The sequence below is a fragment of the Lissotriton vulgaris genome, chromosome 1_1, assembly GCF_964263255.1.
Source record: "Lissotriton vulgaris chromosome 1_1, aLisVul1.2, whole genome shotgun sequence".
Taxonomy (NCBI): Eukaryota; Metazoa; Chordata; class Amphibia; order Caudata; family Salamandridae; genus Lissotriton; species Lissotriton vulgaris.
In genome coordinates, this window is record NC_141685.1 from 2,068,893,847 (window position 1) to 2,069,470,562 (window position 576,716).

General features: G+C 45.0%; 1 protein-coding gene across 1 annotated transcript; it reads right to left on the reverse strand.

Moving 5' to 3' along the window:
• Positions 1 to 60,111: 60,111 nt before the first annotated feature.
• Positions 60,112 to 381,295, reverse strand: RERGL (RERG like). Its single transcript, XM_086938857.1, has 5 exons — positions 381,015 to 381,295; positions 380,421 to 380,477; positions 287,885 to 287,958; positions 238,602 to 238,750; positions 60,112 to 63,113 (listed from the first exon to the last, which is right to left on the reverse strand). The coding sequence occupies exons 1-5, from the start codon at positions 381,064 to 381,066 to the stop codon at positions 62,831 to 62,833; spliced, it is 615 nt and encodes a 204-aa protein (XP_086794983.1). The 5' UTR covers positions 381,067 to 381,295; the 3' UTR covers positions 60,112 to 62,830.
• Between the last annotated feature and the right edge of the window lie 195,421 nt (positions 381,296 to 576,716).

A 576,716-nucleotide genomic window follows, 5' to 3' on the forward strand; every position in this document is an offset into this window, starting at 1 on the left:
TCATATGTCTCACCAAACTGGTAATCCAAACGCCTAAATGAACAAATAGCAAATCGTGGTATCATCAATTGCCCTGAAATGCTGAAATAAATTCATACCACAATCCATATGGCACACTACTCATATGTACTTCTACTTAATCAAGTTTTGAACTGTTAGTTCTTGTAGACGTCTTATGTCTAACCTTACGTCAAACCCAGCACCTTTCAGGTATAAAATACAAACAGTTGCCTTAAGCAAACACACGGTGGGTTGGAGCAGAGCGGCCATCTACTTGCCCGAGAGCCCAGCTGATGCGAGTGCCCGGGGAAGCCGCCCCTCCTGTTTGACGCACTGAGAGAGTCAATGCCTTTTTTTCCAGCCGATAAAATCCAGCTCCGGTGTATCCAGCCTACCCTTGCGGGTTGCTGGAATATCGAGTCCTGAGGAAAGAGATGCCAGACCTCCCACATTCTATTACCAAGGTACGGAGCTGACTATCTTAACCATCTTAACTTAACATCGCTACTTACTTGTCCCTTCCCACGTATTAGGCTTAGGTCAGGTACACCGGGGTAGGCGTAGTTAGAAGCACCAGTTGAGCCTTTTAGTCAATGTATTTATGTATGTATATATTTTATCTATTTTAAAGTATCATATGGCTAAGAAACCGTATCAATGCTTTTACAGCATTATTTCATAATACTACTTTTACTGTACACACTCTACTTTACTTTGAGTATTGCAATTATGGCAATTCATTTCTCTTGCATGAGAAAGAAGACTGCTCAATAAATAACACCTTTTTATTGAAAACGCCCGTCTCTCTATTTCTCTGCACTCTGGTGAAACTAAGTATGCACTGCGGAGTGGGTGAAATATCTGTCTATTGTTTTCACACGACTCTAGAGATATACTCTTATTCTGAGGGAGCAAAGTTGTCATGTTTATGCGGTTGTCGGAAACTGAATTTCTTCTTGTCTGAGCCAGGGAAGGTTATCCATCCCTCTTCATTCAGGAAAGTTTCCAGTGACCTCCGAGCTAGCTGGCGCAAACCTAAATTAAGTTTAACATAGTCAGTAGAGACCTAGATGACCTCAGTCCTACGTCTACACTGCTATTTATGTTATTCCAATGCGCAGAGCCTATTGGGAAAATAGGAACTACACTACAACAGAGGAGCACAGAAAGGGAAGGGTTTGCCTGGTCAGTGGGGACACTGACCAGGAGGACATGGCAGTTCACAGATTGCACACAGGCAATAGGGTGATGCAGGCCCACTAGTAGCATTTGAATCACCAGCACTGGCACTCTCAGTGCACTTTACTAGGCACTTCTTGGTAATACAAATATGCCAATCATGGATAACCAATCGCAATAACAATTTATACAGGGAGCACTTGCACTTTGACACTGATCAGCAGTGGCAAAGTGCCCAACGCATCTAAACCAGCAAAAACGAAATCCATCACAGCATCAAAAATACAGGAGGTAGAAGCAAAAAGATTGGGGGAAACCACACCAAGGATGCCAAGTCTAACACCTGTGTTATAGTTTGACATGTGTAGTGCCTCAGACAAACTCCCCACCTGCCACAGTCCCCGGAGCAGGCCGTGCCCAGCAGGTACCGGGCACTTGGAGCCACAAGAGAGAGCTCTAAAGGGCTCGCCGGTCTCTCCGGTCTCTCCGGTCTTGCACCGAGACCCAGGACCCATGACCCAGAACCCATGACACATGAGCAAGTCGCATGACAAAGGACCCAGACTCAAGACCCCTGGCACCAAGTCAAAGGAATCAGGACCCATGACCCAGGTATCAGGATTCAGGACCTGGAACCCAAGTCCCATGACCCAGGATCCACGCCTGAGGAGAAGGTCAGGATGGGGAGTGGCCCCATCCCAGGGCCCACCAGGAGCCTTGGCCATCTGGTCGCTGGCTGAGAACCAGAGGGTACCATACCCCTAGTAATCCATGGAAGGCTACCCCCTCTTTCTTGTAATCCATGCGCACCAAGTGACAGATGGGACCAAAGGCGTGAATACACCGACCTCCTTCAGCCCTGGCTGGGCTCGAGGAACAAAATGAGTCATCATTGGCACTTCCTGGTCACAATATTGGAAAGTATGGCATGCGATGAGATGGCCAGACACAGGGGACCGTGCCACCCGCCCGGGTGCATTGAGTCCTAGCTAGGTCTCAGACATAGGCCTGCAGAGAGGGGCTCTTTAACAGATCTGACCCTGGCCCCTGGGAACCCTAACGCACTGGCGGAGAGGGGTGACCAGATGACCCAGGCACCAAGACATTGGCACCAGGACCCAGGACCCAGGCACAAGGACCCAGTCCCCAACACTCAAGACCCAGGCACCAGGACCCGGGCCCAGGACCTGGATGCCAAATCCCAGAACCCAAGACTGAGGACCCAGTCCCCAGGACCCCCACCCTGTGCTTTATCAGTTCAGCAGGTGCCGTTAGCGCTCCTGTACCGAGCCACACAGGGGAAGTCTCCCTAGACACGGACAATTAGTAATAGCACTTGTTCTACCATATTTGTTCTCCTAGACTTTGGACACTAGCTCAGGCAGCACCTAGAGAAATCTAGTCAACCCAGGGCTTTCCAGAATGGGCTGACTTGCATGGTTCCTGACACATTGTATTAACCAGAATCCCTTGCACACATAAAACTTTGACTATAAAAAAACGTTTTCCTCGCATTTCTGTGATAGAAACTTCTGGAATCTTTCGGAAGACACAAAAATCGTTCTACCCAGAATTCTTTCTAGTCTCCTGATATAAATGATACCTCACTTGTGTGGGTAAACCTAGTTCCTGTGACCGGAAATAGCCTAAAACCTAGACTGCTTTAAATCGCTCAACTGCCAGAGTAAAGACGGGACAACAGGTGACAGTTTGAGATCGATGCTCCCTCTCACCCATAATGTTTGCTCTGGATATGGAACCCTTTGCTGGTCTGCTTTGCGCCAGAGGAGCAGACTGAGGTGTGATGGTAGGGGCCGACTCCCACGTTAGCTTCCTATATATACCGATGATGCTTTGATTTTTGATTTACATATAGGACTATAGGCAGGTCCTGCCAGATCTATTTGCATTGTTGAAGCTTTTTTGTGATACGACCAGCATTAGGATTTACTGGGGGAAGTCTTATTTGTTCCCCCAGTGTAGTGTAAGGCAGGAGGAGATGCCAGAGGTGGAGCCTGAGAGATTTCCCTAGTGTCCTGGGCTCAATGTGTACCACACTGACAGGGACCTGTTAGATGGGAACCATGGCAGGGTCATGAGAGCAAAACATCGATCTCTGAGCTTCTGGAATGTGAACCATGGACCAGGCATCCATAGCCAAGATGCTAGTTCTACTGCAACTTCTGTGCCTCCCACTGGTATCTGCACATCCTTTTTTGTGCAATTGCAAGAAGTGGTGTCAGACTTGATATGGGGGCTGACCGGAAAAATGCATCAAGAGGCCGCTATTAGAGGGGGTTGGGGTACCAGCCCTCAAGTTATATTTTGCTCTGGCTCAGCTACAGTGGCCCATGCGATGGCAGGCTGGAGATGTGCTAGCAGAAATTAGAGCGATTAAGACGGAACTCTGGGCACTGCAGTGCTGAACTGGCTGTTGCCACATGTTTCATGTTTCAGAATATATCCAAATTAATACAAATGTTGTTTCTAATTCTCAAGTGTGGTGGAAACAAATATTTAAGAATTATCAAAACACATCAATACACTAGGTGATGACATTTGCACAATTTATCGTTTGTGTTCAGTAAAACCGTATTTCGATGCAAATGTAATTCTCATTTCAATTTAAATGTGTTTCTTTAAGGACAGTGCACTACCACACCATGCATACTCCACACAAAGCCACTCCACTAAATCCAACTCAGTCAATCCCATCCCACTCCAATCTACCCCACTCTATCTAATCCTCTGCACTTCATTCAAATCACACCTCCTATCTTCCCCAGTCTACCTAACTCCACTCTACCACACTTCAATCTACCCCAATACACCCCACTCCAATTTACCTCAATCCAACCCACTTCCCTCCAATACGGCAGTTACAAGTGCAATTATCTAGCAGGCATCAGGCCCATGATTTCAATAGTGCTGCTAGTGCAGTGACACTGGTGCCAAAAGTTGTAAGAACTCCTCTCAACACCAAATATTGCTATATTTAACTACTAAATAAGCAGTCACAAGTGTGGTTACCTTACAGGATATTGGGTCATGATTTGAATGGTGCAGCAGGTGCAGCAGCAGCAGGTGCAGTAGCACTGGGCCAAAAAGTTGTAGGACCTCATCTATACACATAATATTGCTTTTACATAGGGATGGAAGGCCAACTTTTAATAATGGAATTCGCTCAAGTAGGATTGACTACATTTTTGTTAATCTGGAATATTGGGCGGCTATTCGGGATATGAACATTATTAATAGAGTTGAGAGCAACCATAACCCTCTTAGCTTAGAGTTCCAGTTTATCACAAATATGGGAGTCCCTGATACAGATACATCCAATGATATAGTCCTTGCAAATGATACTAGAAGGATAAAATGGTCGGAGTGCATGGATAATTCCCAATGCATCCCAGAAATGGAAGAATTGGTCTCAAATGCAACTAGTGAGTTACAACGTTGCATGCTCAGTAATGATTTTGAGACCAGGGTGGTCCATATTCACACAACTTTATTTTTAAATCTTGGTAAATTTTTTATAAAGGGAAAAAGTAATCGTCCACGTAAAGGCAGAAAGAAACAGGAATCTTGGTATGATAAAAGATGTAGAACCGCATATAAAACTCTAGCAATGGCTGTTAGATCAAAGGATAGGCTCTCCATACGTGATGCGAGGCGACACTATAAAGTAACCCAGCAGGAAGCAAAAAAAAGCTGGGATAACAAATACTGGGAAGAGCTATATGAGGCATGTAAGGCCAGAAACATGATAGTAACCTAGTGGAATGGGGTAAGGGATCAAGTAAGACACAGCCCGAAAACTCAGTTCCACCAGAAAGATGGATATCACATTTTAAATCCCAGTTTTCAGACACCGAACGGGCAAGTGGGGAATGTTTGGATTTTATAACAAACAGTGTAGGACCCACCCCGTTAGTGTTTAGTCGTAGCGAAGTGGAGCACGCCTTAAACACTATTCCGAGAGGAAGAGCCCCGGGTCTGGATAAAATTCCGGCAGATCTTTTTCTCCATTGTAGAGAGGTATGGGTGCCATACATAGAGTTGCTGGCGAACGCAATCTCCAGGGGCTCCCCAATTCCAGATGGCTGGAGGGGAGCGGAAATTATTCCAATTTTTAAAAAAGGGGATCGCGCAGACCATGCAAACTACAGGCCAATTAACCTAATTGCATGCATCTAGAAGGTAGTGGCAAGGCTGGTATTGCACAGGATCCAGGAGTGGGTCGAAGATTCCAGGGTTATGTCAACCCTACAGGCTGGCTTTCGCCCCTTCACCAGTACCGTGGACCAAGATTTTAGATTTTCTAATATTTATTGGAAGTGGGTTATTCTTGGGGGGGCACTCTCCACGCAGCATTTGTCGACTTGAAATCGGCCTTCGATTTAGTTCCACGTTCAAGGCTGTGGCAAGTGCTTTACGACCAAGGAATGCCACAAGAACTTATTGCATTCCTAATTAAATTACACCAAAATAATTACGCACAGGTTAGGTGGGGTAACCAGGCCCAGGTCACTGATAAATTTAACACCGAAAGGGGAGTCAGACAAGGGTGCATTTTAGCACCAACTCTGTTTACATTATACATAAATAGGGTTATTGAATACTTTCAAGACGCCTACACAGATGCACCTAAACAAAATGGCATCCCAATACCCCTGCTAATGTTTGCAGACGACACCCTTTTAATCTCCAAAACACAGGAAGGGCTACAAAAAGCTATTGATTGTTTTGAGGGCTTTTGTAAAGACCATGGCTTAATCATAAATGTATCTAAGACTAAATTTATGGTTATGCATAGACATAAGAAAGTGAGGGGTATAGTTTTCATGAATGATGAGCTTTTAGAACAGATAGACAGTTTTAGCTACCTGGGCATTACCTTGGGATCTAGACTGGAATGGAAGCCACACTTGACCTACCTGACAGTGAAACATGCACAGTAAGCAGGTGTCCTTTTGAGAGAACTGAGATCATCAGCTACCCAACCACTAGCCCCAGTCTTAAAAATATATGATACAAAAGTCAGGGCTTCGATGTTATACGGGGCGGAATTATGGGGGTCACTGATGTTTCCGCTCTGTCTAATGCACAAAATAAATGTATGCGGTGCATAACTAAACTTCCCAAATCAACACCATTAATACCTCTGTACATGGATTTGGGATGTCAGAAAATTAAGGACATAGCGAGTTTTCGTCCAATGGCTTATTGGAGGAGGCTTTGGGTTACGCCTGAACTAACACATTATGCTTCGGCACTTCTCGAAACTAGAAACATGGATACAGGGGTTAAAATATCATGGTTCAAACAGGTCAAGTCACAATATAAAGCCCTGGGAATGGAGCAACTTTGGGATAATCCATCAGAAAATACCTTCCCATCATGAAAGGCTCTTAAAGAGATGTATTGGTCTAACATCAACCAAAGGGAATTCCAATCAAACACTGACGCATCACTAACCAGGACTTTTCTGGAACTCAAAGATATCCCTAAATATGAGCGATATTGGGACCTCATCACCATCCTCAACGATAGAAAGCTATTTCACCAATATAGGGTGGGAACTCTCCCTATTAATACATTTACAAGTAAATGGTCAAGTAGTAAAGATCACCATCAGTGTCCGTTTTTTACAGCTTACTCAGAAACCCTAGCACATGTACTGTTCATATGTCTAGCTTCTAAAGATCCACGTCATAAATGGATCAAACCTATATGTATACAAAAAGGCATCCATAGTGGTACGGAGGCACTCAGGATTTTAAGAACTGACTGTTCCGATAGCATGGTTATTGCACTTGCAAAGTTTTTTAAATGGATGTGTACCATACGAAGAGACAAAATGAAGCAAAAATAGACTGTAGTGTCCTAACCCGCCCTTTTTTTTAAACGAAAGTATCAGTTTTTCTAACTTTGTAACAATTTTAAACGGTTCATTTAACCTTTTAAGATATATCATATTTATTATTTTAAAATAATTCTGGCTAGACCACCCTGTTTAAAGTATGATCAAACAGTTAACCCATTTTTCATTACTGATCATTAGGACATCCGGATGTAATAAGCATGAAGTGTTTTATATTTTAATTGATTGTTATTTTACTGTAATGTCTTTTATGACTTGTGTCGCAATAAAGACTCATTGACTTGACTTGCTATTACATCAATTAATTCTCTTATTTCCCTTTTTCATTCCATTTTTCAAAATATTCCTATTACTTACCCACACTATACCATTAGTAAGAACACAACATATTGCCTATTTGCACATAAACAAGTCATAACATTTTAACAGACTTTCTGTAACTTATATTGTACAACTACTCAGGAAGCAACAACTTACAACAATAAACAGATTATTAATATTTATATAGGAGAAACCTAATGCATTGGAATTGCTTCAGAATGAATTACCCTTTTGTAGCTGTATTTTTGTATTAGCATATCTTTCTCTGTGCTAGTCCCCAATTCCCCTATTTCTTCTCCCAGTATCTTTTAGAATACATCACTTTTTTTCCAGCCACTTCCCTTTCCATATTCATAGCTAAAACCGAAAGGACCAGCTTAGGCCTTGCTCTATGCCATACCTATGTGAACTGGATTTATGATTAACGAAAGTACCTCTAGATGGAAAATACTACGAATAGCTATAAATTGCTTTATGAATTGCCTCTTTGTTTTTGACTCCTCACGATATACATTGGCTTTACAAAGTAGCAAGCATTTGTTTCCTTTAAATATATTTTTGTTTGCACCAGCTCACAAGTAGTTTAGGAACGGTAAGGAAAGGAATTACGAAATATTCCGAGCATTCATTGGCGTGCTGTTTCATGCTGGACACATTTGGCACTGTGTTCCTGAATAGTTTTAGTTATCACTAGATGTACCCTGATTGATTTGCGTGCAAGTGGCTGCACCCTGTTGTTATTACTGTGATTTATTTAGATAAAATGCCTTTCTAGTGCGATAAGACACATTTTAGACATGAAACTATGAATTCACGTGTATTTACAACATATTTACGCATAAAGGGAGCCGGCTAACTTTTAGCCCTCTAGGTACTGTATGTACTCAGCCTCTGATAAACAACTCACAATACTGTGCTGTCAGATGCATGGAAATAGCATTTCCTTACTCATTCTTTATTAGCAACAGAGTGATATGGGATAAATAAATAATTTGGATTGTGTCTTTCCCTTGTGACGATTCTGCGTGATTTGAAGCTGTGTGTATTGTTTAATGTTGGTTCCATTATATTGAAGCCACGACCCTATCACCAAACTTCTAAAACAGCAATATGGTTGTGTTGCATCAGCGTGTTCTTGTTTATATAATCATAACTTATTTCATCACCTTATTTTCAGGTCCCTTATTATATATATGTATGTATTGTTAATGGTTCAAAACTGAAGGCAAAGATCTCCAGCTGTCCTGTCCCCAGGGATATGTTTTAAATTATTAAACCTTAAAATCGAGTACATACTTTTAAAAAGGGAAACCATATTGGTAAAATACAACCTGATATGTGCAAAAGGCAAAACCTCAAAACATCACAGAACAGACTGATTCACTAAAATCTTTCTGGGCTTGAGTGTAGGTTTTTTGAAGGACTCGCTGTTGCGTGCAGATGACATTTCCCTTTGAAGATCATGATATTTTATATTTTGGGATATTTATTAGTCCATAATTCATACACATCAATTCGTATTTTATTTTAACATAAGTTAAATGAGCATTAGCAAAGCCAATGGGTCTGCCCATGTTTGATGTCTTTTGTCTGTTGTAACAACTGCAGTGATAGATGCCTAATCTCACAGCCTAATGCAAGGGTGTGCACACCAATGGACCGAGTAATGGGTAGCAGTGACCAGAAACAGTGTAGGAATCAAGGCCCTCCTACATGCCTTAATGTTCCATATAAGAAACACCATTTCCCCACAGAGTTAATGCATCAGTGGGCCAAATACCAGTGGACACACCTAATGCATCCATGAGCCTAGTAAAGGGTGTATGTGGGTGCTCAGGTTGCGTGCATTATTGGGTCTACTAAAGATCATCGGAGGATTCACACAGAGCTTACATCAGTTGGACTAATATTGGGTGTCATTGGACCCATCCAGGGCAAGTATTAATTTACCTAGTAGGAGGCACAAATGGCCCCCAGAGCACAGGCATAATACTATGGGCAGTGGTGTCTACTTTTCATTACAGCAAGATGCATTCTGAAAGGGAAAACAGCAGTGTGAAAAATCACAGAAGCACCCATACAGTTCAAAATAGCCCCAGAAAAGAGTAGTATCTAAACAGCCCAGACCGCAGCAGCACTCAAGGAACCCAAAAGTATCATCTGAATGCAAAAGCTAAAGCATCATCATCACCAACTTATCATAGCAGCACCCATAAAGCGGCAATCAGAGGACCCAGAGGAACCCAATAATTATGACAGCATCCACACCATAAAATTGTGCCCACGTGCCATAGCAGCACCCACGAATAAACACCCACTAGACTTCTCTGTAAACAAGATTTGTTTCTTACAGTCTTCACTGTGTTGATATTGTTGGTCACATATAAAACCTTACCCAGAGCACCTGGGTTCAGAGCATCAACCAGCGTGTTCAGTGGAAGCATACCTAACAGTATGGGTGGTATTAGTACTGGTGATTGTATTTGAATTGGTGGTGGTGGTATTGGGGGTGGTGGTTGTATTGGTAGTGGTGGTGGTATTGATATTGTGGTGGTAGTGATATTGGTGTTGTTGTTGGTGGTGGTATTGGTATTGTATTGGTGGTGGTATTACTGGTGGTATTGGTTGTGGTGTTATTGGTAATGGTATTGGTGGTGCTGTTGTTGTTGGTAATAAAACAGGCTTTTGAAAGCTATCCTTCAGGTGGTTTTAGAGCAGATGACCTGTAATACTTATGTGCTGCTGTCAGCCTCAGCCCATTAGCACAGGATTATGTGCTACCTGGAATTCACATGACTTAATTCGCTAATCATTTCTAAATTCATTTTAATTGGGGGGGTTGACACAGACACATAATAATGCGCCTGTTTAAAGTGATTGAAAGCGGGCGCCATGTTACGGGAGTGGCCGTGCTGATTAAAAAACACACAAGCAGTTTCAGCTAAGCAGCACCTGTCCGGCCTGCAGTATGAGAAACTCAATAACGTAAATAGTGCTCACACCCTAAATAACAGGTTTGGTGTAACAACTGAAGTAAAGGGGCCAGTAGCCACTGGAGGTTATAAATAAAGACAAGGCTGTACTAAGGGGTGATTAACAAGCATATTAAAGAATCCAAAGGCAGCATTTACAAAAGACCATGGCACAAGCCAATGAAAAATATGGGTGAAGAGATGGTGTGACTTCTCTCCCATACTCTACTGCAGCAGTCTCGCAGAGCTAGAAGCGCAAGCGTGCTGCCGCTAGGCTCGACCTAAAAAGAAGTACAAGTAACGCATGCAGTAGTAAACAGAGTCTGCTTCGAGACACACAGAGAGTACTGACATTAACGCCTTAACCGCAGAGGTTTTTCCACCGTGGTGCGGGCGTTCTAAAAGGTGGGCGGGGCTTCGTCGGCCGTTGGCCGATGGCAGCACTGGGGAGGAAGTGCTCCCGTCGACCAACGGCCGACAGGGGCACATAAGGGGTTAATATCTGTGAATACTATTAAACAAATCCTTAAACCTGTTGCATTCATTGTCAGAGACAAAAATATTCATTAAGTGAAGTTCGAGTTTGGTATTTAAGTTTATACAATAAAGCAATAACACAAAAAGTCATGCAGTCTCCTAATTCTGTTCTTGCTGTATTCTGCTATGTAGATTTCCGTCTGTTTTTCGAATATTAAAATCAAAACGTTGTGTTAAGATTTTATTGCTTATATTACTAACCTTTCATCTTAAACGTGGAAAATGGTATTAAACTTATCTTAAAATGCAATTTGTAAAAAGAAAAGTAAAAGCAATCAATTGCAAGCAATTGATATCTATCACACATATACATAATACTTGTACGATTTATTACTGCATAGTCGTTCCTATATTCTTTTAAAGCATGATTGTTGGAAACATTTTAGCAGCGATCCACCAGTGTGCAAGGTATTTTAAAACTAATTACTTTGATATAAATATCAAAAAGTTAAGTTACAATAATTATGGGTAGCATTCTAAAAGACAGTTACACGGACTGTTAAATGAATTTCACTTTTCCAAACTATAATTTTTTTCCTTTATTAGCTAAAGAGTTTCATTATTTATTGAAGATGAGGACCTATTAGTCACACTTTTGAATAAGGACATGGATATTGGAAACATTACATTCACTCATAAAAACGTTAAAGCATCATTAAACTGGGATCAAATTAATGCTATTCAGCCAACTTCAGACAGATATTTCTTATAATGTGTGAGACAATACCTACTGGTGTAAGGTGGAGAATATGGCTCATTTATCTATTTATAATCCTATAAAAGATACAGGCATCGCCCAAATATATAATTAACAGTTCATGCCTCAAATTAAACAAAATGACTTTAGTAAGAAATTGCTTCTATAATGTATTATGATCCTACCTCTCTTGGCATCTCTTCTAACAGCATACTAATGCTAGAAAAGACAGATATAATGTAGTTTCAAATTAATACTCATGATTTATATTATTACTTGGCAACATTTTCAGTTCCTTCCTTAGGTCAAGCCATATATATGCATTACAAAATCATCCTACGGATGTGTCAATTTTTTGATTTTAATTTGAGCTTTAAAGGGTTACAGCTATTGGAGCATCTCACCTCACAGGCTAGGATATAGGAACGTTAAACTATGAAGCCATAAGCATCAGTATTCACATTTTATTGTGACATTTTATTAAAATTTCATTGCGAAAAACTGCCTTGCATTCACTTATGAAAACAATATCCCCTACATAATTTAATAATAAAAACAAAGGGCACTTACTAAAAGATTGTAACTTAATGAGGCCTATAACAAAGTCAAGAGGTTCTGTCAAGCTTAATACATAATTGTGTCCCGTGGGCCAGAACCTATATTAACCCACTCCTATCGCCAACATTTGCAATCACTTGTCTAGTGCGATATACTAATCTCATACCAGCACATAGACACCAGGCATTCATTCAATGTTCTCACCCAAACTGCTATTCTTCTTCAAACTCTCCTCAAATTAATTATTTATATTACTTCACTGCTGCTAAATAGATCATGCTGTCCCATCAATGATCGTAAAGGAAAGGCCTGTATCTCTCCTGACCATTAGCAATGTGTTCATCAAAACACCTTTTCAAACGCCCCTCATGAAAAAGCCAAACGTGGACACAGATGTCCTCATAAACCTCCTTTCAATCATGCATTTATCATTACATGAAAAGATCATTGAGAAAGCTGCACAATACAATTCCACAATAAAATAAAAGACAAAGGGCCTCATTTATGAGGCATTACCGGCACTATTGCACTGATAGAAAGTCGCTTTTTTGACGTTCCAGCGGTTTTTCATGGCCTTAGAAATATGTGCCCCTTTCACACCGAAAACGGCGTAAAAGGGACATTTCATGGGTGTTGCTGGGGGCTTTCCCAGCAACATCCATGGCTTTTTGACACACTCCCGGATTTACGAGATATCTTAAGTCTAGAGCAGCGCCAAAAACTTACGTCTCCCTAGAGAAAGTGTAAGGGAGGCACAACGAGGAGAAATATATTTATTTCTCCTCGTTTTTCCTTTTTCTATGTGTGCTGCATTCTGCAACACACATAGAAAAAGGAAAAAATCCCTTGTGATTGATTTTGTGCAGGAAGAATTCCCTTCCTGCACAAAAATAATTATCCCGGCAAAGCAGGCACCCTTGCACCATGGCGCAAAGGTTCCTGCATTGACACACGGCTGTCCATTGTGCGCCGGCGCAGGGGAAAAGGACAGGAATGCGCTTTACGGCAAAAAAAACATAGATGAGGCCCAAAGTCCTCAGTTAAGACAACCAATTCAGGGTGCATTGCGGTACAGAAAAGGCAACCATCTGTTAACTCAAGCTGAACCTCAACAAGATAGAATCATAGTCTTTTTTTGGCGTGAACAGGCGCTGGAGAGGTCACACTTAGAGGGCTTCACTCCACAGGTTTGCTTGTCTTCAGAACATCTTCTAGTGCCCTGCTTAGCATGCTATTTTATTTTTCTGAAACAATCCTCAAAAAATAAGTCTGTTTAGAAAAACAAAAAAATATGGCCTTGAAGCACAGGGAGTTCTCACCCAGCATCTCAGATTATCCAGAGCTGCACCGACCAGGCCTCATATGGCAGGCCCAGGCAGGGAAATCCACTGATAGGTGTCTTTCCCTTAATAGGTTAGTGTAACTAACAGAGTGGCCATGCAAACAACTCAACACTGACATCCAGGTAAAGTGTTTTTTTACTGGCAGAGCCAGTTAAGTGTCAGCCAGTAGAAATCGTGCAGTTCCCTACCTTGGATTTCAAACTACTTACACTGTAGCACATTTTGAAACTAGGATATGAAGCAGAAAAAGAAAGGAGGCAAAGCCTGAGCAGATCGAGTTCCTTACATATGCCTAATTTAAGGTTTGGTGGATGGCGTAGAGCTTGTCAGGGATGTAGATGACATTAATATTAATCATTCTGACTAACGGGCTAACTTTTGCCAAATATAGTGATGACTGCTGGCCCAGTGGTCATACTGTAAGGGAACTGCATCACAGCAATTCTTTTCACTCTACAAAAAGTTTGATGTTTCTCTTTTTCAAGACGTGCTCCTTAAGTGTAAGTTTTCCATCGATGGTGCTAATGGTGGCTCAATTGATGGAAAGCTAAAGGCCTACCTGTCTCTAAATGAGGTGGTCACATCTAGGATTTAGAGGACAGGATAATCTGGTACGTATGCAATGCAGTACCCGATCACAAAACTATAAGTTGCACCTAGAGACCTCTAAAATTTGGTAGTCCAAAGTGTTTTTTTTAAATTTATCTTCAAGACAGTAACTTGTCATCACCAAGGATGGTCTGATGTTTACAAATCAAGAGGCTCTCAGATACATTGTCATGCATCTTTGTGAGAAAATATAAATGCTTCTTTGGAATTTTGGTATTCAATATTTGAAATAAATTTCATTTTTAAAGCTCCGGAAAAGATAAGAAACAGATGAGTATTACAAAAAATAACAATGGTGAATAATTTACATACAAAGAAACCTTAACCCCTTCACTGCGGCAGCTATTCCGCCGCAGTGCTAAGGGGGTGGGGCGGCCGTGCGGCGGGCGCATGCTGGTGACGGAACCGCTCCGTCACCAGCCGCGGTTGCGCTGTGCTCATGATGGAGCGGTTCGGTCACGGCCCCGCCCGCTCAATAGAACGTTCAGCGCAGGCGTTCCGAGCGGGCCGTGACAGAACCGCTCCGTCATCAGCACAGCGCGACCGCGGCTGATGACGGAGTGGTTCCGTCACCAGCAGGGGAGGTGTTAAGTGATAAAGTGAACTGAATTCACAATAGTTTTTGATAAATATTTTGTGATAAACGATTACTGTAGAAGGTAACTTATTATTCTCTTGAACTGTTAGTTAAAAAATATCTCTCAAATTTTAATGAATGTTTTCAAAATTTCAATTAATGATTCAGAGGTTCGAAGACATAACTCCGATGGCTTAGGTAGGAAGGACAGGAAGGGACGTCAGGAGGAGGAGTTATGCTGCTCTGTGTTTCTCTGGAGACCCTCTGTCACATCTGGCTTTCTAAGACTCCGGCACCTGGCTCTCTGAGGGCCTTTTAGGCCCTAAACTCTCCCCCCGGCTTCACTTGTTTGTCATCTTGCTCCTTCATGGTAATTTCCAGGATCCATCGGGGGCTGCAAAGGATTTTGCTAGCACAATCTTTCTCATTCTGAACGGCCAAGAAGCTCTGAGTTGAGGAGAAAGCATGGGCCAAAGTAGCGTAGGAGCACGAAGGGGACAATGCATGGGGGGTGGGTGAGCTCTGAGGCTGTATTCATCCACCATTAGTGTGAGACCGTGTTGCTGCAGAGGTGGACCAGCTAAGACTGGGTGTGGCTTGGGGATGCTTCCCGGTGAGCTCCCACTCAATTCCCCCGTCTTCGGCTCCCTTACTACTCACTGTCCACCACTGTTTGGACCTAGACCTGGTCTTGGCTTCAGTTATGCCCGCCCACCTGCCATTGGACCACAGTGGAGAAGCTAGTAAACTGAGGAGAGGAGGTGTGAGAGGTGAGAGAGACCTTGTACTGTCTTTGTACTGATTTGGCTGTGTTGGCGAGTGGCGTTGAGGAGAAGTGTCCTAGGTGGCACCTCTGATGCCTGGCCCTGGTGCCTTGACTGTCCCTTTTTGAAGGTCACTCTACTCTATCTAACTCAATCTATAAGAAAACTAGTGATAATGCCCAGGATGAAGCAGCTATCTCATATAAAATACTTTAGGGACACACCCTCTGCTTTGATATCCTCCCTTGCATAGCCAACTTCAGAGGCTAAAGAATTGGCAGGCAAGAGAAGGTGCTTAAGCAGAACCTTTGTGGGTAAAACATCTGTCTCAAGTGGCTGGATAAAGCAGTTTTTTCATAATGTCACATACTCCGCACCATTGGGAGCAGGCACTACTGCCACAATGATGCCATACAGTCCTCATACCACTATATGAGTGGTTTTACCAACTACCTGACCACCTGTTCCTAGGTCAATCTCATGCTCGAGGTTGAGCCTAGAGCACTCCACAGTCAAGATACTGTCCCAACCCCATTCACCCTCAAAAATAGAGAAAAATTACAAGAGGGACAATGCTGTGGAGAAGCTTCTATGGGCAAACACTCAACACACCACTCCAGCCACTACTTTGGCTTTTACTGCCGCACCAGCTGTAGAAGCTAAGCAAAATGAGTAGGGCCTGATTCACAAAGATAAACATATATATTTTGTGTAAACTTAGAACAAACCTCTACTTTTGCGACTCTGGGAATTGACAAAGGGCATTCATGAGTACTCTGTTTATGTCCGCACTCGGTCCGGATCTTAGCTCCGAGTGCGGACATAAAGATACTACTCGTAAATGCAGTTTGCGACTTCCCAAAGTCTTAAACTTAGACATTTGGTCCTAAGTTTAGACCAAAAGTCTAAGTTTATCTATGTGAATTAGGCCTTTTGACCAATAGCAGTCCAAATTCATTCCAACCAGAGATGGCCACAGACACAGGATAATGGAGAACTACTGTTCCCTACCGGGATAATACCAATTCCTTCCAGAAGGGAAAGTGTAACGGACCAAGAACTGGGAAATCTTTTGGATCATTTTCTTTCCAAATTTGAGGCTCAAATAAATGAGACACTTTCTCAAACTCCAATATTGGCAAGGGGCCAAATGGATAAAGCCATTGGGTTTGCCCATGATTCTCCACCTTTTGCCCACAGCCTTTCACTGGCCTCCATCAGTGCCTCGCCAAAAACAATCACAGTCAAATAAGATGGAGATGCAGACTGACTTAATATAATCACTTGCAGTCCATTTGGCAGACCTGGGGACCAAAGTAACCAATTTGGATGCTAGGGATACTAAGGACAATGCTAAAGGAGAAACCTGGCCCTTGTTCCCCCATAAGTGATAAATTAAGCACCATATTACTGCCAAAAGGGCCCTCATGACATATTCAAGAGAGGAACTCTCCTACAGTTATCTAGATATATTCCTTAATAAAACAGCTTATCCAAGAAGATATAGCATAAGTGAGGTTTGAATTCCTGACCTCAGGCTCAAGCCCAAAAACTACTATCACAGTCTTGAAGCGAGAGGCCCACAGAGCTGCCATCCTGGCAGAAAAGAGAGTATTCGCTGATTGAGGGATTGCAATCTCAAAGCCCCAGCTATTGAAATACCCATATGTTCTTCTACTGCATATCTCAAAGCAAACAATCATGAGCATACTGATGGGCACAACAGGGGGCAACCACGGTTTGGCTTCAGTAGTAGACAAGAAAGTAACCTCCTTAAAAATATCATGCTCACACAACCGAAGGAAGGTGCACTGTGATATAACATCTAGTGCGAGTTGCCTTTTGGGGTAGCTAGCACAAACCTTAAATGACAGATCTGATTGTTATCCCTAGCCATTTGCCCATACCTTACAATAACATTATGGGATGTTGCTGGCCACAAAGGCATCATGTCAAGCAACAAAGCACTAGCCTACCTGGAGAAGAGTGACATTTTGTATCTCCAAGAGACCTGGGCCCTTTCATATTCAACATTGCATGGATATTATCAAATCTTTGAGTTGGCGTCACACCTCAGCCTCTTTGCGACTCTTAATGAGTCCCATCTATTTTCATCAAACACATAAGCAAGTTAAAGCCCACCTAAATTAGCCTTAGCTCCCTAGTTCAGTAAACAGCCTCTATCACAGGTATAAAACACAACTACAAATGTATAGCCTTGGTGTCCGAAATTGCTCTCTCAATGCTCCAAACAATTCTAAGTTGACTATTACATAAGACTTATGTGACAGCTTTGAAGGCCTCTTAATGGACTTCCCACGCCTTGAAATACTGCTTGTGGGTGACTTTAATGTTCGCGGGCTTGGGAACACAGGTGAAACCATTCTCCTATCCATAGAGCAGAGAAAGATGCAAGATTTCCTGATGACTTACAAACTGACTTCGGCACAACAGCTTGAGGTACAAGCTCGGAAACCATTTCCCCCCACATTCAAAGGCATCTCACCAAGTGACTAAGCCTTTATGACAGAACTCTTACTGGAGACAGGCTGATGGCGGAACACCACGCCACGTAGCCTCAGGTGATTGGTGGCCCGCCCCCCCCCCCAGCAATGGTGGTTCGTACCTGGCGAGTCCGCAGGCGGATGGCGTTCTCCTCCTTCTCTTCCTGAGGCTGCAGCTTTAGTGGCGGTAATGTGTGGCAGCATGTTTTTAAGTATCCAGGGGCTGAACTAAGAGGAGAAAAGCATTCTTCTGTCTCTGTTTTAATCTTCGTCCTGGAGCGAGCTGATCTGGACCGGGTCTGCGGTTGGAGGAGCACAGAGGAGAGCCTCTGTTCTCTCGAGCGCCTGGGCTGCAGCTGTCTTCCCCTCAGATGTCGGCCAGTGACAGGGAGGTGAGGAGGTGAGGAGGCTAGAGATTCGACGACAATGCTGGCTGTTTCCCGAGGTCTTCCGAGGTTGCCGTGCTGGGTGCATGTCCTTGGGCTGTGCTGGAGGAGTTTTTTTTTTCTTTGGTTGGAATCTGCAAAACAAATCTGACTGACAATCAATAATACCTCTGCATCCGCCCACCCAATGTGCCCTTAAGTAATAACATGTAACGGGGTCTAAGAAGGGAAGGAGAGAAAGGGGACAAATATATTCCTTTTTTTTTCTCCCCCTGTTGCTCCTGAAGTTATCTTGCCTTACCTTGTTTTCTGACAGGCACAATTTAGACACTGGCCTTGTCTATTCTTGAGGGGAAAAAACAGAAAAAACTGCTTCTTCTGCTGGGTCTCGTGGGCTGCATCTTGATTTAAATTTGTACTGCAATTCTGGGAGAAGTAGTGCTTTGGACGGCATCAAGCGGCAAATAGGCAAAATAAGCATCCCGTGTAAAAATTTCATAAGCTCTCTTCACATTAAACTGAGGTGCCGTGAAGCGTGGCAAGGGTGCTTCAGTATGGGGAATTTGCTCAATGCTCGTCTGAAGACTAAAACCCGCCGAGCCCAGGCAAAGGAGTCTAAGGAAGCAGCTAAACTGGCCTGTAAGGAGAATTTGCTTGATCTTGATTCAACATTTGAGAGTTCAGAGAATGAGGAACTACCCACTGTGGTGTCTCTGGATCAAGCTAGCACAGCGGATTTGGCATCTGAGAATATAGCTACACCGAAAACTGCTTCACAAGAGGTTTTGCTGTCCACAGGCCCCAAAAAGGTGAAAGGAATAAAGGAGGCAAAAGAGACTAGAGAGGCAAAACAATTTGCACTATTTGTGAAAAGGGGCAACCAGCAGTCTCCTCTTCCTGGTCCAAGCTCCGCTCTGAAACTCTCTAAGGCGCTATCAGCCCTATTTCCCCTCCAGCTCGATCAACTACAACTGCTGCAGATTTCTGACTCTTTCAAGTTTGATTCATATGCAAAACAATTTGAATGACGCTCCTTCCACATTAGATGGGTCACATCTGGGCCAAATGCCCGTTCAGACTGGGTTAGCAGCTTTAAATCCGCCACCCAATCAGGAAGGGAGACCTGCGGGACATGTAGAATTAGTGGAGTTTTCGGAAATTTCAGATGTCCCTGACCTAACCACAATTAGACCTGGTCCCCCTAGTGCAATTATGACTCCTCAAGCCAACTTACAGCCTCAGGCCCAGGACCCCCTGCGAGAGACTAGATCCTCAATTACAGGATGCTCCTCTTTAACTATAGACCCTGTTATTGTTATCCCCAGCTCCGATCTGGAACCAATCGATCAACTTCGGATGAGTATCAAGGATATGTTAAATTTGATCCAGGAAGAAATCCGTGAGCTAAAAAGAACCCAGAAAGTTGAACTCGCATCTATTCATCAACGTCTAGAGACAATTGAAGGTACAATGTCATCCTTTCCAGTTCGGTTGCAGGAGGCGGAAATCAGGATCTCTGCCTTAGAGGACCAGATGGTCATCGTAATGGGCGAAGCCAAAGCGCCAGTTAAAAGTACGCATGCTCTCGAGAACAAATTGGAGGAGCTAGAAAATCACTCAAGGAGGGCCAATCTTCGGATAGTGGGAATACCGGAAGGAATTGAGGGTTCTCAAACCTTACAGTGGGTCAACACATTTATTTAACAAATAGTCATCCCAGAGTTTGAAGGTGATCTCACTATCACCAAGGCCCATCATGTTCCTGCCTGCCCTTTTCCAAATTCCACGCTACCACGGATGATTCTGTTAAATTTTGCAGACTTTCGTATAAAAGAGAGGATTTTGTCTAAGGCATCCAGCACAGACAGTTTCCAGTAAATGAGACTGTGAAATGATGCATTTTTTCTGACATGACTGCCGCTCAGGCTCGTAGGAGGAAAGAATTTGTAAAGATGCTTCATTTATTTAAAGCTAATGGGGCACAAGCATCCATTACCCAGGGTCTTGGTGAAGGGCACATTTTTTATGTTTTCGGATCTGGATGAAGCCCAAGAGTTATTAAAGGATATCATGCAGGGCTCTGGGTCATAGGGGAAGAGGCTGTTTATTGTGGCAAATATCTGAGCAGGGCTACAAGGGGGTCGGTGGGTCAGTGGACCGAGTAATGTCTTTTTGCTATCTTTCCTTTTGGTAGGTTTGATTAAGGCAAGTGGGCTGGATTAGCTATCCTCTGATCATTTAAGGCATCGTAGTAGGATTGGCTCTTAGTTGATGATAGCAGATGCTGTAGTCTTAATGTGTATACCTGCTTGCCAGTACAGATTCACCCTTTGTTTTTCTTTTTTCCTTTTACACCTTTGCTGGGGGGGGGTTAGGTGCTAAATCATCGGGTATAATTACATAACACCCAGGATAGAGGGGGGGTGGAAATGTGGTTGATGTGGTTCGAGGGGGGAGGCTTCACATTTCAGGGGGGTGGGTTGCACTGGCTGGGGGGGGTTAAAGAGTTAAAAAATGAAGTCTTTTTTTATCCGACTTCATTCAGGCCATTGAGTCTTTTCGGGTCCTATACTTCGGTTCTGTAAGCATGACTTTTGTTGGGAAATTCAAGGGGCATACAGCTGAGTTAGATTTTCACCATGGCTAGTAAAGAACTGCTGAAAGTGGTTTCTTTTAATGTTAACGGTCTTAATAACAAAAAGAAAATGCGTGCAATTGAATCGTGGATTAAATCGGAAAACCCAGCAGTGATTTTGTTGCAAGAGATTCATATTCCAGCTGTAAAATTGCCCGAATTCTCAATGTTTAGATCGTGTGCTGCCTAAAGGGGTTTTTCGTCATCTTCAGGCTCTCATAGAAGAACAGCAATCTTTTTAAGCAAAAAACTTCAAGCAGAGGCTGTCAATTTTGATAAGGATCCACAGGGGCGTTGGTGTTGGGTGACCTGTTCCCTTAGGCAAAGTAATAGACTGTTATCATTTGTTAGCATTTATGCTCCGGTAGAGGATAAACATAAGCCCTACGAGGATCTCTTTTAGTCCTTAATTCAGGTTGCTGGGGAATTGGTTGTCGGGCTGACTTTAATATCTTAATGAATCCCAAAACAGACTCATCAGTGAAGGGTAAAAAGCAGCCGAAACCTAAATCTTTGAAAACCTTGCAACCTTATGAGGCAACCTTGGATCTTCATGATCCCTGGCGTATGGCTTTCCCCACCAAAACAGCATATATACCTGCTGGTCAGGCAGATTTCGTTCTTCATCACTTATTGATTTTTTTTTGGTCTCACGTATTTTGAGTTTTTATCAGCAAAGATTTCTCCATAACGGATTCTCTGATCATGCCTGGCTGTTTCTTGAGCTTTCTTTAGGTAATTGTACTAGGTCTCCTCAAAGATGGCTGCTGACTAAACAATATTTAAATGAACATGATTGGGTCAACTCTATGGGGATCGAGATAAAAGAGTTTGTATCACGTAATATTACGTCTGCTCCTTTGAGTGTGGTATGGGACGCACTCAAGGCCTTTGTTCGTGGATTAATTATTGGTAAAGATGCTGTAACAGCTAAAAAGGCTAAGCAAGATAAGAGAACTTTGGAGCAGAAGATCCAAATGTCTTACTCCGCTTTTTTACGTAATCCTTCTCTCTCGAATCAGCGGCAGCTGGACCAGTCTAAGCTTGCACTCAGTGCCAACTATTATATCAAGAGTGACGCCTCATTTCAGCAACATCGGCAAAAAGTCTACGAGGAAAGTCATTTTACTGGTAGATTCTTAGCTTGGCAGGCCAGGGAACTAGCTGCCTCAAATCAGAATAAAACACTGAAATGCGCTTCAACTGCCTTAAGTATAAACGATCCAGCTAAAATTGGCAAAATAATGCTGCAGCATTATGAGTCCATCTAAGGTCAACAGCAGAGCGTGGATTTGGCCTTGTTAAAATAATTTCTTCAGAATAACAGCCCCCCCAACACTTTTGCATGTTGAGAAATTATCTATGGCAAGCCCCTTCACTAGGGAAGAGCTGGAGGGTGTTATTTAAAATACCAAATGGGAAAGCCTGTGGCCCGGATGGGTTTCCGCCTGAATTATTTAAAGTCTTTTTTAGTTCAATAGCGGACATCTTTCTTCATTTGGCGAATTCTATGCTAGAAGGGGGGGGAAATACCAGAGTCTTTTAGACAGAGCAATATAGTCAGCTTCCCAAAAAAAGGCAAGAACTCCTACCGGCCGATAACGTTGTTAAACTCCGACTATAAAATCGTTACTAAATTGTTGGCACTTCGGTTCAATTATTACTCAGCACAATTGGTACATCTGGATCAGAACGTTTTTATCGCAGAGAGGCAACTAGCATCTAATACCCATTATCTGTCGGAGGCACTAGACTATTTTGAGACTCAAGGAATACCCGCGTTAGTTCTTTTGTTAGATGCCGAGAAGGCTTTTGACCTTGTTGTTTGGGAAACTCTGTTTAATATTTTAGATCACTTTGGTATTTCCCCTAAGATCACAGCCCTGATTCATAATTTGTATGATAAGGCGGAAGCAAACGTAATTATTAATAACTCGGTGGTTGGATGGGTCAATGTAAAGCGGGGCAGAAGGCAAGGGTGCCCTTTGTTACCGGTTTAGTTTGCCTTTTTTATTGAACCACTGGCGATAGCCATAAGAAACTGCTCTGATATCCGCCCCCCTATCCCGTCAATGGTGAAATTGAAATTATACGCCGATGACATCATGCTTTTCATCAAGCCAGAATAAGAGGTCCAGGCCAAAGTTTTTCAGGTTTTCGAAGACTTTGAGGCTCTTGAGGGGTATTGTATCAATAAAAAGAAGACTGAAATCTTACAATGCAGTGGTGCAGGTTTGGTGCTACACCCCGATATCGGAGTCTGTCCCAATTCCCTCCCCAAAAGATATTTGGGAGTATTAATTTCTGAAGGAGTTTCTGATTCATATGATCTAAATTTTCCGCCACTTCTCCGGAAAATCCAGGCGCTGTTTGCATGCTGGAACTCGTTGCCGCTATCAATTTTGGGTCGGGTTACCATGATCAAATTATCTGTTCTCCCTTTGTTTAATTTTTTGTTTTCAACCATCCCTTTTTGTCTGTCAAGTGCTTTTTTTACCCAAGTAGAGTCTATGTTTACATCTTTTCTTTGGGCCAAAAAAACCACCTCGTAACTTAACACTTTGTATGAAGAACAAGACCAAGGAGGCTTAGCCCTCCCGAGTCTTAGGGATTATTAATATGCTTATTTTGTTCAGTATTTGTCTAGATTCAAATCTCAGCCTCAGACACACCTGTTTATAAATTGTTTTATGGATTTATTGTGTAAAGAAACCCACATTCATTCACCACTATTCATATTTCGATCCCCTAAGCGGGTTCGTTATAAGTGCCTTCATTGGTTTTCAAAAAACTTCAGGCTTTTTATAAAAAATATTCTATCCCAGCTATCAACTCAACTACTTTATTAGCTGATATCTTGCCACTAGCAGGGATTACACAATCCTCAGACCTCACCTTAAAATGGGTATCATTAGGATTCTGTAAGGTTATAGATTTCCTAAGGAATGGAAAATGGCTGACCATGCCCGAAATGACACAGTTAATAGCCAATGACTTCATCCTCTTAGGGTCTTACAATATCCTTCTTAAATTCCTGATTGAGTTAGATGCTTCTCAGATTAGCGAACAACATCCGCTAATTAAAGAACTTCTAAAAGATCCAGCTACGAGGAAACCAGATCTTGGGCAGAAGGTGATTGAAAAATGGAAGGATTGTGAAAACCTAGAAATTTCAGCTAATTTATGGTCATTTGTTAATAACCTTAATTTTAACACATAGAGGTGCGAACTGGCGCAGGATGCTATTTTTCAGTAAATGGCAACTGTATCGAACCCCTGTATTTTTGTCAAAAATGTTTCCCAATTATTCACCACATTGCTTTCGTTGTGTTAATTTTCCCTTTGCTAACTGGTCACACATTATGTTACAATGTCCTATGATTCAGAACTTTTGGAAAGATATCTTCAGTTATTTGGAAGTTGAATGTGGAACTCAAATAGCAGTGAGCGATTTGCTAATCATAATCGGTTACGATCCTGACCTTTGTTATTCTCACAATATGGTTAAATTTCTATATATCGCAATGGCTGTAGCCAGATCGCTCATATTGCAAACGTGGTGCACCGCTGTTATTCCTTCCGTTCTGGAGTGGTCCAGCAAAATGAAAGCAGTTAGGAAAAGTGTATGCTCCTATGCATTACATGTCGGGGGTCTTAAAAATTTGTGAAAAATAATAAATAAAAAAAAAAGAACTCTTACTGGAGCAGCTTGTTAATTTTGAGATAGCCATCAGATCAGAAAGGGACCATAATCCACTGAGGTCAATTTTGGAGTTAACATCATCTGCAGTGGAAAGAAGTAATAACGTGGGTTGTTCAACTGGGACTGAATCATTGAACCTCATGAGGAGAATAAAGTGGAGACCACAACATAACTCAATGGTCACTACCTGTTTTGGAAAGCAGGATATAGAGTAAAATTAAAAGTGCCCACCGTCCAAGCATCAGGCATGGGATAGTCTTATAGAAGATTTAAAAGCCTACTTGCTGGGCCAGACATCCAGGCTCATTACCAAGGAATGGCATGCGAAGGAGAACACAAATTCATTATAAACTAAACCATAACTTCACCAGAAGATATTTACGTAAGGCTCAGCGAGAAAACAAACTAAACCCCACAGCAAGATCCACCACAGTGTTTAAGTATTTATGAATGCTTCACAAAAAACAGTACAGGAGCAAAAGAATGCCATGGATCCAAAGGAATGTATACCATCTTCATTATGCTAAATGAAACCAAAAACAAGACAGTTTTCAGGAACATGTCAACAAATTAAAATACAGTAAAATTACAGGGTAAGACAGAGTCTTGGAAGGGCCTGGATCAGGCATGTGAAACAACTATATACAGATCAGATCCTTGCGCCCCTTAACACTGCATTGTAGCAGCAGTAGATCTAAATCAAGTTTCAATGCAGGATGCTACAACTGCTGACACTGTAATGAAAATGATCAGGCATATGAAATGGCCTTCAAGCCAGTATATTTAAAGGTGCCCTGGAAGCGTAGTCCAGAGTGTGAAACTCTCTCTTCAATAACTCCTATTGAACATCAATGGTACCAGATGCCTGGGGGGGGGGGGTCTATGCTGTGGCATAAGAAACTGGACTGGACCAAAGCTTTAAACTACTGCCTAATTGCAATTTTGGATCTGGAGGCTAGAGTCTATGCTCACGCCTTACTTAAATATTTAGAGGCAATGGTATCTTAGAGCATGTAATCCTGCCTTATTTCAGTCAGATTTCCGGGCAGCTGAATCTACAGTGGATAACATTACAGTGCTATTATTTTTGAGCAATCAAGTGATACAAAGAAATCAGATACCACTTTTAAATTGTTAAAGGTTGTTATGTCATTGTATATGGGGTCATGGGTCTCCATGAAAACAAGAGCCAGCACTGTCACACCCAAAATAAACACCTCATGTGACTTAAAGCAGGGGGGGAGTTCTCACACTTGCCCTTTTCTATCAATATGCCGCCGATTTGAGAAGGTCAATGGAGAACAGTTGCTTAGTACCCCCAAGCTCAGGACTACTAAACTCCATATCATCCAATATGAGGATGACATTGTGAGAATGGACAACACCATGGCAAGTCTCTAATGAGCTTTAAATGCCCTAAATACCTATAATGAGAAAAATCACCTCAAGGCAAATCAAGAAGACAAAGGCCCTCGTTTTCAGAAGATATTGAAATACGATGTATGTTATCTGGTACTTGGGTAGTATGACTATTACCACCAGAAAATACAATTATCTGGTAGTATGGTTTGCAGAAAATGCTAAACTCATACATGTGAAAGCTTTGAGATAGAAAGGGGCAGCAATCACCAATAAGATCATCCAAATTATCTCAATCCCTTTTAGCAACCCATTGTATTTTAACAATGCATTTTAGTCTGATTGGTTGGGCTGCTGGGGTACAATTTGACTAATTGTGTAATGGTGGTATAGAAGTAAGCACTCGTGTGGCTGTTAGTAGTGATGCAAATAGAAAACCAAGCACCACCGCTATCTTACCTGGCTTAGAGGCCTTTGGCTAACAGAAAGTTATTTCAGCTTGATAAAACACTACATTTTATATAAACTTATTGAAATAGTACTTATGGTTTCAAAAAGACATTACGGCGATGCTGTTCACACCTTAATACTTTAGGGATGGAGTTTAGTAAAACATTGGGGCATATTCTCAAGAATGTGTGATAACCATCGCAAAAGTTACTTAACGCAACTTCCAACATTGCAGTGTATCGTGGGAAAATGACGTCCTGTTAAACAAGCATTCTCAACACCGCAGTACCATGCGATAGTCTCCAGATAACGCATTAAATGTCCGCGTTAAAATCAACGCCACGCCGCAAAAATGGGAAACGTGAATGCTAAAAAATATTGCAATGAGGCTGATCGCAGTACAAAAAGCAGCTGAAACCAGCGACAGGCCTGCAAATCCCACCCGTCTGGCGTGAAAAAGCGCCATAAAACCAGAGTAAATAAACGGTGAATTGATAACGTGTTTGATTAACCCCACAGCTGTGACGCAGACCAAATATCCATTGTCCAAATCAGATATGCAATTCCCAACAAACAGGCTCAATGTACATAGACATGCATTCCGTATGTAACCTGCACCAATGTGGAAACAAACATGGCACGAACCGTGAAATCGCATCTCCCCCTCACATTGCAGAGGGACAAACAACACCCCCTGCACACCGACTTGCCATGTCCATGATCAAACAAGAATGAAAGCACGGAATAATGTAGGGGCAGTGACTCCAGCTTATGTACATGTTGCCTATGTTATGGGACGTGTGACACAGGGTGCATCCCTGTAACATGGCGGCACATATCAGAGCACAAAAGAATCCCTGTTGTCACTTGTAGGCCACATATGATAGCCAAAATGGAATGATTTGGGACACATGTGAAACGCCGAAGAGTGGGATACCTTAACAACTGTGAAACACAGTACTGGCAGTTCAAATACATGACACCATAAACAGCCTCACTGCACAGAGGTGACACACCCACCATCCATTAACAAATCCCTCAATTGACAGCACAACATGTCGCACCCACACTTGTCTGAGTGAAATGCCTGTACAGATGAATGACATGCACGCAGAGAATGTGTATCAGAATGCTTTTATTAGCACATGCAGTGCTTGTGGTCAGTCAACGTACTGTGCAATGACTGCTAAGGATCCACACAATGTGACGTCAACCAGAGAAGAAATTGTCAATGATGTAGTCCCTACTGGCTAGTCCTGCTGCTGCTGTGGGGCTGTGGATCACCTGCCTCATTTTCATCATCATCGTCCGGTGCATTTGGCACTCTTATCCATGGGGCCTTGCTGAGTACACACATGTTGTGTAACACACAACATGCATCGATCATCTTGCACACAAGGTCTGGCCTGTACAAGAGCTTACCACCTGTGACATCCAGGCACCTAAAACGTGACTTCAACACACCAAAAGTGCGCTCCACGATGCCCCTGGTGCGTTTGTGGGCCACATTGTACTGCCTCTGGGCCTGTGTGTTCAGGGCTTGGAGGGGTGTCATCATCCAAGCGCAGAGTGCGTATCCTTGTCACCTGTGACAGTGCAGAGAGACATGAGTCTAGACTACTTTATGCATGATGTGTTGGCAGACTCATTGGTGTGTGAAATGTGTGACCTAGTGATTCCTGTATGACATGTACGACATGTCCTGCATGTTGCACCTAAGTTGCATCACTGTGTACTACTTAGCCGCAATGCTGCACCTCCTCCCCGGAGCACATTCACTGGTGTGCGCAGCGCAATTACATCACATGCACCCCTACGGCACACAATTGACATGCCTGTCTGCGCTTCTCTACAAGCCTGAGTTGGACACAGTGAGGATGCAGGGCAGAGTGTGTCCGGCCACGTGTGCATATGCCCATTGCAAGAATGGGCTGACACAGATGTAGAGCACATGCCTGGCTGCACCCAACATGCAGTTGAAAGTACTTCTTTGGCTCATGCTGTGCTAATAGCGACACACACAACAGTTGGCATGAGTGATCTCTGACCCAGAGTGGGCATGTCCTCCCCCATGTACCCCTCTGGCCGACCACGCACACCCGGGGCATGCCACATAGCAACATCATCCTTGTCAAGGCTCACACTGAACCACACCCAGATCCACGTGTGGAAGGGCCACACCCCTACACAGTACTGTTGTATGCCTGTCCACCCCACTTACACACACATGAAGATAAGACATGGTTACATGTCCTAGGCCTACACCACTGCCTGCGGTGATATGGTTGCACACGCTGCACACAGCACAATGTAATGTGGAAGGGCCTCGGGCCCACATGCATACATCATGACCACATGGACACACTGAGTGACTTTGTGGGACTGGCTACAGGCACGTGCACCCGGCCCCTTTTATTGCCAGGTTTGCATCTCCAGTGACGCCTGTGCTGGATGTGTGTTGGGTAGTGTAAGCCACCACTCAGCGGTTGGGTGGTGCTGGCAACAACCACAAAAATTGTTTACAATCAATTGCACTTTATCCCAATATGATGCTGCTGCTAAATGCCTGCCTAACTCCTTTTTATTTCTTTGCAGGTATGAAAGCCCAAACAAAATTAATTTCATTTGTACGATGCTGCTAATACAGTTTATAACTAATTGCACTTTATTCTAATATGATGTCGCTGCTAAATGCCGTCCAAATCCTTTTAACATTTTTGCAGGCATGGAAGCTTAACCATAATTAATTACATTTGTACCATGGTGTTAATGTCGCTCACATTTAAATGCACTTCATTATAATATGATGTTGCCTCGAAATGCCTGTTTAATATATTTTTTTAAATGTTAATTTAATTGGTTTGTTTATTTGCAAATTGTAAAAATGGTATTGCTGTCGTATATTATGCCTTTTTTAAACATTGTATATAGTTGTAATTTTTCTTATCAATTTAAGTGTTTTATCTAGTCTCAAGGACCGCAGATTTAAATAAGATTTTAAATATGATTCTACATGAGAATTTTAAATAAGAGTTGTAATTCTGTTGGTGGTGATTGAATTGTGCTTTTATGGATACTTGTATCCGAATATAGGTCATTGATTGAATGATTGAAAACCCCTCACTAGTCCTAAACTCCACTCCAGTTTAAGTCTGCTTATTCCTTATTCCTTAAAAGCCCTGATAATCCTTAAACATCATTAGCCATTCCTGAAACCAAAATCCTCACTAGTCCTTAACTTCACTCAAGTTTAAGGTACTTTTGGACTTCCCCTTATAATGTTCTTTCCTTTAAACAGTTTCCTTTAGTTGTCTATTTATTTGTATTTCCTTCAAATTGCCTTTTGTTGAAATTTTTTTTCCATGTATTGGTTTCCAAGTTTTAGCTTCTCCATTAATTCACATACATCACTTTAAAACGTGTCTCTGACACACCATTGCAGCCTGTAGTGTAGTTTAACAGCTGCCAGTTTGACCTGGCAAAATAGCCTTTTGCCAGGTATAAACATTCATTTTTTAAAACATATGTCAATCCTGAGACAAATCCTTAACAACCCAGAGGGCAGTGTGCATTGCATTGATAAAGTAGAGCATGTGTTTTTAGGTTTGTGAAGTCTTGGTAGAGAAAACCCCCTACATTTGTTGTTCACCACTGCAAGGCCTATCTCCCTCAATGGAAAACTGTTGGTTAAGCTTGAACTCAAACGAATTGCAATTAAAAACCCTGTTTAATCATAAAGCTGGATTTTAAGTCACAATTTTGAAAATGACACTATTAGAAAATTGGCATCTCCTTGTCCAACCAATTTGGTGCGCACTGCTTGTGTGCATGTTCACATGGCAGTGAATAGTTTGACAAATGACCTTTGTGTATTCCTCCCAGACAGTCAAACAAAGGGGGACTAGGTTTTTTCATGATGGACGATCCTGACAGGATGGTTGGGGCAGAGTTATTCCCTGTCCCACTTACATTTAAAATGTCTGTCTCCAGACACATACAAAGGAACTTAACACCAGTCTTTTCTCAACCCAGACAACTTGGAGCCTTGGCATGGGAAAGGAAGAACTTTCCATAGCCAGATGTGGGTGTAGCCCGGATGTCACTCCCACTTCAAAGGTTGGCATGATATTTAAATATTGGACCTTCTCAACTGCCTCTTCAGTACACTCCCGGACCAGTGCACATTACAAGAGGAATGAATGCCTTTTTCTCCTAAGGACTGCCCTGCTGCTTGAGGCCTGCCTTGCTCCTCCGAGGACTGCCCTGCTTGCTTGAGGCCTGTATGTTACCAGGAGATCTGTCCTTCTACTTGAGGCCTGCTCTGATCTATGAGAAGGAAGACTGGACCTGCTAAGTTCATCCCAGGCTACCTGAGTGACAGGGCAGTTCCAGAGGTCTCCCTGAAACTGGACCTGCTTGAACCTGAAACTGTGCCCGCCGGAGCCCTGCTGGCCGCTTCTAGAGTCCCTGATCCCTAAGAAGTGCGTCTATGGTCCTGAACCCATGGCTGGCATCAGAATGCCCTCTTCTGGCAGAAAAGGAGAAATCATGAAGATATGGGCTCTTCACAAAAGAGCTGGTTGTTACATACTGGCTGGACTTTGGTGGAATCTGTAACACGGAATATGGTGACACCAGAATCTACACAAAGACAGTTGGCCCAGGCTTCATGGAGAAGAAGTTGTGTTGACGTTTCATCCCAATAAACTCATCGTTAAATGTCACAGCAGAATCCTTGGATATTGTTGAGAAGACCTAATACTGGAGGAGAATGGACAGTGAATCCTGGAGTCCTGTGATGTGCAGATCACGAGTTAGATGAGCTTTGAAGTACCACATAAATAATTGGCACAACTGCAAAAGTACGATCGGCATCAGCGGACAAAATCCTGGCGGTGGCATGCTTTGGGTGAGGTACATTGAATATACATATTTCCCGGTTTCCCGTATTGTAAAGTAAAGTGCTGGCTGCACAAACCACAGAGCATGCCAGTACCTTGAGCAAGGGGACTCCGCACGCATGAGCGTAGAAATCCTTTAACAGCATAAACACTAGAACACGCCAGCTGTGGAGCACCGCGTCCCTCTTTGTTGGCCATGCTGTGGTTATCGACATTTTAGTGATCCACACACCATATCAATTGGGAGTCAATTATTTCATTAATTGAGAACAATTAAATAAAATATGTTAAAGGAAAAAGAAAGAAAAATGACAATACAAGGGATGTCATTGTGAATTACTTGAAGGTTATCTTGGTGATTCACACATCTATTAATATATACTCACCATTGCAAATTACCTGACGGACATCCTGGTGATTCAAACACCCTCTAGGATAAATTATCAAGTTTATTACTTACTATATAATATATTGAGTAAGCAGATAGTCACAGGAATACTTAAAAGCACTGTACGGTATGAAAATTAACGTGGGTGTGGTTCAGTTGTGAATATACAACTGGGTATATGCATTCCTGGAGAGATGTATTTGGCATAATAAACGTCAAAAACTGTGCAAAGACATTGGATGGAATAAATCCACCATATCCATTTTGAGATATACCAGGTGAACCTGTTTTGGAATGGAGACAATGGAAAGATGGATTAGAAACCTATATAGAAGCAATTGGAGGAGATGACTATACTGACAAACAAAAGTTAGCTATTTTAAAACATTGCTTAGGAGCAGAAAGCAGATGTATTTTGAGTCACTTACCCTCTTTGATAACCGGTCAAGGGGATGTATATTGAATGGCAATCAAACAACTGGATAAATTATATGTCAAGTGTGTAAACAAAGTTGTTTCACAACACAGTTTTTAAGCAGAGGGCAATTACCAAATGAGCCAATTGATGTGTTTGTGAATGATTTAAGAATTTTAGCTACTAGGTGTAACCATGCTTCTTTTCATGACAAAATGGTCCGTGTCCAAATGGTGCATAATGTGGCAGGTTCAAAGTTGCAAGAAAAAATGATCAGCTGATTTAACTTTAACTAAAGCAATTGACATTGTGCATCATTTTGAGGAAATGAAACTGGTATGAAAGAGTTGTCAGAAAATCAAGCAGTGGAAAGTCAATTGGTTAAAAAAGCCAATCATTACAAAAATCTGGGTAGTAAACCTAAAGGAAAAATGGCTTTCAATCAAAATGAGGAACAAAAAGAATACATATCTCTTAAATGTGGTATATCTGGCCATTTAGCCAATGATAGGGAGTGTCCAGCCATTGGAAAAGTGTGTAGATATAGTAAAATGAAAGTACATTATGCAAGGATGTGTAAGAATAGGAACATTCTTAGAGGATGTAAAAGATCACAGAATTAATTATATAAAGGAGATTGGATGTGACACAAGAGGAAAAATGGAAAAAGAATTTGTGTTAAGTGTTTATGAGATTTATAGGGATGTTAAAGATGCTCCATTCTGTATGATTAAGATAGGGGATAGAGAGATAAAGGTAATGGTAGATTCTGGCGGAAGACATAACTCGATTGGGGAAGAATGGATGAAAGAGTTTCCTGGAGTAGATGTATTACCTCCGGATATCAAATTAGTGGGTTATGGAAAAAAAAACATTGAGGTGCTAGGTTATTCTAGATCCAATTTGAGCTTTATAGGCATGACCATTGAAGCAAAGGTATATGTAGCTAAAGAAGGGTCCTGTCTTTTGAGCTGGCCTCAGCAAAGAGATCTAATGATTTCCCTACACCCCAATCATCCGTATCAGGTACTAGGTTACTGTGATTTAAATGTACAGGTTGGAGACAAGGTAATGACTGATTGGGAGAAGGTGTTTATCAAAGATTTTTCTTCACAGCTGGGATTACTGAGAATATTTTTGCATAAAATTATTTTAAAAACAATGCAGTACCCAAAGTACACAAAGTTAGAAACATCCCTTTGGCTATGAGAGATGCGTTGAGGAAGAAATTAGAGACATTGTGCAAACAAGATGTGATAGAGGAAATGTAATCCTGGTATTCACCCATAGTGGTGGTACACAAACCCAATGGAAAGGTCAGGTTGTGTGTCGCCCTAAGAGATTTAAATGACAGCATGTGGGTGGATCGACATTCATTACCTAACATACAAGATATTTTTGCTAGGTTGAAGGGGCAACTGTACATTTAATTTGTCTAATACGTATCATCAAATAGCGCTACATGATGATAGCAAACATTACACCTCATTTATAACTGTGGAGAAGTGTAGCTGAAATTGTTAGAGCGGCAGACCCTGATGCAGAGGTCTGGTCTGGGACCAGGGTTCAATATCTGCCTTGGCCGGTCTTGGGCTCAGTTTCCTTGGACCTGATAATTCTCGCCTCGGTGCCTATTCTAATCATGGGTCTGCAACTCTGGGCAATAGCTTGCTTAATCTCCACAACGGCCCCAACAGCACTGGGATGCCTGGCTTCACCTTGGGGGTGCCCAGGAGTGGACATTCCACATGGAAAAACCAGGAAGGGTTCCTAAGCGGTATACGGACAGCGCCGGGACACCTCTGTTGGAGGTAGCTGTGCGCTTTACAAATGGCATTTAGGTTGGTAATAGCTAGGGTCTGGATCCATCACAATCCACCTACTTTTATGGAATGGTGGAGTCTTGTTAAAGAAATTTATAATTTGGAATATGCTCTTGCAACAACCAGGGGTCTACAAGCTAAACGGAAAGTGGACAGAATCTGGGGAATAATAATGTCATGATATCCGATAGCCCTTCTCCTACTACTATTTGTCCTTAATGATTGTTTGATTCACATTCCTTTTGTTGATGTAAATCGTAATGCATTGATTTTCTTATATCATATGTGTGAATTTTCTGTTATGCTATTTGCTTGTCCCTCTTGATGCAAATAAAAAACCCTGAAACTAAATTTTCTTAAAAAAAAAAAAGCATTTACATGACATTACATTCAGATATAAAAGGATGCCATTTGGGCTAATTGCTGCATTGTCTGTATTTCAAAGGATCATGCACAAACTATTTAATTATCTATAAATCTTCTATACGTTCAAGACAATATTTTAGTTTTTGGAATACACAAGAGCATGCTGAAACATTACACAAGGTATTATGTATATTACAGGACAATGGTTTAATTCTGACTAAAGACAAATGTAAATTTGATGCAGATTCAGTAGATTACTTGGGTCAATGTATTAGTAAAAATGGAGTTGCTCCCAAACACAATTTCATTAAAGCAATAGAAGAAGCACCCGAACCTCAAAATAAAGACCAGCTAGGATCTTTTTTGGGCCTAGCAGAATACTACGCCAAATGTATCCCTTTATTTTCTGACAGAACTGTTCATATGAGAAACTTAAATAAAACAAATCAATCATTTGTATGGGATGAGAATTGTGCATATGAATTTAATTCTTTGAAAGTAGGTATAACTTCAACTTTTGTATTAGCAACATTTGACACTACTACCTGCAACTCAGTTATTGTGACAGATGCCAGCAATGTTGGCATTGGGATGGTTTTAATGCAAAATCAGAAAGGAGTGTTGGTCACAATTGTTTTTGCATCTAGACCATAGACCACTGAGAGGTGCTGAAGACAAATACTCATCTTTAGAAAAATAAACTCTAGCATGTTGGTGGGGAATTGAATATTTTCGAAAGTTTACTTACAAGATTGGGAGACAATCTATCCCCTTAATTAAGGTTTTACAACTTATTTGCATTTGAGAGAAAAACATTTTTAATCCGCATTTGACGATTCCCAACTACGAGACATATAAGCCTTGAGGAAGTTATGTTCCAGTAACGAAACACGTGTCGGCTGCCTGTTTCATTTCTTTGGGTTCTAAGTACAGAAGAACTTTTAACAGCAATTTTTGTATCATGTACTAATAAAAAGCACTGTACAGATAAGAATTGTATGAAATAAGATATTAAAACATCAAGGAAATGCCACATTTGAGATGTTCTCTTCTTGAGCAATTGGCAGTCGTGACTCTTTACACAGGTCAGGACAGGGAATTAACTCCCTTAGAAGCACATGCTTCTATGATAAATGTGTATCTGAGTGCCGAGGTACAACACATCTTTCAATAGTTTCTTACAACTGATCCCTTCTGCGATTTTAGTTGAAGTCCACATCTGTGGTAGTGGGATGTCAATGTTATCTCGAGGGGTACCGTTATCACATAGAAAATAATTTGCACAGATACAATCAGTTCTAACAAAAATTAATTCTAGGATTGGAAGTGAGACAGTCTAAACCATCACTACCCTTGCTGTACTATTGTGAAATTTTCGAAAGTATGTCTATGGAACAGTATTCAGGGAGAGAACAGATCATTGTCCCCTAGTAGATTTTTTTACAGCAAAGGGTTGTGGCAGTCTGTTTATCAAGATTGCCTGTGAATGATGAGAGTGTTGAGATCGAATACAATGACTTAGAACAAGTGGTGAAGATTTTAAAAAGGTACTGGGGTATATCAAATCTACTTGGCCAAGAAAAAAGGAGTAGGAGGAATGCCTATTGACTTCATTGCATGTGGCACAAGAATTGTCTGTACAAGATAACATATTAATAAGAGGAGGAGAGCAGTTGCTCATGCCAGAGAGTCTTAGACAGACAATATTAAACATGGCTTATGAAGATCATCCCGGTATGAGTAGTATGAATAGAAGAATTAGGAGTGAATTTTGGTGGCCTGCTGTGGATAGGTGTATTGAAAGGAAGGTGAGGTTTGGTGTTGAATGTGCCGTCAGTTTGAAATCCCAAAAGACGGTGACATACGAAAACACACCAGTTTCAAGGCCATCTAAGGTTTGGGAGAGAATATCGTTAGACATTGCAGGACCCATGTGTATGGGAAAAAACCCCATGTATGCCCTAGTTTTGATTGATCAGTTATCCCAAAGGCCCAAAGTCAAGTTATTACTGCAGGTTACATCAAGAGTAGTAATTCAATTCTTGAAAAACATTTTTGAGAAAGAAGGTTTTCCGGATTTATTGCTTAAGGATAATGACTTGCATTTGACATCTATTATGGAGTTACAAAAATACTCCTAGAAGTGATGGAGATATATCCCCATTTGCAAAAATGAGAGGAAGGAAAGGTGCGTGAGTTTTTGAATCAGAGGTGGATGATGGAGTTATTTGAGAAAGTAAAGAAAAAAGGGTCTATGCGTGCTAAACCAGATGTGGGGACCTACAAGAAAATTAACAGCTGCAGCCTTTGAGGGTTAGTGATTGACTCTGAGTGAGAAAGGAAACGTTGGTGAAGTCTGGTGAGTCAAGGTATTTATCACCCATGAAGATAATCAGGGTAGGTAAACATGTTGTAGAATTATCTGACAGCAATGTGTGGAACATGAGCAAAGTTGTGAGAGTCCCGCAGTGGTTATGGCCAGATACTGATATGAGATCGGGTTGTGTGAGAGAAAATATTAATTGGCGTAAGTTGATCAGCTGTCAAGGGAGAAATGATTAATAGTAGAGAAGGATGGGAAACGAGGTGAAACATAGACGCAATAGTGATAAAGAACTCGGTGGCAGATGCCATTCAATATGATAATTATCTCACATCATGTCTGACTGTGTGGGAAGAAATATTGCATAGTGATTTCATGAATATCCAGAATATTTTAACATGATACATTTTCATGTTGAGCTTTAGCTATAAGAAATGAAAAGCAGACTTAACTGTCATTTACAAAACCTATAATTTCACAAGATCTCGAAGTGCTTGGAATTTCACCTTGGTAAATAGATTTGTTTCAGGTGCCTTGTTTGAGAAGAGATAGGGGTCCTTTTATTTGAAGGCAAGAGTAAAATTAAGTGACTTTCTGTTTTTGTAATATGTTTATTTTCAAAATAAATGGTAGTCTCTAATTATTCACAAAACCTTAAATATAGACTTATCTGTAATTTTCCTGTCTATGATATAGCCAACAGTCCATCCACCTGTCCTAACTATAGTAATGAATAATATCCCTCAATTAGGAGCCTGGAAAGAAATGGTGAAAAGGATAAGACTCTTGAGACAATAATTCAGAATGGTACCAACAGAAGCCACAGATTGGCACAGAACCACCACTTGGTAATCTTGATAGAAAACAAATACAATACTGAACAATGACTAAAATGACTCTTGTGGTCAAACTAATTCCAAAATATAACGACTAATTGAGTTAGCAGCTCACGTGTATTCAGTTAGGAAAAACTGTAATTAGCCTATATCTTACCAGGATACAGCCGAGAGTCTTAGTCGCTGAGAAGAGGAGGGCAATGCTGCCGAGATGATGTGGCTTCAGGACACTGTTAGAGGAAGCTTGGCTGTGGATTAAGTGAATAGGTATTGAGAAGCAGAGGCGGGTCAATGGGAATTGGGAACACAAAAGAGAGCAAATTAATACAGTGTGGGATGCAAGGCTGTGAGACGAACTGGATCACAGGCCAACAGCCAAAACAACTAGGGAAGTAGCTAGACACTTATCCAGTGCCTGACCTGATGGGCCCAGAAGTACGGCTTTGTATCTAGAGCTGGAAACTTGCTATCTCTTAGGAGACTTTGCATGTCACCGTCTTCCACAGCTTCCACGCACGACCTATTCCGTTCTTATCTATGGCTCTAAACCCTGGCTATCGAACTGTATGTTCCCCATCCCATACTGAGGTAGTTTGATGTTCCTTATCGTTCCTAATAGAATATTAATCGGGTCAGTTTACATTGATTGCATTTGTACAAGTAGGGATTTATGATTCATCAAATGTTGTTTGTGACAGGTTACAACATTTTTTATAAAATTACTAAGCATTTTGCTAAATTCACTCTCTATTTTAATACATTAGCATCATGTTCAGTTGAAATAAAAGCAAATGATTATAATGTTCAGGGAGATAATGTTTCTTACAAGACCAAGACATTATCTGCATGACACAGGGAAAGATTTACTAATATTCGGTGGATAGACAATGATTCCTTTGTCCATCTACCGCTAAAATCACCCTCCTGGTCTCCAGCCTAAGACAGGTTTTCCATGGTAGTCAAGTACTAGACTCGAGTACGGCAGCAGATGCCTAAAGTTACTACAGCTAACGTTAGTGTCACTATCAATACCTGCACTACAACTAGAGATACTAATAGTAGACCAACTGGAGTTGCTAGCAGTACTAGAAATAATACCCAGGGGTTCAAGGTGCATGTGCCCCCGCCTTGTGAGTTAGCAATGACAGAACCCTTTTGGCTCCTGATGAACTACGTAGAACTGTGCTGTAGCTGTTAAAGCAGAATGCAGTGGAGGCTGATTTAGAATGATGAGTCCACACATAGAAGATTACAGACGTGTAATACTAAGCTCCCTGTACGGGTCCTGTGCTCTCCATGCCACTGGAGTCAAGGTAACCTGGCTAATGAGGACTGACAGCCTGAAACTGGTCCTAGGATGCTTGTTTCCAGTCCAGGGAGGACCTGGCTTGGCAGTTCGGGCTGGACTGTTCCCATTGGGCGCAGGGTCAAGACTGATTTGCACATTTCTGGGTCCAAACTGGAATGGCAAAGTGAGCAAAAAAATGATGGATTTAGGCCCAGATCTCTGTAATGGGGTGAATGAATGACATTGTTCTGCATTCTGTCCATCAATTGTTCTTTTTAGCATTTGTCACCCCGAGTGGGATGGGTATGCCCGGATGTGGGTCCCGTGCTCTCCATGTCACTGGAATCAAGCTATCCTGGCTGACATGGGCTGAACGCCCAAAACCGATCCTAGGTTTCTTGTTTCCAGTCCAGGAAGGACCAGGCCTGGCAGTTCGGGCTCGACTGTTCCCATTGGGCGCAGGGTGAAGACTGATTTGCACATGGCTGGGTCCAAACTGGAATGGCATAGTGAGCAAAAAAACAATGGATTTAGGCCCAGATCTCTGTACTGGGGGGAATGTATGACATTGCTCTGCATTCTGTCCATCAATTGTTTTTTTTTTTAATTTGTCACCCCGAGTGGGACGAGTATGCCCAGACAAGGGTCTGGTGCTCTCCATGCCACTGGAGTCAAGCTATCCTGGCTGATGAGGGCTGAATGCCTGAAACTGGTCCTAGGATGTTTGTTTCCAGTGCAGGGAGGACCTGGCCTGGTAGTTCGGGCTGGGCTGTTCCCATTAGATGCAGGGTCAAGACTGATTTGCACATGGCTGGGTCCAAACTGGAATGGCATGGTGAGCAAAAAAAACGAGGGATTTAGGCCCAGATATCTGTACTGGGGTATTGTTCTGCATTCTGTCCATCAATTGTTCTTTTTGTCTCTGGATGACGTAGTCATTTGCGGGTACCCAGTTTGGGGAAGACTCTACAAATGGTGATGAGATACGGAATAAGTAACCGGAAGATCTAGAGCATTCTCCAAGAGAGTTTCCCGTGGTCCAAGCAAACTGCTTTGGCATGCCACATGTGCTATCGTCAAAGAACGGAACCAACACTTAATGCATGTGTAGTCAAAGTGCAGCACCAGATATCCTGAAGCAGGAGGCATTGCAGAAAATCTACCTATTGTTGGCCGAGAACCTGCTGGTTACGTTTACATAAAGGTACTACTGTGCTGGCATGCAAAATAGTCAGACATTATTCAGAGCATTACTGTCATTGACAGATACGTACAGATACTGGAAATAAATGCTAAAGAATCCCCTACTCAAATACATTAAAATACATGAAGCACTGGCTGATTAGACAATTTAAAAGAAATCATCCTGTCAATGCACTTACCAAAGACTCAATAAGTGGAGCTCTACAACCTCAGCACTGGGTGGGGAGACCCAAGTAGAAGTACAAGTTTTCTGCTTACCAAGCTGTCCAATACCTAAAGTGGCACCACCAAAGCTGCCAGGTGGCAGCTCAGAACAACTCCATAGGTCTCCAGAAAGTGAAGGGCTCCGATGAAGACCATGAAGGAGGTCTTCATACCCCAGACTGTCCAGGACTATCCAGAGGTCAATCCATTGCAGGGATTCAGAGATGGTGTAGGAGAAGCAGGTCCTAGTGGGCAGACAAAAAACTCTGACAGAGCTCCACCCTCAAAGTCAACCACTCCAATAAATAGCTACGATGCTGCTGACTTCTTGAAACCAGCACCACATTTCGAAATCACCCAAAAACTAAATATTGGCAAAAGATGGATTGTGTGGATAGAGACATTTGATGATTTTATTGATGTACTTCAAGAGACTGATAACAAAAAGATTATCAAAAACATTAAAAACCTTACTGGGGATAGTATAAAAGAAGTCATAAAGAAGATGCTGTGAACTGATGAAGAAATCTCGTACCATCAGACTAAAGAATCTTTGCATTGCAACTTCAATCTAATACATAATGTAAATTACAAAAGATACATTTTCAGTCAAGAACAACCGATATTTGGTAAAGCCACTGATGAATTTGTGGAGAGACTTGACACACTCATCAAACAATGTAAGTTTAACCCTTTCGATGCTCATGACGAGCTGAGCTCGTCATGAGGCACAGTTGAGCTGTGCTGATGACGAGCTGAGCTCGTCATGAACAATGAGGATTCATCAAATGTCAGCACAGGAGGGGAAAATGCACAGCAGCCATGGTGTTAATGAATTTAATGATGGAAAAGCTATACCTCTTGAGTTATCGATGAATGTTTTTCAGATTCATTTAGAGAACAAATTCTGAGAGAATCTCTGAGTCCAGAACGAGTGGTAATGACTGCCAGAGCTTAAGCGTATGCAGATAGTTAAGCTGCTGACATGGAGGGTGAAGGTGCCCACAATGAATCAGTCATGAGGGTTAAAAGTAAGCTACAGACTCAAGGACATAAGGTGATGTCCGCACGTAAAAAAGAAGTTGTGTTATAGATGTAATTTTCATTTCCTCTCGAAGGTGAATGACCCGCCACTGGACAGATATGTAAAGGCTGTGTAAAGGAGACCCATTTCATTTTGTGATATTTTGCAAAGCCAAGAAAAAAGTAAACGTGTCATGCCACGAAGACAAAATTCCACCGGAATGTTCCAGAAGCAATGATTGATTCGCACCCACAAGGCCAAGTGGCGAGATCAATTTAGACAAACAAAGCCAATTTTCATTTAAATTATCGTCAAGCGAATCTTCTAGATCAGTATCAAGTGATAGTGGAGGCGATGGTTGAGCCATGTCAATGTTTACTTCAGCAAAATGTGCTCATGTTGGACTCGCCACAGGTCAACAATTTTTTTTGTCAGTTTTTAACATACTTTAGTGCTGTGCCAACTCCAAGCACCTCCCAGTACCTGGAGCAGTTATTTGTCACAGAACTGAAGTTCTCCCTGAATTTGGGACAAATATAGCTAGCTCATTCTTTACTTGCAATCCCACTGGACTGATATTCAATTGAAGATACTTTGTCAGAAGATGTCCATGTAATCTGGTCCTTAACAGTTTATTTTCAAGCTTTCTAATTTATTAAATTTCTCATTTAGTATGTCACTAACTGGTGTAGAGACAGGATTTAGAAAACTAGCTGCTGGATTAGACTTCAATTAATTTCTTATTGTTATCTTCATTATATGAAAGAGTTTCCTTATCTGACATATGGTGTATTTTAGAACAAACTACGGTTCTTCTGTGATCACGTTCAAATTCAGAACCCTTGCAGGTACACATTTGCTCACAATCAACATTAAATACCCATGGGGTAACCCTGTGTTCCTCAGATCCTGGGTACCTAATACAATACAAAATAACATTGGTACTTTTGAATCAGTGAAAGGTGAATTATTCACTTTGTTCTAAATTCAACCTTGCAATTCAATTTCTCATTTGGGAAGAAAAAAACAATAGGGTCCAAGCAATACAAACATTAGAAACTGGAAAGAATCCACAGTGTCAAACAATAACATGAGTCAAAATAAGTTCAACAAATAGGTGCTCCATAGGTGATCAGTGAAAATCAGTGCTCGTGCAGTACATCAAAAAGAAAGACATGTAATGTGGCTGTCTAATCTGCACAAATCTGTGGTTCACCATAGATGGGCTCAGTAGATCGGTCCTATAATTGCCCATGTCCTATTAATGCATTAGTACAGGCTAGATATGAGATCGTCAATGTTTCAGCCCTCTGAAAAGCATGTGCTTTTATTACATCACATAACAACAAATCTTCCTAAATTAATCATTGATTCTAGTAAAAAATGACTGAACTGAAAACGTTTCAGCAATATGGGTGGTCTTGTCTCACTAGGAAATACATTTCCGTATTTTATAAAAGTAATGGGTTAGATTATATCTTCCTCGTGTAGACTTGTAAACTGTGGTTTCATGTAAAAACTCACCTGTGTGTATAATTGGGTGATTCGCTTACTTAATCCCAAATAACAGCAAGAAAAACTCTTTAGAAAATGTGAGGCATTAGAATTAACAATTGAGGCCAAAAATGTGGGTTTGAAGGGATACAGCACAACCTAAGAAATCCCACAAATTCTAATCGCACAGTTTTTATATATATCATCAAAGGTTCATGCTATTTATTTGGTATAGGCCGGACTAGGCAGAAAGTCAAAGCAAGGATTTTGCAGCAATGAGATAAAATACGGTGCAAGACACATGGTGTACCTTTAGTTGCACATTTCTCTCAGGCTGTCCATCCTGCTGACAGTTTGAAATGATTGGTTGTAGAGAATGTGATAGGAAACATCAGAAGTGGAGATTTAAATATGGTCCTAAATTTCAGAGAATGGAATTGGATTCATGTAATGGACAATGTACAGAAAAGATACGCTGAAATGAAACAAGATTCTGTCTTCAGCAGTGGTTAATAGAATGTTATTCTGTTTTGTTTATCCTTTACATATGACATAAGATGTTACTTTGGATCACACCTTTGTTGTGTCATTCCTACAAATCTGTAGGATCTGTGCATTGTTTGGACAACATAAACTAGAGGATTGGTGCCAAGACTAATTCTTTCTCCTGCTGTGCAGGAGTAAATTCTCTCAGGCGTTGGCGTATAGCCACTGCTGGTGCCTCCCTTTTATGTAATTTAACATAATTGCAGATACTTGGGAAAAATTGACTATCAGTTTCATCCACAGCTTCAGGGCAGACTCTGCCCTGTACTCATTCTGTATTTGTTTCAGTACATCTGGTATGACTGCTTTTGAAGATATACTATGAGTTCTGGTATAAACGACAGCAAAGATTGTACCCCAAGTGGCACAGTCGTCTATCGGGGGAGCCTTCCCCACTGGCAAGCAAATTGTTAATATTCTGTGTTTCTCATGATGGCTCGAAAATAGGGAAAAACGGCTTCAAGTTGAGCTGTTTTCTGTACTGTACAGAACGTAATTTGCTCACAACTGGTAGGAATCCTTCCCATCACGGCATTCAGCATTTGAGGGCTAGTACAAGTAGTAGCCAATTAAGGTTGTGTAGCCTGAGCAGCCTTCACAGATTGGACTGTCAATGTTCTCATTATGTATTGTGTAAGATTCCTGTACATTTTTACTAAGTCTCTGTACAGTGTATGCATTCCTACTGCTGATAAAGTAGCAATGTCTGGATGCAGTGAATAAGAAGCTAAGACCGACCCGGTCACTCCTACTTTACTGAGCAGACCAAATAGCACATGTTCTGTGGTGTGAGGTACGGTGCCTTTAAACCAATTAGTATGCTCTAGGTAACTTAACAGGACTTCTATGTCCACATATGGAAAGTATTCTTCAGGTTGTTCATCTTCCATGTACATATGAAACAACTGTGAGCATGCATCTACAGGCAGGAAGTTAGCCCAAGAATAGAACACCTCTGTTCTGATTGCTTCTTGTGCCTCAACCACAAAGGTAAAATATCCACCCATTGCCGGGAGGCCATGTTGTATTAATTTCATAGTAACTGCCTATCTGCGATTTTCTGTATTGTTAAGAGCAGTTCCCTGCTCATCAATGTCCTCACCTGCTTCTCCATTCCCAGACATTGTGTGAAGATAAAGAGTATTTTCTTTAAATTAATTTTTATGGAGATATGGTATGCACAATGCGGGAAACCGGTAATCCACCAAGGTTGAATAACTTTACATAGGGTATACCTACTTAGCTGAGGCAGATTTGATTTCCCATCCCACTTAGGACATCTTTGGTTAAATTATAAGTAGTCATCTCTGAGAAAGCAAGACTATACTCCATCCAATGTTGGTGACGCCATGTCATGCAGTTCCTACAAATCCGATGGATCTGCACATTGTTTGGACAACATAAATTAGAGGATTGGTGCCAAGACTGATTCCCGACACCCACAGGATATTCTGGCATAAAGACTAGCTAGTTTACTGTGCCACCATAAGCCCCCCTTAACCTTACCAGGGAGCAAATGGTTTCTGGCAACCACTGAACATGACACTTCTGACCCCTCAATCAGGAGTTTGTCATTCAATCAGGAGTTTGTTAAAGCGCAACTACTCACCCGTAAGGGTCTCAAGGCGCTAGGGGTGGGGGGGTGCAGGTTCCATTCCATCAAGGAGGGGGTCTCAGGGATCGTGGAAACATTACAGAACCTTTTGCTCAGTCACTTGTGCTTACTTATTCTCAGAGATATACAGAGAATACACAGTGGAACTTTTTCAATATATTTATTGAACAAAGGTTATTCTTATATAGAATACATGTGCTGCAATGAGTAACAGACAGAGGCAGATAAAAGTGATTACAAGCTCCAAAAGCGTGAATAGTAGGTATAGTTCTACCATGGTGCAAAAACAACGTATTTATGCAGGCATATTAAACAAGGCAGTAATTGAAAGTACTTCTACTATGCAAACCCTACTCTAAGTGTACCCAGTAGCGGCCCATGGAGATTGTGCTGCCGGGCCCTGGCTTGGGATGTGGGAAATTAATAAAACTAGTTTTGTTGCGCGCGCTGCATCGCATTTGGTGATCCGGCGCGTGCAACAATATGCGGTTTATTTATTTGTTTTTGTACTTACCTCTGTGTGGCCTTATTCCGCAGTTTACTACCCCCCACCATGCCCCTCCCCCACCACACGTCAACGCCCGGTAGCACTCCCACCACGGGCCGGTACTGAGTGTACCTTGAGTGTGTGTAGGTAAAAAGCCAAGAAATCCCTCAAGGGACAGTCCAATCCCATTTCCTGATGGGAGATAATAGAGGACCCGTCTTGGTCACAAACTTGACACCCTTTACGAGATGCCAGAATGATGCACGGTGAATTCTCAGCATGCAAAGACCCTAGGTGTCAGCTGAAGTGCCTCTTCTAATAATCTATAGAGATGCTCATGGTTTTATATTAGAAAGCAGCATTGCGATGTGCATATAGATTAGTGATATTATGGATTTGTAGATAGCCCTGTCACCACATAGATGAAGACAGAGATGACATTTGTACATAGTGCGGGAAGAAATCTTGTACATGATGTTCAGGGCATTATGATTATGTCGTGGGAAGCTAGATTTGTAAAGAAGTTTAGTTTCTGGGAAACTAATCCAACATTGTCACGCACACAAATATGTGCATTTTCATTTATGTGTTGTTTGTTTGTATCATTGTGCTTTTCTCAATAGCTTTATCTAACCAAGGTAGGTTTATTATGATTCTGTAGTTGTCCTGGATGGTCAGCATTGCTCTTGTTCAGGAGTGGCAAAACCTTATTAACCTTAAGCCAGCTTTTGTAACTGCCTTTTTTCAACAAGGCATTGAGAAGTTTGAGCCAACATGAAACTAGTATGTGAAAATTGACTTTTATTACATTACCTGGTAAAACATCCTCTCACTGATAAGTTGGGCACAAAGTTTATTTTGATTTCCAAACTTTTATAAGACAAGAAAGAAGCACATTCATTGCACTTATTACGTGATGGAGTGGTTAGCTCATTGCTACTTTTTCCCCTTCTATAACTTTAAATAGTGCCTTTATTGGACTCTGAAAGAATGTTATTTGAAAGTACCTAAAGCAAGCTTTTGCATTCTGAATTTCTCATTTATATGATTTTCTAAGATTTTTAGACTTGTCTTGATCCTGTGCAATTTGTTCCCATTCCGTTTGAGCAGTTTATTTTTAAACCAATGTTTACTAGGAAAAATGTTTTTTACTCTTGGAAAAGGATATTTTTCCCCAAAATTGCAGCCTGAAACCTTGTATTAATATTTGTTTACTTTCTCTCTTTCTCTCTCTCGCTCTGCTTTTAAACTTAATTCAAAGACAATCTATTCCAGCACTGAGAGAATCAAAGAAAATTACAATCCCACTTGGACATACCTGTTCCCATCCATACAGATTGTTGCACAGATTCTTCTGGTTAGACAGAACTGTGTGTCAGGATTATGGGATGTCAGAGGGTAGGGACAGAGTCTCTCTACAGTGTCAGTATCTGTTGGCCCAATCCTTGCTAGCTCACAGTGCCTCACCTCAACTCCAAACCTTTTCAGAGTAACAGGTGATTTCGGCAACCTCAATCATGACCCTCTGGTCTCCAAGGGCACTGTAGAAATAGATCCTCCCCTTTAATTACACACTTATTCACACATGCATGCCCATTGAAAACATAAGAAAGACACAAAGGATGTTTACAACATATTTTTTAAAACTATCGTGGTCTATTATGAAACAAATAAGCTGCGATCATTAGGCAGATCCAACTAAGCAAAGTATTTAGCATTACTAACAGACAGTGTAGGACTAACATCCCAACCATGAAAAATTATATATCTGCCTAGGTCTTTTCTTACTGTGTGATCACAGGGATATATTTGCGATCTCTGAGACTGGCCTAGGACCTCATAACTGGTGTATGCAGTTAGATGCTCCACATCATGAGAGTAAACTTAGTATACCAGGTCTACATGTTGGGCACCGCTATTGTTCCAGAACAATTGTCTCTTCCGGAATTCTCCTCTCTTGGCCCCAAGAGCATGGGACAACTATTTTGCTGGAGATGCAGCTGTGCAACTGTGTTCTTTCTAAACATTAGAAACTGTTGATGAATGAGCAAAGAAAACAGTACACTATGCTGTTATGTATTCCCAGCAATCTTGTACAAAATGTGCAGATGAAATCCCAAGAATAGTACCTGCATAACCAACAACAAGTACAGGATATTCTCAAAATCCTGTCACAAAAACAAATGTGTTATATGTGTCTATGCAAAGCAAGCAGGTGCGGCCTAAAAAGAGAGACTAAGGGAAAGCCAAAATGGGTCCAGAAGGGAAATCACTACAAGACAGGAGCTCCTATAAGTCTAGAAGGCCTTTTCAATTTTAGGTAAGGCCTTTTTCATTTTAGACCTGACATCTTTGGGTGGTAACCCCCAAACTTTTTGTCTTCATCCCTCCTGTTTTGCTGAATTTATTTCTTTGTCTTTAGGACATTGCGCAATTTAACACTGCAAACCAGTGCTAATGTGCTTTTGCTCTTGTCCTAAAACATGTTAGAATTGGCTTACACCTGATTTTCACATTAAATTTACTTATACGTCTCTAGTAAAGTGGTAATACATGTACTTGGAGTCTGTAAATTAAATGGTAATAGTGGGTCTGTCACACTCATCGTGCCACCCACTACAGTAGGTTGTGAAACATGTCCCAGGCCTGCCATAGCAGCCTGTGTGCATTTTTAAACTTTGATTTTTACCTGGCAAAATAACCCTCTTGCTAAGTCCCAACCTTCCTTTTCTAATGCATGTAGCTCACCCCAAATGTAGACCCAACACTTCCCTTTGGGCACGGCGAAGTATATTTAAAAGGTTTGTCATGTTTTTTAACATTTTACATGTCCTACTAGTGAAAATCTTTTGAATTTGTTTTTCACTACTGCAAGGCCTTCTTCTGCTACAAAATAAAATTGGGTTACCTTATTACAGTTAATAAGTGTTAGCTTTTAACTGGGAACAGGTAGGAATGTTAAGTTTTTTCTTAAATGAAGTGTAATTTAAAACCGTCTTTAATGGGGAAAGGATGTGGTGTATTGGTCAGAGTTGCCATCTTTGAAAATATGGAACCAGGTTTGGGTCTCAGTGTCAGCTCAACATTCTGTGATTCTCAGCAAATCAATTAATCTCCCTGTTCATAAAAATGAGCTGCTCCTTGTATAATATAACTGGTGCTCTTGTACATCGCTCCAATACCTTCGGGCTGAATTTGTGATATACAAAACTGCAAACAAAGATAAATTCAGATTTTATGCCATAATTCTGAAAATACTACTTTTAGAAATTTAGCATTTTATTATCCCAATCATTTGGTGCCTCCACCCTGTATCCTGGGTCACAAGACTAGGTGTAGTTAGTTGACAGTTAGTATTTGTGTATTCCTCCCAGACAATCATTCAAAAAAGATTTATAAAGCTCTGCTAATCACTCACAAGGGTATCTAGGTCCTGGGAGCCTTGTTGCCTGGGTAGAGTCAGTTGAACAACCTGGTCTTGAGTCCCTTTGTGAATTCCAGAAGAAAGGGTGAAGTCTGCAGTTGGAGCGGTATGCTGTTCTAGGACTTTGTGGTGACATAGGAAAAGGAGCATCCTCCACTGTTGCTTCAGCGAATACTGGAGCTGTGAGTGAGGGAGAGGGAGGTGGAGTGCAGGTGTGTGGAGAGTTGCTGGAAGTTCAGGAGGTGGTTGAAGTATGCTGGTCCTTAATTGTGCAGGGCTTGGTAGGCGTGGGTCAGCATATTGAATTGGCATCTTCCTTGACGGAGAGCAGCGGAGTATCTTAAGGTGTGGGTCCATTGGGGAGGATAAAGATGAGTCTGGGCGCTGAGTTTTGCATGGTCTGCCGTCTCTTCAAGAGGTGTACAGTAATTACTACACAGAGTGTTTTGCCATAGTCCACCAACTAATGTTGAGGGCTTAAGTGATGGTGCATCTGGTGCAGACAGGTAGCCAGTTCAAGATCTTTTGGAGCATGCAAAGAGTGAGTAAGCAGATGGAGGAGACTGCGTTGACCTGGTTTTTCATGGTGAGTTTGCCTTCCAGGATGATGCTTAGGTTCCAGGCCTGGTCTGTAAGACTGGGCAGAGGTCCTAGTTTAGCAGGCCACCAGGAGTCATTCCATGAGGAGTTGTTGTTCCCAAAGATCAGTACTTCTGTTGTGTCTGTGTTGAGTTTGAGGCAGTTGTTTTGCATCCAGTCATTGATGCTGGTCATGCACAGACAGAAGTTGACTCTCGTGGTGGATGGGACTTCAGATAGAGAGAGGATGAGCTGGGTGTTGTCTGCATAAGATATGATCAGTCCATGGGTTCTGGTGTTGGTGGCCAGGAGGGTCATGAAGGCATTGAACAGGGTAGGGCTGAGGGATGAACCTTGATGGACATCGCAGCTGATTTCTTAGGTTCTGAGGTGGCAGGTGGTAGGTATATTTTCTGGGTTCTTCCGGTGAGATAGGATGCAATCCATTTGAGAGCATTCTATTGGATTCCAATCTGAAGCCTCTTGATCAGGGTGTGGGGGGACTCGGTGATGAAGACTGCTGAGAGGTCAAGGAAGATGAAGGTGACCATTTCTCGCCAGTCAAGGAGGGTTTTTATGTCATTGGTGGCAGCGATCATGGTGGTTTGGGTGCTGTGGTACACACAGAATGCAGATTGGGATGATTCAAGAAGATCAGTGTTCTCCAGGTATTCTGAGAGTTGCCCCTGTGGGGCAGTATCACAAAAGAGGGAGAGAATGTTGAGAGGGTGGGCCATTCTAAATTAATAAAAGGGGCAGAGCTGTCATCTACCACACTTGCACTCCAAAAGAGATCTCTGCACATACACAAAGACCTAGCCATTTTGTAACTCCTGACATTGAGGCTCCAGGGCAGGAATCAGGATATTCCAGACACTTTTTTGTGGTGGGTCGCCTCTAAAAGGTTCCCCTGTTGCAGGGATTCTGTTTGAATACAGAACTGAGCCTCTCTACTATATCAGTACCTTTAGGTCCAAATCCGACTAGCTCACAGTGCCTCACCTGAACTCCTAACCTTCCAGAGTAGCAGGTGATTTTGGCAAACCTAGAACATGAACCTCTGGTTCCCAAAGGAACTGTGGAACAGATCATCACCTTCACTTCTCACTCATGCATGTCCATAGTAAAAAAAAATCACAAAGTAAGTTTACAATATATTTATTGAAACTATTGTAGTCTATTATGAAGCAAGTGTGCTGAGATTAGTAGACAAATACAGTTGAGCAGCGTAATCACCATTCTTAGCAGACTGTATACAATGAAAAGCCCAACCATGGCAACTTTTACATCTATGTATATCCATCACAATGTGAGCACAGGGATATATTAGTGATCTCTGGGATTAGCACAGGATCCCATACCTGCTGAGTGTAGTTAGGTGGTTCACATCTTAGGTGTAAACTCAGTTGACACAAGGTTGTAGCCTCTGTTCCAAGACTGCTCTCTCTGCTGGAATTCTCACCTCTGCTCTCCAGGGAGGCAAGATTAGAACTATTGTATTATAAAACCTCCGCTGTGCTACCATGTGATGACTAAAAATATTAGGCGATGTTGCTGACCAGGCCCAAGAAAACAGTACACCATGTTGTTCAACCTTATAGGGAATGTTCAGACTAATCCCAACAAGTCACAGAATAATACATATTATGTCCAATGCCTTTCTAAAATAATATCATGTCACAATAACAAATATATTACGTATGGGTGTGTGAACCAAAAGGCAGCTGAAGGCTGCTAATATGAGCAACCAAGGGAGAACCAAAGTGTGCCCAAAAGGGGAAATACTATATACTCCTGCTTCAAAGTTGGCTCCAGGTATAAATATTGGACCTTCAAACCCACTCTTTAGCTCACTTCTGGTACAGAGGAAGACACAGAAGAAAGACTGTTGTGGCGTCCTGCTGCTGGAAGGACTTCCCTGCTGCAAGAAGTACTGCCTTGTTGTCTGAGAAAGGAAGACTGGATCTGCTCCTTGATCCTAGAACCACCAGAGTGACTCCAACGGCTATATGAATAGCCCCGTGCTCAGAGCTACAGGGACATAACAAACTCCAGAGACCTGTCCTGCACCTGCCCACACTCAACTGGACCTGCCTGTTCCCTGCTGCTGGCCTCCTGTGGTGTGGTGTCCTGATCCACAGGAGGAGCCCCCCAAGTCCTAGACCCTTGGCTGGCATGAGAGTGTACTCCTCCTGGCCCAACTGTGAGTTTCCTTAGAACCAAAGCAGCGCAATGCAACCCAGTGAAGCTTGGTGCAGGACTTCCAATCGCAGGACGTTGCAGCGCCTGATTGGCAGCCTCATTGGAACTGATGCAGCATGACACAACTTGTAGCCAGTCCTCGCCTTGTAGCCTCTCATTGGAACTGGTGCAGTTCAATGCAACTCTAGACAGGACCTTGCAATGAACCCTTACAGCTCCTTATCAAGGACATAAGGTACAATTCTCAGTGGGAGTAACCTAGTTCCTCTATGTGACCTGCATTCCATCATGGTCAGCCTGAACTTATGACTTTGTCCCTATGTGGCACAACCAGATTACCACAGTTGGCGCTTTGCACTTCTTGATGCTGCTTATACCTAAGACTTTGAAAGTGCATATCTGCAGTTCTACTGACTGGATTTTTGTCATTTTGGTGTCAAATATTATATAACATATTACTCTATTTTTCTAACTTGGTGTGGTATTTATCTTGTGTTGTGGTGTAACTTAATTACTGGTTAAGTGTTGCATAAATATTTTACACATTGCCTTTAAGTTGAGCCTGAGTGCTTTTGTGCCAAACTACCAGAGGGATAAGCGCATATTAATTTTAAAAACGTTTGTGGTTTACTCTGACCAGGACTGTGGCTGTTGCTTGGGAAGGACTACAACCCCCTCGACCAGCAACCCAATTTCTCACAGGTAGTGTCAGCGTAAGAGAATGTATCTACAGGCACATTTGGTCTAGGCTTTGTTAGTTAATACCCTCAGATAATGAGTATTAAAAATGCAAATACTTCTGCGACAAGAGTTTGTCAGTTAGAGGATAGAGATTAAACCTGGTTAATTTCCTAATTCTTATCATCCAGAGTGGAGAAAATCAAAGAAATTCGTAAGAAGCATTATGCAGGGGGAAATATTTTTTACACATATAAAATTCATGACATTTGCAATTTTTGGAGGCATGTAATGTTATATCTTTTCCCACATGAGGTTATATAGCATGAAAAATGTACTACAGAGACATTATCTCCAGCATAGTAGCCTCCTTGTGTCAAGTGCATGGCTTTTAAATGCAAGGAACACAACAAAGATGTGGCTTTCTTACCCATATTATAATGTAGCTACATTGATGGAGAAAGTGCGTAATTCTTCGACAGCGTGGTGTAGGGGCACTACTAAGACCCTGTTAAAAATGTGCCGGTTTTTCTTGCAGAGACAGCAGAAGGCTTGAATCCCTGAAACCTGCTGGCATTCCTGCGCCAAAAACAAGTGATAAGGTGTTTTCTCCTAAGAAGTGGCAATAATCACTAGGGCCCACATGCATCAAGGTATTTAGGAGTCGCAAACGGTGCGAATCGGTAAATTCGGCCGTTTGCGATTCCTAAATATCTTTTTTGGATGCATCAAACATTTATTGGAAAATCGCTATTTTTAGCGAATTCCAAAAATGAGATTGCTTTTAAGGAATCGCAAATTTGCAATTCCTTAAAAGCAATGCATGATTGCATTTTAAATTGCGAATTCGCAATTAGGGGGTGCAAATTACCACGAGGTTGAACCTCGTGGTAATTTGCGAAAAAGTTTAAAAATGCTCAAAATTGCATTTTAAACACTGTAATGTTACAGACACACATGTCCTTAGGACATGTGTGTGTGAAACATGCACTTAAAAATACATTTCAGGGGTGCAGGGGGGGGCATTTGGACTCCCCCCTTGCACCCATGTAATGCATTAACATTTTGCAAATCGCAAATAGAAATTCGCAAAATGTCAATGCCTTCCCATTGATTCCTATGGGCCTTTTGGCCCGTAGGAATCAATGGGAATTGCGAAATCGCAATTTAGAATTCACATAATCCTTGCGATTCGGTAAAAATTGCGATTTTCACCGAATCGCAAAAATGATGCGAATAAATTAATGCATCCCATTTTGCGATTCCTTATTTGCGATTCCCTATTTTTCGCAAATAAGGAATCGCCAAATGTCCCGATGATGCATGTGGCAGATTGGTTCCGAAAATGCTGATTTCATTTCCATGTGCTTTCCCTCCATAGGTAAAACACCCTTGACATTTCCCACCAGCTGTGAGCAGGAGAAAAGGGTCCGCAGAAGGGTCAGTGGTGTTGGGCGGGAGAGGTTGAGGCATAGGGGCGGGCAAGCGTGTGCCTGTTCAGGGAAAGCAGTGCCTGCTCTCCCCGTACTGGTGAATGTGACTAGTGCGGGACAGGCTGTAATCCTGCTTGCAGACCCTAACCCTGCAGCTTCTTACAGGACTTTTGTTTCAGGGCATTGAATTATTAAGGGGTTAGTTTTTGGACCTGAAAATTCCAGGCCTCAGAATTGTAGATGGTGGAATCCCACCCGGAGTTATTGATCCGGGTGAAATTCTGTCGCTCATAATCAGGGACTAAGAAGACAGTGCAAATATGATCATGCAGAATCACAAAATAGGGTTTTCGTGATAGCAACACTCAAACTGCAGCTTTCATATAATTGTTATAAAGCATTCGAATGTTGAACATTTTGTAATAACATGCTGTGTAGAGGATTATTTTGGAAGATATGGTATTTAAATAATGGCTTCTATGCCTACTTCAAAGATGAATATTAGCTCACCAATTAAAATGTATTCAATGCACACTGAATTACCCTTTTCCTAATATGCTTTAGCACAGTGGTGAACAGGCATCAATCGGGTAAAGTGGTGACGTAAATTTACAGATGGATTTCTAACACAACGTAACAGATGATTTTTTCACACCAGCTCCTTCTATTCTAACCAGATCCCTCCACTGCTTAAAAAGGAAATGAAGGCTTTGTGGTACAGGGTAAGCATGGGCGGAAAATCCGTTCCGCTCGCGGATTTTGCGGATTTTCGGGAAATTCGCAATCCGCGAGATTCGCGAATCTCCCGCAAAATCCGCAAATCCGCGAGCAGCGGATTTTGCTCGCACTGCTCGCACTGTTCGCGTGAGTTCGCGCCCCGCGAATAAGTGCAAAATTGCAGAAATACGCTCTTAGCAAAACTGAAAGTAACTACTTACCAGGTTCAAAAGTTCAGGCTCATCATTAGTAGCCATTTCCTGTAGTGCTTCCTGAGGGGCCCCTCCAGAGTTCAGTTGCCAGTTTAAACTATTATGTGACCCTGCTCTGAACCTCAGAATAGTTACACATATGCCACAAAGGTCCTGAATTACAGCTAAGGGAGACAAGCAGGAGCCAGGCTGGAAGTTAAAATCCATTAATCAGCCTCTAATTCATTATTGTCAGTTGGGGCAGGGCAGGTGTTGTAACTAATTTTGCAACAATGAAAGCACTTAGCAAGTGCAAAAGATCACTAATCAGGGCGCACTAAGGAAGCAGGTGCCAGCTAAAAAAATATTCTGTGACACATTAATCAGCCCCAAATTAATTCAGGTCACTTGAGGCAGGGAAGGTGTGCTTTGCTTTGCCGAAAATAATGTACACTGGACAACCAGAGGGTGTGGTGATGAAACAGAGGGTGGCATGGGTGGGCCAGAGGGTGGCATGAGTAGTCAGAGAGTGGCAGTGGTGACAGAGAGTGGCAGTGATGAAGAAGAGTGTCCCAAACAGGCTGGACACGTAGAAACAACAAGTTCGCAAAACTTGCGACCCGACAGGTAAGTTCGCAAATTGCGAAATTGTAAAAACCCTCGCGAACTGGCAGAAACACGGGCGAACACAAAAAACAAAAAAATCCGCAAATTCGCGGGAATTCGCGGATTTTGCGGATTGCGAATCCGCAAATCCGCAAAATTCGCGAACGCGAGATCCGCAAAATTCGCCCATGCTTACAGGGGCTCCAATTAAGAAGAGTACAAACAAGTCAGAAGTAGGAGAAAACACAAAAAATAAGAAGCGCTGCATTTGTCGTCTTGAGAGCGAATATCCAGAGATATGTAACGACTTGTGGAAAATCTTGATATTCATTTATTTTGTAAATATACAACACAACGTCCTTTAGATGCAGGGGATGCTAAAAATACCCCATCTTCCACTCCACACATGTCACTGTAGTGTTGTGCAGGCAATGATGACAGACACTTACTTTAGATTTAGGGAGCTTTATTAGCATACTCCTCACTCGGCCCTGTCCCTACTCTAAATGCCCCTTTCCTGTCTCCGCTCCTCCTCTTCCTCTGGCCCCCTAGCTCCGCCCACTCCCAACTGCTAGAATGCATCACAACATTACATCTCCCCCCTTGTTAACGAAATGAACTTAGCGTCCAACATATTTGTAGTTCTTTAGCGTCCAACATATTTACAGTTCCTCAATCAGCCACACAAGTTCACAGGCCGTTCGTTTGAGCTATGGAGACGCATCTCCGTTTCCGTTGTGTGGCTTTCTGTCGCCTTGATGAGAGCATCCTTTACTACAAGAGTGCATCTTTGCAATTGCACGACGTCTCGTGTGATCTGTGTATGCTCAGATTCGTGGTGATTTTCAATCAGCTTCTGGGTGATCCACTCACCTTCAGGGTCTGAGGTGCCGGTGAAGGGCTCAGCTTGATATCGGCAGTCTGTCTTCCTTTGTGACTCTTGTTCAATTGGCGCTCGATCTCCTTTCTGAGGGGATGTTTTTCTGGTTCTCTTCCGAGCACCCTCATGTACTTTTACTTCTTTTTGTCTTGTCCAATTAAGGGCAACACTGCCCTCCTGAGTCATTTATGCCAGACGGTAAGGTACTATCTGCAGAGATCGTCTTGGTTTGGTTTGGGGACTCAATTTCTGCCTCTGGTTGTCTCATCCACTCCGCTCGCATTTGGGACTGGTGAACCCTTGGACCCTCTGGGCATGTGTATGCTTCTCTCTCATCCGATGATGATCTGTCTCTATTGACACATCTGGCTTTCCTTGCAGATTGACTGGCTGATCCTTTTCCATCCGGTGAGTACTGTCCACTATATCTGTTTTCCTTTTGTAAGCCCTTAGAGTCAGCCTCGCTGACCCCATCAGGGGTGACGGTGTATTATTTATGTCTTGATACACCTGTGACTGACATGACAGGTTGTCTTGTGAAGTGATTGAGTATTCAGAGACATTGGTGTGAGACATGTTGCTCTTGATGGGAAGAATGTACCTTGGTTCTATTGGGTGTTTGTGTGGTTGACGCCATGGACGTTGTCGGGACCATGACTCGGTCGACTCGAGGGATCGAGCAGATGTGCTTTCTGAATCGGAAGAGTCTTTGGTTGTTTTCCTTTGAGAACGTTCCTTTGAGTCGTGACGAGCGGCTCCTAGAGTCGTAAGTTTCTTTGGGATATTTCTCCGGGTACCTTTCTCAAAGTGGCTTTGGTGTCATCTCACTGGAGAGGTTGTTTGATAACCACATGTTTATGTCTTGTGCTTGATCCCAGGGTGCTTTATCTCTGCCTCTCTCGTATGATGATAGTGGCCTCCTCTCAGTTTCCTCATTGTCTCGGGTGTCAGGAGTGTGTTTGTCTTTGCCTCTCCGGTGTCTGAGGGAGTCACTCTGCCTTATGTGATTTGCTTCTTCTTCTCGTTTGTTTGGTGCCCTGACATCCGTGCCATTGGGGTGATGTGTCCTACTGCTTGATGCTTCCTCGGACTCATCTACAGAATTTGGCGAATAGTGTGATGCTCTGGGGTGCTCGTGTGCCGATTTCCAGTGGTGACATGATCGGTCCCATCTTCTATAGTTTGTTTTTCTTGCCCGCTTGTTGGGCAGGCTGCCACCTTGTCCATGGGTGCGATCTGTCCTACTTGACGCTTCATCCTCTTCAGAATAGTTTGTGCCATACTTTGAATGACTCCTTGAGGTTGAGTAACTCCTTGAGGTTGTGTCAGTGAGACTGTCACAATCCTGGATTGTCCCGGTCTTTTGTATTGTTGACTCGGAGTATTCCATGTCACTTTGTCTCTCCCGCTGTCTTATCTCTGGTTTGCCTTCACCCTCCCTCTTTCTGGTTTTGTTTGTTTCCTGGGTTTTGTTCCCAGACATGAGGGATGTCTCTTTCCTGGTATCTTTGTGTCTTGCATTCGGGTGCAATTCTTTTGATGTGTCTCCTGCTTTGACCCGCACTCCAACTTCGGCCTTTTTTGATGATTTCCTTTAGCGACCAATGCCCTCGAAGGATCTTGCGCTTCGTGTTAGAATTTGAACAGCCTTCGATTATCCGGAGCCGAACTGCTTCCTCATTTGTAAATGTGTTGAACTAGCAGCATTGTACCAGACTTTGCAACCGGGTGATGAATTTTGGCAATGGTTCTCCTGGTTCCTGCTGTGCTGAAAGCGATGCGATCATGATCCACATCTGCTTGTGCGTGGAAATGGGCACGTAGCTTCTCTTGAAGTCTTTCATAGGTCTCTGTGTCCTTTTCAGGAAATGGTGTGACTAAGCATCGGCCCTCATGACCTACCAGCTGGAGGAGTAGTATCAGACATTTTCTATCTCTTCGCTCACCAGTTGCTTCAAGAAAATCATCCAGTGATTCCAGCCACCTGTTCTATTTGGGACCCAAACTCCGAGTGTCTGTCTGTGTCACTAGGGGCGGCACTTCAATGCAGGGATTGGACCGTTGTGTTACTTCTCCCACCACCATGAGAGAGGAAGATTCTGATCTGTTACAGGCACAGGACTGTTCACTTTGCTTCCCGTCTTCTTTGCTGACTCTCTTCAGCCGAGATCCTTGGTCTGGTTGTTTGCTTTGAGGTTGGTAAGCTCCGCAACTATCTCAGTATGCGCCAGTGAGTGAAACTTGGATTCCTTGAGTTCAAAATGGCCACCACTCAGCTACACTATGCTTGACTCGTGGCTCCCTTTCCTTAGAGTCGCATTCAAGGTTTGTGCGGGTTTGTGCTTGTTTTCAGTGCATCCCTTGCACTTGCCAGCGTTTGCTGTGTTCATTGGCCCTTTGCTCCTTTCACTTCATGTTGCTTGTATTCGTGTTCGTTTACATTCAGTGTGATCTTCGCTTGTTTCTGGTGCTGCCTTCTGCAGTTCTGCCCTCTTCGGGGTCTTCTGCAGGACTGTCCTCTTCTGGGTCTTCTGCAGTTCTGCCCTCTTCGGGGTCTTCTGCAGGACTGTCCTCTTCTGGGTCTTCTGCAGTTCTGCCCTCTTCGGGGTCCTCTGCAATTCTGCCCTCTTCGGCGTCTTCAGCGATTCTGCCACTGCTTGTTCACTTGCATTTATCAATGTTTGCTCCTTCCCGTTTGCTAACATTTGTTCATATACATTTGCCAATGTTCGTTCCTCTAAACTTGCCAAGGCTGCTTCCTTATTGCCACTGCTTGTTTGGTCTTTGCCAATGCTTGTTTTCGTGTTTCTTGCCTTTGCCAATGCTTGTCCAGCATTTACCAATACTTGATTGCTTGTCTCTTGTCTTCGCCAATGCTTGTTTGGTTCTTGCCAATGCTTGTTCACTTGCTTCTTGCTTTTGCCAATGCTTGGTTTGCATCTACCAATGCCTGTTTGCTTGTCTTCGCCAATGTTTGTTTGGTCTTTGCCAATGCTTGTTAGCTTGCTGCTTGCTTTTGCTAATGCTTGTTTTGCATTTACTAATGCTTGTATGCTTGTCTCCTGTCTTCGCCAATGCTTGTTTGGTCTTCGCCAATGCTTGTTTTACATTTACCAATGCTTGTTTGCTTGCCTCTTGTCTTCACCAATGCTTGTTTCTGCAAGTTCTGCTTGGCCTGACTCTAAGATGGCCACCTCCACACTTGTAAATTGTAAATTGTAAATTGATACTTGTATAGCTCACTACCCACCCGCAAGGGTCTCAAGGCGCTTGTACGAATACAGCTGTGCAACCCATCCTGGCTTTCCCTGTGAGGTGTCCACTCCTGGGCACCCCCAGGGTGAAGGCCAGGCATCCTTAGCGTTGTGGGGGCCGTTGTGGAGATTAAGCAAGCTATTGATGTAGTGATGACAGGCAATGATGACAGACACTTACTTTAGATTTAGGGAGCTTTATTAGCATACTCCTCACTCGTCCCTGTCCCTACTCTAACTGCCCCTTTCCTGTCTCCGCTCCTCCTCTTCCTCTACCCCCCCTAGCTCCGCCCACTCCCAACTGCTAGAATGCATCACAATATTACTGTAGGGGCGGGACACTTCTTCTCAGGGGTTTATGGGTGACAGAGGCAAGTGCCGCTGGCCTTCTGATCTAGGTGGCGGTCCCAGCGCAGACACACATGTCACAACAGCGCTTTCTTCTTTTGCGCTATACAGGATGGGACACTTCTTCTCAAGGGGTTATGGGTGACAGATTGCACCATCCCACCCTCGTCGTCAGCTGTAGTGATGACAGGCAATGATGACAGACACTTACTTTAGATTTAGGGAGCTTTATTAGCATACTCCTCACTCGTCCCTGTACCTACTCTAACTGCCCCTTTCCTGTCTCCGCTCCTCCTCTTCCTCTGCCCCCCCTAGCTCCGCCCACTCCCAACTGCTAGAATGCATCACAATATTACAGTCACCACTTAGCTCTGTTGACTCATTCTACACATCCTAGTATGAAATTCAGAATTTTCACGTTTCAATTTTATTTGAAGTGCTAGAAGATCATTTGTTCATAGATTACATGCACAGATATGATAAAATTAATATATTTAAAGTTGTGTGCCAGGCACTAATGTGCTTAAATAAACCTAGACGTTGTGCCTATATGTGCAGTGCACTGCCAATTTCTAACATGGAGATATGTGTCCTGATTTCACCTGCTGGAGCTGACGCATTAGACATCCCTTTTATGTTTTTTAAACCAAAATACCAGTAAGTACACCCAAGCCTCGCAGACTCACTGAACATGTTTGTATTTTTCTTCCTCCAGTAAAACATTCAGCTCTGTGGACTAAATGCCTACATTGCATATATCCCTTTGGTAATGGATTTGACTACAGGTGTGTCCACTAAGCTTTTTATTTGTGATCAATAACAGACGTATCACTGAGTTGATCAGCAAGTAGGTGGGCTGTATAAGCAAACAAGTTATATTCTTAATCATGGTGCTTATCATTAAATCGCAAACACCAGGCACATGCAGGATTGGTGGGCAGGGACCCTTCCTGCCATGGTAGCCTGCCATCGCTGTACTTGCAGGCATATTAAAAGAGTGACTTGATTGTTTAGATAGTCTCTGAAAGCAGCATTCCACAAAACACAACGGGCCTCATTTATGAAAAGTGCGCATCGCTATGAGAAAACAGCGATGCATCACTTTTCACTGCACCTTCCTTGCGACACCAATGATGCATCATGTCGCAAGGAGTTACAGATACATCAGTATTTCTGACATATCTGTAGGCGCATAAATGACGCATTGCTGGGGTGTGTTACAAAAGTGACACAACTCCAGCAATGGGTCATTACACATGGGCAAGTCCAATGTAAAATGTGCCTGCGTCAGTCCTACGCCTGCCATGAGGTAGGTGTAAGAGATTGACGCATTTGCGTCCTAGAAGTCGCGCAGTGAAATCTTATAGATTACACTGCGTCACTTCTACGACCCTTCCTCGCATCGGAACGCCCTCCCCCCCCTGCATACTTTATACCTGGTGCAGGTATAATGTGGCGCAGGTCTTTAAAAAGTGACACATCTACCTAAATGCATCACTTTGTAAATATGGCGCAGCAAGGCTCATCTTTTACGCCACTGGTGCGTCACAAAAAGTGACGCACCGGCGGCGCAAAAGTGGCGCAAGGGCTCATAAATAAGCCCCAACTGTGTCTGGTTTCTCTAGTCTTGAACAAACCTTCCCTGGCCAGACAGACACCGACTCAGGCAGTGATCCCAGTAGGCACACTCAGGCGCGGCACACTCTCATCTGCAATTCTCTCCTACCTATTTTACATGACTCAGAAAGCACCCAGATTCTTATAAGCTGTCTCACACCACCCTGACCCCCAGCCCCCAGTATCCACTGCCCGGCTCCTGAGGAGTTGGCTCTATTTCCCAAATTAAAAGAGGATGTCGGGTAAGTGATGCTTTCATTGCTGATAACCGTGCTGCTGTGACTAGTAACTGCACGTGAGACGCCTGCACGGCTGTTCCAGGGGCTGGCATTGTCCTCTGCCAGTGAGGGAAGCTTGCGTTGCTGTTGCATATGATTTCTCTGGTTATTCGGAATCGTGCTCTGCTGCCTGCCACACATGCTCTGTGTATTAACGAAGCTTGATACAATCTCTTAACTACACCAAACCAAAAACAATTTGATGTTGACAACGTTTGTAAATAGACGGAGGCTCAGAGCCTACTGGTAACACATACGCCGACTCTCATTGTGAAGAACTCATAATATCTGAAGGATTGGACAACAGAACTACTGAGCCCATTGGATGTATACGTGGTACAGAAAAAACAAAGGCCATACAGTTTCCACAGGGACGCTAATCAGCATCTCAGAGTGAAAATACTGCCTGGAATGAGTGATAGCACGTGGAACCAGATGTGTGAAATCTGGTTCCCTCGTCATTCTCCGTTCCTAAGTAAACCATCGGGGTCCGACAGCTGTATCTGACCTCCATAGATACTGTTGCTCCCAGTAACTATCCAAGGAAGCTTGAATTGGCGGAAAATTAACATGCCACTTGCAACGACAGCCAGTGTGTGCTTGATGAGTCAGTCCAAAAACCACTGCTTTGGTTCTCTTCCATGAGATGAATTTTGTAGGCAGGATATTTATCTCCATCTAGTCATTCATACTTTGATCAACGTTCTTCTCCCACATGCATGTGTACTAAATAACAACAACGGTAAATAAACATTGTCTGTTGAAATTATGAAAACTCCTTGGAAGTTTTCTGTTAACGATCAATCCTATTTTTAAACCTCCATTGTTCTTCATTTTGAACCTAACCCTTTTCATGCTTGGGGCTTCACACCACGGTCCTTTCAGGGCAGAGATTACAGCAATTACTATTAGTTAGTTTATGAGTAGCACCTTTCAATTTAGAATATAATAAATTCAATTTCTGCACTGATAGTTTTTTTTTCCAAAGTTGAGAAGCCAATATATTCTTTAATATTCTGCCAAGCTGCATTTCTGAAAAATGAATGGCTACATTTTTAAAATAAACGACACATTCTGAGCTATTTTTGTTTCCTGAGATAACTTCTGCCGAAGCTTTTGACCTTCCATTCTCTGCATAGTGGGTGTTTATTTTTTTTAAATGAAATATATGTTCTACAACATATGCACTAGTCTAATTTACTGAGCCACAGTTTCCTCACACAGGTAATATTCTACACAGATTTCCTTCGTTTCCCAAAAACATTATTAATCAGTTTGGCCATTGACTTTGAGCCACTGGGTCTTCTTTTCTCCTTGACCTTGCAATGTGTGGTAATGCTCTTGAGAACGTTTGTGAACATATTCACTACTTCTTGACAGTGCTCTGCTGCAGACAGTTCCAAAAACTGGCATCTGTTTTCCAATGCCACTTTCTGACCCTCTTCCCAGGTGATTTCTCTCATGTGGCACAGGTCCTGTTTGTTGCCAATTAAAAACACCACACACTCGCCGTCTCTATCAATAAAAAAAAGAGAAGTTTACTTAAGACAAGAATCCACATTATTTTTCTTTTACATAGTTTAAACATCTTGCAGTGAATTATTGGTCACGATTTAATAAATGTAAGTCCAGGGTTTAAAATGGAGTTTGAGAAACCCACACATACTTTGGCCCCGACAACCTGATTGGGATTCGTACAGGAGATTACATTTGTTGCTTGGGATAGCTACCGATACACCAGTTGGATCAATAAAAGAGTAAATAAGCAGCGGTTACTTAGATACTGTCCTTCCTCAGGTAAGAAGGCACACATGGGGCTACCACATGGCATACCTCTCATCTCAAAGTGAAAATCTACAACAGTCCAATGAAAGAGTGGTTCATATGTGTTTTATACTAGATTTGTGTGGGTGTGTGTGTGTGTGTGTGTGTGTGTGTGTATTTTCTGGCGGGGTTAATCTGTAACAGCACATGCCTACATCAACCTACTCAATGAGAATGACTACAATCTACATTTTTCAGGGACGGTGAGTCCGGTAACTGCGGACTATCTCGACCTAAAGGTGTTTTCAGAAGACCATCAGATTCACACAGCCCTACACAGAAAAACTACTGCTTCTACACTCTTTGCCAGCAGTAGCCACCCCCCACAACTCATTAAGAGTATTCCATACGTAGAGTTACTCCGACTCCGAAGGAATTGCTCTAGACTAGAGGACTTTGAGGTGGCAGCGAAGGAATGTGTGAATAGATTTATGACCAGGGGATACGGAGAAGTCCTTTTAAATAACACCTTGAGAAGAGTAAGGGCTATCCCTAGAGATTCCTTGCTGACAACTAAACCGACTACAAGGAACGATTCCATGACATCAACAGTTGGTAAAGGCAAGTTTAGACTAATAACTCCTTTCTCCACTGGAGCTAATGATCTAAGGGCTATGCTCCGTAAGAACTGGCACATTCTCAAAACAGATAACACACTTAAAGATGACCTACCTACCCACCCACTCATAACCTTCAATAACGCCAGATCTTTAAGGGACTATCTGGTAACTAGCCATCTAGAGAAACCACTTCCAAAGAGTAACACCTTAAAAACCATGAGTGGTTTTTACCCATGTGGAAAATGCAAGGCGTGTGCCGGAAGTAAAAGGGTCCTCTCCATAGAAGTACCTGACACTGGTAAGAAACTGCAAATTAAGCAGTTTATTACATGCAGCACACCTTTAGCAGTTTATTGCTTGACCTGCCCGTGTGGCCTCCGCTACATAGGGAGCACAATCAATATGCTTAAACTACGGATCTTAGAACATCTAAGAGCGATTGATAAAGCAGATCAATCTTAACCAGTCGCTCGGCATTTTGCCGAGAAACACAATAGAGACCGTAGTCAGCTGCAATATTTTGGCTTTGACACCATCAAGAACACCGTCAGGGGAGGAGACCGTCTGCGACGATTACGTAGACTAGAATCACGCTATATAATAGACCTTTCCACGAAATGGCCTAGAGGGATGAACAGTGGGGAAGAAATGGTATTTCATCTAGGCAAATGATGTAGGGGTTGCCTGTAATTCTCACTGTATACTGTGTATCTCTATCTGCTGAATTTCTGTGGACTAGCATATGAACTATACATTTTAGGTGCTAACATCAATGGCTAAACATAGAGCTCGGATGTAATTTGGGACTGATTATCCACTGTTGTATAAAATTTCTGGCACACATACGCCCATCTATGGTTCATATTTCGTGCTACAATCACTTATAGGTTCAAAGGGCTCTTTGATTCCTAATAGAAAATGATGTTTGTAAAATTATATATGATGCACGTATGGCACTTTTTCCTTTTCCTTGTTGACTCTTTCAGTTTATACATGATGACACAGACTTTTTTACCAATCTGTTGATGTATAAAATCCAGTGTAAGAATGGGACTCACCTCTAATGATTTTGAATATTTCCGGAGGACTGTTGCCAATCCACGGCTATATCAAACAGTGTAAATGTAACACAATTAATTTCGTACCCCCCACTAGAGCGCTCTCACCTATTTGTAGGTTCAATAATGCTTAGTTCATTTGTTGTGAGCATTGAGTAATGTATATGGTGTAAACTTTACCATTACAAGATGGAGCTCGCACTGGTTGGGAGGTTTTTAGTCCTCTGTTGATGACGACCAAGAGGTGTAACCCCTGCACGATGTCAATGTTGATTACGATAAATGTACCGGTCTGTGCGTGTGGACACACACACTGACGAAGGCAAATCGCCGAAACGCGTCTGTGGTCTAGCTTGTAGTTAATAAACTACTCTGTGGAAAAAGGAACCTCCCGAGTGCTGTCTTTCATTCCTTGGGGATTCGCCTGGATTTGATGAGCGCAATATATATATATATATATATATATATCCAAAACACAGTATCCCACCTGGGGCCAGCCGAACTCGCGGCGGGTGCAACCGGGAAACGGTGGTGGAAACCGCTTGTAACACAGCAAAAACAAGGAGTTCATGGTACTCCCAAGGTCCGGTGCACGCTCGGGTTGTGTGTCGGCTAGAAAGTATCCGCAGACGCGTTTCTGGCTCTTGCCGTCATCAGTGCGGAAAGCCATCAGTAATGCGGCAAAGTTATTTAAACGGAACTGCCATGTGGTTGGTGGATCCTTGGCCAATAAAAGGCCGATGGCGCTCCCATAGCGAAAAACTTTATTGGCAGCCGTAACAACTGTGCCTGCACATCCCCTCGCCTGCCGCTAATAGAACGAAGACGCTGTGAGTGTCACACAATGGTGGAGCACTCTAGCTTTGTATAAGCCACAACCTGCATGGGTCAACAGCGTCCGTAAGCGGCGTTTCGGCAGCCCATATTGAATCCAAAACACAGTATCCCACCTGGGGCCAGCCGAACTCGCGGCGGGTGCAACCGGGAAGCGGTGGTGGAAACCGCTTGTAACACAGCAAAAACAAGGAGTTCATGGTACTCCCAAGGTCCGGTGCACGCTCGGGTTGTGTGTAGGCTAGAAAGTATCCGCAGACGCGTTTCTGGCTCTTGCTGTCATCAGTGCGGAAAGCCGTCAGTAAAGCGGCACAGTTATTTAAACGGAACTGCCATGTGGTTGGTGGATCCTTGGCCAATGAAAGGCCGATGGCGCTCCCATAGCGAAAAACTTTATTGGCAGCCGTAACAACTGTGCCTGCACATCCCCTCGCCTGCCGCTAATAGAACGAAGACGCTGTGAGTGTCACACAATGGTGGAGCACTCTAGCTTTGTATAAGCCACAACCTGCATGGGTCAACAGCGTCCGTAAGCGGCGTTTCGGCAGCCCAAATTGAATCCAAAACACAGTATCCCACCTGAGGCCAGCCGAACTCGCGGCGGGTGCAACCGGGAAGCGGTGGTGGAAACCGCTTGTAACACAGCAAAAACAAGGAGTTCATGGTACTCCCAAGGTCCGGTGCACGCTCGGGTTGTGTGTCGGCTAGAAAGTATCCGCAGACACGTTTCTGGCTCTTGTCGTCATCAGTGCGGAAAGCCGTCAGTAAAGCGGCACAGTTATTTAAACGGAACTGCCATGTGGTTGGTGGATCCTTGGCCAATGAAAGGCCGATGGCGCTCCCATAGCGAAAAACTTTATTGGCAGCCGTAACAACTGTGCCTGCACATCCCCTCGCCTGCCGCTAATAGAACGAAGACGCTGTGAGTGTCAAACAATGGTGGAGCACTCTAGCTTTGCATAAGCCACAACCTGCATGGGTCAACAGCGTCCGTAAGCGGCGTTTCGGCAGCCCAAATTGAATCCAAAACACAGTATCCCACCTGGGGCCAGCCGAACTCGCGGCGGGTGCAACCAACCACATAGCAGTTCCGTTTAAATAACTGTACACCGGACCTTGGGAGTACCATGAACTCCTTGTTTTTGCTGTGTTACAAGCGGTTTCCACCACCGCCTTCCGGTTGCACCCGCCGCGAGTATATAGTTAGGATTTTTTCTCTATGGGAGTTTTGAAAATTCTATGTCTAATAACTTTGGCGTTTGAGTACGGAATCGGCTGAAATTTTCAGGAACATGGAACATTTTGTTTCGGAGCAGCCCCTAAAAATTTGGGGGGGTTTCGTCAAGGGGGGGCCAAGAAAAAAGGGGGTCCCAAAACGCGTTTTTCCCATGTTAATTTCCATGAGGCGGTTGGCCTCACTTTTAGCTCGAACGGCTGAATGGATTTGCACGAAACTTGGCAAAATTGTAGATATGGTTTGCCCGATGTGCCTTTGCTAGGTCTCAATATATGTGCTCCAGTGGATTTTGATAAATTAACGTTCAAAAAAATATATATATCTGTAACAGCTCCGGGTAGCGCTCGGGTTCGCGTACTTGACGCGTAACGGAAATCGTTTTTTTTTTGCGTGGGGAGCCCCCGGTACGCTTTTGTGCAATGGGCGGTGGTAATCTAAATGATAGGGGGGGGGGGCAGCGTTCAAAGCACATCAGCGTGCATAAACACGAAAATGTTTTTATCTACCACGTACTTGACTTATCTCTCTGAGATGCATTCCCTTGTGTTTCGGCAATGGTAGTCTGTTCATTACATAGATCGCCCGAGGGCGGTAGTACAGACCGCGCGTAGGAAAGGGTCAAAAGCCAGGGGTATAGGAGTATGTAACAAGTGAGCCATTTAATTGAAAAAACTAAATGTGACTAACGGTTGCAGGATCAGTGAAGGTTGATTTTTTAATTGAAAGTATAACAGGATCAGTTACAATAAAATCGTCCATACGCACACAATGGGCGAGTATCATGGGTAACATTACTTAGAAGCTTTATTAATACAATAATCAATAATGAAAAATCAACATCAATAGGGTTGTCCGTATTCCCAGTCAGTACCCTTCCCCGCCCGCCATGTGCACAAAGACCGCATACATCCCCCATAACGTCAAGGCTAAGTAACTAGAACGTCATAAGGAGTTGCAAGTCGCTCCCATACTGGCGCCATTTTGGTCGAGGCCAGGCAGGTCCAGAGTATAGTTCAATGTCTCCAATAAGTAGCGGCAGGACCAGAATCCCTTTCGGCAGTTCTGGCTTCGTCATTATGAGCACTAGAAAACAAGACATTCTGGGCAATACCACCCTTGACGCAGCCCTTTATTCTACAAGATGGTGTCTTTCAAAAGCCAGGGGTATAGGAGTATGTAACAAGCAAGCCATTTAATTGAAAAAACTAAACGTGACAAACAGTTGCAGGATCAGTGAAGGTTGATTTTTTAATTGAAAGTATAACAGGATCAGTTACAATAAAATCGTCCATACGCACACCATGGGCGAGTATCATGGGTAACATTACTTCAAAGCTTTATTAATACAATAATCAATAATGAAAAATCGTCATGAATAGGGTTGTCCGTATTCCCAGTCAGTACCCTTCCCCGCCCGCCAAGTGCACAAAGACCGCATACATCCCCCATAACGTCAAGGCTAAGTAACTAGAACGTCATAAGGAGTTGCAAGTCGTTCCCATACTGGCGCCATTTTGGTGGAGGCCAGGCAGGTCCAGAGTATAGTTCAATGTCTCCAATAAGTAGCGGCAGGACCAGAATCCCTTTCGGCAGTTCTGGCTTCGTCATTACGAGCACTAGAAAACAAGACATTCTGGGCAATACCACCCTTGACGCAGCTCTTCATGCTACAAGATGGTGTCTTCCATTCAGAAAATATTGTTGGTAGCATTTTGAAAGGAAAGATAAACAGCCGTTCTCCTAGTGAGTCTCACATTGTTACATTTATGAAGAATGTTGAAGAGTAGTATGTTGAAAATCTGAAGCCATCGTTCTACAAACTCTCAACCAACCTTGGATGGAAAAATCCTGAAGAATGTACAAACTGAAAACCAGTTTTTGTCTGCATAGCATCAGCAGCAACACTTGCGTCAGCTTTGTGTGAAGCCGCCATCTTGATTCAATCAATACCGTCCCCCTGCACACATTCAGGGACCAGGCCGCAGGACGTGTCTTCAGGTCAAACGGATTGTGGGACAAGGTCCAGAATGGAAGAGTTACCAAAAGGCAAAAAGTTCCGCCGGACCCCGGGAGCCGGCCGCCTATGTCGGGGGCGATCTCAGGCCACACCAGGGCAACAAGACTTGGGGAGGGGGCAGGAGCCAAGTGCCCCCTCCCAGTCCGTGCTACCACACCGCCCCTTGGGGGCCTCCGTCAAGCGGTTCAGGGAGGCACCGCAGGCAGCGGTTCTTCAGATCAGTGGCTCTCACCGGCAAGGCTCCCCTCCGTTAGCAGCAATCGTTGGCGCTGTGGTTGCGGCCGGAGGCCCCGCCTAGTCAACGTCCCGGCCTCTCCATGTCGTAGGCCGCAAGAGTGGGCGCAACTCAGCTGGCCGAGCGAGGAATACCGTCCCCCTGCACACATTCAGGGACCAGGCCGCATTGCGAGGGCACCGCAGGACGTGTCTTCAGGTCAAACGGATTGTGGGACAAGGTCCAGAATGGAAGAGTCACCAAAAGGCAAAAAGTTCCGCCGGACCCCGGGAGCCGGCCGCCTATGTCGGGGGCGAGCTTAGGCCACACCAGGGCAACAAGACTTGGGGAGGGGGCAGGGGCCAAGCGCCCCCTCCCAGTCCGCGCCACCACACCGCCCCTCGGGGGCCTCCGTCAAGCGGCTCAGGGAGGCACCGCAGGCAGCGGATCTTCAGATCAGTGGCTCTCACTGGCAAGGCTCCCCTCCATCAGCAGCGATTGTTGGCGCTGTGGTTGCGGCCGGAGGCCCCGCCTAGTCAACGCCTCGGTCTCTCCATGTCGTAGGCTGCAAGAGTGGGCGCAACTCAGCTGGCCGAGCGAGACTTGGGGAGGGGGCAGGAGCTAAGCGCCCCCTCCCAGTCCGCGCCACCACACCGCCCCTCGGGGGCCTCCGTCAAGCGGTTCAGGGAGGCACCGCAGGCAGCGGTTCTTCAGATCAGTGGCTCTCACCGGCAAGGCTCCCCTCCGTCAGCAGCAATCATTGGCGCTGTGGTTGTGGCCGGAGGCCCCGCCTAGTCAACGCCCCGGCCTCTCCATGTCGTAGGCCGCAAGAGTGGGCGCAACTCAGCTGGCCGAGCGAGACTTGGGGAGGGGGCAGGAGCCAAGCGCCCCCTCCCAGTCCACGCCACCACACCGCCCCTCGGGGGCCTCCATCAAGCGGCTCAGGGCACCACCGCAGGCAGCGGTTCTTCAGATCACAACAGAGTCTCATGCTCGATCGATTGAGCTGGCCGAATCAGGCAACAAGAAGGTGTGGGGGGGGCACCTCTTGCTCAACCACCACCTGAGGAGGTGGTACTCTCTTCCTAGGAGGTGGTGGTGGTGGTGGGGATGCACCAGCTGAAGCTACAACACTTGCTATTGCTAAGTGATGAAAAAAGGTCTTCCTCTCACAAAGATGAAAGTCAGAGTGAGGAAACAAGGAGGGGTTTTCTTCATTTGGGACAAAAAATAGTTCTAAACCAATGAAAAGTGTTATTTTTAGGTCACATGACCTAGCCGTACATCATTAGGAACCCAAAAGTGAAATGAACCAATGAAAAGTTTTATTAACAAGTCACATGACCTGTTATGCTTACGTTACGCGATCCGCGCCGCGCCCCGGATCGCTTCCGGGAAGCTGCGCTTTGCGCCTCGCGCACCGGAGCACTTCCGGGTACGCTAACACGGTGCGTCATATGACGCATTACGCGACAACGCAGGTCCAGAATATAGTCAAAATGTCTCCACCAACCAGCGGTCGGAACAGAACCCCTTTCAGCAGTCCAAAAAGTTCTGTTAAATGACAACAGAAGGGACAGGCAACAAGAACCATCAGTCAAAGAGGGGAGGGCAAGATCTTCTCTACCGGGTCACGTTGGGGCTCCACCGGAACTGATCGAATTGGTAGTCTACAGTGTTTCTGGATGTTTCAGACTGAAGCTGGCGTCAGCATGAGAGCACCCCGTGGCTACGTCGTGGCCATTCCGCGAGCAATCATGGCAGTCGCTCCCCACCGGAAGTCTGCGGGAGTCGGGGGCCCCGGTGACTCTTGTAGAATCTTCAAGGCTGAGGGGACGCTTTTGGGAATGGGGCCCATGCCCTAGCAGTCAAGCGTCCGAGTTCCAGGGTTGCCCAGAGCCATCCTTGCAGGCCAGGCCTAAGTCTGTGGAGCCGACCGCCATTTCGTGAGCTCCGTGGCAGCCGCCTGTCGCTGTACCGCAAGAGTGGGTGCAATTCAGCCGGATGGCGGGTGAGACGATGTAATAGCAAGAGCAGGCGCAATTCAGCTGGCCGAGCGAGGCACTGTGCCGCAAGAGCGGGCGCAACTCTGTTGGCCGAGTGAAGTGCTGGGGTGTAGCTGAGAAACCTCCATCTGGGGAGGTGGGGGAGGCTCGTTCGGGCCGCCTCTCCCTTCCAGTGCACCCCACGCCGTCTCCTGGCGCAGGTATATGTGATGGTCGGACCAGGGCACCGCAGGACGTGTCTTCAGGTCAAACGGATTGTGGGACAAGGTCCAGAATGGAAGAGTCACCAAAAGGCAAAAAGTTCCGCCTGACCCCGGGAGCCGGCCGCCTATGTCGGGGGCGATCTCAGGCCACACCAGGGCAACAAGACTTGGGGAGGGGACAGGAGCCAAGCGCCCCCTCCGAGTCCGCGCCACCACACCGCCCCTCGGGGGCCTCCATCAAGCGGCTCAGGGAGGCACCGCAGGCAGCTCTTCTTCAGATCAGTGGCTCTCAGAGTAGTCGGGGAGAAATCCCGGGAACAGCGGCATGCATTTGGATCGATGTTGCAGCAGGCTGCCATGTAAATAGTTATTTAATAAAACGTTTTACCCTGTTACTTTGCTGGTGTGTTGTATATATTTATAATATTTGCATAGGGTTTGTCGTTGTTTTGGGCGGGGTGGGCGGCGGAGCCGAGTTGTCTTGCAGCCATCATGGCGTCGTGCTCAGTTCCTCTCACTAGTTTCATATTTCTCATGAGGTGTTGTTCCTAATGTTTCTATTTTAGCGAGGTCAAAAAGAGATCCCATTAGTGGCCTACTGATTTTGCTTGATTCCTTTTGTTTTTTCTAACGATTTTTCACTATCTGCAAAGACTAAACAGAGTATTGCGACTCTGTGCTTGTTTGTAAATAGAGAATGAACCAAAGAGAACCAATTCCAAAACAGTAAATGCTTGGATAAGAATCAATCAAATGGAGAGGGAAGCAGGCACGACGGATTACAACGGGGGCAAAGGCCTGCGTTACCTACCCTTCACTAACTTCAAAGAGAGAAAACTCCTAAAAGAAAAGAGGGGGGGGCAGCGTTCAAAGCACATCAGCGTGCATAAACACAAAAATGTTTTTACCTACCACGTACTTGACATTTTAAAGCTTTTGATATTTGCTATTAAAAAACCATTGAAATTCACTGAAAAAACCATAGGTTATAGACCATATATAGTTAGGAATTAGCATTTACAAAACCTTGAAAATTCACTGAAAAAACCATAGGTTATAGACCATATATAGTTAGGGATTAGCATTTACAAAACCTTATTTTACTCACACAAAACCATTGAAATTCCATATATAGTTAGTTGCACTAACTGTATATCGCGCACCCGCAATCCACTGCTGATGATGTCACATATTACATCATTCATGACATGGTCAGTGACATCACTGATGACATCACTGATGACATCACTCATGTGATAATACGATGAACCTCTTCAGACTCTAATATAACTTTACATACACTCAGTGTAAACAGACACTCACAGACTGTCACTCATCCATGGAGTTACTCACACACCTGGTCAGTCATGCAAAGAATCAATCACACCTCCATTTCCTCAACTATACAGTTATACACACCTTACTTATTCAAAAATATTCTAACACATATTTACTCTCTTATACAATCCCTGATACAAGCTCACAATGATCCATATAGCCACTCACACATTCACTGGCTCTTATCCACAGTTATTTATATATGTCAACTCTCACATGTACTGTGTTTACATATGTACTTACTTGCATATGTAGCACTGAGATATCCATTCACTCACCAACACACCCATGCACAGTCAACCGCCCATATAGCTGTTTCCACATGCACTCTTGAACTCATACACCTAGTGAATCAACTGCTTACACATCTATGCACAGAGTCACACACCTCCCAGCCACCCACACACACACTCAGCCTCCCATTCAAATACTTGGGCAACCAATCAATAACCCATATAGCCACTCATATAGCTTCTGATCAACACATGCAGCAGCTTACACACCAACAGACATACTGATGCACACATTCAGACAGTTTAGTCACTAACCCATGAATTTAGTAAGACACATTTAATCACTCACTCATACAGTCAGTCACGCACCTACTAAATCCTTCATCCAGACACTTATACATCCACTCATTCTTCAATATGTAAGACATATTTTAACTTTACAGAAACATACAGTCACTGGATGTTGTCATCAGTGATGTCATCAGTGATGTCACTGACCATGTCATGAATGATGTAATATGTGACATCATCAGCAGTGGATTGCGGGTGCGCGATATATAGTTAGTGCAACTAACTATATATGGAATTTCAATGGTTTTGTGTGAGTAAAATATGGTTTTGTAAATGCTAATCCCTAACTATATATGGTCTATAACCTATGTTTTTTTCAGTGAATTTTCAAGGTTTCGTAAATGCTAATTCCTAACTATATATGGTCTATAACCTATGTTTTTTTCAGTGAATATATATATATATACACTTAAAAAACCAGAGGTTTCACACACATTATAGTTAGGAATTAGGATTTAAAAAACATTTGAAATTCACTGAAAAAACCATAGGTTTCACACCAGTTATAGTTAGCTGGACATTTTACTCATACAAAACCATTGAAATTCCCCTATTATAGTTAGTTGTACTCACTATAACTCGTGCGCCCGCAATCCACTGCTGATGAAGTCACATATTACATCATTCATGGCATGGTCAGTGACATCACTGATGACATCACTGATGACATCTCAAATGACATCACTGATGACATCACTGGTGACATCATCCATGTGACAATCAAATACACCTCAGCACACACTAGTATAATCTTTCATCACTCACTGTAAAATAGAAAGTGCCATATTTGAAACCATTGACACACCCATAGACATTTCTAAACACCCACTCAGCTATTCATAGAACTATACACACATCTAATCACTTACCTATAGATTCAGTGTTATATGCAGTGAATAATCAACAGAACACTATCAAATATACTTATACGCCTATTTCAACATTACACACCAGCACACAGTGAATTCACTTATAAAGACATCCTTCTGACTTATGCAAACAATTAATTATACTTACATTTACTCATCTACACACTTATACAAACACCACATCATCTATTTATATAGATAGTAACTCACACTTCGTGTGTTATAAAATCAATATTACAAGTATACAGTTATCCATATAGTGACTCATACAATCACTAAGTCTTAAGCACACTTAATTAGATATAACTGTCACATACACTGCCTTTTTTTCAAGTTTAATGGAGATGAACCATTGAGAGAAATATTTAATCACCACCACACCCATAAACATATACACTCACTGAAAAAACTGTTATAACATATAGTCCTAACCTCATATACCTACTGAACGAACTATTCACACATTTATGGGCAATCACACACCCCCACCAAACCACATAGACAATCATTTAACCATACAAATACTCAGTTAAGAAACCAATAACCAATCTAGGGCCCGATTCACAGAACTAACTTAAGACAAAATCCTAAACTTACTACCATTTTGGTATTCACAGAAGGCACTTACTCATTTTGGTATTCACAGAAGGCACTTACTCATTTCGGTATTCACAGAAGTTAGGAGTCCTAACTTTAAGACTCTTAAATGCCTTCTGTGAATACCGAAAGTCTTAAAATTAGGATTTTTCACAATTTAGTAGTAGTAAAGTTAGGACTCCTAACTTTAGGACTCCTAAATGCCTTCTGTGAATACCGAAAGTCTTAAAATTAGGATTTTTCTCAGTTTAGTAGTAGTAATTTTAAGACTTTCGGTATTCACAGAAGGCATTTAGGAGTCCTAAAGTTAGGAGTCCTAGCTTTACTACTACTAAATTGCAAAAAATCGCAATTTTAATACTTTCGGTATTCACAGAAGGCATTTAGGAGTCCTAAAGTTAGGACTCCTAACTTCTGTGAATACCGAAAGGAGTAAGTGCCTTCTGTGAATACTAAAATGAGTAAATGCTTTCTGTGAATACCAAAATTGTAGTAAGTTTAGGATTTTGTCTTAAGTTAGTTCTGTGAATCGGGCACATAGTCTTTAACATAGCAATTAAGACTTTCACACAGTTTAGTAACTACACATTATACATAGTGAGACTCTACAAATTAGTCAAGGAAACAATCAATGACACTGTTACTAAATCCACCATTCACACATTTATATTTATATATCCACTCATTCTTCAATACAAAGTAGTGTATTTATAATACATATTTAAATATCAAAGCAAACCACATTCACTGGATGATGTCATCAGTGATGTCATTTGAGATGTCATCAGTGATGTCATCAGTGATGTCACTGACCATGTCATGAATGATGTAATATGTGACATCATCAGCAGTGGATTGCGGGCGCGCGAGTTATAGTGAGTACAACTAACTATAACGGGGGAATTTCAATGGTTTTGTATGAGTAAAATATCCAGCTAACTATAACTGGTGTGAAACCTATGGTTTTTTCAGTGAATTTCAAAGGTTTTTTAAATGCTAACTCCTAACTATAACGTGTGTGAAACCTCTGGTTTTTTAAGTGAATTTCAAAGGTTTTTTAAATGCTAATTTTAAAATGTATCAATTATTATATTTATTTGTTATTATACAAATGTTCTATATTTTCACACAATGTTGCAAACCAAACCAGCAAGGGTGTTTGACTTCTCAATATACCAGCTTATCCTGTGAAATTTTCCTTTCAATGACTTTTTCTCAACCATTAGCATTACTCCTTTTAAAAAACAGTAACATGCACCCTAGTTTTCAATGTTGAATTTTCAGAAACCACCAATCATTTCTTTTTTTTCAAGTGCACTGAATCTCATCCACATTTTTTCTAAACACCTACTTTTCAAACTGCCATTTCATTTCCAGAGCCCATCTGAGTACAACCAGATCTCCTTTCAAGATGCTTAGAGTGTGGATTGTGGGACACAGCTATATTTTCTGGAGTGAAAGGTATGCAGCAAATAGATGCTTTCTCAACCTTGATTTACCAAATGTGGATATTATGTGGATTGGCCAGAGAGGATTGAGATGTCACCAATTGATCCCATTGGTAAAATCCTTTTTGCATCTCCCACACCCTGACCTCATAATTGTGCACTGTGGTGGCAATGACCTAGGCACTTTCACTGGGGTAGGTCTGGAAATGCTTTTAAAGGACACCTTTGGGCAATTGATGTCACTTTTTCCACAAACTGCCTTTGTATATTCTAATATATGCCAAAGGCAGAAATGGAGCTGGTCCAACCAATATTGTCCGCAGATTGAGAAAGCAAGGAAACATGTGAATAAGTCTGTTTCTGCTTTCCTCAGAGACTATGGTATGGGTTATATATAGCACAACAACTTGCGTTACAACATGCAAGGCTTTTATAGAGGAGACGGTGTACATTTCACAGATGAGGGGAACAGAGACTTCCTCTTGAACTTTAGACTCTGCATCGGTACTTACTTGTAGGTACAAAAAACACTCAATGAACACAACAGCTCTTTTAAGAGCCAACCAACATCTAAACACTCAAACTTGTTATTTAACTGTATTTTTTTGTCTTTTTTTGCCGACGTACGTGCACCGTGCTCGTACGGGTGCGTGCACCGTGATTTAAAAAAAATGCTTTTTTTGACCTTCGGGGTCCTTCCGGGACCCCTTGAGAAGACCTAGGGGGTCAGGGAGTCTCTACCCCGCCCCTTTTCACGTTCTCCACTTTTGTTTTTGGCTCCCTTGTGCCTCGGAGACACAAAATGGCGGCCAAAACTTCCTGGTTTCGACCGATTGGAATGTTGACAGATGTCAAACAGCAAATCAGAATTCTGCTCGCACACACCCGATACGCGCACTGTACGTTCATGGTGCTCGCACGGAGCCCGCAGGGTGCGCGCACGGTGCACGCTCCTAGATATATATATATTTTTTCTTTTGATTTTCTCAGGAACTACTGGAGGGATTTACACCATTTAAGCAAAAGCGTGATCTGCGAATCAGACTCTACAATTTTGCCAAATTTCTTGTAATTCCATTCAGCAGTTCGGGCTGTAGCCGTGTCTAATCGTCCTATGGAAAATAACATGGGGAAAACATGTTTTGGGACCCCCCTTTTTTCTCAGCCCCCACTTGACAAATCCCCCCAAAACTTTCAGGGAAGGAGCGGAGTAGAGCGGACGATCTTCTTTGAGAAATTCGCGAAGATTCATCAACCGGCGCCAAAGTTATTCCAAATAGAATGTTGCGGATTTCCTATGGAAACTAGGCCCTAACTATAACTACCTACTGGCGACCACCAGTAGGTAATTCACTGAAAAAACCATAGGTTTCAGGGGTGTTATGGTTAGCTGGACATTTCACTCGTTCAAAACCATAGAAATTCCTCCGTTATAGTTAGTTCTGTTAACTATAACTTGTGCGCCCGCAATGCACTGCTGATGACGTCACATATTACATCATTCATCACATGGTCAGTGACATCACTTATGACATCATCTAGTGAATGTGGTTTTGTTTGAAATTTAAATATGTATTATATATATATACCAATCTGTATTGTAGAATGAGTGGATATATAATTGTCTGGATGGAGGATTTAGTAGCTGTGTGACTGACTGTTTTAGTGAGTAATTAAAAGTGTCTCACTAAATACATGCAAAACACACAAGATGATGGACGTAATGTTGCACAATGGCAAAACATTGACCCGCTGTCACAGATCTGGGTGTAATCCATCGTTATTTTGCTCACCAAGCCACCCCAGGTTCAGACATGGCCATATGCAAATCAGCCTTGACTCTGTGCCTCATGGGAACTGTCCAGCCCGAACTGCGAAGCCATGTCTTCCCTGGACCGGAATCAAGCATCCTAGGACCGGTTTCTGACTATCAGCTGTCTTCAGCCAGGATGTGCCACTGCGCTGCGTTGCAGAGAAGTGGCCCAGGCCGTGCCCCTTTTTATACCTCTCTGCAACACAGCATTGTGGCGCTTACTGGAGGCACCCAGTGGGCTACTTGGATCCCAGGGACCCTCACTATTCAGGGGGACTTAATCTCCCAAATTAAAACGAACACAGGGCGCGTTTAGACAGTGGTGAAGGGAGGGGATGGTGTAGGAAAGTGGCTCTATATATAGTGGACCAAAGTAAAATCAGCCAAACTACGAACTCCGATTTACTCACCTGTTATCAGGAGAGAACTCAGTGCTGCATCTTTGAGCTCAGTTCTGATCTTGAAAAATAATTTTAACCATACTTAATAGTAACTTGAATTTCCTTCTATAGGCTTACATTGACTGGTTTCACTTGGAAATTCTTCTTAGTGTGTAGTTTTGGAACATACAAATATTCCTCTAAAATCAGCCAAACTACGAATTCCGATTTACTCACCTGTTATCAGGAGAGACCTCAGTGCTGCAGCTTTGAGCCCAGTACTGATCCTTTTGGGGTTGCTGTTATGAACAGCCTGAAAATGCCATGCAACAGGATAATTCTGATCCTTGTTTGTGATAGCTCTTAAGTGTTGTAAAATTCGCTTGTGCACCTGCAGTTTGGTACTACCTGTATACTTTAGGTGGCATTCGCATTCTAGGACATAAACACAGTATTCTGTTTTACATGTTAGGTGTTGCTTAATTTCTCTTGTAGTCCCAGAAAATGCTGTTATATAGGTTTTAGTGTTTGTTCCAAACTGACAAGCCTTGCAGGTTAAACATCTGTAAAAACCTCTTCTGGAAGGCAGCCAGTTATCTTATTTAAAACTCTCCTGACTGTTTCTAGCTAACATATTCCCCATACTCTTTACTCTTCGAAAGGCTATAGCTGGATTTGAGGGCATTAGGTATATATATATATATATATATATATATATATATATATATATATATATATATATATATATATATATATATATATATATATATATATATATATATTACCTATTGGCGGTCGCCAGTAGGTATATATAGTTAGGATTATTTCTCTATGGAACTTTTGAAAATTCTATGTCTAATAACTTTGGCGTTTAAGGACGGAATCGGCTGAAATTTTCAGGAAAATGGCACATTTTGTGTCTGAGCAGCCCCTGAAAATTTGGGGGGGGGGTTCGTCAAGGGGGGGCCGAGAAAAAAGGGGGGTCCCAAAACGCGTTTTTCACATGTTAATTTCCATAGGGCGTTTGGCCTAACTTTTAGCTCAAACGGCTGAATGGATTTACACGAAACTTGGCAAAATTGTAGGGACTGTTAGCCCGATGTGCCTTTGCTGGGTCTCAATATATGTGCTTCAGTGGATTTTGAGAAATTAACGTTTTAAAAAATTTATATATCTGTGACAGCGTCCCAGATAGCGCTCCAGATCGCGTACTTTTCGCGTCACGGAGCTTTGCGAAGCGATGCTGATTGGATCTCCGGTGTCTGTCAACATTCTAAACAGTCCGGTGCGGCCGCCATCTTGCCTCTCGGTAGGATCGAGAGACAAGAAGAGGTGAAAAACAAAGGGGGAATTTAATGAAAGGGGGCAAGGTAGACCCCTCTTGACCCCCTAGGAATGATGTTGGGGTTATTAAAGGGTCCCATGGGGAAAATAAAAAAAATTTAATTTTTCACGGTAGAAGCGCTTCTCGGTTCGCAAATTAACGGCTGAATGGATTTGCACGAAACTTGGCAAAATTATAGGGACTGTTAGCCCGATGTGCCTTTGCTGGGTCTCAATATATGTGCTCCAGTGGATTTTGAGAAATTAACGTTTAAAAAACAGGTATATCTTTGACAGTGTCCCAGATAGCGCTACAGATCGCGTACTTTTCGCGTAAGGGAGCTTTGCGTAGCGAAGCTGATTGGCTCTCCGGTGTCTGTCAACATTCTAAACAGTCCGGTGCGGCCGCCATCTTGTCTCTCGGTAGGATCGAGAGACAAGAAGAGGTGAAAAACGAAGGGGGAATTTAATGAAAGGGGCTAGGTAGACCCCTCTTGATCCCCTAGGAATGATGTTGGGGTTATTAAAGGGTCCCGTGGGGAAAATAATAAAAATTTGATTTTTCGCGGTAGAAGCGCTTCTCGGCTCGCGAACCGGGTCGCAAACTGGTAGCGAAATGTGAATTCGCCATTTTGTGTTTCGATTTCATTAAATTACCAGGTATAAGGGGGTACGGGAGACGTATCCTGACCCCTTTTGTTTTCTGAGGGTGGCTGAGGAGGCACATATATGTTGATACATGTCTTCCAGCGGCTGTGCGTGAGCGTTTTTTGTTTTTGTTTTTGCTGCGGGACGTCTGTTAACGTTCGATTCAATGGAAATCAGGAACTGTTGACCGCCATTTTGTCACTGCGAGTAAATATTTTGTTTTAAATAATTGTTATAAATTAATCCTTATTGATAAACATTGTCTGCGCCATCTTGTCTTTTTTGCAATGCCACACTTTTGTTGAGCACGGCAGCCATTTTAGATGCCTTGACCAGACCCACTCTCTGCACGCCGCCGATCCTCAGCATGGCTCCTCACCCTCGCAAGCATCTCCCCCACGCACTGGTCACCCCGCTCTCTCTCTCATGCATGGGCCAGAAACCTCCTCCCATGTGCGCTGCTCTTCCCTGAGAATCACACCCTGTGCCCGCCCGACACCACCCTTTCACCCTATTTACTACCGCACCCTCTGACACTCCTCTTCCTCTGTGTCCGATTGTTCATGCCGGTCCCAGGCTATCACCTAGCCCTGCAGATGTAGTTTATGGCCCCAGCTGTAGAGAATCACCCCTCTTCAAAGGAGTTACAGTAGATCAAGGCCCCCACCCGATGAGATCCGTCACACCACACGCGTTCCTACTATCTGATAACCATCCTGTATTGTGCTTGGGGAGGGGATTCTCACTGTGAGGGAGTGTGGGACCGAGCCTGAAGCGGAAGATTCCAGGGATGCCTCTTTGTACATCAAAGTTTTTACAATTATGTGTCACATTATAAATATATAGCACTCCAACAAAGTAGGATTATAACACTTTAATAACTTTTAAATATATAGAACGCAACAAAAACAGTAAATACATTTAAACATTTTTTTGAAAAAAGAAGCAACAATGGTCAGTAGCTGTGTTTTGTGCGAATAGTCCCAAGGCAGCACAACGTGCTGAGTTGTGGACGGCACCGAGGTGATGTTACCTGGGTGCCGCACTGGTTTTTGGTATCCTACAATGCAGCTCCGAAAAACGGCGTGGGGCGTCCCGAGGGGTGCGCGGGGAGGCCTCGTCAGTAGCGGTCTGTTGTGCGAATAGTCCCAAGGCAGCAGAACGCGCTGGGATGTGGATGGCACCCAGGTGATGTCCAGTAAGTTGTCGCACTGGTTTTGGTATCCTACAATGCTGCTCCGAAAAACGTTGTGGGGCGCCCCGGGGGGGGGGGGGGAGGCGGCGTGAACGGGCCTCCCCAGGTGGCGGCTCGTGTGCTGTAGTGGGGCGCCCCTTTACCGTTTCAGTTGCCATTCCGCCCGCTTTTGGTACACTGTGCCACAATCCGCCATTCAGCTGAGTTGCACCCACTCTTGCGGTTCAGCGATAGGCGGCTGCCACAGGACTCTCAAAATGGCGACAGGCTCTTTCCTTTTTGGGCCTGGTCCACTAAAATGGCCCTGGGACACCTCTGAACTCGGACGCTTGTCTGCTAGGTCTTGGACCCCATTCTCGAAAGCGTCCCCTCAGCCGTGAAGATTTTACAAAAGTCTTGTGGGCCCTCGACTCCTGCAGGCTTCCGGTGGGGAGCGGCTGCCATGATTGCTCACGGAATGACCACGACGGAGCCACGAGATGGTGGTGCTCTCATGCTGACGCCAGCTTCAGTCTGAAACATCCAGAAACAAGGTGGGGCTTTCATCGTTTTGGAAAAAAAATGTTCTAAACCAATGAAAAGTGTTATTTTTAGGTCATATGACCAAGCCTTCCATCATTAGGAAACCAAAAGTAAAATGAACCAATGAAAAGTTTTATAAACAAGTCACATGACCTGTTATGTGGCATAGGGCTATATAAAGCGTAGAAAATCCGTTGGCACGTGAGGCGGCATCAGTAGCGGACCGATGTGCAAATAGGCTGAAGGCAGCACAACGCGCCGAGATCCGGATGGCACCGAGGTGGTGTCCAGCAAGTTGCTGCACTGGTATGGCTATCCTACAATGCTGCGCTGAAAGACAGCGTGGGGTGCCCAGGGGGAGGCGGCGCGAACGGCCCTCTTCCGCCTCTCCAGGTGGAGGCACCTCATCTGCAGTGCGGCGCCCCTTAGCGTTTCACACGCCGGCCAACAGAGTTGGGTCCGCACTTGCTGCTACATTAGGCCGAAGGCAGCCCAACGCAAAGAGATCCGGATGGCACCGAGGTGGTGTCCAGCAAGTTTCCGCACTGGTGTGGCCATCCTACAATGCTGCGCCGAAAGTCGGCGTGGGGTCCTGTGAGATGGTGTCAGTAGCGGACCGATGTGTGAATAGGCCAGAACCAGCACAAGGCGCCAAGATCCGGATGGCACCGAGGTGGTGTCATAGTTGAGAGTTCTGAGCAGCTCTTGTAACACTGTCTGAAGCTTATTTGCACCTGCTGCAGCTTCACTATTGCCTTGGTGTGGCCAAAGATCGCTCATGACATAGGCGGCCGGCTCCCGGGGTCCGGCGTAAGTTTTTCCTTTTCCTTTCTGCATCTTGTCCCACAATCCGTTTGACCTGAAGACACAACCAGGTCCCTGAATGTGTGCAGGGGGACGCTATTGATTGAATCAAAATGGCGGCTTCACACAAAGCTGACTCAAGCGTTCCTGCTGATGCTATACAGACAAAAACTGGTTTTCAGTTTGTATATTCTTCTGGATTTTTCCATCCAAGGCTGGTTGAGAGTTTGTAGAACAATGGCTTTAGATTTTCAACATACTACTCTTCAACATTCTTCCTAAATGTAACAATGTGAGACTCACAAGGAGAACGGCTGTTTATCTTTCCTTTCAAAATGCTGCCAACAATATTTTCTGAATGGAAGACACCACAAGGCGCTGAGATCCGGTTGGCACCTAGGTGTTGTCCAGCAAGTTGCCGCACTGGTGTGGCCATCCTACAATGCTGCGCCGAAAGTCGGCGTGGTGGTTGCATAACCTTGATATCATGAGATACGTATGCAGTTTTGAAGCACATGGCAGGCAGGGACGAGAAATGTTTGAATATTTCGACATCCCTATTGATATTAAGTTCTGATGTGTTGTTGATTACTGTACTATTGAAAGTTCGAATTAACGTCGCCCATGGTACTTGCCCGCAAATGTATATCTAGATAATTTTATTGTAAGTGGTCTTGTCGTATTTTAATTACAAAATGTACGTCCACCGATTTCGCAACTGTTAGACACCTTAGTTCTTGCAACCTAATGGCCCGCCCGTTACGTTCCTCTACAGTGTAAATGTCTCCTCATCATATACGATTACAGTTTGCTCCGTGGCCAGCCCACGTGGTTATAGGCCCGTATTTGTATACTTACATTTTCACAATAAAGGTTTTTAAAACAAAACATGGTAGTAGTATTTACATTGGTGAAGTTTTTAATTTTAGTCACTGTTTTCGAATCAGTAAAAGGCAAGTGAAATAAAGCAGTCCAATTACATGACTGATAAAAGGTATAATACGCAGGAACGAAGTAAAGATAAATGGTCAAGGGCTGTTGTGTTTTCTACTCCTGCAACATAAAGTGATAGATAAGAATCTGATATTCAGGCCTATCGGCGACTAAGACAGCAGGCCGAGCCTCTTTTGCTCAACGGCTCCGTCATGGGACGAAGAAACGTCCTTTTTCTCGAAAACTGAATATATTTTACTTGCAGGACAGTTGTAAATTTTCCGGGAAAGTACATTAGCCTGGAACATTATAACATATATGTTTAAGAAAAAATAATGTTCGAAAGCAATAAAAAGTGTAATTTTTAGGTCATATGACGAAGCCTTTCATCATTAGAATAACAAAAGTAAAATGAACCAATGAAAAGTTTTATTAACAAGTCACATGACCTGTTATGCTTACGTTACGCGCTGCGCGCCGCGCCCCGGATCGGTTCCGAGAAGCTGCGCTTCGCGCACCGGAGCACTTCCGGGTGCGCTAACGCTGCGTGTCATATGACGCATTACGCGACAACGTAGGTCCAGAATATAGTCAAAATGTTTCCACCAACCAGCGGTCGGAACACAACCCCTTCCAGCAGTCTAAAAAGTTTTGTTAAATGACAACAGAAGGGACAGGCAACAAGAACCATCAGTCAAAGAGGGGAGGGCAAGTTCTTCTCTACCGGGTCACGTTGGGGCGTTATCGGAACTGATCGAATTGGTAGTCTACAGTGTTTCTGGATGTTTCAGATTGAAGCTGGTGTCAGCATGAGAGCACCACCATCTCGTAGCTCTGTCGTGGCCATTCCGCGAGCAATCATGGCAGGCGCTCCCCACCAAAAGCGAGCGGGAGTCGGGGGTCCCCAAGATTTTTGTAGAATCTTCAAGGCTGAGGGGACGCTTTCGAGAATGAAGCCCAAGCCCTAGCAGACAAGCGTTCGAGTTCCAAGGTGTCCCAGGGCAATTTCAGTGGACCACGCCCAAATCTGAAGAGCCGGCCACCATATTGAGAGTTCTGTGGCAGCCGCCTATCGCTGCACCGCAAGAGCGGGAGCAATTCAACTACATGGTGAGCGAGACGCTGTAGTCGGAAGAGCGGGCGGTAAACAGCTGAGTGGCGGAAGAGGCACAGTGTAGCAAAAGCGGGCGGAATGGCAACTGAAACGGTAAAGAGGCGCCCCACTACAGCGTTTCTTCAGGTCAAACGGATTGTGGGACAAGATCCAGAATAGAAGAGTCACCAAAAGGCAAAAAGTTCTGCTTGACCCTGGGAGCCGGCCGCCTATGTCGAGGGCGATCTCAGGCCACAGCAGGGTAACACGATTTGGGGAGGGAGACGGAGTCAAGCGTTCCCTCCGAGTCCGCGCCATCATACCGTCCCTCGGGGGCCTCCGTCAAGCGGTTCAGGGAGGCACCGCATCACATTGTTTTCAAATGCAGTCACGTCCTCAAACAGCCCCCACTTACATTGAGAATAGTGAAGCTGCAGCAGGTGCAAATAAGCTTCAGACAGTCTAACAAGCACTCCTCAAAACTTTGAACTATCAGAGTGCATGAGTTTCATGCTCGATCGATTGAGCTAGCCGGATCGGGCAACAAAAAGTATAAAATAGTTATGTAAATAGTTATTTAATAAAATGTTTTACCCTGTTACTTTGCTGGTGTGTTGTATATATTTATAATATTTGCATAGAGTTTGTAGTTATTTTGGGCGGGGTGGGTGGCGGAGCCGAGCTGTCTTGCAGCCATCATGGTGTGGAGCTCAAATCATCTCAGTAGTTTCGTATTTCTCATGAGGGGTTGTTCTTAATGTTTCTATTTTAGCGAGGTCAAAAAGAGATCCCATTAGTGGCCTACTGATTTTGCTCGATTCCTTTTGTTTTTTTACACGATTTTTCACTATCTGCAAAGAATAAACAGAGTATTGCGACTCTGTGCTTGTTTGTAAATAGAGAATGAACCAAAGAGAACCAATTCTAAAACAGTAAATGGTTGGATAACAATCAATCAAATGGAGAGAGAAGCAGGCACAACGGATTACAACGGGGGCAACGGCGTGCGTTAACTACCCTTCACTATCTGCAAAGAGAGAGTACTCCTAATAGAAATGAGGGGGGGGGGCAGCGTTCAAAGCACATCAGCGTGCATAAACACGAAAATCTTTTTACCTATCATGTACTTGACATTTGACAGCATTTGATATTTGCTATTAAAAAACCATTGAAATTCACTGAAAAAACCATAGGTTATAGACCATATATAGTTAGGAATTAGCATTTACAAAACCTTGAAAATTCACTGAAAAAACCGTAGGTTATACACCATATATAGTTAGGGATTAGCATTTACAAAACCTTATTTTACTCGCATAAAACCATTGAAATTCGCATATATAGTTAGTTGCGCTAACTATATATCGCGCACCCGCAATCCACTGCTGATGATGTCACATATTACATCATTCATGACATGGTCAGTGACATCACTGATGACATCACTGATGACATCTCAAATGACATCACTGATGACATCACTGATGACATCTCAAATGATATCACTGATAACATCAATGATGACATCTCATTTGACATTACTGATCACATCAATGATGACATCATTCATGTGATAATACGATGAACCTCTTCAGACTCTAATATAACCTTAGATACACTCAGTGTAAACAGACACTCACATACTGTCACTCATCCATGGAGTTACTCACACACCTAGTCAGTCATGCAAAGAATCAATCACACCTCCATTTGCTCAACTATACAGTTATACACACCTTACTTATTCAAACATATTCTAAGACATATTTACTCTCTTATACAATCACTGATACAAGTTTTCAATGATCCATGCAGCCACTCACACATTCACTAGCTCTTATACACAGTAATTTATATATGTCAACTCTCACATGTACTGTGTTTTTCATATGTACTTACTTTGACATGTAGCACTGAGATATCCATTCACTCACCAATACACTCATGCACACAGTCAACCGCTCATACAGCTGTTTCCACATACACTTTTGAACCCATAGATCTAGTGAATCAACTGCTCACACATCTATGCACAGAGTCATACATCTCCCAGCCACCCACACACACACTCAGTCTCCCATACAAATACTTGGGCAACCAACCAATAACCCATATAGTTACTCATATAGCTCCTGATCAACACATGCAGCAGTTTACAGAACAACAGACATAATGATGCACACATTAAGACAGTTTAGTCACTAACCCATGCACTCAGTGAGACACATTTAATCACTCACTCATACAGTCAGTCATGCACCTACTAAATCCTTCATCCACACACTTATACATCCACTCATTCTTCAATATGTAAGATATATTTTAACTTTACAGAAACAGACAGCCACTGGATGATGTCATCAGTGATGTCATCAGTGATGTCACTGACCATGTCATGAATGATGTAATATGTGACATCATCAGCAGTGGATTGCGGGTGCGCGATATATAGTTAGCGCAACTAACTATATATGCGAATTTCAATGGTTTTATGCGAGTAAAATAAGGTTTTGTAAATGCTAATCCCTAACTATATATGGTCTATAACCAATGGTTTTTTCAGTGAATATATATATATATATATTCAATGAAAAAACCATAGGTTATAGACCATATATAGTTAGGATTTAGCATTTACAAAACCTTATTTTACTCGCACAAAACCATAGAAATTCGCATATATAGTTAGTTGCAATAACTATATATCGCGCACCCGCAATCCACTGCTGATGATGTCACATATTACATCATTCATGACATGGTCAGTGACATCACTGATGACATCACTGATGACATCTCAAATGACATCACTGATGACATCACTGATGACAACTTCCAGTGACTGTATGTTTCTGTAAAATTAAAATATGTCTTACATATTGAAGAATGAGTGGATGTATAAGTGTCTGGATGAAGGATTTAGTAGGCGCGTGACTGACTGAGTGAGTGAATAAATGTGTCTTACTGAATGCATGGATTAGTGACTAAACTGTCTGAAAGTGTGCATCAATATGTCTGTTGTTGTGCAAACTGCTGCATGGTTTGATCAGTAGCTATATGAGTGGCTATATGGGTTATTGATTGGTTGCCCAAGTATTTATATGGAAGACTGAGGTTGTGTGTGGCTGGCTGGGAGGTGTGTGACTCTGTGCACATCAATGTGTACTTGTATCAGTAATTGTATAAGAGAGTAAGTATGTGTTAGTATATGTTTGAATAAATAAGGTGTTCTGTGTTTAACTGTATAGAGGAGGAAATCGAAGTGTGATTGATTATTTACAGGACTGACTAGGTGTGTGAGTAACTCTATGGATGAGTGGCAGTGTTTGAGTGTCTGCATAGGTGTATGAGTGCATATGATAGTGTTGTAATAATGTATGTATGAGTGATTGTATGGGTGAATGAGTGAATGTCTGTATAGATGTAGGAATCAGTGAGTGCGTATGTAGTAACTGGTATTGGTGTGTCAATGGTTCTTAAAATGAAACTCTGTATTTAACACTGTGTGTAACAGAGGTTATTTTAGAGTGTGAGGAGGTGCATTGTATTATCACATCAATTATATCATCAGTGACGTGATTATTGATGTCAAATGAGATGTCATCAGTGATGTGATCAGTGATGTCAATTGAGATGTCATCAGTGATGTCATCAGTAATGTCATTTGAGATATCATCAGTGATGTCATCAGTGATGTCATTTGAGATGTCATCAGTGATGTCATCAGTGATGTCATTTGAGATGTCATCAGTGATGTCATCAGTGATGTCACTGACCATGTCATGAATGATGTAATATGTGACATCATCAGCAGTGGATTGCGGGTGCGCGATATATAGTTATTGCAACTAACTATATATGCGAATTTCTATGGTTTTGTGGGAGTAAAATAAGGTTTTGTAAATGCTAATTCCTAACTATATATGGTCTATAACCTATGGTTTTTTCATTGAATTTTCAAGGTTTTGTAAATGCTAATTCCTAACTATATATGGTCTATAACCTATGGTTTTTTCAGTGAATTTCAATGGTTTTTTAATAGCAAATATCAAAAGCTGTCAAATGTCAAGTACGTGATAGGTAAAAACATTTTCGTGTTTATGCACGCTGATGTGCTTTGAACGCTGCCCCCCCCTCTTTTCTCTTAGTAGTACTCTCTCTTTGCAGATAGTGAAGGGTAGTTAACGCAGGCCTTTGCCCCCGTTGTAATCCGTCGTGCCTGCTTGTCTCTCCATTTGATTAATTGTTATCCAAGCATTTACTGTTTTAGAATTGATTCTCTTTGGTTCATTCTCTATTTACAAACAAGCACAGAGTCGCAATACTCTGTTTAGTCTTTGCAGATAGTGAAAAATCGGGTAAAAAAACAAAAGTAATCGAGCAACATCAGTAGGCCACTAATGGGATCTCTTTTTAACCTCGCTAAAATAGAAACATTAGGAACAACCCTTCATGAGAAATACTAAACTAGTGAGATGAACTGAGCTCCACACCATGATGGCTGCAAGACAGCTCGGCTCCGCCACCCACCCCGCCCAAAATAACGATAAACTCTATGCAAATATTATAAATATATACAACACACCAGCAAAGTAACAGGGTAAAACATTTTATTAAATAACTATTTACATAACTATTTTATACTTTTTGTTGCCTGATCCGGCTAGTTCAATCGATCGAGCATGAAACTCATGCACTCTGATAGCAAGCGTTGCTGCTGATGCTATGCAGACAAAAACTGGTTTTCAGTTTGTACATTCTTCAAGATTTTTCCATCCAAGGCTGGTTGAGAGTTTGTAGAACGATGGCTTCAGATTTTCAACATACGGTGTGGTGGCGCGGACTGGGAGGGGGCGCTTGGCTCCTGCCCCCTCCCCAAGTCGTGTTGCCCTGGTGTGGCCTAAGATCGCCCCCGACATAGGCGGCCGGCTCCCGGGGTCCGTCGGAACTTTTTGCCTTTTGATGACTCTTCCATTCTGGACCTTGTCCCACAATCCGTTTGACCTGAAGACACGCTGTAGTGGGGCGCCCCTTTACCGTTTCAGTTGCCATTCCGCCCGCTTTTGCTACACTGTGCCTCTTCCGCCATTCAGCTGTTTACCGCCCGCTCTTGCGACTACAGCGTCTCGCTCACCATGTAGTTGAGTTGCTCCCGCTCTTGCGATGCAGCGATAGGCGGCTGCCACAGGACTCTCAAAATAGCGGCCGGCTCTTCAGATTTGGGCGTAGTCCACTAAAATGGCCCTGGGACACCTTGGAACTCGGACGCTTGTCTGCTAGGGCTTGGGCCCCATTCTCGAAAGCGTCCCCTCAGCCTTGAAGATTCTACAAAAGTCTTGGGGGCCCCCGACTCCCGCAGGCTTCTGGTGGGGAGCGGCTGCCATGATTGCTCGTGGAATGGCCACGACTGAGCTACGAGATGGTGGTGCTCTCATGCTGACGCCAGCTTCAGTCTGAAACATCCAGAAACACTGTAGACTACCAATTCGATCAGTTCCGGTAGCGCCCCAATGTGACCCGGTAGAGAAGAACTTGCCCTCCCCTCTTTGACTGATGGTTCTTGTTGCCTGTCCCTTCTGTTGTCATTTAACAGAACTTTTTAGACTGCTGAAAGGGGTTGTGTTCCGACCGCTGGTTGGTGGAGACATTTTGACTATATTCTGGACCTACGTTGTCTCGTAATGCGTTATATGACACGCCGCGTTAGAGCACCCGGAAGTGCTCCGGTGCGCGAAGCGCAGCTTCCCGGAAGCGATCCGGGGTGCGGCGCGCAGCGCGTAACGTAAGCATAACAGGTCATGTGACTTGTTAATAAAACTTTTCATTGGTTCATTTTACTTTTGTTATTCTAATGATGAAAAGCTTGGTCATATGACCTAAAAATTACGCTTTTTATTGCTTTCGAACATTATTTTTTCTTAAACATATATGTTATAATGTTCCAGGCTAATGTACTTTCCCGGAAAATTTACAACTGTCCTGCAAGTAAAATATATTCCTTTTTCGAGAAAAAGGGCGTTTCTTCGTCCCATGACGGAGCCGTTGAGCAAAAGAGGCTCGGCCTGCTGTCTTAGTCGCCGATACGCCTGAATATCAGATTCTTATCGATCACTTTATGTTGCAGGAGTAGAAAACACAACAGCCCTTGACCATTTATCTTTACTGCGTTCCTGCGTATTATACCTTTTATCCGTCATGTAATTGGACTGCTTTATTTCACTTGCCTTTTACTGATTCGAAAACAGTGACTAAAATTAAAAACTTTACCAATGTAAATACTATTGCCATGTTTTGTTTTAAAAACCTTTATTGTGAAAATGTCAGTATACAAATACGGGCCTATAACCACGTGGGCCGGCCACGGAGCAAACTGGAATCGTATATGATGAGGAGACATTTACACTGTAGAGGAACGTAACGAGCGGGCCATTAGGTTGCAAGAACTAAGGTGTCTAACAGTTGCGGAATCGGTGGACGTACATTTTGTAATTAAAATACGACAGGGCCACTTACAATAAAATTATCTAGATATACATTTGTGGGCAAGTACCATGGGTGACGTTAATTCGAACTTTCAATAGTACAGTAATCAATAACACATCAGAACTTAATATCAATAGGGATGTCGAAATATTCAATCAATTCTCGTCCCCGCCCGCCATGTGCTTCAAAACTGCATACGTATCTCGTGATATCAAGGTTGTGCAACCAGTACACAACAAGGAGTTACGAGTCCCATTTATACCGGCGCCATTTTGGGCGAGGCCGGGCAGGTCCAGGATATAGTCAAAATGTCTCCACCAACCATCGACTATGATGATGTTCATAAGCTCTACTTATTAGAGTAACACTCATCTGTCCACATGAAATTAATTTGCCACAATCTAAACATGTCATTTTAATCTTTCCAAAGTTCTTCTGAATATTTGGGACCGTTTCCCTTGCCTCTGATGCTGTCAGTGCCACTTCATTGGTGGATGTACTGGCAGGTCGGGGGTTGTCCACCAAATCTCTCATTTGTGCAGCACTATAATTAATCGGTGCCACCTCTCCATATGACAATGCATGGTATAATTACCATAACTATATTTCGGCTCGTTTGCGCCGCCTCCCCCCCCCCCCTTCGGGCCCCCCACGCCGACTTTCGGCGCAGCATTGTAGGATGGCCACACCAGTGCGGCAACTTGCTGGACACCACCTCGGTGCCAACCGGATCTCAGCGCCTTGTGGTGTCTTCCATTCAGAAAATATTGTTGGCAGCATTTTGAAAGGAAAGATAAACAGCCGTTCTCCTAGTGAGTCTCACATTGTTACATTTAGGAAGAATGTTGAAGAGTAGTATGTTGAAAATCTGAAGCCATTGTTCTACAAACTCCCAACCAGCCTTGGATGGAAAAATCCTGAAGAATGTACAAACTGAAAACCAGTTTTTGTCTGTATAGCATCAGCAGCAACGCTTGAGTCAGCTTTGTGTGAAGCCGCCATTTTGATTCAATCAATAGCGTCCCCCTGCACACATTCAGGGACCTGGTCGTGTCTTCAGGTCAAACGGATTGTGGGACAAGATGCAGAAAGGAAAAGGAAAAAAGTTCCGCCAGACCCCGGGAGCCGGCAGCCTATGTCATGGGCGATCTTTGGCCACACCAGGGCAATAGTGAAGCTGCAGCAGGTGCAAATAAGCTTCAGACAGTGTTACAAGCGCTGCTCAGAACTCTCAACTATGACACCACCTCGGTGCCATCCGGATCTTGGCGCCTTGTGCTGGTTCCGGCCTATTCACACATCGGTCCGCTACTGACACCACCTCACAGGCCAACGGGGCACCCCACGCCGACTTTCGGCGCAGCATTGTAGGATGGCCACACCAGTGCGGCAACTTGCTGGACACCACCTCGGTGCCATCCAGATCTCGGCGCGTTGTGCTGCCTTCGGCCTACTGTAGCCGCAAGTGCGGACGCAACTCAGCTGGATAGCGAGTGAAACACCAAGGGGCGCCCCACTGCAGCCGAGGAGCCTCCATCTTGGGGGCGACGCACAGCATCACATTGCTTTCCAATGCAGTCAGATCCTCAAACAGCCCCCACTAACTGACGCGACCTCACAGGTCAACGGGGCGCCCCACGCCGACTTTCGGCGCAGCATTGTAGAATGGCCACACCAGTGCGGCAACTTGCTGGACACCACCTCGGTGCCATCCGGATCTTGGCGCGTTGTGCTGCCTTCGGCCTATTCGCACATCGGTCCGCTACTGACGCCGCCTCACGTGCCAACGGATTTTCTACGCTTTTTATAGCCCTATGCCGCATAACAGGTCATGTGACTTGTTTATAAAACTTTTCATTGGTTCATTTTACTTTTGGTTTCCTAATGATGGAAGGCTTGATCATATGACCTAAAAATAACACTTTTCATTGGATTAAAACATTTTTTTTTCCCAAACGATGAAAGCCCCACCTTGTTTCTGGATGTTTCAGACTGAAGCTGGCGTCAGCATGAAAGCACCACCATCTCGTGGCTCCGTCGTGGTCATTCCGCGAGCAATCATGGCAGCCGCTCCCCACCGGAAGCCTGCAGGAGTCGAGGGCCCCCAAGACTTTTGTAGAATCTTCAAGGCTCAGGGGACGCTTTCGAGAATGGGGTCCAAGACCTAGCAGACAAGCGTCCGAGTTCCAAGGTGTCCCAGGGCCATTTTAGTGGACCAGGCCCAAAAAGGAAAGAGCCTGCCGCCATTTTGAGAGTCCTGTAGCAGCCGCCTATCGCTGAACCGCAAGAGTGTATTTACAACAAGGGGTGGTGAGGGACAGAGTCTCTGAATTAAGCAGAAAGCTCTCACCCAGTCAAGAGATCAGGGCTAGATCCAACACCGTTTTTTAGCTCACTGCACCATCCCAGTTTCAGAACCTGGCTGTATGCAAATTAGTCAGTTCCTGTCCCAGTGCATGATGGGAACAGGGCAAACCAAACTACAAAAGCCAATTCTTACACTGGGAAGGAAACAAGCTCCCGGGGACCGGTTTCTGGCATTACCGCCGTCTTCGGCCCGGTTTGCTTGAATCCTGATGGTGCAATGAGCAAGGGTCTCACATCTGAGAATACCCTTCCACGCTTAGGGTGGACAAAAATATTTACAACAAGGGGTGGTGAGGGACAGAGTCTCTGAATTAAGCAGAAAGCTCTCACCCAGTCAAGAGATCAGGGCTAGATCCAACACCGTTTTTTAGCTCACTGCACCATCCCAGTTTCAGAACCTGGCTGTATGCAAATTAGTCTGTTCCTGTCCCAGTGCATGATGGGAACAGGGCAAACCAAACTACAAAAGCCAATTCTTACACTGGGAAGGAAACAAGCTCCCGGGGACCGGTTTCTGGCATTACAGCCGTCTTCGGCCCGATTTGCTTGAATCCTGATGGTGCAATGAGCAAGGGTCTCACATCTGAGAATACCCTTCCACGCTTAGGGTGGACAAAAATATTTACAACAAGGGGTGGTGAGGGACAGAGTCTCTGAATTAAGCAGAAAGCTCTCACCCAGTCAAGAGATCAGAGCTAGATCCAACACAGTTTTTTAGCTCACTGCACCATCCCAGTTTCAGAACCTGGCTGTATGCAAATTAGTCTGTTCCTGTCCCAGTGCATGATGGGAACAGTGCAAACCAAACTACAAAAGCCAATTCTTACACTGGGAAGGAAACAAGCTCCCGGGGACCGGTTTCTGGCATTACAGCCGTCTTCGGCCCGGTTTGCTTGAATCCTGATGGTGCAATGAGCAAGGGTCTCACATCTGAGAATACCCTTCCACGCTTAGGGTGGACAAAAATATTTACAACAAGGGGTGGTGAGGGACAGAGTCTCTGAATTAAGCAGAAAGCTCTCACCCAGTCAAGAGATCAGGGCTAGATCCAACACCGTTTTTTAGCTCACTGCACCATCCCAGTTTCAGAACCTGGCTGTATGCAAATGAGTCTGTTCCTGTCCCAGTGCATGATGGGAACAGGGCAAACCAAACTACAAAAGCCAATTCTTACACTGGGAAGGAAACAAGCTCCCGGGGACCGGTTTCTGGCATTACAGCCGTCTTCGGCCCGGTTTGCTTGAATCCTGATGGTGCAATGAGCAAGGGTCTCACATCTGAGAATACCCTTCCACGCTTAGGGTGGACAAAAATATTTACAACAAGGGGTGGTGAGGGACAGAGTCTCTGAATTAAGCAGAAAGCTCTCACCCAGTCAAGAGATCAGGGCTAGATCCAACACCGTTTTTTAGCTCACTGCACCATCCCAGTTTCAGAACATGGCTGTATGCAAATTAGTCTGTTCCTGTCCCAGTGCATGATGGGAACAGGGCAAACCAAACTACAAAAGCCAATTCTTACACTGGGAAGGAAACAAGCTCCCGGGGACCGGTTTCTGGCATTACAGCCGTCTTCGGCCCGGTTTGCTTGAATCCTGATGGTGCAATGAGCAAGGGTCTTGTAGGAAGGTGGATATCTGACTATGGTTACCCCCAAACTTTTTACCTGGTGTTTAGCTGGTTTTTGACTTAGTTGGCCTGGGATCCTGCTATTCAGGGCCCCAGGCTGATTGCTCTCTCCTTAAAATGGACTCCATGTACCTTAGGTGCATAACACAATTGGAATTGGTTCACCTTATAGGCCCCTGTAACAGTGTACCATAGGTACCCAGGGCATAGGTGTAGCCAAGGCCTACCAGGGGCTGCAGCATGAATTGTGCCACCCCTGGCCTGGCCTCCATATTTGACACAACTGGCTGATCACTCAGCTGGGGTAAGTTGGTGTAATCACCTCTTACTTAGGTACAGTATGTCTGTGCCTAACCCTAAACTGGACACATATGTTCCTATCAGCCACTCCTATGGAAGGCCTCATCAATCCTGGAGGCAGAGTGCTTGGAAATATGTGAGATGGTGCTCTAGCATGAGCTGAGCCTGTCTGCAGCTGTCGGGAACAACTCCCTAAGCTGTTCCGGGATATTGCCATACCATATACTCTTAAGTGCATTATAATCCTCGCGGTTAAATGCTATCTTTGGTTTGGCTTTATCAAAACATGTCGAGTAAGGTGTCATACGAATTGGAATACTATCCCCTCGCCAATTCTGGCGACGGGGATAGCATTCCACCCTTCTAGAGGGACACGACATGTGTGTAGCCTTAACCCCGGTTAAAGTTAAACAGAGCCTCAGCTTCACAAAATGGACGCTGCCACCACAGACACAAGTCTGGCCTCCTGCTGCTGACCGAAACTCGGCAGATGGTGGCCTGGACAAAGGGTTTCCTGCCTTGGGAGGTGCGAGCACCACCCCAGACAGGATTTTGTGTATTGGGTAGGACAGGGCTGAATAGAATCAGACATGCCCGGGGCACACAAGGTGTCCCCGTGCATAGGCCAGCCCAAACCGGTTCTGGGGCCTTCCAGCCCCAGTCCTGGCGCTGAGCTGGACAAAGGAAAGGGGGTGTAACCGCCCCCCTTCCTGGTTCCTCCCAGAGGAGGGACCTAGTAGGTGATCCACCCCCTAGATTGGAATAAGAGGGGGAGCAGTGCCATTGCACGGCAGATCATCCCGAAATCAACTTAAAACTAAGAAGAAGACTGGACTTCGACATTCTGCTGCACAGAAGACTGAAGAAGAATCTCCCTTGTGGCCAAGGAGTGACCACCCTGTGAACACAGGTACCAACCAGCAACTCGACGTCTGCTTTGCCGCCGCCTCCCGCCGGAGCCCGAGCCCAGAGCCCGACAAGAACCAGATTCCCAGACCTCTCCGAGCCCGATCCACAGTCCCTGCAAAGAAGGGACCCGTGGAGGCACCGAGTGACGTGGGACCGGACCTCTTGAAAGACACCCGAACAGCTGACTGCGCAGCTTCTGAGGCATCCTCGACGTTGTGCTTTGGGGATTGAGAACCCCCACCACCGAGCAGCCCTTGCACCGAAGATCAGCCCTCCAGCATCTCCACGATCTGCGTGGGGCCCTTTTGCATTGTGCCACTCGACGCGCCATCCCGGCCACTAGCCACGCGGCCAGCGGCCATCTTGGCGACGAACCCGAAGATTTAAACAGCAGGTCTGGTTGCTCCAGACCTACCCAAGCTCCTGTGAAAAGGAGCACCCGCTCTGACCTTGCTGGTCCGAGTGAACAGCATCTTTCAACTTCTGCGTGGCTTGCATTTGCCAAGGCCTGTTTGCTCCGATCAGGTCGCCGACACCGCCAACAGCGAGAAGCCTACGTGGGACAGCTCGTGACCGACTCCTGGACGTCCTCGACCCCGGGTATCCACGTGGCTGCAGAAAGAAGCTACCCGACAACGCCTGTTTGCACCCGACATCACCTGGTTCCACTCTGGTTCCACGGCAGTCACTGGCTAGTGACTTTGAACACTGTCCCCTCTGCTTTCAGGTCTTCACATCTACAGATCCACCCTTGGATCCACCGGAACTCTTCTCATCGAGCCGCCTGCAGCATCTCCTGCTCCAAGCACCATCGACCAGCGTGACGAAACCCGACACATCTTCGACCCTGTGCACCCGCTTCCTGTGGGTGAGGTAACTCAGCTCCGCCGGTGCTCCTGCACTGGTACACATCCCAAGGGCCTGTGTTTTAAGTTTCAGCTCCGTAGGTCACTCGGAAGGTTCCTAACTTTCTAACTTTGTGCTTTTTACGCACCATAGACTTTGTATTGAGAAGTGCGTGCACTTTGAACACTGCACCCGAGTCCCGTGGGCCTTTCCCGACTTAGTTAACTCCAGTCTCGAATAGCTCCAGCGATTCCCAAGGCCCTAGGCCTCTTCACTTTCCTCCTGGTATCCCTTATACCACTTATTTAGTATATGGTTTAGGTGGCCCCTAGGGCTCATCCATATTGTGCAACTTTTGTGTATTTTAAACTGTCTTGTGATTTAACGCTTGTGCTTCTGTGCTCATAAAGAGTCCAGGGGATTTTATAGTTAATAAATCAATATATATTTTCAATATATATCTGTGTGGTGTCCCTTTCATTTGGTATTCAAGGGGGTTGTGTATGGTATAACAGCTGGCTTCACATGCCTTTCAGAGTTTAGCCTAAGACTGCTTTGTCCACGTTACCACTAGGATAACTGGTCTACAAGGTTGAATTACAACCATCATCATAAGGGTTGCTTGGCATGGTACAAAGTGATCACTAGAATTAGTGAGCATTATATACCAGGCCAACTTCTCACATTGGTGAGCAGCGGATTGGGATCTGAGCTTGCTGTTGTTTTACCATTACAATCTTTGAGATTATCATCTGAAAGATCACACAGGTACCTGCTAGGTACATATAAAACAAGACTAGTATACTTAAGTTCTACTGAACTTAGTTGTTGTAGAGCAAAGGGAGTAGCACACCCTAGCTACAACCACTAGATAGGTTTAGTAGGTAAACACCAGTGTAGGTAGATTGCAACACATCCACCCACACTAGAGCAATGTCTGGAACAGAGGGGTCCAGTGGACTTACTCCTGTTGAGAGTGACCCTCCAAGGGCACCATCCCAGTTTGCTATTTTTCCTTTTAAGGAATTAAGACAGCTTTGTGTCTTAAGGGGTCTGAAGACAGGGCCTTCCCCTACTACAGACCACCTAAGAGAGCTCTTGGATCAGTCTGAGGCTCTAAAGACCTCTAAAGCAAACCCCACAGGGAATGCTGAAGGAGGCCATCCTTCAGAGGATGACACTGTAGACACCCCTGCCCCTATCATCCTAGTAGATGAGGAAGCCTCCACCACTGGAGCTCCTCAAGTAGATGTAGAGGAAGAGGAAGAAGAAGAGGAGGAGGAGGTGGAAAGCAGTGAGTCAGATGATGACAGAGATAGTCAGGTGCTGGTCAGTAGACTGAACCAGGCTAACTTAAGTCAACTTGGGAATGAATCAGGTAACAACCCATTCAGACCCTCAGGTGGACTTAACCAGAAGCCTAGGAGGAGAAGGACTCACTCAGGTGACTCTGACAACTCCCATGCTTCTAGAGGTTCTCATGGTCACTCTAGAAAGAGGATGACTAGCCCTCAGAGAAGGGAACATGAGGCCAAATTGAGAGAATCTCAAATTAGAGAGGCTGAATTGAGAGTCCAGAGACAAGAGTTAGAAATTGCCCTGGCCCAAGAGAAACTTGCTAGAGCAAGACAGCCTAGAGAGAGTGGATTAGGATCCACTGGTGGCAGCAATATCCAGAAGGATAAAGACAGGTCCTTTGATACAAGAAACCTGAGTAAGATTGTGCCCCCCTACAAAGCTGGGGATGATATCCATAAATGGATTACTGCAATGGAGAGAGCCTGCAGAGTACAGCAGATCCCTCAAGAGCAGTGGGCAGCAATCTTGTGGCTCTCCTTTGAAGGTAGAGGCAGAGACAGACTCCTCACAGTTAGTGATGGGGATTCTAGAAACTACATGGTCCTGAAGAGTGCTCTGATTGATGGGTTGGGCTTAACCACTGAACAGTACAGGTTAATGTTCAGAGATACCCAGAAGACACAGACTCAGGACTGGTCTGAATTTGTTGAATGTGCCACTAAGGCTCTGGAGGGCTGGTTGCTGGGAAGTAAGGTTACTGACTATACAGGATTGTATAATTTAATTATGAGAGAGCAAATCTTAAGTAATTGTCAAAATCAGCTTCTACATCAGCACCTGGTTGACTCTGATCTGACCTCCCCACAAGAATTGGGTAGGAGGGCAGACAAATGGGTCAGAACCAGGATCAGGCCTAAGAACCAGGGTGGTGACCAAAAGAAAGAGACTACCAAGCCTCAAGAGAAGGGTGGGGATAAAAGTAAGGAAAAGACTTCCCCAGGGCCCCAAAACTCCAAGAATGGGGGTGGGTCCCAAGACACTTCTACATCCCAGAAAAAGCCTTATTGTCATACCTGTAAACAGGTGGGGCATTACAAAACAGATAGCTGTTGTCCCAAGAATGGCAATAAGGAGAATATACCTCCAGGTAAGGCTCCAACACCTCCTGTCACTGTTAGCAGTGGTCCCCCAGGTGGTGGGAGCACCCCCAAGAATTTGGGTGGGTTTACTTTTGGAGGACAGGTGGACTCTGGCCTATCCAGGTCCCCTAACTCAGATACTCTTGTCTATGAGACTGGCATGGGGTTTGCCAATTTCACTGCTTGCCCAAACACTTTGAGCAAGTATAGACAGGAGCCCCTCATCAATGGCTTGAAAGTTGAGGCCTTCAGAGACACAGGGGCTAGCATCACCATGGTGGCTGAATGTCTAGTCCCCTCAAGGCAACTTTTACCTGAGGCCAAATATCAGGTGACAAACATTGATGGCATAGAATCCAATCATCCCATGGCAGTAGTCAATCTTAGCTGGGGAGGTGTCACTGGCCCAAAGAGAGTGGCAGTGTCAGCAAACTTGCCTGTAGATTGCCTACTGGGTAATGATTTGGAAATCTCAGCCTGGGCTGAGGTTGAACAGCAAACCCATTCTAGAATGGTAAATCTCCATGGAAAGGTTAGTGGGGCTGTGATGGCTACAGCCCCAATCCAAGATGTCCTTCCTGAAAAGGTTGGGAGGGCTGAGCAAACCTCAGCCCCATCTTTAGATAACCTCCCTCCTGAAAAGAGTAGCAGGGCTGTACTAGTAACAGCCCATACCCAAACTGAGTCTCCTCCTGAAAAGGTTGGTGGGGCTGTGATGGCCACAGCCCAAACTCAAACTGATACATGGGTAGTGAAGCCTGAAATGATGGATCACTCAACCCAAACAGAGAGCATTGAGGAGGAAGAGAAATCTCCCTCCCCCCAGACATTAGGAAAGGATCAGCCTCCTCAGGGAACTGATCTTACCCCTGATGAAGGAACTGCCCCAGAGGTTGTTAGGCCTGGCCTGACAGAGCCTCTGATGGCAGTGGACCCTTCTCAAGTGGGACCCAGTCTGGAGCAGGTAACCTGCCCCTCTCTACCTTGCCTTACTCAGCCCAGGGCTGCAGAGGACAAGAAGGACAGTGAACCCCAAAGGGCCCCCTGTCAAATAAAGCACCCCCATCAACAGATTAGGGGCACCGAAACTAGTAGCCCTAGTGAGGTGAAAACTTTAAAAACTCCTGAGGGATCCCCCTTAAAAGTAGTTAGGGACCTCCCCCAGATGGATATTGTTGGGCACAGCCAAACCTGGGACCAAAAGGCCCCAAACCTGACCTGTCCCTCCAGTAAGCCAAACAGAGGGACCCAGCCTCCAGCTTTAGGTAGCCAGAGGTTGACCCTGAGAGCACAGTGCAACTCAGTCAGAGAAAGAAAGGCACACATGGTGGAGAGTGATTGGAGGAAGCTGAGCCCTACAGAGGAAACTCACTTCAGTACTCCATCTCAACACCAGCCTTTGACTTTGCAAAGACACACCACAGGTAGAGATTCCCTATGGTGGAGACCCTCAGATACCCTTAGGGTGAGGGATTGCTTAGTGGACCATGAGACAGGGGGTTACCAAGCCAGAGCTGGTACTTCCTTATATGGCCACTTAGGCAATATAGGCTTACCTGGTCAAGGATAGCCTTATCTCCTTTCGTTTGGGGGGGGGTTATGTAGGAAGGTGGATATCTGACTATGGTTACCCCCAAACTTTTTACCTGGTGTTTAGCTGGTTTTTGACTTAGTTGGCCTGGGATCCTGCTATTCAGGGCCCCAGGCTGATTGCTCTCTCCTTAAAATGGACTCCATGTACCTTAGGTGCATAACACAATTGGAATTGGTTCACCTTATAGGCCCCTGTAACAGTGTACCATAGGTACCCAGGGCATAGGTGTAGCCAAGGCCTACCAGGGGCTGCAGCATGAATTGTGCCACCCCTGGCCTGGCCTCCATATTTGACACAACTGGCTGATCACTCAGCTGGGGTAAGTTGGTGTAATCACCTCTTACTTAGGTACAGTATGTCTGTGCCTAACCCTAAACTGGACACATATGTTCCTATCAGCCACTCCTATGGAAGGCCTCATCAATCCTGGAGGCAGAGTGCTTGGAAATATGTGAGATGGTGCTCTAGCATGAGCTGAGCCTGTCTGCAGCTGTCGGGAACAACTCCCTAAGCTGTTCCGGGATATTGCCATACCATATACTCTTAAGTGCATTATAATCCTCGCGGTTAAATGCTATCTTTGGTTTGGCTTTATCAAAACATGTCGAGTAAGGTGTCATACGAATTGGAATACTATCCCCTCGCCAATTCTGGCGACGGGGATAGCATTCCACCCTTCTAGAGGGACACGACATGTGTGTAGCCTTAACCCCGGTTAAAGTTAAACAGAGCCTCAGCTTCACAAAATGGACGCTGCCACCACAGACACAAGTCTGGCCTCCTGCTGCTGACCGAAACTCGGCAGATGGTGGCCTGGACAAAGGGTTTCCTGCCTTGGGAGGTGCGAGCACCACCCCAGACAGGATTTTGTGTATTGGGTAGGACAGGGCTGAATAGAATCAGACATGCCCGGGGCACACAAGGTGTCCCCGTGCATAGGCCAGCCCAAACCGGTTCTGGGGCCTTCCAGCCCCAGTCCTGGCGCTGAGCTGGACAAAGGAAAGGGGGTGTAACCGCCCCCCTTCCTGGTTCCTCCCAGAGGAGGGACCTAGTAGGTGATCCACCCCCTAGATTGGAATAAGAGGGGGAGCAGTGCCATTGCACGGCAGATCATCCCGAAATCAACTTAAAACTAAGAAGAAGACTGGACTTCGACATTCTGCTGCACAGAAGACTGAAGAAGAATCTCCCTTGTGGCCAAGGAGTGACCACCCTGTGAACACAGGTACCAACCAGCAACTCGACGTCTGCTTTGCCGCCGCCTCCCGCCGGAGCCCGAGCCCAGAGCCCGACAAGAACCAGATTCCCAGACCTCTCCGAGCCCGATCCACAGTCCCTGCAAAGAAGGGACCCGTGGAGGCACCGAGTGACGTGGGACCGGACCTCTTGAAAGACACCCGAACAGCTGACTGCGCAGCTTCTGAGGCATCCTCGACGTTGTGCTTTGGGGATTGAGAACCCCCACCACCGAGCAGCCCTTGCACCGAAGATCAGCCCTCCAGCATCTCCACGATCTGCGTGGGGCCCTTTTGCATTGTGCCACTCGACGCGCCATCCCGGCCACTAGCCACGCGGCCAGCGGCCATCTTGGCGACGAACCCGAAGATTTAAACAGCAGGTCTGGTTGCTCCAGACCTACCCAAGCTCCTGTGAAAAGGAGCACCCGCTCTGACCTTGCTGGTCCGAGTGAACAGCATCTTTCAACTTCTGCGTGGCTTGCATTTGCCAAGGCCTGTTTGCTCCGATCAGGTCGCCGACACCGCCAACAGCGAGAAGCCTACGTGGGACAGCTCGTGACCGACTCCTGGACGTCCTCGACCCCGGGTATCCACGTGGCTGCAGAAAGAAGCTACCCGACAACGCCTGTTTGCACCCGACATCACCTGGTTCCACTCTGGTTCCACGGCAGTCACTGGCTAGTGACTTTGAACACTGTCCCCTCTGCTTTCAGGTCTTCACATCTACAGATCCACCCTTGGATCCACCGGAACTCTTCTCATCGAGCCGCCTGCAGCATCTCCTGCTCCAAGCACCATCGACCAGCGTGACGAAACCCGACACATCTTCGACCCTGTGCACCCGCTTCCTGTGGGTGAGGTAACTCAGCTCCGCCGGTGCTCCTGCACTGGTACACATCCCAAGGGCCTGTGTTTTAAGTTTCAGCTCCGTAGGTCACTCGGAAGGTTCCTAACTTTCTAACTTTGTGCTTTTTACGCACCATAGACTTTGTATTGAGAAGTGCGTGCACTTTGAACACTGCACCCGAGTCCCGTGGGCCTTTCCCGACTTAGTTAACTCCAGTCTCGAATAGCTCCAGCGATTCCCAAGGCCCTAGGCCTCTTCACTTTCCTCCTGGTATCCCTTATACCACTTATTTAGTATATGGTTTAGGTGGCCCCTAGGGCTCATCCATATTGTGCAACTTTTGTGTATTTTAAACTGTCTTGTGATTTAACGCTTGTGCTTCTGTGCTCATAAAGAGTCCAGGGGATTTTATAGTTAATAAATCAATATATATTTTCAATATATATCTGTGTGGTGTCCCTTTCATTTGGTATTCAAGGGGGTTGTGTATGGTATAACAGCTGGCTTCACATGCCTTTCAGAGTTTAGCCTAAGACTGCTTTGTCCACGTTACCACTAGGATAACTGGTCTACAAGGTTGAATTACAACCATCATCATAAGGGTTGCTTGGCATGGTACAAAGTGATCACTAGAATTAGTGAGCATTATATACCAGGCCAACTTCTCACAGGTCTCACATCTGAGAATACCCTTCCACGCTTAGGGTGGACAAAAATATTTACAACAAGGGGTGGTGAGGGACAGAGTCTCTGAATTAAGCAGAAAGCTCTCACCCAGTCAAGAGATCAGGGCTAGATCCAACACCGTTTTTTAGCTCACTGCACCATCCCAGTTTCAGAACCTGGCTGTATGCAAATTAGTCTGTTCCTGTCCCAGTGCATGATGGGAACAGGGCAAACCAAACTACAAAAGCCAATTCTTACACTGGGAAGGAAACAAGCTCCCGGGGACCGGTTTCTGGCATTACAGCCGTCTTCGGCCCGGTTTGCTTGAATCCTGATGGTGCAATGAGCAAGGGTCCGCAAGAGTGGGCGCAACTCAGCTGAATGGCGGATTGTGGCACAGTGTACCAAAAGCGGGCGGAATGGCAACTGAAACGGTAAAGGGGCGCCCCACTACAGCACACAAGCCGCCACCTGGGGAGGCCCGTTCACGCCGCCTCCCCCCCCCCCCCCGGGGCGCCCCACGCCGTTTTTCGGAGCAGCATTGTAGGATACCAAAACCAGTGCGGCAACTTACTGGACATCACCTGGGTGCCATCCACATCTCAGCGCGTTCTGCTGCCTTGGGACTATTCGCACAACAGACCGCTACTGACGAGGCCTCCCCCCGCACCCCCCGGGACGCCCCACGCCGTTTTTCGGAGCTGCATTGTAGGATACCAAAAACCAGTGGGGCACCCAGGTAACATCACCTGGGTGCCGTCCAGAACTCAGCACGTTGTGCTGCCTTGGGACTATTCGCACAAAACACAGCTACTGACCATTGTTGCTTCTTTTTTCAAAAAAATGTTTAAATGAATTTACTGTTTTTGTTGCGTTGTATATATTTATAAGTTATTACAGTTTGATAATCCTACTACTTTGTTGGAGTGCTATGTATTTTTAATGTTTTAGAAAAGGGGGTGGTGATGAACAGAGTGTCTGAATTAAGCAGACCACTCTTACCCAGTCCAAAGATCAGGGCTTGATCCATCACCGTTATTTATCTCACTGCCCCATCCCAGCTCAGAACCTGGCTATATGCAAATCAGTCTGTCCCTGGCCCAGTGCATCATGGGAACAGGGCAGACTAAACTACCAAGCCAATTCTTCACCAGAAAGGAGACAAGCTACCGGGGACCGGTTTCTGGCATTTCAGCCGTCTTCGGCCCGGCTTGCTTGAATCCTGATGGAGCAGTGAGAAAGGGACTCATGTCTGAGTATACCCTGCCACACCTATAGTGGCCAAAAACGATTTAGAAAAGGGGGTGGTGATGAACAGAGTGTCTGAATTAAGCAGACCACTCTTACCCAGTCCAAAGATCAGGGCTTGATCCATCACCGTGGTCCCTCACCACCCCTTGTTGTAAATATTTTTGTCCACCCTAAGCGTGGAAGGGTATTCTCAGATGTGAGACCCTTGCTCATTGCACCATCAGGATTCAAGCAAACCGGGCCGAAGACGGCTGTAATGCCAGAAACCGGTCCCCGGGAGCTTGTTTCCTTCCCAGTGTAAGAATTGGCTTTTGTAGTTTGGTTTGCCCTGTTCCCATCATGCACTGGGACAGGAACAGACTAATTTGCATACAGCCAGGTTCTGAAACTGGGATGGTGCAGTGAGCTAAAAAACGGTGTTGGATCTAGCCCTGATCTCTTGACTGGGTGAGAGCTTTCTGCTTAATTCAGAGACTCTGTCCCTCACCACCCCTTGTTGTAAATATTTTTGTCCACCCTAAGCGTGGAAGGGTATTCTCAGATGTGAGACCCTTGCTCATTGCACCATCAGGATTCAAGCAAACCGGGCCGAAGACGGCTGTAATGCCAGAAACCGGTCCCCGGTGGCTTGTTTCCTTCCCAGTGTAAGAATTGGCTTTTGTAGTTTGGTTTGCCCTGTTCCCATCATGCACTGGGACAGGAACAGACTAATTTGCATACAGCGAGGTTCTGAAACTGGGATGGTGCAGTGAGCTAAAAAACGGTGTTGGATCTAGCCCTGATCTCTTGACTGGGTGAAAGCTTTCTGCTTAATTCAGAGACTCTGTCCCTCACCACCCCTTGTTGTAAATATTTTTGTCCACCCTAAGCGTGGAAGGGTATTCTCAGATGTGAGACCCTTGCTCATTGCACCATCAGGATTCAAGCAAACCGGGCCGAAGACGGCTGTAATGCCAGAAACCGGTCCCCGGGAGATTGTTTCCTTCCCAGTGTAAGAATTGGCTTTTGTAGTTTGGTTTGCCCTGTTCCCATCATGCACTGGGACAGGAACAGACTAATTTGCATACAGCCAGGTTCTGAAACTGGGATGGTGCAGTGAGCTAAAAAACGGTGTTGGATCTAGCCCTGATCTCTTGACTGGGTGAGAGCTTTCTGCTTAATTCAGAGACTCTGTCCCTCACCACCCCTTGTTGTAAATATTTTTGTCCACCCTAAGCGTGGAAGGGTATTCTCAGATGTGAGACCCTTGCTCATTGCACCATCAGGATTCAAGCAAACCGGGCCGAAGACGGCTGTAATGCCAGAAACCGGTCCCCAGGAGCTTGTTTCCTTCCCAGTGTAAGAATTGGCTTTTGTAGTTTGGTTTGCCCTGTTCCCATCATGCACTGGGACAGGAACAGACTAATTTGCATACAGCCAGGTTCTGAAACTGGGATGGTGCAGTGAGCTAAAAAACGGTGTTGGATCTAGCCCTGATCTCTTGACTGGGTGAGAGCTTTCTGCTTAATTCAGAGACTCTGTCCCTCACCACCCCTTGTTGTAAATATTTTTGTCCACCCTAAGCGGGGAAGGGTATTCTCAGATGTGAGACCCTTGCTCATTGCACCATCAGGATTCAAGCAAACCGGGCCGAAGACGGCTGTAATGCCAGAAACCGGTCCCCGGGAGCTTGTTTCCTTCCCAGTGTAAGAATTGGCTTTTGTAGTTTGGTTTGCCCTGTTCCCATCATGCACTGGGACAGGAACAGACTAATTTGCATACAGCCAGGTTCTGAAACTGGGATGGTGCAGTGAGCTAAAAAACGGTGTTGGATCTAGCCCTGATCTCTTGACTGGGTGAGAGCTTTCTGCTTAATTCAGAGACTCTGTCCCTCACCACCCCTTGTTGTAAATATTTTTGTCCACCATAAGCGTGGAAGGGTATTCTCAGATGTGAGACCCTTGCTCATTGCACCATCAGGATTCAAGCAAACCGGGCCGAAGACGGCTGTAATGCCAGAAACCGGTCCCCGGGAGCTTGTTTCCTTCCCAGTGTAAGAATTGGCTTTTGTAGTTTGGTTTGCCCTGTTCCCATCATGCACTGGGACAGGAACAGACTAATTTGCATACAGCCAGGTTCTGAAACTGGGATGGTGCAGTGAGCTAAAAAACGGTGTTGGATCTAGCCCTGATCTCTTGACTGGGTGAGAGCTTTCTGCTTAATTCAGAGACTCTGTCCCTCACCACCCCTTGTTGTAAATATTTTTGTCCACCCTAAGCGTGGAAGGGTATTCTCAGATGTGAGACCCTTGCTCATTGCACCATCAGGATTCAAGCAAACCGGGCCGAAGACGGCTGTAATGCCAGAAACCGGTCCCCGGGAGCTTGTTTCCTTCCCAGTGTAAGAATTGGCTTTTGTAGTTTGGATTGCCCTGTTCCCATCATGCACTGGGACAGGAACAGACTAATTTGCATACAGCCAGGTTCTGAAACTGGGATGGTGCAGTGAGCTAAAAAACGGTGTTGGATCTAGCCCTGATCTCTTGACTGGGTGAGAGCTTTCTGCTTAATTCAGAGACTCTGTCCCTCACCACCCCTTGTTGTAAATATTTTTGTCCACCCTAAGCGTGGAAGGGTATTCTCAGATGTGAGACCCTTGCTCATTGCACCATCAGGATTCAAGCAAACCGGGCCGAAGACGGCTGTAATGCCAGAAACCGGTCCCCGGGAGCTTGTTTCCTTCCCAGTGTAAGAATTGGCTTTTGTAGTTTGGTTTGCCCTGTTTCCATCATGCACTGGGACAGGAACAGACTAATTTGCATACAGCCAGGTTCTGAAACTGGGATGGTGCAGTGAGCTAAAAAACAGTGTTGGATCTAGCCCTGATCTCTTGACTGGGTGAGAGCTTTCTGCTTAATTCAGAGACTCTGTCCCTCACCACCCCTTGTTGTAAATATTTTTGTCCACCCTAAGCGTGGAAGGGTATTCTCAGATGTGAGACCCTTGCTCATTGCACCATCAGGATTCAAGCAAACCGGGCCGAAGAAGGCTGTAATGCCAGAAACCGGTCCCCGGGAGCTTGTTTCCTTCCCAGTGTAAGAATTGGCTTTTGTAGTTTGGTTTGCCCTGTTCCCATCATGCACTGGGACAGGAACAGACTAATTTGCATACAGCCAGGTTCTGAAACTGGGATGGTGCAGTGAGCTAAAAAACGGTGTTGGATCTAGCCCTGATCTCTTGACTGGGTGAGAGCTTTCTGCTTAATTCAGAGACTCTGTCCCTCACCACCCCTTGTTGTAAATATTTTTGTCCACCCTAAGCGTGGAAGGGTATTCTCAGATGTGAGACCCTTGCTCATTGCACCATCAGGATTCAAGCAAACCGGGCCGAAGACGGCTGTAATGCCAGAAACCGGTCCCCGGGAGCTTGTTTCCTTCCCAGTGTAAGAATTGGCTTTTGTAGTTTGGTTTGCCCTGTTCCCATCATGCACTGGGACAGGAACAGACTAATTTGCATACAGCCAGGTTCTGAAACTGGGATGGTGCAGTGAGCTAAAAAACGGTGTTGGATCTAGCCCTGATCTCTTGACTGGGTGAGAGCTTTCTGCTTAATTCAGAGACTCTGTCCCTCACCACCCCTTGTTGTAAATATTTTTGTCCACCCTAAGCGTGGAAGGGTATTCTCAGATGTGAGACCCTTGCTCATTGCACCATCATGATTCAAGCAAACCGTGCCGAAGACGGCTGTAATGCCAGAAACCGGTCCCCGGGAGCTTGTTTCCTTCCCAGTGTAAGAATTGGCTTTTGTAGTTTGGTTTGCCCTGTTCCCATCATGCACTGGGACAGGAACAGACTAATTTGCATACAGCCAGGTTCTGAAACTGGGATGGTGCAGTGAGCTAAAAAACGGTGTTGGATCTAGCCCTGATCTCTTGACTGGGTGAGAGCTTTCTGCTTAATTCAGAGACTCTGTCCCTCACCACCCCTTGTTGTAAATATTTTTGTCCACCCTAAGCGTGGAAGGGTATTCTCAGATGTGAGACCCTTGCTCATTGCACCATCAGGATTCAAGCAAACCGGGCCGAAGACGGCTGTAATGCCAGAAACCGGTAACCGGGAGCTTGTTTCCTTCCCAGTGTAAGAATTGGCTTTTGTAGTTTGGTTTGCCCTGTTCCCATCATGCACTGGGACAGGAACAGACTAATTTGCATACAGCCAGGTTCTGAAACTGGGATGGTGCAGTGAGCTAAAAAACGGTGTTGGATCTAGCCCTGATCTCTTGACTGGGTGAGAGCTTTCTGCTTAATTCAGAGACTCTGTCCCTCACCACCCCTTGTTGTAAATATTTTTGTCCACCCTAAGCGTGGAAGGGTATTCTCAGATGTGAGACCCTTGCTCATTGCACCATCAGGATTCAAGCAAACCGGGCCGAAGACTGCTGTAATGCCAGAAACCGGTCCCCGGGAGATTGTTTCCTTCCCAGTGTAAGAATTGGCTTTTGTAGTTTGGTTTGCCCTGTTCCCATCATGCAGTGGGACAGGAACAGACTAATTTGCATACAGCCAGGTTCTGAAACTGGGATGGTGCAGTGAGCTAAAAAATGGTGTTGGATCTAGCCCTGATCTCTTGACTGGGTGAGAGCTTTCTGCTTAATTCAGAGACTCTGTCCCTCACCACCCCTTGTTGTAAATATTTTTGTCCACCCTAAGCGTGGAAGGGTATTCTCAGATGTGAGACCCTTGCTCATTGCACCATCAGGATTCAAGCAAACCGGGCCGAAGACGGCTGTAATGCCAGAAACCGGTCCCCAGGAGCTTGTTTCCTTCCCAGTGTAAGAATTGGCTTTTGTAGTTTGGTTTGCCCTGTTCCCATCATGCACTGGGACAGGAACAGACTAATTTGCATACAGCCAGGTTCTGAAACTGGGATGGTGCAGTGAGCTAAAAAACGGTGTTGGATCTAGCCCTGATCTCTTGACTGGGTGAGAGCTTTCTGCTTAATTCAGAGACTCTGTCCCTCACCACCCCTTGTTGTAAATATTTTTGTCCACCCTAAGCGTGGAAGGGTATTCTCAGATGTGAGACCCTTGCTCATTGCACCATCAGGATTCAAGCAAACCGGGCCGAAGACGGCTGTAATGCCAGAAACCGGTCCCCGGGAGCTTGTTTCCTTCCCAGTGTAAGAATTGGCTTTTGTAGTTTGGTTTGCCCTGTTCCCATCATGCACTGGGACAGGAACAGACTAATTTGCATACAGCCAGGTTCTGAAACTGGGATGGTGCAGTGAGCTAAAAAACGGTGTTGGATCTAGCCCTGATCTCTTGACTGGGTGAGAGCTTTCTGCTTAATTCAGAGACTCTGTCCCTCACCACCCCTTGTTGTAAATATTTTTGTCCACCCTAAGCGTGGAAGGGTATTCTCAGATGTGAGACCCTTGCTCATTGCACCATCAGGATTCAAGCAAACCGGGCCGAAGACGGCTGTAATGCCAATAACCGGTCCCCAGGAGCTTGTTTCCTTCCCAGTGTAAGAATTGGCTTTTGTAGTTTGGTTTGCCCTGTTCCCATCATGCACTGGGACAGGAACAGACTAATTTGCATACAGCCAGGTTCTGAAACTGGGATGGTGCAGTGAGTTAAAAAACGGTGTTGGATCTAGCCCTGATCTCTTGACTGGGTGAGAGCTTTCTGCTTAATTCAGAGACTCTGTCCCTCACCACCCCTTGTTGTAAATATTTTTGTCCACCCTAAGCGTGGAAGTGTATTCTCAGATGTGAGACCCTTGCTCATTGCACCATCAGGATTCAAGCAAACCGGGCCGAAGACGGCTGTAATGCCAGAAACCGGTCCCCGGGAGCTTGTTTCCTTCCCAGTGTAAGAATTGGCTTTTGTAGTTTGGTTTGCCCTGTTCCCGTCATGCACTGGGACAGGAACAGACTAATTTGCATACAGCCAGGTTCTGAAACTGGGATGGTGCAGTGAGCTAAAAAACGGTGTTGGATCTAGCCCTGATCTCTTGACTGGGTGAGAGCTTTCTGCTTAATTCAGAGACTCTGTCCCTCACCACCCCTTGTTGTAAATATTTTTGTCCACCCTAAGCGTGGAAGGGTATTCTCAGATGTGAGACCCTTGCTCATTGCACCATCAGGATTCAAGCAAACCGGGCCGAAGACGGCTGTAATGCCAGACACCGGTCCCCGGGAGCTTGTTTCCTTCCCAGTGTAAGAATTGGCTTTTGTAGTTTGGTTTGCCCTGTTCCCATCATGCACTGGGACAGGAACAGACTAATTTGCATACAGCCCGGTTCTGAAACTGGGATGGTGCAGTGAGCTAAAAAACGGTGTTGGATCTAGCCCTGATCTCTTGACTGGGTGAGAGCTTTCTGCTTAATTCAGAGACTCTGTCCCTCACCACCCCTTGTTGTAAATATTTTTGTCCACCCTAAGCGTGGAAGGGTATTCTCAGATGTGAGACCCTTGCTCATTGCACCATCAGGATTCAAGCAAACCGGGCCGAAGACGGCTGTAATGCCAGAAACCGGTCCCCGGGAGCTTGTTTCCTTCCCAGTGTAAGAATTGGCTTTTGTAGTTTGGTTTGCCCTGTTCCCATCATGCACTGGGACAGGAACAGACTAATTTGCATACAGCCAGGTTCTGAAACTGGGATGGTGCAGTGAGCTAAAAAACGGTGTTGGATCTAGCCCTGATCTCTTGACTGGGTGAGAGCTTTCTGCTTAATTCAGAGACTCTGTCCCTCACCACCCCTTGTTGTAAATATTTTTGTCCACCCTAAGCGTGGAAGGGTATTCTCAGATGTGAGACCCTTGCTCATTGCACCATCAGGATTCAAGCAAACCGGGCCGAAGACGGCTGTAATGCCAGAAACCGGTCCCCGGGAGCTTGTTTCCTTCCCAGTGTAAGAATTGGCTTTTGTAGTTTGGTTTGCCCTGTTCCCATCATGCACTGGGACAGGAACAGACTAATTTGCATACAGCCAGGTTCTGAAACTGGGATGGTGCAGTGAGCTAAAAAACGGTGTTGGATCTAGCCCTGATCTCTTGACTGGGTGAGAGCTTTCTGCTTAATTCAGAGACTCTGTCCCTCACCACCCCTTGTTGTAAATATTTTTGTCCACCCTAAGCGTGGAAGGGTATTCTCAGATGTGAGACCCTTGCTCATTGCACCATCAGGATTCAAGCAAACCGGGCCGAAGAAGGCTGTAATGCCAGAAACCGGTCCCCGGGAGCTTGTTTCCTTCCCAGTGTAAGAATTGCCTTTTGTAGTTTGGTTTGCCCTGTTCCCATCATGCACTGGGACAGGAACAGACTAATTTGCATACAGCCAGGTTCTGAAACTGGGATGGTGCAGTGAGCTAAAAAACGGTGTTGGATCTAGCCCTGATCTCTTGACTGGGTGAGAGCTTTCTGCTTAATTCAGAGACTCTGTCCCTCACCACCCCTTGTTGTAAATATTTTTGTCCACCCTAAGCGTGGAAGGGTATTCTCAGATGTGAGACCCTTGCTCATTGCACCATCAGGATTCAAGCAAACCGGGCCGAAGACGGCTGTAATGCCAGAAACCGGTCCCCGGGAGCTTGTTTCCTTCCCAGTGTAAGAATTGGCTTTTGTAGTTTGGTTTGCCCTGTTCCCATCATGCACTGGGACAGGAACAGACTAATTTGCATACAGCCAGGTTCTGAAACTGGGATGGTGCAGTGAGCTAAAAAACGGTGTTGGATCTAGCCCTGATCTCTTGACTGGGTGAGAGCTTTCTGCTTAATTCAGAGACTCTGTCCCTCACCACCCCTTGTTGTAAATATTTTTGTCCACCCTAAGCGTGGAAGGGTATTCTCAGATGTGAGACCCTTGCTCATTGCACCATCAGGATTCAAGCAAACCGGGCCGAAGACGGCTGTAATGCCAGAAACCGGTCCCCGGGAGCTTGTTTCCTTCCCAGTGTACGAATTGGCTTTTGTAGTTTGGTTTGCCCTGTTCCCATCATGCACTGGGACAGGAACAGACTAATTTGCATACAGCCAGGTTCTGAAACTGGGATGGTGCAGTGAGCTAAAAAACGGTGTTGGATCTAGCCCTGATCTCTTGACTGGGTGAGAGCTTTCTGCTTAATTCAGAGACTCTGTCCCTCACCACCCCTTGTTGTAAATATGTATTTTTAATGTGACACATAATTGTAAAAACTTTGATGTACAAAGAGGCATCCCTGGAATCTTCCGCTTCAGGCTCGGACCCTCACACCCTCACAGTGAGAATCCCCTCCCCAAGCACAATACAGGATGGTTATCAGATAGTAGGAACGCGTGTGGTGTGACGGATCTCATCGGGTGGGGGCCTTGATCTACTGTAACTCCTTTGAAGAGGGGTGATTCTTTACAGCTGGGGCCATAAACTACATCTGCAGGGCTAGGTGATAGCCTGGGACTGGCCTGGACAATCGGACACAGAGGAAGAGGAGTGTCAGAGGGTGCGGTAGTGAATAGGGTGAAAGGGAGGTGTCGGGCGGGCACAGGGTGTGATTCTCAGAGAAGAACAGCGCAGATGGGAGGAGGTTTCTGGCCCATGCATGAGAGAGAGAGCGGGGGTGACCAGTGCATGGGGGAGATGCTTGCGAGGGTGGGGAGCCATGCTGAGGATCGGCGGCGTGCAGAGAGTGGGTCTGGTCAAGGCATCTAAAATGGCTGCCGTGCTCAACAAAAGTGTGGCATTGCAAAAAAGGCAAGATGGCGCAAACAATGTTTATCAATAAGGATTAATTTATAACAATTATTTTTAACAAAATATTTACTCGCAGTGACAAAATGGCGGTCAACAGTTCCTGATTTCCATCGAATCGAACGTTAACAGACGTCACGCAGCAAAAAAAAAAACGCTCACGCACAGCCGCTGTATCATGTATCAACATATATGTATCAACATATATGAGCCTCCTCAGCCACCCTCAGAAAACATAAGGGGTCAGGATACGTCTCCCGTACCCCCTTATACCCTGTAATTTAATTAAACCGAAACACAAAATGGCGAATTCCTGTTTCGCTACCAGTTTGCGGCCCGGTTCGCGAACCGGGAAGCGCTTCTACCGTGAAAAATCAATTTTTTTTTATTTTCCCCACGGGACCCTTTAATAACCCCACCATCATTCCTAGGGGGTCAAGAGCGGTCTACCTTGCCCCCTTTCATTAAATTCCCCCTTCGTTTTTCTCCTTCTCTTGTCTCTCGATCCTACCGAGAGACAAGATGGCGGCCGCTCCGGACTGTTTAGAATGTTGACAGACACCGGAGAGCCAATCAGCTTCGCTTCGCAAAGCTCCGTTACGCGAAAAGTACGCGATCTGGAGCGCTATCCAGGACGCTGTCACAGATATATCTGTTTTTTAAAACGTTAATTTCTCAAAATCCACTGGAGCACATATATTGAGACCCAGCTAAGGCACATCGGGCTACCAGTCCCTACGATTCGCTACCCAGTTCGCGAACCGGAAAGCGCTTCTTCCGCAAAAAAATCAATATTTTTTTATTTGCCCCACGGGACCCTTAAATAACCCCAACATCATTCCTAAGGGGTAGAGAAGGGTCTACCTTGCCCCCTTTCATTAAATTTGCCCTTCGTTTTTCACCTCTTCTTCTCTCTCGATCCTACCGAGAGACAAGATGGTGGCCGCACCGGACTATTTAGAATGTTGACAGACACTGGAGAGCCAATCAGCATTGCTTCGCAAAGCTCCGTTACGCAAAAAGTACGCGATCTGGAGCGCTAACCAGGACGCTGTCACAGATATATAAATTTTTTTAAACGTTAATTTCTCAAAATCCACTGGAGCACATATATTGAGACCCAGCAAAGGCACATCGGGCTACCAGTCCCTACAATTTTGCCAAGTTTGGTGTAAATCCATTCAGCCGTTCGAGCTAAAAGTGAGGCCAAACGCCCTATGGAAATTAACATGGGAAAAACACGTTTTGGGACCCCCTTTTTTCTCGGCCCCCCCTTAACGAAACCCCCCCAAATTTTCAGGGGCTGCTCAGAAACAAAATGTGCCATTTTCCTGAAAATTTCAGCCGATTCCGTCCACAAACGCTAAAGTTATTAGACATAGAATTTTCAAAAGTCCCACAGAGAAAAAATCCTAACTATATATACCTACTGGCTATCGCCAGTAGGTAATATATATATATATATATATATATATATATATATATATAGGCGCCAGTAGGTACTTATAGTTAGGACCTAGTTACCATGGAAAAATGGCAACATTCTATTCCCAATAACTTTGGCACCAATTGACGAATCTTCGCGAAATTCTCAAAACTAATTCTTTATTGATATCAGCTCCTATGTTGGAAGTTTGGGAGTGATTACGCAAGGGAGGCAGAGAATAAAAGGGGGGTCCCAAAAAGTGTTTTCTCCATGATAATTTCCATAGGAAACTTTAGACAAGGCTACTGGTCGAACGGGTGAACAGAAATCTCAAAAAATGTTTTCTCCATGTTAATTTCCATAGAAGATTTTAGACAAGGCTACAGGTCTAATGGGTGATTCGAATTACCCCAAATTTGGCAGGGAGAAGGTTCTTGATCTATAAAGCATGCTTTTCTTTATTTGGTGTAAATCTGTTCAGTAGTTTTGGAGAAGTATTGAAATTTACAGATATTGATATTTGTGAATTCTGCCATCTGATTGGCTGAGGTGTTACGAGCTTGCTGCTGATTGGCTGCGAGCGTTGCAAGCGGTTGCACCTAGGAAGTGTTGGCCGCCATTTTGTGATTCTGTTGAAGCGATTAAGGGGAAAAAAGGTTAAAAAAAGTAGGAAAGAGAAGCGTAGGAGCACTGTTACCTCTGTGGGATGTTTAGGATGTGCTATAGAGGGGGTGCAAAGTGAAGTATTCACCCCTATCGGTGTGAAAGTGGTGGGCTATGGAAATTAAGTGAGGTATTGCCTGGAGTCTAATGCTGCTAAGGTGAGCTGTTGCAGCACTACGGGATTAAAGCTTGAGCCCAAATTGTGTGTATTATGCTGTGAAGTCATGTGCCGTGGTCGCTGCACTACTCTTGAGGAAGTAGTGTCAGCATGTGTTTATAACTATTAGGACGAACTACTGACCAGTACTGGTCTGAAAGTCCTGGGAAACGGAAAATATGTGAGGTACTGTCTAGAGTCTCATGCTGCTAAGCTGAGCTGCTGCCGGACTCGGGGATGAAAGTGTGAGTCCAAACTGTGTGACATATGCTGTGAAGTCATCTGCTCTGGCTGCTGTCCCACATCTGTCCAAGCAGTGTCAGCATAGCTACTTGGATGTACTTTTGTTTCAAACATTGTAGCTTGTGTATGGTGGTTAGGGGGTGCTATAGAGGAAAAGCGAAGGTAAATGTGCACGTATCAAATCAATTCAGGATTTGTGAAGTGCTAACTACTCACTCCTATGGGTCTGATGGTGCTGGGGGCATAAGCTGAGATGCTGACGGACTCAGGGTAAATCCGTTGAACTACTGACATGTATCGGTCTGGGTACGGAAATTAAGTGATGTATTGCCTAGTGTGTCATGCTGTTAAATTGAGCTGCTGCTGGACTAGGGGATGAAACCGTGAGCCTAAACTGTGTGTGCTATGCTGTGAAGTCATGTGCTCTGGGCGCTGTGCCACACCTGTCCAACTTGTATATGGTGCTTAGGTAGTGTTGTATAGGGAGTGCGAAGGTAAATCGATACGCTACTTGTAAAGTGCAAACTAATCACCCTTATGGGTGAGTAGAGCCGGGGATCAAAGCGAGAGGTCTGCGCTGCAAAATGAGATGGTCTGGCCACTGTGCCACAGCTGTGTGGAGAATACAGTTCAGCGAGGGTCCGGGAGTTGCCATTATCTGGCCCTAAAATAGCGGGCCTAAGTAGTAAGTTATAGGGTGGCTCTAAAAAGAGCCCTTGTGTTCATTAGTTGGAGCTACATATAAGTACGGATGCACAGCTTCAAGTTATTCAGGAAAACTCAGTTTTCCTCATCTGTGAAGTGTTCTCTATCACTTTTGTATATATCCGCAATATCAAAACGTATGTTGTTGTTGTAGATGGAGCCCATTTTTTGGTTTCTGAGGTATGCAAATACAGCTTTGCTGACTTTCTTCAGATATTTTTCAATCTGAGGACAAAATTGTTTGGACCATTTCCACTTCTGTCTTTGGCATATATTGGAATATACAAAGACAGTTTGAGACAAAGTAACATCAATTGTCCAAAGGTGTCCTTCATAAGCATTTCCAAACCTACCCCAGTCAATGTGCCTAGGTCGTTTCCACCACCGTGCACAATCATGAAGTCAGGGTGTTGGAGATGTAAACAGGTTTTAACCAAAGGCAACAATTGGTGCCACTTCAATCCTCTCTGTCCAAACCATTTTTTGTCTACATTTTGCAAACCTAGGTCTAAGTCAATACATCTCTGTTCTGCATACCTATTGCACCAGAAAACATAGCTATGTTCTACGATCCACACTAGTTCGCGGATTTCCCAGTGAAATCGCAAAAAAATCCACGAATTTTCCCACCAATTCGCAGATTTTTTTGCGATTTGCCCTGGAATACTTTCTACTGGCTAATCCAGTAAGTGCTCCCTCATTGGGTAAATGTATAATGCTTTTACTACACTGCAGGGCCAGAAGATGTGTCTCCAGTGACCATGTGTTCCTGTAACACAGGCACAGGCACACATGGTCACTGGAGACACATCTTCTGGCCCTTTACGCAGCTACAGTGTAGTAAAAGCACTATGGGGCAGATTTACATGCCGTTTGCTCCTCTTTTGCGCCGCAGTTGCGTCACTTTTGTGCCGCAGCGGCAGCACAAAAGATGCGCCATGGTGCTGGGTATTAACAACGTCACGTTGTAAAGCCCTGCGCCATCAGGAGGCGTTTCGGTGCAGGGGAGGGCGTTCCAGCGCAGGAACGCCTCCTAAAAGTGGCTGAGTGAAATCTACAAGATTTCACACAGTCACTTTTAGGCCAATGCTGCGTCAAAACCCTGCGCCTGCTTCAAGCAGGTGCAAGGCTTGACGCAGCATTGGGGAGATAGGGCCCCCAGAGCAATGCTGGAGCTGCATCACGCTTGCTTTTACGGCCGTTTTTGCCACATGGTGCGCCGCATTGTAAATGTGGTGAATAGAAACAGGGCAACCCAATAATCCCCAAGGAACTGGGTAAATACTCAATGTGAAAATGTACCTTGAGGAATTATTTCAACTTATTATTCAATCTTTACCAAGTCATATACATGTACATTGATTCAAATAGACATAAGAGTCATGGTATCAATCATTTTCAGTTTTATATCATACTAGAAACAATTTTGAAGTCATGAATGATTCGCAACAATAGAAAAAAGGCAACAAAAACAACACTACTACATTCAATATACTTCCGGTAGTGTGTTATACTGTTGGTGTAGTATGTATTATACACATATATACATAACGTGCTCCTGAAGCCTCAGTCAGCTCATTCAATAAATTCTTTATGAATGCTGTAGTTCATATTTGTAACCAAACAGTATAAAGGCGTCGACGTTTCGGTCTTAAACAAACGATTTTCCCCAAGACCATCCTCAGGACTGTGTGTTGCTCAAAATATCTACAAAAATATACAATATATACAATATATTATAATAAACAATATATTATAATAAACAATATATTAGATCCTACTCCTAATGTCCAATATAATTGATTGTCTGCTAACACTACCCGTCACCACACCCAGTGTGACTAGCTAATAATTTAGCTATTTTCAAAACCAACACATAATGCGAGACCTATTACATTGCAAATGCTTGTTTTTATATCTGTCAGTGCTTCCTGTTGAGGTTTAATTTTCGTGACAGGCGCCTCATTGTCTACTTGTAACTATTCTCTGACCCTGCTTCAAGGGTCAGAGCAGGGCCAGAGAATAGTTGCAAGTAGGCAACGAGGCGCCAGGAAGCACTTACAGGCTTACAGCAGCAGGTGCCCAAGTTGAAGTTAATTTCTTTCTAACGCTTTTGTAAAAGGTTACAAAAAGTTAGCTTGAACTTTTGCACCTGCTGCTGTAACCCTGTAAGAGCTTGGCTGAAAATTCGTCCCCGCTGATTCGCGGATTTTCCCGCGATTTCGCGAGATTCGCGGATCGCGAAATCGCGGAAAATCCGCAAATTCTGCGAGCGGAACAAATTTTCAGCCCATGCTTATTCCCGATGCGGCAGGGTCGTGGACCAGGGTCAGCGGACTCGATAATTCTCGCCTCGGTGCCTACTCTAACTAGGGATGACACTCGGCAACACTGGGCATTAGCTTGCCTTATCTCCACAACGGCCCCCCACATACGCCGGGGATGCCTGGTTTCACCTTGGAGATACCCAGCAGGGACCATCTCACAGGGAAAGCCAGGACGGGTTCCCCAGCGGTCTACAGCGCTGAGATACCCCATGGCGGGGTGATACATGCGCTTTACAAGACACCATTACATTACATTACACATTACATTACAATGATAACACTCATTACAGTCAAGGAAGACATGTCAAATGTGAATCTGAAAGTCTCACATGTAACACGTTAGTATATTGGTAAAGCCTGACAAAAGTGCGTACAGCAAAAGAAATCTACACATTGCTCTTTACTGTTTGTCATGTGCACTCTTCCCACGGCTCCTGATACTTCTTTGAGCCACGAATACCCAGGCAGAAAGGGAGCACAATAATGTGCATACACACATACACCAGGGGCATGGCAATCACACGTGGAAGGCTAATGTGCAGACCATGAATATTGATCAAGATGATCATTGCATGTTGTGTGTAGTATAAGATATGTGTACACAGCAAAAAAACTTTTCAAAAAAGCTCTCTAAGCAGAAGAGGTGTCTCTCATCAGACGCTGTAGAGCGCATTAGTAAAATGCGTGGGGTCGTCCAACTGTTACAATGAGAAATGTTGTGAAGCAATCAAATGCTTTTTTTTAAGGTCACATGGCAATCGCGCACCGAGCGTGCAATTTTGACAACATATATTTATCATAATGTATGTTTATTAGAGTTAGAAATATATACATGTTTGAAATATTTTAGATTATCGCTTGCACTCATATACTGTATAAAGGTATTTAGATATACTTTTGAGAGTCTGGATGAAGGATTTTGTAGGTGCGTGACTGACTGTATGAGTGAGTGATTAAATGTGTCTTACTGAATGCATGGGTTAGTGACTAAAGTGTCTGAATGTGTGCATCATTATGTCTGTTGTTGTTGTGTAAGGTGCTGCATGTGTTGATCAGTAGCTATATGAGTGGCTATATGTGTTATTGATTGGTTGCCCAAGTATTTGTATGTGAGGGTGAGTGTGTGTGGAGGTGGCTGGGAGGTGTGTGACTCTGTGCATAGATGTGTGAGCAGTTGATTCACTTGGTGTATGGGTTCAAGAGTGCATGTGGAAACAGCTGTATGGGCGGTTGACTGTGTGCATGGGTGTGTTGGTGAGTGAATGGATATCTCAGTGCTACATGTCCAAGTAAGTACATATGTAAAACACAGTGCATGTGAGAGGTGGGATATATAAATGACTATACATGACAGCATGTGATTGCATAAGTGACAGTTTCTATCAATGTGTACTTGTATCAGTGATTGTAAAAGAGAGTAAGTATGTGTTAGTCTATGTTTAAATAATTAAGGTTTAGTGTGTATAACTGTATAGATGAGGAAATGGGAGTGTGATTAATTCTTTGCATAACAGACTAGGTGTGTGAGTAACTCCATGGATGAGTGGCAGTGTGTGAGTTTCTGTATAGGTGTATTAGTGCATATGATAGTGTTGTATTGAAGAGTGACTGTATGTATGAGTGATTGTATTGGTAAATGAGTGGATGTGTGTGTACACCTAGGAATCAGTGAGTGCGTATGTAGTAACTGGTATTGGTGTGTCAATAATTTCAGGAATGGTAGTTTGTATTTTACACTGGGTGTATCAAAGGTTAGATTAGAGTGTGAGGAGGTGCATTGTATTATCACATGGATGATGTCATCAGTGATGTCATCAGTGATGTCATTTGAGATATCATCAGTGATGTTACTGACCATTTCATGAATGATGTAATATGTGACATCGATTCAGAAAAGGGGGTGGTGTCTGAATTAAGCAGACCACTCTTACCCAGTCCAAAGATCAGGGCTTGATCCATCACCGTTATTTAACTCACTGCCCCATCCCAGCTCAGAACCTGGCTATATGCAAATCAGTCTGTCCCTGGCCCAGTGCATCATGGGAACAGGGCAGACCAAACTATCAAGCCAATTCTTCACCAGAAAGGAGACAAGCTTCCGGGGACCGGTTTCTGGCATTTCAGCCGTCGTCGGCCCGGCTTGCTTGAATCCTGATGGAGCAGTGAGTAAGGGACTCATGTCTGAGTAAACCCTGCCACACCTATAGTGGCCAAAAACGATTCAGAAAAGGGGGTGGTGATGAACAGAGTGTCTGAATTAAGCAGACCACTCTTACCCAGTCCAAAGATCAGGGCTTGGTCCATCACCGTTATTTAACTCACTGCCCCATCCCAGCTCAGAACCTGGCTATATGCAAATCAGTCTGTCCCTGGCCCAGTGCATCATGGGAACAGGGCAGACCAAACTACCAAGCCAATTCTTCACCAGAAAGGAGACAAGCTTCCGGGGACCGGTTTCTGGCATTTCAGCCGTCGTCGACCCGTCTTGCTTGAATCCTGATGGAGCAGTGAGTAAGGGACTCATGTCTGAGTATACCCTGCCACACCTATAGTGTCCAAAAACGATTCAGAAAAGGGGGTGGTGATGAACAGAGTGTCTGAATTAAGCAGACCACTCTTACCCAGTCCAAAGATCAGGGCTTGATCCATCACCGTTATTTAACTCACTGCCCCATCCCAGCTCAGAACCTGGCTATATGCAAATCAGTCTGTCCCTGGCCCAGTGTATCATGGGAACAGGGCAGACCAAACTACCAAGCCAATTCTTCACCAGAAAGGAGACAAGCTTCCGGGGACCGGTTTCTGGCATTTCAGCCGTCGTCGGCCCGGCTTGCTTGAATCCTGATGGAGCAGTGAGTAAGGGACTCATGTCTGAGTATACCCTGCCACACCTATAGTGGCCAAAAACGATTCAGAAAAGGGGGTGGTGATGAACAGAGTGTCTGAATTAAGCAGACCACTCTTACCCAGTCCAAAGATCAGGGCTTGATCCATCACCGTTATTTAACTCACTGCCCCATCCCAGCTCAGAACCTGGCTATATGCAAATCAGTCTGTCCCTGGCCCAGTGCATCATGGGAACAGGGCAGACCAAACTACCAAGCCAATTCTTCACCAGAAAGGAGACAAGCTTCCGGGGACCGGTTTCTGGCATTTCAGCCGTCGTCGGCCCGGCTTGCTTGAATCCTGATGGAGCAGTGAGTAAGGGACTCATGTCTGAGTATACCCTGCCACACCTATAGTGGCCAAAAACGATTCAGAAAAGGGGGTGGTGATGAACAGAGTGTCTGAATTAAGCAGACCACTCTTACCCAGTCCAAAGATCAGGGCTTGATCCATCACCGTTATTTAACTCACTGCCTGTGAGAAGTTGGCCTGGTATATAATGCTCACTAGTTCTAGTGATCACTTTGTACCATGCCAAGCAACCCTTATGATGATGGTTGTAATTCAACCTTGTAGACCAGTTATCCTAGTGGTAACGTGGACAAAGCAGTCTTAGGCTAAACTCTGAAAGGCATGTGAAGCCAGCTGTTATACCATACACAACCCCCTTGAATACCAAATGAAAGGGACACCACACAGATATATATTGAAAATATATATTGATTTATTAACTATTAAAATCCCCTGGACTCTTTATGAGCACAGAAGCACAAGCGTTAAATCACAAGACAGTTTAAAATACACAAAAGTTGCACAATATGGATGAGCCCTAGGGGCCACCTAAACCATATACTAAGAAAGTGGTATAAGAGATACCAGGAGGAAAGTGAAGAGGCCTAGGGCCTTGGGAATCGCTGGAGCTATTCGAGACTGGAGTTAACTAAGTCGGAAGAGGCCCACGGGACTCGGGTGCAGTGTTCAAAGTGCACGCACTTTCCAATACAAAGTCTATGGTGCGTAAAAAGTACAAAGTTAGAAAGTTAGGAACCTTCCGAGTGACCTACGGAGCTGAAACTTAAAACACAGGCCCTTGGGATGTGTACCAGTGCAGGAGCACCGGCGGAGCTGAGTTACCTCACCCACAGGAAGCGGGTGCACAGGGTCGAAGTTGTGTCGGGTTTCGTCACGCTGGTCGATGGTGCTTGGAGCTGAAGATGCTGCAGGCGGCTCGATGAGAAGAGTTCCGGTGGATCCAAGGGTGGATCTGAAGAGTTGAAGACCTGAAAGCAGAGGGGACAGTGTTCAAAGTCACTAGCCAGTGACTACCGTGGAACCAGAGTGGAACCAGGCGATGTCGGGTGCAAACAGGCGTTGTCGGGTAGCTTCTTTCTGCAGCCACGTGGATACCCGGGGTCGAGGACGTCCAGGAGTCGGTCACGAGCTGTCCCACGTAGGCTTCTCGCTGTTGGCGGTGTCGGCGACCTGATCGGAGCAAACAGGCCTTGGCAAATGCAAGCCACGCAGAGGTTGAAAGATGCTGTTCACTCGGACCAGCAAGGTCAGAGCGAGTGCTCCTTTTCACAGGAGCTTGGGTAGGTCTGTAGCAACCAGACCTGCTGTTTAAATCTTCGGGTTCGTCGCCAAGATGGCCGCTGACCACGTGGCTAGTGGCCGGGATGGCGCGTCGAGTGGCACAATGCAAAAGGGCCCCACGCAGATCGTGGAGATGCTGGAGGGCTGTTCTTTGGTGCAAGGGCTGCTCGGTGGTGGGGGTTCTCAATCCCCAAAGCACAACGTCGAGGATGCCTCAGAAGCTGCGCAGTCAGCTTTTCGGGTGTCTTCCAAGAGGTCCGGTCCCACGTCACTCGGTGCCTCCACGGGTCCCTTCTTTGCAGGGACTGTGGATCGGGCTCTGAGAGGTCTGGGAATCTGGTTCTTGTCGGGCTCTGGGCTCGGGCTCCGGCGGGAGGCGGCGGCAAAGCAGACGTCGAGTTGCTGGTTGGTACCTGTGTTCACAGGGTGGTCACTCCTTGGCCACAAGGGAGATTCTTCTTCAGTCTTCTGTGCAGCAGAATGTCGAAGTCCAGTCGTCTTCTTAGTTTAAAGTTGATTTCGGGATGATCTGCTGTGCAATGGCACTGCTCCCCCTCTTATTCCCAATCTAGGGGGTGGATCACCTACTAGGTCCCTCCTCTGGGAGGAACCAGGAAGGGGGGCGGTTACACCCCCTTTCCTTTGTCCAGCTCCGTGCCAGGACTGGGGCTGGAAGGCCCCAGAACCGGTTTGGGCTGGCCTATGCACGGGGACACCTTGTGTGCCCCGGGCATGTCTGATTCTATTCAGCCCTGTCCTACCCAATACACAAAATCCTGTCTGGGGTGGTGCTCGCACCTCCCAAGGCAGGAAACCCTTTGTCCAGGCCACCATCTGCCGAGTTTCGGTCAGCAGCAGGAGGTCAGACTTGTGTCTGTGGTGGCAGCGTCCATTTTGTGAAGCTGAGGCTCTGTTTAACTTTAACCGGGGTTAAGGCTACACACATGTCGTGTCCCTCTAGAAGTGTGGAATGCTATCCCCGTCGCCAGAATTGGCGAGGGGATAGTATTCCAATTCGTATGACACCTTACTCGACATGTTTTGATAAAGCCAAACCAAAGATAGCATTTAACCGCGAGGATTATAATGCACTTAAGAGTATATGGTATGGCAATATCCCGGAACAGCTTAGGGAGTGGTTCCCGACAGCTGCAGACAGGCTCAGCTCATGCCAGAGCACCATCTCACATATTTCCAAGCACTCTGCCTCCAGGATTGATGAGGCCTTCCATAGGAGTGGCTGATAGGAACATATGTGTCCAGTTTAGGGTTAGGCACAGAGATACTGTACCTAAGTAAGAGGTGGTTACACCGACTTACCCCAGCTGAGTGATCAGCCAGTTGTGTCAAATATGGAGGCCAGGCCAGGGGTGGCATAATACATGCTGCAGCCCCTGGTAGGCCTTGGATACACCTATGCCCTGGGCACCTAGGGTGCACTTATACAGGGGCTCATAAGGTGAACCAGTTCCAATTCGTAATGCACCTAGAGTGCATTGGCAGTAATTTAGAGAGAGAACAGCAGGCTGTGGGTCTGATTAGCAGGCCCACAGCCACATTAAGTCAGAAACCAGTGAAGCAAAAAGCAAAAATTTGGGGTGACCATAGGATAGCAGACCCTACTCTCCTACATAACCCCCCCCCAAACGCAGGGACATTAGACTAACCTTGACCAGTTGTGTCTTCATGTTCTAAGTGGAAGTACCTGGAGAGACCATCTGCGTTGCCATGGTCAGTCCCTGGGCGGTGCTCCACTGTAAAGTCCATCCCCTGTAGGGAAATGGACCACCTGAGTAGTTTGGGGTTTTCACCCTTCATCTGATTAAGCCATAGGAGGGGCTTATGGTCGGTCTGAATCTTGAAGTGAGTACCAAATAAGTATGGCCTCAACTTCTTCAGGGCCCACACCACAGCAAAGGCCTCCCTCTCTATAGCTGACCAACGTTTCTCACTGGGGGTCAGCCTTCTGCTAATGAAAGCAATGGGCTGGTCCTGGCCATCTACATTAAGCTGTGAAAGCACTGCTCCCACTCCCAACTCAGAAGCATCTGTTTGGACAATGAACTCTCTTGAGTAGTCAGGACTCTTCAGGATAGGTGCAGAGCACATGGCCTTCTTCAGGTCATCAAATGCCTTTTGACAGATTTCTGTCCACTGAACCTTTTTGGGCATCTTCTTGGATGTCAGATCATTAAGAGGAGTCACAATGGACCCATAGTTCTTAACAAACTTCCTGTAGTACCCAGTCAGGCCCAAGAAAGCTCTGACCTGAGTCTGGGTAGTTGGAGGGGACCAGTCCTTGATGGTCTGGATCTTACTCTCCAGTGGTTGAACTTGGCCTCCACCTACAAGGTGGCCCAGGTATACAACCTTGCTCTGCCCTATCTGGCACTTTGTTGCCTTGATAGTGAGGCCTGCCTTCTGCAGAGCCTCAAGCACTTCCTTCAGGTGGATCAGGTGATCCTCCCAGGTGGAGCTAAAGACAGCAATATCGTCCAGATAAGCTGCACAAAAGTCATCCAACCCAGTGAGGACTTGGTTCACCAACCTTTGGAAGGTGGCAGGTGCATTTTTCAAACCAAAGGGCATCACCACAAACTGATAATGCCCACTAGGGGTAGAAAATGCTGTTTTGGCTTTAGACTCCTCAGCTAACCTGATTTGCCAGTAGCCAGCTGTCAAGTCAAATGTGCTCAAATATTTGGCAGAAGCCAACTTGTCAATGAGCTCATCTGCCCTTGGAATAGGGTGTGCATCTGTCCTGGTGACAGCATTGAGTCCTCTGTAATCCACACAGAACCTCATCTCTCTCTTGCCATCTTTGGTGTGAGGTTTGGGGACCAGAACCACTGGGCTAGCCCAGGGGCTCTCTGAAGGCTCAATGACACCTAATTCCAGCATCTTTTGCACCTCAGTCTTTATACAGTCCCTGACGTGGTCAGGTTGCCTGTAAATTTTGCTTTTTACAGGAAGACTGTCACCAGTGTCCACCACATGTGTACACCAGTTAGTCTGACTGGGTGTCAATGAGAACATATGCCTGTATGCCTGTAGAACTTGTCTGCAGTCATGTTGCTGATGTTCAGTGAGGCTGCCACCTAAGGCCACACCATCAACTGAGCCATCCTCAGGGTTCTGAGTGAGCAGGTCTGGGAGAGGGTCACTCTCTTCCTCCTGTCCCTCATCTGTAGCCATGAGCAAGCCCATGTCTGCCCTGCTGACATATGCCTTCAATCTGTTCACATGGAGCACCCTGTGGGGGCTCCTGGGAGTTCCTAGGTCCACCAAGTAGGTAACCTCTCCCTTCTTTTCCAGAATTGTATGGGGTCCAGACCACTTGTCTTGGAGTGCTGCTGGGGCCACTGGCTCCAACACCCATACCTTCTGTCCAGGCTGAAATTCAACAAGGACAGCCTTTTGGTCATGCCAAGCTTTTTGTAATTCTTGGCTAGCCTCAAGGTTTTTAGATGCCTTTTCCATGTACTCTGCCATCCTGGAGCGGAGACCAAGTACATAGTCCACTATGTCCTGTTTAGGCTTTTTGAGAGGTAACTCCCATCCTTCCTTCACAAGACACAGGGGTCCTCTTACAGGGTGCCCAAACAACAATTCAAAGGGGCTGAAGCCAACCCCCTTTTGAGGGACCTCTCTGTAAGCGAACAAAAGGCAGGGCAGAAGGATGTCCCATCTTCGCCTGAGCTTTTCAGGTAATCCTTTAATCATGCCCTTTAGGGTCTTGTTAAATCTTTCAACAAGCCCATTGCATTGTGGGTGATAAGGAGTGGTGAACTTGTAGTTGACACCACATTCCTTCCACATAGCTGTCAAATATCCAGACATGAAGTTGGTACCTCTATCTGATATTACCTCCTTAGGAAACCCCACTCTGGAGAAAACTCCAAGTAAGGCCCTGGCCACAACAGGAGCTGTTGTGGTCCTAAGGGGAATTGCCTCTGGGTACCTGGTGGCATGATCCACTACCACCAGTATGAATCTGTGCCCAGATGCTGTAGGGGGATCCATTGGACCAACAATATCAATCCCCACTCTCTCAAAGGGAACCCCCACCACAGGTAGTGGTATCAGGGGGGCCTTTGTTGTTCCACCTGCTTTACCACTGGCTTGGCAGGTTTCACAGGAGCGACAAAACTCCTTGGTGTCTTCAGACATGTGAGGCCAGTGAAAGTGAGGGACAAGCCTGTCCCAAGTCTTGTTCTGGCCTAGGTGTCCTGCTAAAGGAATATCATGGGCCAAGGTGAGTAGGAAGCCCCTAAATTGCAGAGGTATAACCAACCTCCTGGTAGCACCAGGCTTGGGGTCTCTAGCCTCTGAATAAAGGAGTCCATCGTCCCAATATACTTTATGGGCACCTTGAGCATTCCCAGCAGCCTCAGCAGCAGCCTGCTGTCTGAGGGGTTCAAGAGAAGGACAGGTTAACTGAGCCTGCCCCAAGTCTGCCCTTGAAGGTCCCCCTGTCCCCAGAAACTCAACCTGATCAGGTTCAAGTTCTTCAGGGACAGTTCCTTCAGGGGTCTCAAGATCAGTTTCCTGTGAAGCCTGATCCTCACTTGTAGGCAGTTGGGAAGGCACAGCCTTACCCCTCCTGTTCTTCTTCTTGGGAGGTACTTGGTCCATTGTTCCAGGATCCAAGACCTGAGGTTCAGAGAGGCACTTTTTGGCCTGTGACCTGGTCACAGCAAGGACATGTGATGATATCCCTAACATCTCTGCATGAGTCCTGTACTCAACTTCTGACCATAGAGAGTTCTCCAGGTCATTGCCCAACAAACATTCTACTGGGAGATCAGCACTAACCACAACTTTCTTTAGGCCAGTTACCCCTCCCCAGGAAAAGTTAACAAGTGCCACACTATGTGTAGTAGTGACATTGCTGGCATTGGTCACCAGGTAATCATCGCCTGGCATGTATTGTCCAGGGTCCACAAAGTTAGGTGTCACCATAGTGACACTTGCACATGTGTCCCTGTAAGCTTGAGCCACTTTGTTGTTAATCAAAGGCGTCTGTCTGTATTTGCCCAGATTACTGGGACTTATGTCAGGGACCAAATCTAGGTCCCCTTCACAAACCAGAACAGCCTGTGTAAGAGTTCTGACTAGGTCAGAATCTCCTCCAGTTCCCAAAGTGATTCCCACTAAACCCTTGGCTTGAGGACCAGCACTGCTAACTGTACTAGTGGGTGCAGGTGCCTTAGGGGCTGCAGTGCTGGGGGCTCCACCCTTTTTACACTCACTTGTCCAGTGAGAGGTGTTCTTACAAGTTTTACACCAGGGTTTCTTCTGACCTTCTTTCTTCTTCTTCTTGGAAGTTTGGGACCCACCCTCTGTCTCAGTTTGGGGCCCTGTTGAAGACTTCTGGTCTTTAGCTTTCTGCTCCCCACCCTTCTGGTCTGTTTTCTTCTGGTCACCACCCTGGTTCTGGTTCTGGTTCTTTTGCTTAACTCTGGTTCTTACCCATTTATCTGCCCTCTTTCCCAATTCTTGGGGAGAGGTCAAATCTGAGTCAACCAAATGTTGATGCAACTGCTGGTTCTGACAATTATTTAAAATTTGTTCTCTCATCAGCAAATTATACAATCCTTCATAGTCTGTAACCTTGCTTCCCAGCAACCATCCCTCCAGAGCCTTAGTGGCACACTCAACAAATTCAGACCAGTCCTGAGTCTGTGTCTTCTGGGTATCTCTGAACATTAACCTGTACTGTTCAGTGGTTAAGCCTAACCCATCAATCAGAGCACTCTTCAGGACCAGGTAGTTTCTAGAATCCCCATCACTAACTGTGAGGAGTCTGTCTCGGCCTCTACCTTCAAAGGAGAGCCACAAGATTGCTGCCCACTGCTCCTGAGGGATCTGCTGTACTCTGCAGGCTCTCTCCATTGCAGTAATCCATTTATGGATATCATCCCCAGCTTTGTAGGGGGGCACAATCTTACTCAGGTTTCTATTATCAAAAGACCTGTCTTTATCCTTGTGGATATTGCTGCCACCAGTGGGTTCTATTATCCCACTCTCTCTAGGCTGTCTTGCTCTAGCAAGTTTCTCTTGGGCCAGGGCAATCTCTAACTCTTGTCTCTGGACTCTCAATTCAGCCTCTCTAATTTGAGATTCTCTCAATTTGGTCTCATGTTCCCTTCTCTGAGGGCTAGTCATCCTCCTTCTGGAGTGACCATGAGAACCTCTAGAAGTATAGGAGTTGTCAGAGTCACCTGAGTGAATCCTTCTCCTCCTAGGCTCCTGGTTAAGTCCACCTGAGGGTCTGAATGGGTTGTTACCTGATTCATTCCCAAGTTGGCTTAAGTTAGCCTGGTTCAGTCTACTGACCAGCACCTGACTATTTCTGTCATCATCTGACTCACTGCTTTCCACCTCCTCCTCCTCTTCTTCTTCCTCTTCCTCTACATCTACTTGAGGAGCTCCAGTGGTGGAGGCATCCTCATCTACCAGGATGATAGGGGCAGGGGTGTCTACAGTGTCATCCTCTGAAGGATGGCCTCCTTCAGCATTCCCTGTGGGGTTTGCTTTAGAGGGCTTTAGAGTCTCAGACTGGTCTAAGAGCTCTCTTAGGTGGTCTGTAGTAGGGGAAGGCCCTGTCTTCAGACCCCTTAAGACACAAAGCTGTCTTAATTCCTTAAAGGAAAAAATAGCAAATTTGGATGGTGCCCTTGGAGGGTCACTCTCAACAGAGACATTCCCAGTGGAACCCTCTGCTCCAGACATTGCTCTAGTGTGGGTGGATGTGTTGCAATCTACCTACACTGGTGTTTACCTACTAAACCTATCTAGTAGTTGTAGCTAGGGTGTGCTACTCCCTTTGCTCTACAACAACTAAGTTCAGTAGAACTTAAGTATACTAGTCTTGTTTTATATGTACCTAGCAGGTACCTGTATGATCTTTCAAATGATAATCTCAAAGATTGTAATGGTAAAACAACAGCAAACTCAGATCCCAATCCGCTGCTCACCAATGTGAGAAGTTGGCCTGGTATATAATGCTCACTAGTTCTAGTGATCACTTTGTACCATGCCAAGCAACCCTTATGATGATGGTTGTAATTCAACCTTGTAGACCAGTTATCCTAGTGGTAACGTGGACAAAGCAGTCTTAGGCTAAACTCTGAAAGGCATGTGAAGCCAGCTGTTATACCATACACAACCCCCTTGAATACCAAATGAAAGGGACACCACACAGATATATATTGAAAATATATATTGATTTATTAACTATTAAAATCCCCTGGACTCTTTATGAGCACAGAAGCACAAGCGTTAAATCACAAGACAGTTTAAAATACACAAAAGTTGCACAATATGGATGAGCCCTAGGGGCCACCTAAACCATATACTAAGAAAGTGGTATAAGAGATACCAGGAGGAAAGTGAAGAGGCCTAGGGCCTTGGGAATCGCTGGAGCTATTCGAGACTGGAGTTAACTAAGTCGGGAGAGGCCCACGGGACTCGGGTGCAGTGTTCAAAGTGCACGCACTTTCCAATACAAAGTCTATGGTGCGTAAAAAGTACAAAGTTAGAAAGTTAGGAACCTTCCGAGTGACCTACGGAGCTGAAACTTAAAACACAGGCCCTTGGGATGTGTACCAGTGCAGGAGCACCGGCGGAGCTGAGTTACCTCACCCACAGGAAGCGGGTGCACAGGGTCGAAGTTGTGTCGGGTTTCGTCACGCTGGTCGATGGTGCTTGGAGCTGAAGATGCTGCAGGCGGCTCGATGAGAAGAGTTCCGGTGGATCCAAGGGTGGATCTGAAGAGTTGAAGACCTGAAAGCAGAGGGGACAGTGTTCAAAGTCACTAGCCAGTGACTACCGTGGAACCAGAGTGGAACCAGGCGATGTCGGGTGCAAACAGGCGTTGTCGGGTAGCTTCTTTCTGCAGCCACGTGGATACCCGGGGTCGAGGACGTCCAGGAGTCGGTCACGAGCTGTCCCACGTAGGCTTCTCGCTGTTGGCGGTGTCGGCGACCTGATCGGAGCAAACAGGCCTTGGCAAATGCAAGCCACGCAGAGGTTGAAAGATGCTGTTCACTCGGACCAGCAAGGTCAGAGCAAGTGCTCCTTTTCACAGGAGCTTGGGTAGGTCTGGAGCAACCAGACCTGCTGTTTAAATCTTCAGGTTCGTCGCCAAGATGGCCGCTGACCACGTGGCTAGTGGCCGGGATGGCGCGTCGAGTGGCACAATGCAAAAGGGCCCCACGCAGATCGTGGAGATGCTGGAGGGCTGTTCTTTGGTGCAAGGGCTGCTCGGTGGTGGGGGTTCTCAATCCCCAAAGCACAACGTCGAGGATGCCTCAGAAGCTGCGCAGTCAGCTTTTCGGGTGTCTTCCAAGAGGTCCGGTCCCACGTCACTCGGTGCCTCCACGGGTCCCTTCGTTGCAGGGACTGTGGATCGGGCTCTGAGAGGTCTGGGAATCTGGTTCTTGTCGGGCTCTGGGCTCCGGCTCCGGCGGGAGGCGGCGGCAAAGCAGATGTCGAGTTGCTGGTTGGTACCTGTGTTCACAGGGTGGTCACTCCTTGGCCACAAGGGAGATTCTTCTTCAGTCTTCTGTGCAGCAGAATGTCGAAGTCCAGTCGTCTTCTTAGTTTAAAGTTGATTTCGGGATGATCTGCTGTGCAATGGCACTGCTCCCCCTCTTATTCCCAATCTAGGGGGTGGATCACCTACTAGGTCCCTCCTCTGGGAGGAACCAGGAAGGGGGGCGGTTACACCCCCTTTCCTTTGTCCAGCTCCGTGCCAGGACTGGGGCTGGAAGGCCCCAGAACCGGTTTGGGCTGGCCTATGCACGGGGACACCTTGTGTGCCCCGGGCATGTCTGATTCTATTCAGCCCTGTCCTACCCAATACACAAAATCCTGTCTGGGGTGGTGCTCGCACCTCCCAAGGCAGGAAACCCTTTGTCCAGGCCACCATCTGCCGAGTTTCGGTCAGCAGCAGGAGGTCAGACTTGTGTCTGTGGTGGCAGCGTCCATTTTGTGAAGCTGAGGCTCTGTTTAACTTTAACCGGGGTTAAGGCTACACACATGTCGTGTCCCTCTAGAAGGGTGGAATGCTATCCCCGTCGCCAGAATTGGCGAGGGGATAGTATTCCAATTCGTATGACACCTTACTCGACATGTTTTGATAAAGCCAAACCAAAGATAGCATTTAACCGCGAGGATTATAATGCACTTAAGAGTATATGGTATGGCAATATCCCGGAACAGCTTAGGGAGTGGTTCCCGACAGCTGCAGACAGGCTCAGCTCATGCCAGAGCACCATCTCACATATTTCCAAGCACTCTGCCTCCAGGATTGATGAGGCCTTCCATAGGAGTGGCTGATAGGAACATATGTGTCCAGTTTAGGGTTAGGCACAGAGATACTGTACCTAAGTAAGAGGTGGTTACACCGACTTACCCCAGCTGAGTGATCAGCCAGTTGTGTCAAATATGGAGGCCAGGCCAGGGGTGGCATAATACATGCTGCAGCCCCTGGTAGGCCTTGGATACACCTATGCCCTGGGCACCTAGGGTGCACTTATACAGGGGCTCATAAGGTGAACCAGTTCCAATTCGTAATGCACCTAGAGTGCATTGGCAGTAATTTAGAGAGAGAACAGCAGGCTGTGGGTCTGATTAGCAGGCCCACAGCCACATTAAGTCAGAAACCAGTGAAGCAAAAAGCAAAAATTTGGGGTGACCATAGGATAGCAGACCCTACTCTCCTACACTGCCCCATCCCAGCTCAGAACCTGGCTATATGCAAATCAGTCTGTCCCTGGCCCAGTGCATCATGGGAACAGGGCAGACCAAACTACCAAGCCAATTCTTCACCAGAAAAGAGACAAGCTTCCGGGGACCGGTTTCTGGCATTTCAGCCGTCGTCGGCCCGGCTTGCTTGAATCCTGATGGAGCAGTGAGTAAGGGACTCATGTCTGAGTAGACCCTGCCACACCTATTGTGGCCAAAAACGATTCAGAAAAGGGGGTGGTGATGAACAGAGTGTCTGAATTAAGCAGACCACTCTTACCCAGTCCAAAGATCAGGGCTTGATCCATCACCGTTATTTAACTCACTGCCCCATCCCAGCTCAGAACCGGGCTATATGCAAATCAGTCTGTCCCTGGCCCAGTGCATCATGGGAACAGGGCAGACCAAACTACCAAGCCAATTCTTCACCAGAAAGGAGACAAGCTTCTGGGGACCAGTTTCTGGCATTTCAGCCGTCGTCGGCCCGGCTTGCTTGAATCCTGATGGAGCAGTGAGTAAGGGACTCATGTCTGAGTATACCCTGCCACACCTATAGTGGCCAAAAACGATTCAGAAAAGGGGGTGGTGATGAACAGAGTGTCTGAATTAAGCAGACCACTCTTACCCAGTCCAAAGATCAGGGCTTGATCCATCACCGTTATTTAACTCACTGCCCCATCCCAGCTCAGAACCTGGCTATATGCAAATCAGTCTGTCCCTGGCCCAGTGCATCATGGGAACAGAGCAGACCAAACTACCAAGCCAATTCTTCACCAGAAAGGAGACAAGCTTCCGGGGACCGGTTTCTGGCATTTCAGCCGTCGTCGGCCCGGCTTGCTTGAATCCTGATGGAGCAGTGAGTAAGGGACCCATGTCTGAGTATACCCTGCCACACCTATAGTGGCCAAAAATGATTCAGAAAAGGGGGTGGTGATGAACAGAGTGTCTGAATTAAGCAGACCACTCTTACCCAGTCCAAAGATCAGGGATTGATCCATCACCGTTATTTAACTCACTGCCCCATCCCAGCTCAGAACCTGGCTATATGGAAATCAGTCTGTCCCTCGCCCAGTGCATCATGGGAACAGGGTAGACCAAACTACCAAGCCAATTCTTCACCAGAAAAGAGACAAGCTTCCGGGGACCGGTTTCTGGCATTTCAGCCGTCGTCGGCCCGGCTTGCTTGAATCCTGATGGAGGAGTGAGTAAGGGACTCATGTCTGAGTATACCCTGCCACACCTATAGTGGCCAAAAACGATTCAGAAAAGGGGGTGGTGATGAACAGAGTGTCTGAATTAAGCAGACCACTCTTACCCAGTCCAAAGATCAGGGCTTGATCCATCACTGTTATTTAACTCACTGCCCCATCCCAGCTCAGAACCTGGCTATATGCAAATCAGTCTGTCCCTGGCCCAGTGCATCATGGGAACAGGGCAGACCAAACTACCAAGCCAATTCTTCACCAGAAAGGAGACAAGCTTCCGGGGACCGGTTTCTGGCATTTCAGCCGTCGTCGGCCCGGCTTGCTTGAATCCTGATGGAGCAGTGAGTAAGGGACTCATGTCTGAGTATACCCTGCCACACCTATAGTGGCCAAAAACGATTCAGAAAAGGGGGTGGTGATGAACAAAGTGTCTGAATTAAGCAGACCACTCTTACCCAGTCCAAAGATCAGGGCTTGATCCATCACCGTTATTTAACTCACTGCCCCATCCCAGCTCAGAACCTGGCTATATGCAAATCAGTCTGTCCCTGGCCCAGTGCATCATGGGAACAGGGCAGACCAAACTACCAAGCCAATTCTTCACCAGAAAGGAGACAAGCTTCTGGGGACCGGTTTCTGGCATTTCAGCCGTCGTCGGCCCGGCTTGCTTGAATCCTGATGGAGCAGTGAGTAAGGGACTCATGTCTGAGTATACCCTGCCACACCTATAGTGGCCAAAAACGATTCAGAAAAGGGGGTGGTGATGAACAGAGTGTCTGAATTAAGGAGACCACTCTTACCCAGTCCAAAGATCAGGGCTTGATCCATCACAGTTTTTTAACTCACTGCCCCATCCCAGCTCAAAACCTGGCTATATGCAAATCAGTCTGTCCCTGGCCCAGTGCATCATGGGAACAGGGCAGACCAAACTACCAAGCCAATTCTTCACCAGAAAGGAGACAAGCTTCCGGGGACCGGTTTCTGGCATTTCAGCCGTCGTCGGCCCGGCTTGCTTGAATCCTGATGGAGCAGTGAGTAAGGGACTCATGTCTGAGTATACCCTGCCACACCTATAGTGTCCAAAAACGATTCAGAAAAGGGGGTGGTGATGAACAGAGTGTCTGAATTAAGCAGCCCACTCTTACCCAGTCCAAAGATCAGGACTTGATCCATCGCCGTTATTTAACTCACTGCCCCATCCCAGCTCAGAACCTGGCTATATGCAAATCAGTCTGTCCCTGGCCCAGTGCATCATGGGAACAGGGCAGACCAAACTACCAAGCCAATTCTTCAACAGAAAGGAGACAAGCTTCCGGGGACCGGTTTCTGGCATTTCAGACGTCGTCGGCCCGGCTTGCTTGAATCCTGATGGAGCAGTGAGTAAGGGACTCATGTCTGAGTATACCCTGCCACACCTATAGTGGCCAAAAACGATTCAGAAAAGGGGGTGGTGATGAACAGAGTGTCTGAATTAAGCAGACCACTCTTACCCAGTCCAAAGATCAGGGCTTGATCCATCACCGTTATTTAACTCACTGCCCCATCCCAGCTCAGAACCTGGCTATATGCAAATCAGTCTGTCCCTGGCCCAGTGCATCATGGGAACAGGGCAGACCAAACTACCAAGCCAATTCTTCACCAGAAAGGAGACAAGCTTCCGGGGACCGGTTTCTGGCATTTCAGCCGTCGTCGGCCCGGCTTGCTTGAATCCTGATGGAGCAGTGAGTAAGGGACTCATGTCTGAGTATACCCTGCCACACCTATAGTGGCCAAAAACGATTCAGAAAAGGGGGTGGTGATGAACAGAGTGTCTGAATTAAGCAGACCACTCTTACCCAGTCCAAAGATCAGGGCTTGATCCATCACAGTTATTTAACTCACTGCCCCATCCCAGCTCAAAACCTGGCTATATGCAAATCAGTCTGTCCCTGGCCCAGTGCATCATGGGAACAGGGCAGACCAAACTACCAAGCCAATTCTTCACCAGAAAGGAGACAAGCTTCCGGGGACCGGTTTCTGGCATTTCAGCCGTCGTCGGCCCGGCTTGCTTGAATCCTGATGGAGCAGTGAGTAAGGGACTCATGTCTGAGTATACCCTGCCACACCTATAGTGTCCGAAAACGATTCAGAAAAGGGGGTGGTGATGAACAGAGTGTCTGAATTAAGCAGACCACTCTTACCCAGTCCAAAGATCAGGGCTTGATCCATCACCGTTATTTAACTCACTGCCCCATCCCAGCTCAGAACCTGGCTATTTGCAAATCAGTCTGTCCCTGGCCCAGTGCATCATGGGAACAGGGCAGACCAAACTACCAAGCCAATTCTTCAACAGAAAGGAGACAAGCTTCCGGGGACCTGTTTCTGGCATTTCAGACGTCGTCGGCCCGGCTTGCTTGAATCCTGATGGAGCAGTGAGTAAGGGACTCATGTCTGAGTATACCCTGCCACACCTATAGTGGCCAAAAACGATTCAGAAAAGGGGGTGGTGATGAACAGAGTGTCTGAATTAAGCAGACCACTCTTACCCAGTCCAAAGATCAGGGCTTGATCCATCACCGTTATTTAACTCACTGCCCCATCCCAGCTCAGAACCTGGCTATATGCAAATCAGTCTGTCCCTGGCCCAGTGCATCATGGGAACAGGGCAGACCAAACTACCAAGCCAATTCTTCACCAGAAAGGAGACAAGCTTCCGGGGACCGGTTTCTGGCATTTCAGCCGTCGTCGGCCCGGCTTGCTTGAATCCTGATGGAGCAGTGAGTAAGGGACTCATGTCTGAGTATACCCTGCCACACCTATAGTGGCCAAAAACGATTCAGAAAAGGGGGTGGTGATGAACAAAGTGTCTGAATTAAGCAGACCACTCTTACCCAGTCCAAAGATCAGGGCTTGATCCATCACCGTTATTTAACTCACTGCCGCATCCCAGCTCAGAACCTGGCTATATGCAAATCAGTCTGTCCCTGGCCCAGTGCATCATGGGAACAGGGCAGACCAAACTACCAAGCCAATTCTTCACCAGAAAGGAGACAAGCTTCTGGGGACCGGTTTCTGGCATTTCAGCCGTCGTCGGCCGGGCTTGCTTGAATCCTGATGGAGCAGTGAGTAAGGGACTCATGTCTGAGTATACCCTGCCACACCTATAGTGGCCAAAAACGATTCAGAAAAGGGGGTGGTGATGAACAGAGTGTCTGAATTAAGCAGACCACTCTTACCCAGTCCAAAGATCAGGGCTTGATCCATCACAGTTTTTTAACTCACTGCCCCATCCCAGCTCAAAACCTGGCTATATGCAAATCAGTCTGTCCCTGGCCCAGTGCATCATGGGAACAGGGCAGACCAAACTACCAAGCCAATTCTTCACCAGAAAGGAGACAAGCTTCCGGGGACCGGTTTCTGGCATTTCAGCCGTCGTCGGCCCGGCTTGCTTGAATCCTGATGGAGCAGTGAGTAAGGGACTCATGTCTGAGTATACCCTGCCACACCTATAGTGTCCAAAAACGATTCAGAAAAGGGGGTGGTGATGAACAGAGTGTCTGAATTAAGCAGCCCACTCTTACCCAGTCCAAAGATCAGGGCTTGATCCATCGCCGTTATTTAACTCACTGCCCCATCCCAGCTCAGAACCTGGCTATATGCAAATCAGTCTGTCCCTGGCCCAGTGCATCATGGGAACAGGGCAGACCAAACTACCAGGCCAATTCTTCAACAGAAAGGAGACAAGCTTCCGGGGACCGGTTTCTGGCATTTCAGACGTCGTCGGCCCGGCTTGCTTGAATCCTGATGGAGCAGTGAGTAAGGGACTCATGTCTGAGTATACCCTGCCACACCTATAGTGGCCAAAAACGATTCAGAAAAGGGGGTGGTGATGAACAGAGTGTCTGAATTAAGCAGACCACTCTTACCCAGTCCAAAGATCAGGGCTTGATCCATCACCGTTATTTAACTCACTGCCCCATCCCAGCTCAGAACCTGGCTATATGCAAATCAGTCTGTCCCTGGCCCAGTGCATCATGGGAACAGGGCAGACCAAACTACCAAGCCAATTCTTCAACAGAAAGGAGACAAGCTTCCGGGGACCGGTTTCTGGCATTTCAGACGTCGTCGGCCCGGCTTGCTTGAATCCTGATGGAGCAGTGAGTAAGGGACTCATGTCTGAGTATACCCTGCCACACCTATAGTGGCCAAAAACGATTCAGAAAAGGGGGTGGTGATGAACAGAGTGTCTGAATTAAGCAGACCACTCTTACCCAGTCCAAAGATCAGGGCTTGATCCATCACCGTTATTTAACTCACTGCCCCATCCCAGCTCAGAACCTGGCTATATGCAAATCAGTCTGTCCCTGGCCCAGTGCATCATGGGAACAGGGCAGACCAAACTACCAAGCCAATTCTTCACCAGAAAGGAGACAAGCTTCCGGGGACCGGTTTCTGGCATTTCAGCCGTCGTCGGCCCGGCTTGCTTGAATCCTGATGGAGCAGTGAGTAAGGGACTCATGTCTGAGTATACCCTGCCACACCTATAGTGGCCAAAAACGATTCAGAAAAGGGGGTGGTGATGAACAGAGTGTCTGAATTAAGCAGACCACTCTTACCCAGTCCAAAGATCAGGGCTTGATCCATCACAGTTATTTAACTCACTGCCCCATCCCAGCTCAAAACCTGGCTATATGCAAATCAGTCTGTCCCTGGCCCAGTGCATCATGGGAACAGGGCAGACCAAACTACCAAGCCAATTCTTCACCAGAAAGGAGACAAGCTTCCGGGGACCGGTTTCTGGCATTTCAGCCGTCGTCGGCCCGGCTTGCTTGAATCCTGATGGAGCAGTGAGTAAGGGACTCATGTCTGAGTATACCCTGCCACACCTATAGTGTCCGAAAACGATTCAGAAAAGGGGGTGGTGATGAACAGAGTGTCTGAATTAAGCAGACCACTCTTACCCAGTCCAAAGATCAGGGCTTGATCCATCACCGTTATTTAACTCACTGCCCCATCCCAGCTCAGAACCTGGCTATTTGCAAATCAGTCTGTCCCTGGCCCAGTGCATCATGGGAACAGGGCAGACCAAACTACCAAGCCAATTCTTCAACAGAAAGGAGACAAGCTTCCGGGGACCTGTTTCTGGCATTTCAGACGTCGTCGGCCCGGCTTGCTTGAATCCTGATGGAGCAGTGAGTAAGGGACTCATGTCTGAGTATACCCTGCCACACCTATAGTGGCCAAAAACGATTCAGAAAAGGGGGTGGTGATGAACAGAGTGTCTGAATTAAGCAGACCACTCTTACCCAGTCCAAAGATCAGGGCTTGATCCATCACCGTTATTTAACTCACTGCCCCATCCCAGCTCAGAACCTGGCTATATGCAAATCAGTCTGTCCCTGGCCCAGTGCATCATGGGAACAGGGCAGACCAAACTACCAAGCCAATTCTTCACCAGAAAGGAGACAAGCTTCCGGGGACCGGTTTCTGGCATTTCAGCCGTCGTCGGCCCGGCTTGCTTGAATCCTGATGGAGCAGTGAGTAAGGGACTCATGTCTGAGTATACCCTGCCACACCTATAGTGGCCAAAAACGATTCAGAAAAGGGGGTGGTGATGAACAAAGTGTCTGAATTAAGCAGACCACTCTTACCCAGTCCAAAGATCAGGGCTTGATCCATCACCGTTATTTAACTCACTGCCGCATCCCAGCTCAGAACCTGGCTTTATGCAAATCAGTCTGTCCCTGGCCCAGTGCATCATGGGAACAGGGCAGACCAAACTACCAAGCCAATTCTTCACCAGAAAGGAGACAAGCTTCTGGGGACCGGTTTCTGGCATTTCAGCCGTCGTCGGCCCGGCTTGCTTGAATCCTGATGGAGCAGTGAGTAAGGGACTCATGTCTGAGTATACCCTGCCACACCTATAGTGGCCAAAAACGATTCAGAAAAGGGGGTGGTGATGAACAGAGTGTCTGAATTAAGCAGACCACTCTTACCCAGTCCAAAGATCAGGGCTTGATCCATCACAGTTTTTTAACTCACTGCCCCATCCCAGCTCAAAACCTGGCTATATGCAAATCAGTCTGTCCCTGGCCCAGTGCATCATGGGAACAGGGCAGACCAAACTACCAAGCCAATTCTTCACCAGAAAGGAGACAAGCTTCCGGGGACCGGTTTCTGGCATTTCAGCCGTCGTCGGCCCGGCTTGCTTGAATCCTGATGGAGCAGTGAGTAAGGGACTCATGTCTGAGTATACCCTGCCACACCTATAGTGTCCAAAAACGATTCAGAAAAGGGGGTGGTGATGAACAGAGTGTCTGAATTAAGCAGCCCACTCTTACCCAGTCCAAAGATCAGGGCTTGATCCATCGCCGTTATTTAACTCACTGCCCCATCCCAGCTCAGAACCTGGCTATATGCAAATCAGTCTGTCCCTGGCCCAGTGCATCATGGGAACAGGGCAGACCAAACTACCAGGCCAATTCTTCAACAGAAAGGAGACAAGCTTCCGGGGACCGGTTTCTGGCATTTCAGACGTCGTCGGCCCGGCTTGCTTGAATCCTGATGGAGCAGTGAGTAAGGGACTCATGTCTGAGTATACCCTGCCACACCTATAGTGGCCAAAAACGATTCAGAAAAGGGGGTGGTGATGAACAGAGTGTCTGAATTAAGCAGACCACTCTTACCCAGTCCAAAGATCAGGGCTTGATCCATCACCGTTATTTAACTCACTGCCCCATCCCAGCTCAGAACCTGGCTATATGCAAATCAGTCTGTCCCTGGCCCAGTGCATCATGGGAACAGGGCAGACCAAACTACCAAGCCAATTCTTCACCAGAAAGGAGACAAGCTTCCGGGGACCGGTTTCTGGCATTTCAGCCGTCGTCGGCCCGGCTTGCTTGAATCCTGATGGAGCAGTGAGTAAGGGACTCATGTCTGAGTATACCCTGCCACACCTATAGTGGCCAAAAACGATTCAGAAAAGGGGGTGGTGATGAACAGAGTGTCTGAATTAAGCAGACCACTCTTACCCAGTCCAAAGATCAGGGCTTGATCCATCACCGTTATTTAACTCACTGCCCCATCCCAGCTCAGAACCTGGCTATATGCAAATCAGTCTGTCCCTGGCCCAGTGTATCATGGGAACAGGGCAGACCAAACTACCAAGCCAATTCTTCACCAGAAAGGAGACAAGCTTCCGTGGACCGGTTTCTGGCATTTCAGCCGTCTTCGGCCCGGCTTGCTTGAATCCTGATGGAGCAGTGAATAAGGGACTCATGTCTGAGTATACCCTGCCACACCTATAGTGGCCAAAAACGATTCAGAAAAGGGGGTGGTGATGAACAGAGTGTCTGAATTAAGCAGACCACTCTTACCCAGTCCAAAGATCAGGGCTTGATCCATCACCGTTATTTAACTCACTGCCCCATCCCAGCTCAGAACCTGGCTATATGCAAATCAGTCTGTCCCTGGCCCAGTGCATCATGGGAACAGGGCAGACCAAACTACCAAGCCAATTCTTCACCAGAAAAGAGACAAGCTTCCGGGGACCGGTTTCTGGCATTTCAGCCGTCGTCGGCCCGGCTTGCTTGAATCCTGATGGAGCAGTGAGTAAGGGACTCATGTCTGAGTAGACCCTGCCACACCTATTGTGGCCAAAAACGATTCAGAAAAGGGGGTGGTGATGAACAGAGTGTCTGAATTAAGCAGACCACTCTTACCCAGTCCAAAGATCAGGGCTTGATCCATCACCGTTATTTAACTCACTGCCCCATCCCAGCTCAGAACCTGGCTATATGCAAATCAGTCTGTCCCTAGCCCAGTGCATCATGGGAACAGGGCAGACCAAACTACCAAGCCAATTCTTCACCAGAAAGGAGACAAGCTTCCGGGGACCAGTTTCTGGCATTTCAGCCGTCGTCGGCCCGGCTTGCTTGAATCCTGATGGAGCAGTGAGTAAGGGACTCATGTCTGAGTATACCCTGCCACACCTATAGTGGCCAAAAACGATTCAGAAAAGGGGGTGGTGATGAACAGAGTGTCTGAATTAAGCAGACCACTCTTACCCAGTCCAAAGATCAGGGCTTGATCCATCACCGTTATTTAACTCACTGCCCCATCCCAGCTCAGAACCTGGCTATATGCAAATCAGTCTGTCCCTGGCCCAGTGCATCATGGGAACAGAGCAGACCAAACTACCAAGCCAATTCTTCACCAGAAAGGAGACAAGCTTCCGGGGACCGGTTTCTGGCATTTCAGCCGTCGTCGGCCCGGCTTGCTTGAATCCTGATGGAGCAGTGAGTAAGGGACCCATGTCTGAGTATACCCTGCCACACTTATAGTGGCCAAAAATGATTCAGAAAAGGGGGTGGTGATGAACAGAGTGTCTGAATTAAGCAGACCACTCTTACCCAGTCCAAAGATCAGGGATTGATCCATCACCGTTATTTAACTCACTGCCCCATCCCAGCTCAGAACCTGGCTATATGCAAATCAGTCTGTCCCTGGCCCAGTGCATCATGGGAACAGGGCAGACCAAACTACAAGCCAATTCTTCACCAGAAAAGAGACAAGCTTCCGGGGACCGGTTTCTGGCATTTCAGCCGTCGTCGGCCCGGCTTGCTTGAATCCTGATGGAGCAGTGAGTAAGGGACTCATGTCTGAGTATACCCTGCCACACCTATAGTGGCCAAAAACGATTCAGAAAAGGGGGTGGTGATGAACAAAGTGTCTGAATTAAGCAGACCACTCTTACCCAGTCCAAAGATCAGGGCTTGATCCATCACCGTTATTTAACTCACTGCCCCATCCCAGCTCAGAACCTGGCTATATGCAAATCAGTCTGTCCCTGGCCCAGTGCATCATGGGAACAGGGCAGACCAAACTACCAAGCCAATTCTTCACCAGAAAGGAGACAAGCTTCCGGGGACCGGTTTCTGGCATTTCAGCCGTCGTCGGCCCGGCTTGCTTGAATCCTGATGGAGCAGTGAGTAAGGAACTCATGTCTGAGTATACCCTGCCACACCTATAGTGGCCAAAAACGATTCAGAAAAGGGGGTGGTGATGAACAGAGTGTCTGAATTAAGCAGACCACTCTTACCCAGTCCAAAGATAAGGGCTTGATCCATCACAGTTATTTAACTCACTGCCCCATCCCAGCTCAAAACCTGGCTATATGCAAATCAGTCTGTCCCTGGCCCAGTGCATCATGGGAACAGGGCAGACCAAACTACCAAGCCAATTCTTCACCAGAAAGGAGACAAGCTTCCGGGGACCGGTTTCTGGCATTTCAGCCGTCGTCGGCCCGGCTTGCTTGAATCCTGATGGAGCAGTGAGTAAGGGACTCATGTCTGAGTATACCCTGCCACACCTATAGTGTCCGAAAACGATTCAGAAAAGGGGGTGGTGATGAACAGAGTGTCTGAATTAAGCAGACCACTCTTACCCAGTCCAAAGATCAGGGCTTGATCCATCACCGTTATTTAACTCACTGCCCCATCCCAGCTCAGAACCTGGCTATTTGCAAATCAGTCTGTCCCTGGCCCAGTGCATCATGGGAACAGGGCAGACCAAACTACCAAGCCAATTCTTCAACAGAAAGGAGACAAGCTTCCGGGGACCTGTTTCTGGCATTTCAGACGTCGTCGGCCCGGCTTGCTTGAATCCTGATGGAGCAGTGAGTAAGGGACTCATGTCTGAGTATACCCTGCCACACCTATAGTGGCCAAAAACGATTCAGAAAAGGGGGTGGTGATGAACAGAGTGTCTGAATTAAGCAGACCACTCTTACCCAGTCCAAAGATCAGGGCTTGATCCATCACCGTTATTTAACTCACTGCCCCATCCCAGCTCAGAACCTGGCTATATGCAAATCAGTCTGTCCCTGGCCCAGTGCATCATGGGAACAGGGCAGACCAAACTACCAAGCCAATTCTTCACCAGAAAGGAGACAAGCTTCCGGGGACCGGTTTCTGGCATTTCAGCCGTCGTCGGCCCGGCTTGCTTGAATCCTGATGGAGCAGTGAGTAAGGGACTCATGTCTGAGTATACCCTGCCACACCTATAGTGGCCAAAACGATTCAGAAAAGGGGGTGGTGATGAACAGAGTGTCTGAATTAAGCAGACCACTCTTACCCAGTCCAAAGATCAGGGCTTGATCCATAATATGTGACATCATCAGCAGTGGATTGCGGGCGCGCGAGTTATAGTGAGTCCAACTAACTATAACGTGGGAATTTCAATGGTTTTGTATGAGTAAAATGCTCAGCTAACTATAACTGGTGTGAAACCTATGGTTTTTTCAGTGAATATAAATATATATATATATATACAAACAAGCACATATATATATATATATATAAATATTCAGTAACGCTGGTAGTCCCAAATGAGTCGCACACGAGACAGCAGAGAAAGGTTACCAGCCTTTTTAATTTCAGGTACGGAAGTACAACAGTGGCAGGTTGTAATGTACAGCTTCCCCTTCAAGCCTGACACGTTTCGAGTTTCCTCTTCCTCAGAGGCTGCCGGGAAAGTTCGTGCAGTGGCGGGCAGGCATACCCCCAATTAAATGCTTTGTCACGCCTCCATGGCGATATACAGGAATTCTGGGATATGTAGTGCCCAAATGTTCTCCCTCAAATTGTGGCGCACTTATAACTGCTGAATTGGAGCCCTCAAGTGAGCCCCCGCCACGGTGTTCTTCCTCAATCCTGCTCTGTTGCTCCACAAGGAGGTGAGTCCATCCTCGTGGCCCCTTCAAGATTGCAGGTTGGTGCGGTACTCGGCGGATGGGTGTCCGCCCTTTATATTCAGTAACGCTGGTAGTCCCAAATGAGTCGCACACGAGACAGCAGAGAAAGGTTACCATCCTTTTTAATTTCAGGTACGGAAGTACAACAGTGGCAGGTTGTAATGTACAGCTTCCCCTTCAAGCCTGACGCGTTTCGAGTTTCCTCTTCCTCAGAGGCTGCCGGGAAAGTTCGTGCAGTGGCGGGCAGGCATACCCCCAATTAAATGCTTTGTCACGCCTCCATGGCGATATACAGGAATTCTGGGATATGTAGTGCCCAAATGTTCTCCCTCAAATTGTGGCGCACTTATAACTGCTGAATTGGAGCCCTCAAGTGAGCCCCCGCCACGGTGTTCTTCCTCAATCCTGCTCTGTTGCTCCACAAGGAGGTGAGTCCATCCTCGTGGCCCCTTCAAGATTGCAGGTTGGTGCGGTACTCGGCGGATGGGTGTCCGCCCTTTATATTCAGTAACGCTGGTAGTCCCAAATGAGTCGCACACGAGACAGCAGAGAAAGGTTACCATCCTTTTTAATTTCAGGTACGGAAGTACAACAGTGGCAGGTTGTAATGTACAGCTTCCCCTTCAAGCCTGACGCGTTTCGAGTTTCCTCTTCCTCAGAGGCTGCCGGGAAAGTTCGTGCAGTGGCGGGCAGGCATACCCCCAATTAAATGCTTTGTCACGCCTCCATGGCGATATACAGGAATTCTGGGATATGTAGTGCCCAAATGTTCTCCCTCAAATTGTGGCGCACTTATAACTGCTGAATTGGAGCCCTCAAGTGAGCCCCCGCCACGGTGTTCTTCCTCAATCCTGCTCTGTTGCTCCACAAGGAGGTGAGTCCATCCTCGTGGCCCCTTCAAGATTGCAGGTTGGTGCGGTACTCGGCGGATGGGTGTCCGCCCTTTATATTCAGTAACGCTGGTAGTCCCAAATGAGTCGCACACGAGACAGCAGAGAAAGGTTACCAGCCTTTTTAATTTCAGGTACGGAAGTACAACAGTGGCAGGTTGTAATGTACAGCTTCCCCTTCAAGCCTGACGCGTTTCGAGTTTCCTCTTCCTCAGAGGCTGCCGGGAAAGTTCGTGCAGTGGCGGGCAGGCATACCCCCAATTAAATGCTTTGTCACGCCTCCATGGCGATATACAGGAATTCTGGGATATGTAGTGCCCAAATGTTCTCCCTCAAATTGTGGCGCACTTATAACTGCTGAATTGGAGCCCTCAAGTGAGCCCCCGCCACGGTGTTCTTCCTCAATCCTGCTCTGTTGCTCCACAAGGAGGTGAGTCCATCCTCGTGGCCCCTTCAAGATTGCAGGTTGGTGCGGTACTCGGCGGATGGGTGTCCGCCCTTTATATTCAGTAACGCTGGTAGTCCCAAATGAGTCGCACACGAGACAGCAGAGAAAGGTTACCAGCCTTTTTAATTTCAGGTACGGAAGTACAACAGTGGCAGGTTGTAATGTACAGCTTCCCCTTCAAGCCTGACGCGTTTCGAGTTTCCTCTTCCTCAGAGGCTGCCGGGAAAGTTCGTGCAGTGGCGGGCAGGCATACCCCCAATTAAATGCTTTGTCACGCCTCCATGGCGATATACAGGAATTCTGGGATATGTAGTGCCCAAATGTTCTCCCTCAAATTGTGGCGCACTTATAACTGCTGAATTGGAGCCCTCAAGTGAGCCCCCGCCACGGTGTTCTTCCTCAATCCTGCTCTGTTGCTCCACAAGGAGGTGAGTCCATCCTCGTGGCCCCTTCAAGATTGCAGGTTGGTGCGGTACTCGGCGGATGGGTGTCCGCCCTTTATATTCAGTAACGCTGGTAGTCCCAAATGAGTCGCACACGAGACAGCAGAGAAAGGTTACCAGCCTTTTTAATTTCAGGTACGGAAGTACAACAGTGGCAGGTTGTAATGTACAGCTTCCCCTTCAAGCCTGACGCGTTTCGAGTTTCCTCTTCCTCAGAGGCTGCCGGGAAAGTTCGTGCAGTGGCGGGCAGGCATAACCCCAATTAAATGCTTTGTCACGCCTCCATGGCGATATACAGGAATTCTGGGATATGTAGTGCCCAAATGTTCTCCCTCAAATTGTGGCGCACTTATAACTGCTGAATTGGAGCCCTCAAGTGAGCCCCCGCCACGGTGTTCTTCCTCAATCCTGCTCTGTTGCTCCACAAGGAGGTGAGTCCATCCTCGTGGCCCCTTCAAGATTGCAGGTTGGTGCGGTACTCGGCGGATGGGTGTCCGCCCTTTATATTCAGTAACGCTGGTAGTCCCAAATGAGTCGCACACGAGACAGCAGAGAAAGGTTACCAGCCTTTTTAATTTCAGGTACGGAAGTACAACAGTGGCAGGTTGTAATGTACAGCTTCCCCTTCAAGCCTGACGCGTTTCGAGTTTCCTCTTCCTCAGAGGCTGCCGGGAAAGTTCGTGCAGTGGCGGGAAGGCATACCCCCAATTAAATGCTTTGTCACGCCTCCATGGCGATATACAGGAATTCTGGGATATGTAGTGCCCAAATGTTCTCCCTCAAATTGTGGCGCACTTATAACTGCTGAATTGGAGCCCTCAAGTGAGCCCCCGCCACGGTGTTCTTCCTCAATCCTGCTCTGTTGCTCCACAAGGAGGTGAGTCCATCCTCGTGGCCCCTTCAAGATTGCAGGTTGGTGCGGTACTCGGCGGATGGGTGTCCGCCCTTTATATTCAGTAACGCTGGTAGTCCCAAATGAGTCGCACACGAGACAGCAGAGAAAGGTTACCAGCCTTTTTAATTTCAGGTACGGAAGTACAACAGTGGCAGGTTGTAATGTACAGCTTCCCCTTCAAGCCTGACGCGTTTCGAGTTTCCTCTTCCTCAGAGGCTGCCGGGAAAGTTCGTGCAGTGGCGGGCAGGCATACCCCCAATTAAATGCTTTGTCACGCCTCCATGGCGATATACAGGAATTCTGGGATATGTAGTGCCCAAATGTTCTCCCTCAAATTGTGGCGCACTTATAACTGCTGAATTGGAGCCCTCAAGTGAGCCCCCGCCACGGTGTTCTTCCTCAATCCTGCTCTGTTGCTCCACAAGGAGGTGAGTCCATCCTCGTGGCCCCTTCAAGATTGCAGGTTGGTGCGGTACTCGGCGGATGGGTGTCCGCCCTTTATATTCAGTAACGCTGGTAGTCCCAAATGAGTCGCACACGAGACAGCAGAGAAAGGTTACCAGCCTTTTTAATTTCAGGTACGGAAGTACAACAGTGGCAGGTTGTAATGTACAGCTTCCCCTTCAAGCCTGACGCGTTTCGAGTTTCCTCTTCCTCAGAGGCTGCCGGGAAAGTTCGTGCAGTGGCGGGCAGGCATACCCCCAATTAAATGCTTTGTCACGCCTCCATGGCGATATACAGGAATTCTGGGATATGTAGTGCCCAAATGTTCTCCCTCAAATTGTGGCGCACTTATAACTGCTGAATTGGAGCCCTCAAGTGAGCCCCCGCCACGGTGTTCTTCCTCAATCCTGCTCTGTTGCTCCACAAGGAGGTGAGTCCATCCTCGTGGCCCCTTCAAGATTGCAGGTTGGTGCGGTACTCGGCGGATGGGTGTCCGCCCTTTATATTCAGTAACGCTGGTAGTCCCAAATGAGTCGCACACGAGACAGCAGAGAAAGGTTACCAGCCTTTTTAATTTCAGGTACGGTAGTACAACAGTGGCAGGTTGTAATGTACAGCTTCCCCTTCAAGCCTGACGCGTTTCGAGTTTCCTCTTCCTCAGAGGCTGCCGGGAAAGTTCGTGCAGTGGCGGGCAGGCATACCCCCAATTAAATGCTTTGTCACGCCTCCATGGCGATATACAGGAATTCTGGGATATGTAGTGCCCAAATGTTCTCCCTCAAATTGTGGCGCACTTATAACTGCTGAATTGGAGCCCTCAAGTGAGCCCCCGCCACGGTGTTCTTCCTCAATCCTGCTCTGTTGCTCCACAAGGAGGTGAGTCCATCCTCGTGGCCCCTTCAAGATTGCAGGTTGGTGCGGTACTCGGCGGATGGGTGTCCGCCCTTTATATTCAGTAACGCTGGTAGTCCCAAATGAGTCGCACACGAGACAGCAGAGAAAGGTTACCAGCCTTTTTAATTTCAGGTACGGAAGTACAACAGTGGCAGGTTGTAATGTACAGCTTCCCCTTCAAGCCTGACTCGTTTCGAGTTTCCTCTTCCTCAGAGGCTGCCGGGAAAGTTCGTGCAGTGGCGGGCAGGCATACCCCCAATTAAATGCTTTGTCACGCCTCCATGGCGATATACAGGAATTCTGGGATATGTAGTGCCCAAATGTTCTCCCTCAAATTGTGGCGCACTTATAACTGCTGAATTGGAGCCCTCAAGTGAGCCCCCGCCACGGTGTTCTTCCTCAATCCTGCTCTGTTGCTCCACAAGGAGGTGAGTCCATCCTCGTGGCCCCTTCAAGATTGCAGGTTGGTGCGGTACTCGGCATATGGGTGTCCGCCCTTTATATTCAGTAACGCTGGTAGTCCCAAATGAGTCGCACACGAGACAGCAGAGAAAGGTTACCAGCCTTTTTAATTTCAGGTACGGAAGTACAACAGTGGCAGGTTGTAATGTACAGCTTCCCCTTCAAGCCTGACGCGTTTCGAGTTTCCTCTTCCTCAGAGGCTGCCGGGAAAGTTCGTGCAGTGGCGGGCAGGCATACCCCCAATTAAATGCTTTGTCACGCCTCCATGGCGATATACAGGAATTCTGGGATATGTAGTGCCCAAATGTTCTCCCTCAAATTGTGGCGCACTTATAACTGCTGAATTGGAGCCCTCAAGTGAGCCCCCGCCACGGTGTTCTTCCTCAATCCTACTCTGTTGCTCCACAAGGAGGTGAGTCCATCCTCGTGGCCCCTTCAAGATTGCAGGTTGGTGCGGTACTCGGCGGATGGGTGTCCGCCCTTTATATTCAGTAACGCTGGTAGTCCCAAATGAGTCGCACACGAGACAGCAGAGAAAGGTTACCAGCCTTTTTAATTTCAGGTACGGAAGTACAACAGTGGCAGGTTGTAATGTACAGCTTCCCCTTCAAGCCTGACGCGTTTCGAGTTTCCTCTTCCTCAGAGGCTGCCGGGAAAGTTCGTGCAGTGGCGGGCAGGCATACCCCCAATTAAATGCTTTGTCACGCCTCCATGGCGATATACAGGAATTCTGGGATATGTAGTGCCCAAATGTTCTCCCTCAAATTGTGGCGCACTTATAACTGCTGAATTGGAGCCCTCAAGTGAGCCCCCGCCACGGTGTTCTTCCTCAATCCTGCTCTGTTGCTCCACAAGGAGGTGAGTCCATCCTCGTGGCCCCTTCAAGATTGCAGGTTGGTGCGGTACTCGGCGGATGGGTGTCCGCCCTTTATATTCAGTAACGCTGGTAGTCCCAAATGAGTCGCACACGAGACAGCAGAGAAAGGTTACCAGCCTTTTTAATTTCAGGTACGGAAGTACAACAGTGGCAGGTTGTAATGTACAGCTTCCCCTTCAAGCCTGACGCGTTTCGAGTTTCCTCTTCCTCAGAGGCTGCCGGGAAAGTTCGTGCAGTGGCGGGCAGGCATACCCCCAATTAAATGCTTTGTCACGCCTCCATGGCGATATACAGGAATTCTGGGATATGTAGTGCCCAAATGTTCTCCCTCAAATTGTGGCGCACTTATAACTGCTGAATTGGAGCCCTCAAGTGAGCCCCCGCCACGGTGTTCTTCCTCAATCCTGCTCTGTTGCTCCACAAGGAGGTGAGTCCATCCTCGTGGCCCCTTCAAGATTGCAGGTTGGTGCGGTACTCGGCGGATGGGTGTCCGCCCTTTATATTCAGTAACGCTGGTAGTCCCAAATGAGTCGCACACGAGACAGCAGAGAAAGGTTACCAGCCTTTTTAATTTCAGGTACGGTAGTACAACAGTGGCAGGTTGTAATGTACAGCTTCCCCTTCAAGCCTGACGCGTTTCGAGTTTCCTCTTCCTCAGAGGCTGCCGGGAAAGTTCGTGCAGTGGCGGGCAGGCATACCCCCAATTAAATGCTTTGTCACGCCTCCATGGCGATATACAGGAATTCTGGGATATGTAGTGCCCAAATGTTCTCCCTCAAATTGTGGCGCACTTATAACTGCTGAATTGGAGCCCTCAAGTGAGCCCCCGCCACGGTGTTCTTCCTCAATCCTGCTCTGTTGCTCCACAAGGAGGTGAGTCCATCCTCGTGGCCCCTTCAAGATTGCAGGTTGGTGCGGTACTCGGCGGATGGGTGTCCGCCCTTTATATTCAGTAACGCTGGTAGTCCCAAATGAGTCGCACACGAGACAGCAGAGAAAGGTTACCAGCCTTTTTAATTTCAGGTACGGAAGTACAACAGTGGCAGGTTGTAATGTACAGCTTCCCCTTCAAGCCTGACTCGTTTCGAGTTTCCTCTTCCTCAGAGGCTGCCGGGAAAGTTCGTGCAGTGGCGGGCAGGCATACCCCCAATTAAATGCTTTGTCACGCCTCCATGGCGATATACAGGAATTCTGGGATATGTAGTGCCCAAATGTTCTCCCTCAAATTGTGGCGCACTTATAACTGCTGAATTGGAGCCCTCAAGTGAGCCCCCGCCACGGTGTTCTTCCTCAATCCTGCTCTGTTGCTCCACAAGGAGGTGAGTCCATCCTCGTGGCCCCTTCAAGATTGCAAGTTGGTGCGGTACTCGGCGGATGGGTGTCCGCCCTTTATATTCAGTAACGCTGGTAGTCCCAAATGAGTCGCACACGAGACAGCAGAGAAAGGTTACCAGCCTTTTTAATTTCAGGTACGGAAGTACAACAGTGGCAGGTTGTAATGTACAGCTTCCCCTTCAAGCCTGACGCGTTTCGAGTTTCCTCTTCCTCAGAGGCTGCCGGGAAAGTTCGTGCAGTGGCGGGCAGGCATACCCCCAATTAAATGCTTTGTCACGCCTCCATGGCGATATACAGGAATTCTGGGATATGTAGTGCCCAAATGTTCTCCCTCAAATTGTGGCGCACTTATAACTGCTGAATTGGAGCCCTCAAGTGAGCCCCCGCCACGGTGTTCTTCCTCAATCCTGCTCTGTTGCTCCACAAGGAGGTGAGTCCATCCTCGTGGCCCCTTCAAGATTGCAGGTTGGTGCGGTACTCGGCGGATGGGTGTCCGCCCTTTATATTCAGTAACGCTGGTAGTCCCAAATGAGTCGCACACGAGACAGCAGAGAAAGGTTACCAGCCTTTTTAATTTCAGGTACGGAAGTACAACAGTGGCAGGTTGTAATGTACAGCTTCCCCTTCAAGCCTGACGCGTTTCGAGTTTCCTCTTCCTCAGAGGCTGCCGGGAAAGTTTGTGCAGTGGCGGGCAGGCATACCCCCAATTAAATGCTTTGTCACGCCTCCATGGCGATATACAGGAATTCTGGGATATGTAGTGCCCAAATGTTCTCCCTCAAATTGTGGCGCACTTATAACTGCAAGTGCGCCACAATTTGAGGGAGAACATTTGGGCACTACATATCCCAGAATTCCTGTATATCGCCATGGAGGCGTGACAAAGCATTTAATTGGGGGTATGCCTGCCCGCCACTGCACGAACTTTCCCGGCAGCCTCTGAGGAAGAGGAAACTCGAAACGCGTCAGGCTTGAAGGGGAAGCTGTACATTACAACCTGCCACTGTTGTACTTCCTTACCTGAAATTAAAAAGGCTGGTAACCTTTCTCTGCTGTCTCGTGTGCGACTCATTTGGGACTACCAGCGTTACTGAATATAAAGGGCGGACACCCATCCGCCGAGTACCGCACCAACCTGCAATCTTGAAGGGGCCACGAGGATGGACTCACCTCCTTGTGGAACAACAGAGCAGGATTGAGGAAGAACACCATGGCGGGGGCTCACTTGAGGGCTCCAATTCAGCAGTTATAAGTGCGCCACAATTTGAGGGAGAACATTTGGGCACTACATATCCCAGAATCCCTGTATATCGCCATGGAGGCGTGACAAAGCATTTAATTGGGGGTATGCCTGCCCGCCACTGCACGAACTTTCCCGGCAGCCTCTGAGGAAGAGGAAACTCGAAACGCGTCAGGCTTGAAGGGGAAGCTGTACATTACAACCTGCCACTGTTGTACTTCCGTACCTGAAATTAAAAAGGCTGGTAACCTTTCTCTGCTGTCTCGTGTGCGACTCATTTGGGACTACCAGCGTTACTGAATATAAAGGGCGGACACCCATCCGCCGAGTACCGCACCAACCTGCAATCTTGAAGGGGCCACGAGGATGGACTCACCTCCTTGTGGAGCAACAGAGCAGGATTGAGGAAGAACACCATGGCGGGGGCTCACTTGAGGGCTCCAATTCAGCAGTTATAAGTGCGCCACAATTTGAGGGAGAACATTTGGGCACTACATATCCCAGAATTCCTGTATATCGCCATGGAGGCGTGACAAAGCATTTAATTGGGGGTATGCCTGCCCGCCACTGCACGAACTTTCCCGGCAGCCTCTGAGGAAGAGGAAACTCGAAACGCGTCAGGCTTGAAGGGGAAGCTGTACATTACAACCTGCCACTGTTGTACTTCCGTACCTGAAATTAAAAAGGCTGGTAACCTTTCTCTGCTGTCTCGTGTGCGACTCATTTGGGACTACCAGCGTTACTGAATATAAAGGGCGGACACCCATCCGCCGAGTACCGCACCAACCTGCAATCTTGAAGGGGCCACGAGGATGGACTCACCTCCTTGTGGAACAACAGAGCAGGATTGAGGAAGAACACCGTGGCGGGGGCTCACTTGAGGGCTCCAATTCAGCAGTTATAAGTGCGCCACAATTTGAGGGAGAACATTTGGGCACTACATATCCCAGAATCCCTGTATATCGCCATGGAGGCGTGACAAAGCATTTAATTGGGGGTATGCCTGCCCGCCACTGCACGAACTTTCCCGGCAGCCTCTGAGGAAGAGGAAACTCGAAACGCGTCAGGCTTGAAGGGGAAGCTGTACATTACAACCTGCCACTGTTGTACTTCCGTACCTGAAATTAAAAAGGCTGGTAACCTTTCTCTGCTGTCTCGTGTGCGACTCATTTGGGACTACCAGCGTTACTGAATATAAAGGGCGGACACCCATCCGCCGAGTACCGCACCAACCTGCAATCTTGAAGGGGCCACGAGGATGGACTCACCTCCTTGTGGAGCAACAGAGCAGGATTGAGGAAGAACACCGTGGCGGGGGCTCACTTGAGGGCTCCAATTCAGCAGTTATAAGTGCGCCACAATTTGAGGGAGAACATTTGGGCACTACATATCCCAGAATTCCTGTATATCGCCATGGAGGCGTGACAAAGCATTTAATTGGGGGTATGCCTGCCCGCCACTGCACGAACTTTCCCGGCAGCCTCTGAGGAAGAGGAAACTCGAAACGAGTCAGGCTTGAAGGGGAAGCTGTACATTACAACCTGCCACTGTTGTACTTCCGTACCTGAAATTAAAAAGGCTGGTAACCTTTCTCTGCTGTCTCGTGTGCGACTCATTTGGGACTACCAGCGTTACTGAATATAAAGGGCGGACACCCATCCGCCGAGTACCGCACCAACCTGCAATCTTGAAGGGGCCACGAGGATGGACTCACCTCCTTGTGGAGCAACAGAGCAGGATTGAGGAAGAACACCGTGGCGGGGGCTCACTTGAGGGCTCCAATTCAGCAGTTATAAGTGCGCCACAATTTGAGGGAGAACATTTGGGCACTACATATCCCAGAATTCCTGTATATCGCCATGGAGGCGTGACAAAGCATTTAATTGGGGGTATGCCTGCCCGCCACTGCACGAACTTTCCCGGCAGCCTCTGAGGAAGAGGAAACTCGAAACGCGTCAGGCTTGAAGGGGAAGCTGTACATTACAACCTGCCACTGTTGTACTTCCGTACCTGAAATTAAAAAGGCTGGTAACCTTTCTCTGCTGTCTCGTGTGCGACTCATTTGGGACTACCAGCGTTACTGAATATAAAGGGCGGACACCCATCCGCCGAGTACCGCACCAACCTGCAATCTTGAAGGGGCCACGAGGATGGACTCACCTCCTTGTGGAGCAACAGAGCAGGATTGAGGAAGAACACCGTGGCGGGGGCTCACTTGAGGGCTCCAATTCAGCAGTTATAAGTGCGCCACAATTTGAGGGAGAACATTTGGGCACTACATATCCCAGAATTCCTGTATATCGCCATGGAGGCGTGACAAAGCATTTAATTGGGGGTATGCCTGCCCGCCACTGCACGAACTTTCCCGGCAGCCTCTGAGGAAGAGGAAACTCGAAACGCGTCAGGCTTTAAGGGGAAGCTGTACATTACAACCTGCCACTGTTGTACTTCCGTACCTGAAATTAAAAAGGCTGGTAACCTTTCTATGCTGTCTCGTGTGTGACTCATTTGGGACTACCAGCGTTACTGAATATAAAGGGCGGACACCCATCCGCCGAGTACCGCACCAACCTGCAATCTTGAAGGGGCCACGAGGATGGACTCACCTCCTTGTGGAGCAACAGAGCAGGATTGAGGAAGAACACCGTGGCGGGGGCTCACTTGAGGGCTCCAATTCAGCAGTTATAAGTGCGCCACAATTTGAGGGAGAACATTTGGGCACTACATATCCCAGAATTCCTGTATATCGCCATGGAGGCGTGACAAAGCATTTAATTGGGGGTATGCCTGCCCGCCACTGCACGAACTTTCCCGGCAGCCTCTGAGGAAGAGGAAACTCGAAACGCGTCAGGCTTGAAGGGGAAGCTGTACATTACAACCTGCCACTGTTGTACTTCCGTACCTGAAATTAAAAAGGCTGGTAACCTTTCTCTGCTGTCTCGTGTGCGACTCATTTGGGACTACCAGCGTTACTGAATATAAAGGGCGGACACCCATCCGCCGAGTACCGCACCAACCTGCAATCTTGAAGGGGCCACGAGGATGGACTCACCTCCTTGTGGAGCAACAGAGCAGGATTGAGGAAGAACACCGTGGCGGGGGCTCACTTGAGGGCTCCAATTCAGCAGTTATAAGTGCGCCACAATTTGAGGGAGAACATTTGGGCACTACATATCCCAGAATTCCTGTATATCGCCATGGAGGCGTGACAAAGCATTTAATTGGGGGTATGCCTGCCCGCCACTGCACGAACTTTCCCGGCAGCCTCTGAGGAAGAGGAAACTCGAAACGCGTCAGGCTTGAAGGGGAAGCTGTACATTACAACCTGCCACTGTTGTACTTCCGTACCTGAAATTAAAAAGGCTGGTAACCTTTCTCTGCTGTCTCGTGTGCGACTCATTTGGGACTACCAGCGTTACTGAATATATATAATATATATATATATATATATATATATATATATATATATATATATATATATATATATATATATATATATATATATATATATATATATTACCTACTGGCGATAGCCAGTAGGTATATATAGTTAGGATTATTTCTCTATGGAACTTTTGAAAATTCTATGTCTAATAACTTTGGCGTTTGTGGACGGAATCGGCTGAAATCTTCTGGAAAATGGCACATTTTGTTTCTGAGCAGCCCTTGAAAATTTGGGGGGGTTTCGTCAGGGGGGGGCCGAGATAAAAGGGGGTCCCAAAACTCGTTTTTCCCATGTTAATTTCCATAGGGCGTTTGGCCTCACTTTTAGCTCGAACGGCTGAATGGATTTGCACGAAACTTGGCAAAATTGTAGGGACTGGTAGCCCGATGTGCCTTTGCTGGGTCTCAATATATGTGCTCCAGTGGATTTTGAGAAATTAACGTTTTAAAAAATGTATATATCTGTGACAGCGTCCCAGATAGCGCTCCAGATCGCGTACTTTTCGAGTCACAGAGCTTTGCGAAGCGATGCTGATTGGCTCTCCGGTGTCTGTCAACATTCTAAACAGTCCGGTGCGGCCACCATCTTGTCTCTCGGTAGGATCGAGAGACAAGAAGAGGTGAAAAACGAAGGGGGAATTTAATGAAAGGGGGCAAGGTAGACCCCTCTTGACCCCCTAGGAATGATGTTGGGGTTATTAAAGGGTCCCGTGGGGAAAATAAAAAAATTTGATTTTTCACTGTAGAAGCGCTTCTCGGTTCGCGAACCGGGTCGCAAACTAACGGCTGAATGGATTTGCACGAAACTTGGCAAAATTATAGGGACTGTTAGCCCGATGTGCCTTTGCTGGGTCTCAATATATGTGCTCCAGTGGATTTTGAGAAATTAACGTTTAAAAAACAGATATATCTGTGACAGCGTCCCAGATAGCGCTCCAGATCGCGTACTTTTCACGTAACGGAGCTTTGCGTAGCGAAGCTGATTGGCTCTTCGGTGTCTGTCAACATTCTAAACAGTCCGGTGCGGCCGCCATCTTGTCTGTTGGTAGGATCGAGAGACAAGAGGAGGAGAAAAACGAAGGGGGAATTTAATGAAAGGGGGTTAGGTAGACCCCTCTTGACCCCCTAGGAATGAAGTTGGGGTTATTAAAGGGTCCCGTGGGGCAAATAATAAAAATGTGATTTTTCGCGGTAGAAGCGCTTCTCGGTTCGCGAACCGGGTCGCAAACTGGTAGCGAAACGTGAATTCGCCATTTTGTGTTTCGATTTAATTAAATTACTAGGTATAAGGGGGTACGGGAGACGTATCCTGACCCCTTTTGTTTTCTGAGGGTGGCTGAGGAGGCTCATATATGTTGATACATGTCTTCCAGCGGCTGTGCGTGAGCGTTTTTTTTTTTTTGCTGCGTGACGTCTGTTAACGTTCGATTCGATGGAAATCAGGAACTGTTGACCGCCATTTTGTCACTGCGAGTAAATATTTTGTTAAAAATAATTGTTATAAATTAATCCTTATTGATAAACATTGTCTGCGCCATCTTGTCTTTTTTGCAATGCCACACTTTTGTTGAGCACGGCAGCCATTTTAGATGCCTTGACCAGACCCACTCTCTGCACGCCGCCGATCCTCAGCATGGCTCCCCACCCTCGCAAGCATCTCCCCCACGCACTGGTCACCCCCGCTCTCTCTCTCATGCATGGGCCAGAAACCTCCTCCCATGTGCGCTGCTCTTCCCTGAGAATCACACCCTGTTCCCGCCCGACACCACCCTTTCACCCTATTCACTACCGCACCCTCTGACACTCCTCTTCCTCTGTGTCCGATTGTCCAGGCCCGTCCCAGGCTATCACCTAGCCCTGCAGATGTAGTTTATGGCCTCAACTGTAAAGAATCACCCCTCTTCAAAGAAGTTACAGTAGATCAAGGCCCCCACCCGATGAGATCCGTCACACTACACGCGTTCCTGCAATCTGATAACCATCCTGTATTGTGATTGGAGAGGGGATTCTCACTGTGAGGGTGTGTGGGACCGAGCCTGAAGCGGAAGATTCCAGGGATGCCTTTTTGTACATCAAAGTCTTCACAATTATGTGTCACATTAAAAATATATAGCACTCCAACAAAGTAGAAGGAAAATAACACTTTAATAACTTATAAATATATACATCGCAACAAAAACAGTAAACACCTTAATACATTTTTTATTAAAACAGAAGCAACAATGGTCAGTAGCGGTCTGTTGTGCGAATAGTCCCAAGGCAGCATAAAAAACTAAAAGAAATGCCAAGAACGTCCCATGTGAAAGTGAATTTTATCTGGCAATTTTTTTCATTTCCTTCTCATGAAAAGAAAGTTAAAGCCAGGTTCGTTACCTGCCTCATCTGCAAAAAAAAAACTCTTGAGAGGGACCGAAAAAAAATATAGCTATGGTAATCATACCATGCATCGGCACATGGAGAGGTGGCACCCTCTTAATTATTCTAAAGCACAACTTCGAGATTTGGGGGATAACCCCCGACCGGCAAAAACATCCACCAATGACTTAGCAATAAGTGAGTCAGAGGCAAGGGAAACGGTCCTAAATCTGCAAAAGAACTTTGGGCAGATGAGATTGACTTGTGTAGCATGTGGAAAATTAATTTCATGTGGAGAGATCAGTATTACTACAATAAATACAGTAATCAATGATGCATTAGAACTTAATATCAATTCATTTTCCGAACGTGTAATCAGTACCTGTCCCATGTCAATTCATTGTTCGAACGTATAATCAATACCCATCCCGGATCAATTCATTGTCCGAACATATAATCAGTAAAAAGTGCGACAAGTGCAACAAAATCATATCGATAATTCATTGTGAGCAAGTATCAAAAGTGTCGACAATTCTAACCTTCAATAAATACAGTAATCAATGATGCATTAGAACTTAATATCAATTCATTGTCCGAATGTGTAATCAGTACAAGTCCCATGTCAATTTATTGTTCGAACGTATAATCAATACCCATCCCAGATCAATTCATTGTCCGAACATATAATCAGTCTTATCCCATATCAATTCATGTGCTAAAAACTGCATACATATCTCATGATATCAAGGCTGAGCAATCGGGGCACAATAGTTTCATTTGTACCGGCGCCATTTTGGGTGAGGTCAGGAAGGTCCAAGTATAGTCAAAATGTCTCCACCAACTCGTGGTTGGACCGGGACCTCTTTTGGCAGTCCAAAAGTTTTCGAGTGAAGTAGTGTGGCTCACTGGTTAGAGGCGGCAGACCCGAGAGCAGAGGACGGCCCGGGACCAGGGTTCGATTCCCGGCGCGGCAGGTTTCTGGACCAGGATCAGCGGACTCGATAATTCTCTCGCCTCGGTGCCCACTCTGATCAGCGATCACACTCGGCAACTCTGGGCATTAGCTTGCCTCATCTTCACTAACGGCCCCACCAGACCGCCGGGGATGCCTGGTCTCACCCTGGAGATACCCATTAAGGGACCATCTCTCAGGGAAGCCAGGAAGGGTTTCGCAGCGGTCGAAGCGCCTTGGGACCCTACGGGTAAGTAGTGCGCTATATAAATGCCAATACATTTACATTTACATTTACATTCGTTGAAGGGTAGTAGAGGGGACTGGCGACATGAACCATCAGTCAAAGAGGGGTGGGAGGCAAAAATCTCTCCTACCGGGTCATACTGGTTTCCCACCGGAACTGATCAAGTTGGTAGTCTTGCAGGATTTTGGTGATTTCAAGACTGAGGCCGGCGCCGGCATGAGCGCGCCGACGTCCCGCGGCTACGTCGTGGTCGTTCCGTGGGTGATCATGGCAGTCATTCCCCATCGGGGGTCGGGGGCCCCCGTGGCTCTTATAGAATCTTCAAAGTTGAGGAGAAAGTTTCTGGATGCAGGACTCATTTTCTAGTTGAACTCAGAAGCGCCGTTGCATCGCAACAGTGGACGAGACCCCCGCTGGGTGAGCGGAGCATCATTGCCTCGCAATACTGGACGAGACCTTTTGTCGGGTGAGTGCAGCGACGCTGCATCGCAAGAGTGGAGGAACCCTTTTGTTGGGTGAGTGGAGCGTCGCTGCATCGCAAGAGTGGAGAAACCCTTTTGTTGGGTGAGTGGAGCGTCGCTGCATCGCAAGAGTGGAGGAACCCTTTTGTTGGGCGAGTGGAGCGTCGCTGTATCGCAAGAGTGGAGGAACCCTTTTGTTGGGTGAGTGGAGCGTTGGGGGTGCAGCTGAGGGGCTCGTTCGCGCCGCCTCTCCCTCCCAGCGCACCCCACGCCGTCACCTGGTGTTGATATCCGTGATGTCCGGACCAGGCGATAAGAGGGGGGGGTCGGAGGCAGAGGCAAGACATCCCCCCGTGGCCTGCAGGGCGCCGCTTCAGGCCCGAACGGGGAGCTCATATCATGCCGGGGCCAGACCAGGAGATACGAGGGGAGGGGGGGGATCGGTGGCATGTGCAAGACATCCCCCCCATTGTCGTAGCCATTATTGAACAAAGAAGAGGGATCCCGTCGGCCTCGGCTCCTCTCCTGGCCCACCTTACGCGACGACCTCCCCGGCCGACGGCTGCCAGCAGGACCCGCCCTACACGTGCCGAAGGCCTCGTCTTCCGGATGGGCGTAGCCGCGAACCTGTTGCACTTTGGGAGTTTCCGGAATAGGGGTAGGTATCTGCTGATTTGTATCTATTTCATGTTACCGTTATTGGGCGTGGCGGGCGGTGGGACAGACATGCTTGGAGCAGTGGGGGGGTGGTGGAGCCTAGCTACCTTGTGGCTGCCGTAACGTCAAGCTTGGCTTCTTTCACCACTTTCATGTTTCTTATTTCTAGCGAAGTCAAAAACTCATCAGAGGCCTACTGATTTTGTTCGATTTCTTTCCCTTCCTTTTCAAGTGTGTTTCATGCTAAAGTTTCTGTTTAACAGGATACAGGGATTACTTCGTATTTTACATATGTCTTCTTTATTAGGGGTTCTCTCCGGTTGAGTCAGATGATGTACCTCTAATAAAAGGTCCGGGTGGAACTAGTTTCTCAATCAGTGGGGAGTAGATGGGCATGACAGATTACAACGGGGGACAAAGGTCCGCATTACCCACCCTTCACTACTTGCAAAGACTAGACAGAATATTTCTATTCCACGTTATTTGCAAACAGAGAGTACCTCGAAAGAACTATTCCTTGAACAATAAATGTCCAGCCAATCAATCAATCAGGCATGACGGATTACAACGGGGGACAAACGTCTACATTACCTATCCTTCACTATCTGCAAAGGGAGACAGAATATTTCTATTCTTCTCTGTTTGTAGACAGGGAATATCTCAAACAGCAATAATCGATAAAAAAATTAGTAGGATTATAACACTTTAATAACTTATAAATATATACATCGCAACAAAAACAGTAAACACCTTAAAACATTTTTTATTAAAACAGAAGCAACAATGACAACTAACAGTAGTGATATCCTGGGCGGGTGATGGAACTGGGATTGTTAATGGAAAAAGATCTACAGAGAAAACTATTGGTGAATTATACTTCTCCGGAAATTTAAAACTCACAAATGTTTTATTTGTGTAATCGTTTCAGGTCAAACGGATTGTGGGACAATGTTCACAATGGAAGAGTCACCAAAAGGCATTTGGATCGATGTTGCAGCAGGCTGCCATGTATATAGTTATTTAATAAAACGTTTTACCCTGTTACTTTGCTGGTGTGTTGTATATATTTATAATATTTGCATAGGGTTTGTCGTTATTTTGGGTGGGGTGGGGTGGGCGGCGGAGTCGAGCTGTCTTGCAGCCATCATGGTGTGGAGCTAAGTTCATCTTACTAGTTTCGTATTTCTCATGAGGGGTTGTTCTTAATGTTTCTATTTTAGCGAGGTCAAAAACAGATCCTATTAGTGGCCTACTGATTTTGCTCGATTCCTTTTGTTTTTTTAAACGATTTTTCACTATCTGCAAAGACTAAACAGAGTATTGCGACTCTGTGCTTGTTTGTAAATACAGAATGAACCAAAGAGAACCAATTCTAAAACAGTAAATGCTTGGATAGCAATCAATCAAATAGAGAGAGAAGCAGGCACGACGGATTACAACGGGGGCAAAGGCCTGCGTTAACTACCCTTCACTATCTGCAAAGAGAGAGTACTGCTAAGAGAAAAGAGGAGGGGGAGGGGGGGGGGGCAGCGTTCAAAGCACATCAGCGTGCATAAACACTAAAATGTTTTTACCTATCATGTTCTTGACATTTGACAGCATTTGATATTTGGTATTAAAAAACCATTGAAATTCACTGAAAAAACCATAGGTTATAGACCATATATAGTTAGGGATTAGCATTTACAAAACCTTATTTTACTCGCATAAAACCATTGAAATTCGCATATATAGTTAGTTGCGCTAACTATATATCGCGCACCCGCAATCCACTGCTAATGATGTCACATATTACATCATTCATGACATGGTCAGTGACATCACTGATGACATCAATGATGACATCTCAAATGACATCACTGATGACATCACTGATGACATCTCATTTGACATTACTGATCACATCACTGATGACATCATTCATGTGATTATACGATGAACCTCTTCAGACTCTGATATAACCTTAGATACACTCAGTGTAAACAGACACTCACAGACTGTCACTCATCCATGGAGTTACTCACACACCTAGTCAGTCATGCAAAGAATCAATCACACCTCCATTTCCTCAACTATACAGTTATACACACCTTACTTATTCGAACATATACTAACACATATTTCCTCTTTTATACAATCCCTGATACAAGTTCACAATGATCCATACAGCCACTCACACATTCACTGGCTCTTATGCACAGTAATTTATATATGTGAACTCTCACATGTACTGTGTTTTACATATGTACTTACTTTGACATGTAGCACTGAGATATCCATTCACTCACCAATACACTCGTACACAGTCAACCACCCATACAGCTGTTTCCACATGCAGTTTTGAACCCATAGATCTAGTGAATCAACTGTTCGCACATGTATGCACAGAGTCACACACCTCCCAGCCACCCCCACACACACACTCACTCTCCCATACAAATACTTGGACAACCAATCAATAACCCATACAGTTACTCATATAGCTACTGATCAACACATGCAGCAGTTTGTAGACCAACAGATATAATGTTGCACAAATTAAGATAGGTTAGTCACTAACCCATGCACTCAGTGAGACACATTTAATCACTCTCACATACAGTCAGTCATGCACCTACTAAATCCTTCATCCAGACACTTATACATCCACTCATTCTTCAATATGTAAGACATATTTTAACTTTACAGAAACAGACAGCCACTGGATGATGTCATCAGTGATGTCACTGACCATGTCATGAATGATGTAATATGTGACATCATCAGCAGTGGATTGCGGGTGCGCGATATATAGTTAGCGCAACTAACTATATATGCGAATTTTAATGGTTTTATGCGAGTAAAATAAGGTTTTGTAAATGCTAATCCCTAACTATATATGGTCTATAACCTATGGTTTTTTCAGTGAATATATATATATATATACACACACACATACATGTATGCATATATACTCCTGTCTCTCCAATTATCCACATAGACCAGGCACAAACACCATATTTTCCTTAAGAATTTTTATTTTGTTAAACAATTGTCCACCATGACACGTTTCGGCCAAAGCACTTGGCCTTGTTCGCATACGTGCTGCACCACTACACATCCAAAGACTGCATATTTTACTATTGCGCAACAAAACGCAACAAAATTGTAACACAATTTACTGAAACCAAATATACTCCTCATGATTGTAAAGTGAATATAGTGCATAATGAAGTGCATACCATGGTACATATTGATTAAGTGCAAATTCAGCTTGTCGGATGGATGAATTCAAACATCATTGATATGTTTGTTCAACTCCTCATTAATTTTAAGTGTTTGCTAGTTTGATAACGCATCTTCTCAACTTTTAAGTACCGTCATTCACTCACTTTAGATATTACAACAAAAGTGCATCCAAGTGGGCAAATGCATTAAATTATTCTATTTTCACAGTGAATACAGTGCATAATGATATGCATAGCACAGTGCATTTTGACTAAGTGCATTTTCAGGGCCACATAGATCAAATATTTATACTTAACCCATTATTGATATATATTTTCAGCCATTTATTCAGTGCAAGCCTTAAACAAGTTTGATAATGGTTGACATACATTATTCTCTTACATGCCAAACCTAATTGAGTCCAAGTGGGCACACGTGTGTATAATGGTTAACAAATCACACATTTTACTTCTTATCAATTTAACTTCAAGAAGACATTAAATGTCTCTGCATTGAAATGCTAATGTTCTATTCATAACACATAACTTCCAAATCTAAAAAAAGCAAATCATCATTTCAGTCAGTATTTTAGGCACCATATGCATTACAAAGCTGCGGGATTACAGCACCATCATAATTACAAAAACGTCTACAGCTCTTCTTTAAGATTCAAGCCATTAGGTGAATTGGAATCTAAATTGATAATGTACCTTGTTTCAGGTTTCCTGAGTAGCCATTCCCAGTTACCGCCTCTCAAGTATTATGGTTGCATCAATGACATCATATTTCAAACATTTGATATAATTGTTATGACATTCCATGAAATGCGTAGCCACTGGGTATGTGTGGCCGATATTACTGATCGCCCTCATATGTTGCAAGATCCTCTTGTGGACCTGTAAGATTGTGCTGCCCGCAAACCACAATCCTTAATAACATACCAATACATAAATAGCAAACTCCAACTTACAATTATATGTCCCATCTATTTTGATTGGTTTATCGTCAAATACATATTCTGTTGTATTCACCCCAATGCCATAAGCTTTGCACTTGCTGCGTCTTAGGAAGCCTTTTACTTGTTGCAACTGACCTTTTTGTTCAATGACTTCTGGACTAGTCTTGACGAGGGTGTCCCTCTTCTGTGTGAAATAGAACCTAGAGGTATTACGCCACACAATTGAATCTCCCAAAATCAGGTGCCAGTGCCTCTGAATGATAACTCCTATTTCCTTCTCTTGCTTACTGAATGTTGGTATTAACACAATGACTAGTTTATTCTCCATACTTTGCTTTTTAGAAAAAAGTATAGACTCTTAGGATAAACCTTGGCCACTATTTCATCTAAAGATTCATTTGAATAACCTCTCTCTAAAAATGTTTGGACAGCCTATTCCTGATACCTCTCCAAATTCTTTATGCAACTGAAATTTCTTTTTAGTCTAAGCATTTCCCATTAAGGGATGCTTGGTATCAGATTGCTTGGATGAAAACTGCATGCATGTAGGATAGTATTGCCTTCAGCTGTTGTCCTGAATAGCCTTGTCGCGATCTTACTGTCCTTAATAAACACCTGCTGTTTTAAAATCTCTACTTGTGTCTCTACATATGTTTCAGTTGTATCTTGTGTACCCTTACACACCACAAATATACCATCAATAAAGCACAACCAACAAATAACATGTTCACCCCACATCATGCCTTAGTCATTAACAAGCACCTGCTCCACCCACCAGCCCATATGTAAACAACCAAAGCTGGGGCGAAGTAGGTGGTCATCCCCATACTGCTTAGCAGGCAGAAAATGTCCCTATTAAAAGGAAACAATTATTCTCGAGGCACCAAATTAACATGCACAACATCATCTTGGTATGGTTATACATTTAGTGGGGTCTACTTCTCAGAAAAGGCTCAACTGCATGTAATCATTCACTATGGTTTACGTTAGTATACAGCGCAGTTAAATTCAGTGACATCAGGAGATAATCTTTCTTCCACAGTTTGTCATCTATCCTTCAAAGAAAGTCACCAGTATCCTTAATAAAGGATGGTAGGTTATGCACATGTTCTTGCAGTAAGATATCAATATATCCAGACCTATTCTCAAATATTCTTTCTTTGGCCCAAATGATAGGCCTTCTCAGTGGTTGGGACTGGTGTTATGTATCTCGGAGTCAAGTATAGAATTGGCATTTTTTAACAGTCATTCCTCAGACATTTCCAATGCTCCCGCCTGCGGGGAATGGATTTATTGCTTATCCTTGCTTGGCAGGAGCTTTTGAATAGCACCTTCCAAGCGAGAGCAAACAGACATAGTGGTTTGTGCGGGCAGGGTAACCTGTGTTTGATCTCGCTTGGCAGGAGCATATTTTATTTACCCATCACCAAAGTCTGCTGCCAGTTTTAAAAATGCTCCCACTGCTTAAGAGCAGATTTTTGATTTGTTGCCCTGCCCGCACTGAAGCAGGCAAGGAAACAGATCAATATATTGTTCATATCCGCAGGGAAAATCATTTGGAGCTGCTCCCTTTAGCTCCCTTTAGGTGGGCGCAATGATAAATCCTGCTGCCTGCAGAGAGCAAGCTGGAGCAGCGGGGGCCGCGGGTCTTCTCCCTCTGCCCCCAATGACTATATATGGAAAACCTGAGTGGGCACTTTTAAGTGGTTAGGAACCCGGGGATCGGATCGGATCCCCGGGGCCTATCAGGGCTTGGTGAGGGGGCTGTGTGACCCCCTCTCCCATTTTAACATATATGTATGGCCCGGGGAGATAAGTCCTGGGGGATTGAGAACAGCGTGAGCCACCTCCCTAGTCATACAAAAAGGCACTGGGGGATGTGGTTTCCTGGACCTACTAATGCTCAGGGAGGAGGGCCATGTGCCCCCTCCCCTGTAATTAAAATAAAACTGCCCTGCAGGATCAGGTCTCCAGGTACTCATAAGGCAGGGAAAGGGGGGGTCGCTTACCCCTTCTCCCCTTTTAAAAATATATGGTCCTGTGGCCAACCCCTCCACAGCGCATGGCCAAAGGCCATGCACACGGGAGAGGGTTGATATTGTGTATGATAAAAAAATATTACTTTACATTCGTAAAACTCTAGAAATTCACTGAAAACACAAAGGTTCATGTAAATTTATAGTTAGGTGCACTATAAAGAAGTTTTTGTTTAAAAACAAAAACCTTAGAAATTCGCTGAAAAAAACAAATGTTAAACTAACGTTATAGTGAGGTGAATTTGTCAGCAGAGCTAACTATAACTTGTACCCCTGCCATGCACTGCTTATGACCTCATATATTACATTACTCAGGGCATGTTCTAGGACATCACTGATGAAAACTCAAGTGACATAATTGATAACATCACTGATGACATCATCCAAGCTTCCTTTGTACACATTGCTCAATAAACGGGTATAGTATTATAGAAATGAATTAACAAGTCAAGTCAAAGTTTATTTGTACTGGTACTCAACAGAGGACCACAAAATATATTATACAAGTTACATATATAAAATAGATTCAATTTTATCAATACAGGGGTAAAAACGATTTCAGAAATTTATACAAATTATAACAAACGAATTCGTTCGGAGGTTGTTTGCAGAGAGCAATGACTTCTCTCACTGTCGTGATTCTACATGAGCAATATATTGGTGCTAGGAATCTAGTGCGGGCTGAAATTACGATCTGGTTCGGACATACAAATAAAACATGCTCCAGAGTCTGATCGCCCCCTGCACACAATGTACATAAAGGAGATCCTCCCGGGGACCATCTTGAGGTAAATGAGAGTACGGGAAGGATGCCCAGTCGAAGCATAGCAATTGTTCTCCTTGCGCCATGTGTCAAGGTTAGCCCGATATAAGGCCGACTTTGTTTAAATTCTAATGAATCAACAAAGGGTTTATAGGTAGGTAATTTGGTGCAGTGTTGAGAGTCCACTTCGTAGCTTAGTTTTGGGGTGAAGCATTTTAAAAACAGTTTTAGTTGTGCTGGTGACCAATTTAGCAACATTTCAATGGTAATATTTGCTACGCGAAATGCTTCAGTCATGTTCTCTCTGAAGACTTGCTTTTTAGCGTCAGGCTCAAAGGTTTCTTTTTTCAGCAGGGACCTTAGTGTGTTCTCTTTTGCATGCAATAAATTGTAGGCCCACCTTATTACATTTGCAATTGCGACAGCGTAGGAACTTGTGACTGATAGTTCCAATCTCAGTGCTTGGACAGGTACTGCATCTGACAGTTTCATAATTTTTCTTAAAATCTTTCCCTCTTTGCGATCCATGAAAACCCATTGTTTTATGGGAATGTACTCCGTCGCGTATGAAAGTACAGGAGGTATTTTTACTCTATAGATGTTTATCAAAGAGGAGAAATGTCTATTCCCTGTTGCGCTATAGAGTCTCTGGAGGGCCGCGGCATGTATATCTGATTTCCTTGACAAATTGTTCAGTTGAGTGGTGTTAGTTAAGTTTTTTGAAAGGATCCTGCCGAGGTAGGGATAGTCCTTAACTTCTTCTATCGTTTCTCCTCCTAATCTCCAGGTATATTTTGCGCTTTGTTTCCTCCCCGAGAAGGCTAGCACTTTTGTTTTCTTAATGTTTGGTACTAGATAGTTTTCTTTGGAGTAGTTGTGCAGAATGTCAAGTGACATTTGTAGTCCGAAAGGGGTAAGATCCAACAACACTATGTCGTCGGCATAAAGCAGAGCAATTATTTTGTGATCAGCAATTTTTGGAGGTAGATTGGAGCCCAATTGCAGGTAGTGACACAGGTCGCTTAGATAGAGGGAGAATAGGATTGGGGCTAGAAGGCACCCTTGCTTTAGTCCGTTTTCAGTTTTGATTCTTTTCGTGTAACCTTTTTCTCCCCCCATTTGGACTTGACACCAGGTGTTGGTGTGTAAGCTTATTATAGACTGTAGTAATTGTTCGTGTATACCAAGTTTCCTCAATTTTTCCCACAGTGTTGGTCGGTCTACCCGGTCAAATGCTGTAGAATAATCTATGAAAGCAGCGTAAACAACCTGTTTTTTTTGTGTTATGTATTTGTCGATGATGACTTGAATAACTGCGATGTTGTCAGTTACCGAATGTTTGGGTCTGAAACCTGCTTGACACATCGGTATCTGGCCTGTCGTGAAGGCCCATTCTTTTAGACGATGTAAGATTTCTGCTGCAAAAACTTTGCCCACGGCGTCTACAAGTGCTATTTGGCGGTAATTGCTTGCCTGGGTTTTGCTTCCCTTTTTGTGAATCGGGATGATTATACTTCCCTGCCATGATTTTGGAACTTGGCCAGTGTTTAAGATATAATTGAAAAGGGGATATAGCAACTGACTCCATTCCTTTGGGGCAATTTGTAATGCTTTGATCAGAATCTGATCAGGGCCAGAAGCACCTGTTGATCTTGCATTACGTATGTTTAGTTCGACGGATGTTGCAGTAATTTTATTTAATGGATGTTTGACTTTTCCTTTGTTGTAAACCCCACTGCTTTCCGGTGGGACTCTTGGGTTTGGTCTGTAAAGGTCTGTCAGAAAAGTTTCCCAGGCATCCGGAGGGACCGGTATTGATTGTAATTTCTTTTTGGATCCAGTAAGTTTTCCTATTAGATACCAATATTTGCGCTGGTCGTTCTTATTTGCCGCTATCTGGATGTCGACCCAATTACGATCTTGTAAAGTTTTTTTATGTCTTTGATTCTCGCGTCTTAGTTGATTTTTTGTTTTATTTATTTCCTTTTTTATTTCTGGAGTGGGATTCAAATATTGGGCGCGTATGTATTTGTTTAATTTTTTCTTTACTTCAGAGTTCTTAAAGGTGCACTTATTTTTATCTTTATTCTTACTTTTGCCAGTTACGTCCCTTGCTGTCATATCAAGGATGAGAGATCTGAACTCTTTTATAATGCATTCAAAATTTTCGATAGGATTCTCTGAGAATATTTTCGTTAAGAGCTGAGAATGATCAATCAAAGACGTGATTTTGTCGATGGTATAAGAATTCCAGAATATGCGTCTCTTTTCACTGTTGACCATTATATTGCTTTTTTGGTATATAATGTGACAGGCTGCAGAAGATTTAGGTAACCAATCTGTTGTCAGGTACATTAGGGTATGGTCACTTTCTTGACAGAACTGGTTAAACAGGTATGAGACTGTATCCAGCAAATCCTTACTGGTAATTATGTAGTCTATTATAGATGGAGTCCCATTTCCTCGCCTGGTATAACTTGCTGGAATATCCCCTTCCATGTTACCGTTCACTATTACTCCATTGATATTTGTCAATGTTGATAATAACAGTTTCCCTCTTTTATCAGTCAGTATGCCCTCCGGGAATTGCGGGGATATGATGTCCATACCTTCTTCTGAGTGTTGTTTTGCCCACTTATTAATTTCTAAGTTAGAAATTTTACTATTGAAGTCGCCGACAATTAAAAAGGACGAATGAGGATGGTTTTCTGTTATGTTCTCAATCCTTTCCATGATTTTTAAGAATGTTATATCGTGCTTTTTACCCGGAGGAGCGTATACATTGAAGAGGAGAATTGTTTTAGGGTGGGCCGTACTGTATGTTTTAGCAGAGATTTTGATGCACTGTAGGTTTTCTAGGTTAGTATCTAATAGTTCCTGGGCCCACAGATATTCTTCACTTAGTAGAATGGCTAAACCGCCTTTAGCATGGCCTCGATGAGTGTTTATTGCTGGAATTTCGTAAACATAGTAGTTTTGAACATTGATAGGTTCGGTTGCCCACGTTTCTTGTAAGATCAAGATATCCGGTGGATTTCTGGTAGCCGTGGACAGTTTGTTCTTAATTCCACCTGCGATATTCCAGGAGGTTATTTTTATGCCGGTGCTAAACAGATTGTTGTTGAGATCTCTTGATTTTGTTGCTATTCAGAGTCTCTGAAACCCAAGCCCAGGATTTTGTACTATTGTCGTTCTCAGGTTTTTTAGGAGCTTGGTACCATACGGCCCGTTGACCTTTGTTCACCAGAATCTTTAGTTTTTCTTGTCCTACAGAGTGAATATCTGGGTGCATGATTGCTTGGTCTTCTAACACCTCATAATTTCTTTGAAATTGTTTCCTGTATGAATTAGAGAGTGCACTTATTTGAGCGTTATACCCGGTTGGAGCTGTACTGACCGTTGGTTCTTTTCTTTCCACTACATCATAACCTTGTTTGTATAGTATCTCCTTATCATTCAAAATGATTTCTGGAAGAACAGACGACCAAAATTTTACCCTTACTAATTTAGTATTGTCTTTGATGGGAAAAGTTACTAAATCAAGTTCGTTACTACTCAGTGATTGTAGAGGCTTAATCTGGCGTAATAAATGTATTATCCTTCTTCTGTTGAGCGGGGATGAGTCACTAGGAAAAAGTTCCTCGAATTGTAGAATTTTGGGAGAAGACTCTTTCTCTCTTTGTTTGTTCCTGTTTATGTGTTCCGTGGTTTTGTTGTTATTAATTTGAGTTGGTTCCTCTAAAAGTTTGAAAGGGACATATTCTTGCGCTCTTGGAACTAATTGTGGCGACTTTTCTTCAAGGTTTTTCCTAGTTGCTAATTTTGCAATACTTTCAGATGCTATTATTTTTTCAGCTTGTTCCTCTTCGAGGTTTTGTTTTATAACTGATTTTCCAAATTTTAGTTTGTGAGCTTTCTTTTTTTTAATCCTTCTTATTGGTTTTTTCCTCCTTCTTTTCCTTTCCTTCTATGTTATTTTCCTGATTCTTTTTATCTGTGAGTTCTCCATTATCTTGAATTGATATTTTAGAGGTGTGAATTTCCTGGTTATATGATACTGAATTATTTGCCGGAGTGGTTGTTTCGCTTCTTTTTGTGAATATTGGGGAATTATTAATTTTTTGCTGATGTTTTTCTTTGAAAAGTTTTTTTAAGGAGTATATTGTTGAATCATTTGGATGTTCAGTTTTTTGCTTTTGTTGTGTTTGAGTGTGAAAGGTTTGGGTACCAAAATCGCGTGTTCTTTTCTTCTGTTCATTATTATGTTCTTTCGATATGTCATTTTGCTCAGATTTTATTTTCGCTGGTAGATTATTTGCCTCTGCTAAGAGGAGATCTTTTTTCTTTTTCTTATCAACTAGATGTTTTAGTATCCCTATTTGAACATCCAGGGTTTGATCGGAGTTATCTAGAATGTTTCCCAGAAAAGACAGGACAGATTCCAAAATCTCTTGCAATGAGAACAAGGCTTTTGATATGGGTAAGGTCGTGTTAATGATATTATTGTTTGTTTTAAAATTGAAAGGATCGGATGAGAGATCAAGTAGGGTGATTGGAAGAGATGTTTTATCCTTATTATTCTGGCTTGTTACGTGATCCGAGTTTTGCGGTCCTAGAGTTGATTTGTTGACATTTGAGTTGCCAAGTAGCATTGAGCTCCCTCCATTTTTGATAGGAGCAGAAGTTTTTAGAGTAGTCCGTTCCTGTTGAGGGTTTTGTAGATCAACTGGAGTACAAGGTAATTTGCTACTTAAGTCGGTGGCCAGAAGACCCAATTTAGATTGTGAGTTAGGTATCGTTGGAGTGCTTTCTGATTCCCTTGTGATTACGGAAACGTTAAGAGAGGTTTCTTTGGCAGATGTATTCAAATCTTGAGTGTCCTTAGCTGTAAGTGTAGTAAAGTATGTACTAATTGCCGGCGTTAAAGTTATCCGACCAGGTTTAATGGCTTTGTCGGTAGATTTCCGAACAGCGTTCTCTGTCCCCATTCTTTTCATAAATATCGTACGGGAACGTAGTTTTTTGAAGCCCATTTATTAACCTATATGCTTTAAGTTGTTGTTGTTTAAAGGTTATCTAACGAGTACACCGATGTAAGCTCTGATGTTAACTGCAGGTTAATTGGCCTTCCCCTGGTGACTTACCGAGTAAGGTGGGCTCTGTAGGGATGGTCGAGACGAAAGGGGGGGGCCCGGCCCGTCCTCAGGCGTCCCCGGACGGCCACAGACGGCCCGCCCTTTGCCCGGGCTTAGCCCGGCGTCCCGCACGCGTCCCGCTAAGCGTCAGGGGAGCGTAATTTATAGGAGGAGCAAGGGGCGGGAAGAGACTCCAGGTGCGCTCTGATGATCCTGCGCTGCAACCTGGGTCTCGCAGTCCCGGCCCCTGTAGATGACAGCCTCAGAAGGGGTTTACAAAGAGCCTTGGCGCCCTTGTTGCAGTGGGGAGCAGGCAAGTCAAGAGCGATCCAAATCCACTGTTCACAAAGTAGCGCTTCGAGCGGCTCCCGCGAAGCGGGGGCCGCGAGCAGTTAGGGAGACAGGCAGCCAATCACAGGCCGGTCCCAGTCAGCCAGCCAATCAGTACGGAGCAGGGGCGGTAAGAGACTCCAGGTGCGCTCTGATGATCCTGCGCTGCAACCTGGGTCTCGCAGTCCCGGCCCCTGTAGATGACAGCCTCAGAAGGGGTTTACAAAGAGCCTTGGCGCCCTTGTTGCAGCGGGGAGCAGGCAAGTCAAGAGCGATCCAAATCCACTGTTCACAAAGTAGCGCTTCGAGAATTAACAATGAACCAAAGATATGTGGGAAACCCTCATTGCATACAGTGTTCAATCTGTATACAACTGTTCAGAGAAAGCCAAGTTAATACAAATACTGAACATCTGTTCCAAAAGGTATGCCCTACAATGGACAGCTTTTATCTATAGGTGATTCAGAATGTGGCAGCAAAGGCCATTTTTCTGACAGGGCCCAGGACTCATACAACTCAGCTCCTGTCCTCGCTACACTGGTTCCCAGTGTGGAAAAGAATACATTTTAAAGCCTCTGTCCTGGTCTTTAAAGCATTTCATAAGATTGGAGTCCCCTACCTTAGGGAAATATTTCAACGTTATGTGCCACAGTGTACTTTGAGATTTTCTTCCCAGCTGTTGATCTCAGCTCCGAAGGTCCTGCTTAACCTGGTAGGGGGTACATCTTTCCAAGCAGTGGCCTCTAGGCTGTGGAATAGCCTACCCATTCCCTTAGACAGATCCCGGACCTCCTTACTTTTAGGAAGAGTCTAAAAACATGGCTCTTTCAGTTGTGAACTCCGTAGTAGTGGAATGCTTTGTTAGATGTTATGTGGTCTCTGTTTCTCAGCGCCTGGACAATCCTGGGAGTAGCTGTGCGCTTTATAAACATTAGCTAACATAACATAACATATCAAATCTCTTACAGTTGATAAACCTACATTGAGAAATTAAGTTAATATGAGTAGACAAGTGGGTAATGTAACCAGTATTGACTGTATGGAGAGAGTTTACCCTGTACTAGGCTGTTTGCAGACAGTGAAACTCTCATGAGAAATATACTACAGGGTATTAAAAAGTATCTTCTAAGAACAGTGTACACTCTTTGCAACACTTGACAAAAAAACACTATTGACTTCAAATAAGTAATGCCTGAAAGGGCTAAAGATTATACTACATGCAGCCTTAATACTGTAGAGAAATCTTTACAGATAGCCCATCTTCTGAAGCAAAACAAGCACATGTACATAGCTTAATACTTGGTGGACACAGTCTTCTATGTTATGAGAAATTGTCATGCTGAGATGATTCTGTCTGACAACTTCTTACAATACTTAGTATGTAGGTCAGAGAATCTTTGCCCTCTTACAAACTTTTCCTGCGGAACAAGAAAACGTCAGTGGAACATGCTGCATCAACTTCCACCTGCGCACAGCGTTACTCTTCAATGCAATGATTTAAAAAGTGTTCAACACCTCTATTTATCCATGATGTATTAGGAGCACATGGGTTTTGTAAACAATTACACCCATTAGCTGGAGTCAGGCTGTAAACAATTAGGTAGAAAAGTAATGCGGTCATTACCTGCCACTATGTAAATGTAAATGTATGTGTCTTGTAAAGCGCACTGCTGCCCTGAGGCGTCGTGGCGCTGTAGACCGCTGGGGAACCCGTCCTGGCTATCCCTGTGAGATGGTCCCTACTGGGTATCTCCAAGGTGAAACCAGGCATCCCCGGCGAATGTGGGGGGCCGTTGTAGAGATGAGGCAAGCTAATGCCCAGAGTTGCCGAGTGTGATCCCTGGTTAGAGTAGGCACCGAGGCGAGAATTATCGAGTCTGCTGACCCTGGTCCACGACGCTGCCGCGTCAGGAATTGAACCCTGGTCCCGGGCCGTTCTCTGCTTCCGGGTCTGCCGCCTCTAACCAGATGAGCCACACCACTCCACTAAACTATAAAACAAACTAACACCCTCACTGCATGATGCCATCAATGATGCCATTTGAGATTTCATCGGTAATATCATAACTGATGTTATAGAACACGTCATGAGTGGTGTATTATGTGAGGTCATAAGCAGTGCATGGCAGGACACAAGTTATAGTTAACTCTGCATTAGTTCAAAATATTATTAGAGGGAAGGATAGGCAGTATACACCTCCTCCCCAAACCTTTAACCCCTTGCATACTGCCGTCGGCAGCACTACCTTGCTAGTGCTGCTGTCGGCCAACAGTCGGGATGTATGACGTTACAACGCATACTTTTACCACGCATGCCTTTACAACGCGGTTTTTACATCGCAAACCTTTAGAACGCATAGCGCTTTGGGGTGCTGGATAGTGAAAAGTTTAATTTACTATTCCAACTCCATTCCCTGTGGACACTAGGGTAGGTGTTGGATAGTAAATTAAACTTATTCCCTATCCTAGAGCGCCCCCCCAGCGCAATGCGTTGTAATGGTTTGCGTTGTAATGGTTGCGTTGTAATGGTAGTGCATTGTAAAAGTTTCGTTGTAAAGGTTGTTCACCAACAGCAGACGCGGCCCCCCCCATTTTGCAGAAATGCCGCACTGCCGAAAATCGCTGCCGCAGGAAAGGGGTTAAAATACTCTGGGGACCCCATCCTCCAGGGCCACTATTTATCTTGGAAGGGAGGTGTACCACGCGGCCCCTCTCTGAGCTGTTTTGGCCCCAGGTGCCCCATCTGGCATGGCCCACATTAATTAAAGGTGGGTGCCCAGGTACCCATCCAGCCAGAGAAGGCTCTGTCAACCCCCACCTCCCGTTTGAAAAGCTTAGTAGTTCTGGGGGATGGGGCCGCCTCTTTTTTTTTTTAATTAGCCCTTGGGTTCTGGTGTGGTTGTTAATGTGGGTAAGCTCTGAGTGGGTGAGTAAGGCCTGTAATGTCAACGGGCTGTTGCTCTGTGTCAGTCCTGATGAAGCCCCCTACGTTCGGAATCAGAAACTTTTCTTGAACTCAGTTCGCATCAGAGGGGCAAGATGAGCCTGAATGGTGATTTGGCTTCAATGGCTGTACCCTGGGTACATGTAGTACCATATACTTGGGATTTATCTGTACATTAAATATGTCAATTAGGAATATGTCAATTTTACCATGTTTGAAGGGAGAGCACAAGCACTTTACAGTTGGTTAGCAGGAGTACATTCCTCCTAGACCTATTTACATCAAAAACGGGTTCAGTGACAGAAGGCAACAGTCTGGGTAATGCCACACAGAATATTATCATCTCCAAAGGAGGTCAATTGTTTTTTAAGTCCTGCTAATCTGAATGACACACTTTACTGAAAGGAAGGGTTTGTGCCCTTAGGTGTACCCATCATTGGTAGCTAAAAGGATCCCTGACAGGTTAATTTACTCATGTGTATCGTGTAACTTGTAACAATGTGAGAATTTTAGATTCATCCCATAATGCAGATTACAAGATAATCAGAACAATCCCTTTATTTAAGATGTTGGGACCTTCAGTGTCCTGAAATCCACTATCATAAATTTACAATAGTTTGTGGGATAATGAGGATTATGAGGTAATCATTCACTTCCTGAATGGTTTAAAGGATAGGTGTTGACATAAAAGGGGAACAAGTGTTACTTGCTTAATCATTAACCTACCTCAATATCTTCACATTCCAGTCCACTAAATCAATTCCTTCTAGTCAATGTCTATGTGAGCACTAAGTGGAAAAACTGTATTACTAAGAACCGCTCCTCATATGGCACCTTTATATATGTGTCTCCTGTTCTACTAATAATTTGTATCTGATTCACAGTCTTCCTACAGGTTCAGTCATGATTTGCTGACAAACAAAATTAATATCTCCGGTACTATTGTAGCCTCTGCTATCTTGGAATATGTTGTTACCTCCCCTCCATTTAATTTTGGGAAATGTTTTGTTAAGTAGACCATCTATGCTACTTTTGTTAGAATCTTCTCAAGGGAGAAATGCCTCACTCAGTTTAAAATACCAAAAATGGGGCTCACTTGCTCCCCTCGTATGGTTGGGCCAAAGTAATCTATGCATGTACTTTCTTTGACTGAGTTCCTTTAAGATCCCAGTCTAAACTTGACAGTATAGATAAATGTAAATAAATATTTCTGCATTTGTAATCACCTTGCAAAACAATGCTTGTAGTTTGTAAGGTTATTGTTAAGAATTTTGATTCTGACAAGAGTTGAGTCTACTCATTGACTGTCTCTATGGGTTTTCAGAGTATCTAGGAAGGTGCTCCATTCTGTAGTACGGGAGACCGCACCACGAGCACCAGGAACTTACCTGCCACTTGCCGCAGTGCCGCACACGCAGAAGCCGACACCGCCAAGAGTCACTCTGCACTTGAGACCCGCGCCGCCGCTCCGGGTACTACAATACCCGGCAGGCCTCGCGGCGGCGCGTTGTGAGACGCAAGGAAACAGCGCCAAGAGCGCCGAGGGCCCATTAAAGCAGGGCAATACTGCGCGACGCGGGACGCGAGCGGGACGCCCGGGGCTAAGCCCGGGCAAAGGGCGGGCCCTCTACGGCCCTCATCGGCAGGAGGAGGCAGGGGCAGGGCCAGAAACTCTGCTCGAAGCTCACGAGGCATCCCACTATCCAAGTAAGACTGTATTGGTTATGCTATATATCTCTGTGTGTGTTTGAGGAGTGCTGCTCCTCGTTATTACCTTCAGGATGTCTAAAAAAGGTTCTGCACCACCAGCTAATACAATGGAAAACTACATGGTGCAAACAGTGAAAAAAATTAACCTTCAGAGGAGAGAATCCCTGGGACTGAGTCAATCACCTGACTTACACTGTTTGACCCCTACCCTATCCCCCTCACCTGACGACCTAGTTCCCCTGCAAACTCTTCCTGAAGCCTGTTCTAATTGCCCCATTACGCAGGATTCAGGCACCTTAAACGACAATATGCTGTCTGGACCTGAGGTTCTCATTGTGGAGCATGTAGTCAACTCAGACAGTGATTTGGACCAGGAAAATCTTGTTGATCCCTCAGAAGAAGATATTTCTATCTCTGAACAAACATCCCGGATAGACATTGTAAAAACCAAAAACCAGCCGAAACGGGGAGGACTAAGATCAGGGACAAGGAGGAAGAGGGTAAACACTCCAAAAGCTAATCTGAAGGAAGATGGAGAGGAAAGAGTTAAGCCTAATGTTATCTTTGATGATGATTTGCTTGCTAGAATTGCTGATTTAATAGAAAGTAAAATCAAATCCATTGTTAAACCTCTACTCACCAAAATAGATAAACTACAATCTGAGGTCAAAAAGTTAGGTGGGCAGCTGAATAAAATAACAGAGGGTGTTGATAACGTTACGATGTTGGTAACAAACTTGGACAATAATATTTGAGAAGTTGATGATCAGGAGGGGGTGAACACAGATGAAGTATTACATAATAATCCACCATCTCAGATTCCAGACTTACAAGCTAATGGAACCAATAATAGTAGAGGGGACGGTCCTTTAACTGTTGAGATACCCCCTGCACAAGCTCAGCTAACTGACCCTCTACAATTTATAGTGGAAGCCTCACCTATTGTTCTAGTACTGGCAAATGTACCGCCCGTAGAAGCTGGCACTGAAGAATCCCCTTCCTCTCTGTCTAATAAGGCACTGCAGTGGCTTACAACTAATATGAGGTTAGCCACAGGGGGGGTCAACAGCTGGCTCAAGAGATTAAAACTGCTAAAAGGGTTTCATGGCTAGGAAATCGCCCCAAAAAATTTAAGGGGGGTTGTGTGGCAGTAAGCTTTTCACACTCTGGTGTGCTGCCAAACATCCTCATTAATTTACTCCCACCCCAACGCAGGCAGGGTTCTGTTGTACCTTTAACTTTGAAGTTCTTTTATGGAGAGCAGCAGAACGTCACCTACCCTAAGACAGCAGCCTTTGGGTGGGATAATAACTGGGATGTAAACAATAGATGGGGTCACGAACAACATCGGAATATTGTAAACCAACCCGCTCCCTTAGCATATCAGAATCCTTTTGCTCAACCCCTCTTATTGTCCAATCGATTTGCCCCTCTATCCTTTTTGGATCATAATGACTGACTTTTGTCAGAAGATCCTAATCATGCAGAGAATATTGCGCCAGTACTCAGTATGCTTACTTGGAACATAGCGGGTATTAGGACTAAAGTAGGTAATGCTATATGGACAAATTTTATTACCAAGTATGACATCATTGCATTGCAGGAAACCTGGGACACAAATAATAGTTTCTCTCTTGATGGCTACAGTCATTTTTGTATACCCGCTGTGGCTAGCACAGCAGGAAGAGCGAAGGGAGGATTGCTAAGCCTCTTTAAACTAGACATTAAAGGTAGCCTTAAGAAATGTGACTCAGGATCTGACCAATGTCCTATTGTTGAATTGTCTTGTGTGGAATCTCCCAAAATTTTGTTTATACATTTTTATAATTCCAACGCAGTAGACTGTACATCATATAGTCTAGGTAGATTGGATTACTTCTTGTCAGTCTATAGTGAAGAGGGGAATGCATTTAAAACCATATTTTTGGGTGACTTTAATATACACCCTTGTTCACTTATGTGTGTTTGCGATGACTCAGATTCCCCTCCTAATTGTGCGCTTGTTCATCTTGAACATAATAAGCAGGGGGGTTGTCTAGAGAACTTCCTAGCAAGATGGAACTTATACGAATCCAGTTGTGGGGAGGGGGGGGATAGGGCCCCTACTTTTAAGGGAACTGACAATGGCTCTATTATTGATTACATTTTTATTTCTGCATGTTTTTTACCTAAGGTTTTAATGTATGGAACTGTGGTCTCCGCTTTCAGTGATCATAACCCAGTCTCCCTGGACCTAGCAGCCTCTGAGCTTATAAGGCGTAATTATGGTCCTTGTTATGACAAACGTACGCTCAAAGTTAAGGACCAGGGACGCAGACTGAAATGGGATAGTATAATCCCAGAACCCTTCGTACAAGAGGTTCTTTCTGAGGCTGAGGAGGAGGTCGGTGTGTGTTTATCCAGTGTGTCCAATGATAGGGAGGGGATTCTTGCATTTAGTAGCATATGTAGTAAGATAAACTGCAGGCTTTCTGTGACTAGCAAACTTAAATTGAAACCTATTAAAAGATGGTTTGATCACAGTTGCTCAAAAGCACATTCTGCTTTGCTCAATGCTTTAAAAACCGTACCGAAAGACCGTGATCTTATTACTATTAGTAGAGCACTATACAAAAAGGCCATTGCAGAAAGGAAAAAACAGCTCAAAGATGAAGCCTGGACACAACTCACTGATCCAGCTATACTAAAAAATAGTGAAGAATTCTGGAGGATTGTCAACCAACCCCTACTTACTGGGGAGGATAATTCCCCCCTTGAAACTAACATCCCTGATGAGGGTTGGATCAAACACTTTAGTGACATCTATTCAGATCACAGTAATGGGGAAACTAGGGAGCAGGAGGTGAATATTATTTCTACTGGGAACCATCTGCACTTTGAAGTCAAAGAAGTATTATCTGCGATAGACTGCACCCTGAAAAAAAAGGCACCGGGACCAGATGGTGTTCCTGCAGATGCCTTTAAATGCTTCCCTAACTTCTGGTCAAGACTACTTTGCAGGGTCTTTAATGCATTAAACCATGATAACATCCCCAAGTCATGGAAAACATCTATAATTATTCCTGTTTTATAAAAAGGAAATAGGCAGGATCCTGCATGTTATAGACCAATTTCACTGATAGATTCTTCAGTCAAGATTTTAGGGAGAGTCATATTAGCCAAATTGAACGAATGGGCTACAGAGAATAGTATCTTGACTAACGTGCAATATGGGTTTAGACCTAAAAGAAGTACCCTGGATCAATGCCTTAATCTCCACTTGCTGATCGAGAAATATACCAGGGCCAAGGATGGGTCCATGTACCTCGGTTCCATGGACCTCTCCTCTGCGTTTGATATGGTCAATAGAACAAAGCTCTGGTTAAAATTACTTGACATGGGCCTGGACAGGACCATAGTTAATTTATTGGCCGATCTGCACTCTGACCTTACTGGTGACAAACCTAGAATAATGCCCTATATAAATTGAAATCCACTTATAGATAGGAGACCAGATTGAAATGTTGTTCTTCAATTGTTATATTCCATATAGGTACCTTATATAGGCACAGGTAACACTGCAACCTTTCACCTATACCCAGTGTAAAGTAAGTCCACTATTTAATGTAACAATATTTCTTTGAAAAAAAGAAATTGGGAGTGTGGGATTAGAACCCAAGCCTCCAGAGAGACTGGAGACTAATTCCAGCGCCTTAAACCATTCGGCAACGTCATAACATGTGCAGTCGGTCTTCCATTTGCTTGTGGTTCTGCCCTCTAGATTATTGACGGCAGTCTAGCTTTCCCCAGAGTCAAATGCTATTTCAATACTGAGGCCGTAAAATGACCCAGTAAATGCTGTTGCAACTGTCTCCCCTTGGACTGCGAGTGCGAAGCCATGGCATGCGCCTCCCACTGTTCAACCACAAACATGCAGCATGTGCTCTGTCAGAGCGTGTACACTACTTCCATAATACATCAAAGCACACCTCCACAATCTGCAGCCTCGCGGCGATACGAACTATCAGATCCCTTGTGTGCATCTGGAATCCTGTTTACCATTAAAACCAGCAACTCAAAAGGATCATCACTAGTAATGCCAACAACATGTAGAAACCTTAAATGAGGGGAAGAACTGATGTTTAGTAGCTAATTGATTGACTTGGGAGCGAGATCTAAGCAGTTCTTACCCTTGGTTTTCGGACACCAAATTTTGTGATTTTGAGCTTGCAACTTTTTCAGGCGCCTAAAATTTGTGTTGCATTACGCAGTTTGTTCATTGCTGCAACGATACTTAAGCATCTCCTGGACATAAAAAATGTCATTTGAGTCACGGCATTTTGGCATTGGATACACCTAGAGCCTGGGTGGTAACGGACAAAGCTTTTATAACTGGGGAACAGCTAAATGCGCCTATAATATTGTTAAACATATTATGCCTAGGAGAAAGCAAATCGACTGGTAGATTCTCTACCACATTTAGCATGACTTCTGCAAATCCTAGTGTTTTCCATTACCACAAATCTCTCGACCAGGGGCAGTGTTACATTGATCCAGTGGGAATAATTCATCCAGTTCTGTTATTTTGGGCAGTTTTATATAGAGCAAACTCGACCTGAAGGTATTGGAGGGCTTTAGATGAGCATCTGTTACATTACACAATGACACATTCATTTTTTGGCAGGAATGGGTTTAAGGGATTCGCCCAGAATTACAGGATGCTGAGCTGACGCTGAGACTCAAATCTGGTTCTCCTGCTCCAAAGTCTTTGGCTCTGGCCGTTACGCCACCTCCTCTCCTTGTAGTCCTGATAATTACATTATACAACTAGGAGTGGTACTACCAAATTGCAAATAATTAACACTGACTGGACAAGCAGCTCACACATCAAACTCAGAGTCTTGAGCCCACTGGTCTTAGACAGCTTCAACAATCAGAGACAATTTTTATCTTTTTGGCGCTCATTTGTTTGTCGTTGCTAATCTGCCTTTAAACTTGCAGGGGTTTCTGACAATCAACTAAGTTTAGGGAGAGTAATTAAAGGCATTGAAAATGAGCAAAAATCATAAATGTTGTTGCGTACTGTGATCTCCAGCATGGAGGGTGCTCGTCCCTAGGACAGTGTCTGTCGCGACCACAATCGAATCCAGGCTCTAGGAAAGCAGTAAATGAGCGAGTTGGAAAAGATATCTGAGGATGTCATTACTCAGCCAGAAAACCAGCTGCGAGCCTTCAATGAAGAGGCAGGAAATAGGATCGGAGTGGCATGTAAAACAAGCATTTGCAATGCAATAGAGCTCGAATGTGAGCTATTGGCATTGTAAATGACAATGCCTTTTATTTATGCATTTTGAAAACCTACAAGCGGTTCATAAACAGGCCCTTTGTACTTATAGTCATTGCTTAAGAGAAGCAAGGGGGGCAGTAACGGCCCCTTTTTTACTGCCAGCTTTGCTTCTCTTAAGCAACGACTATAAGTACAAAGTGTGTGTTTACGCAAGGCTTCCAGGTTTTCAAAACACATTAATAAAATGCATTGTCATTTACAATGTCAATAGCTCAAACTCTTGCAAATGCGAGACCTATTGCATTCCAAATGCTTGTTATAAATAGAGGAAATATGAAGATCCAGACTGGTTATGGTATGCTATGCTGTTATGTTATGTCATCTCGATTTGTATGGTGCAGCTTATTATTAACGTTGAGGGTATCCAGGCAGGCCAGACGTTGCTCCAAGTTGAACATTCAGATCTTCAGTTTCATGAGAAAATTGAGAAGTGAAGTAGCAGTCCGGATGTGTTGAAGAAGTTAATTCCAGTTTTTGGCAGCGATGAATAAAAAGGCATGCCTTCCTGATTCCCCTCTGTGGATGCAGTGGACCCATTCTAGAGAGAGAGAGAGAGAGAGAGAGAGAGAGAGAGAGAGAGAGAGAGAGAGAGAGAGAGAGAGAGAGAGAGAGAGAGAGAGAGAGAGATTGACTGTAGCCTGCAGAAAGGTTGGAAGAGGTGAAGTTGGTCGTTGAGGTATGCTGGTCTGGTGTTGGGGAGGGTTTTGTAGGCGTACATGATCAGCGTGAATTGGCAATGTTTCTGGATGGGTACCAATGTATTTCAGTGAGGAGGTAGGGAGTGATGTTAGCGATCCTGGGGACATCTACGATGAGTCTGGCGGCAGTGTTTTGGATGCTTTGGAGTCTTTGTGTAAGCTGATTGAAGATGCCAACGTAAAGTGTGTTGCTGTAGTCGAGTCTACTTATTATGAGGGTCTGGGTGACCTTGTATTCATGGGGAGCAATTTGAAAATCTTGTGAAGCATTTGAAGGATGAGGTAGCAGGTTGTGATCAGAGGACTGACCTGTTTGATCATTGTGAGTTTGTTCATCAAGGATGATGCCTAATTCTGATGGCCGCCAGGATGGGTTCCAAGGGGAGCGCTCCATTGTGGAGTATTTATTGGCAAAATAAATTCAAAATAGTTTTACTTTTGAAAAACCCAGCATGAGTGCGAAGGACTAGAGATGTGTGTTAACTTAATATGATTATGCTTTTCTAAATTCAGGATGCTAAGAAAAAAGCTTACAATGTTGTATTCATTTCGTTCTTGTCAAAGTATGGGAAAATTGAGTACATGCTTGTTGGACTTGGCCCTTTTTCGGCAGGTTCACCCCTAAACTTTTTGCTTTTAATTATGACCGGATACTAGTTCTTTTTGGCTTCTGTGTACTTTACCACTGTGCCCCAATGTAAAGTGTGTGCGCAATCTGAGTGCATGTGGTGAGATTGGCCTGCCCTCCCATAGGAATGCATGGAAAATGTGTGTGCCCATGGTAGTTCCTGATGTGTGGGGAATGCAGGGGCAAGTTTGGTATGTGCGAACTCGTGAGATTAAATGCTTTGCGACGGTGTGCGCAGATTTAATGTGTCTGGTGTGGAAGTGCCACTTCTAGAAGTTGGCATATCTTTGTAGTAAATGTGAATTGACTGTCTGGCTTGTGATTGGCAGGAGCTGGCTGGTGTGCCTGGCTCCAGGAGTCAGGATGGGTCTGCCCCAGTGGTGAATGGAGAGATCTGCATGTTGATGGGAGGGAGGAGTGCACCTGGGACCTAAATAGGGCTGGGCCTTCCCCACACAATGCTGGCTCCGCCCCCTGTGGTGCGCTGATGTCCCTAGACTGTCCTGTGAATGGGGAGAGGGGCTGAGCACAACAAAGTGCTCCAGAACCAGCTGCGTCTGGTTTCCCCCCTACTCTGCCCCCTCCAGACAAAGGAAATATGTGTATAAAAAGGGGCTGTGACCCCATTCAAGTTGTTCACTCTGTTCCTAACTTGAGAGGGGCCTGCTGCTGCTGCTGGGTGTCAGGAGGATCGCCACTGGGGACTGCCTCCCTGCTGGAGGGCCCTGTGAGCTGGCCCCTGGGCCCAGCCTTTGCTCCCCCCTGCACTCTGAAAGAGGCTTACCTCTGGACTTTGGGACTTGGTGCTAAAGCGCCTTGGCAGCGCTTTATTTCTAATTTCCTGGGAGCGCTTTAATTTTCCCTTTTACAGGAGCCTTGTATTTCTGGCCCCCAGAAGAAGTGGAGCGTGTGGGGGCTTCGCAGCGCTGAGCTGCATTTCCTCAAGAGGGAATCCCGGGCGTAGGGATTCCCTCCCTCCTCTTACGCCTCGCGGGTGCCCAACCCACTTATTTGTGTATTTGTGGTGCGCAGGTGCCCACCCTGCGTCTTGGCGTGCTATTTTCAACTTACACGGGTGCCCACCCCGCATTTCTGCCGAGTGTGTGTCCTATCGCGGGTGCCCAACCCGCTGTATATTTTGATTTAAACAGGTGCCTACCCCGTGTTGTGTCCCGAGGAGAGCCGCCATGAAGCTGCAGAGCTGTGCCGCACTGTGATTGGCCCCCACTGACCGGGACTCCCTCTCGTCAGCACAGGGCAGCCCTGGGATTGGTTCCAGCCACCCGGGAGCCCCATAGCGTCATCACGAAGCCTTGCTGCCATTGGTCCGGCTGCGAGGGCTTCCCCTGAGATCTGAGAACTGCAACAGTAGGCCAGGGAGTGAAAAGAAGGAGCCTGCCGCCGGAGGAGCTGCCGCGCTACCTAAGGTGACCGGTGCGCAGGAGACAGAGTCCGGAGGAGTCCTGCAAAGCCGGTGAGTGGGGCCCTGGTGTTCAGTGTTGTGGAGGGGCGTTGGGGCGCTTTGCCGGTGCCTGCCCCTCCCCTCATGCCCGTGCTGACTTTGTTTTGGGGCCATTTCCTTGACCGCTCCCATGTGGGGGGACTAGAGAGTGCAGCGACCCCCGAGAGGGGCCGCATCAGAAGCCCCCAACCGGTGTTTGAGTTCTGAGTGGCCCCACCTGGCAGCGGGCTGCTCCAGCGGTGGGCAATTATCGTCAGCCTTCGTGGCTCCACCGAGGGGGGTACATCCTGGCTTAACGGGTCTCGAGGGGTCCAGGTCCTTGCCCGCATTTGTTGCACACTTGCCCCCAGGGCCTTCGTGACTCCAACGTTGGGACACAGTTTGTTTAGGAGTCCCCCGAGTGCGGCTCATCAGCCAGAGGGGCCAGTGATTTCGCCCCGTGTTTTCCCTACAGTGCTTGGGGGGCATACTTGTTTAAGAGCCTCTGGGCTCCAAAGTCCTGGGGCCATAGTTGGTTATTTAAGGAGCCAGGGTGCTCCTGGGGCACATTTGATTTCAGGAACCAGAGTGCTCCAAGGCCCCTATTTGTCTTCAGAGCCCTGTGTGGCTCCCACATTGGGCGCAATCTGTTCTAAGGGCCAGTGAGAGCCCCTGCCCCAGTTGAGTTATTTCCAGCTGCCCAGCAAGTAGTGGGCAGCTACCATGTTTAGGTCCAAAACTCTTGCACATTCTTCTTTGGCTGCGTGCACAGCCAGCCCTGACACTGTTGGACAAAGGGCGTTTGAGCCCCACGGAAGACCAGTTGGCCTGGGGTTAGTAGCTCATGTGATTCTTGCGCAAGGTGATGGTGATGGAGCAAGGATTCGCACGTTACACGACTTGCTGTATTCATGAACCTCGAATAATCATTAACGTACTAACCAACACGTTTGTTGTATTAATATTGCACTTTTACACTACACGCGGGTGTCCCAGTGACGCTTGCATATGTGTGTATTAATCCTAACTACGCTTGCAACTAAGATGGTCGCTGCTTTGCAGGATCCTAGTCTGCGCATGCGTCGGTTATATTCACGTGATGTGACGCACTCGCAGTTCTGGAGGGAACATTTCGCACATGCGCAGTATTGCTAATATGGCTGCTTTGTTTCTAACATGCTCCTCGCTTGCCACCGCTGCTTCAGCAAAGCCATTTCGTTCTGCTTAACTCCTAATGCTATAGTCATTATAATGTAAGGGATATAGTATAGTCAATCCTGGTATACAGTGTATTCAATTTTTCCTGTGTTTCTAAATTGTTTTCGCTTACTTTTCATGTATCGAACTTTATGGGCCCGGGAGCGGTGCGCCACTCCATCTTGAACCCGTGTAGTACTAACCACGTGATGAGGGAACATCGAGTTGTACAGCAGTGGAACTCAGCCAGCTGGCTGCCGAAGCTGAGATGCTCCTGGGAACCTGAACCATGACCCAGCGAGAAGACTCGAAATCTTACCTATATTGTAACATTGTAAAATTTGTATTCTGTACGCTATTGTCTCTGTATGCCTATGCCATGGGAACTGGAATGTAAGGGGTGGGTTCAGGAAATCGAATATTAATTATGGGAACATCAAATTCTAGGTGGTGACAATGACCTAACCACCTCTCTTGTCCAATCCGAAGTTGGGGATCCTTTCACTTGCAACATTGGTGGGTGGTCCACTGACCCGAAAACAGTATAACTAGCCTAGGTTTAGCTTTAGAAATTGTCCGACTTGTCCGAATAGCTGACCTGTCACTGACCCTACGAACTCTATAGGTGATTGATACAGAGGGCTGCGGAGCACTCTGTCCGTAATTTCCACAAACTCAGTCTGGGGTGGAGAAACCTTAAGTGCTGGCGAAGCACTTTGCTGGGAGATTCGAGAACCCAATTGGGGTTATTGGCAGATTCCTTGCAGAGAGGGCGTAGCGCAGGTGTTGCATCCGAAGCTGCAGGTGTTGGTCGTACCCTTGATGAGCCTGGTCCTGATCCTAATCCTGGGGTTATCCTGTCCTGACTGTCCATAAGCTGTACCTGCTCGCCTACTGGCATCCTAAATCCTTGAGGGTCCTTTTCCCGCCTTTCCCGACTGACCCGTGGCCAGGGTTAGTCCTCATTCCCGTCCTCGGTACATATATTATATGTGGGTGTTTGTCCATCTATACTCTTTTCTCTCCTTCTTTGAATAAAGCATCATTGCCTATGTTATTTTCCCTGTCTCTTTCTAATGTTGATTTCTCATGCAAAGTTTGTTTATAGTATGTTCCACTTTTCACCTTACCTTTAGACAAATATTGAGACGTTTTGTTGACTCAGTGTGTTCCATTCTTACCCTCCCTTTAGAAATTAAGCACTCTGATTGAGAAAATAGCATAAGTACCGTTTCCTATAATCATTAGTGAATTCATAGAATCTGTCTCAAGTAGCATGTCCCCTTTTCTTACCTACCTTTAGTACCATTGCAACGAAGCTTGTTTTAACTGAATAGCGTGTTCCTTATTTTCCTTCCTTTAGTTCGAAGCTAAATGTTACTTACTCTCATTCATAGCTACATCATACTTCTAATCTTAGTTATTGATGCTCTGATCTGTGTAAATTTCATTCTCATGGCATATGGAAATTAATCTTGATGACTAGATAAAGCTTTGAAAACTTCCTGTGTTTGTGGTTATTACAAAAGTATAAAACATTTATTCAAATGTACATGGTATTTTGTTTAGTGTTATCTCCCTACCCCTGCTAGCTCCTGATTCATCGTGATCATAGGTACCTGTGACAAGGATTGGTAAGTCAGGTACACGGAAATTAAATAGTACGAAACAAAGAATTACTGATAGTGGTGTGTAGGTCGCCAGACTGATGAAAACAGTAATAAACACTTACATGGGCCCAAGTGTGCGTAATTTGGTATAATAAAGAGTCGGGTGACCCGTGCGCTCTATCAATGGTATACTGTGTTTATATTGATAATTACCTGATGCCTAATGTGATTTATGCGTAATGTGCAATGCCTTTATGCCTATACCTCTAAATGTATTGTTAGGCGTAGGAGGTTCTTTTGCCTAGTCTAGTTTATACTAGTGAGTTTATGTTTTCCTGCTTGATCTATGCCTATGGTGATTAATATTGCGTAGTGTGTTCTTACCCTTTACCAGTGGTTACTGGTTGTGTTCCACTAAGTGCTATTTCTACTAAGTGCTATTTCTACTAAGTGCTAATTCTGACGGTGGCCCATGTGGCCCTGTCCTGTGTATATAATCCCCTGTAAATATTGCCCAGTGCCAGTTGGCACAGTGTATCTATGTGATTATGATCTAATGTGTTTATGGTAATACAAAGGCTAATTTTATATATAACCTTGTGTGGAGTTCCTTTTTGTGGTGTGCCTAGTGTGTTGCTGCTGTGTGTGTATGTTGCGCAAACGCTTTACACATTGCCTCCGGGATAAGCCTGACTGCTCGTAGCAAGCTACCAAGAGGGTGAGCAGGGGTTATCTTGGCGTGTAACTCCCTTGCCCTGACTAGAGTGGTGGTTTGTGTTTGGTAAAGCGTATTTATTTCTCAAAAAATGTCAAACAATAAAGAGCTAGAGTCACAAAGGTCCTTTGAAAAGGTAACACACTTATTCACACACATGTGCATTGTAATTCAAAATTGTGATTGTTAGTCGCAATGCCCACATATGTCGTCTTTGCAGGTCACAAAAGTATGAAAGAAGCATGGACGATTCCTACTGCTTCGTGACTTGTAAATTGATGCACAGTTGTTCCTCGACTATTGCAGCTGTTTCGCTAAGCATGGAATGATGGCTAAATGCCAAGAGCATACATGATGTATTTGCAAAGTGAAAGATGTCTTCAGACAGCTGACACTCCGCATTTGATGGCTTTTGCTATAACAGGAGCAGACATCAGTCTCATGAACGCCTAAATGCTCCTCTTGTAATCAGTTCACATTGTGCCAATCTTTGTGGCCATTTGACTCCTGTTTTTTCAGGGAAATGTGTTGTAGTTTGACACATAATGAATGCAACGCAAAACGACGGTGAACGGAATGTTGAACATTGTCGAACATTCCCTCCCAGTCACAGAACTAGGTTAAAAGGATTGTTTTTTTGCTCAAAATATCACCCCAGCTTTTACCAACCCAAATGCAAACCGGTCATGAGCCTTCTCACTATGGGAGCAGAGTAGCCTGAACTGCCAGGCTAGGTCCGACCTGGACCAGTAACAATCAGCTAGGCTAGCTTGAATCCAGTGGCAGAGTGAGCATGGGACCCACGTCTGGGCATACCCTTCTCACTTAGGGCAACTATAGCAACTCAAAATGATGATGGGCTGAATGTTGAACATTGTCAGACATTTACCCCCATCACAGATCTGATGCCACCCCTGCTTGGACCCAGCCATATGTAAATCAGTCCTTAACCTGCTCCCCATGGGAACAGTAGAGCCGGAACTGCCAGGCCAGGTCCTTCCTCCCCAGACAGAAACAGGCATCCTAGGACGGATTTTGGGGTATCACCCATCAGCCAGGCTAGCTTGAATCCATTGGCACAGTGATCATGGGACTCATATCTGAACATACCCTTCCCACTTATGGTGACTAAAGCAACACAAAAAGATGACGGACGAAATGTTGAACATTATCAAACATTCACCTTTTTGCTCACCATGCCACCTCAGCTTGGACCCAGCCATATACAAATCAGTCCTGATTGTGCTCCCCATGGGAACAGTCCAGCCCAAACTGCAAAGGCCAGGTCCTCCATGGACCAGAAACAGGAATTCTGAGACTGTTATTGGGACATCACCCCATATCAGCCATGTTAGCTTGAATCCAGTGGGATAGTGAGCATGGGAGCCATGTCTGAGCATAACCTTTCCACTTAGAGCTACAATAGAAACACAAAAATATAATGAATGGAATGTTGAACATTGTCAAACATTCACCCCGAGTCACAGATCTGGGTAAATTTGACCACCATCCCACCCCAGCTTTTCCCAAGCAATATGCAAATCAGTCCTGACTCTGCTCCCCATGGGAACAGTCCAGCCAGAACTGCCAGGCCAGGTCCTTCCTGGACAGGAAACAAGCATCCTGGGACCAGTTTCAGGGTATCACCTGTCATCAGCCAAGCTACCTTGAACCCAGTGGCACAGTGAGCACGGGACCCACGTCTCGGCATACCCTTCTCACTTAGGTCGACTATAGCAACACAAAAAGATGATGAATGGAATGTTGAATTCATCGGGTTTTTTTTGCTCACCATACCACCCCAGCTTTTACTAAGCAATATGCGAATAAGTCCTAACCCTGCTCCCCATGGGAACAGTGTAGCCTAAACTACCATGCCAGGTCCACCCTGAACTGGAAAGAAGCATTCTGGGACCAGTTTGGAGGTAATCAGTCAGGTTAGCATAAATCCAGTGGGACTGTGAGCACTGTACCCACGTCTTGGCATAACCTTACATTTAAGGTGACTATAGCAACACACAAAGATGCAAGGCGGAATGTTGAAGATTGTTAAACATTCACAGCCAGTCACAGATCTGGGTTAAATCCATCGTTCTTTTGCTCACCATGATCGTCCCAGCTCGGACACAGGCAGATGCAAATCATTCCTGGCCCTGCTCCTCATGGGAATAGTCCAGCCCAACCTGCCAGGCAAGGTTCTGCCTGAACAGGAAACAAGCATCCTGCGACTGGTTTCAGCGTAGTACCCCTCATTAGTAAGGCTAGCTTGAATCCAGTAACACAGTGAGCATGTGACCCATGTCTCGGCATACCCTTTCAACTTAGGGTGACTATTTATTTATTTATAAAGTTTTATATAGTGTGAATATGACCCAGAGCGCTTTACAATACAATGTTATCAAACATTAAATTATTGGAGTAACATACATACATACAAAATTCGACATTTAATACAAAAGAAGTAGACAGTGGTATATGGATATCGTAGGTGGCTGATAGTGATAAAAGAGTCAAAGTCTTAGGATGTGAATTTGTTCATTAGAAGCATTTTTACAACTTTTTTGAAGGAGGTAAAAGAAGAGATTATGCGTACATCTGGAGGTAGTGAGTTCCAAAACTTTGGTGTGATACCTGAAAATTCTCTGCAACCGGTTCTCTTTTTGTGGAAGGATTGCGGTTTTAGTAGTAGTGAGCTCGGGCTTGGCGATTGTCTGCATCCTCCCGACCTCCCTAGCTTTTGTGCTAAGTAACTGGGGGTGTTGCAATGCAGGGTTTTATGGATCATGCAGGCGGTCCTATGTTGTTTTCTCGCCTCGTAGGGTAGCCAGTTCAGAACTTTCAAGGTCGGAGAAATGTGGTCATTTCTTTTAGTTCCCGAGACCAGTCTGGCTGCAGCGTTAAGCGATGCCATCAGCGGGCCTGCTTGTATTTGGGAAGACCGCAAAGAGTGGTGCTTCCATAGTCCAACCTTGGTAATACTAGTTCTTGTACCGCCATTTTTAAGTCGGTTTGCGGGAGGAAGGGTTTAAGTTTACTGCAGATACTCATCTTATGATTAGCTCCCTTGGTGGCATTATTGATTTGCGCCTCCATATTTAAGTGTTTGTCTAGGGTGACCCCCAGGGATTTCACTGAGTCAATGATGTGGGGAGCGCTGTCAAGTGAAGTTAGTTGCTTCAGCCGTAAGACTATCTTGGGTGTGTGATTTGGGGAGAGATGAAAAGGAATTCAGTTTTCTTGGTGTTAAGCATGAGGTGGTTGCAGCTGAGCCAACCTTGAGAATTATGTAGAATAGCGTTGAGGGAGATGATTTGATTTGATTTGATTTGATCTGATTTGTAGTTTTGTAAAGCGCTCGTATGCCCTTGGGCGTCTTGGCGCTGAGGAAAGAGACCTTGTCCCAATGGCGTGGGAGCTGGATTTAGCGGAGGTTGAAGAGCCATGTCTTTACTGATTTCCTGAATGACATCAGGGAGGTACTATTTTTGATTATTTTTGATAGCAAGGGGAAGACGGTTCCAGTCTTTAGCAGCATGCAGTATAAAAACTTCTGCCTCCCCATCTTGCCTGTTTGAACCTGGGAACTTGTATCAGCTTAGCCTGGCTAGATCTCAGTTCTCTTGAGGGGATATATGGCTTTAGGTGGGTTCTGAGGAACATGGGTCCCTTGTCCTGGAGTGCCTTATAGGTTAGACACAGGGATTTGAACCTTATTCGTTTTGCCAGGGGGAGCCAATGTAATGTATCTAGATGGTGTGATATGTGTTCAGTTCTAGGGATGTCCAGGATCAGGCGTGCTGCCGAGTTCTGCAGGCGTTGTAGCTTGTTTAAGTACTGTGCCTGTGTAGTCGAGTCTTGACAAGGCTAAGGTGGTCACTACGGCTTTGTGGGAATCCGGAGGAATGTACGGCATTAGTTTCCTGATCATTTTTAGGATGAACCACATAGTAGACGCCAGTTTGTTAGTTTGGGCATCAAAGGTAAGCCTGTTGTCTAGCATGATGCCTAAGTTTTTGACTTTCGTTACGGGTGACGGACAGTTTCCCAAATCCGCCGGCCACCAATCTGGTGACCAAATTTCTGCATTTGCTCCTAGCAGCATGACCTCACTCTTGTCCCCATTCAGTTTCAAGCAATTCTGCCCCATCCACTGGCTGACCTGTGTCATGCATCTTTGAAACTTGTCTACGGTGTTAGAGCTGTCATTTTTGATTGACACAACAATTTGTGTGTCGTCTGCGTATGACACTGGCAGGAATCCTGCTGCCCTAATAATTCCAGCCAGTGGTGCTACATATAGATTAAAAAGCGTAGGGCTTAATGATGATCCCTGTGGAACCCCACAGGGTGAGTTGAAGGGTTTAGATCTTATCCCTCCAAGTTCTACTGTGAAGGTTCTACTGTCTAGGAAAGAAGCCAGTAGGTTTCGTACATCCTTGTGTGCTCCTGCTGATGCAAGTCGGTTCAGGAGTGTGCCGTGGTTAACCGTGTTGAAGGCCGCCGAGAGATCTAATAAAATCAAAGCGGCCTTACCCCTGGCGTCCAGCACGCCCCTGAGTTCTTCCACCGCCATCAACAGGGCTGTCTCAGTACCGTGTCCCTCACGGAAACCGTACTGGGACGAGTCTAGGATGTCTGCCTCAGTGATAAACTGTGCAAGTTGTTTGTTCAGGAGTTTTTCGACTACCTTGGCACAGAAGGGAATCCTGGCTATTGGCCTGTAGTTTCCCGGTTCTTCTGGGTCTAGGTTAGGTTTTTTTAGCAGCGGTAGGACTGATGTTAATTTCCAGAGGTCGGGGTAGGTACCTGAGTTCACTCTGTGTCCCAGAATTTCTATCAATTTCTCGCTGAGCAATTCTGGGAAAAGGTGGAAAATTTTTGGTGGACAAGAATCGGAAGCTGCCCCTGAATTAGTACTCATAGTTACTTGATGGACCTGTTCTCTCTCAGGAATGTAGAACTTGAATGGTGGAGTTTTAGGTGTTTTTGTGGGGATCGAGTTTTCGCTTTGGTTTGTTTTGTCTAGGGCGGGGGTCTGCGGGTTAGTTGCATTAACGGATTCATAGACCCTCGTCACTTTGTCGACGAAGAACTGGCCCAGCGAATTGCAGAACTCCATACTGGCTGGCAGGTTCTTGTTTACGTTTATTTTGGACAATTCTTTTACCGTGGAGAAAAGTTCTCGGCTAGAATATTTTGCCTCCTCTATTTTTAAGGTGAAGTACTGACATTTTGCTGTAAATATCATTTTTTTATAGTTGTTCAGGGCGATTTTATATTCTGTTTTACTATGCGGATCATAGCTTAATCTCCATGTCCTTTCTAGCTTTCTGCAAACTCGTTTCTGAGTCCTTAGAGTTTCTGAGCACCAGGGTTGGGACGGTTGTTTTTTTCTGAATGTAGCTTTTTTCAGTGGTGCAGCTATATTTACTGCCTCTGATATCCATTCTGATATTTGATCAGTTGCTTTGTTACTATCTAGGTCCAATGTAGGAGCGTGAGCTATAAGATGTCCTCGTAGTTTAGCAGTATCTAATTTTGACCAGGCCAAGTAAGAAGTAGGTTTAACATGATTTTGGGAGGTCTTTGTTTCCACTATATGATCCAAAGTTATAGTGAACATTATGACGTTGTGGTCTGACCATGGGACGGGGAGACAGTCTATGACTTTAATATCTTTGTTAGATTAAAATATGCCATCTAGGGTATGGCCTGCTTTGTTCGTGTCTTGATGCACTAGTTGTACAAGGGCCATATTGTTCATTTCTTTGGTCAGCATTGCTGTCCACGGATCGTCATTTTTTTCCAGGTGGAAATTAAAATCCCCCAAAACCGTGAAGTCAGGATATTGTACACTGGTTTCTAGAAAGGGGTTTAGTGTGGCCGGCAAATTGGTTTTAGCTTTTGGTGGTCTATAAATTAAAGGACCGTTGAAAGTGTAGTTATGTGTTAATTTGATATTGAAGAGCAATGTTTCACAGTCAGGTGTGCTGCCCAATTCACAGCCCTTCCTCTGAAGTTCATTTCTAGCAATGATCGCTAGTCCCCCCCCTCGTTTCTTTTTTCTGTCTGCTCTGATTATTGTATACCCTTCCGGGATGAAGTCATCTGGCGAGGAGATTTTCATTAACAGTTATGTGTCGTCAGCATGTAGGTGATACAGAATGTTGACAGAGTTCAGCGTGTTTGCAAGGGGTTCCATGAGTTGATTAAAAAGAATGGGAGATAGTGCTGAGCCCTGTGGAATCCCTAGGGTGACCATGGAGGGTTGAGAAAGTGATTACTTTATCTTGATCCTTTTGGTTCTGTTATTTAGGAAGGAGGTAAACCATTGTAACATTAGGACAGTTAGGCCCATCCTTCGTTTGAGTAGGGACAGTAGGTTGTCATGCTCAACTGTGTCGACAGCGAAGGATAGATCACAAAGTATCAAAAGACATGATTTGTTATGATCTAACATTTTTAGTATGTCATTCATTATGTGGGTGAGTGCTGATTCAGTGCTGTGACCTTGATGGAAGCTGGATTAGTGTTTGTCTAGGAGGTTACAGTTCTCGATATGGTTGCATAATTGAATTTGTGCACAATTTTTCCAGTAGTTTCGCCAGAATGGGGATGTTGGATTTTCGGCAGTAGTTGTTGAAAACTGTGGGAAGGGAGTTGACTTTCTTTAGTATAGGTGTGACCTGCCCTACTTTAAGGCATTCAGTTATTGAACCTTGCTTCAAAGAGGCGTTTACCATTTTTGTCCATATGGGTAGAATAGAGGTTTTTATCATTTTGAATAAAGAAGGGGGTAAGGGATCAGAGAAGTGATTGGAAGGGTTTATCGCTAGAAGAGTGCTATAGATTTGGTATTCAGGGATGTGTGACAAGGTGTGCCAAGAGGACTTGTTTTTTAAAATTTTGATCAGAATGCTAAAATGGTACTTGATCTGTGAGTAAAGAGTAGACTCAAGAGCAATAGTTTGTGGAATGGCATTCTTGGATTGAATGTCATATTCAATGGTTTTAGTTTTTTCTAGGAAGAAATTGGCAAGCTCATCGCAATTAGGGGTAGCCGAGTTGCTTAGCTCCATAGGGTTAGGAGTTTTGCGTGATTGTTGTTTGGTGATTTCAAATCGTTTTTTTGGGACGAATAATGGCTTGACTCAGCAGGGTTTGACGAAGTTTGCCTTGTCCTTTAGGATTTTCCTGTTGCATGTATTCTTCAGCGCTCTAAGGTGATATAGGTGATCAATGGAGGGTGCTGATTTCCATATTCGCTAAGCTGATCTTAGCTTGTGCCGATCAGAGTTCAGGTTCTCATTGAACCATGGTTTGGAGATTTTGGAGGAAACTTTTTGTTCTTGGAGGGGTGCTGTAGAGTCAAGAATTTCAAGCATAGTAGAATTGTAAAAGTCCGTGTAGTCATGGACGTCAATCATGTCTGTCATGGGTATTAAGGCGGAGTTGCATTCGGTTACCAGGGGGATAGGGTTAATATTTTGGATATTCCTTTACCATTGTTTATTTTTGTAGGTTGGCATCTTTTTGGAATTACCTCAATGTTGATGGAGAAGAAGATGCTGTAATGGCCGATCCAGTCACATGGGATAATGGATTCTAATGATACAATGTTCGTTTTCGCTATGATGAGGTCTAATGTCTCTCCCTTGTTGTGGGTTGGACTGTCCCAGAATTGGGACAGATCCTGATCTAACAGAAAGGATTTAAGACAACTTACATCATGATCACCAGAGATTGAAGTCACCCAGAAAGATCTGCAGCACTTGTGGATTGCCGTTGGATATAATGACTTCCATTAACTCCATCGATGAACGGCAGATTGTCACCCGGGGGTGGTATATTATGTGAAGTTTGCTGGTGGACACTTGTCATGAGAGATATTCACAGGAGGATAAAGAAATGGAGTCTGCTTGATTGACTGAGATTGTGTTTCGATAAATGCAGGCTAACCCACCACCGGGTTTCACGGTTCTGTCTATGCAGATTATATCATGACTAGGGGGGACCAGTAGGTTTAAGATGGGAGAGGAGGAACTATTTAGCTATGTTTCGGTAAGGACGGTGATGTCCAGATCATTTGAGAGGATGAGATCTTAAATGTCAGGAGCATGATTGCTAGCAGATCTGCAATTAATGAGTGCACGCATTAGCTTGCTAATCAAATGGGTGAGAGCAGTATGCACTATGTTGATATTTGTGAGGTTTTCTCTATTTGTGGATCTGTAGTTGTGAGTGGGTTCTCTGTAGGGGTTGGTTTGAATGTATTGGATAATGCCACCTAGACACTTGCTTTTGTCTGTAGGACTGGCATAGGATATGAGGAGGTCATGTATGTCATTGTCGGATAGTTCAACAATTAACCTCCAAGGAAAAGACGGTTCGTTCGGAGAGGGTATCTTACTCTGTCTAGTATACACAGGGTGTGAATTATTGGTGATGCGTCAGCTAGTTTGGTGACTAATTCAGTTCACGGTGGCATGGGTGGCTTTATGTGAGTTTAGAAGTTCTTTCTAGATGGTTCATAGATTTTGCAATTCGTCCTTGAGATGGGTTAGGCTGATGGCTAACTCATTGAATTGTGCTAACCAATCATAGGTAGGGTAATTAGTGATGTGTATAGCCGTGTGTTCTCTTATAGGGGGAAGTAAGCAAGTAGGGTCTGGTTGGATGGGGATCTCATTAACTAGTTGCATGGGGGTTATCATTATTAGGTTCCGATGGGGTTAGTTGATCATGGAGGTTTTTTTTGTGGGTCAGAATGAGTGTGGGGGATGGCCTTGAAAGGTGATAGCATGAAAGGGGCTTGGTGTATGTGAGCGGAGGTATGGTTGATGAGTGTTGAGTTTGGATGAGCGTAAAAAGTATTGAGGGCGTTAGGGACTGATCAAGGATCAGGGTAGATAGCAAGTCATGGGGAGCTTTGCATGAAAGATCAACTGTAGGTTGGGCGAGAAGGATGTCGGAGTGGAATTCAGGTTGGTGGATTCTCCATTGGTCTTCAAGGAATTCAGAGGTGTGACTGCATTGGGATGGCCGGTAGCTAAGTGTATCCCTGTCCATACTGAGCCAGGGGACCCTGGTGTGGTTGAAACCGTTGTGATGGACGGGTAGGGATCATTGATGGTGTTGAGAAATTTAGGATCAATTGATGTCGTTTTGGGCTTTTGTAAAAGAATTGGCGTGTCTTCAGGATAATCGGGATGAGTAGTGGTGGGGAGTGTGTTTTTCTTGCTGTTTACTGCTTTCTTAGAGTAGGAAATATCTTGTCTATGAATGTGACATTGACATTAGAAGCTTGTATAAGGATTTACCATTGTTGTATATGGATATGGTAGCATTTGCAGTGCAGAAGTCCGAATCGGTTACCGACAATTTGAGGGCATGAGGGTTTTTTTGACATTGGAGATTAGAAGCACATTTTTTGCTATGGAAGATGAGGTCTTCCAATAGCATGCCTTTGTTGATGCAGAAATAGGGGTCTGAAATAAGAGTCTCAGAGTGAGTTTTCAATTGCCTGTGTTTGAACTTCTTGGCTGCATTTTTGGATAGATTGGGAGGATAGATAATGGTGAAGGAATGGAAACATGAGGGTTTTAAGTTTGTATCCATCAGTTTTTATCCATCATTTTTCTTTTCCTTCCCTCCTTCTTTTTCCCTTTCTTCTTAAAACAAAAGATGATGGACGGAAAGTTGAACATTGCTAAACAATCACCCCCAGTCACAGATCTGGGTTAAATCCATAGTTTTTTTGCTCACCATGCCACTCCAGCTTTTATCAAGCATATGTAAAACAGTCCTGACACAGCTCTCCATGGGAAGTGCAGCCCAAACTGCCTGGCCAGGTCATCTCTTGACTAGAAACAAGCATCCTGGGAGCAGTTTTGGGGTATCACCCATCATCAGCCAGATTAGCTTGAATCTAGTGACGCAGTGAGAACGGGATCCACGTCTGGGCATAACCTTCACACTTAGAGTGACTATAGAAACACAAAAATATGATGGACGGAATGTTGAACATTGTCAAACAGCAACACCCTGTCACAGATATGGGTTAGAGTCATTATACATTTTGCTCACCATGCCACTCGAGCTTAGGCCAACCCATATGTAAATGAATCTTGAAGCTGCTCCCCATTAGAACAGTTCAGCCCGAACTACCAGGCCAGGTCCTCCATTTACCAGAGCCTGCATCCTTGGACCTATTTTGGGGTATCACCTCTCATCAGCCAGGCTACCTTGAATCCATTGGCACAGTGAGCACGGGACCCACGTCTGGACATACCCTTCCCACTTATGGTGACTATAGCAACACAAAAGATGATGGATGGAATGCTGAATATTATAAAACATTCACCTCCAGTCACAGATCTGGGTTAAATCCATCGTTTTTTTGCTCACCTTGCAACCCATCTGGGACCAAGTGATATTCAAATAGGTCCTGACCCTGCTCCCCATGGGAACAGTCCAGGATGAACTGCCAGGCAAGTCCTGCCTGGACCAGAAACAAGCCTACTGGGACTGGGTTCAGGATATCACTTCTCATCGGCCAGGCTAGCTTGAATCCTATGGCACAGTGAGCATGAGACCCATGTCTGGGCATGCCCTTTTCACTTAGGCGGACTATAGCAACACAAAAATATGATGGATGAAATGTCATTTTCAAAAATGCACCCCCAGTCACAGAGCTGGGCTAAATCCATCATGTGTTTGCTCACCATCACACCCTAGCTTGGACTCAACCATATCCAAATCAGTCTTGACCCTGCTCATGGAAACAGTCCTTCCCAAACTGCCAAGCCAGGTCATCCTTGGACGGAATCAAGCGTCCTGGTACCTGTTTCGGGGTATCATCCCTCATCAGCCAGGCTGGCTTGAATCCATTTGCCTGGACTCTTTCAATGGGCACAGAGTCAGGACTGATTTGCACATGACTGGGTGTAAAATGGAATGCATGGTGAGCAAAAAAATGGATTCGGGCCCAGATCTCTGTACTGGAGGTGAGTGACATTGTTCAGCATTCTGTCCATCATTTGTTCTTTTTTGCATTTGTTACTCTAAGTGTGATGGGTATGCCCAAACATGGGTTCTGTGCTGTCCATGCCACTGGAGTCAAGCTATCCTGGTTGATGAGGGGTAGAGAAATCCCGGTCCCAGGATGCTTGTTTTCCAATCTAGGGTGAAACTGGCCTGTAAGTTCGTTCTGGACTATTTCCATGGTGAGCGGAGTCAAGACTGATTTGTATATCTCTGGGTTCCAGCTGGAATGGTGTGGTGAGCAAAAAAGGATGGATTTATGCCCAGATCTCGGTATTGGAGGTGAGTGCCTGACATTGTCTAGCATTCCGTCCATCATTTGTTCTTTTTATATAGTGAGCACAGCACTTGCAACAATTGTTCTTTTTAGGCCTTCCATCCTTGCATTTGCTGCACATAGACGACTCCTGCCCATTTAAAACTGATGAGACAACCTATATTTGTCTAAATGCACACACTATTGAGAAATGAAGGACACGTCAATCCTTTGCTGCACAGAGGGTGAGGTCATTAATGCAAAGCATGCAATGCATCGAAACCAGCCTCTAGAAGAGCCAGGCTTCTTCTCCCTTATGGTCAGATTCAATTTCAGCAGAATGCCAAAGTATCAATAACTAAACCGTTTCAATGTTTTCATTAATCAGAATGTCATCTGTACAAAACGAATCGTGCAGACTTAAATTGTTGAAATATTGGTGCAGTTTTTTTTAGCAAAGTATCGCCCAGAGTGTAGAAGGAAGGCTTGCCTTGTTTTTGGATGTTGGATTAAATGCATCTGCAGTGTATGTAAGTATGAGGGATACAGAAGTACTTAGAATTACTCTAGATATCAGGTACAAGAATGCACGATGACTTCAATTGCATACATCGACACCACTCTCAGAGGTTAAACATTGGCCATAAAACAAGTTGACTTCATGAAATAGAACAGCAATTCTCTAATCCTGGCACAACACCTAAAATGTGCCAAACTCTAAACATAACCTCCCCCTAACCCATCCCTTCGCCTAACATCATCTCTCCTGCTTACAGTAAATCTAACCCCCCGCCCTTACTTTCACCCCACCTCTTATGTAACCCAGCCTATACTTCTTGCCTCCCCCGATACTCAAATTTAAACCCTAATCCATCCTGCTAACCATTATGCTAAGCCATTAACTAATGAAAACTACGTGAAATATAATGAAGTACAGTCTGCACAACTCTGAAGGTAAATATAGAGAAAACTGCGAGGCAGGCACGTATTTAGAGTTAAGTCACATGGAACTGGAAGGAGAGTAAAGAGAAATAGGGTACACAGTTGGATACATTTCAGAAACACTCATAAACTAAAATGCACAATTTGTCCTGGCAGGAAACGTACCTCTCTGTGAGCTTCAGAAGGGAAGGGCGACATTAATAGTGTGTTAGAATGCAGACTCCTTAAATATTGCAGTTCTAAAGAATCTTCAGATTTATAGGACCCATAAAGTCACAGCATCCATGCCAAGTAGTGGAAAAACAACAAGAGAGATCTGAATGCAGTCATTTTCCAAGTTGAAACAAAATGTCTCCTACTCAGACTTTTATTCATTCAGGAGATTTTCCTCCAGGCTCTTCACTGATATTGAAAAGTAACTGAAAAGTGGAAATAGACGAGGAAATGAATGTTGAAATATGGTTATCAATAAAGTGAGAAAATGGGATTTGACTTTCCAACAGAGAAAACAATAGTTTACAGAAATGATAAAGACTGGTGTGTCCCAGTCACAGACGTTGCGAGGTTTCTATTAAATATGCAAAGATTACAGAGATTTGAGAAAGCAGTATTGGGAAAGCCTTAAAGTCCTTGCCAGAATCACCATTGGTAAAATACTCAAGCAAGCTTTATTTGACGATTGTCATAAAAGCATAAAATCCATATAGAAATACAGTTAAAACAAATAAATAATGTTAAAAATGAACAAATTCTTTCCCTTAAAAAAATGTAGGAGATATAATACTAATATATTTACATAAGGAATTATATGACATTACCTCAAAAGGGATTTGATTAGCACCAGGGGAAAAGTTAATCTATTAACAAACTGCTTCTTATAGTCCATGCCCACCCCAAAAATGTTGCCACAGCTACATATACAGTCATGTTTGTACAGGTACATATTATTCTAACTGCAGCCAGGCCGCTATCCGTACCCAGCAACCTGCACATTGGGCATAGCCATGTTCGTCGTGGGGCCGCATACACTGGACATTCAAATAATAAGTGACCAACAGTTTCTGAAAGCGCCGGGCACGCTGGACAGCCGACTTTGTCCCCCCTAGACCACTTGCTAGTAAAAGCCCTTACAGATAGGCTTCCAATTCTCAGTTGGAAGTAAAGTTTGCAATCTAGGGGTTTTGAGATAACATCCCAGAAATCTTCCAAGTTCGGTCCCTCCTTAAAGTCCATAAACACACCGGTCAATGAACAAGGAGCTGTGGTCCTGAAGATCTTAGCAGCCACAAGTTTCCAATACTGGTCCTTTAAAAACTTCTTGGGTGGGAACCTTGCATTTGTTGGGTCTTCCCACAGGTCTCGTAAACCCAGTTCAATCAGAACACCCCTGATGTGTACTAGCCACTTAATTCCATGGGAAATACCACTTCTAGTTATATCTAACAATCCCCTACTGTACGTCTCTAGTTCTGGGGTTGTCCCGAGCTGCCTCCAATATAAAACTGGACGCAAAGAGGCAATAAGGGCTATTGTGGACAAGCCCAGATCGTAGAGAAGGGGATTCAAGGGGGTACTCTGTGGTAGTTTTATCAAATTCATGAGAAATACATTTTCTGAAGCAGACATCCCCCTTAAGTTCTCAGATCCCCAAACTTCTACTCCATATAAAGTGGAACTAACCACTTTTCCATTGTAAACCGCTAATATGGGAGCTATTGGTTTAGTAAGGGACCTGGAATGCTCCAGGCTCAGGGCACCAGAGAGTTGGCGATGTTTCAGAGTAGCCAGCTCAATCTGCTATTTCCATCTCAAATCATGCTGGATACAGACACCTAAATAGCTGAAAGCCTGTACCCTTTCTAGGGGACGCATGTTCATAGTCATAGTACCCTTGAAGGATTTTGAGGCATTGAAAGTCATAAACTTGGATTTTGCTACATTGACTTCCAAACCCCGAGCGGAGCAGAAATCTTCAAAAAGCGCCAAGGCCTTCTGCAACCCGCTTGGGGTTTTTGCTACTAAAAGACAATGATCAGCAAAAATTAAAATGGGAACTTTTGCTCCAGCTAGGATAGGGGCATCAATGTTGGAGTCAATTAGCATTTTGGCCACATCGTTAATGTATAAAGAAAATAACTTTGGCGCCAGGACACAGCCCTGGCGTACTCCAGTTTCCACTGGGAACTGGGGCGTAACACTGCCAGGACCGCCCCACCTAATCTGTGCGTAGTTTTGTTCATGGAGTTTTTTGAGAAGCATAATAAGGGGCCCAGGCAAACCCATGTCTTTGAGGAATTTCCACAGGGTAGCGCGCCGAACCAGATCGAATGCCGCTCTTAAATCTATGAACGCTACGTACAGGCTACCATGCCCGATCAGCACAGTCTTCCAGTGCAACATCGCAAAATGTAGCACCTGGTCGACTGTGCTAACTGAGGTTCTGAAGCCTGCCTGTAGATAGGATAAGATGTTGTTGTCCCGCTCCCACTCCAGTACTTTATTAAGAATCAGCCTGCCAAAATGTTTTGGGGAGGTGTCAATCAGGCTGATAAGACGATAATTTCCTGGCTGCGACTTGTCCCCTTTTTTATACACGGGTATAATCTCGGCCCCATTCCATGAGCAAGGTATATGGGCTCACCTAGCAATCATGTTAGCTAAATGGAGTATGTAGGAACCCCAGGAGTTTTTGTCCTGTAAAAATAGGTCCGCGGGGATGCCATCAATACCTGGCGCTCCCCCAGGAACCACTAGATCTAAGGCACAGTGAACATCTTTTAGGGTAAACATATCCTCAGTGAGTGGAATGGTGGGAGTCTCTTTGATTAATTCTGAGCCCTTACCCCTCGCATATTGTGGCTGAAAGTAGGCTACCCATTTGTCTTTGGTAACCCAGTTCTGTGGCTTATCTGGGTTCCCCTCCATCCCCACTTATACACATTCCAGAATCTCTGTGAGTCTTTATTGGAACCTACCTCCTTTAAATCATTCCACCTAGTCTGGTCCCAGTTGCGTTTAGCTCTAAAGACAATATTTTTATACATGGATCTGGCCATACGACTATTCTGGCTTGACTGACTTTTGATGGCTCTACCCAGGTCCAGACGGGCCTGCCTACATTCCCCCGAATACCAACGAGGTGGCTCAGGTATACGTGGACCTTTTTTAATACAAGGCTTGACGAAAAGGCTTTTCAATTTGCAAAAAAAGGCCTCATGGACCCTTGTTCCCTCCTCTTGAGAAAGAAGGACATTATCCTCTTCAAGCAGTTCCTCTAAGTCACACGTTGCTTGAACAAGCTTTCTAGTTATAAAATCAATGTTGATTGGATTAATCGAAACTTTCGACCATCGGACATGACGCATATCATTGGATAGGACAGTATCAGTAATGGGTGTTACAGACACATCCGTGCCATGGTAGTCGGGAGTACTCCAGTAGGAGAGAGTCATGCACAGGGGATTATTGTTACTTTCTATCCTTTCTATAATTAGCATGTCCCGGAGGAATCTCCATGTCCCCAGGTTGAGCAGGATGTAATCTATTCTACTCTCTCCGGAGCCACTTTTGAATGTAATCGCCCCGGCTTTATCACCCAGTGATCTTCCATTAGTTGATCTTAGACCATTATTTAAACAGATTGAATTCATTTGTATCACTATATCTGACCACTTTTTAATTGGTTTAAGCTCAAGTTTAGGTATCCCCCATTCCCTATCTTCGTCGTCCGGTATATTCCAGTTTTCACATAAGAGAGGTTCAAAAGTAACATCAAAATCTCCCCCCAAAATTAAATTGGAATGGAGATGAGGGGAATGAAGCATCTCTTCCAGGAGTGCAAGTACTACTGACTTTTTCCCAGCAGTACTTCGAGCGTAAACATTGTAGATGTTAATCGGCTCTAGGTTATCGAACACAAGGCTTAAGGCCTGCAGGTCCCTATGATTGGAGTGAATAACTTTCACTGTAGCACCGAGGTCCTGTCTGATCCAAATTGTTATGCCACCAGACGGACGACCCTTGCCTTCCTTCTCTGCCGGAATGCTGGAATTTAAATACTCAGGGAAATGTAGTGGACCCAGTAACCAGGTTTCCTTAAATAAGCATATATCATGCTGGCTAACAAATGATACCCACTCCGGGGATTCTATTTTGGATTGTAGGCCAGCTATGTTCCAAGAAAGAACAGACCCAGATTTACTAGTGATAGGCACAGTGCAATCCTGCTTAGTTGATTCTGTGGTCATAGATCGGGAGACAGCCATACATGGCGAATAAGCTAGCAAGGATGGCACTTCAGGTGAAATAACCAAGTCATTAGTTAAGTCGTGGCCTGTGACTTCGTTATTGATTGAATCGCTGCTCACTTCAATAGAAGCTTGCAACTGCAGTCAATCATTACGATCTAAGCTCGAATTTGCCAGAAAAGTGCCCTTACCAATGTTTCCTCCTTCAGTGAGCCAACTTTGGGGAGGAGTTGTTCTCATCTGAATCCTTGAATGATTCGGAGAACAAGATCTCAATTCTAAATTTAGTAATTCTCCGGCTATCATTGGGTTTTTAAAAATTCATTCAATGCAATCGTATGCATCACCCTGAGATGTAAGCCTCACCGCACGGGAGATGTCCTCCCTAATGACTGACCTACAGCCCCTTACATACCTAATCCAGTAAATTGCTTTATTGGTAAGGGCTTCAGGAGTTTCGTGAGCCCTGCCAACAGGCAACTTGGGAATATTAATCAGGAACACAGGAGGAGATTTACCCAGATAAGAGTTAGGTGGCATGACGTTTGGACTTGGTGGAACAAATCTTGGGTACTGTAGAATAGTCACTGATTGCTGAACAGCCTGGCTTGCTCTGGGAATACTCTTGCCCCCTAAGTTCCCTGATATCCCACTAGGTAAAGTAGTTGACACTGGACCGCTTCTTTGGGTGACATGAATAGCTGTGGTTGCTGCGCTCCCTGCCCTGCCCATGTGAGTGGATGTAAGGCTTGGGGTAATAGCAGTGTTCTGAGCGGTACGTGGGTTAAACAAGGGGGGAGCTTTCCCTAAACATCCTACTGAATTTGCAATGTTACAATTAGCGAGGTTGGTTACCGCGGAGCCTTTACCAGGGCCCACCCTTAAGTTACTTGCAGCAGTACTGAGTTGGTCAATCTTGGTTTGCATGCTTACGACCAGATTACACAAATGATTTACAAATTTAAACAGGGGGTTATTGATTAGTTTTGCTAGTCCGGGCACCCCCAAAATAGTAGCCACATCAGAGATACCTTCTACTGGGGGTGGACCAGGCACAGACGCCTCAGACCTGCTTTCAGCATTACAATTTTCAATTTGTGCTAAAACAGTAAACCTGTTACTACAGGGTAAGGCGTTTATAACATCAGAACTATGTTTGGGAGATGAGGGGGATTGAGACTGAACTGTAATGGGCTCTCCCCTCTCTGTTAAAACCATTTTTACCCCTGTAATCTGCTTATTGGTGAACATCTCTGGAATAACGGCAACCCCCCTCTTATTACTCTTAACTTCTGGGGCACTCACGATACTACATCCCTCTAAGACTCTCTCCCCATGGTTGGGAGCAGATGTTAACAAGTCTGTAATCTTGCACCAGATCGTCAATTCTGTCGATGACACAATTTACTCCTGCATGTGGCTGCCGCTTTCTAGGGGGCTTGCACTTCGATCTCTTGGCTTGCTTCCCTCCCTTAGACATCACGCCAGGAGAGTCATTCAGGTCCTCTGTGGATTTCCTCTTCCCCATTACTGCAGTAGGTAGAGCCCACAGATAAGCAGAAGGTGATGAGTAAACAGTATCTTATGATGGAGAATCAAGGGGGGTGGCCCAGCCCTGCCTTGTACTGCCCCGGACGGCCACAGACAGCCCGCCCTTTGCCTGGGCTTCGCCCGGCGCGTCCCACGCGTGTTCCGCGAGGCGAGGGCTGCACCGGTTATAAGCACCTCCTGGCGCTGCTGGGTGCGTGGGCAGCACGCCGCGCCGCTAGGGCTGCTGGGAGTTGTATGCCCGGAGCAGCGGCGACGCTGATGATGCCTCCCTGTGACTCTCGCCGGTGGTGGCTGCAAGGAAACAAGGTGAGCCCCTCTCAATCATGAGCCATTGCTCCGCAGTTGGTGTGCAGCCCCCAAATGCCGATACAGAACTCCCCCGCTCTGCCAAGGGCTGCGCCGATTATAAGTGCCTCCTGGTGCTGCTGGGTGCGTGGGCAGCGCGCCGTGCCGCTAGGGCTGCCGGGAGTTGTATGCCCGGAGCAGCGGCGGTGCTGATGATGCCTCATTATGACTCTCGGCGGTGATGGCGGCAAGGAAACAAGGTGAGCCCCTCTCAATCATGAGCCGTTGCTCCGCAGTTGGTGTACAGCCCCCAAATGCCATACAGAGCTCAAACCAATCATTAGGTTGTCTTGAGAGCCTAAAAATTGACAATTCTTTTTATAATTGGTGTAAATCAACTCAGACCGGCCAAAACCACAGGCATCTATAGTCTCCAAAGAATTGGAGATATAGAATACTACTGATTTAGTTCACAGCATTGGCTTGAACAACTACGAATCCCCTTAATAATGTGTTTCACGTTCCTTAGATTTTCCTCTTTTAAAAGAAAGAGAGACAGAAAGAGGGATAGCGAGAGAGAACAAAAAAGAGTTGAAGAGAAACAAATAAAAATAAAGGGGCAGATTTTCAAGCCCTTGCGACACATTTATGCTGCCGTTGAGTCACTTCTGTGACGCAGCGGCGAAGTAAACCATGTGCCATGTTGCGCCGTATTTACTTGACGCATCCAGGGAGATGCGTCACGTTGTAAAGCCCTGCGCCACATTAAACCTGCATCAGGTTTAATGTATGCAAGGTGGGGGTTCTGTCGGAAAAAGCCTCTGAAAAGTGACGCAGTGAAATCTACAAGATTTCACGGAGTCACTTTTCCGACGCTGCTGCGTCAAAACCCTGCGCATGACGCAGCATGTTTGGTATGGGCAGTCCCAGAGCATTGATGGAGTTGTGTTGCGCTTGCCTCACGGCTCCAGCAATGCGGCACCCTTACACCATCAGATGCGCCATGCATCTGTTTATCCTTGTGCCACGATGAGACGCATTGTAAATGCGGCACATCTGTGGTGGCGCAAGGGAAACTTGCGTGACACATCTTACCTGGCGCATCCCTGCTGATATGTAGGGATGCGCCAGTTCTTGTAAATCTGCCCCAAAGAGATTGAGAGAAAAAGAAACAGACAGAGGAAAAGAGAGTCAAAGGTAGAGAACGTGAAAACGTGAAAGACTGGGTGATAGGACAAGACAGGGAAAGAGAGCCGCTGTGCCAGCAAGACCACGCAAAGTGGAGAAACAAATTAGGGGAACGGAGATTGTGAGATTTTTATCAATTTCAGTTTTAAATTAAAATAACAGTAAAACATTTTCTGAAACAATATTGTTTATACATGGGTAAATGTGCCTGTTTTTGCTTCATAAATGGCCTTATTTGATTACTAGGATAAATATTAGACAGTCGAAGCAACAGGTGATTAAACGATCCTAAGCCTAGGCAAAGTGGTGATGCTATTTGTCCTCACATGATGCTCTAAAATCACAAAATTCGCACATCGGCGTCTATTGCGTCCATCCTGGTGGCTTCTGGATGTATCCTACACTTTTGGCAACACAAGAATAATTCACACTTTCTCGGTGGCTGCAAGAAATGCACAGAATATTCAGATTACTATAGATGAATTATAGAACTAGTGAACAAGAGAAGTATTCGGTCCATTTCGGATCCACTATTCCAGGGCCCTCAAAGTTGAAATTTATAAGCAAATATACAAACAAGCATTTGCAATGCCATAGGTCTCACGCTTTTATGCTATTGACATTGTAAATGACAATGCCTATTATTTATGTTTTATCTTAAACAAGCATAAATGCGAGACGGATTGCAAATGGTTAATTTTAAAACTGATAAAAACGTAAAGGTCCCTTGTAGTCATAAACGACAATCAGTACGGATGCACCCAACAACAATATCCACTTGTTCAGGAGATATTTCAGTGTTACTCCTGTTAAGCTTCCATCACTCAAATGCAAGTTAATGGTAAAATAACTCGTTAACCAGTGCTAGGATTTGAGATGGACACCTCACCTACCCAAAAAGATGTTGTCACTAAACATTGCGCATCTGTACCCCAAAAATGTTGAGACTTTGGGGCCTATTAGGATGACGGGCGGACTTTGTCCGCCCGTCATCCTAGCGGGGAATGGGACCGCCCGCCATAAGGGCGGGGGTCCCGGGGGTGGCATTAGGATGTGCCCGCCACTGTGGCGGGCACATCCTGCATTTCTTGCATTGTGGCGGGCGGAGCGCTCAGCACCGCCCGCCACAATGCTAGAAATGCTTGTCAGCATTTGCATATACAAAGCGGCAGGCACCGCGCGGTGCCTGCCGCATTGTATATGCAAATGAAGGGGGGTACCATAGGTACCCCCCCATGTGCACCCCCCACCTGTACTTCACTCTGGGGGCCCACAGGGGGCCCCCAGAGTGAACACAGCATGCCTTTCCGTGGCGGCATTGCCGCCACGGAAAGGCATTGAGACCAGCCCATTGTAATAAGGCGGGCGGTGTCTAACAGACACCGCCACCATGTTACTGGTTTTCCGCCCCGGCCGCAAGGCAACCGGGGCGGAAAACATGCGGGCGGTGTTTGTCACCGCTGCGGTCCCCTCCGCCATCGTAATATGGCGGGGGGGAATGCAGGGAAGGATGGCGGGCGGATTGCCTCCGCCAGGGTGGCGGTGGCCACCGCTACCCTGGCGGAGGCAATCCGCCCGCCATCCTAATGGGCCCCTAAGTGTCATTATCAATCAATAAGTTCATTTTAAGTGATTTGCATAATGGCCTGAAAAAAGTCTTTGATTGTTCTCTTGTGATGCATTCTTCCAAAATGTTGATGGACTATCACTAAAATAACTAGTCGTGAGGATGAGCTGTGATCCTATTTATGCCGATAAAGTGAAATAGTATCTCTTCTGCTGGCATCAGGCATTGCCATTGCCTACTGGAGGCCTTAATCTTGGTAACCAAAACTGTCTACCTTTGACGCCCCTTCCGCAAAACCCTCACCTGTTGTACCACCTCCACATCACAGGCATTACCCATGCTTTTCTGGTGGTCCGGTACTTGGCCCCACTGTACAAGAGGGAGACGGTTGCGGTGTGTTGATGGGAGGTGGTGGGATTAGGGAGGCCGCGGGCTGGGGCTCCGTATGCACAGGCATGGCCAGGCCTGGACTGGTGAGAACCTGAGTTGCCTGCTCTCTCTTGGCACATTTACTGTGGCCCGCCGCCTCTACAATGCGCTCCAGAGCGACCCCTAGGAGTAAGCCAAGCTCTTGTTGGTTCATCTGGAACTCTGATGCCTCTCAACTGAACCCACCCTCCCCACTGGCCTCCAGCAGCCTCTAGTAGACACTAAACATGCTGGGAGATGTAGTCTTTTTGAGGTAATTGAAAGTGACAAAAGTTGACCTCAGTGACTTGGCTGGAAGCCGAAGTGACGTTTTTTAGCACAACCTTGGCTGACGGCGGTGTCTTGTAGGAGCGTAGTTAAGGCAACAATGTTTGGATGGATTTGTCATCATTAAATATGTTATCAATATTGTGGTAGTGTACTATGTCCACATTTGTTGGTAATATATAAAATTAAAATAGTTCACTTATGTTTCGTACAAGGTAAAAAAATATTACGTGCACGCTAAAAATTGCTCATAATTAAGGATTCACAAATATCACAATCAATACCGTATATTATAAAAACACAGCCTAATAATGAATATACCTTGTACGCTTTTGAAAGTAAAATTGGTATTTTACCATTAAAACATGGCCATTTAATTGACATCTTTCATAAACCGCAATTCTTGAGGGATACCTAACCGATATGAGCATAATCTCGTGTCTTTTTTTGATGCTAATAGTAATAAGCGTCACCAAGATGGCTGCCCCTTTAAGCACTCTCGTGGTAAAGGTATGTGGCCCTACATAAATGAATCATATCATATAAAGTCGTTGTTAGAACTGGCTATTTCTGGTTGGCTAAGGCTGACGCCAAAGCTAGGCAGAAACCACCATTCTAGTCAGGGCAAGGGAGTCACACGCCAAGATAACCCCTGCTCACCCCCTTGGTAGCTTGGCACAAGCAGTAAGGCTAAACTCGGAGGCAATGTGTAAAGCATTTGCGCCAGCACACAACAGCAAAAACATCCTAGGCACACCACAAAAGGAACTCCACACAAGGTTATATAAAAATAACTTTTGTATTGTCAAAACACATCAGATAGAAATCACACATGTACATTGTGCCAACTGGCACGGGCAATATTCATAAGGGATTATTTACACAGGACAGGGCCACGTGGGCGCCTGTCAGAATCAGCACTTAGTAGAAATTAGAATATAGGATATAAAATCACTTCTAGAACTTAGAATAAGTATAGCACAAAATAACAGTTATAAATCACAACCAGTAACTACTGGTAAAGGTAGGTACACACTACGCAATACTAATAACCATAGGCCTAGATCACGCATGGACACATAACCTCTCTAGTATAACTATACTAGGCAAAACACCACCACCTAAGAATAAAATACATCTAGGGGTATAGGCAAGAACACATTACACATGATGCATAAACAACATTCAGAGGTGTAGGGGAGGAAAAACACATGATGCATAAAACATACATTCAGCGGTGTCATAACAAGACACATGATGCATCAAAACACATTCAGAGGTGTAAAATCAAGGAAGACACATGATGCATAAAAACATTAGGAGGTGCCAGAACCTCTCTAGTGGTGTCATAACAAGGCACATGATGCATCAAAACGCATTCAGAGGTACTGGAGAAAAACACATGATGCCTAAAACATTCAGAGGTATAAGGAAAGAAAAACACATGATGCATAAACCAACACATTCAGAGGTGTAAAATCAAGGAAGACACATGATGCATAAAAACATTAGGAGGTGCCAGAACATAACTCAATAGCGCAAAAACACCTTAGCAATTACTATTAAAAACATAGGAATCACATTGCGCAGAAATCACATACCAGCCCCCATCTAATAAAGGGACTAAAGAGCCCTGTGTCCAGAATGTCAGGGCGCGCTGCCATACAGCGCCAGTCAGGGGTGCGCCACTGGCGCAAAACCTAAACGTAGCAGGTGCCCACTACTTGCTGGGCAACTGAGACATCCCAAGACCTAAACGGTGCAGCTGCCCACTAATTGCTGGGCAGCTTGGAGTCAAAACTGCGACAGGGTCCTCACTGACCCTAGAACAGAACTGCGCCACAGGGGTTGGAGCCACACATGCTCTGAAGAAGACATGCGCAGGCTGGACCCACATTGGAGCCCCACAGGCTCTAAAATCACTTTACCCCTTTAGCCCACTGGCTCCTTAAATAGATATGTCCCCAGAGACTAGCGCTTAAAAATAGGGCATGGGGGGCAGCCACACAGGCTCTTTAAATTACAATGCCCCGTGGTCGTGGGAGCCTCGACAGGCTCTAAACAAACATTTCGCAGGCAGGAGGGGGCGGGCACCGGCAATGTGCCCCGACGCCCCCTCTAACTAGAATGACCCCTGGAGCCTTCTCAGGGCTCTACACAAATCTTGCCCCGTCGTTGGAACGGCCCACTGAGCACACGGGGCCGCTCTGACTGTGCCTGCACTGGCACAGCTACCACTTCATCACACGGAGCTCTCCCCTAGCCCTTCACCACTCACCGGGCTTCTCGGGGAACTCCTCCTCATTATTCGGGCGTACTCCGGCTGCACGCGGGGCTCTCCTTTCTGCACAAGAGCCCCGCCAGTCACTGCAGCACTCCTCCTGTCTCGTGGAGGCGCGCGGGAGCTTCCCCCAGTCGGCAGCATCTTCCCCTTCGGCACGGCACTTCCTGGTTGGCGGCCCCGGGGCTCTCCACAGCTACGGGAGCCCCGGACCGTGGGAACACAACGTTTCCTCTCCCCTGGGCTCGAGGAGGCGGGGTGGGCTCCCTACCTCCTCCTCTCGTGGCACCACTTCCGCCTCATGGCAGGCCCCGCCTCCGTCCTGGCCGGGCCTGCTTGACTTCCGTTTTTTCGGCCATTGTCCTTCCTGATGCCGCGGCGGTGAAACGAAGGGCAGAAAGGAGGGGTGGGCAACCTCGGTATTACAATAAAATATACCAGCGAGGTGGGCACTCGCAGAGGGGCATATAAATGGGAGAATACCCGTCCTATAAAAATAAAGTGCACACAAAGCACTCGGGGGGGTGGCACACCAAGGTATTGGAGCGCTTCCCACACGGGATAACCACAGTGCTCTGCCAGAAATCAGGATAAAAGCGCCTATGAGGCGCTGGGGAGCCTAGAAATCACCAAGACGCCCCAGAAAGGACCCCCACAGCAAGGAGGGTCCCAGCAGTTGCAGGGTATCACAGGACAAGGCTTCTAGGGCAAGTGAAGTCTCCCATCCATCCTAAGGCCAGGCAAAAAGGGCCCCCAGGAAGAAGTCCTCCAGCAGTCCATCAGGTGCCCAGGGGCTGGGCAGGGCCCAGGGATTCCCCTGGGCCCAAGCAGCAGCCCACCCCTGGCAAGATTCAAGTCCAAAAACAAGAACATTTTTAGAGTGTCACAGCACCCTTTTTATACAGAGAAATCGTTTGTCTAAAGGGTGCAGGCAGTGTGAGAACCAGCTAGAACTGGTTATAGGGAACTCCTTTCAGTGTGAGGGGTAGAGGCGACAGTCGCCCAGCAGGAGGTGGAGCCAGCATTGTGGCAGGCAGGCACAGCCCTCTTCACTCCCAGGTGCCATCTCCTCCCACTTCCCTGGCAGCAGATGCAGCCTTTCATCCACGGGCTGACTCAGACAACCTCCTGGGGCTCCCCAGCCCTTGTCACCCTCAAACCAGACAGTCAATCCACAAGCAGGCCCAGGCACTCCTGGACCAGGCTCACCAGCCAATCACACACCACACAAATTACACAAATATGCCAACTTTAAAAAGTGGCACTTCTACACTAGACACATTCATGCCGCATATATCATTACGCAGCATTCAATCTCACGAGTTTGCACATACCAAACTCGACCCTGCACTCCCCACACATCAGGAACTACCATGGGCATACATATTCCCCATTCATTCCTATGGGAGGGCAGGTCACTCACCACACATACACAGAGAGCTCACGCACTTTACACTGTACCACAGTGAAAAAGTGCGCAGAGGCCTAAAATCACCAACACCAGGTCACAGAAACAGGCCAGGAAAAAGCAAAAAGTCTCGGGGTGAACCTGCGAAAAGGGCCGGGTCCAACAGTCGTAAGTTTGTTTCAACATAAGTGAGAAGGAAGCATGCCTTACAATCCTGACTGCTTATCTATAGCGTGATCCTTCAGCAGGTTTTCAGACAGTTTTGAAACTGGACTGAGAGTAGTCGGTAAGTTGAATTCCCAAACGAGTGTGGCCGATTATTTAATGCCCCACAAAGCCAGCCAAATAATGTTTTAAGAATATATGGTTAAAAATGTTGCATTTAAAACACCATAATACAACAGAAAATGTAAAAAACAAAGCATTTGCAATGCAATAGGACCCGCATTTACGCAAGACCCATTGCATTGCAAATGGGAGTGCGGGTGGGCTGGAAGGCATGTACAACGGGAGTGGCGGGGGTGCGGAGAAGGTAGGGACTGCGGGAGGGGGAGTATTGAGTGGAATCTTTACTATGTAAATGACATTACTATGTCATTGCTATTGTGTTCTTAGAGAATGTAGAACTCTGTGTTGCTAGGTCACTAGTTAGAAAGTGCTAAGGTTCATTTTGTATGCTGTGCTTACTGGTGCTGGAGATTCTCTTTTCTTCGCACTGGTGGGTTTAAATATGTTTATTTCAATAAACATTCTTCACCTTTACTCTGATGTGAGACTCACCTTTACATTGGCGACAACTGGGATCACAAGAATCACACCCACGTGAAGGAAGAAACTGACCCTCTGCACGTTTATTGTTGTGGATGTTTTTTTTCATTTCCCTTCTACTGCTGCTTAAGTCCACTTGAAACTCTGTTGGTGTTACTGCACGATTCTACTGGAACCGCTGCTGTTTTGAAGAGATTTCTTACGTTTAAGGTACTTTTCTTACCTTCGGTATTCTGCTTTGATGGTTAACAGCGGCCTCTGGGCGATCTGTTCTACTTTACTCGCACCGCCTGTCCTCGTTATTAACGTTCTTCATCACGTCAAGTCCTTTACATCACACGCTGCCTCCATAAGACCTAATTTCTGTAAAAATTATATGTCACACAAAGCTGTATGTGGTGGCCATTTTAAATTGGTCTTTCTTCCGACAGTATCTGCTTTTCAGCAGCAACTTATCAAGTTGTTTTTCACGTAGTGTATCAGTGATACACACACTTTAATTTCACGAAGCTCCTTATTGCCTCACTTCATACCGCCTACAGTGGACATCATATCCAAGGTATTTATTTTCTGGAGTGCATTTTGTGAAGCGGATTTCTTCTTTTTTACATTTACAACTGCATACTTCTGGATTAAGTTTATTTTGTACTACAAGTAATGATCATACTTAGTAATTAGTATGTATCAACATCAGTGATGCACACATTTTAAATGTGTTGCAACTGCTGCTCAGCCAGTATGACAGTGATGTGGAATGTTGGTGTGGATGGAATGTTGGATGTCTGTGAGTTTCAGTTGGGTATGGGCTGAGCAGCAGGAAGGTTGCTCCTTCTGGGGTTTCTCCATGTTAACATCTTAATAAATGACCTTAACTAATCTACGCTAGAAGTCCGGATTATTTACACAGGACAGGGCCACGTGGGCCGCCTGTCAGAATCAGCACTTAGTAGAAATTAGAATATAGGATATAAAATCACTTCTAGAACTTAGAATAAGTATAGCACAAAATAACAGTTATAAATCACAACCAGTAACTACTGGTAAAGGTAGGTACACACTACGCAATACTAATAACCATAGGCCTAGATCACGCATGGACACATAACCTCTCTAGAATAACTATACTAGGCAAAACACCACCACCTAAGAATAAAATACATCTAGGGGTATAGGCAAGAACACATTACACATGATGCATAAACAACATTCAGAGGTGTAGGGAAGGAAAAACACATGATGCATAAAACATACATTCAGCGGTGTCATAACAAGGCACATGATGCATCAAAACACATTCAGAGGTACTGGAGAAAAACACATGATGCCTAAAACATTCACAGGTGTAAGGAAAGAAAAACACATGATGCATAAACCAACACATTCAGAGGTGTAAAATCAAGGAAGACACATGATGCATAAAAACATTAGGAGGTGCCAGAACATAACTCAATAGCGCAAAAACACCTTAGCAATTACTATTAAAAACATAGGAATCACATTGCGCAGAAATCACATACCAGCCCCCATCTAATAAAGGGACTAAAGAGCCCTGTGTCCAGAATGTCAGGCCGCGCTGCCATACAGCGCCAGTCAGGGGTGCGCCACTGGCGCAAAACCTAAACGTAGCAGGTGCCCACTACTTGCTGGGCACCTGGGACATCCCAAGACCTAAACGGTGCAGCTGCCCACTAATTGCTGGGCAGCTGGGAGTCAAAACTGCGACAGGGTCCTCACTGACCCTAGAACAGAACTGCGCCACAGGGGTTGGAGCCACACAGGCTCTGAAGAAGACATGCGCAGGCTGGAGCCACATTGGAGCCACACAGGCTCTAAAATCACTGTACCCCTTTAGCCCACTGGCTCCTTAAATAGATATGTCCCCAGAGACTAGCGCTTAAAAATAGGGCCAGGGGGGCAGCCACACAGGCTCTTTAAATTACAATGCCCCGTGGTCGTGGGAGCCTCGACAGGCTCTAAACAAACATTTCGCAGGCAGGATGGGGCGGGCACCGGCAATGTGCCCCGACGCCCCCTCTAACTAGAATGACCCCTGGAGCCTTCTCAGGGCTCTACACAAATCTTGCCCCATCGTTGGAGCGGCCCACTGAGCACACGGGCCGCTCTGACTGTGCCTGCACTGGCACAGCTACCACTTCATCACACGGAGCTCTCCCCCAGCCCTTCACCACTCACCGGGCTTCTCGGGGGACTCCTCTTCATTCGGGCATACTCCGGCTGCACGCGGGGCTCTCCTTTCTACACAAGAGCCCCGCCAGTCACTGCAGCACTCCTCCTGTCTCGCGGAGGCACGCGGGAGCTTCCCCCAGTCGGCAGCATCTTCCCCTTCGGCACGGCACTTCCTGGTTGGCGGCCCCAGGGCTCTCCACAGCTACGGGAGCCCCGGACCGTGGGAACACAACGCTTCCTCTCCCCTGGGCTCGAGGAGGCGGGGTGGGCTCCCTACCTCCTCCTCTCGTGGCACCACTTCCGCCTCATGGCAGGCCCCACCTCCGTCCTGGCCTGCTTGACTTCCGGTTTTTCGGCCATTTTCCTTCCTGGTGCCGCGGCGGTGAAACGAAGGGCAGAAAGGAGGGGTGGGCACCCTTGGTATTACAATAAAATATACCAGCGAGGTGGGCACTCGCAGAGGGGCATATAAACGGGAGAATACCCGTCCTATGAAAATAAAGTGCACACAAAGCACTCGGGGGGGGGCACACCAAGGGCAGGAGCGCTTCCCACACGGGATAACCACAGCGCTCTGCCAGAAATCAGTATAAAAGCACCTACGCCAGCGCTGGGGAGCCTAGAAATCACCAAGACGCCCCAGAAAGGACCCCCACAGCAAGGAGGGTCCCAGCAGCTGCAGGGTATCACAGGACAAGGCTTCTAGGGCAAGTGAAGTCTCCCATCCATCCTCAGGCCAGGCAAAAAGGGCCCCCAGGAAGAAGTCCTCCAGCAGTCCATCAGGTGCCCAGGGGCTGGGCAGGGTCCAGGGATTCCCCTGGGCCCAAGCAGCAGCCCACCCCTGGCAAGATTCAAGTCCAAAAACAAGAAAATTTTTAGAGTGTCACAGCACCCTTTTTATACAGAGAAATCTTTTGTCTAAAGGGTGCAGGCAGTGTGAGAACCAGCTAGAACTGGTTATAGGGAACTCCTTTCAGTGTGAGGGGTAGAGGCGACAGTTCTTATAAAACTTGGTCAAGAAAAAATGTTTAATGTAGTGAATTATGATTTTAGATAGTGAGGCGGGGAGCTTTACCGTTAAAGTAAATGAAGGCTGTACGCTGAAGGGCTTCCTTATCTATAGACCCCCAGGCCCTATGGCCCGGTTTGGGGAGAGTCTAGTAGAAGGCATCATGGAGGCTGCGCTGCGTAGAGATAAAATCTTGGTATTAGGGGATCTTAATCTTCATCTTATTAACCCCACTGACAACGCTACCAAGGACCTCTGCCAGGCGCTAGCAAACCTCCAACTGAATCAGATAGTAGGTGGTCCCACTCACCAGCTGGGACAGTTGCTAGACCCCATATTTGTCAACTGGGGGGATGTAGAAGCAACAACACCCATCCCTATCCCATGGTCGGATCACTATCTGGTACCATTCTCTGTACGCATTTCCGGGGCAAGATCACTGATGCCAGCACCGCTATACCACTCCAGGTGGAGATGGGCAAACTTCTCCCAGGCAAAGTTCTGTGCGGCACTTATCAAAGGAGGGAGTCCGGGGGGGGATGATGCGGACACCGCTAATTCCAACCTCTGCAATCGTATCACCAAGGCACTTGACTGCACAGCTCCACTCTCTCGTGCTAAAGTAGGTGCCCGCACTCAGAAAACCGCCCGTGGTACAGTGATGAGTTGCGGGCTGCAAAGGCAGCACTGAAGCGAGTAGAAAGGCAATGGCGAGTGACCTTTAAGTATGAGCGCAAAATCCGTTCCGCTCGCGGATTTTGCGAATTTTCGGTAAATTCGCGATTCGCGAACTCCCGTGAATTTACCGCGAATTCGCAAATCCGCGAGTGGCGGATTCTGGGGGCAAAAGTTGAAGCCTGGCTGGCCTGTCAACTTGTAACTATTTTAGGATGGCGCCGTCAAGCTGCCAGCGCCATCCTAAAATAGTTACTAAGTTAGCTTCAACAGGAAGCTCTAATAGATAAAATAAAGCAGGTGCTCGCTCTATTAGAGCTTCCTGTTGAAGCTAATTTAGTAAGTATTTTAGGATGGCGCTGGCAGCTTGCCGGCGCCATCCTAAAATAGTTACAACATGCCCTTCCTGTGAGCCCAAAAACAATTGTGAGCGTCGTCGAGGCAGGTGTGCCTTCTTCACAAATCTACCGTGGAAAATCAGCTGTGATGCTGGATAGAGGCTTTTGCATCCTTGACTTTCACGAGCGCAATACCCGTGCTGTTTCTGTGACCAGGAGCTTATTTCTCTTCATCTGCTGAACTGATCTTTCTCTGACCTTTTATACACACAAGAAGCATGTGTGAACTCGCATGGTAGCCCTGCCCGTTTGGCCCCGCCCACACACTCGCGGTTTGCACCGTCTTCCCGCCATTCACCCACTATGATGGTCAGCTCACTCAAGGGACCCCTGCGCCCTTCGGGGCGATTGCATAGTAACACACACATGGTCGCTCGAACTAGTTGATGCTCAAATTCAGTGACTCATTCATTACCCCAAAAACAATCGTGAGCGTCGTCGAGGCTGGACAGGTGTGCCTTCTTCCCAACTCTACCGTGGAAAATCAGCTGTGATGCTGGATAGAGGCCTTTGCATCCTTGACTTTCACGAGCACAATACCCGTGCTGTTCTTGTGACCAGGGATTTCTTTCTCTTCATCTGCTGAACTGATCTTTCTCAGACCTGTTATACACACAAGAAGCATGTGTGAACTCGCAAGGTAGCCCTGCCCGTTTGGCCCCGCCCACACACTCGCGGTTTGCACCGTCTGCCCGCCATTCACCCACTATGATGGACAGCTCACTCAAGGGACCCCTGCGCCCGTCGGGGCGATTGCATAGTAACACACACATGGTCGCTCGAACTAGTTGATGCTCAAATTCAGTGACTCATTCATTAGCCCAAAAACAATCGTGAGCGTCGTCGAGGCTGGACAGGTGTGCCTTCTTCCCAACTCTACCGTGGAAAATCAGCTGTGATGCTGGATAGAGGCCTTTGCATCCTTGACTTTCACGAGCACAATACCCGTGCTGTTCTTGTGACCAGGGGTTTCTTTCTCTTCATCTGCTGAACTGATCTTTCTCAGACCTTTTATACACACAAGAAGCATGTGTGATCTCGCATGGTAGCCCTGCCCGTTTGGCCCCGCCCACACACTCGCGGTTTGCACCGTCTGCCCCCCATTCACCTACTATGATGGACAGCTCACTCAAGGGACCCTTGCGCCCGTCGGGGCAATTGCATAGTAACACACACATGGTCGCTCAAACTAGTTGATGCTCAAATTCAGTGACTGCACTCGCATGGAAGCCCCGCCCCAAATCCGCAGATCCGCAAATCCGCAAAATCCGCAGATTTTGCGGATCCACGATCCGCAAATCCGCAAAATCCGCGGATCGTGGATCCGCAAAATCCGCCCATGTTTATCTAACTGAGAGGCGACTCTATCACGGACTAATTAGGAAGTCAAAAGCTGTATACTATGCCACCAGAATCAGTGAGACTGGCAGCTCCACGAGGGAGCTTTTTCTGCTTTATAAATCTCTCTCGGTGGGATACCAGCCACTGCCCCAGATGAGTGTTCGGTGGAATCTTGTGATAAGATTGCGAACTTTTTCGCTGAGAAGGTAACTAAAATCTACTCGTCATTCTCTAACCACCCCATGGCAGGGACTGAGTTCGTGGAAATTCCGAGAGATTGGGGAAACAGACTTAGATTGACTGACTTCGTTACCCCGCCTCCGGAGGACCTCCTAAAGATATGTAAATCTATCAAGTCCGGATCCCCTCGGGACCCCACCACGCCTAAACGGCTAGCCGATAGCTTGCCAGTGGTGGAACCTTACATCAGGCACCTGCTAGACCTGTCATTTAAGACTGGGATAGTGCCTAGAGACTGGAAGCAGGCGGTGGTTCTACCCTCGAGGATAAAATCAAACATCAGTTTTGAAAAATTAGAGAACCTGCGACCTATCTCCCTTTTGCCCTACCTGGCTAAAGTGGCAAAAAAGCTATTAATGTACAATTGATGGATTTCGTGGAGGAGGCTGTCCTCCTGCATGACACTCAGTTTGGCTTCCGTCCCCACCACTCTACTGAATCGGCGCTCCTGATGGCAGTGGAGACCCTACGCCAGGGGGTGGATGAAGGGCAGACCATGGCCCTCATCCTACTGGACCTAAGTGCGGCATTCGACACTGTAGCACATACCACCTTGCTACAGTGTCTGAATAATGGTGGAATATCAGGCACTGCACTTAGAGGCTTCCAGGTCCGCCAGGGTGATTGCTATTCTGGGGACATCTGCTTGGGACAGGGTGTGCCCCAGGGCTCGTCACTGAGCCCCACCCTGTTCAATTTGTATGTCTCCCCAGTGGCTTCTATAGTGGAGGGTCATGGCCTGCACATGGTATCCTACGCCGACGACACGCAGCTGGCTATCTCCCTATCGCGCGCACCCGGTCTTGCGGTGGACCAATTCAGATCCTGTATGCAGGAGTTGGCAACCTGGATGTCCACCAATTGCCTCAAATTGAATGGCAATAAGACCGAGGTGCTCGTGGTGGGGGGGAGCCCTTCTGTGTGGTCGTCGGCGTGGTGGCCATCATGCCTGGGCGAGGCCCCAACACCTTGTCTGGAAGCCAAGAATCTTGGAGTCTGGCTTGATGCTGATTTGTCCTTTGGACCTCAGATAGGCCGAGTGGTGGGTATCTGTTTCAGCGTCCTAAAAAGTTTACGGAAGGTTTTAGATCTTCTTCCCATGTCTGCTCGCAGGACGCTGGTGCATGCCCTCATTACATCGCGCCTGGATTACGGCAACCTACTGTATCTAGGAGCAACCAGTAAGGTTTTAAATCATCTCCAGGTGCTGCAGAACGCGGCAGCCCGCCTTACTCTGAAGCTTCCTAAAAGATCGGCCTCCAAAGTAGCCCTACAGATTTTTCACTGGCTCCCAGTGAAGAGCAGAATCGAGTTAAAGTCCCTTTGCACCTGCCACCGTATCCTCAACGGGAGGGCACCAGCACTGTCATGTGCTTATCTAGGTTCCTGATCGATACTGTGACCTTATGCCCCTATTCGGCTATAAAGCCCTTTATTCCCTATATTGGCATAACCGTTCAAGTGCGATTTTCTGAAAAGTCATCTCTGGCCTCACACGAGCAGAGCCACAGAGCCACATTCCAGCATGACTCTCTGCTACTTCCTTTGCGACCAATTAGTGCAATGACAGAGCAGCAGTCACCATTAGGGAGCTCCGATCCTCGTCCCAAGCTCTCCTACAGGTCCCCCGTTTCAAGAGAAAAAAATGGGGTGGGTCCAAATTCTCATTTCTGGCACCCACCTTTTGGAACTCCCTTCCTGCCCATCTACGTCTGGCCAAAGATTATTCTTTCTTTCGTAAGGGCTTGAAGACTTTTCTGTTCAGCCAAGCTTTCCCACTATGAACTCAATTCTGAACTGATTTCTGTTTATCCCTCTGTTTCTGTAGTCCATGTTCCCAAAAGCGCCAAGAAACCGTCTGGTGTATGTTGCGCTATAGAAATATTTTAAATTCAAATTCAAATTCACTATCTGATATTCCTAGATAACACTCCGAGTTCTTCAACAAGATAAAAACTTAGCAAACCTGGAAATCCCCGCTTGCTATGTTTTGATTAGTAATGGAACTCTAATAAGCAACTGATAACTGCCACTTCCTAGTGACATCTTTAATTGACGTCTTATGTCCAGCAAACTTGCGTCAAACCCGGCACCTGTCAGGTATAAATATTACCAACGTTGCCTTAAGCAATGAGCGTTGCCTGTTGCTGATGCCAGCTGCCTGCATGACCCGTGTTGGTAAAAACTAGCACTCTGTCGCTGCAGCCTGCTATCCTGTGGTGGTGAAGCTACTGATTACCATTATCGCCGCTACAGCGCGAACTGTGGTTCAGTACGCTTGAGGAGCCGTGCAGCCGTCCTCTGCGAAGACATCCAGCCCAGCTGCCCGCGGACGCTGTCACCCCTCCTTCCTCGACGCGCTGAGAGAAGCCGCTGCCTTTCTCGTGCAGAGAAATCCAGTCCCGGCGCTTCCGGTTTACCCTCGCAGGTGACTGGGATATCGAGAGAGACCCCTGAAGGAGATACCAATCCTCCATCATTCTATTCAGAGGTATGGTGTTGACTAAACCCTTAGAAGAGAATTCTTGAAACAAACCTTGGCAAAACCAACTTAACTTAAGCTACTTACTTACTCCCCCTTCTCACGTGTTAGGCCTAGGTCAGGCACACCGGGGTAGGCTTAGTTAGAAGCACCAGTTGAGCATGTTAGCCTAATGTATATATGACTGTATATATGTTTTATTACTTTTAAACCATTGTATGGCTAAGAAACCATATCAATGCTTTTACAGTTCTATTTCGCAATTCTTATCTTACTGTACGTACTTTTTATAATAACAGTTATTGCAATTGTGGCAATACATTTCTCTTGTATGAGAAGAAAGACTGTTCAATAAATGTTAACCTTTATTGATAAACGCCCGTCTCTCTATTCTCTACATATTGTGAAAGTAAACTGCACCAGACTGACTGAGTGAAATCTATGTCTATTGTTTCACACGACCCTAGAGATCGACTCTTGATCTGAGGAGCAAAGTTGTCATGTTGCACGGTTGTTGGAAAACTGAATCCCTTCTTGTCTGTGCCAGGGAAGCTGATCACTTCCTATGCAGAGAAGAAAGTTTCCAGTGACCTCTGAGCTAGTTGGTAACACAACCCAATTAAGTTTAGCATAGTCAGTGGAGGCCTGGAATATAGCCAGTTCCACGTCGATACTACTGTTTATGTTATTCCAATGCGCAGGGCCTAGTGGGAAACTAGGAACTACACTACATGGCGCCCTAACGTTTGGTAAGGCGATAAACTAACGTAAGACTTGTAGAGTAACTCAGTCGTGCATATTTCACACCCCTTTCACCCGTAAATACTCCAATAGACGTCTGGAGTGGGTGAAAGGTTAAAATCCGCCCGACCTTAGTAGGAAGAGATTCCTATGTAAAGCTCCGGTTTATTCAACGTTGAAGGATACAGTGTTCCAAAATATTGTGCACCTAATCTTTGTCTCCTTGGAGACCTACTCTGCAAAGCCTGCATTTTTAAAATGACAGACAGTGAAGAAGAAAGGGAAGCAGTTAGACTAGCATCCCAGCTAATGGAGGAAGACACAAGTCTCCTCGAAACAGATCCGGGTGCTATCATCATCCCGGTCCAGTTAAGAAGATCTATAACTTTAAAACTTATAGAAAACGGACTGACACCTCAAGGTGGTACAGTAATTTTCGTGATAGAGGCTCACGAGTATCGGCAGACAGAGGTATTCTATTCATGGATAAACTTTCCAGCGGTAAACGCAATAACACAAGAGTTTCACTATTACAAAATAGAGGAACCTCCGGATGAGTACGCCCCTTTCGAGGAGGTTGAAATTCCACTTAAATTTCAAGAGCACCTGCTCTGGTTTAATGGCGCCCTAAAACACAATAATCACATAACTAGGCTCGGTCCTCTAGGCAGACCAGGAGCCACGTGGCCGGTTCTAGCCAGCTACACACCACATCCTGACATTATAAAAATGTCTAAGGAAGAGCTGTTAGCACAGCTAAACACATTAATAAAAATACATAGGCAATTAGTCCAATATGTAATACGGACTGCAACAGTCCAGCCAGCTGTTAATACTCCACAGCTGACCCCTCATCAGGGGAACACAAATAAAATTACACCACAGAACATACAGTCATGTCTTGGTAAAACACCCGTAAAACGGGAACAAATTCCTTTCTGGTTAGCCCAGAAAATCACTCAAATAGAGGCAGTATTTCCTGATACTACCCCTATTGAGAAACACAGAATCTTGGCCATCTGCCTTCCTATGGGAATCGCACCACACGTGGAGGACTGCGACACTTGGGGTACAGTCTTTGCTTCCATTTACACAAAAACACACGGTGTTCCGTCTATGGCGGTAATACCAGACGTGCTAAGACAGATTCAAAATGAATTCGGTCCAGAGCCCGCTTTAAATCTAGGTATGAAATTACTGAAAGACTTCAAGCAGGTCACGGCTATATTATTAGCCAATATAAAGGGAGAAGCAGCATCTGTGGCGATTCGCCAGAAGTTGAGGGAAACAGATATAAAAGATCCTGTTGAGCTTGCAAAAATCATAGAAAAATGCTATGAAGAATTAGGTAGAGACAGCTTGGGTGGAAAACCAGTTAAACCCCAACTGCTCGAAAATCCTGAAAAATTATTTATTAAAAATAATTTAAATACTCCTAAAAAGAGCTGGGATGGAAATAAACAATCCACTCCCAAGGAAAAAGTTTTCCAGTCCAGAGGAAGGTCTCCTCGACGGAGGGAAAGAACTCCGACTCGAGAACGCCAGTCTCCCCAACGGGAGCCCTCTGAGAAAAGATATAACCTTAGAAATAGGGATAATATAAAAAGACCTGATAGATATCAAAGTATTGATACACGTCCCTCTCGATCTCTTCCACAGAATTCGGAAAGAAGAGGACGGTCAGACCCAGGAGAGCACACCAAGTCCAAAGACAAGGAACCTGCTCAAAATAAGAAATCTCAATTTCAGAAAAAGAAGGTAGCCAGTATTAGAGTAATCAACCATGCCGAGAATACTGAGGACACAGTTGAAAAACGGGGAGTGGGCATTGACAATGTTGGACAGTGCAGCAGAAATCAGTATAGCGCGCAAGAACTTGATGAGTCATCTGGAGACAGTGGACACGAATGAATACATTCAGGTTGAAACTGCCGACGCCAGACTTAGCGAACCCCATAAAATATACGAAATAACATTGCGTATGGAGGGTGATAAGACTAGGAAAATTAAGGGTCTATTTTGGGATAAGCTCTCAAAAGGCTATGATATTCTGTTAGCTGAAAAAGATTGGCCCCCGGAGTTTGTCAGGGAGTGCCCTCGTGGCGAAGAGGTGATTATGCCTGCCTTCTCGAATCACATACCGATTCATAAAAAATACACATATGCAAGGAAATGGGCAGTAGCCCAGGCACCTGCATTGTATAAAAATCATGTAGGATGGGATGAGGATTCACCGCCTCACAAAATCCAATTAAAAAGTGAACCAACTGCCCAACGGCAGTATCCCATAAAGCAAGAAGCTAAAAAACAGGTCAGGGAGATCTTAGATCAACTTGAGTACCAGGGGGTGATTGAAACATGCACCTCTCAAATGAACAATCCTTTGTTTCCTGTCTCCAAGCCAGACAATTCATATCGTCTAGTTTTGGACTACAGACACCTTAATACATGTTGCAAAACTTTTGCAGTACAAAACTCGCATAGTGCAGCCCTAATGAATAATATAGTTAGGAAAAAATATAAAACGACATTAGACATTTCTAATGGTTTCTTTTGTCAAAACATTGCACCAGAAAGCAGATACTTGACCGCTTTCTCCGCATTTGGGGCGCAGAAAAAATTCTGTCGACTCCCACAGGGGTTCAAGAACAGCCCAGGACTATTCTCAGCTAGGGTAACAGAGTTACTACAAATCTATGATGATGAAGCATTATCTTACGTAGATGATATTTATCTCACAGACGACGACTTGGATACTCACTTGAAAAGAGTGAACACCATTATACTTGGGTTCGCAGCAGAGGGTTACAAATTCAACTTTAAAAAGTCCCGAATTGCCCATCTGACAGTACTATTTTTAGGGTATGAATTATCAAGTGAAGGGAAAAGCCTAGCGGACAACTTCTTAGAGAAGTGCGCTGTACTCCAAGCTCCAAAAACGCTGAAGAATTTACAATCCATACTAGGTTTTCTGAATTTCGGAAGAACTTACATCCTAAATTACGCAGAGAGGGTTAAACCTCTCTACGAACTAATTAAACCTGATTTAAAACAAATCAATTGGACTCAAAAACACACAGAAATTTTGAGATCACTGCAAACAGACATGTTAGCAAAAGCTAAATTAGATACACGTGACAACACGATCGATCTTGTAATCCGAGTCATCCCAGGAAGATGCGGATTCACGTACCTAACCTCTAATGAGGGAGAAAAGGTACCAATTTCAATTAAATCTCACTTGTACACACAAGCAGAAAAAGCATTCAGTCACACGGAAAGAACTGTGAACGCAGTGCAAATCGCATTAGCAAATGAACGAGAACTAGCACACGGCAAACGGATTAATATCCTTACAGCGGAATCCGCCTTCGAGGCGCTATTGAGCCCAGTAAACCTGCCTACAGTGTCACTAGATCCGAAATGGATACAGTGCATAGATTCTCTGGGAGCGGAAGACGTGAAATACTATTTCGCCCCGCAATACGAAGAACTGAATGATTTAGAATATGAAGAAGAATATCCTCTGCCAATAGAAATCCTGCCTCTCCCACAATACGCATGTATAATCTATACAGATAGCTTTGTACAGCATTTTAATGTAGAGAGTAAATCCTACAATGCAGCATGTGCGATCATTAAAGGTCGTTGGCTGTGCGGTAAATTCAGACCGAAAGTAACAAAAACTGAATCAGTAAAGTACTGTTCGGTTCAAAGAACTGAAATCAGATCTTTAAAGATGGCGCTCGAAAATGCAGAACGTGAATTCCCGACACTTATAGTGTGCGATTCTCATTTTTGCGTCAACTCTTACAACAATAAGCTGCAGACTTGGATCGAAAACGACTACAAAGATGACACAGGTGCCACAATAAAGCATAAATTGCTTTGGGAACAAGTAGCTCTTTTACACAAAGAACTACAAAAGACTCACGTGATTCACGCACAGAGTCTTCAACGTGATGGCGTTCACGTTGCAGGGAATTCATTGGCTAATACAGCCAAAGCGGAAGCAACTAAACCGGCTTCCGTAGCCACAAAAAAGCGTACAGATAAGTACATAGACGGGGAAACCATGCTGGCAGTAAAAACGACCGTAAAAGGCGACTGTGCAGCACTACCCGTAAACTATCCACTCAATTATGCATACATAATCGATGCAAACTCCGTTCCGTTTGCTCGAATCCCTGGAGTGGGGGATAGAGTAATTCCAAACACGAACAGGAGAATATTTTTAATAGCAGATGCACATATGGGTTTGGGTCTGAGACACCAAACAATTAAGGTTTCTCTGACTGAATTACAATCAGTATACTGGTGGCCAGGAATGAGTGTAGAACACCAAATATATGCAAATAACTGTGAAAACTGCAATAGGGATCGCAGTGGCGAACCTTGCTACCGGCTACCAGTCAGAAAGAGCGTAACGCTGCCTGCACCCCAACCTGCGTCCTATTAATTAGTTAAGACGAAAAGCACTTTTTAAAAAATGAGTCCTCCAGCACTCGGCTGACGCCTAGAACAGTTATAAAAAGATTAGCGAGTCCATATCGGCATATACGCGATTACCACGTTCTATTCTGACCAGGGTCCTGCTTTTAGCTCTCGAGCTTATAGGGGGGCCATGGCTAGCATGGGAATTGGGTTGCGGTATTCTTGTCCGTCGCACAAGTGTGATAGAAAGAAAAAACCGGGACATAAAGCAATCTATAACAGCGAAGGTATTAGGTTCAGGCGCTGGGTGGGTCAAACATTTAATAAGTGTCCAGACTAGTCTTAACAACATGCCAAGAAATTCTCTAAAAGGTTTCAGCCCATACGAACTATTGTTCGGAATTAGAATGAATGTTCAGGACCTCGATAGTCAGATGTCAGTGGTACAAAAAGAAACAAAGCAGTTTGAAGTAAAAGACCGTTTGGCTGATTTACAGGAACTGAATGAAACAAGAAAATCATTAAGCAACATAAAGTTAAAGCAACAGCCAAATACCACTGACGAGGCACCACCCGCAACAGCCCCAGCAAGGCCTGTCTGGATTCCAAAGATTGGGGATCTAGTCAGAGAAAAGATCGCGGTTAAGAAGGAATTTGGGCCTTCTTACAGAAAAGCAGTACCTGTCTTGGCAGTCACCGGAACAAGATCAGTTGTGCTACCGCCCCTTGCTGGTAAAAAGGAGAACAGAATCGTGTCCATCGATCTGGTAAAACCACAAGCATGTGGCCTATAATCAACAGTAGGCCCAGTGGACTCCCAAGAAACAATAGAATACCCAAACTTGCAACAATCCAAGAGGTTCAAACTGAAAGACTCATCACATTCGATCAGCCTGCAGTGCACAATGAAGGACTATGCAATACAGCCATGGAACTCGTGCCTCTTGAAACACAGATTGAAACAGTTCGTCAAGAAACAACACCAGTCTACAATGATGTGGCATCAGAAAGTGCTACCGAAAGACAGATTGAAAGAATTGACAGAACTGCCTCTGGTTATTTCATCAACTTCGACAACTTCTCTGAAGATTTTAACGACCCCGAAGTGATGCCAGAAACAAAAAAGTCTTTTAAAGAAAAAGCAACGGAACTCTTTCATCAACTGAAGGAAATCTACTTTGTTTCCCCTTGGCTAGAGTTCTGGTTCGGTCTAGGTGTATTTTTCCTCCTGCTTTGGCTCATCATGGTACTGTGTTTGGGAAAATTCATTGAAGGAAAATATATTACAATGGACACAGCAAGTCAGAACATCAACCTAGTCCTGAAACCACACAGATCATCCCACGTGAAGAAAAGAGAACTGTCAACAGTAAATGTCACAGCAATTCCAATACCTGGTGGGGTAGTATGGGAGAAAACAGACTATGAGATCTATGGTCCGGTCGAAATCCTGAAGTATCCTCATCAACTAAAGGTTTCCTTAAGTGACTTTGTTACACCTAGTACATTCTCTGATGATTGGGACTTTAACAGTATTAATGACATGATGTCTGATTTAGTAATGTCAGCTAGATTCACAGATCATGATTATTTACAAGGTTCATCTAGTTATGAGCAGTTATTCTGTTACACCCACTATGGGGATCATTACTTGCATAAATCTGCACAGCCTAGAAATGTTTTTATGTATAATCAATGGGAACATTGTGCTATACCACCTAAAAGCAGTTCTAAAGCATTTTTTGAGAAATTCAAATACTTCTCAGGGTTTAACACAAGTGATGCAGAAACGTTTTATTATAAACTGTTAGATAAAACAGGAATGAAAACAATGCTGACAAATTCTAAATTGATATATTCAGAAGCATTTTATGACAAAATGATGACATTTGGTTTTGATTATTGGAAAAATAATATTGAAACGAAAACAATTTGGGGTACAAAAGATTGGCAGGTGCAAGGCATAGAAGCACTATTTAGAACCTGCATGATACCAGAACAAATGTTATTTTTAAATGACACTGTACACCAAACATCCTGTCTTGGCCTAGCTAAGAACAAAGAAATGAAAACACCGTCTATACCAAAGCCAATAGCTGAGAATGCAACCGCAGATAATGAGTTAGACGTGTCACACATTTTACATTTCAACAGAACACATCCTGATTGGAAAAAGTGGTTAATCTGGCCTACAGACACAAATAGCTGTCAAGATAGGTTCCTGAATAAAACACAGGGTTTAAAAATGACCAGATTAGACTCAAGATATTCCCAGAGACAACATCCAGGAATAATAACAACATACAGTGTAGGGAAACTCTGCCTAGAATGGCTAACTACATCCACACTGGCTGAAATTAAGCAACACTTGTCTTTATTAAAAGATGGTGCTGATTTGCGCGATTTCATTCTTGGACCACGCAAACAGCGTCAAAAGCGTTTCATAGCGACCAGCATCTATGCTGCTTATAACGAGGCTTGGAAAGTAAAGCAAATTGAAACTGCTGAAAAGATACGAGAAATTGATCGTATTAATTTGGAGAAATCACTTTCTGTGGTAGACAATGGGTTAATGACTCTGTCTTCCAGAATATATTCTTTGGACAATATTGTATCATCTGCCTTTGATGTGATAGACAGAGATTTGCTAATGTTACAACATGGCCAGTCTCAATTACGCTCTATTATAGAACTAGGCTGGACGCTGCAAAATCTTCGTTCAGGCTATGTGCCTTGGCGTTTGATAAACACAACGTCATTGTTTTCCATTTTTAACCTTACTGATAAACAGATCAGTTTGGCACAGAAAGGAGCAGACTATACAATCTTGAGCATCGAGAAACTCGAGAGATTACCATTGACAATGTCAGAGAGCCCTGTCATTGAATGGATAATACACGGAATTATCACAATTCCGATTACAACTTTCCGATTTCATAAGTGCCTTGAGTACATACCTGCTGGCCAATATGAACAATTGGGTAAAGGATACTTAAAATCCGAATGGAAATTACCATACACTCATTCTTGCTATAGTGACAGCGACAAAAATGTATTTCTTAGTGGTGAGAACTGTAAACACTCACTAAGCGGTATACTTTTGTGTCAGGGTATTAATTTACACGGAGCATGTGATGGAAATTCAAACAACCTTTCATGCCACCAGCTAGTCACACCTGCAACTCAGATAGAGCCCTTCTTTATGCAACTCGCAAACGGGAGTTACATTCTAAGAACGGATCACAGGTGCTGTGGCCTCGCGCCCGGACTAAGTTATCTAGTAGAAGTAACGTCCATGGTCAAATGCTGTATGCAAGCATTGTCCCCGAGCGGGCCTCCAGACATAGTGACTCCCATCTGGCCTCGTCTGAATCTCTATTCTATACGAATTGATACATTAAGCAAAATGAAATCTGTGCTTTTACAGACAACAGTGCCTATAACGTCATCTAAAGAGACGTATGATCTTCTAGTCGCAAGGACGGCTACTGAGGTTCATGACCTTTTATCAACAAATTGCCCCGTGCATTTCGTACAAATGCTCGACCAACTCCTTAACATGTCTAGTGCTACAAGCATCCCAGGCATATTTAAGACAGTCTTTACGGGACTGCTAACACCCTTCCAGGCAATTTTGGGAATCTTTCCTAATTTTGTGCACTCCATCTTTGGTGGTATTCCACTATTTTTGGGACTCATCGCAGGGATTCTATTTTTGACCATCCTGCTACGTTATGGCAAGCCTCGGCTCAGACATAGCTCCCATGGGAATGGAAGAGACAATCCTAGCAATGCGCTACAGGGACAGGATAACTAACGTCCTCGGATTGGCCAGGCTGAGAGATCTAAACATGACCTGGTTCCTTTCATTCAGACCGATATGGCAAAATTGCATTTTACCTGTGCTACGGTGTATGCTTTGCGGCGAGGAATGCGTGTTGGACATCTGTCTTTCACTTCCATCAGCAGTACCAATGGACGTCGATACTTTGCTAAGTCCAATAACGGCTCACGCATTGTGTTGTCCCCAGCGGCTACCAATCCTGATGACGGCATTTGTGGAGACTCCTGTACTACAGCCAAGTGGTAACAGTGGAGCGAGTGACAAAAGCAACATCATCCAGGTACAACGTGCTGTGAGCATTGCTGGTCCCGACTTCGATGACAGCAATCATTCTCACACCTGCCAAGTTACAGCGCTATCTAATTTGGTTGAACTATCACCTGATTTTGTAGACCAATTCTTTGCGAGCCTGTCTGATACGATGTTCTCACCCATAGAGAAACAATAACTTTTGAAAAGCTTTCCGACACACAGCGTTCCTATGAACTCTGGATTCGGCCTTCAGTTTTGATCAACAAAAAACTGCCAGGAGCTTTGGTAAACTGATTTTTCTTTGAATTGGACAATTTTTAAAATATTGACATTTTTCTTCTTTTTGGCACGAACAATTCTTTGCTTAACGTAAAAACTATTCTTAGAGAACAGAAGCTTCACACTTCTATTTCTAAACACATCTAGAGACATAACAACATTACACCAGCCTCTAGCACACATGTTATTACAGTGCATTTTTATGTGATGATTTATCTCGCATTTCTTCTGTCAGAGATACTTCATGTGTAAATCTTTTTGCATAATCGTTCATTGATTTTATATGCAATACCTTTTGAATGATTACTATGCTTTCAAACTACGTACAGTACCTAAATTCCATGTATTACAAGTACGCCTATTTCGAATGCATTTATGTATTTTGGGGTGGGCTATGTTACACAATGTTACACATGCATCTAATTGCTTAGTTTTAGTAATTTTGATGGACATGAATTCGTGGAGTGGGTGTCATGTGCTTATCTAGGTTCCTGATCGATACTGTGACCTTATGCCCCTATTCGGCTATAAAGCCTTTTATTCCCTATATTGGCATAACCGTTCAAGTGCGATTTTCTGAAAAGTCATCTCTGGCCTCACACGAGCAGAGCCACAGAGCCACATTCCAGCATGACTCTCTGCTACTTCCTTTGCGACCAATTAGTGCAATGACAGAGCAGCAGTCACTATCTGATATTCCTAGATAACACTCCGAGTTCTTCAACAAGATAAAAACTTAGCAAACCTGGAAATCCCCGCTTGCTATGTTTTGATTAGTAATGGAACTCTAATAAGCAACTGATAACTGCCACTTCCTAGTGACATCTTTAATTGACGTCTTATGTCCAGCAAACTTGCGTCAAACCCGGCACCTGTCAGGTATAAATATTACCAACGTTGCCTTAAGCAATGAGCGTTGCCTGTTGCTGATGCCAGCTGCCTGCATGACCCGTGTTGGTAAAAACTAGCACTCTGTCGCTGCAGCCTGCTATCCTGTGGTGGTGAAGCTACTGATTACCATTATCGCCGCTACAGCGCGAACTGTGGTTCAGTACGCTTGAGGAGCCGTGCAGCCGTCCTCTGCGAAGACATCCAGCCCAGCTGCCCGCGGACGCTGTCACCCCTCCTTCCTCGACGCGCTGAGAGAAGCCGCTGCCTTTCTCGTGCAGAGAAATCCAGTCCCGGCGCTTCCGGTTTACCCTCGCAGGTGACTGGGATATCGAGAGAGACCCCTGAAGGAGATACCAATCCTCCATCATTCTATTCAGAGGTATGGTGTTGACTAAACCCTTAGAAGAGAATTCTTGAAACAAACCTTGGCAAAACCAACTTAACTTAAGCTACTTACTTACTCCCCCTTCTCACGTGTTAGGCCTAGGTCAGGCACACCGGGGTAGGCTTAGTTAGAAGCACCAGTTGAGCATGTTAGCCTAATGTATATATGACTGTATATATGTTTTATTACTTTTAAACCATTGTATGGCTAAGAAACCATATCAATGCTTTTACAGTTCTATTTCGCAATTCTTATCTTACTGTACGTACTTTTTATAATAACAGTTATTGCAATTGTGGCAATACATTTCTCTTGTATGAGAAGAAAGACTGTTCAATAAATGTTAACCTTTATTGATAAACGCCCGTCTCTCTATTCTCTACATATTGTGAAAGTAAACTGCACCAGACTGACTGAGTGAAATCTATGTCTATTGTTTCACACGACCCTAGAGATCGACTCTTGATCTGAGGAGCAAAGTTGTCATGTTGCACGGTTGTTGGAAAACTGAATCCCTTCTTGTCTGTGCCAGGGAAGCTGATCACTTCCTATGCAGAGAAGAAAGTTTCCAGTGACCTCTGAGCTAGTTGGTAACACAACCCAATTAAGTTTAGCATAGTCAGTGGAGGCCTGGAATATAGCCAGTTCCATGTCGATACTACTGTTTATGTTATTCCAATGCGCAGGGCCTAGTGGTAAACTAGGAACTACACTACAGCACCACTCCAGAGTCTGGTTTCCAGATATGAACCTATGCGAGCACTGCGTTCCTCCCATGGTGGCCTGTTAAAGGTCCCAAGGGTAAGAAAGGCTCGCATGGGAGGTAGATCATTTCGCTACTTGGTGGCGAAGGGCTGGAACGCTTTACCCTTGGATCTTCGCCTAGAAGTGTCTGAAGCCGACTTCCGGAAGAAGCTAAAAACACATCTCTACAAACGATAACTCTAACTGACTGTACGGCCTGCCTGCATGAGTTTTTCTGTCCTAGCGCAAGGACACGCCAGCTGAGCGTAACCGCGCGCTTTATAAAACTCCCTTATTATTATTATTATTATCATTAATTTTTTGATTTAAAAGTTTCCAAGGAGAACTGTGAAGTTGTTGTTCCCAATACGAGTCATTCTGATATTTTTTCTGACTGTGATTCTAACTCATGTTCATCTGATTCTGTTGTCAAATCTCATGTTGTTCCTGCTTTTCATGTTCATCATGTTTCTTACTCAGAGGAGTTAGCTATTGAAAATGTCAAATCTGAAACGTGTTTGAAAAGGGTAGTTAAATTACTCAAGAAATGTGATGATTTTGTTTTAAAGTAATTTCCTTTGCTTTTACACTTCTCTTTCCTTATTTCTTTTGTTTATCTCTTTATTCTCATTCTTTCCTACTCTATTTCTATCATTTCTTTTAAAAAAAAAGGAACTTGTTGAGTGTAATCTTTACTATGTCATTGCTATCATTTTCTTAGAGAATATAGAACTTGGTGTTGCTAGGTCACTAGTTAGAATGTGCTAAGGTTCATTTTGCATGCTGTGCTTACTGGTGCTGGAGGTTGTCTGTTCTTCGCACTGCTGGGATTAAATATGTTTATTTCTTAAAAAACATTCTTCACCTTTACTCTGACATGAGACTCATCTTTACAGGGAGGCGCGGGAAGAAAATAGTGCTCACAGTATAAATAAAACATATTGTGCAACACACGAAGTAAAGGGGCCAGTAGCCATGGAAGGATACAAATGACGACATGTCCATCATAAGGAGGGACTTACAAGTCTAAAACCAATCGGGAAGCAGCATTTAGGAACTAAGTCAATGACAAATATAGGCAGAGAGTGTGTGGAGCTTCCATTGAGCTTCTACTCCATACTGAATACTGCATGCCTTGCAACGCGAACAGCGCATGCACGCTGCCGCTAAAGGCTCAACCTAAAACATTTATTAGCGGTGAAGTCCCAGCTTACTTTGCAAGTTTTTGTCAATGAATTATTATAAAGTACAGACCTATCCATGTTATTTACTGAGCAATTGCTCTCGAGCACTTAAAGAGAGAAAATCCCTTTTTGTATTTTCATAAACAAATCAAGAAAGATTGCAAGTAAAAATCAAGCCGCACAAACGTTGTGTCCAATGTTGTGTTAGGAGTCTGCCTTACCATTTTTTCTTTTTGTTTCAGCAGTGAAACAGAAGAAGCTTAAAGAGAACACAAGCAGTTTATTCACCTAAACTATTGAAAGTGAAGCAAATAAATGTACATTCTGATTGGTGGATGGAGCCAATAAAATATATACTGTGCAATGTCTGTGTTATTTCTAACCAAGAACTACTTTGATGTCTGATTACATGGGAGAAATGTGTATTAGAAGAAGTTTCCCTTTGTTTATAGTATTCAGGATTAAACAGTTTTGCTACTTACCGTTTGCATGCTCTCAGGTTTGTTTCCCGCATTCTGTAGATCAGTGCCTTTGCGTAGACAAACGATGAACGGTCACTGATGTCATACACTACCACAACCCCATCAGGCCAGAGCAGCTCGTCAATGAAGGATAGCTTTCCTTTGCTTGGCTGGAAGACACACACATCATCATGTAATATAAAACACATAGAATTCATCACTGTTAAATATGTCAAAGTTCATAACATTCACTAGAATCAATGCCCGCTCGATGTGCAACAATGCACTACATAGGTATGACTTAATTTCGGAGACAAAACTGAATTGCCTCTTAGTCACTGAAACGTGGCTAAGAGATTGGTCTAACCCAGACATTGTACATGCACTGCCACCCGGTTATCGGATACAGAGACTAGATAGACCCTTACAGAGAGGGGGGGGGGGGCTGGCTATTATTCATTGAGACACCCTCAAATGCAACATTTCGGAATTATCCGACATTAAAGGAGCGGAATGTCTAGCCTTTAGTCTACAGGCCCATGACTCCTTTATGTTTTCCGGAGCGTTATTATACCGCCCACCAGGACAAGCGAGCCACTTTTTGGAAAGTATGGGTGAAGTCCTCACCAATCTAAAGCTAAAGGCGGCTAATTTTACCTTATTGAGAGACCTAAACCTGCACCTTGACAGCATTAGCGACCCCAATGTGCTATGTTTTAAAGATATTATGCATATGTTGGGACTGACAATACTCACAACTGATCCTACACACATAGCTGGGCATGTTTTGCATTGTATTTGTTCTAACCTTAATACCATTACGGTTTCAGCTCCCTTGCCCCTAACTAGGACCGATCACAAATTCATCGCTTTTAACCTCAAAACCGATGAAACAAAGGCTGTAAAAACAGATATAGTGAGAAATGAGAAACCCACTCCATGCTGGGCGAAAATTATTGATCACCCGGACCTACCAAACTGGGTAAAAGAAAATAAACCATCCCTGCACGGGGAAGTTGTCGCTGACAATCTTAGCTACGAGAGATGGATGAGATCCATGGGGGAGAAACTGACCTCGGGGGGAGCACAAAAATTAAAATCTAGACAAGGGAAAATCTCAGCTCCCTGGTTCACTAGTGAACTAAGACACACACTGCAAATAGTGCGAAGGCTAGAACGGAAATGGCGTAGGCACTATAATAATGATGATCAGGAAGTTTTTAAGACAGCCAGAAGGAAATACCATGCACTAATTAAACGCACTAAAATGAAATATTTTACAAACCGGATTGAAGCTTCACAGAACAAACAAAAGGAAATCTTCCGAATTGTAAATAGTTTCCGAAATCCAAAATTTCTATCCCAGGAAATCCTACCCTCACAGACTTTTTGTAACGAAATTGCAAACTATTTCGAACAAAAAATTATAAATCTTACCAAAGACTTTCCTCAAATCCCCCAAGATGATGAAGATACTGTACAAGACAATAAGCCCAGGTCAGCCAACTGGAACACCTTTGCTATGATTAGTCTTGCAGACTCTTCACAAATCATCTAAAAAATCAAATCTGGCTCGCCACTTGATCCCTGCCCCCCCTCATTGCTTCATGCAATTAAAGAAGAAGTAAACCCCGTGATTAATGACATTCTCAACACATCACTCCAAACTGGAGATGTTCCTACCTCATGGAAAACTGCAATAGTCAAACCACTGCAAAAAAAGACTCTGCATGATCCATCAGTTCTATCAAATTTGCGGCCCATCTCGCAACTCCCTGCCATATGTAAATGTGCTGAAACCCTTGTCAATAAGCAGCTTTCAACATTCTTGGAAGAAAATAACATCCTTCATCCAAATCAGGCAGGGTTTAGAGCAAGCCATTCCACGGAATCAGCACTTCTGTCAACGACGGAAACCATAAGAGCTGCACTGTATCTAGGTAGAAGGGCAGTTTTAATCCTCCTAGATCTATCTGCAGCATTTGACACGGTGTCCCATGCCATCTTATTACATCGCCTTATTGAGGCTGGCATAGGGGGCACTGTGTTAAAATGGTTTAAAAACTTCCTGTTGAACAGAAGACAGATAACCATGCTTGGACAATTCCATTCGGAAGAGAAGAAGATTGGCTCAGGGGTGCCACAGGGCTCAAGTTTGAGCCCTACCTTGTTTAATCTTTATATGGCTCCCCTGATCAACCTTATTGCTTCTTATGACATCAGTACCATAGCTTACGCAGATGACACTCAATTGGTCCTGGTTCTGGATGAAAACTTAGAAAAAGCCGAACAGGTTCTGAAAGAGTGTCTGACCGCGACCTTCAACTGGATGCATAATAACCATCTCAAATGAAAACTCTGCTAAAACAGAGATCTTACCATTTGGGAAAAACAACCTCTTCTCCCCACACACTTGCTGGCCATCTGATGCAGAAGCTCCACCTAACACCATTAGTGAAACACGAAATTTGGGAATAAAATTTGATGAGATGCTCTCTTTCAAACAACAAACTAGAGAAGTTGCCGCCCTTTGTTTTAATATCATAAAAGGCCTCAGAAAATTCTTTGATTTCCTGCCTCTATCAGCCCGCCGTACTGTAGCAATTGCATTAATTACATCAAAGATAGATTACTGTAACAGTCTGTATGCAGGGGTGGCAAAATCTACCCTGCACAAACTACAGATGGTACAGAATTCGGTGGCGCGGCTGGTTCTAAGGTGGCCCAGAAAATCATCAGCATCGGCCGCTTTGGACATGCTGCACTGGCTTCCTATTCAGAAGCGTATTTTGTTTAAAGTCCTTGTGATCACCTTTAGGGCTTTTCACAAGCGTGGCCCACAATATCTGTATAACAAATTCAACAGATATCACCCTACAAGAGAACTCAGGTCAGCTACTGCCAACTTGATGACTGTCCCCAAGTTTAGACTTGCCACAAAGGGAGGAAAATCTCTTGCAGTTATAGGAGCTAAAGCATGGAACAAACTGCCCTTCCATCTTTGCATAATTACTTCAGAACAGACTTTTAAAAAATCCTTTAAAACATGGATCTATGGGCTAGCCGAATCAGTTTGTAAATCACTTGTCTGATCTCTCCGTGTACAAAACATCTACAATCAGTTAAATTATACTAACCTATCAGCAATGGAGTCGGAGCGCCAGGATGCTCCTTGGAGCGACAGCACGCTATATAAATATCCCCACATAAACATAAACATAAACATAGAATGCTGCTGATTTTTGAGACTGCACATAAATGATTTCGCAAAACAAATATATGTTGCTGGCAGTCTAACCTATGCTATATGTCTGGATACCTCAAATGGAGTCAGTGACATGCTTGACATTGTTTTAATCAAGAGACAGAGAGATGTAAATAGATTGTATTTTGTTTAATTAAATATTGTGGCTTACAACTAGTAACAGCAATTCAATTATACCCAGGATATCATGGTTTGCTGTCCCAAAAGCAGCTGAATCAAGAATGGCAAGAGCAAGGTTAGTTAATGTATATATAAACAGTTTTTTAAACAAAATCTGTTTTTCAAGTCAGTTCAGTTGCATACATTTGATAACTCTACCAAAAGAAACTCCTCACAGGCAGAGTTGACAGTGTGTCTGATAGCATGGGCATTTATATTGTGGAGCAAACTACAGAATTTACAGAGTGGGTTTTTGCTATTGTGTACAACAGCGCAGCAGCATGAGCTTTTTGGCACACAATGGGCCAAAAATAGAACACACCACCTGTAAGAGTTTAAGTTACTGGTGAGGGGTGTGAAACCCTACCCAAGCAGGAACCACAGTCCTTGTCAGGGTGAAGGCATAAACACGCCCTAAATTAACCTGCGTTCAACCCTAGGCTTGGCACAGAGCAGTCAGGCTTAACTCAGAGGCAATGTGTAAAATATCTGTGTAACACTTCACACAGTGAAAACACACTACAAAAGGATCCCACACCAGTGTACAAAAATAGAGTAATTTTTAATAAAGAGTAAAACAAAAAATCCAATCAGTAGAACCAGAGATATGCAGGCCGAGAATGTGTTGTTATGTTTCATATAGGTACGTCAATATAGGCTCAGGTAGCAACCTAACCTCTCACCTATATTTCCCCTGCCATATCACTATATAACAGTTTTTTGGAGTGACCTTTTACCTAGTTGTGGTACTGCTAACAGGACATGGGATTTTCGCTGAAAACTAGCCTCATCCATTATGCATGAGGATTCTTGGAAACTCAGCAGGACTACCATCTCCTGCATAATAACTATATTTAAGGGTCATTCCTTCCGTCATCCTAAGTCTGACATGACACAGCACAGTAGATCCCCTGTGGGTACCACTTAGCGTATATAAGCACCATATCTTTGCTGAGGCCGAGAGAAGAGTAAAAGGACTTGCATGCTGACACACTGGCTCAAGACGCTGAGGTTCCTGCATGCAGACACTCCAGGTCGCAGTGGTCTGACATCCCTCACGTGGTGTCCATCTCAAGATCAAGACAGGGTCGCACAGTCTCTCATTTCAGATAGTGGGGATGACTTTATCCTAGAGGGATTCCTGGCTCTACACCTACATACACGCTAGGTACACTTAGGTACATCTAGTTAGGGTTGCACCGTAAGACTATGCATTAGCATGTATGTATATACCTGCATATATTCATTGTTTTAGCTCCATGGTAGAAATCTATCATCCTTTTACTCTGTTGGTGCTTACAATCATTTATATCTGTTTCTGTCTTTATTCTGTGCATCTCTCTGAGGCAAAGTGAGCACGAGTGACTGAGCAAAAAGTACTGTACTTTTTCCATGATCCCTGATGGGACAGAGTTGTCATGTTCGATAGTTGCCAATAACTATTCTCTCCTTGGTAAGAGGGGTTTTGAGTGGCACTGTGAGCTAGCTGGTATGCAGTCAAACATACCAGGAGGGGGTGTCTGGAATCAGTTTGGACACCAATCCTACAGTCTATGTTGTCTAACTGTGCAGATCCTACATAGGTTTATAGGAACTACACAACAGTGTCATGAAGCCAAGTTCAGCCAGTTCTGTGGCCCTGCATTGTCGATGAAGATCCCATCAATTAAGGCTTGTGATGTGAAGTCTGGTGTTGGGGGGGTGTCGAGCAAGTGAGGCGATGCGTTGGTTCTTAGTGGCTGTGAGGATGTGATGCAAGAACCTGTATCGTCATTGAGGCTGCTATCGATGAGGGACATGAGAACGCTTTGCAGAGGCAGTGGTTCAGATGTAGCTGCGGAGTCCTTTGAGTTGGGAGAAACCTGGCAACAGAGATGATGCATCGCTTCCACTCTGGTTTGCATCACAAAGCAGAGAAGATGCTTTGGTTCTGCTTTGTCCACAGATGGACTGGCAGAGAGTCTTCTGGACTACTTTCAAGGGTCATGGGCTACGGTGGCACCACTCTTCAGGGTAGGACTCACAGATGGCAAAGTCCAGGTGGGTTGTATGGCATTACAACGCGGGCTTTTACCACACTAGCCATTACAACGCTATTTTGACAACGCAAGTCGTTACAACGACTTGCGCTGTAAGCGCTGGATAGATGAATAGTTTAAATTTCTATTCCAACTCCAGCCCACGTTACAGTAGGGAAGGTGTTGGAATAGAAAATTAAACTATTCCCTATCCAACAGCGCCCTCCAGCGCAAGTTGTTGTAACGACTTGCGAGGTAATACCCGTGTTGTAAAGACTGTTCCCCGTCCAGGTGATGGATTCAAGGTTCCTGGAGCCTTCTGTCCCTGAGGCTCTAGTCAGGCAGGCAGCCAACTGCCCCTTGTAGTCAATTTGGGGTCCTGAGTAGGCCTGGGTAGTAAATTCTGTTCTGCTTGCAGAATTTGTGGAATTTGGGTAATTTTGCCTTCCACGGAGAATGTGGAATTGCCCAAAATTCCGCAATCCCAACATTTCGCTGGATCCCCACCGAAACAAGGAAAACGGTCACCCATGCTCTGGTCACGAGCCGACTGGACTACGGAAACACACTCTATGCAGGCACTACCGCTAAACTCCAGAAGAAACTCCAACGAATCCAAAACGCCTCAGCCAGGATCATATTAGACATCCCACGCAACGAACACATCTCCGGTCACCTTAAAGACCTCCACTGGCTACCCGTCAATAAGAGGATCACTTTCCGACTGCTAACCCACGCACACAAATCACTTTACGACATCGGACCAGAATGCCTCAACTCACGACTGTCCTTCTACACCCCGTCCCGCCAACTACGTTCTTCCAGCCAAGCCCTCGCCACTGTACCTCGCATCAACAAGACCACCATGGGAGGCAGATCCTTCTCATACCTGGCCGCTAAAACTTGGAACTCACTCCCCGCTTACCTTCGCCTCACCCAGAACCACCTAGCATTCAGAAAGCAACTTAAAACGTGGATATTTGACAAATAATCCTCCTCTCCTCTTTAAGCGCCTTGGGACCCTCTGGGTATGTAGTGCGCTATATAAATTCTCTGACTTGACTTGACTTGACTTTGCTTGTTCTTGCTTTCAAAATGCGTGTTCTCAAGATATTTCACCCCGAGCACACAAACAGCATTCACGAACAGTAAAAAAGCATCGCGAATGGGCGGGACAAGCAATTCCGTGAGTTTGCAGAACTTTTGCCATCAGGCTGAGATTTTTTTACCGTTTTGCGGAGCTTTGTGGAGCTTTGCCGAGCGCGACTATGCAAATTCCACCCACCCCTAGTCCTGAGTTGAACAGCTGCAGGTACATTCCTTTTTTCCCAGGCAAGAGGGCAGCAGGTAGCAAGTCAGCACATCATGGCAGCAGTTGCTTCAGATCATCAGTCCAGCAGAGTGGCAGTCCTTTCAGCAGCACACCAGTTCTTCATCTTGGCAGAGTATCCACAGGTGAAGAAGTGTACTGTAGAGTTTAGTCTGAGGCCTAATATTTATACCTGGTGCCCTTACTCTGGACATTTGGAGAAGCTTCTACAGGTTTACCTTTGTTGTCACCAGATATCCTGCTTTTCCTGTCCTGGCTCCAGACTAACTATGGGGAGTATACAGCCCAGTGATAGCCCATCTAGGTGCACATAAGCACTCTGTTGTGTGTGGCTGCCTAAGAGGAATACACAATGCCCAACTGTCAGCTTCATCGAGTCATGTGACCCAGACATAGGCTGCGGGAATTAAATATCTGAGGAAGAAAAATGCCAGCTTTCTAAAAGTTAAACCACACAAAGGGGTTAGGCTCATAGAGCCAGTGAAGCTGAGCCTGTAAACTAGTTTAATCAAACAAGAAATGCAACACTGACAAATCCTTTGTAAATTTGCTTCATTCGTGGCTGCTTAAATCAATAACAGCGGTCACCTTTTACTACTTTGTTTTGTACATGAATGTTATACGACCATTTGTTGACACACACAAAAGATCACATACAAAGTTAATCCACATCAATCAAAACAGTTAAAAAACACAAAAACACAAATTAAACAAGCCAAATTGACGATGTTACTACAACACAAATAATGACTCAACAAATAAACAGTTAACATTTTTTGCATATTCAAACGAGAGCTAGAAATTATTATCAATGAAGTCATAAATACAATTTAGCAATTCATGACATTGCTCTCATGATAAATGGATCAGGCACCTCTGCGGAAGACATAATTATAACAACATGGATACGTTTTACAGCATTTAACACTTCATAAATGCCCCGATTACACTGTTATTTTTTCAATGTTAATATTTCAAATCATGTAATTAATGATTCACAGTAGATGTTTGAATAGTGGTCTGAGTTCTGAAGTTTCCTTATCAGGGTTCTCCACAAGACAAGAAGCTGGTGTCTGTTTCTCAAAAAGACTGGTGATTATATCACACTGGATATTCACTTGAAACACAGTCTGATTCATTAGTAACATTGGGCATGGCATCTAACGCAAAGAAATTGCATGGTGGAACAGTTTGGCAAAAAATGATTCGTTTCCGGCTGCTGCATGGTTTGGAGATCTCAGTTACTCCAAACTTCAGCATTTAACAGCTTTCTAAAAGTGCCATTTTACAAATTGTGATATAATGCCTACCTTGCTGACACATGTCCGCTGTAATGTTCTGAAACACACTTTTGGTTTGTTGAGGCAATGTTATATAATCTCTGCAATTCAACTCCTATTACCCTTAACCTCACCTTAAGATAATTCCCCTAACGAAGGACATCCTGCTCGAAATGTATCAGGAGATTTGTTTCAAACAAACAGATGGATTTGTATACAGCCAATTGATTTATTTTTTAAATGGAGCATCAATATTCTTGAATAACTACAATGAAAGAATGACCACTTGATCAGCCTTCATTTTTCAAACATCTTCATCAAGTATTTGTATCCTGCTGTTTGCAGGTTTCAAGCTGTGCCTAGGGAGATTTCGCTGATTCAAGCGGCACCACCCACGTGCATTTGTATTAACACCCTAATCAGAGGGTGATACCCCGGGTGTACGCTACAACTTCACATCCTGAGTATATTTTGGTAGTGCGTGTTCTAATACCCACATATAATGCCCAACTTTACCATAAGAGTGGATTTTTTGTTTTAATTCCAAATATACCAACAATGAACTGGTTACCTGTTACCATTTAGCCATTACAGATAGATAAATGTAATAAGGTAACTCCAATGGTATCCTATTGGAGAAGTAGGCTTTCCAGTAGAGAACATTTATTATAAGAACTTATCACCACCAGGATATGCAACACTTATAAGTACCTCTTGTACTTTTGTAATACATTGCACCCTGCCCTCTGGGCTATTCAGGGCCTACAATATGGGTGATTTATATGTATTAAAAAAAAGGAAGATTTGGGCCTTGCAAAAGGTTTATTTTGCCCTGTTGGTATGGCAGTTTAAAACTGCGCACACAGGCTGCAAGGGCAGGTCAGAGACATGTTTAAAAGTCTACCTAAGTGGGAGGCACAATCAGTGCTTCAGGCCCACTAGCAGCATTTAATTTACAGGCTCTGGACACATATAATTCCACTTTTCTTGGGACTTACAAGTAATATGAGAAGTGGGTATAAGTCAATTCTGCTATGTTTTAAGGAGTGAGCACAAGCAATGTAGCACTGGTTAGCAGTGGCAAAGTGCACAGAATTCTGAGCCAGCAAAAAACATATTCAGCAAAAAAAGGACGGGTGAAAAATTTGGGATGACCCTGCAGAAAGGGCCAAGTCTAGCACCACAATCATCATTGTGTGGCAAGTGCTTTTCTCAACAGTTATGGACGTAGCTTGTGGAAATTGGTCACCTTGGGCACAATAATGAAAATGCGAGCCCACTGAAATGACATCTTAGGGAAGATTTATTCATACTTAGTGCAGGTGCAAAGTCACAAAAAGTGACGTAACCCAGCACGAAGTGCTCATGTAGTACCTACTTTCTGCTGTTAATTTGCACTACTTTGAGCCAAGGAAGCATCCCATGGGAGGTACATGGGTGTTTCTTCGCTGCCATCCATGGTGTTTGATGAAAAGACCTCTCTTAACAATGGTAGACTGGGCGTTGTGACAAAATATAACACATCCTTAAGGCAGGGAATAAGCTGAAGAAATTGTTTAATTTTCCAAATGATTCCCACATTGTACGTGTACTGTGTAGTACAGCATACATACAGTTTGACAAAAGTGTTAAATTGAGGGTAAGCACAGTACTTCACCTACTCTGAGAAGAAAATCTATGCTAGACATCATACACAAACCTTTGCATAATGGATACAAAATGAGTGGGTGGTGCTGAGCAGCCTTTTTGGTTCTGGGTTGTTTCCCCTGTTATGCAATCCTGTACAGCAAAATTGGTTGCTGCACTACATTTCCGCATATTTTTAATACATCTGCCTCTCTGTGCCTATTATGGTGCAGGGCCCTACTCCATGTTGCGGAAGATACCCCATTTATAACACAAAATGCTTGGATGCTGGTCCAACTCTTCAAAATGGTGACTACGTTGGTTTGCACTGTGGATTTCCTCGGCTAACGAACATACATTTAGTAGTAGATGTGTCTTGTGTTTTTAGAGGAGATCGAAAATGAAGCCGGCCGTTCACAAACTGTCCCCGCAACAGAGACCATTTCTTTGAGAGGTGTGCATAAGGACTTTGTGATGGTGGGTGCAATCCAGTGTTTATGTTTAGTCTATGGTTGCTGATGGGAGACACCGTCACTAATTTTTGGGGACCGGCACATATTGTTCCTCTTTGGACGTTTACCAAGGGCAAGAGTGAGAAATAAATACAAAGGGGAAAGAAGAAGAAAAATAAAAATGGAAAAAGCGCCACAAAAGGCGAGAGCAGGAGCCCACACAAGTGTTAGACAAAGGTGAAGTGGGTACCTAACAGTGTATTCAAGAGGGCTGGAGTGGTTTCAAGGCTGAAGAGCCTTAGTATTTGGGGCGCTGGCATTTAATATCGTCATCTGTGGATACCTGAGCAGAGATTTGGGCACCAGCATTCTTTATTTTACAAATTAGACATTGGTGCAATCCAAGAACTGCATCTACCCCGGTGTGAGTCATGAACCGCTCCTTCATCTCAAATGGATTGTACACTTCAAAAATGGTGTATAATCATAGTCATTCTACACTGCAAATACAAGTATGGCAGCACAGCATATTTGGTAATACTGGTCTCTCTGGAGTAAAGCATCTTTTGCTGGAAGAATACCAAAGGCGTCCATGCAGTGAGGCTGTTCCATTGACAGTTGCAGCAGAAGCAGACATTAAGGGAGGGTTAAACAGAGGAGAGAACATGGTGAGTGATTATGGGCAACCCCATCTGGTAAGTGGAGGCGCAGACTCTGGGTAAACATCAGCTATAATGCACAGACTGAGAGTATCCAGACTGTGATTAGACACAGAGAATTAATCATACATCCTCAACATACTTTTTCAGTGGCCATAACCCAGCAGAGTGAGTCTCAAAAAAACATTGACAATTAATGTAGTAAACGTGAGGGGGCAGACTTACAAGCCCTTTGTGCCTCCTTGCGCTGCCATTGTGTCACTTTTTTTGAAGCAACTGTGGCAAAAACAATGTGGCCAATTTATGGAGATGCGTCACGTTGTAAAGCCCTGCGTCACATCATGCATGCACCAGGCATAATGTATGCAGGGTGGGAGTTCCCACACAAAAATCATTGTAGAACTGACGCAGTGAAATTTACAACATTTCACTGCGTCACTCTACACCTTCACTGCGTCAAAATCCCTACGCCTGCTCAGACCAGGGGTAAGGAATGACGCAGGGCTTTTTGAATGGGACTCACCTATCTGTTGTGGCACATTGCTGGAGTTGTGCCACTTTCATGAGCAACTCCAGCAATGCATCTTCTGCAGAGTGGGTCTTACTAAGTCAAGAAACATGTGCCAAGGATAGCAATAGGAATGACACTGGTGCACTCTAATCTGTACGCAATTGAGTGTTTCTTCCGCAGTGTCTACATGTAGTGCTCTTTAGCAAAGCATATCATGTGATATGAACATGAACGGAGAGCAGCCAATATTTTTCTACTGTTTAACAAAATATAAAACATTTTACTATTGAAATATTTGTAACAAAAATATAACAGTAATGTATCTTTTTGAGGTGTTGAGATTATTGGAGGATTAGGAAGGTAGTATTTTTTTAAATTGTATTTTAATTATTTCTGAATGATCCCCACTTGTTACAATTGGACCCCAGTAACTTCTGACTACCCTGGCATTCTTCAACGTGGATTTCTCACGTGCATTCTTTACCTGTTTATGTGGCAGTGGCAGATCCCCTAAAAATGTAGCACACTCTTCTAATCCTTTGCATGTTTTGGATGTGGATTTACGGTAGTTTCAGTTTCCCCACTTTCTGAGCATTTGTTGCAGTGGAGCTGGCAAAAGTTGCCCATGATTATTCAAGATTAGAAGTCATCTACCGAACGTCATATGTTTGGCAATGGACAGACACGCAGCTAATCTTAATCAAACGAATGAACTTCTGCAGATCTCTGATGCAGGAGCAAGAAGTGAATCATGAATAGCTAATGATGTTTTTCCAATTGTGCATTGGCGAGTCCTACTGCCTCTAATCTGTATCCTGGTGAATGCACTGTGGATAGATGTCCTCATCCTTGTCCTTAGGCCATAAGCGTTCTCATTAAAGGAAGGTAATAATGAGTGTTCAGGGATGTGCCTTCACTCCGTAGGGTGCACATTCTGCCGTGCTCACCTACTAAAGGAAAGTTCCAGTATAAGGGTCCTTGATTCATCTGGAATCTCCATTAGTATGCAGGAGTACAGAAGCATGTCACAACTCAGAAAAAAAACACACTTGAAGTATACCTTTTGCAACGTGGCCTCTTTCCTGGCATGGCACAAAGTATGTTTGTTTGATGTGAGTGTCCATATGTGTAGTAGTTTCTCCTATGATTTACTTTGTGAGGCAGAATTCAATTTAAAATTAATTTTTCATGTTTTCTGCTAACTGATTTGTCAGAGTTTCCTTTTCCTGTGGGGTCTCATCCATAGGATGTAGTGTATGTATTCAAAATGAAACTTTTGGCTAAGGATGAACAGTTCTTCTAGCTGGTTATCAACGCTGCTATCGTCCATGGTACACTGCTTTTCTCTCATTTAATTATTAATTTTACAGTTTAAAAAACAATACACGTTGCCTTTTCCATATATCGTTACCTTGTACATCCAATGGCCCGGTTGGTAATAACAAAAGGGTTACAGGGAGTTTATCCCAAGAGACAAACCAGAACCAATACCCGCAGGGTCAGAAGGGCCAAATGCAGAAGAATATCGCAAGAAGCTAAGATCGGGGACAACCAAGAATTAAATCAGACATCCTCTGAAGTCCTGGTGATTAACCTCTCTTCACTAACCCTCACCCCTGACATGACCTCTCTGCTAAGCAAGGGCCTTAATTTCAACCCTTATCGCAGGGGGCATCTGTAAAGCTAAGATTGATTCCTTTAAATTTGTCAGACAGGTTAAACTAAAAAAACATTTCTGGTGTTCTGACAACACAACTAAGACTATTAAAAAGATTTCTGCACCTAATTCTGATACTTTATCAATAAAAGATGTACAAGCCACTCATCTGCTTATGACTCTTACTGATCGGGAAGAAACGCCTTTTGATATGGACAGACTTTTTGATGAATTAAATATTGATACCGACTATAGCACTGCCAGTGGGTTGAAATCCAAATCCAAATGGATCCCTACCCTCCCCGGTGGCAATGCCATAGATAATTTTCACAAGCTTGTACTTGCGGATCTGAACAAGGTCAATCCTAAACATTGCAGACGCACCTTTAAGTACAGGGACAATCTCACCCATGGTGAACGCTCGGCTCTTACCACCTTAGCAAACAATCCAAATTTACTTATAAGGGAAGCCGACAAGGGAGGGAATGTCGTATTAATGGACATACAAGACTGTCATAACGAAATTTCCAGCCAATTGAGTGATGACACATGCTATGAACAACTGTCATACAACCCCATAGGTCCACTTACCATTGAAATCAACGGCAAACTACTGATCTGGAAACAAGCAGGCTTACATAATGACGACGAATATCTCTTTCTCAAAGTCTTCAGGCCATATTACCCATGGCTTTACACCTTGCCCAAGGTTCACAAGCACCTCCCATTTCCCCCTGGGAGGCCCATTGTTTCGAGTATATGGGGTCCCACAGAGAGGTTAGCTGAGTATGTAGACCTCTTTCTGGGTCCACTCGCACGAAATCTACTATCGTACATACAGGATACAAAGCACATTCTGAGCACACTGGCAGACCTACAGTGGCAACCGGGCACTATACTGGCAACCATGGAAGTAGTTTCCCTCTACACTAGCATCAACCCCACATTGGGTATCCAAGCTGTGAACAAGCTACTTTACAACAGACCAGCATCCCTATGGCAACACACACAGATGCTTACATCAATGATGGAACTAATCCTCAATAACAATTTTTTCATTTTCGATCGCATCTGGTATCGACAAAAGAGAGGAGTGGCTATGGGGTCGAGATTTTCGCCCTCGTTTGCCAACCTCTTTATGGGCGCTCTTGCGTCAGACCTTATTTGGGGTCCTAGGGGCGCTCAATATGTCGACTCCATTATTTTCTGGGGTCGATATATTGACGACTGCATTTTGCTCTGGTCAGGCACTGAAGAACTCCTACTTGAATTCTTTAAACACCTTAACACCAACTCGTGGGAAATGAGCTTTACAATGCAACGCAGCACTTCACAAATTGACTTTCTCGATGTAAAATTGTATGTAGCACAGGACACTTTGCACAGCAGACTATTCAGGAAGACCACTGCATGTAACGCCATCCTACACGCCTCCAGCTCGCATCCACCACACCAAATTCGCTCTATACCATTTGGGGAATTCCTTAGGGCAAGGAGGAACTGCAGCGAGGATGTTGAATTCAACAGATGTTTGGGCAACATGAAAGACAGATTTTCTAAAAGAGGATACTCACAGGTCACACTACGGAAAGCACAGAAAAAACTTGCTAAAGTTACACGAGCAGACACGTTGAAATCAAAAGAGAAAACACCAGTAACAACCAGTCCCATACGATTGGTCACTGATTTCAATTCCTTTCATCACACGATTCGCAAGAGTGTCAACAAACATTGGAACATTTTGAAAGCAGACAGAACAATCAGGGAATTCATCCCAGAATCACCCCAAATCACCTTCAGGAAAGGCAAAACAATGAGAAATCAATTGAGCCCCACAATTCCCCATAGTACTGTCAAGAGCACTTTGATGACACAGCATAGAATGGGTTTTTTCAAGTGTGGTTTCTGCACCATGTGCAAATGGGCGAAACATGGCACAAAGGATTTCAGGGGTATTGACGGGGAGAAGTTCACCATCAAACAGAATATAAACTGCACAACAAAATTTGCAGTTTATGTTATTGAATGCGCATGTGGCAAGTACTACATGGGCAGCACAATAAGAGCATTGAAAGAGAGAATTACAGAACACATGAGGGATATACAGAAGCAGGACCCCAAATATCTGGTGGCCTTACACGTAGCAACATGCCACGCACACCAAGATAATATCGGGGTACATTTTTTCGGCATTGAGACAGTCGCAAGCAGCGTCAGGGGAGACCATCGAGAACTTAACCTAAGACGCAGAGAAGCCATGTGGATAATGCGCTTGCGTACTGTAGATCTGGGTCTTAATTATGACCAGGAGCTACAATACTTTTTAGGAGACTAGGTCCACTAAGTTTGTTACCAGTTCAAATGGATCTTTTGTACTTCTGTATCTGGATGTTCACTGTTTTCTTGTGTTCACATACTGATGATATTTCTTTTCACCAACAACGTGCATTGTCCTAACAATGGTTCTAATTAGTTCGCTTAAATGTAAGAATCATTTTCATATATGACAAATTGGCTTATTTTTTTCTTACACTAAACTGGATTAAGATGTTAATTCCTATAGGTTTATGTTGTGACTGTTGCCTCATAATGTGTTGAGGACAAATACATAACACATGTGACAGCCCAACTGGGCACCTATATGTTATACTCCCAAGACGGGCTTAAACGGTCCACAGAACAATTGTGAACCTGTACACTATTGAATGGGTGTTCTACTTTTGATTTACATTGCTTGCAGAAGGTGGTCGGCACTTGGCGGCACTGTGAGCTATCTGCCGACGACTATAACACCTCTGCACACTCCTTCCTTTTTAAGGAAAGGCTATTAAAGAAAGCCAACTCTTGCACTTTTTACTTAGGTTCATTTCGAACCATTAACATCACTATGTCTGATCTATAGCTGCATGCCGTTCTACTATGTTCAGGTGAAATTTACGCAATCACAATACTTTCTAACATCGCTAAAACACTGTGGACTCTTTTTCATTTCATCACAGTATTATACCTTACTTTCTTCAACGTGATTTTAGTAACGCCCCGTACTCTGGGTCTACTCTGGATTCCATCTGGTGTGGGAATCCGCCTTAATACCATTTGAGATCACCTTTTATCCTCAGGTTCCTATTTATAACATAGAGGTCAGCGTCTCGTTCAGTTACACACAAAGAACACTAGTAACCCTGGCGGGTCCTTTTGTTCTCTTCCTGTTTACTCCAACTGGGCCCCGCGTTCTAGTCTTTCAGATAGGCGCGCCCAATCACAATATAGTATATAACCACTTCCTGCTTCCGGGTCACGTGTCCACACTTTGGAACACGGCGACCCGGGAGACAGGATTGTGATTCACGTCGGAAAAGTAAGTACCGCCTTGGTAACTCTCGAGCGGAGCTTTATCCACCATCGTTTCATATTGTAGATTTCTAATACACATGGGCCAACCTACAACTCATGGTTGGATTCCTTTGCCTTCATAGCGACCTTACTGCGAGTGATCCCCTCCGGTGTACGGTTGACATTACCTACTCCCAGGCATCTAATATTGAAGATCGCCGCACAAGGTAATTATTTGCTGCTACAATTTTAGCTTGTCGATTTGTTTATTTCCTTCTCTCACCTGATTGGTTTTTACCAAAGCTACATCGGGTGCTAAGGGTTCTTATCATTCATATTCTACCGCGACCCCTACCAGTACCGCTCGTCTTAGCAACAATACTTGAAGACACCTACTAGTGGTTATAACCACTCTAATTCGTACATACTGGTATGATACACCTTGATATTTTATTCACGAACATATTTAAGGCTATCACTGTGAAATAAACTATCTTTTAGGGTTGGTCCACCTCTATACACGTTTCTTTTCTGATTCCTTTCCTACAGTGCGACCTTTACCCGAGTCGCCTGTTTTGAGTTGAAGAACAATTTTCTTCAGCCTGTTCTGGTCTCGTGCCCTGCCGGGGTGGAATTATCACCGGTGGAGCGGTGAGCATTCATTCTCGCTAAATCCTCCTTCCTTTATTCTACTGCCCCTCTCTCCATTTACAGGAACCCCTCCCCTCTGCTCCCACCCCCCTATGTAACTGAACCCCATTCACTGTCATTTCTGACTCTTGTCTTCTTTTCTTTTTTCTCTTATCCATTTTCTCTCTGTACAGACCTTTTATTCTTCGCGACACACATCACAGGTTTGTCAGCTACTACTGTCTATCCACTGCGATTCACAGCACGTGCACCTATAGGCACTTGTGATATTAAATTAACACCTGTATGAATTACCGAGCACGTGAGAGCACCTCGCCACGCCATACCGTATACTTTTGCGCATGCACTAGCTAGGAGACTCGAGGATCATTAAGAATGGTTCTTTCTGCCACATTTGTGCATGTAAGAACAGATGGGTTTTTAATTTTTAATCTTTTATTTATACCATTTGTTACTGGTCCCGGTAACACGCCTGACGGTCTTCGCACCGGGTGTTTACTTTCGTTTTTGACGGTTTACACGTATGGATGCTACGCATCCATATTGTTCAATCAAAAATCATGTCAGATGTTCTACTGTATGTATTTTGTATCTTTCCCAGCCCTGAGGAGTCGCGTGGGATTTGTACCAACGCGACGAAACACGTGTCGGCTGGTTGTGGAACCATTAAATATTCCGAAAATGTATCAGCGATTGCTTCATACTTCTGATTACTTTTGTTGTCTTGGACATTGTATTTACATGTTTATATAATTTCTTCACTACTGTGTACTATACTACTGGTGTGTGCACAGGCATTTGTTGAATGACAAAAGGATAGATTCAGCTGCCAAAAAGGTTGATCCACTGGCTCTCCCTGGACATTTCTCATTTAAATCGTGCAGAATTATCCAGCAAGAAGTTAAAAATTAAACCCTCTATCACTCCTTCGCAATGTCAGTGGCATCGTAGATGGAATGGAAAGACCAGATGCCAGGTCTTCACCTATTATGTTCTAAGGGAGTTGGCGTTAATCTCATTAGAAATTTGTCTAGCATCATCCATGCTTCCCCTCAGGAAACCGTTTAAGACCTTACTTCTCAAACAACAGCCTCTCACTTTGTAATCTACAGTTTACATGAAGCATCTGAGGTGTTCTGTAAGTAGATGAATAGCCAAGCTCTCGTAGCATTTCTTTAGACTAGCTCCTCCCACTTTACTGCCCTCTGTCCCCACTTCACACCAAAATGCAGCTTAGCATATAACCCCTGGACTGAATGCTAAGGAAAACTGCATGATGCACACCCTGTAACAATATATCCCTTGCAGAAAACCACCTTTGCACATTACTGCTGCGTCTTCAGTAGATCAAATCATTACATTCTTTCACTTGTGCACAGGACTCCATTACTTTGTAGCAAAGTTTTACACTTTATTGGTCCTTCTAACTACACGTATGCAGATATACGTCCATGCAAGGCATACATACATACATACATACGAGTGAACAAGCGGCGTTCGCGACGCGAAACGCGTCTCAGACATCAGGCTGAAAATAAAGATATAAGCACTGAGAGAAACCGGGTCCGTGTCGTGTTTGGTTCCTGTGCGAGAGTTAAGACGCGGTGTCTAATTCAGGATTTGGAATATACATACATACATATATACATACATTACAGACAAATGTGTACAGATGGTTGCAATTCTAACTGCTTTCATCATGCCTATAGAAATGTATATATGGTTAACTCTTTTTTTCACTTTCTTAAAGTAAGCTTTGGGCAACTATGTACTATCAGTACATTTTCTACTTTCAGTTTATGCACTCACTTGTAACACAATTCATACCACAAATGATTCTATACCGTGAAAAATCAGGGTAATAGGACCCAGGGCAATTTGAAGTTCCATGTCCCTAAGTGTTTCATTTGGAGGCTTTGCCTTCTTATGTGCTACAGACTGCATACTGCATATGCTCAAATTAGGAACTAAGAACCTCTTTAAGCAAGTGACTGTCAAGTCAATGGGATAGTATAGTTAAAGACTGTTTCAGGCAGGTGCTGGTGGCTAAAACTCAGGGCCTGATGTACTTACATTTGATGCAACATGGGTGTAGCAACCAAAGTTGCTGCACTGTGTCTAAGAGAGAGAGCTATGACAATGGCACTGTTCTTCTCACCTCCATGCTGGCGCACTTAAGCCAGCCTTATGCCACATAATCATCCCCTTGCACCATAGTGCTAGGGTATGTGCATGACATCTATCATAGATTGTGTACTGGACGGTGACCCATTTGATCCAATCAGTAGAACCAGAGTCTTGAATTTTTACATTTTTTTAAATGAAAAATAGCACTTAGAAGATCAAAGCGCCAACCATGGGCATCTAGTCACGCAAAACAGGGGCAAAGTCAAAAGCTATGGCTGGCCACTATGAAGCACAGTTCAAAAACGTGAGGTCGATTGGGTCTGGTTTCCGCTTACCTTCGGACTATGAAGATACCTCAAGGCACGCGGCAGTCTCTGAGAAGGAGGTATCATAGTCGGGGAGCCGCTGGACGAAGTTAGGGTGAGGATTTCTAGGTTCAGACTTTGTCACTTTTTTTTAAAGTCAGAATTCTCTAGCAGGAAAAGCTGCAGGCTACAGCTGAATAGGGCTCCAAGAGGCCGGATACCTATATGTGGAGGAGCTGCTGAACAGGATTTGCTGCTGCAGAGAGGAACATAGTGCAGTGTTAGGCTAGGCATTTTTCAGCATGGTTTCCCCCGACTTTCTGCCTCTACCTTCTGTATTTTTGATGCTGTACTGGATTTCGTTTTTGCTGGCTTACATGCTTTGGGCACATTGCCACTGCTAATCAGTGTCACAGTGTAAGTGCTCTCTGTAAAAATTGTTATTGCAATTGATTATCCATGATTGGCATATTTGATTCACTGGTAAGTCCCTTGTAAAGTGCACTGAGTGTGTCAGGGCCTGTAAATCAAATACTACTAGTGGGCCTGCCACACTGATTGTGCCACCCACATGAGTAGCCCTGAAAAGGTATCTCAGGCCTGCCACTGCAGAGTCTTGGCACATGTTTGAACTGCCATGTCGTCCTGGCAACTTGCCAGGCCCTAACCATTCCTTTTCTTTCATGTAAGACAGCACTGAATTAGGCCCAAGATACCCCCATAGGCAGGGTGCAGTGTGTGTTGAAGGAGGTACATATACTGGTGCATGTGACATGTCCTGATAGTGAAATACTGTCAATTTAGTTTTTCACTATTGAAAGACCTTCTGTCCCATAGGATAGAAACTCGAGATACTTTGTAACATCGTATAACTTCCCACTGGGACAAGATAGAAGAGTAAAGTTTAGGCTCTCTGAAATCAGGATTAAATAACACATCTTTTAGTAAAGATGGTTTTTAAATTGTGCTTTTAAAACTGCCCCTTTTAGAATGTGGGCATCTTCTTGTTTAACCATTCTGTCTGCCCCTGCCTGTTTGTGGAATGACAGTCTGGTTTTGGCGTGACAGTAGCTGGGGAGGTGCATTAACTTTAGACGGCCACTTTGGGGGTTGTCGTGTGCCTGGCATGTCCTGGATGACTCAGAGCTGAGCTGAATAGACCATGGCTGCATAAAGAGTGGTGGGAGGAAATTTCATTACACCTGAATATGGCCTGTCTGCCATGCACAATGCTGTCTCCACCCCCGGTGGTCATACTGCACAAGTGAGGACAGAACAGGTTTGGACTGGGCTCAGAGACCCTTTCACAAAGATGATAAAATGGGTTATAAGTAGTAGACCTTAAACCCCAAAACTTTAGATTACTTCTGGACTCAAGCGGAATCTTTGCCAAGCAGAATAGCTGGCGAGCTGTGAGGAGAAGTACTGCTCCTTTGCTGTGTGTTGTGTGGGGTTGGCCTGCAGTGGCTTCTTCTTCCAAGGAAAGGACAAAGACTGCAACTTTGTTGAGAAACCTGCTTGAAAAAGAATCTCTAAGGGCCTGTGTGTGCTGGCCTCCTGTTCTGAAGTCTCGCGGACACAAAGACTTCACCTGCAACCCACTGACCATCACCTGGACAACTGTGTGCACTCCTCAATTCAAAATGGCGCTAATTCCATTTCCTGGGCCCTGAGAATTGTGTGGTTGGTGTTGCAAAGCAAAGAAAGCAATCTCTGACGCTGTCAGTGCACCAAGGCCAGGGGCAGTACTCCTGAAGTGTATGAGTCACTGCCTGGCCTGAACCGCAGCTCGGATGCCCTTTGACACCGTTCGACGCCTGCAGTTATCGGCATTCCCGACGCCCGTGCTCAAACTGACTCCATCATTGCCAGCACCTGCATCCTGTCATCACGTTGCCGATCAGGCTGAGGGTGACTCCACAAACTCACCGACTTCGCATCTCCTCACCAAACCCAACACATCACTGCTGATGCAACGGGCTTCCCCTGTCCTGGATTCGACAAATCGCCTCCTCGCAGACATGATACCTCACCTCCCCCATGGCAGCCAGGGAGCCGGACTCAACCTCACCACCAATGTCTCACCTCCACAATGCTGTGCATCATCATAGACTTCGTTTTGGAAGGTACTGTTCATGTAGAGTTCTGTGTATCTTCTTGCCCAATGCCCTGCCCCTCGATGTCGGCACTGTACTTTGGATTTATTGCTGTCACGACGTCTTAATAGCCCAGGTAGAGCTATTTGTTCTCTACAAGCTTTATTTTGGAAATAACAGTTTTTAAGTACTATTTTACTACATGTATGCTGGATTTTAGTCATTTTAATCTTGTTGAGTTTAGATAAAGAAACTTTATTTTTCTAAGCTGGTGGTGTGTCCATTTTTGGTGTTATCACTTTGCTACTGTGTGTTTTGAGTACAAATACTTTACCCCATGCCTTTGGGATAAGCCTGTCTGATAGTGCCAAGCGAACAAGGGGGTGAGCAGGGGGATTCTGAAATGTGTATTCCCCCCTACCCTGACAAGAAACAAGAGTCCCTACTTGAACAAAGGTACCTACTTCTGCCGATTAGAGACCCCCAGTTCTAACAGGGAGCTACCATAAAGTCAGGCTGACCGGTGATCCACCTTAGGTGGATCAGAGAGCAGGTAGGTCCCAGACTTCTATCGGTTCTCTGACCAATATTTGTTGGGAAATATTACCAGTTCCAAATTTCAGTTTTTAGCAGTTTGTACACCTTTAGCCCCACTTTCAAGGGTCCAATGCTGGCAGGCACCACTTGTAGGGCAGGACTCACTTCAGGTAGGGTCATGGTGCAGGTTCAAGGTTGATGGAGCTTTTTGTGTTCTTGTAGCTCAGAACAGGAGGCCAGCCAAAGAGCCCAATGAGTTACTACAGCATTCCTGGGGAAGAGCACTGAGGCAGGCCTCAAGAAGCAGACAATTCTCTGAGGGTACAAAGTAGGCTTGAAACAGAAGGACAGTCCTCTGGTACCAGTAGGGCAGTCCTCTGAAATACAAAGCAAGCCTCAAGCACAAGCGCAATTCTCTGAAGTACAAGGAGTCCATATGAGGGGTCCTCTGCAGATCAGGAGTGAACTGAAGAGTTCTGAGGATCCAATATGTATACCTGGTGCCAGCCTTTGATGTGTAAGAAACTTCTACATCTGATTGATGGAAACTTCCCTCCTCCTCCTGCCTAGATTTCAACAGGTAACAAAAGGTTGCTGGGTGCTGGAAGGAGCTTCTTTGAAATGTAATTGAGGCAGGGAACAACGCTGTCACACACATCCTGCTACGATAGACCATCCTACCCACACCAACTCCCCCATTGTCTCACTGTCTGGGAGGAATACTCAAAGGCCAACTGCCATGCTAATTTCACTCACATGAGACAGGCTGCAGGCACCAAATGTTTTAGAGAAGAAAAAAACGACTTTCTAAAAGTAAGTAAAGAGCAAGGGTTGGGCCACTTTAACTTCAACAAGGCTGGGCCACTCTATACTGAAACAAAAACAAGAAAATGCTAGTACTTACACAACTTAAAAGAAACTTTTTCTACAGATCACAACTCTTGTTCAACACGATCATATCTCATTTCTTTTATTTCTTATAGATATGAAATAGGACAGTTAATTCAATCAGTGTATGGGTTTCTATCAACCACATAACAACAACCCAGAGAACACAGCATATATTTTTGAAGACTTCTGTGCAATTATACAAATAAGTGTAAAGGAAATGTAAACAAACTATAATGTTAACACAATTAGATTAATCAAAAAGACATAAAAGAACAAATCCCAGTTCATACAATTTCTTTAAACCAAAAGGACACCCTGAACCTTTCAAAATTAGAGTAAGCTCACTAATGGTAAATAGAAGCACCAGGGGTATTCATAAGACACTTTACTTTTCTGAGCTTGTTCAACTGACCAAATGTCGAGCTCATTTGAATGTGTCCATAGACAAAGGTTCCCTGAAAGCCAAACTACAAATAAGGAAAGGCCTCTCTGGTAGTTCTATACTTGTCCATGCATTTCAAACCCCAATTCTATTTGAGGGTTCTCATCAGGTCGTCGAACTGGGGATCACTGAAAAAAGAGCAAAGGGGAAATCACAAACTGTGTGCTTAATTCAAAATGACAGACAAATTCAGAGCTTTTTGCCCGCCACTTACTTCTTTGTCATAAACAGAGTTCACAGCAGCATTCCTGCTTCAAAAGGCCAGTTGTGGATTAGAAGCATCAGCGCTATATTATAATATGAAAGTTTAAAAAGGAGGCATCCTGATAGGTGCTTCTCCTATTGATCAAATTTCACAGCATTATGGTTTAGGCTCCAAGTGCATCTTGGGACTTGTTTGGAAAGAAGATCAAAGACTGTATGTCTAATAAACAATTAATCACTAGGGTTATTTCATGACACAAACTCTTGATAATTGGTTCCTTTCATGTGAAAAAATAATTGAAAAATTCAAATCCTCTTTTTTCAAAACATTCTCCATAAATAAGTCAGACTTTCCAAAAGTGCTATTTTCAGAGTTGCGAGTTAAAATTTTACATACACATTTTAAAGTACAATTCTTTAGAGAGCAAACATCACATTTCTACCTGTTTCTGGCCAAAAGTTAGCACTTACTATATGTAATATTGTAACCCAATGTTATCCTATGGGAGAGGTAGCCCTCACTGTAGTGAAAAACTAATTTAGGAGTTGTTACTACAAGGAAACTTAAATGTAAAAGTTTACTTCCTACTTTAAATACAACGTGCCCTGCCCTACAGCCTTTTTACAGCCTACCAGAGTGGTGATTTATATATATTAAAATGGGAGATTTAGGCCTGATGAGGCTTATTTTACTAGGTTGAATTGGCATTTTTAAAATTGCAGACTTCTGCAATGTCATCCCTGTTCTAAAGGATGTAAGCTAATTTTACCAGGTTTAAAGGAGTGAGCACAGGCAGTTAGCACTGGTTAGCAGCGGTAAAGCGCACAGAGTCCTAATGTCAACAAAAACAAAATTCTGAAAATCAAAACGTGTGATGGCAAAACCTTAGGGGATGGCCCTGCTGAGAGTGCCTAATCCATCACACATGCTCCTTCGTAGTCAGCTTAAAATCATTTCTAACTTCCGGTCCACCTCTTCCATAGACTATAATTTGTAAGTTTGCTGTTACTTTTGTTTAAAAATGTGTCATTTTGGTGCCATTTTATTTATTAAAATTAATTCTATTTTTCTTTTTTCTTTTTTGATTTGTATTGTTTGGTCGTTTGTGTTAATTACTGTTTGCGTACCCCAAAAATAGTTTACACAGTTCCTCTAAGTTAGGCCATATCTACCAGGATATCCCTTCTCAATTAATACCCCAGTTCCTCACAGAGCACCAGTCAAGATAGAGTCCCCCCACATCCCAGAAGGGTCCACCAGAATGCTGGCCAGTTATGTTCTAATCACCATCTTCTCAAGATTTCTTCCCTGCAGACAGATTTAAAAATGGATGTGTGTAATTCTAGAACACGACAATCAGATTTCCAAACCAATGGCACCACATCACCTGCAAGAGCATAAACATTTCCTTTAGAATTAAGCATTACTAATAGAAAACCTGCCTTGGGCTGCAGACATAAAACTGCATTTAAAGTGACACGACATTACACCTCTAAGGATTTGTAAATCATCAAACCCCTAACTGCCATTACCAGAGATCGGTCCACTTTTGCACAGCATTCAGGAAAGAAAGGACCCTTTACAACTACAGCATATCTCTCTTGTGAGACACACTACCTAGCTTATGGAAGTTTCACCTGGCTACCAAGAGAAATATAGGACATATTGTTGTAGTGGAGCTCTGCTTTGAAAGTTGGACAGCAGAGTCATTCATTTTCCCATCAGGATAACCAAAGCATGAAATGAATAAAGGCGGACTCAGAGAAATACAGGCAATTTTGTGATCCATAACCAAACTTTAAAGACCAAAACTGACTTTTGATCTGAATTTGTGACCCCGGAGTGGTTACAAAAGGACATATCCATAACCATTCTAACAAGTACCTGTCAAAAGTTTTATTTTAGGTATAATTTACCCAGTATCCTCCTCGTCGGAAACGGGGACATTCCTTCTTGGAGTTACCAGACATAATTTAAGTTGGGTTGTGTTGGACTTGACCCTTTTTGCAGGGTCATCCCTAAACTTTTTGCCTTTCTCCTAGAAATTTTCTGACATGGTGTTGGTGGTTTTAGGACTCTGGGCACTTTAGCACTGCTGTCCACTGTTAAGTGTGTGTGCTCTCTGTGTTAAATATGGTAATATTGGTCTACACCTGTTTGACCTAATTAATTTACCTGTCAGTCCCTTGTAAAGTGGTACCTCATATACCCAGGGCTGGTGAATTAAATGGTACTGGTGGGCTTGCAGCACTGATTGCGCAGCTCACCAAAGTAGCCTTTCAAACCTATCCAAGGCCTCTGCCATTGCAGGGCCTGTGCGCGCAGTTTTACTGTCGCTGTGACGTGGCATCTAAAGGGTGGGCCATGGCCGTGACCTCCCTTTTACGGCATGTCAGTCAACCCCTAAGGTAAATGTAAATGTAAATGTATTTATATAGCGCAAATCACCACTGGTTTCTAAGCGCTTGCGTAGGGAACCCGTCCTGGTATTCCCCTGCGAGATAACCCCAGCAGGGTATCCACAAGGTGAAAGCCAGGCATCCCGCCACGAGGGGCCGTTGTGGAGATTAAGCAAGCTATTGCCCAGAGTCGCAGAGTGTGAACCCCTGAATCGAGTAGGCACCGGAGCGAAAATTGTCGAGTCCATGGACATTTTAGGACTCAAGACCCCGCTGAGGCGGGAATTGAACCCTGGTCCCGGGCTGACCTCTGCTTCCAGGTCTGTCTCCTCTAACCAGTGAGCCACACTTCTCCAGGTAGGCCCTAGCTAGCCACTTTGGGCAGGGTGCATTGTAGGTAAAAGATAGGACATGTACCTTAAGTGTGTGACATGTCCTGGTAGTGACAATCAGCTATTTTGGTTTCTCACTACTGTGGGACTGCCCTCCCATAGGAATGTATTGGGTATTCCCTGATAACTGCTTAGTGGTAATTCCTGATATGAGAGGAATAAATGCTATGCAATAGTGTGCGCAGATTTATTATGAGTATTTTAGAAATGCCACTTTTAGAAGTTGGCATTTCTATGTGCTATGTGTCTGCCTGCCTGATGTGAATTGCATGTCTGGCTTTTGAGTGACAGAGGCTGGTGAGATCTGTGTAGCACCAGGAGGGGCAGGGTGAGTCAGCACTAGGCTGAATGGGACATCTGCATTTGGAGTAGTGGGAGGAGTAGTCACTGGTCCCTGAATAGGTCTGTGCCTAGCCTGTACAATGCTGGCTCTACCCCCCTTGTGGTGTGTCTGATGACGAGCCCCCACCTGCCAAAGGGAAAAAAGAGCCTTGTAAAGAAAGTGCTCCAATTCCCCCCTGAACCAGTTGCATCTGGTTCTCCCAAAGCCCTGGACTACAGACAAAGGAGAATAGTAGTGTAAATCGAGGGGCTGTGACCCAAAGAAGGTGTGCTTTTCGTGGGTGCCCTTTGGTGCCTACTTGCAGCCGGCAGATTGATGGCCTGCCAGGAGGAATGGCTGCTGGGGATGGCTGGCTGCCCTGCTATGCAGCTGAAGGATCTGTTTGCCATGGAGGCCTGCCTGTTGCTTTATTTGCCCAGCCTTGAGCCCCTGAAATTTAGCTCGAGTGCCTTGAGAGCACTATCTATCTCTCGAAGGATGGGGAGAATGCTGGGGCTTCACAGCGCTGAGCTGCCAATCGTTAAGAGGGAATCCCCGACATAGGGATTCCCTTCTCCTGCTGGTGGAGAAGCGGGAGCCCACCCTGCATTGGGGTCCTGTGTTGGCGGGAGCCAACCCTGCATTGCTGTTTATTACGAGTGGGAGCCAACCCCGTGTTCATGCCAGAAAAGCGGGAATCCACCCTGCACTTGCCAAAGGAGAGCGGGAACGTACCCCGCTGTTGGGTGCCCGGCAGCGCGGAGTTGCATTTTAGAGAAAACACCGGCGTGGGGATTCCCCCTGGTTTTCAGGAAGAAGCGGGAGCCCACCCCGCATTGCGGTGATTCCAGAAGCAAGGCAGGAGCCCACCCCGCACTTGTAAGCATGGAAAGGCGGGAGCCCACCCCGCATTTGGAAGGAGCCTGTCCCGCTGTCCTGATGACAAAAATCTGCAGAGGCGTTGCTCCATAGTGGGACGAAGCCAGGCGGCTGTTACCTGGTTGCAGGCATGGCACGGAGGAAGATGCCCCAAGAGGAAGCCAGGCAACCCGGCTGCCTGGAGGCTAGCGGACCTCCCGTGCTAGGGATAGTCCTGCATATGGCCAGAGAACAGAACAGAAAACTGCTGGACGACTCGATGCCCAGACAGGCCCCCCTGCCGGAGACCCACATGCCGCGTTGGAAGAGAAGGCGGGTCGGCTGGAAAGGGGGATGCGAGGCCACAGTACCTTGGTCGTGGTGTTAGACCCGGTACCATTGGCATTTTTCACTGATTGCCGCCTCTGTTTTAGATATGTTTTGCTGGTTTAAATGCTTTGGGCACTGTACCATTGCTATTCAGTGCCACAGTGCAAGGCAGGTGCTCCCTATTGAAAATCCATGTATTGATTAGTGACTCCATGATTGGATTATTTGATTTACTTATCAGACCCTAGTACAGTGTACCATGTGTGCCCAGGGCCTATAAATCAAATGCTGTTGGTGGGCTTGCAACACTGGTTGTGCCACCCACAGACGCAGCTTGTAAAGTGTGTCTCAGGCCTTCAATGTCAGAGCCTGTGTGCAGTCTGTGACTGCCATGTCGACTTGGCAAGTGCACCCACTTGCCAGTCCGTAAAGCTTGCCTTTTCTACATATCAGACACCCCTAAGGTCGGCCCTAGGGCAGGGTGCATTTTATGTAAAAGGTAGGCCATGCCCAGATGTGTGTGTCATGACCTGATAGTGAATTACAGTCTATTTAGTTTTTCACTATTGCAAGGCTACCTATCCCCATAGGCCAGAAAGGTCAATTTGATTATTACATCTTATTATCCTAACTAACCCAGGAAACATGGTAGCAATTTGGGTTTAGTATGCCTGAACTCAGAATGATAGAATACATATTTGAGTGAAGTTGGGTTTAAGATTCTGTGTTTGAAAATACCACTTTTAGAAAGTAGGTATTTTCTTGCCTAACCATCCAGCCTGCCTCTGCTAGCCTGTGTATTGTAATTCTGGTTTTGTGAGTGTCAGGGGCTAGGGGGCTCCAGGAGACAGGGTGAGTCAGTAAAAGGCTGAATAGAACTATCTGCATGAGGAGTGGTGGGGGGGAGTAACACCTGGGCCTGAATAGGATGGTGCCTGCCTTTCACAATGCTGGATCCACCTCCTGTGGTGTGTCTGATGACCCTGGCCCACACTGCCAAAGGAAGAAGGTGTGCACTGGCAGAATGCACCCAGAATTGGTTTAGACTAGGTACAGGACCCTCTGCCTTCAGAGAAGAAAGAGAATAGTAGTATAAATATGGGGGCCCAGACCCCAAGACTTTAGATCACCTCTGTGAAATCAAGACAAACCTTTGCCAAGGAGAAGAACCAAGGCAGCTGCAGGAGTTTGGACTGCCCCTCTGCCAGTGTGCTGTTTTGCTGGGTTGGCCTGCAGTGGTTTCTTTAATGCCAAGGAAAGGAGAAGGAACTTTTAAGGTACTTTCATCATCTTGCAGAATATTTCTCAAAGGACTTGAACTTGTGCTTGCCTCCTGCTGAAGTCTCAGGGCTACAGGACTTCACCACCGGCTCCCCTCTGAATTTCCTTACTGAGAATTATGTCTGCAGAAGCCTGCGTGTTGCTGGGAGCTGGAAGCGTGACTCAACAAGAAGAAGTGTGTTGCCGTCGCAGCTGTTGCATTGCATCACCAGAGAAGCGTGTCGCCGCCGCAGAGGCCGCCACCGCATCACCAGAGCAGCGTGTCTTCGTGGCAGCTGTTTGCCGCCGCATCACCGGAGAAGAGTGTCGCCATAGCAAGGGTTACAGTCACATCACTGGAGAGGCCGGTTGCAAGGCCTGTTGTGGATCCAAAGTTACGGAGTTCTCCACGCTACCGTCGGGCGTGCACGCATCATCTTCACGTCATCACATCACATCAAGGGCGCCATCTTATCGCATCGCACTGGATTGTCGCATTACATTTAGGTGCCATCTTGCCGCATCGCAATCAGAATGCAGTACGAGAATCAACGCATCATCTTCTCTCCAGTAAGTAACAGACACATCCCCTACTCCGAGCAAGCATTGAGGCGTGACGCATCACCCACCCCGAAGCAAGGAATTGAATCATCACCCTCCTTTCGGACCTTTTGTTTGTTTTGTGTTAAGCATCCAAGGTACTATTGTGAGAAATGTGTCGCATTTATGAACAACTTGAATTAAGTTACTTCTACAATCTTTAAGTCTATTTTAAGCACAGTATTGTGGATTTTTGTCGTTTGTGGTCTTGTGTTAAGTCTATATAAAGAATACTTATTTTTATAAACCTAGTAGTCTTTTTGGTCAAAGGAGATAATTTTGTACACCTAAGTCTCCGACTTGCCAGAGTTTTGAATGTAGTATGAATGCTGATGAAACTAGTATGAATGTATGAGACCTTGTTTGCTTTTGTGTCTATAAACATTTTACCTGGGGTCTACATGATGTAACAATTTGTGATACATTATAGACTAACATAATGATTATATCTTTGCATGTTGATTAATCAAATATTGTTTATTGATAATGAATTTGATATTTAATAGAAAAGTGTTCAAAATGAATAAATAAAGTTATAAAGAATATTGATGTAATTGCATGATGTTGTAAATTAATACGGCCCATTTTTTAAATTCTGTTGAATCATTGAAAAAGAAATACAGTTCAAGAGGGAGTTTCTATAGTGTGGTTTGCTTTCTCTCCCCTCTTCTCCCTGACCTTCAAGATATTACTGAGGGGGTCCCATTTATCTTGCATAGCAGACCAGCACCTGTTGCATCTACGGATCTAGATTTTGAGGAAGAGAGGTTGGAAACCTACAATGTGAAACTGCTAAAGCACTTTTGCAGAAGGTTTAAAGTTGCTACCCCAGGCTGAATACCAAAAGATGCTGAGGGCCTGGGTGGAAGCAAAAAATGCCCCAGAGCTGGTGGTGGAGCCAGTAGGGGATGCGAATGGGCAGCTGGACAGGCCATTGGTTCCAGCCAGGGAAGGGGTACCGTCCCCACTTGGCAGTAGCGTCTCTTCCAAGCACCTGTTCCCAAGCCTGCTGGAGGACAGGGAGAGAAATAGGTTGCACAAGCTGGAGATGGCTAGGCTCAAGATGGAGGGTCATAGGGACCTAGAGAATAGCTGGTTGTCTTTGGAGAGAGAAAGAATGAGATTGGAACATGAGAGAATGTTGAGGGAGATAGAGCTCAAAGCAAAAAGCTTAGAAATCAATCCCTCTGGTGGCAGCACACCATCTGTACCTGCAGAAGGCAGAGTCTGTATTCCCAAAAATGTCATCAGAGATTTCCATAGATAGGAAGATATTGGGCAGTGGTTTGCAGCCTATGAAATAGCAATGTTGGTCCATGAGTCCTTGAGAAGGATAGGGGAGCGGGGTTGTGGGGCCGCTTTGTAAATGATGGGAGGGATACATTGTTAGACCTACCCAGTGAGAATAGAATGTCTAATGCCCACATGAAAGAAGCCCTGATGACAAGGTATGGGTCGACCCCAGAACTCTACAGACAGAGGTTCAGGAATTATAAGAAGCTGTAGGCAACTACCTGGGTGGAATATCAGTCTTTCTTTTGCAGAGCTATGGATGGTTGGGTGAAGGGTAGCAAAGTGGATACTTTTGATGCGCTCTATTATTTGTTTGCATGGGAGCACTTGTCTGCTAATTATTTTCCAGAGCTACGCCAGCACCTTATTGATAGCAAGTTAAATAACCCTAGGAATTTGCTGAGGAGGCGGATCACTGTGTCAGCACCCGCATCCACAAAGGTCATGTGGGAGACTTCGCCAAAGGTGGGCAGGATCCCCAGCAGAAGAGTGTAAGGGACAAGGGTAAACAGAGGGAGTTCCAGAAAGGGCCCCAAAGTAATTCCCAAGGGAACCAAGAGAAGCCTCCCCCTGAGGAAAAGCAAGAAGCCCGACATGTAAACCTGTTCCCTGGGGCCCCTCTAAATGCTTTACGTGTGTTCAAGTGGGCCACCGTTGGTATGATGCACAGTGTCCCATTAGGGATTCAAAAGCACCACCTCATGCACCACCTCATCAGATGGTAAGTGTATCCCTGGGGGGAGGAGATGGTTGCCCAAGGTGGGTGGGGTCCCACAGAGATGTCCGTTGTCTCTTTAGAAGACTTTGACATGGTCCCTAAGATCCAGCTGCCTGATAATAACACTGAGAAGTACAGGCAGTGGGTGACCATCAATGGCCTTAGGGTGGAAGCTCTAAGAGACATTGTGGCTAGTGTGACAGCTGTCAGTTGCCGGCTGGTGTCCAAAGAGCAGTTATCCCCCATGCATTCTTCCCTGTAGTTGCCCCGGACAACTCAGAGAGCCAGTGTGAGGGGGCTCAGGTTCCCTTTGAGTGGGGGGTCTCAGGTACTCTCCAAGTAGCTGTGAGGCCAGCCATGCCTGTGGATTGTCTGTTGGGCAGTGATTTAGAGAGCTCCCCTTGGGCTAAGGTAGAGAAAAAGGCTCATTTGGAGATGTTGGGTCTTCCTGGGTGGGAATGTGTGACCACTCGGTCTATGGCAGCCAGTAAGGGTGTTCAAGAGGTCTTGGAGCCTAAAAGTATGGCCAAGGAACCTGCCTTAAAGAGAAGAGGTAGGGGGCACAGGAAACCAGCACCCATTGTTCCCATTGTCCAGGAAGAGGCCGACCTTGAGGGGAATGCCTTGGAACCTACAGGGGAACAGGTTGCCGAAATGGAGGACCTGCCTTAGCTGACCCATTGGCAGCAAGGAGGAGGATCCTGCAGGGAGGAATTTTGTGCAGAGCATAAGAAGTGCCCTTCTCTTGTGGGTTTGCGGCAACAGGCCACAAACCAGGCAGCAGGTGATCAGTCTGGATCACATTGGATTTACTGGGAGAACGATCTCCTGTATAGAGAGCCTAAGTTTGCTGAGCCTGGGTCAGCCCAAGTGCTGGTGGTACCCCAGTGCTTCAGAGCCTTCCTACTGGGTTTGGCTCATGATGTGCTGTTAGCTGGGCATCTGGGGCAGGACAAGAACTTTGAAAGGCTTGTCACTTACTTTTATTGTCCCCAGGTGCGGAAGAGTTCAGACACTCATTGCTGCACTTGTCAAACTTGCCAGACAAGTGGGAAAAGTGAAAGGAAGCACAAGACTCCCCTCCAACCTTTCCCTGTGTTAGGAGTGCGGTGTCATATACAAGTTCACCACTCCTTACCACCCCAAGGTAATGAGCTGGCTGAGAGATTCAACCAGGCCCTTAAAGGCATGATAATGGGTCTTGATGAATCTATGAGACGTCTTCTTTTGCTATGCCTTCTTTTTGCTTACCGTGAGGTGCAACAGAAGTCCTTAGGGTTCAGCCCCTTTGAACTGATTTATGGTCACCCGGTAAGAGGACCTTTGAGTCTGGTCAAGGAAGGCTGGGAGCAATCTCCCAGGAAACCTCCCCAGGATGTATGCAGTTACATGCTGGCCTTCAGGAACCAGACTTGGCGATTCAGACAGCTCGCTCAAGCGAATCTGGAAGCCAGCCAGGAAGAGTTGAAGCGGTGATACGATCAGAAAGTTTGGGTCATGTCCCCTGTAGAGCCTTGTGCGCTCCAGGACAGGTGGACCTGATAATTTGAGGTAATGGAGCGCAAGAGTGATGTCACCTACCTGGTGAACTTGCGGTCTCCTAGGAACCCTTTTCGGGTCCTGCATGTTAATAGCCTGAAGCTCTACTTAGAAAGGTCCGAAGTGGGCATGGTCCTAGCAACAGATGCTGGAATGGAGGAGGAGACCAAGCCTCTTCCTGACCTCCTGTCCGCAATAGAGCAAGATGGGTCAGTGGATGGTGTCAACCTTTCTGCCACACTGACCCCTGAACAGAGCAATATTGTTGCAAACTGTTGTGGGACAGTTCACTGATTTGTTCTCTTGATGCCTGGTGTCACTGAGTGGTGTGTCCATGATGTGGACACCGGGGACAGTCCTGCTGTTAAGCACAAGGCTTACAGAATGACTGACAGGGTCAGAACTTACATCAAGGAGGAGGTCTCCAAGATGTTTGCCTTAGGGGTGATTGAGTCCTCTAACAGCCCTTGGGCAAGCCTAGTGGTCTTGGTCCCAAAGGTTGCCACGCCTGGTGCCACCCCCAAACTCCGGTTCTGTTTGGACTACCGAGGACTCAATTCACTCACCAGGACTGACGCGCACCCCAACCCCAGAGCTGATGAGTTAATTGATTGGGTTAGGGGGAGCAGGGTACCTTAGCACGTTTGATTTGACATCTGGGTACTGACAGTTCACCTTAACTGATGGTGCCAAAGAGAGGTCTGTGCATTCTTCACATCAGATGGGCACTACCAATTACAGGTTATGCCATTTGAGATGAAGAATGCCCCTGCCACCTTTCAGAGGTTGGTCAACCAGGTGTTGGCTGGACTGGAGGATTTTGGTGCCGCCTCCCTGGATGACATCACAGTGTTCAGCACCAGTTGGAAGGCACATCTGCGCCACCTCTAGGAAGTGTTGATGGCACTGCAAAAGGCAGGCCTCATGATCAAGGTGAGTAAGTGCCAGATCGGGCAGGGTTCTGTGGTGTACTTGGGGCACCAGGTGGGGAGTTCCCAGGTGGCGCCCCTGCAACCCAACATTGATACAATCCTGGCATGGGAACCCCCAAGACCCAGACACAGGTGAGAACCTTTTTAGGACTCACCGGGTACTACAGGAGGTTTGTCAAGTGGTATGGCAACATTGTTGCAACCTTGACTGAGATGACTTCCTGGAAGCAGCCCAAGAAAGTGAACTGGGCTGACACCTGTCAGGAGGCTTTTGACACCCTGAAGACTGTCATGTGCACAGCACCCGTGCTTCAGGCACTCAATTTCTCAATGGAATTCATTGTCCAAACAGACGCTTTGAAGCATGGTGTGGGGGATGTTCATTCACAGATCAATGAGGAGGGCCTAAACCAACCTGTAGCCTTCATCAGTAGGATGTTACTTCCCCGGGAATAGAGGTGGAGTGCAATTGAGCGTGCGGCATTTGCTGTGGTCTAGGCACTGAAGAAATTGAGAACATACCTGTTTGGGACTCACTTCTGGATTCGGACAGACCACAGGCCCCTCAAATGGTTGATGCAGATGAGGTGGTTCATTTCCCTACCGGGGATGGACTTCACTGTGTAACACCGCCCTGGTACAGAACACACAAATGCTGATGGTCTGTCCAGATTTTTCCACCTTAGAGAAGAGAAGTTCCAAGGGGAAGGGTTGTTCTCCCCACATTTCGGCTGGAGGGGACACGTGTTAGACCTGGTATTATTGGCATGAGTCTCCCTTTTATGTTTCACTGATTGCTTCCTCTGTTTTTGATATGTTTTGCTGGTTTAGATGCTTAGTGCACTGTGTCACTGCTATTCAGTGCCACAGTGCAAGTGCTCCCTATTGTAAATCCATGTATTGCTTGGTGACTCCAAGATTGGCTTCTTTGATTTACTTGTCAGACCCTAGTACAGTGCACCATGTGTGCCCAGGGCCTATAAATCAAATGCTGCTGGTGGGCTTGCAGCACTGGTTGTGCCACCAACAGAATCAGCTTGTAAAGTGTGCCTCAGGCCTGCCATTGCAGAGCCTGTGTGCAGTCTGTAACTGCCATGTCGACTTTGTAAGTGCACCCACTTGCCAGTCCCTAAACCTTCCCTTTTCTACATATCAGAAACCCCTAAGGTAGGCCCGAACATAGGTTGCATTGTGTGTAAAAGGTAGGTCATGCCCTGATGTGTGTGGCATGACCTGGTAGTGAATTACAGCCTATTTCGTTTTTCACTATTGCAAGGCTACCTGTCCCCATAGGCAAGAATAGGCAGTTTGATTATAACATTTTATAATCCTAACTGACCCAGGGAACATGGTAGAACTTCAAGTTTAGTATGCCTGAACTCATAATGATAAAATACATCTTTTACTGAAGTTGATTTTAACATTTTGTGTTTGAAAATACCACTTTTAGAAAGTAGGTATTTTCTTGCCTAATCATCTGGCCTGCCTCTGCTAGCTTGTGTATTGTATGTCTGGTTTTGTGAGTGACAGGGGCTAGGGGGCTCCAGGAGACAGGGTGAGTCAGCACAACGCTGAATAGAACTATCTGCATGAGGAGTGGTGGGAGGAGTAACACCTGGGCCTGAATAGGACGGTGCCTGCCTTCCACAATGCTGGCTCCACCTCCTGTGGTGTGTCTGATGACCCTGGCTCACACTGCCAAAGGAAGAAGGTGTGCACTGGCAGAATGCACCCAGAATTGGTTTGGACTAGGTACAGGACCCTCTGCCTTCAGAGAACAAAGAGAATAGTAGTATAAATATGGGGGCCCAGACCCCAAGACTTTAGATCACTTCTGGGAAATCAAGACAAACCTTTGCCAATGAGAAGAACCAAGGAAGCTGCAAGAGTTTGGACTGCCCCTCTGCCAGTGTGCTGTTTTGCTGGGTTGGCCTGCAGTGGTTTCTTTATTGCCAAGGAAAGGAGAAGGAACTTTTAAGGAACTTTCATCATTTCAACATTTCTCCTAGGGCTTGAACTTGTGCTTGCCTCCTGCTGAAGTCTCAGGGCTACAAGACGTCACCACCACCTCCCCTCTGAATTTCCTTACTGGGAATTCTGTCTGCAGAAGCCTGCGTGTCGCTGGGACCTGGAAGCGTGACTCAATGAGAAGTAGTGTGTCTCATTCACAGCGTTGCAGTTGCATCGCCAGAGAAGCGTGTCACTGACGCAGAGGCCACCGCTGCATCACCAGAGCAGCATGTCTTTGTCGTAGCTGTTTGCCGCAGCATCACTGGAGAAGCGTGTCACCATCACAAGAGTCGCCGTCGCATCACCGGAGAAGCGTGTCGCATGGCCTGTCATGGCTCCAAAGATACAGAGTTCGTCGCACGGTCGTCGGGCGTGCATGCATCATCTTCACGTTGTCGCATTGCATCAAGGGCGCCATCTTATCGCATTGCACCGGATTGTCGCATCGCATTGAGATGCCATCTTGCTGCATCGCAACCGGAACGCAGTATGAGAATCAAAGCATCACCTCCTCTCCAATAAGGAACAAATGCATCCCCTACTCACTTTGAGCAAGCATTGCGGCGTGATGCATCACCTCCTCCGAAGCAAGGAACTGATGCAGCACCCTCCTTGCGTACCTTTTGTTTGTTTTGCGTTACGAATCCAAGGTACTTGTGTTAAGTCTATATAAACAATACATAATTTTTTAAAAACCTGTGGTGTGTCCATCTGTAGTGTTTTCACTGTATTTCTTTATGTGTTCACAAATGCTTACACACTGCCTCTGAGATAAGCCTGTCTGCTTGTGCCAAGCTACCAAGGGGGTGAGCTGGGATTATCCGGGAGTGTAAGGTACCTACCTATGCCAACTAGAGACCCCCAATTTTAACACATGGCCATCGAGAGCCCATGCAACCGCCTGCTGAAACCGGACTCGTCGGAGCAAGGGTGAGTCCAGCTGTTGCAAGGGGTGGGGGTAGTAGCATTCCCTTCACCAGTGGTAGCAGCTGCTCCGAGTGGTAGAGGGCAGCTGCCTTGGGTAAAGTAAACATACATAACCAGGCGCAGGGGACCCAGTGAAGTTGTCTTGAAGTTGGGGACACGAGGTCCCCAGGGCCCAGTTATGCAGGAGAGTGGCCAGCTGCCCCATGGGGCATTGCCATTTATTGAGGAGACAGAGGGTAGTCTCTACACCGATGGGGGCCTTTCTTGAGTGGCACATTTGTTGTGGCTGCATTGAAAGCCAGGAAGACCACAGTGAAAACCTTGTGAGGGCCAGTGGGTTCCAGGGGACCTGATGGAATTTGGTGCCCGTGAACAGTGATGCCCAGGAGGGGATAACGAGCTATATGCACCCTAACAGTGTTACTGTGGTGCACAGGGGTTAATTCAGTATTTAGGCCTAATGTATTCATGCCTAAAGGTGGCGTGCATAACGTGTTGATGCCCAATGCTATATTGCATAATGTGCATTTTCCAAATATGATTTATGCCCATGGTAGTTATGCTAATGTATTTATGCTTATGAGGTGATTGCATAATGTTTTTAGGCTGGTGCTATCTAATGCCTAATGTGTTTTTGCCTAAAGTCGTGCTATGATATTTTAGGATGGTCTCTAATGCTAATGAGATAATGCTTAGGTCAATATGGTACCAGTAGTTACTGGTTGTGTTTTACATTTACTTACCTGTTCTGATGGCTCTGACAGTGGCCTGATTGGCCCTGTCCTGTATATAATCCCCTGTGAATATTGCCTAGTGCCAGTTGGCACAGTGTAAATGTGTGATCATGTTTCTAATGTGTCTATGATAATACAAAGGCTATTTTCGATATAACCTTGTGTGGAGTTTCTTTTGTAGTGTGCCTAGTGTGTTGCTGCTGTGTGTGTTGCGCAAAAGCTTTACACATTGCCTCTGGGATAAGCCTGACTACTCGTGTCAAGCTACCAAGGGGGTGAGCAGGGGTTATCTTCAACGTGTAACTCCCTTGCCCGGACTAGATTGGTGGTTTCTGCCTGGCTTTGGCGCAAGCCTTAGCCAATCGGAAATCCCATTTCTAACAGGTTACAACTGTGCTACCTGTACACATATTTCACGCTAAGTCAGACAAAATCCTTCCATATTCAGCTGGCGCACATTTGCCCTCTTATGAACATGTGTTCACACATAACCTGCTCAGAGCATCTTACTTCCAACCTGATTCACAGTGGACCTTATTTTAAAAGATAGGCATTGGTAGTTAAATCTTCAATCAATTAGCCCTGAAGCCTACAGTAAAGTAGACTTATATTAGAGGGTTCATCTACTATAGAGATTGAAAAACGAAGTCGATATGCACACAAAAAAAAGAAAAATAAAACTGGTGATTTTCATTTATTGGATCCCACAAGCTTCCCCGTGTTCTAAACTGAGACACTGCATTTGTAACTAAATCAAGGAGAGTATCAATCCAAGCATTCACAGAATAATATTTCTTTGGCTGATCCAAGTGCTACAATACTTCTCGTGGAAACCAAATTAGTAAGCAGTTGCAAGATTCAATGTGCATTGTAGGATAGGGTTTCAGTCTAATAAAGATTGATCTTCCTTTTATCAGCGATAGGAGCAAAAGAGATAAGAACAACTAATTTCCTTGGTTGGTGTGAATACTGTTTTAGTTTATTTTCAGGTATTTTCAGGTTGTAGAAGCTTGCTGCGAATTTTTCTATGTGTGAGTTGTGTTTAGCGTTGTATGTGTTGATATGAGCACGTTTATTATTGTTCTGTATTTGAAGTGTTGGTAGTGTTTGATTTGTGATGCCCTGTTCTTGGTACCTACCTATATATTGTGCATGTTTATGCAAATGAGTTTGTAATTGCAGCAGATACCACCTCATTTGGATAGATGCAGACTGTCTATTTACTAATGTCAGCCTTGTTTGCTGAATTATATATGTTAGCCCCATCGACATACTGACAAGCTTTCTAATTCATGAGACACGAGGTGACTCGATGCATATTTTTCAATTTCGACAGCTGTGCTTTATCCTATGTTTTAAAATAGTAATACACAATTTAATCTTGTGTTTTTCTTGTCTATTTCGAGCTACACGGAATATAGTCATTGATGATACGTATTGAAATTAATTAGGTTATGCCAAAAACGTGTTTGATTTTGTGTTCTACATGGCACTGGGTGTAATACTGGATTCTTAGCCAAGTGAAGGAAATTGAGTCTGTTGCTTGTTGTTCAAGTCATAATGAATACCTTGCTCTTAGAACCTGTGCACCTCGAAGTCCTAAACTACTGTGCTTGAAAGCTTAATGAAGCAGTCACTCGTCAAGAAAGAAGGGGGAAGTCAGTTGCTCAAATCAAAATTTACCTTGGCGAGACCTTCCAAAGAGCTAGTTTAAGTCCAGAGCAGTAAATTTTTAATACTATGCCTAAAAAACTAAAGATAACAGAAGATCAATTTGTTATGAGAAGGTTCTGTACCGGACAGTGTATGTCACGCAAGGTACCTTGATTGAAGATCAGCATAGTGGATGGCAGCAACAGCAGGCCAATCTTACTGGACATTCCTATGCGTTCTGTTTTCAGCCATGAGTAGAGACGCACAGCAAATGTGGTTACTTCACTGCAACGTGTGAATAATCTGTAAATCTTTGCCTTGGTGTGAACATTCATGAAAGAGATGAGAGCTAAGCTGACACCAAAATACTGTATTCAGCTAGACATAGCAATTTACTGAAAAAGCTCCACAGGCAATGCGATCTCATAGGGCCTCAACATCCACCAAAGAACAACTTATGACAAAGTTCTGCACCATTCTCAGGATCTTGATTCTTTTTTTATTCACCTGAAGTTTTTGTAAATTTTTCTTCATATGCAAACAATCCAGGAGTACTTTCAGTTTATTCAGTCTTTATTAGTAGGGTGGATTGCAGCTTGAATCATTTTTGTTGCAGTATGCATGGTACTCAGGTATAGGTATACCCATCGCATTTAGGGCATTGCACTAAGGAAAACAAAATGGTGATGTGTGGAATGCTTGAATACATTTCAGCCACTGACACTTACTCGATCTTGCACTCCAGTCCATCTTTCTATGCCCACTATGCCACTTGTGACGTGAACCAGCCACATGTGGGCTCCTCCACTCAGAGTTTTAATTTTATTTGTGATCTGGAAGCTTTGCATGTATTCAATTAGTCAAGGACCCCACACATAAGGCTGGCCACCTATTAGACGCAGTGATCTCTGATTTACCTGATTTACAGGTTCATATGCCGATTCCAGTTTCATGGTCTGATCGTTTTGCTACCACCTTTATTGTGGCAGCACCTCGTGCTTTGCACAGTGAGCAGGGCAAATCCGCTATTGGTAAACAGTGGTATGAACTGGATGATGCTGATTTCTGTAACTTATTAGAAAATATTGTACCCAAGATTGACAATACTATCGAGGATGCAGTGCAGTATGTGAGCTCTTGGATAGATTTGACATTGGAGTTTCTGATCGGGAGATCCGGCAGAGAAATGAGCCATCCACCCCATGGTTTGACCAACACGTAGATGAACAAAAGAAATGTTGCAAAGAGATGTAATGCACTGGGAGAAAAGTGTATGACAGTGCTGCTAAAAAAAACTATATGGCAGCTATAAGGTCTTTCATAAAATTGTTAAAAGGCACAGCAAAAATTAAGTATTCATATCATAAGCCCACCAAAGTGAAATATGCTATTGTGCAGGGTTTGGTGAAGTATGGGCATAATCCTCCTCTCACTGAGATGTCTAATGATCTGCTGGTGGACTATTACATTAGGAAAGTAAACGATATTTATTCCTACCTCTTGGGGGAAAACACTGAATGCGTTTCCTTAGAGATTGCTCAGGGGGTCACTTTCAAACAGCCGGATAATGGTCTTTTAGTTTCTGAATGCGGACTTGCTACAATCTGTTATATCAAAGTTCAAACTGGCTCTCCAAAAAATCCTGCTAGGCCAGACATTTCGAAAAGAGCAGACGTGGTCGTTTTTGTGATATTTCTCAATGTAAGAAATCTCTCAATATCTATCACTGAAGTGCTGACTGCTTGGAAACAGTCGAATGTAACCCCCCAAAAAACTGCAATTTCGACCAAATCCTACTCAAGAATTACTTGCTTAATTCTCATTTACCATTTTTGTGCAAAGTAGTGGAAAAGAATGTAAGTAACCTTTTGGTGAAATTTACAGAACATCACAACTAGCTGGATGTAGCTCCAAACAGCTTTAGGCCAGTTCACAGTAAAGAAAATGCCTTGCTCAAAAGGTGGTTAGACAGAATATCGGAAACATAAATATCTTGGGAGAAAATATCATGTGAAAAAATATTGAGGAGAAAAATATTGTGAAGATAAGTTTTTACAGGTAAGCAAAGTTTTACTATATATATAAATTCACATATATTCACCTTGACAATACATATATACATATATATATGCGGCTGAATTTGCACTAATAAACTATCAGCACTTACTTGGTCCATGTCCGGGCTATCCCTTCCCTTGCGAAGTTCTGCACGCTGGGTGGAGACGTGGCATTTTGGATATATATATAAATATATATATATTTATATATACATATATATATTACATACAAAGAAAGATTGTGCCGTCGTAAGGGGAAAGGCGGTAAACATTGGCTACTGTGAAGCCGTGCCAATCTAAGAATAAAAACGAATTTTCAGCAGAAACCTCTCTTGGTAGTCCCATACAGACTGTGAATTGGGTCAAAACAAACAATTGCCCGTCTCGAGTTAAAGAACCCTCGGTGTTGCCAAATTTGTCCCGAAGAATGAACATCGAATAGCAAACAACTAGTAACAATACCAAGCACAGAGGCCAGTACAAAGACTCTAACAACATACTAAACACTCATTAACAATGGAAGAAAGAGCAGCAAGAAGAATGACGATAGCTGAAAGCATGTTCCAAAGGGGTAATGGAACAACTAAGTATGTGGATGAGATTGGAAAGGCAACACATCCCACAGTCACCACTACTAAACAGCTGTTCATGCAATTAGAAAAACTCATGCGCAAAGAATTTTTCCGGGGATGGAAAATAATTAATATGTGAAATGCAACATGGTGCAGCGAGGATTGCGTATATTTATGCTTCCAAATCATCCGGACATAAAGCCTGACATGTTTGAGGAATGGGGTAAGAACAATATAATAGCTGTGAAGTAGTGTGGCTCACTGGTTAGAGGTGGCAGACCCGAGAGCAGAGGACGGCCCGGGACCAGGGTTCGATTCCCGGCGCGGCAGGTTTCTGGACCAGGGTCAGCGGACTCGATAATTCTCTCGCCTCGGTTCCCACTCTGATCAGCGATCACACTCGGCAACTCTGGGCATTAGCTTGCCTCATCTTCACTAACGGCCCCACCAGACTGCCGGGGATGCCTGGTCTCACCCTGGAGATACCCATTAAGGGACCATCTCTCAGGGAAGCCAGGAAGGGTTTCGCAGCGGTCGAAGCGCCTTGGGACCCTACGGGTAAGTAGTGCGCTATATAAATGCCTATACATTTACATTTACATTTACAACAATATGGATTGTTCGCGGAACATGATGCTAATAATTTTAAAGTATGCCAGAAAGGAATTAGGGGAATTACATCAAAAAATAGCGGAAATCGAAAGACATATAGCTACAACCAATGAAGACAGTGGCACAATTAAAAAATTAAGAACAGACATGGAACGCAACTTAGATAAGCACAAGGATGAAGTACAAAACAGGAAGCAACGGAAAATCCGCAGGGATGAGGACGACTACGAGTTTGCACAATTCTAAGATTTGCAAAAAGATTAGAAGTTTTTAAGCAACAATGGAAATCAAACATTGACCTAACCACTGGTCAGTCAATGAGTGAGGGGGAGCAAAGATCAATTGGGCCAAAAAAGTTTTCTTTTTTAGAAGAGATGAAGCTGCTTTTCCAGGAGCAGCGAACACCCCGCGGTAAATCAAGAGGTCGAGGCGTAGGACGAACAAGAGCAAGAGGGAGGGGATTCTTTCCTTCAAGAGATCCAGAAGAAAAACAAGAAGAGGCAAGCAACAGCAGCGGCAGATACAATCTGAGGACTCGCACAGTGGTAAGGAAATGAACACCACCAACCTACAGACCCCTGACCTAGTCATCAACTTATCAAGATACACGTTGACAGGAGCTGAGAAAAATTTTCTCAACAAAGGACTATCATTCTGCCCGGAGATATACCAGGATCTCATTGACACCAAAATAGATCTCTACAAGTATATAAGAAAACTAAAACTCAAAAAATTCTTCACGAAGTTTCCAACAAATAGATCAACCATTCAAAGCCCACACATACCAACAGAAGACCCAGAAGTATACAAAATAGCAGAAATACCACAACTTCGAACAGCATACGAACTGGCAAATAATTTAACAGACTCCCAGATTTCAAACACACAAGTTCTGGAAGAGATGGGAATAGAAACAAGTAAACAAATAGCTACAGGATTTAAAAAGAAATCAAACTTTTGCCCCCCCTTACATCCTGGGAACAAAATTGATATATTCCATGACCTAGTAATAGGAGAACTTGACAAAATGCAAAACAATGGAAACCAAAAACAACGGGAGAACCAGAGCAAAAAAGAATGTATAGCAATACAAACCCTCAAGAATAACAACACCATCGAGATAAAACCTGCCAAAAAAGACAGAAATATAGTTGTACTGGAGAAAAACGACTATATAGAGGAAGCCATGCGCCAACTAAATGATAAAGTTCTACAAAAGAATCCAATCCAAGATCTCATGATGGACTTGAGAAAGAAAATAGATCTATTGCAGAGTAATGGACTGCTAACGGAGGATGAGAAAAAATTCTTAATGGTGGACAATCCCATTACTCTCACCATCTATTTTCTCCTAAAAGTCCACAAAACATTGAACAAACCACCTGGACGACCCATCATATCTAGCTGTGGGAGCCTCTACGAAAACATCTCAACCTATGTAGATTACTTCCGAGCTCCAATCGTGCCAAAGCTCAGTTCATATATAAAGGACACAGGCTATTTTCTGTGCATACTCATGAACACCGAGCGGCAACCCACATATCTTCTAGTGACAATTGATGTGATATCACTATATACCTCCATCAATCATGAGCTAGGTATACAGACGATCTAATATTTCCTCCAACAACGACCCATAAATGAACTGGAACATTGAAAGATGCTGATTGAAATGATAAAGCTGTGCTTATATAACAATGTTTTTCTTTTTAATAAGAAGATCTATGCACAGCGCTGTGGAACAGCGATGGGAGTTTCCTTCTCTCCAAGCTATGCTAACCTCATGATGGGGTGGTGGGAGAGGAGCGTAGCTTGGAGAGAAGAAAACAACCATCACATGGCCAACGTAGCATTATGGCTGCGTTTTATTGGCGGCTTGTTCCTATTATGGAAGGGAACAGAATCAGAATTTCTTACCTTCTTCTCGATGCTGAACACCAATTATGTGGGCCTGAAATGCACATGCACCACAAGTGCCAAAGAAATCGAATTTCTAGACACAAAGGTCTATGTCAAGGACAATAAAATACAAACTACTGACCATAGGTTGAAAACTGCGACAAACAGTCTGTTGCATGGTCTAAGCTTTCATCCTGAAAAACATTTAAAAAGTATACCCTATGGGGAATTATTAAGGATGAAAAGAAACTGCTCAGAGAAATCAGAAATGAAGAAGAAGTTTGGAGAAACCAAAATGCGGATCACACACCGTGGATACAAGCAAACAGATATAAACAGAGGTGGGGCGTAAGCCAGGAAGAGAAATAGAGCCTAAACTCTACTCACCAAGGAGGAGAAAGCAAATTCTGCACAACCCGAAGGAGAAACTGAAGATATCAATAACAGGATTGAGAACATAGCATCAAAGGATGTACAGCCACGTATGGTAATGCAAAGAGAGTTACAAAATTCTAAAAATGCTGATGAAATACTGGCATGTCTTGCAAAAAGATCATGATATTGAAAACATCATAGGTGAACATCCTTTAACGTCATATCGAACAGCACCGAATCTCTCTGATCATCTTGTGCGGAGTCATTTTGAAATAAAGAAATCTGAATCTTGGCTCCAAATCAGAACCAAAGGCTTCACAAAATGCATAATGTGCAAGGCTTGTAAAATAGGCAAAAACATGAAAAATCTCAAAGACCCAGTGAGAAAGAACCTTGAAATCAGGGACAGTATCACCTGTGAGTCTTCAATTGTGGTTTATAAGCTTCAGTGTTGTTGTGGCAAACAATATATCGGGAGTACGGTATGTCCTCTCAAAAAACGGATATTGGAGCACGTTCATGCAATTCAGAAAAGGGACTACACATACGCAATGGCCAAAGACATCATCTCTCATCAAGGAAAAACAAGGTTAGATGTTAAATACTTTGGGCTGGCAATGATTCCATAACACGAACGAGGTGGCAATAGAGTTCAAAAACTGAGAAGACTGGAGTCAAAGCTCATAATGAGATTTAGAACAAAACAACCACTGGGCCTTAGCGCGGACAAGGAAATGTACGTTCATCTATAGGGTTACAGACTGGTGACAACCTATGGGTATTCCATCTCTCCATATAACTATGTGCACATAGAGAGATGAAAACAAGAAGAAACGAATAGACAAATAAAAACGAACTAAAAGAAAATATGCAGGACATTCGATCTCGAAAATCATGAACATGACATAAAGACTACCTTTGTTTTGATGTGTTTAGATGTGTTTATATAAAACAACATGGATATGTAATTGAGTACAAAGATGTATGCAACAGAAACATCATCCAGGGCCAAATTGTGCAAAATAGGATTATAGAGAACATGTAAATTATAGGTGGTAGACATACAGTGATGGCCAGGGCACTCAGCGATAGAAATGGTAAAGACACTCAGTCATATCATTACACACACAATCAATATGATAGCTATTGAGATATTGATCACTGTATTCATGGCTTTGCCATGAATCTAAAAACGCCAATCATCAGCGCCTGGACGCCTCAGGGCAACTGTAGCGCTTTATAAATCTCATTTTCATTTCATTTCATTTCATTTCATCTATCTATTAGAGCGGTGCAAGGTGTAATGTAATTGAAAAACACTGCTGCATTACTCCACCAACAGCAAAACACAGAAACATGGCCATTTGATAAAGTTTCATTGAAACTATACATACACGCACTACATGGCCCATGATGCACCGCAACAACCAATGGGTGCAGGAGTATAAATAGAGAAATTGAAAAGGGACAAATGTATAACACTGCCGTGAACAGGAACTATGGTTCGAAACGCATAGGTTATCACAGTCTGAAATAAATCATCTTTGAAACTACCAAGAGGAGTGCCACGATCTTTCTTTCTGTGGAACAAAAATGAGACACTGCCCTGGTCTCGACGTGGTCACCGACAAAAACTGTGCTCCCTCTGCTACAGGACAACTGTTGTAAAAAAAAATATATATATATATATACACAGCCGCTGCTGGTAGTGGGAGTACCGGCCGGGCGGTGACGTGGGGAGGGGGAGAACAGGGTGGGATTCAGTAATGCATGGATTATGGAGTTCAAAAGGTAAGTAAACATAAAAATAAATAAAACAAATTTTGTTGCGTGCACTGCATCACCAAATGCGATGCAGTGCGCACAACAAAATTCATTTGATTTATTTTTATGTTTACTTCTCTGTTAAACTCCGTAATCCATGCATTACTACCCCCCACCCTGCCCCTCCCCTTCCCCATATCACCGCCCGTCCGGTACTCACACTACCGGCCGCGGCTGTATATATATATCTTCAAGGTATGTAGATGTGGAGCTAAGAATAGTAAATCTGTACTTACCTATTTCAACGTATCTTCTCGACATTTAGGTCCTCGTTAGTTTTTTTACATGATATTCTGTCTACACAATGTTTATGTTTCTAATTTGCTGGCAGGATCTGCCCAAGGTGACTGAAGAATTCAGGCAACGAGTGGATGATGGAGGTTGGGCTGTGCTAGTTTTATTAAATCTTAGCCCTGCCTTCGACAACGTCACCAATGTGTTGCTCCTGGACAGGCTGAATGTTATCTAGGCTTGGGTGTAAGGCTTCGGCTGGGTTTAATTCCTTCCTAAAGGATCGCTCCTTTCTATTGATTTCTCCACCTTTCACCTTCCCTCAATGGCAACAGGAGTTCCTCAAGGCTCTGCTATGAGTTCTACCCTATTTAAAACTTACCTCAGGCCACTGACAGAAATTGTAAGATCTTTTGAGTTATCACTAGTATCTTCTGCTGGTACCCAGCTTATATTAACTATGTCTGCTGAGGAAAGAAAGGCCCAGCTACTTTCTGGGACCGCATTTGAGTTGTGGTAGAATGGAGGCATGCCAACTGCTTGAAGCTTAATCCCAAAAAAATGGAAATTCTATTGCTGTGAAAACACATTTCAGAATGGAGTGTACATCGGTGGCCTAAAATGGTGGGTCAGCCCCCTGAACCCAAATTCATAGCTAAAAATCTGGAATTTTGGGTGGATAACAAACTCTCTTTCGAACTGCAAACCAAACCCATGACATTCTGTTGCTTTGGCTTGAGAAAGAAAGTGGCCTTTTTAGCCCATGAGTCCGAAAGATTATCATTCAGTCGCTGATCAGCTCTCCACTGGATTCATGCAATATTCTATATCTGGGCAGTACTGGCTGTGTGAAAACGTTTATATTGAAAACAATAGATTTCTCAAGCGCAGCGCAAACGCTGTGCAGGCAAAACATAAAAATGGATGAAAGATTGCAACCACACTAATTGTTGACTCGCAGGCAGCCACCTAGTTCATGCTATGCTGCTCCTATATTTGTGGTCATGACCAATATTTTCTTCAAAACCCATTTTGACACATCTCTTTTCACCTCTTTTTGTAATTTTAATGCAAGTGATTATACTTGTAAAGAGAGCACTATGATGAATAAAAGGCACTGTGTTAAAGTTATATCAAATACATGGGACAATGCCACATAAAGTGAGCATTGAAAGTGGTTATTTGGGCCAAGACTTTGCTGGAGAATTGGGCTAGCTGTTGTCTTAAGTATAAAGTTGAAGAGCTTGAGCAGGGGTATTTTACCACCGACTATTCAAAGTAAATTTAAAGGAATGTGCAGCTTTCAACTTTAAATATAGCAGCATGTTTGCTACAGCTAAAGTGAAAAACTGAAAACATAACACCATGCAAAATAACAACAAAGCAAAAACATAAGAGGTCACAACACAAACCAACAGTTACTGAGAATTCTATACAAAAAATACAGTATAAATACAATAACCCAAGGCAATGCAGCACAACACAACAAAACAAAAAAAACAACACAGTTTCCACACCACAAACATGCAACATAAAAATGCCAAACATCCCAATTACATAATACAAGCTCCACAAATCTGCTTTCACGATACAACGATTAAAGGTATTTGCACCAAACCCTTCCTTTCCACCAGTGACATGCATTAGTGTCAGTCAAAAATGTGTTTTATAGTCTAACTCATTGAGTTTTTTTTCTCCTGCCTCGTCTTGAACAAATAATACAGATATAATCGTGGTCACTAGATGGCACAGCCTGCTTATCTGTTCCAAATTCAGGTGTGAAATATAAGCAACCCTAGCAGCTCAGTTTTACATCGACATGCCAGGCAAGAGATGGTGCATTTAGTCATCCATTCCTTCCTTAAAATCCCTTTACTAGGAATCAGTAAAACCACCGCAAACGTGACACCGTGTTCATACCAAGCAGAAGTATTTTTAGCCCCTTCACATAATTTACTTCAAGATAGCACAAAGAGCAGCGACGCTACCACGTGGAGTCATAACAGCATTCCGGAGTAAAAGGATAGGGGTATGGCAGAAAAGCAATCCCAAGAGCCCCTGGTTATGTACCAGAATAAAACACCATTTAGGCATGAATGTCGTGAGGATTTTCGGTCTCAGATTTCAGAAATATGAAATGAAGCATGATTCTTTGAGTGACACGCTGTTTGAAAATATTTCTTAATAGTGTAATACTTCCTACAGATGCACATTGTAGCCTACCTGTGAGCAGGGATCGTAGATTTCAATATTCATCTGCCTGCCATCCAGACTCAGTCGTTTAGTGTAGACACATTCTGCAAAACAATGCATATGATTTAGATGCCAAGAATTCATGTCTGTACAGGCACATGTAGCAATTCTGGTAAGGGAATGTTTAAAACTTTGATAAAATACACTAAGGTGTTATTTCACCTCGCACTGAGCTACCTATACTGGAGTTACAGGTAACGCCAAGGATGTAGAAAGCCCTGTGCCAATTGGGGGTTTTAAGTCCTGCGGGCCCTTCCTGTCTCCTCAGTGGTGTAACCAAACCTGAGGGCCCCCCCTGCAAAGTACATCGAGGGGGCCCCCCTACCCACCTACCACTTTGTCACACCGCCCAAAAAATCTGGTATATTTTTAAATGAAACCTCCAACATTTAATGAAATGCCTTTGTATTTGAGTGCTCAAAGTTTTAATAAGAAAGTGAGAAACACTCTTAACATATAAGCTACGCCATTTGTAACATTATTGTCAAGAGCAGATTATTTAACTAAGACAGAAATCAGAACAATAGCAAGGAGCGGTCCTATTGTCCCAGGAATTGCCTATCGCTGAAGAACAAAGAACAACCACATAGGGTCCGAATTAGAATTTACATTGATGGAAAATAACTTTACACTTTGAAATACAACCCCAAACCTGCAATTTCGCAGACTCGACTGACAATATTCACGAGTAGTACACAAGATTTACCTCTGTATCCTGCCAGCTCCAAGAGAAATACACTTGGGTGAATTATGTGCGTGGCACACACTTGCGTCTGTCAGGGGTTGTGCGTGAAAATACCCACCCTATAGTAATTAAAATGAACTGAGGAAGCAATTTCAATTTCTACCATCATAGCTTTATTAGTAAGCAGGACAAAAACAGGCAGGCAAAAAAGGCGGAGGATGGAAACTGCTTGGATGCTTCAGAACATTGATGCAGATGTTTGTCTGTATTTATCATTTCTGTATTGTGAACAATTACAACATTTAAGGTGCACATATTATAGACCAGTGCAAACAACCCCAGAAATACCACATTATGAAGGATAAAAACAAACCATACCAGCAAGTACCTAATGACAGAGTATATACTAACTGTAGCTGATGAAGCAAAGGAACAATGCAAATACATCCAAAGTGCATAATAAAACAATCATCAATCCAGCAATATACAAAATTCAAGCGTGTTTTGTAAAGCAATCCCCCTTTCTTCTTGCATCAAGGTGAAAACACTTTCAAAGTGCATGATAAAAACAAGTCCAGCAGTATGCAGAAATGAAGCCAGGTTGGTCAAACAATTCCCCCTTTGGTTTGTGCATGAAGGTGCAAATATTTCAGAGTGACTGGTCAAACAATAACAAGCACGGCAGCATACAAATATCAAACCAGTTTAATCAGTCTCTGGCCCTTTGGTTTGTGCATGAAGGTGCACATATTTCACAGTGACTTTTTAAACAATTATAAATACAGCAGGCAGCAGCATACACAATCAAACCAGTTTATTCAACGAATCCCCTTCGGTTTGTGCATGAAAGTGCAAATATTTCAAAGTGACTGGTTATACAATAACAAGCACAGCATACAAAAATCAAACCAGTTAAGTCAACCAATGGTTGTGCATGAAGGTGCAACATTTTAAAAGTGCCTGTTAAAACAATAATAGGTACAGCATGCAGCAGCACACACAAATCCCTGTACTGTACTCTTCCCAGACACACACATTTAGAGTCACTACTCCTGCTCAGCACTACACATTTACCTGAAGTAGGCCAAGGGTGAGTCAAGCACACTGAACCTTTAAAAAAGTGAGTGAGCCTGTAGGCCTCACTCCAATGACACAGGGTTAAAAGGACTTGTTCACTACTACTGATCACTACACAGTATGCTGCCACCCCCACCCTTGTGCTGCTTATCTCCTGGTGAAGGAGGTAGCCTTCCACCACTATGAGGATAGCACTTTGGGTGTCCCTCCTGGTCCAACAAGACCTTTTTCCATGAGACAGGCCTATGCCATGACTTACCTGCATGATCTGTGCTCACCTATGACAAAAATAATCAGCAATAAGTATCCAGACAACTGTGCAGGGGTGTATGTATTTAAACATGCAGAGGACTTTTGATAAATAGATAGATAGATAGATAGATAGATAGATAGATAGATAGATAGATAGATAGATAGATAGATAGATAGATAGATAGATAGATAGATAGATAGATAGATAGATACCATATTCTTTAGGGGGAAAAAATCATTTTTATTCAATTATTAAGGCATATCATGCCAGCATCAACATCTTGATTGTAGGTTTCGAAAACCTCTCTCTGAAACCATAATAGTATAGGCAAATAGCTTGTTACTCTTTTCCTCGAGCCAAAGGTGGGCATGGCACCATACATTGAGGTAACGCTTAGATTTTCTGTATCATCTCATCTCACTTTATTGTCTATTTTGAGTTTCTTCCTGCTAAAAAAGATCCACTAATATTTCTCTTCAAGATTAAATTATTTTGCAATCTCTTTTGAATGCTAAAGTGGTATTTCTCTCTATGGTTATACACGCAAAACATGCAGCAGTTAAGGGGCATTGGGTAGCCACTCAAGGGAAGCCAATTCATTATTTCACCCAAAATGGTGCAGAGAAAATGAATTGGTTTAAATCAAAGGAAACTTTAGGCCCCTATTTACAAGTGATTTGGATTAGGATGCCAGTATACCGTCAAGCTAGAAAGAGCAATTTCAGATGGTATATCCAGATTTAAATCCTGCTGTTCTGAGTACTGGTCCCTAGAATGTGAATTAACACATGAGCCGCCCTTCTGTGGATAACTCCCTATTCACTACCAGCTATTAGGAGGTGATAAATGGGTGCAGGACCAGGTTGGCTTTTGTAGGGTGAGGAGGGCTACTGTGGGTATTAGAGGCAATGGGTTCAGATGTTGTAGGAGGGGACCAGAGAATGGGTTGTTTTCTTGGGGCTGAATGCCATGAGTTTTATTGGTTTATTAATGAACTTCTGAAGTAAGCCACGAGTAATGTGAGAATATATCATAACTACTCGTAACAAACCTTTTGTGAATCTGGTGGTGTGTGAATTGAGCTTCATGAGTTAATTCACAAAAGATTTGCAGGAAGTGGATGAGACTTACACATATAGTGCTCCTATCGTACTCATGAATAGAAGACATAAGGTAGACTGTTCCGAGCTTGCTTCTGCTTTGCTCACAGAATTCAAGAGTAAGCCAGGAGTACTACAACATTGAGTTATAGCAAAAGCTTAGGAGATATTGGCCTGTATCTTCCAATGTGCAATGCCATTACACATTAAAAGATATGCAAATGGTAAACTTGCAGACGCATTTTTCATCTTGGCTAGCTTTGTTGAAAGTGAAAATATATATTGCTATGCAGTAAAAAGTATTGCACTATGCAGAGACAAACTTTGCAGGATTGAAATGTTCGCAAATGGAAATAATTGGACACTCTGTGTCAGGTTACACCAAGAAAGACACTTACAATGCGAACATTTTGGGACAAAAACTACATCTCCCATGAATCTCTGTGATGATCATCAATGACGTCATCAGGCTTACGGAAGGGCTATTTCTTCTTCTACGCCGGAGAAGGGGTTGCTGGTTACTCTTCCCGCTGAGCTGTCGAGACATTGAGGTCTGGTAAGGATGCACTCTGCACCACTTTTCTGGTTATTTCTTCACGCCTGGTATGCTCAGCAAAGCGGCATTCATTTGACCTCTTGTTGGCCATATCTGCTTTCCCATTGGTAAACCAGTTTCCGGGTTCTTGCGGGTTAGCAAGATACCGCCCAAACTGCCTTTGCCGCTTTCAGGGTTCTTGCGGGAGAGCGGAGATATTTCCTCACTGCTTACCCGTTGGTGAACCACTTTCCGGGTTTTTGCGGGAGAGCAGACTTATTACAAGCCTTTACTTAACTATCCAGGAAGCCTTACTATTTGAGACGGCGTTCTCTCCTTGTGGATTAGGTTTTCCCTTGTGAGACCGCTAAGGTTACTTTGTTCTATCTCTGAATAGAATGGATAGGAGCCTTTTGGTACTCTGGTGACTTGAATTACAAACTGTTTATTAACATGTTCTGAGACTTATAAGAATTCCTTGTGCCTTTATTGCAAGTATATGGCTTAACATGCTGGGGAACTGGATAATGAATCAGTCCTGACTTAAAGGAGCATCATTGTTTCCATATCCTGTTTGTTCACAAGCCTATGCATGGGACCCTCTTTATATTGTTATACTACAAGGGAACCTGATAGTACCCCGCGGTCAACCCTGCACCCCTATAAAGCTCTCCAATGCATATCTGTGGGGTAGGTTAAATAAGAACCAGAAGAGATGTATGGAAGAAAATACATTATGTATTGTTAATGTGTTGTTTTCCTCTCTTAGATATGTACCACAAATTGATAATCATTGTATGCTGACTAGAGAGAGAAGAGATATTCTTTTTCTTTACAGGTATATATATATATATAAATATATATAAATATATATAGGCACAGACTTAGGCCTCCTTAGAGTTCTGGTAGAATCACGGGTGTGTAAGATTACAGTGAATTACTTGATTGTTCTTGTCTTTCAGGTCTCCCTTCCCGCTGTCACCTTCCTTCCCTTCCCCCGCTTGATGACTCCATGGAGTCTCTATGTTAAACCAGACCGAGGTGGTATCGAGAGGTGGACCATAACAAGCAACATACGACCCTGAGGATCCAAGGCTGTGACGATCTGTAAATCTTTGCAAGTTAAAAGTGGCATCCATATGCACTCTAACCCTTAAACCTGTTGTGCAACAAATGTCCTCTTTTGGCTGACATTATTACCCTATTCATTCTTTTTTTGTATGCTTTGTAAAATCGATATTACACTCACAAATCAATGACATGAGTGTCCCAGACGTATTTTCAATGCTCAGTAAGTAATATAACTTAAATAAAGAGTCTGTCAATACAAAAATAAAGTAAAATGTGAATGATGGCCACAACAAACCACAAAACAAAAAACTGCACGGTCAAGCATTCCCCAAAAAGTACACCCTCTCTATATTCAGAAATGTGTATGCATCTTAAAGGACCTTTAGTATGCCAAATATAATACAGCCCATTAGAAGTTTACATAATTTTCCAAGCAAAGGTGACCTGATCATTTCATGCTGTTCACAGTGCAGCCAAAGTGACCTCAAAAAATGAAGGAGGATTACCCAGACACTAAGGCATACAACTGTGCATAGTACACATCTGGACATTTCCATAGCACAATCCATCTTTGCCTTTGGCAACCCGTAGATCAAGCCTGGATTTTCAGACAACATTTCCCAAGGCAGTTGATAAGTCTGGATGGACAATCTTTGTATGGAGGGTTAGTTAAGAGTTCAAATTTTTTTTTTTATTCAACCTGTAACATGAGATTGCTTTTAGTGTGCACAAGGTGCCACGCGGAACTGCATGCCGGACTAACATGATTGTATTGTAATTGTTTTTATATAGAGCTTACTACCTCTGATGAGGTGTCAAAGGGATTTTTCAGTGAGTAGCATGCTACTCCAGGATCCATAAAGGATTAGTGTTGTATTAGTATAGTGAAATATGAAAGTAATTAAAGTGGTGGATTGGTTAGGCAGTTATTTGGATTCCGAAGGATAGCAGAAGGATAGAAGTGGAAAAAGGTTTGTATTTATATAGGGCTTGTTACCCCTGATTGGGTGCTGAAGCGACTTTTGTTTTTTGCGTAAGTAGCACTCTACTCTTGAACCCATAAGGATTAGTGTTGAATTAGTATAGTGAAACATGAAAGTAGTTTGAGTGGTGGATATGTTAGTCACTTATTTGGATTGAGAAGGTTGGGGAAGGTTAGAAATGGGAAATGTTTGCAGTAATATAGTGCTTGCAACCCTGATAGGGTGTTGAAGCGCTTTATTGGTGAGTAGCACGCTACTCTGGAACCCATATACGATTAGTGTTGAAGATTAGCATAGGCAAATATGAAAGTAGTTTGAGTGGTGGATGTGTTATTCAGGTGGATAGAGAAAGATAGCGGAGGGATACAAGAGGGAAAAAAGGTTTGCATTTATATAATGCTTGCTTACCTCTGATGAGTAGATGAAGCACTTTTTTGGTGAGTATCAAGCTACTCTGGGGCCCATAAGGGGCTAGTGGTGAATTAGTATAGTGGAATATGAAATTTGTGGTGATAAAAGTATTTTAAAGCTTGTAGGGACAATACTTAAATAGCAAATTAACATTCCAAATGAAAAAATAAACTTTGGAATCACAGAATTAGCAAAAATACAAGGAACTCACTTAATTTGTTTTCTTAAGAATAAGTTTGCTGTCGAGGTTTTGATTAATGTTCGCTGGAAAACATGACCTGGCATGGCATAGACCTTGACTGATTTTTACACACACCCAAGGCTTTTTTTATATTCATTTTATTGTTTGCAGGACTTCAGAGGCCCTCCCATCCAATACTTAGAGGCTGGTGAAAGATGCATCTGTTTTTTTTGTTTTGCTTGCTGTTTACATCACATGTATGATGTGGGAAAGAAAATGATGCTAGTGTGTAACTGCAAAAAATAAAAAGTGTCACTTTCCTAAACTGCAGTTTTATATAGCACAAACTTGGCCGCGAGGCACTGGAACACCTTACAAGAGCAACAGATAACACATTAGAGTCATTAACTTCTTTAGGTTCATGTAGATTAAGTGATTTGCCCGGGATCACAGGATATTGAGCTGAGGCTCGGACTTAAACCTTGTTTCCCAGTTTCAAAGTCAACCAATGCCACACCTGTCCCCGCTGACTGCAGTAATTGATATCTTGCAGAAGAAGAAGAAGCGCATAAACTGATTTATCACTGCCTGTTGCGTGGAGAGGGACAAAAATAAACTGAGGAGCTCTCTTGCTGCCCTTCGCCATCCCCACCACTCCTCTACCCCGTGGCAGTCTCCCGCAAAGCAAGTGCTAACAGCTTGCCATCAGATGCTCCTTGGGGCCTCATTCACACCTGGAGGACACCAGACAGCAGGCACACCTCGTGCTGGAACAGATGAAGCAGCCCATTTTCATTTTGCTTCCAACATAGCCCCATTGGTCTGACTTCACATGGACGGGTTCAGGCTCAGGATATGTTTTTAAAAGCTGTAACAAACACCAGCCTAGCTCGTTGTGCATTAGGGGCGGAGTCCTTGGTACGCAAAATAATGGCCCACTAACTGGCCTCTCCAGAGGCCAATCGACCGATAGCCCGCCTTTTCCATCCGAGTCTCAGTCTGTGGTTTATGGGGTCTAATAAACAGAGGTCATTTGTATTATAGGACCAGCGCTGAACCCCAAGTCACTTGCCATAAACAGGCAGAAACTTGAGAGGTAGGTGTTGAAGATAAATAATTCACCCTGAATGAATATGAGCGGAAGTAAATGTGCCACATAATGCAAATCTCTACCAAAAACATTAAACAGAGTTTTTTTTTTTGCTTGCAAACTGGTCAACAATTCTGTTGCACACCATAAAAGCGATCTCTTCCAACACCTTCCTACTGTTACAGGCACTGGTGTTGGAATATAAAATTATAAGATTCTGAAATCCGCACCCTCCAACGCAATTCTTTGTAACAACTTGCGTTGTAAAATCTGCGATGTAAAGTACTGCGTTGAAAACAACCGCGTTGTACTGACATACATCCCACCAGATGGGTTCCTCTTGGTGGAGATGATGCAAGTGGATCTTTTTTTAACCTGTTACTGTCAGGGAGTCCACTCCTTCCACTTTTGAAGAAAGGTAAAGTCCTTAGGGCTCTAGTTCTAAGTGTGCAGCAGGCGCAGTAATAAAGAGTTCAATCCTTTGGGTGCATCCCAGGGTTCCAGCAAGGCAGTACTTCTACTTCTGTAGTGTTAGGCGTGGAACTCTTGTACCTCTTTTGTACCTACTGCTTTCAGAGAGTCCCTTCCTAATCCTTTTCAAGCCAGGCAAAGTCCTTAGAGCCTTTCTTCCAATGTGTGCAGCAGGTGCCATCCTTATGAGTGCAGTTCTCCTAGGGCGCAGACCAAGGGTTCCAGCAGGACAGTGATTCTTCTCCTGACTATTCTAGGACGGGCTCTGAGCTTCTTGCAACTATCCCATATGCATTCAGTGTTCCTGGCCATCAGGCAGGGGGGCACCCCTCACCAAAAGGATGCAGGGTGCAACCCTCAGGTATGACCACTTCCTCCAATGTGTAGCAGTTTCTTTTCCCAGAAAGCAATATTTTCCTTTGTCTCCCTCGCAGGCCACTTCACACCTCATTAAGACAGCTTGGCTCAGCCTGGCAGAGGCTGGCCATACAGAGAAGGACTGCTGGAAAGCTGGATTTGGCTTGTAGAAAACAATGATCTATGCCTTCTCTTATGTAATAGTCATAGCAAGTCAAATCAAAATCAAATCAAATCAAGCTTTATTCGGTTATAGAGAAAACATCCATAAAAGCATAGTATATGTTACATCCAAATACGAGAGGATACATTTAAAGGATTTTAAAAGCTAAATAGTAAAATATCATCATAATGACAATTGTTTGTTTTTCAATAAAAGAGTTAGCTAAAATGTGGGTTTTCTCAATGTTCCACTCCTCCCAAATTAAAGGACTTTATACTCTTAATATGGGATTTACGACCATAGGAGTATAAGGTACTGATGCACAGAGTGGAATAATACGGTCATAGTAAAAATCTTGTACGTGAGAATAAAAGGCATTCACAATGTCATAATTAAGGCAATGAAACAGAAAAATGTACAATATTAAAAGAATAACAGTTTTTCCATCGCAAATGGAGCGGATCAATACTGCTCGAGGTTCTGCCTATGTTTAATGACCAATTTCATGAAGTTTACTTTCGATCTGGTGAAAGGTTCAACTTCTAGAAATTGAAGGGCACGAAATGCCGGGCGACACCTGCGTAGGCCCATGATTTTTAAAATAGGAATGGTTGTGGTTGTTTTTTCCAGGTATTAGTCTTAGGGAAGGTGACTAGGTGGTGAACGATGTTTAGTCTAAACCTGGTTAGCAGTAGCCTTTCATAACCCGAGTACTCTAAGGTTAAGTAGGGCTGAACTGTCATAGTTGTTTGTATTTGCAGTGAGTGTTGGACAGTTGGTTTAGGTGCCTCACTAGACAGTCATAAAGATTCGAGATGACTCAGGCAAGCCTTTTTAAACCGCTTCCTTGGTATTACTGCAATTGTAGAGGGGGGGTATAACACTGTTGCATACCAAGGTCGCCAAAGAATTTCTTAATGTACGCTATCCAGGTGATTTTATGTCCCTTATCCAGGGAAATACAGTCTTCAATGAACTCCCTGCAAAGAGAAGTTTCAGTAGAGGACCAAATGTGATGCCACAGAAGTAGGGGTTGAATTCTTATCAGATCAGTTATAAAAGTCAATCCCAATTCCATGTGGCAGGCATAGGTTGAAGTTTCCTGTGGGACCGCCAAAATAAATCTTAAAAAGTTGTTTTCAACCCTTTGCACCTCCTCAACCTTAGCGAAACCCCAGACCCCCGCCCCATATATTGCACTTGAAATGCATTTGGCCCTGTAGATTTCAAGGAGTTCTACCGGGGGGCGCCTGCCTAATTTATTAGCAAAATTTATCAAGGCCGCTGTTGGCCTCTTAAAAGTAAGCTTCCTTGATTCAGTGGCAGGCTTCCAGGAGAATTTGTTATCAAATAGTACGCCCAGGTAAGGATATGTGGTTGTGGTGTCCAATTTTTGATTATCAATATATATGGGCTTCATGTTCTTCGACCTTGGGCCTGCGGACATGACATACGTCTTTTTGATGTTTATTTTTAAGTCCAGGTTGGCCATAAAATCGTGATACCTTACGAGGGCGCGCTGTAGCTCCATAGGAGTGCGGGCTAATACAACAGCGTCATCCGCGTAAAGTAGAATTGGTATGGGGTGCTTATTTATGAAAGGAAGGTCCTTGCAGCCCATAACCATGGCTTTTTTCAAGGCCATTGGTATAGAGATTGAATAAAAACGGGGCAAGGACACACCCCTGCCTCACCCCGCGTTTCACTCTAAACGGTTTTGTTCGCTCGCCCCCCATTCCGTATCTAACCCTAGCTGTAGCATTTTAATACAGTTCTCGCCGAAATGTTAACAGAGACGGCTCTATTCCATTGTTAGCTAGGATAGTCCACAGCTTATTATGGATAACACAGTCAAATGCTGCTGAAAGATCGACGTAAGCCATATAAATGCCCCCCCCCTTTACACTTTACATATTTGTCAACTATTAGGAATAGATTAAGTGCTTGCTCTATTGTGCCCAGACCCTCGCGGAACCCAAACTGTAAATCAGAAAAAACTGCTGGAATCGATCTAAAATAATGCGACCGGCCACTTTCCCCAGCGAATCCAGGAGGGATATAAGCCGGTAGCAAGATGGTTGTTGGCGATCCCCCTTTTTAAATATAGGGACGAGGATGGATTGGGACCATGAATCAACAAGGCCCACGTCACATGTAGCCTGTAGGACCCTAGTTAGAATAGGTGACCAGAGTTCCATGTTAAATTTTAAAAAGTCGATAGGGACTCCATCAGGCCCCGGTGCTTTGGAGTTTTTACTGGCCGTCAAGGCTAACTCCACCTCCTTGTGAGTTATGTTAATGGGTAACGGAAACGGAAAAGAAATAGAATTTAACCCAGTGAAAGGTAATTGAGCTGCGGATGGGGGTGAGCTGAATATCCGCTCAAAATAATCTACCCACACCTGCTCATCAATCGCAACATCAAGACTGGGGGTTACCGTTTTATCAACTAAAAAGGGGGACTTCAAGACCTTCCAGAAGGCAGCACTATCCCTTATAGAACAAGAGGTGTGTAGTTGGGTCCACAGATCTTTTTTAAGTGAATTCTTCCTGCATTTTAGGGCCTGCTTATAGGATTTTCGATATGCAGCTATTTCCTTAGGGATTCTATCCTTTTTATGTAACGCTGCTTTTAAATTCTGGTAGGCTTTCGTACATGCACTGTCAAACGATCCCTTACTGGTATTTTTCCCTATCTTCCTTTTGATAAAAAGGGATTCCCTGATTGATGCTGTTAGTGTTAAAAAGCTGGCCATAATGTCCTCACTGGTGGTGGCTGGATCGAAAAATTTCTCTAAGACTGCTCTTTAATTAGAAACCAGTTTAGTTGTAATTGCCAGGGGGTCCACCTTTTCCCACCTAAGTGAATAGGCATTAAGTCTGTCTAGAGTGAGGTTATTTTGATTTAAGATCGTCTTTATATTAAGGCCTTCGGCTTTCTTAATCAGTTTTAAATTTATATTGTTTGGGTAATGGTCGCTGAGGGCTATATCGTGAGTTTTATAATTAATAAAATCAGCTCCTGCAGTTGCTGAGATAAAAATAAAATCAATAGCAGTTGGCCTGCCTCTACCATTACACGTAGGGATGACCGGGATGGGAGGATCCATCAATTCGTTGGCAAGGACAAGTTCAGTATCACAAAGAGTCTCATTCAGACACTGACCAACCATGGTGTGGGGAAAATGAGGTATCGGGTCACCATTTTCATCCTCAACTCCACACACTGTGCTCGCACTTTGGTTGCACAGGGTCTGATTGAAATCTCGCCCCAGATTATGGTGATCACCTTCCGTTCCTTTCCTTGTAATTCATAAAGGAGCATGTTTATCTCCCTTATTGTTTTTATTAAATCAGGTATCGGGAGGATATTATAAAAGTTCACGATAGCAAGGGCTTTTTAGTTATTGTAGTGTAGGATAAGAAGTTGAAAGTTTGTGCCCAGTTTTAGAGGGACTATACTTGTAAAATGGAGAAGGTTTGACACAAAGGTAATTAATCCACCCTTGGCTCTGCCTGAGGAAGAGGGTCGTGCTGGAGAGAAATATGCTCTGTATCCCTCCAGGTGTAACTCTGAGGGCACCCATGTTTCCTGTAGGCATAGAATGCTAAAGCTGAGAACGAAGTCTAACCAAAGGTCGTTTACAATCTTAGCACAGAGCCCTGCGACGTTCCAAAATAGTATACCCATGTGTGATACATCTTTATTTATTATAATATCGATAGCTGTTCCCGTAGGGGCCTCGGAGTGTGAGGGGTTACTGATTAAAACATAGGCGTTCTCTATCAGTATCATTGCTATACTCCACTTTACCTTCTTTTTTCCTACACAGAGCATCTATTTTGGTTAAACTGTTTGGGGTAGTATCCACAGGCTCAAGTCAACCCACATATTCCAGATCGGAGAGCTTGTCGTAGTAATTAAAAGTTGGGAAGTTATATCTATTTCCCCTACCCTTTTCCAGGTGCCTAAATGGAAGTTCCATTCGGGTCAGTGTTGTTTGCGCGGAGGGTAATTGGGGATAGAAGAAACTCAAGTCCCTGGTGAGGATGTTGCTAGCACCGTACTGGAAGGGGCATATATGGTGGACCACCCGCTTATCTCTAAAATTAATAAAGATGCAATCCCCTGGGATGTCTTTACTCCTTTGCCCCAGCCAACTTAACCTTCTTGCAAACAATATTCGCCCAGACAAGTCACAGGGAAGTGGTCTATTCCTGTTAAGCCAGTGCACAGCTTTGTTTCTCAAATCAAAGTAGGACTCTTGTTTTCCTTCTGGCAGTTCTGGAACACCAACTAATAATACCGTGTATGGTAATGATTGTGGGGGTAAGTCTATGTGTTTAGTTTGCCTCTTTGCTCTGGTGTGGGGGGTCTTAGTTTTTGTTTCCCTGTCATTGTTATTGGGGGTACCTATATTGTCTGTAGCTACTCATCGAGTAGCCTTCCCCCCTGGGCATTTTTTGAGTTTCCAGTTTTCTCGAATTGCCATGGAGAGGCCTGTCTGTCATTCACTTGGTCTCTGTTCCTTGATGGTTTGTGGGAGTGGGAACAGGTAGGGGATCAATCAAACTTTTTGAGCTACTTTTCTGTACTAAGGAAGGGGGTTGACTTTCTTTTCAATAGGCTTTGTGGTTGGCCCAATCGATATGTGACCTAAAGTGGGCGTGTTATTCTTCAACATTTGTTCCAAGTTGTCTATTTTTTCCCCAAGACGTTTCACCCGTTCCACTAGGGGAACCATTAGCTATTTCATAAGGATTCAATTTTATCAAAGAGACTATCGTTACCGGAAGGGCAGGGTGAAAAAAGTGGAAAGGTAGGAGGGTTTTGGTTATTCCTTGCCCTCTGCCCTCTCATAGTTACCCATGGACTAACATTATTCACGCTTTGTGACGTGAGCGAGACCAAAGTCGGGCTTATAGGTGTATCACATGACTCACTTACTATTGAGTCTTCTACTTCATAAGGCGAATCAGGAGTGGGGTCTTTTGAGAAAGACGTTGGTGTCATGGATAGTCTAGTTAGTACCGGTAAAGAGTCCTCTAAATTGGGATTAACTAAAGGGAGATCATGTATTGTTAGAGGGTGTTCACCCCCTGGTAGTGCAGCAAAAGAAGGTGCCATTATCGAGGCTTGGGAATTTATTGTGCATGTTGATATGTTGCTGGAAGGCAAACGGGGTAGTGAGCCAGGTGGAAGCGAAAGTCTACGTACAGTATGTTCTATCGCGTTTACCACCACCCCAATAGTTTTCTGTAGCATGTGATTAATTGCGGTCAAGCTGGGTAACGGGGCAGTATTAGGAGCAGGAGAATGAGTGGCTGGGTTGTTCTTCCCCATGTTTTACTCCTTTTAGCTAACCCAGTATATAGATATTTGTTTATAATAGTTGTATCTCTCAATGTGTCAGGGTTAACAAGCACAAAAATAATCCACCCACTGCATGCAGTCCAAACGTGACGAGTCAACAAACCCAAGAGGGGTGTCCCTTCCGGCCTCTTCCGGCCACTAACGGGCACAAACGGGCCCGCCATTGGCCTGGGCTTCGCCCGGCTCATTCCGCGCGCGTTCCGCGATGCGCGGCTCCGGTGTGGATTTGAAGTACCTGGTCGGCTGTGGGCTGGGCATTGCCGGAGGTGGTCAGGGTGCCACACTGCCTTGTGGGTGATGTAGTGAAGCTCCACCTTGACCACTTGATGGACCCTGATGCGAGCGTTTACCGCCAAGCGAGAAGCGCGAGGAGTTGTCCTTCCGTTTGTGGAGGTTTGTGAATTAGCCCCAGTCCGCTCTGTCCCGCTGCTGCTGCAATCACCACGCTTCCAAATAAAAAGGTTTCCCGCGATGCGCGGCTCCGGTGTGGATGTAAAGCACCTGGTCGCCTCTGGGCTGGGCGTTGCCGGAGGTGGTCAGGGTGCCTCACTGCCTTGTGGGTGATGTAGTCAAGCTCCACCTTGACCACTTGATGGACCCTGATGCGAGCGTTTCCCGCAAAGCGGGAAACGCGAGGAGTTGTCCGTCCGTCTGTAGAGGTTTGTGAATTAGCCCCAGTCCGCCCTGTCCTGCCGCTGCTGCAATCACCACGCTTCCAAATGAAAAGGTTTTTATAGCAAGTCTAACAAAGGCAAGTTGTTGGATTTGTCATAACTATTATTTTAAGTCCTTGAATTATATTTTCAGCTCCTTTCTATCAATAGTTATACTTTATTAAGTTATATCTATGTCAGCCTTTGGAGTCAATGCATTACAATGGAGAAAAAACGAATTTGGACGTTTTTTGCACACTATGTCATAAAAAACATATTTTATAATGCTCCTGCTTAAAGTTACAAGGCACCTTACCCCTGGGACACCTAGGGGACATTTCAGGGGTGACATTTATGTAAATATAAGATTATTTCCTACTATGGAAGTACCTTTAGTTCCAAAGTAAAATGTGTATATATATAATTTTACTTCAAAAGCAGCATGCAAGGCAGGAATGGCTTTTAAAATGACAGCAGGCATCAAAATAGTGCATACTTAAGTACATTAAGTCTACAGGGCCTCAACAATACATGCCCTACCTTATACTAGGGACTTACAGGTGGGTTTTCAGAACCAATTGTAAATATACCCAAATACCATTTACTTTTAATCAGAACACAGACCCTTGGTCTTGTTAGAAGATAGCAGGGCACAGTCAGAGTCAGAAAACAAGCAGCTAGTAGTCAAAATGGGGAAGCGAGTGGACACTGCAAACAGGTCCTGGTTTCTCACACTGTGCAACTAGAGAAAGAAGCAAACTGTATGCAAGTCAATGTTAGCCATAGCCCAAAAAATACACCCACTTTACACAACAATGCTATTTCTCGGATGCTCATTCACACAAACATCATTGCTGTTTATTCTCTCTGAGGGACAGCTGGAGTCATTAGATCAAAGCAAAAAGCGAGTTTGAGCATCACAACAAGAGACCTGAGGGACAATAAGGGCACAAGCAACAAAAGGAGATAGTGTTTCTGCAAACCATTGTAAAATACGGCATTAAGGGAAAAGTGATACACTGAAAGATCAACAGTGCATACCCAATATAGGAATAGTACCATGATTCTACTACACCCGCCATCAAGTAGTGTCTATGGTGTATAGGGACGCAAATGTGTAAACGTAATTGGGATGAATGTTCATATCTTTTCTGTATTCATCTTGTTACACCAAGCATTTAAGTGCCAGGTTCTGTGTAATACTAATCAAACTTAAACAACAAATGCATGGGGATCCCAGGAGTTATCTTAAAATTTTACTTAGTGAAATACTACTGCTTTTGAAAGTTGCAAAGTCTGTTGTATTTATATAATGATCATGGAAGGTAAGGCTAATTCTGCCACTGATCCACTTTCTAAATTAGATTGAGTCACTTTTAGCAAATGCCTATATTTATGAAAAATAGGCTAGAATATAAAAAGAAGTAGAATACAGATGTGATTAATACTAAAGTGGATTAGGCTCGGAGACTACACTTGGCTTGACAAGAGAAAGTGTCCTATGATGTATCACATCATTCATATCAATAGATTTTTTTCTGGCGTCAGCATCAACAGTTCAAGTCATCAGGATTTAAGCATCACATTATTCATCTGAGTTCTGGTTGTGTGCTGTCATGGGAAAACAGTGTGCCACTTTACTGGTTCTTCTAATTACCACTAGTCATTCTTATGGACTCAACTATTTCATGTAAATAAATCTTTCATAAAAAAATAAGTATGTGTGCATCTTATACCATAATCTGACTACGTAGCAATCAACACTGTTCATCAATAGCCAGGACAGTGAGAAATGATTTATGAATGTGTTGTCCAAGGGAAATTTTATATATGTTTGAAACACGTGTTGAATTACAGCTGCATAAAATTTGAATCAGAGGAAGACATGATTTGTCCACAATGACTCAATATTAAATTAGGTGTTATGAAGGGTAGCAATATAGCCACTATACCACTTCAGGTTTGGTGATTTCTATTGACACGGAATTTTGGTTCTAGCTACTCCTAAAGGTCTATCCTTAAGAAATGGTTTTTCCTAGATAAGCTGTTTCAGTCACCAAAATCACTAGTTTAGACAGGTCACGATGTAGTAACATTGGGAATAGCGGTTTCAAAATTAAGAGTTTTGCAATTAGGAATTTGCTATTCCTAATATATGAAACTTGTATTTATAAATTACCAATTCCTAATCAACCTACTTGATCAATAATAATGAGGTAAATCTCAATTTGTGACCCACTAAGCAGGATAAGCATCACAGGGATGGTTACCTGGTGGGGTCAGTAGAGCATCATGTCTGTGATTACTTTTAAATAAAGCGTTTTTTTAATGCAGCCCCTTTCCTTAAAGGATAACTGAATGCGTATAAAAAAATCTCACACTTTTACCTCCCATTAGCCCGAATGGTACCTGTTACTCCGCCCACGAAGTGACGACAGACGCCGAGTGCAGGGGGATGTGCTGCTCTCCGGTGTCTCCCGCGCTCCCCTCCGCGTCCTCTCCCAAGCCCCAGGTGCTGTGATCTGTGAGTCGCACCGGGCTGGGCCGGGGGCCGGGGGGGCTGAGATGTGCGGACGTGCAGTGCAGTGTGGTGGAATTCGGAACCAGTTTCCAGCCTTTCTCTAGCAGGCATAGGACTCGGGCTTCGGGCTTCAGACCCGCACCGGACCAGACTAGCACCTGACCCTCATGACTCGCATCAGGCTCATCTGGCCCACCTGGATTGCTACGCTCAGAGATTCGGAGACGTGGCTCTCCCTTGGAACAGGCTGCAGCATCCTGTGTAAGGACCCTGCGGGAGATCGTGCAGGCAGGTGGCGCTGTGCGGCGAGGTGCAGCCCGTTCCTGTCCTCTCACGGATTGGGAGTCTGAGGGTAAGGAAAAGTCTGGGGCTCGGTGGGTCTGTGGAGTGAGGACCCAGAAGCTTGCACACCTGGTCTTTCCGCACCCCGCCGCTCCCCGCCCCCCTTACCCACCTCACCTGCCTATATTCCTGACCACGTCCTCACCTGGAGTAGAGCCATTAAGGGATTGGAACAGGCACGGGAGCCAATTAACAACTCATGGCAGCGGCATAAGGCGTCACAAAGATTTACTGGGTCATTTTTGCGCACACGAGCACGGCTGCCGATAGAGGCGGCCGCTGAGTAAGAGCCTGGGGGGTAGCTGGAAGGCAGCTCGACTAGGTCGTGCTGACCTGTGGTCCTCCCCACGTGCACCGCTCGCCAACAACAGTGTCCATTTGTCCCCCTCAGTACGCCGGCATGCTAGCACACCTTAGATCTTAGACCGACTGGGCAGCCCGCAGCTACAAGCCAGCCATCATCTAGAAAACATCTGCTACTCTTCGTGCCCGTCACTAACTGCCAGTGACCAGCTACTACCAACTACATCTGCGATTAAACCTGGAAATCACAGCCAATCGACCAGCTGGCCTCTAGTAGGCCTCAACAGGGGGCGCGGTTACACTATCTGCTCAAGACTACAATTACAACTACGACTCCTGTTGGGGTCACTCAAAAGCATAAGCAAACAAGGATAAAACTGAGAGGCGACAAACAATCAAAACAATGAGATCAGGTAGAGTCAGGCGACAACTAAAGCCTAAACCAAAAGATAAGCATTAAGCACGGAAAAGGAAACTTGGAAATCTAGACCCAACGTCCCCACAAAAACCAAATAACCCTCAGGTCATCAATCCATTCAACTACAATAAAAATACCCAGGAGGATCCAACTGTGTCGTTTATGGAAACACTACCTTCAAATCAAAACTCAACCTCAACTCCAGCCTCAATTCAGACGACAAATAAAAATGACCAGGCAAATACTCCCCTGAGATCACTCTGCCCAACTATGGCCTCTCAGCAAATAAACAGGTCTGCACAAACTGCTTTACCCTCAGCATCAAAGACCTCTTTAACAACTCCGGACAGTCTTATAACCATGGACGGCCTCCCAGCAAAGAAAAGAATATGCACTTTTCAACCTAAGATTTTTACCAAATTTTTCCTCCTTAAAGACCCAGGGACAGCTATCTACTCTAAGACAGAGAACATTTGAGGCCTCCAAACTCCGCTCCTTCAAGGCGAACCTCTCTGTAACCACATGGTGATGAGCCATGAGGATCCACCCTAACCAGTTAACATCTTCTTTCCATCCAGGAACGGGCCGCCACGGACATACACATACCAACATCCCCTGATCTAAGAAAAATTACAGCTCCCACCACTCTAGCTGACCATTATCCTGTCACCTTCAACCCCTTGGGAACTGAATCCGACAGCAAAACTTCCTTGAGAGATTGGAGCTCACCAATGAATGCCGAACTGCTTGAACCAGCAACTCATCGATATTTGGTGAAGCAGAGCGAGACCCAAAGTATAAAACTCGGTCCACACTCCCTAGGAAGCAAAAACACGTCAATGGCAATCGAGGCCATGATACACAGAGAGGAGGCAAGAGACGAGGGGCCCAATCTCCAGCCTGTCAGCAGCTCTCCAATCGCAGTGAAGGTTACCCGAGAGGTGTCCACAACCTCTCCAACGGCCGTCAAGGGACAATGATGCGGACCTCCTCTCCCCCACCCGTTGGGAACTTCTCTGACTCTGCCTAAAACACCTCATCCGAATTTGAGCAGCATCAGTGAACAAATTACTCCAAACACCAGGCCAGAAGAACCAACGGCATCTCAACACCGTACCTTACTACCGTTCAATGATTCCCAACCCAGAAACAACTCCATCAATGATGACATGTCCTCAATAGCAGCCCAGGAGTGGGAGGAACTTGTTGCCACATACAACGCCAACTCTCCCGAAGGGAAAACGCCTACCACCGTCTCGCCCAAAATAGAAGGGCACACCAGCTTAGGCAAACCACTCCTCGATACTCCATGGATAACAATGCTATCCTACAATATTCGGCTTCCGCTCTGCACTTTCAGTCACAAAAAATTGACCTACAACTATCTGTCTTACAATCAATGGCTGACTCCATTGCTGGGATTGATTGGAAAATCTCGGAATTGAACAGCCTCATAAGGCAGCTCAATCATTTTCGTCAAAACTGGCACCTCATGACCCTCTCCTAGATAAGCTCTCATCTCTCCCATCGATGTTAGGGGATTTGATAAGTGACTTAAAATCAACAACCCTCCGAACGCTAAAGCTACAAACCGCTGACCCAATCCCAGCACCTACATCATTGCCAATATGCCCAGTGATCAAACCGTTGGGCAACCTGAACCCTGTTACCATCTTACCCTCAGCTCAAGCATTATCCCACGGACCACTTGAACCAGAGTCAACGTCTACCACTCGGCTCACAGCAGAACCCCCCTCACCCTCCAATGCCAAGTCTAGGAGAAAGAGCAAAAGGAAAGGTAGGAACCGGACACTAACAGGTGCAACATATAACATAGAAGAACATTTGATACCCTCCCCCTCAGCAGCCGCGGATACTGGGAGTTGGACAACCAATGTCCAGCCTCCCCCTGGACAAAATCGCATGTAGCACCCCTCCAGTGTCTCCACCACAAAGTGTAAGATCAGAACTCAAACCTGCAAAGAAATCGGCACCTAAAAAATACAAACAAAAACCATTAAACTTTAAAACAATACAACTAGACCATGACACTGTTACCATAAAATCCAAACCAGCCGAAGAGGTCTTAACAACAGGCTACATGGACACTCTCATGGCCACTGCCATAGAGACACCCCAACAGACCAATCCAAAATCAAACAGCATATCGGGGTCTACGAGGTTAGTCAATCTCCAAAGTGGGATCTCCCCTGCCCGTGATACAGTACCCCCAAGTTCCTTTCCTGAACGAGGGCGACTGGAGAACAAGAGGCAATTGTCTCAGCAATAACGAAGTGTTCAGCACCCCAACTTCAATCTTTTTCATTCCTAAATATAGATCCAGAGGCAGGGCCAACATTCTGAACAGGGGAAACATATTAAAACTCATGCACTCACTAACAAACCTCGTAAATATCAGCACCACTGACCATTTACAAGAAGGGTTTCAATCTAACACTGCCCCTCAAGGCCCCAACATAGCAAAGACTACTTGGATCTCTTTGGAGACAGCGCACAAAATAATGAAAGAAGAAGTAGCGTTCCAGCAATGGGGGATCGCCCTGAAGCTCGAAAAGCAACCGCGCTATCCCATTCCTCTTCTACCCCTTACTTGGCCTCAGCTTAAAAAAAAACACCACCTCAATACTAAAGGGAGCCAGGAGCAATTCACCCGGGATTCTCACCGGAAACTCAAAAAGCCCCCGACCTGGACAAAATAATAACCAAGCCAGTCAACTCTTGCTTACAACCGACTTGAATTGGAAGTCAATTCAGCGCACAATTATCACTACGACTACGGATAATTGACAAAAATAACAAATCCCCTCCAATCCCTCGGCGAGGCGTAGGGATACAAGAATCTGTTCCTGGAACATCAATGGACTACAAAGCAAAAGGAACGACCCCGAATTTCTGCAATACCTAGCCACGTTTGACCTCCTACTACTACAAGAATCTTGGGTAGATAAAGCATTCGACCTTCAGGGGTTCACGTCTTGCTTTATCCCGGCAAACAAAAACTCAATCTTTGGACGCAGTTCAGGAAGGTTGACGGTCCTCGCCTCTATATCAACAATAAGCAAAATCGAGGCAATGGATTTTCATATATCCACATCAAGTGTCATCCAGGTGGTAAAGCTCTGTCTTGGGCTAAAAATGCATCCCCAGGAAGCAATTATAATTAACACATATATCCACCCTAAACAGAAACATAGGCGATAGAAGAGCTTGCGAACGTTTTAGAAAAAATAACACGAGCGTCTGACCTATTCATCCTGTCTGGTGACTTCAACACGCTCCTCATCAGCAAAGATCAGGATAGCGACCTCATTTAAGAACTGTGGGGGGTGCCGCCTCAGGGCGCCCTAAAAAATAATAACCAAAAGAAGCCCTCAAAAAAACTCCTAGGGCAATTGGAACAACTCAATCTAAGGGCCTTAAACGGCCGCTACGTTGAAGACGACCCCCCAGTAGCCACTTTCCACACCAACTCACAAACCTCGCACCTCGACTACATGTTCGTATCTCTGAATATATTTTGCTGGGTTTCTTCCTTCAAAATAGAAGCGAGCGACCTCAGTGATCACTTGCCTCTAGTGGCCGAAATAAGTTCGAATTCGACACTGGAAATTGAGCAACTTACTGGCCCAGACATAGACGTCAGTTCAAACTTAAAGCGACTACGGTGCAACCCCGGCAACATCGATTCCGTCAGCCTCACTGCAAAAACCCTCTTCTCCCAAGTCTCTGGGTTTTCATCCAAGCTGTCGGACGTCTGGCAAAACCTCATCCACGACATAATGGCGAAAATGAGACGTACAGTGTCAAAAAACTCTGGCCAAGCAAAGGGGATTTCAGTTTGGAAATATTTATCTCCAGACATGAAAATACAAAAATGAATAATAAACCAAACCCTAAGACTTATGAGGAAGGACCAGGCAAACCATAGCTTGCAAACAGCTCTGCAGGAAGCGAAAAAACAGCTCAAACGAATGAAATGGGAAAGTCAAAAGCAAAGAAACGATGATCTTTAGGCTAAACTCATCCATGAGGGGAAGCAAAAAAACAGCTCAAGGTTCTGGCAAATGGTAAAAAGGTTGCAGAACCCCAACCACTTAGGGCTAAACTCATACATATCAGAGGAAGTATGGGCAAAATACCTAACATCACACTTCAATGAAGATGACACCAAATGTGACATGGTAATAATGCCTTCTGGTACAAAAACCTTAAGGCCTGGCACAAAGGAACAACTTAATCATCACATGGTCATAAGCACACAAGAATCACGGGAGTGTGAAGGAATAAGGCCAATAAAACCGGACTACCCTAATAAAGAAGAAAGACCTGCAAAAGATGTCGAGCTAGGGCCAATAAAAGCTACCCCAGCAGAAATCAGACGGCAAATAAAAAAAGGGAGACCCAATGGAGCGCCAGGGCCGAATGGAATACCATCTATGCTGTACAAATCAGATGCAGATTTCTGGAGTGCATACCTGGCACCAATATTCAACAACGCAAATCTAACTCTGACAATTCCAGATTCATGGCATGGGTGCGTCATAAGTCCGATTTACAAACATGGGAACAAGAGTCATCCAAATAGTTACCATCTCATTGCCTTGCTCGACGTAGAGGAAAAATACTTTGCAGGTCTTATCCTGGAGGAATTATCATCATGGGCCTCCGACAATAACATCATCCCTCCTAACCAAACAGGCTTCTGTAAAGGCCAAGTGACCACAACTAACATCATGGCTCTGTCTCTCTTGATGAGTGCAGCAAAATCAACCAAGTCACCCTTGTTCCTTATGTTCATTGACTATACTGCCGCCTTCGATCATGTGGACCGCAACAAACTTTGGCAGAAATTATATAACTGGGACTTTCCAAAGCGCCTCTTAGACGTCCTAATACTGCTCCATTCCAACACTTGGATCAAAATCAAGCTTGGGGCAGGCACACACCTTTCGAGATCAATTAGGACGACAAAAGGATTAAAACAGGGCTGCTTATTAGCGCCCCTCTTATTTGATCTTTTTCTAGCGGATCTGCCTGCTGAACTCGACAAATGCCGCAATCATGCACTTAAGCTAGGATGAATTACCCTTTCAAATTTGCTATACGCGGACGATCTGGTGCTGATAAGCCACACTCAAATAGGCATTCAGCACCTCCTGAATGCAACTTACGCCTTTTCAGCAAAGAATGCCCTCCAAATAAACTTTCACAAGTCAAAGTCCATGACAGTTAATTACAATAAAAAAAGGAATCCTTATTGGTACCTGAATGACGAAAAACTTGGCAGGGTAGCCTCATACAAATATCTGGGTGTCCTCTTGGACTCAAACAACAACTCTAGGCCTCAACTGCACTCCATCCGAGGGAAAGCTACAATGACTCATCGAGCACTAAAATCATTTAAGGCAAAACTCCCCGATCTTACACTTAAGCCACTCCTTGAAATCCTGTGTGCTAAACTACAGCCAACGCTCACGTATGGGAGTGAATCACTTCACGGGAAGGATGCCGTACTGCTGGATACAGTCATAGCTAACTCTTATAGGTTAATTTTTAACCTTCCCTCATATGTTTCCCCTGCCCAGATTTGTTTGGAATTCGGCATTGTGAAACAAACTTTAGAAAGGCGGAGTGCGTACGTAGCAAGCTGGCGTAAGATCCGCAACGCAGAGGCCGACTCCCTAAATGCCAACGTATGGGAAGAGTTACTAGGGCACCGCACCTCGCTGCCTAGAGCCTACCTTTTTGAATCAATTGAGGTCCTAGGTTTGTCCGACACCTGGGAAACGACTATAGATTTCCAGTCCTTTAAAAAACTGGCAAAAAAATTGGCACGCATTATTTAAGTGATCGAAGACAAGAAAGACCTAGCAAACAGAGCGCAAGGATGGACAACCCTGGGGAACAATGCAAAATACAGCCACAAGCCTATCTTAACATCGATATGAAAATTCAAGCTATAGAAAAGTTTCTAAAATTACCACTTGGTGTAATCCCCATACTGCCGCACCTGCCCCCTTGGGAGAGAACACTGGCCTCGCAACAGTGTCGTTTGTGCAAGTCCGGAGAAGAGAACATTGTACACGTAATCTGCATATGCCCTACACTGAGAGATTTGAGGTGCAACTTTCTGCTTCCATCCTTCAAGACATATGCTGTTCGGGCCTGCAGGCAGGCAGTCAAACTATGCTTTAACTCTAGCGACACAAAATTCAACTGCCAGGTGGTGAACTACTTCGACTCAATAAGGAAAAGACTTGATATCATTTGAAGTTCTTCATTAACACCCCAGGACAACTTTGATCTGACCATTGAGAACTTTGATCTTTTTAACCTCAACTACAAAGTGGTTTTAAATGTCCTTATCTGTGTTTTATGTTTTTGTAAAGATTTTAATTAATCGTGTACAAATAAAATATTACCTTACCAAATATTACCTTACCTTTCATTTGGGACCAGTGCCTACTCTAAATAATTTGTTTATTAACATTCTCAAGGAAGTCCCATGGCGATCTCTTTCCATTTGCACATGGGTTACTACCAATTTTGGACTGGTTGTAGAATATTATTGTTTGTGACAGGTATTACCCTTCCAATTACCGAATGGCAAACCCAAATTGCAATTCTGTAGAATCGCAGTTTCTTGTTTGTACATAAAATAAAAGCATTTTTGCTGTTGATTTTGCAAACTTGGCATTTTGTGAACTCAAAAATGTTTTGTACATCTGGCCCCTTATTTCTTTATCTCCCTTGTAAGCTTGACCTTTCTACTTCTTGATCTATATTTTGAACTATATTCCTTCTTGTTGTTTCTGCTTTGTTAGTGTTGCTTACGACTCTTTCCACATTAGCATTGGCACCACCTGTTTTCTAAAAATATGCTCCCTTCTTGCCGTATTGTTTCTTATAATCTGTGTGATTAAGATACATCCACCAACATATCTTTGGTACTATTCATTATCTTTTCTTAAGATGTTATTCTATTACTCCTTTCACAATGACCAAATGATTATTCTGGATTTGTTACTGGCAGGATCATGATTTCATTGTAAAGCCATGTGTGAGATTATGATTCTGTTCTCTGAGCAGAAATGTTTTTCTTCTGAACATTTACTATGATGAAAAAAAATCATGTGGGAATATGATCAATGGTGTTTTATCCTTCTCCTTCCCAAGCAGATTCTCCATTCTCATTTTTCTTCTAAGTGGGCCGAGTCTTTAGGGCCGGGACCAGGGGGACAACAGGCACTGAAGGGGAGGGGTATGCACTGTCTTCAGTGCGCTTATGGGTTTGGCTGGCTCAGGAAGGCCAAACCGACAAGCGCACTGAAAGTGTCTCCAACCCGAGATGCGTTGCTGGGTTGGAGACAGCAAGCACAGGCTCCCAATCTCCCAGGGGCAAAAATCATGGGTGCTCAAGCCAATCCTGATGCTGCTCTCTTGCTGTTGAGAGCAGCATCAGGATTGGCCAAAGGGGATTCTGGGAGCCTGTCTGCAGTGGAGCAGAAGAATGCGATGCTGCTGGCTGAGGGTATAAACTCCCCCACCCACTGCTGGTCTACTTAGGTATTACACCAGCTGCCACTGTACAGAGGACATGTTGTTTAACTGATAGATCATAAAATGGTAGGATATTGACGCACAAAAACAAAGAATACTATTCAGGTGAATCATTATTACACATGCCTTTATGTCGATCTGTCGTTTTACAGTTATTTTATTTTATTTCTAAGGTTTTCTAGAGCATGAATGTGAACCTAAGGTATCAGAGCAATGTGCAAGTTAATCAGTTGATTAACATACAGTGGAAGAATACAGCAGAGTTGGCAGTAGTATGCTCAACTGCTGACAGTGTGGCACTGATTGGGATGCAAGTTCTCATTAAAACCATTGTGGGGGTAGAGATGTCCCATCCTGGGTTTCAAAAACATTCCTTTCGATGACGTAAACCTGCATGGAATATTCCGGCCTGGAAAATTCTCTTTATGTAATTTCCTAGTCAGTCATGGGTCTCAAGGAGACTATCCAATAGGATGGTCTCAAAGGATAAGGAGGTTACTTTGGGAAGAATATGATCCACTGTTTTGGGTGTCCCTCATGAGTGGCTGACCATATTGTTGTACATAAATTAAGTAGGCAGCAGGACACGTCTTCTAGTAGTTAAGTTGGATTTATTAAGTTACAAAGAATAAGTTAAGACAGCAGAGCACAAAGCCTCACAGCTGACCAGACCAACTGCCAGGGCTAGAATCCCAACACACCAGATAGAACACAGCTAGGTAAGAAGATAGAAACACAAAGAAAGGACTAAAGAAACCAAGAAGCCATATAAAGCAAAGTATGAATTTACAACACATATGCTCTCTAAGGGTAAGAAGGTTACAGTTGGAAGAATATGTTAATCTGTTTTGGGTATCCAGGTAACCAGTCAACTGAGATGGTCTTATTGGGTAGGAAGATTTACCATGGGTAGAAACCGTTCATCAACATTGTTTTCACCACCTTCTTGGAAATGGCAACCGAGGTCTTGTTGCAAATTTCAGAGGTAGAGAGTTCTAGAGCCTGGAGGCTACTCCAAAAAAAGGATCAATCAAGGTGCTGCATTTCTTGATGCTTGGAGGATCAGGGAGTTGGTGCTGTGTAAGGAAGGGTTGTCTCTTGTTAGAAATGGGGGTCTCTAGTTGGGAGTGGCTTGCATCCTGTCCAAGTAGGGACCCTTCCTTCTAGTCAGGGTACCAGAGTTACACACCCAGGGTAACCCCTGCTCAGCTCCTTGGTAGCTTGGCACAAGCAGTCTGGCTTATTTCTGAGGCAATGTGTAAAGTATTTGTACATAGCACACACAGTGATACAGTGAAAACCCTACAAATGGACAACCCACAAGTTTCGAAATATAAACAATCTTCAACTAAACCAAACAAGAACAAAATGACAAAAATCCACCATACATAACTTAAATTATCCCTTTTAAATGGTTTAAGGTAGAACTATAGCTCTTAGAAGACAATAGCTCTAACTGGGGCTATCTCGACATCATGACAAGTATGAATCCACAGTTCGGAGCTAAATGCGAGGTGCACCTGCTAGCCATGGAGTCACACAGACCCCAAAGTAACAGCACCTTGAAGAATGATAAAGTCAAAAGACGTTGCATGGCATCACGGCAGTGAGGCGTCAATGGGCCGAGGAGGCGCTGGTTCCTTACTGCCACAGAGAAGGTGTGGCGTTGAGTGCTTGCTGTGCAGGGAAGGTGAGGAGGCGTCAGTGATGAGGTGTCGGTTCCACACAACGGTGCGATGTTCATGAATTCAACAAGTCACCCATGTCGGTTATCGGCTCTATGATCATGCAATGGAGACACTGCTATTGACAGGCAGTGGGGCTAAGTGCTGGCATTGGAGAGGTCGGGCTGCAGTGCGAGTTGGGCGGCGCATTGTGCATACCACAAGCAGTGCCCTCGACTCTGATGCAGGCATGGGCATCGCTGACAGTGTCAAAGCTGATCTTCTAATTTTGCAGCACCAGCTAAGTCAAGTCAAGTCAAGTCAGGAATTTATATAGCGCACTACATACCCAGAGGGTTTTAAGGCGCTTAGGAAGGGGAGGAGGATTACTTGTCAAATATCCATGTTTTAAGTTGCTTTCTGAATGCTAGGTGGTTCTGGGTAAGGCGAAGGTGAGTGGGGAGTGAGTTCCATGTTTTAGCAGCCAGGTATGAGAAGGATCTGCCTCCCATGGTGGTCTTGTTGATGCGAGGTACAGTGGCCAGGGCTTGGCTGGAAGAACGTAGTTGGCGGGCGGGGGTGTAGAAGGACAGTCGTGAGTTGAGGCATTCTGGTCCGATGTCGTAGAGTGATTTGTGTGCGTGGGTTAGCAGTCGGAAAGTGATTCTCTTATTGACGGGTAGCCAGTGGAGGTCTTTCAGGTGACCAGAGATGTGTTCGTTGCGTGGGATGTCTAATATGATCCTGGCTGAGGCGTTTTGGATTCGTTGGAGTTTTTTCTGGAGTTTAGCGGTGGTACCTGCGTAGAGGGTGTTTCCGTAGTCCAGTCGGCTCGTGACCAGAGCATGGGTGACAGTTTTCCTGGTTTCGGTGGGGATCCAGCGAAATGTTTTTTTGAGCATGCGAAGAATGTTGAAGCAGGATGAGGATACGGTGCTGACTTGTCTGTTCATTGAGAGTGAAGAATCCAGGATGACGCCTAGGTTCCGTGCGTGGTCTGTCGGGATGGGTGCTTTTCCAAGGGCTTCCGGCCACCAAGAGTCATCCCATGCAGAGGGGGATGTACCTAAGATGAGGACCCTGATACTGGAATTGGCACCCCTTGAGAATCAGGGCTCCCAGCAGTGTAGTCCAGGTGCTGCAAATGAAGTCTTTAATGGCCCTGAGACTTCCAACAGGAAGCAAGAGGACGTAAGCCCTTGGTGAACCTTGGGAAAGCAAAGTTCATTCCTTTCACTGCCTACAGACAGAAGCAGCATCTGCAGGCCAACCCAGGAAAGCAACACACAGCAAAGGGACATCACTCCTCCTGACAGCTTTTCAGTTCACCTTCTTGGCAGGGTCCTCAGTCCAGAAGTGTTCTAAAAATGTGGGGTTACAGGTCTACTACTTATACACCATTTGGCCTTTGAAGTAGGCCTACTTCAAAGAAAACTCTTTGCTGCCTTGACTCCAGACACACTACAGTGGGCGGAGACAGCATTTTGTGAGGTGAACTGTCAGTGACAACTCCTCTCACCACTATAGCTCAGGAAGATCCATCAAACTTGTGATAGGCCATCAGGATATGCAGGGCACACCTCAACTCCCTTTGTGTGACTGCGTAGAGTGAATGCACGAACAGGACCCTATTAGTGTAAACCAGACATTGTTTCCACAGGCAGGCAGAGGCACAGGAAGGTGAAACAAGAAAATGCCCACTTTCTAAATGTTACATTTTCAAATACACAATTTAAAAGCCACCTTCACTAAAAGATGTGTTTTTCAATTCTGAGCTCAGACAGCTTAACACCATCGCTGCTGATGGTATTTCCCTCCTGTGCTGAGGGTCAATGATAATGGGTGTGATCATGACGAGCTCAGCTCGTAATCAGCACAGCTCAACCGTGCCTCATGACGAGCTCAGCTCGTCATGAGCATCGAAGGGGTTAAACTCCAAATCTCTAGCTGTTCTGAATTGAAATGTACCCTTGTAAAATGTGAAAAGGCAGCTCAAATATAACCTGTGGGAGTCATTCACAATCAGGACATGTAAAATACACCAGTACACATCCTACCTTTCTCATACACTGCACCCTGCGCATGGGCTACCTTGGGCCTACCTTATGGATGCCTTACATGTAAGAAAAGGAAATGTTTGGACCTGGCAAGTGGGTGCACTTGCCAGGTCGACATGGCAGTTTACATTTGCACTTGCAGACACTCCGATGGCAGGCCTGAGACATGTTTGCAGGACTACTCACTTGGGTGGCACAACCACTGCTGCAGGTCCACTAGTAGCATTTGACTTACAGGCGCTGTGCAACCATAGTACACTTAACGTGGTACTTGGCAGTAAATCAAATGTGCCAATTATGGATAACCTGTCATAATCACAATTTAGAAAGAGAGCATGTCATTTCAGCACTAATCAGCAGTGGTAAAGTACACAGAATCTCAAAGCCAACAAAAACAGGTCAACAAAATAGGAGGATGCATGCAAAAAGTCAACGGATACCCCTGCAAAAAGGGCTAGGTCCATCTCTCAATGTGGTGAGACTGCATGTTAGGTACTTAGGTGTAGCAAAATATACAACTTTGTGCATGAGACAGGCTACCTTTAACTTCTAGCTTTTATGTGGTGCTGCTGGAGAGATACAAAAGGGGGAGCAATGTGATCAAAGTGTCTCATATAGGTTGCCAGTCTAGCTACCGCATTGAGGGTTGTCTTGAGCAGAGCCAGTTGAGATTTATGTGTACCAATGAGCATAAGGTTTCCATAGTCTAGTCCGGATGGTGCCAAGGCTTGCACTTTATTTTTAAAATCTGTTAGAAGGATGAACAATTTGATCTTTTTGACTTTGAAGAGAGCACTGCATGTGGCTGTATTGATATTCATGTTCAGCTTTCAGTCCAGGGTGATACTCTTCCCCCGGCGATTCGTGCCCTCAGGGATCTGCTTTCTTTTCGCCGTGCTGTTAAAACCTTCTTGTTCACTTAGTACTCTGTTTTTTCGGTTCTGTGTTGCTTAGTTGAGTTGTGCTGCTGCCTTGTCGGGCGCCAGGACGCTCCTTCGCTGGAGCATCTGTGCGCTTAATAAATACGCATAACATAACATAACATAACATACCTAATGATTTAATGGAATCAATGATTACGGTTTTGCAACAGAGGGCATCCAGGTGGTTTAAGACATTCTTGCATTGACATGGAGCTGTGGTTAGAGAGATGAGGAAAAGATCAATCTTCAGGGTGTTACATTTAAGGTGGTTTAGGGTTAGTCAGGTTGGGATCTTAGCCAGAACATTATTTAGATGTATGATGTCACCTAGGAAAGTTATTTTCTAGAACAGCTTCTTTTTGTCTGCATTCATGTGATATGCCATATTAGAGTGATGGTGAGTCTCAGTTAGTGGTTCTATGTACCAGGTAAAGAGTATGGGAGATAGGATGGAGCCTTGGGGTACTCACAGCCATACCAAGGCTTGGTTTGAATGAAAGCTCTCTAGGTTAATTGGCTGCGAGTGGTCCTCTAGATAAAATAATACCCTGCTGAGCACATTTCCTGTCCGCTCCATTCTGTCCTTCAGCATCTTCATGTTTGTGATATGGTTGATGATGTCAAAGCTGATGATAGGTCAAGGAGAAAAAGAAGTCAGTAGTAGATTTGATCCAGTGTTTTCACAGCATCATCCATAACATGTATGATGGCTGTTTCTGTGCAGTAGCCTGGGATGAAATCTGATTGGAAGCTAGTAGGTGAAATGTCATCAAAATGTTCACCCCCTTCTTGAAAGGTTACTCTCATCTATCATCTTCAGTTTATTATTTTCTTGATTGACTTTCGGGAACAGCACAGTGGGATCTCTGGACACTACTAGAAACCATGAGCAATGAGAGAATAAAATGGTCAGATGAAACCTTCCATAAGCTGACAGCTATATATCCATCTTTTGTGAATAGTGAGTCATTACTACTTGAAATGTCAAGAGATCCCAAATGAGAATTCCCTACTGTGTTTTAAAGCACTGGTAGCAAAACTAATCGTGGAACTTTTAGCAAAAAGAAGCATGATTAGGAAACTCTACAAAGTTGATGAACAGCCATTCCTATATGATGAAAACAGAGCAACAATAGAAAGTCTTTTAAAAGGAATTATTCATTTGATGATTAGACATTTTATAATAGGCAAGTTGCATAATATTTTGAGAGAATAGCTTATATTCAAGCAATGAGTTGAGTGCAGGAGATAATAAGAGCTTGATTCTGAGATTAATGAAGAGGGACAACAAAGTTTTCCTAAGCGCAACAAAATATCAGAGGAGTCATTGTATATAACTTTGAAAGAATATTTGCCGCCACCCACAAGTGAAAACATGAAAATATAAAAATGATGGCAGTATGCTCCCAATTCCACAGATCATGGCTGCTGTAACATTGGCTGGATGGTTAGTCCAATACTATACTTACATATTAAGAATGAAGGTAGACCAGTTTTGCCCTGTGACCATAGTTCTTTTTTGTTTCAGCATTTCCAAATAAAATTGTTTTAAAAAAAAATGGCAGCCAATTTGTGGATTTATTATTCACAAAATGCTCCCTCTGTCCTTTTATACTAGGTCTTGCCAAACTTTTTTTACACTGGCATAACTGGCTTAATTTTTGAAATGTCATATAATGAAATTGCAAAGATTTTTACAATACGCCACATCGCATGATTTCAAGGAGAGATTTTAATGTGAGATGCACCATTCAGGTTATTTTTGGAACCGGAGCGGCATTTCAGGTACATATTATTCCCTGAGTGGATCATTCAGGTTATTTCATGGCACAAAACTCCAAATCTAAATGCTTGCTGCAGTGTTTTGAATGCGAGTTGCAGTTCCTTTAACATAGGCAACCAAAACACATTTCAGGTTGATTTTCTACCTAAGCAGACCATTAGAGTAAGTTAATTTTTTAGCTCAAAAGTACATATCTGAATGCAAACAGCAGTGATATACTCATAGCCGCGAATACTCCTATGTTTCTGCAGTACAAAAGACCTTCTCCAGACTTGACTATCTCTTTATCCCTCATACTTGGGTAGGGAGGGTGGCCTCCACGTTCATGCTCCAGCGTGGCCTGTCGGATCACTCCGCAGTGGCGATAGATTTGCACCTAGATATGAGGCGACAGCCCTTTAGATGGCGCCTGTCCACGTGGCACCTTCAACAAGATAGCTACCAATCACACATGTGGAAAGCCATATCTCAGTATTGGGACACCAATGATAGGCCGGAAACAGATGACGTAACTCTTTGGGAAGCTTTGAAACCTGTGCTCCGTGGGGTCGATATTGCCTGGTGTGCGGCGGCCCGTAGGACCCGTGGGGAGGACATAGCGGCGGCAGCGCAACGGGTCCAGGACCTGGAGGAGGAGTGCAATACTGGGGGAAATGTAGATGCTGTTGGGCAGCTGCTACTGATGCAACAGTCTTAAACATCCCTGCTTCTGGATGAGGCTCGCCAGCTGTGGATGGCCACACAGAGCAGAATTTATCAATGGGGAAATAAATGCGGATATTCGGAGAGGTATCCGGCCTGTGCTTGAGCATACGGAAATCCACGTTGTGGGTGCTGGGGAGACGGGGAGGGCGAGGAAACTGGGCGTCAGCGCTGTATGAAGCGGCTGGCGGCATTAAATATCTGGGCGTATTCCTGACGGATGTCCCTGGGGTCGCTTGGGCACGCAATGTGGTGCCTGTTTTGGACCGCACACGATCAGACATGAAAACATGGTCCAGAATGCCCCTGAATATATATGGCCGATCAGCCATATTCAAGATGGTGGCTCTCCCGCGTCTCCTTTATCAGCTGCAAAATCATCCATATCCTATAGCACCACAGTGATTTAGACAGGTGAATTCGGCTTTGAGTCAGTTTCTTTGGGCAGGAGGGGTGGCGAGAGTGGCGCTCCGCATGTCTTTCCTCTCCACATATTGTGGAGGCCTGGCAACATCAGACATCTTATCCTATTACCAAGCGTCTCATCTATTGGTACTGAATGAATGGTGGTATGGGGACCGAGGCAACCCGGTCTATGCCCTTGAGAGATACATGATAGACCCAGATGCGCTGCACACCATCTTATACTCGGCGGCCATAAGGAAGAGGCTCCCAGTAGTTACCCAGGTGGTTTTCCAGGCGTGGCGTGGAGCCGTACGCCGCATGGGGTGGTGGAATAAATTAACGAGAGACCCCATTGCAGAAGAATGGGTGGCTGCCTGCGCTGGTGTCCTTGCAGGGATTCCGCAGCTGGGATGCCATTGGCATATCGGCGTTTGGCCACGTAAAGAAAGGCACAACTCTTAAGTCGTTCCAAGCACGGAGAGAAGGATATGCCTCGAACTCAGTTTTTTAAATACCTGCAACGCCGGCACGCCCTGTCACCCTCCTTGGTAGGCCTAGACTCGCTGCCCGAATTTAGTCCCCTTGAGGCCAAGGTGTTTATGGGGGAATTGGAAGAGAAGAAGATATCTAATATATATATCAGACTCTGGTTACGCATTGCTCTTCTTCACTGGATAAACTGCGATCTGTGTGGGAGGGAGACATAGGTGCCTTGGAGGAAGAAGACTGGAGGCAGGCCCTGGAAGAACCGAGAGGGGCGACAATAGCAGGGCGCCTGCATTTCATTCAATTTAAGTATCTACATAGAGCCTACTATACTAGAGGCCGACTGTGGAGAGCTGGTCTGATTGCCTCCCCTGAGTGCTTGCGGTGTGGGCGTGCAGTGGGCACATTCATACATACGGTGTGGTCGTGCGAGAAGCTGTTGAGGTTCTGGGTGGGAATATGGAATTGCTTGTCGGAAATGTTGGGCTGGGACCTTCCCCGCTCGCCGCAGCTGGGTCTTCTTCTTGTTATGGAACAGGTTGGAGGATATATATAGAAACGCCATCTGCTGGTCCTGGGTCTTACGGTGGCCAAAAGAGATGTAGCTCGGGCTCCTTTGATAGAGGTGTGAAGAAGGGTTTGGACTTTTGTATGGGACTGGAGCGCCCGATCTTTGAGGCCAGGGGCTGTCCCCGAAAACATTTTAAAATATGGAAACGGTGGGCGGACTATAGAGGGCTGTGGCTGGAACCACCGGCAAAACAGGATGCTGGTGTAGAACAATTGCTCGTTGACCCTGGGTGAAAGGGGTACACACGGACTATGATTTGATAAGTTTTACTTCTGGACCATGTCGACACTGTGCGGAGCTGGGGGTGGGATCCGGGGAGGAGGGCAAAGGGAGGGAGTTTGGGTTTGTCCTTTTGTATCAAAATGCTGACTGAATTGAATATATGTGATGGCTCATTATTTGCTCACTGGCCCTCCGGTTCACGGGGGGCAGTGTCCTCTATGTGATTCTTCAACAATATAATAAAATTGTTCGGAAAAAAAAACTTGAAATTACATTTGCATTTTTAAATGGAATTTTTACCCGAATGAACTGTTTGGGTAATATTTTGAGTGCTTGATGCATTTCGCATAATTATGTCAAATTTCACATACTTTTCCAGTTATTGTGAGTACTTACTCCTCAGCAAATTATGCAAGATTCACAGACACTTGTCTAATACCTCCTTTGTCACTATTTTTAAAGGAAATATGCCTCATTGTCTGTGATTTTGTAATTGCCAAATGCAACATACATTTGTGGGTGTCTGACAGCCATCAAATAACCCAAATTATAGGTTCCTTTGATGAATCCAGGTTCCTACAGTGAGCAAGGAAATATTTCTCCCTTTTACAATTCAATTTGTTTATTTTTCAAATGCATTATACTGGGAGAGTTTAAGGATCAGATCTATGAATATTTTAATAACTATTCATCAAGATATAGAAACATGCCAGTGCTGATTAACCCAGCACTTTTTATAACACAAACATCTCTCAAACACATTCATGGATTTACACCACAAAAACTCAAAAATACTGTTTTGAGCAAAGTTTATACAGAAGTAACATAAGCATGCCCCTCCCCCTGATTATTGCCCTCCACTTCTCACATGTGTTGCACTTTACCCATTGAGATAGCTTGTTTTATCTTTTACATGCACAATATGGTAGTGTATGTATATGATTGCTTCCTTTTACATCGAACGTTTTCTGTGTTTTTGAATTCTTTTAACTTACCAGTGTTCTTGTGCTTGGAAGCACACTAGTTTGTTTTTTGCTTGTATTCGTGTTTTGCACAGTAGTTTGTTTGTAGCCATCAGACCATCATGTTACTGTGGCCATCTCGAGTTCCCTGCACTGTGTTGACTTGGTGGTATTGCTCTTAACAGACTATCTGGCACATGCATTAACTTAGGCTTTTGCGATTCCTAAATAGCGATTTTTAAGGAATCGCTATTTAAGAATTGCAAAAACCTATGCATGTAGGAATCACTATAAAAATAGTGATTCCTAAACATTCCTTAATTGCTACTCGCAAATTGCTAGTCGCAATTAAGGAATGCTGTCCCATTCATTCCTATGGGCCTACAGGCCCATATGAAGGAAGTGGAGATCGCATGAGCAATTTACGAGTACCAGCAGGTACTCGCAAATAGCTCATGCAATTTCAAGGGTGTCAACATGACACCCTGTTGCACCCCTGAAATTGATCTCTGCACATATGTTGCACACACATGCCCTAAGGGCATGTGTGTGCACAACATGACACTTTGAAAAAACCACAAAAGTGCATTTTTCAAAGTTTTAGCAAATTACCATGAAGTTCAACTTCATGGTAATTTGCTACTCCAGTTAGCGAAATCGCAAATTTTTTAACTTTAATGCATTGCATTTAGGGAATCTCAAATTGGGATTCCTTAAATGCAATCGCACTTTAAGGAATCGCAATTTTGAGATTCCTTAAATTGTGATTTTTGCATTTGGGATGATGCATCCCAAATGCAAAAATACCGGTGGCAAAGGGGCGGATTCTTAGAATCTGCCCGTTTGCGACATGTATGTGGTTTGATGCATGGGTCCCTATGTTGAGCAATTGCAGGGACCTTTCATTAAATATAAGTGCTCCGGTGCGCTGTCAATTGGACAGACACCATGAAGTTGTGTCTAAGGTAAGCTATTCTCTGTCTGACAAAGCACCGGCCGGGTTCAGCATCAGTTATACTGCCAATCTACTTCCAACTCTTTACTCGCCAAATATACTTCATTTCTTTTGCTCCTGACAGCCTGTTATTACTGAACAGCTTGCATCTTGTTCCCTATTCTTTAAATAGAACTGTACAAAGCCTGGCAATACCATGGCTTACTTCTTACCCACCACTCTCTGGCAAGAAGAAAAGGCCATTATTAATTACAAATATTGAGTGAATGATAGTTGTAGCACTTTAATTAACTGTTAAACTTAATCTTATTTGATTTTTTTTAAAGCAAAACATGGATAAAAAGAAACAGAGTTTCTGATATCTCTATTGCACTTCTGGCACATTTCCAAATATTTCATTTTGATCATCTCATTTACCTTGAGAGAAGGGTACCAATCATTTTGAAGGACTTGCTTATTACTTCCTCTTTTTCTTTGGGTGCTATACTTTAAGGGTTGCACGACGTTACAAAGCAGGCATTTAACACACATGCCTTAACCACAAATGTTTTACAATAATGCATTTACCAAGCATCAGCCTTTACCATGCAGGTAAATTCAAGTAAGGTAAGCAAAATATACAAATATATAGATTGCCTACTGGCAGTTGCAAGTAGGCAGTTTTAGTTAGGAACAAGTTTCCATAGGAAAAGCATTTTTTTGTTTTGCTATTAACTTTGGTGTCTTTTGCTGAATCAGCATGAAATTTCCAAAACCAGTTCAACGCCCAATTCAGCTGCTGTCTAGAAAGTTTTGGGATGATCTATCAAGTGGAGATTGAGAAAAAGAGGCCCCAAAATGCATTTTCCCTATGTTAATTCCCATAGGGCCTTTATACACTACTACAGCCCGAACGCTGGCGTGAATTGCACCACATTAGGCAGAAAGGTAGATCTTGGTCCAGAATAGTGCCTTGTCATAGTTTGGTGTAAACCCATATATTAGATTTAGAGATATTAACTGAAATCCATATTTGTATATCTGGGGTGCAATCCGACAGTACATGTGCTGTCATCTGATTGGGTGCCAACACTTCAACCAGGAAGTGTTGGCAGCAATCTGATTCAGATGAATCCCACAAAAGAACATTACATAATAGAAAAGGGGACAGGGTAGGAATACCCTGACCCCCTAAATGTCTCCAGCATCTGTTTTGAAATGAGCACCTAGTTGGGTCTGGTCCCAAGGGCGTTTTTTAAACAAAGGAGGGGGTGCCTGGGCCCCCCTTTTAAGGCTCTTAGAGCCTGGGGACCACTACGTCCCTGTAGTTTTAGTAAAATAATGAAGGGGGGCTGAGTGGTCTCCCCCCTCCTGGACTTCCTTGGAGCCCGACAGAACATCACCATAGTCCATGGGCTGTCATTATAATTATGGAACCGGGCCTTGTGGACTCCCCTTCTGGGCTAATAACAAGCTGCAGGGGGCACCACCTCCTCAGGGCTAAATATAAAAGAAATTGGGGGGCCACACAGATGCATCCTGGTGCCCCAAAGCCCACTAGCTTCCGGGGGGCAAATTACTTAAAAAACAGGGAGGAGGCAGCGCACCCCCCTGTCCGGGCCAAATACGACCCCAGGATCCACCACTTCCCTGGGTCTGGCCAATGCAGATCAAAAGAGAGGGGCCTTCTGGAGCCAATAAAACCCCTGGGGACAGCCACCCCTCTGGGCGGGCTCCTGCTATGTCCCGGGATGCCGCCCCAGGACATAACTGTTTGCTCTGAAAGCTCCCACCAATTCGGAGTAAACACAAACTTTGCTCTTAGCAAGCGAGACCTGTGAATTTGCTCCCGCTTGTTGGGAGCGGAGTTTTCAACTATTTCCCTGCCTGCTGCCGATCTGGCAGGAAAACTGACAAAAATATTGCTCTCACAGACAGGCAGCTGAATGTTTAGTAGCACCCTGTCTGTGAGAGCAATGCTGGCTCCTGCAGGAGACGGGGAGCTGGCTGGGAAGGCATAGACCATGAGGCTTCATCTGTGGTCCTGAGAGTAAAGAGGAAAAAGAGGCAAAATAAAGGTAAAACACTAGAAGAAATAGGCAAAATGAAGGTCAGAAATGAGCAGAACGGAGAGTAAAGGTTAGCAACCAGCAGAAAGAGGCAAGATAAAGGTCAGCAATGAGCAGAAAGAGCAAGAATAAAGGTCAGTATTGAGCAGAAAGAGGAAAAAAAGGTGAGAAATTAGCAGAAATAGGCAGCATAATGGTTAGAAACAAGCAGACAGAGGCAAAATAAAGGTGAGAATCGAGCAGAACGATGCAAAATAAGGTGGGAAATAAGCAGAACGAGGCATGACAAAGTTGAGAAACGTGCAGAAAGTGGATCAGAAATTAGCAGGAAGAGGCAAAATAGAGGTCAGAAATAAGCAGGGTCAAAACAAAGCTCAGAAACAAGCAGAAATAGGCAAACTAGAGATCAAAAACAAGCAGAAAGAGACAAAATAAAAGTCAGAAACAAGCAGTAAGAGGCAAGAAAAAGTCAGAAACGAGCAGAAAGAGGCAAAATAAATGTCAGAAACAAGCAGAATAAGGCAAAATACAAGTCAGAAATTAGCAGAAAAAGGAAGAATAAAGGTCAGCTAAGAGCAGAAAAAGGAAAAAAAAAGGTCAGAAAGGAGCAGAGAAAAGGTAGATAATGAACAGAATCCACTCTGGCAAACCCGACCTTATGCTTGATCCCTTCTTACAGGTCTTGAGGACCAAATTGCTGCCAACATTGACATACGGGAGTGAGGCCCTAAAAGGTAAAGATGCAGCAGTTTTAGATGTCATAATAGCCAACTCATATAGAGCTTTTTTCATCTCCCTAAATATGTCTCCCTGGCTCAAATCCGGTTAGAATTCGGGACTCAAAGACAAGTGGTGGAAAGAAGGAGCACTCACGTTAGATGTTGGCATAACATCCAAAATACTGAGGCAGGAACTTTAAATTCCCATCTTTGGAAAGCCTCGCACAATCAAGAAAAATGTCCAGCAAGGGAATATTTGTTTGAATCGATTGAGCTACTGGATTTGTCGGAACTCTGGGCCGTTCCAACGAATCATCTAACCTTTAAAAAAGCAGTGAGAAAAACAACACCTAAGCTATCAGTTTTAGAAGAAAAAGCAAGTCTCACTAAAAAGGCACACGACTGGATAGTGCTCAGTGACAAGGTGAGCTCAAAACCCCAAGCCTACTTGAGTGCTGGAATTAAGATAAGTAGAAAGGAAAACGTTCTTAGGTTGCGCTTGGGGGTAATTGAGATCAAACCCCAACTTCCACCATGGGAAAGGAAAGGAGGTACTCAGACTTGTCGTCTATGTGGAAATGAGAACGAAGACATCATCCATGTCATCTGCAACTGCCCCAACTTAAAGGACATAAGATCCACCTTGTTACATCCTTTCTTTAGGTATTACGGTATCCGGACATGTAGAGGTAGTGTAGCTTTGCTTTAACCCCACTGACGTCCAGCTCAACTGTCGGCTAACAAAATTTTTGGAGATGGCAACGAAGAGACTTAAAACCCTGTTGTTACCCGAAACACGCTAATATGCTTTTTAAATGTAATATTAACTCTCCATCTTGTTTTAGTCGTACTTGCACTCTAATCATGAAACCTCTAACTTGGACAATGTATTTGGTTAAGCCGTGCCATTTGCCCTGAGAAGTTGTGGCAGTTATTGTCGGTATTATTTAAGATGTAAGAGTCTACGAGAATCTCCTTTATAAGCAGCTAAATTGTATACATTTATATTATGTGTTTTTTAATTTCTTTTAACTGTACCTGCCTGTCAACAAATTGGAACTTTTTTGTTATGTATTTGCAAAGATTTTAATTAATAAAGCAAAAAATATCTATCTATCTGTCTATCTATCTATCTATCTATCTATCTATCTATCTATCTATCTATCTATCTATCTATCTATCTATCTATCTATCTATCTATCTATCTATCTATCTAACCACTCTGGCAATCATGCATTCACTACCAGAATATCTCAGACTCTCTTACAGCCATTAACAGACCCATTCACTCATGCACCCACTCACAGGCAAACTCAGACATGTGCACCCATGCAAAGACACAGTTAGATACTCATGCACCCACTTATAGATTCACTCATACCTCTCACCCACTCACAGATCTACTCAGAGACTCATGCACAGACTTACAGACCCTCTTAGAGACTCATACACCCACACAGACACTAATATACTTACTTACTGCTCCAATCATAGTCTCTCACACCCACTTACAAACCTACCCAAACACCCACTGAGACACTCATGCCCTCACACACACACTCTATTCTAAAGGTTAGAAGTTACAGTTAGGAAATACAATTAAAAAAAACTTATAAATTCACTTAAAAAAACCAAAGGTTACAGGAACGTTAAAGTTAGGAAATAGAATTGTTTTGGAACATAGAAATTAACTCAAAAAACTAAAAGTACATGGACGTTATAGTTAGGAAACAGATTTAAAAAAAAAGGTAGAATTTCCATGAAAAAACAAAGGGTACAAGGACGTTATAGTTAGGGTCAGATTACACTTGTACAAAACCAGTGACATTCAGGATTTATAGTTACCTGAGCTAATTATAACTTATGGCACCGCAATGCACTGCTTATGACCTCAGATATTACATCACTCATGACACGGTCAGTGACATCACTCATGACACTTAATTTCTCTGGCTTTGTACATATAAAACTCAAAAGAAAACTTATTTTAACACAGTTGTAAATTGCAGCTCCCTCTCACTGCTGCCATTTCCAATGAAAGTCACTAAAACTTCTGTAAATCAACAACCTTCCAAATTTGTGGAAGATCTAAACATACTCAACCCTCATCAATTGCATTACTGATTGTCCTTCTGCATTGTAGTTCTTGTTTCAGTTACCAATGGCATTTCCGTGAGCTTAGCCATTGGTGGAGAAGCTGATCTGATTTTACTGCTCCTTTTAACTGCTTCACTTGTGGTCTATCACCCCATCCTTATCGGCTTTCTGGTTAATATAGCATGCTTTTCTTTTTTTTTTACAAAGTACAGGCTGTCTAAATTACTCCTTAGTGATCTGGTTTTAAAGCTACCCATTGCGGAGTCCCACAGGGTTTACCCTTTATTCCCACCATACATAAAATGTATGTGGCCTTAGTTTAAGACGTTATTATTACAAATTTATGAGGGCATCAAGTTGTATGCATATGCCAATAATACCAAGTTGTTATTGAGGTTCGATGAGAAGCAAACCTATATGATATATTAAATGTATGCACAGTTTCTAAGTGGATGGATATGAACATACTAAAGTTGGATACTAATAATGCTTAAATTAGCTTGCTTGGAAAACACATGTCAAGGGCCTGCCATTGGTTCTAGTACCTTCTTCCTCTGCTCAAGATCTGAGCATTATTTCTGATGATCAAGCTACTTTCAAGGCTCAGATTGATAAGCTTACTTCTAATTGCTTAATGTTGTTCAGAGTCATTAGAAAGACTATCCCACACAGCTTCCAAAGCAATGTTGAAAAATGTATATGAAGGCCCTGGTTTTGTCCCATTCGAGTTATTGTAATTCCCTGTGTTTGGAATTGCCATCTTAAACTCTGTTTAAAATTTAACAACCTCAAAATGGTTCTTTCTGTTTGATTTCCTGTCTAAATCAGCAATTGTAAATCTCTAATCATCTTGCTACTTTTTGTTGGCTCCCGATTCAGAAGAGATGTAATTTCAAGCTCTCACATAATGCTCATTCAGTTCACCGTTTATACTCCTATGTAGAATTCTTCACTCAGGAACTGACCACCTTCTTTCAGTCCCTAGTATTGTGAAGCAGAAGTGATTTTATCACAGTATGTAACACATGCAATTTTCCCCATGCTTCCCTGAGCTTGGTGTTAACTCCAAAACACTGTTTCTTTTGTATATTTTCTCTTCACAATTTTTAAATCAAATCAAATAAATGTTTTAGCTATTTTGAAATTAAGTGTTAGAGTAATTAAATTCAACTCTCTTTGATGTAGCAATAAAGAAATGTTTGTATGGGAGTTACATGTGAAATCACACCATTTGTTTCACCTCTTAACTCTCCCCCATACTCATCTGGGGTGACTCAACATAAAGGAAGTCAGATCAATGGACGAAAAAATTACCAACATGTGAACAGATGTGTCAAACATACCTCAATGTTTAAACACATCATCACTAATGCCTATCAGTTGTATATAGATTAGAAGCTGCAACGTTTTTAAAATTTCAAGTTCAAGCATGTGACGTTTAAAATTTGGGCATGCCTGCACTATTGGTCAAACAGACAGTTCCAATCTAAAAGGGTTTATCTGCCCCTAAGCTCCTAGACATTTTTTGTAAGAGCTTAGTCTTCTCCGGCCATTTCATCTGGAGTGGGATTTGCAGAGCTTTTATTTTGCAAGTACAATCTTGTAGACTTCATCTAAGCACTTGCTTAGTATTTCTTCCCAAACAGGCAATCATTTCTTTTGAGTTTTAGTCGGTGATGCACATTATGATCCTACTGTTTCATGAGGTAGTTTAAACACATTATCCATGCAAATTTAAAACTGGATGGAGGTAGTTGACTATTTTTTTCTTGCATCAACTTTGATAGAGAAGAAAAGATCTGATTTGTTTTTTTAAAAATCCGCATTGAGGAAACTTTCTAGTAATCATAGTATTTGTCAAACTTACATGGATGAAAATGAATGAATGCAATTTTTGCTCATTTCCTGTTTATTTGTTTTTTAAAACCTACAGGATACATCTCAAGGGCCCCTCTTCACTAACAGGAATTATTTTAAAGTGGTTACATTGAGTGCATGGGGAATGGGACAATTTCACTTCCTGAAACCATTTGGAGCACTCTTCAGGGACAAAGTATTCACATTAATTTGACATCCTGCAAAGGTCAGGAGCCCTCTCTAGGCATACAGGATATTTATAAACCAAAACTTCCTTGTGACAAAAGTCCTTTGGCATGCAACACAATAAGTTGAAAGAGGCTCAATGTGCAGACTGTCACAGTCCAATTGTTGTCCAACAAAATAATGCTGCTTCAACATCTGTGCAGCTCCTCATGTACCCTCCATAAAGCAATACAATGTGTCTTTTACATGAAAATGTGAAAAGTGAACAAATAGATCTATTGCTGCTTATTATCGTCTGCTGACCTATTGATTTCCCCATTGAAAATCATGGAGTCCAGTTAGTTGGTTAGGTGAAGCAAAGTGAAGAAAATCCACCCTCCCTGCATTGTTTCCATAATGTTTGCCTTTTTTCTGACCCCCTTGTGAATGTATTAGGACTCCGTGCCCTGTGACACTGCTATTCAGTGCCAAAGTGCATTTGCTCTGGCCCTAAAATGGTACTGTTAAACTTGGTTAGACGCAACTGGTCTTTTTCTCTTTCCTGTAAGGCCACATAACGACCAGACAATGCAACAGTGACATGAACTTTAATTGCCATTTTGGGGTGCAGTGTGTAATTCCCGACCCCTACATTATATATATAATGTGTCTACCAGAGCGATATGGATTATGCAATTAAAATCAGTAGAAATAGGTTTAAACATGTACCATGAACTATAATACTTTTTGGGTACTTGATTCTCTCTGAATGGAGAGGCATTTCACTGGCTGTTCCATCTACCCTATTTAAAATTATTCAATTTCATTCAGTTGAGTGCTTTAATTTTCACTATGGTGTGTGCACACAGTTATTTTGTATGAGACATACTCTTTAGGCATTACAGTTATTTTTCATCAGGTTGTTATGACCCAATTGGTTTTTAGATTTAATGTTATCTAATACATTTGGATAGTGACAGTTTTCCTTGGTATTCCTTTTTCTATTGATATTTGATATATTTGCAGGCTTAGTATGATGCTAAGTTGTGCATGTTTCGAAAGATGAACAGTTTGTGGATGTATTTGTTGTGCTCTGGACTGCACAATTTACTACATTGCGGTAATGAGTTGGTCATATTGGACAATCATGATTAAAGGATTAGTATTCGCTTCGCCCTGGAGGGCATTCCGTGGGGTGCGGCCAAATCTGACCTGTGTGCAGATCAGACGGCCCCAGGCCATCCGACGCACACGCCCACCGTGACGTCGGACGGCCCCAAGGATATTTTTGTGATGGACTAGACATTAGTCTAATTATTTTTTGGTAATCATTCAATAACTTATTTAATTATTTTGTGATTTTTGGTAAGTTCTTAATTAAGTTTTGAATACATGGATTTAAATAAGGATAGATTCCTTGTGAATATATGGACTAATAATATGGCTGCCGTACGCTTGGCTGGTGGTTGGATTTTCGATAAGTAATTTGATTAGATATACAGAAAAGGACCACCTTTGATGGTTTGTGTTTAGTTATGCTGTGGCATGGTTTGTTAGGACTTCAAATGTGGAGATAAAATATGAGTTCTAACATGATGCTTTGTTAGCACATTGGATATTTATTAGTAAGTGAATCGGATAAGGATAACTGTGTTGACCACCAATGTTTAGTTATATTGAAGTAGAGTTTAAACATATAGATTTAATAATGAGCTTTTTGATTGTATGCATGGACTACTAAGGGGGGCCGTCGTGCATTTACATTGATGTCTGAGTGTAATAATTCTAAAGTTTGTTATTATGTGTTTTCAATTTGATTATAAAGCTTCTGGCATATATTGCCATAGTTATATAGCATATGATAATGAGTCTGGACAGCTTTGTATGACCAACGTTTAGTAATGTTGCAGCAAGGTTTGATATAAGTATGGGCAACATTTGCGAATTTGCGTTCCGCGAATTTGCGCGAAATCAAATTCGCAATCTGCGAATTTGTGCGGATATGTGGATATTTGTTTTTTGCGTGTTCGCTGGTTTTTTGCGTGTTCGCAGGGTTTTTGGCGTGTTCGTGGGGCTTTTTGCATGTTCGCGGGACGCTTGCATGGCGAAGTTACCCATGCCGTTGTGTATTCATCACTGTCACCCTCTGGTTCACCACTGCCACCCTCTGGTTCACCACTGCCACCCCCTGGTTCACCCCTGCCACCATCTGGTTCACACCTGCCACCCTCTGGTTCACCCTTGCCACCCTCTGGTTCACCACTGCCACTCTCTGGTTCACCCCTGCCACCCTCTGGTTCACCCCTGCCACTCTCGGGTTCAGCACTGTCACCCTCTGGTTCACCACTGCCACCCTCTCGTTCACGACTACCACCCTCTGGTTCATCACAGCACCTCTGGTTCACCACTGCCACCCTCTGGTTAACCACTGTCACCCTCTGGTTCAGCACTGCCACCCTCTGGTTCACCACTACCACCCTCTGGTTCACCACTGCCACCCTCTGGTTCACCCCTGCCACCCTCTGGTTCACCATTGCCACCCTCTGGTTCATCACAGCACCCTCTGATTCAGCACTGTCACCCTCTGGTTCAGCACTGTCACCCTCTGGTTCACCACTGCAGCCCTCTGGTTCACGACTGCCACCCTCTGGTTCATCACAGCACCTCTGGTTCACCACTGCCACCCTCTAGTTAACCACTGTCACCCTCTGGTTCAGCACTGTCACCCTCTGGTTCACCACTGCCACTCTCTGGTTCACCACTGCCACTCTCTGGCTCACCCCTGCCACCCTCTGGTTCAGCACCTCTGGTTAACCCGTTTTTGCCACATGGTGCCCCGCATTGTAAATGCGGCGCACCATGAGTGGTGGAGCTGCAGCGCACAATAACTGGCGCATCCCTGGGGATGCACCAGTTATTGTAAATCTGACCCTATACATTTAGCCAATGAGGGAGCACTTACTGATTAGACAGTAGAAAGTACTCCAGTTGAGTACAAGTATTGCACAAAAAGGTGGCATCTTCGAGGACAAACACGCAGGGCGGGATTCATTCTGCCCCCTGTTAGACTCATTTTTTGTGCCCTTCTGCCCTCTGTTAGACTCGTTTTCCCCTTGTTTTTCTGCCCTTCTGTCCTCTGTTAGACTGTTTTTTGTGCCCTCCTGCCCTCTGTTAGACTCGTTTTCCCTTGTCTTTCTGCCCTTCTGCCCTTTGTTAGACTGCTTTTTGTGCCTTTCTGCCCTCTGCATCACTACATCATCACTCAGCACTATCCCAGCATCACTCAGCACCACCACAGTATCACTCAGCACCACCACATTATCATTCAGCACCATCACATTATCACTCAGCACCACCACAGCACCACTCAGCACCACCACAGCATCACTCAGCACCATCACAGCATCACTCAGAACCATCACAGCATCACTCAGCAGCACCACAGCATCACTCAGCACCACCACAGCACCACTCAGCGCCACTGCAGCACCACTCAGTCACACCACAGCATCACTCAGCACTGCCACATTATCACTCAGCACCACCACAGCACCACTCAGCACCACCACAGCACCACTCAGTACCACCACAGCATCACTCAGCACCAACACAGCACCACTCAGCACCACCACAGCATCACTCAGCACCACCACAGCACCACTCAGCACCACCACAGCACCACTCAGCACCACCAGAGCATCACTCAGCGCCACCACAGCATCACTCAGCGCCACCACATTATCACTCAGCACCACCACAGCACCACTCAGTACCACCACAGCATCACACAGCACCACCACAGCACCAGTCAGCACCACCCCAGCATCACTCAGCACCATCCCAGCACCACTCAGCACCACCACAGCACCACTCAGCGCCACCCCAGCATAAATCTGCACAATCATTCAACAACAACTGGTTCAAATATGTTCTCTCAATGTTTCAAACTTTATTACAAATGTCAAAAAAATATGTTAATATTTCACTTCTGTTCTTGAATTTTCGTCACAATAAAATACACTGAACAAAATCTTCGCAAAGGTTATTTACAAAAGTTTAAGCTATTGCCATTATAATTTAAAATCACTTTTATTTAAGTATTAATTATTTAAAAAAATTAAAAGCCATTGTAATTTGTAATGTCAATACAGCTAAGTCACGTAAATACAAAACATGTTGCATTACAAATGCTATAGGTGTCACATTTGCGAAAGTTATAACTATTGGCATTGTAAATGACAAAGCTATTAATTTAGCTATTTTCAAAACCAACACATAAATAAAAAAAATTGTCATTTACAAGACCAATAGCTCAAACTTTCCTAATGAGAGACCTATTGCATTACAAATGCTTGTTTTTATATCTGTCAGTGCTTCCTTTTTTCTCGTGACAGGTGCCTCATTGCCTACTTGTAACTATTCTCTGACCCTGCTTCAAGGGTCAGAGCAGGGTCAGAGAATAGTTGCAAGTAGGCAACGAGGAGCCAGGAAGCATTTACAGGCTTACAGCAGCAGGTGCCCAAGTTGAAGTTAATTTCTTTATAACCCTTTTGTAAAAGGTTACAAAAAATTAGCTTCAACTGCTGCTGTAACCCTGTAAGTGTTTGGCTGAAAATGTGTCCCTGCTGATTCGAGGATTTTACCGCGATTTCGCGAGATTCGCGGAGCGCGAAATCACGGAAAATCCGCAAATTCCACAAGCGGAATGAATGTTCACCCCATGCTTAGTTTGACACAAGATTCAATTTAGATAGGAACAAGAGTTTCGATAGATAGCCAGTGCTGGGTTATGTTGAGGCCTTAGTATCTCTATTTTAAGACTATTAACTAGAACTCCTATATGACGCTTAGTTATATGTGGTATATCGACAATGCAATGGATGATGGCAGACACATTATTACACTGAGACCAATCTCTAATGTGGATGTAAATTGGAACTCCAACAAGGCGCTGGGTTGACACGCTATATATGCACAAGGAAATTGATAGAGTACCCCCCTTTATCCTTCCTTTTTGATTCAGTAAGTCACTAGAATTGTTTATTTGTTTCCAATGAGAAATTCTATTGTATAAGTAGGAGTTCTTTTGTTGAAAGCTTATAGATTGTAATTTAACAATACGCAGACTATTAACCAGATGTTTGGCGGGTTAGGGTTGCTATGCATGTTTGGACAGCGTTGCTCCTTAGTTAATATTGTTCCTAATTTAATCTTATTGTTTGTTCTCACTTTAACTATACTTGGAAAGAGAAGACACCGTTGTGTGTTATTTGCTTAGGTGTCATAAATGTGTTTAATTTGAGATAATGATATTGAGGGCTCACATAAATTCAATGGAGCTCTTGTGCTGATATGATTACAGGTCTACTCAAGATAATTACTTTTTTACCATATAAGATGCTCTAAGTGAAGAATTGCGGTCTATGGCATTAGGTAAAGTATCGCAAGACAGTTGTTGAATATACATATGTGACAATTTTATGGTGAATGGTTAGACTAATTTACTTTCTCTTTCTTTTACTTGGACCAGATGTGGTTAATGTACCAGTATGATTTGAGTGGAAAAGTACTTTTGGTGTTTTAGGTGCGCACACTTCACACAAGGGTGTTTAATTTAGTTAAATTGTATTTGTGAGCATGAGTATATAGGAACACGAGTTGAGGTTTATCTTTCACTGGTGTTATTTTCCTATATAATTTCAATAATGTTGAACAAGTGGGCTTTATTTGCATTGCTTCATATTTGTATTCAGGGTATCCCTAGACAATAATTTGAATTTGAATTTAATTTGAATTTAAAAGCATTTGTATAGCGCGCTTATACCACGCGGTTTCATGGCGCTTTTAGATTGCGAGGAGACAGCAGGAGCAGAGGAAGTTAAACAGCAAAGGCTCGGGAGAAGAGTAGGGTTTTGAGGCTTTTCCGAAACTCTGTGTAAGAAGGTGTCATGCGGAGTTCCACAGGGAGGGAGTTCCAAAACACAGGGGCGAGAACCGCAAATTTTGTTCCGCCAGCCTTTTTCTTTTTAAATCGGGGGGCGGTTAGAAGTGCCAAGTGGGTGGAGCGGAGCTCTCTACCCGGAGTGTAAGGCTTAATGGCAGAGCAGATGAACTCTGGAGCGGTGCCCATTTTGGCCTGAAAGGTGAGGCAGCCAAGCTTGAACAAGACTCGCTTTTTCACCGGCAGCCAGTGCAGTGCATTGTTGAATAATTTTATAAATGTTTAGTTTATTGCATCAATTTGGGTTGTGGAGGTAACGTTCAATTTGGTTATGAAACAACATTTTTAAATACGTTATATTTGATGGTAGCCCTGATGAAGTCGACGGCAAACTTGCCCTAACGATGAAACACATGTTTGCTTATTGTGAATATGAAAAAACGTGGGCTTGTGGTTACAAGAAGCCTATAGATCTGTTCGGAAGATTGAAATATAGAATGCAGGATCACAATTAGACTTGACTGTTGGACTTTTACAATTGATGGTTGTTAGAACTGGGGGTCTCCAGTTGGCAGGGGTAAGTACCACTGTCCAAATAGGGACCCTTGCTACTAGTCAGGGTAAGGAGGAAACCCTCTGAGATAACCCCTGCTCACCCTCTAGGTAGCTTGGCACGAGCAGTCAAGGCTAATCAGAAGGCAATGTGTAAAGTATTTGTACCAACACTCACAGTAACACAGTGAAAACTCCACAAACTGACTCCACAACAGTTTAAAAAAAAAAAGGTATTTAATCTAAAGTACACAAGACTAAAACGACAAAAATCCAAAATAAACAGTTAAAGAATATGGTTGCAAAAGAGTTCTTACGGTTGCAATAAAAATAATCCACAGTTGTGTGAAAAGTTCACAGTTGCATCACGTTTCAGACACAGTACCTTTAGTTGCGACAAAGTTCCAAAAAGCAGAAGCTGGTGCGGTGGAAAACAAGCGATGCGTTGCTCCTGAGACCTTGGGGAGGAAATGCGACAAACCCGCTGCAGCAGCGGGCGTGTTGCGACGAATCCGGTCTGTATGGGGAGGAAGGTCACTAGTATGGATTCCGGTGTGTAGGTTCAGTAGGAAGTTTGTTCTCTCAAAGGTATGATGCGTCGATCTCGTAGGGGCTGCGTCGATCTCCATGGCGACGATGCGGGATCCAATGGCGATCTCTCTCTCGCAGCTCCTCGATGCGATGGCTCTGCTGCGATGTCCACAGTGACGTGATGCGATCCGCAAGCAAGCGGTGCAACGATCTCACCCAGCAAAGACAGGCTCTGCGATGCTTCTCGCAGCGATGGTGATTTTCCCACTAACGAAGGATGCAACGTCTCTGGCAGCCGCAAAAGGCGCTGCGACGATCTCGACCTCTGTAGCAGCAGGAATTTCCTCGCACTGTCGGGGAAGGCTCCGCAGCGACCGATGCGATAACTTTTCTGTAGCAAAGTCTCTCAAAGCTTGGTTTCCAGTTTCCCAGCACAGGTACAACTTCCAGAGGCAGCACACATGGGCCACACACTCCAGGAAGGACAGACCTCTCTCACTACAGCTGAGGGGAAGCTGGGGGGTGAAGTCCTTTTGTTCCTGGGACTTAAAAACAGGGAGCTAGCTCTTCTCAGGCCCTTGGAGATTCCTTCAAGCAAGGGGACACAGCACAGCAAAGTTCTTCCCCTCTCCTTGGCAGCAAAGCAACAGCAGGGCAATCTAGCAGGGCAGCAGCTGGAAATCTTCCTTCTTCAGTTTCAGCTTTCTCCTTGGCAGAGGTTCCTTCTTGATTCTAGGATGATCTAATTTTCTGTTGGCAGGGGTCCTGTACTTATACATATATAAAAGTCTTTGTTCTCTTTGTGCAAGTGGGCCCGGAGACCGGTCTGAACCAGTTCTGGGAGTTTCTTGAGCACTTTGTTTTCCTGGCTTCTCCTTTCCTTTCAGAGTGAGGGGCAGGGTCGTCAGCTGCCCAGTAGGAGGTGGAGCCAGCATTTTGGAAGGCAGGCACAGCCCTATTCAATCAATCAATCAATCATGACATTTGTATAGGGCGCTACTCACCCGGAAGGGTCTCAAGGCGCTGAGGCAGAGGGGTCCATTACTGCTCGAACAGCCAGGTCTTGAGTTGCTTCCTGAAGGAGAGATGGTCCTGGGTTAGCCGAAGGTGGATGGGGAGAGAGTTCCATGCCTTGGCTGCCAGGTAGGAGAAGGATCTTCCACCGGCGGTGGCTCTGCGGATGCATGCAATGGCGGCGAGGGCGAGACTGGTCGACCGTAGCTGTCGGGTGGGTGTGTAGAATGTCAGCCGGTTGTTGAGGTACTTGGGGCCCAGGTCGTGGATAGCCTTGTGTGCATGGGTGAGGAGTCTGAACATGATCCTCTTGCTGACGGGGAGCCAGTGCTGGTCTCTCAGGTGGCCGGAGATGTGGCTGTGTCGGGGGATGTCCAGGACGATGCGTGCGGAGGCAATCTGGATGCGTTGGAGTCTTTTCTGAAGTTTGACTGTGGTTCCGGCGTAGAGGGTGTTTCCGTAGTCCAGTCAGCTGGTGACGAGTGCCTGGGTGACCGTTTTCCTAGTTTCAGTGGGGATCCATCTGAAGATCTTATGGGGCATGACCAGGGTGTTGAAGCACGATGATGAGACGGCGTTGACTTGTCTGGTCATCTTAAGGGAGGAGTCCAGGATGAAGCCCAGGTTGCGTGCGTGGTCCGTTGGCTTGGGAGTGGTGCCTGGGGCAGGAGGCCACCAGGAGTCATCCCAGGCGGAGGGCGATGATCCCAGGATGAGGACTTCAGTATTGTCTGAGTTCAGTTTCAGACGGCTGTTCTTCATCCATTCGGCGAGGTCTTTCATCCCTTCGTGTAGGCAGGTTCTGGTGGTGGCGGGGTCGTTGGTGAGGGAGAGGACCATCTGGGTATCGTTGGCATAGGAGATGATGTTGAGGTTGTGTTGGCGTGCGATGGCTGCATGGGGGCTTATGTAGATGTTGAAGAGGGTGGGGCTGAGCGATGATCCCTGTGGTACGTCGCTGATGACTTCGGTGGCCTCGGATCTGAACGGGGGGAGGCGGACTCTCTGGGTTCTTCCGGTGAGGAACGAGATGATCCACTCCAGTTCCTTCTCTCGGATTCCGATGTTGCTGAGGCGTTGCACTAGGGTGCGATGGCAGACAGTTTTGAATGCTGCGGAGAGGTCCAGGAGGATGAGGGCCGCTGTTTCCCCATTGTCGAGGAGGGATCTGATGTCTTTAGTGGCTGCGATGAGGGCGGTCTCGGTGCTGTGGTTGGCTCGGAAGCCGGATTGCAAGTGGTCGAGGGATCCGTTTGTCTCGAGGAAGGCGGCAAGCTGTCTGTTGACGGTCTTCTCGATGACTTTGGCAGGAAAAGGGAGGAGCGAGATGGGGCGGAAGTTCTTGAGGTCGGTGGGGTCCGCTGTTGGTTTCTTCAGGATGGCGCTGAGCTCGGTGTGCTTCCAGCATTCCGGGAAGGTGGCGGTGTTGAAGGAGGCGTTGATGATGTCCCGGAGTTGGGGTGCGATAATGGAGTCGGCCTTGTTGAAGATGTGGTGGAGTCAAGGGTCGGTTGGGGATCCGGAGTGGATGGTGTTCATTGTGCGGATGGTGTCTTCAGTGCTGACCGGGGTCCATGCGCAGAGGGTGGCGGTAGGTGGCGAGGGTTCGGCGGTTGGGTGCGTGGTTGTTGCTCTGAAGCTGTTGTGTATTTCGGCGATCTTGCAGTGGAAGAAGAGGCAAGTGAGTCGCAGAGGTCTTGCGAGGGAGTGATGTTGTTGTTTCCAGCGCTGGGGTTGGAGAGCTCTTTGACGATGCTGAAGAGTTCCTTGCTGTTGTCGGCGTTGTTGTCCAGTCGTTCTATGAATGCTTTCTTCTTGGTGGTGCGGATCAGCTGGTGGTGTTTGCGGGTGGCGTTCTTGAGGGATGTCATGTTGCCTTTGATCTGGTCGTTGCGCCAGGCTTTCTCGAGGGTACAGCAGTTCTTCTTGGAGTTCTTAAGTTCGTCGGTGAACCAAGAGGTTTTCTTGCTGTTGTGTCTGCTGGGAGGGGTATTCAGTGGCGCGAGGTCGTCTGCGCAGTTGGTGATCCACTGTGTGAGGTTGCTGGCTGCTTCGTTGGGGTCCGTTGTGCTGGTGGGAGGGTTCTGGCTGTGGGAGGTGGTGAGCTGGTCGATGGTGATCTTGTTCCAGTTCCTGCGGGGAACATGTTGCAGGTGGTGGTGGGTCGTGGTTCTATTGAAGCTGAAGTGAACGCAGCTGTGGTCAGTCCAGTGCAGTCCGGTGGAGTGGCTGAAAGAGATGTACTTACTGGAGAAGAAGACTGGGCCCAGCGTGTAGCCGGCGTAAAGGGTGGGGGTGTTCACCAGTTGCTTGAGACCGAGGTTGGCGAGGTTGTCCAGCAGGGTTGTGGTGTTGCTGTCCTTGTTGTTCTCCAGGTGGAAGTTGAGGTCCCCTAGGAGGATGTAGTCAGCGGAGGCGAGGGCGTGCGGGCTGATGAAGTCTGCGATGTCTTCGCTGAATTGTGTGTGTGGTCCCGGAGGTCTGTAGATGAGGGTGCTTCTGAGTGTGGTCTTGGGGTCGGTGTGTATCTTGAAGTGGAGGTGTTCGGCGGCGTTGAAGGTGTCGTCGGAGCTGGTCATGATGTGGATGGTGTCCTTGTGTATGATGGCGATGCCTCCTCCAGTCTGGTTGACGCGGTCCTTCCGGGTGATCTTGTATCCGTCCGGGATGGGAATGGCGATGTTGGGCGCTGAGGAGGCGTTCATCCAGGTTTCTGTGAGGATAGCGACGTCTGGTGATGTTGTGTCGAGCAGGTTCCAGAGTTCGACTGCGTTTCTGTGGATGGAGCGGGTGTTGAGCAGGATGCACTTGAGGTGGTTGCTGCTGGTGCTTGGCTTGGCGGGTGCGGTGCAGGTTTGGAGACAGGTGAATTTGCAGGCTTGGCAGGTGAAGGGGCCGTGGGTGCGCCTGATGGTGGCTTGGTAGCAGGCGGGGGTTGGTCCGGCGTTGAGTGCGTTGAGGGTGGCGGTGTCGTATGTCCATCGTGTGGCCTGGCATCGGCGGGAGCCAGGGATCCTGGTGCTGGGCGCGGTCCTGGCATGGACGGGCCCAGACGGGCTTGCCTTTGGTGCGCCTTCGGCATGCAATTGGCGCCCCGATGTGCGTACATGCGGATTCTACCATAAGTGGAGAGTGGGGGGCGGAGGGAGGGAGGAGCAGCTGGGAGGTGGGAGCGGGGTGGCGAATGGGAGAGGGGAGAGGTAACAGAAGGAGAGGGGGCAGGGCCGCGGGGGAGCAGCGGCAGGGAGTGGGGTGGAACAGCGGGGAAAGGCGGCCGAAGCGCTAGATACAGAGGACGAAATCAGGGGCACAGCAGAAGTACAAAAAACAAAATCAGGGGGCTAAAAACAGAGGACAAAATCAGGGGCACAGCAGAAGTACAAAAAACAAATAATCAGGGGCACAGCAAGAAAAGGCGGCAAATACGAGCGGGCGGCGGCAGCAGGGGGACCAGGTGACCTAAGGAGGAGCCACACGGCGGGTTGAGCGACCGGCACTGACGAGGTCAGGCCTAGGTGCTATCTCCTCCCACCACTCAATTTGCAAATGCAGTCATTCAGCCTAGGGCTGACTCAGCCAGCCTCCGTCAGCCTCCTGGGGAATCCCTATCCCCAGCCTCTGTCACTCTCAACCCAGACAGTCAATACACTGCACCCTGCCCAGGGGGGTACCTTTCCCTTCCATAGGGGTGACCAATTTGCACAAAAAGGGAAGGGTGAGGTCTGGTCAGTGGGGACACTAACCAGGAGGACATGGCAGTTCACAGACTGCACACAGGCACTGCGGTGGCAGGCCTGAGACTCATGGCTACTCATGTGGGTGGCACAATCAGTGCTGCAGACCCACTAGTAGCATTTGTCATCACCAGCCCTGTCACACCCAGTGTATTTTACTAGGGACTTCTTGGTGATACAAATATGCCAATCATGTATATCCAATCATCATAACAATTTACACAGGGAGCACTTACACTCTGCCACTGATCAGCAGTGGCAGAGTTTGCAAAGCATCGAAACCAGCAAAAACGAAATCCAGCACAGCATTAAAATTACAAGAGGTAGAAGCCAAAAAGACAGGGGAAACCACGCCAAAGATGCCAGGTCTAACAATGGTGCTCTGGGGTTCTGTTGCAAAATATATGGTGGGCCATGAGGAGCACCGGGAACTGTAGCTGGGTTGCCATTTGAAAGCCCTCCATTACAATACAGCGAGGAAAAGTTAATCTCCCCTGCAGGAAAAGCTATTTGTATGTATTAATAAGTCATCCCTAAAGTGTGCTTCGTAAGCCCAAAGGGTAGGATGCTTAATATATATATTTTTTAAAGTGGCACACTGCTTTTGAAGAATGCTTCGCACCTTGCCTATTTGGAGGGTTATAACAGCCAAGGAACTTGAACAATAGTAAGGTAGTACATTCATACCAGTGACAAACAAACTCTTCAGGTAGTAAATTCAACATTGCCTACTTGGGGCAGAAGCCAATTACTTCACTAGGAATACGACAAATATGAATTGGGGGTACCGTCACCTGGTTTAGCCTTGCTTTGTTGGAGGACTTTACCTTCCAATTAGAATACTAAAATACAAGGTTAAAACTTTGGCCTGGGCGATCTACCTTATGAACCTAAGCTTTTCTCCATTGCGGCAATCCTGGAATTGTGCTTAAATAAACTGTGAACTGTTACTTCTGATTGCCACCTTACTTTTCAGAGTGGCTTTGCCTCAAACTTTAAACTCTTCAGTTTTCCTTATCTGATTTTAATTCGTTTGATATATTTTTGCTCACTACATTTGTCTGTTTTTCTAAATTGGTTTGGGAATTTTAGGCCATATATACTAAAGTATTCATAAAATCACAGGACTTTTAACCACAAAATGACTTTTTATGTCTTTTTAATACCATTTTGCAATTAGCAAAATCTGTTCTGTAACAAAGGAGTTTGCAACATATTCCAAATTGCAACTAGGATAGGTCAAAAAAGAGGCATCCTCTCTTAATTGTGAAATACAATGAGATACGTCAATAGTTCCTGCCCACAGTTTTGGTCACAAACCATTGAAATGTGACAAGTTGTCACAGATTCATGACCATGACAGAGTCCCCTTTTGGAACCATTTGGGGCAACCTTGGTGGGGGGTGCAGTCAGTGGGTTACTGTCTTTTCCTACCAAACATCGTCCCAAATTGCTGAGAAACTTAGGCTACTCCAGAAAATTCGGACTTGCCCATTTTTTGAAGGGTCATCTCTAAACTTTTTCCCTTCCTCCTAGCTATTTTTCTGACATCGTGTTGGTGGTTTTAGGACTCTGGGCACGTTATCACTGCTGTCCAGTGTAAAGTGCATGTGCTCTATGTGGTAAACATGGTAAGATTGGTCTACACCTGTTTGGCATATTCAATGTACCTGTCAGTCCCTTTTAAAGTGGTATCTCAGATACCCAGAGCCAGTAAATTAAATGCTACTGGTGGGGTTGCAGCGCTGATTGCGCTTACCACCAAAGTAGCCTTTCAAACATGTCTCAGGTCTCTGCCATTGCAGGGCCTGTGCATCCATTGTTACTGCCGTTGTGACGTGACACCTAAATTGTGTGCCACACTTGCGACCCCCTCTTACTGCATAGAAGTCCCCCCTAAGGTAGGCCCTTGCTAGCCCTATAGGCAGGGTGCATTGTAGATACAAGGTAGGACATGTATCTTAAGTGTGTGACATGTCCTGGTTGTTACAAACAGCCATTTTGGTTTCTCACTGCTGTGAGGCTGTCCTCCCATAGGAATGCATTAGGCATTCCCTAATAAGTGTTTCAGTGGTAATTCCTGACATGAGAGGACCAGCGTGGTCAAGTTTGGTATGTTTGGAATAGTAATAATAAATGCTGTGCAATGGTGTGCACAGATTTATTATCACTATTTTTTAAATGCCACTTTTAGAAGTTGGCATTTTTGTGTGCTATGTGTCTGCCTGCCTGATTTGTATTGCATGTCTGGCTCTGGAGTGACAGGGGCCTAGGAGGTGTGTGTTGCTCCAGGAGGGCAGGGTGAGTCAGGGCTAGGCTGAATAGGAGCCGTGGGAGGAGTAGACGCCTGACCCTGAATAGGTCTGTGCCTCCCTAGGTGAATGCTGGCCCCGCCCCTGCGGCATGTCTGATGACATAGCCCAACCTGACAAAGGGGAAGAGGAGTCCTGTAAACAAAGTGCTCCAATACCCCCAGAACCAGTTGAGGCTGGTTCCCCAAACCCTATGCCAGGGCAGAACAAAGGGAAAATGTACTATAAGTTTTGGGGCAGCCCATGTTTGTGTGCTGTTGGTGCTTCTTTTACTTACTGGGGCTGCTGGGCGCCAGGAGAAACTGCCACAAGGGACTTCCCCTCTTCCAGGGGGCCTTGTGAGCTGGCCTGCCTGGGCCCAGCTCTGCCCCTTGTGACCTTTGAGCTGAGCACTGGTACATCACTCCACAATCTCTGCTCCTGGGGCTAAGTGCAGGGAGAGAGCTTGGGACTGTAGTCTCTGCCCTAGAGCAGGGCACAGTGCTTCCTGCTGCTACCTTCCAGAGGCCGCGCCATGAGACGGAAGCTGCGGGATCACTGGCGAGATTGTCCCGTGATTCTTACTCCAGCAAGTCAGGCAAGCTTGTGCCTGGTTTTAGGCATGCCTCCCTTATGGTTGGAGAGAGCCCGTGTGCCACCGAACTTGACTGTGGGCAGGGCCAAGGGTGCGAGCTGGAGGCAGCCAAGAGCAACGGCCGGAAGTCTGGCCACACCTGTGCCTGGATTATGGCTGGTGAAATGGAAACCAGGCGAGGAGCGCCTGTCATGGGTTGGAGCCTGCAGGAGCAAACAGGGCCAGAAGCCACAGGAAATCAGGTAACATGAACCTGACTGAGGAAGGGAGAGCCCTGTGTGGTCCCTGAGCCTTTGTGTGGGTTTGCCCCACTGTACAGTGTCTAAAAGCAGGAGAGTGCGTCGGGCCCCCTTTGCTACGGCCCCAAAGCCCGAAAAGTTGTAGAGACTTTGCCCTGCGGGCCAGGGAACGAGAAGTCAGGCAGAGTCTGGAGCCCCTTGAAAGTTCCATGTTTTGGGGGAAGCTTCCCCCTATCCTGGCCCATATAGAAGAGGATGAAGTCAGGTGGTGCCTCTGCCTGGACGTGGACGGGGCTCAGAGCCACAGAGCCTCACAGACTCCGTGGTGCCGACTTCGCTCCTTGCCCCCATAGAAGATAGTCTCCTGCTGAGGAGACTGTAGAGGCCCCGGTGAGTGGGGCCTGCAAAGCACGAGTCACAGATGGTGCCAGGGCCAATTTCAACAACTGCACGGCGAGAACCCAGGCAGCTGCACAAAGGGGGCCCTTTGGTTCTTAGAGTCCCGGAGTGGGGCTCAGGCAGCACTGCAGTGCCAAGGTAATGCCACATCTGTACCACGAGAGCGCGGGCAGCTGCCACGTAGGAGCATTCCTTTCTTGGCAATTTGGGGGCAGAGGCCCCATTGTGATTTGGGAAGCTCAGGGTGCACCTCACTGGAGGCCCCTAAGCCCAGGTGGAGGAGGGCAACTTAACCAGCCTACCACGCAGTCCGGGGAGAAAGTGTAGAGGCGCTAAGACTACCATTTGAGGGCCAGTTGACTCCCGGGGACCTAGGGGCATTAGATGAAATCCATTTGGTCCTGAAAGAGGGGCAGGAGGTGTAGGAAAGCACTGTACTACTGCTGATAATTTGCTGATGCCTAATGCGATTGTGCATAATGTGCTGATGCCTAATACTAATGCATAATGTGTTTATGCGGATCATGATGATGCCTAATGACATGCTAGGATTTTTATGCCTAATGTGATGCAGAAATAATGCGTTTATGTTGCTAATGATAATGCTGAATACACTATCTTGCCAGTAGTTACTGGTTGTGTTTTATATTTGCTACTTGTGCTTTGTGATGGTTCTGACAGTGGCCCGATTGGCCCTGTCATGTATATAATCCCCTGTAAATTATGACCTGGTGCCAGTTGCCACAGTGTATATGTGCAATTATGATTCTAATGTGTTTTGGATAATACAAAGGCTATTTATTATATATTTACCTTGTGTGGAGTTTCTTTTGTAGTGTGCCTAGTGTGTTGCTGCTGTGTGTGTGTGTTGGGCAAACGCTTTACACATTGCCTCTGGGATAAGCCTGACTGCTGTGCCAAGCAAACAAGGGGGTGAGCAGGGGTTATCTTCAGCGTGTAACTCCCTTGCACTAATCAGAGTAGTGGTTTCTGTCTGGCTTAGGTGCATACCCTAGCCAACCAGAAATCTAATGTCTAACAAAAAACAAAAACACAAATGGCGGTCTTCTATTCCTTACAGACCACTACCCCTATCTCTGTAGCCAGTCACAGGGATTCGCAGAAAGAGAGCTGCCTAATTAATATTCCTTAGGTTGTATTGAGACTCCCCACAACAGGAGATTTTGTAACACAACTTAGTAGACATGTCTCATCACAAAATTAGAGACAGGCCACAAATAGGCAATGCACATCTGTTTGTGACCAGTGTTATTGTACATCAGACCCTTTACTATGTTGTATTCTTTACTTTTAATTCGTTGATGACTACTAAAAGATTAGCACATATTTTAGGAATGATTTTATTCATAAGCCAGTGAAACTCCACTTCACCACTTCATATATGGAGGACATAGAGAGAATCATTTGTGAACTTAATTTCAAAATTGCTAATGCTCATGTTTTATGCAAGGTATTTTTTATACTGGGCAGAGTCCACAAAGCACTGTACTTAGTATTAAGCATAAAGAACGCTCATTTCATCAGTCCGTATGTTCCCGAACTTTTTCAAGGACATGTAGCAAAATGTTATATGATACATAAATAGTGCAATTCACAGCCAGACAAAGGCATTTCTTACTACTCCACCAATTTCTGAGCTATTTGCTCAGAATGCCACAATAGCGCCACGATGAATTAGTTTTAACATTTTGTGATTTTTAAAAATGAAATTACCGATTTCCTAATAGTGAGTACTACAGACTAGGAATCGCTATTAGGAAATTGCAGTTCGGAAATCTCATGCGAATCGTACCAATGGGCCAGTTATGCATTTCCTAAAAAACGATTTCCAATTAAGAAATTGCTATTTAGGAAATACTAAACCAGCGATGGCTATGGGCATATAGCCCTACTAATGCACCCCAAAACTAATGGTCCACATGTAGAGCACACGTTTGTTATAGGGGCATGTGAGTGCTCTATTGCACTTCTTGGGGTGCTTTTTTTAAAATTGCACATGCTCAATGTTCTCATTTAGGGGCAGATGTACGAACTACTTAATTTGTATTTCCTAAACAGTGACTCCTTAGAAATTGCTATTAAGGAAATGCAGAATGCTACGTACAGAAATAGAGATTCCCTAATAGCGACACCTACAAAGTAGGAATCCTATAAGGAAATTTCTAGTTAGGTAATGCCACACCATTTGTTCCTATTGGCCTAAAGGCTCATATATACAAATGGTTTTGAACTTCCTAATTTGCGAATTCCTTATTGGATATTGCAGGAAATCACAAATTAGGTAAAGCTAAAACAAGGGTGACGTTCGGCCTAAGGCCCCCTTTGCTGCACCCCAAAAAAGTGGTGCACATGTAAAGCGCACAAATGCGCTAGGCGAATGCACAAAGGATTTTGGAGTGCTTTTTAAAAATAGGACATGGTTACCATAGACTTTGAGTCGATAGTAACAGCATTTTTCTTAATGCACATTCAGGAAATGCTTTGTACATGAGCATTGGAACTCGCAAGTAGGAGATCTATATTTGGGTGTCTAAAATGCATACATCTGGCCCTTAGAATGTCCTGGCATCACTCTTATGAAAACCTTGATGCTGGAGGAAAACGCCTAGTCTGAACTGTCCAACTGGAAATAAATATTCTTGTCCTCGATGTTTTTCTTTAGCTTCTTTGACAATTACTATTTTCAACAAATACCTATTTTCTACTGGAAAAGGATCGTGGTCAACCCATAGTGTATTTAAAGTAAGCAAGCCACTAAGGTTAAGTGCTAGTATTTACTGTTAATCTCCCTGGGAAAACCCCAACCTCCCTTTCACACAGTCAGAAGAACCACTCATGATTTGCCTGCATTTCTATGAAAATCCCGGGTGTGCCAGAAAAATACATTTCTCCTGCTCAACATGTCAGGATGTGCTTGTCAATGGTTTCTATTTATTTTGTAGACTTCTTACACCTGTCTGTCATCCATAACTGTTTGTCATTGACATGGCATGTAGTTAACAAAACTCAAACCCACTATATCTTGAACTCCCATCATGCACTGGCCTTCCGGACCTGTATCCATCCTTGCTTCAATGCTCAAGAAACTTTCTTGTTTTGTTAAAAAAAAAACATGTTTTAAAATGCCTTATGAGATGTTATATATGAGGCCATGAATTGTGCATGATGGGGTACAGGTTGTAGTTTTTTTAAATTAACATTTTGGGACACCCCCCTTTTCTTGGCCCCGACATGACGGGTTCTTTATGAAACTTTCCATGAAGGAGCTGAAGTGAATGTACTTTTTCTTGGAAACTTTTGTCAATAGCCGTTAAACAGTGCCAAACTTATTAAAATAAGGAAAGTCAGACGTAACAATAACTACACTGGTAATAGTAGTGACAATGTAATTGTTGCCATTTAGCATGCTAAGACTGTTGTAATATTTGAGGTCAGTAGGAGTGCATGAGAGGGATGCAATTTGTATATTTAAGTTAATTAAACTACATCCGGTATATTTGAGTGTTTTTTTGTTTTTAACATCACTTTAACTATTTCAATAGATAGATAGATAGCTATATAGCTAGATAGATTGCTAGATAGATAGCTAGCTAGCTAGACAGACAGACAGACAGACAGACAGACAGACAGACAGACAGACAGACAGACAGACAGACAGACAGACAGACAGACAGACAGACAGACAGACAGACAGACAGACAGACAGACAGACAGACAGATAGATAGATAGATAGATAGATAGATAGATAGATAGATAGATAGATAGATAGATAGATAGATAGATAGATAGATAGATAGATAGATAGATAGATAGATAGATAGATAGATAGATGTTTATAGAAAATATAAATGAATATGTGTAGATAAATATAAATGTGGAAGGAAGGCTGAGAGCTGGAGCAGTCACATAGATGACCTTTATATGAAATAGTTCACCTTTAATAACAACTTGATCAGGTAGATCCTCTTCTCTATAGGTAAAACATAAACTTGTAAGAAGTATCCTTTCTTCAAACTTGAGTCGGACACTTTTAATTTATCTCATTCTACGTATCTTCTTTTAAAGTTCTCTTTGAGCCTCTGATGTAATTCACTTGTGTCTCTCTTTTCCCTGGCTGGGACTTCCCTGTTGCTCAGATAGTGTGAGTGGTAGAATGTCTAGTGACATCATGGAATGCTTGATGCCTGGCTTGTGTGTGGAGTGGCAGTTGATGGCAGGCAGGCTGAGCGACAGGGAGGTGGTGTTTGCATTTCCATCTATCTTAACCTGGAACTAAGCTCAATAAAGGTATCCTGTTTTATACACCTGGCTCAGGGATCATCTATTTACATTTTTGGCGACAATTTAAAGAACCTACAGCGTGAAGGAGAGAGTCTGTGTTTGAAGGAACTACTGCAACTACTAAAGAGACTGGAACATATGAATTATAACTTCAAAAGAAAAGGAAACATGAAGCAAACGCTCTGGTCAACCCCACCAGTGTCCTCATCAACAGGACAGCCTGCATCCCAGGGATTTCTACTACATTTCTACCTTCAATGTCTTGGAGGGGTTACTTTTGAAAATTGGCTGCAGATAACTGTTATAGCATAACTGACAGACACCCCTCTGAGATGTTTTAAAGTGAGCTCAGGAAAACCTACACTTCTAGTGAGCTGTTTTGAAGTGAATGCCTCAACACTCCAGAGGAAAGCAGTGAGGTGTGCTGGGAATTCACAGCAGTGAAGGAAAGCAGTGACGTGTGCTGGAATTTGGTAGCAGAGAACTGCCCTCCGAGGAAAACCGATACTCCATCAGGCTGGCAATGCCTTTGTACATGCTGCCTGTGTGAGGGTGTCCCAAGATTGCAGTGTGCTGTGGCTTATAAGTGCTTTGGTCTGTCACTTTGCCGTCTTGGAACAGAGCCAACACTGAAATGTCCCAGTGTCTATGGTAAGGCAAATTTGGTCCGAAGTTTATTTTTGTAAGTTGGGACTGGTCAGGTGTGTGACCAATGTTAGCGTGTGCATTTTATCCTCCTGCTGAGACATTACAGCGCGAGCAACCTGACCTGTTGCTGTCCATGCGCACCTTACCGTTTTCTTGGTGCTGCTTGGAGGCTAGGCGAATCTTTGGTGATGTCCTTCTCCCTTTGTTCCTCTCCACTGCCTGGTGACACCTGCATGTAGTAACATGCCATGAGCCAGCCGGCGTGGCGTTAATTACGTGCCACTATGTTTTGATTGGAGTATATATCTGCTTATTTGCAGTCTCCAGCATTGGATTGTGCCAACCGCATTGTTCGTTTAGTAAAGATTCATTCACGTTTGATTGCTGAAATCTCCATTTCGACTCCTGTTATGCCTTTGTGGAGATTTACGCTGCATTTGGGACCTGGTTTCTTGATAATGCAAAGTGTCATGAAGAAATTCAACTACTGTTTTCATTTCTTTGGTACCAGTGTTTTAAATCTCATGGACAACTTTGGACAGTGGGAGGGGCTTGCTTCAGCTATCACTTGCTATGTATTTTTATTTTTGGACAATATTCCAGAGATAAGGGCAAATATTTTACACACTCAATAGAACCAGGATATTTTTACAGAAAGGTTGCTCTTGTCCCTCTTGGTTCTTAATAGCTGTGCGTGTGAACTGCGTTGTACTTCGGGTGAGGAACAAGGATTTTGATTTGTGAAGCACTTCATTTGGAACAATGCAGGAGGGAGCCACTGTGCTACTTCACATTGGATGTTATTACCCATATGGAGTTTTGGGTGAGGACCTCGGGTGAGAGATCGCTCACCCGAGTAAGAGACTTTCTTTCAATTTAATTGTATTAATGTGATGCTGTTTTGTGCGGGTGGTTGCAGGGTGGTGAGTTTTGTTACTAGGGAGGTGTTATATCCCCATTATGTGTAGGTTGTAGGGCGGGTAGTGCTTTAGTATTGGCTTCATAGAGAACTGTGTTTCCTCCTGCGGGGAGGTTGTGGGATTGTGTAGCTAACTTCAATTTTCAATTTTGAGAGGTCTTGGGAGCTAAGGGCCCCAGTTCAAGTGTAAGAGGTGTTGGGAGATAAGTGCCCCTGTTTAATTTGGAGAGGTCATGGATCATAGGGATTTATGTTTCCCTATTAGGTGGACATTATGGGAGCTAAGTGCCCTAGTTATGGGTCGTGTGCTCCAGTTTCATATATTTTTTTAGAGGTTTTGGGAGATAAGTGCCAGAGTTACGTTTTTAGAACTGTTGGGAGCCAGGTGCCCCAGTTATGGAACATGGGGAGGTGCGTTACCCATTACGTGGGCATTGTGGGAGCTAAGTGCCCCAGTACTGGATCATAGGGTGAGGTTGCCCTATGTTGTGGAGCTTGTGGGAGCTGTGTGCCCCAATCCAATTTTAAGAGTTTTTGGGACCTAAGTGTCCGAGTGCTGGATCATAGGGAGATGTGTTCCCTATTACACAGAGGTTGTGGGAGCTGAGTTCCCCATTTTTGGATGTTTACCAAATGTTTAAAAGTTTTAAGTGATATTCCAATTAGTGGCATCAATGTTAATTTAATTTTCCCTAATGGAGGGGGATGGGGCTAATGTCAAATGATGTCATTTTTGAGAATGCAATGTGAATGTTTTCTTTTAGAATGCATTGTATATATTCATGTTTATGTTTCTTTCCTTAACTTCAGTTTTGTTGTTTCCCTAAGGAAGGGGAATGTGTTATAATTGACTTATGTCTCTATTTTCCCTGGCTGAGACTTCCCTGTTGCTCAGATATTGTGGGTGGTAGAATGCCTGGTGACATCATGGAGTGTTTGGAGCCTGGCTTTTGGTGGAGTGGCAGTTGATGGCAGGCAGGCTGAGCGACAGGGAGGTTGCTCCTGGTGGTGTTTGCATTTCCATCTATCTTATCCTGATGAACTTAACCTGGAACTAAGCTCAATAAACGTATCCTGTTTTATACACCTGGCTCAAGGATCATCTATTTATAACAGTATCCGTAAGAGAGCTATGTCTGACATAGGTCAATTTCTCGCTATGCCCTTGAACTCAAGATATACGTCACACATGAGGACCAACAAGGTAGAAAAAGGTCTGCTTGTTCAAAGAAATTGTAGTCTAGCATTTTACGTGAACTGTCCCTTATGGGCCGGATAAGACTGGTTTCATTTAATTGACCCCTATTCACACAGTTTGAGAAATTGGGTTGTGAGGTAACCAGCCACAAAAGCAACAGCCACAATCAGCAACAGCTACAATCTCTGCCCGGATGAACCACCAAACCTACAAAATAAACATGTGCTTAACCCTCTGGTAGCTTGGCACAAAAGCAGTCAAGCTTAACTTACCAGCAATATGTAGAGTATTTATTCAGCACAGAAACCGTAATACAATTAGAGCACAACACAAGAACAATTCCACACCAATTTAGAAACATGGAGTTCATTTTAATAAATTATTGGCACCAAAATAACAAAGATCCGATCAGCAGAACTGGAGCTATGAATTTATTAATTTTACACTAATAAAATAGTCAACATAGGACATAAGAAGGCAGTGGTAATAATAAGAAGTCAGCACCTCCGTTGAGTTTGTAGGTAGAATTAGGAAGTGGATATAGCGTGCTCAGATGAATAAACACTATGCTATCATAGTAGTGTTTGTCAATATATGGATACACAATTTCACATATAAATCAAAAATGTATATACAATTCAGAGCACAGCAATAAAGTAGTTTGATACAACACTGCGGCAGATCTAAATTGAATTAGAATACCATTCCACAACAGCAGGTTGAACAGCACAAAAATGTCCATATATACACAGTATTTATATATAGCTGGTTGATCAATTGACACGTAGATAGATAGAAGGCGCAGACAGCCGACACTTACTTTGTCATGTTGATGACGTGTTCAAGGCGGGAAATGCTGGAACCCAGTTTGGTCCTTTATAAATGAGGGAAAGAACCTTGACACCCTTTCGTATAACGGGGTAGCAAATGGTAAAGATACTTCTAAGTCATCAAGGATTGAGTAGATACAATGTCAAATTCATATATAACCTCCCATAAAGAAGATGTGAGGTTATATATGAGTGTGTGGTAGGGTCTCTTACATTCCAGTTAAAACGCTTGTAACCAGTTTACTCCGGAATCCAATTCCTCTACTTCCCTGTTATATTTTACCGTTAAGTACATTGATAAGCCCCCCCTAGGATATCCATAGTTTGAAACTTTTTCTGCCATTACACGATATTCTACATATCCTGCTATGTGCCTTGGTGTTAGATTCCAGGTGTTTTGCAATAGGATTATGGCAACATTTCCCAAGTAGGCAATGGTATCTTGATCCTGTTCCATTTCCCTAAACCCATGAGTATTCCAGGAGCAAATTCTTTTTGTTTCTCCTCTTTTTGCAAATTACTGATTTCCTCCGCACTGCTCCCTTCTCTCCTTTTTTTTCGTCAGGGTCGACATTGATTTAGGGTATATGGGACCCACGACCAGACTCGCTGTTTTTCGGTCCCCAAATTCTCTCTCCTGATGATGGGGCTATTTAAATGAATATCCTGATTAGCTTGATATGTTGAGTTTGTGCTTCTTGCCCCCTTCAACACCAAAATTGTTGCTATTTGATTTTCTTTCGGTGCCTGATTTGTCTCCTCATTTGTAAGTTGATATGGATATTTTGTGCGCTTTGGATATGTTAATAATATACCCCACGCCTCAAAGACCATTATTGCAGAATATATCAGCTCTATGATTTCTTTTGACGCCCAAGTTGCTTCTTGTTTTGTCCCATTATCTGCTTCCATAAATTCAACGGCCAAAAGGTCTGCTGTTGTTATTTTGTTTAATTTTGGAATTTCCTTGAACAGTTCCCAATAGGTTTCCCCTGTTTAGATGAATATTCTGGCATAAAAATCAATTTAAGACCCTGCTCTTCTACCTTACTTTGTTGGTTTCAGTCTGGGTCTCGTTCCAAGTCTTCCCTGCTTGGTGAGTGATACTTGTTTGGTTGCTCCCTTACAATCTCAACCATGGCCCTTTCTTGTATGGGTGGGTTAGGACTTAATGGTATGAGGTCCACCCTGTTGATTATTTCTTTCTCTGTCTTTAATGTTTTCTGACTTATTTCTGGCCAAGAATTATCCGCTATTGTTATATCAGGGGCATTTGCTGTGATTCCTTTACTTTTGAGTGCTCGCACTTAAATGTCGTTACCCGATGGGCTATTTTTAATCTATTGTAATCCCACCGCTCAGAAATTTTGATGGAAAAGGAGTCTGGATAAAGAGTCTGGTTCACAGCTCCTCAATGACTGCCACAGCCAGTGTTCTACTTTTTTACCCTAGCTCCACTCGCTCCACTAGCTCCGCAGACTCCGCAGACTCTCTGAAATCTGCAATGCCCACAGCGTCCTCAACACACTTGCTGTCTCGGCATTTGCTGCTATGAATTGTCGGCCACATGCTGGAAACTAGAAGTAGTAGTAGACTGGGTGGTGCTTTCACTAGTGTGCAACAGAAAGATCTGGGAGAGCTGGGAAGTACTAGGAGGCTCTGCCCAAGAAAGAAGTCCACAGAGCCTCAAAACCTCAGTGCCTCTCCGTGCTACTATGTCTCGATGCCTCCTGCCCAAACTCCTGGCTCACACCTCATGGTGCAAAAGCTGCGGGCTTTTGCACCATGAGGGCCACGGGAGTCTTTCTACGACACCTTACGTGCCCAGTTAGCAATACAATGTTGTGGAATAGGGAATAGAGAAGCAATGGGAGCAATGGAAGAAATAAAAACAGGGAATGACGGGGGCTGGGGAGCGAGAAGGAACGAGGAGCAAGGAGACTCAGCGCCTCCCCCACCTCCTCCTTCTCCTCCTCTCACATGGGACGCAGTTTTCTGGCTTTTACAGCAGTTTTTCCCCTTTTCTCCAAACTGTTCTGATGCCCCACTTGCCTCACCTCCCTTCGGTCACTTCGATCTCAAGCAGCTCAATAGTATTCTGCAACAATTCACTGCTGCCCAGCGCTGCTGTCCAGAGTCCAGAGCCCAGAGCAGCTGCCTCCACGTGGGGCCGGACAACCAGCCAATCAAATGCCGCCCAGACCGTCACCGACCGTCCCGCCTGCGTGTCTGCTGCCTGTCGGCCACCGGGGGTTTGCAGTTTCGGGGGCGGGAGCGGAGCCCCCGACAAGCCCAATGATCTGATGGCAGGAGTTATGCGGTAGTTTTGGATGCGGCAGTTTCACTGTGTTTTGCAATGCTTCTTGTGCCTCCTGCCGCATTGGGGAATCTCGCGGCTTACCGCCAAGTTTAACAAAGCTTAATGCGGCCCCTGCCGCGTTAAAGTTCTTGTGGCTTTCCACCGCGTTCAACGATGGTGCTCGCGGCTCCTGCCGCCTTGGAGGGTTTTTGAGAGGAGCAGCTCCCCCGAAGAAAGCACCCCGAAGAAAGCACTCTCACAGCTCTGCACTCACATCGAGCCGCAGCCACAGTGAACCGCAGAGCTGCAGCGTCTATGAAATGTAATACAGTAACCCAATATTATCCTGTAGGAGAGGTAGACATCACAGTAGTGAAAACCAAAGGTATGGGTTTTCCACTACCAGGACATGTATAACTTAAAAGTAATATGTCTAACCTTTTAATTACAATGAATCCTGAATTATTGTTTTACCAAGAGCCTACTTTGGGGGTGAGTTATATATCATAAAAGGGGATGCTTGGCAATAGGGATATATTGCCAAGCTGAGCTGGCACTTTAAAACTGCAGTCAGGCTGCACTGGCAGACTTGGGACATGTTTTAAGGGGCTACTTAAGTAGGTGACCCAATTTGTGCTGCATGCCCATTTGTGCCATTTACTTTACAGGCCCTAGGTATATGATATTTACCTTTAAAAAGGACTCGTAAGAAAATTAAATATACCAATCTGGTGGAAGCCAATTTTACCATGTTAAATGTGAGAGCACAAGCCCTTTAGCACTGTTTAGAAGTGATAAAGTGCACAGAGTCCTAGAGCCAACAAAAACGAATTTCAACAAAAGTGGAGGGTTAAGGCAAAACCTTTGTGGGGTGACCCTGCAGAGAGGGCCACGTCCAACACACAGATAAATTAAAAACGTTTTAATAGTCTGAAAAGTCACCTACAAAGATAACCAATGGCTGATATTAACTTGAGCTTTCACAAAAGTCTTTTTTGCTATGTAACTGAGTCTCTCTAAGCAGGAGGGTATGCCCCGACGTGCCTCCCCACCTCGCTGTGCTATAGATCTTATGTTACACCCCACTGATGATGGCCAGCAAGAATAAAAGCACCCTGCAGTTGGATTATAAGTTGCTATTCATAAGGAAATGAACTAGACGTTTGGTCTGAAGTGCACCTTCTGGGTTGAGTAAAATCTGATTTCCATATGATAGGCCCCTGTGAGTCAAGACTGATCTTCATATAATGGTCCTGTTTGTAATCAGACAGATGATCTAAGTCTATTGGCCTAGAATGTGATCTATAATGATTACCAGTGAGCAACATCAAATCATGTAGTAAGTTTCCCTAGACAAGAGTGGTATGCCAAGACATTGATCTCAAACTTGCTGTGGTCTGCTAGACGGAACCCGTACAAGGACATACCGCCTTGACTAGCAGAACCTTCTCCTGATTGAATCAAAGGGCGGTGCGTTGAATTGTTCTCCCCCCCCCATGTTTCTCATTCCGTTCCATTGAGCAGAGTTTATCTGAAATTGGTTTTCCCATGTGGGACTTCTTAATTAAGTCCTAATAAGAACCTTGAGACAATATTTGGAATACGTTGGCACACCATTGATGGGTTGCCTAAACCCACTGATGGGGGCGCAAATTTCTTTTTCCTGCAACCTAGGTCCCTTCCTACCCCGTACTGAAGAAGATCCATAGCTGAGGTGTTAATCCTCCCTCAACTGCGCCAGGGTCGAAACGTCGACGATCATCCCCATTCCGGGGCCTGCACTCTCGTTCACCCTTTCCCCCCATTGATCGTCTGTGCAGATGTAGTAATACTGTGACAGACATCCGTAACACTTTGTGGTTAAAAACTGTCTGGGGCAGGCCTCTCATTTTATTATGCTAAAATAATTGGACTTTAGCTGAATGCGAATCATTGGATTCTATTCTTGAATCTTTTTCTGAATTCTTCTCTCTTCATGTGAACTCTTACCTTTGCACTCTCTTCCTACTGCACCTGGCAGTATCCCCCAGCCTTTATTGTTTTCTATTTATATAATGTAAATAAATTGCTGAATTGATTTGCCTAAGACTAATTTGTGTTTTTAAAATCATTTTGGGTACTGTAAGAAATGTACATGCATCTGGCTGTTTTTTGGTGTGTTTTTGTCTCCTAATATTTTGTAGGATTGAATCCTATAAAACAAAAATAGTGACTCATTTATTGATTGTGATTAAGTTATGTCTAGGGCCACTTTGTTCTTCTATACAGTGGTATAGAACTCAAGCAGCTCTCCATTGATGAAGGCCCAAATGGCTGGAAACACTAAACAGTTAACTTGTATTCCCGTCCTAGAGACTGTGGCTGAGCAATTATGTCTGAACTGCCCCTTGTGGGTTGAGAAAGATTGATTTCACAGACTTGGTCACTGTAATGGTACAGATGAAAAAAAATGAATTGAATTGGACAGTGGCTTAGAGTAATATTTGGTGCTTGAGTTTAATTTAGGCATTTCAATGGTCACATTCTGTACTGTCTAAGTAGAATAGGTTCAGTCAATTAATGTATAACAATTACATTAGACCATACTGTTCCTTTATGCACAAAATGTACTTGTTAGATCATATAGAAGGTTCTATGCACACATGCACTTTTTTCTCCTTTATCTCTAGTAAGGCAGGAAAATATGAATTATGCAAACAAAACTTAAGGGCCTCATTATGATGTCAGATGGAAGGCCTTTGTCCTACAGTCGGAATGTCCTAGACTGTGTCCGAACCCTTCCGACCGACTCAGTCTGTTTACAATCCGACAGACCGATTACGATGTTCGTGGTTGGATTGTAAACCTTGCGGTCCTTCCAAAACAGTTCCGACTGGCTCTCACAGAAAGCAAACACAAGGAGATGATGGAAGAAGTGCTGAAACTTTGCAGACACTCACCCCCCATCACAGATCTGGGTTGAATCCATCAACGTCAGAACTGCATTGTGCAGCTCTATGGACAGCGTTTCTGACCGACCAGTTGCGATGTCTATTTCCAACAGCCTTTCCTAGTCAGCCTGTCCGACACAAAAGGGCTGTCAGAAAGTGACTTTGGGGGCAGCCTCTGGTTGGGGGACAAGGGGGTACCTAAGGGTGGCACTGTGTGGTAGGCACAATGGGGTGTCTGCCACAGGGTGCAGGGCTTAACACACACACACACCCTATTTCCCCATAGGAGCCTCAGTTGTCGGTCAGAACACAGGCTCCCATATGGAACAATGGTAATCCGACCGAACAGTGTTCGGTTGCATCATAATTGGTCAGGCGGAACCGCAGACCGCGAGTTGGTCGGTTTCCGAATCCGAGACGGTGTTGGGCAGAAACTTTCTCCCAGACATCGTCATGAGGCCCTTAGTGTAAAATAAAAAGTGTGTTTTGTAAATTTTATGTAATACATTATTAGTACTATTGTGTCGCTCCAAAAGGTGTGTCGCTCCAAACACTTACCGGATATCGCCTGTGGCCGTATTGCCCTGCCTCTGTGCTGAATCGTGCTGCTGAGCCCCTCGAGTCCCCCGGCTGCTGCGTTTGCCATACCAGCGGTCGCTGTGCGGAGGACTCGCATTCCCGCCACCCCCAGCGGCGGCGCTGCGAGGAGAACGAAATCGAGGCGCCTGGAGGCGCTACAAAGGCAGAGTGACACCGGCTGAGCGTGTGTCGCTCCAAACACTTACCGGATATCGCCTGTGGCCGTATTGCCCTGCCTCTATGCTGAATCGTGCTGCTGAGCCCCTCGAGTCCCCCGGCTGCCCCGTTTGCCATACCAGCGGTCGCTGTGCGGAGGACTCGCATTCCCGCCACCCCCAGCGGCGGCGCAGCGAGGAGAACGTCATTGAGGCGCCTGGAGGCGCTACAAAGGCAGAGTGACACCAGCCTCGCGAGAGCGAGCGCGGAGCGAGCCGTGCGAAGCCCGGGCAAAGGGCGGGCCCTCTGTGGCTGAGGTAGGCTGGGCTGGGCCCGGTCATTTACATTTTGTTTTTGCCTCGATGAACATGTTTTTATTTCTGTTGGTTTGAGAACGATCCGTGTACTGACATTATTACACCGTTCTTCATACTAACTTGGCCGGTCAGGGATTGACGTTACTCCAGGTTCTTATAAGTTTTATTCTTTTACATAATAACATTTTACTATTGTACATTCTCCTCTGGGGACTGTCCATTTTGATTAAGTTTATCTCTGTGGAAAATAGTACGGAAAATGTCTAAAACTCTGCGCTCAGGAAGGGTAGTGGGAGAAAAACCTGGCAGAAAATTAACTACTATCCGCACAAGAAACAAATCAGTGAATAACCACCGTTGAAAGGTCAATGCCAACTATCTGAACTTTGGGATCTATCTGTTGTAAAAAAATCTAAAACTGCTACTCCAGAAAGCTCTTATACTAAAGCCCTGAATGTTCATACACCAGCCCCCATAGACCCCCTACTGCCTCTGGTACAGCCAGGGGCCCTACAATCAATGGTAGGGGGGTCTTCCTTACGGGACTCAACAGAGGGGAAGGTGATGGCCGTAGGTGATCCAGTGCATATACTACCGATGCCTCAGTCCCCTTTGAATGATAGGCCGGGGGGCGATTTGTCTGCACTATCTATTGACCTGGAACTTTGGGGACGCTACGTAAGCCCAGCTAAAGTGGAGACTTTGGAGCAGTTTAAATCTTCAGGGGGTGCCACCCCTTCTGGGTTACTGCTGTATAGTAGCACCCCTTCGTTAAATGGCCATGAAATATCTGACTTGTTAAATGTTTCAAGGAGCCCCGATCTTAATCTCTTGGATAATCGTTGCTCTGTGGAAGCACGAGAAAAGCCGATCTCAGAGTCCATGATCGCTCTGGAACAACTCCTAGCCTCAATCTTACTTCTTCTGGGGAAATTTGTAGGCAGCTCGGACTGTATTTTGGAATCAGTCACTCAAATTTTAAAGACATTGCTGCAAAAATCGCCTGATATGAGGAATGCTTCTCCCCCCAAGTCTGAGCATTACTTGTCTGAGGGGAAAACCAGAGACACCAGAGGGGAACTTGATAGGAAGGTTGAATCTCCTACTCTGGAATCACACAAGGACATGCCTTTTACTGCAGCTCCCAACTGCATTAAAAACTCAGCTCTGGAGATAGAGGAAGATGATAAACCTTTGCCTGGCCCTATAGTGGTCCAGGAGTTATTTCCTATTTTTATGCCTGAGATCGGAAAAGAACCCCTGGACGATAAACCAGAGGTAAAAGAAGATAGGAGAAAAAATGGTGAACAAAAAATTAATAAAGGGAACAAGAGGAAACCAATTCGAAAATACAGAAAGAAAAAGCAGCGGAGGATTATTTTCCAAAATATTGCAGCGTCAACGGAGAATGATGAAATAGATGTGGAGCCCTCTTCTACTTCCTTAAAGGTGGACATTGATTTGAACTTAACTACTTTAACCTCTGTAAAGGGGGAAAATGAACAACGTAGTCCGATGACTCAGGAAGTTATACCTCAAACGGGGGGCTCTCTCCTATGCTCTCCTCCACGGAGCGCATTAGGAGCGCCAATTTCATATCCTCCTGGGGCTCTTAACCCTCTGGCCCCCCCCTTTACTGTAGCATTAGAGTCTGAAAATCGCTGCCCTCCCGCCCGATCTTTAAATATTACTAAGGCCCCGGTGGATGTGCGTGTGTTAGACTTCTTACCTTTATTTGATACTGACCTTTTGTTTTATAGAGCTTGGCTTCTCAAACGTTTTAGTGAGATTGAAAGTCTCTACCATATTCAATCTAGAGACATAGAATTGGTGTCTCTGTTGGGTGGAAGTAGGGTATTGAGTATACGGGTGAAATTTTATTCGCCTATTATCGTAAACTTGATACTAGAACAAGCCGAAAACTTTCAGCGCTTAGGTATTGACATTCTCCCTATCTCCAACCCAGGCAAGCCAAATCCTTTATGTAACCAGGTGTTTGGGGGTGGTGAGCAAAACGGGGTAACCTCTCCCCTTAGAGACCTAAAAATCTGGGTCTCTAGGGGAAAACGCTCAGTTTCGCACGTGAAGCCACTTCCACTAACTGAGAACTCTTCACTTATAGATGATAATAACCGGTGGAATTGGCTCCATAGTGCATTATCAACAAAAACAAAGGATAACCCCAAATTGTTTCATCACCTTTAACACCTCATTAAAAATAATTTCCTGGAATGCGGCTGGATTCCACAGCAGCCCAGAGAAATTTGCCTTTTTATCTTCTCTGGGTGCGGATGTATTGTGTATTCAGGAAACATGGTGCATTGATATGCTAACGCCATCAAAAGATTTTTATGTCCTGGAAGTACCCGCTGCGCCCTTTAAGAAAGGGCATGCCATGGGGGGGATTGCCTGCTTATTGTCAAATAAACTGCAATGGAGATTCTCCCATTATATTGATCCTAGTAGACTTTTCCACACAATAACCCTAGAAAATTTGTTCCATAATGGTAAAAAATATCCTATGGTAATTTTTAATGTGTATATACCCCCTGAGGAGTGTTTTAATGCTAGTCTGCAGCAGGTTCTCCGATATATTGAACAGATAAAAAACTCCCCATCTTCCCCGGTAATCTTGCTTGTAGGTGATCTGAATTGTAAAATTTCTAACGCTAATCTGAAACTCTTCAGGAACAAAGTTAAGGAAGAGGTACATTTTATTCCCCAGACGCTTTTTCCTGAGAACCTGGTGACAAACAAAAGAGGGAAGATCTTGTTAAAAGAACTAGCGACTGGGGATGGTATTATTTTAAATGGAAGATTTCCATCCGACGTCCCCGCTAATTATACTCATAAATCCCCCTTTGGGTCGTCTATTTTGGACTATGCTATTGCAGACTATGGTCTGTTTCCCCATATTCAGGACCTTAAGATTATACCTACGTCACTCAGCGATCATAGTATATTGTTTTTAACAATGTCTTTAAATTCTTTGAAGACTGTGTCTTGGTCGCTTAATGGCAACGAGGCTACCTTCCATGCCTCTTCTGGAAGGTGCTTCTGGGACTCTGCCGCTATTAATGGGGTGCAGGACCTTTTGGCCGATACCCTAATGGCAATAAATGAGTGGAATGGCAGCGAATTAGTTTATTTTGAAGAATTCATGCGAAAGATTTTATTGTACGCAAAAAAAACTGTTCCCCCTAGGAAAGGAGAAGTGGTCCCTAATATATTGCGTACTCTGAATAGGGAATTAAATAAACTAGTTCGCGAACAGTATTTAGAAAGAGTCCTGGAACGTGGGAAAGAAATTGCTAGGCTAAAAAGAAAGAGAAGCAGACTCAAGCAAAAAATCAAAAAGGAAAGGGAGGACGAAGTTTGGATTAAGCTGAGGGAATCTGCTGTACATGGTAATATTAAAGACTTTTGGGCAATAATTGGGAAGGGGTGTGGTACGCGTCATAGTCCCACCCCCATTCCTATATCAGAAGAGGTATGGTCCTCTCATATCCAAGAGCTCTACGCAGGGAACGGGACTACAGGTATTGATAACTCCATATATGCTGCACCTGAAGACCTTGTATTCCACCCCTCAGAGAAAGAAATCGAGATGGCTATAAAAAATATGCGGCCCTCTGGGGCCATGGGGCCGGACGAACTTCCTATGACGGTCCTCAAACAAGATCCCTTAAGATGGAGTAAAATTTTGTACCCCCTGTTTAAGGCGTGCCATTTCTCCAAAATTGTTCCTGCTTCCTGGAGAGGAAGTATTTTGGTCCCCATCTTTAAGAAGGGTACAAGGGATAGCCCTAGTAATTACCGCCTGATTGCACTCCTCGACTCCATCGGAAAGGTCTTTGCGAAATGCCTTCTTAGTTCCCTTTCTGATTGGGTCGAGGAAGGCAATATTCTGCCGTTTGAACAGACCGGTTTCCGTAGGGATCATGGTACGTTAAGATAATCTCACCGCCCTTCAGGTGATCACAGATAAATATGTCCAGGTGAGAGGAGGAGTGGTGTATGCCGCCTTTATTGATTTCTCCACAGCGTTCGATAAAGTAGATCGTGGAACGCTGTGGAGAAAACTGGCGACGCTTGGTGTCCCTACCCTCCTGTTGGAACTGGTTCGGTCTCTGCATACTGAGACCTGGTGCAGGGTCTTAATGGGGGGCGAAAGGGGGCTTTCGCCCAAAATACCATCTCGGAATGGCCTTAAACAAGGCTGCTTATTGGCTCCCCTTTTGTTCTCCTTATATACGGTTGACCTCCCTGCTGCCGTGTCTGCCAGTGAGGGGATTGCCCCGATGGTAGGAGGGACTCCAATATCCTGCCTGATGTATGCCGATGATGTTCTTATTCTTGACTTGACTCCAATCGGTCTTGCAAATCGGCTACAGGCTCTCCATGCTTTTGCTGGTGATCATCACATGAAGATTAATATTACCAAAAGTAAAGTGATGTGTATAGCTGGTAAGAAGAAGTGCCGCTCTACAAATTTCGGTTGGGCTATTGGGGGGCATAGATTGGAGGTCGTAACCTCCTATACCTTCTTGGGAAAAATATTTTCAGCCAATATAAGTGAGAAGCTCCATATAGAGCACTGCTCTCGCAAAGCTCTTGCCCATGGCAATGGTTTAAAGTCCCTATACCAGGCAACGGGGAAAAGGCATTTTTCCAGTCTTCTAGAAGTTTTTAGAGCAAAAATCCCCGCAACTATCTTGTATGGTATTGAATTAATAGAGGTGAAAAACTGGGACTTTTGCCATAAGATTGAGGGGAAACTCTTAAGATCCCTCTCTACTCTAAACAATGCTTGCCCACTAGCCGCTTGTAGGCTTGACTTTGGACTCAGGAGTACCTGGGTTCAGGGTCTATGTGCCCTAATAAGATGGGTGGCCAGTTTGGCTAGAGCGGGAGTAGGTACCCTGCGAGTTCTCCTCAAAAATGAACTACTGGGCAACTTTAAAGAGTTCTCTAAACTCGTAAGTAACTTTAGAAGGGCTGTAACGCTACTTAAACTTGATGAAAGTGTTCTGTTCTCCTACTCTCCCTCACAGTTAAAACATGTCCTTAAGGAGGCTTCGTGGGAGTTTTGTTTCCTTTCTGATAAAAAGTCAGTTGGTGACAAAAGGAACGTGGAACCTCTCATTTCTTCCTATAGGTTGAAGCAGCCACAACCGTATGCCCTATGGAATCTACCGCATGGTATACGTAGATTTTGGTTTTTGTTACGCTATGATTTAATTCCACTAAATCTACTGTTATCCAAATGGCATGGCACTTCTGCTTTGTGCAATTTATGTAAACTGAACACCCAGGACTGTATGCATGTACTATTGATTTGTCCTATGCTACGTAATTTGCGCAATCGATGGCTAAAAGTAATTTGTCTCCGCCTTAGCATTGTCACTTTAAAGGACTTTCTTCATGCACTTTATTGCCCTCCGAACCAAATGTTCTGTTCCTATATTTTTAACTTTTTTAAAGGATTTTTAGCTATTTATTAATATGTAACTGGAGATATCTTGTCTGTCCGGCCTTGCTAGATTAATTTGCCGGTGTATATCTATTGTGGATTGAATCTTGTTCCTCAAACTTTTGGATTTTCTGTGTACTTGTTGTTGTGTATTGTATATTTTTATGTGGCCCTCTTTGAGAGCCAAAACATAATAAATAAATTTGAATTTGAATATTAGTACTATTGGATATACTAGAAAATTGTATCCAAAGTTATAACTGTTTTATTGGGTTATAATTTAGTTTGAATAATTGAAAATCATATTAGAATATGTTATTTTAGCCTCTGGCATTGATATATTGTACAGATAACTGCCTAATCCCTTTAAAAAGCTGTGAAAATATATTATTAGTTGTAACATCTGTACTGAAAGTGTCAGTGTTTGCTATACCGTTATAAAATACCACGCACTGCACCGCACCTGCAGATCTTTAAATGTAAGGATGAAGAAATTAAAATGGCGATGAATTAGATGGTACATAAGCAATTTATATCACGATAGACGAATCAACTCGTCTTTCTTCAGCAGACTCAAAAAATGTAAACTGCTTTTTTTATTTCATTTTTTCCTTTCCCTTAATGTTGACACTTTTTTAATTATGGTGAAAAAGTCACCTGAAACATTTCAGAGCACTTCCTCTAATACCACCAGTTTTTGGTCACCTATTAGGACTAGCATACCACCCTCGATGTATTTTCAGAGACATGCACTGATGACTGTGAGGTTGGGAGCTGACACTTGAAGTGTCCCAGTCCTATGTGAATTTTTACAGCTTCTCTTGCCTAAGGGAAGTCTTAATGAGTCTCCTGAGAGGTACCCATCTGTTTATACTTCCTGTTTTTGTGCTAGTGCTTATCAAATGCGATAATCTGTATTCATATTTTGTCTATGTTCATAGCTTCGTTCTTTTGGGGCTTCCGTATAACAGTCACGGAAGAAGAAATACACACAGTTTTTGCTCGGTGATTTTGGAGGATATACACGTTTTGATCAAGGTTCATCCACTTCATCTGACAGATTTCTGAACGCTTCATTACACCGTAACTGAATAACATGATGGGAGCCTCTAATTATGACACATGTTTACAGTGGTTACCCTGACAACGGTGCCAATATCTAATGAATGTTTAAAGAGTTTAATCATCAATACAAAACACTGGAAACCCCGTCTCTATCTCAAAATGCCTGATGACTATAGAACAGGCAGCATACCCTTGAGCAAGCAGGTAACACTGTGGTCTCAATTACGAACAAATATGAAGTTAAGCCTATAAGTGTGAACATTAGTATACCTAGGCAGTCAAAACTTTATTTACTCCCGCGTAATTACGCGGTAGAATAACCCAGATACATACCCAAGCTAGTGGTTGCTAGTGCGCAACACGATAAAAAAGTCTGCCTTGTGAGATTCTGCACTGCGACAAACATGTCAGTTTACTTAATCTTCTCCTGGTTGGAAATGGTTGTGGATATTGTACACACAATTCTCGCTGTTGAAATGTCTATGTCAATCGAAGCGCTGTGCCTGCCTGGCCGTTCTTTCTTGGTGTGCTACTTGATTGTTTTGTGAATTGTCTGGTCATGATACATGTTTGCCTCTGCATAAGAGTTTGTACGGCTGCAAATTTACAAATGCCTTTGTGAAGCAGGTCTTGGATTTGGGACTTCGGAAATTTGCCTCATCTCAAACTAAACTTTACTTTAACAGGCTATATTCAATAAAAACAACATGTAATAGATTATTATTATTATTTTGAAATAAAAGATGCAACATTATTGATTGTTTGCTAGGAGCTTTATTTGACTGGGTCGACTTTCATGTCATCAGCCATCAAAACATATGCCCTTCTTTTACTGTAGAAACATTACAAAACAGCCCGTTTTCTTCACCATTCAGCGACCAAAGACATGGTTTTCTGTCAGTAATAACATCTATTTGTATTGAGCATCTCTAGTTGTAGTGACCTCAGAAGGATGAAAGGCTAAGTTGATCTACAACTGATGCACTAGTCCACTGACTCTCCGGATCTGCTCATTATTGAGGGGGCTAACCAAAATGATTATAGTTTGCAAAAGAAACCTCTAATTCTGGCAAGTGCATACTGATGTCAATATAGATCAAATGTAGCAGGGCCTGAATGAGTTGGAACGAGCATTTGCAATGCCAATATGTCTGGCTTATGAAGGAAATTACCTTTTGTGTGATTGATGGCCTTAAGCAATCAGTAAGTCATCATACATGTAGTCTATCACTCATGCATAGATTAATCCATCCATTGTCTCATTATTGCATTCATCCACCAACACAACCTCAATGAAACACACACAAGCACAACAACATATGCACAATACATTATAGGAATGCAAATAGTAAAAAGAAAGCATGATGTCATCTAATTATGGTAGCATATGGTTGCAATAACGAAATGAAACATAGCAGTGGGATCTTTTCCCAGTTATTAGAAATATCCTATTACTTTTTTAAAGTTCCAGCATGGCCGCCATATTCACACACACTGTGCTGGCCAAATTTGGAATGGTAAATCAATAATACACTATGAACAACACCATTCCATACTGGTCTCCTGCAGTGGCCATATGGAATGCGGTGCACAGTAGATTAACTGAGTTGCAAGCAAGGGACCTGTTAGCACTGCCTGGAATGCAGTAGTATCATCTTAAGTAAGATTACAATAAAAGGAGGAGAAGCTAAGAAAGAAAGGGGGACTATAAAAAGAGAACATTTAAAACCAATGAACGGACAACCATCCCTGTCACTGAATCACACTCTTTTCAGGTGGAGGTACAGATGTATAAATATGTGTTACTTAATCATTTTCTATTACAAGACCCTGGCAAATAGCCAATAATATATTAAAGCAAGGAATATTACAGTACAACTCTTCTGTCCATGGGTTTGTCAGAAGTTTTCATCAACACCAAAATCCTTCCCTACAAAAGTAATCTGAAGCATTTCATGTAACAAAATACCAATATGTAGGCTTTAAAATTGAGAACTAGCAATCCACACTTAAATGCCTATTGTCTATAAAATATGCTTTTCACATTCAAGAAATTAACACATTTATCATAGGTTTTCATAATAAACAGTTCAGACTAATGGCATTGGAAATAAGGCTTCCTACTGAACCAGTCAGGTTGCTACCTGTCATCATTGGCTTGTCACCACAGCTAGCTGAGACGTCCTGTACTGAGTCTAAGATTTTCCATGCTTTCCAACAAGGTAAGCATCAGCCACACAGTCATAAAATGTCTTCGAATACAACATTGCAGGTGGCAAAGCAAAATATTATCTTTCCTAAGTATGCCTAACAAAGATTGTCTGAGTCAAAATCAACTACACATGGTTTGTCAGAGGGGGTAATGAGCTCCAAAACCTTTAGCCTCGATGAGATTCCATGTCACAAAAAAACTATCTGTAGGCTTTAATATAGACTAATAGCAATCTATCATAAAATGTCTATTGATTTTAACATATGATTTTCTCAATCAATCAAAGCCTTTCTGCTTTTCTAAAACTTGGATCATTGGCTTGTCCCATAACCTACTCAGACCTACTGTGTTGGTCATATGCTTTACTGCAATGCAACATTACAAATAGGTACAAGTGGGTCATCAACACCAAAACCCTTTCCTACTACAGTAATCAGAAAGATTCCTTGTAACAAAATACTGTGCTTCTCACAATAATACAAAGAAAAAAGTTCCACAGCGGATCTGACAGCCAGCACCTCTATATTCCGATGTCCCTCAAATGTCCAATTTGTTGTTGTGCTGATAACCTCCAGGACCTGCTGCGGTTTGGTCCTACTGGAAACCCAGACGAAAACTTTAGAAACAGAATGGAGGCAGCACCAAGTATGAAGTAGACCAGGACCACGTTGTATCAAAAATATATTTTCTTTTATTTTTTCATTTTTAAGACAGCCAACGCGTTTCGCTCCCCAACCATGGGAGCTTCGTCAGGGCAAAGATGTTATTAGATCTTGAAGCGACGGAATGACGTCAGTGAAAAAGTTTGACCAAAACAGTATGGATGCCGATATCAAAATTCTGATATCCGGATAATCGGAGAATCCGTCATGGGGACACTGCAGTAACAGGAAGCAGGAAGCATGGAGCATTGGTGGTAGCAGCTTATTAAGGTCTGCGCACGTGCCTGTCTTTGGACGCCAAAAACATTTTACATTTTTTTTTGGAAATAGTATCTTCTTGGATAAATCGTGCCCTTTACCCATAAGCCCTTGACGTGTTTATAATATTATCCGGATATCAGAATTTTGATATCGGCATCCATACTGTTTTGGTCAAACTTTTTCACTGACGTCATTCCGTCGCTTCAAGATCTAATAACATCTTTGCCCTGACGAAGCTCCCATGGTTGGGGAGCGAAACGCGTTGGCTGTCTTAAAAATGAAAAAATAAAAGAAAATATATTTTTGATACAACGTGGTCCTGGTCTACTTCATACTTGGTGCTGCCTCCATTCTGCTTCTCACAATAATATGTAAAGCCTACTTGCTTTGTAGTAACTTTCCATATCACACAGATCTCACATAAGGAATCTGACATAACCCTTCTCAGCGAACAGATAAGGCATCTAGCCTTTACCAAAGGGTTGACACTATATACATCAGAGGCATACTGAGGTGCACTTCAGCTGGCAACCATAGGAAATACATTTATAAAAGTGTAAATAGGTACAACATTACATTTGTGAAAACAATACACACTCCCACTGAATAGGACCAAACAATCGCAGCAAAATTCGCTTCCAAAGTTTGACAGAGTGGGTGATAAATAGAAAAGTCCTTGCCTACTATGATAATCTGTGAGATTGTATGTAAGATTACCTTTCTACAGCCTTTAACGTAATATAATAATCCACTGTTAGAGGCCTATTGGTGTTAATGTATGCTTTCACAATAAATAAGCCTACGGTCCTTGTCATACCTTTTCATAATAAACAGAGTAGACCTATGACATCTGACACAACATTTCACTGCACACCAATCAAGCCTATAGCTGGTATTCTCTTGTCACTATAGCCAAATAAGGCCTGTACTGTACTGAGTGTAAAGTTACTCACAAGATAACCATTAGGAATACAGTCATAACATTGTATAACAAACTACAATTAGCAAAGCAAAATATTATCTCTCTAAACAGAGTGTATCAAGAATTCTCACAGTGCAAATCTTCTAAACCCATGGTTTGTCTGAGAGTGTACCCAACACTAAAATCAGTAGGCTTTAATTCACGGTCATAACTGTACACACTTAAATGACTATTGCCTTTAACATATTGTTAGAGCTGACATCCTTGGAGTGGTGTTCCTCCATACTTTTTGCATTCATTACCCTGTTTTTTTGCAGAATAAATTTTTTGGCATTAAGACGCTGAACACGTAATTAGCCCACCTAATTTGTTTTAAAGTCCTTAGGAATGGGACGATACACAGCTAGTCCTGGTCTTAGATACAAATTCCACATTGGCTGAGGAAAACTTCCATCATTGCCTCACAGGAGTCTTTCACTTGATGAAAACAAATCACTTAAAATGCAACTCATGAAAAACAGAAATCATGCCACTAGGAAAAGGGAACATTTTCTCCCCTAGCCTATGGTGGCCCTATAACATTCCCCCCCTCAATACAGTAACAGTAGCCTGGAATCTGGTGGTAAAATTTGACTCAGCACTATCCTTCCATCAGCAATCCCTAGCAGTGGCTGGACCTTGCTTTCATCGGAAAAAATTACTTAAAAAGTATGTTGCCCTAGTACCCGGTATGGCAAGACAGACAGTAAGGCAGTCACAGTGGCCCTATTCACCTCTTGGTTGGACAATTGCAGCAGCCTTTATGCAGGAGCTAATAAGTTGGTCTTACACAAACTACAGATGGTACAGCACGCTGCAGCCTGGCGAATACTAAAATGGCCCAAGAGCTCATCAGCATCCGCTGCACTGGAAGCTCTGGACTGGCTACCCATCCATAAAAGAATCTTGTTTAAGATCTTGATAATTACCTTTTGAATTATTCATTCCTCAGGCCCTCACTACCTTCTGCCCAGGATTGCATGGTATGTGCCACGCCGTACCCTCAGATCATCCAACGCTAACGTACTAAAAGCCCCTGTCTTCAGATATGTATCAAAAGGGGGGAAATCAATTACAGTGATAGGGACTAAGGCCTGGAACCAACTGCCTAATCACCTATGTTTCATGTAGTCAGAAACCGTTTTCAGGAAGACTCTGAAAACCTGGATTTTTACGGCCTGTGACGCTCTATGCAAACCACTCATCTAAATCCCTTTCCAGTCTCAGCTACCTAGTCTGTTAGTGAGCTGCTTAGTGCCATGATGCTCCTTGGAGTGAAAGATGTGCTCTACAAATATTGTATAACATAACATGCCTACATAAACCCAGACTCTTTAAATTAAATGGTATTAGTGTGCAGTTGCACCCATTGTGCCCTTCACTAAAGAAGAACTGCAAAACATGTCTCAGACCTGCCATTGAAGCATGTAGTGCAGTTTTAAACTGCCATTTCGATCTGGCAAAATAAACCTTTTGCAAGTCTTACACCATCCTTTTTAATACTTATAAGTCACCCTTATGGTAGGCCTGAGCAACCCCTATGGCAGGGTGCACAGTATTTAAAAAGAATGTGGTTTAAGTTTTACATGTCCTGGATGTAAAAAACTTCTAACTACATTTTTCACTGGTGAAAGGTTACTTTTGCCATAGACTAACACTGGGTAACCTTAATACACGTAATAAGCAATAACTTCACCTTGGGACGAGATAGAGAAATGCTATTTACTCTCAAGTGAATTATAATTTAAAATCCTCTTTATTGGCTAAGTCAGATTTTAGGTTAACCCCTTCCATGCTCATGACGAGCTCAGCTCATCATGCAGTACACTGGACGTGTGCCTATGACGAGCTGAGCTCGTCATGAACAATGGAAATCTGAAGAGTTCAGCACAACGTGGGAATTGCTGTAGCATTCAAGGTGTTAATATTCTGAAAATGCTACTTTTGGAAAGTTGGAATTGTTCTGCCTCACCCAAATATGCCTTTCAGCCAACGCCCACAGTCACATGATTGTGAAAGGGCTATCCTGTGGTGTTTTGTGTATTCCTTTCAGACCTGTGGAAAAAAGGGCCTTTGGTGTGGGGCACGTCATGCTCTCCTAAGCAGGATGTTTTGGAGTGCTGTGCTCAGCGTCCCTGATGAAAGGGCAGCCTCATGGTTTTCCAACCCCCCTCCTGACTTCAAAGGGCTGCCAGTCCTGCCACTGACAAATGCTGCTCACACCTAGACCTCTCTACCCTTTTCTACCTTAGACAGATTGGAGCCAAACTAGGTAACAGGTGCACCCACCACCCACAGACTGCATTCAGGATATACATGGCATCTTCAGAACCTCTCAGCAGGACACTCATGATGTTATGGCAGAATCATGGGGAAGTACTGCCACGCTGTCTAAAGAAGGAAGGCTGGACCTGTTTGCTTTGAACCCAGGCTTCCAGGAATGACTTCAAGGGTCAGCTGACTGCCCTCCTGCAACAGGGACAAAACAAGCTTCCAGAGGGCCCCCTGCAACTGCTCAGCTGTCCAGTGCCAATGGGACCTACCTAAACCTGCCTGATCTATGCTGCTGAACTCTCCTGGAGTGAGTCCTAATCCCCAAGAGTCATCCCCCAAGTCCTGGACCATTAGCTGGCATCAGAGTTGTCCTCCCAAATTCATGGAGATTATACAGATGTTTTGAATACCTCATGACTGTGAAGTGACCTCTTAAGGCCAAGAAGCAAGCACCTACGATGACCACCTGTGACGAAAGCAAACTCGAAACTGCAGTAGGACCTGCTCTTCGCACCGACATCGACCATGCGCGATGACTGCCAAAGTGAAGCTCCAGCTAGACCTGCAATTTGCCCTAACAGCGACAGCTCTTCTTTCTACAACAGCGACTGTTCGCAATGCCCAACCAGCTCCTTGCAAGAGAATGACCTCCTCACAGACTGCATTCACTTCACCTTCAAAAAACCAACCACGCACCATCGCACCCAACAGCTGTCTCGCCGCTGCTGGAGCAAAGTCACCGAAGATCAGCTGATCGCCACCCTCTCCAAGAACCCACCCACTGACCCCACCAACCCAGACGCCGCAGCCCGCAACCTCAGACAGTGGATCAACGACGGTGCCAACACCCTCTCCCCACTGAAGAAACCCTCCAACAACCATGCCAGCAAGAGAGCCACCTGGTTCACCGACGAGCTCCTGGCCTCCAAGCGCGCACGCCGGAAACTGGAGAAGAAAAAGCTCCACAATAGCGCATTGGACAACCACGCAGCCCTCAAGGACGCCACCCGCAGACACCACCACCTCATCAGCTCAGCCAAGGGATCCTCCTTCAAAGACCGTCTGGATAACAACACACACGACAGCAAAGAGCTCTTACGCATTGTAAAAGAACTCTCCAACCCCAGCGCCAACACCAACGACATCCCGCCCTCACAGGAACTGTGCGATTCACTGGCCATCTTCTTCTACCGCAAGATCACCGACATCCACGAAAGCTTCAACACCACGACCGACCCGACCACGCCAGACTCCACTCCTCTCCCGAACACCAACTGCCTGACCTCCTGGTCCAACGTCAGCGACGTCGAGCCATGCAAGGTCATGAACTCCATCCACTCAGGATCACCGACAGACCCGTGCCCACACCACATACTTAACAGCCATCGCACCCCAACTACGGAAGATCATCAACATCTCCTTTGAAACAGCAACATTCCTGGAAAGCTGGAAGCACGCCGAAATCAACACCCTCCTCAAAATACCCAAGGCGGACCCCAAGGACCTCAAGAACTTCCGGCCCATCTCCCTGCTCCCGTTCCCGGCGAAGGTCATCGAGAAAATCATGAACATGCAACTGACCCGCCACCTCGAAGACAACAACATCCTGGACCCGTCCCTATCCGGTTTCAGACGAAACCACAGCACCAAGACAGCCCTCATCACCGCCACAGACGACATCAGGTGCCAATTAGACAACAGCAAAACATCTGCCCTCATCCCCCTGGACCTCTCGGCCACCTTCGACACGGTCTGCCATTGCACTCTAAAAACACGCCTCCAAGAATCCGGTATCCAAGAGAAGGCCCTCGACTGGACCACATCCTTCCCCTCCGACAGATCCCAGAGCGTCCGCCTCCCACCTTTCCGACCTGAAGACACCGACGTCATCTACGGAGTCCCTCAGGGCTCCTCCCTCAGCACATCAATGTAAAAAGGTTTCGGTGTGCAGAAATGTGTGATAACATCAAGTACCAGCAAACACTGGCACAAAGTAAGCAACAGTAGATGATTAGAGTTTTTTGTCTTCAAAGCTCAACCGGCTTGTTTCAGCATCTGTAGGGGAGATAGCAGATGAAGCAGTAGGACACACTTATTAGTGCCAGGACAACTTTCTTTACAAAAAATATATTCATTCACTGACTGGCATGCTGCTGTCACCACTATGTGTGAATAGTCTCTCTTCTCTCAGAGGAAAGGTTCTGTAGAGGGTAGGTGGTAGGCAGGGATATAGAGCAGACCTCCATATGTTCTGTGGCATAGGGGGGCAACTACTCTCTAATGGGACCCCATTCATTGAAAGGGCCATGCATTTCTATGAGGTTTTAAAGTCTCAAGGTTCCCCGCAACACATTATGTAGAGGGGTCCATCATTTTACATTTCCCACTGGAGACAGGCACTCAAATCTGACTGACATACTTGACAAGCATTGGCAAAACCAATAGGTCTGGTGTTGGCCACACAGCCTTCTGGCAATTCTTTTGTTTTGTTTTGTCATTGTTTTTGCAAAACCTTATTTGTTGGGAAAATGCCAGGCCCTCATCAACAAAAAAATAAATAAACATTTTCTGCAGGAAAAAAATGTTGTTGGCCTTAAAAAATACACACAATACCATAGTCTCTGTAGCACTGAATGGAATAGCTTTATGTGTTGCTATGTTCCTTGTGAAAGGGAAGCATGTTTTAACTTGTAGTGACAACAGCCAATAGCTGAAGTGGGCTGATACCCTGCCTCTTAATGAAGTGGCAGCAGGTCTTAAATGAGGCAGCAGGATTTCCGTGAGGCGCTTCGCGCTCTTCTTATCGGCTTTCCGATTGATTCGGGCCGTACTCAATATTTGGATGCCCATTTCCAGGGCTGTACTAGAGGACTTCACAAGACAGTTTTGAGAACCCCCTACAATTGTTTTGCTAGCAGAAACCACTGCGACCAGGGGATATTACTGACCCTGGTGGAATGTTCTACACAACTGGTTGAATTTTCAACATAACCTGTTGCCGTCGCTGCACATGGATCAAGTTGCCCTACCCCGTCCTGAAGAAGACTCGCAGCTGAGGTACAAATCACCCTCCTTGCGTTAGTCTAGTCGAAACGTCGACACTCTACTCCGACACGAGACCTGTACCATCCACCCTCAAGCCCATATTCTGCCGTTGCTTTTTTGCATATAAATTGTATATGAGAATTGTATTGTATAAATGTTACTTTTTGGACAGGTCTTCTTGGAATGGCCTGTGTTACCAGTTGGCTTTTGAAATTATTTAAATTGTGTATTCCTCCAACCAGTCACGCTCACTTGCACTTACCTATCACGAGCACACCTATCCCGTCTTTTCCCTGCTTGCAACCTTCTTTTTTTTAATATCTAACTTGTGATTTGGATTCTATATATAAAATAAACAGACTTTTCTTTGATGAAAACTGTTATTGACGCTTTTGGTTTACATTTATTTTATGTGATTTAATATACTGTTGGAACATAGTGCCTCCGAAGATCGTATTAGCATACCAGTGTTGAAGATGAACGCAACACACACTAGTTACATTTTGAATTTATTCTGCATCTGATGAAATCACTGATCAATGTTTTTTCATTCCCACATTGTATCCAGGTCTGTGGATTTTTGGGTGACCCCATTAATTGAAACGCCTTAATGAAGTGGGTCACAGATCATTGTGAATGACACCAGCCACAGCCTGCTGGGTGAAGTCTGGCCAAAACCCCTATAAGTAACTATGTTATACACATAACTATAGTAAAATCAAAAAGTCTTTGTTAACACAGACCTAAAAAGTTGATTAGTCAGGAATTGGAGGAAAGAAAGAAAGAAAGAAAGAAAGAAAGAAAGAAAGAAAGAAAGAAAGAAAGAAAGAAAGAAAGAAAGAAAGAAAGAGATAGGGAGGGAAAGAGAACGAAAGAACAAGAGAAGGAAAGAGGGAATGAAAGACAGCAAGGATTAAAGAAGGCAAGAGAAAAAGAATGATAAAAGAAAGAGAGAAAGAACAAGATATAGAAAGAGGAGGTCAGACGGATAGAAAGTAGGAAAGAAAGAAGAAAGAAAGAAAGAAAAAAAGAAGGAAAGAAAGAAAGAAAGAAAGAAAGAAAGAAAGAAAGAAAGAAAGAAAGAAAGAAAGAAAGAAAGAAAGAATGAAAAGAAAGAAAGAAAGAAAAAAATTAAAGAAGGCAAGAAAGAAAGAAAGAAAGAAAAAAGATAACAATACTGAACTGTTTAAAATGGACACATCTTATCTGGCAACAGTCAGAACATCAAAACACTCTAAAAGGAATTTACCAAAGCATTGGCATGAGATGGGATCTGATAATGACGGAATATGCATCAGAAGTGACCTGCTGTTACATCAACCTCTTAACACAAAGGCAACACTAAAGAAATTATTATTAAGTAAAACCAAAAACACCGGCACTGAAGGGAACTAGCTTGTGTGTGGATGTGCTCCTTGTGGGAGAGCAAATTAGAGTCACTTAAAGTGGCTTAAGCAGGTTGATCCACTGCCCCATGCTATATGCTGTAGTGGGTGGAATGAAAATGTGAATGACTCAACAACAGACCAATTGATGAAGAGATGTAGCTCAAATCACATGTATGTAACTATATTATACATATTTTAGTAAAATCAAAAGGTCATGGCTAATGCCAGATCTAAAAAAGGCAAGATGAAAATTTGAATGACTCATCAACAGACCAATCGAGGAAGAGAGGTGGTTCAAATCACCTATATTTAACTATATTATACATATTTTAGTAAAATCAAAAGGTCATGGCTACAGATCTAAAAAAGGCAAGATGACATAACTTCTTGCCTATAGTAACTTAGCAGGAGAGAGTAGAGGCAACATTTGATCATGAGATGAACATTCTGATGCCAGAATGTATCTATAATGAGAAAATAAAAATACAAAAATGTATAGACATTTAGCAATAGTCTCTATGACTTTAATATTGTGCAGCATGTTTTCTATGAACATCATCATCCAGGTTATAGGCTTCTTGTCAGGGCCGGACTGGCCATAGCGGGCACCGGGCGTTTCTCCGGTCGGCCGCTAGGGTGGGGGCCGGTTACCAGGTCAACAATATCGCCCCCCCGTTAACAAAATCGGCCGACCAAACGCTCCGCTGCACTGCCCCTCACCCCAGGGGGGGGCAGGCTGAGCAGTTTGCCAGGGCCGGTTCCTGTTTACAAAGGTAACATTAATGCATGCAACTTTTGTTTTCAAATGATGTTGACGAAAGTTGATCACAAGGATCAGATTTCAACTTTTTGACTTTTCCTTCCTTCTCCAAAGACTTCTTATTCAATGCCTTAGCGGAGGTAGCCTCGATTATCTACTGCACCTGGATGCATGACCAGAGCACCAAACTACTAGGAGAGAGGGACCTGGATCCTCTTCCAGGCTGAATCTAATCCTCGTCAGAAGAGGCAGAAAAGATATGCTCCACTTTTCATGCCTTTTACTCTTGTTCCTCTCACAAATGCCAAGGCACCCACCCATAGCGAATTAGAGGTAAAATACAATTTGAAAAAAATAGGCTGGGAAAAAAAACATGATTAAGAAAAGCTCCAAAGCCCCCCTTTCAAACAGATGTTTAGGTTGACAGGACACTCAGCGCCCACTCCTAATTATCGTATGTGCCCAATCTGAGAATTGACCAAAATCCTAAATATGCCCCTTTCTGTTTGTTAAAGCTCCCAGTGACTTTCTTTCCACTGCTTTTTTTCTGAAGGGGGAACAATCTGAGTTCTCTGCCACTCCAAACATAACACTGCTGCTCCAAGTCAGCTGATCCAATGTGCACCACATGTCAAAGCTGGACCTCAGTCCGGCCTAACCCACACCTGCCGGGACCACTGTTTCTGATGCAGCTTCCCTCTCCCAGCGAGAGCAACCTTAGACGCCATCCCTTCTTTAGAAGACTTACCTGTGTCACCGTGCCACCGATGTGCATGACTGTGGGGCAGAACTAAAAGAAGAGGTGGTAAGTGGGAATGACTCTATACTAAAGGAGTGTGAGCTAACTGGTGCTGTCTGAGAGGCTTGGCTGACTCACACAGTAAATAATTCATGCGAGAGGACGAAGGGGTGCGGTCTTTAATTAGTCACCCTGTCACACTCCTGTGCTTTCCATTTGCCTGACACATTATATTAATAGTATGTACATATGACGTCCTGAGAGGAAGTCATCATTCAGTTGTGAAAAGTTCCAAGAAGTTTGCTAATAGGCACATGTAAATTGTTTACAGTTCACAGTTTCATTTTTCAAGGGGTCTTTAGACACAAAAAGGGACAACGGATATGCCCCTTCACTTCCAGGTTAACCACTTTATTCCAAATTAATATCATGTGTTCCATCAGCCGTAAGAGTATTAACCTATGGTGTTCGCATCTCAATGCACGCCTGACAATACTGGAATCGTGCTGGGAACTAACACTTATTTACTGCAATGTCGGAGATTCAGTCCCTCTTGAGTTAGAAAACACTGTTTTCTGTACTTGGTCGAGAAGACCTGAGCCCTGATCCCAGTTGGGTCAATGCTTACTTATTCTTCGTTTCTCCCACACTGTGCGCCAATTTTTGAGACCTCGGTCTGCCAGTAAGGAACATCCCATAAATTCTATACCACATGTCTAGCGGCAGTCCGTTCCGGGCAAGTTTCTAATTGTAATGCGTATAGTAAGTAAATACAAAACAACAATGCAAGTTAATCTAAGATTGGTTATTAAGTACTGCTTTCTTTATATCTTTGTTGTTCTATTGTATTGTATTGTATTGTAATTGCATTTATATAGCGCTTACTACCCCTGACGAGGCGTCGAAGCGCTTTTTCGGCGGGTAGCACGCTACTCCGGGACCAACAGAGATGTGTGTTGTAAACATATCTAACATGCATGCTTTTTATTGTGCAGTGAAAGCTTACCAGAATTAGACGCATACTCTCCGATAAAGCGCCGAGTGAGGAAACGCACTGTCAGGGCTGAGGAAGCAAACACAAAAAATTAACATTTCCAGACGGGGTCTCCAATGTGGCTCATTAATGTGCAGAGCACGTCACTACACACAGGAACGGCGAAAAAGATTGTTCAAGTGTTACTACGAAAATCCCTCTAATTCCTCCTTCCGCAGAAAGCTCTTCTCACGGCTCACTCACAACTAGACAATTGCTAAGATTTGATGTATTTCAAAACAATGTCCTCTGTGATGGTCCTCCAAATAACATTTGTGTTTGGGGTTAGAGGACGCTGATTTCTGCAACACGAATACTGCGCTACATTCAGAGCAAGGGTGCATTTTAAACACACTCTGATCTCAGTCAATTACGAACTATAAGGATTAATTAATGTTGCATTCTTGCAGAAAAAGTAATTAACCCAACATTGCTATGTTGACAGTTTTGCAGTTCTTTTCATAACTTTTATCATGGCATACATTCCATGGCGATAATATAATTGTATTAAAAAAGGAAATAAAAAAATATATATAGACATAATCATCTTTTTCAGTGTAAAAGTACCTGACTTTCCAGCTCCTTCACTGCCCAGGACAGCAAGTTTGATGCCGTTCATGTTGTTTTTCTTTTAGATTTATATCCAGCTTTTTATGACATGTTCGGTTGCATTTCGCCCTCTTCCTCTCTTTGCCTTTGTCTCACGCTCTTTTTTAAAGTGTCTGTCAGCGGAAGCCGTGAGTACTCTAATCCCCGTGAAGATCAGCAGACATCCACAGGTGGTCACACGGTGACTGTGCTCGAGCTCTGAAAGGGTTCTGACATGCACTGGAACTTTACGGCATTTTTGCAGCGCTCCTGAGCATTAGATGTATTTATAGCTTCCAAGCAGATGACATCAGTTTGACGTAGCCACTGAACTCTTCTCCAAACAACTCAGCATAATATTGCCTGCTGTTTCTGCGGCAGTTAGCTGAAAGGTAGAACAGATGCATTAATTCCTGAAATAAACAGGCTGTGCGTCAATACATACGAATTAGAGGCATAAGGCTGTCTGTGCGTGCACACTCCTCCGCAACTTCTGATTGCTCACTCGATATCGGACAGACCGACACCAATCCTTTTCTTGTAACTCTGCTTCCTTTTTCAAGACAGGTGAGTAGCTGGAATGATGCTTATAACAGTTCACCGTTTCAGATAGAGGTTTTGTTGTAAACACCATGTACGCAATGCAATTTACTCCCAAGTCAGGGGTGAGCCGAAAATAACAAAATAAAAATGGAGGAAGGAGTTGGACTGCAGTCAATGAGCACATGTAATCGAATCGTAAACAAAAAAGTTGACAGAACTTGAAATAAGTAAAAAAAAATGCTTACAAATCTTTCACAATTAATCACAGGAAATAGGTACAAAGTGCATGTTAGTTATTTCTGAAAGTAGCACCTTTACATCGACGAACAAGCAACTCTAGTACAAACGGTCAAACGCACTTTCATAACAGACAAAAGAAATATAGATCAATCTGACAATATTCAGCCCAAGCAGAAAGCTAGAATAAACAACACATGGGTTTATTTACAAGGCCCTTGCGCCACTTTTGTGTCATTTTTAACATGGGAAAAGTGACACAAAAGTGGCGCAGGGGGCTTGTAAATCATCCCCACAGATTGTGCCCACACTCATTAAAGCAGCACAACCTATCATAGGCAATCACCTTCATTAATGTCCAATACCACTGTGGGAGATGTAGTTATCAAAATGCATCCTTTCTCATCTAATTTTGCATTCTTTATTAAATATCTTATACTGATTGTTGGAAAGTGGGTTGTTAGTAGTGGTACATACGCATCTAACACTGGTAATTTGGCCACCAACACTGTCTAGTGCTCAGTACAAGTTTCAATATGTTATTCCCATGCTCAACCCTGGGTAGCTTGGCTGCGGGCAGGCAGGCTTTACTTAGGAGACAAGTATGTAAAGCATTTAAAAACACCAATTAGGTAAATAATTAAGACAAAACGCACACAAAAATCCCACACCAGTTTATACAAATAGGAAATATTTGTATCTTTAAAATTACACCAAAATGACAAAAATCCAATGTAGGCAACCAGAGATGTTAAGAAAAAATTATTAAATACTTTTAGCATATAGAAAACTATACTACCACTCTGGGACATCTGGACGCAATTGCCTGGGACAAAATCAAAGTTTCCGGGTGACCGCGATGGAGCCCTGCTTGGCTACCCCTCACGGTAGGCCTCATCAAAATTTTAACTACAGAGTAGGACATTTTTGGGAGCTTTTTGTGGCGGGATCCCTCGGTGCACTTTATAAGGCAAAGATTTGGTGAGAGTTCTCCAGCTTGATTTTCAGGGAGCTCCCGGTCAAATTCTGGAAGTCAGACCTCCAGAGTTTTTCAGCGGGATGAACCAGCAGGTCAGGTTGGCTTGCGGTTGAATGTGACTGGCTAGGCTCTCGCAGTTGAGACAGTCACATTATGGAGCTTTTTTCCAAAGTTGCTCCAAAAGTCTGGAACTTCTTCCTGAAGTTCCTCTTCAGGGTCCAAAGTCTCCAAAAACACAATCCAAAGGTATGGAAGCTCCAAGATGGTCCTTGCAAGGTTGTGACCACAATCCCACAATGCTCCTGGAAAAAACCCATTACAAATCCACTGGACGTACTCCAGGCAGGGGATTCTTGGTGGGAGTCGTAGAGGTGAGCTCTGTTCACCTGTAGCTTGCAGAGAGTCCAATCTCAAACAAGTTAAAACAAACCTCCAGGAGGGCTCATTTTATAGCTCTCCTTTCTTTATGTTTTAGGGTAAATTCAACAATAACATATTGTTGGATTTATCAATACCATTCTCCCAAGTCCTTGAGTGATATTTTCTTTAATTCCTAGAAATATTTATGCGCTCATAAACTATTGCAATGTTATGCTATGTGGCTGGGGATCCACAATGGGGAAAATGATATGTGTAATTTCGTCAACATCAGGGAATATGAAACATCTTTTGTAAGGACCCTGCTTATAGTTACATGGCTCACCCTCCTCTTGGACACCTGGGGGAGACCATTGGGATCGGAATATGCAAAAAAATTGAGTTCGACAATCCAGTGCTACTAGCACCAATGGTGATTTTGAGAGGCGCTTTACTACCCTGGGGAACGTAAAATGTGCAATTTCTCTATCCTCAGGAAATATAAAACATCTTTTATGAGGACCCTCCTTTCATTTACATGACCCCCCACCCCTGGGACACCTAGGGGAGGCCCTGGAGGTACCTAACATGGCAGAATATTGTAGAATAAAATTTTTTTAAGTGCACCTGCCATTAAAGTCGTATTTGCAATGAATCTACTTTTAAAAGCAGTACTGCAAAACTGTGCACTGGCCCTACCCAGCAGAGCTCAAGTCACTCTCAGAGTCAGAAAACCCATATCCAAGGGTCTGAAATGGTGCAAAAAGTGGTAGGACCCTGTAAATAGGTCCTGATTTCCAACACTGACTCAAGATGACCGTTCAGTAAACATTGCACAGAGGGGCCATCTTCGAATAGTAGTTTGCCTAGTGTATCATTGTTGTACTAGTCCAAGATGGCGAACATGTTGCTTTTACATTTGGCATCCATCTTTGAATCATAAAACAATGACATCAGATATGGTACAGTGCAGTTTCATGACGGATGCCTAGTTTAGATGCAAAGGCTGTGACCAATGTGACACACTGCAGATACAATGAGAAATAAGCAAGCTGCCCAGGAACACTGTCTAGGAAGCTGCTGCACTCTCTAAAAAAAAACTAACAGAAAGTTATGAAAGGACATCCCGTAGATGTCCCACTGCAGAATCTGCCACTAGGAAAATATAAAGGAAAATAAATATATATATATATATTTAACTGAGGCATGAATATTACAAACATGGGTGTGGAAGGGGAGCGCCTCTCACCTCAACAGGGCGGCGTCCGAGCAGGGATTCCATGGCCTCTGATCCCGTCACTCCAGCGTCCCTGACGACCAGGACTCCTCTCTCTCTTTCCATACAGGAAGCAGTGCAACCAGCGGGGTCGCGCAACGAACCGGAAGCGATCTCCTGTGACCCCGGAAGTCCCGCCCCCATCACCGGCCCGACACACATAAAAGCCGACGACGAAGAGAGGAGAGCATTCAAAGCGGCGGACTCGTTGCAGGAGACAGCGTGCGGAGAACCGGAGGAGGAGTGTGGAAGGATTGCGAGGAGCAGAGACGAGGAGGAGGAGGAGGACGTCTGGACCGAAGATTGGTGGAGTCCTCAGGAGGTTGCTGGAGAGCGGCCGCAACTCGCTGGAGAGTAGCGGCGGGGCACGTGAGTACACTGTTATCTTTTCTCCGTGTCTCCTTGTACATAGTTGTAGAATAGCTGTACATAGTATCTCCCACTGATAGACTACATCTGCACTGTATATAATTCGCAGCCATTTCACTTCACCTAGTCCTGTGTAACATAGCCCCTACACTCCTCCCTCACTTCAGCACGGTCTTCCCCTTCCCTCTCTTTTTCCCCCTCCTCTGAGTCCTCCCTTACCGTCCTCATCCTCACGTTCTTTTTGGCCCCCTCAAACCCCGGGTGTTGGCGATAGTACTCTGACGGTCCAACACAAAAAGGACTAACCGCCCTGTTCTCTCTCTCATTCCCCCTCCGAGGCGAAAACCGGATCCCGTCCGTGGACCAGAAGCCAACCCGAAGACCTCCTCACCCAGACAACCAGCCTAGTGGAGAGCAACCGTGTTCCGCCTATGTCCTGAGTAAAGACCTCAAGGCAACCAGTCTCACCTCCTTACAATCCCTCTTACCTTCCCTGGTACTGAACAATAAAAACAGCTTAAAATAGCGCAATACATCCGGCCTCCACGCCTGTTATTCCGGTCCTCCCATACCCCTACTTCATACTTCATGTCAGAAGTGGGATATACCGGAAGCATGGAGGCCGCGGTTAAACAGCTGGCAGAAAGTCAGGAGCTACTAGGGAAGATGATAGAACGCTTCCTCAAGATGGCTGAAGACGATCGTGGCCAGCTACATGACGTCCTAAAGGATTAGGGCGCCATTCAGGATCAGGTCCTCAGGAGGTCAGCCGACATCATGGGACAGCAGCAACCAATGGCTTCTCTTCCCTCTGTAGTCCTACAAAAGTACGTCCCTGGAGAAGACCTGGATTTCTTCTTTACAAACTTCGAACGCCTGGCACAAGCCACTTCCTGGCCGGCCGATCGATGGGGCCACTATTTGGGACCTCTGCTGACGGGGGAGGTGCAGGCGGCCTACCAACAGGCCAGTGTACAAGGATAAACGCCTTACCAGGACATAAAGACCTGTATCCTGGAATGTCTAGGGATCGATGAGGAGACGTATAGGGTTCGACTGAGGCAAGCCCGCGAAGGACCCCAGGAGACGCCCTGGGCTTTATCTTTCCGCATCCAGGATCTGGCCAACCGCTGGTTGAAGCCTGCCACGGCCTCAAAGGAGGACATTCTGCCACGGCCTCAAAGGAGGACATTCTGTCCAAAATCTATTTGGAGCAATTCCTGGCCTCTCTCCATCCCTCTACCCAGAAATGGGTGCGACAACACGCCCGTTTGACACTGGACAGTGCCGTTGACATAGCTAGCGCTTACTGCCGAGCACAAGAATTCCAGAAGAAGGACGAACATCCTCCCCGTATACCCCATGGAAGCCACCCCCGGTCCTAAAGGCCCATCGTGCCCCGAAAACCGGAACCTGTTCCCTTGTTTCCCTTCCCGGTCTTGCCTCGACCAAATCCTCCCGGACCACAGTGCTACCACTGTGGAGGACATGGACATATCGCCCGCTTTTGCCTGCTTTTGCCCGCTTTTGCCCGCAGAAGGAAGAGCCCATGGAGGTAGGGCTTGCCAGGAACTATGTTTGCCTCACCACGGATGCCAGCCCTCCTCCTTTCCATTGTCAAGTGAAGATCAACGGCCACCCAATGATGGCCCTCGCCAACTCAGGCTGCCGGCAAAGCGTCCTGAGACCCCAGGAGATGCCAACCCCTATTGGGCCTGTGACCGGTACAGTGGACATCCAATGTGTACACGGTGACACAAAGAGATATCCCACCGCCAGAGTCCGAGTACAACACCCCACGGATGAAGGAAGCCCGCTTACAGTGAGGCTAGTACCCAACCTACCGGAACAAGTCATCCTAGGTAGTGACTACAGCGGTCTCCCCCATCTACTACAAGATGCTACGGGACTCCTTAGAGAGGTGGTGGGCCGAAGCTCCCTTTTCGCGAAACCCTTCCCCCTAGAGACATCAAACAAAACTCCGAAGTCCAGGGGCCAAAAGAAGATAGAGAAGAGGACACACACCACAGCTTATCCTGTCCAGTTGGACGACCATCCGTGGGAAACCGAATGGTGGTATCGATCCGCCCAACAAGAAGACCCCGTGTTACAGGATGCATGGGGGCGTGCCTTGGAGAACGAAGACCCACTGCAAGTAGGTTCTTATATCTTCAAAAAGAACGGTCTCCTATACAGGAAATGCGGACCCCAGCAACCCCCTCAGCTACTCGTTCCCGGTCCCTTAAGTGACAAAGTACTGTTCCTGGCTCATAGCCATTTATTAGGAGGTCATTTCGGGGATGATTAAACAGGACAGACCATTAAGGAAAAGTTCTACTGGCCTGGTGTGTACAAACAAGTTAGTCAATACTGCCGTGAATGCCCTGTGTGCCAGAAGAACAGTCGGTACCGGCCCCCCAAAGTACCCCTCCAACCCTTCCTTCTCATTGATATCCCCTTCAGTAGGGTAGGGATGGACCTTATAGGCCCCATGTTACCCTCAAAGAGCGGGTGTAGGTATGCTCTTGTCCTTGTAGATTACGCCACCCGTTTTCCTGAGGCCATCTCCTTACGCCAACCAACCACCCAGAACATTGCTAAAGCTCTCATCTCCATCTTCACCCGGGTAGGTTTTCGCAGTGAGATATTGACTGACCAGGGTACTCCTTTTGTCTCCTCCCTTATGCGCAAGGTATGTTCCCACCTGGGCATCAAACAGATAAGGACCTCTAATTACCAACCCCAGACCGACGGGCTGGTGGAACGGTGTAATGCCACCCTAAAACCCCCCCTCAAGAAATTACTAGGATTGGAGAGCCGTCGGTGGAAAGAAATGCTGCCCTTGGCCCTATTCGCAATCCGATGTAAAGTTCAAAGCAGTACTGGTTACTCCCCTTACGAACTCCTGTATGTGCAGGCACCTAGGACGCTGTTGGATATGGCTCGGGAGGCCTGGGAGGCCGAGCCAGATCGAACCCAACCTCTACCTGAATACATAGAGAATCTTAAAACACACTTAGGACAAATCAGAGAGATAGTAAGGCAAAACATGATGACCGCTCAGGCCACCCAAAAACACCAGTATGACCGAGGAACCAAGGTCCGGTCCTTTGTCCCCGGGGACCTAGTACTGCTACTCATACCATCCTCCGACCACAAGTTGCTAGGCCAGTGACTCCGGTCACATACGAAGTCGTGTTGGACTCCAATCGCAATCACACCCAAATCTACCACGTAAACCTCCTGAAGAAATGGGAGGGACCCCGGCCTGTCCTAGCCGGCACCCAAGGCCAGAAACCCCTGCCGTTTGAGTGTTGTCTGGACCCTGATCTACCCGAAAGCAACAAACAAGATCTAAGAAACGCCTTATCCCCAATACAGGCGGTCTTTTCCTCCCTACCAGGGCATACAACTGTCATTGAGCATGCCATCCACACGGAACCCGGAAAAACCGTGAGACATCGGCCCTACCGGGTCCCTGAAGCACGCTGGACCGTTATCAGAAAAGAGACAAACCAGATGTTGCGATTGGGCATCATAGAACCATCTATCAGCAGCTGGAACTCGCCCATTGTCCTGGTCCCCAAACCTGATGGCTCCACGAGATTCTGCATAGACTTCCGGGAGGTTAACAAAGTTTCTAGTTTCGATACCTATCCTTTACCGAGGGCAGATGAGATGGTGGAACGTATAGGAAAAGCCAGATTTATCAGGACCTTGGTTCTCTGCAAGGGCTACTGGCAGATACCCTTGAAACAGGAAGACAAGAAAAAAACTAAGTTCTCCACGCAGGATGGCCTGTTTCAGTTCAGGATAATGCCCTTCGGGCTTCATGGGGCCCCTGCGACGTTTCAGAGGGCCATGAACATAGTACTACAACCACATGCCCGATACGCAGGAGCCTACCTGGATGACATTGTCATCTATAGCGATGATTGGCAAGAGCATTTGTCCAACCTGAAACAAGTCGTAACGTCCCTTGGGAAAAGCGGGTTTACCATCAACCCAACCAAAACCACTCTCACTGCCCAAACCGTAAAATACCTGGGTTATCTGATTGGTGAGGGTGTTATCAGACCTCAAGGTAACAAAATAAAGGCCATCCAGGCCATTCCATTCCCACAAACAAGGAAAGACCTCCGTGCCTGCCTCGGTCTGTTAGGATATTATAGGAGGTTCATCCCTAACTTCTCCCAAACCGCCGTCCCATTGACAGACCTCCTAAAGAAAAGTACAAGAACAGAGGCAGTACTACAACACCCACTCCCCTGTTGTTGCAAGCCTTTCACAGACTAAAGCAGTCCCTTATTTCCGAACCTGTACTAATCAGCCCCGATTACACCCAACCATTCATCCTACAAACTGATGCCTCAGACCAGGGTTTGGGGGCCGTCCTATCCCAGAAAGACCAGACAGGGGTGGAAAAACATATCCTCTACCTCAGCAGAAAGCTCTTCCCTCGAGAACTGAACTATGCAGTAGTTGAAAAGGAGGCCCTGGCCATTAAATGGGCCGTAGAAAGCCTTCGGTATTACCTGAAGGGTCGAGAATTCATCCTGTACAAGGATCATGCTCCATTGGAATGGATGGCCCGAAACAGGGGCCACAACGACCGAGTGCTTCGGTGGTTCCTATCCCTGCAGCCCTATAGATTCAAAACATTTCACCGGAAAGGGGCGGAACAGGGAAATGCGGACTATCTCTCCCTTCATCCCCCACCTGCCACCCCCACAAGAAAGACAGCTAGGGAAAGGGGATGTGGAAGGGGAGCACCTCTCACCTCAACAGGGCGGCGTCCGAGCAGGGATTCCATGGCCTCTGATCCCGTCACTCCCGCGTCCCTGACGAACAGGACTCCTCCTCTCTCTATTTCCCTACAGGAAGCAGTGCAACCAGCGGGGTCGCGCAACGAACCAGAAGCGATCTCCTGTGACCCCGGAAGTCCCACCCCCATTACCGGCCCGACACACAGAAAAGCCGACGAAGAAGAGAGGAGAGCATTCAAAGCGGCGGACTCGTGGCAGGAGACAGCTTGCGGAGAACCGCAGGCGGAGTGTGGAAGGATTGCGAGGATCAAAGACGAGGAGGAGGAGGAGGAATTCTGGACCGAAGATTGGTGGAGTCCTCAGGAGGTTGCTGGAGAGCGGCCGCAACTCGCTGGAGAGTTGCGGCGGGGCACATGAGTACACTGTTATATTTCTTTCCGTGTCTCCCTGTACATAGTTGTATAATAGCCGTACATAGTATCTCCCACTGATAGACCACATCTGCACTGTATATAATTCGTAGCCATTTCACTTCACCTAGTCCTGTGTAACATAGCTCCTACACTCCTCCCTCACTTCAGCACGCTCTTCCCCTTCCCCTCTCTTTTTCCCCCTCCTCTGAGCCCTCCCTTACCGTCCTCGTCCTCACGTTCGCTTTGGCCCCCTCACACCCCGGGTGTTGGTGATAGTACTCCGACGGTCCAACACAAAAAGGACTAACCGCCCTGTTCTCTCTCTTTTTCCCCCTGCGAGGTGAAAACCGGATCCCGTCCGTGGACCAGAAGCCAACCCGAAGACCTCCTCACCCAGACGACCAGCCTAGTGGAGAGCAACCATTTTCCGCCTACGTCCTGAGTAAAGACTTCAAGGCAATCAGTCTCACCTCCTTACAATCCCTCTTACCTTCCCTGGTACTGAACAATAAAAACCGCTAAAAATAGCGCAATACATCCGCCCTCCACGCCTGTTATTCCGGTCCACCCATACCCCTACTTCACAATGGGTTACTTTAAATATTAAATGTAAAATCATTTTATACATATTTTGAATGTAGAGCAAAAAAAAAAATGCTACATCACCAAATTAATTTTGAATTCAAACTTTAATTAATTGACGCATATTACATTAAATGTAAATTATTTTCCAACAGTTCAGGTAAAAATACATTGCTACCTAAAGAATGTAAATATTATGCTTTAATAATTATAACTATTTTTAATACACTTTATATTTTTTTTAAAACCCAAAATAGGGTATTAAAATATGTTATAATTAAATAACTAATATATGTAGATGTACATATATTACCGAATGGCGGTCACAAGTAGGTAGTTATAGTTAGGACCTAGTTTCCGCAGGAAAATCGTATTTTGTTTTCCCATGACCAAATGTTAACATTTCCAATACTTCCCAAAGACTTTCTGCTATCTTCATTTGCCAGTGTTCTAAACACTGGCTGTCCTTTTACAGGAGTAAAGTGTAGTAGATCTCCAAAAAGTTTGACGTGTTTTCCTCCAAATAATAGGTCATAATCTGTTTTAAGAATTTGCTGCATTCTCAAATGCACAAAGGCAAGCCTTAAGTTTGATACCATGCTTACCTCATCAATAATGAGAAGTTTCATTTTCTTCAAGACTCTTGAAACTTCAAAACAAGCTTCTCCAGATAGCTTGTGGTATTCAAATGTATTTTCATGCTCCACTGGTAGCATTAATAAACAATGTAAAGTGATTCCTTTAATATTGTGTGCTGCTAACCCAGTTGGGGCAGTGACAACTCAAGACAAATGCGAGTCAGTTGTTTTCTGTAGATAAGTTGAAATTACTTTAATTTAAAAACTTTTTCCTGTCCCAGCTTGTCCACTCACGTACAATCGGATAGGTTGAAACGATGAGCAAGAGCACTCTTTCTTTTCATGAAGTAATCCATGGTTAATCTGCTCTCTCACTTGCTCATATATTTGTTTCTGCTCAACATTTAATTGTTCTTCTAAGTTTCCTAAGTTTCTTACATCTTCTTGAGCTTGATACATTGCTGTTTCCACGTCTTCCATAGCAGTTGCTGCTTCATTTTGAACAATTGGTTCTCCTAGTGGGTCCTGACTCATCGAAGCAGAGGTTTGACTGTCTTGAGCACTATCTCTAGCAAGCTCAGCCGCAATTGTAGCTTCTTGCTCAATTTTATCGTTCAACATGTTCACATAATTTGCAAAAACAGGAAATTCTATAGTATCTTTAGTTGCATTGAAGGAATCTTCATAGCTCTCGAAATCTCCAAGTAATTCTAATTCTGAACGCCATGGCTTGAAAAGTTGCAAAAGAGCTAAATAGTAAAAATTCACTTTTGCAGGTGTTTCGCAACTCAGTTTATGGTGATTAATCAAATGTCCTCTTCTTTGTTTCACCAGACATCCTTCAGAACCAAAAACGGCATATATACCATTATTGATGTTTTCTGTAATATACCGTTTAAAACTATAGTTTTGCAGCTCTTCATAGAGACGAATGTTCTCAAGATGATGACTTATGTTTGGATAATATGTATCCAACATATTTGTTTTAAGAATATCTGTACTTTCTGGCTCCTTTTCGACTAAATATTCAATTTCTTGTACAGGTTTAAGTACTCGGTTTCGTGTTGCGGCAAGACCTAGACTCACCAACATGATTCTTCTAGATTTGGAGTACAGACTTGCTGATGATAATCGATCCAAGCATTCATACGCTCCAATTTCTCGATGAGATAACATCTTTAAACTGTAAGTAAATCATTTCTTACTTAGACTCTTCTCATGGGAAATCTCTTCCCACATTTCCTTCAATTCTGTCTTTTCTGATTTCGTTATGTCCGATGTTACATATCGAGCAACAGCAATGGAATTGTCTGCAACATATTGAATATCCATGTTAGCATTCCACATAGACAAAATGACTGGGTTAAGGACATGGCTTAACAAGGAGTTAACCCTGAACCACGCTATAATGGAGGATGTCATGACATTAGAGCACTACAAAAAGATCTTCTGGTTGGATTATCTGAGGAAATCTTTTGTCCGATTAGGGAGACCGGAACTTTTTGAATTTCCCTTATGCATAAGTAACAAAGATGTTGTTTTGGTCAAGATGCAGTTTTTGACTCTGGCAAGATCTACCCGGGAGATAAATGAACTGCAGAAGCCCTCGGTGAGGTCTCATTATATATCAACTAGCTCTACTGCTATGGAACCTTATCTTAGTATTGTTACTAGACCTTTTCACAGGTCCCTCTTGACTAAATTCACATTCAAACTGATTCATTACCATCTGGGAAATTATCAATCTTGGGCTAAGCCAGAGTCAGCCCCCCCGCCCCTGTTCCTGTGACAACTTTTCAATTCAGGACACTATGCACTTTGGGAGGCTGGCTTTATACAAGTCAGACCGGCACTTCTTTACCTGCAGTCTATGAGTACCATCCACATTATATTCTGTATGGGAAAGATTTTGGCAGCAGCAGCGCTCATTAAATCTAGCCATGTCGTCACTGATACCATCCGATGGCTGCTCCCCAACTGTTGTTTACATTGACATTTTGTATGGCACTCTGCTCTTTTTGCACAAACTCTCTCACCAACTGTTTTTATTGGACTGTATCTGGAATATCTTGAAAAAAACATTTAAAATTGTTAAACTTTTTAACATGATGTAATTGAAGCAATTTGTGTAAATGTACCTTGGCACTTTTTGTATGGATTGTATGTCTTTTTATGATTTTATCCAAAATCGAATAAAAGTACTTTGACTGACTGACTGACTGGGTTATAGTCATTTATGTATTTTGCATCTTAATTTCTTCTTAAATTGTAGGTATTTTTAGGAGCCTTTCTTGTGATAGTATGTCGCAAAGATGGCATAAAACTGTTCACTCTTCCTTTCAATATTACTGGACGTTGAAATCCAAAACGACATTTGGTGTAGAATTACTTTCGACGACAGTATTTCCCACAATGATGGCTTTGGAATTGTAAGACTTGTTGTCTTAAATCCTTATCCTGAGTACTTTTCGGTACATCACATTAAGCGTATTCTTCAATAAAAGACAACACAGTATCATCTGAATCGGTTCCAAATTTGGGAGCATCTTTGATCCATATTAGCATGAGTATGTGAGGAGCATCTCTTGCTTGATACTTCTTTCTCCAAAAGAAGTCCACAACCTCTCCAAGGGGAGGATTTTTTTTATTGGTGATAAAAGACATCATAGCTTCAAATCTATGATTAAAATATCTGCATACATTAACTGGATCCAAAGAGCACAATTCTCCAGGTATCTTGTATTCAATAGTTAGTATATTTGGATTTGCCTCTAGAAGAAATTGAAGTAAATCATCCCAAGCATATTCAGCACAGCTTAGAGTAAGGAACCATGTAAGAGTTCCTAAATTCCTTAGCACACATTTAAGTTCTCCATGACGACTGTACCAGTACTCATTAGTACCACGCTGACATGCCAGGAGATTAATTAGTTGAGATTCCAGAACATTTTTTTCTGGTGTACTTTATTCATAAATTCTTTTGCCGAAACATTTTGCAGATGTACACCTGTTTTCAATATAAGGTTTACTGCATAAGAAAGTCCAGACAAATCCCTCTCAAGTAAAAGATGAACAAATACGGATACGGAATACATTGTTGAAATCTTGAATCTTGAATCTTCTGCATACAATCTTAATGTCCGGTATTCAGATGCAGGAATCTGCACAGGTCGGTCATCATATCGTCCTCCTTTTCCTGTGGGAAACAATTGAGGGAAACAACAAGCGTCCTCCTTTTACTACATACATTTTTTCTGAAGTTGTTCCATGACTCTTGTTTTTTCTCTTAGTTGCACAAACAGTCACAGTATTCTTTACTTTGCGCACACTACTGTCAGCGGTTGTCAATCTTCGCTGAAAAGTCTTAGGGGCATATTATCAAGGGGGTTTATCTCTGCTTTTTTGGCTTTAAAAGCCAAGAAAGCGGAGATAAAATTATCTCCCTATTACCTAGCTGTCGCTAACACCAGTTAGTGACAGCTAGTAGGAGATAGCGACCATCTTGGGCCCCACTTTGCATGTCAGTGATATTTATCACTAATGACATGCAAAGTGGGCGTGCCAAGATGTTAGCGACTGAAAACAGTAGCTAACATCGCTATCTCCTATTACCAACTTTTGGAGATATTTGCGCTAAGCGCGAATATCTCCAAAAGCTAACACCTGCCCTGAGCAGTTCTTAGCCATGTTTTCCAATGGGAGGTGGATAACATGGCTAAGAGCATTAGCTCGGTAATGCATGAATATTACTGACTTTTCCGCGATATTCATGCATTGCGGCGATTTTTATCGCATTAGCTATAAACCTTGGTAATACCAAGATTTATTTGCGGTAAAAATCTCCGCAGCACAGCGGTAAAGTTTTGTCTCTAACCAAGCAATAGCGATAATTATCGCTATTGCTTGGTAATATGCTCCTTCTTACCAGGACTTTTTTCATTTTGTTATTTCACTGATCTGCAGGTAAATGTTGTAGATGAGTCCTTTTTAAATAAACTGCTTTCTTTCGTCCTTTCTTCTCTGTTTTAGAAGGCATGATGATTTTTTTTGTCAGTGGTGACCAAAAGAATCTATTATAAAAAATATATATCACTTTGAAAAATGAAATTATATCAAATACACCATTGTATTACTTATAAGAAGAAAGAGAGATTATGACAACAAACATAAGAATATGAAAATAGAAAGACTTACAACAAGAAAAAGAAGATTATAAAACAATATGAAATATAAATAGAAAAGAGGATATAAGCAGACAATGCAGTATAAGGGGATAAATAGCACAGAAACACACTAAGAGTACAAAAGAGACTGTGAGAACAAGCAACACTATAACGAAAGACAAGTGAAAATAAACAAAGAGGGAAAATATCACAAGAGAGGAGACAGTATAGGCAGAGAGAGGTAGACAGAAATTGTGAAGATTATGGAAAAAGCTGCAAATATAATTCCTTAATTTCCATAGATGCTCAGTATGATTCTAGCCAAAATATTTAAACCCATACATTTTAGCAAAACACATTTCCCACACTAAAACGTTTAAGTGACTAAACACATTACATGTATATGACCACTACCTTTCAGTGGACAATCCTGTCTCAATGTTCAAATACATTTCAAATTCACTGCAATATTTTTTTGCCAGCATTACACCCAAAAGTGAGACACAATAGTACAAGAATTAGGCCCAAGGGGCTTGTCAGTGGCGTCACTAGAGGGGTGCAGAGGATGCAGACCGCACCGGGTGATACCCACACATGGGGTGACACCATCTGCTTACGCTATGTTTGTAACCAAGCTCTGCAGCCTCGCCTCTGCTCTGTGTCTATTTAAACGTATTTCAACAGCGCACACACAAATTTAAAGCACATTTCATATGTTTATTTCAGTGACTTTAAAAAAGTCGAGAACTGTGAGGACCAAGCCATTGGGTAGGAGTGGGTCAATGTGATGAGAAAACAGTTAAAATAGCAGCAGGCGGAAGAGGGGGTGCAGGCGGAGGGGGACGGATGGTGCAGACAGAGAGGGAGATGGTGCAGGCAGAGAGCGAGAGGGTGCGGGCAGAGGATAGATGGTGCAGGGCTGCAGGCAGGAGGAGAGATGGTGCAGGCAGAGGGGAGATGGAGCAGAGACAGGGTGAGATGGTTCAGGCAGAGAGACAGATGGTGCAGGCAGAGAGAGAGATGATGAACACAGGGGGTGAGATGGTGCAGCAGAGAGGAAATGGTGCAAACAGAGGTAGAAATGTTCCATGCAGAGGGTACATGGAGCACACAGAGGGGGAGATAGTGCAGACAGGGAGGGGGAAGGTGCAGGCAGAGGGGGAGATGCTACAGGCAGAGAGGGAAAGAATTTAACATGGTAGTAGTGTCTAATACACGCCACCAAGCCATATCATAATAGGACTCTGCAGATGCCTTTCAGTAGCAGCAATACCACCACAGAAAGGTATGCGGTCTATAGTGTGTGGGCCCCTTGCACGCCCCCAGAGTAAAAGTCTAATTGGGAGTGCACATGAGAGGCACCAGTGGTATCTCCCAGCATTCACATACACAAAGCGGAAATGATGCAGACAGAGGTAGTGATGTTACAGGAGGAAGGGAGATGGTGCAGACAGAGGGGGAGATGATGCAGGCACAGAGAGAGATGGTGCAGGCAAATGGTGAGATGGTGCAGACAGAGAGGGAGATGGTGCAGGCAGAGGGTGAGATTGTGCAAGTTGAGGGGGAGATGATGCAAGCACAGGGAGAGATGGTACAGGCAGAGAGAGAGATAGTGCAGGCGGAAGGGAGATGGTGTGGACAAAGAGTGAGATAGGGCAGACGGAGGAGAGAACGTGCAGGCAGAGATAGGTATAATGAGAGAGGGAGGAATAAAAGATCAGACAACGATTTATAAAAAGAAACAGTACTATTAAGAGACAGAGGAGACAATGAGCACAGAAACACACTAAGAGTACAGAAGAGACTGTGAGAACAAGCAGCACTATAAGGAAAGACAAGTGAAAATAAAGAAAGAGGGAAAATATCACAAGAGAGGAGACAGTGTAAGCAGAGAGAGGTAGACTGTCAGCAGAAACTGTGAAGATTATGGAAAAAGCTGCAACTATAATTCCGTAATTTAGACAGATGCTCAGTGTGATTGTAGACAAATTATTGAAAACCATACATTTTAGCAAAACACATTTCCCACACTAAAACATTTAAGTGACTAAACACATTACATGTACATGACCACTACATTTCAGTGGACAATCCTGACTCAATTTTTAAATACATTTCAAATTTACTGCATTATTTTTTTGCCAGCCTTAAACCCAAAAGTGAGACACAATAGTACAAGAAACAGGGCCAAGGGGCTTGTCAATGGCATCACTAGAGGGGTGCAGAGGGTGCAGACCACACCGGGTGATACCCTCACATGGGGTGACACCATCTGGTTATGCTATGTATGTAACACAGCTCCGCAGCCTCGCCTCTGCTCTCTGTCTATTTAAACTTCTTTCAATAGCGCACGCACGAACTCAAAGCAAATTTCATTTTCTTATTTCAGTGAATTTAAAAAAAGTTGAGGACTGTGAGGGACAAACCATGGGGTAGGAGGGGGGAGAATGTGATGAGAAAACAGTTAAAATAGCAGCAGGCAGAAGAGGGGGTGCAGGCGTAGGGGGAGGGATGGTGCAGACAGAGAGGGAGATGGTGCAGGCAGAGAGCAAGATGGTTCAGGCAGAGGATAGATGGTGCAGGGCTGCAGGCAGAAGGAGAGTTGGTACAGGTGAGGGGAGATGGTGCAGAGACAGGGTGAGATGTTTCAGGCAGAGAGACAGATGGTGCAGGCAGAGAGAGAGATGATGCACACAGGGGGTGAGATGGTGCAGCAGAGAGGAAATGGGGCAAACAGAGAGAGAAATGTTACATGCAGAGTGAGTATGGAGCACACCGAGGGGGAGATAGTGCAGAGAGAGAGGGAGATGGTACAGGCAGAGGGTGAGATGCTACAGGTACAGAGGGAAAGTATTTAACATGGTAGCAGTGTCTAATACACACTGCCAGCCATATCATAATGGGCCTCTGCAGATGCCTTTCAGTAGCAGCAATACCACCACAAGTCAAGTCAAGTCAAGAAATTTATATAGCGCACTACATACCCAGAGGGTCTCAAGGCGCTTGAGGAGGGGGGGGGGGGTTACTTATCAAATATCTAGGTTTTGAGCTGTTTTCTGAAGGCTAGGTGGTTTTGGGTAAGGCGGAGGTGGATGGGGAGGGAATTCCAGGTTTGGGCCGCTAAGTAGGAGAAGGATATTCCCCCCATGGTGGCTTTGTGGATGCGCGGAACAGCGGCGAGGGCTTGGTTGGTCGAGCGCAGATGGCGGGAGGGAGTGTAGAAGGAAAGGCGCGTGTTGAGGCAGTCAGGTCCCAGTTCGTAGAGGGCTTTGTGTGCGTGGGTGAGGAGACGGAACGTAATCCTTTTGTTGACGGGGAGCCAGTGAAGGTCTTTCAGGTGGCCGGAGATGTGGTCTGTGCGGGGGATGTCTAGTATGAGTCTGGCTGAGGCATTTTGAATGCGTTGGAGTTTTTTCAGCAGTGTTGCGGTGGTGCCGGCGTAAAGGGTGTTTCCGTAGTCCAGACGACTTGTAACCAGTGCGTGGGTGACCATTTTTCTTGTTTTGGTGGGGATCCAGCTAAATGTTTTTTTGAGCATGCGTGAGATGTTGAAGCATGATGATGAGACGGCGCTGACTTGTCTGGTCATTGAAAGAGTGGAGTCCAGGATGATGCCCAGGTTTCGTGCATGGTCCGTCGGTATGGGAGCTTTTCCTAGGGCCGTTGGCCACCAAGAGTTGTCCCAGGCGGAAGAGGATGCACCTAGGATGAGGACTTCCGTTTTGTCCGAGTTCAGTTTCAGACGGCTGTGCTTCATCCACTCGGCTACTTCTTTCATCCCTTCATGAAGGTTGGTTTTGGTGGTGGTTGGGTCTTTGGTGAGTGAGAGGATCAGCTGAGTGTCATCGGCGTAGGAGATGATGTTGAGGTTGTGCTGACGTGCGATGGTTGTGAGGGGGCTCATGTAGACATTGAATAGTGTAGGGCTGAGAGAAGATCCTTCTGGAACGCCGCAAATGACTTTGGTGGCCTCTGACTTAAAAGGGGGGAGGCGGACTCTCTGAGTTCTTCCTGCGAGGAACGAGATGATCCAGTCCAATGCTTTTCCTTGAATTCCGATGTTGCTGAGGCATTGTATTAGGGTATTATGACAGACTGTGTCGAAGGCTGCGGAGAGGTCGAGGAGGATGAGGGCGACTGTGTCTCCGTTGTCCAGTAGTGTTCGAATGTAGTCTGTTGCTGCGATGAGGGCGGTCTCGGTGCTGTGTTTTGCTCGGAAGCCAGACTGTGAGGAGTTGAGTGATTTGTTGGTTTCGAGGAAGGCGGCGAGCTGATTGTTGACGACTTTCTCAATGACTTTGGCGGGGAATGGGAGGAGCGAGATGAGACGGTAATTTTTGAGTTCGGTGGGGTCGACTGTGGATTTCTTCAGAGGGGTGCTGAGTTCGGCGTGTTTCCATTTTTCTGGGAATGTGCCTGAGTTGAGGGAGCAGTTGATGACGTCTCGGAGATGGGGTGCAATAATGGGTCTGCTTTGTTGAAGATGTGATGGGGGCAAGGGTCTGTGGGGGATCCAGAGTGGATGGAGTTCATTAGGCGAATGGTGTCTTCTGTGGTGATTGGTTTCCAGTTGAGAAGGGTATTCGGAGGGGGTGCAGGTTCGGGGGAGAGAGGGGAAGGATAGTTTACGGGTTGGTTGTCAAAGCTGTTATGAATGTTGGCAATTTTGTCATGGAAGAAAGAGGCGAGGGAGTCGCAGAGGGCTTGAGAGGGGGTTATGTCGTTGGAGCTGGCGGTGGGGTTGGTGAATTCTTTGATGATGTTGAAAAGTTCTTGCTGTTGTGGGCGTTGTAGTCTAGTCGGTCTTTGAAGGCTACTTTCTTGGCTGTCCGGATTAGTTGGTGGTGTTTGCGGGTGGCATTTTTTAAGGCGGCTTGGGTGATAGTGTTTGGGTCTTTTTTCCAAGTTTTTTCAAGGGAGCGGCAGAGTTTTTTGGATTTCTTAAGGTCATCATTAAACCATGGGGCGTTCTTGCTTCCTTGCTTGACTTGATGTTTTTTCAGGGGTGCTAGTTTGTCGGCGGTTTGCGTTAGCCAATGTGTGAAGTTGGTGGTGCCTTGGTTAGGGTTCGTCGAATAGGCAGGGGGTTTTTGAAGAAGTGATGTGGAGATCTGGTCGATTGAGATTTTGTTCCAATTTCTTCGCAGAGTTGGTTGAGGGTGGTTGTGAATCGTGGTCTTGTTGTAAATGAAGTGGATGCAACTGTGGTCCGTCCAGTGGAGGGTTGTGGAGTGATTGAAGGAGATATGCTTGCTAGAGGTGAAGATAGGGTCGAGTGTGTGTCCTGCGTAGTGGGTAGGGGTGTTAACAAGTTGTTTGAGTCCGAGATTGGCGAGATTGTCCAAGAGGGTGGTAGTGTTCCTGTCGTTGCTTTTTTCCAGAGGGAAATTGAGGTCTCCCAGTAGAATGTATTCTTCTGAGGGGAGGGCATGTGGGGTGATGGGGGTCTGTAGAGGAGGGTGCCTCTGAGTGTGGTCTTGGGGTCGGTGTGGATCTGGAAGTGGAGGTGTTCGGCGATAGCGAGGTTGTCTTCTGAGCTGGTTGAGACGCGGATGGTGTTCTTATGGACGATGGCGATGCCTCCTCCTGTTTGCTTGGTAGCTCCTTACGGATGATCTTGTAGCCGTCCGGGATGGCTATGGCGATGTCTGGGGCTGATGAGGCATTCATCCAGGTTTCTGTTAGGAAGGCGACGTCTGGGGAAAAGGTGTCGAGTAGGTTCCAAAGGTCGATGGCGTGTTTGTGAACCGAGCGGGTGTTGAGAAGGATGCATTTAAGGTGGTTGGTGTCGGATCTCTGTTTGGAGATTGTGGATTTGGTGTGGGTCTCGAAGGAGTCGTACTTGCAGGAGTGGCAGGTGAAGGGTCCATGGGTGTGTCCTGGTGCTGCTTGGGCGCAGTTAGGGAGTCGGCCGGGGTTAAGTGCTAGGAGGGTGGAGGCGTTGTATGTAATGCGGGATGGGTGGGTGATGTGGGGACCAGGGGGTCTGGCGCTGGGCGCGGTCCAGGCGCGGACGGGCGTAGACGGGCCTTTAGCGCACCTTCGGTGCGGCCGTAGCGCGTGGACGCTGCGCGTTGGGACATCAGTCTTATATGGATAGTGGAGAGGCGGAGCGGGGGAGGGGCAGATGGGAGGCGGGAGGTGGGCTGTAGGTGCTGGTTAGGCACAACATGCAGTCTTTAGTGTGTGGTCCTCTTCCACGCCCCCAGAATAAAAGTGTTAGGAGTGCACATGAGAGGTACCTGTGGTGTCTCCCAGCATTCCCATACACAAATCTGAAATGATGCAGACAGAGGTAGTGCTATTACAGGAGGAGGGGAGATGGTACAAACAGAGGGGGAGATGGTGCAGGTTGAGAGGGAGATGGTGCGGGCACAGGGAAGTTGGTGCAGGCACAGGGATTGATGGTGCAGGCAGAGGGAAAGATGGTGCAGGCGGAAGGGAGATGGTGCGGACAAAGAGAGAAAAAGTACAGATGGAGGAGAGAAGGTGCAGGCAGAGAGAGAGATGGTGCAGGCAGAGGGTGAGATGATGCAGACAGAGAGGGAGATGGTGCAGGCAGAGGGTGAGATGGTGCAGGTTGAGAGGGAGATGGAGCAGGCACAGGGAAGTTGGTGCAGGCACAGGGATTGATGGTGCAGGCAGAGAGAAAGATGGTGCAGGCAGAAGGGAGATGGTGCGGACAAAGAGAGAAAAAGTACAGATGGAGGAGAGAAGGTGCAGGCAGAGAGAGGTATGATGAGAAAAGGAGGATTAAAAGATCAGACAACAGATTCTAAAAAGGGGTATTATTACGAGATAGAGGAGACAATGAGCACAGAAACACACTAAGAGTAAAGAAGAGACTGTGAGAACAAGCGACACTACAACAAAAGACAAGTGAAAATAAAGGAAGAGGGAAACTATCACAAGAGAGTAGACAGTATAAGCAGAGACAGGTAGACTGTCAGCAGAAATTGTGGAGATTATGGAAAAAGCTGCATCTATAATTCCTTTATTTACACAGATGCTCAGTGTGATTCTAGACAAATTATTTAAAACCATACATTTGTAGTGTAGTTCCTATTTTCCCTATAGGCCCTGCGCATTGGAATAACATAAACAGCAGTGCAGACGTAGAAGTGCGGTCTTCCAGGTCTCTACTGACTATGCTAAACATAATTGGGTTTGTTACCAACTAGCTCAGAGGTCACTGGAAACTTTCTTGACTGAATAGGAAGTGATCAGCTCCCCTGGCTCAGACAAGAAGGGATTCAGTTTTTTAACAACCCCATAAACATGACAACTTTGCTCCTTAGAATAAGAGTCAATCTCTAGAGTCGTGTGAAACAATAGATAGCTATTTCACTCAGTCAGTTGTGCAGATTACTTTCACAGGAAGCAGAGAATAGAGAGATGGGGCGTTTTCAATAAAAAGGTATTATTTATTGAACAGTCTTTCTTCTCATGCAAGAGAAATGAATTGCCACAATTGCAAGACTTGTTATTGTAAAAAGTGCGTACAGTAAAAAGAGTATTGCAAAATAATACTGTAAAAAGCATTGATATGGTTTCTCAGCCCTACAATGGTTTAAAATGAGTAAAATATATACATTCATATATACATTTAGCTAACGTACTCAACTGGTGCTTCTAACTACGCCTACCCCAGTGTACCTGACCGAAGCCTAATACATGGAAGGGAGTAAGTAGCAGTTTTAGTTAAGTTGGTTTTGCCAAGGGTTTGCTTCAAGAATTCTCTCTAAGGGTTTAGTCAACACCATACCTCTGGAATAGAATTTTGTAGGTCTTGTATCTCCTCTCAGGATTCGATATCCCAGTCACCCGCAAGGGTAGGCAGGAAACGCCGGAGCTGGATTTTTTCGGCAGGAGAAAAGACAGCGTCTTTCTCAGCGCGTCAAGGAGGAGGAGGGGCAGCGTCCGTGGGCTTCTCGCATCTGCTGGGCTCTGCAAGGGACAGCTGTTCTGCTCCTGTATTCTCTACCACCACCCCTGTCGCGTTTGCTTAAGGCAATGCTGGTATTATTTAAACTTGAAGGGTGCCTTGCTTGACGTAAGTTTTTGGACATAAGACGTCAATAAAGATGTCACTAAGAACCGGTCGTTCTTACAGTGCTCATTAGAGTTCTATTGCTAATCAAAACATAGCAAGCGGGGCTTTCCCAGGTTGCTGGGGGTTTTATCTGGTGAAAGAACCCAGTGTGTAATCTAGGAATCTTAGATAGTGGCTTCTGCTGTGCCATGTACTTTAATGAGCTGCAGAGGCGAGTTTCTGAAATATGGCTGAAATATGGCTCTGATCGTTTATGCCATTATAGGGGTTTGATTTGATTATAACCGAATAGGGGCATAAGGTCACATATTGATCGGGGTCCTAGATTAGAACACGACACCCACTCCACGAATTTATGTCCATCAAATTACTAAAAACTAAAGCAATAAGATGCGTGTGTAACATTACCCACCCCAAAATACATATTTGCATTTGAAATGGCGTATTAGAAATACATGAAAATATAGGTACTGTACATCTTAAGCATAGAAATCATTCAAAAATTATTGCATATGTAATCAGTTGAATGATTTTGCGAAAAAAGTACACATGAAATATCTCTTTATACAGAAAAGAAGGGCGAGATTATTTCATCAAATAGAAATGCATTTGCTGTAAAATGTGCTAGAGGCTGAGGTAAAGTTATTATGTCTCTAGATCTACTCTAAAAATAGAAGTTCTGTTCTTTATGAATAGTTCTACTTTAAGCAAAGGTTTTCGTGCCAGAAAAAAAGTAAATATTTTGAAAAAGTGTTCAATTAATAAAAAAAAAATTTCATGGTGAGCGGGGGAATAGAGTTCCAACGCATTTCAGCAGTTTTTGTTGCTCAAAACTGAAGGCCGAATTCAGAGTTCATGGGAACGCTGTGTGTCGGAATGCTTTTCAAAAATCATTGTTTCTGTTCAGGGGAGAACATCATATCAGACAAGCTCTCCAAAAATTGGTCTACAAAATCAGGTGACAGTTCGACCAAGTTCGATAATGCAGTTACTGGGCAGGTGTGAGAATGATTGCTATCTTCGGTGTCTGGATCAGCAATACTCACAGAAGGTTGTACCTGGATGATTTTGCTTTTATTTCTCGCTCCACTGTCACCACCTAGTCGTAGCACAGGAGTCTCAACGAATGCTGTCATCAGGATTGGTAGCCACTGGGGACAACACAATGCATGAGCCGTTACAGGACTTTGCAAAGTATCGATATACATTGGTACTGCTGATGGAAGTGCAAGACAGGTGTCCAACACGCATTCTTCTCCGCATAGCATACATCGAAGCACAGGTAAGATGCAGGTCTGCCATATAGGTCTGAATGAAAGAAACCAGGTCATGTTCAGATCTCTCAGCCTGGCCAATCCAAGGACACTAGTTATGCGGTCCCGGTAGCGTATTACTAGGATCGTTTCTTCCATCCTTGCCGGAGTCATGTCTGTGTTTTGGCTTGCCATATCGGAGCAGGAGGGTCAAAAATAAAATGCCTGCTACAAGTCCCAAAATCAGGGGTATGCCGCCAAAGACTGAATGGACAAAATTAGGAATAATTCCTAGGATTGCTTTGAATGGTGTTAACAGTCCCGAAAAAATGGTCTTAAATACGTCGGGGATGTCTACGGCACTTGACATATTTAGAATTTGGCTAAGCATTTCTGTGAAATGCACGGGGCAATTTGTTGATAAAAGGTCATGTATCTCCGAAGCTGTCCTTGCAACTTGGAGATCATACGTCTCTTTTGATGACGTTATGGGCACTGTTGTCTGTAAAAGCACAGACTTCATTCTGCTCAAAGTATCAATTCGTATAGAAGAGACATTCAAACGAGGCCATATCGGAGTCTCGGAGTCTCCAGGGACGTTTGGCAACAATGCTTGCATAAAGCAAGTGACCATGGATGTTACACTTACGAGATAGGCTTTCCCTGGCACCAGGCTACAACAGCTGTGATCCGTTATTAGAATGTAACTCCCGTTAGAAAGTTGCCTAAAGAAGGGCTCTATCTGCGTTGCATGTGTGACATGTTGGTGGCATGAAACGTTGTTTGAAGTTCCTTCACAGGCCCCATGTAAATTAATACCCTGGCACAAAAGTATACCGCTTAGTGAATGTTTGCAATTTTCACCACTAAGAAATACATTTTTGTTGTTGTCACTGTTGCACATGTGTGTATATGGTAATTTCCATGCTGACTTAATGTAAAATTTTTAATACGTCTATCTCAATATCTGTGGTTGCATTATCAGGTATTGGCTTTGGAATAGACGGTTTGTTAAGGTCTTTAATCTTAGCTAGGTCAAGACAGGTTGTTTGGTGAATTGTGTCATTTAAGAACATTATTTGTTCTGGGATCATGCAGGCTCGAAATAATGCTTCTAGGCCTTGTACCTGCCAATCTTTTGTACCCCAGATAGTTTTTGTTTCAATGTTGTTTTTCCAAAAATCCAAACCAAATGTCATCATTTTTTCATAAAATGCTTCTGAATATATCAATTTAGTATTTGTCAACATGGTTTTCGTCCCTGTTTTATCCAGCAGTTTATAATAAAATGTTTCTGCATCACTTGTGTTAAACCCTGAGAAGTACTGGAATTTCTCATAGAATGTTTTCAAACTACTTTTAGGTGGAGTAAGACAATGTCCCCATTGGTTATATTTAAAAACATTTCTAGGTTGTGCAGATTTATGTAAGTAATGGTCTTCGTAATATGAGAAGCAGTACATCTGTTCATAATTAGACGAACCTTGTAAATAATCATGTTCTGTAAATCTTGCTGACAACACTAAATCAGACATCATATTATTTATACTCTCAAAATCCCAATCATCAGAAAATGTACTTGGTTTTACAAAGTCACTTAATGAAACCTTGAACTGGTGAGGATATTTCAGGATTTTGACCAGGCCATATACTTCATAGTCAGTCTTGTCCCATACTACCCCGCCAGGTATTGGAATGGCTGTGACATTTACTGATGATAGTTCTCTTTTCTCGACGTGAGATGATTTATGTGGTTTCAGGACTAAGTTGATGTTCTGACTTGCTGTGTCCATTGAACTGTATTTCCCCTCAATGAATCTTCCCAAACAAAGTATCATGATGTGCCAAAGTAGGAGAAAAAATACACGTAGCCCAAACCAGAACTCTAACCATGGAGAAACAAGATAAATTTCCTTGAGTTGATGAAAGAGTTCTGTTGCCTTTTCTTTAAGAGTCTTTGTTTCTGGCGTCACTTCAGGGTCGTTTGGATCTTCAGAAAAGTTATCAAAGTTGATGAAGTAGCCAGAGGCAGTTCTGTCAATTGTTGGTATTGTTTTCTCAATTTGTCTTTCGGTAGCACATTCTGATGCCACATCATTGTAGACAGGTGTTTCATGACAAACTGTTTCAATCTGTGTTTCAAGTGGCACGAGTTCCATGGCATTATTGCATAGTCCCTCTCTGTGCACTGCAGGCTTATCAAATGTGATAAGTCTTTCAGTTTGAACCTCTTGGATTGTTGCAAATTTGGGTATTCTGTTATTTCTTGGGAGTCCACTTGGCCTACTGTTGATTATAGGCCACATGATTGTGGTTTTACCAGGTCGATTGATACAAATCTGTTCTCCTTTTTACCAGCAAGGGGCGGTAGTACTACTGATATTGTTCCGTTGATTGCTAAGACAGGTACTGCTTTTTCTGTAAGAAGGCCCAAATTCCTTCTTCACCGCTATTTTCTCTCTAACTAGATCCCCAATCTTTGGAATCCAGACAGGTCTTGCTGGGGCTGGTGGTGCCTCTTCAGTGGTAGTTGGCTGTTGCTTTATTTTTATGTTGTTTAAGGATTTTCTTGTTTCATTCAAGTCCTGTAAAATTGCCAAACGATCTTTGATGTCAAAGTCTTTATTCTTATCTTTTACCACTGATACCTGACTATCAAGGTCCTGAATATGCATTCTAGTTCCGAACAATAGTTCGTACGGGCTGAAACCTTTTAGAGAATTTCTTGGCAAATTATTTAGACTAAGTTGGACACTTATTAAATGTTTGACCCACCCATCACCCAAACCTAATACCTTTGCCGTTATAGATTGCTTTATGTCTCGTTTTTTTTCTTTCCACTACACTGTACTCTTCGGGGTGTGATGGACAAGAGTATCGCAACCCAACGCCCATACTGGCCATGGCCTCCTTATAAGCTCGAGAGCTGAAAGCAGGACCCTGGTCAGAATGGAACATGGCAATTGCGTATGTCCCGATAAAGACTCGCAGATCTATTATAACAGTTTTGGCGTCAGCCGAGCGATGGGGCCACATTTTTTAAGTGAATTTTAGTCTTAACAATTAATAGGATGCTGGTTTGCATATAGACAGCATTACCCTGTCCACAAACGGTAACTGGGCAACAGACTGGACCGGTTCATTACTGCGAACTCTGTTGCAGTCTTGACAGTTTTTTGCAAATATTTGATGTTGCCCACTCATCCCCGGCCACCAGTACTCTGATTGCAATTCAGTCAGAGATTCTTTTATCTTTTTGTGCCTCAGACCCTCACCTATGTGTGCCTTTGCTATTAATAACTTTCTCCGGTTCGTGTTTGGAATTACCCTATCTCCCACTCCAGGGATTCGAGCAAAAGGAACGGAGTTTGCATCAATTACGTATGCATAATTGAGTGGATAGTTCACGGGTAGTGCTGCACAGTTTCCTATTAAGGACGTTTTTACTGCCAGCATGGTTTCCCCGTCTATATATTCTTCTGAGCGCTTTTTTGTGGCTACGGAAGCCGGTTTATTTGCTTCCGCTGTGGCTGTGTTAGCCAATGAATTCCCTGCAACGTGAACGCCATCACGTTGTTGATTCAGAGTGTGTATCACGTGAGTCTTTTGTAGTTCTTTCTATAAAAGAACTAACTGTTTCCAAAGCATTTTATGCTTGATTGTGGCACCTGTGTCATCTTTGAAATCATTTTGAATCCAGCTCTGCAACTTATTATTGTAAGAGTTGACGCAAAAATGCGAATCGCACACAATTAGTGTCTGGAATTCACGTTCTGCATTTTCAAGCTCCATCTTCAAAGATCTGATTTCAGCTCGCTGAGCCGAACAGTTTCTCAGTGATTCAGTTTTTGTTATTTTTGGTCTGAATTTACCGCACAGCCAGCGACCTTTAACAATCGCACAGGCTGCATCGTAAGACTTATTTTCTACGTTGTAATGCTGTACGAATCTGTGTAGATTATACAGGAGTACTGTTGGAGAGGAAGAATTTCGATTAGCAGAGGATATTCTTGTTCATAAGGTAAATCACTCAGTTTTTTCATGTGCCGGGCGAAACAGTATTTTACATCTTCCGCGCCAAGAGAATTTACACACTGTATCCATTTCGGATCCAGTGACACTGTAGGCAGGTTTACTGGGCTGAATAGCGCCTCAAAGGTGGATTCCGCCGTGAGGACAATGATCCTTTTGCCGTGTGCTAGTTCTCGTTCATTCGCTATTGCAGTTTGTACTGCTTTCACAGTATTTTCTGTGAGACTGAATGTTTTTTCTGCTGGTGTGTACAAATACGATTTGGAAGCTATTTGTACAGTTTCTCCCTCATTAGAGGTCAGGTACGTGAATCCGCATCTTCCTGGGATGACTCGGATTACAAGGTTGCGTGTATTGTCACGTGTATCTAATTTTGTTTTTGCTAACATGTCTGTTTGCAATGATCTCAAAATTTCTGTGTGTTTTTGAGTCCAGTTGATTGGTTTAAAATCAGGTTTAATTAATTCGTAGAGAGGTTTAACCCTCTCTGCATAATTTAGAATGTATGTTCTTCCGAAATTCAGGAAGCCTAGAATCGATTGTAAGTTCTTCAGCATTTTAGGTACTTGGAGTACAGCGCACTTCTCTAAGAAGTTGTCCGCTAGGCTTTTTCCTTCACTTGATAATTCGTATCCTAAAAATAATACTGTCAGATGGGCAATTCTTGACTTTTTAAAGTTGAATTTGTAACCCTCTGCAGCGAACCCAAGTATTATGGTGTTCACTCTTTTTAAATGAGTCACCAAGTCGTCATCTGTTAGATAGATGTCATCGACGTAAGATAATGCCTCATCATCATATATTTGTAGTAACTCTGTTACTTTAGCTGAGAATAGTCCTGGGCTGTTCTTGAATCCCTGTGGGAGCCTGCAGAAATTTTTCTGTGACCCCATTACTCAGAAAGCGGTCAAGTACCTGCTTTCTGGTGCAATATTTTGACAAAAGAAACCATTAGATATGTCTAATGTCGTTTTATATTTTTTGCGAACTATGTTATTCATTAGTGCAGCACTATGCAAATTTTGTACTGCAAATGTTTTGCAACATGAGTTTAGGTGTCTGTAGTCCAAGACTAGATGATATGAATCGTCCGGTTTAGAGACAGGAAACAAAGGATTGTTCATTTGAGAGGTGCATGTTTCAATCATCCCCTGTTATTCAAGTTGATCTAAAATCTCCCTGACCTGTTTTTTAGCTTCTTGCTTAATTGGATACTGCCTTTGTGCAGTCGGTTGACTTTTTAACTGGATTTTGTGAGGAGGAGAGTCCTCATCCCATCCTACATGATTTTTATATAGTGCTGGTGCCTGGGCTACTGCCCATTTCCTTGCATATATATACTTAGTGTGAATTGGAATGTGATTCGAGAAGGCAGTCATAATCATTTCTTCGCCACAAGGCCACTCCCTGAAAAACTCTGGGGGCCAATGTCTTTCAGCTAACAGGATGTCATAGCCTTTTGAGAGGTTATCCCAAAAGAGACCCCTTATTTTCCTAGTCTTATCACCCTCTATACGCAGTGTTATTTCGTATATCTTATGAGGTTCGCTAACTCTGGTGTCGGCAGTTTCTACTTGAATGTATTCATTCGTGTCCACTGTCTCCAGATGACTCATCAGGATCTTGCGAGCTGTGGTGATTTCTGCTGCACTGTCTAGCATTGTCTGTGCCCACTCCCCGTTTTTCAACTGTGTCCTCAGTATTCTCGGAATGTTCGATTACTCTAATACTGGCTACCTTCGTTCTTGGAAATTGTATTTTTTTACTTTGAGCAGGTTCCTTGTCTTTGGACTTGGTGTGCTCTCCTGGGTCTGACCGTCCTCTTCTTTCTGATTTCTGCAAAAAAGATCGAGAGGGACGAGTATCAATACTTTGATATCTATCAGGCTTCTTCAAGTTATCCCTATTTCTAAGGTTATATCTTTTCTCAGAGTGCTCCCTCTGGGGAGACTGGTGTTCTCGAGTCGGAGTTCTTTCCCTCCGTCGAGGAGACCTTCCTCTGGACTGGAAAACTTTTTCCTTGGGAGTGGATTGTTTATTTCAATCCCAGTTCTTTTTAGGAGTGTTTGAATTATTTTTAATAAATAATTTTTCAGGATTTTCGAGTAGTTGGGGTTTTACTGGTTTCCCACCTAAGCTGTCTCTACCTAATTCTTCATAATATTTTTCTATAATTCTGGCAAGCTCAATTGGTTGATCTGTTATATCTGTTTCCTTCAGTTTCTGGCAGATCGCAACAGATGCTGCTTCTCCTTTTATATTGGCTAGTAATATAGCCGAGACCTGCTTGAAGTCTTTCAGTAATTTCATACCAAGAGCTAAAGCAGGTTCTGGACCGTATTCATTTTGAATCTGTTTTAGAACATCAGGTATTACCGCCATGGACGGAACACCATGTGCTTTTGTGTAAATGGAAGCAAAAACTGTACCCCAAGTGTTACAGTCGTCCACATGTGGTGCGACCCCCATTGGAAGGCAGATGGTCAAGATTCTGTGTTTCTCAATAGGGGTAGTATTCGGAAATACTGCCTCTATTTGAGTAATTTTCTGCGCTAACCAGAAAGGAATTTGTTCCCGTTTTATGGGTGTTTTACCAAGACATGATTGTATGTTCTGTGGTGTAATTTTATTTGTGTTCCCCTGATGAGGGGTCAGCTGTGGAACATTAACAGCTGTTTGGACTGTTGCAGTCCGCATTACATATTGGACTAATTGTCTATGTATTTTAATTAATGTTTTTAGCTGTGCAAAAGTTCCTCTTTCGACATTTTATCAATGTCCAGATGTGGTGTGTAGCTGGCTAGAACCGGCCACGTTGCTCCTGGTCTACCTAGTGGACCGAGCCTAGTAATATGATCATTATGTTTTAGGGCGCCTTTAAACCAGAGCAGATGCTCTTGGTATTTTAATGAAATTTCAATCTCCTCGAAAGGAGCGTACTCTTCCGGAGGTTCCTCTATTTTGTAATAGTGGAACTCGTGTGTTGCAGCGTTTGCCGCTGGAAATTTTATCCAAGAATAGAATACCTCTGTCTGCCGATATTCGTGTGCCTCTATCACGAAGACGACTGTGCCACCTTGTGTGGTCAGTCCATTTTCTATAAGTTTTAACGTTATAGATCTTCTTAAATGTACCGGAATAATTATTGCATTCGGTTCATTAACACTGGTGTCCCGTTGATTCGCATCTACTGCGGCTCAGCGGTCCCGTTGTCTAGTAATGACATTGTATAAATGAAAGTTTTTTGCAGAGCAGGTCTCCAAGGAGACAAAGATTAGGTGTACAATATTTTGGAACACTGTATCCTTCAACGTTGAATAAACCAGAGCTTTACATAGGAATCTCTTCCTACTAAGTTCGGGCGGATTTTAACCTTTCACCCACTCCAGACATCTATTGGAGTATTTACGGGAGAAAGGGTATGTGTGAAAAAGCACAACTGAGTTACTCTAACGCCTTGCGTTAGTTTTATCGCCTTACCAAACGTTGGGCGCCATGTAGTGTAGTTCCTATTTTCCCTATAGGCCCTGCACATTGGAATAACATAAACAGCAGTGTAGACGTAGAAGTGCGGTCTTCCAGGTCTCTACTGACTATGCTGAACTTAATTGGGTTTGTTACCAACTAGCTCAGAGGTCACTGGAAACTTTCTTGACTGAATAGGAAGTGATCAGCTCCCCTGGCTCAGACAAGAAGGGATGCAGTTTTCCAACAACCGCATAAACATGACAACTTTGCTCCTTAGAATAAGAGTCAATCTCTAGAGTCGTGTGAAACAATAGACAGCTATTTCACTCAGTCAGTTGTTCAGATTACTTTCACAGGAAGCAGAGAATAGAGAGACAGGCATTTTCAATAAAAAGTTATTATTTATTGAACAGTCTTTCTTCTCATGCAAGAGAAATGAATTGCCACAATTGCAAGACTTGTTATTATAAAAAGTGCGTACAGTAAAAGTATTGCGAAATAATAATGTAAAAGCATTGATATGGTTTCTTAGGAATACAATGGTTTAAAATGAGTAAAATATATACATTCAAATATACATTTAGCTAACGTACTCAACTTGTGCTTCTAACTACGCATACCCCAGTGTACCTGACCTAAGCCTAATACGTGGAAGGGAGTAAGTAGCAGTTTTAGTAAAGTTGGTTTTGCCAAGGGTTTGCTTCAAGAATTCTCTCTAAGGGTTTAGTCAACACCATACCTCTGGAATAGAATGTTGGAGGTCTTGTATCTCCTCTCAGGACTCGATATCCCAGTCACCCGCAAGGGCAGGCTGGAAACGTCGGAGCTGCATTTTCTCGGCAGGAGAAAAGACAGCGTCTTTCTCAGCGTGTCAAGGAGGAGGAGGGGCAGCGTCCGTGGGCTTCTCGCATCTGCTGGGCTCTGCAAGGGACAGCTGTTCTGCTCCTGTATTCTCTCCCACCACCGCTGTCGCGTTTGCTTAAGGCAATGCTGGTATTATTTATACCTGAAAGGTGCCTTGTTTGACGTAAGTTTTTGGACATAAGACGTCAATAAAGATGTCACTAAGAACCGGTCGTTCTTACAGTGCTTATTAGAGTTCTATTGCTAATCAAAACATAGCAAGCGGGGCTTTCCCAGGTTGCTGGGGGTTTTATCTGGTGAAAGAACTCAGTGTGTAATCTAGGAATCTTAGATAGTGGCTTCCGCTGTGTCATGTACTTTAATGAGCTGCAGAGGCGAGTTTCTGAAATATGGCTGAAATATGGCTCTGATCGTTTATGCCATTATAGGGGTTTGATTTGATTATAACCGAATAGGGGCATAAGGTCACAGATTGATCGGGGTCCTAGATTAGAACACAATACATTTTAGCAAAACACATTTCCCACACTAAAACATTTAAGTGATTAAACACATTACATGTATATAACCACTAAATTTCAGTAGACAATCCTGACTCAATTTGCAAATACATTTCAAATTTACTGCATTATTTTTTTGTCAACATTACACCCAAAAGTGAAACACAATAGTACAACGGATGCCCGATTGACTCCTGAGGCGGAAGCCGGGAGGATGTCTTGTTTGTGTGTGTGAAATATGCTATCTATTGAGCTTGTGGACCAAAGACTCTTTTTTAAAAATTGCATGGAATTTTTTTTAAAAATTGCACTCACCTTCTGCACGCAGCCTCACCCACCGCTCAGCCGAGATAGGAGCTGAACGGGGGATCCTGGAGGCATGCAAGCTAACACTGCTGCCATTTTGGGGGTAGGAAACAGGTAGCGGGCTAGTTGTTGCGCGTCAGGGATCAATGACTGCCTCCAATCGGCGGCGCTGCGGACGCGTGCAGCAAGCGCGCCGATTGCGCGCCAAGGGCGCGCCAAAGGCGAGCCCATATGCACCCGTCCACTTCCGGCCGGGACCAGGGGCCAAGACTTATGCTAGCTCTGACTCTAGAAGGTGCTTTGGCCTACAGCAGCTGTATGCGCTTCGCCCTACCCTCAGGGAAAGTTGGACACACACTATGAAGGTTGGAAATTGTGAAAAGCAATGCTCTTTTTGTCCTTTTGCCTTGAATCGCCAGTTGAAGAATAGAGTTAGGGACCAGATACTTACTCTCGCCCTGATTAACTGTCGCTCTCTAGGCAAACAGAAGGTGGACAAGTAGACGTGCTTTTTCTTACTGAGACGTGGCAAAATAATACCTCGGCGCCAGAAGTGCTTGAAGCTCTACCCTCAGGCTATGGAATAAGTCAATCAATCAATCAATCAATCAATCAATCTTAACACTTGTATAGCGCACTACTCACCCGTCAGGGTCTCAAGGCGCTTGGGGAAGGGGTCCGCTATTGCTCGAACAGCCAGGTCTGGAGTTGTCTCCTGAAGGCGAGATGATCCTGGGTCAGCTGAAGATGGATGGGGAGGGAGTTCCATGTCTTGGCCGCCAGGTAGGAGAAGGATCTGCCACCAGCGGTGGCTCTTTGGAAGCGTGGTACGGTGGCGAGGGCGAGGCTTGTAGAACGTAGCTGGCGGGTGGGCGTGTAGAAGGTCAGGCGGTCGTTAAGGTACTTGGGGCCCAGGTCGTGGAGAGATTTGTGTGCGTGGGTGAGGAGCCTGAGCGTGATCCTCTTGCTGACGGGGAGCCAGTGCAGGTCCTTCAGGAGGCTGGAGATGTGGCGGCGTCAGGGGATGTCCAGGATGAGTTGGGCGGAGGCGTTCTGGATGCGTTGGAGTCTTTTCTGTAGCTTGGCTGTGGTTCCGGCGTAGAGGGTGTTTCCGTAGTCCGGTCGGCTGGTGATGAGTGCATGGGTGACAGTCTTCCTGGTTTCAGTCAGGATCCATCGGAAGATCTTGCGGAGCATGCGTAGGGTGTTGAAGCATAATGAGGAGACGGCGTTGACTTGTCTGGTCATCGAGAGGGAGGAGTCCAGGATGAAGCCCAGGTTGCGTGTGTGGTCTGTTGGCTTGGGAGTGGCGCCCAGAGCGGGGGGCCACCAGGAGTCATCCCAGGCAGAGGGCGATGGTCCCAGGACGTGGACTTCCGTCTTGTCTGAGTTCAGTTTCAGGTGGCTGTTCTTCATCCACTCGGCGACGTCTTTCATCCCTTTGTGTAGGCTCGTTCTGGCGGTGGCGGGGTCTCTGGTGTGGGAGAGGATCATCGAGAGGGAGGAGTCCAGGATGAAGCCCAGGTTGCATGTGTGGTCTGTTGGCTTGGGATTGGCGCCCAGGGAGCGGCGCCTAGGGCAGGGGGGCCACCAGGAGTCATCCCAGGCGGAGGGCAATGGTCCCAGGACGCGGACTTCCGTCTTGTCTGAGTTCAGTTTCAGGTGGCTGTTCTTCATCCACTCGGCAACGTCTTTCATCCCTTTGTGTAGGCTCGTTCTGGCGGTGGCGGGGACTCTGGTGTGGGAGAGGATCAGTTGGGTGTCGTCGGCGTAGGAGATGATGTTGAGGTTGTGCTGGCATGCGATGGCTGCAAGAGGTCTAATGTAGACGTTGAAGAGGGTGGAGCTGAGTAATGATCCCTGCGGTACGCCGCAGATGACTTTGGTGGCCTCGGAGAGAAATGGGTGGAGACGGACTCTCTGTGTTCTTCCGGTGAGGAACGAGATGATCCACTCCAGTGCCTTCTCTTGGATGCCGATGTTGCTGAGGCGTTGAACTAGGGTGCGGGTGCGGTGGCAGACAGTGTTGAACGCTGCAGAGAGGTCCAGGAGGATGAGGGCCGCTGTTTCCCCATTGTCGAGCAGGGTTCTGATGTCATCAGTGGCTGCGATGAGGGCGGTCTCGGTGCTGTGGTTGTCTCGGAAGCCCGACTGCGAGGGGTCGAGGGATCCGTTTGTCTGGAGCAAGGCTGCTAACTGTCTGTTGACGGTCTTCTTGATGACTTTGGCAGGAAAAGGGAGGATCGTGATGGGGCGGAAGTTCTTGAGGTCGATGGGGTCAGCTGTTGGCTGATAGGTCAGTTGGAATTGGAGGGGGGATCGCCATAATCCATAAACACGAATTTTAGTGCAGTCTGGACAACGTGAATATTAAGGATAGTGAATCAGGTTTCTTTTCCATCTCTGCAGCCCACAACCATATCTTAAAAGGATTTTTGGTATATAGGCCACCTGGGCCTGAGGCACGCTTTGCTGCAAGTCTGTTAGATAGCCTAATGCAACCAGCCCTAAGGTATGAGAGACTCCTACTTCTAGGAGACTTGAACCTCCATTTTGAGGACCCTATAAGTGGGGTAGCGCAGGAAATATGCCAGGAATTAGGAGCTATACAATTGACGCTGAAATCCAAAGCCCCCACCCATTGCCATGGGCACCTGCTAGATCCTATTTATGCAAATTGGGACATGCTGTCAGTTGAAGCCCCGACACCGGTGATCTGGTCAGATCATTATATGGTCTCATTTAAGGTGGTGGTACCTGAGATGATCATACTGGGTAAGACAAAAGCTAAAACTAGACGCAGGAAATGGGCCAACTTCTCTATGGAAGCTTTCAATACTGCACTCGTCCAGAGTGGAATCCGGGGAAATACGGAAACAGAAATAGATTCAGCCTGTGAGGCATTAGACAGATGAATTGAGGAGGCACTTGATAGTACGGCACCTTGGTCGCACAGTGCTCCCATAAGACAGACTAAATCCGTCCCTTGGTTCACCGCTGAACTACGTGGATAAAAACTGAATGTAAGCGGCTAGAAAGGTACTATAGTAAAAGGTATTCTGAGGAAAGAAAAAAGATTATAAGGCGGGACTTAAGGACTACCATGCCCTAATCAGGAAAACCCGTAAATTACTGTAGTTGGATCGAGGGAGCAGACAACTCAGTGAAGGAATTGTTTTCTGTTTATAAAGAGATATCTGACCTCTCAAGTACGGCACCCCCAATAAGTGGGTCAGAGGAGGTGGCAGAGTTCTTTGCTCAAAAGGTGGAAAAAATTTATTCCTCCTTCCCATAGACAGCTAGGGAGGAATGTCCCAATGAAGCAATCTCTACCACCTTTGTGGGAGAGGGTCTTGAAAGTTTTAAGGTTCCTTCTAATGAAGTCCAGTGTGATATTGCTAATAACATCAAATCAGGTTCCCCAACGGACCCGGCCATGCCTAAGGTACTGAAAGGTAGTTCGGACATCCTCGAGTCCTCCATTAGAGAGCTATTGAAGCTCTCTTTTGACACTGGGCAGGTGCCGAAAACATGGAAGAAGGCAGTGGTCCTCCCCTTGAGGAAGAAGCCCAACTTGAGCATTGAACACCTCGATAATCTATGACCGATCTCACTCCTGCTGTATATTGCTAAGATTGCGGAAAAGGTTGTGAATAACCAGCTGTCAGCCCATATTGAGGCTAACAGACTGCTCCACCCCACACAATCAGGCTTCTGCGCCCTCCACTCAACAGAGTCAGCACTTTTGGCATTTACCGAGATTCTTCGGAAATATGCTGACGAGGGTCAATCGGCGGTACTGATTTTGCTTGATCTCAGTGCCGCCTTTGACACTGTAGCTCACCACACACTGCTACAGTGTCTGAAGAGTAGAGGGGTGGTGGGCAAGGCATGGGACTGGATGCAGCCCTTTTTGTCTGACCGGAGCTTCCAAGTTGCACAGGGGTCATTTCGCTCCAAGAGCATCAGCTTGAAGCAGGGAGTGCCACAGGGATCTAGCCTGAGCCCAACCCTTTTTAATCTGTATGTGGCCCCCGTAGCAAAAATAACTGACTTCTTTGGAGTAGAAGCTGTGAGCTATGCTGACGATACACAATTGGCCGTAACCCTGACACAATTGAATGAACTGGCAGCCGCTAACTTTATCTTATATATGCAGCAGCTTGCTGCATGGATGGCAAGTAACTGCCTTAAATTTAACAGCAATAAGACAGAGGTTCTGATTTTAGGGAAGGCTCCATCAGTATGGACCTCGGCATTGTGGCCCTCTGAGCTGGGTCCCCTACCGACCCCCAGTAACCCAGTGAGAAATCTGGGGGTATGTGTAGGAAGGTGGATATCTGACTATGGTTACCCCCAAACTTTTTGCCTGGTGTTTAGCTGGTTTTTGACTTAGTTGGCCTGGGATCCTGCTATTCAGGGCCCCAGGCTGATTGCTCTCTCCTTAAAATGGACTCCATGTACCTTAGGTGCATAACACAATTGGAACTGGTTCACCTTATAGGCCCCTGTAACAGTGTACCATAGGTACCCAGGGCATAGGTGTAGCCAAGGCCTGCCAGGGGCTGCAGCATGTATTGTGCCACCCCTGGCCTGGCCTCCATATTTGACACAACTGGCTGATCACTCAGCTGGGGTAAGTTGGTGTAATCACCTCTTACTTAGGTACAGTATGCCTGTGCCTAACCCTAAACTGGACACATATGTTCCTATCAGCCACTCCTATGGAAGGCCTCATCAATCCTGGAGGCAGAGTGCTTGGAAATATGTGAGATGGTGCTCTAGCATGAGCTGAGCCTGTCTGCAGCTGTCGGGAACCACTCCCTAAGCTGTTCCGGGATATTGCCATACCATATACTCTTAAGTGCATTATAATCCTCGCGGTTAAATGCTATCTTTGGTTTGGCTTTATCAAAACATGTCGAGTAAGGTGTCATACGAATTGGAATACTATCCCCTCGCCAATTCTGGCGACGGGGATAGCATTCCCCCCTTCTAGAGGGACACGACATGTGCGTAGCCTTAACCCCGGTTAAAGTTAAACAGAGCCTCAGCTTCACAAAATGGACGCTGCCACCACAGACACAAGTCTGGCCTCCTGCTGCTGACCGAAACTCGGCAGATGGTGGCCTGGACAAAGGGTTTCCTGCCTTGGGAGGTGCGAGCACCACCCCAGACAGGATTTTGTGTATTAGGTAGGACAGGGCTGAAAAGAATCAGACATGCCCGGGGCACACAAGGTGTCCCCGTGCATAGGCCAGTCCAAACCGGTTCTGGGGCCTTCCAGCCCCAGTCCTGGCGCGGAGCTGGACAAAGGAAAGGGGGTGTAACCGCCCCCCTTCCTGGTTCCACCCAGAGGAGGAACCTAGTAGGTGATCCACCCCCAGTTTGGGAATAAGAGGGGGAGCAGTGCCATTGCACAGCAGATCATCCCGAAATCAACTTAAAACTAAGAAGAAGACTGGACTTCGACATTCTGCTGCACAGAAGACTGAAGAAGAATCTCCCTTGTGGCCAAGGAGTGACCACCCTGTGAACACAGGTACCAACCAGCAACTCGACGTCTGCTTTGCCGCCGCCTCCCGCCGGAGACCGAGCCCAGAGCCCGACAAGAACCAGACTCCCAGACCTCTCAGAGCCCGATCCACAGTCCCTGCGAAGAAGGGACCCGTGGAGGCACCGAGTGACGTGGGACCGGACCTCTTGGAAGACACTCGTAAAGCTGACTGCGCAGCTTCTGAGGCATCCTCGACGTTGTGCTTTGGGGATTGAGAACCCCCACCACCGAGCAGCCCTTGCACCGAAGATCAGCCCCCCAGCATCTCCACGATCTGCGTGGGGCCCTTTTGCACCGTGCCACTCGACGCGCCATCCCGGCCACTAGCCACGTGGTCAGCGGCCATCTTGGCGACGAACCCGAAGATTTAAACAGCAGGTCTGGTTGCTCCAGACCTACCCAAGCTCCTGTGAAAAGGAGCCCTCGCTCTGACCTTGCTGGTCCGAGTGAACAGCATTTTTCAACTTCTGCGTGGCTTGCATTTGCCAAGGCCTGTTGGCTCCGATCAGGTCGCCGACACCGCCAACAGCGAGAAGCCTACGTGGGACAGCTCGTGACCGACTCCTGGACGTCCTCGACCCCGGGTATCCACGTGGCTGCAGAAAGAAGCTACCCGACAACGCCTGTTTGCACCCGACATCGCCTGGTTCCACTCTGGTTCCAGGGCAGTCACTGGCTAGTGACTTTGAACACTGTCCCCTCTGCTTTCAGGTCTTCAACTCTTCCGATCCACCCTTGGATCCACCGGAACTCTTCTCATCGAGCCGCCTGCAGCATCTTCAGCTCCAAGCACCATCGACCAGCGTGACGAAACCCGACACATCTTCGACCCTGTGCACCCGCTTCCTGTGGGTGAGGTAACTCAGCTCCGCCGGTGCTCCTGCACTGGTACACATCCCAAGGGCCTGTGTTTTAAGTTTCAGCTCCGTAGGTCACTCGGAAGGTTCCTAACTTTCTAACTTTGTGCTTTTTACGCACCATAGACTTTGTATTGAGAAGTGCGTGCACTTTGAACACTGCACCCGAGTCCCGTGGGCCTTTCCCGACTTAGTTAACTCCAGTCTCGAATAGCTCCAGCGATTCCCAAGGCCCTAGGCCTCTTCACTTTCCTTTAGGTATCTCTTATACCACTTATTTAGTATATGGTTTAGGTGGCCCCTAGGGCTCATCCATATTGTGCAACTTTTGTGTATTTTAAACTGTCTTGTGATTTAACGCTTGTGCTTCTGTGCTCATAAAGAGTCCAGGGGATTTTAATAGTTAATAAATCAATATATATTTTCAATATATATCTGTGTGGTGTCCCTTTCATTTGGTATTCAAGGGGGTTGTGTATGGTATAACAGCTGGCTTCACATGCCTTTCAGAGTTTAGCCTAAGACTGCTTTGTCCACGTTACCACTAGGATAACTGGTCTACAAGGTTGAATTACAACCATCATCATAAGGGTTGCTTGGCATGGTACAAAGTGATCACTAGAATTAGTGAGCATTATATACCAGGCCAACTTCTCACATTGGTGAGCAGCGGATTGGGATCTGAGCTTGCTGTTGTTTTACCATTACAATCTTTGAGATTATCATTTGAAAGATCATACAGGTACCTGCTAGGTACATATAAAACAAGACTAGTATACATAAGTTCTACTGAACTTAGTTGTTGTAGAGCAAAGGGAGTAGCACACCCTAGCTACAACTACTAGATAGGTTTAGTAGGTAAACACCAGTGTAGGTAGATTGCAACACATCCACCCACACTAGAGCAATGTCTGGAACAGAGGGGTCCAGTGGACTTACTCCTGTTGAGAGTGACCCTCCAAGGGCACCATCCCAGTTTGCTATATTTCCCTTTAAGGAATTAAGACAGCTTTGTGTCTTAAGGGGTCTGAAGACAGGGCCTTCCCCTACTACAGACCACCTAAGAGAGCTCTTGGATCAGTCTGAGGCTCTAAAGACCTCTAAAGCAAACCCCACAGGGAATGCTGAAGGAGGCCATCCTTCAGAGGATGACACTGTAGACACCCCTACCCCTATCATCCTAGTAGATGAGGAAGCCTCCACCACTGGAGCTCCTCAAGTAGATGTAGAGGAAGAGGAAGAAGAAGAGGAGGAGGAGGTGGAAAGCAGTGAGTCAGATGATGACAGAGATAGTCAGGTGCTGGTCAGTAGACTGAACCAGGCTAACTTAAGTCAACTTGGGAATGAATCAGGTAACAACCCATTCAGACCCCCAGGTGGACTTAACCAGGGCCATAGGAGGAGAAGGCATCACTCAGGTGAATCCAATACCTCCCATGTCTCTAGAGGCTCTCATGGTCACTCCAGAAAGGAGATGACTAGCCCTCAGAGAAGGGAACATGAGGCCAAGATGAGAGAGGCTGAGCTTAGGATCCAGAGGCAAGAGTTAGAGGTTGCCCTGGCTAAGGAGAAACTTGCTAGAGCAAGACAGCCTAGAGAGAGTGGGGTAATAGAACCCACTGGTGGCAGCAATATCCACAAGGATAAAGACAGGTCTTTTGATAATAGAAACCTGAGTAAGATTGTGCCCCCCTACAAAGCTGGGGATGATATCCATAAATGGATCACTGCAATGGAGAGAGCCTGCAGAGTACAGCAGATCCCTCAGGAGCAGTGGGCAGCAATCTTGTGGCTCTCCTTTGAAGGTAGAGGCAGAGACAGACTCCTCACAGTTAGTGATGAGGATTCTAGAAACTACATGGTCCTGAAGAGTGCTCTGATTGATGGGTTAGGCTTAACCACTGAACAGTACAGGTTAATGTTCAGAGATACCCAGAAGACACAGACTCAGGACTGGTCTGAATTTGTTGAGTGTGCCACTAAGGCTCTGGAGGGCTGGTTGCTGGGAAGTAAGGTTACTGACTATACAGGATTGTATAATTTAATTATGAGAGAGCAAATCTTAAGTAATTGTCAAAATCAGCTTCTACATCAGCACCTGGTTGACTCTGATCTGACCTCCCCACAAGAATTGGGTAGGAGGGCAGACAAATGGGTCAGAACCAGGATCAGGCCTAAGAACCAGGGTGGTGACCAAAAGAAAGAGACTACCAAGCCTCAAGAGAAGGGTGGGGATAAAAGTAAGGAAAAGACTTCCCCAGGGCCCCAAAACTCCAAGAATGGGGGTGGGTCCCAAGACACTTCTGCATCCCAGAAAAAGCCTTATTGTCATACCTGTAAACAGGTGGGGCATTACAAAACAGATAGCTGTTGTCCCAAGAATGGCAATAAGGAGAATATACCTCCAGGTAAGGCTCCAACACCTCCTGTCACTGTTAGCAGTGGTCCCCCAGGTGGTGGGAGCACCCCCAAGAATTTGGGTGGGTTTACTTTTGGAGGACAGGTGGACTCTGGCCTATCCAGGTCCCCTAACTCAGATACTCTTGTTTATGAGACTGGCATGGGGTTTGCCAATTTCACAGCTTGCCCAAACACTTTGAGCAAGTATAGACAGGAGCCCCTCATCAATGGTTTGAAAGTTGAGGCCTTCAGAGACACAGGGGCTAGCATCACCATGGTGGCTGAATGTCTAGTCCCCTCAAGGCAACTTTTACCTGATGCCAAATATCAGGTGACAAACATTGATGGCATAGAATCCAATCATCCCATGGCAGTAGTCAATCTTAGCTGGGGAGGTGTCACTGGCCCAAAGAGAGTGGCAGTGTCAGCAAACTTGCCTGTAGATTGCCTACTGGGTAATGATTTGGAAATCTCAGCCTGGGCTGAGGTTGAACAGCAAACCCATTCTAGAATGGTAAATCTCCATGGAAAGGTTAGTGGGGCTGTAATGGCTACAGCCCCAATTCAAGATGTCCTTCCTGAAAAGGTTGGGAGGGCTGAGCAAACCTCAGCCCCATCTTTAGATAACTTCCCTCCTGGAAAGAGTAGCAGGGCTGTACTAGTAACAGCCCATACCCAAACTGAGTCTCCTCCTGAAAAGGTTGGTGGGGCTGTGATGGCCACAGCCCAAACTCAAACTGATACCTGGGTAGTGAAGCCTGAAATGATGGATCACTCCACCCAAACAGAGAGCATTGAGGAGGAAGAGAAATCTCCCTCCCACCAGACTTTAGGAAAGGATCAGCCTCCTCAGGGAACTGATCTTACCCCTGATGAAGGAACTGTCCCAGAGGTTGTTAGGCCTGGCCTAACAGAGCCTCTGATGGCAGTGGACCCTTCTCAGGTGGGACCCAGTCTGGAGCAGGTAACCTGCCCCTCTCTACCTTGCCCTACTCAGCCCAGGGCTGCAGAGGACAAGAAGGACAGTGAGACCCAAAAGGCCCCCTGTCCAATAAAGCACCCCCATCAGCAGATTAGGGGCACCGAAACTAGTAGCCCTAGTGAGGTGCAAGCTTTAAAAACTCCTGAGGGATCCCCCTTAAAAGTAGTTAGGGACCTCCCCCAGATGGATATTGTTGGGCACAGCCAAACCTGGGACCCTAAGGGCCCAAACCTGACCTGTCCCTCCAGTAAGCCAAACAGAGGGACCCAGCCTCCAGCTTTAGGTAGCCAGAGGTTGACCCTGAGAGCACAGTGCAACTCAGTCAGAGAAAGAAAGGCACACATGGTGGAGAGTGATTGGAGGAAGCTGAGCCCTACAGAGGAAACTCACTTCAGTACTCCATCTCAACACCAGCCTTTGACTTTGCAAAGACACACCACAGGTAGAGATTCCCTATGGTGGAGACCCTCAGATGCCCTTAGGGTGAGGGATTGCTTAGTGGACCATGAGACAGGGGGTTACCAAGCCAGAGCTGGTACTTCCTTATATGGCCACTTAGGCAATATAGGCTTACCTGGTCAAGGATAGCCTTATCTCCTTTCGTTTGGGGGGGGGTTATGTAGGAAGGTGGATATCTGACTATGGTTACCCCCAAACTTTTTGCCTGGTGTTTAGCTGGTTTTTGACTTAGTTGGCCTGGGATCCTGCTATTCAGGGCCCCAGGCTGATTGCTCTCTCCTTAAAATGGACTCCATGTACCTTAGGTGCATAACACAATTGGAACTGGTTCACCTTATAGGCCCCTGTAACAGTGTACCATAGGTACCCAGGGCATAGGTGTAGCCAAGGCCTGCCAGGGGCTGCAGCATGTATTGTGCCACCCCTGGCCTGGCCTCCATATTTGACACAACTGGCTGATCACTCAGCTGGGGTAAGTTGGTGTAATCACCTCTTACTTAGGTACAGTATGCCTGTGCCTAACCCTAAACTGGACACATATGTTCCTATCAGCCACTCCTATGGAAGGCCTCATCAATCCTGGAGGCAGAGTGCTTGGAAATATGTGAGATGGTGCTCTAGCATGAGCTGAGCCTGTCTGCAGCTGTCGGGAACCACTCCCTAAGCTGTTCCGGGATATTGCCATACCATATACTCTTAAGTGCATTATAATCCTCGCGGTTAAATGCTATCTTTGGTTTGGCTTTATCAAAACATGTCGAGTAAGGTGTCATACGAATTGGAATACTATCCCCTCGCCAATTCTGGCGACGGGGATAGCATTCCCCCCTTCTAGAGGGACACGACATGTGCGTAGCCTTAACCCCGGTTAAAGTTAAACAGAGCCTCAGCTTCACAAAATGGACGCTGCCACCACAGACACAAGTCTGGCCTCCTGCTGCTGACCGAAACTCGGCAGATGGTGGCCTGGACAAAGGGTTTCCTGCCTTGGGAGGTGCGAGCACCACCCCAGACAGGATTTTGTGTATTAGGTAGGACAGGGCTGAAAAGAATCAGACATGCCCGGGGCACACAAGGTGTCCCCGTGCATAGGCCAGTCCAAACCGGTTCTGGGGCCTTCCAGCCCCAGTCCTGGCGCGGAGCTGGACAAAGGAAAGGGGGTGTAACCGCCCCCCTTCCTGGTTCCACCCAGAGGAGGAACCTAGTAGGTGATCCACCCCCAGTTTGGGAATAAGAGGGGGAGCAGTGCCATTGCACAGCAGATCATCCCGAAATCAACTTAAAACTAAGAAGAAGACTGGACTTCGACATTCTGCTGCACAGAAGACTGAAGAAGAATCTCCCTTGTGGCCAAGGAGTGACCACCCTGTGAACACAGGTACCAACCAGCAACTCGACGTCTGCTTTGCCGCCGCCTCCCGCCGGAGACCGAGCCCAGAGCCCGACAAGAACCAGACTCCCAGACCTCTCAGAGCCCGATCCACAGTCCCTGCGAAGAAGGGACCCGTGGAGGCACCGAGTGACGTGGGACCGGACCTCTTGGAAGACACTCGTAAAGCTGACTGCGCAGCTTCTGAGGCATCCTCGACGTTGTGCTTTGGGGATTGAGAACCCCCACCACCGAGCAGCCCTTGCACCGAAGATCAGCCCCCCAGCATCTCCACGATCTGCGTGGGGCCCTTTTGCACCGTGCCACTCGACGCGCCATCCCGGCCACTAGCCACGTGGTCAGCGGCCATCTTGGCGACGAACCCGAAGATTTAAACAGCAGGTCTGGTTGCTCCAGACCTACCCAAGCTCCTGTGAAAAGGAGCCCTCGCTCTGACCTTGCTGGTCCGAGTGAACAGCATTTTTCAACTTCTGCGTGGCTTGCATTTGCCAAGGCCTGTTGGCTCCGATCAGGTCGCCGACACCGCCAACAGCGAGAAGCCTACGTGGGACAGCTCGTGACCGACTCCTGGACGTCCTCGACCCCGGGTATCCACGTGGCTGCAGAAAGAAGCTACCCGACAACGCCTGTTTGCACCCGACATCGCCTGGTTCCACTCTGGTTCCAGGGCAGTCACTGGCTAGTGACTTTGAACACTGTCCCCTCTGCTTTCAGGTCTTCAACTCTTCCGATCCACCCTTGGATCCACCGGAACTCTTCTCATCGAGCCGCCTGCAGCATCTTCAGCTCCAAGCACCATCGACCAGCGTGACGAAACCCGACACATCTTCGACCCTGTGCACCCGCTTCCTGTGGGTGAGGTAACTCAGCTCCGCCGGTGCTCCTGCACTGGTACACATCCCAAGGGCCTGTGTTTTAAGTTTCAGCTCCGTAGGTCACTCGGAAGGTTCCTAACTTTCTAACTTTGTGCTTTTTACGCACCATAGACTTTGTATTGAGAAGTGCGTGCACTTTGAACACTGCACCCGAGTCCCGTGGGCCTTTCCCGACTTAGTTAACTCCAGTCTCGAATAGCTCCAGCGATTCCCAAGGCCCTAGGCCTCTTCACTTTCCTTTAGGTATCTCTTATACCACTTATTTAGTATATGGTTTAGGTGGCCCCTAGGGCTCATCCATATTGTGCAACTTTTGTGTATTTTAAACTGTCTTGTGATTTAACGCTTGTGCTTCTGTGCTCATAAAGAGTCCAGGGGATTTTAATAGTTAATAAATCAATATATATTTTCAATATATATCTGTGTGGTGTCCCTTTCATTTGGTATTCAAGGGGGTTGTGTATGGTATAACAGCTGGCTTCACATGCCTTTCAGAGTTTAGCCTAAGACTGCTTTGTCCACGTTACCACTAGGATAACTGGTCTACAAGGTTGAATTACAACCATCATCATAAGGGTTGCTTGGCATGGTACAAAGTGATCACTAGAATTAGTGAGCATTATATACCAGGCCAACTTCTCACAGTATGGCTTGATAATAAGATCTCATTCCTGCAACTGACCAAACAGTTGGGAGGGACCTACTTTTGCATCCTGAGGGTCCTGAGGAAGACTTTGGATATACTCCCTCTACCTGCTAGGAAAACCATGGTCCACACCTTAATTGCGTCCAGATTGGATTACGGTAATGTATTGTATCTGGGAGCCAGTGCAAAATTTATCCAAAGGCTGCAGCGGGTGCAGAATGCGGCGGTTCGCCTGATTCTCTTGCTGCCCAGAAGGGCTCTTCTAAGAGGGCACTCCAATCCCTGCACTGGTTACCCATTAGGGAGCGAGTGACATTCAAAGCTCTCTGTGTAGGACATCGCATTTTACAAGGGAAAGGACCTACCTATCTCCATAATCTGCTAAGCCCTTACCGTCCAACCCGTCAGTTGAGATCATACGGGACGGGACGAGTATCTGTTCCTAAGTTCAGCAGAGTGAGAATGGGCGGTCACTCCTTTAGAGTCACAGCTGCCCAACAATGGAATAAACTCCCACAGAAGCTTAGTTTGGAAACATCAGAGCATGCATTTCGCAAACAGCTAAAGACACTCCTGTTCCCAAAAGACTAGGACTAAGATGACACCGGACTAGCTGACAAAGATCTTGGCGGAACGAGTTAATTGGGGCCAGATATAGTGCGGGGACACACTAGTTAGTGTAACCAGGCGCTCTATAAATTTAATAATAAGAAAAAGAAACAGGCCCAAGGGGCTTGTCAGTGGTGTCACTAGAGGGGTGCAGAGGGTGCAGACCACACCAGGTGATACCCTCACATACAGTGACACCATCTGCTTACAATATGTATGTAACACAGCTCTGCAGCCTAGCCTCTGCTCTGTATCTTTTAAAACTTATTTCAGCAGCGCACGCACAAATTCAAAGCACATTTCATATGTTTATTTCAGTGACTTTGAGAAAAGTCGAGAACTGTGAGGGACAAACCATGGGGTAGGGGGGGAGAAGGTGAAGAGAAAAGAGTAAAAATAGCAGCAGGCGGAGGAGAGGGTGCAGGCAGAGGGAGAGGGATGGTGCAGACAGAGAGGGAGATGGTGCAGGCAGAGAGTGAGATGGTGCAGGCAGAGGATAGATGGAATTGGAGCAAACAGAGAGAGAAATGTTACATGCAGATGGGAGATGGAGCACACAAAGGGAGAGATGGTGCAGACAGACAGGAAGATGGTACAGACAGAGAATGAGATGCTACAGGCAGATAGAGAGATGGTGCACGCAGAGGGAGAGATAGTGCAGACATACAGAGTCATATTGCAGGCAGAGGTAGAGATGGTGCAGGCAGAGGAAGAGATGGTGCATGCAGAGGGGAGATAGTGTGGACAAAAGGAGAGATGATGCAGGCAGAGGGGAGATGGTGCATGCAGAAACTGTGAAGAATATAGAAAAAGGTGCAACTATAAATCCTTAATTTACACAGATGCTCAGTGTGATTCTAGACAAATTATTTAAAACCATACATTTTACCAAAACACATTTCCCACACTAAAATGTGTAACTGATTGAAAACATTCTATCTATATAACCACTACATTTCAGTTGACAATTCTGACACATTTTCCAAATACATTTCCAATTTTCTGCAGTATTTTTTTTTACCAACATTACACCAAAAAGTGAGACACAGTAAAACAAGAAACAGGCCCAAGAGGCTTGTATATCTACCTAAGACTGTATGCAGCAGTCTATGTGTTCTGACTGGGGAATTGTTAACAGGGAAGTATGATGAGAGACGGTGGATTAAAAGGTCAGAGAAGCCAGTATAAAAAGAAGGGAGACTATTAAGAAACAAAGTAGACAATAAGGACAGAGAGACACTAAGAGTACAGAAGGGATTATGACAACAAGCAGCACTATAAGGAAAGACAAGTAAAAATAAAGAAAGAGAGAAAATATCACAAGAGAGCAGACAGTATAAGCAGAGAGAGGTAGACTGTCAGGAAAAACGGCGGAGATTATGGAAAAAAAGTGCAACTATAAATCCTTATTTTACACAGATACTCAGTGTGATTCTAGTCAAATTATTTAAAACCATACATTTTACCAAAACCCATTTACCAAACTAAAACCTTTAACTGACTGCACACATTCTACATTTCTTAGTACTGCACTTTATTGCAAAAACCTGACTCACTAACCACATTAATTTACCAAATGATTTTATCTCAATACTTATTCAAATACAGTCAAACTCAAAATACAATTCTACAAACTTTTCAAGATCAAACACATTACTTTTACTAAAAATAAAATGCACCACATACATTCCCTTACAACTTTCAAACTCACCGCTCAAACTGATTGGTAGATTAAGAAGAATGCCACTCACTCAGCAGATAGCCTTATACAGAATCTCTCTGTTCCAGTGCTTACAGCAGAACCAAAGAAATTGCACATTTTCCCTCTCAATTTACACATATATACACATTACTAACACATCAAATTCCTTCACACAATATTTGAAAAACAAAGACATATTTCTATTGGTTCAACAATTCAAACGTTGCCAACTGACATAACTTTCCACCCTACCCCCAACTGTAAACTGTTACCAGAGGTCAAAAGTTCACCACTCTATAAAGCACAGCTTCTTAACATATTTAGAATATACATAAGTACTTACTTATAAGTACCAATAAAAAGAAAAGCTCTAATTAGAACCAACCAACAGATAAACACATAAACTTCAAACATATCTCTAAAATATATTTTTTCAAAAAAAATTTTTCATGCTAGGGTATGCTTACGGGACGACTTACGGACTTTGCACCGTACGTCGTACGTAGTTCGCACCGTACGCGCATGGTAAATCTATTGTAAATAAAAATAGCGTCTATTACAAATTTTTTATAATCCCCGGGGACCCCATCCCTTGGGGCTAATCAAAAACCTTGCGGACTGTGGTGGAGCGAAATGCCCCCACGGTCCCAGCCAGCTCCCCGCGTCCTTTGGGAGCTGGTATTGCTTTTCATCGGAGAGAGCAGCTAACATGCTGGTCTCTCTGACATAAAGGAGTTTGCTGTGGTAGGGTGGGAGGCGCGAGGCTCTGCCCTACCACAGCAGTCCATCACCACCCCCTTTTGTACCGCTTTTGGCTGCCATAAGTGTGGCAGGGTATGCTCAAACGTGAGTCCCTTGCTCACTTTGCCACTGGATTCAAGCAAGCCGGGCTGAAGACGGCTGGAATGCCAGAAACCGGTCCTCGGAAGCTTGTTTCCGGTCCAGGGAAGACATGGCTTGGCAGTTCGGGCTGGACTGTTCCCATGAGGCAAAGGGTCAGACTGATTTGCATATAGCCATGTCTGAACTGGGGTGGCAGAGTGGGCTAAAGAATGGTGATGGATTAAACCCAGATCTTTTGACTAGGTGTGAGTGTTTGATTGATTCAGATGCTCTGTCCATCACCACCCCCTTTTGTACCGCTTTTGGCCACCATAAGTGTGGCAGGGTATGCTCAGACGTGAGTCCCTTGCTCACTTTGCCACTGGATTCAAGCAAGCCGGGCTGAAGACGGCTGGAATGCCAGAAACAGGTCCTCGGAAGCTTGTTTCTGGTCCAGGGAAGACAGGGCTTGGCAGTTCGGGCTGGACTGTTCCCATGAGGCACAGGGTCAGACTGATTTGCATATAGCTATGTCTGAACTGGGGTGGCAGAGTGGGCTAAAGAACGGTGATGGATTAAACCCAGATCTTTTGACTGGGTGTGAGTGTTTAATTGATTCAGATGCTCCGTCCATCACCACCCCCTTTTGTACCGCTTTTGGCCACCATAAGTGTGGCAGTGTATGCTCAGACGTGAGTCCCTTGCTCACTTTGCCACTGGATTCAAGCAAGCCGGGCTGAAGACGGCTGGAATGCCAGAAACCGGTCCTTGGAAGCTTGTTTCCGCTCCAGGGAAGACATGGCTCGGCAGTTTGGGTGGACTGTTCCCATGAGACACAGGGTCAGACTGATTTGCATATAGCCATGTCTGAACTTGGGTTGGCAGAGTGGGCTAAAGAATGGTGATGAATTAAACCCAGATCTTTTGACTGGGTGTGAGTGTTTGATTGATTCAGATGCTCCGTCCATCACCACCCCCTTTTGTACCGCTCTTGGCCGCCATAAGTGTGGCAGGGTATGCTCAGACGTGAGTCCCTTGCTCACTTTGCCACTGTATTCAAGCAAGCCGGGCTGAAGACGGCTGGAATGCCTGAAACCGGTCCTCGGAAGCTTGTTTCCGGTCCAGGGAAATCATGGCTTGGCAGTTCGGGCTGGACTGTTTCCATGAGGCACAGGGTCAGACTGATTTGCATATAGCCATGTCTGAACTGGGGTGGCAGAGTGGGCTAAAGAACGGTGATTGATAAAACCCAGATCTTTTCACTGGGTGTGAGTGTTTGATTGATTCAGATGATCCGTCCATCACCACCCCCTTTCGTACCGCTTTGGCCGCCATATGTGTGGCAGGGTATGCTCAGACGTGAGTCCCTTGCTCACTTTGCTACTGGATTCAAGCAAGCCGGGCTGAAGACGGCTGGAATGCCAGAAACCGGTCCTCGGAAGCTTGTTTCCGGTCCAGGGAAGACATGGCTTGGCAGTTCAGGGTGGACTGTTCCCATGAGGCACAGGGTCAGACTGATTTGCATATAGCCATGTCTGAACTGGGGTGGCAGAGTGGGCTAAAGAACGGTGATGGATTAAACCCAGATCTTTTGACTGGGTGTGAGTGTTTGATTGATTCAGATGCTCCGTCCATCACCACCCCCTTTTGTACCGCTTTTGGCCACCATAAGTGTGGCAGGGTATGCTCAGACGTGAGTCCCTTGCTCACTTTGCCACTGGATTCAAGCAAGCCGGGCTGAAGACGGCTGAAATGCCAGAAACAGGTCCTCGGAAGCTTGTTTCTGGTCCAGGGAAGACATGGCTTGGCAGTTCGGGCTGGACTGTTCCCATGAGGCACAGGGTCAGACTGATTTGCATATAGCCATGTCTGAACTGGGGTGGCAGAGTGGGCTAAAGAACGGTGATGGATTAAACCCAGATCTTTTGACTGGGTGTGAGTGTTTAATTGATTCAGATGCTCCGTCCATCATCACCCCCTTTTGTACCGCTTTTGGCCACCATAAGTGTGGCAGTGTATGCTCAGACGTGAGTCCCTTGCTCACTTTGCCACTGGATTCAAGCAAGCCGGGCTGAAGACGGCTGGAATGCCAGAAACCGGTCCTTGGAAGCTTGTTTCCGGTCCAGGGAAGACATGGCTCTGCAGTTTGGGTGGACTGTTCCCATGAGGCACAGGGTCAGACTGATTTGCATATAGCCATGTCTGTACTGGGTTGGCAGAGTGGGCTAAAGAATGGTGATGAATTAAACCCAGATCTTTTGACTGGGTGTGAGTGTTTGATTGATTCAGATGCTCCGTCCATCATCACCCCCTTTTGTACCGCTCTTGGCCGCCATAAGTGTGGCAGGGTATGCTCAGACGTGAGTCCCTTGCTCACTTTGCCACTGTATTCAAGCAAGCCGGGCTGAAGACGGCTGGAATGCCAGAAACCGGTCCTCGGAAGCTTGTTTCCGGTCCAGGGAAGACATGGCTTGGCAGTTCAGGGTGGACTGTTCCCATGAGGCAAAGGGTCAGACTGATTTGCATATAGCCATGTCTGAACTGGGGTGGCAGAGTGGGCTAAAGAATGGTGATGGATTAAACCCAGATCTTTTGACTAGGTGTGAGTGTTTGATTGATTCAGATGCTCCGTCCATCACCACCCCCTTTTGTACCGCTTTTGGCCACCATAAGTGTGGCAGGGTATGCTCAGACGTGAGTCCCTTGCTCACTTTGCCACTGGATTCAAGCAAGCCGGGCTGAAGACGGCTGGAATGCCAGAAACAGGTCCTCGGAAGCTTGTTTCTGGTCCAGGGAAGACAGGGCTTGGCAGTTCGGGCTGGACTGTTCCCATGAGGCACAGGGTCAGACTGATTTGCATATAGCTATGTCTGAACTGGGGTGGCAGAGTGGGCTAAAGAACGGTGATGGATTAAACCCAGATCTTTTGACTGGGTGTGAGTGTTTAATTGATTCAGATGCTCCGTCCATCACCACCCCCTTTTATACCGCTTTTGGCCACCATAAGTGTGGCAGTGTATGCTCAGACGTGAGTCCCTTGCTCACTTTGCCACTGGATTCAAGCAAGCCGGGCTGAAGATGGCTGGAATGCCAGAAACCGGTCCTTGGAAGCTTGTTTCCGCTCCAGGGAAGACATGGCTCGGCAGTTTGGGTGGACTGTTCCCATGAGACACAGGGTCAGACTGATTTGCATATAGCCATGTCTGAACTTGGGTTGGCAGAGTGGGCTAAAGAATGGTGATGAATTAAACCCAGATCTTTTGACTGGGTGTGAGTGTTTGATTGATTCAGATGCTCCGTCCATCACCACCCCCTTTTGTACCGCTCTTGGCCGCCATATGTGTGGCAGGGTATGCTCAGACGTGAGTCCCTTGCTCACTTTGCCACTGTATTCAAGCAAGCCGGGCTGAAGACGGCTGGAATGCCTGAAACCGGTCCTCGGAAGCTTGTTTCCGGTCCAGGGAAGTCATGGCTTGGCAGTTCGGGCTGGACTGTTTCCATGAGGCACAGGGTCAGACTGATTTGCATATAGCCATGTCTGAACTGGGGTGGCAGAGTGGGCTAAAGAACGGTGATTGATAAAACCCAGATCTTTTCACTGGGTGTGAGTGTTTGATTGATTCAGATGATCCGTCCATCACCACCCCCTTTCGTACCGCTTTGGCCGCCATAAGTGTGGCAGGGTATGCTCAGACGTGAGTCCCTTGCTCACTTTGCTACTGGATTCAAGCAAGCCGGGCTGAAGATGGCTGGAATGCCAGAAACCGGTCCTCGGAAGCTTGTTTCCGGTCCAGGGAAGACATGGCTTGGCAGTTCAGGGTGGACTGTTCCCATGAGGCACAGGGTCAGACTGATTTGCATATAGCCATGTCTGAACTGGGGTGGCAGAGTGGGCTAAAGAACGGTGATGGATTAAACCCAGATCTTTTGACTGGGTGTGAGTGTTTGATTGATTCAGATGCTCCGTCCATCATCACCCCCTTTTGTACCGCTTTTGGCCACCATAAGTGTGGCAGGGTATGCTCAGACGTGAGTCCCTTGCTCACTTTGCCACTGGATTCAAGCAAGCCGGGCTGAAGACAGCTGAAATGCCAGAAACAGGTCCTCGGAAGCTTGTTTCTGGTCCAGGGAAGACATGGCTTGGCAGTTCGGGCTGGACTGTTCCCATGAGGCACAGGGTCAGACTGATTTGCATATAGCCATGTCCGAACTGGGGTGGCAGAGTGGGCTAAAGAACGGTGATGGATTAAACCCAGATCTTTTGACTGGGTGTGAGTGTTTAATTGATTCAGATGCTCCGTCCATCACCACCCCCTTTTGTACCGCTTTTGGCCACCATAAGTGTGGCAGTGTATGCTCAGACGTGAGTCCCTTGCTCACTTTGCCACTGGATTCAAGCAAGCCGGGCTGAAGACGGCTGGAATGCCAGAAACCGGTCCTTGGAAGCTTGTTTCCGGTCCAGGGAAGACATGGCTCTGCAGTTTGGGTGGACTGTTCCCATGAGGCACAGGGTCAGACTGATTTGCATATAGCCATGTCTGTACTGGGTTGGCAGAGTGGGCTAAAGAATGGTGATGAATTAAACCCAGATCTTTTGACTGGGTGTGAGTGTTTGATTGATTCAGATGCTCCGTCCATCATCACCCCCTTTTGTACCGCTCTTGGCCGCCATAAGTGTGGCAGGGTATGCTCAGACGTGAGTCCCTTGCTCACTTTGCCACTGTATTCAAGCAAGCCGGGCTGAAGACGGCTGGAATGCCAGAAACCGGTCCTCGGAAGCTTGTTTCCGGTCCAGGGAAGACATGGCTTGGTAGTTCAGGGTGGACTGTTCCCATGAGGCACAGGGTCAGACTGATTTGCATATAGCCATGTCTGAACTGGGGTGGCAGAGTGGGCTAAAGAACGGTGATGGATTAAACCCAGATCTTTTGACTGGGTGTGAGTGTTTGATTGATTCAGATGCTCCGTCCATCACCACCCCCTTTTGTACCGCTTTTGGCCGCCATAAGTGTGGCAGGGTATGCTCAGATGTGAGTCCCTTGCTCACTTTGCCACTGGATTCAAGCAAGCCGGGCTGAAGACGGCTGGAATGCCAGAAACCGTTCCTCGGAAAGTTTTTTCCAGTCCCGGGAAGACATGGCATGGCAGTTCAGGCTGGACTGTTCCCATGAGGCAAAGGGTCAGACTGATTTGCATATAGCCATGTCTGAACTTGGGTGGCAGAGTGGGCTAAAGAACGGTGATGGATTAAACCCTGATCTTTTGACTGGGTGTGAGTGTTTGATTGATTCAGATGCTCTGTCCATCACCACCCCCTTTTGTACTGCTTTTGGCCGCCATAAGTGTGGCAGGGTATGCTCAGACGTGAGTCTCTTTCTCACTTTGCTGGCTGATTTTAGCGGAATTTTTTAAAGTTCCAAAACTCCACACTTAGAAGAATTTCCAGTGAAACCAGTCAATTTTAGACTATTGAAGGAAATTCAAGTTACTGTAAGTACGGTTTGACTTATCTTTCAGGATCAGTAGTGGGCTAAAAGATGCAGCACTGAGGTCTCTCCTGGTAACAGGTAAGTAAATCGGAATTCGTAGTTCGGCTTATTTTAGAGAAATTTTTTAAAGTTCCAAAACTCCACACTTAGAAGAATTTCCAAGTGAAACCAGTCAATGTTAGCCTATGGAAGGAAATTCAAGTTACTCGTAAGTATGGTTAGAATTACTTTTGAGGATCAGTACTGGGCTCAACGATGCAGCACTGAAGTCTCTCCTGATAACAGGTGAGTAAATCGGAATTCGCAATACATCAAGTAAGCGCCACAGAGCTGCGTAGCAAAGAGATGTAAAAAGTGGTACGACATGCACCACCTCTCTGCAACGCAGCGCAGTGGCGCTCCCTGGAAGCACCTGGTGGACTACTTGGGCCCCGTGGTCCTTCAGGTTTGAAGTTGAATTTTTTCATCAGCTTAAAATGCGCCACAGGGCGCGTTTGCACACATCACGTCAGGCCCCGTCCCCTCCCTTCACCACTGTCTAAACGCACCCTGTCACTGTTCTAAGTTGAAAGATGAAGTCCCCTTCAATCCTAAGGATCCCTAGGGTCAAACTTGCCCACTAGGTACCTCCAGTAAGCACCACAGAGCTGCGTTGCAGAGAAGTGTAAAAAGGGGCATGGCCTCTGAACACCTTTCTACAACGCAGCTCCCTGGCGCATACTGGATATACCTGTTGGGCTATTTGGCCCTCAGGGACCCTCAGTATTGAAAAATAATTAATTTCCCAACTTAAAACGCACAACGGGGCAGCGCGGCCCCCCTCCTGAGGCTTCTCTTTTTTTATATATTTGTTGTGGAGGGGGCCACGTGGAGCCCCTCCTTGGACACTTCTGGACCGGGGACCCCATCCCATGAGGCTGGGCCTGCATCCTTTTTATTTTTTAATTATTTGGAGAGGGGGGCCATGTGGCCCCCTTCCCGGGCCACTTCTAGCCCCAGGGACCCCATCCCCTGGGGCTGGCCCTCTTCGTTGGCTCCCCTCGTCCTGCGGGAGCCGGCATTGCTTTTCTACATGGGGAGCAGCTAACATGCTGCTCCCCATGTAGAAAAGCAATCGGTTTCCTGCTCTCTCTTCCAAAAACCAAAGCATTTGTAATAGTAGGGCTGGAGCTGCAAGGCAAGAGGTTTTTTTATTTATTTTAGAAGCCCCAGGGGGTGGCGGTCCCCAGGGCTGCGGGGTAACCTTAAGCCCCCCGCATACATAAGGTTAAAGCCCAGGGAGGCAGCGGTACCCGGGGCTGGGGGGCCCCTCTCGGCCCCCCAATATAAAAAAGCATATTGCCCCTGGGACTTGGCCCCCCAGGGGCTAATTAGAAAAAAAACAGACTTCAGGTTTTTTCCGCGGGATATGCTTGTTTGTTTGTTTGTAAAGCTTTATTTCGACATTTTTGTCTTGAAGCCATAAAACATTTTTAAAATACATTCGCTTACAAAGAAGAAAAAAAAGCCCTGATTACTAGAAGTACCATAACTACATCTATAGTACACCAAAGACAGTGTCGTCAAGGGATATATACATTGTAAGTGGAAATACATTACTAATTCACTATAAATATTTGCATACAAAATACAATTTAGTAGTCAGTTACAGAGCCAAATTTAAAAGCATATCTACATTGTATAAATAATTTAAAAAGCCAGTAAGTTAAAAACATATTTTTGACTTATTTGTAAATTTTGGAAGTTTTAAAAAGTTCCTTATAGAAATCAGGACTGTGGGGTATCAAACCCTATGTTTTAACCCCAAGTTTCTTCCTAATCAAGCAGACACTGAGGAGATACCTACTGACTCCAAAAGCTACCAACTCAGAGGTTGTAGATTTAAGTATCCTCTCTGCCTCTTTGTAAGATCTTATGCCCACATTTTTACAAAGTGGTTTGATCCATTTCATGCGTGGGTATTTGTACACCGGACAAAAGAAGAGAATATGGGCCTCATCTTCTTTATGTTTGAGTTCGCACAATTTACAAATATACAACTTGTTTCCCGTACTTTGTCCCCATCTACAGGTATTTGCATTTATTTGTAAGACTCCATATCTATATTGTAAGTATACAGTTTTAGCCAAAGGTGGCTCAATTTCGTCCATAAACTGCTCAAAAATGGGTATATCCTTAAATTGCAAAAACTTCAAAGTTAAAGAACCGGTACCACGATCATGTAAATACACATTATTAACATAAGACAAAAAAGCAGCTTTTGCATGTTCTTTACAATTAATTGTCAGTGCCAGTGGGTTATTCCAAAAGTGTAATAGTCCTATTTTGGTGAACCAAGTTGATATGTGTCTCAGCCATTTGATTGAATTAAATGTATCCAGTTCCATGATTTCCAGTAATCCAAGTCTATAGTCAACGAGTTCCGGGGCAGACCATAATCTTACCCAATAAAGCAGTGGCCATAAGCAACATAATAAATCTGTACGTTTTACATTAATGTCCAGATAAACAGGCATTAGGGGCGTTCTTAAGGGTAATCTCAATAAGCGCATTAAGAACGCATTCTCATCGATATCAAAGGTCTTGTTTGAGTGTGGTCTCCATATCTCTGCCCCATATAGGGCTGCGGATTGAGCTTTAGCTTTGAATACTTCCATGGCCGGAGTTATGGCTTTGGAAGCACTCCCTCCATGGATCTTTAAGATAGGAAGGGAACTATGTTTGTATGTCAGCCTGCTTTTTTCCAATTGGTTCTTCCAGGACATTTTACTGTCTAGCCTAATGCCCAGGTAGTCAAAGGACTCCACATATTCTAATTTTATGTTTTTTAAAACTAGATTCTTCTTAAAAGTTTTTGGAGGATTAATGGCCATATACTTAGTTTTTGATGAATTAATTTCTAGCCCCTTTACTTCGCAATAACTATGGAATTGATTTACTAAGTTTTGTAATCCTTTAGGGGTTTGGGATATTAGGATGGTGTCATCGGCAAATAACAATGCTGTAATTGCCTCATTGCCCAATTTCGGGGAGTCGTGGTTACATTGTGCCAGGTAGGGAGGGATATCATTCACAAATAAGGAAAAAAGGGTGGGGGCCAGCACACACCCTTGCCGTACCCCCCTTTTTACCAGTATAGCCTTGGTCAGTTCACCATTTCTTCCCCACCTTACTTTGACAAAATTGTCTGTATGTAGCTTCATGAGAATTGTTAACAATTCACCCGGAACACCCATTTTCCTCAAAGTATCCCAAAGAAGGGAGCGTGGGACAAGATTAAACGCCGCGCGTAGATCCATAAATGCTACATAAAGGCTACCCTTCTTTATTTGTACATATTTCCAACAGATGCGCATAAACCTGTACACCTGGTCAACAGTACTTGTCTTAACTCTAAACCCCGCTTGATATTTGGAGAGGATTTTAGATTCCTCCATCCAATCTAAAAGTCGATTTAAAATGTGCCTGGCAAAGATTTTCGATGTCAATTAAACTAATCGGTCTGTAATTGGCTGGATTATAACGGTCCCCTTTTTTAAAAATAGTAACTATTTCCGCCCCCTTCCACGTCTCGGGGATTGGAGTCCCTGCCAATATCGAGTTACACAAAAAATTTATATATGGGCACCACACTTCAGTGTTGTGGGTAAATAAGTCCCCAGGCAGTTTATCAGGGTCTGGTGCCTTACCCGCCTTAGTGGCGTTTATTGCACATAGGGTCTCCTCTTCACTGAATTGGGGTACACTAGTACACAAGGACAAATAAATTCCTGGTTCGTTAGGACCCAGACACACATCTTCCGAATCATACAACTTGAGGAAATGGTCATACCATATTGTCTCGTCAAGGTAAAAGTCCAGGTTGGAGCGACCTATTTTGTTATTTTTTGACATCAGACTCCAGAAAGTGCTTTGGTCATGCTTCCTAGCTGCGTTTAGGAGATCTTCCCAGACCAAGTTGTCCCATTCTTTTTTTGCCCAGGAGAGAAGTGTTTTGTACTCTTGTCTACACTCTCTTATCATCCTCTGATCCTTGGACTTAACAGCTTTGATTAAATTGCCTTTCACTAGGCGACACTGTTTGTTATAGCATGGAGTTTCTAATTCGAGTTGCCTACTTATATTACTTTTATAATTACTACATGTTTTACTCAAGAGGGGGATTAATAATTCTACCAGATGGTAGTGCATGTTAAGGACTTCCTGGGAGCCCGGACACAAATTATTATATAAGGAAATCGTGTCTGAAAAGGTATTATAAATACCAGCAAGTATGTCTTTTTTTGCGAGAATGTGTGGCCACTTTACGGCTCTTCTGTTATTGGAGACCTCAACCTCTTCCGCCTCCCTTATAGGCTCTGTTTCGGCAAGCGATTTCAAAAATAAATTAGAGTGTAACCCCAATTGTAAAGGGAAATGGTCGCTTTCAGGCCTATTCACAACTCTGAAGTCCAACAATAAGTGCCACAAGTTAGTGGTAACCAGCATAAAATCGATAAGTCATTTAGACATCCCCTTGCTGTATGTATAATTTGCAGGTTTGTCAGAATCAAGTAGACCGTTACAGGCCCTTAAGTCATTGGACACAACTAGTTCAAAGATCTGTATGGCTGCCACTGAACTTTTGACTGTTTTCACACTATCTAAATTGGGGATGTAATGGGCCCTGTCTTCGTTTTCTAGTAGGTTTTCAAGCCCCAGTACAGGTTCGAATTGACAGTTGAAATCCCCACCTATAATAACTTGGGGATTTAGTTCTAGTGTGCCCAAATACGAACTCAACTGTTCTACAACCATGGATTCCTTGTTATGTGGGTTGGGCCTGTTGTAAATATTTATAGTGTACACGACCCCCATTTCTTTCGTAGTCACTTTTACCCCAAGCAGATCATTAGAACAGAGGCAAAGAGGCAAGACAACAACATTCAGGGTTATTCTTATCCAAATTATTAAACCCCCAGACGGTCTACCACTTGTAGACGGGATTGCCCCACAATGGAAAGCCTTGTACCCAAGTCTATGAATCATGTCAATTGCCCAGATTTCTTGTAAAAGTATGATATCATGCTCTTCCATGAAAGAACTCGAAACACTATCACAAAGATTTCTCGTTACCCCTGCAATGTTCCATGACAACATTTTTATCTCTCGCATCGTTTTACATTGTACTGAGCTACTAGGGGAGTCATTCGTGGCCATATGTACATTTGGTATTTCCCCCCTCATTGGTCCAACCAAGAGCCCATTACTGATCACTAGCTCTTGGCCTTCCATACATGCTGGTAATAACACATTTTTATCCAAGACAGTAAGTACATCTACAGATGCCCCCTTTGAGCGTTCTCCAGCAATTCTAGCAGATGGTAAATCAACCCGTTGGTTTTTGGCTGTTTCAGTTTCAGGAGTCACTATACATGATCTTACACATCTGCCCAGTGAAGCTTCATTAAGCAGAGGAAAGGGATTTTCCCCGACTTCGGACTCTCCTTCTTGTCAGCGGCCCCACCATGACCAGTTTGTATCCACACCCATATTCTGTAATGGCATTCCGCCCCCTGGTGTTGGGGGATCAAAAAACGAATACCTACTACTCATCGTGCCCTCACAGGGTGGACCTCTATTGCTTGATATTATTTGCTTTGGGTAAAAGTAACTAAGATCACAAGTTCCAATTCCTGAGTGTCCTCTCCGTTGATTTTGACCATACCCAAGGTGGGCTACCGAAGGGTCTTTAAAGTTCACCAAAATGCAGTCCCCCCTTATATCCTTTGGTCTGGTGCCCAACCAATTAACTCTTCTAACGTGTATAACTTGGCAGTTAATACTATGATGAAGAGGCCTGTTTTCTCTGAGCCAGTATAAGGTCTTGTTTTTGAGTTCATCATAGGACTCCCTCCTATCATATTTCAAAGGAGGGACCCCTGTGAGGACTACCACGTACGGTTGGCACCCGGGTGGAAGATCAGCATTTGGAACATGTTTTGGCACTGGTTGACCTATGTTACAATCGAGTACTGGATCTTTGGCGTTAGTAGCACAATTTGGGGTGCAATATGTGGTGCCTGTCCCTTCATCAGTTCTCAGTGGCCCTAACGTTTCAGTGGCTGTAGACACTTTCTTGCTTATTGGTACATCCTGTTTTCCTTTACGTGGCGCTGGTTTTGGAGGGACAGCAGTTTGTATTCCTACGTTGTTTAGCGAGGCCCCAAGAGGGGCTGGTGGCGATCCCCCCTGTACAGCAATACCCTTTTTCTGGGTTGAAGTCTTCTCTTTCCTTGATGGTCGGGTTTGTTCGAGTGGTTTAGTAGTTGTCGGGCTTGGTTCTCCCCTTGGTACATCAGCTCTGATTTTTGAGTGCAATTTAACTAACGATTTTAGTGCAAAAAAGTTATCAAGTGAAACTTGTTCAAATTTGTCCAAGCGATCCGAGAGCCCTTTCAATCTTTCGATCACAGGTAGAATCAGGGTTGACATTAAATGTTGGATCTGTTCCATCAAGGGTTTATCTACGGATGGGTCCTCTGAGCAATTATCCTGGTCAGTATCAGGTTGGGAACTGTTTAGGACATTTGCAGGTTCCACCTCTTGTCGGTCTCCTACTCCTACTCCTACTTTCTTAGTCTCAGACCCTGTAAGTTTTGCAAGGAACGCCCACATTCGCATGGTTTCTTCGTATTCTTTTAAAGGCTTTTGATCTATTTTTAATGCTACACAACCTAATTTTACCGGAGAGGCCAGTAAATCTTGTCGTGTAGGTGCTTTGTGGATCGTTATCATGGGCAAGGTGGGCGAATCTGCTGCTGGTGTAACTGGATGGATCGGCACTATAGCAGCACTACTTGGGCTCCTATTTACTATCTCCGGGTCGGGGAGAATGTCAAGGTTTCCATTACCTTCCCTAGATTCGACTATACAGGGCTGCGTATTGCCTGGTGTTGTGATTAGTAGAGATTCTACTGGGTTAGTGTTAATAGGAGATGTGGCCCGTACCAGTGCTCCCAAAGAGGAGCGCTTATGTGCGAGATATTCCCGCGATAGTCTTCGCTCTGCTAAAATAATCTCCTTCTCCACAACAGAAACTGCCCGGGTTATAAACTGGTCCATGGTGCCTATTGTAGAGTTTCCCCCTCGCCTCGTACATCTTCCGGAGCGGGTAGACATAGGTGTGTAACTAGACATGAACTAATGACAGCAGTTTGCCCGGTCACTGTATCAGAAGAAGACTGTGTTTTACCTGATGTAGTGCTTAGGGGAGTGGCCCGTCCCGGCCCCTGCTGGCCCCGGACGGCCACAGACGGCCTGCCCTTTGCCCGGGCTTCGCCCGGCGTCCCGCAAGGCGGGCCCTCGCCAGATTATGTAGTTGAGAGGGCGGTTGTGGGCGGGGCACGCAGGGGGCGCTGACCGGATGTTGTTTGGTCGCGCAGGGACTCCTGGGAGAGTGAGTCCCTGCCGCGCTACTCCCCTGCAGCCTCTCAGCACCACGGGTGGACAACGAGCACGGGGCAAACAGGCAGCAGGAAGCGTTGGTGGGCAGTCCTCCCACGAAGCGGCTCCCGCGAAGCGGGAGCGGCGATAAGTTGCTGTAATGCAGGCAAAGCAAACAGGATATCCTCACGGCGTCCAGAAATTACACTGAGGGTCACGCAGGTCTGGTGCTCCGAGGTCCTTTTCACCCGTTTGCCGGTTGTGGGCGGGGCACGCAGGGGGCGCTGACCGGATGTTGTTTTGTCGCGCAGGGACTCCTGGGAGAGTGAGTCCCTGCCGCTCTACTCCCCTGCAGCCTCTCAGCACCACAGGTGGACAACGAGCACGGGGCAAACAGGCAGCAGGCAGCGTTGGTGGGCAGTCCTCCCACGAAGCGGCTCCCACGAAGCGGGAGCGGCGAGAAGTTGCGCTAATGCAGGTGAGGGGGAAAGCAAACAGGATATTCTCACGGCGTCCAGAAATTACACTGAGGGTCACGCAGGTCTGGTGCTCCGAGGTCCTTTTCACCCGTTTGCCGGTTGTGGGCAGGGCACGCAGGGGGCGCTGACCGGATGTTGTTTGGTCGCGCAGGGACTCCTGGGAGAGTGAGTCCCTGCTGCGCTACTCCCCTGCAGCCTCTCAGCACCACAGGTGGACAACGAGCACGGGGCAAACAGGCAGCAGGCAGCATTGGTGGGCAGTCCTCCCATGAAGCGGCTCCCACAAAGCAGGAGCGGCGAGAAGTTACGCTAATGCAGGTGTGGGGCAAAGCAAACAGGATATTCTCACGGCGTCCAGAAATTACACTGAGGGTCACGCGGGATATGCGTATCCAACGCGCATCCAGCGATTTAAAAAACAAAAAAAAGGTCTAGGGTGTCAGGGTGTTTCTGCCCTGCCCCCTTTGCACCTTTGCGCACTTGTTTTTCAGTTTTCTTGTGCCTCGGTTTAACTGAGACACAAGATGGTTGCCAACACTTCCTGGTTTGGAGTGTTGACAGACAGTTGACAGCCAATTAGCATGCAGCTCGTGCTCGTAAGGGTACGCGCATAATCCTCGGAGGATACGCGAACCCTACTTCGTCCATAGATATATCGATGATTTTACTTTTGATTTTCTCAGGAACTACTGAACAGATTTACAATATTTAATAAAAAGCATAATCTGCTAACCAAACTTTACCTTTTTGCCAAATTTGGTGTAATTCCGTTCAGCAGTTCCGGCTGTAGCCGCGCTTAAAGTCCCTATGGAAAAGTGCATGGGGAAAACACATTTTGGGACCCCTCTTTTTTCTCGGCCCACGCTTGATGAATCCCACTGAAACTTTCAGAATAGGAGCGGAGCGCCCCATCTTCTTGGAGAATTTCACAAAGATTCATCGACCGGGGCCAAAGTTATTCCAAATAGAATGTTGCGGATTTCCTATGGAACCTAGGTCCTAACTATAACTACCTATATACCTATATACCTATATTTATATATGAAACAACAGAATTCCGGTAAGTTCAAAAGAATCCAGACGAGCCCATAATCCTTTTCAGATCTTTATTTCGGCACAGCAAGCGATCGAGGATAACGCGTTTTGAACAACCCTTGTTGTTCTTGGTCACATAACCCGCGTTGCTCACACACCACCTTTTAAAGGTGTATTCAAGTTTTTTTCATCAATTCATGCTTCATTATTTCATGGCACACACAGAAAATATATATACAAGGTACAAAATAATGATCCTGTTTTCTCTGATGAAAGTACGTGAAACAATAATACAATCAATTATAATCATTGATCATACGTGCAATTAAAGTGATAAAGTGCATAAGAAACCAGCTCTCATTTAAGATATCATCTTTTTTAAATACAGTGGGCTGTCTGTGATTTCGAATTAAGGTTTAGTACCAAAAAATCCATATTTCTCAAAAACAAAACCTCTTTCAACAGTAAATCATGAAAAAATATTGGTGTAGTAGCCTTGTATTTTCCCTCCCTCCTCTTAACTCCTTTGTCTGATCTTACACATGGTTATTATATATAGAAAAGTTCATATTTTTCAAGTCTAAGGTCCATGATCAATCTTCTAAGATTACTTCCCACTCCACCTATAACAGACAGGAAAAAGGGGGGTTTTGGTATACTTCAAAATTCACAGTTTGTGCATCACTGTTTACAAAAGAGGTATAACATTTGATCTTAATACAGAAATACACAGTTAATGGCCCTACATTGATTTGCTGGTATATATTGTGGAAGTGTGAAGGTATGCGGGGTGGGGAATTAAAAACAAAGATATTAAAAAATATCTAATGGGTAGTCAGGCTGGACAACCTCGCCAACCTCGGTCTCAAGCAACTGGTGAACACCCCCACCCACTACGCCGGCCACACGCTTGACCCAGTCTTCTACTCCAGCAAGCACATCTGCTTCAGCCACTCCACCGGTCTACACTGGACTGACCACAGCTGTGTCCACTCCAGCTCCAGAAGAACCACAACCCACCACCACCCACAAGGGGACCCTCGCAGGAACTGGAACAAGAACACCACCGACCTGCTCACCACCTCCCTCAGCCATAACCCTCCCGCCAGCATAACGAACCCCAACGTAGCAGCCAGCAACTTCACACAGTGGATCACCAACAGAGCAGAGGACCTCGCACCTCTGAAGACCCCTCCCAACAGACACGGCAGCAAGAAAGCCTCCTGGTTCACCGACGAACTTAAGATCTCCAAGAAGAACTGCCGCACCCTCGGGAAAACATGGCACAACGACCAGACCACAGACAGCATGACTGCCCTCAAGCACGCCACTCGCAAACACCACCAGCTGATCCGCGCCACCAAGAAGACAGCATTCAAAGAACAACTGGACAACAACGCCCACAACGGCAAGGAACTCTTTAGCATCTTCAAAGAGCTCTCCAACCCCAGCGCGGAAACAACGACATCACTCCCTCGCAAGACCTCTGCGACTCACTCGCCTCGTTCTTCCACCGCAAGATCGCGGAAATACACAACAGCTTCGGCGCACCAAACACTCCCCCAACCACCAAACCAACGCTCCCCACCAACACCCTCTGCGCCTGGGCCCAAGTCAGCACTGAAGACACCACACGCACAATGAACACCATCCACTCCGGATCCCCAACCGACCCCTGCCCCCACCACGTCTTCAACAAGGCCGACTCCATCATTGCACCCCAACTCCGGGACATCATCAACACCTCCTTCAACACTGCCAACTTCCCGTAAAGCTGGAAGCACGCCGAGATCAGCGCCCTCCTGAAGAAACCAACAGCGGACCCCTCCAACCTCAAGAACCTCCGCCCCATTTCTCTCCTCCCTTTTCCTGCCAAAGTCATCGAGAAGACCGTCAACAGACAGCTCGCCGCCTTCCTTGAGACGAACGGAACCCTCGCCCACTCGCAGTCCGGCTTCCGAGCCAACCATATCACCGAGACCACCCTCATCGCGGCCACTGACGACATCCGATCCCTGCTCGACAACGGGGAAACAGCGGCCCTCATCCTCCTGGACCTCTCCGCAGCGTTCGACACGGTCTGCCTCCGCACCCTAGTTTAGCGCCTCAGCAATATCGGAATCCAATAGAAGGCACTGGAGTGGATCATCTCGTTCCTCGCCGGAAGAACCCAGAGAGTCCGCTTCCCCCCGTTCAGATCCGTGGCCACCGAAGTCATCTGCGGCGTACCACAGGGATCATCGCTCAGCCCCACCATCTTCAATGTCTACATGAGCCCCCTCGCAGCCATCGCACGCCAACACAACCTCAACATCATCTCCTACGCTGACAACACCCAGCTGATCCTCTCCCTCACCAACAACCCAGCCACCGCCAGAACCAGCCTACACGAAGGGATGAAAGACGTCGCCGAGTGGATGAAGAGCAACCGCCTGAAACTGAACTCAGACAAGACGGAGGTCCTCATCCTGGGATCATCACCCTCCGCCTGGGTCGACTCCTGGTGGCCCCCTGCCCTGGGCACCGAATATATGTCGAAATCCCACATACAATCATCCCGCATACCATCATCCCGCATTTTTCATCCCGCATATACTATAAGGCCGCAAACTAAAGAACTAAAACTTTTAGAACGAAAATGCCTTTAGCACGCATGCCTTTACAACGTAAAAGCATGCATGTTAAAGGTATACTCATTGTAAAAGTTTTAAAGGTAAGTGAAAGTACACTACCCTAACATACACTACCAAACACTACCCTACACTACCCTACACTACAGTCCTTTTACTACATTTACACTACCCAGCACGACCCCCCAACACTATTATTAAGCACTTTACTTCCCTACACAAACACTACAACAGTACCTTAATACACTACCCCCAGCATGACCCTACACAACACTACACTACTACACTAAACAACTACACCCCAGCATTACCCTACACTACACAAACACTACACCACTACCCTAAACCCTAAAACACAACCCCCAGCATGACCCTACACTACACAAACACTACAACACTACCCTAAACCCTAAAACACTACCCCCAGCATGCCCCTACACTATGCAAACACTACAACGCTACTCTAAACCCTAAAACACTACCCCCAGCATGACCCTACACTACGCAAACTCTACAACACAACCCTAAACCCTAAAACACTACCCCCAGCATGACCCTACACTACGCAAACACTACAACACTACCCTAAACCCTAAAACACTACCCCCAGCATGACCTTACACTACGCAAACACTACAACATTACCCTAAACCCTAAAACACTACCCCCAGCATGACCCTACACTACGCAAACACTACAACACTACCCTACCCCCTAAAACACTACCCCCAACCCCTATTACACTTTCCCCAGCACGACCCTACACTAAACAACCACCACAACTCAACACTACACTAACACAACACTACACTACACAATCACTACCCCAGCACGACCCCCACCCTTAAAAATTAAACCAAACCCACTTACCTCTCTCATCGTCGTGGTTTACAACGCAAATACATTTACCATACATGCCTTTACAACGTAATTCGTTGTAAAGGCATGCGTGATAAAAGCACATGCGTTATAAAAAAATGGGGTATAATGGTATGTGGGCTGAAAGCAATTGCGGGATTATAGTATGCGGGCTAAAAAATGCGGGATAAGGGTTGATTACCCTGGGCACCACTCCCAAGCCAACGGAACACGCACGAAACCTGGGCTTCATCCTGGACTCCTCCCTCTCGATGACCAGACAAGTCAACGCCGTCTCATCATCATGCTTCAACACCCTCCGCATGCTCCGAAAGAGCTTCCGATGGATCCCCACTGAAACCAGGAAGATGGTCACCCAGGCACTCGTCACCAGCCGACTGGACTACGGAAACACCCTCTACGCCGGAACCACAGCCAAACTTCAGAAAAGACTCCAACGCATCCAGAACGCCTCCGCACAACTCGTCCTGGACATCCCCCGACACAGCCACATCTCTGGCCACCTGAGAGACCTGCACTGGTTCCCCATCAGCAAGAGGATCACGTTCAGACTCCTCACCCACGCACACAATGCACTCCACGACTTGGGCCCCAAGTACCTCAACAGCTGCCTGACCTTCTACGCTCCCACCTGCCAGCTACGGTCAACCAGCCTCGCTCTCGCCGCCGTTCCACCCATCCGCAGAGCCACCGCCGGAGGAAGATCCTTCTCCTACCTGGCAGCCAAGACATGGAACTCCCTCCCCATCCACCTTCGGCTAACCCAGGACCACCTTTCCTTCAGGAAGCAACTCAAGACCTGGCTTTTTGAGCAGAAACGGACCCCTCTCCCCCAGCGCCTTGAGACCCCTCCGGGTGAGTAGCGCGCTATACAAATGGTATGATTGATTGATTGATTGATTGAGCCCGAAAACTGTTTCCAGTCCTGAAAACCATCCCTCCCTGTGCCCTGAGCCCTAAAACTCACCCCATGTCCTAAAAAGAACCCTGACACGAGCCTTCCTGCCCTGAGCCCTAAAACTGCTCCATTCCTGAAAACTGTCTCCCACCCGCCATGAGCCCTTAATCTCAGTCCCCACATCCTAAAAACGACACCAAACCCAGGTCCCACCAAGAGTCCTAAATCTCAGCCCCCAACACTATAAACTACCCTGACCAAAGCCCTCCACTCTGAGTCCTAAAAAAAGATCCACATCCCTGAAAACTCCCCTCAGCCCTAAAACCCTAAAAACTACCCCCAGCTCCCAAAACCCAGCCCCACTTACCCGACTGCATCCTAGAACTTCCTCTCCCAATCCATCCCGTTCCTCTCCCCGCCATCAGCACATCTAGATCTCACACTGCCTTAACCATGCACGTGTGGTTAAGGCATATGTGAGGTTAAGGGAATCGTGGTTCTGCTTGTGGGGAAATGTTTGTGCAGAGTACCTGGGATGCATCTTAATCACAAGATGAAAATAGGCGCATGGCAGGTGAGGAGCTAGAAACCAAAGCAATGTATCGGTTCCTTACATACAGGGAAGGTGATGCATTGGTTCCTTGCTCCTGGGGAGGTGATGCATTAGCTCCTTAATGAGAGAGGAGGTGATGCTTCAGTCTCTTACTTCAAGGGGAGTTGATGAGACAATTCTCCAGACATGCAGTCTCAGTTCCTAACTGAATCCCAGTGTTGATGTATACTTGGCACACAAGTGCAATGCATTTTGAATTCAGACATGCTAGATTTGAATGTGGTGGTGGTGAAACCTGATTCCTCTGACCACAAGTAGGTGGTGCATCGATTCTTTCAGCAGCACAGCAGGGCCTGCATTGGAGTTGGAGTAGTGGTCTTGGACGTCGGAAGCACCGTGCTCTAGACTCAGGCTGAGGTGATTCTTCTGGCAATGAACAGACTCTGCATCGATCTTTTCTGTTGCACCTTTGTGATGTGTTGGTTTTTCAACAATACGACAAGCTTGCGGCATGAAAAATGGCACTGAAGGACAATGTGTGGATCCTGCAGCAGAAAACCCCTCCTAGGGCCTAAAACTGTAATTGGCATCACTTTGCAGGTCAGAACTCCTAGTAAAGGAGTTCAGGGGCTACAGATGAAGTATTTGAGGGCCCTGAGACTTCTTAACTGGAGGAAAGTGCACACAAACCCTTGGAGAATCTTCTCAAGCAGGATACCAAAGTGAAAGTCAAGTCCTTACTCTCTCCCAGATAGCAGCAGCAACTGCAGGCCAACCTAGGAAAGCAAATACAGCAAAGGGGCAGTACTTCTCATGACAGCTCTCCAGCGCTTTCTGTATGCAGAGTTTCCTCTTGATCCACAAGGGTTCTAAAAGTCTGGGGTTACAGATCCAATATGCATACCCCTTTTGGCCTTTGAAGGAGGCATACTTCAAAGGATTGACTTTGTAGTGCACAGATTCTGCCATACCCTGTCGTGGCTTCAGCCATGCTACAGTGGGGTGGAGACTGCATTGTGAGAAGCCAGGCACAGCCCTATTCAGTTGTCAGTGGCAACTCCTTCCACAAATCTCGCTGAGGAAGATCCATCTTCCTGGCATTAGGCAATCAAAATATACAGGGCACACCTCAGCTCTCTTTCTGTGACCGTCTAGAGTGAATGCACAAAAAGCCCAGCCTAAACCAGAGGTGGATTACACAGGCAGGGAGAGGCACAGGATGGTAAAGCAAGGAAATGGCCAATTTCTAAAAGTGTCACTATCTCTTCCAATTGAAAATTACAGTAGTAAGACATTACAAGCAGGCTTCAATAATAACCTATGGGAGAGATAGTCCTTGCAGTAGTAACAAATTAAATCACCAGTATTTCACAATCAGGACATGTACAACAAGCCAGTACATGTCCTTCCTTTCACATAAAATGCTCAATGCCCATGGGGCTACCGTAGGTCTACGTTAGGGGTGCCTTACACATAATGGAAGGAAAAATTTAGGCTTGGCAAGTGGGTGCACTTGGCAGGGTGACAAGGCAGTTTACAACTGCACTTTAAGACATTACAGTGGCAGGCCTGAGACATATTTAAAAAGCTATTTATGTGGGTGGCAACTCAGTACTGCAGGCCCACCAGCAGCGTTTGATTCACAGGCCCTGGGCACACACAGTGTACTTTACTAGGGACTTACCAGTAAGTCAAATATGCTAATCATGGATAACCTATCATGATCGCAATTTACACAGAAAGCATGTGCACTATCGCACATATGAGCATAGTAGATGTTGTAAAGATTATTCAGTGTTTGCAACTCGGTGGGTAGAGTGCTCCACTTCATAGAGAATCTACGCAGTGGGGAGCACTCTACCCACTGAGTTGCAGAAACAATGAATAATATTTACAATTTCCACTGCGCTCAGATGTGAGATACTTTGGAAACAATAACTCCTTAAAGTGATGAGGACTTTAGAGACTACTGGAATGCCCTGATGAAGTCTTGTTTAACTCAAACACACAAAACACGTGTTGGCAAGGAGTTGTATTGTTGGCAAAGAGTTATATTTATGACGAAGAACGTTATTGAGAATGGCAATGTGAAAAGAAGCCTGGATGTTTGAATAAAAAATATTGGATATCACAACATACCTATATTTAAGTTTTGACTCATTGAGTGCTCGGAGATCTTATGTGCTTTACAATCACCCCTCCATCACCTGATAACCCTATGATGTACAGCCGACGGAGAAATGATGGGATGATGGAAAAGAGCTCCCTAGAGACTGGGGCAGCCCTCGATTGCAAAGCAAGTCTGAAAACTGGACTCAAAGGAACTTCGAGAATGGGACAGCAAAAGCAAGTGAGAAGTTGACATCTCAGCCTAACTACAGATGTTGTGGCACCAGGGAGTGCCCTAGATTCAGGTGCCCTGGGCCAACGATCAGGCTGGGGTAAGAAAGGGTACATCTGAGTGATAAATATTGGGCCTTGCATCTGACTGACGAGGCCCACAGCAGGAGCAAATGTATAGTAAGCTGGGTGCATCAGCTTGGTGCAAGCTGGACCCTGCGGCTGCCGACCGGGTCAAGAGTGCACAGATCCTTGGAAGAAGGGGTGCTACCGGCAGACCTTACGTGGCCATCCCAACCCAAGTGGCCCCAGGGCTGGGACAATCCTGATTCATCCTGGCACTAAAGGCATGGAGGAATTGGTGTAGATGAGGTATCAGAGAGTAGTTGCATCAACTTGGGTTTACCTGTAGGCATAGCAGTAAGACAAGAACTGTCAGCCCATGGCTGGCTATTATGAGGTGTTGAGCTCAACTCGTTTCTGTTGACAAAAAGTAGGCCCAGTCATAACGCGCCCAGCAACTAAAACGTGGTAGATCTAGCTGCACTGCTACCAAACTGCTACAAGAAGAGTAGAGTGAATACTCCCTTGTGCTACCAAGATGCAATCCAATAATACAGCTAAAAAAATTGTCTTTCTACGCACCCATCCTATGGACCCCCAGTAATGGGGGAAGTAGGATTGAAATACCAGCACCTGGAGTAAGTGCATATTTACTAATGGAGGCAGACATACGTTTTGGCATGATGGAGAAAGCACAAGTGACAGCACCTACTGAGCACAACAAAATTGATATAATATGCTAAGAGCACAACAAAGCAGCCAGAAGCGATTATATTTTTCTGGAGAACACATTTTTCAGGCCATGTGCATTATTTGCACTACCATGGAGACAGATTGGTAAGGTGTGCCTGGAAGTTGAACTACTTTGTGAAGACATGAGAAAGATAGCAAAGAAAGTCACCTGCTTAAAAAAAGTGGGCAACCTGGATTGCGGAGTAGATGACGCAGAAGCTAGTCCAAGATGTATCAACCTACACTTCATTAGAGTATCATAGTGCCTAATCTACAGGTCTTTGTGACCATTGGGTTGCAATCATGTCTATTTACAGGGGTGCTATCAACATGTTCTGTCGTTGAGAGGGCCCACAGGCCCCATGTGGTGCGTCTGTCCGCAGCTGCATCTCGAAGAGCAAAGATCTCCTGTTCCTTAAACTATGCATTGGCAGCATAGTAAAACAGGCCCAACTTCATGCCAACTTAATGATAGGCTTTGTAGAAGTCAGCATCTACAAGCACTACGCCACACATATGCAGCAAATGCAGATAACCTATTTCGAAGTCTGGCAAAAGTTAAAGGTGATGCAGCTGACCCAGATGTTAATGTTCACTGCAAAATGTACTCATTTGAAACACCACAAGCATTTTGAGATTGGCTATTGTAAAAAAAATGGGTTACTAGTTGAAGGGGGGAAATCCGCACTCAGGCAACAACCAAATCCTTGTCAGGGTGACTCACAAATGCCACTAAATTAACCTGTACCTAACCCTCTGATAGAAGAGAAGTCATTCATCTGTAACTTATACGGGTCCAAGAGTGTACTGATGAGTGGCTCAGAGAGCTCAATATTATTACCTGTGCCAGCCTTTGTGTTAGGGGAGTCCCTTTTCTACCCCCACATCTGACGTTCTTATCCTTCCTACATAAAGGCCCCAAACTGTCTGGGGTGACATATGGTTGGACATGTCTGGTGTCAGGTTCCTTTGTGTGTGTGCAGGAGGCAAAGCCTTTTGTATTGTAGGTGTGAGACCTGACATTCTTGGTGTGGTATCCCTCCAAACATTTCACATCCGCTTGTTTTGGTGATGTCATGTTTGTTGGCTTTAGCACTTTGTACACTCAACCACAGCTAACCAGTGCTAAAGTGCTTGGGCTGTCTCCTTCAAACATGATAAAATTGGACCACACCATTTGGAACATTTAATTTACTTGTAAATCCCTCATAAATGACAATACCTATACCCAGGGCCAGTAAATGAAAGCTATTAGCAAGGTAATCTGCCAGTCCTCTTAGAGTATAACTACATAGAGACAATCTTTGACTCCAATGTGGAGCGGCAGCCGGGCTCCATGGTATACTCCGGAACTGGTGGAGTTCATGAAAGAGTCTAAGAAAATGGAAAGAATTTGGAGGAAAGGGTATGACCCTGGTAACAAATCAATCTATAGACAAATGGTAAAAAAATACCAGCAGGCCATGAGACCGACCAGAGTCTCTTACCTTAGAATTAAAATTAAAACTGCCTGCAACTTTTCAAGGGAGCTATGCGAAGTAGTTAATATGCTTATGACAACAACCACTCTTATAGCACCCTCCGCTTTCCACCAAATTATGCAACATGTTTACCATTGCTTTAATAAATAAAGTAAAGCATATTGTAGACTTTCTCCCAAAGACTACATCACCTGGTCCAACCCTCCTTCGAAGAACCAATAACGACAGATCAACTGTCATCGTTTCCACCTCTAAACGCAGATTTAAACTATCTTAAAGTCCATAAAGTCTGGCTTGCGACTAGACTCAGCTCCAACTGATGTCCCCCTAAAGCAACATTACCCTTTCTACTTTAATGAAGATTCTAAATAGGTCACTGGCACTTAGCAGTGTCTCTCCTGCATGCATGGAAGCATGCTATAGTCAAACCTTTTCTTGAGAAGCCACATGCAAACTCTCTGATGGTCAAAAAGTGCAGCCCAATCATATTGCAAGTAAACTTTAGGAGAAGCATGCTAATACACATCTTTCTAATTTTTTAGAAAACCATTCTGTCCTTCATCCCATCCAAACAGGATGTCGGCCTGGAAACAACACTGAGACTGCATTACTAGTGGTTAATGAAGAGCTCCGGACCATCCTTGATTTGAGTGGTTCAGTGGCCATGATCATGCAGGCACTCAGTGCTGCTTTTGACTCTGCTTCCCACTGCATTCTGGTCCAAAGACTTAAAAAATTGCCAGCATCCAGGCTCTGCACTTAAATTGATCAAGGCTTTTTCTGGGCTACAGATGTTTTTAGGTCCATGATGAACCTTTGATTACTACTAAAGGTATGAACACCACAATCATGCAACAGTTCCAATATCGCAAGGATGGAGGTGTCATTGTGGCTTTGCATATGTTGTCACATCCCCATAATAATCAACAAATGTGAATTACTTCTGCACAGGACTAAAAAAGGGAGGGCGGATCACTGACCAGTCATTCCCGGATGTAATCATTAATGATGTAAACTACAACTGGATATCAAACTTTTCTTTCTCTGATAAAGAATTCTCAGGTATTGTAAATTACCGTAACTTTAAATCACAAACAGACAATAGAGACCGATGGATAAGTGACCGGAAACGTTTGTTGTCAAAATCAAAAGAATCCCATTATTACGAGAAGTTCAAATCCCTATATAACCTAACTGTGCTACATGTTACGGAACCTCAATGTGTGTACCCCAACAAGTATAATTGTTAAATCAGTAAGCTACACTGATATAGATGAAACGGATTTGTAATCAACATGTCAATATAGTAGTGGTATATAAATATTTAAGGATGTCTTAAAGTCATAAATCCCCAACTACAGGATTATATTGGCCATTCACAACGTGCCCAGGAATATGTAAGTCATTGGATATGCAAAGCACCTCCAGTTTTTCATCTACTCACATGTGTTAAAATGCATTGTGTCAGGATAGTATTGCACGCATTGCCGGTCGGGACTGAGCTCGTCATTTTCAGCATCTATATATGTTTCAGGAAGGCAGCGCCTCTCTTACGAGGTCAGCACAACCCAGAAATGTTACCCGTCCACATAAGGGAGCGTCCGTATGTGTAATACGTTTGCCCTCAATACCTTGACCATTACTATCTAGGATCCAATCGCGTGGGTCAGAGATTTCCATAATCGTCACCCAAGGCAAGAGGGGAGGAAAACAGCTACCATTGTAACAAGGTCGGCACTACCCGGAAATGCTACCTTTCAACATAAGGAAGTGTCCATATGCGTATTACGTTTGCCCTCAAACAGTCGGCCAGAGATTTCCATCTGTATCACCCAAGGTGAAAAAGGGGGGTGGAAGGGTTTACAGAAACAGGCAAATTAAAACAATTTAAAGTCCAAATGCAAGTGAGTATAATAGCCACAGAAAAATAATCCGCAATCTCTCCCACTCACTAATCACAAATGTATCCAGCACGGGCATCCTGATGTAGCTCACAAAAGTACAGCCTATTGATTGCTATTCCACAAACATATTAGGTCACCTACATCAATTACCCATAGAACATTAAACATCTGGATTTGGTAGGAGAAGACACCGAAAATGAAGAAAGGAAAGGAAAGAAAGAGCCAAAGGGTTACAGAAAAAGGTAAGATTAGAAATAACACATTCATTAGGCAAAAGAGGGAAGTTTCCATTAAATCCACAGTATATAAAGATCCTATTCTTCACAGGTTTCATTCTGTAATGGAGTTACATTTTAGGGGGGTTAACCATTAATAATCCAGAAATTGTACTTATAGACACACTACAGAAAGTAATGTATCTCATTGTCTGAATTAAGACCTCTTGGTACAGCTCAATGTTTACAGATCCAGTTGGACTCGCATTGGCAAACTTTCAACTCACTATCTCCCTCTCTTGGACCTTTGCTAACCAGTTCTACGCCATAGAATTCAAATTTACTGTATTTTCTTCATTTTGCATTCTTGTGAGGACAATGGATAAGAAGTATCTTGTGCAGTGCATGCTCTACGGTGTTCATTGATTCCTAGTCTCAGTAGGCGTGTTGGGCTCCCTACTTATATTTTTGAGCAGCAACACATTATTATCACATATTTCACAAATGTAGATTGGCAGTTAATATATTGACCAATGGTATACTGCTGGCTAAAGTTATATGTGAAATTCTTTTGTTTGCTTAGTCCCAGATGACAAATATTACACTCCCCATATCTATAGAAACCCAGCGGGTGTTTCTGCCAGGTAACCGTTTGCTGCACTTTCAGTAAGGTGTAAAAAGGACAAAGAAGTTTCCTGGTAGTTTTAATTCTTTTATAAATGGTGAAAGGTTTGTCATTAATCATTGTTCCAACTCAAGGCACTCCTTTTAGGAGTTACCAATGGCCACTTAAGAATCTTATAAACTTTATGATTGTTTCAGGAATAGGTAGTATTAAGGGACTTGAAATTCATTGCCCTTACTGCTGCCTTCAAAAGATATTTCTTCTTGTAATCCCTGGTAACTAGTCTTTTCACTGTCTGGTCTACATGTACTTTGAAGTGATGATGGTACTCACTGCAGTTCCTGCACATTCTAATCAATTCCCCAAAGGGGATTGTGTGTTTGGTGAAGGGAGGATGCTATTCACAGCACGCTTTCGTGATGTAGGATGCTATTCACAGCAATTTATTTCCTGGAGAGTGTGCTGTGTAGTTTGCCATTTGTTACAATTATGAATCTAGAAACTGAATACAAGACGGGATAGGTTCAGGGTGAATTTAACATTAAAGGTATTTGTATTTAGTCAACGTATGTCCTCATTTGTCTCTCAGTGCCAGTCCAGATGACAATCATGTCATCAATATATCAACCTCAATAATGGATCTCCTTTGTCCATTCTGCAGCTGCCTGGCCCCAGGCATGTGTAAGCTCTACCCAACCCATGCACAGATTTGCATATGATGGCACACATTTTGAACCATGCCAGGGCCTTGTAGTTGTTGGTACCACTGTTTGATATATAATAAATAGTTATTGGTTCAGATTAAGTAAACCATTTCCAATAACATTTTGTTATGTTTTAGATAGTTGGCCCTATATGTATAAGAAAGTGATCAACCGCCATTTGTCTAAAATCTCTCACTATGCGCGTTTACAGGAACTCCACATCTAATGTTAAAAGCCACATTGAGTCTTCCCAAACCAGATCTTTACATTTATTGAGAACGTTTGTTGTATCACAGACAAATGAGGGCAAGTTCAGTCCCAGGGGTTTAAGGAAGGAGTCCACAAACTGAGAAAGATGTTGTGTTAGTGATCTCATTCCTAAGATGATCAGACGCCCAGGGAGGGATCTGTCTTTTTAATGGACTTTAGTTAGTAGTTAGAGACTTGGGAATCTCAGATGATCTGTTTTCAAAAACTCAAATGCCACATCTGATAGTACTCTAATCTCCCTCTAATGTGCTAGTGTATCTGTGATTTTAGGTGTTGCAGTAATGTATGGGTTCTCTTGTAGTTTCTTACAGCATGTGGTGTTGTCAAGTTGCCTATATACTTTCTTTTCATAGTCCAATCTGTTCATTTTTCGTGCCAGTGCTTACGGTACATCTGCACTATTGTATGTCAGGGACTCACTGAGTTTACTTAAAATGAAGCTGGCTGTTCAAACTTTCGCACACTCTCTGGAACATTGTTTTTTCGTTCTTGTTTTTGATTCTGTTCTAATATTGTTTTATGGTGTTTTTTACCTCTGGGGTCTCAATGTACTTTACACATTTTGTATTTCCCTCGTTTTTGTAGATTGTTTGACGCTCAATAGTATTTGTTACTGTGTTGTACTGCCTAGTAATTTGACGTCATAAAGTACATTTGTTTACTTTAATTTTGTATTTTGTCAACCTATCAATCTTCCCAAGACGTTGTCTTGGGCAATAGAGATCCACTTGTGTGGGCTTTTTAACAGGATCACTGATGGGACTGTTTTTATAAATGTCTTGCGTGGTTAATTTCTTGTACATGTCATGATGTTACTAGCATTACATGTAATCTTGTTTATATATATATTCACTGAAAAAAACATAGGTTTCACACTAGTTATAGTTACCTGGAAATTTTACTGACATAAAACCATTGAAATTCCCACGTTATAGTTAGTTGGACTCACTATAACTTGCGCGTGTAATGCACTGCTGATGACATCACATATTACATCACTCATGACATGGTCAATGACATCACTGATGACACCATCCAGTGAATGTTTGCCTTTCTGAAAAATAAATATGTTTTATATATGTATATGTAAAGGTCGATGGAAGAATGAATGTTTAAATAAGTGTCTTAATGGATGTTTTAAAAAAAAAAAATGATTAGTTAACTGGCTTATTAAGTGTATCATAGTCAATACATATATTAGCGAGTATTGTTTCAATATTTAAATGTTTGTATCATTTTTTCACTTTGTATATAAGTGGGTGCATGGGTTGGTGAGTAGCTACATGTGTGTTTCTATGGCTTATTAGATGTTTTTTTTAGTATCAGTATAAATGTCTGTATGATTTGGTGGGGGTGTTACTTAGCACACTGATGCATCAATGACTGACTCACTGTTTGTATGTGTTTTGAAGACAGCATATGTGCCAGACTGTATGGGTGAGTGAGTGTGTATATGTATGTCTTAGTAAGTGAATGACTGTCTCACTACTGTCTTTATCAGTAACTACATATGTTTTAATCTTGTATATGTGAGTATTGGTGTATATAAGTGAGTATATGTGAGAGTGAGCGATTGAAAGAGTTCTTGTTTTAATAAGTATGTGTTTCTATAAGTGATTATTTAAGAGAGTAAGTATGTGTAAGTTTCTTTAGAAGTAAGGTGGTAGTGTATGTATAGCTGTATATGCAAATAAATGGATGTTCAATAGTTTATTTGCATGTGTGAGTATGTGTGTGAGCAACTTTTGGAAGACTGTCAGTGTGTTAACGGATGTATAGGTGTCTCACTACATATGATGAGTGAGTATATGTATTAGTGACTATATAGATGTGTTGGTGAATGAGTGGATGTGTATATAAATGGTGGAATTACTGAATTGGTTGTTGTAACTGGTATAGGTATGTCCACTTTTTAAAAAATGTTAGTTTTTATTTTTCAATATGTGTTTCGAAGGGTTACTTTACAGTGAAAAGAGGTCAGTCTCTGTCACAAAGATGGTGTCATCATGAGTGATGTCACTGACCATGTCATGAGTGATGTAATATGTGATGTCATCAGCAGTGCATTACACGCGCAAGTTATAGTGAGTCCAACTAACTATAATGTGGGAATTTCAATGGTTTTATGTCAGTAAAATTTCAAGGTAACTATAACTGGTGTGAAACTTATGGTTTTATCAGTGAATTTGATAGGTTTTTTAAATGCTAATTCCTAACTATAACTGGTGTGAAACCTATGGTTTTTTCAGTGAATTTCATAGGTTTTTTAAATGCTAATTCCTAACTATAACTGGTGTGAAACCTATGTTTTTTTCAGTGAATTTCAAAGGTTTTTTAAATGCTAATTCCTAACTATATACAGGGCCTCAACCCTATTTTTTTTCAGTGAATTTCAAATTTCAAATCTCCATAGGTATGAAATGTAATATATATATTTTTTTATTTGTTTGCCCCGGTGCGCTCCCGGGCCGCGTACCGATGCGCTCACTGGTAAGCGCAATGCTATGGCGCGACCCGGGGCGTGTACCGGTGAGCGTCCCGTTAGCGCTATTGCTGCGAACGAAAACAACATTGTGACGTATCGCGTAGCCGCGTGATATGCCATATGACGCACAGCATAAGCACACCCGGAAGCACGCGTAGCGTAAGCTAGTCGGGTCATGTGACCTGAAAATAACACTTTTAATTGGTTCACAACACATTTGGTTTCAAAATGATGAAAGCCCTGCTCATGTGACTTGAAAATAACACTTTTCATTGGTTCACAACACTTTTGGTTTCAAAATGATGAAAGCCCTGCTCATGTGACTTGAAAATAACACTTCTCATTGGTTCACAACACTTTTGGTTTCCAAATGATGAAAGCCCTGGTCATGTAACTTGAAAATAACACTTCTCATTGGTCCAGAACAGTTTTTTTTCCAAATGATGAAAGCCCAGTCCTTTTTTCTTTATTTTGACTTTGTCCTTTGACTGAGGAAGACCTGTTTGGAGATCTGTCTCTAATATATTCTAATTAAAAATGGCTACAGTAGCAGCAGCAGCTGGAGCATCTGCCCCACCACCACCACCACCACCATCAAAAAGACCACCAGAAGATCACATTGGTGGTCAAGAAGAAGAGGAGGAGGAGGAGGAAGAGGAGGGAAGCTCAAGGCAGTTCCAGCAAGAAGTTCATCAACCCTACAAACCAAAAGAGCACTTCGTATGGCAGTTCTACAAAATCCCAAGGTGTTTCAAAAAAGTCTACACTGCGAAGGTGACTTGTTTGATTTGTGATGCTGAGCTGTCCAGGGGGAACCCTAACAAAAAATATTCCATCGGGAATCATACCATGATTCGGCACATGATCCGTTGGCACCCAATCAACTATTCTGCTGCAGAGGTAAGGGACCTCTGCAGTAAGCTACCCCCATCATCATCTAGACCCTCAACATCAAAAGAACCAACTCCATCGGGTTCAGAGGCAACAGAGACAATGCCTATCATACAACCCAAATTTAACGATTTTAAAATCATGTGCAAATATTGTGGTAAGTTAATATGCTATGGTGAGCAAAGTGTTAAACTTATCATCTGTGCTGGGGATAACCATAAGTGCCCAAAAAAACCCTAATTTTTTGCAGAATTTTTTTTGCTCCAGTTGAGCCATTTACAGTTCCCCCTGTTTTTTGTTTCTCCCCCCAAAAAATACAAAAAAATATAAAACTGTTCAGAAAAGCCATAAAAAGTAAAAAAATTTCAAAAAAACAATAAAAAATATATAAAACAACAAAAAGAAAAAAAAAACAGTTCTTTTCAGAACTACCTCCCATTTATATAAAATGACTTAAATTTTTAAACTCTGCCATTCTGTTTTCTCCCCGGTGCGCTCCCCGGTGCGCGTACCGGGCGCTCCCCCCGCGCAAATCGAAAAAAATAATATTTTTTTTTGCCCCGCGGGGCCCTTTTATAGCCCCCACATGAAACCTAGGGTGTCAGGGGGGCCTACTCTGCCCCCTAATAGTCTTTTCCCCCTTTGGTTTGGCCACCTCTTGTGTCTCGTTCCTACCGAGACACAAGATGGGGCCGCTCCGACACCCGAGAGCCAATCAGCTTTCCGTGCGCAAGTCGCGTGGCGCGCCCGGAGCGCTCCCCGGTGCGCGCTTACAGATATATACATTTTGTTGAACCAAAATTACTCAAAATCCACTAGAACACATATATTGAGACATAGCAAAGGCACATCGGGCTACCAGTCCCTACAATTTTGCCAAGTTTGGTGGAAATCCATTTAGCCGTTCGGGCTAAAAGTGAGGTCGGCCGCCCTATGTAAATTAACTTGGGGAAAACGTGTTTTGGGACCCCCTTTTATCTCAGCCCCCCCTTGACGCATCCCCCCCAAACTTTCAGGGAAGGACCGGAGCTCGACGAGGCCATTTTGAGGAAATTTTCAGGCAGATTCGTCAACCGGCGCCAAAGTTATTCCAAATAGAATTTTAAGATTTAACATTGAAAAAAATCGTAACTATAACTACCTACTGGCGACCGCCAGTAGGATATATATATATATATATATATATATATATATATATATATATATATATATATATATATATATATATATATATATATATATATATATATATATATATATATATGTGTGTGTGTGTGTGTGTGTGTGTGTGTGTGTTCCTTTCATGTTTGAAGGCCTGATAAAGCCTTTTTTTTACGGTAAAATGCATTGCTGCATTATTTTGAGAAAAAAGGAAGAAACAGGTAATAAAATAAAGTGAAGAAATTAACTAGGACTTGCGTCTATATATTATTGTGTTACTAGAATTTATGACTTTCACTAATTGATTGTGGTTACCTCTCTCTCTGTATATCATGTTTGTTTATGTTTTGGTCAATGAGCAGCTGATCATTGAGGTGGGCAACATGCATTTGCAGTACATTATGAGGGCGATTCCGATTCGGTCCCTGTACGTACAATGTAGTACGATGTGCACTCAATGCAGTTCACTGTGCGAATCGTACAAAAGACCATACAATTCAATAATCTGTACGGATTGCACTCGGATCACATAGAACGCAATGTTTCTATGGATCGCAGCAGCTTTTTACGACCCATCAAGTACGATTCGTGTGGACACCACTCCGTACGACTCTTTTTACAGGTGCTGAAAACGTCCGGAAAAGCTGATTTTGCCGAGTAATGCGTACGGTACAGACCCCCCGGGTACAGTGCGTACACCCCATGATTGCAGGGGTACGGTGGTATGTCCCCGTGCGTACACCCCATGAATGTCGTTGTACGGTGCCTAGGGGTAAGGTCCGTACCCCCCAAGGACGTAGGTGTACGGTGCGTATACCCTGTGTGTACACCCCTTGAATTTAGGGGTACGGTGTAAATCTTATTGTGTGGCTCTCCGTACGAATTGCATATACGCGACGTTTTCCGTACGAGTCGCGTACACAGTCCCCGGTCCGGATTGTACTTGGCCGGTCGTACGGCATGTTTACGAATCGTATGGGTCACTGTAAGGGTGTAAATCGTACAAATTTTCCCTTGTTTTTTGTACGGTTTGCAAGGGTTCGGATGGATTTTTGACCTCCGGATCGTACTACGCGATTCAGACTGAATTCTACAAGGCCTTGACAGGCCTGGTCGCCCCCACGCTCCTCCTGCTGCCTGCCGATTCTTGCCTGATTGTTTGCCGCTGAGCTGCCCGCACCAGACTTTCCCGCCGCTACCTCCCTGTGGCCCCGCCCCCCGCCAGCCCATTGGCCCGCCAGCTCCCACCACTCAGCTGACCCTCCCTCCCGGCTACCTTATTAAGGACACCTCTCCCTCTCCTAGGGAGCAACTGCTGAGCCTTGCACAGGCCTGGTCGCCCCCACGCTCCTCCTGCTGCCTGCCTAGGGCTACCCAGCCGCCGCTGAGCCGCCCACACCAGACTTTCCCGCCAATGCCTCCCTGCGGCCCGCCCCCCGCCAGCCCATTGGCCGCCCGGTTCCCACCACCCAGCTGACCCTCCCTCCCGGCTACCTTCTTATGTCGCCCCCATGCATGCACAGCGTTCACGCACAGTGGGCACGCCGATTGTGTGCCGAAGGCACGCCAAAGGCAAGCCTGTGTGTGCCAGTCCGCGCCTGGCCCACGCCCAGCGCCAGAACCCCTGGTCCCCACAGATGCCAGCCCACCCGCCAGACGTATGACGCCACCACACTCAACGCACTTAACACCGGCCAGATCCCAGGATGCTACCGAGCCACCCGTGACGCACCCACGGACCCTTCCGCTGCCGATCCTGCAACTTTTCCTACATCCGGACCTGCACCGCACCCGTGAAACCGAGCACCAGCAGCAACCACCTGAAGTGCATCCTGCTCAACACCCGCTCCATCCACAGACACGCCGTGGAACTCTGGAACCTGCTCGACACCACATCTCCAGACGTCGCCTTCCTCACGGAAACATGGATGAACGCCTCCTCAGCTCCCAACATCGCCATCCCGGACGGATACAAGATCACCCGGAGGGACCGCGTCAGCCAGACAGGAGGAGGCATCGCCATCGTCCACAAGAACACCATCCGCATCACAACCAACTCCGACGACACCCTCACAGCCGCCGAACATCTCCACTTCCAGATACACACCGACCCCAAGACCACACTCAGAGGCACCCTCATCTACAGACCCCCAGGACCTCGCACACAATTCAGCGAAGACATCACAGACTTCATCAGCCCGCTTGCCCTCTCCTCCGCTGATTACATCCTCCTAGGGGACCTCAACTTCCATTTAGAGAACAACAAGGACAGCATCACCACCACCCTGCTGGACAACCTCGCCAACCTCGGACTCAAGCAACTGGTGAACACTCCCACCCACTACGCCGGACACACGCTTGACCCCGTCTTTTCCTCCAGCACCGATGTCTGCTTCAACCACTCCACTGGACTCCACTGGACAGACCACAGCTGTGTCCACTTCAGCTTCAGAAGGACCACGACCCACCACCACCCGCAACAGGTTCCCCGCAGGAGCTGGAACAAGATCACCTCCAACCAGCTCTCCACATCCCTGAACCTTAATCCTCCAGCCAGCTCAATGGACCCCAACCAGGCAGCCAACAACCTCACACAGTGGATCACCAACTACGCTGACGACCTTGCACCCCTGAAAAACCATCCCAGCAGACCCGGCAGCAAGAAGGGTTCCTGGTTCAACGACGATTTCATGAACTCCAAGAAGAACTGCCGCACCCTTGAGAAAGCCTGGCACAAAGACCCGACTACAGACAACATGACTGCCCTCAACCACGCCACCCGCGAACACCACCAGCTGATCCACGCCACCAAGAAGACAGCATTCAAGGAACGACTAGACTACAATGCACACAACAGCAAAGAACTCTTCAGCATCATCAAAGAGCTCTCGAACCCCAGTGCCGGAACCAACAACATCACCCCCTTGCAAGAACTCTGCAACTCAGTCGCCTCGTTCTTCCACAGCAAGATTGCCGACATACACAACAGCTTTGGCACACTGCCCACGCACCCAACCACCGAACCGACGCCCCCCACCACCACCCTCCGTGCCTGGACCCCGGTCAGCACCGAAGACACCATCCACACCATTAGCACCATCCACGCCAGATCACCAACAGACCCATGCCCCCAACACATCTTCAACAAGGCCGCCCCCGTCATCACACCCCAACTCCGAGACGTCATCAACTGCTCCTTCAACACCGCCACCTTCCCGGAGAGCTGGAAGCATGCCGAACTCAGCGCCCTCCTGAAGAAACCATTAGCAGACCCCATCGACCTCAAGAACTACCGCCCCATCTCGCTCCTCCGGTTTCCTGCTAAAGTCATCGAGAAGACCGTCAACCGACAGCTTGCCGCCTTCCTCGAGACAAACGGATCCCTCGACCCCTCGCAGTCTGTCTTCCGAGCCAACCACAGCACCGAGACCGCCCTCATCGCAGCCACTGACGATATCTGAGCCCTGCTCGACAATGGGGAAACAGCGGCCCTCATCCTCCTGGACCTCTCCGCAGCGTTCGACACTGTCTGCCACCACACCCTAGTAGAACATCTCAGCAACATCGGAATCCAAGAGAAGGCACTGGAGTGGATCAGCTTGTTCCTCGCCGAAAGAACCCAGAGAGTCTGCCTGCCCCGTTCAGATCCGTGGCCACCGAAGTCATCTGCGGCGTACCACAAGGATCATCACTCAGCCCCACCCTCTTCAACATCTACATGAGCCCCCTCGCGGCCATCGCACGCCAACATAACCTCATCATCATCGCCTACGCCGACGACACTCAGCTGATCCTCTCCCTCATCAACGACCCAGCCACCGCCAGAACCAACCTTCACGAAGGGATGAAAGAAGTAGCCGAGTGGATGACGAACAGCCGTTTGAAACTCAACTCAGACAAGACGGAAGTCCTCATCCTGGGACCATCTTCCTCCACCTGGGACGACTCCTGGTGGCCCCCTACCCTGGGCAGGGCACCCAAACCAACGGACCACGCACGGAACCTGGGCTTCATCCTGGACTCCTCCTTCTCGATGACCAGACAAGTCAACGCTGTGTCATCCTCATGCTTCAACATCCTATGCATGCTCCGGAAGATCTTCCGATGGATCCCCACCGAAATGAGGAAGACGGTCACACAGGCACTCGTCACCAGCCGACTGGACTACGGAAACACCCTCTACACCGGAACCACAGCCAAACTACATATGAGACTCCAACGTATCCAGAACGCCGCTGGATGACTCATCCTGGACATCCCCCGTCACAGCCACATCTCCAGACACCTTAGAGACCTGCACTGGCTCCCCATCAACAAGAGAATCACGTTCCGACTCCTCACCCACGCACACAAGGCCCTCCACGACCTGGGCCCCAGGTACCTCAACAACCGCCTGACCTTCTACACTCCCACCCGCCAGCTTCGTTCGACCAGCCACGCCCTGGCCACCGTTCCACGCATCTGAAGAGCCACCATGGGAGGAAGATCCTTCTCCTACCTGGCAGCCAAGACATGAATATAGATTTATAGTGCGCATAGTTACCCGAAAGCATCCCAGCGCTAAACCAAAACAGAGAGACCGGAGCAAAAACCAGAGAAATAAATGCCGAAGAATTAAGGAAATAGGTGGGTTTTTAAGAGTTTCCAAAAGCGCAGATGGCAGGATTCAGCCCGTAATTTCAGGGGGAGGGAGTTCCACAGTATAGCTGTGTTTACTGAGAATTGCCTTCCTCCTGTACGTGCCTTTTTTACTCTGGGCACAATGACTAGATGCTCGCCATCTGAGCGAAGTGGTCTGTTGGCTTTGTAGGGTAAGACTAATTTCTTCAGTATGGGGGGCCCCTTACCCTGCAACAATTTGTGGGCGATACATAGGGATTTGAATTTTACCCTTTCGCGTATTGGAAGCCAGTGTAGCAGTTTAAGTGCAGGTTTGGCTGACATTCTGACTGAGGTGCCCGTGAGGAGCCGTGCTGCAGCATTCTGAGTCTGCTGGAGTTTGTTAAATGTGGTTTCTGGTGCACCAAGGAGGATAGCGTTGCTATAATCCAATCTGGACAGGATCAGACCTTGGATAAGCAGCTTCTTAGAGGAGTGTGGAAGAAGTGGCAGAACCTTCCGAGCCGATCGGAGGAGGCCAAAACATGCACCTGCCCTTTTTTTGGCTTGGGTCTTGAATGAGAGATCCTGTTCCATCCAGACCCCAAGGCTTTTGATCTAATTTTTTGGGGCAGGGGGGTCCCCCAGACAGGTGGGCCAGATGTTGGGGGGCAGGGAGGGCCCTCTATGCCCTAATAGCATAATTTCTGGCTTGGACCCATTCAGTTTGAGGGAGGACTCGCACGTCCAGGTATAGATTTTAGATAGGCAGGAGTGGAGGGAGTCCGGGCACTGGGCATGTTGGGATAAGGAGACGACCAGTTGGGTGTCATCAGCGTAGCTCTCACGATTTTGATTCCAAATGGGGCGACCACCTCCTCCAGTGGGGCCATGTATACATTAAATAATGTGTGGCTTAAGGATGAGCCTTGTGGTACCCCGCACTGGAGGGGAATTGCTGCCAATTGTGAGTTGCTCTCCTCGACCTGGAAGGTGCGGTTGCTGAGAAATGAGGTCAGCCAGGACAAGGCGGTTCCTACTACACCCAACTCTGTCAGTCGCCGAATGAGGACTTGATGATTGACAGTGTCAAAAGCTGCACTTAGATCCAGGAGGATCACTGCCATGGATCCCCAGTTTGCGAGCTCCGGAGAAGACCATTGGACTCTAAGAAATGTGTCAGTTTTTGATTAACCAATCTTTCCGTGACTTTGCTAATTCCAGGGAGAAGTGAAGTTGGTCTATGATTGGCCAAATCTGCCGGGTCTAGGAGAGGCTTTTAAGAAGGGCTTTCACAATAGCTCCCTTCCAGCCAGGTGGAACCACTCCCTGAAGAAGCGAGGCATTAATGAGGTCAGTGACTGGTGTAGCAATGGTGGTTGCGATCTGTATCAGGATTCACATGGGTACCGGATCACTAGGGGAGCCGCTTTTGACAACGGCCAGGGTTTTAAGTACCTCGTCCACTGACACTAACCGAAGGCTTCAAGCTGAATGTCGGGCGGTGCTGGTTGGCAACTAGTGTCTATTCCAAGATCGACTTGGGGCAGTGTGGCTAGGATGTTATAGATTTTGGCGTCAAAGTAGTTCGCCAATTTGTTGCATTTGGACCCTGAGATGTCTTGAGCCAGAGGGGCTTATGGCACCTTGAGCAGTTCCTTGATGATAAGGAAGGTTTCTCTGGAAGAGTTCGATGAATTTTTTATTCTATCGTCAAAGAATTGTTTCTTGGTGCTGCGCAGGGCAGCCTTATATGCTCTCATAGTGGTGCGGTAATCATCTTTGCTGGGTCCCGCCCAGTCTTTTCTCCAGGAGCGCTCCAGCTTCTTACATCCTTTTCTAAGGAGTTTCAGCTCGGGCGTGTACCATGGGGCTGAGTCAGCTCTCTTTTCCATTTTCTGGATAATTTTTTGGGGAGAATAGAGTCCAGAGAGCTGTTAAGCCAGGTTTCAAAGTTAGCATCTGCAACCACAGGGTCGAGAGCTGGAGGGGGGTACGAATGTTCTAGTTTGCAGATCCAATTCTCAACCGAGAGTTTGGACCGGACCCTGTCCATGACATGCTTTTTGGGGGGTTGTGGTGGCCTGGTCCTGACTGGCCAGAAGAAAGGGACCAGGAGGTGGTCTGTCCACGGGAGAAGAAAAGGTGGTATAGCTTTCAAAGCAAGAACGTTGGTGAAAATTGGGTCGAGCAGATGTCCTTTGTTGTGTGTTGCCCCTGTATTGATAAGTTCCAGCTCATAGGAGGTGAGGTCGAGGTGGAGGTAAGTCGCTACCGAGTCCAGAGGGTCATTACAGTGGAGATTGAGATCTCCCAAAATCATGAAATTAGGAGTAGAGGATGCCAGTAGGGTAACCGTTTCTATCAGGGCACTAGCAAAGTGTCTATAGCATCCAGGTGGACGGTATATGAAGAGGCCAGAGAGGGATACTGTAGGTGAGATTTGTAAAAGAAAATGACAGCTCTCACAGTCGGCGATGCCGCTATCTATTGTCCTACATACGAAGTTGTCTCTATATAGTATGGCCAGACCGCCTCCTCTGCCAACGGGCCTAGCCTAGTAGTGGATTAAGAATCCTTGGGGAAGAGCACGTACGATATCGGCCTCTGAGTTGGGTGTCAACAATGTCTCTGTGAGAAACAGGATATCCAACTTGTGGTCCTGCAGTAGGAAATTGATCTCTAGGGAGTGTTTTGGACGGGATCTGCAGTTCAGGAGGGCCATTTGGAGGGGGTAGGGTTCATAATTGGGGGGGGGGGCTGCAAATATCGCAGTTGCGGAATGCCTTTCCTCCATTATGTATATAATGACAGTTCGTGTTTTTAATGGGTCTTAGTAACATGAGGTCTCCTCAAGTATAGCTGGGCATGGGTTTTGGCCCTAGGCCCGGCTGGGCCCGGACGGGCACAGATGGGCTTGCCTTTGGCACGCCTTTGGCGCCCTGGTGGGGCGCCCGCTGCGCGTCCGGCCCAGACACATTCTAATAGGGGGCGTGGCCTCTGGCCGGTGGGCGTGGCCTCGCTGCCCTCACTGATGGCAGCAAAAAGATCGTTCAGACCCGCGGCAGCGTTAACATCGGCTGCGCGGTGAGATCATCTTGCCTTGGGCTGGGTAGCTTGTTACACGGGCGCCATCTTGGAGTGTCTCTACGCTCGTGGTGCCATTCGACGCGCATATTTAAGGCGGACTTTGACTTTTCCATTTGGTCAAGGATTTGGCTTCCTGCAGGTCGTGCTGCGGCCGGGCTGCATTTTTAATTACCTGTTTTCCATTTTATTTGTCATCATTTGAATTGTCCCCTGCTTTTAGACGTTTGCATCTGGGTATAGCCCCTCGCCCTCTTACCTGCATATAAAAGGTTAAAGCACCGCCGTTTGGCGGGTCCGGGTCCCGGGTGTTGGATCGGTGGGCACCATCTTGCCTTGGGCTGGGTAGCTTGTTACACTGGCGCCATCTTGGAGCGTCTCTTCGTTCGTGGTGCCATTCGACGCGCCTATTTAAAGTCGTCCTTTCCCGCGCAGCGGGAACGCGCAGTGGGACGGCGTCGCTTAGCCGGAGTCGTGCCTGAGTCCTGCCCGTCTGCGCCCGTCCGTGCTGAGGACGCGCCGGGCGTGCAGGGCTCAGTGAGCACCCGTTGTTCTTCTGTGGTGGTCGCGGCTCTCCCTGCCATGTTTGTGTACACTAGCGAAACTCTGCGGGACATAGGACGCTTGACTCTAAGTTGCAGCCTGCCTCCTATACACCCTTTGGTCGGCCCGTATCATTGTGAGTGCGGCAGGTGGACTCTTGATCCTCCAACCTCAATCGTACAGGAAAATTCAACGGCTGCACTTTGCAGCAATCGCCCTGAGCATGCCCTTCGCATCTTCAGTCTTAATGCCAGGTCTCTGGTGCAGCATTATCAGGACGTGTTCGACCTGATACAGCAGGAGGCCCCGGACATCGTGGCCATTACAGAGACGTGGCTGAAGGACGACGATGCGGCTATCATCAATATGGCATTCCCCTCGGACTTTTCTGTCTTTACCCTTAATCGATCTACTAGGGGAGGGGGCATCGCTCTTGCCAAGCGTTCCAGCTTCACTTGTAACTGGTCGGAGCTGACTATTGCGGGATGTGAAAGTGCGGTGTTCAAGATTCTGGTCACCCTACATTTTTCACTCTCGGGGATGGTGGTCTATCGCCCCCCTGGTAGCGATGTGGCGTTTAGAGCTGCCTTCCCCGACGTGGTCAGCTCTCTCGCGGTAGGCTGCCCCAACTTTTCCATCTTGGGAGACCTCAACTTACACTTTGATAATCTCAACATCTCTACGGTTAGCGGTCTTCTTGCTGACTTGGAGGCCCTTCAGCTTGTGCAATTGGTTCGGCAGCCTACTCACACAGGCGGCCATACTTTAGACCCGTTTTTTACAAACTTGGCAGACGCTTCTGTCACGGCCGTTACACCCCTTGGCTGGTCGGATAACTCTTTGGTTGCCATCTGTACCCCCTTGCCGGGAATGATTACTACTCCCCCTGCTAAGTTGGTCGCAAGACGGCATTGGAGTAAATTACGGCTAGAGGACTTACATGGTGTCCTCGCCGCGGAGCCTTTAGGACCTTTGGTAGCTGTTGACACAGGCTACGATAGGTTCTGCTCCTGGATCTCCAAGGCGCTCGACGCCCTTATTCCTATCACCGCTCGTAAGATCAGCTCCAGGGACTCAAGTCCGTGGTACGATGGCGCCTTACGTACTCTCAAGGGTAGTTGTCGGCGAGCGGAGAGGGCTTGGCGGAAGGCGTACGATAACGGGAAAAAAGCTATTTATCTCGCCTCCGTCAAAACTTACCATCGGGCTGTTTGCCGAGCGCGGGCAGCCTACTACGCTGCTGAATTCGGCAACAGCTCTAACCCCTCCAAAACCATCTTTAAAGTGATGAAAGATCTTTTAGCAAAGCGAGCCTGTGCCCCGACGACTGGTTCGACCACTCACTGTGAGGCTCTTGCTTTGTTTTTTCTGGAGAAGGTCCAAAACATCTATAAGACGTTCCCTTACACAGGGCCTCCAGTTGAGTCTCCGATTAACATCTATGGAGGTACCTCTTTGCACGTGCTGCCCCCATTGACATCTGAGGGGTTTGACCTCCTGGCTCAGCAGGTTAAATCAGGGTCCCCCGCTGATCCGCTCAGACCGACTCTTTTCAGAGATCAGGCGTTCGTGGGCCAGGCCGTGGTACACTCCTTGATTAATATTTCGTTGGAATCAGGCACGGTACCCGCTAGCTGGAAGCGGGCGGTGGTTTCTTCCATCTTAAAGAAACCCTCCCTGGATCCAGAGAAACCTGAAAATTATCGGCCTATCTCCTTGCTCCCGTGGCCGACCAAAGTGTTGGAGGCCCATGTCAACAAAGTTCTTTTGGACCACCTCATCCATGCTAACATCTTGGATCCCACCCAGAACGGGTTCCGTGCTGGGCACAGCACGGAGACCGCCCTTCTCTCCATGGCTGAACATCTTCGCATGGTGATGGATGCGGGGCAGACAGCGGCGCTTGTTTTATTAGATCTGAGCGCTGCATTTGATACTGTCTCGCATCCCATCCTATTGCATCGCCTGGAGGAGATTGGCCTGAGTGGTCTGGCCCTCCAGTGGTTCCGGTCCTTCCTAGACGATCGTTTCTTTAGCGTTGCCATCCCACCGTTCCAGTCCCAATTCCATCCTTTGAAACAGGGGGTGCCGCAAGGCTCCTCGTTGAGTCCCATGTTGTTTAATCTCTACGTGAGACCGCTGGCTGAGGTCGTCAAGCAATGGGGCATGACCATGGTCTCATATGCCGACGACACTCAGCTAGCGGTTACGATCAGCGGGGATGCGGACCGGGATGCCCCCAGGTTTCAGAGCGGACTCAGGGCGGTGGCGAGCTGGATGATGAACAACTGTCTCCAGCTCAGCGCAAAGAAAACGGAGAATATGATCGTCGGAAGGAGGTCGGAACTCTGGGGGGACAGATGGTGGCCTGCGGAGCTGGGGCCGGCCCCCATTCCGGTCACAAAATTAAAGAACCTTGGAGTATGGATGGATCCCTTCCTCAGTTTTGTGGGCCATACGAAGAGAACCGAGGCCTGTTGCTTTGGCATACTACGGTCGCTGCGCCCCGTCTTGAAGTTCTTTGACCATCACACCAGGCAGCTGATAGTCCAGGCTACAGTGCTATCTCGCCTGGACTATGCCAGCTCGCTCCTGGTAGGGGCTAATGTGGCGGAGGTAACCCGCCTCCAACGTGTTCAGAATGCCGCGGCGAGAGCCATTGTTGGCTTACCTCGAACCTGTTCTGTCTCCGGCACATTGAGATCACTGCACTGGTTGCCTATCAGGGCAAGAATCCAGTTTAAAGTGCTGTGTCTGGCGTTCAAGATTCTGAGGGGTGGGAGTCCTCAAATTCTTGCGAACCTTTTGGCTTGGTATGTGCCTACCCGGTCCCTGAGATCTTTGGGCCAAGCTCTTACAGTGATCCCCCGATACAGGCTGTGTCGGGTTGGCGGCCGCTCTTTCCGGGTCAGAGCGGCCGAGCTTTGGAATTCTCTCCCTGTTGAGATGCGGTTGCTCGCTGATCTTTTAGCTTTCCGTAAAGCTTTAAAAACTTTTCTGTTTGAATAAATTGCCTCTGTTTTCTTTTCTGTTATGTTCCCTTTAGGTGTTGCTTTTTACTTGCCATGCGCCAGGACGCCCCTTAGCTGGGGCAGCTGTGCGCAATACAAAAGTTCGTAACATAACATAACATAACATCGGCGATTCTGAGGAGGGGGGAGTGCTCAGGGCCGAGTGAAAACAACAGGTAAAATGACATTTTTTTTTAAAATAAGTGCTTTAAAATGCGAACTAATCTCCCGGCTTCCGCCTCAGGAGCTTTCTATACGGCTAAAGTGTGCTTTGGGGCTTAGCGCGTCTTAAGTAGCAGGCGGGGGCGTGGCCTCTGGCCGGTGGGCGTGTCCTCGCTGCCCTCGCTGAAGGCGGCAAAAAGATCGTTCAGACCCGCGGCAGCGTTAACATCGGTTGCGCGGTGAGATCGTCAATTCTGAGGAGGGGGGAGTGCTCAGGGCTGAGTGAAAACAACAGGTAAAATGACAATTTTTTTGAAAATAAGTGCTTTAAAATGTGAGCTAATCTCCCGGCTTTCGCCTCAGGAGCTTTCTGTAAGGCTAAGAAACTCCCTCCCCATCCACCTCCATTAGACCCAAGACCACCTCTCCTTCAGGAAGAAACTCAAGACCTGGCTGTTCGAGCAGTAGCAGACCCCCCCTCTCCCAAGCGCCTTGAGACCCTCTGGGTGAGTAGCGCGCTATATAAATTTCTTTGTTGATTGATTGATTGAATTCTACGATTCGTACGGAAACGGCTACAAATACGAATCGTTGTACGGATTAGTTTCCCGAATCGGAATCGACCCCTATATGTGATGATTTCAGGTAGTGCGGCTGTTCAATACCTGGCTACTTCCCTGTCTTGTTTATGATGAACCTTTCTTCTAATCCCATCAAATGCAGAGTCCCACAGCGCTCCTCTTCAAACCCAACACTATTTAATGTTTATGTCTTCCCTCTGACAAGAATTGTGTAGGCACACAGCTTAGATCTTGTTTCTTACTCTGACGATACTCATCTGGTGCTTGCACTCACCTAGATTCTCCGTAGGCATCCAGTGAACTAAATATCTGCCTTAAGAAAGTAACTGGATAGATGTCAGCCAGCAACCTCAAACTTAATTGGGGGAAGACTGAAGTGCAGGTTATCGGCAACAGTGCACCTGTTGGAAAGAAGTGCTCCGGCCCTAATGCCTTGGAAAGGAACCAGTACCCTCTATGACAGCAAAAAAGCCTTGGCTTTAAGCTGGACAGCAAACTCACTATGAAAACTCAAGCCACAAATCTGTCCCCAACTTGCGTCAGACTACTACGCACACTAAGAAAAATCATGCAGTGGCTACCTCCCTTATCCAACATGAAAGTCATACAGGGTCTGATCTATTCCCTTCTTGATTACGGCAACTCCTTGTTTCTGGGAAGCCCACAATATCCTAAGACGCTTACAGGTCATTCAAAATGCAGCAGCATGTTCTCTCTTCAAGATCTTCAAACACTATTCAGCAGCCCCAGCGTTGGCTGTGCTTCATTGGCCCCAATATAAAAAAGGTTCCATTTCAATCCCCTATGCATATCCCACAGAGCTATGCAGGGGAAATTTGCCCCATTGATCCAAAGACTGCTTTGCCCATACTTGCCAAGGAGATTACCACGTTCCGCAAGCTCTTATCTACTGACCATCCCCAAAGTCAAGAGAGCCAAGTGTAAAAAGTACTTTGCCTTTTTGACTGCTAATTTGTGGAATGCACTCCTACCAAACAAAGACAAACGCAGCAGGAAATCTCCTTCAGGAAACTTCTAGAGACCCATGTATTCCAACTTCAGCATGACCCGCCTAGGTCTTGCATGTGTGACTGTCTCAGCGCCGGGAGGCTTCTTGGGATAAATACGCACTGTATAAGACACTGTGAATATAATATGAAACACTGTGAATAGAATTTTATCCCAGAACGTAAGTAGGCAGGTCGTGCCAAAGTCTAAAATGGTGTTGCTGGGGTTGATTGATGAATGGGGAGGTTGGGGAAATACCAGATTTTTAGTAGCCACGGGGCTCGTTATTGCCCAAAGTGAAATTGCTCAGCCCTGGAGATCAGAATTGGCTCCCCAGTGACAGAAGGGACTTGTGGGATGGACTACTGTGCGAAAGTATACGTCCGTGACATTGCCATATAAATAACAAACAGTCTGAGAATACAGGAACAGTTACTTTGTAAATATTAATGTGTGAAATATGTATGTATAATTCAAACTCTGTATGTATGCTGCAACGTTGAGATGGTGCATGTAGTAAATATGGTTTCTTTAAATTTCTGAAGGTGTTCAGTGCATCAATAAAATCAATGAAGAGTGTTATAAATAATATAAATAATATTCATAAATCATTGTCTATTTTGTTCACTTTGTACGGCATGCCAGAAAGTAATAGATTTTTTCATAAGCTAGTGGTGTCAAATACCACTTATTGTTTGCGAAATAGTTTCAATAAACTCCCACAGGCCTACTTTAATATGAACTAATTTTAGATGTATGACAAAGATGCAGTGTGAATTGTGTGATAAAATTGTGTCTTTTAAAGGTAAAGCTCTATATACATAAATGAGTTTTAGTCTTTTGAAGTTTTTATAATGGATCTTGGTAATCGGGTTTTAACCTGAAACCAGCATTGCTCATCACAAAGCATATTAGCTGCAAGCCATAAGAACCAATGTGTGCCTTTTTTCCATTTACTTGTTAAAGAAATAGCTTTTTCCTAATAGTGTTGAACTATGCTGTGCAAGACGTTAGTAGAATGGATTTCACCGTGATAAATGGGAAGAATGCCCTTTAGATTTCAAACTAATATGGACGTTTTTCTATTAAAACTGAAGTTCCTACCTTGGCAGCTATAATACACATTTCATTAATTCTGTCTCCTTAGCACACTAGGTTGTCACGATGAAAAAATGAATATTAAACTTTTGGTTGACCTTGTCATCACAAACACAATTTACATTTAAATAATTTTGTATTGATGTTTCTATGAATTAGTCTAATGAGCATAACAGTATTTTAAAAATTCAGGTATCATTTAAGTTATTCCTAAAACAAAGGATATAAAGAAGCCTAGACGGTGAAATAGAACAAGGTAAGTGCTAGCGAAAGTAAACTTTAAATGTTGCTATAATATGCAGCTCTATGTGGAGGACCATTTTCTGGTGCATTGGACCATATGTGAAAGCCATCCTAACCGGGAGATCTTCCAAGTGTGCTTTAATTTTTTTTCTTGATGTTTTTGGCTGGACATTGTCCCCTTTCAGGGAGGGCTGTATGCCACTTCTAAATCTACAAACTGGTTTCCCTTGTTGTTATACCAGCCAATTTAAATGTTGATAAGTAAAAGCTGTATTAAAATAATTGTAATCAATTTCATCAATGGCTGTTAAAATTAAATTCCTATGTTGTGTGCTGTGAGCTCAGCGCATGCGCATGTTTAACTGATAGACTAGGGACAGCATAATATGGGAGCAGTCCTTTCCGTGTACTATATTTATTTTGTCTATCGCCTTCAGCCTGATCTGGACTAAGAAAGCAAAGCTTGAGGGGTCACCTTTCAGTGAGTGTCAGCTAGACTGATTGACTCAGCAAACTGCCTCTCATTTATTCTTTCACTGACCAAGATAAGGGCAACTATTTGAGAACGGTTGCGGAAAATCATGTACATTTTAGCAAAACTTAACAAATTATAGAAAATGACATGGGTGGTTTGCCACTAACATAGTTTAGCTTCGTAAAAAACAAGGACGTACCTCATAAGAAAAAGGTATCCATGATTAAAGGAGGACACCAGTTCAAGAGGAAAATAACTTGGCGAGACATTTCATTTTAATGCAGAGATGTTAAATTAAGGGGTTTTATTGAGATTTGGTGCAAACCCCATACCCAGATATTCAATCTTTATATGGCTCTACAAACAAATAGTATTTTCAAACATCTATCTCATGCTTAATGAATTCAACGGAAGAACCGATGTCTTAATTAAGTACAATTTATAATCAGAAATGTGCAAGTACAATTGAAAGGGTTGGAATGAAGTGTCCCAAAAAGTTTTTAAACGTAACATGAAGAATGGGGGACGTAGTGTGCAACACCAAGGGCGCACCACATATAGCTCCACCAGATAAATTAAAATACGAAGACAAACAATTGTTAACGAAAAAACTAGGCAAAAAATTAAATAATTTAACAAATGAGATAAAACAAGGACCACAACTTAACCATTGGAGAGTCTTGAATTTCAAATTAAAGTGAACAAAAGCTGTTTGAGCATTACGTAATGGAGTTGCTACTGGTATTTCAGTTTTAGAGGAAGATAAAATAACATTAGAAAAGGCCTGTGTGGCTGATATCTTGCATATATTCTGCAATCATAATGTATTAATGAGATGGATCTATACCTTTTACCGAACTTCGGTTCTTTATCTTGCCTGAAAGTTACTATGATGTGAAGACTGTCACAAAGATTTCTTTTTGCGCTGAAGGAGGTTGCCAGGAGCAGCAAGAATGTTGTGGATGGTCATTTCAGTAGCCCAAAGAGTAGGCAGTGTGGCCTAAGAGCTGGTTGGGTGCTGTGGACGACAATACTGGAGGTTCACATTAGCAGCCACCGGTGGCCGTCACTGGTGGTCACTGCAGCATGAAGAGTTAGGTTCACTTGAGCATCATGTTGGCGGTCATCATGGCAGAGTCTAGGTGACAGGCAATTTCGTGAGCCCAATACGTCAAGATTTCACCCTTTCTCACAGAAGGTGCTCACATGTAGCCAGCCAAGCGTGGTCCTGGGGCGCCACCTCTTGGGGATAAAGCCAACAGGCCTCAAGCTGGTCCAGTTGCAGTTCCAGGCAAATCCAGTGCAGCAGGCTGGGTGTACAGTTGCAGGGAGGCATTTGGAGCTTGTTGTGTCCCTAAAACCCAGACAGAAGGTCAGCCAACTGACCATTAGAGTCACTTAGGTTAACCTGGAATGATGGGAGAACGTGCAGTCATTATTCTCAGAGAGCAGGTCAGTCCTCAAGCAGCATGGCATCCCTTTTTAGAAGAAAAGCATGCCTCATACAGCAGGGCAGTACTTTGAGGAGCAAGGCAGTCCTTCTATAATCTCCACAGCTCCAGGAGTATACTGTACTGTACTGAACAGTTTTTATGAGAGTGCAATATATGTATCTGGCACCAGCTTTTGTCTGTAGGGGAACACCCTGTCCTGCCCCTACATCTGGTTGTAGAAAGTTCAATCCTTCCCTACCCTACCCTTCCCCTGTCAAGACTCCAATAAGTCTAAGGTGGGAAAAGACTGGTTTCAGGTTCCTTTGTGTGTGCTGGAGGCAAGCCCCTTTTAAGTGTAAGTGGTGCCATGGACAGTTTTGCGCCCAGCCATCCAGGCTGGGTGGCTCATCTTGTCTACTCCTCATTTTCTTTGTGTCACTATCTGGGAGGAAATCACAAAGTCCAACAGCAGAGCAATTCAAAGGCATGTGACCCAGGATACTGGCAGAGGCACAAAATGGTTAGGACCGGAAAAGGGCAATTATCTAAATGTGGCGTTTTCAGAATTTTGACTTTACCATTAAAATGATTTTAAATTACAATTCCCAAACCAAACTGATCTCTTGTTAAATGTAATAAGGCAACCCATTATTATTTGATGGAAGAGACAGGTGTTACCACAGTGACAAATGGCTTCAGGAGTCCTACTTTGTAAATAAAATGCACCCTGTCCAATGAGCCTTTAGGGCCTACCTTAGCATTAACGTATAAGTATTAAAGAGGAATGCTTAGTTATGGCAAAATATTTATTTGAACCACTGGCTACATATATTGACCAATTCTTGCAACCGATAGTGTGCTTTTGGAAATCTTACATACGCGACACCACCAACGTTTTATCATGTCTGCAAAATTTGGACTTCACGAACATCGAAGAATTGGTGTTGTGTACAATGGATGTTACATCACTTTACACTTCAAATCCCTTGCAAGAACGGCTTGATGCTTTGAATGGGCTATCCTAAATCAGCCTCAATTTCGTGCCCACAAAGTTTTCTTACTGGAATTATTGCAATTCTGTTTGCAACACAGTTTCTTCCGCTGGGAGGAAGACATTTTTTTCTACAAAAAAGTGGGTCCTCGATGGGTTTTGGGGGGGCTCCCATATATGCAAACATCTTTATGGCTGCGTTTGAGCAGGGGCACATTTTTACATGGTGTGAACATCTCATTATGTACCGTTGATACATCGACAATATATTCTTAATTTGGTCACACACAGAGGCATCCTTGAAGAATCAAATTGAACTGTTAAACACCAAGAAGAACAGGATCCACTATACATACAACATCAGTAACTTGCAGGTACCTTTCCTGGACGTCTAAGTGGAGAAAAACAATCAAGCCACAAACACCACTGTATTTGTCTAGCCTACTGACCGCAATAATACCCTGTTATTTCAAAGTTTTCATTCTAGTGCAGAATTTACCATATTCTCAAATGTTACGCTCCAAAAGAATGCATCCACCACAGAAAAATATGAACAGGATATTGTTCGCATTAAACAACAATTTACACCACAAGGGTATCCTCCTGAAATCGTACAGAGAGCAGAGCACCGTGTTAAAATACATTAATCGAAGCAAGATTCTTATTATCGGACAAAAAGTGGCCACCAACTGTATAGTTTTTGTAACAAAATTTTCGACAAGATAAAAAAGGCTAGCATCAGGATGTGGGAACTTCTACAACAGGTGTCAGATTTCTGTAATTCCTTCATTGAACCTCCAATTTTTGCATGCACTAGAAGTCAAAATCTCAAGGAGCTGCTAGCTATGTAGAAAAATAAAAGTTACATGAAACATGTAGGGATGAAAACATGTAGTAATTGTATTCACTGCAACAATGTACTTCAGCAGAATTTCATTACACACCCCAGAACAGGAGAAAAAATCAATCTAAAACGCCCATTTGACTGTAACACTACAAACGTTATCGCTTGCATCAAATGTCCTTGTGGACCTCTTTACATAGGGAAAAGGAAAATTAAAATGTACATTGTAGAGCACAAGAACATGATTCTGACGAAAAATACAAATTCCAATTTGCCATTCATAACATCACTCAAGGTCGATTCTTAGATCAGGAAAAAAAATACAACCCAAAGAGGGTGCAGATCAGAGCAAAATTTTGTCCCAAAAGTAAGTATTTTGGATAAAGAAATTTCATACCATGATGCCTCGGGGTCTTAATGATAAATTGTACTTAAGTTGCTTCCTTCAGCGCCTTTAGGAAAATCCAATTTCTTCCACTTCTTCACATCACTATAGCTCACATTCTCTCACTTCAGTTGATCTGACACATTCTTGTTAACTTTTGCATAGGTATCGCACCACAAACAGTTTCTTCATTGAACAATTAGGGATGTTTGAATGTCTGGCACTATAATTCATGTCATCATGCTCGTCTCATTTTTTCCCATGTTAGATTCCACAGAATATCGTCATGATGGTATATTGGAAAGGGGCAACCACTCGGTCCCCCCGAACGTATGGTTGGGGGACCGGATCCCCCCGGGAAGCCATTTTGGGCGGGGGGCGTGACTCGGCTGGTATGCCCGAAGCGGCGTAGCCGGGGCGCGCCTTTTCCCACCCAAGAAGGGTTGTCCTAGACACCTACACCGTTGGCCACGCCCCGTAGGCGTACCGGAGGAGGGTACACGCCCTCCCGAAGAGGAATAAAAGGAGCAGCAACCCAAAGAAGCATACTCTTGTTCCTGTGCTTGGAAGCTGCACCCTCTCGTTGCACGTGAGCCCTCGACGGAACAAGGAGCAATTTTTTGAGAACTTGTAATTTTTGTGTTTCTCTTTCAGCGACTCCGAACCTTCGGATCCAGGACCACGTTGAACGCCAAGGATCGAACATCCGACAACGATGCCTGGCAAGACGGCCGGAAAGAAGGCAGGGACTGAACAGATGCTCCGCATGCTGATAAAGGATATGGCGAGCATGAAAAAGCAGATGGCGGCAATGAACAATTCGGGCAGACCAAAGAAAGTCATAGGCCCAGCATTGCCGGGAGTCGTCCCTGCTGGGAGAGGTAAAAGGGCCAGGAATAGGGCAGCAGGGGGGGAGGACCCAGTTCCCGAGTCACCCCCGGCAAGCCCGGTTAGTCCAGTTGAGGCCCCGGTACCGAGCCCGGACGCGGGCCAACCGATTCTGGTTGTAGTTACGCCCACCAACGAGGAGGATATGCCTCCGGAATTGGCCGCCCAGTTGGCCGCATGGCTTGGCAAAAATCCAGGGGGTGCTGCTGCACCTGGAGATACGGCCGAAGAGGCCAAGTTGCTAATGAAGCAGTTGCAGCAATCACGAGATGCTGCGAAGGCGAATCTCCCTCTTGTCACCCCACAGGTTCCATCGGAAGGACCGACGGCTGGCGGTGGAAAATCAGCGGGATCAGCTATGGAGTCGGGTAAGCAGCCATTGCCAAAGGCAAAGGAGGGGTCTTTACCCTCGAGAAGGGAAAAAGTAGTCCAACATATTCCGCTGGCCACGAAAGAAATGATTTGGGCTGATAAATATGTGAATATGTTTTCTCTCCTGACTGACCATCACGAGATAGAGTATGTTAAGGCTCAGAAGGATTTGTGGCACCTGAGTGTGTGGCGCGCAAAAATGGCGGGGTTCAGGGTTGATGAGACGATCTCAAATTGGGCCTTGGCCTTTTCAATGTTTACTGCAGTCATGGGGGAACGTAAGCCCGAAGTTTTGACCGAATTGGCCTGCTATCAGGCATGTATAATGGATTTCTATGAAACATATGAGGGCGATGAATGGAGGGGTTATGATAGTAAGTTTCGTAAGGCCAAGGAGCACGATTCATCTCTGACGTGGGACTGTCTCGACTCCATCTCTTGGCAGAAGCAGCTCCTGCCGGGCAAGACCAAGTCGTCTTCGCTTGGCGGGAATGGGTCGGCGCCCTCCCGCCATCAATCGGCGGCGCCCTTTCGAGCAGCCCCCGCTGGTGACCATCAACCGAGGAATGGTGGGAATGGGGGTAGAAAAGGGGTCTGCTGGAATTTTAACAGAGGCAAGTGCACGAGGCCTCAAGGGACATGTAAGTTCAGGCATGAGTGTGCAGGGTGCGGACATTCTTCACACCCTGAGAGTTCGTGTAGAGCCAAGAATGGTGATACCGGGGGTAGAGGAAGTGCCAAACAGGTCTAATATCGACCACGGGGTACCGCTACCTACCCCCGTAGATATCATGGCAATGATCCCCTGGCTAAACGAATACCCTTATCATGTCTCCGCTGGGGTGTTGCGGGACGGCTTCTCGTATGGTTTCCACATCCCGGCGGGGGATTTTCGGGGGGAACCACTGTGTAAAAACCAACTGTCCATTCAGCAGAACCCGGTGGTGGTAGAAAGAAAGATTGCAAAGGAAGTTGCCCGTGGCCGGGTCGCCGGCCCATATAGGCACCCGCCAGTCACTAATTTTATTTGTTCACCGTTGGGAGTAGTCCCCAAGAAGGACCCAGGTGAGTTTAGGTTGATTCATAACTTGTGGGCTCCTAGGGGTCCTTCGGTGAACGATGCAATTGACCCAGGAGTTTGTTCGGTACGGTACGCATCCTTCGATGAGGCCGTTGCCATGTTAAATCGCCTGGGGCCCGGGGCGCTGATGGCGAAGTCAGATATCGAGTCAGCGTTCCGGTTGCTCCCGGTCCACCCGCAGGATCAGCGTCTGTTAGGTTTTGTGTTTCAAGGACGCTACTACATGGATAGATGTATGCCAATGGGTTGTTCCATTTCTTGTTCTTATTTTGAGAAATTCAGTTGTTTTCTGCAATGGGCGTTTACCAAAGCTACGGGCCATACACAGGTTATGCACTACCTAGATGATTTTTTGTTCTTGGGGGCAGCCAGTGACACGGAATGTGCGCAGGCGTTACGGGAATTTTGCATTCTCATGAAGCAGTTCGGCGTGCCATTGGCACCGGGCAAGACGGTGGGACCATCTACTTCACTCGAGATTCTTGGAATTGAGCTCGATTCGGTGGAGGGATGCTTCCGTTTGCCAAGGGACAAAGTAGCGAAATTCAGGGCCTCTCTCGAACTGTGCATTAGCAAAGAGAAGGTTACTCTCCATCAGTTGCAGCAGGCAGTGGGCCAGCTTAACTTTGCCCTTAGAGTGATACCAATGGCCTGTCCCTTTTCCCGCTCTATTGCACAAGCCATGGTTGGTCTCAAGGAAGGGCACCACCGCACAAGACTGTCTGCAGAGGTTCGCCAGGATATGCGCATATGGTTGGCATTCTTGGCGGGTTTCAACGGTCGAGTGGTGTGGGGCAAGCCACCAGCGTCCTCGGACGAGCTGGGTTTATGGACCGACTTGGCAGGGAGCGTGGGATTTGGCGCCATCTTCGGTAATCGATGGTCGGCGCAAACATGGCCGACGTGGTGGCACACCAGTGGGCTCACAGGTAACATTGGGTTTCTGGAGTTGTTCCCCATTTTGGTGGCTCTGAAGGCATGGCCGGAAGAGTTTCGTGATCGCTCAGTGGTGTTTTGGTCCGACAACATGACCGTAGTCGAATGCATAAATAATCAGGCAGCACGCTGCAAGTGGATACTGAGATTACTGAAGGAAATTGTACTACTTTGCATGAGACTGAACGTTCAATTTAGGGCGAGGCATGTGCCGGGTGTGCTGAACCATGCGGCTGATGCACTCTCTCGTTCCCACATGCAGGCATTCAGGGGTTATCTACCTTCCGCGGACCTAGTGGCGGCACCATTCCCCGAAGCACTCTGGTTACTCGGTGCCCCGGATTACAGGACCTCGTGGGAGCAAGCCTAGCCCCCAGGACATGGAAGGCATACGAAGGAGCGTTTCGTTCCTATTGTGCATTTTTGGGTCCAGCGGGAGGGGACAAATGGGGGCAGGAGGAGTATGTCCTAAAGTTTTTAGTAGCACTACACAGGGCAGGCCGATCAGCGGCAACGGCCAATAGGCACCGGGCCGCCATTGCATTCATGGTGCAGGCGCATGGCATCAGGGACCCCACGTCGTCCTTTTTGGTGAGGAAGGCCCTGCGTGGTTGGCAACGCCTGGACGGTCGTAGAGTAGACAAAAGACGCCCGATTGGGTTAGAAAGGTTGTCCCTGCTGATGTCGGTACTCCCCGCGACATGTTCCTCCCAGTCCGAGGCAGTGCTGTTCCGGGCCGCTTTCGCATTAGCGTTCCATGGGGCTATGCGGGTGAGCGAGCTGGTTGCAAAAAATAAGAAGGATGTGGAGGGAGGTCTGTGTCGGGAATACATTTTGATCAAGGGTGATTCAATGGTGGTCACAATAGCCAGGTCCAAGACCGATCAGGGTGCTATGGGAGACAGTATTGTTGTCCAGCGCATGCGAGGGTCCCCCGGGTGCCCGGTGAAGTGCGTTGAGGAATATTTAGCGCAAAGGGCAGAAGCATGGGGGGAAGCTTGCTGAGACACGTTGACGCCACCCCACTGACAAGGTTTCAGTTTCAGCGGGTGCTAACAATGGCAATCGCAGCGGCTGGCTTGGACCCGTGCGATTTCGGGACCCATTCCTTTAGGATAGGGGCTGCTACAGAGGCTACAGCCAGGGGTCAGAGTGTTGAAGAGGTGAAACAATTGGGACGATGGTCCTCGAACTGTTATAAAAGGTATGTGCGGTTGCACATGTTGTGAGGACAATGTTGTGAAGCCAATGTCATGCACTCACGCTTCTTGTCTTCTGTTTGTTTACAGTTTCCCGAGCATGCTATGCGGGGCGGACTGAGCAGTCGACCCGACACCTGGGGACCAGTGGTCAGAGATCACCGGCTGTGGAAAGAGTGGTGTGGGTCGTGGGCCACTCATACGTGAGGCGGGCCGGGGACGTATTCAAAGCAGGTGACATGATTCATGCAGCTGGGGAATACGGGTACAGGGTGACCTTCCACGGAAGGGGCAGGCTCTGTATTGACCAATTTCAATGTTTTGTCGAGGGACTGCTAGGGCGGACAAGGTCACCGCCGTCTGTAATCATAGTACACCTGGGAGGCAATGATTTGGTGACACTCGGGCGGCGAGTACTTATCGAGCGAGTTCTGTCTACCATTAGCTGGTTGGCGAGGAGGATCCCGGGGTGCACGATAGCATGGTCCCAAATGATTCCCAGGAAGGTGTGGCGGGGGGGCCTCTCGGTGTCAGCACTGAACCATTCAGTAAAGAAAGTTAATAACAAGCTTGGTAGGTTGTTTCACTCGGCGCAGTTACACTGTATTCCACATGGATGTATTCGGGGGGAGCACATGTATCTCGAAGATGGGGTCCATTTGTCCCGGGAAGGGAATGTCTTACTCATAGGAGACTTCATAGCATGGTTAAAGGGTTTGTAAAAGCATGACCTTTAGTAGGAGTTGTGGGGGGTCTGGATAGCCGGTCAACTATCCGGCCTGTGGCGGTAAGGTCATGATCGGTGAGCAGTAATTTCAAGGTCCCTAGAGGGGGGGCGCCACCCATTACGGATGGGAGCGCCCGGGGGGAGGCGGCCATTGGCCCCTCACACGGGGAGGCGGCACCCACTAAGTATGGGGTCGCCTAAGGGAAGGCGGTCATAGGCCCCTCCCAGGGGAGGAGGCGGCTAGATGCCCCTCCTACAGGAATTTCCCGGGGCCAGGATATCCGCGACGGCGGATGTGATGAACAGTGTGGGGTGGGAGGGGGGTCCACGCTACCTTCTAGACACCTCACACGAGTCCTCGGACGACCACTAAGATGGCGTCGAGTTAAATAGGGGCACCCGCAAAGACAAGGGAAATTGGAGTTGGCACAGAGGTCCAGTCCTCTGTGCGCCCGCCCCTCACACCGTGAGGGGGGAGTTCTGGTAGTAGGGATCTGACACCGGTTGCGACCTTGCCGTTGGCCCGTAATGCTAGGATGTACAATTTTTAGAAAGTATGCATTTGCAGGATGTTTAGACTCGGCTAGGAAAACCTTTGTATTAGAGATTTGTTAAGGTTAGCCAATGAACGTGTCTGCCTCGTAATGTAATAAATGAAAATTGTACATGATATGAAACTGTTATTTTAATGTTTTAATTTTGTTTCATATTTTAATAAATACGGCCGGGAGGGTAACTCCCTCCCGCCTTCCAAAAGTTCAGAACTGCGTCCGTCTTCCCATCCTTGGGGATTGTGTTGGGAGGGGGTGACAGGCATCCCGGCCATATGGAAAGGGGCAACCACTCGGTCCCCCCGAACATATGGTTGGGGGCTTGGATCCCCCCGGGAAGCCATTTTGGGCGGGGGGCGTGACTCGGCTGGTATGCCCGAAGCGGCGTAGCCGGGGCGCGCCTTTTCCCGCCCAAGAAGGGTTGTCCTAGACACCTACACCGTTGGCCACGCCCCGTAGGCGTACCGGAGGAGGGTACACGCCCTCCCGAAGAGGAATAAAAGGAGCAGCAACCCGAAGAAGCATCCTCTTGTTCCTGTGCTTGGAAGCTGCACCCTCTCGTTGCACGTGAGCCCTCGACGGAACAAGGAGCAATTTTTTGACCCACCCACCAGCCCCTTATGGCAAATGTTAGTACTGCAGTGAAATTGATCTGCTTTGATAATGTCTTTTTTAATCCTGGTTTAGTAGTTAATAAAAATGTCGATGTTGATATTGCAATAAAATGATTTGCTTCATAACATTTTCTTCCTTAGTAGTGCGGAGTATAACAATCTAGTTGAAGGTAAATTCGCAATGTGAAGTTGATTTTCTTTCTTAAATAGGTTAATAAAACGTCATATTTATTTTTTGGCGGGCGGTAAGGTCATGATCGGTGAGCAGTAATTTCAAGGTCCCTAGAGGGGGGGCGCCACCCATTTTGGATGGGAGCGCCCGGGGGGAGGCGGCCATTGGCCCCTCACACGGGGAGGCGGCACCCACTAAGTATGGGGTCGCCTATGGGAAGGCGGTCATAGGCCCCTCCCAGGGGAGGAGGCGGCTAGATGCCCCTCCTACAGGAATTTCCCGGGGCCAGGATATCCGCGACGGCGGATGTGATGAACAGTGTGGGGTGGGAAGTGGGTCCACGCTACCTTCTAGACACCTCACACGAGTCCTCGGACGACCACTAAGATGGCGTCGAGTTAAATAGGGGCCCCCGCAAAGACAAGGGAAATTGGAGTTGGCACAGAGGTCCAGTCCGTGAGGGGGGAGTTCTGGTAGTAGGGATCTGACACCGGTTGCGACCTTGCCGTTGGCCCGTAATGCTAGGATGTACAATTTTTAGAAAGTATGCATTTGCAGGATGTTTAGACTCGGCTAGGAAAACCTTTGTATTAGAGATTTGTTAAGGTTAGCCAATGAACGTGTCTGCATCGTAATGTAATAAATGAAAATTGTACATGATATGAAACTGTTATTTTAATGTTTTAATTTTGTTTCATATTTTAATAAATACGGCCGGGAGGGTAACTCCCTCCCGCCTTCCAAAAGTTCAGAACTGCGTCCGTCTTCCCATCCTTGGGGATTGTGTTGGGAGGGGGTGACAGGCATCCCGGCCATATGACTACAATAGTTGCACAACCTGTTATGTCAAATGTACTATTACTGTTCGTTCTATGTTTCCAGCATGATTATGTAAGACATTTCAGTATTGAACTATCAAATGTTTTATAGTCGTCGCACATCTGAGGCAGACCCTTCTGTCAAGTTCATGTCAGTGATAAATAACAGCATGGAGCCATGGCATTCCTCCTGTTGGGCAGGTTTCAGACATGTAGTTCATTTTATATAGATTTGCAGTTCAGCTTTCCGTCATTACATCCAACAATGTATTTGTCTTTCACCTCACTAGGATTACTTCATGTGGGAATCGTGTTCCTGATGTTTTCAACCAGGCATTTTTAGCTGTTACCCGTACTGTGTATATTCGTGTCTGTTAGGTTAAGATGGCCGCCACTGTCGCATGTACGGACCTAGGCTTCCTTTATCTGGATGAAGTTAGGACCAGGTGATCGGACCTGGTAAGGTGCAGGGACTGTTTAAATGCAAAATGGGAAACTGTTTTTGGCGTTCTCCAAGACATCGGTTAACTCTTCGGACGTAAACGGACTGCAGCACACTCTCTCTCCGGTAAGCATGTTGCTAGTACCGTCCTCTGGTTGTTCAGACACAATATCTGTTTATTTCACTTACGACTTAGGTTTATCTGTTTGTTATTACCAGGCTCCGTCCTCCACGGCGGACTCGACCAGGTAACTTTCTGTTCAGTACTATTGGGCACTTTTTGCACTCCCACCATCATCACACTTTTTTAGTTGTGCACAATTGTAAGCATTTACTACCTGTACTTTCGTGGTTATTTTTAGGGTCATTACGTTTCTGTATCACTTACTTGTTGGATCCTGTCTACGTGCAGCAGTAAGTATATGCAGCAGCGTTCACACTGCACTATACTTTGTTATTCAAGGACTTTATATTTGTGAAGACCACACTGGGCTTGTGCACTTTTCACCTTTTTGGATTCTAATGGTTTAACAGCACACTTCAGCAATTTAAAATGCATTATTTGGGTAGCACGTGGAACTTTGTTTCACCGACACAAGTGGCAGCAATCTTAAAGTCGGATTTCTGCTGAAAATTATTGACGATTTCTAGGGGCATAGCTCGGCATCATTTGTTGTACCTCAAATTTTATCTCGTTTTGCCTGATCCTCCCAGCTGGGGGTGTCCAAACACATGGTAGCAATTTAATTACTGTGTTTCATTTTGTGGTGGTAACCTGTGGTTATTTTTTGTTTACTTCACAGTGGTCACTGAAGAAGGGATGATGTGTCCAGAAAATGCATAGGCCAGCACATATCTGAGTGATCTTTGATTCAAGGTTATTGTACTTCAGCAAATGAATACGGATTATGTACAAAACCAAGTTGAATGTGTTCTGTAATGCAACTGGAATTGTTTTTTATTTAAATTCTTGTGTACCACAAAACAATGGCATTATTGTGGCAAACAATTCTTGCCTAGGTGATTCATTTGAGTGTACATGATTGAAAATGTTGTGAACTTTTGGTGAAATTGTTTAAAAATAATTTTTTGTAGTGCAAACAGTCTTTCAAGCAATTTCTCTGCTTGATTTGCTTGCAAAATATTTATTGTGCCAGGTCAAAATGGCAGTTTAGAACTACACTACAAGCTTCAGTGACAGACCTGAAACATGTTTTAAAAGGCAACTTTAGAGGGTGGCACAATAAGTGCTGCAGGCACACCAGTATCATTTAATTTACGGGCCCTGGGTACATGTAGTACAAGGTACTAGGATCTTACAAGTAAACTAAATGTACCAATCAGGTCTATGCCAATTGTACCCTGCTTTTAGGGAAAGCAGAGTACTTTACCACTGTCTTACAGGGAAAAAGTTCACAGTGTCATAATACCAACAACAATGGTTGCGCCAACAGAAGGCAAAACCTCTGAGGGACAGCCTGCAAAAAAGGCCAGGTCCAACACTAACATAGTAGGTATTGTATTCAACTGAAATTTAGTGTGGAATATATCTTTTAGCACCAAATCTGATTAAGAAGTGAAAGAAGTATGTTCAAGTGCTTTCATATTAATTCTTTATCAAATGTATGGGGTGTAAACTAAAATTTATATTTTCTGTCTAAAAACAGGTCAGTTAACTAATTAAATTCACCACCAAAAATAATATTAGGGTTAGATTTGTATAAGCATCCTTGTCTTAATGTATTTGCAAACAAATGGGATCAGGTGTAACCGGTCCGTACACATTAAATAAATTCAAACACATTTTATCCAGTTCATGTTAACCAATACTCAATGACCATAGTCATCACATTCTCTGGACAGCACTTTAATTTTTAAAGACGTATAGCATAACATTGCTACATTTCATGTATGACCAACAGAAGATTAATGGAAAGGGGCGACCACTCGGTCCCCCCGAACGTATGGTGGAGTACCCCGATCCCCCCGGGAGGCCATCTTGGGCGGGGGGCGAGTCCCGGCTGGTATGCCCGAAGCAGCGTAGCCAGGGCGCGCCTTTTCCCGCCCTGTAGGGGGTTGTCCTAGACGCTGACGCCGCCGGCCACGCCCCCGGGGGGCAGGCGGAGGCGGGTTTACGCCCGCCCGAAGACGGATAAAAGGAGCAACAAGCCAAGAAAGCATCCTCTTGTTCCTGTGCTCTGAAGCTGCACCTCCCCGCTGCACGTGAGCTCGAGACGGAACGAAGAGCCAATTTTGAGCGTTGTAATCTTTCTCTTTGTCTTACAGATATCTTCGCTTGAGAATGCCGGGCAAGAAGGTCGGAAAGCGGGTCGGTACCGATCAGATGCTACGCATGCTCATAAAGGAGGTAGCCGATTTGAAGAAGCAGATGGCGGCTAAAGACGGGGAGGGAGGACCGAAGCGAGTTATCGGACCAGCTTTGCCGGGAGTAGTCCCTAGCGGGAGAGGCAAGAGGTCAAAAAGGGGGGCACTTGGGGGGGAAACCCCGGTTCCCGATACTCCACGTGAGGAGCCAACCTCGGTTCCGAAGGAGGGGCATCCGATCCCCGTGGTGGTCACCCCCGTGAACGGGGAAGATATGCCTCCCGAGTTGGCGGCGCAATTGGCAGCGTGGTTGGGGAAAGATAGTAAGGGCGCCACGGCTGACGACGCCCGGGCAGTAATGAGACAGCTTCGGGAATCCAGAGAGGCTGCGAAGGCACCATCTTCTGTTCCCCCAAAGGTTCCGGCGGCTGAAAGTGCAGCAGGCCCAAGTTCGGCGGCAAGTGCGGGATCTACTTCAGGTAAGCGGCCATTGCCGATTGCGGGGGAGGGGTCTGTACCTTCTCGAAGGGAGAAGATTGCCCAGCATGTTCCACTGGAAATTAAGGAAATGATTTGGGCGGATAAGTATGTAAACATGTTTTCATTGCTTACCGACCATTACGAGATAGAGCATGTGAAGAGCCAAAAGGAGCTCATGCATCCGAGTGTTTGGCGCGCGAAAATGGCCGCCTTTAAGGTTGACGAAAACATAGGTACTTGGGGCAGAGCGTGGGGCATTTTTACCTCCATCATGGGTGAGCGCAGGCCCGAGTTGTTGACCAAGTTGCCTATTTATCAGTCACGTATCATGGAGTATTCCCTGACGTACGGGGGCAATCAGTGGTTCTGTTATGACAATCTTTTTAGAAAGGCTAAAGAGCACAACCCAGTTCTAACATGGGATTGTTTCGACTCTGTCTCATGGCAGAAAATGGAGAGTTCAGGAATGCTAAAAGTGCCATTGTCAGGGAGTAATGGGGGTGAATCTTCCCGCTAATCCTCTGGGACACCCTTTCGGACAGGTGCAGGTAACGAACACCACTCGAAGTCGAGTGGCAACACAGGTAAAAAGGGGATTTGTTGGAATTTCAACAGGGGAAAATGTACGAGGCCCCAGGGGTCATGCAAGTTCAGACATGAATGCGGGGGGTGTGGGCAGTCATCCCATCCTGAGTCCATGTGCAGAGCCAAGACGGGTGATAACGGTGGTAAGGGAAGCGCCAAACAGGTCTGAAATAGTCCGAGGGGTGCCTTTACCTACTCCGATTGATACCATGGCAATGATTCCTTGGCTCAACGAATACCCGGATACCCGGATCATGCTTCCGCTGGGGTGTTGCGGGACGGGTTTTCATATGGTTTCCGCATCCCAGTGGGGGATTTTCAGGGTGTAGCAAACTGTAAGAACCAACTGTCGGCCTTGCAGTATTCGGCGGTGGTTCAGGAAAAGATTGGGTAGGAGGTAACTCGAGGTCGTGTTGCCGGTCCATTTGATTGGCCACCGGTTGCTAACTTTGTTTGTTCCCCTCTAGGGGTGGTCCCCAAGAAGGACCCGGGTGAGTTTCGGCTAATACATAACTTGTCAGCCCCACGTGGTCGTTCCGTGAACGATGCGATAGACCCGGAAGTGTGTTCGGTGCGGTACGCATCTTTTGATGAGGCCGTCGCCATGTTGAATTCGCCTGGGGCCCGGGGCGCTGATGGCAAAATCGGACATCGAGTCAGCGTTCCGGTTGCTCCCGGTACACCCAGACGATCAGCGTCTCCTTGGTTTTATGTTTCAGGGTCGCTATTACATGGATAGATGTATGCCAATGGGGTGCTCTATATCTTGTGCCTATTTTGAAAAATTCAGTTGTTTTCTGCAATGGGTATTTACAAGGAAAACGGGTTTTTGGCATGTTATGCATTATCTCGATGACTTTCTCTTTTTGGGGGCAGCCGGGGATCCTGAATGTGGTAAGGCCTTACATGAATTTCGTGTCTTAATGAATCAATTTGGTGTGCCATTGGCGCCAGGTAAGACTGTGGGTCCCTCAACTTTGCTCGAGTTCCTGGGGATCGAGCTCGACTCAGTAGAAGGTTGTTTTAGATTACCCAGGGAAAAAGTGTTAAAATTTGGGACATCCCTTGAAACATGTATTCGTGCGACGAAAGTAAACCTGCATCAATTGCAACAAGTGGTGGGTCAGTTGAATTTTGCCCTGAGAGTGATGCCAATGGCCCGCCCCTTTTCCCGCTCGATTGCACAAGCCATGGTCGGCCTGAAGGAAGGACATCACCGCACGAGGCTCTCGGCAGAGGTTCGCCAGGACATGCGCATTTGGTTGGCATTTCTGGCGGATTTCAATGGTCGAATTGTCTGGAACAAACCAGCGGTGTCCTCCGAGGAGCTGGGGCTTTGGACAGATTCGGCAGGGAGTATAGGTTTTGGGGCCATATTTGGGACACAATGGTCAGCTCAAAAATGGCCGTCATGGTGGCACGAGTGCGGGCTGACGAGTAACATTGCTTTTCTCGAACTCTTACCTATTCTGGTGGCCTTGAAAACGTGGCCGGAGGGGTTCCGGGATCACTCTGTGGTGTTCTGGTCTGATAACATGACTGTGGTTGAGTGTATCAATAGTCAGGCAGCACGTTGCAAATGGATTCTGAGACTGCTCAAAGAAATTGTGTTATTATGTATGCAGTTGAATGTGCTCTTTAGGGCAAGACATGTCCCGGGGGTACTGAACCAAGCGGCTGATGCACTTTCTCGTTTCCGTATGCAGGCCTTCTGGGGTTTTCTGCCCACAGCGGACCCGGTGGCGGCACCCTTTCCCGAAGCTCTCTGGTCTCTCGGTGCCCCGAACTACAAAACCTCGTGGGAGAGAGTTTAGCACCCAGGACAAGGAAGGCATATGAAGGGGCGTTCCGTTCCTATTGGTCCTTTTTGGGTTCTGCTAGGGGGGAGCTTTGGGGACAGGAAGAACTTGTCGTAAAATTCTTGCTGTCTTTACATCAGGCAGGCAAATCAGTAGCTACGGCCCAGAGGCATCGGGCCGCCATTTCCTTTATGGCAAAGGCTCATGGGATTCAGGACCCGACAGCGTCTTTCGTGGTGCAGAAAGCGCTACGTGGGTGGCAACGCCTTGAGGGTCGCAGAGTGGATGAGAGGCACCCGATAGGTCTGGATAGGTTGGCCCTGTTATTCTCCGTACTCCCTGCAACATGTTCATCCCAGTATGAAACTGTGTTATTCCGAGCCGCATTTGCGCTAGCATTCCATGGGGCTATGCGGGTAAGCGAACTAGTGGCAAAGAACAAGCGGGATACGATGGGGGACTGTGCCGGGAGCACATCCGGGTCAAGGTCGAGACGATGACTGTCTCGTTTTTCAGGTCAAAAACCGATCAGGGTGCGATTGGGGACTGCATAATCATTCAGAGGATTCCCGGGTCTTCCATGTGCCCTGTTGTTTGCGTAGAGGAATATTTAGCGCAGAGGGTGGCATCATGGGGGGGACCTTGTTGAGACACGCTGACGCCACCCCACTGACGAGGTTTCAGTTCCGGCGGGTGCTGGCGATGTCAATTTCGGCCGCGGGCTTGAACCCCGGCGAGTTCGGGACCCACTCCTTTCGGATAGGGGCTGCTACTGAGGCTACAGCCAGGGGTCTGAGTGTTGAAAAAGTAAAGCGTTTGGGGCGTTGGTCCTCGAACTGTTACAAAAGGTATGTGCGTTGCACATGTTGTGAAGCTGTAATGATGTACTCATGCTTCTTGTTTTGTTTGGTTTTCAGTTGCGCAACCTTACGAGGCGGGGCGGACTGTGCAGTCGACCCGACACCCGGGAACCAGCGGTCAGACATCACCGGCTGCGGAAAGAGAGGTGTGGGTCGTGGGCCACTCATACGTGAGGCGTGCCGCAGACGTATTCAAGGCAGGTGACATGATTCACATGGCTGGGGAATACGGGTACAGGGTAACCTTCTACGGAAGGGGCGGGCTCTGTATTGACCAGTTTCAATCCTTTTTTGAGGGTTTGTTAGGGCGGACAAGGTCACCGCCGTCTATACTCATAGTCCATCTTGGGGGTAATGATTTGGTGACCACTGGTAGACGACTGCTTCTCGAGGCAATGCTTTCCACTGTAAGTTGGTTGGCAAGAAGAGTTCCAGGGTGCACCATTGCATGGTCCCATATGATTCCACGTAAAATGTGGCGGGGGGCGATTTCGGTTTCTGCTCTGAACCACTCAGTGAAGAAGGTAAATAACAAGTTGGGTAGATTGTTTCATTCAAGTGCACTGCATTCTATCCCGCATGGTTGTATCAAGGGGGACAGTATGTATTTGGGAGATGGGGTCCATTTGTCCCGGGTGGGGAATGAGTTACTCATAGGAGACCTCATTGCTTGGCTGAAGAGTTTAAAACTTGACCTTTAGGTAGGAGTTTTGTGGGGGGTCCGGATAGCCGGTCAACTATCCGGCCTGTGGCGGTAAGGTCATGATCGGTGAGCAGTAATTGGAAGATCCCTATGGGGGGGCGTCACCCATTACGGATGGGAGCGCTCGGGGGAGGTGGCCATTGGCCCCTCAACGGGGAGGAGGTCCCTTCTAAGGATGGGCCGCCGGAAGGAAAGGAAAGGCGGTCAAGGCCCCTTCCTGGATAGGAGGGGCTACGGGCCCTCCTGGGGAATTTCCCGGGGCCAGGACATCTGCGACGGCAGATGGGTAAGTTGTGTGGGGTTCGGGAGGGGGTTTACGCTACCTTTTAGACACCTCACACGAGTCCTCGGACGACGGTTAAATGGCGTCGAGTCCATTGGGGCCCCCGTCAAGTCAAAGGGAAATTGGTAGATGCACTTGAGGTACGCCTCTGTGCGGTCGCCCCCCCTCACAAGTGAGGGGGGTATTTTCTGGTTTAGGGATCTGACACCGGTTACGACCTTGCCGTTGGCCCTTAACGTTAGGATGTACAATTTCAAGTCAAATGTTTTGTAGGATGTTAGTTCGGCTAGGAGAACCTTTGTATTAGAGATCTGTTAAGGTTAGCCAAACATCGTAATGTGGAAATGAAATTGTACATAATATGAAACTGTTATTTTAATGTTTTAATTTTGTTTCATATTTTAATAAATACGGCCGGGAGGGTCACTCCCTCCCGCCTTCCAAAAGTTCAGAACAGTTTCCAGTTTCCCATCCTTGGGGATTGCGTCGAGAGGGGGTGGCGGGTATCTCTGCCATAAAGAAAACATTGCAATCCAAAATACCCAACTGTTCATTTTTTTTAACATCGTAATTATTCAGTGCATTTAATTTCTTCTGGAGGCTTAATAATTCACGTTTATCAGTATTTAGCTGTTAGGAGAAATGCACATCATTAACTTTGGGTGAAAATGAGTTTGTTTCACAAAGTGTAGAGGGTAGCGTGGGAGTCAACCCCCAATAATCTCCTGAGCCCAAATATCGAATGGACTGCAAAATCTATTGCACAGTACAGCTACACAACATTTAACTCATTAATCTAGCAGCAAGAGACATCCCTCCCTATTAATAGAAAAACTTAGCAAAATAGATTCTAAATTAGTAACTGGGACCACTTAAAAACGAGATCAGAATTGAGTTTTAAAAATGTAATCCAGCATCATCAAAATGAGCATTACAAAAATGAACATAGGCTTCCATGAAGGCTCAGATAAAGAATACAGAATCATACCAGAAAGTTAGTCAATTTAAATTCTAAGCATCAACTCATAAGGAGTATTGACAGCATCCTAAGTAAAGAGAATCTCAGAATAATCAGACAGAGTTTCAGAAGGAAAATGGAAAGTCTCCCCCAATCCTTCAAAACAAGGGGGGTGCCGCTTCACTAATTTTATGACTTTCAATATTCAGAGAGGGCATATACTACTCTTAAATGCCCTATGTGAATGCTGAAAATCGTAAAGTCTGTCTTTTGGTATTCACAAACAGCATTTATGAGTAGTAAATACCATTTGCAAATACTGAAAGTTGTAAAGTTAGACTTCTGTCTAACTTTACTATTGTGAATCAGGCTCGGGTTTTTTATAAACATTTTATGCACATTAGCTAATAAAACTGCAAAATCAGCATGGAATGATCATGTTAGGTAGCATTGGCAAATCAAAAATATTTCATCAATTTGTTAGGCTCTTAACACTACACCATTTCTTCAGGTAAGAGAAATCTTCTGGTTGCAACCTCAGCAATTGCATTCCGGAGATGGAGTCCACATTCGGAAACATTTTCTTAACATCTGATTATCGGATTCCCAGTGATGTGCAATACAAACTCGAAAACATTATATGACATAGTGCAATAGCTATATGTGGCATTCTGAGCTTGTCCTGCTTCTCCTACTTCAGATATCATGCTGTCATGGGAACCTAGGAACCTACACTGGGAGTTGGTATCCTAGGTTAGAGAATCGTAATTTGAAGATATACAGATGAGCTGTTTGTGTTACTTGGCTGGGACCTGGATAGGTTTCTTCTGAATAAGAAATAAAATTGGAGTTCCTCCGCAAATCTGCCTGTTTTGCGTGATCCTTTCATCCACCTTCAAGGATATTACACTATAGAGAGGCCAAAGTGCAAAAATTGTAGATATTTTCAGTTCTAATGCAAATAAGTAATGGTGCTTCCATATACTTTTTAGGTGCTAATCACAAAAAAAATGCTGGTTAGAAATGGGGGTCTATAGTTGCCAGAAGTAGGTAACTTTGATCAAATAAGGACCCTTGCTTCTAGTTAGGGTAAGGGAGAAACACAATTTAGATAACCCTTGCTCACCCCCTGGGTAGCTTGGCACGAGAAGACAGACTGACCCCAACGGCAACGTACTCAAATCACACAGTAATACAATGATGACATCACAAATTGACCCCACATCAGTTTAGAAAAATAGAGTATATTTATCTAGAGTCAACAAGACCAAAACAACAAAAATCCAACATACATTTAATAAGAATATAACTTTAAAAAGGTTTCAAATAACTTGACCCATAGAAAACTATGGATGTGTGATTTCTCTCAAAGTAGCTGCAGTTGAAACAGAATTCACAACGCAAAGCAGTTGCAGAGATGGGAAGGGTCGAAAAACAAAGAAAGGCGTCAGTGCCTGAGGCCATGGGGAGCCGATGGGGAGGCGATATAACAGTTCTGCTGCACGCAGGAGAAGTGATGCATCAAATCTGGTCTGTATGGGGAAGTGACACATCGATTCCATTCTGGTCCACGGGTGATGCATCGGGAAAACTTGTCACACAGGTACAATGTATGGAAATCTGGGATGCGTCAGTGATCAATGCAGTGGCGTTGAGCGGTGCTGCGTCAGTTTCTTTAGCCGCGATCCCATGATGCATTAGTTCTTGCAGCAGCAACAGGCACTGCATTGGTTTCAGCAGCGGTGTGGCGATGCGTGGAGATTCCTCTTGCACAGTGGTGCTGTCTTGGAAAAGCACCCGCAAGAAGAGCGGTGAGTTTATTTTCTTGAAGTTGCATTGCTTTTCCAGCTTCCAACAGCAGGAACAACCTCCAGAGGCCCAACACAGTCACAGGCACCTCATGGCATGTCCGAACTCCCAGCAAGGAAGTTCAAGGGAGCTGGATGTTATGTCTTTGTGTCCCTGAGACTTCCGAAAAAGAAGCAAGCTCCACTCAAGCCCTTGGAGCAGGGGACACAGCACACAGCAAAGTTCTTGTCCTTTCCTTGGCAGAAACAACTACTGCAGGTGGACTGCAGACAGCATACAGCAAGGGGGAAGTACTCCTCCTCTAGTTTCTCCAGCTTTTGTCCTTGGCAACGTTTAATCTTGATTCCAGAAGTAGTCTAAAGTTCTGGGGTTTTAGGTCTAATACTTATACCCCAAAATGTATTTGTGCTCTTTGTGCATAGGTCTCCAAGCCCAGTCCAAACCAGTTCTAACCTCACTGGTGCAGTATGACCGCAGGGGGTAGAGACAGTATTGTGCAAAGTACACCGGCCCTATTCAGGTACAAGAAAATCCCCTCCCACTACTCTAAATTCAGTCAAGGTCTATTCTGCTCAGCTCTGAGTCATCCAAGAATAGCCAGGCACACCTCGACGCCCCAGTGACTAACTACAGTGAATGTACATCCACAGCCCCCGTCACTCCAAAAGCAGACAGTCAATACACAATCTGGCAGAGGCACACATAACGGTTAAACAAGAAAGTGCCTCCTTTCTAAAAGTATTAAGAATGTGATTTGTAACAGCTGGAGTGCACTCAATTTTATTATTAATCTAATAAAACAAAATATTCAAACTAAACCAGATTGGTGTGCTGGCTTTGAAGTGGTACTACCAAACCACTGATTCTGAAAGAAGTTACTAACTAAGACGCTCTGTCTTACACAAAGTCTACACTACCCTATTGCTCTCCACCTGGAGTGCATGTGCTTGCTTACTCCTTAGTACTAGTTAAAATGGTTAAAACACATAATCAAAGTTGATCAACCAATAATGACAATGTAATCAAAAAATATTCTCTGTATCATCCAACGTTGCTTGATGCTTCTTTTAATTCGAAGATGCAGTGCGAGACAAATCATAAAGTTTGTTGTCTGTAGGTCCAGACTCAAAATTGATAACTCCCAATGCATTTTGGGTGTTTACATACACCCTTCTTCAGGGGAAATCTACAACAAATATGTATGATATAAATCAACAATGGTTGTGCTCAATGTTTTCATGCCTCAATTAGCCCGGGAACAGCTGATATTTACAATGATATTAAATCCAATCAAAACATACAAGAAATGAGAATCACATTCTAAAAAGTAATGAGAGTAAAAATCTTATCACGGTGAAGAGTCTTGATAAAATCAATGTAATTAACAAAAGCACAGGGTCCATATAACTTATGAATGATGAAAGAAACAACCACATTATACCGCATGGTGAGAAGAATGAAAGGAATATCCAGTGTGTTAGTGTGAAAGTAGACTCAGCATGCTAATTAGAAAACACTTGCCTGATGTTTGTGTTCAAAATCATAGATAAGCAAAACCAACAAATACCTAGACACGCTGGATGGAGTCTCATGTACTATTAAGCCAACTGTAGCTATGAAAGAATGAAGAAAAATCTAAAATTAAATGTCTGAGAACAGAATGGAACATGTACCAGAAAAGAATAAAGCTAACTAAGCAAGACTCGGCTCATCTGCCGTGTTTAGAAAGAACTCCGTCTATGTCAATATGCAAATGTGCTCTCCACACCACTGGAATTAAGCTATCCTGTCTGATGACGGCTGATAGCCAGAAACTGGTCCTAGGATGCTTGATGCTGGTCCAGGGAAGACATGGCTTGTCAGTTCGGGCTGGACTGTTTCCATGATGCACAGGGTCAAGGCTGATTTGCATATGGCCATGTCTGAACTGGGGTGGTATTGAGTGCAAAGAAATGATGGTTTTAGGCCCGGATATCTGTACTTTGGTGAATATAAGACATTGTTCTGAATTCTGTCCATCAACTGTTGTTTTTGCAATTGTCACCCCGAGTGGGAAAGGTATGCTCAGACGTGAGTCCCGTGCTCTCCACACCACTGTCCATCAACTGTTGTTTTTGCAATATGCAAAGAAGATCACTGGTTGTCATTGAGAAACAGAAACAGTACCTTTGTGTCCTGTTAAAAAATAATACGAAAGAGTAGTCTGAAACCGACTCGTGTTTTAACCCTGACCCCGTCACCGAAGTGAATACAGCGTTAGATCTCACCTGTCGGGTGAAACACACAAATCCGGCAAAACCAAGATGGTTCGAAAATTGCTCCCTCTCTAAATAAAGCAAAACAGTAACCGAGTGTGACATATATATACTCTGATCAAAACGCCCAGAAATGCGATAATAAGTCTGTACAGGCTGATCTGAACTCACGGAAGCAGCGGAAAGAGGGATACTCAAATTTTCCTTTCCGGTCTCGATTGCGGTAACCGGCTTCTCTGCTACTCGATCTTTTAATGATGAGGATCCCGCCACTGCAGCAGCGTGTGACGTAAAAGAAGGACATAAACAGTGGTGATGGACTAAAAGTGTATGTGGAAGCCCGCTATCGGCTGCCATATTGAAATGTTAGTGTCACCGATTAGTTTGTGAAAATGAACGCTGGAATTAACTAAACGACAAAAAAGAACTTAGAGGTGCAATGTTATGAGAGTGGCAATTGTGTGGGAATGTTAGTAACCCTGCCAGATGCAGTAACTGATATTCCTCAAATAGTGAACTTAGTGTAAAGAAGTATTGTGACATGAAACGTAAAGTAAATGTGGAATCATAATACCACTCAAAAGATTCTTGTGAAATTATAACATAATCAATGTTGACTATTTACTGATTTCAAATATCCCAACTTGATACATATGAATCTGACAATGGTGAACCCTGAGAAATAAATGTTCAATCCAATAGATGGAATGGGCAAATATAAGTTGCGGAATATACACAATTATATAAAATACACTAGACATTTGTCTGTTAGCATTGAACATAGAATATCATGCTTCTGATGATGCTAATATTACATCGGTTGACTATCCAAACAGTGTTCACATGTTACCATTTACTCCAGCTTATGATGAGAATCTGGGCTCATCTGGTTGAAATATGGACGTAAATTCATATGGCCGGGATGCCTGTCACCCCCTCCCAACACAATCCCCAAGGATGGGAAGACGGACGCAGTTCTGAACTTTTGGAAGGCCGGAGGGAGTTACCCTCCCGGCCGTATTTATTAAAATATGAAACAAAATTAAAACATTAAAATAAACGTTCCATATCATGTACAATTTTCATTTATAACATTCCGATGCAGACACGTTTATTGGCTAACCTTAACAAATCTCTAATACAAAGGTTCTCCTAGCCGAGTCTAAACATCCTGCAAATGCATACTTTCTAAATAAAAATTGTACATCCTAACATTACGGGCCAACGGCAAGGTCTTAACCGGTGTCAGATCCCTACTACCAGAACTCCCCCCTCACGGTGTGAGTGGCGGGCGCACAGAGGACTGTACCTCTGTGCCAACTTCCAATTTCCCTTGTCTTAGCGGGGGCCCTTTATTTAACTCGACGCCATCTTAGTGGTCGTCCGAGGACTCGTGTGAGGTGTCTAGAAGGTAGCGTGGACCCCCCTCCCACCCCACACTGTACATCACATCCGCCGTCGCGGATATCCTAGCCCCGGGAAATTCCTAGGAGGGGCATCGAGCCGCCTCCTCCCCTGGGAGGGGCCTATGACCGCCTTCCCTTCGGCGACCCCATACTTAGTGGGTGCCGCCGCCCCGTGTGAGGGGTCAATGGCCGCCTCCCCCCGGGCGCTCCCATCCATAATGGGTGGCGCCCCTCCTCTAGGGACCTTGAAATTACTGCTCACCGATCATGACCTTACCGCCCGACCAAAAATAAATACGACGTTTTATGAACCTATTGAAGAAAAGCGAATAACTTAACATTCTAATATTTATTCACACATTTCTCAATTAGACTATGATACTCCGCTGCACTGGGGGAGAAAATGTTATGAAGCAAATCATTTTATTGCAATAAAACAGCAACATCTTTAATAACTATTACAACCAAAAAAGATACTATCAAAGCAAATCAACTTTATTGCACTACTAACGTTGCCATAGGGGGCTGGTGGGTGGGTCAAAATTGCTCCTTGTTCCGTCGAGGGCTCACGTGCAACGAGAGGGTGCAGCTTCCAAGCACAGGAACAAGAGGATGCTTCTTCGGATTGTTGCTCCTTTTATTCCTCTTCGGGAGGGCGTGTACCCTCCTCTGGTACGCCCACGGGACGTGGCCAACGGTGTAGGTGTCTAGGACAACCCTTCTTGGGCGGGAAAAGGCGCGCCCCGGCTACGCCGCTTCGGGCATACCAGCCGAGACACCCCCCGCCCAAAATGGTTTCCCGGGGGGATCCGGGCCCCCTACCATACGTTCGGGGGGACCGAGTGGTCGCCCCTTTCCAAAAGTTACTGAACACACACAAATAAATGTTACTGGTGATTCGTAGAGATGACTATAAGAGCATATCAGGTGGTGACAGCATGTATTAGGAACGTAAAATCATATATATGAACAATAAACATAAAATATGTGTGAATGACCAGTAGACAACTGTTGTGTGCTGCTGTGCTAACAACTGTGAACTGTATTGAAAAATGCACTGAAAGCTAATGTGAAACTACTGCCCTGGTGAGAAGAGGTATAAATGTAGGTTGTAAGCAAAACATGTGGAGATCTCTCTGAAACATGTAATGAATGTAAATCGTTCCAAAGATAGTGGTAGTGCAATACCAAAAGTCTAGTTACAGAAAACATGATAGTTCCAATTTATCATTGAGACCATTAGGAATCAGAGTGTTCAAGTGTTTGATCAAAAACGTTTCATTCTGGGTCAGAACTTTTGTCATGTCTCTGTCATTGCAATATTTTACCACCTCAAGGATGGTGAAACAAAGTTGAGCTATGGAATGGTGTGCTTCATTCCAATGGATGGCTAATGGGGAACTGATGGTGGTGTCCTTATTCTGCTCTTGTGCTCTGTAATTTTTGTCCTTAATGTTCTCTCTGTTTTACCTACGTAATGTAATGAACACGGGCAGCAAATCATATAAATGACATGTTGTGTATTGCAGTTAGCGGTACATTTCAAAGCTATGGGTTCCCCTGACCATGGATGAGTTATTGAGGAACCTATAAGAACATTGTTGCAGTGCGAACATTTGTAGCTTTTTTGCATGCCCTTGTATTGTTCAGTGACAGGTGAAGATTTTTTGTTGAGAATCTCACGGAGGTTACTCGATCTCTTTTATGCAAATATAGGGGGATCCTGGAACATGTCCTTGAAATCTGGTTCTGTTTGCAATATATCCCATAGCCTCAAAATAATCCTTTTAATGGCGGCGGTTTGCGTGGAAAATGTGGACATGTATACTTCCCGTTTTTCATGTATTTTCTCTTTTTTCTTAAGTAATGTTTCTCTGGAAATTACCTCTGGTCATCTCTCTGAGGCTTCAATTACTTCAACGGGATATCCTCGGTCTGAGAAATTATTCATGGATTCGGCTAATGCTTGTTTGTAGGAGTGTTCATCGGATGAAATGCGCTTCATTATCAAAAATTGTGAGAACTGAAAATTTTTCTTAAGACTGTCTGGGTGAAAGCTGCTGTGAAGGAGCGTATTGTTCCGATCTGTTGGTTTCTTGAAAACCTTAGTACTAATTTCAGGTCCTCTAGACTGATATCCAAATATGATATTGTTTGACTATTCAGTGTATAAGTGAATTATATCCTTGGGTTTTTGTCGTTCAATCCCATCAGTTTCTTCTCCAAGTCTTGTTTGCAACCTTTCCAAATGATAAATATTTAGTCTATGTATCTCCGATACATTAACAACTTATCGATCTAGGAAGAATCACTCAGGATATGTTCTTGTTCATATTTCATCATAAAGATGTTAGCATAGCTAGGTGCTCCCACAAACCCCATGGAAGTTCCATTGTTTTGTAGAAAGAATCTCTCTTTCCGGCTAAAATAGCTGTTGAATAAACCGAATTGAAGTAATTCTAGGAGAAAGACCTTGTCAGCTGGTAAGTTCTCTTGCTGCAGTAGTGCCCATTCTATGGCCTTGATGCCCTCAGAATGTGGTATCGAGGTGTACAGTGACACCACATGTACAGTGCCTAACCATATTTCTTCGTCAATGGGTAATGATAGTTCTCGGATCAATTGTATAAAATGAATGGTATCTTGCACATATGTCGGTCCTGATTGTACAAATGGTTGCAAGAAGGTGTCAAGGTAATGTCCTAGTGGTTCATGAATAGAGCTGCATCCTGACATGATGGGTCCAAAGGAAGGATCCTGTACATTTTTGTGTACCCATTGACGAAGAAATATGGTTAGGCAAGGAGCAAGTACGAAGCCCTGCTTAAGGCCAATATAGGTTTTGATTTTTTGAGATACAGTGCGACCATGACTTGACCTTGACCCATGTATTGATGTATAGTAGAATTATGGCATCCAACAATGTTTTTTGAATACCCCACTCAAGTTTTTTCCATAATGAAACATGAGGCGCTGAATCAAAGGCAGCTTTTAAATCTATGGTACAGATAAATAGATTTAGCTTTTTTTAAATTGACCATCAAGCTAATAAAGTAAGGGCCATCAAATTAATGATAGTAGATTGTCCCTTAAGAAATCCTGTCTGGTTAGTTGCAAATATTTCCTGCAGAGCTGAACAGTCTTCCAGGTCAATCACTACATGCAAGGCAAAGACCTTACCATCTACTTCAGATAAGGCAATTAACTGATAATTGACAGTATTGTCAACCTGGCCGCTTTTAAATATTGGTTGTATAATGATACCTTGTCAGGAAACTGGAACAATATTCAAAGCCAGCGCCTCATTAAATATTGGAATCAGCACTTCGGCCCAGGTATCTGCGTTGGCACAGAATATAGCATTAGGAAGTCCATTGGGATCCGGGGCCACATTTGATCTAGGACATCGCAAATATACCTCATGTCTATATGACCTTCTAAGGGAGCCCAGTTTATCCTAACTGGTAGGATTGTCGGTATCTATGGGGAAAAGCTATACGTGCCTATTAAGAGATTGTTTTAATTAAAATAACTTAATTGAATACCATTTAATTGGTGTGGTTAATGATGGATTCATTTTTGCACGGTTTCGTATTGTACACTTTTCATCCAAAGATGAGGTAATATAATCCTATTTAACCACCATTCTTAGTCCAAACTGGGGTGGCGTAGTGGGCAAAAGAATGATGGATTTAACAGAGATCTTTTGATTGGGGAGAATGTTTGCTTTGTCAGCATTCCGTCCATCATTTGTTTGCTGTAACACTTTTCACCCTAAGTGGGATGCGTATGCCCAGACGTGGGTCCCTTGATCACTGTGCCACTGGATTCAAGCTAGCCTGGCTGAAGAAGGGTGAGATAACCTGAAACTGGTCCCAGGATGCTTGCTTTCCGTCCAGGGAGGACCTGGCCTGGCATTTCGGTCTGTACTGTTCCCATGGAGCACAGGGTCAAGACTGATTTGCATATGGCTGGGTCCAAACTGGGGTGGCTTAGTGGGCAAAAAAACTATGGATTTAACCCAGATCTTTTGACTAGAAGAGAATGTTTGCATTGTCAACATTTGTTTGCTTTAACAATATTTGCCCTAAGTGGGATGCTATGCCTAGACGTGGATCCCTTGCTCACTGTGCCGCTGGATTGAAGCTAATCTGACTGAAGAAGGGTGACATATACTGAAACCGGTCCCAGGATGCTTGTTTCCGGTCCAGGGAGGACCTGGCCTTGCAGTTCGGTCTGGACTTTTGCCATGGGGCACAGGGGCAAGACTGATTTGCATATGGCTAGGTCCAAACTGGGGTGGGGTGCCGTAGTGGCCAAAATAACGATGGATTTAAACCAGATATTTTGACTGGGTGAGAATGTTTGCATTGTCAGCATTCCGTCCATCATTTGTTTTTTGTAACACTATTCACCCTAAGTGGGATGGGTAAGCCCCGACATGGGTCCCTTGCTCACTGTGCCACTGGAATCAAGCTAGACTGGCTGAAGAAGGGTGACATACCCTGAAACTGGTTGCAAGGTGTTTGTTTCTGGTCCAGGGAGGACCTGGCCTGGCAGTTTGGTCTGTACTGTTCCCAAGGAGCACAGGGTCAGGACTGATTTGCATATGGCTGTGTCCAAACTGGGGTGGCTTAGTGGGTAAGAAAACAATGGATTTATCCCAGATATTTTGACTGGAGGAGAATGTTTGCATTGTCAGCATTTGTTTACTGTAACCCTTTTTGCCCTAAGTGGGAAAGGTATGCCCAGACGTGAGTCCCTTGCTCCCTGTGCCACTGGATTCAAGCTAGCCTGGCTGAAGATGGGTGACATACCCTGAAACTGGTCCCAGGATGCTTCTTTCCGGTCCAGGGAGGACCTGGGCTGGCATTACGGTCTGGACTGTTCCAATGGGGTAGAGGGTCAAGAGTGTTTTGCACATGGCTGGGTCCAAACTGGGGTGGCATAGTGGGCTAAAGAATGATGGATTTAACCCAGATCAATTGACTGGGGGAGAATGTTTGCATTGTCAGCATTCCGTCCATCATTTGTTTGCTGTAGCACTTTTTGGCCTAAGTGGGATGGGTATGCCCAAACGTGGGTCCCTTGCTCACTGTGCCACTGGATTCAAGCTAGCCTGGCTGAAGAAGGGTGACATACCCTAAAACCGGTCCCAGGATGTTTGTTTCAGGTCGAGGGAGGACCTGGACTGGCAGTTCGGTCTGGTCTGTTCCCATGGAAATTTCTTTCAGAGCTCCTATACTTTCCATCATCATAGAACCCTCTCAACATACAAAGAGCGCATCGTCTGGGTCGTCTTCAGCCTTCTGGTAGTAAACAACATGGAATCATAATGCTTTTCTTGGAATTCACCGAACTTATGCATGTCTTGAAAGATGTAAGACTTAAACTTCGTTTTATGAATAAAATAAATAAATACATACCAGTATTTGTAAAGCGCACAGCTACCTCCGAAGAGGTGTCCCGGCGCTGGGGGCCCTCGGAAAGATTAAGCAGGCTATTGCTCAGAGTCACATGGTGCTGGGCTAACCTGTCATATCTAGTTGGGCCATACCATCTTCATATCACAAGATATATCCAATGCAACACACACCCGTTGTAAAGAATTTCTTGCTCTATGTCCTCAGATGAGACAGCTTAACATTCAAAATGGTATTCTGCACCCATGCCTCTGTAAAATTACGCATGATGGTCGGTCACTCTCATTAAATGATCCGGAGAAAATTAAACTCTTTCTTCATAATCTCTCCTCACATGGCATACACACTAATAACTGACTTTTCCTATTTTTCAGGATCGCTTTTTTATCTCCAAATGTTCGCTTAAGTGCCTCGCTCTAATTATTTGCTCTCGTTTCCCTTATGAGGTTCTTCTTAACTCTATTTCTTTATTCATATTATTGTGGCCTGTGTCCTTCGGAGTCACTACGCTCCTCTATTTTGCGCTTTTCCTTCTGTTTACAGATCTGGATGTTATTCCTTGACTGTTTTCTTGTTTATACCTTCTGTATCTTTTCTTTCTTTTCTTTTTTCTTCTTTTCTATTTTTACTGTCTTTTTGCATTTCTAGTGAGGTTTCATAACAATCTTGTCCTTTCTCTCTTTTTGTCTTATTTTTTTATAATTGTTTTTTATTTGATAATTGGTCTGTATCATCATATATCCACCATCATCTTTCCATTGTTTCTCTATGTTTTTGATGCAGATTTGTGCTCCTGTTTCCTTATGTATTCCCTAACCCTACCTCATGGTTAATGTGGTCTTGTGGAATATTCGTGGTCTTGGACATCCTGTCAAGCATCAAAAGGTATCTAAACTTAACACTCAGGTTGCTTTTTTTTTATGATGTTGAATCTCTTAAACTCAAATGCCAATGGGTCAATCAAATTGTTTTTTTCCTGCTATTGATTGTCATGGTGGTGTTGCTATATTGTTTCATAAATATACTAATGCCCAAATTGTGTCATCAGATAGAGATCCTTCTGGTCGGTTGGTGTTGGTTGATGCTATCTTTATCAAAAGACAAATTACCTTTTTCAATATTTATGGTCCTGTTAAGCCTGATCCAGTAATCTGGCGATCTATAAAATTGAAACTATTGTCTGTATCTAACGCTAACTTAGTGGTTGGTGGTGATTTTAATAATTGGCTTGATCTTTTTTTAGACAGACAATCCAAATACAAATTTAAACTGAACAAAACCCAATTCTTTCCAATCTGCCTTGTCATCTCGTCCCCATTTGAGACTTGGAAAACGTGCAATCTGGATGTTTCTGAATTAAATTTTTTCTCTCCTGTACACCACACCAGATCCCGTATTGATTACATTCTTATTTCCAAAGCATTACTACCATGCCTCCTCTCATCGGAAATTGGTTCTATTTTTATTTCTGACCATGCTCCAATTTTTACTTCTATTGATTTATCTATCACCTCCTATAAACAAGGTCGGTGGTGTTTTAATACTAACCTTTTAGCAGATCATTCCTTTATTTAAGAAGTGACCTCCTTTATTAATGAATTTTTTTGTTCTTAATGACTCTAGTGATACCTCCTTACAAAATAATTGGGATGCTTTTAAAGCTTCCTTTAGGGCCTTCACTATTGCTTATTCCTCTAAGAAAATAAAACGAATGTTTACTAAATATAAAGAAACTCTATCACAACTTAAAACATTAGAGCATAATTATTACACACCCAAAACCTCATCTTCATTACAAGAGTTATTTAAAGCTAAATCCACCCTGAATAAAATAGTTACATCTTAATCAAGGTTAATTCGAAATATCACAGAGGTCAAAACAAAGCAGGGAAAGTGCTAGCAAATTATCTAAAAATCAAATCAGAACATAAGGTAATCGGCCCTATCCATGCAGAAACAAATAATACACTCCTCTCATCTGATGCTGATATTATTATTACATTTCAATCATATTATAATCTTTTTACGATTTTACTTCCTTATTCGCGATATCCCTAAGCCTAAAACTCTCCCGAATATTTTTACACCACTTGAAGAGGATAATTCTCTGCAAGAATTATCTGATGCTTTAAGTCCTTGAAGAAATTGAAGGCTCCTGGCCCTGATGGTTTTTCAGCTGAGTTATTTTTGGCCTTCTCATCAAGTTTTGCTCCTAAGTTACTAGAACTTTTTAACTACTTTATTTCCAACTCTAAGGCATGTGCCGCTTTTTTAGAAGCCCTTATTATTGTCATCCCTAAGCCAGACAAGGATCCCTCCTATTGTAAAAAATGTCCTATATCATGAATCAATTATGATTGTAAAATTTTTGCAAAGATCTTAGCTTCTCGTCTCGAGAAAGTTATCCCTTCTCTTATTAACCCAGATCAAGCTGGCTTCGTCAAAGGACGTTTAGCCTCTGACAATGGCAGAATGTTTTCCAATATTCTTTCTCTGAGTAAAAAATATCCCTCTCCCTTAGCTGCATTATCTTTGGAAGCAGAAAAAGGCTTCGACCAAATTAATTGGGAATTCATGATACGCACTTTACAATGGTTTGGTTTTGATCATTTCATATGTTAAATTAATATATACAAATCTAAAAGCATGTGTTTTTGTTAATGGTCTTTTCTCCCCATATTTTTCTCTCCAAAGGTTGTCCCCTCTCCCCACTTCTTTTCTTACTTTGTATGGAACCCTTTCATGAACGCATTAGATGTAACCCCCTTATCACTGGTTTTAACCTGAAGTCTCACTAAACTAAACTCGCTGCTTATGCAGATGATGTTCTTAGTTATATGTCCAATCCTAGTTCTTCTTTACCCCCATTTTTACATGAGATCTCTTTGTTCTGTAATGTCTCAGGTTATAAATTAAATTTCTCCCATGACTGAGATTTTGCCCTTAAACCCTTCATGTTATAGACACATGTTTGACTCTACCAACATACCGCTTCTGACGCTGAGGCGGGTGCTGGTGAAAGCCGCGCATCAGGGAGAGAGGTGAATGACGTCCCTCCCGCTGCGGGGAGGAGATACTGGAGCGCCCGGCGCCATCTTAGACACTGGGCCCACGGACGCATCGGAGCGCCGGCCTCCCCTGCACTGGACCTGGCGGGGGGACAGGTGCAGGGCTCTGGAAATCGGACAGCCCCCCAGCACAGAAATACGGGAGATGGGAGATGCACGCTGAGAGCTGCAGTGAGCACCACGTAGTGAGTGTTTTGAGCACTGAGCCCCTGACCCCAGCCCTCCCCCTTCATTGATAGCCTCGGACAGGGGAGCACATAACGGACAAAGGGACGGCGGGGGCGAAAGGCCTAGGGCTAATCTCCTCTTCCCCCATATATTTGTACCTGCGCCATCGGTGTTGCACCACTGAGTCCAAGCCTGTAGCTGAGGGGCCCCAGGGCAGACCATAGGAACCTTGGGGCACGCATTGCCGCAGAAGGAGCGAGAGACCCTGGGAAGAGATTGCGGGGCTGCCCTTGAGCTGGATGACTGCAGCTCGCCCTATTCTGCCCTGTTAGCGCTCCATAAGGGAGGGCAGCCCCAGTGGAGTGGGGCTGCCAGGACACTTGGGTGGGTGATTTTCGGACCCCCTACCTGCTTCTTGGGGAGTTCCTATGCGGGCTAAGAGAGGCCAGAAGAGGGTCGGACGGGGCACGATTCTTGGATTACCAAAGAACCAAGGTAGGATCTCTACAGTGTATTGCCCAGAGCCTACCAAGCCTCTCCCCGGACACAATAAGGAAGTAGTCTAATAAACTGTCAATTCACTTGCATGGGTGTGTAAATTTAGCTGCCCCATGACGACTAAAGTACTCTACAATCAAACTCCTGCCCAGGGTGGATACTTGAAAGGGACACTGGACCTGTATCTAACCAAGGTGACATCGGCCATTGCTACTATCGAACACAGCCTTCCCAAAGATGTCACATGCTGTGAAGGATCCCCCTCAACTCCACTTGATTCGCCGAACACTGTATTGTTGAAAGAGCTTAATGGGATTTGTAACACTAAGTATAGCATTATATCTCAGGAAGATGAACAGACTGGTCCCTATTCATGCCCTGCGGGTTCTGGAAGTCCTAAGCCCAGAGAACCGCAGCAAGTTATTAACAGTTCCCTGGTAAACTCGGATGTTGTTTTAGTAGAAATACCCACCGCCCAATTGATAGAATGTCCAAAGGTTCTTGCTCAGGGTATTAAACGTAAAAGTGTAGCTTGCAACGGGAGACCCTCGAAACATCCAAAAACCACCTTAAATCCACTTATGGTACAGTTGCCGCCACCCCTGAGAGCCCCAATCAATTACTGGAAAAACCTGTATCCCTCCTTCCAGCCACCCTGCTAGCTAGCCTAGAAGAACTGCTTAAAAACCTGCTTGTCCCGATAATCAACAGGATAGAGAGAATTGGGGTAAAACTCGCAGAACTAGAGGTAAACAACCTGACAAACAACCAATCTCAGAGCATAGCTGCTTTAAATACCTATGACACCGTTGTCAATCATAAAACCCCCCCTGGGTCAACCATCTGAATCCCGAGCACCTAAAAGTAAGGAGCCATTTAATAAATGCACTGCAGCCAACAGCTCTATCTCTAGAGCACGGCCGACCCAACTAGGTAAGCTTCCTGAGGGTCTAGTAAAAACCAATAACTGCACACATTTACCACCAGAGGCAGAACCCTATGTGTGCGTCCTATCGGGAGTGCCAGAACTCACTGTTGGGAAAACTGAAGGCCATCAGGGCCTTAAAAACAAAGTACAGTATTGGCTGACGAAAAACAGACCACTCCCAACTAGTATCAATGGCAGAATTTTGAGTGTGAGAAGGGTGGGGTGGATAGGGTCTCAGCCTAAGAACATGGTAGGTGATTTGGTAATTGTCAATTTTAAGGATAGGCAGGTCGTTCCATATTTGCGTAGCTGGGAGCCACAAAGAGGAGATGGGCAAATAAAAACACAAGAATTGTATCATTTCTACCCCCGTACCACATATACGTTTAACTCTGCTTATCATCATTAACTAAGGACAGAACGCTATAGCCATGATGCAGTCTATTTGCCCCACTTCTCCCGTTTATAACCGGTTAATGTACTTTTGTTCCTGTTTGTAATTGTAAAAATCTCTTTTAATGTAATATCTTTTGCTCAATCTTGTGTATATTTTAATGTAATGAATTTTGCATTCTGTATGCTTTTATGGTTATCGATTGTAACCGAATAAAGTACCTTTGACTTGACTCTACCAATTTTACATGGTGTCCTCAAAAAATTAAATATCTTGGCACATGGTTCTTCTCTAACATACGTGATACACTATCCTATAATTTAACTGCTTTAAAACTTAAGATAGCAAATTTGTTGAATTCTTGGTCTCCTTTATTTCTATCATGGTGGGGTAGACTTGACACAATTAAAATGATGATTGTTCCCCAAGTATTGTTCTTATTGTCAATGATACCATTTAAAATCCCCAAATATTATTTTACGCAGGTTAATTCTTAATGTATTAAGTTTCTTTGGAATAATAAACATGTCCAAATTACTTCGTCCCAAGATTGAAGGAGGTGTTAGATTCCCTGATTTTAAATTGTATCACAATGCTTTCCTGATTCGTCAATTTTATGCTTTGTTTAAAGATTATCAAGATTTGCCTAAACCTTCTTGGGTCAATGCTGAATGTTCATTATTAAATGATTTTTTCTGGTAAGGATATTGTTTATATGACTAATTACACTGTTATCTCCAAATACCCAATTTTGAAATACTCTCAGTATCTGCTTCACTCAATTTCCCTAAAGAATTTTGCCAAGTATCGTTTTTTCCTTGCCTCCTCAATTTGGTATAACAAACACATCAAATTCCACCATAAATAATTCTATTACAAACACTGGAAAGAAAAGGGTATTTTTTATGTTAATCAAATGATTGTTAATAATGTGATCTTACATTTTCATCAACTGCAAGTGACATTTAACCTTCCTGATTCCTTCATTCAACAGTAAAACATATTAGCACCAATACTTCACGATTGTTTAGAGTTTCAATTCTCCTCCAATCCCTAATTCCCTCACACTTGATACTCCCTTGTAGCAAATTCTGTCTGACATTATTCCCAGTGCCTCCTTTGTTTATAAATATTTATCTACTCCTAACTGCACACAGGTTAAATTGAGTATTGAATTAGAATGGGAACAGGATCTTTCTCAAACACTCTCTGTGTATCAGTGGAACAAATTTTGGCAAAAACTCTTTAAAACGCCCAGAGCTGCAAATATTACACAATCCTTGTATTTTATTTATAATCATGTAGTTATTACTCCCATTCTCTTACATAAGTTTAACAAATCACTCTCTTCATCTTGTTGGGCATGTCTTACTGCTGAAGGTTCTTTAATGTATTCACTGTTGTTTTGTCCTAAGGTACATGATTTCTGGAAAGCTGTTTGGTCAAAATGTGTAGACATTTTTTCCTATAATATTCCATTTAACATTCACACTATATTTTTAGGAACTTTGTCCCCTGATTTTGATCTAATTTCCCCAAATCAGTTTTATTTGACCTATTTATTGCTATAGCTTTTAAGTTTATATTAACTTGTTGGAAAGATAACTCCAAACTATCATTTTTACTTTGGTTGGATTAATATGTGATGAACATAGAATTGCTATGGTGCCCCATACTTCAATTCAGCTGCAAATTAAATCTGATTTACTTTGGTTACCATTCACTATTTTTCTATCTTTGGATTCATCTTCTTTATAGTTTTCTCTTTTATACTATTTATTGCCTTCTTTTTCTCTCTCCTCCTATCTTCTGTTCTCTGTATCTCCTCTTTCTCTCTCTTCTCTTCTCATCTTTCTTTTTTATATCAAAATGTTTTAGGTGTTTTTATTGTATACTGCTTAGCTTCTCTTATTTCACGTAGAATCTTACTTCACTAATACAAATATTTTATCTTCTAGTTCTATTCTTTTTATATATTTCTGTTTCATAGTAGTGTGTTTAGAGTTTATTAGTATAAGGATTATACATTCTGTTTTATGTCACTTATTCTTCTGATGTTTTGCTTAATATGCCTGTATACTTTTCACTTCATAGGAACCAAATAATTGTATTGGTATTACTGTGCTATTTATCCTCAATAAAAATTATTAAAAAAATAAACAAAACAAATTACTCTTGCAACCAAGTCTTCTGGAATAATAAAAAGTTACCTTGCACGATGAGATCTGACAAGTGCCACATCATTAACACTTATCTAAAGCCATTTTGTTCCATGCTAGGACACTTCGTCGACAAGAGCTTGTTGCATGCTTAGAGAGGAGAAACTATTGAACTTTGGACTATTTTGCAATTTAACAGCATACATCTTGTTACGAATAGCAGTCTCTCAAAGATACACGTAACTTATCTCTATTAACCTTTGCGGTGCAAAATAGCTATACTGTTTATCAGTGCTGGCTGCTTGGACGTTTCAATACAGATTTTCCAACTACCCTTGATTACAGAGCAGACCAGCATGATAGTATAATGCCAGACCACATAAGAGAGCCCAATGCATGATTTCCTCCTGCACAATATTTTGACGTTCTACAGATCTGCTAAACGGATTCCTAAGAGAAAGAGAAGAAAACAGTGATGACTGAATACAGCCACACATTCTCTAAACATATGGAGATTGTAGTTTAATAGCAATACACAGTATTGCCTGCTTTCAAACACACTAAGACAATAATTGTTTGTGTTTACAATGTAATGTGTTGTAATTCATGTGTTAATGTGTATATATGACTATGTGTAATATTCCTAGGTTATATCAGATATGAGCAGTAAAGCTACCAGTACTGTTACTTGCCTTAGATAAGAATATATTAGATTTATTTTATCGCAGATTTATTTGGGACCATTTACAAATTTGTTTTCATGTTGTCTACAATTGTAGAAAGATCTTCTGTCCCTACTATATACAAAGTGTGTCTATATATATAGGTTGGCTTTGCCCAAGTATAGTGGGGTTATTTGGACTTCCCCTCCTTTCTTTTTCTCTAGACTTGTCTTATCGTTAGCATTTCTTATGAAGCCTACCACGTGTAAGTCTATTGATCTTGTTAGAAATCGGGGGCTCTAGTTGGCAGAAGTAGATATCTTTGTCCAAATAGGGACCCTTGCTTCTAGACAGGGTAAGGGGGATACAAACTTTAGATAACCCCTGCTCACCCACTGGGTAGCTTGGCATGAGCACACAGGCTTATCCAAAAGGCAATGTATAAAGTATTGTACTCAAAACACACAGTAACACAGTGATAACACCACAAATGGACACCACACCAGTTTAGAAAGATAAAATATCTTTATCTAATCTCAACAATCTCAACATGTCCAAAATGACAAAACTCCAACAAACAGGTAGTAACATAAAAACAGATACTTCAAAAACAAAGCTTGTAGAAAACAAATAGCTCCACCTGGCGCTATTACAATGTCATGACAGCAATAAATAGTAGAATTAAACGATTTCCCTTGGTCAAGTATCTGAAGAATTTGGCCCAAATATTGATCTTGGACACAAGACTCAAATAAGTAAAAGTATAAACATAAACAACATTATATATACAAATGTAAAAATATTTTATTAAAACAATATTTTTGTCAATCGTTAATGTCTGTGTTTGTTTTCCTTCTCCCCCCCTCCCCCTCCTTCTCATACTGTATTAATTAGAGCAGGTTTGCAGGTCTTTTTTTGATATATTGTTCCAGCATTGATGTCTATATAAGTTGTGTATGAATTGCAGGACAAGTATTTGATTATGTCTAAATGAGCTGTGTAAAGAGTTGACAAACTCCATTTTATGCTTCGTGTATGTGTTTTTTAGATAGACAAAAATATTGTTTTAATAAAATATTTTTTACATTTTTATATATAATGTTGTTTATGTTTATACTTTTACTTATTTGAGTCTTGTGTCCAAGATCAATATTTGGGCTTAATTCTTCAGATACTTGACCAAGGGAAATCGTTTAATTCTACTATTTGGTAGTACCCTATTACCCTGGTGTTTAAAGGGGTCTCTCTCAATTTTCTTCAAATGACAGCAATAAATCCAAACTATGGTGCTTACCGCAAGGTACGCGGTGTTGGAAACAGAGTCACACAGATACCCAAACAAACACTTTCTTTGGAAAACAAAGTCTATGACTATGCACCGCGTCATGGAGGTGAGGCATCAGTACCAAGGTCTAGGCCTAGCTGCTACGGGGGACGAGAGGCATTGAGTCTACGAGAAGGTTACTAGTTGAGTCCTGGACACAGAAAATTTGTCGCATCGGCGGTTCTTGCACCATGAATACAGGATGCCGTCACTGGCGATGTGTGAGCACTGGCGTCAGAGATTGTTTTTCTTGCTTCTTTCATGTTTCTTCTCACATCCAATTGCAGGAACAACCTCCAGAGGCCCAAAACTGGAATAGGCACCTCCTTGCACGTCAGAATACAGTTCAGGGGAGCTGGAGGTAGAGTCTTTGTGTCCCTGAGACTTCAGGACAGTAGGCCAGCATACACAGACCCTAGCAGATTCTTCTTCAATTAGGTTTCTCAGCAAAATTCCAGTCTTTGTCCTTTCCTTGGCAGAAGTTGCAACTGCAGGCAAACCCCACACAGCACAGCAAAGGGGCAGTACTCCTCCTCACAGCTCTTCAGCTCTTCTCCTTGGCAAAAGTTCCCTCTTGAGTTCAGAAGTGATCTCAAATTTTGGGGTTTAAGGTCTACTACTTATACCCCATTTTGTCTTTTTTCTTGGTGGTGCAAGGGTCTTTGAGCCCAGTCCAAACCAGTTCTGTCATCACTGGTGCAATATGACCACAGGGGGTGGAGACAGCATTGTACAAGGGAGGCAGGCCCTATTCATGTACAAGGAAAACTCCTCCAAATACTCTAAATGCAGCCAATGTCCACTCAGCTCACTCTGAGTCATTCAGTAAGGGTCAGGCACAGCTCAACCCCCTACAGTGGCTATCTACAGTGAATGTAAACCCAAGCCCCTTTCCAAAACCAGACAGTCAATTCAGTAACAGGCAGAGGCACACAGAATGGCTAAACAAGAAAATGTCTACTTACTTCCTAAAAGTGGCATTTCCACACACAAATAAAACCATCTTTACCAAAATATGTGTTATTAAATTCTGAGTTTAGAGAGCCTAAACTGTATTGCTCAATGTTGTCCCAATGCAAAGTGATACATGTAATTTGTTACAAAGTATCTCCCATGTTATCCTATGGAGCAGATAGTCTTTCAATAATGAAGAACCAAATACACTGTATTTCACTATCAGTACATGTCTCACACACATCAGTAAATGTCCTACCCTTCAAAAACCGGGCTGCACCCTGCCCATGGGGATACCTAGGCCCTACCTGAGGGGTGTCTTACATGTACGTAAAGAGACAGTTAGGGCCTGGCAAGTTGGCGCCCTTGCCAGGTTGACATGGCAGTTCAAAACTGCGCACAGACAAAGCAGTGGCAGGTCTGATTTACATTTCCTGGGCTACTTATGTGGGAGGCACAATCAGTGCTGAAGGCCCACTAGTAGCATTTGATTTACAGGCCCAGCACTCTCAGTGCACTTTACTAGGGACTTACCAGTAAATCACATATGCCAATCAGGGAGAACCAATTGTAATAACAATTTACACTGGGAGCACTTGCACTTTGACACTGATTAGCAGGGGCAAACTGCCAAAAGCATCTAAGCCAGCAAAAACAAAATCCAGCACAGCATCAAAAATACAGGATGTGTAGGCAAAAAGGCAGGGGAAACCACACCAAGATCTTATGTTTTTTTTATCAGGAAAGTTGCTTTAATGTAGTCAATATAGAAGAGTGATTTAGTTGGTGTAACTTTCAAGGACCTTTAACCGTTCAAGGAAGCATCAACATGTAGAATGAAATCATCATTATTCAAATGCTTTTGAGTCCTCTTTCCTGAAATGATCAGAGACTCAAAGATTTATTGTTGTGCTGAACCATATCTTTAGAGGTTTGGTTACATGTTTGCCTTTTGCTGATCTGATGACAAAAAGTGTCACATTGATGGGAGGCCTCCAGTATTCCTTGGAAATTGCTTTGCATCAAGAGGAGGATATCCAGCAAAGAAGAGGCAGGTGTTGCTGTAACAGAGTCATATTCATTTACCATCAGATTCCCTTGAGTGATGAGATTTTCCAATTGAGATTGGGGGTTAGACAAATGGAATAGACTACTCCACACATCTATGAACTGTTGAACATTGGACCAACTGTTTAATAATGGAGTGATTACGAAGGGCAATGAAGAAAGACATGGATCCATTTCAAACCTTATTGAGGGCTAGTCCACTTCTCAATCAGGTGCCATATCTAGACGCCCAAACGAGCTGTCTGAGGAAACAGTCTCAGATAGATCAATTTAAACTCATGGTGCTTCACTGCATCTTGATGCTCCTAATTCTTCTTCTCTTAAATGAGGGTATTTAAAATGTTTGGTCACACATTGCAAAATGAGTCCAATAGAGTTAAACCTTGGCCGTTGAATTCCTCTAATCAAGTTTCAACTTGATTTGATATTCTGATACAGGCACATCTTTTCTAGGCATTTCCATTAACTGCCCTTTCTCAGTTCTTAAAACATGCATCTGTAAAGCTTTTATTTTAACATTGGATTGTATACTAGACCTATTTTATCCCCACAGAGTAAGCAGACGTCTGACAGCAAATAAATGTCAAGTAGAACCTGTGTTTTTTCTGAAGGAAAGTATCGTAAAATTTCTCCCAGCGCATCCCATATATCTAATATTTCTGGTATATGGGGAATAATAAATGGGACTCAGTGAAAAAAGTTTCTTACTTCAAAGGGAATAAGAAGTGGTAAGTGGGAGTCCTTCCTCCGTTTGAAATACACTTATGCGTTTAATAGAAGGACGTAATCAATTCAAAATTGTCTTCATTTCCCATTGTGATGATGTTGAGTTGAAAGGCTCTAAGCATTGAGCTTACCCTACCCCCCCCAAGGCAATGCTTTAAGGAGTAGGGGAAACTAGCAGCAACTTTTGCCCCATGTCTATATACCGAAGTTACTGGCAGAAGGATCAAATGGTTGGTACAAAAAAAATGACAACTTTTAAAAAGTCAAACAACAAAAGAAGAGAGGTCTGGTCTGGTTAAGCACAAGGGTACCAGAAATTAGGAGCGAAAAGATAGGTGGATAGCATAGATCACAGTCACTCTAATTCAGTGGGATCACAGTCACTCTATTTGAGTAGGAAAGCCCTCACACACCGACCTGGTCAGTGTCATGCTTCATCATCGGGCCCCACCGAAGAGACCGAGTGTCTCTTCGGTGTGCTGCGACGCCAGAAAGACTGCGGAGCTGGTCGTGTGGGGAGGACGTGTTGTGAAAATTATAAATTTAAAAGTGACTAACAGGGTATCAAAAAAACTTTAATGAGTGATCCCTAAGGCACGTGTAAGTGGCATATGTGTCTGAATTTAAGAGCCAAGGTTATTAGGATTTTGTTTAAATTCAGCTAAATACCACGAGTTTAAAATTAATCAGTCAACATGTTTCTGCCTTTAATGTGGTATATATTCACCATGGCATTCTTCAGGACTAGAACCCCGGCGGTATGGACACTCTAATAGTCCACCCTAACCTGGGGACGTGAAAGTGAAAAAGGAAAAGGTGAAAAGTGCTTAAAAAGTTGGGAGAGCAAAATGCTCAATCCAAAAAAACCCCAAATTCAGGGGTGTATCAGCACCTGCAAGAGAAGGAATACACACAAACAGATATAGACATACATACAATTAGTATATACCAGCGTAGACTTATCTTAGTGCTCCTAAAATGGTGGCAAACCTAAGTGTGCACACAATAACTGATAGCTTATGCACCATCCAAGTAGCCCTTGGGAGTATCTATACTTGCTAGGAGGTGGAGTGCTAGAAGTGGTTAAAAACTACTATTGTAGTGAGGGAAATAAAAACGCGATGTGAATTCTCCATGAGGAGGGATCAATTGACCAAATGGTCGGTGACCCCCATAAGATGGTGAATATGGAGAACATCTCACTTTAAAAATGGGCGCTACTTGCACCATGGGTCTCGGGAGGGGGGTTGGAGCGCGCTTGGCACATCCTAAGAAAAGAAGGAGTTAAATGTCAGCATAACCCATACAGCACACAGGCACTTAGCTTATATTGATCGTAATGGTCGTTCCGTTGTGGATGCTGACTCACGCCCTCAGCGCTCAAAACCCGCTTGTCAACCTGCAAGAACCCTCTGAACCGGACCCCGACGATCGAGAGCGGGGCCGGTGAATGGGTATAAGAGCGCTTTGTTTTTCGTTCGCGCGCTCGGTTCCGGGTTGGGCGTGCCTTGCTCAAAGCGAGGCTTGGGGCGCACACGCCCACTTGGGCGGAGCGCGTTTAGGTTCAAACCGAGGTTTGGATTTAGAAGCCTATCATTGCGCTGCGCTTGGGGGTGGTTTGTTTACGCTAATAGGTTGTTAGGGTAACCGAGGGCCAGATGATGTTTATGGCAAATGGATTGGGAGATAGAGTCTCTTGATTGGCGAGTTATCTTTTATATTTCAGGAAATAGGTACTGAAAAAAACCTGCGAGTACACAGATGATATCAGAGCAGCCTAATTTTGGGGGTTTAAACACTGCTGAAATGCATAGAAAGGGACAGAGTGCACATATTGTCAGAAAGAACTTTCGCTGGCAAAAAATGGTCTTTTGGCATAATGTTGAAGGACACATAGAATTTTTATGAAAAAACATATTGGATAAGGCATGTTTGGATCAGATCAGTACTGTGTCAGGTTTAACAGCTACAAGAAGTTTATGGAGTTCATGATAGGACTGTGTTCCAGGGGATATCGTCGTTGAGGCCATTGGTGTTTGTCCCCAGACGGTACACCCAGCGCTGTTCTTTTTCGAACAGTCTTTTTTGTATATTCCTTGTGCCATCAATTGCTTCAATGACAGTCCACCTCATGTCATTGGTGGTATGATTCTTATCTAGGAAATGGCGGCTCAACTTTGTTGTTATTTTCTTGCACCTTATGTTACTCCGGTGCTCGCAGATCCGTTGCTTCACCTTTCTAGTGGTCATGCCCACGTACCGAAGGTTGCAGGAACAAGTGATCAAGTAGATCACATTGCATGAATTGCAATTAGTATGGTCACGTTGCGTCCACACTTTTCCTTCTTCCAATACCAGAGTTTTTGTTGGTTGTGTTAAGTGGCAGACACTACAGTCCGAGCAAGGGTAGTGCCCGGTGATTTTAGGTAGTCCCCATGACGTTGTCACTGATGGTGTTGGATCCTGTGGTTTCTCTTTAGGGCGAGTATGAACCAGCGAATCTCTCAGACTGCGTCCCTTTTTAAAGGAAAAAAGGGGTTTTTCCCAGTCCTTTTTAAAAGTTTTCACAATACTCCAGTGTTTGTTTATACTCTTTTTCATGATGTTTGAAAGACTGCTGTATGTGGTGACACAGGTGAGTGGAATCTGATCTGAATTGTTTGTTCTTTCTTCAAGGAGAGATTCCCTTGGCTGATTTCTGGCTCTTTTGAATCCTTTATTTAAGGTAGTGGTAGGATAGCCTCTATCTTTTAATTTTTCGGTCAGATTGGCTGATTGGTTTTTGAAATCTGTGGTCGTGCTGCAGTTACTACGTAGCCTGAGGTACTGTCCGTAAGGAAGATTTTCTTTTAGCGGACGCGGATGGAAGCTGTTAAATTGCAGGAGATTGTTCTTTGCTGTCGGTTTATTGTGGGTTTTTGTGGTCAGTGTCATTCCGCTGATTGAAATAACCACATCCAAGAACACAATTTCTCTTCTGCTAGTGGTGCTGGTAAATCTTAGATTAGGATCTAAGGTGTTGATCCATGAAAGAAAATCTTTCAAATCATTATCGCTACCCTTCCAAATGAGTAGGACGTCGTCAATGTAGCGTTTCCACAATAGCATTGACGAAAATTTTTTTGCGGTTGGTGGTAGAATATGTTTGGCCTCAAAGTCTGCCACATACAGCCCCGCCACGCTCGGCGCGAAGGTACTGCCCATGGATGTCCCAGAGCATTGTAGGTACAGTTGGTTTTTGAATGAGAAAAAGTTCTCTTTCAGTGCTATGGTGGCACAGTCAATGATGAACTTTTTCGGTGTCTGGAATTCCCAATTGGTTGAATCTAGGACCTTTTTTAGGACTTCGATTGTGTCGTCCTGTGGAATGCTTGTGTAGAGGCTTTCCACATCTAATGTTACAAGGGTAATAGAGTCTTCAGGGAAGTTGATTTCTGTCAGTAGACGTAGCAGGCTCTTGGTATCCTTCAGGTAGGTCGGTGTCGACTGGACTAATGGTTTTAGGAAATGATCACAAAATTGTGATAGCGGTTCCAGAAGTGACCCAATTCCTGAAACGATAGGGCGTCCAGGTGGAGGGAGTTTGTTCTTATGCATTTTAGGCAAAGTGTAAAAGTAGGGTATAGTGCTACTTGTATTATTCAAGAATGCAGCTTCATTCTTGGAAATCTGGTCTCGATCCTCTGCTTGTTTTACCAAAGAGCTGATTCTTTTTGTGAGGTCCGGAGTTGGGTCCGACGCCAGTGGCGTGTAATTTCTAACGTCACCGAGTAGATTTCTACAGGTGGTCTCATACTCTGTTGTGTCCTGGATGACGATCCCTCCGCCCTTATCCGCGGGCTTTATGGTTATGGAGGTGTCGTTTTTTAGTTGTTGCAATGCCTCAAATTCAGCAGTACTGAAATTCCCGAATGTTCGTGGGTTTTGGCACTGTTCTAGGTCTTTAAATACAGCTTGCTCAAAAGCAGTAATGGCTGCTGGTATTGTATGTGAAGGCGGAATAAAGGTGGAGTTAGGTCTTAGACCTGTGTCACCTTTCCTAACCGATTCCAATGGGTCGATTTTTCCATCAAAAAATGCTTTTAGTTTCAATTTGCGGAAAAACCCTGCTAATTCGCAGTGCATTTTGAATTTATCAGGTTTGGCTGTGGGGACAAAACCTAGCCCCTTTTCCAAAACTTTGATCTCCGCCGGAGTTAGTATTCTGGTGGATAGGTTGGTTACTAGACTTAGACTCCGCTCGGACCCGGTTGCTGATTGCTCCGGGTGTGATTCGCCACTGAGTCGTCTTCCTGCCAGGTTACTCTGGTGTTCCCTCTCCTCTTGCCTCTGCCTCTCCGGCCACTCTCTAAAAAAGGCTGTCTGTACTGTTGTTGATAATTGGCCTGGGGCATGAAGCCTGGGTTCCAGCCCATGAATGGATAGGGTGGCTGTTGGAAAGCATAGGGGTGGGGACCCATCCCCATTTGTGGGGGGTACCACTGTTGGTGGTTGCCTTGATTTCCATGTCCACTTCTGTTGGTTCTATTGCCACGGTTCCCTCTTCTTTTTGTTTGTTTGAAGGAGTTGTTACTAGAACCGCTGCTATTCGATGAATCATCATCCGAGTAGTCTGAGTTGTTGGCATTGCGTGCTGGCGGGGTGAACGAAGCTGCAGAGTAGGGATATACTTTCTCGAACTGGAACTTCTTCTGGTCTTTTTGAAGTTTTGTCACCTTTGATTGCATTAGGTTGTCTTTGTATTCGTTCATCTCCTTGTTGAGTTCATCTAGTCGTTTTTTGTAGCCGGTGATAGTGGCTTTGAAGTGAGACTCTGTTTCTCTGATCTCTATCATAATGGATTCCGAGAGTCTTAGGGCTGTTTTGATTATTAAGACCATCCAATCGCGTGTGCAGTGCCATGCGATTGCGGCCCAGTCCTTCCGGAAGGCTGCATCATTCAGGAAGATGCGTGGGGCATTAGTCACCAGCAGGCCTTTCGGGGCTGTGTTGGTTGTTAGATAGCCCTTCAGGATTGTGCCATGAAGGACAGTGCGTATGTGCTCTTTCTTTTTTTCTGACAGGTTGTCCCATTCAGCAGTGTTGGCTATTGCCTGTGATATGTGAGGGTCTGCAAAGACTGCAGCATCCGACATCAACTCCTCGATCTCCGCCTCAGAGTATCTCAGACCCAGGTTCGCCATAGTGAGATGTAGGTTAAAAGAACAAGTAACAATAACTATTATTGTCTTGCTCACAGTAAAAGAAAGCTCTCACAGCTGTGCGCTGCTATGATATATATCAACAAGGAGAGAGGTAGGGAGAGTCAGGGACACTCTCTTAATCCCCGGTTAAATGTCAAACAACAAAAGAAGAGAGGTCTGGTCTGGTTAAGCACAAGGGTACCAGAAATTAAGAGCGAAAAGATAGGTGGATAGCATAGATCACAGTCACTCTAATTCAGTGGGATCACAGTCACTCTATTTGAGTAGGAAAGCCCTCACACACCGACCTGGTCAGTGTCATGCTTCATCATCGGGCCCCACCGAAGAGACCGAGTGTCTCTTCGGTGTGCTGCGACGCCAGAAAGACTGCGGAGCTGGTCGTGTGGGGAGGACGTGTTGTGAAAATTATAAATTTAAAAGTGACTAACAGGGTATCAAAAAAACTTTAATGAGTGATCCCTAAGGCACGTGTAAGTGGCATATGTGTCTGAATTTAAGAGCCAAGGTTATTAGGATTTTGTTTAAATTCAGCTAAATACCACGAGTTTAAAATTAATCAGTCAACATGTTTCTGCCTTTAATGTGGTATATATTCACCATGGCATTCTTCAGGACTAGAACCCCGGCGGTATGGACACTCTAATAGTCCACCCTAACCTGGGGACGTGAAAGTGAAAAAGGAAAAGGTGAAAAGTGCTTAAAAAGTTGGGAGAGCAAAATGCTCAATCCAAAAAAAAACCAAATTCAGGGGTGTATCAGCACCTGCAAGAGAAGGAATACACACAAACAGATATAGACATACATACAATTAGTACATACCAGCGTAGACTTATCTTAGTGCTCCTAAAATGGTGGCAAACCTAAGTGTGCACACAATAACTGATAGCTTATGCACCATCCAAGTAGCCCTTGGGAGTATCTATACTTGCTAGGAGGTGGAGTGCTAGAAGTGGTTAAAAACTACTATTGTAGTGAGGGAAATAAAAACGCGATGTGAATTCTCCATGAGGAGGGATCAATTGACCAAATGGTCGGTGACCCCCATAAGATGGTGAATATGGAGAACATCTCACTTTAAAAATGGGCGCTACTTGCACCATGGGTCTCGGGAGGGGGGTTGGAGCGCGCTTGGCACATCCTAAGAAAAGAAGGAGTTAAATGTCAGCATAACCCATACAGCACACAGGCACTTAGCTTATATTGATCGTAATGGTCGTTCCGTTGTGGATGCTGACTCACGCCCTCAGCGCTCAAAACCCGCTTGTCAACCTGCAAGAACCCTCTGAACCGGACCCCGACGATCGAGAGCGGGGCCGGTGAATGGGTATAAGAGCGCTTTGTTTTTCGTTCGCGCGCTCGGTTCCGGGTTGGGCGTGCCTTGCTCAAAGCGAGGCTTGGGGCGCACACGCCCACTTGGGCGGAGCGCGTTTAGGTTCAAACCGAGGTTTGGATTTAGAAGCCTATCATTGCGCTGCGCTTGGGGGTGGTTTGTTTACGCTAATAGGTTGTTAGGGTAACCGAGGGCCAGATGATGTTTATGGCAAATGGATTGGGAGATAGAGTCTCTTGATTGGCGAGTTATCTTTTATATTTCAGGAAATAGGTACTGAAAAAAACCTGCGAGTACACAGATGATATCAGAGCAGCCTAATTTTGGGGGTTTAAACACTGCTGAAATGCATAGAAAGGGACAGAGTGCACATATTGTCAGAAAGAACTTTCGCTGGCAAAAAATGGTCTTTTGGCATAATGTTGAAGGACACATAGAATTTTTATGAAAAAACATATTGGATAAGGCATGTTTGGATCAGATCAGTACTGTGTCAGGTTTAACAGCTACAAGAAGTTTATGGAGTTCAAAAAGTGAAATATTCGGATTGTGACTTAAAATCTAGCTTCACTATTAAAGAGGCTTTACAATTTATTTGAGTGTAAACAGGCTATCTCTAGCTTCTACCAGTCCAAAGTAATCCCTCCTTACATGTAATAAGGCAAGCCTCAGTTAGCCAATGGGAGAAATAGGCCATACAACTGTGAAAAATGGCTTTAGGTTTTTTCTTCACTGCCCGGACATGTAAACCTTAAGCACATATATACTGCTTTTTAAATACAATGCGCCCTGCCCTATGAGCCTTACGGGCCTACCTTAGGGGTGACTTATTATTGATAAGGAAGGTTTAAGCCTTGCAAACCGTTTCTTTTGCCAGGTTGCAATGATAGTTTAAAACTGCTTTAAAGTGTGCAGTGGCAGGCCTGAGACATGTTTTAAAAGGCTACTTTAGCGGGTGGCAAAATAGATGCTGCAGGCACACCAGTAGCATTAACCTTATACAGATAAATGTAGTACCAGTTACTGGGGATTTACATGTAAATTAAATATGCTAAGTAGGTACAGGCCAATTGTAATATGTTTTGGAGAGCGAGCAAAAGCACTTTACCACTGTCAGCAGGGAAAAAGTGCACAGAGTCCTACAGCCAACAAAAACAGGATCAGCTACAGAAGGCAAACTATCTGGGGGATACCCTGCACAAAGTTCCAGGTCCAATATACAGTAACTATGCATTCCCCCAAAAACATGCACTGAGCACTGTGTTTACCAATTGTCTTATTTAACGAACCTTTAGTGTAGGTTTTGGTAGCTGATGCAGAAAATGCAATAATTACATAGAAGTAACATGTCAGATGTGGGTTGTAATTTGTGTGTATATATACACAGCCCACTTTTATGACAACAATATATGAATTAAAGCACTCCAGTGATGCATGCAAAGAAACAGTGGATTTCCTAAAGTGTACCTTGTAAGCCACCAGGTGACAGTGCTGAGTGCTTAATATAAACATACTACACATTGGAAATTGAGTGCCTTCATAGGACTAAATATACCAACTCTGTTTTCATTGAGTGAGTGAAGCTAAATTTTCCATGAACAGAACTAATTATAAATAAAAATATCAATTTATATTTTCACTTCAAAATTGTGAATAGTTATTTTCCACTATATTTAAAAAATGTGGTCTCATAGTGAAAGTACATTTTTGATATTTTTGATACCTTTACTAGAAAAATACTTTATAAAAATTAACTTGTTGCTTCCTGAATCAAAACTGCCTTTTATTTAAATTGATCAACTATCTCACATCCAAGACCCAATTCATTCCTGGCTATAGTTAATCACTCTACTCTCCAGAAGACAATGGCCTGGCTTCTGGGCAACAGACTGCAAATGAATAGGGAATAGCCATCCATGGCATCAGGCACAGACAGTTGGAAGAACAAAGGACAATCTTCATCCTGCCTCTTTTGACATGTGAGATATTAGTTGGGTCTGAGAGGGTCTCCTCCCATTTATTAGCAATGCCTTACTAGACTCCCTGGCTTCTAACCCAGCAAGAAAAACACAATTTGTGCCCTGACAGAGGGAGAATACCTCATAAAATAATGGTAGTTATTAATCCAACAAATGAGGGGCACCACGCGGTACTCTATTTACAGATTTCTTTATTCACATTTACAGGCAATTGCTAAACCTGGTGTTTTCTAATACTTCTCCATGGCTAAACAAATTACAATTCATCACCAAAAAGAGAATATCAAAATCAAGGTAAGTTCATGAAACTTATATTTATATATGAATATCAAACCTTGACAACATAACATTAAATGGAGTGGGGCATTGCTGGACTTTGAGGAGTAAGGTGGCACCCAACCTACCCCGTCCCGACCCTTCAGGATATAATGCCTTCATTATCAACATCCCTTCTAACCTCTTCAAAATGCAGCCAAAAACCCAAACATCGCATATTCAAAGGCAGACCCGATACTCCAATCTCAGACATCTACTTCTGTGCAAACAAGGGTAGTATAGTTAATGGCCTCACCTGCTATACCAGAAAATGAGCATGCTGGCGGAAAGTGCTCTATTCTATGCTTTGAATATCTGGCACTAGGAAAACACCTCATGGTCTCAAATTAACAACGTCACCTTCGCTCACCTTCAACGCTAATGCCATTATCACCCTCTACAATAATGGTATCATCCTTATTCAAGCCTCTAATGCCAATCTCGCCAAGATGGCCAGCATCTTCCCTACACTCAAAAAGGCGGTCTCAGCTAAATTCAATGACCCCAACCAACATCCTCTGACCACTTTGGACTTAACCAGTCTTCCCCCCTCCACAGCAGGGAGGTCCACACTCTCCCTAAATCATTCTCCTCCCTTAGATGATCTTAGAACCCCTCAATTCCCTGTCAGACTGACCCAATACATTAGACCTCCGACTCAGGAGGCGGGCGAGCCAACAGGTTTGCTCTTCTTGCCATTCTCCAGTCTGATACAGACTGATTCTCGAGCAGTCAGGTTCCCTCACACCCTACCATCATTGCACTCAATGACAGTCCCCCATCACGCACCCCTCTTTTTATGCCACCTGCTAGGCCAGAGTCCTCGCAATGGCCACGGACCAAGTTCAGCTAAACCCACTTAACCCTTACTAGACCGCCTTGACTCACAGGGCAATGGCCCTCCCACCGTCCTACTTTTACCAACCTCTCTATCGATGCATCATGGAACACTGCAAGTCCTCGATGACCAACTCCCCCACTTGAATCTCAAAATACTGCCTTAGACCTCTCTGGCACACATCAAGACCGCTCCTCTCAGCCAGATCTCCCCACACAACCTCTACCCCTCTCACAGCACTCAGACCTGGTGGCGGGCCTGGACGATATATCTATCAAGTTGCATCTTCTCACCATTAACTTTCATGATTTGAAAGCCCTTTCAATTGAACATCTCCCCATGATCAGTTCCCCCTCTCCCTTGCAGATTTGCCCACAGCCCCTGCTATTGACATAAGTCGCCTTGGTCAATCTTCCACCCTCTCTATCGCCAAAGCCGTACCACTACCTAACGCTCCCTCCCGCACCAGAAGAGCGAAGGCCTATCTCGTGTCTAACGATATCGATGACTTACTCAATTCTTACTCGCTTATCTTAGCCACAAATAATATTACTCTGGGTCAACTTAAAGCTATTCACGCTAACCAGAACAGAGAACCACCTCACATCCTTAGAGGCATAAATAACAAAAAGCTTATGAGAGTGCACATCATACAGACTCCTCCTTCGCATACACCGGTACAACTTAAAAGCATACTACTCAACTGCAGGTGAGCCAGCAAACACGCCCCTGACATATTCAACCTCATCCAACACAATGAGATAGATATCATCATCCTCACTGAAACTTAGCTCAATCACTCTTCCACTCCTACGCTAGATTTCTTAGTGCCTCCTACCCATGACATAATGAATCTATACAGAGCTATAAAGTCAGGCATTGGCCTACCTTGTATACATCAGAGCATACTCCCAGTTTCCCAGGCGGAGTCCTCTGCGTCATCCTCATGCAAATACATTTGTCTCAACATTTCTAGTCACAAACTTCCGGTGTGCAAACTACACACTTTTCATCACCCCCCTGTGGACAACCTCCCCTTCATCGAACAATAAATGTCAATTAACTATAGCAATGTCAATTCCGTTATGTCCCAAATCTTCCTCTGTGATTTCAACCTTCAGTGGTTTAACCCCAATGAGCAAGCAGTAACATGCTTGATTCAACATTGTGACTGGCCAACTCATAATTAAGTAGAAATTCTGGACCTCATCATCACCAAAGGTCACACCATCACACTGGATAACATTAACCCTTGCGATTGGTCCGATCATCACAGCATCTTCTTTTATATCAACATGGAGGTCTCTCTGAGGAAGGCTCAACCAACGAAATCGAAGATTTGGAACGGGAACCTAAAAAATATCAGTACAGCCGATCTAGCAACCCACTTTAAATTTGGCTCCAGGAAGACTCTATTGCTATCGGGTGGGTCTGCACCCCCATCTGGACAAAGATTGTCAATGCGTCTCTGTCACAAGGCACGATCCCGGATTGCCTAAAAGCTGCTCAGGTAACACCTACTTTAAAAAGCCTACCTCAGATAGTACTGACCTTAACAAATTCTGCCCTATTTCTAACATCCCCACTCTAGTCAAACTCCTAGAAAAATGTGTCCTATCTCAACTCTGTGATCACATTGAGAAGTTCCATTTCCGGGACCAACATCAATCTGGCTAACGGAATGGGCACAGCACAATTGGCTCTCACTTAGTCTATGAATGACATTTTAAAAATGCTTGACCAAAATGAATCTTGCCTCCTTATCCTTCTTGACCTTTCCTCTTCATTTGAAACTGTTAATCATGACAACCTCCGATCCATTTTGGAGCACAGGATGGGCCTTTCTAGTTTGGTGCTACAATGGTTCTCATCCTTCCTTCACCACAGATCCCAAAGAGTTAAGGTGAACAACTCTCTCTCCCAGCCATCACCAGTACCTATGGGGGTCCCCCATGGGGCCACATTATCCCCCATACTCTTCAACTTGTTCTTGGAACCATTAGTTAATGCACTAAATTCCACAGACATTCTCTTCCATATGTTTGCAGATGATACACAACTTTATCTGAAAATCTCCTCCCCAGATAACCTCATATCACTCAACACTATACTAATTGAGGTTCCGTGAGAATCGTAATGACGTTTTGGGCTTGATCGAATATGGATGAGTTTGGTATCTACGAACCGCAAATGACGAGTTTAGTGGGTGTACGTGTTTTCGCTACACTACTTAGAAGGGTTCGTCTTATTTACGGGTTTCTTCATCTGAACCCTCGGGTTCCATTTTAGATACGGCATCCATTTTGTTTCTTGCCCTCACGTAGCCGGCGAACGAACAATGTCCGCCTGATGACCCTGGGACTCCCAAGCTCTTGCGGAAGATGCATATTCCTTTGAGTGTGTCTTTATGACTAGGGGAATGACACGGCAAAGGCAGATGGCTCCGCTCGAGGCTCATCTTGCCGTGCCGGTCTATTGTTTCAGCCTTGCGCGCGCTAGGCTCGAATCCTTTGATCCTGTGATCACGCTTCCGATATTGCCCCCACACTCTTTTCAATCTGTTGTCTGTCTTTGTTTTCCTTGCACCTGTTCCTGTCCCTTCTCTTCGCTCGTTTACAACCAGAATGGAATGTGCCTAATGGTGGGATAAAGTGCTTTTACAGTTGGGAACCGGCAATGCTACTGTAATTATGTTCCGGGCTTCTGAAAACATGAATGCGACCCTTTTGAAGTTTACTGTGAGAACTGAGTTGTAACCTTTTGTTCGTATGTTGTGCAATGACGAAAATGTGTATAAAAGGAACGATCCACTTTTGCAATTCGACTCTCTGAACATACACTCTGTTGTACTTCTAGTGATTTCTGTGTCCCTGCAGTAAATAAACGCTGATCTTTGACGCCGAAGGAAGTGTCCCGTGTCTCTGTAATTTGTACGCCGGAACAGGTATCCCCACAAAGGTTTCAGGTGTTGTGCCCTGGCACCGCTGGGCCTTAATTTAGCCCAGTCCTTCAGTTGTCGCCCAACGTAGGGCGACATCATGTGGTACCGGTCCAAAGCCTGATGATCGTGAGGAACTTCGTGTTAAATCTCCGAGGGAAGGTGCACCCGCTTCATCGATCCTGTTGTCGAAATAAGTGGTCCGAAGATTTTTCCCGCGAAGATTCCCGCTTCCTGACGGCTGCGACGGACTGATGCCCTGACTGTCGACCTGTTTTGGCGCCTGGCGTAGTCCTTTGTACGGCGAGACGATAGACGGGCCTTCCTGGTGACGCCATTGTTCTTTCAGGTAAGTATTTGTGGGTCGCTCCCAGTCCTTAGGTTAATTCTTTGGTTCCTTTTTGGGACATTTGCTTTGTACTTTGAAACTTGGTTGTTGTTGTTGAAACTTGGTTAGTTGCATGGTTCCATTGCATTTGTGGTCCTTAGTTGTTGGTTCTCTCTTTTGGGTTTTTTTCTTTGACGATTGCAATTGCCAAAAACCGAGGGTCTCGTATTTTTGCGAGGATATCATAATTCGGTAACCCTTGAAGTTTGAAACTCGGTTAGTGTGCGCAATGCCTGGCCATGGTATTTTGTTTGGTTTCCTTAAGTGTTGCAACACAGATTCCCGGTTGGAGGACTCGTGTCCGATACCTCCAGTTGGAACTCCGATTTATGAGCTCTATAGTCGACATGGAGTAGGCCCCATTGTCTATAACGAATTCTGGATCCGTTATACAAGAAAGGATGGTGTCCTTAATTGGCCACCCCATGGTAGTTTTGAGACTGAGATTTTAGATAATCTCGAAGCAAAATTGTTTAAGAAGAAAGCTAGGCCAGCAATGTTTGATTCCTTTCGGTTATGGCGCAAAGAGGCCAGACAGAAAGAAATCAAGCAGATTAAGAAAAACAAGAAAGAAGGTATTATTTCAATGATGCAAGGTGCAGAACAGCATCAGCGAGACAAGGCAGAGAAGGAAAAGGAAGTTTCTATCAGACAGCATAGCATGGCGGTGGATAAATGTTATCCGGTTTTACTGTCGAGTTCTGAAAAGAAGGAAGAAGCATTGAAAGAGGATCCTTTGTTATCTTATTTGCTAAAATCGCCACCCCCTTATGTACAGGGTACTATAGCTCCTATAGTTCCTCCTGTTCTTCCGCCTGTTGTTCCGGCGGCTGCTGGTCAGCCCGTAGTTGGTCCTGTTCCTCCGAATCCCCTTGTTCCTCAAGTGGGCCCGGCTCCTTTACCACCTCTTCTTCCTACTGCTCCTACGTTTACTCCTAATCCTGCTGCTCCTGTTCTTCTTTCTTCTTCTCCTTCTGTTCGTAATCGTATTCCTACTTCTGTTGCTACTCTCTATTCTCCGCTTCTCGGATCGTTACTTGAGTCCGATGTCTCTGAAACTCCCCAGAGACGAAGTCAAATCCCTGGTGGAAGGGAGAGTGCGAAGCTAGTGAGTATGGCGCGTAGGTGGATTAGACACCCTGCTAAGTACACTTCGCGCATAGTTTTCGATACATTCTCTCAGTTTAATGAGCCCACGCAGAGATTCGTGTTTGAGGAGATGTGCAAATCATTAAGAGAAGAGTGGGATAATGATGAGTTAGATATCGTACCGCCCGATTTGACTGAACTTCAGGGTCAGTTTTCGAACGGTATGATCGTAGGTGGAGATGTACGGCGTGCATTAGAGCGATTGTTAGCTTTTAGGTCCGCAGTGCCTTCTCAAGTGTCGTTTGATGACGACTCCGATGACCCGAAAGCGAAATCTGGTCAGTATCCTATGCGAGAGGTTCCCCCAGTGTGGATGCCAGGTAATGCTGCTGCCAATCCTCCAATTTTGCCACACTTCCAGAGAGTTTGGATACACCTCCCATGGAAGCGATCAGAGGTTTTGCAGGTGAAGCAATCTTTGCCTGATCCATGAAAGAATCCAGCAGGTTATTATAAGGAGTTATCCCAACTCGTGGATGCTTCTATTATGAACCTTGCTAATATTGACATGCTGTTTGGTAATGTCGTACCGCAACCAGTCTGGGCGAAAATTCGTCAAGAGAATCATGCAGCCGAGTTAGGTGGTGATTGAGCTGCACTTGTAGCGGCTGATGGACGGCAAGTTGGTGGGGCTAAGCCTGAGCAGCTAATTACGGATCTTCCCCAAAGAATTATTACTCTCATGAAAACACTTATGCCAGCGATGAGGGTGATCTGGGATAAATTGTCTGCTTGCAAACAAAAGAAAGACGAGAGCGTCTCCGATTTCTTTACTAGGTTTGAGGAGGCATTTATTGAGCACTGAGGGAGGTCAGCGATTGTTTGTCGATAAGTTTGTGTTAAATTTGTTGCCTGAGTTATGCAACAAATTGAAAAATTCAGAAAGTGCTTGGGCTGTCTTCACAACTGCTCAAATATTAGCAACGGCTCAATACTATGAGAATAGGGAAAAAGAAGAGAATGATCGTGCAGATAAGAAAACGAAAGAGCTGAAAACTAAGGTATTGTTGCAGCAAGCGTATCCTCCACGCTCGAATCCGAATGACTCGCAACAGCAGCAGGTGCAGTATCGACCACAAGCGCAGTCTTCTAGGATGCAGTCGCGTTCTGACTCCTCTGCATCCAGATCTATGCTTGGGTATAATCAGTGTGCATATTGCAGGGTAGAGGGCCATTTGAAGTTTAATTGCCCTGTTTTACGTGACCGAACAAATGGTGTTTTGGTCCGAGGAGGTCGTGGTGGTTCTCAGCAAGCATCTCGAGGTAGAGGTCGTGACTCCTCTCACAATCAAAATGAGCGTTCTGCTCCTTCATCGGATGCAAACAATTGTTTTGATCAGCGAAATACATCGTCTGGTAGATCTGCGCAGTATCATGTGGATGACTATTATGTCGAGCATGACATTGGTGCGGACAACAATTACTAGGACAGCCATCGACAAAGAGAGGGAGTCGTATCAGTTCCGGTTGATCAGAGAGGGCCTTACGTCGCAGTTGCCACATAAGCGTAGTTGAGACTTTTCTGTTGGACACTGGTGCAGCAAAAAGTTCCATCATGCATTCGAAATTCCCTGGCGCACCTTTGTCTGGCTTAACAAAGGTTTCTGTTGGATTCTCTGGCGCCCCGGTTAGCAATCCAGTTTCTAGCCCTTTGTCCCTTACGATCGGACCACGTGAGCTAGAGGCTCCTTTGATTTTAACTACTGGTTGTGGTGAGAATCTCTTGGGTCTGGATTTGTTAAAACGGTTATATGTGACTCTGTATTGCTCTCCTACGGGAGTGGAGCTTACATTAGGTGAGAGAGTTATCTCTCCTATGTACTTGTCAACTGATAAGTTCCCGCCGGAATTGAGTTCCCTTCCTGAGTCTTTATGGGCAACAGGTCCCAATGATGTGGGCCTATTAGACATACCACCTTATGCAGTCCAATTGAAATCACATGTGAGATTACCACGTATTCCCCAGTATCGTATTTCTCTTGATGGCGAGCGAGCGCTATTAGCGATCATTTATGATTTGATCAAAAAGGATGTTATTGAAGAAACTCGGGGAAATGTGTGTAATAGTCCTGTGTTACCTATTTTGAAACGAACTGATCCATCCAAGCCTCCGGTGTACCGTTTTGTAATTGATTTGAGAGAAGTGAATAAAATCGTGATCCCACAGTTTCCAGTGGTGCCCGACATTACGGCTTTGCTGACCCTGATTCCAGCCTCTGCCTCCTGGTTTTCGGTGATCGACCTAAAGAATGCTTTCTTTAGCATTCCGATTGCTGAGGAAAGCAGAGATCTATTCGGCTTCTCATTAGGTGGTCGCAGTTTTCGGTTTAAACGCGCACCACAGGGCTACTGTGAGAGTCCATCGATCTACAGTCAGGCCCTCAAGAGTCAACTTGATTCATTTGTGTTACCTGCGGGTGCGGCCTTGATTCAGTACGTCGATGATCTGTTAGTGGCTGCCGACACTGAGCAAATTTGCAAAACTGCCACAGTATCGTTGTTAAAGCACTTATGTGACTTACATCACAAGGTGTCACCTTCTAAGCTACAGTATTGTTGTCAAGAAGTAACCTATTTAGGTTGCTTATTGTCAAAGGAGGGAAGAAGGTTGACCCCAGAAAGAATTGCAGCAATTGCTCGAATGACTGTGCCAACAACTCAGAGAGATGTACGTGCCTTTCTAGGTATCACGTCATACTGCAGGCAATGGATTCCAAACTTTTCATTGTTAGCGAAGCCATTGTTAGCTCTCACGTGCAAGGATGTTCCGACTCCTTTGCCATGGACTGAAGATTGTCAGAAAAGTTTTTCTGAATTGCGTGATGCGTTGTGTTCGGCTCCTGTTTTAGGTACTCCTGATTACAGTAAGCCGTTTACACTATACGTTCACGAGAGAGAAGGTTGTGCGTTAAGTGTTTTGACGCAACAATTTGGCGGCAAACAGCGTCCATGTGCATATTTTTCTTCGACCTTAGACCCAGTAGCTGGAGCGTTGCAGAGTTGTCTAAGAGCGACAGCGGCAGCTGCGGTGTCCATTCGACAGTCCGCAGGTCTAGTCATGGAAAATATGCTCACAGTGATAGTTCCGCATGCAGTAGACACTCTCTTGAATCCAACAAAGACTCAACATCTGACGAGCGCAAGGTTGTCCGGTTATGAGTTGAAACGTTGTACTGTGTTAAACCCAGCAACATTGTTGCAGATAAATATGGAATCAGGTGATGTAGCGCCACATGACTGTTACTTAAGAACTGAAGAAGAGACGAAGGGTCGTATTGACCTGAAAAACACTCCATTGGTAGATCCCGATGGTACTTTGTTCGTTGATGGTTCATGCTTCAAATTGCCGAATGGTGATGTGACGACTGCGTATGCTGTAGTGACGTTGAGTACGGTTGTGGAAACTGCGAGATTGAGTCAGAATTCGGCGCAAGCGGCAGAGTTAATTGCTTTAACGAGAGCGTGTGTTTTGTCTAAAGGGAAGCGAGTGAATGTGTTTACCAACAGTCAGTATGCATTTGGCGTAGCGCATAGCTTTGGTCGATTGTGGAGAGAAAGAGGATTCATGACGTCGCATGGTACGAAGATCCAACACGGACAGCTTGTGAACGATCTTTTGGATGTACTTACATTGCCTAAGCAAGTGGCAATCATTAAATGCAGCGCGCATCGAAAAGTTACAGATGATGTTGGTCGTGGTAACGCGTTTGCAGATGAGATTGCTAAAGAAACGGCTAAGAATCTGACGAATCGAATGTATGTTACGAGTTCAGTGAGATGGCCGACGGAGACTGGTATGTGTGAGGACACAGTTGAGAGTGTGAAAGCGATTCAGAATGAGGCCACCAAAACTGAAAAGGCTAAGTGGAAAGAAAGTACGGGGAAGTTAGACACAAATGGATGTTGGGTTGATTTGTCAGAATATCAGAGATGGATGTTACCGGATGCGTATGTGCTTGCTGTTGTTACTATGGCCCACGGCATGTCACATATTAGCGCGAAAGGTGTATGTAAGTTGTTGTCTCCTGTATGGAAGAATGATGGGATTGCTAAGTGTGCTGAGAGAGTGGGTAAGAACTGTATGGTATGTTTGATGCATAATCCTGGCAAGGGCACCCCCACTCCACCTGGTCATTTTGCTCCTCCTACATGCCCCTTTGAAGTTATCCAATTGGACTTCATCCATATGGAGAGATGCAATAATCTAAAATATGTGTTGGTTGTGGTTTGCGCATTCTCCATATGGATTGAGGCCTAAGGATAATACTGCCCTGTCCACAGCAAAAGTTCTGCTCAAGGAATATTTTCCCAGATACGGCATGCCATGGATCGTATGGTCGGATAATGGAAGTGAGTTTGTGGGAAGTGTGATGAAGAGTGTGTGTGCGGGTTTGAGTATTCGCCAAAAATTTCATAGCGCTAACCATCCTCAGTCGGCGGGTTTGATGGAAGGGTACAATGGTACTCTGAAACTGAAACTTGCCAAAATACAAGCAGCGACTGGTTTAGCATGGCCTGACGCATTGCCTCTAGCTCTCTTATCGACCAGGGCGACTGTGCACTCTCGAGTAGGGCTTAGCCCATATGAGATTGTGTTCGGCCGTCCTGCGAACATTTGGGGAGTTCCGAGGCCTAAAGAGTTTAGTAGACTTGAATATCTAATGTTGATTGACTATCTTTACGATCTGACTGCTAAATTGAGTTTGATTCATCAACAGGTTTTTGAAGCTCTACCGGCACAAACAGAAGGACCAGGACATCGGCTCCAACCTGGTGAATGGGTCGTTGTCCGAAATTTTGGGAGAAAACGGAATCTTGAGCCAAGGTTCGTGGGACCCTACCAAGTTCTGTTGGCAACGAGGACTGCAGTTCGGCTGGACGGTAGAAAGCATTGGGTGCATGCCACCCATTCGAAGAGGGTTCCGCTCCCATTACCAGCAGATAATTGGTCTCGGAAAGGATTTGCCCCGACTGAGACTGACGTTATTCCAAGCTACGTGCCATTTAGTGATGCTCGACTTGTAGAGAATGATTCAGCTCAATCAGATACACCTGTTGAATCATCTGAAACTGTACCTTTGTCTTCAGAATTGGAGAATTCAAGTTCTGAACTGTCATCTGAACAATCGAACACTGTTTTGCCATCTGAAACGTTGTTTGAAGAGCAAACTCGACCTGGAAAATGTCGATATTTCCTTCGATCGCGTGATATGGACAAATAAAACTTCTCTTTTATTTTTGAACGTACATTACCCCCTCACTGTTGCTATGAATATTGTGGACATTTGCATTTTTTCCCTGATTTTGAATTCGTCAATTTTGTTTTACATATCACATGTGTTCCTCTTTTGTGCAGCTAGGAGACTTATATTAAAATTGAATGTTTCATTGATTAAACCTACCATCTGGGTTGACCGTAGGGCCGTGCGGGTACCTATTTCTGTTTAGCAGGTTTCTGACACTAGGTTGGTTACTTTTGTCGGTTTCTGGGAACTCCTGGGAATTGATAATCGCTACTCAGAACCAGGTGCGTCAAGAACGTTACGGACGGTTTTTAGAGGATGGAGTTCTCTAAGCTGTCAGAAATAGAGAGGATGTCGGCGCAAAGATCTAAATTGCATAAGATATTACGAACGAAATGTTTTTTGTTTCAGATTTTCATGTTGTTCCTGACTGTGTCTATGTTATTGGTGGGTGGAGTGTATTTTGGGGTTCAGTCGTTATTACCTTCCACTTCACCTACCTCCCCTTCTCATGATCTGAATTCTGTTCTTGTTCCCACTATATCTCCACATTCCTTTCATCTTCTGCCCCTGCCCCAACATGAACAGGTTAGACGTGCGGAATTCATGAACAATTCCTTTGTCCAACTTCTGCATCAGCATAAGTTGGTGATGAACACTACTAATTGTTGGGTGTGTGGGTTAATGCCACATACCATGGATAAGGGTATTCCGTATTTGGTTCTTCCCTATAATACCCAGGGGTCAGCTCGAGCATTTCAAACTATGTTCAGTAGTGCACTAGATTCCTACCCCCGTCGAGAGCCACGCTCCACAGACCTTGGTCCTGGGTCGTACCACAAGTCATTAGCGATAGCGATTGCTGATCTGGATAGATATATTTTTGATACATCGCTTATTCCAGAGGAAGAGGTCCGAGCCTACAAGGATTTGAGTGAGGCCGAGTATAGTATGTCAGTGGGCGATAGACAGCTTAAAAGCTCGTCTGCAATCTGGATCGTACCCCACCTAGGTCATTTTTGTCTGCAAGGTCTTGGTCGAAATCCGAGAGCTCAGCTTGGGAAGAGTGCTTGTACTGAGACATACGTTTTACCGATGCTCTCTTCCCCTGTATTTTTGACTGCCAAGGGTACTTATTTTGTCTGTTATGATCGCGCTTATACGTGGTTGCCCCGTGATTTTTCGGGCACCTGTTATATCGCGAATCTTTTGCCACCGACTTTTACGGTCGCCTCAGATTATCACAAGACTAGAGTTGTGAGAGGCGTTATTAGCAAAGAGGACACTGCCGGTCAAGAAGCAGGAGACTTCTTTAAGGGTTTCCTTCCGTTTTGGGGACCTATGGTCAATAGTAGGAACCTGAGACAGTTGACTCGTGTGGTAGAATCGACTACTAATATAACTGCAAGTGCTCTTGGTAACCTGACAGCAGAGCTTCAAGCGGATAGACTTATGACGTTACAGAACCGTATGGTGCAGATCCGGTTGCTCCCCTCTGTCCTCCTGGGTATCGTAGCGCTACTCCTACGCTGCCTGTGCTCTGTGCTTTGTGACTAATATTTCACCACTGCGCCGCATTGTCTCTTATCCTGGCTCTGTCATTAGCGCTGCTTTGCTGCTTTGTTTACTGATTGCACTGTGCTTAATTTCATAGCGCCGATTTATACTCTCAAGTGCTGTGTTCATTGCGCTGCTTTGTGACCCCTCACTGCGTCCACCACTCAGCCATTTCATTTGTAGTTTTATTATTTCTGTAATAGCGCTCCACTGCTCGCCCCAACCTCTCCCTGCGTACAGTTGTTGTTATTGTTGCAGCCATTTGCTGGCTGTGACGTCCAAGCCCGGCCCTCCAATCACGCTCCCGCCTCCCAGCTGAGCCTGCCTCGCCCCTCCCCTCCCAATATCCTCTTATGACAGAAGCTTTTGCGCGCAGCGTTCACGCGCAGCGACCGCGCCCCATTCGCGCCGAAGGTGCGCCAAAGGTAAGCCCGTCTACGCCCGTCCGCGCCTGGACCGCGCCCAGCGCCAGAGCCCCTGATCCTCGTAATGTCCACCCCTCCCGCATTTCTTACTATGCCACCACCCTCCTAGCCCTCAACTCCGGCCGTTCCCTCAACTGCGTCCAAGCCGCTCCTGGACACACCCATGGACCCTTTTCATGCAACTCCTGCAAGTTCGACGGCACCAAGAACAACTCCTCATCTACGATCACACAACAGATATCCGACCCCAACCAACTAAAATGCATCCTGCTCAACACCCGATCGGTCCACAGGCACGCCATTGACCTCTGGAATCTACTAGACACCATCTCTCCAGACATCGCCTTCCTAACAGAAACATGGATGAATGCCTCTTCAGCCCCAGACATCACCATTGCCATCCCGGAAGGCTATAAGATCATTCGCAAGGACCGTACCGGCCACACAGGAGGAGGTATCGCTATCGTCCACAAGAAATCCATCCGCATCTCAACCAGCTCGGACGTCAATCTCGCCAACTCTGAACACCTTCACTTCCAGATCCACATCGACCCCAAAACCACACTCAGAGGCACCGTCCTTTACAGGCCACCAGGACCCCGCGCACAGTTTAGTGAAGACATCACGGACTTCATCACTCCACACGCGCTCCCCTCAGAGGATTACATCCTTTTGGGAGACCTCAACTTTCACCTTGAAAAGAACAACAACCGCAACACCACCACCCTTTTGGACAACCTCGCCAACCTCGGTCTTAAACAACTTGTCACCACCTCCACCCACATCGCAGGTCATACACTCGACCCTATCTTCACCTCCAGCAAACATGTCTCCTTCAGCCACACCACAGCTCTCCTTTGGACTGACCACAGTTGCGTTCACTTCACCTACAACAAGCCCACTTCCAACAACCACCCCAACCCACTCTGCAAAGAAACTGGAACAAAATCACCATCGACCAGATCTCCTCATCGCTTCTTCAAAACCCCCCAGCCCACTCCTCAAACCCAGACCAAGCAGCCACTAACCTCACCAAATGGTTATCCAACACCGCCGACATCTTAGCACCACTGAAAAAACGACAAATCAAACTAGGCAACAAGAAGGCCTCCTGGTTCAACGATGATCTTAAGAAATCCAAGAAACTCTGCCGCTCCCCTGAGAAGGCCTGGAAAAAAGACCCAACCACCAGCACCAAGGACGCCTTCAAAAACGCCACCCGCATACACCACCAACTGATCCGGACTACCAAGAGAGCCGCTTTTAAGGACCGACTAGATAACAACGCCCACAACAGCAAGGAATTATTCAACATCGTCAAGGAATTTACCAACCCCTCGGCCAACTCCAACGACATCACCCCCTCTCAAGCCCTCTGCGACTCCCTAGCCTCATTCTTCCACAACAAAATTGCAGACATCCACAACAGCTTCGACAACCGACCCGAAAACCAACCCACCCAACCCCCTGCAGGACCCCCACCCCCCCTGAACATCCTCAATGACTGGAAGCCAATCTCCACTGAGGACACCATCCGTCTGATGAACTCTATCCACTCAGGATCCCCCACAGACCCATGCCCTCACCACATCTTTAACAAAGCAGACTCCATCATAGCACCGCACCTCCAAGACGTCATCAACTGCTCCCTCAACTCTGCAACCTTCCCGGAAAGCTGGAAACATGCCGAACTCAGCGCCCTCCTGAAACCCACAGCTGACCCCACCAAACTCAAAAACTACCGCCCTATCTCACTCCTCCCATTCCCGGCCAAAGTCATCGAGAAAGCGGTCAACAACCAGCTCGCCGCATTCCTCGAAACCAACAAATCCCTCGACTCCTCACAATCCGGCTTCCGAGCCAAGCACAGCACGGAAACCGCCCTCATCGCAGCAACAGACGACATTCGAACTCTACTGGATAATGGAGACACAGTCGCCCTCATCCTCCTCGACCTCTCCGCAGCCTTTGACACGGTCTGTCATAGCACCCTTTTACAACGCCTCAGAAACGTCGGAATCCATGGAAAAGCACTGGAATGGATCACCTCGTTCCTCACCGGAAGAACCCAGAGAGTCCGCCTCCCACCATTCAAGTGAGAGGCCACTGAAGTCATCTGCGGCGTACCCCAAGGGTCCTCACTCAGCCCCACCCTCTTCAACGTATACATGAGCCCCCTCGCAGCCATCGCACGCCAACACAACCTCAACATCATCTCCTACGCCGACGACACTCAACTGATCCTATCACTCACCAAAGACCCGAACACGGCCAAAACCAACCTGCATGAAGGAATGAAAGAAGTAGCCGAATGGATGAAGCACAGCAGTCTAAAACTGAACTCAGACAAAACAGAAGTCCTCATCCTAGGCACCTCCCCCTCCGCCTGGGATGACTCTTGGTGGCCAGAGGCCCTTGGAAAAGCACCTACCATGCACGCAACCTGGGCGTCATCCTGGACTCCTCACTCTCGATGAACAGACAAGTCAACGCCGTTTCTTCATCTTGCTTCAATATTCTTTGCATGCTCAAGAAAACATTTCGCTGGATCCCCACCGAAACTAGAAAAACAGTCACTCACGCTCTGGTCACGAGCCGACTGGACTACGGAAACACCCTCTACGCCGGTACCACCGCAAAAATCCAGAAAAAACTCCAACGCATCCAGAACGCTTCAGCCAGGCTCATATTAGACATACCGCGTAAAGAACACACTTCTGGCCACCTGAAAAACCTCCACTGGCTCCCCGTCAATAAGAGGATTACTTTCCGGCTCCTAACCCACGCACACAAAGCACTCTACGAAATCGGACCCGAATGCCTCAACACACGACTGTCCTTCTACACCCCCTCCCGCCAGCTACGATCCTCCAACCAAGCCCTTGCCACTGTACCTCGCATCAACAAAACCACCATGGGAGGTAGATCCTTCTCCTACCTGGCAGCTAAAACCTGGAACTCACTTCCCACTCATCTTCGCCTTACTCAGAACCACCTAGCATTCAGAAAGCAACTTAAAACGTGGATATTTGACAAGTAATTCCCCTCCCTTCTTCAAGCGCCTTGAGACCCTCTGGGTATGTAGTGCACTATACAAATTTTTGACTTGACTTGACTTGACATGTTGTACTCGCAGACAGAGGTGGTGTGTGCAAGGTGATCCATTCGAGCGGCTGTATTTTCATACTTGATAACGCCCCAACTGTTTATCAAGCCATCTCGAAGTTGCATAAAATCTCCGAGTTCATACACGTGGACGAAGGTGATTGGACGCTTCTAGGATGGTTTTGGGGTCTGATGTCAACTTGGGGTTGGAAGATTCTGATGATTGTGGGGGTTGTTGTTACGTTTCTGTTCACGTGTTGTCTTTGCGTACAGTGTGGTCCTGCCTTATGTAGCCTCTGTGCTACAACGTGTATAAGAAGGCCATCTGTTACCAGAGAGACATTGATGGATAAGATAATGTTCCAGCAACATCTAAACGATCTGATGAATATCGATATTGATTCTGATATCGACTAGTGCTTGCCTACATGAGGGCAAAAGGAGCGTCTGAGGTTCCGTGAGAATCGTAATGACGTTTTGGGCTTGATCGAATATGGATGAGTTTGTTATCTACGAACCGCAAATGACGAGTTTAGTGGGTGTACGTGTTTTCGCTACACTACTTAGAAGGGTTTGTCTTATTTACGGGTTTCTTCATCTGAACCCTCGGGTTCCATTTTAGATACGGCATCCATTTTGTTTCTTGCCCTCACGAAGCCGGCGAACGAACAATGTCCGCCTGATGACCCTGGGACTCCCAAGCTCTTGCGGAAGATGCATATTCCTTTGAGTGTGTCTTTATGACTAGGGGAATGACATGGCAAAGGCAGATGGCTCCGCTCGAGGCTCATCTTGCCGTGCCGGTCTATTGTTTCAGCCTTGCACGCGCTAGGCTCGAATCCTTTGATCCTGTGATCACGCTTCCGATATTGCCCCCACACTCTTTTCAATCTGTTGACTGTCTTTGTTTTCCTTGCACCTGTTCCTGTCCCTTCTCTTCGCTCGTTTACAACCAGAGTGGAATGTGCCTAATGGTGGGATAACGTGCTTTTACAGTTGGGAACCGGCAATGCTACTGTAATTATGTTCCGGGCTTCTGAAAACATGAATGCGACCCTTTTGAAGTTTACTGTGAGAACTGAGTTGTAACCTTTTGTTCGTATGTTGTGCAATGACGAAAATGTGTATAAAAGGAACGATCCACTTTTGCAATTCGAAGCAGACTCTCTGAACATACACTCTGTTGTACTTCTAGCGATTTCTGTGTCCCTGCAGTAAATAAACGCTGATCTTTGACGCCGAAGGAAGTGTCCCGTGTCTCTGTAATTTGTACGCCGGAACAGGTATCCCCACAAAAGGTTTCAGGTGTTGTGCCCTGGCACCGCTGGGCCTTAATTTAGCCCAGTCCTTCATAATAAATACTAAAATATGATTAACTGAGCACCACCTCCTGCTCAACAACTCCATAACAGAATTCCTTCTCATTTCTCCCCCGAATCACATCCGCAAGTTAGACCTTTGGATGAACCACCACACTGCCTTAAACTGCTACCCCCTCATTATTGACTAAGCCCCATTTCTTGGAATCATCCAAGACAAGCATCTGAACATGAAGGATCGTATTAGCAATGTGTGCAAGGGAGCTAATAACCTGATTAGGACACTCAGGAATCTCAAACCTTTCCTCCCATAAGCTGACTTCAAGCAAGTGGTCCAAGCGCTTGTTTTGCCGAGGCTAGGCTATGGCAATCCCCAACTATATCTTGGCCCCACTAAGAGTTTCACTGAATGCTGAGGCCAGATTGGTTACAGGTACCAAAAGAAATGCGCACATCTCCCCAGTCTTAAAATATCTAAATTGGTTACCCTATGCCTGCCTCTCTCACAAAGCCCTCCATTTCAAAACGCCCAGTTATCTAGCGCAAAAGCTAGAATTAGAAGAGGGAGTAGACCTTCTAGGAGTGCTAACTGTCTCCTCCTGAAACCACAGATCTTTTGCATAAAGGAAATGAGGAAATATGTCACCAAGCTTTCTTCAGTTCTGCGCCGAAGATCTGGAACTCTCGCCCACCAGAATCTCCTCCAAGGTTGCCTTCAAATTGGAAGTAACAAGATTCCTTATGAACAAGTTCTTACCATAAAAGGGTTTCGGATCGTCTGCTTTAATGCATTGGACTTACACCCTAAGCCCTGCGCTGGTTGTTATTTTTCTTTACTAATCATTTGCTTCCCTCTGAGTTCACTATGTACCAGTTATTATCCTATTCTTTGTAGACCCCTTTTGACTGTAACCTTTTTATTTGCTATGCCTATTTGATATTTTGAAGGTGGGCTCGCACACCGCTTACCATCAGCGGGATCGCCCCACAGGATCATGGTCAATGTAGTACCATTATTCAGAACATCATATCTTCAAATATCAAATTTCATATCTTCGCCATCCCTGGACACGTGTTTCGTGGTATTTGCCACTCGTCAGCAGGGAGCAGGTCATTTTCAGGGGTTGCCGATGGCTGCCGAATATCGCCGGGTGTAGTACCAATTCAGAGGCGCGCAGGTGCAGAGTCCCATGCTCGTCAGCAACAGGAACAGGATATAGTGAAGGTGGGCTCGCACACCGCTTACCATCAGCGGGATCGCCCCACAGGATCATGGTCAATGTAGTACCATTATTCAGAACATCATATCTTCAAATATCAAATTTCATATCTTCGCCATCCCTGGACACGTGTTTCGTCGTATTTGCCACTCGTCAGCAGGGAGCAGGTCATTTTCAGGGGTTGCCGATGGCTGCCGAATATCGCCGGGTGTAGTACCAATTCAGAGGCGCGCAGGATTTGATATTTGTTTGGGTTGGTATATCTTTTGATGCCTGTAGTGCAACTGTTACCTTCCTTTCCCTCCAATTGTAGCTTTACAATTGGAGGGAATTATGTCTGCGCTATATACATTTTTATAAATAATTAGATCAGGGTAGAAAAAGTGGTGTAAACGATATGCCAGAACCAAATGCTGGTGGACATTGAGGCAGGAGTCACTGGAGAACAGCCCGGTACCCAGTTTGAAAAAGTGTGGATGCCTTGGTAGAGAAAACACTGATAGGCACTCCTGACCAATGCCAGAGAGGATTGAGGTGACGTGTGAGGCAGTGTGAAGGGGCTGATTTTTTGCTTGTGGGTCGTTTTAATAGTTAACTGGAGAGTCACTGGGGCTTCCAACCTCACCATAATGACACCCTTCACCTTGACCACTCCTGAATACAAAGCCTGCCATTGTCCATTCCTGTAGGGGTAACTTGCTGTACCTCACTTACCAGTGATGCCAAGTTCTGAGCCCGGGAAGGCACATAGTGAAAACCAGCCTTCTGGCTGGTTCAGATGGATGCTGAAGACCTAGGAGATGACATTCCAGAAGTCCGAGGCACAACGGCACTGGAGGAATTCAGATGGGCCCGTTCATCAGAAGCAGTGATCTGCACAGGAGTGGCTGATGCATAAGGGATGCAGGGGCGCAGCTCACCAGCACCGCAGTTACAAAAAGAAAAGCTTCTCTTTGCTGCTCCAATCTGGAGAAATGCAGATAAACAAAATTACAGAGTTGACAGGCTGTCTGTTTTCATTTTGTGGTCTGTGCTGCTGACGCAAAACATGCATGTCAGCATCACATAGTAAGTGGCTTTAACAAGGCTCCATCTGTGCATTGAAAATTGGAAAGGGCCAGTGGTGGGTGGTGAAATGTTAAACTTGTAGGGCATAAACATCCAGCAATGCACTGAACAAGCAATCTCAAGCAATATGAGAAGATTCAAGGCCTCCAGTCTAGATGCTGGAGATGTAGGAATGTGACTTAGTACATTTCCTTTTGGAATATGGGAAGGTGGAGTGATACTGGAAACAGATCTGGGACACTATAAATGTATAATTAGGAAAGATAGGTGAATTTACTACCAGGATAGCGATCCTACATGATACCTCAAAATTTCCAGCCATGTCACGCTACATAAATAGACATTTATTAACAGCTTTGGCATTAGCTAATGTAACATATTAATCACTTCCATGCGTCGAACGGCCCCTGACTGTCAGATGTCACAGCTGGAGTGTGCGTCAGACAGCCGGGGGACGTCCGATCTGCACATGCATCAAATTACGGTGCAACGCACTTAACGTGGCTTAGCGCTGCCTTGTAAATAAGGCCCCCTTTCACGCTATGGTTAGCGTGAAAAGGGTGGTCAGTGGGTGTTGCAGTGGGTGTTCCACTGCAACATCCATTGATTTTGATGCTGCCCTATATGTACAAGGGCAGCGTACATATGAGGCAGTGCAAAAATTAAGAACAGGGGAAACCTGAGCTTAACTTGGCGAAACGAGGAGAAATGCATTATATCTCCTTGTTTTTGCCTTTTACATGTGTGCTGCCTTGTACAGCACACATGGAAAATGGAAACTGCCATGGATTGTTTATGTACAGTAAGGTCCTCCTTCCTATGCATAAACAATCTGTAAAAAAAATGCCATTATGTGACTTTCATGTGTGCTGCATGAAGCAGCACACTTAAAGTGACAAAATGGCATTTTAGGATTGTTTATGTGCAGGAAGGGACACCTTCCTACGCATAAAGAATCCTCCCCTGCATGCACTATGGTGCAAGGCTGCCTAGATTTGTTCTACAGTGCTAAGTGTAGTGCCAGCACAGGGGGAAACACAAGGATGCACCATAACATTGAAAATATGGTGCAGCTTTGCATTTCAGAAGTGGTGGAGTGATGCGTTAAGCCATTACGGCTAACGCGTCACTTCGCCACTTCATCGTATATATGCCCCATAATGTGAAATACATATGTCATGTTGAAGGGCAAAACATAGCATCCAATCTGCTCTTTCTTTTCCTGAGACTTGCTAATGAATTACGAAGAAACAAATGTAATGTGGAGGGTACTAGCCAAACAACATTTTAAGCTTACCTATGAGCGAAAAGGAATGAAGGGCAGAAGGTGGATAGGGAAGACCAGTTAGTGTTTCCTACTATTTAGACATACCAGGACATATAGGGATTTTTTTATCAATTATATTTTTATGTTTTCTTACTGTTATTTTCCCACTCCTATTCTTCTTTATTTTGTGCTGAGCATTTACGGAGATGAACATGACAGTTAATATTTGGACTAAATTACCAGGCTGTATTTGATCTGTTAGGAAATTGTGTAGAATAATTGATTGTGAACTTCAGAGATGAGGCATGTTAGGTCGTATGCAAAGGATGTATCATGCAGAGGAGGTTCTAATCCCGCAATAGGCTGCAATGAGGGTCTTTGCGGAGGGTCCAATCCAAGCAGCAGTGACGATGAATCCGTTTTTCATTGGGTTGCCTGAGCAGCAGAGGAGATGCGTAGGTTCCGCTAGATACACAGGCCAGCAGAGCACCTTAGGGTCTTTCAAGGTCCCAGGACTTCGTTAACATCATTGGGCAGGGTAGACTCACAGATGGCAGAGTCTAGGTGCAATAGCACTGTTGTTGGAAGAGTGTTGTGTACCTGAGGCATCAAATCAGGAAGCCAGCTAACTATCCCTTGGAGTCAATATGGGTTCTAGAGATACATGCCCAGTCCTTCTTACTCAGGGCAGCATAGCAGCAAAGCAGGAGTCCAGCAGGTGTAGTTTAATAGAGTGGCAGTCCTTCTGCAGCACAACCCTCCTTCCTGGCAGAGTATCCACAGGTCCAAAAGTGTACTAAAGTGGTGGTGTCTGAGGTCCATCTTATATACTCTGGTGCCTTGTTTCTAGAAGATGGGATACACTTCTACAGAGTGGCGTGAGAAGTTTCTAGACAGTGGCTTTAAACTGAATGGAATTTCCTTCCTCCCTGCCCTGGATCCACGCTGGCGGGAGTGACAATGCAGGGTCATTAGGCCCTTTATGTGGAGACACAATACACTCTAGTCATGTGTAAGTGGGGCTGTGCTCAGCTCTGATCCCGATCCTGCCAGGAGATGGCCCATCCAGGCACACCTGACTCTTTTTTGGGTGACTTCCTGGGAGGAATTCACAAATTCTTACTGTCAATTACACCCAATCATGTGACTCTGGTAAGGCTATAGACATGAAAGTGCTAAGGGCAAACAAATGCCAAGTCCAAGCCAGAAACTGGTCCTAGGATGCTTGTTTCCAGTCAAGGGTGGACCTGGCCTGGCAGTTTGGGCTGGACTATTCCCTTGGGGTGCAGGGTCAAGACAGATTTTCATATGGCTGGGTCCAAACTGGAATGGCATGGTGAGGAAATAAGCAATGGACTTAGGCCCAGATCTCTGTACTGGGGAGAATGTATGACATTGTTCTGCATTGTGTCCATCAAATGTTGTTTTCGCACGTTTCTAAAGGTGGCATTTTTATAATTATGATCAAAAACCTGACTTTTCAAAAAAATAGGCCTCTTCACCACAATTCCAAAGACACCAAACGTGAACAAGTTCTCTTCCCATTTGGAAATTACACTTTTAAAATGTAATAAGATACCTCCAATGTAATGCTATGGGAGAGATAGGCCTTGCAGTAGTGGAAAAGAAATTCAAAATGTTTTCACTACCAGGACATGAAAAACTTAAAAGAACATGTCCTACATTTTAAATACACTACACCCTGCACTCTGGGCTGTCCATGTCTTACCTAGAGGGTGACTTATATGTATAAAAAGGGAAGGTTTGGGGCTGGCAAAAGGTTTATTTTGCCCGGTCGAAATGGCAGGTTAAACTGCACATACAGACTCTACAGTAGCAGGCTTGAGACAAGTTTATAGAGCTACTTAAGTGAGTTGCACAATCAGTGCTACTGGTCCACTAGTAACATTTAATTTATAGGTCCTGGGTACATATAGTATGACTTGATTAGGGACTTATAAGTATATTAAATATGTAAATTGTATGTAAGCCAATATTTCCATGTTTAAAAGAGAGAGCACATACACTTCAGCATAATGGTAGAAGTAGTTAATTTGCAGAGGGATTGGTTACAATGCCTTGTACTACAGTATAACGGCCTTAATGTGATAATACTTAATGTTTGTTCAAGTACAAGGGCAAATAAGGTGACTTGGCCTGGGCGGTAAACTACGCTATTTTGGCTGAGTTTGTGGAGTTTTCTGCACTGTGCGCTCCGTGGGTCTCGCAGAGTGCAGAAAACTCTGCAGAAGAATTGTTTCTCCACTCGGGCTCACGTACGATATGTTAGCGAGTACGAGCAGGGTGGTTAATCGTGCACCCTGTGGCGGGTACCCCATGGTGCCTGCCACACTGCATGGTTGGAAAGGGGCTCCCTTGAGTACCCCCACAGGCCCGATTAGGAGGGCTCTGGTTGAAGGAGGGCCTCCAACAGACCCCAAAAAAAGATTCCAGCAGTGGGTTGATTCCAGTGAAACCGATTTGGAACAGCTGTCATCGGTCATCGTACTCGCTCATTCGGAAATCGAGTCCATAGAGCTGTATGATTCGTCTCCAAAAGACTGGAGCTGTACAAATGCCTTTTTGATCCGATTCAGACAGCCCTACTGGTTTCCAGGCATTCTACTTAGTCGTTCGGAAGTGTGTACAATTCAGTTGGAAACAAGGGTTCCTGATCGGATTCTGCAAACCCCAATCCGATTTGGAGCCCTTCTGAACGACATCAGAATTGACCCCTATGGAATATTTTAAATTCATTATTAATCCGGCGCTTATATGCTGGTTTTATTGTTTCTGGTGATTTTAGCTTAAATCTGCACACCTGAGACTCTTCAATCAGAAAGGGTAACATAATTGCAAAAGAATGCTGTGCTAATATGCACAAGCTTGGATTAATTATGTTAAAAGAAAAATCCTTGAGTAAATCCAGGCCTCTTCCGTCCTTTAAATCTTCTAAACACGGCTCAATTATTGATTTTACTGTTATTTCAGAAGTGCAAAAGGTTGACCGGGCTCAAAAGAATGATTTGGTCCAGATGGAATGGACATTCCATAGACAAAGAGGGAGCGTAAAATCACTGGGGTATTGATAAGATATATTCTGGGATGATTAACGTGGGTTTTGGTGGAATCTGAAAAAAGGTGACAATAAATACAGACGTATCTTCCGGGAGCTGCCCTGACATCCATCCTTAACGCCATAAATGCCTATATTCACAAAGAGACTGTCCTGATGAACTCAAGGCAGGACAGATCCCCCTTACAGAAATGAATATTTGAGATAAAGGATATTCACAGCTTCCAATTAATCGTCCGCCTACCATTCATAAATAAAACAGAAAAAAAAAATCTTCACCGAGCTACTGAAACTCAACAGTAAGGCTAATTATCTAAATTATATTACTAGCATAGTTTCAGGCAAAGCTACAGCACAAATTCAATTCTTGCCGTATTTGGCAATGCCCTTCTATTAATTAAAAGAAAGAACCCATGTCTCTTGATGCTGTTCGACCTTTTTGGAGACTTTGACACAAGCATTGTAAAGGTCAGTTCTACACTCAGGAAACACTTATAGGATTCTGGTACAAGTCGTTTAATGGCTCTGTTACTGCCTCATCAAACACTACCAAATTGAAAAAAAAATGGGAGCTGCGAGATACTGGACACTTCCTTGCTGCTGCAGAGTGGCACTGGGTTCCTTCGTCCACCCATCATCTTTTAAAAAAAACTCTTTACTTACAATGGTTTTACTTTAATCACCACACAGGCAAGCATTATCACTCACAATACCTAAACTAAACAAAGTCTTCCACTACACATCTTTCCAACAATAACAGCTGTGTACATAGGATTCGCCACACAATATTTATATTCTGCACATTCATTCCTTTACTACTTTTTCTATATTGATTACTACTCAGAGTCAATGCAACCATCTTTATTACCCTCGCCTAGAGAGCCTTTTGCCATTTTATCTGTTAAATAGTTTCTTAACAGATACCAAATATCTCTGGGTCTGGTTATTTCTGGCAGCAAAATGCTGTAAATCTATGAGTTCATATTACAATTAACTAAGAGGCTGATTATAATGGTGGTGAACCCGCCAGCGACAGGCTGTCAGTAGCAGGTTCACCTCCATCTTGAGGTCATTTCCCACCCACCATATTATAAATGCGGGCGGGTCAATGACAGTCAGAAACTCTGACTGTCACGCATTCGGCTGCCTCCTCGCCGGACGGTGCTGCGGAGACCTCCCAATCCCTGAAATGGTGGCTCTGCCTACCAGACACCACCGTAGGGATTTAGATGGTCCAGCCCCGCCAGCCTTTCCATGGCGCTCCACTCGCCATGGAAAGGCTTGCAGGGATGGACATTGGGGGCCCGTCGTGAGCCCCCTTCACCCCAGGCCCTTTTGTTTGGAGGTGGGTGGGCACCTATGGTGCCCCCCACATATCCATGAGGATGTGCCTGCCACATGGTGCAGGGAAATATAAATGTGCTGTTTTTACATTGCGGCAAGTAAAATATGGGAAGTGAGACCGCTGTGGTTGCGGTTGCATTGTAATCAGCCCTGTGGGGTCGCCACCTTTTAGGGGAGTGGTCCCACCCCCTGATACTATGGCAAATAGACTGACTTCTGTGCACCATTGTTATCAGCCCCTAAGTCCTTGAGTCATGGATCAACCCCAGGGACTGCACCACTGTCACATGTCAAGGATACTCTGCGTTTGACCAGTAACACCCCAATGCCTAAAAACTTTACATATTTTTCAGCAACCTGTTTCACATATCTCATCAACTCTGTGCTTGTTTCCACCAATGATGAAGGATTAGTCATACGGCCACATGTATCAACCTATTTGTCATTCACAAACGGTGCAAATCGCTAAATTTGACCATTTGCGAATGCAAAATACCCTTTCAAGATGTATGAAAGGCTTTGGCAGTACGTTTTGGGTAATTTAAATTTTTTGCGATTATCTACAATTGTGACTCCAAATAGGGAATCGCAATTTGCGATTCCCTAAGCACATGTACCAAGCATTCCCTAATGCAAACTGTGCACTTAGGAAATGCTGTTACTATCGACTCCAAGTCGATGGTAACCATGTGCAATTTTTGAAAATGCACAAAATGCTTTTTTCAAAGTGTAATGTAGCTCAGTCAGGCCCCTAAAGCATTTGTGCGATTTACATAAACACATTTTTTTAGGTGGTTCAGGGGGTACTTAGGCCTCCGGTCACCCTTGGTTTTGCATCTCCTAATTTGTGATTACCAATTAGGTAATTGCAAATTAAGTAATGCAAAACCATACGCACACTTGGGCCTTTCGGCACATCGGAACAAATGTAGTAGCATTTCCTAATTCCCTAATTGCGATTGCGACTCTGTAGGAATTGCTATCAGGGAATCGCTATTTTCTAACATACCATTTTGCATTCCCTAAATAGCGATTACCTTAAATTCTCTATTTAGGAAATGCAAAATGGAACTTTGACGGATATATGTTGTTAGCACGCATACTTTTACCACGCATACCATTAGCACGCAATTTTTACAACGCAGGATCCCTTACAACGCATACCTTTACAACGCATGACATTACATCGCAGATACTATTACAACGCATACCATTACAACGTAAGTATAAGTAAGTATATAATTTTTTTAAATAATGTAATATTTTTTAAAATAATTTAATTATTTAAATTAAATGTTATTAAAGAATTTGTTAATATATATGTAAAAAATACCCCTGTACCCCAAAACCCAAACCCAGCCCTGAACCCTAAAAATACCCCTGTACCCCATAACCCAAACCCAGCCCTGAACCCTAAAAATACCCCTGTACCCCATAACCCAAACCCAGCCTGAACCCTAAAAATACCCCTGTACCCCATAACCCAAACCTAGCCCTGAACCCTAAAAATACCCCTGTACCCCAAAACCCAAACCTAGCCCTGAACCCTAAAAATACCCCTGTACCCCAAAACCCAAACCTAGCCCTGAACCCTAAAATACCCCTGTACCCCATAACCCAATACCCCTATTAAATGTATTAAAAAAAGATAAACTTACCTATACTTACGTTGTAATGGTAGGCGTTGTAATAGTAGCTGCGTTGTAGTGTAATGCGTTGTAAATACATGCGTTGTAAATACCCTTGCGTTGTAATGGTTTCGTTGTAACAGTACTTCGTCATAAAAGATGCGTGGTAACGGTTGTATACCAACTTTGACACATGTGACCCTATCATTCAGGGAGACGTTCTTTGTGTGATTGCAACATAAGGTACATTGCGCGTAGGGTATGCTGTTCTCTATGTTTTTCAATCATCTATCTCTGGATCGATCTAACTCTGTTCTCATATCAAGTGAAGTGAAGTGAAATATGCTTTATTTGGCAAAGCCATAAAAGGTTCACATCAATACAATTAATAAAACAACATTTCTAATACAATCACTGCTAATAAAACCTGTCATAAAATACAGTTTAAAATCATTTCACATCTTATATTTATACAAGTTATTAAAAATAGTCATGAATGTGGTTTAAAAAGAGAAAAACTATCTTAAAATATAAAATTGATAAAATCATCACTTGACAGCCACAATTCTAACTAAAAAGAAACATCATCATTTGGTAACTATTGTTCTTTTCACCCACATCCACCCCAAACACTTTGCAATTGCACTAACTTAGATTGCAGAAGGGTCCGTTCTTAGTATCCTCAAGGCATAGCGGTGACACAAAGTCCCCATTAGTCTGCACACTGGTACCATCCAATCTGAGTGAATCTGGGCATTGGCCGGGCATGCAATCAACACACTTGGCATGGTCTCATCCTGACCAAAGAACAAGGGCAGTTACCCGTATCAGAGGCTGAACACTTTGCAGTAAAAGACTTTAATGGTAGCATCCCTATTTTAAAGTGATGATATAGTCAGATAACTCCCGTGTTTTCTTTGATATTTTAAGTAAAGCTCCCTCACTTTCTTATCCATTGGCTGCCCTCTCTCTTGACGCCGAAAAGTCTTTCGATAGAATAGGATGGGACTTCATGTTTCAAGCTCTTCGTTGGATCGGTTTTTCATCTAAATTCATTTCTCTTATTTCTTTACTTTATTCTAGCCCTCATGCTTCAATTTTTGCAAATGGTATAGCTTCCGATTATTTTCCTCTTCAAAGGGGTGTACGTCAAAGTTGCCCCTTGTAGTATCCCTTTAACAGCATGTCACTGCCTTCTTAGAATAGCTATGCTTGTCATGTGCATTCTACATTCTCTGTGTGGTGGTTGATCATTTGCTGTTGAATCCTACCTACAAGTGGTTGTACAAGCTGTGTCCTGTGGATCTTAATAAACTACTTCCTCTGCTACTAATGTGTCAGATTACTTCACAAACTGGCGACGACTGGGATGAAGAAGGACTCATCATCTGATTAGTGCAAGAAGTAATTTTTTTTTTACCCTTGCATCGCAAAAAAAAAAAAAAAGAAAGAAGAATCCAAGGACCAGCGTTCACACGTTTTAAAGGGTTGTCGAGAGGCGAAGAGGCGAAGGAATCAAAGTGCTGACCTGTTTCCTTTCAAACGCGACTCAACGTTCTGCCGCGTGTGTCCTGCAATCAGCTTCGCGTGGAGCTCCATCTTCGCGCTGACTCTTCTTCCGCGTCTGCTGTCTGTCAACATTCGACACGACGCGCTGAACGCAGCAGCGCGTCACGCTTCACCACGCAAAGGTCAGAGGTCGCACAGCGACCATTTTTGTCAAATTACTTCGCCCTAACGTCATATCGTGTGCTTTCAGCCTCGCACATGATGAAATCGACATTTTGAAATTTACATTTACAGTGTGTGAACCACTGGTTTACATTTTATGGTCTACTGGATTATTTATTTTTTTTCTTCAACTTTTTCTTATTTTTTAACATCTGAAGGAACTCCATTGACTATTACCTGTCGTTATCCTCAAGAAACGAAGTTGACCACGGTGACTACGTTTATTTTATTAATTTATTATTTTCAGTGTGTACTTAAAAACGACTTTCCAGTGTTAATTGTTTTTCTCTGCAGGCTTTCCTCATTTTCTCTAGAAATGTCTAATAACATTGCTGCTCCCTCTCATTTTTTACCCACTGCTGGGGATCCTAAAGTAGAATGGGATCTGTGGTATCCTACTTTCTTGGCATATGTGGATGTAGTAGAGGAGGATGGTTGCTCAGCTAAGAGAAAATTAGCCTTATTAAAGAATTGTTTAGGTGGCGCAGGCCTTAAGGAGTTAGAGAACTTGCCTCCCATCGATGGAGCAGGTGATTTTAACATTTTTGAGATCGTTGTAAAACAGCTAGCCACCAGATTTGGTAGGAGAATTAACGTAGTTATGGAAAGATTCAAATTTTATTCCCGTGCCCAGAAAGACGATGAGTCAATTGAAAATTATGTAGCTGTGTTAAGAACCTTAGCTGCTTCATGTGCATTTGAGACTATTAATTTTGAGCAAGTATTGAGAGACCAGTTGATGATGAAAACCAAAAGCAAAAAAATACAAGAACGGTTGTGGATGGGCACCGAGTCTTCTTTAAATGCTGTTATTAATATAGCCAAAGGGATTGAACAATCAGAACTCTTTGTAACTGAAATCAGAAGTCACGATGCCAAAAGTAAAGTAATAATTCCAGAAGTAGCTTTAGTGAAAGAATTCCATAACCAGAAAAAACCTCTTTTTCCTCAGACTAGGTATTTTCCTAGAGACAACAGAGTTCCTGGTAAGAAAAATCCTATTATCTGTTATAGGTGCGGTGCCAATGACCACGTTGGCAATTATAAAGGTTGTCCAGCGTGGAACAAAATCTGTGTTAAATGCAAAAAAACGGGACACTTTAGTAAAATGTGTAGATCTCCACAGAAAGTGAATTTGTTAACTGATCTTGACTATGAAGTCTCTGAGGAAGTTCAAGAAATCAACACCCTACTATGTGTTGGTGATTCTACTTGTCCGGGTTTTCCCAAGGATAAAGTTTTTATCAATGGTATAGAAATCACTATGCTCATTGATTCATGTGCTTGGTATAGCATAATAGGTAGCGACATTTTCAACAGGCATTGGAATTCCTCATGTTTACTACCGTCTGATATTTCTCCAGGCGGATACACTGGTCGTAAAATTGATCTGTTAGGATACATGTGGGCTGATATTGGATTTAAAGGCAATAGCATCAAAGGGAAAGTGTATATTTCTTCCAAGGGTGCCTCTCTCCTAAGTTGGCCACACCAACATGAGTTGAAAATCAAATTAGATCCCAATGCTTCTCCACCTGTTTATATTGTATCCCCCGCTGAGGATGAATTCATTGTGTCAGTTAAGAACAAATTCCCTGAAATTTTTTCTGATGTCTTAGGCGAATTTGTAAATTTTAAACACAAAATCATCTTGAAAGAAAACGCAACACCAGTTCGGCACAGGGTCAGGAATGTCCCATTGGCATATCGTGATAAACTAAAAACCATTCTCTCGGACCTGGTAACTCGGGGTATCATTGAACCCACCGAGTCTTCCCCCTGGGTTTCCCCAGTAGTTTTGTCAATTAAAAGCAATGGGGACCTTCGTCTCTGTGTAGACCTCCGTAGCCTTAACACCGAAATTTGGGTAGATAGACATCCCTTACCCAACATCCATGAGCTAATTTCTACTCTCTCTGGTGCTTGCGTTTTCTCAACCCTAGATTTAGCCAGTGCTTATCACCAGGTTCTCCTCCATGAAGATTCTAAATTTCTTACTACCTTCATAACCCCTGAGGGGATGTTCCAGTTCCGTCGCATGCCATTTGGATTAGCCAGCGCAGCGTCGGTTTTTCAACGTCTCATGAAAGAAGTCTTGGAAGGGTGTAACAATGCCATTGCCTTCCAAGACGATATCTTGATTTATGGAAAAGATCATGAGGACCATGATAAGAATTTAGATAAAGTACTACTATCTGTTAAAGCTAAGGGCCTCACTTTGAAACTATCTAAGTGCAAATTTAGGCAAAGCACTGTGGAGTATTTGGGTCACGAAATCTCCGCTCAGGGCATCAAACCCAAACTCAATCACGTTTTGAGTATAACCAAGGCACCTCCGCCCAACAACAAGGAACAATTGGTGTCTTTTCTCGGTCTTACCGAGTTTTATAGCAAATTTGTTTCAGACTATTCCTCCAAAGTTCATGTTTTGAGATTGTTATTAAAGAAAGATGCAAAATTCATTTGGAAAGATGAACATCAAACTGCTTTCGAATTACTTAAAAAGGAGATTATTAACGCCCCTTTCTTGAGACCTTTTGATTTGGGTAGAGAGTGCATTGTGTGTGTGGATGCAAGCAACGTGGGGCTTGGTTCTGTGTTAATGCAAAAGTGTCAAGGTGAAGAATATGTTGTTTCCTATGCTTCCCGCACCCTTCGTGGAGCGGAATTCAACTATTCCACTATAGAGAAGGAACTGTTGGCGTGCACCTGGGCTGTTGAACACTTCAGGCAATTCATTTGGGGAACAAGATTTCGTTTGCGCACAGACCACAAACCATTGATAAGCATGTTGTCTGCTGGTGGTGGTCGCACTTTGACTGCACGTTTGGCACGTCTGGCCGCTAAGTTACAAGAGTTTCAATGTGTGGTGGAATATGTTCCTGGTCGTTTAAATGTCCATGCCGACTGTATGTCCAGGCTACCGTGTGTTTCCTTAGTTGCCACAACTTGTGATGTGGATGTTGCCTTAACTGTTGATGATGTGAACGATTCCAGATGCAATTCTACCTTTAGCATTATTTCTGAATCGAATTGGCGTGACGCCATGTCTAAGGATGTCTCTTTATCCAATGTGGTGGATTTCCTCAAGCACGGGTGGCCTGAAGAGAGGAAACTTTCTGGCGATATTCTTTCTTTCAGCAAAATAAAGGAAGAACTCATGTTTGACCAGGGTTTTGTAACCAGGTGTGACAAAATAGTTCCTCCTTCTAGTTTACGTGAAAAAATAATTTCTATGGCTCATGAAGGCCACATGGGCATGTCTAACACTAAAAGACGCATACGTGAATTCTATTGGTGGCCTGGCATTGACCGGATGGTAGATAAATGGGTCAGTTCCTGTTCCCCTTGCTCCAGTAGCGATAAATCTGCTAGACCCCTTGCTGCCAAATCTGATATTTCTCCTATTGAGTATTCCATGTGTCCTTGGAAAAAACTTGGAATTGACATTGTTGGCCCTTTGGATTTGTCTGATAATAAGGCAGTTTTTATTTTAGTCTTGATTGATTACTTCTCCAAGTGGCCAGAGATCAAGGTTGTGGACAAGACTGGTTCCTCTCAGGTTGTTGAATTTCTTGATGAAGTCTTCTGCAGGGAAGGAATTCCAGCTGAGTTGGTCTCCGACAACGGGCCGCAATTTATTAGCAGTGAATTTTCGTCCTTTTTGGACAGATGCGGAGTTGTTCACAAAAGGGTGTCTAACTATAACCCTCAAGCCAATGGTCTTACTGAGCGCTTTAACAGGGTCATTAAAGAGTCATTACAACTTGCTATTAAAAGTAAATTGGATTGGAGAAAGTCCCTCCGTGCTTCTCTCCTTTCTTATCGCACTTCTCCTAATTCCGTCACGGGGTTTTCCCCCTTTGAGTTGTTGAAAGGTCGCAAACCTGGGTCCAGACTTCTACCTTGGTGGATGAAAGTAAAGATTCCTTCCTCACCTAGTGCTGATCCTTCTTTGGTTAGAGACAAGGTGTTGAAACATCAAGAGAAGATGAGATGTAACTCCACTCGCCCCTCTACTCCTAGTATCAAAATTGGTGACTTGGTGCGGGTTAAGTTTGGTAGATCTTGTGGATCTAGGTGGAACAAATGGTCCGACCCGTGTAAAGTCATTGAAGTCTTTAGTAAGGCTGTCAGAGTGGATGGTGGCAAGGTGTGGAACTTTCGTAGAGTTTCTCTGTGTAGAAAACCCAATGTGTTAATGAACTCTCTACCCTCTTCAAAGCTTCCCATTCCTAATCACTCCTCCGAAGACTGCCATTCTGCCTTGTTGGATACTTTTTGCAGTGATGTTCAACCTTCCTTGAGTAACAATGTTGTTCCATTTCCCAACATTGTTCCTCCTTCTCCCAGTACTGTTATCCATTCTCCCAGTACTGTTATCCATTCTGAACAATTTTCTGGCAGTTCTGTCTCTCCCCATGCTGTTCAGTCTCCTGATGCTCCCCTAAGGAGAAGTGCTCGTACCAGGTCTACCCCTGTCAAATTACGTGATTTTGTACACTAATTTCTTCTTCTGGATCCCTTTGATTTTCTTGATTTGGTTTTGTTTCTTTTTTTGTTTTTTTAAAGGGGGGGAGGTGTGTAGTATCCCTTTAACAGCATGTCACTGCCTTCTTAGAATAGCTATGCTTGTCATGTGCATTCTACATTCTCTGTGTGGTGGTTGATCATTTGCTGTTGAATCCTACCTACAAGTGGTTGTACAAGCTGTGTCCTGTGGATCTTAATAAACTACTTCCTCTGCTACTAATGTGTCAGATTACTTCACCCCTTATCCCCTCTTTTGTTTGTTTTAGCCTTAGAACCCTTTTTGACTAAGATCAGACTTGATGAAAACATTTCTGGTTTCCATTTTGGCTCCCAACAACAAGTTAAATTATCAGTCTATGCTGATGATATTTTGTTATACTGTTCGGATCCATATGGCCGAGATACCCGCCACCCCCTCTCAACACAATCCCCAAAGGAGGGAAACCGGAAACAGTTCTTAAGTTTTTGGAAGTGGGATGGAGTGACCATCCCGGCCGTATTTATTAAAACAAAAATTAAAACATTAAACGTTTCATGTTATGTACAATTTCATTACCATATTGCGATGTTTGGCTAACCTTAACAGATTCTCTAATACAGAGGTTCTCCTAGCCGAACTAGCATCCTACAAAACATTTCTTGACATATTGAAATTGTACAACCTAACGTTTAAGGGCCAACGGCAAGGTCATAACCGGTGTCAAGATCCCTAACCAGACTTACCCCTCCCACTTGGGCTGGGCGACAGCACGGAGGCGTACCTCAAGTGCAACTATTACCAATTTCCCTTGACTTGACGGGGGCACCTAAAGACTCGACGCCAGTTAAAGGTCGTTCGAATACTCGTGTGAGGTATCTAGAAGGTACCGTAGACCTTATCCCAACCCCACACAACTTACCGCATCTGCCGTCGCAGATGTCACTGGCCCCGGGAAATTCCCCAGGAGGGGGCTGTAACCCCTCCTACAAAGGAAGGGGCCTTGACCGCCTTTCCTTTACTTCCGGCGACCCATCCTTAGAAGGGACCGCCTCCCCATTGAGGGGCCAATGGCCACCTCTCCCGAGCGCTCCCATCCGTGTTGGGTGACGCCCACTCATAGGGATCTACTAATTAGTGCTCACCGATCATGACCTTACCGCCTACCAAATAAATACGACAGTGCTAACTAAAACTCAGAATACATTGGCCACTATGACCGAAAGGGCATGCATAAAATTCAACACTAAATCTGAATCTCTTTAATGGTAAAACGTACTCAAACAGACCATCCTTTATTAACTCAATATCAACATGATACTCCAACCTGGAAACGAGAACACAAGCAAAATTAATCAACTTTATTACAAACAACTGGCTGTCTTCAGGGGCTGGTGGGTGGGTCAAAATTGGCTCTTCGTTCTGTCCCGAGCTCACGTGCAGCGAGGAGGTGCAGCTTCAGAGCACAAGAACAAGAGGCTGTCTTCTGGTCTTGCGTCCCTTTTTATCCGTCTTCAGGGCGGGCGTATACCCGCCCCTGCCTGCCCCGAGGGCGTGGCTGGCTGCGTCAGTGTCTAGGCCAGCCCACTCTAGGGCGGGAACAGGCGCGCCCCGGCTACGCCGCTTCGGGCATACCAGCCGAGACGCGCCTCCCGCCCAAAAATGGCTTCCCGGGGGGATCGAGGCACTCAGCCATACGTTCGGGGGGACCAAGTTGGTCGCCCCTTTCCACAATCCACTTTACCTTTCTTTTTAAATCAAGTTTCCTCTTTTTCTAATGTTTCTGGTTACCGTCTTAATATGGATAAATGTGAAATCTTACCCTTAAATCCTCTCTGTCAAAAACATCTCTTTGATACTTCTGGCTTCTCTTGGCAACCTTCTAAGATTAAATATTTGGGTGTTTGGTTTGCTCCACGTCTCTCTGATACTCTTAAGTTTAATTTCGATTCACTTTCTGCAAAACTAAATGCGGCAATTACTCGCTGGAATCCTCTTTTCCTTTCATGGTGGGGCCGTCTTGACTCCATCAAAATGATGTTGGCACCTCTAGTACTCTATTCCATCTCAATGATTCCCATTCACATTCCAGACTATTACTTCAAGTCGATAGACTCTATTCTGCTCAAGTTTTTGTGGAAGGGTAAAAAATCTCGAATAGCTCTTTCTGCTTTAAAAAAAGATAAATCACTAGGAGGGGTTAAATTTCCTAATTTCAAATCTTATCATAACGCTTTTTCATTAAAGCAAGCTTTGCGTTGGCTCTCTTCTGACCTCCCTTTTTATCCTCCTTTTTGGCTAAAGTTAGAATCTTCCTTCCTTCATCCTTTTGATTTTAGCGAGGTTCTTTCCTTCACTTCTAACGTAACGTCTCTTCGCTCCCCAATCATCTCTCGTTCTTGTTCTCTTCTTCAACCATACTTACCATCCTCTTACCCATCTGCTTCCTCCACCCTTATCCAACCTATTTGGCATAATAAACACCTCAAAATCCGTAATCGTTAATTATATTGGAAAACCTGGCATTCTCTTGGCTTAAAATGGATCTCTCAACTTCTTTCGGGTAATCAACCTCTTCCTTTTCAGGACCTCCAAAACCAATTCTCGTTACCCTCCTCTTCTCGTACACAATATATATCACTTCTTCCCTCTCTTACCCAATATCTTTCTTCACTCCCTGCTACAAATTCTATCCCTATTGCATATTTTCCTGTGTCCAATGCGCTTGATCACTCCCCTTCTGCTTCTTTTCTCTATAAATCAATTCAATCTTCTACTGATCGTATCAAATCTAAGGTTGAGTTGGCTTGGGAAAAAGATTTTTCTCAAGTTTGGTCTTTCACTTTATGGGATAAAATTTGGTCAAAAATTCATAGTACCTCCAGAGCTGCTAACACTACTTAAACCATATTTTTTGTTTATAATCGTACATTATTTACTCCATTACTTTTGTCATCGTTTTCCTCAGACACTCCCTCCACTTGTTGGTCCTGTCCCTGCTCTTCAGCTGATTTGAAGCATATGTTGTTCGATTGTCCTCCCATTTTTTGTTTTTGGCAATTGGTTTGGTCCCAGTTTAAAAAGATTTTCAATTTTAATTTTTCCTTCTCCATTGTTAACATTTTTCTGGATGTATGTCGTTACAACGCATACTTTTACTCCACATACCATTACAACGCGGTATTTACAACGCATACCGCTACAACGCATAGCGCTTTGGGGTGCTGGATAGTGGTAAGTATAATTTACTATTCTAACTCCAGTCCCCGTGGACCCTAGGGAAGGTGTTGGATAGTAAATTAAACTTACCTCTTATCCTAGAGCGCCCCCCAGCGCCATGCGTTGTAACAGTATGCGTTGTAATGCCTGCGTTGTAGTGGTAGTGCGGAGTAAAAAATGCGTTGTAACAGGTGCATACCCATTTTTCTAGGTTCTCTTTCTCCTGTTTTTGCCAATTCGTCCCACAACCATAAATTAATTGACCTTTTGATAGCCATTGCCTTACACCATATTACATCTCATTGGAAACAAGCCAATGATGTTTCCTTTAGTGCTTGGTGGAATGCAGTCTGTTTTAATCACCGTCTAGATACTAATTTTGTTTCCCCCATTTCCCTTGCAATCAAACGTGATCTTTTATGGCTTCCCCTTACTGAGTATTTATCCAGAGTTGTTACAATCCCACCTGCTTCTCAAGTCCGCACTGTTGAGGTCCAAAAACCACCGTGATTGCATTTTCTTAATTGCATTTAATGTTTTTTCATATCACTTATGTGTTTTATTCTACAGGTTATACCTCATTCCTTCTGTTTTCATAAGCATTATTGTTTGCTATATTTTTCTGTATCGTTTTATCAATCAGATTTACTTTTCTGTAAGAGAGATTTCTTGTTTTTTATAACTTATGATTGTTTCTTCATTTTCTGTCTTTGCTTCTTTATACTTTAATACAATTCAAACAAAAAAAAAAAGAAAAAGCATAGTTTCCATGGCCATTAAAATAAAGTATTTCAAACTATTAAAGTGATGATATAGCTTCCTATCTAACGAGACGGTGATAAGGTTCCAGGACTTCTTGAACCAGTGCACTACTTTATAATTCAGAAATTCCACCGTCAGTGAGGTGTCTGCCACTTTTTGCCCCCCCCCCCCCCTCAATCACCAGTTCCCAATACTGTAGTTTCAGTACCGCATTACATGGAAATTGACCTGTAGCATTTGGTACCAAAAATCACCATAGCCTAGCGATATCAACAGCTTCTCGATCCAACACAGCCAAGATATTTTGTGGGATCTATAAGAATTGATGATATCTTTTGAGGCAACACCATAATGGCCTAGGTCGGGGGTAGCCCATAGTCTTTGCAAAAACAACAAGGAATGTAGGCGGGCCTTAAGGGCAACCTTTTTGACTTCCATATCCAGAAATAGGATGTACAAGGGGGTACCAGATGGAAGGGAGACCAAAGTTCTTAAAAAGCTATTCTCTGAACACTCAAAGGCAGAAGCATTACCATACCCCCACAGCTCAGCGCCATATAGCGCTGCACCAATAGCCTTGGCCTTAAACTCCACATGGGCTTGCTCCACTGACTTGGTGAAGGATACACAATGTTCTTTTAAAATAATTCCAGTGATCTGTCTGTGCTCATACAAGCCCTTTAGATGTGTTGATACCAGGACATATTGGACGAGAGTTTAATTCCTAGATATTCAAATGAGTTAACCCTTTCTAGGAACCTACCCCTAACCTCAAGGTACCCTTGACCTTTGTCTGAGTACTAAACACCATACTTTTTTTGCTATAAAGATTTCCAGGCCACGATCCTGGCAAAAGTCACTACAGTCAGAAGCGTTTGGAGGCCACTCAGGGTTTTTGAGATCAAAAGAGTGTCCTTGGCATATCATTCATTACTATGTTGTATAGATTAGTAAATAATGTTCTCAGCGGTGAGCCTGTGGAAGCAGTGTTAACGATCTTCCAGTCCTGTCATTCTTGTGGGTATGAAGGGAAGCATCCTTTTAATGACTTTCTCTATAATATTTAAATAAATCTAGTGGTGTGGCCTTTGCTCTATTCGGATAGAGCATGAGATAAACTGTTTATTAATGTATAGATCTCCTAGTTTGAAAAGTTTCTTTTTGTGTAATTCTTTTTCTAGTAATGGTTCGCTGACGATTGGTATCCTAGGGTTTATTGATTAGATGTATGTGGAGGGAATATATCGTTTCCACCCCACATCTCTGTGTCAATCGTGGCCATGCCTATACTGTGCAATTTACCATGTGAATTACATCCCCTGGCCTAACACAGGCTCTCAGTATATCGTTATGCATCAAATGTGCCCTTGCCAAATCTTGTTCTATCCTTCTTGTTCCATCAGTGTTCCGAAGGGAGCTGTAATTTGGTCATTAATGTTTACTTTCGGCATTGGTTGGACATAAAGGAGCGATATCCATGTTAGCATTGCTTTGCCCAGCTCCATTCTGTCCAAAACTCTTCATCGAGAGGACCGTTCAATAGAATCGAAATGCAGTGGTGCATTCCAAAAAGCCAGCCACGATATAGTGGTGCCTCCCCCTATCTAAAGTGTTAGGGAGGCCGGGGGAAGGAAAGAGGTAGCGCAGAATAAAATAGAAACAATTAAAAAGTACCTGATGCTGCGTCCACCTCGTTGCTCCTCTCGTCAGGCCCAGAAGTGGATGGGTCTCATATCACAGGCTCCCCACCCAGTCCAGATCCTGCACTCTAAGCATGAGAGCAGTGACATCATTGGTCTGAGCAGCCACGGTTGCCACTCAGACAGTGCCTGGCAGCCAGAGGTTTTTCTCCAACACGTCTGTTTAGCCGACCTAAGACTGACAACCAAACTGACATGCACACTTAGAAGGGCACACTACTCCTTCTTCCTCCCATGACCAGCCTGCTCCACCCTATACTCATACCCAGCTCAGACAGTGATAAATAAAATGATAAAAACATTGTGTTAGTGGCATTTTATTTACCAATTGCTGGCTCAGGGCAATGGGGCGACGCTCCTCCACCACTATGGAGGAGCCGGCCCTGGCATCAGGTGTACCTGATGTAGTACAGCCAGCAATGTGTGCAAGTTGTCTGCAGTTAAGCGTCCATGTATACACCGAGATTGATCCAGTGAGCCAGGCAATGCAGCAAGACAACCAAATGGCCACCAGGATCTTATCTTAAATGTTCTTATTGGTGGTTAATTAAATGAAGGGTGTTGTGGAACTGACAGTGTTGTGGGGACTTGCCGGGCTTAAGTAGTGTTATCAAAATTACTTTTCAAACTGTGAGACGTAGTTTCCCTCTTTTTTAATGCATAGATTTCTAGGATATACAGTCATGGCTGGCTTTAGCACTAGTGGTGCCAAGTGCAACTTTTTGTTGGGCCCACTGATGATCTCCTTCTCAATGAATTGCCTGACTACCACCCCTTAACAGTGACCCTCACATCTCTATAACCATTCTCTCTCACATGCTTTACTTTTCGTTTATAGCTCTACTCATACCAGTTTAGGGTGTCAGAGCACTTTACATGATGCACAAGTTACACAAAGACAATGAATCACACATGTTTAAATCAGTGTATAGGAAATGTTACATCAGGACTACAAGGTATAGGAGTCACTTGTCATCCATATTGGTAGGCAGTATATTTTAAGAGTGCTTGAACTGGAGAAGCACAAACTCAGAATTTTAAATGTACCGCCATGGTTGGGGCTTGTCTTTAGTAATAAGAATTGATTTGTATCCAAATGAGCCCTTTTTGCAACATTAGGATAATGAAGGACAGGGGAAAAAATCATAACGCTCTAACCTATACTTTGCAGTTTAATGCAATCAATAAATTGCATGTAAGAAAAGGATCTCTCTAACAAAAGCTGCAACCCACTGAACTATTTCAGCCACACATGCTTAGTAGCAGGCATATTAATCCTCTGTGCTACTTTATGAATTAAAATTTCCACTAGACAAAACTGGATCTCCCTTCAGCAGACCCATTAATCACCATTGTTGTCTTCACATTCAATTGTTGCCTGAAAACTGCTGGAGGGAAGGAACGTTGCCACAGGTGCTTTTACATCCACAATATATTTGACAACATAGCACACCCTGAAATCAGTACCCTAGAGCTGGCCCTGAATACAGAGCTAATATGTCTGTGTACTCCTTGAAAAACTCACAGGGGAAGCTGTGCTGCAAGGACACTTCCAGGTATTTAAATCAGGTATGCTGTTTTATTGTCCTCTACTGTGAGTGAGTAGCATGTACTTGTTCTGCCTGCTCAGTCATACTAGTGTGATATTTTCCTAGCACTGATGTATGTCTGTTCTATTCACCTCATATGTGGAGCCATATTTTGGTGTGTAAAATCTGGAGAATTCTGCCAGAATTTTCCTTGATTGGTTTATGGGGTCAGGTCAGCTGATTTGTTGTTGGCTATGTGTTGCACGACCCATTTAGATTTAGGGAAAACAGTCATTGTGTGCTCCCTGGTCTTTCTCTCCCACCATATATGAGAGCAACTACATATTTCTCCAAGCATTTTATCTTTCATTCCGACTTGTACTGACATTTCTGTGGTGTGTTCTGTATTTGTGTCCCACAGAAAAGTTAAGGACGGTCTCGCAGACCACAGCGCTGTGACAATCCTGACTCCTTCAGAAGCGGTCGCTCCCCACGCTCCCTGGCTCCAGATGGTATCGTAGCGCTTCACCGCAATTGCTCCCATTACTTACGCTATTGTGCTCTGCTTTGCTATTGCTCCCATTACTTATTGTGCTCCGTTTTGATTATTTAAAATTGCAGCATTGCCTGATTATAGCGTAACGCTATTTTGCATAGCCCACATCGCCTATATTGGATTGTGTGCATATTGGTCATCGTAGCGCTTTTGCAGGTTCGCATTGTTTTCTCATTTAATCTGTGCGTGATTGTGCCTGCGCCTCTGCCCACCCCAATCTCGTCCTGTTTGCTTTCGTTTTGCTGCCATCTTGTTGTTGTGCCTCCCAGCCCGCCGCTCCACCCCGCTCCCGCCTCCCAGCTGACCCTCCCTAGCTCTGCCACCCCACTATCCCCTTATGTCAGAACAGCTGACGTGCAGAGTTCATGCGCAGCGAGCGCGCCCCATGCGTGCCGAAGGTGCGCCAAAGGTTAGCCCGTCTACGCCCGTCCGCGCCTGGCCTGCGCCCAGCGCCAGACCCCCCTGGCCCCCGCAAAATCCAATCCTCCCGCATAACGTACAACGCCGCCACCCTCTCAGCACTTAACCCCGGCCGTCTCCCAGACTGCTACCAAGCCGCCCCAGGACACACCCATGGACCCTTCACCTGCTACTCCTGCAAGCTCGACTGCATCAGGACCCACACCAAATCCACAAACTCCACACAGAGCTCCGACACTAACCACCTGAAGTGCATCCTGCTCAACACCCGCTCGGTCCACAGACAAGCCATTGAACTCTGGAACCTACTCAACACCACATCGCCGGACGTCGCCTTTCTTACAGAAACCTGTATGAACGCCTCATCAGCGCCCGACATCGCCATAGCCATCCCGGACGGCTACAAGATCATCCGAAAGGACCGCATCAACCAAACAGGAGGAGGCATCGCCATCGTCCATAAGAACACCGTCCGCATCACGACCAGTTCCGACGATAACCTCGCATCTACCGAACACCTTCACTTCCAGGTCCACACCGACCCCAAGACCACACTCAGAGGCACCCTCATCTACAGGCCACGAGGACCCCGAACACAATTCAGCAAAGACATCACTGACTTCATCAGCCCACACGCCCTACCCTCCGAGGACTACATTCTACTAGGTGACCTCAACTTCCACCTAGAAAAGAACAACGACAGCAACACCACCACCCTTCTGGACAACCTCGCCAATCTCGGACTCAAACAACTCGTTGACACCCCCACCCACTATGCCGGGCACACGCTCGACCCAATCTTCACCTCCAGCAAGCACATCTCCTTCAATAACACCACAGCTCCCCACTGGACGGACCACAGCTGCGTTAACTTCAACTACAATAAGACCACGACCCACAACCACCCTCAACCAATTCCCCGCAGAAATTGGAACAAAATTACCACCCACCAGCTCTTCACATCACTTCACCAAAACCCTCCTGCCAAATCATCGGACCCAAACCAAGCAGCCACCAACCTCACACAATGGATCACCCACAGCGCTAACGAATTAGCACCCTTGAAAAACCATCAAATCAAGCAAGGTAGCAAAAAAGCCCCCTGGTTCAATGATGACCTTAAGAAATCCAAGAAGATCTGTCGCACCCTCGAGAAAGCCTGGCGAAAAAACCCAACCACTGACAACCTGACCACCTTCAAGAACGCCACCCGCAAACACCACCAACTGATCCGATCCACCAAGAAATCAGCACTCAAGAATCGACTCGACAACAACGCCCACAACAGCAAGGAACTATTCAACATCGTCAAAGAGTTTACCAACCCCATTGCCTGCACCAACGACATCACTCTCTCCCAAAACCTATGCGACTTTCTAGCCTCGTTCTTCCACAACAAAATCGCTGACATACATAACAGCTTTGGAGAGCAGTCCACCCCTCCCACCTCCGAACTAAAACCCCCCTCCAACAACCTTTGCACCTGGGACCCAATCACCGCTGAAGACACCATCCGCCTGATAAACTACATCCACTCAGGATCGCCAACCGACCCATGTGCTCACCACATTTTCAACAAAGCAGACTCCATTATCGCACCCCATCTCCGAGACGTCATCAACTGCTCCCTCAACTCCGCTACCTTCCCGGAAAGCTGGAAACATGCCAAACTCAGTGCCCTCCTGAAGAAACCCACAGCAGACCCCACTGAACTTAAGAACTACCGCCCCATTTCGCTCCTCCCATTCCCTGCCAAAGTCATTGAGAAAGCCGTCAACAGTCAGCTCGCCGCCTTCCTCGAATCCAACAAATCCCTCGACCCTTCACAGTCCGACTTCCGGGCCAAACATAGCACCGAGACCGCCCTCATCGCTGCAACAAATGACATTCGAACTCTACTGGACAACGGAGAAACGACTGCCCTCATCCTACTTGACCTCTCCGCAGCCTTCGACACAGTCTGTCATAGCACTCTTATACAACGCCTCAACAACGTCGGAATACAAGGAAAAGCATTGGACTGGATCATCTCGTTCCTCGCCGGAAGAACACAGAGAGTCCGCCTCACCCCTTTTAGATCAGAGGCCACCGAAGTCATCTGCGGCGTACCACAAGGATCCTCATAGAGGCTTAGGTATTGATGTAGCGGTGTATCTTTTTATCCGCCCCTCGTCTAGCGTCATGGCATAGTCATCGGGTTATCAAATGACGTGCTATATGCCTGCATCACCCGAGGCTACCTCTGGTAAGTGTAGAAGTGTCCAGAAATTAAAGGGACAGCTACAGAGGAATAGTGTGTAGAGCAATCAAAAAAGTTGTCACTTTATTTAGCGAAACAGAAAAATGGTTTGTTTTTCTGTAGTTACTAATTGAATTTCATTGAAAAGAATTGTTTTAAAATGGTGAGGTGAAAATATTTTGTAAAGGCGGGTGAGTTTATGGAGAAGAGACAGCGGAGCTGCAGCGGCAGTATACGTCATAAGGGTTTGCGCTGTGATTGGTTAACATACGTCACAGCAAGCACACTGGTTGGTTCACGTTACCAAAATGAGCTGAGAGCTGATTGGTTCTTTCTGAAAACAGTATTTTCATTGGTTGGGCAAGGTAGTGACGTGGCTTAACCTGATTGGCTTGTTGGTGAGTTTCGCGCACGGATTGGCTAGAGTAGCGGAACAACAAGAAATACTTACGATCTTTTTCAAATTAAGCGGAATAGTTTTAAAATCATGAGTTACTGGTACGAAAAGGAGGAAAAGAAGCCTTTATGGTTTCAGAAATTGAAAAATATTTTCAGTCCTGATAAGAAAATTGAAACGCGTGGTGGAAAATTACTTCATAAGTACTAAACACCCGCAGCATATATGGAAGGTGAATATGGTTATCATACTGTCCTTTGGTTTGAAAATTGGATGCAATATACCAAAGATGATGGTGTATTAGCATGGCCGGAAGATGGGTCATTTAATATTAAAGTTTTGAAAAACCTGAGAGAAAAAAGACCTACTCAATTTGAAGCTTTAGTTGAATGGGAGGTTGAAATGATGGAACTCGAACGAGAAACCTAAGGTTTAACAAGAGGCCCCAAATTAAACATAAATAGGGAAACTCATGAAGATAGAGTACGACGTTGGAGAAAAGCAGACATGTATGATGCTTTATACATAGGAAGAGAAATGATTACTGAAACACCAGGTCAAAAGAATACCCGAAAAAGAAAAAATAATCTTGATGAAGAATTAGATGATGCGGTTTTAGAAGAAATTTATATTACAAATCGTAATCTGCCACCCTATCAACGAGATTGTTCACAGTCTACCCCAAGAGTTTCTTCAGGAACCTCTCCAAGTGCACCTCCCAGAGAAATTGATGAAAATTCACCTAGATTTTTAAGATTACCTGAAAGAGTAGGGACAACAAGTAATTTGAATACTCCAAGAGTAAACAGAAATTATTCTGAGATTCCTGAACAGAGAAATGAATTCCGGAGGAATGTAAAAGGATTAGAGAGACTTGGGAATATACCAGAAGTTTCGGAATATTTAAAAGCAAAAGAGGAATTAATACAGCAATTAACTAAAGGGATGGAAGCAGTAACAGTACCAGTAACAATTGGTCCTGTTGTACCAGTTTTTGACCAAAGAGAAAATAGACACTCAGCTCTGACTGTTCCATTAAATGCGGAAATTCAGAAAATTCAGAAAGTAGCTGAAAAATGTTATTCTGATTTATCAGAAATACACCGAGAAAAAACAATGCCAGATTTAACTTTTAATCAAAGTTTGTCAAATGTTCAGACACCATCTGTTGCAGATTCTGATTCTGGATCTCCAGAAAAGAGCATGAATAAAACAGATTTAACACAGACTCCATAGACCCCACAAGTCCCTGAATTTAAACAACTTGATGTTGCAAAATTGAAAGCAGATTTAGAAGAATTAATTATTGGCACAATTGGAACTGACAGTTTAAAGCAGTATCATGATGATGAATTACTGTTTATATGCAAAAACATACAATGGAAAACAAAAAATAAATATGATCAATTTGAGGAAGTGGCTGCTGAATTAGAAATAGATTTGACTAGACAGAAACAATTGCAAAAGCATTATAGAGAGGATTTTTCTGAAAAAGACATTGAAAATTTGAACACCACAGGTAGGATAACGCATGTAAAAGAATTGATTGTGTTCCTAAAAAGATTAGGAGAATTAAGTAAATGGAGAGTGAAATGGACAAAGAAAAGAGAAGAATAAAGAGAGAAAAAGGGGAAGTTGCAAATGAGTTTCCGATGAGCGAAATAGCTGGCGGAGGGTATGTTCATGTCCCTTGGACAAGACAGGGCATTTTACTGTTTACAAATGATTTTCCTCGGTTGAGAGAAAAGCCAGTAGAATGGTATCGCCAGGTAGACAGATTCATTAAAGTTTCAAAAGTTCTGTGGATTGATCTTGATGGATTCTTTGACAATGTTGTCCCATCAGATCTTTGGACAGAATGTAACATTTCTGTAAGTTGGGCCAAAGAAGAACCTGCTCGAAATAAAATAACAGGTGCCCCTTCAGCAGATGTGAGGTAAATGAAATTTTATATGGCCTATGTGTCCCCTATCGTGTACCCCAACGTTTAATGTATGTGCATGACATCCATGCATTTTCCCTCTATGGCCGAAATGATGACGCCTCTGTGTTTACATTTGCGTCCAACGTTAACATGTCAGTTACCAGGCCCTCCATGAAAGAAATGATTATTCTGCTTTTAGGCCTATGTTGCCAACGACTTTACATGGCACGTGTTAAAATATCGAGAAGCACCCATTTTGAGGCTCCACAGGGCCAGGACACAAATCCAGGCCTCAAGCCTCCTGAAACACTCTGAAAGCTGCAGCCCCGCCTGCATCCCTGACCTTTCCCTTATTTCCTGCTCAGCCGAGAGGTGCCCGGCGCAGCCTGGCCTGGCCTGCGAAGACAGTGTTATGCCTACAGTTATCTGTTCTGCTCCACAGAAACACATTCCTGCCTAATGAAAAGGATAAACATATCCTGCCTGCAGAAGATAAAGTCCAGTCTTTCTGTCTCCATGCAAGTGATTTACTGAACCAGTTTCCATAGAAGATCCATAGCCCCACGCAATACATAAAGAAATATATGCATACACCAGCCTTTAGTGATGAGCTGCCTTTGCCCTGATGGCCTTTAAATCAAGCAACATGTACTCCAAACATAAGATACCAGATAATGCCAAAGGTACAGGTCGCTCTGACATCCCAGACTCTCCTCCTAGTGCTAGAAGTCAGCGCCCCCCAGCTCTCCCCAGTCACACGTCATGACCAGTTTTGCGCGCACAAGTAGGTTAAAGGTTCCAGCTGCCCATGCAACCCCCTCCATGTATCCACCCACTTATGACACCTCCATGACATCTCAAGTGTACGCCCTCATGCACGCCCACATGCTCTTATCTCTTTCTCTTTCTCTGCCTGGAGTGCTCCTCCTTCTCTATGTACGAGATTCAATGTATAAATATTGTATCTGTGAATAAAGTTCAGAAGACCCTTCCTGAACCTTAGTGGTGATGGAACAGATTCTCCGCTAACCCGGGTTATTGTAAATAAAGCCCCTTTGAATCAGGACACCACGGACTCTGCTTCTCATTTAATGCATGAACTATCCTTTAAGTATAGAAATTATGAAAGGGTCATATTTATTTACCACAGATGTCATGTATTTATATGACAAAGTAATTGTGTGCTTGAAAAATAAAATTCCTCCAAAAGAAGTAGATTGGGTTAAAATTGACAGAACGAACCAGGAACCGAAAGAGTCAGTACATTCATTTTATGAAAGTTTACTACTGGTTTTTAAACAATACAGTGGCTATGAAAAATTAAGTGAAAAAGACATGAGCCACTTCATATACAGGTTTGTTTATGGCTTGAGACCTGAAATTGGTGAAATGATTAGAAATGGAATTGTCAGATGGCAATTATTAACAGTTGATGACATTCTGAGAAAAGCAAAATACTGCAGTGATGAGATAGAAGCTAAACAGAAGAAGCTTAAGGAAAAAGTAATGTGGGCACAGGTGAAGGTAGCTGAACAGAAAATCGCGACCTTAGAAAATAAAAATGTTCACCAGAATCAAGGCAAATTTAAAGGAAATTTTAACAAACCAACATTTAATGTAAATATTGAAGAGCTCAAGCAGAAACTCCCATGTTTTAATTGTGGCAAAATTGGATACTGGAAGCGTGAATGTAACAATCTGCCCAGAAATATAAAAAATACATCATTAAATCCACAGATGCAGAATGAGATAAATCAGCAGCAACAGCTACAGCGACAGTTAAATGAAATAAGTCAGCAGCAACAGCTACAGTGACAGTTAGTGAATCAGCAGAGCCAAATTCCACAACCGCCTCTTCCAAACTGTGTGAATGTGCAAAGATTCAGTCCCGAAACAGGATTCTGCGGAAGTGAACAGGTAAACAGACCGCCAAGAGTGAATGTGTCAAATGTTTCTCAACAATTGTGGTTGAATGAAAATGAAGTGATTCAGAGGATTACTCATGACGATGCCTGAGAGGGGAAGAATAGTGTGTGCTTGGAGCCACTCTTGAGGTAGATCAGTCCGGTCCATTTGTAAATGGTAAAGTGAATGATGTAGAAATCACTTTTCTTGTGGACACTGGTGCTACCCGTTCTACTGTTAGATCAGTGGAAATAGAAAACCTTCCTCTCTCTGGTGAGTCCATCCAAGTAGTAGGCGTAGCAAATCAACACATTAAAACAGATTTAACAGAACCAGTTAAAATTGAGATTGGTAATTTCGAAGATAAATACAGATTTGTAGTCTGTAACAGCAGTCCAGTAAACCTGTTAGGGAGGGACATTTTGTGCAAGATGAATTGTAAAATATATTGCTCACCGGATGTTATTGAGCTCTAAACTCTGGAAGAAGATGGTCTGTACAAGCTAACAATGCTAATGGTTGAAGAAGAAAATAAATTATTTCCTGCTTTTGATAAAATAATTTACCTGAAGAACTGAAAGAGATAGTTAATCAAAAAATCTGGGATTTAACTGGAGATGAAATGGGTTGGATAAAACATGTAGATCCAGTGCAAATTACTGTAAAACAAGGAGTAGATTTCCCAAATATTCCTCAGTATAAAATTAAAGCTGAAACTATTAAGGGTGTCATTCCTGTAATTGAGAAATTCATTAAACAAGGTGTTTTAAAAGAAATTGAGAGTAGTCCATGTAATTCACCGATTATGAGGATCAAAAAGCCAAACGGAACTTACAGAATAGTTCCGTACCTGAGAAAGATTAATCAAATAGTTGTTCCTTGTTGCCCCGGTTTTCCAAACCCAGCGGTAATTCTATATCAGATTCCGCATGATGCAGAATGGTACACGGTCATTGACCTATGTAATGCTTTCTTTACAGTTCCACTGCATCCAGAGAGCCAAA

Excerpts from the sequence above, each read along its gene's own strand:
- RERGL (XM_086938857.1), bottom strand. The coding sequence starts at position 381,066 with ATGAACGGCATCAAACTTGCTGTCCTGGGCAGTGAAGGAGCTGGAAAG. Across the intron at positions 238,751-287,884 it reads TCTACGATCCCTGCTCACAG|CCAAGCAAAGGAAAGCTATC; the intron begins GTAGGCTACAAT and ends TGTGTCTTCCAG. Across the intron at positions 63,114-238,601 it reads AACCTGAGAGCATGCAAACG|AGACGGCGAGTGTGTGGTGT; the intron begins GTAAGTAGCAAA and ends TTTTATTGATAG.